Source organism: Notamacropus eugenii, chromosome 1 (genome assembly GCF_028372415.1).
Source record: "Notamacropus eugenii isolate mMacEug1 chromosome 1, mMacEug1.pri_v2, whole genome shotgun sequence".
NCBI classification, from domain to species: Eukaryota; Metazoa; Chordata; class Mammalia; order Diprotodontia; family Macropodidae; genus Notamacropus; species Notamacropus eugenii.
In genome coordinates this window covers 173,112,206-173,688,921 of record NC_092872.1, presented here as the reverse complement: position 1 = coordinate 173,688,921, position 576,716 = coordinate 173,112,206, and the positions used below count along the sequence as shown (strand labels likewise).

The 576,716-nt window shown below is 38.9% G+C and overlaps 4 protein-coding genes and 1 long non-coding RNA gene across 5 annotated transcripts; 2 read left to right on the top strand and 3 right to left on the bottom strand.

The window, feature by feature from the left end:
* Positions 1–22,621: 22,621 nt before the first annotated feature.
* Positions 22,622–42,134, bottom strand: CFAP161 (cilia and flagella associated protein 161). The gene is made up of 7 exons (XM_072619261.1): positions 41,793–42,134; positions 40,034–40,123; positions 36,111–36,343; positions 33,539–33,623; positions 29,447–29,605; positions 24,361–24,434; positions 22,622–23,152 (listed from the first exon to the last, which is right to left on the bottom strand). The coding sequence occupies exons 1-7, from the start codon at positions 41,859–41,861 to the stop codon at positions 22,957–22,959; spliced, it is 906 nt and encodes a 301-aa protein (XP_072475362.1). The 5' UTR covers positions 41,862–42,134; the 3' UTR covers positions 22,622–22,956.
* Positions 42,135–237,983: 195,849 nt separating this feature from the next.
* Positions 237,984–241,041, bottom strand: TLNRD1 (talin rod domain containing 1). The gene has a single exon (XM_072619245.1). The coding sequence runs from the start codon at positions 239,806–239,808 to the stop codon at positions 238,699–238,701; it is 1,110 nt and encodes a 369-aa protein (XP_072475346.1). The 5' UTR covers positions 239,809–241,041; the 3' UTR covers positions 237,984–238,698.
* Positions 241,042–267,187: 26,146 nt separating this feature from the next.
* LOC140510518 (uncharacterized) lies at positions 267,188–278,127 on the top strand. The gene is made up of 2 exons (XR_011969264.1): positions 267,188–274,567; positions 277,273–278,127. It is a non-coding gene; the product is annotated as an uncharacterized lncRNA (long non-coding RNA).
* Positions 278,128–278,752: 625 nt separating this feature from the next.
* Positions 278,753–301,168, top strand: MESD (mesoderm development LRP chaperone). Its single transcript, XM_072619237.1, has 3 exons — positions 278,753–279,274; positions 284,497–284,729; positions 299,728–301,168. The coding sequence occupies exons 1-3, from the start codon at positions 279,092–279,094 to the stop codon at positions 299,975–299,977; spliced, it is 666 nt and encodes a 221-aa protein (XP_072475338.1). The 5' UTR covers positions 278,753–279,091; the 3' UTR covers positions 299,978–301,168.
* Positions 301,169–311,799: 10,631 nt separating this feature from the next.
* On the bottom strand, positions 311,800–558,185 carry CEMIP (cell migration inducing hyaluronidase 1). Its single transcript, XM_072619226.1, has 29 exons — positions 557,789–558,185; positions 430,489–430,607; positions 422,705–422,854; positions 421,503–421,641; positions 418,708–418,944; positions 412,609–412,788; positions 398,140–398,210; positions 396,493–396,588; positions 395,730–395,851; positions 393,746–393,878; positions 392,713–392,904; positions 379,083–379,258; positions 377,482–377,691; positions 366,517–366,722; positions 360,942–361,011; positions 360,013–360,141; positions 356,669–356,754; positions 354,691–354,822; positions 349,508–349,543; positions 348,486–348,641; positions 345,135–345,315; positions 339,662–339,877; positions 334,179–334,390; positions 332,846–333,031; positions 327,697–327,901; positions 327,344–327,430; positions 324,965–325,122; positions 316,636–316,736; positions 311,800–315,011 (listed from the first exon to the last, which is right to left on the bottom strand). The coding sequence occupies exons 2-29, from the start codon at positions 430,592–430,594 to the stop codon at positions 314,884–314,886; spliced, it is 4,101 nt and encodes a 1,366-aa protein (XP_072475327.1). The 5' UTR covers positions 430,595–430,607; positions 557,789–558,185; the 3' UTR covers positions 311,800–314,883.
* Positions 558,186–576,716: the final 18,531 nt, after the last annotated feature.

Sequence of the window (576,716 nt, the reverse complement as noted above, 5' to 3'; positions counted from 1 at the left end):
CAGTTTTCCAAATGGTTGACTTTTTTTTTCATAATTCTCTTGCACCACTCTTCTTTCTTCTCCCAATTTTTCTTCCACCCCTCTGGTGCAATTTTTAAACTCCCTTTTGAACTTTCATGAATTCTTTCTGGGCTTGAGATCACTTCCCATTTTTCTTTGGGGTTTTGCACATAGGGTTTTGAACTGTTGTCCTCTTCTTAGTTTGTGTCTTGGTCTTCCCCATCACCATAACTTTCTATGGCCAAATTTTTTTGTTATTGTTGATTTTTGCTCATCTTTTTTTTTGCCTTTTTTCTTTCTTTTAAATTTGAACTCCACTCGTGGGATGGAAGGACACTATCTGAGATTTCCTGCGCCAATCACTGCAGGCCCTAGATGTTTATCTGGTGCTATTGTTGTCCTGACACCCACAGGGGACCCTAGTGTCTGGTGCTGTGCTGAGGGGATGGGGAAAGGATGGCTGGCACAGCTGGAGGCTGCAGGGGTCTGGCAGCCTACCTTTGACTGAGCTGGGGTCCTAGTGGTGATGTCAGGTGTGTGCTGAGGTCCAATGGGGTGTTTCTGACTGATTGCTTTCAAGTCTCTCCCTGCTTCAATGCATCATCCACACAGATGCCAAAGTGGTTTTCCTAAAGCACAGGCCTATGGCCCCTCCCTTACTCAATAAACTCCAGGGGCTTACTTTACTTCCAGCATCAAACATAAAATCACCTGTTTGACATTTAAAGCCCTTCACAACCTGGTCCCTTCCTACTTCCCCAGTCTTCTTAGATTTTGCGTCCCTCCATGTGCTCTGTAACCCAGCAATGTTGGCCATTTTGCTCTTCTTTATACAATGTCCTCCAACTCCTGCCTATGTTTTTTCAGTGACTGTTCCCCATACTTAGAAAGCTCTCTCCTCGTCTCTGCCTCCTGGCTTCCCTATTTTCTTTAGGACTCAGAGCTATACAACATTGTCTAGGAAGCTTTTCTCAGTCTACCTCCTCATCCCACTCCCACCAGTCCTTCCCTCTAAGATTGCCTTCCTCCTATCTATTCCATCCTTATCTTGAATGTATGTAGTTGTATTCCTGTTATCTCCTCCCATTAGAATGTGAGCTCTTTGAGGGAAGAAACTATGCTTTTGACTTTCTTTGTACCCCCAGTGTATAGAACCTACGTCTTTGGGTAGTGTTCAAGTGAATGTTTGATGACTTGGCAATTTTTAAAAGAAAAACAAGACTCCTTTCCCCTTTGATCATCCCTCTTGTTATTCAGGGTTTCAGTCATGTCTGACTCTGTGTGAGCCCATTTGAGGTTTTCTTTGCAAAGATACTGTAGTAATTTGCTATTTCCTTCTCCAGCTCATTTTATAGATGAGGAAACTGAGGTAAACAGGGTTAAGTGACTTGCCCAGGGTGTCACACAGGTAATCAGTGTCTGAGGTGAGATTTGAACTCAGAAAGAGATGTCTTTGTGACTCCAGGTCCAGCACTCTATCTCCACTGTGCCACCTGTCTACCCCCTGCATCTTCTTTGGGGAAGAATAATTTTCTCACCAGGTCAACCAGTATAAGTGAGGTAAAAATTAACAGGCAGCCCAAGATCACTGTATCAAAAAAAGTTAATCACACCATGAAAGACAGGTGTTAGGAGGTAGAAAAACTGATACAGGATTCAGGTGAAAGGATGAAATATTCAATAGAATCTCAAAGGTAAAGAACAATCCAGGTAAATGCTTTACCAAATGTCAGTTTTTTCCTTGTTCACTAGGCTTTTAAATAAGCTCTTTACCTGACAGTCATGTTCCCTTCTGATTCTTAAAGGAGTAATGCTGTCATCTACTGGGACATACACAGTAGTCCATACTGTTTACATTTGTACTCAAATAAGTGTCCTTCAATTCTGTATTCTTATGGGCTCATACCAAGCATTTACCATTATGGATCATGTTGGAGGAAATTCTAGCTTTGTTTGCTTTTCCTCACTCTTTATTAATCCGACCCCTTCACTCCCAACACTGCAGCACCACCTACTTGTTCTGGGAAGGAAAGGTTTGACATTTGAAGGAAAGGTTTGACATTTTTAAACCGTTTCCTCCCTGCTCTCATGTCTTTGAGGAAGCCTTTTTGAACATGAGGAGGCCCCTTCTGACCATACATCTAGACCACAAATTTCAAACACCCACATTATATGCATTATAAAAAAAACTCAGCCCATCTAGCTATCTTTCTTTTCTTATTGCCTGTAGTGGTGGGGAGGAAGAGGAAGAGTGCATCAAATTCCAGTCTTCCCTAGCTTCAAGTGGTGTGTCACTCTGTTCCCCATCAGAAAGACACCTCTTTCTGACTTCAAATCTCTCCTAAGACACTTATTAGCTGTGTGACCCCCTGGGCAAGTTGCTGTATGCTTACTATCTAGTGTTCTTACTAGATAGAGCTTAAGTTCTGTCTAGCATTGGTCTTATGTAAAAACAAGATAAAGGATAGAATTTATATAAGCACTTTAAAGTTGGCAAAGAAATTTACATAATCTCACTTTTCCTAATAATAACTCTATTAGGTCAGTGCTAGTATTAGCCCCATTTTGTTGTTTTCTCTGCCTTCTGGAAGAGAACCATGACAATTGGAAGATTATGTCATGACTTACAAGTGAATTGGATTTAAGTGGGGCAGGGCTGTGCAAAGTCACCAGCCTCACTCTCTCCTCTGGGGCCATCTGGGTCCAGTGGCAATATATAGGTCAGGATTATCAATGATGGCCCTGGATGCAGTGGTCTTTTTAAGTGAAGGTCTTTCCCAGGTCTCAGTTTATCTGAGGCAATGTCCATTCAGTGATTAAGGCTAGATAAGAATGAAGCAGAGAATGGCCTCTTTTACCTCATCAAAAAAAAAAAAAAATCAGTCTGGGAGAAGAAGATGCTTAGGGTTTCTGGCTATAACAGAAACAACTGCTGTTTATGCTCCCTCAGAGCCATCAAAGCCCAAATGATGACCAAGTGAGGGTTGGGCTGGGACGTGTTGATAGCTAATCAATGAGAGCCAGAGTGAATTGAGTTTAAGGATTGGTCCTTAAAAAAGAAATTCAGCATAAACCCCAAGATAAATTGCAAGGTTTATTATCCCCATTTTATAGACAATAAAACTGAGGCTAAGAGGGTGAGTGGCTGGAAGTCATACAGATAGTATCTGAGGAAGGATTCAAACTCAGTTTATTCTCTTTGGTTTTTCACTCTATTCATTTTTTGGGCTATTACTTTTCCATTTTCTCTGTTGGGTTGTTTTTTGTTGTGTTTCGCTTTTTAAATCTACTTCATCTCCTTTCACAAACAAGACCTCCCTTATTTCTCCTTTCTTGCTACATCCCTTGTTCATCCCCAACTACCTTCTCTCATTGTCTTTGCCTTTTTAATCCTACACCTGCCTATCAGAAGTTCCCTTTCTTTCTCTTCCATTTCCTCCCAGAATCCTTGTTTACTTCCCCTTTCTCTTCCCTTACTGCCTCAGGTGGCTTCCCTGTAGGCATTCCTACAGATGTGACCAACCTTATTGTTTGGGCCCCCCTTTCATTCTGAGTCATTGCAGCTGACCTAGCTGGGCTTGCTTCTCTTTTAATAAAACACAACTGGAACAGTTTGCATAGGTGGAGTTAACCTTCCTTATGGATTTCACCCAAAAGAGTTCATCATTAACAACTTGATGTTAATTTGGAGGGAGATTTCTTGTGGAGTTCCATGAGGGGATGGTTTTTCTCTTCACAGAGGTTATGTACAATCTTACTTTTAGAAAAATTAATAAGGCATCTAGGTCCTCTCCTCCATACCTGAAACACATTTCCATAATATTCAGGGCCCTTCAAGAATCTACAAGAGATGTATTTGTGACAATAGGCTGAACTAACAGCATTAGCTCCTTCCATGTCCCCATAAATACACACTTTGCTTTTACCCTGCTATCTGTTTATATTACAGGTACATAACTATTTTCTATGTCATGTACCTCTTTGGCATAGGAGAAGGGTGAAGCCTATGGACTCCTTTTCAGATTAATGTTTATAAATGAAACAAAATACACAGGATGTGTGTGTGTATATATACATATTCTATATACATATATATAGTGTATGTGTATATATATATGTATACACATACATATGCTATATATATGTATGTATGTGTGTTCTTTCTAAAATTTAACAAACTCAAGGTTAAAAACCCTGAAGTACATACCCTGTTTTGTCTCATTTATAGGTTCATAACATTTAAGAGCTAAAAAGGACTTTAAAGAGATCAATCTGGTTCAAGCCCGTCACTTTACAAGCATCAAGAGAGGTCATATGGTCATAGATTCAGAATTCAGAAGCAGCTTAGTGTTCACCTGGTCAAGGGCTGAGCTGGAGCTAGCCCTTACTGGCTCTGGAGAGCAAATCGTTCCGTTTTCAGAGTGTGCCTACCAATCAGGGTTTGGTTTATTTTGTTGTGGTTGTTGATTATCTAAGACTTAAGTGATGAGGAAAAGTTAATCACACAGATTACACTGAAAAGTGTGTCCAGCACACATTTTCCCCTGGGAACCAGTTGTATCCACAGACCTCTGATCTGGTCCAACCCTCTCCGTTTTTTTCCTTTTTTTTTTTAAGATAAGGAAATTGAAGAGAAAATATAACTGACTTGACCAAGGCCAAAAAGATAAAAAGTGGCAGAGTCAGAATTCAAATACTGGTTCTCTGATATCAAATATTACTTTCTAAACATCTCCCACATAGTTGTCACAGACCCAGGATTTGAGACCAGGTCTTCTCTCAAGGCATTGTATTTCCCATTACACCACACTGTCTCTCTATTTCTGCCCATGGTCTGGATTTCAGTTCCATAATTCTACTCACTCTCACTTGGCCTCCGGACCAGCTTGCCCAGGGTGACACTTCCTTCAATCTTGAAGAATGCCCACACTATACCATTTCACCCACCCAGTCAAGCTATTTTCCATTCCTCTTTTTCACCCTGCTCCTCACCTGAACTTCCTGGTAACACTGATATATTTGTAAACCTTGGATTCTTTCACTTTTGCCACTTTTCCTCAAATCAAAGCTTCAAGAAGGAGGTTAAACAGCAACCAGAGTCCATGTGCTGCTTCTTCCTGATGGCCACAGGAAAGCTGAACAGCTCCTATTCCACCCTGGCCAATACTGTCCATCTCAGAGCTCCATCCTGAATCATGACAGAATATACTTTATCTTTGGTTGATGTATAGAGATGGGTCTCTAGCATGACTGAGAGAAATGATTTTCAATAATTAATGATTTGGGGAGATTCAGAGTTGCCCCTTTTTCTGTTTTCAAGACCTCAGTCTCTGAAGGTTGAGCTAACATTCTCCTCTATCCGACCCCACCCAGCCTTATAAGGAATCTGTAGTCTAAGGTGAATTCCATTCAGTCAAGCTTGGATGGAGACAGATCCTTTTGTTTAAAATCCCCAAGACTAGGGGTGATCTGGGTATAGAGGTAGTCTCTCAGTCCAAGGGTGACATGAAGTTCCTCTCAGCCCATCAGAGTAAGCTCACTTCTCTTTGCAAAGTCCACCCCTCATTAAACTGTTAACCATTTAGAGTTGATTGCTGTTTGATGGATTGCCTCTTGTCCAAAGTCTTACAAACCTAAAAAAGTAGCCATGTCTCTTTTTGACAGAATGAAAGGATAAGAAACCTTTTTTGTCAATTATCCGCTGGCTGTGATTGATAAAAATTAATTATAATTTACCCAAAAACTTTGTCTCTTGAAATTATTTTAATCATTGCATGACTTTCTCCTCTGGTGACTTGAAAGAACCCTTTGTGTCCCCTGGACAGAAAGCACCTCTTAAGTATGTCTTTTGCTACAGTTCTAGTTCAGACTTACATAATCCAATCCAAACTCCATCAACCAGTTTGCTACAAAGGTTACTTACACACAAAAATCTCCCTCATATCAAATCACACTTTCTCCTGAATGTGCTCTTTCATTCCTGGAGAGAATGAACATCCAAAGTCAGTAAGGGGGATAAACACAAGATTCTTCCTTCTATAGTCCGGTGGACCATTTTCTCTTCACATATTCTCTAAAATAAATCCAATTTCTCAGCTGTAATTCCTAGCACATGCTTTGTTTGCAGGGATTTGAATTCCTATAAATATGTCCAATCCCTTCCCTGGCCATCCATCACATGAATGGACAGACAGACAGACAGACAGACAGACAGACAGACAGACAGACAGACAGACAGATAGATAGATAGATAGATAGATAGATAGATAGATAGATAGATAGATAGATAGATAGATAGATAGATGGATGGATGGATAGATAGACAGATAGATAGACAGATGAATGGATGGATAGTGTTCCATTTCTGTCTGTAGTATAGCACCTGGTACGCATTATGTGTTTAGTTTCATAAATCATAGGTTCCTCAGATGCCATTCAACCCAACTTTCTCTTTTTACCAATGAGCAAACTGAGGTTCAGGAGAGTTGTGTGATTTTCTCAAGGACACATAACTATTTGGCATTGGAGACAGAATTCAAACCTAGATCCTCCAGCTCCAGAACCATTGTTCTTTCCTGATTAATATTTTTTCCCATTCATTCATCAGGCTAAACCCTGTAGAAAGTATCCTGGATTCATACTTAAAGGGCTTAATTTAGAATCTCAGCTCTGCCGATTTTGTACCTGCGTGACTTTAGCCAAATTGCCTCACCTCTTTGGACTTTTGGCCATCCCTCTGAAAAATGAGGAAGTTGGACTGTATGACTGCAAAGATTCCTTTCAGTTGTAAATGCTATGATCTCCTGATCCTTTAGTGAACAGCTTCCTCCATCCCCTTATGAAATGGATCTTGACAATAAGTCTTTACATGAAGGATAAACATCATTGTCCCCTCCACTCCCAGAGGCTGCATGGGTTAAACTCTACTTCCTTCTGTCTTGTCCCAGTGTAACTGAGAAGACACAAACTGACAGCTGCATTCTTTCTTTTTCTTTCTTTGTTTCTTCCTTCCTTTCTTTCTTTCCTTCTCCTTTCCCCTCTCCCCCTTTTGGATATATGTGTGCCTCCCTTTCATAATCCTCTCCCAGATCTCCAGCTCCTTCTTGTCATCCTTCTTCCATGTTCTCATTTGTAGCCAAGAGCAGACACTTAGCACACTCCTGGACTCTGCCAGGGGTAAAAAGTTCAGGTCTCTTCACTCCAGACTCCCACAGGTACAAAGTGATGCTCTAGAAAGCCTGTGTGCTGCATAGCTTGTTCCTACATCAAGCTGTCACTATCCATTACCCCCTCCACCTCCTGGCCTGTCTGAGTTGCTGCAGTGTCTCCTGCCATGATTCATGAACGGGGCCATAATGCTTTATTACTAATAATCATCATATATAGAGATGAAGCTATAGGATCGTAAAGCTTGAGCTAGAAGAAATTTCCTCCCCTCCTATGTTTCAAATGAAGAGTTGGAGGCCCATAGACATTACATGATTTGCCTGAGATTACATAGACAGGTATCATCAAAGACAAGATTTGAACCCAGGGCCCCTGACTCCAGGGCCAATTTTATTACACTGACCATTAGCTCAGTTGGTCCTTAGAACAACCCTATGAGATAGGAATGGCAGATACAATATTATACCCATTTAACGGATAGGGAAGGGAAGCTAAGCTGTGATGAGGTTAAGTGACTTCCCCAAAGCCATATGTTGATTAATCAGAGCCCCAAGCATAGATCCCAGATTTTTTGATTCTTCATCTAGTGTGCTTTTCATTATACTACTCTGATAATGGACATTTTCCAAAACAATGAAAGTCTTCGACTCCAAATAATATACTATCCTCATATTATCATTCCACTGTGCTCCCCTGTTGATCTCCTGTTCCAGCATATTAGAATTGCACTCAGTAACTAGAAATTTCATATTCAATTCCCATATTATTGTGTATCCTCTGGATTTTGACCTGCAATTTTGCCTCCAAGACTCTTTTGGCAAACTGGTTTGATCTCTCCACTTTCTCTTAAGAAAACTTTGCTTTGAGTGTTTCCTTGGACCAACCAATTGCCTTCCCAGAGGAAGGACAAATAGACATGGTTGAATCAAAGGTCTATCAAATGTTTCTAGCTCTTTTTTTCAAAGCATTAATAAAACCCAAACCAGATTTTGTCCAGCACACTTTCCCATCATTTTAAATCCCAGTGTATCTGAAAGGAAATGTAATCCACATGTTTCTTATTCATTTACACTTAACTCATCAAAACACTGTTCCACAATAGCTGTTTGATGTCCAAATGTCCTTCTGAAATATTCTTCTTAACAGCTGGAAGGCCTGAGTTGCCAAAAGGATGTAGAGTCAAATCTTGGCAGTCTCCATTCCTCATCAGATTTAGTCAATAGGTCCTGCACAGGTGAAGTGTAGAAACTGGGGGCAAATATGGCTCCAATTCTTGGTCAGCTTGGTGGCGGTCTATAATATGGGCTGCATAACTATGATGCCATGGAATACTGTGGAATGAAATAAAATTAGAAGAGAAAAAAAAGAGGACTGGATTTGGAATCAGATCTCAGTTTAAATCTCAGTTTTGAAACTTATTATCTATGTGACTACAGAGTAATCCTTTCATTTCTCTAAGCTCCAGTTCCCTCATCTGAAAGATGGAGATCATATTTGCACTACATACCTTCAAGGGTTGTTGTGAGAATCCAATGAGCAAAAGTTTGTTTTTAATGGCTGTAAAGGATGGTTATTTTTAGTGGTGGTAGTAGCCGACAAAACATTGGAGAGGTCAACGGACAGTCGATTCCATTGTGCATGAGGAGTCTTGTGAATTCCAAAGGGATAATATAAATAAAGCACTTCTGTGATAGACTATTTGGTTTCCAGGAAGAAAGACTCAAGTTATGCTTAATTCAATTCAGCAGATAGTCATTAAGTCCCAACCTATGTTCAAGGCTCTGTGCTAGAGGCTGGGTATACAAAGATAAAAATGAGACAAACTTATATTCTGCCTTCCTCAGAGAGTTTGCATTCTACTAGGGGGAAGGGGACTATAAGTAAATATAAAATATGTCCTAAGAGAATATAAATTAATTTGGCATGGGTAGAATACAAAAAACTGAGTAAATATGGAAAGGCCTCCTCTTAAAGGTGGGTTTTGAGCTTTCTTGAAGGGGAAATTACGGAGGCAAAGAGGAAGAGGAAGGCATTATAGACCTAGGAGTATCCTGTGCAAAAGCCTGGAGAGGAGAGATGGACTATAGTGTATGAGAAATAGCAAGTCAGCTAATTTGGCCTCTGGCAGGGAAACACACCCACTTATTCATATTAAAAGAAACCTTACAGCAAGATTTTGGCATAGGCACCTGGGTCTCCTTTGCTCAGTTCTAAGACATGTCAGAACACATGCGGGGTCCTTCCGGGAGCCTCTCACCTCTGCCAGAGCTGGCAGCAGACTTTAGTAGCTCCTAAACATTAGACCTTAAACAACTGTATAATCAGGAGATAGAGGATGGTGGTGGATAGAGGATAGAGGTGGATTAACAAAACCACCATCTAAGATGTGCAAACCTGAGGCATCTTTGAACACATTAGTCGCAAGAAAGCTAAATTAGGATGTGTACAGGGTATCAAAATTCTTTCAGCCCTTGTAATTGCTTTTGCTTACCTGTCTACTCTCCCTCTCTAGGGAAATGAACCTGCCTAGTTTAGCAGACAGCCACAAGTAGGTGGTGCTGTGAATATGACAGTCAGGAAGACCTGTGTTCAAATTCAGTCTCAAACAATTACTAGCTGTGTGACCTTAGACAAGTTGTATAACCTTTATTTGCCTCAGTCTCCTCACCTGTAAAATGGGAATAATATCTACTTCCCAGGGTTGTTATGAGGATCAAATGAGATATTTGTAAGAAGTGCCTGGCATATAATAGATATTCTATAAATGCTAGATATTATTAACATTAAAATACCATATAAATGCCATTCCTTGCTATTATTTTTGTTTTTAATTCACCATTTGATTTCCACTACTAGCCAAATTATTCCAGTTAATTTATTCACATTTCTTTTTCCTCTTTTTTTGCTCTTCTAGATCAAAATCTCTGATTGGCTGTTAGGTGCTTTAGGTTCCTGTTCAACCTTATCTGTATCACTTTCTCAAACTTAACTTAGATGTTAATAATAACATCTCACTAGGGAAATGCAACTCCCTTCCTTCTTTGTAGAAGAGAGGAACTCTGGGTGTATACTATTGTATATGCTGTCCAACACAAATGTTATGTTATGATATTTTGATTGGTTTGACTGAACAGCCATTTCATCTTTCTTTTATTACAAGGTATGGTCGCTGGGGAGGAGAGGAGACAAATATATCTGTAAATGAAAAATTACATAAAACTAAAAGTTAATAATATAAATAAAAGGGAAAAATTATTCATAACTCACATTGATACAGTACTTTACAAAGCACTTACTTTACAGCAACCCTGTGTGTTAGGTAGGAGAAGTATAATTGAGGATTTACTCACACAAAAGCAAGTAACCAATCAGGAATTCAAAGCTGGCCCTCCTGATCCCACATCTAGAGATTATCCAATAAATTAGACTGCCTTTAATAAAACCTGGGTAGACCGGAAAATATAAAAAGTGGAGAAAATGAACTTACATCAAAAGTCTGATGGATGTCTGTCTCTTTCTGAGCCTGTAGTCCTATAAACCCTGGCAAGATGGTGCATAGAAGATGTGGTGCTCATGGTCACATTCAGTCATTTCTATTTGCACCACACCTTTAGAAAATGGCTTTTTTCTTGAAATTGACCTGCCTTGGATTAGTTAAAGAATGGAAACCAGAAGACTTGTTGGAAAATCAAGCCAGTCATGCCTGTGGTGCCAGAACAGACTGATGAGACAAAATTTCATGTTTCTGAAAAGCAAAAGTCATAAAACTTATTGAAGCAAAGATATGTAATAGATAAGACCAGTTCCATGTGCCAAATTAAATGAGAAATTGATCCAGTTCATGAGATAATTCTGTCCTCAGCATATCTTCTTCTAAAATATACAAATAATAAAAGCAAAAATGCTATGTATCCTGAATTACATGAAAAATTGCTTTCAATATCCTCACTTGGTACATACAGAAATCACGAACAGCTGTGAGTCTCCACAGTCAATGGCTGTAGTTCCGCAGTGGAGAAACCTCAGGGCTCAAGGAAGACAGGGCAGATTGTAAACAACCTACTACTTGGCATTCCTGGAGGTCCTCCCGCAAAACTAGGTCCTGTCTGGGGCAGATTAAGAACAGCTGGAATCTTGAAGCAACACAATTGGACAAGAAAGAAGACAGAGGAATATACAAGTAATTACAAAGTAGATATGTGGAGTAAAGGCCATTTGATTTGGGGGTGATCACAAAAGGCATCATGTAAAGGTTGGCACTAGAGATGAGCCCTGATACAATTATTCTAAGAGGTGAAAATAAGGAGAGAAAACATTCCAGGCATGGGAGACAGTCAGTACAAAAGCCCAGAGAGGGGCTGTGAGTGTCCTGTATGAGGAACGCTGTCCTCATTTGTCATCATCCTCAGAGTGCTTGCAGAGCCTGGAGTCAGGAAGATCTGAGTTCAGATTTGCCTTCAAGTCCAAGCACTTACTACCTGTGTTATCCTGAGCAAGTCACTTAACCTCTTGCTGCCTCAGTTTCCTCAACTGTAAAATAAGAGATAAGAATAGCCCCTACCTTCCACTGTTGTTGTAAAGTAGTTCACAGTGCCTGGAACACTTTAGGTAATATACAAACGCTTACTGTTATAAGTGTCATTCTGTGACTGTGCATGAAGGGGAATGCTGCATAATAAAGCTGGGAAGAGAGGCAACTGCGACAGATTGTGAAAAGCTTGAAATATCAGGCACAGGAGGGTTTTTTTGAGGGGGGATTGTTTTTTGTTTGTTTTTTTTTAATCCCAGAGTTATTAGGCAGCCAACTGGGAGTTTATTGAATAAAGGAGGGAGTGACATTGTCAGATACATGCTTTGGGAAGATGACTTTGATGACTATGTGTTGAATGGATTGAAATGGGGACAGAATGGAGGCAGAGATACTAGTTAGAAGACTGTTGCAATAGTCCAGATGAGAAGTTATAAGGACCCAAATTAGAGTGGTGTCTGTGTGAGTAGAGAGAAGGGAAGAAATGTGAGATATTGTAGATGTAGAAACTTCAAGTTAAATGACGAGTTGGATGTGTAGGGCGAATGAGAGTGAGGAATTGAGAATGACACGTGGCTATACACCTGGCTATAAATCGGAAGGATGACAATGATGCAGAAATAAGTTTGAAAGGGTGTGAATCAGAGGAGGAAAGCTAATGAGTTATTTTGGGATATGTTTTGGAAAAAAGATAATTAGTTCTGCTTTGGATATATGCGTGTTTATAGTCATAGGACCTGGATCTAAATTCTAGCCTGTGTGACCTTGAGCAAAGCTGGGCCTTAGTTATCTCATCTGTAAGATTTATCAGTTGGACTATATGCAGAGATATGCTAGTAAATGTTTAACAACTGGCTCTCAATAACATGCATATAACACTTTTTAAGTTTAATCTTCTCCATTAACATTTTTCTCTATCGTTTTTGACAAAACAGTGAATGGAGCCTTGATTTCTCAGGTGAAAATGCTCATGTTTGCTTGTTCAGTCACTTTCAGTCATGATCCCATTTGGGGTTTTCTTGGCAAAGGTACAGGAGTAGTTTGGCATTTCCTTCTCCAGCTCATTTTACAGATGAGGAAACTTGAGCAAACAGGGTTAAGTAACTTGTCCAGGGTCATACTTCTAGTATGTGTCTGAGGCCAGATTTGAACTCAGGAAGATGATTCTTTCTGACTTCAAACCTGGAGCTCTATGCCATCAATTGCCCAAAAATGCACATATTGAAAATCTAACAATCTGTTGTAGTAAGCTGGTTAGAGCTGGTTCCAGCATAAACTTGACTAGATGACCCCTTTCATCCCTAAATCCTGTTCTTAGCCCATGTAATTCTTATCCTTACCTTTCCATGGAGAATTCATCTAAATCTATTTCTTTAATATTTGAGAGTCACTATTGCAGTAACCTATGTCTCTCTCTTTATCCCTCATGAACATTATACAACCAGCCCACTGCTTTTTCTGATGCTAAAATGTCTTTGGTGATGCTTTTTAGGCTATTTCTCACATACAGGTCATCTTCAGCAATATACCATGGTCCACCTGTACCTACCATATACCTTTCTATTACCCTTTGTGTCACATACAATTTTCTTCTGAGATGGCGGCAGTCTATGCTTTACTACCACATGGAATCAGTGGGGGACTGCCAAAAGATTTCCGATATTTTGAAATCTCTCTGTATAATCTCAACCAGGGTTTTCTTCATCCCTTAGTTGGGGGGAGGAAGAAATGGATAAATGTGGTAGAAGAAGGCAGAAAGTACCTATCTGAAGAACTTTTGAAATTCCATCAGATCAATATAAGCTCAACCAAAGCTGCTGCTTGAGAACCTTGGCAGGACAGTACCCAGGGTGGAGCTATTTCCTGTCCATTTGGGAACACGTTTCAGGAGACATTAGCAGATGTTTGGCAGATGCTTGGTCTTCTTTCCAGTCAGCCAACAACAACATAGCTCAGAGATGGAGAGGGAAGGAAACTTTTGCAAGTAGGCTGGGGAGGTGGCTGAGACCTTCCCAAAGGGGGAGTAAGGGAGCTAGCTCTGGTTTAACTGGTTACTTTTGCAAAAGGAGAAAAGGAGACTATATTTGGTTAGTTATGACACAGAGATCATGATGTCAAAGCTTCAGGCTCCTTTCTTGTGTGGGTCATTTAATTCTGCTCTGTTCACTGGATGAATCCTGCATTCTTAACTTTGGTCATCTCACAAGACTAAAAATGATCACTGTCATATGAAATCAGCTGTCTTAGAAAGTGATGAGTGGTCATCACTGAGGGTCTTCAAGTAGAGGTAGGATAACCACTTATCCATTGGGAATATTAGTGAGGGGTTTCCTAGATTGGGTGGAAGGTTGGGTCTAAGATTCTAAGGATATTCTGAAATTCTACAGTATTAGTCTCAAGGAAATGCCTGACATAATAGGTAGATAAGTGTAAATCAGGACTATGAAGAAAAAAATTTAAAAATAAGTGTCTTCAAATACTTACCCTGTTGATAATAATAATTAACAGCATTGTTTCCATCTTAGTGGAATGCAAATGTTCCAGAGGAAAAGACAAAGAAAAAAAGGATGAATAGGTCTTGTAGATTGTCCTCTGGAAAAATACATTTCATCACCTTCCTCTTCCCCTTCAATGTTGGTGCCATTCCATACATCTTTCCAGGCTCCATCCCTGGATCTCTGAATTTTTTTCTACCACATCACAATAGCTTCTTCACCCAGGAAGTTCTCACAAGGGAAGGCCACTCTGCCTCTGTAACCCCTTCCTCTTATAAGGTAGTTCTTCCAAGAACCTTCATTAAAAAAAAAAGTGCCAGGCCAGACATGTTCATTCCTCTCTGGAGTCCACTCCTCAATCTCTGGACTTTCTCTACCATTCCCCCACCCCTTTCTCTATGCATATTTTTATTTGGTCTCTCTTGTTTTTATGTGTTGTAAGATCCTGGAGGATAGGGGATGTTTCTTTCTATTTGTATTGTGTTATACTACTAGCATTATGTCTTAGTTCCTGGAATAGTAAAAACTTAATAAATGCTTATTGATTTGATGTTGTATCTTATACATAGGTTATGTATCCCTTAAGATTCCCAGTACATATCTCAAGAGTCAGGACCCCAGTCCAATCTCAGAGACTGTGTCTTATTCATTTCTGTGCTATCATAGAACCTTCTATGCAGCATATGCTTAATAAATATAGATTGAATGGACTTGAAACAAATGAAAATCAATACCGTGTGGGTCAGATTAAACTTTGGGTAATGGTTATTTTCTCCTGTCAGCATGCAATGCCATCGATTTGACTAATCCCAAGAGGAATATCTGCCCCTGGCATTTTGTAGGTCTCATTCTCATACTGATTTTGTTTTCTTGCTTTGTCTATTGATCCACTGCCAAATCATTCTCTCTGCAATGTTGTCATGTGCCAACCTTTGTTCCTTTCCTTCCAAGAAAAGAGGACTGTGTCCAAAAGTAAAGTCTGGAAAGAAAAAGAATTGTTTTCTGGAAGCAGGGAGACTCCAGGCTCCAGAAAGTTCTCTGCCTCTTCAGACAGCTCCTTTCAACATGGTACATAAACCTTAAACATACACAGATCAAAAAGACTTGAAAAAGCCAAAAATGTTCAGAATGAGGTATTCCAGCTACTAAGGCCTCTTTATATTTCATTCCAATTCCATAGCTTCCTCACAGAAGCACAGAACATTAGAAGTCATCTGGACTAAACCCTGATTCAATAGATTTGGAAATATGTCAAGAAAAGGGAGGTGACTTGTGCAAAGTCTCCCAGCTGGTGAATGGAAAAACCAGAAGAAGTTGTCTCCAGGGAGACTTAACAAAGCAAACCTGGAAGAGGGGAGAATAAGATGTGGAGGACTGAGCAGAGGAAAGGAAGAGACACCTTCTGTACTCTTTCCCAGCATATGTCTTTGTCTCTACCACTTGACTTGCCAGTGCTCTGGGAAACAGGTACTTTCTAGCCTCATAAGCACTCTCTGAAATTTTCCTCCCCACCTTCCCCTACTACTGTACTAGCCTCAATGACCTGTCTCCTGAGACAGGTCTGAATACTTCAGTCACTTTTCTTACTGCTACTCTTGGATACAGGCTTCTACAATAGAAGTTGGGTCAGGGAAGGAGAGGTTTTTAATTGTCCACTTGAGAGAAGAAAAGTTAAGGAGATAGGAAACTAAAGAAAGAGGGGGAGGGAAAGAAATAAAAAATATGAAGTAAACCTCCCCAACTAGTGAAAGAGTTGATAAATGGGGACAGTGAGAGAGGAAAGAAGAAAACCTGTGGCAATATCAAAGATGCTTAGGCAAAATTAAGCATAAGGACAAAATACCTACTTAAAAGGGAAGGGAAAACAAATAAAGTCATACTAAAAATTCAAAAAAGAGAAAAACAAAACTAACTCATAAAGTTAAATGTGAATGCATTAAATAATGTAATAAAATGAAAGAGAAAGGCAGAATGGATAAGAATGCAAAACATGCACAACCTGCTACTTACAAAAAAGAGATCTAAAGTGCTAAGACATAAAGAGAATCAAAATTGCAGACTGAAACAAAATTTATTACTCAGGTATTCCCAAAAATTCAGGAACTGCAATTCACAATATTAGCAGAGATAATCAAGGAAATTATATTATGCTTAAAGGAGTAATATACAACAAATCCATATCACTATTAAACATAATGCACCAAATGGCATAGTAACTAAATTCATAAAGAAAACAATCTAATAAATTACAAAAAAGACATAGAAACCTAAAAATAGGAGACTTTACATTCTTCTTTAAGAGCTATACAAATCTAACAATAAAAGAAGCAAAAGGTAAAATATAGAATTGAACAAACACTCATATGGAGTCTTCTGAATGGGACCACTTAAGAATATGTATATAACTTCATACAGTATTTTTAAAAATAGATCATGTACTAGGGCAAAGTGTGATGACAATCAGATTAGGATCTTTTGCTGTTTTTGTTTTACTAAAAATGCCTCTGATTGAATAATGTGATTAAAGAAGATGTTCCCCACCCATTGGTGGGCCTGCCCATTGAGGGAAGCTTGATTAGGGAAGTTGTTTTGTAGGAGGGTTCCAAGTACCTTTTGTTTTTTCTATTGAGGCACTGGGTCAGAGGGTTATGCCCTCTGGCTCTGAAAAGTGTATAGTCTGAGGGTGAGGTTTTACTTTGGGGCTTACTGACTAGAAGTGTTTGTTTGGCCAAATGAGGACTCTGGGAAGCCTCTAAGGAGCCCCCCAGCTTGGAAAACCCAGACATCAGTGCTTCCCTCTTTGGTAACTATGGTCAGACAGTTAGATCTGTCTGTTGATGATTGGGTAAAGGAAGTCATGTCTGTTAACTTTTGATTTCTCTGTATTTTCTTTGAAGTTCGGGGAGCTAACGCCCTTGAACAAGGTGAATGAAATATGTGTTTGGTTAAAGGAATGATACATATACTTGATTAAAGTGATTGTTAATTCCTCAAAAGTTGCCTTTCCTTTTATGAATGCAGATCTAGGAACCTCTGATGGCAGGCCCCCCTGTGTATATTGGGGTGCTTAGTGTTATACAAAGAGAAACTGAAAATACATATTTTAAAACAAAAAAACAAAGTGTATCACTTAGAACACAATGAAATAAGAATGATAATTAAAGAAGCACAAGCAAAAGACACAGTTCTGAATAGAGATAATAAAGAAATCCCAAATAATGAATGGGTCAAAGAATAAATCATAGAAACAAATACTAAACTATATGAAAGATGATAATAATAATGAGACAGCAAAACAAAATTTCTTAGATGTACCTAAAGTGGTACTCAAAGGAAAAGTTATATTTCTAAAATCATACATTAACAAAAGAGAGGATTAATGAAATAAATAAGCATCTTTTTCATTAGGAAAACAAGAAAAACCAAATAAGCACAAAGAGAAAATCTTGAAAATTAGAGAAACAGGTAAATTCTGAATCAGAAAACTAAAAACTTATTCTTTGAAAAGACTAATTAGAGAGGGTTTTTGTCAAACTGATTGAAAAGAAGAGGGTGGAAAATAAGATTAACAAAATAAGAAATGAACAAGGCAAAATGAAAAACCCAGAAGAAATAAAAAGAATTATCAGATGACAACAAAACTGAGACCTCAAAAGAAATAAATGCTTACCTACAAAAATATGAAATGTTCAAGTTAAAAGAATACCAAATAAGCTAAGGTGAATATAATTCACTTCAAAACTTCAAAGATTCAAAATTTTATTCTTTTGGGGGCTATAACCAAAAAAATTTATCACTTCCTAGAAATGAACCTCTCTATGTTTATCTAGACCACTTCTCAGATAATTTTGCCAGACCTGTATTTTACTCAAAGCTCTTCCTATTTGCTAGATACTACCAGGTCTTCAGTTTTGAAAGAATAGTTTTAAAAACCTAGTGTCATTAAGAACCTAGCACAGCAGGATATCAGAGAAAAATTCTAATGGGATGTTAAAATGAACTTTTTTTTCTTTTTTATGGGGTCTGCTAGAAATGTTTTAGATCAAGGGCCTACTTTATAATGTTTTTTTGAGTAATGGACCCCGTCTGGTAGTCCTGTGAACTCCTTCCTAGAATTGTCTTTAAGTGAATAAATCACATTGGAACACAATTATCAATATATTAAAAAAAGAAGTTCATGGACCTAGATTAAGAACCTCAATTTTAGAGCCTTCCTAAAATCACAGTTTTAGGGTCTTTGCCATGGGTTAAGACCATGTTATAAAAGAGGCCCTCTGTAACTGACTTCATTAAAAAAATCCTTCTAAAAATCTGGACTTCTCTCCAGGAAGTCAGGTCCCAAACTCCTGGACTCTGAACTTGGTAAAAAAAAAAATCCAGGTGAGTGGGTAATTAAAGGTGATTTGGATTCTCGTGCTAGTTCTGACACCAGTTCATCTGTGTGATCTGGTCCAAATCCTATGACCTCCTTTGGTCTCAGTTTGCTCATTTATAAATGAAACAATTGGATTAGGTCTTCTTTAAAATTCTAAATTCTAAAATTCTAAATTTCTTGTTCAAAAGGTCTGATTCTATGTGAAAGGAAGATGTCAGATAAAATTTAAATAAATTAAGGGATAAGAGAGGAATATGCTGTTAGAGAAGGGGAGAGGTAGAATGGGGTAAATTATCTCACATAGAAGAGGCAAGAAAAAAAGTTTGCAGTGGAGGGTAAGAAGAGAGAGGGAAAGGGGAGTGAGTCAACTTTACTCTCATCAGAATTGGCTCAAAGAGGAAATAACATACACACTCAATTGGGTATAGAAATCTATCTTAATTACACTAAAGGAAAGCAGAAGAAAAAGGAAATAAGAGTGTGGGGTGATTGGGGGAGGGGTTGACAGAAGCAAAACACTTGAGGAGGGACAGGATGAAAGAAGAGAAAATAGAATAAACAGATGAGAATAGATTGAAAGGAAATTCATTTAGCAATAGCAAGTGTGTAAAAACATTGAAGCAGGTTTCTGTGATAAAGCCGTCATTTCTCAAGTATGTAGAGAATTGAGTCCAATTTATAAAACTAAGAGTCCTTCCCCAATTGATAAATGATCAAAAGATATGATCAGTTTTCAGATGAAGTAATCAAAGCTATCTCTAGCTATATGAAAACATAAGCTAACTCACTCTTGATGGAAAAATGCAAATTAAAACAATTCTGAGCAACTATCTCATCCCTATTAGATTGGCTAATAGTACAGAAAAGGTAAATGACAAACGTTGGAGGGAACATGGGAAAAATGAAACATTAATGCACTTTTGGTTGAGTTTCTGACAAAACTGATTCACCATTCTGTAGAACAATTTGGAACTATGCCCAAAGGGCTATAAAACCATACACTTTGACCACTACTAGCATTACCTAGTACTACTAGGTCTGCATGACAAAAGAGATGAAAGAAGAAAGGAAGGAAGGAAGGAAGGAAGGAAGGAAGGAAGGAAGGAAGGAAGGAAGGAAGGAAGGAAGGAAGGAAGGAAGGAAGGAAGGAAGGAAGGAAGGAAGGAAAAGGACATAAAGATACAAAAATATTTATAGCAGCTCATTCCTGGGAGTTAAGCATTATAAGTTGAGGCAATGTCCATCAATTGGGGAATGGCTGAACAAGTTGTGGTATGTGATTATGATAGAATACTATTATACTTTATAAGAAATAATGAGCAGGAAGGAAGCTCTCAGAAAAACCTGGAAACACTTTCATGGACTGATGCAAAGTGAAATGTACTGTGTGCAAAGTAACAGCAACATTGTAAGATGTGCAGATGTGAATGACTTAAGCTCTACTCAGCAATACAAGTATCCAAGACAGCTCCAAAGGACTTATGATGGAAAATGCTATCTAACCCCAGAGAAAGAACTTACAGTGTCTGAATGAAGATTGAAGCATCCTTTATTTTTTACTTTATTTTTCTTGAGTTTTTTCTTGTCTATGTTTTCTTTCACAATATGACTATTATGAGTATGTTTTGCATGACTATATATATATATATATCAAATATATATATATACCTATAAATATAAATAAATGTAAACCTATATCAAATTGCTTGCTCTCTCATGGGGGCAGGAGGAAGGGAGTAAGGGAGTTTGGAATTCAATTTAAAAACGAATATTTTTTTTAAAAAATTTTACATGTAAGTGTGGAAAAATAAAATACTAAGTAAAAGTTTAAAAAGAAAGAAAGAAAGGTCTGATTCTAATCGAATTCATTTTTAGGATTAAGATATTTACAATTTTACACATTGACATCTTGTGGTTGTTTTAGAGAACTACAAGATCAAATTAGTTAACGGGGAAATTCTAACCTTAAAAAAGTGACTTTAAAAGTAAGCAGGATTTTTGGAATTCAGGTGGGAGGAGAATTAAATTAGTTTTGCCCCCCTCCTCCATGCCCTGGCACGCCTCCTCTCCTCTAGTGCAGTGAGAAGCTACACAGTATCTTGTGTGAGATCAATCAAAGGAGGCTGGGAGCCAAAGTACAAGGAGTCACATGGTGGGGAAAGACAATGCTGGGAGGAAAATCAGGAGGGCCTGAGGCTGCTCCTCAACCTCAGAATACACCCTCTCTCACACACACAGCACCATTCACCACAGAAGCATCAGAACCATCACCATCCATCAGCCAGCAGAACTGAATAAAGACTTGGAATGAGTTCTTATGGACACTGCATTCGAGCTAGTCAGAATGAGTATGAAAGATATTCCTTATCCTATGGCAGAGATGAAGGAATTCTGGGAACATTTCCCCCAACCTCAATTCTACCCTTTTTAGAGTGAACATTGCCAGTAGGGGTGACTATACTGGAACAACATCTGGAGATCATCAAGAAAATACAACAGGGATTCTGAGACAGAGGCTAAGATGGATCTCCAACATCAGGCTGAGCATCAGCAGCTTATATTGAGAAGCCACATTGGACAATTGCAATGGGAGATCTACCAAGTAAGTACTAAGGTTATTCTGGTCTCCGGGGAAGAGTTTGTTCAATGACAGGTATTATTTTTGTGAAACTAGGATAGTTCATTCTGTTTGCCACTGACTTTCAAATAAATTTTTCTGATCTCTGAGCTTTGTGAGCTTGGTACTCATAAGAGGTATTGGTGACAGCAGGCTAAATGATGTTAGATAGAAAAATCCAAAATTATCTGGATAAAGGCAGGAAATCAGAGAAAACAGTACCTAAGCCTTTCAAAACTGACACTGGTTCTGGAGGTAAGAGATGGTATACAGGAACAAGAAAGAGGCCAGTTTGACTACAAGTGAGATTATAAGGGGAACAGTAAAATATACTGAAAAAGGTAGCCAGGTTGGAATCAGGCTGTGAATGATTTAAATTGCAAACTGAGGGGCTTATATTTTTCTTCTAGAAATAATAGAGAACCAATTAAAGTTTTTAGGCAGGAAGGCAACAGTCAGATGTCTAGAAATCAGTTTAGAAGTGCTCTTAAATTCATTGACATTAGAAATCTTAAAGTCAATTTAGAAATGTTCCATGTGAAAGAATTGGAGAAGAGAGAGCCACAGTCTAGAAGCCAGGAGTCTAATTAGGAGCTTATTATAATAGTCTAGTGGCAACAAGGAGTCCCTGAACCATGGTGTCTGTGTGTGAGATGTAGTAGAGGAAGAACCTACAAAACTGTGGAAGTGGAGGGTGAGGAAGAATCAACTTGGGTATTAAGAGACTGGTCAACACTCACCTGCAAACCTATTTGCATTTTCTTAATGCAGCTTCCATACTGGAATAAAATGAAGCACTTGCAAGTCATTGTTAACCACAGTTAACCACAGGAGGTTTACTTTTCCTCAACACAACAAAGATAAGCAACAAGGATATAATGGCAAGAATCTGCCCCACTCATCTTATGAAAACAAATATGGTCAGCAGCTCAGGGTAATGAGGTAGCTCATGATCTTTGAAAATCCACTAATTCCACATGGGTGGGACATGGATGAATGGATGGATGGATTTCTCTCACATGACAATTATGTACAATGGCAAAAAACCAGGTGGGGGAAGATGATGGCAAGATTTTTGTACCTTGCAGATCCTCAAAAAGTTACTGTCTAAGGAATGGTACTTAAGGCTCTTAGGGAATGTGCAAATGAATCTTCTGGGTAAGTCAAGGATAAGTCAAAAAGGGTAATAGAAATTCCTAGGCACCTCACCAATGCTTCAGTTGTAGAGTAGAGACCTGAAAAGAAAAATAAAGTTGATATCCTCTCCCCTCCCAAAGAGTTTAGTGGAAGAAGTTTCTATTATGTTGATACATTCCTAAAGGGTATTAGCAGAGATATTTTGAAAGGAGTTGTTATATACGGTCTTACCAGGCAAAATTAAATCTTGAGATTTTTGTGACATTTCTGATTTCCATTAATAGTCAAGAATAACCAATTGGTCATCTTCTAATTATATTTATTAAATATCTAGATGTATACAACACAGGTCACAGTTAACTGAAAAGGTCATTAATGGTTCCTAACCACTAGGAGCTAACCGTCAAAAGAGAATCCATTTAAAGAAGAATGAAAATATGGTGATCAATCCTTACCAATAAGTCTGACATTATAGAAGTAGTAAAAGCCCATATTATTCCACATTTTCAAAGAGTTTTTAATAGCTCATTCTTAAAAAAAAATCTATTTCTATAAGACAAGAAGAATGATTAATTTCATCAAGAATACAATTCTATTTTTTAAAAGCATAAGCCAGAGAAACTTTTTATCCAATAGATTATGGTGCATCTGTGTTCACTACTTGCTCATATGGAATGTTCTTCTCTGATGAAGTGTTGAGTCTGTCCAACATAATAGATGAATCGTCATTTGGATCTGCAGTACATAAAACCCAGTAGTTCAATGGTTTTTCACATTTGCGACAATCTAGTTGTGTGTTACAAACAACTTCACATTCTTTTCCAAAATATGTTCTGAGGAAAGAAAAGCAAGAAAACGACATAGTTAAACAAGAAATTGAACATTTAACAGTGAGTCAGAAGGAATGTTTGGATATAACAGTAAGGTGCCATGGATGGAGTTGGAATGGTGAGTGCCCACTCTGCCACTTACTGCCTTGGACAAGTCATTTCACTTATTTGAGCCTCCACCTTCTCATCTTTAAAATGAGTATATCATTACTTACACTACCTCCCTTATAAGCATAGGACAGTTAGGAAAATCAAGTCAGAAAATATATGTAAAATGTTTTGGAAGCAGTAAAGCATCACATGAATGTGGGTTACTGTTATAAATTTGAAAGCTAATACAGCCTAATACTTAGAAGTTGGAAGTTCTGTCTCTGAGACATACTAGCTATGGGACCGTGGGCAAGTGACAACTTTGTAGTGCCCCCAGCTAATTCTCAAAGATTATAAACTCAAAACCTTGATGAAATCGCAGGTCCAGACCAAAAAACAAAAAAAAAGGACTAGAAATTTGAGCTATTAACTCAAAAATCAATTCAACTCTGAATTGATTTGCATTATAGAAATAATATAGATGTATATATCTATGTACATAAATATATTTCTATAACATACTATAGAAGCCCTTTAATAAAAAGTTTTATGAGGTCCTAGATTCTCAGGTAGGTTTAAAATAACCGTTCAGATACCAAGAAAAAAATTGGATGGGACTGTGTCAGATGTCAGGGAATATCTTATGAGTGGCAAAAAAAATTTAATTTTATTAAAGTCTTGTGCAATGATATCCCATCATTAATGGGATCAATTTTTATCATACCCCATTAATACATTACTATGAGCATATTCCTAAATGACCCTGACCAGCATAGTGTTGCAATCGTGTCATTAGGACTCAAACCCTACCATAAAACTGTCAAAATCTGCTTGATTATCATTTGGTCCAGTCAATTTTTACAAATCTTTCTGGGGTACTAACTGTTCTTTTGTTAAGTCATTTCCCCTAACATTAGGTTTTCATTGAATACATTGACAGAGTTATGTGGGGTACACATGTATTTAACTCAACCAATTCAACAAGCATTTTTTAATCACTTGCCATGTGCCAGGCATATGCTACGTATACTGGAACCACAAAAACAGAAGTAAAGAGTTGCTGGTCTCAGGGAGCTTATATTCCACTTTTGTGTGGACTCATTTTTCAGTATCAGGGTTACCTTACGGAGTATTTCCTGTTAGCTGCTAGGGCTTGGTTCGTATGGCAGTGTTTGATAATGGTCCTGGTATTTGCCTAGAAAAATAAAATAAAGTGTTATTTAAGGGCTAACCAAAGAGCCCTTCTTGGTAAATCAGGTCCCTATATATTAATTAACTATGTAAATGAGGCCATCATAATTCAAACAATATTCATTGTGATATGTTTCAAGTATCGCATCAACATGTCTATGTGCAAAAGGACATTAAAGTTTTATTATGATACTTGAGGAATCAGTATTTTTTTTTTACTTTCAAGTAATTCTACGCAACAGGAAAGAAAACAGCACAGTATCTATGTTCATAAGAGGTCCCACTCCATCCCATCTTCTCCAGCATATTGCCCTCCCTTCTTATCCCCACTCTTTCACTAGTCTTCAATCTATCCCTTTTTTTCTGGCTGTTTCCCTACTGCCAACAAATATACCTATGTCTTCCCCATCCTCCAAAAACAGTCTCTTGATCCATTTGTCCCCATTATTGTCCTATATCTCAGTCCTCATTCTTCTTGACCTCTCTTCAGCCTTTAATACTCTTGTTCACCTTCTTCTCCTGGATGCTCTCTTCTCTCTAGGTGTTTGGGTCACTTTTCTCTCCTGGTTCTCCTGGTTTCCACCTGACTCCTCTTTCTCATTCTTTTATGGATTTAAGTCAAGCCCACTAACTGTGGGCTTGTGGACATCTACAGTGGCTATGCTTCTATGTTATTCACTTGGTGGTCTCATCAGCTCCCCTGTATGATTTGCAGATCTATTTCTCCATCCCTAATCTCTCTCCTGATCCCCCTATCTAGCATCTCCAATGACATATTGGTCATCTCAAACTAAATGTCCTTCAGACATTTAAACTTAAAATCAGCATGTCCAAAACTGAACTCATTATCTTTCCCACAATACCCTCCTCTCTTCCTAACTTCCCCATTACTGTTGAAGACATCACCACACCTCCAATCATCCATAATAACAATCTCAGTGTTAACTTTTACTCTTCACTCTCCCTCTCATTGCCCCACCACACTTCTTTTATTAGTCCTGTAGATTCTCTTTGTGATATCTCACATACATCCCCTTCTCTCCTCTGACACTGGTGTAGACCCTTAACATCTCATGCCTAGACTATTACAATGGCCAACTGGTGAGTTTCCAAGTCCCTCCTCACTCCAGTCCATCCTCCCATCTGTCAAAGTGATCTTATTAAAGTACAGGTCTGACTCTGTCACATCCCCATTTAATAAAGTGCAATGCCTCCCTACCACCTCTAGGATCAAATATAAAATCCTTTATCTTTTAAAGTCCTTCATAACTTGGCCCTCTCCTAGTTTTCCAGGCTTCTTAGACCTTTCCAACTTCCATGTATTCTGTAATCCAATGACCCTGGCCTCCTTGCTTCTCTGTACATAAAACACTCCATCCTCTATGCATTTTCACTGTCTGATTCCATGCCTGGAGTTCTCTCCCTCCTGCTCCTGGTTACCCCAACTTCTTTCATGTCCCAGTTAAAATTTCACCTTCTACCAGAAGCCTTTTCTACTCTCCTTTAATGAATGCTGATACCTACCCTCTAAAATTATCTCCAGTTTCTTCCTTCTATAACTTAACTGGAAGGTGGTTGTTTGCATCTTGTCTCCCACTAGAATGAGCTCTTTGAAAGTACAGACTGTTTTTTATCTTTCTTTGTATCCCTAGAAGCATAGCACGGTACCTGGCATACAGCTGGCTCTTAATAAAAGGTTGTTGATTTGACTTGAATTGATAGAGTGATGGATCTGAAGTAAGGAAGACCTGAGTTTAAATCTGATGCTACTCTGACACTTACTTGCTGTCTGACAGCAGATGCCAAAAGACACATAATGTCTCTGAACTTCAGGTCATTCCCTAAGGCTTACATATTGTGGAAGCATATTAAAAATTTCCTTTTTAGCTCAACTGAAAATATTAAGAAATAATATTTTCTCCAACCTAAAATCCTTTCTAGAGTCTTCCTTTTAGGAAAGTGGTTGGAAAAAACTTAAGTCCCAAGAAATGTATTATGGGTGGCAACCAAACTCTTAAACACAGAGTATCTCTTATCTTATCGATCCCTATCTTCACCTTTCCCTGAAGCCATTGGCCAGTTACTCAGCCAAGGGAAGTGCCCTTCTGTTATTCAGAAAGGATTATGATACTGAATGCAGGGGAGAGGCCTTTCCTTTCAGTCCTTGTGGAGAAAGGTCTTGGAAAGAACCGAGTAGTGACTATTGTTCTGGAATGTTAAACCCAAAACTTTATTCCAACATGTAGCTGTTTCCCATGTTCAAGATTCTTACAAATGTTACTTCAAAGTGTCTTGGGTCTGAGAGATGTGCAAGGACGTGAGGGAGGATTAGGGAAAGGAGAGGAGGACTATGCTAGTTTGGATATTTTTTTCTCTAACATGGAAAAACAGTCTCTGCCCTCTCAGAGATAAAGAGCTTTTTTCAAATGGAATTTCTTGTTATTATTATTATGTAGATATGCTATTTATTTTGTGAGTTTATTTTGACAAAAACTTCTGGAAAACTAGAAAGCTATCTGACAGAAATTAGACAAAAACCTTACACCATCTTCCATAATACATTCTAACTGGATATGCAACCTCAATATTAAAGATCATACTATTTAAAAATTAGAGAAGAAGCACATCATATACCTCTTATAGATACAGCTAGGAGATATATTCTTAACCCAACAAGAAATAAAGGCAATTACAAAAGATAAAAGAGGTAACTTGGATTATGTGAAACTGAAAAAGTTCTGCACAAACGAAATTAATGTACACATTATAAGAAGGGAAGTAGTTGAATGGGGAAAAACCTTTTTGATCAAGATTCTCTAATAAGGGTTTGTTATCTAAGATATATAAACAACTAATAAATAGATATAAGACTAATAACATTCCCAAAAGATAAGTTGTCAAAAGACATGAACAAACAGTTCTAAAAAGAAGTATTGCAGAGTATACACAACCACATAAAAAAATGCTCCAAATCACTAAGAAAAAAATACAAATCAAAACAACCCTGAGGTTTTATCTCACACTCTACAAACTGACCAAATTCACCCCAAAATGGCAATAGCCATTTTGTTGGAGGGATAGTAGAAGGATAGACACACTAATACATTGTTGGTAGAACTATGAAATGGCACAACCATTTTGAAAAGCAATTTAGAATTGCACAAATAAATGAACAAAAATGCTCATACCCTTTGAACTAAAGACTTTATTACTAAGCTTATCCCCCAAAGGAACTACTTATAAGAAAGAAGTTCCCATCTACACCAAAATATTTATAGTAGCACTTTTTTTGTGACAGCAAAGAATTGAAAATAAATCAAAACCTATCAATTGGGGAATAGCTAAACAAATTGTGGTATAAGAATGTAATGGAATATTATTTTATTATAAGAAAGTATGCATGTAGTTAATAAAGAGAAAGATCTGTGGGAATTGGGGAAATCTAAATGAACTGACACAAAGTGAAATAAATAGAGCCAAGGAAATAATATATACAATAAATACAAAAACATAAATGAAAAAAAACTACACACCAAAGAAAATAAAAAGTGACTGTAATAAAATTTAAAGGGTCAACCAGGACTCAATGGAAGAGATAAGAAAGGACCTCATGGGGTGAGAGGTCAACAGATGTCACTTATTGCATGTTTTTAACCCTTTTCCAATGTACCCATCAGTAGTGTTGATTTTTTTTCTTCTTTAAAAATATTATTTGTCATGTGGGATGCCTCTTTGAGAAAGGGAAAGGGAGGTATACTTGAAATAAATATGATGATAAGAAACAGAAGGTTTATTTTTTTTAAATCATTGGTAACTATAGAAAGATAATTGTGGATGAATGATGAGGTTGGGAGCCAGATTATAGAGAGTTAAGAAGAAAATAAGAGAGGAAGAGGCGGAGGCAACTTTGTAGCCAAAAAGAACAAAGGTGATGTGAGACGATATTGGGGACAGAAGGATCAAGTGAGGTTTGGGGGAATGGGTGAGACATGGACATGTTTGTAGAAGGTACAGGAAGAGATTAAATATATATGAATGAGTTAAGATGATGGGAGGAGTAGTCTATAGTTTGTGCAGTTAGAGGGTTTTGACTTGGCCAAGAGTAAAGCCATTCCTTCATGTGAGACAGATGTAAAGAAGGCAATAATAGAAGAGGATATATGGGTGATAAATGCTACGAAAAGCATTGGGGTGAATCTACTCAGACGAATTCCAATAGGGGTAAAACAGAGGTTGAACATGGGTGCAAAAAAAAAAATCCCTTCTCAGGTACAATTTGAGGAAAGCATGGTTATACAGCAATTGTTCTGTAAAAGATCTGACAACTTTTAGTGGAAAGCAAATTCAATAGGGGTCAACAGTGGGAGGTGATAGCCAAAAAGGCTACTATACATCTGAGCTCTATCAAGAAGGGCAAAACTTCCAGAAATTAAGAGGTGATGATCCCATTGTCTTCTGCCCCCATCACACCTCATGTGGAGAATTGTGTTCAGTTTGGGGAACCACAGTTTAAGAAGGATATAGGCTGGAGATTGTACAGAAAAGGGGAGTCAGGATGGTAAAAGACCTTGAGTCCATGACATAAAAGGTTCAGTTGTATAGTCCATAGAAGAAAAATGTTTTCAAGGGCAAAATAACTCTCTCCAAGTATTTGAAAGACTGACATGTGAAGGATGGATTAGACAGTCTCTGACTCTAGAGACAGAACCAGGAGCCATAGGTAGGAACTGAAAGACACAAAGTTAACTTTAGCTTGTCACCAGGAAAAAAAAAACCTTCCTAACAGAGATGCCCCTAAGAAGAATGTGATATCTCAGGAGATGGTAGTTTTGATTAGAGATCTTCATGTGAAGGTGGGACAACCACTTGTCCAGTATATTATGATGGGGATTCTATTTATGTATGAGCTAGACTAGATGACTGCCAAGGTTCTAATTCTCAAATTTTTGATCCTGGAAAATCATAGTTTCATACCACTACCACCACCCTCCTGGGGGAAAAAAAAATCATCCTTACAGGAACTGGAAAGCCTTCATGTTCAATGCGCAGCTCAGGATCAAAATAAACAGCATGCCAGCAAGTCAAATAGGTGAACTCATCTGTTAGATAAACCTCCTGAAGCAAAGACTTCTTTGATGATTTCATCAGTGTCTTATGATCACTTCCTAAATATAACTGAAAAAGAACAGGGAGAAAGTGGAGTGAGAGCCAAGGTATGATGATTACAGACAGTAAGCTCTTTGAGGGTAAAGACCATATTACTTTGCTTCAATCATTCCTTGTAGGGTTATGAACATATTAGGCTTGCAATAAATGTTGTTGAACAAATGAATAATACATCTCTAGCCAATGTATCTGCCTCCAGCTTTTCTGAACAGGTGGTCATGCTGTGTTGTTTGAAGTTATCCTTCATGGTATCATTGGTGCTGGCACTGGCAGAGACCTCAGAGGCCAGCTAGCCCAAATCCTTCATATTACAGATGAAATAATGAAGATTGGAAAGGTGTAAGTGACTCAACCAAGATCACACAGGTAGGAAATATCAGAGGTGGTACTTGAACCCAGACTCTCTTCCAATATTCCACACTGCCTTCAAAGTATCTTTAAAAATTTCTGTCTTCTGTACTTACAGCTTTCTCAGTTCATCTCACTAGTAAGTAGTCAATATCTGGCTGTTATTGCTGCCCACTACCTCTTCCCAATACATCCAAATACATCATGCTGAGCACTGACTAGAAACAAGTGGGATGAATTACTTCCATCAAAGACTTCATCCCTGGTGATGTTGATGTAATGCTTCAGCGTGGCAGAGAGCACAACTACCAGTCTGTCCACAGGGTGGACACTACTAATTGCTCAAGAAGATAAGATTATATTGGAGTCACACCATGACAGCTTTCAGTGTCAAGAAATGTGGATCTTAATCAAATCTACTCAATCCAATTCATTCAACTGAATAGATTTTTATGCTTACTACATATGAGTAAGGCATTCTGCTGAATTCTGGGAATGCAAAGATTTTTTAAAGACACAATGCCTGACCTCAAGGGACTTATAGGCTTCTAGGGTAGTACAGCACACACACAAACACACAAACACACACACACACACACACACAAGCAGAAAGGTCAAAAGCTCTGAACTTGGATGGTCAGGAAGTCCTCCATTTATTCCATTCTCTCCCTTGACCTGTCCTTCCACAATACTGTTTGCTTCTGATAATCCCTTTCCCCAATTTGCTGTCCCTTCTGTTATCTTCCCTCTCCTATCCCCTTCCCCCCTTCCTTCTTGCAGGGTAAAATAGATTTCCATATCCAATTGAGTGTGCAAATCCCATGAGAGTAAGGCTCACTTATTCCCTTCCATCTCTCCCCTCTTCCCCTCCAATGTAAAATCTCTTTTTTGCCTCGTTTATGTGAGATGATTTGCTACATTCTACCTCTCCCTTTCTCTTACTCCTAGTAGATTCCACTCAACAGTAAATTTTATTTTTTAGGTATTCTCCCTTCACATTCAGCTCACCCTGTGCCCTCTGTCTATGTATGTGTGTATGTATATATGTATGTATGTATGTATACACATGTGTGTATGAATATATACACATACAAATATGGATATATGTATATGTATGTATGTAAATATATGTATATACACATATATATCCATATATCCATACATAATATACACATATATACCCACACACACTTACACACACATATATATCTATATCTATATAGAGATATATATATATATATATATATATATATATATATATATATATACATTTTCCCTCTAACTATCTTACTATTGAAAAAAGTCTCATGAATTACAAATATCATCTTTCCATGTAGGAACATAAACAGTTTAACTTTAATAAGTCCCTTATGGCTTCTCTTTCCTGTTTACTTTTTCATGTTTCTCTTGATTCTTGTATTTGAAAGTCAAATTTTCTACTTACCTCTGGTCTTTTCAATAAAAATGCTTGGAAGTCCTCTATTTCATTGAAATTCCATTTTTCCCTGAAGTATTATACTCAGCTTTGCTGGGTAGGTGATTCTTGGTTTTAATCCTATCTCCTTTGACTTATAGAATATCATATTCCAAGCCCTTCTATCCCTTAGTGTAGAAGCTGCTACATCCTGTGTTATCCTAATTGTAATTCCACAATACTTGAATTGTTTCTTTCTGGCTGCTTGTAATATTTTCTCCTTGACCTGGGAACTCTGGGATTTGGCTACAATATCCCTAGGAGTTTTCTTTTGGGATATCTTTCAGGTAATCGGTGAATTCCTTCCATTTCTATTTTACCCTCTGGTTCTAGAATATCCAGGCACTTTTCTTTGATAATTTCTTGGAAGATGATGTCTAGGTTCTTTTTTTGATCATGGTTTTCAGGTAGACCAATAATTTTTAAATTATCTCTCCTGGATCTATTTTCCAGGTCAGTTGTTTTTCCAGTGAGATATTTCACATTGTCTTCTATTTTTTTCATTCTTTTGGTTTCTGTTTTATAATTCTTGGTTTCTCATAAAGTCATTAGCTTCCATCTTCTCCATTCTAATTTTTAAAGAATTATTTTCTTCAGTGAGCATTTGGACCTCCTTTTCTATTTGGCCAGTTCTGCTTTTTAAGGCATTCTTCTCTTTATTGGCTTTTTGGACCTCTTTTGCCATTTGGGTTAGTCTGTTTTTAAAGGTGTTATTTTCTTCAGCATTTTTTGAGATCTCTTTTAGCAAGCTGACTCACTTTTCATGATTTTCTTGCATCACTCTCATTTCTCTTCCCAATTTTTCTCCACCTCTCTTACTTGAAATCCTTTTTGAGTCCTTCCATGGCCTGAGACCAAAGCATATTTTTTTTGCAGGCTTTAGATGTAGGAGCTTTAACCTTGCTGTCTTCCTCCAGTTATATGCTTTGGTCTTCTTCTGATTGTATGCTTTGCTCTTCCTCATTCCTCATTCTTTTTCACCAAGAAAGTAAACTTCTATAGTCTAATTTTCCCCCCCTTGGGGGCATTTTCCCAACCAATTACTTGACTTTTGAGTCCTTTGTCAAGCCCCAGGCTTCAGAGGTTTTGTGCAGCTATTCTCCAAAATACCTTTAGAGATCTGTAAATTTTCAGTTCCTCCAAAATGGCATAGTCAAGGGAGAAGTGTTTACTCCTCTCCTGGTCTGCACTCTGATCTGTGAGAAACCAAAAGCACTCTTTTCTGTCTTGGAACTACAAGTGGGATTCTCTCTCCACAGCCACCACCAGCTCCACTATGCCAGCACTCCTTCTCACCCCAAGACCACCACTCAGGACTGAGTCCCAGATCAGTGGCTTGATTCCCCCAGGAAGCTCCCAAAATGGCCACTACTGCCACAGTGGCTGGTGGTACCCTGGAGCTGGGACTGGACCCAGGTGGAAGAGCTTTCTCACTGACCTTTGAAGCTGTCTTTGGCATTTGTGGGGTTGAGAAATCTGGAAACACAGCAGCTGCTCATGATTCCATGCCTTGAAGCCTGCTGTAGTCCCATCTATTCTAGCACTGTATGCTCTGAGCTTTACTCTGCCCTGAGCCAGGTGCAATAGAACTTTCCTGTAGGCCTTCCAGGTTCTCTTGGGCTGGAAACCTGTTTCACTTTGTCATTTTGTGGCTTTTGCTGCTCTAGAATTTGTTTAGAGTCATTTTTTACAGGTATTTTAAGGTCTTTGGGGGGAGAGCTTGAGCAGGTCTGTGTTTCTACTTCACCATCTTGACTCCACCTTGGATTATTGTATCTTACCAAGATAGAAGAGAAAGATGAACCAAATTCATCTAAGCTAGTGTGAAAATATATTGAAGCCACTAATAGAACTCTTGATTCTCTATTCAGTTTTCTGTTCATGAGGTTATCCTAAAATTACTGATTCTGTATCAGTATTTACATCCCTTCACTACATCCATGATCTGATTCCAAATGAACAGCTAGAACAAAAATCCACATTGTCTATCCCAGGACACTTGCCAATATTCACTTATAAATCCTCTCAACATATTTCAGGTCTTTTTCTAGGTCTCTTGAAGTTGTATAAGACCTTGGGGACTAACAGCCCAAACCTAAGGATATATTCTGATTACATACCATCTTATCATCAAAGCCAGCTGTTGTTGCAAGACCAAAATTCTGCCCATATCTGATAGGTTTACCCAGTGCTTTTCCATCTGAACTATCAAAAAAGAGGAAACAAAATATTAGCTTTTATACTAGATTTTATATCTCCATAAATCAATATGTCTGTATCCATCCTTACTTATCCTTAATATACCACATGAATTGTAACCTAGGATACCCCCTGAATATAGGCTGCCTCCAAAATGTTGGATCAGTTCACAGTTCCACTAACAGTGAATTAGCATCTCAATTTTTCCACATCCCCTCCAACATTTGTCACTTTCCCCTTTTATCATTTTAGCCAATCAGGAAGTTGTAAGATGATATCTCAAAGTTATTTTAATTTGCATTTCTCTTATCAATAATGATTTAAAACATTTTTTCATATGACTATATATAGTTCTGGTTTCATCAAAAAAAAAAAACTTCCTGTTCATTTCCTTTGACCATTTATCAGTTGGGGAATGACTCATATTCTTATAAATTAGACAAAGTTCTCTATATATTTGAGAAATGAGACCTTTATCTGAAAGATTGTCTATAAAAATGTTTTCCCAATTTTCTGCCTTTCTTCTAATCTTGATTACATTGATTTTTATTTGTACAAAACCTTTTTAATTTATCAAAATTGTCCATTTTATACCTCACAATGCTCTCTTTATCTTGTTTATTCAAAAATTTTTCTCCTCTCCTTAAGTCTGATAGGTAATACGTTCCATGTTCTTCTAATTTCTTTGCTATCTCTTTTTTTATCTAGGGCATGTATCCATTTTGACCTGTTTTGGTAAATGGTATAAAATACTGGTCTATATCCAATTTCTGCCAGACTGTTTTCCAGCATTCCAAACAATTTTTTTTACCAAATAATGAATTTTCATCCCCCAAATTTGAATCTTTATTTGTCCAACACTGTTACTATAGTCATTTGCTACTGTGTATTATATATCTATTCTGTTCCACTAATCTGCTTTCCTATTTCTTAGTCAGTACCAGATAGTTTTGATAATTACTGCCTTATAATATAGTTTAAGTTCTGATACTATTTAATCACCTTTCTTCCTTTATCATTTTTTTCATTCATTCATTTGAAATTCTTGACCTTTTGTTCTTCCAAATAAATTATGTTATTTTTTCTATCTAAACGAAATAATTTTTGGCAATTTAATCGAGATGGCATTGAAAAAATAGATTAATTTAAGTAGAATTTTCATTTTTATTAAATTGACTCTGCCTACCCAAAAACAACTAATATTTTTCAGTTGTTTAAATCTGACTTTATTTGTATAAAAAATGTTTTATAATTATGTTCATGTTGTTCTTGGATTTGTTTTGGCAAGTATATATCCAGATATTTTATACTGTCTACAATTATTTTAAATGGGGTATCTCTTACTATCTCTTCTTGCAGGGTTTTGTTGGTGATATATACAAATGGTGGTGATTTATTTGAGTTTATTTTATATCCCACTACTTTGTTATAATTATTTGTTGTTTCAACTAGCTTTTTAGTCAAATCTTTAGCATTTTCCAAGTATACCATTATATTATCTGCAAAAAGAGATAGCTTTATTACAAATGAGGTCACTTTGGAAGAACTCTTATGTATCCACTGAAGAGGAGTTGCTCCATGTCCCCTGCTTCCTTCCACATATTGGCAAAGTTATTCTAAAAATTAGAAGAGCCCAGGGACAAATAAGTAATATTTTGATATCCTCTAGACAGCCCACCTCTCCTACACATAGAACAAAAATTGGGGTTTGCAGGTCTAAAGCAGGGGTTCTTAACCTTTCCGTGTCATGGACACCTTTGGTAATCTATTGAAACTTAAGGAACCCATTCACAGAACAATGCAGGTTTTTTAATGCATAAATAAAATACATAAAAATTTTGAAGGAAATCAATTATGTTGAAATAGAATTATCAAAGTATTAAAAAAGAGTCATGGACTTCAGGTTAAAAACTTCTGGTAAAGTATAAGAATAAAGTCTTGTTTGGTCAGTATATACAAACTAAATCTAAATGGGGTAAAAAAAAGACATTTGTAAATGATTATAGGGGCTGCTTTGATTTACCAGCTTCCACTGGCATTGCCTCAATTGCCATATGCACCATGCTATTATTTTTAAAAGCACTTGTCTTCTATTGCCTCATGTTCTCCAGACCTTCTTCACCCAACAGTAGCTCTCAGCTCTACTCCTACTGTCATTTACCCAAACAGTCATTTGTTGTAGTAATAGACAATTCCAAATGGACCACTGGAGCTATACTTTCCAAAAATAAGGGCCCCAGGATCTATCCCATGTACTGTCTACTTTCACCGTCTGACCAATGAACCATGACAGAGTGCTGAGAAATCAGATCCACCTTTGAAGAATGAAGATACCTGCTAGAAGGCACACAGAATCCAAATGATATTCATTAACAAAAATATTTTCCATGCTCATATTTCTCATTATCTTTAATCAAATCCACCTCCACCCTTTAGAACACCCTTAGATACAACTTAAGATTGATGCTTATTTCCAAGATAAAGCATTTCTACCTTATAACGGTAAATGTGTTTCTGCCAATTGGGCTTGTAGTATTCATAGCAGTCACTTCACAGGGCACTTCTATTTCATTAGTTGTGTGTGCTTTCATTTCTTCTGGAGTCACTGACAATGCTAGTCTGCCAAATATAGCTTGGCCACCATGAGGATCTTCATAAGCAGGATTAATAACTAATACGGTATCTCCATAATGAATATATCCATCTTCAGTAACAGAAAGCTTTGTCTGTAATATTAAAAAAAAGCAAAACCAAAAGCAAGAGAAATAAAATCCCAAACCACCACTAGCAAAAATATTCAATTTTAAAAATATATTCTATACTCCTAGCATGGCTGTCTTCCATAGTCCCCGTCCTCTTTCCCTTCCAACAATACAGCCAAGCCTGGGACACAATACCTCCAAGAAGCTGCCTGGCAATTAAAACAAGACCTTGAAACTTCTAATCATCTGTCTTCATCAGCAGAGGTCCCCCAGACACTGATACTCTGCCTGGGATAATTCTTCAGTCAATGATTGGCATGCTCTTGCCTCTTCCTACCCTCTCCCTCTCAATGATACTGAAACCCTAACTATCAAAGAACTGATTTCCTTCTTTGTCCCCAACTACCTTACTCTCATTCACTTTTCCTGGTCCTTCTTACTCCTAGTGCCTTCTCTCTGAGATTATCTCCTGTATATATCTTGTACACAGTTGTTTGCATGATTTCTCCCCCATTAGACTATGAACTCTTACAGAATAAGGACAATGTTTTGTTTTGTTCTGGGTTTTTTTTTAACTTTCTTTGTATCTCCAAAACTTCGCACAGAGCCTGGCACTTAATAGGTACTTAATAAATGTTTGCTAACAAGATTTGACTTGACCTTAATCCTCCCTCTCCTCCTCACTAATGATGTACCATTCTAGATCTGCCCAACCTTTTCACTGTACCCTCTGGAGATGTTACTTTATAATTAACAAACTTTCTTTCAATTTAGACCTCTTCCCTTCATGCTTCTTTCATTGTCTACCATTCACAGAGAACGGGTTACTCTTGTTTAATGCTACATCCTTGGTCATCCTTTCTAGTACTGATTGTAACTTCTATCATACCCTACCCCCAACTCACTGGTTCCAGTTGGGAAGCTGGAATACTCCTTGTTCCCCATCACCACTTACAGAGTTTCTTTCCTTTGGCTTCTCCCTGTAACTCTCCTCCTTTGAGTAATCACTCTTGCCAAATTTATGATTCAATTCAGAATTTGGTGACTATAATCTATTGACTCCCCCCCAGGACATTTTCCTTCCTTTTTCAATGAACTCAATGTTTCCTTACCTCAGTTTCCCTACCTAGCCTAACCCCTACCTTCATAATAGGAGAATTCAAAATATGTGTTGAAATTCCCTCAATTTCCCCAAACTTCCTACTTCCTCAATCTATTCATATTCTTGATCTTGTCTTCACCCATGTAATAGGAGTTACAAATCTTCTCCACCCATTGATAGGCCTCAGGTGGGGCTATTGAGGGAGGCTGGATTAGGGGAGGCTTGTTTTCTGTGAAGGTTCAGACCTTTTGATGATTGCTCGTGGGGTGCTGGGTCACAAGGGGTCATGCCCTTGACTCTGAAGAGTATATGTACTCTGAAGTGAAGTTTTGCTTTTGGGCTCAGTTTTTGGAAGAAGGCTCGTGTGCCAGATGAGACTCTGGGCAGCTGTTTTAAGAAGCCCTCCAGCTTTGAAAATCCAGATGTTGGGGCTTCTCTCTCTGGTAATGATATATGTATTGCCTATGGACAGACATATGGAAACCTTGTCTGTTGGTCCTACTTGTATTTTCTCTGTTGGTTTATGTGTTTGATTAAAATGATTGTTGAGCCCTCAAAAGTTGCTTTTCCTTTGGAACACCAGATCTAAGAACCTGTGCAGCAGGCCCTCCTGCGTATGCTGGGGTGCTACTACTGCTACAACTCACAAGTGTTCCACATCCATGTTAAAGAATTTCAAAATTCTTCCATTTGTCTATAACCATCTATTATTCCCTCTCTCTTTTTGCCTCACACCACTCCCAGAACTATTCTTCATTGTTACAATGACCTCTAGACCCTTTACTCCTCAGTTTTTTCTCAGGCTATCACTTTGCTCTAGCTACACTCCTTCCCCCCCCCCACCCCCAGTCTTAATGAACCAGTTTAACTTTATAGTATTCTCAATTCTTGCATCCTTTACTCCCTTGTCCTATCATCAATCAGACCTGGTCAAGCCCCTCCCCTAAATTATTCCCAATATCTGCCTCTTTTCCTCCGGCTCATGTGCTATTGAACAGAGCTGGAGTCAGGAGCTCCAATGACTGGATGCATTACCAATTTATGTTATCTAATCTCAACCCAAGGCCATTCTATTCTTTCTTAACTGGTTCTCTAATACGGCAGCTATTTCAAACTTTCTTCTCTCCTCGTGAGTCCCCAATACAAACACCCTCATCTTCTTAGCTGAGAACCTCACCTAGTATTTTATAGAGAAAATCAAGACTGTTCACCAAGATCTTCCCAATCTCATGTTCACCTTATCTCAGGTGATGCTATTCCTTACTGTCTTCTTTGCTCTGTCATAAAGAGGCGACTCTTCTCCTTAATAAAGCCAGCCCCTCTACATATGTTCTTAATAACATCTATGATCCTTTCATTTTTCTCTCCCATCTACTGGTTGCTTCCTTGCTGCCTACACACATGCCCAAGTCTTTATCTCCATGAAAAACAGTTTCACTAGATCCTACCATCTCCTCTAATACGACCTTGTATCTTTGCTCCCTTTTATGACTAATATTTGAGAAAAAAATCAGAGATTGGCACACATATACATATATATATGGAACTAAGTCAAATATATAAGAATAAGAACCATTCCTCAATTGATAATTGATCAAACTATATGAAGAATAGACAGTTTTCAAAGGAAGACATCCAAGTCATCAATAGCCATACGAGACAACATTCTAAATCACTAATAATTAGGTAAATGCAAAATAAAACAACTCTGAGGTACCACCTCACATCCATCAGATTGGAACGATCTAGACTAAATGATAAGAAGGGGTCCCAGTAAAGAATTCTCCCAGGAGAAGGCTATATTCTATGTTGGGAGATGAAGACCTTAGAGTGGGTCTCATTTACAGAGTTCATACATAAGACCAATTCCTCTGAGAGATTTTTGTGCCTCCATGGATAGCAATCTGCCTAAGGAGAATGGAAATCAGAACACCTGAAGGTACCCAGCATCTAGAAGGTTGTGGGAGACCATAGAATCAGAGAGGCGATTGCATGGCAAATGAGAAAGAAAATCACATGGGGGAGGAAGGGACAAAGAGTAAAACTGTACCAAAGGATTTGGAATACAGGGCAACTTCTACCACGGAGCAATTGTTTCTTTCCCCAGGAAGTGATACTTCTCAGAGGAAGAAACAAGAGAAAAAAATGGGATTGAGGGTTCAAAATCTACAAGGTATTAAAATAAACTGGTTAGAAGAATGAATTCAAACTCAGTACTTTAAAAGCTTTAATCCCATGAGGAACATAAAGATTAAATAAGTAATAAATAAGAATAACAATCTTGAATTAAAAATTAAGCTCCTCAAGAGCAAGGATTGTTTCATTTTTGTGTTTGCATCCTCCAATGCATTGGAGCCACTTAAATATGTGGTGACAGATTGGTTGATTGACAGAAAACATGGTACAATCTGTTTGGTCACCTCTTTTCATATTAATTCATTCTTATTCATTCAGACATATCATTGTTCAGCCTGTTGAGAGCTTACATCTTCCAACTCTGGCTGAAATATTACTGCAAAACAAATTAAAATGTGTGAAGTTGTGTAGTGTCAATAAAGTAAAATAATAACCTTTGTCTTCTTCCAAACATAAAAAGTAGAATAAAAAATTACCTGTTTTAAGAGATTTGCAATAAGTTTTCTATTTCTCTGTATAAGGAGCTGACCTTTATCTCTTTTTTCCAAAAAATCTTTCATCATTTCCTGGTTAAAGAAAAGAGAAAAGATGGGGAGAGGCAAAAGAAAATTCATTTTAAAGAACTTAACAGTATTCACAAATGTGACTTTTTAAAAAAAATTTATTTGGATGGTGACTGTATGTAACAAGTAGAAAGTGATTGATTTTTACTAATTAACACCTATATATAGTAGGCTCTTAATAAACACTTGTCAATTGAATGGTAAGATTGGGCAATATCAGGTATCACTTTAGGCTCTAAATTTATTTTTAAAATTTGTTTAAATTAGTTTTAAATTAAATGTATTGAGCCACCTTCCAGTTGCTCATCACACTTTTCTAAGGTGAATATTTCTTTTGTGATATAAATTATATCACATTATATTTATGACTACAATTTTCAAGTTTCAAATATTTCTTAAGTTCTGCATACCAAATCTATTTCAAAAAAATAGAGGCTGCTTGTTGGCATAATGGATGGAGCACTGGCCCTAGAGTCAGAAAGACCTGAGTTCAAATTTAGCCTCAGACACTTACCAGCTGTGCCATCCTGGACAAGTCACTTAACCTCTGGTTGTATCCATTAACTCAACTATAAAATGTAAGTTCGCTTAGTGTTTAGGGCAGTTCTTGACACATAGTAGGTGCTGTATAAATAAATGTCACCTAGCCTCAAAACCAAGAAAAGCCGACTTCAAGTTCCAATTCTTTTACCCTGAGCAAATGACAATGCACTGAGTAGGGAGAAGCTGAGTAAGTTGGTGGGTGATCAGCATGAAGGGGCTAGATGACAGGATGATCTGTTCTGGGGAGGAGGAGTCATTAAGAAATCCATAGGAAGAAAGATGGGGGGCAGTCAGAGGAAGACCACTTTGGAGAAATTGAGGAGATTCTGAGGGAAATTAGGTAGAGGGTCTGAGGAAAGAATGCACATCAGTGAAAAACTGGGGTGGGAATGAGTGGGGGGCTGAGGGAATGAGTGGGTGCAGGGGGCTACAGACCAGTATCGGAAATGGAGATCATTGTCAAGAGGCTGGGGGCGGGGACTGGAAGATAGGTTGGAGTGCGGGGCTAATCTGTATATATTTCCACGATGTTTACCCCTTTTCAAGGAACTTTACTGTATTATTTGTGAGCTTTGCATCCATGCCTGCTTATCTAGAATTTATTTCACTGTCCCGGCCGCTGGTCAAAAAATCCCAAAACAAACTAAAACCAAAATAAAACAATAATCAGATGTTTGATTGGCCATGGGTAGAGGAAGCGATCTTTAAGTTCGTGGGAAATCAATTACTATGGTCTTTGTATCTCTCCAGTGCCTAGCACATAACATTGCACAAACATCAGTAGGTCGAAAATCTGTGACTGAATGGGGATTCTCCAACACCAATGCAGATCCCAAACTGTCTCTAGCTTACAGTCATAAAAAACTTTCTGAGGGGATGAGTGGGAAGGGGAGCTAGAGGCCAATATGGGAAATGGAGATCATTGTCAAGAGGCTGGGGGTGGGGGCCGGAAGATAGATTGGGGGGGGGGGATAGATAGGGTTTGTAGAAGATCAGTTGATAAGAACTGAGGGGGTGAAGGAGGAGGCGGGGGGGCGAAGGCGAAAGAGGGACTTCTCAGTGGCAGATCAGTGCGAACACCCCACGGCGGGGGAAGCCAGAAACCACCCCCGATCCCCTGAGCCCATACCTCCTCCAGGAAGAGGTCGTCGTTCCAGTAGCCCATACGCACGCAGGTTCGGTAGTTTTTTCTCGCCATCTTCGCCCTCCCACTGTTTCTACCATTGGTACCCTAGCAGCTCTGTTAGCGTTGCCCGTCGCCATAGAGAACTAGAATCCACGGGATTGGTCAGCATCAGCGGCAATGCTGACCAATGAATAAAAGACGCGGCCAATTCTCAAGCGGTGCTTGTTCTCCCATGGAGCCAAATAGGAAAAGGGGTGGCCAGTCCCAGGGCGGAGTGGTGGGTGCGGGGAGAGCTGAAGCTGGGTTTATGCGGTGGGAAGAAATTAATTTGCCCGCTTTCCTGGACTGCATTTTGCAAAAAACAAAACAAAACAAAACAGATCAGCAAAGACCTGAGGTCAGCACCTCTTTCCCTGCAGGATTGCAAATTTTTACCTACGCTGCAACAGCACAAGCAAATTTAGGGAATTAGAAAAAATAGAATATTTAGAAATATTTGAAATCCCGTAGGAGGTAACAGCTTTAAGCTGAATAAAACTGAGTTGTCTTAAAGCCCACAGTAACAAGGTTTTCCTTGAGTTTGGGGCATATATTGATTTGGGGTATAGGGTTTTGTTGGGTTTGGGTTTGGGGGTGCAGTTTTTTTTGTCGTTTTCTCTGCTTTGTTGTCGCTTTGGTTTACTTCTAAAGTGTACTCTGATCATCAGAGCAAAAAGATTAAAAAAAAAACGTGAACATATAGCTCCACTTTGTGGAGGAGTGAGGAAAATAATTTTTTTAAATGTTGAGTTGTTTTCATTACAGAACTGTATCAATCTTTATAAGATTCACTTCCCCCAAAATTTCTCCAACGTGAAAACAAAGGACCAATACGTGTTTTGCATGGTATATCGAATATGACAATATCTAATATTTATTATGCTTATTATACTTACCATTTAAAAAAAGACATTTAAATTTTACAGTTTTCTGGATGCCTTGTGATTCATGTATACATCATATATTGTGTAGATGTGAATAAATGTATAAAATGTTCTCCTGATTTGGCTCACTTTATCCTTCATGAGTTTGTACAAGTAAACTTTCCAGGATTTCTCTGAAACTACAGCTTTCATTATTCCTTATAGCACAAGGGTATTCCATTGCAGTGGTGTAATTATGGTCATTTTTTTATTATTTAATTTTTAATTAATTATGGTAATAATTTATTCAGACATTCTCCAGTAGGTGTGCACACCTTTTGTTTGAAGTTTTTGCCACCACATAAAAATGATCCATTATAAATATTGTATAGGGATCCTTTGTCTTTGGTCTCTTTGAGATGACTTTCTGCTCCACCTCCAAACCTTTGCAGTGGTGGACCCCAATTCCTGGGCTGTCTTTCTTTATCACTTTTGCCTTTTAAAATCCCCAGTTTCCTTCGAAGTCCAGCTCAAGAACTACCTCCTCGTGAAACCTTTCTTCATTCCTCTAGTAGCCAGTATTTTGTATCAATCAATCAACAAGCAGTCACTATGGGTCAGGAACTATGCTAGTTGCTGAGCATAGAGACAAAAGTGAAATGAGACAAGAATGGTGCCTCAAATGCAGTTTTAGAAAGGGGAACCCAAAGTCATATGGAGCCTTAGTATAGCTGGATATATAATCCAGTATTTGCTGGGTCAAATACAATGTTTGTAACCATTTTCATTCTAATATCTAATTTTAGTTCCAGACCTGAAACTTGGTTGTTACTGCCCCATTTTTTTCTTGGCCTTCAGTGGTTGTGACCTTTTTTATAATAATCGTTCCTTCATAAGTTTTGCCACTTTTCCAACTTTTAATAGCTTTCCTTACTAAAGAAGTAGGAGAAATAGAGATAGAAACTTTATTAATTCTTTCCTTTTTGTATAGAGTTTTGAAGTTTATAAAATACTTTCATAAACCTATTCACTTATTTGGTCCTCATGGCAGCTTTGGGAGGCAGGCAGGCAGGTTCTACTGTTCTCAATTTATGGATAAGGAAACTGAAGTTTAAGGGCTAACTGACTTGCCCAAAGACACACAACTGGTTTCAGAATTGAAATCTTCTGGTTCCTAATCTGTATATATTTCCATGATGTTTACCCCTTTTCAAGGAACTTTACTCTACCATATGTCAGCTTTGCATCCATATCTGCTCATCTAGAATTTATTCCACTGTCCTGGCCACTGACCAAAAAACCCCAAAATAAAACAATAATTAGGTGTTTTGGCCATGGGTGGAGGAAGTATCTTTAAGTTCTTGGGAAGTCAATTACTATGGACTTTGTTTCTCTCCAGTGCCTTGCACAGAACATTGCATAAAAGTAAATAGGTCAAAAATCTACGATTGAATGAGAATTCCCCATCACCAATGCAAATCCCAAACTGTCTCTCGCTTACAGTCATAACGAGCTTCCTGAGGCTCAGCCAGGTCATATGTGACTTGCCCATGGCCATACCCCTGGTGAGTATTAGAGGTGGGATTTGAATCAACCAATCAATAAGTACTTATCATGGGTCAGAAACTATGCTAGGTTCTGAGTATAGAGACAAAAATAGACAATAATGATAGCTTAAATGCAGGTTTGGCAATGGTGGCCCAGAGTAATATAGAGGCCTAACAAGATAAGGCAAAAGCTTATCCTAGCAAAACTTGGAATCCCAGGGAACAAACTGGCAGCTAGAGGAATCAAGAAAGGTTTCACTAAGAGGTAGTTCTTGAGCTAGACTTTGAAAGAAGCTAGAGATTCTAAAGGGAAAAGTGATGAAGAAAGACATCCCAGGCTTTGGGGTCCACCACTGCAAAGACAAGGAGCCACGTGTGAGGAAAAGCAAAGTCAGTATGATTAAGGGTAGTTTAGAGTCAGATTGTGTCAGGCCTCAAATGCCCAAGAGAAGATTTTATATTTGATTCTAGAAGTAATAGGGAGCTACAGAGTTTATCAAGAAAGGGTGTGACCTTATCAGATCAGTACTTTAGGAATGTTATTTTGACAATAGGGTGGAAGATAAGTTACAGAAGAGAGACATTTGAGTCAAAGAAAGTCTTAAGTAAGATATGATAAGGATCTTAACCTGGGTGCCAGGGATATAAAGGCAAAATCTAGAAAACTTGGCAACTTTTAAAACTGATTTCAAAGCCAGGACTCTATCTACATCACACTGCTTCTCATTGTACGCAGTAGCTATTTAATAAATGTTATCTGTTGCTGCTTAGTCGCTTCAGTGAGCTCAACCACATTCTTAGTAGCCAGCAAAATAAATCATAAAGTGGCTATTTGATTTAAATATTGTACCAAGATAAGCACTCAAGTTTTTAGATTCAGATTTTGACTTCATCATCCTCTTGTGTTATCTGGAACAAGACAGTTCACTTCCTAGTGCTTCAGTATCTCCATCTGGAAAATGCAGATAACATCAATTTCCCTCCTGAAAATTCTAAGGAGAATAGTAGCAGCACATGTCTCTTTAAATACAGTTTTTTAACCATAGTAACTGCCCATGTGTTTTATAAGCATTCATTTAGGAGAAAAACATCATGACAATTCAACTTTTCTTTACTGCCAAATTTCTAAAGTTATTTATATTTAACTGTCACATAATCGACATCCTCACCTCCAGCCACCCTAAACAATCTTACTTCTGTCTCCACTAAAATGACCTCTCCAGAGTCCCCACTGACCTCATAATTGTCACGGTTAATGGACTTCTTTCAGTCCTTATCCTTCTTGACTTCTCTGTAGCATTGGACATTATAGAACAGTTTCTCCTTTTTTTATTATGGTTCTTTCCTTGGCTTCCACCCCTCTTCCCTTTCCTAGTTCTTTTTCTCTGATCTCTCCAAAACCCACTTCTGACCATATTCCTATTTTTTTTTATGACTTCTTCTTGCCTTCCTGCTTGCTAAATGTAGGCATTTCTGTCTACATCTCTCTTACCTTCTTTCCACTCTCTTTTCCTTAGTGATATCAGTCTTTTATTCTCATAGCATAAACTCTCACCTCTACAAGGAAGAATTGCCAAATTATATATTTTACCCTGAGTTCTGTAGGTTCTTAATTAATGTGGATTCACTTACTGACTGAACTTAGAAGCTCTGAGCTGCAGTGGGTTAAATTGATCAGGTGTTTGCACTGTCTGACACCAATATAGTGAGCCCCCAGAATTAGGGAACAGAAGGTTGCCTAAGGAGGGGCGATCTGGCCCAGATTGGAAACAGAGCAGATCAAAGTTCCCTTTTGGATCAGGAGTGGGATTGAGCCCATTAATGGCTTGTTCCACTTCCAGGTTATACAAGATAGACCTGGTTTCAAAAACAAAACAAAACAAAAATTATTCATTCAAAGAGTAGACATAAATGTCTGTTAAATTTGGGTCAAGAATTACATCGGAGTGAGTAAATTTTTTGAAAAACTATCAAGCGGAAGAGGATTTAAATTAACCATTTGGGTGGTTCTAGAACAGAACAGGAGGATAGATTTCAGATCCATTTAAAGATGACTAAATATTTTTAAATAGAAGCCAGCTATAAAATCAATGTTTTTATTAGACATCTGCATTGAAAATAAAATAACCAAAGGAACCAGGGTAAATCAAACTACAGATAGAGGTGAAAATCACCTTGGGTTAAGTAAAAGGGATTTAGGCAGCTGGAACCAATAGAAAATATTCACTTTTCTTAAATAGGAGTATGTTTAGCTTTTTTGTGTGTGAATACTGTTAATAACACACAGAAGCTGGCAAACTCAAGAAACTGCCGCTTCCTCACACATGATCTAGTAGGCAGTATTCACCCAAAACAGATTCTTTGTGGGAGCCCATCCCTATTCCTTCAGGGCCTTAAATATTGAATGGCTTCTTAGTCCAAGACATGTATGTATGTGTATGTGTGTGTGTATACAGGTACATATGTACATACATATACATATATATGTTAAGCATTACAAATAGCTGTTATCTGCACATGCTAGATCTTACGTACCGGATATATCATTCCTCCAATGAAAAGGTCATCTAGTTAGGCAATCATGAAGTAACGGAGGAAATTCTAATTATATTAACTCCCAAAAGTTGAAAATTTGGGGGGAATTAAAAACCCAAGAGGCACTCCCCTAATTGGAAATTCCCTTCTCTGGTCTGAAATGCAGTTTTCCATTTGTCTGATTCATGTTCCTAGCCTATTGCATAGGTATAGGGAAATTGAAAGGAACAGCTAGTTGGGCCTACGTTGTGGAGGTCTTGATCACTCAGTCAAAAAAAAAGAAAGAAATGAGGCAATTATATAGAAATAACAGGGCAATAAAGAATCCTCCGGAATCATGGAAGTAGATGGCTGTAAGTGAATTAAAAAAAGCAGTCTGGCCTTAGGGATCAATTTATGCCTAGGCTTGATCATAAGGAGAGAGGCTTAAATAAAGACAACAAAAATAAATCTATAAAACCTTAGGCAGAGCACTCTTATTAAATCCCTAATTGAATAGACTTAAAGAGAATAAAACTTTAATGGAAAAGTTGGGGAGGAGGAAGGGAGAAAGAAAGGCTCATAGACTTCTTGAGTTGGGAAAGACCTACAAGAATATAGAGGCCACAACTCTAAAACCACTATAAATTTTTATAGCCTACAGACCCTTTACTACCATCTACTCTCATATATCTAAATACACCTCTTGTGATATTTTTCTGTCCATGTTCTAAGGCCAGCTCCTACCCACCTGGTACAACACCCTCCGCCCAATCAGAGATTAGTTAACCCACTAGGCTTTATAACTCTGCCTTCCCAGCCCCCATCCCACCCTAACCCTCATTAAGGTTCATTGGTAGTGAACCAGTGCATATTAACCTAACCTGTGATATCTAGTTGGCTTCAGACTATGCTTCACATCCATTCTCCTTACAAATCTTAGATCATCTTGCCATCAACCCTGTTTCTGTACATGTATGCCACCTCCAAATACCCTTTCCACCACTTCTTCTGGAAGATAGTCATCAAGTTAATATTATTGTTGCTTCAATTAATGGCATAACAATCAACTGCCCTCTGGCACTACTTCATTATTCCACTGATTGCCAAGATAATATGTCCCTGTCCACCACTCCACTATGTATGTTGTCTCCATCTATTAGAATATAAGTTCCTTGAGGGCAGGGACACACAGCCCCTGGCACCATTTGCCATTATTATAATAGGTGCTTGATCAATACTTTTTTGATCATTCATTCAAACCAAAGGTACTTACTTCCTAAAATCCTTTAACTTTAAAAACTAACTCTTCCTACGAAGAAGCATGAAATGATTTACATGATCAGATGCACAATGAGGTAAGCAAAGCAAGAAAATTTCAATAACTACCACACAAAAGTAAAAAAAAAATACAAGATTATAAAGAACAAGGTTGGCCCCAAGGAAGAGATATCAGAAGATATTTCCAAATTTTTTGAAGAAGTAGAGGTGTGGGGGGCAGGAGGAGTCTATGGGTACAGAACATTGTTTATTCTGTTTACTCTTATTATGTATTAAGTAGTTTCACTTAAGTTTTTTTTCTTTTTTTTCATTTTTCTTTCTTTTTTAGATCTTTGTTACAAAGGATGATTTTCTGCGTATAGAAAGAATACAAGGGGAGATTCAGGTGATGGCAAAAACAAATGATAATACTAAAAATCTATTCTATAAAAAATTGCCCCTTCCTTCTTTATCTTCCTTATACACTGATCTTCTCTCTCGACTCCTTCCTTCTCTTTCGTTTCCAAACCCCATATCCAAGAAATGGCTATTGAGGGCAGAGCAGTCAAAAGCACAGATTCCAGATTTTCTCTCTAGCGACAGTATGGTTTGGATTGGGCAATGCTGGTATGAATTCACTCCTTCCTTTTACGTATAAAGAACCAGAGACCCAGAGAGCTGAAGGAACTTACTCAAGGTCACACAGCTAGTTAGTGGTAAATCGAGGGCTAGAACACCAAATACCTGGCTGATGATTAAAGAGATTGTGGGAAAATTTCATAATGACTTCTGGGATCATTGACTAAGAATGTGTTAGCAAGCAGGAGACCATCTTTAACTGGCAGCACTAAAAATGGAGGTTGTCATTTATGGAAAACAAAACAGCCCAGGCCAGCATGGCTTCTGAAACTTGTTTTCTTGACTTAGAACAAGGGGCCAGAGCTCCAAGTGAAGAAATGTTATCTAACTTACAATCAAATAAAGTGCTCTGAGGCCAGAGCCAAAAAAATGTTCTTAGCTTAAATCATTGTTTTAAGTCCCCTAAATGTAACCAACTGGAATTCTTTTTAAAAGCAGCACATAATAACGATTAATATTAATAGTAACTGACATTTATTTGGTGGGTTTGCAAAATACTTTATATTTACATTCATTGTCCTGTTTTATCCTCAGAACAATCCTCTGAGCTAAGTGCTACAAATATTCTTCCCCACACACACACCTTTAACAGAGGAGAAAACTGAGGCTGAGAGTGAGTAAATAACTTACCCAGGAGCACGTAGTTAATAACTGTGAGAAGCCAGATTTTTCTTCCTAAAATCAGTTCAATTCAAACAGAATCTATTGGGTAGCTACTAGGTGTTAGGAAACAAAAATAATCCAAACAATTCCTACTCTCCAAGAACTTACATTCTACATTATTACAAAGAGCTTACATTACATTGGAGAAGATAATATGCAAATAATCAGTAAATACCAAATAAATGCAACGACTTTTTTGGCAGGGGGTGGGGGGTGAAGAGGGAGGACAGTTAACAACTGAAGAGGAAAAGCTTTGAAGTTCAAGGTTCTTCCCAAAGGGCCACCACACTAGTTAAGGCCCCCAGCATTTCTTCTTTTTCCTTCAATAGTTCGCATTCTTATAGCATTTTAAAAGTTGTAAAATGTTTTCATTTCAAAAAATTTTATCATTTATTTTATCTCCCCTTTCCCCCAACCAAGAAGAAGGAGGGAAAGAAGGGACAGAAGGAGGAGAAAAGGAGGGAGGGAGGAAGGGAAAGAAAGAAAGAGGGAAGACAAATTTCCAATTGACCACATCCAAAACTTGTTGCTTATTTTGCACATTATTCCATCGTCTTTCTTTTGTGAGATAATGTTCTTCATCAGTCCTCTAGAATCACTCTGATCATTTGGTTGTTCAGAGTTCTTAAAATTTTTAGACTTGTTCATTTTACAGTACTGAGGTTATGATATAAATTATTCTGGTTCTGGTCACTTTGCCATATAACAGTCCATACAAGTCTGTACTTCTTACAGCACATTAGTATTCTATCACATTCATATATTATTTTTTGCTAAGCCATTCCCCAGTTGATGGGATCAAACAAAAGTTACTGTTTGGAACTAGAAAAAATTATAACAATAACAAAATTCATCTGGAAGCAAAAAGAAGACCAACAATCTGGAAGGAAATAATGAAAAAAATGGGAAAGCAGGGGGCCTGGCAGTACCACATCTCAAACCATAGTATAAAGCAGTAATTCTCAAAACAATTTGGTACTCGTTAAAAAAATAGATTGATCATGGAAAAGATTAGGCTTCATGTTCCATAAACCCAAAGACCCTCACTACTGAGCTAAAGGTACACTATGTGATCAAAAAAAACTGGATACAAGTGTGGTAGAAATTAGGTTTAAACTATCCCTTCATACTTCATGACAAGATTAACTCCAAATAGATATGTAACCTAGATATAAAAGGTCACATCACAAACAAATTAGAGGAATAATGAAAATTTTTCTTTCAAATCTAAGGCTATGGGAAGAATTAATGACAAAACAAGGGACAGAGAATTACAGACAATATAAACAGCTTTGATTACATAAACTTTAAAAGTTTTTGCACAAACAAAATCCATGAAGTTAAAATTAGAAGAGAAATAGTTTCAGGGGAAGGGGGGTGGTGAGAATCCTTGCAGAATATTTCTCTGGTAAAGAGCTGATTTCCTAGATATATGAGAAATTGATTCAAATATATGAGAATAAAAAAATTCTCCAAATAATAAATAATGAAATAATTTGAAGAGATAGTTTTCAGAGGAAGAAATCCAAGCTACCAGCATCTATATGGGGGGGGGGGGGGGTGGAAATGGTACAAATCACTACTAATAAAAGAAATGCTAATGAAAGCAACTCTGATGTTTTTCTCATGGAACTTATGGGCAAAGATAACCAAAATGGGAGATGACAAATGTTGGATGCATAGAGGAAAAATTAATACATTCGTGCACTGATATTAATAGGGCTATGAACTGATCCAAACGTGCCAAAAAGCAATTTGGGACTAGGTCCCCAAATTTACAGAAAAAATAACAAAAGAGACAATATCTGAGGACTCAAGAAGATTTAGTGGTAATGAATGAACTTTTACTCACTGTATGATCCATCAGGAGGCACTCATAGCCAGAAAAATATTACCAGAGTTAGATGTTGTGCTTTGTGCTACTATCAAAATCATGAACTTTATTAAAAGTCATGTCCTTAACGGTCATTTGTTTTCAAATCTTTGTGAAGAAATGGACTCTGACTGCAAAGACTTATTTCTACATCTAGCGGTAAGATGGCTCTCAAGAAGGCAAAGTTTATATAGATTATTGAGATTGAAAGATGAAATTGTTTTTGAGCAGAGATCTGATTTTGTTCATTTTTTATGATGACTTATGGCTTTACAAACTGTGTTATTTGTTGGATATTTCTTTAAAAATCAATGATTCAAACATGATACTTCAAGGAAAAACATTGTAACATATTTGCTTCAAAAGATAAAATTGAAAATTTTACTAAAAAAGTTAACATAATGAAGAATAGGGTGGAAATGGTTTTTTAGAAATGTTTACAATTGTAGATGATTTTATAACTGAAAGTAGCCTTACCAAAGATTTAATTGTAAGAATTATAATTGATGATCTGAAGTGCCTGAAGACACAGTTTCAGAAATACTTCCCTTCAAATTTTGATTCTAAAAAACTAAGCTGGGTTCATAAAGCATACTTAATTGAAATAAAAAGCATCAGTCATCTGCCATGAAAAATTCAAGAAGAATTTGCCAAGTTATCAAGCAACACAGGTTTAAAATTCAAGTTTCCTAAAAAGTTGGTAAATGAATTTTGGTTTGGGATTAGGACAGAATTTTCAACAATTTTTGAAATGGCCCCAAACATACTTCTGCCATTTTGTACTACATATTTATACAAAGTGGCATTCTCAGCATTGATGATTTTAAAATAAAAATATTTATCAACTCTGAAAAACACCAAAGATGCTCTACATTCTACAGTATCAAATATTCCACCAAGATTTAATTCTTTATGTAAAAATAAACAAACACATCCATCTCACTAGTATGAAAATTTGCTTTCTTCTTTAAAAAATATTGAAATTATATGTAACCAAAGAATTTTTTAAAATAAATTTCTCTATGATTTATTATCAGTTAATGTTTGATCTGTATACCTACTTTATATACGCACATACTTAGGGTCACATAAAAATGTCTCAGGCTAAAAGGGATTGAGAGTGGAAAAGGTTTGAGAAGTCTTATGCTAGAACTGATTATTAAATTTTCAGTATTAGCATTTGCACAATATAAATAGGCAAACTACCAATCAAGGCTTGGTTTATTGATTTGTTTATTATCTAGACTCAATAAAGGGGTAGAGAAAATGTAAATAGTATTGAGTTTAAAAGCATGTCCTGTGCAGAAGTCTTTTTCAGAGTCAGTTGTTAAACATTAACCATCATACCCCTGGTTTAGCCCTCCTCATTTTAAGTATATCTAAACTTATAGTAGCATCGAACTATCAGACCACACAAGGAAGGCATATTGTTAAACATTTAATTGGTTTTAAAAAACAAAATAATAAGAAATGCACACAGAATTCAGGGTGAAGCGTTTCATTCCAAAATGAATAATAAGGAAAGATTTAATCTCTTCTGATTCCTAATGTTTGGAGGGAGCAGCCTTTGGTGCAGTCACTCACACATGATGTCCTCTCAGAAGATCTGCCGTTCACTACCAGCTCAGGAAGAGCAAGAAAGCCTCCCTTTCTGTTTTAGCTCTTCTCCCCATACTCTCAGCAATGCTTTGCTGCTGTTGTTCCCTGTCCTAGACCCAACACCACCATAACTGTCTTCTCTTTTCAAGTCTCTTCATCTCTCTCTTCAAAGTCTCTGTCACCTACCCCATGCAATCCCTCTACAATGTAAGCATGAACGTTCACAGGACCTGAAGTCCTTATACCTTCAATCAGACCTGTCTTTGGGAACCAAAACCTCATGAGAAATTCAGCCCTTTCCCTCTAGACAAGTTTCTGTTGAAATTTTTTCCTTCCCAATTCAAAGATTATTACCCTTACCAAAAAAAAAAAAAGCAAAATAAAAATTGATCAGTCATACCATCTCACTGTCATCCACTATAATTATCCCATCTACTGAGGTAGCAATCTGATTTTCCTTTGATCTTTTCTTGCCCCCTGTACAACTTAGAATACTTATTTTTAAATTGTTCACAGCAAGCTTATTCTGATCTTGAATACTGCTAGCACTGTTCTTACAGAAACATGCTACTCTGTTACAGTCAGCCTCTGTTACTGGCTCTTATTCTCCCCCCAGGCTTTAAGTGGTTTTCTTGTCATAGCCCCTGACATTGCCCTATGGACTTCTTGGGCATTGCTTCGAATCTGCAGGATAAAACATGCTTCTTCAATGATGCCCTGCTATCTGGATTTACTGCAACTGACCCACCCTGTTCAACTATGCTCTTTTCTCAAGCCTTAACCTCTCTTGAGCAAGACATTGAGGTTGCATAACTCACCACCACTGACATCAATGGCTTGCTGATCCAGGAGAGTTCATCTAAGTGGAATACAAGGGTATTTCAAGGACAATTTACGTCTTTTCAGCTTTAAGAAGGTGATAAAGGAGAACAACAAATGACATGACTAGAATTTCAAGGTCTCACTGCTTATAGGTCCATGAAAAACATAACAAAGCAAATCAGAATGACTGATTCATTCTGTTTAAAAATAATTGCCCCTTAAAACATATAAATAAAGTTTCTGCTCTAAGGAAATCATGGTGTAATTGTGTTTTAAAACATACCTGTTAGGTTTAAAATGTGTTTTAAAATGTTAACTGCCTCTAAGATACAAGTTGGCCCTTATAAGATGTAAGATACCAGGGGTTAGCAAAGAAAAAATAATGATTTCCAAAAGACTGAGTTGACTGGAAGAGGTGACTGTAGGAATACGGTCAGGAAGAGGACATTTTCTTCACTGGAAGGAGATAGTCACAAGGCTTTAGATAACCTTTTATAAATGTTCAGAAGCACTGTGGGCTTTCCTTCACACTTTGTTTCTGAAATAAAAAAGTCAGTCAGCTAGCATTATTATTACTATGTGCATAAACACTGTGGTAAGTATTGAGAATACAAAGAAAGGAAAAATGAAATGGTCCCTACTCTCAAAAAGCTCAGTTGAATGTTGGGGGGAGCAAGGGGTGCAGAGGCAGGGAGAGGGAAGACACAATATTCAAACAACTTGGTACAAAAGCAGGTGAGAGAGAGGATAAATTGTGGGTCATCTCAGGAGAATGGCTTCTTGCAGAAGGTAGGGCTTAGCTAAAACTTGGAAGGAAGCCAGGGAAGCCAGCAGGTGGAGATGAAGGGAGAGTTTCAAGGGGATTCCCACAGTATTATGCCACTGTATGACAATCTTCCAATTCTGTACCTGAATTTTTTAAAATTCCTATGAGGTCATCTTTATTTATCTGTTTTATCTCAGCTCTCCTAATGAGTTCTGAAGCAAGCTTCCAGTATCAGAAATTTGATCTTTTCAAGGTCTAAGCAGAAAACTTGGATTGGCAACTTGTAACTCTTTTCCTCTCTTCCCCTCCCCCCACCTTTGTTTCTCCTTTTCTTTCTCAAGGTTCATAATAAGTTGGACTTCATATGTGCAAAATGAATTTCCATGTTAGCAGTTTTCCAGAGATAAGAAAGAAAAAGAAAAGATGCATTCCAGTCTTAGTTTGAGTCTGTCAATTCCCTTTTTGGAAGAGAGAATGCTATAAGACCTTAGCCTGAAAGAGCCAGGGTCTCCCATTGCATCCTGGGACATTGCACCCTGGGACATTTCCAGTCCTCCTGGTGAATATCAGGCCACTGGACCCAGATGGCTCAGGAGAAGAAAGTGAGGTGGGTGACCTCACACAGCCCTCCCTCACTCAAATCAAAGTCAACTGCAAGTCATGTTATCATCTTGATGTCATGGTCCTCTTTGAGAATGCAGGACAAACAGAACAACAATAAGTTGGAGGAGGGGGTCCAAGTATGTCTCATAGCTAGAATAACTCCAGGCTAAACTTTCTTATTTAGTAGACAAAAGTCCCTTTTACACTCCTATCTCAGCACTAGTACTGGTCCTACATTTTGGGCCAGAGCTGAGTTTAAAGGTAGTGGCTAAGTGATCTTAACTGCAGGGTTAGATAGATATAATTCATTTCAATTCAATAAACATTTGTTAAGTGCCAGGCTCTGTGCTAAACACTGGGGATACAAAAGGAGTCAAAAGAGAGTCCCTGCCTTCAAGGAGCTTATAATCTAATGGGGAGATAACATGTAAACAAATATATACAAAGCGAACTATATATAGGATTAAGAGGAAAACAAGAAGGAAAAGGAAGCCATTAGAAAATCCTCATTAGTGGCTCTAGACTTTAAATTGTTCTTTGTGGTTGGACATTTAACACCTAAACAACTAAAAGGGAGATCATTTATATGATAGGTCTTATGCTGTCAGAAACAGTGCAGTAAAAAAGAACTCGTCCAAATCAGGAGACCTACGTGGCTGTTGATGTTCAGTCATGTCTCATTCTTTGTGATCCTAATTGAGATTTTCTTGGCAAAGATACTAGAGCAATTTGCCATTTCCTCTGTCAGCTCTTTTAACAGATAAGGAAACTGAAATAAACAGGGTTAAGTGACTTGCTAAGGGTCACACAGCTAGTAAGTGTCTAAGGTCACATTTGAACTCAGATCCTACTGACTCTAGCTAGGCTCAGCGCTCTATCCATTGAGTAGAATAGCTGCCCTATTCTATACCTGCACCTATCATTAAATAGCTAAAGGGATTGGGACAAACCATTATACTTCTCTGGAGTTTGGTTTTCCCATCCATAATCAATATCTCACTGCATATAGGTGCATGAAAAGCGAAACAAAGCAAATCAGAATGACTGATTCATTCAGTTTAAAAATAATTGACCCTTAAAACATATAAATATAATTTCTGCTCTGAGGAAGTCATGGTGCAATTGTGTTTTAAAACATAACCTGTTAGGTTTAAAATGTGTTTTAAAACGTTAATTGCCTCTAAGAAACAAGTTGGCCCTTATAAGATGTAAGATACCAGGGTTTAGCAAAGAAAAAATGATTTTCAAAAGACTGGAAGAAGCATTTCATCTGTCTAGAGGAAGATAGTTAGTTCCAGATTGGTTTGAAAATAGTCACTATGTAAAAGCAATGTGTTTGAATTTAGTTCAACTTAACCTGTTTTTTAAAATTAAATCATTAAACTGTTGATTTATATGTACTAATAAAGTGTTTTATTAGTGTTTTAAGATTACAAAGCACTTAACTCTTGCAACAATTCCTTGAGGTTGGTAGCACTCATTTTACTCTTTCCATTTAACAGATGAAGAAACTGAGATTAAGAGGCCAAGATGACACATCTACAAGAGGTAGAAATGAAATTAAAATCAAGACTATGATTCTTCCAGGTCTCTTTTCACAACAAAATATTATAGACCTGGAAGAGTGGCAAGAACCACAGAAATCTTAGAGTCCAACCCTGTTCCTGAAAAAGAAATCTGTTCTACCACCTTTCAGATAAGTGTCAGTGTTTTTCACAAAGCTTTAATAAAAACTGGTACAAGTGGTTCGACCCAGGGTGCTAAAGTTTAGAGTACTCTGATGACATTCACAATCCTGCAGCAGCATAGAAACCATCAGGCTTGGACCAAATTAGCAAGAATAATTAGTTAAAATAGGAATCTAGCAGATGGGCCCACTTCTTCCTCTCAGGAACCATCCCCCTGGTGAACTGGGTCCAGCTTTGCTCCTTCCACATGCCACTGTAGTCAAAGCATGTTTTGCACTTACCCTGAGAGTACAAATGGCTCCTTTGGTGTATATGTGAATCTATGGAAGTACAAAGTGATTCTGCCTATGGTAGAAGAATGATCTGATTGGCAGGACTCATTCTACTCCATTAATTATTCCTCCCCTTCAGTAAACATGGCATCACCTCTTACTGAATCCCCATAGCTGCAACAGTCCTCTACCCTTTTCTGGGTGAACTAGCATGGAAATATTCCCATCGCGTGAGGAAGAAATGAATGATGAAAGCAACTAAGCCTACTTTCCCCTAGTGAGAAGACAGCCGTACCCTAGGGACTCTCCCAAGTACAGCTGTGACGATGACGAGCAAGCCCAGGGCTGCTATTTTAGGTTGAACTAAACTGCTCAGTCTGGGCTTTGGAGGAGCTCAAATCCAGTTCAAGGTCATTTGTGCTTATCCAAAGGCCCAGAGTGGTTTGGTGTTTGTGCTTTTGTTGTCACTGTTTGTTGGTTTGTTTTTGCGAAGAGCAGGGGTCCTGGTGGCAGTGAATAGACTGGGTTCATTCCAAAGAAGAAGACCCAAGCCCCCGCCTCCCTTTCATTGAGAGAACCGACCTGAATGAACCTTCATTCCTCCTACGCAGCTGTTGCCACATTTCCCCCAGCAGGGGGCTGCGTTTCAATAGGGAAGGAAAGGGATGCCGTCAGCCAAAGTCCAAGGAATATTTGAGTATTTTGAGATTTTACAGGAGGAAAGTTGCTCTATAAATAAAAGGTACTGTTGTTGGTTTTTATCATAGGCCTCTGCATGGGTTTTTATCCTCCTGGTGGTAAAGAGTGAATTCTATTTTGTGCCAAAGACACTTTTTTTGTTGTCTGGCCTAAAAGATAAGTGTTTGACGAATTTCTGCAGACCTCCCCTTCTGGCTATGAATTTCCTATTTGGGAGGAAATCCCCCCTGTGGGAATTTCTGAGTCTCCCACCCTGTTGCTGTGGTGGGAAATGACACACCCACCCTTCCCCAAACCTCAAGGATTCAAGTATTTAGAAAGTTCAAAGTTGGAAAGATAAATATCGCTGCCACACAATGGAACTATCCTCTACTTCCATATCCCCAAGGAGCCTCCTCTTCTCCCCTCAGAGAAGCGATAAGGAACTAGACTTGGTGGAAATTCATCAACTTGCAGCTGGAATTGCATTTACTTCCCCCCTCCTCCTCAAATTCATTCATTCAGTAAACACTAATTAAAAACCTGCTTTTTACAAGGTTGGTTGTGCTAATATAAAACAACAAAAAAGAAGTTTTTGCACTCTGCGTTCAACCACTTGCATGTTCCATAGTATATGGAGCTTGATGATCAAACTTGATGAGAAAATATACTTCTTTTCCTTTGCTTCGGAGGTGGAGGATTACAGGTGTGGAACATAGCATGTACTGTCAAGATTCAGTAGATGTGTTGGTTAGTTCTGCTGAACTGCTTTTATTTCTGTGTGTGTCTGTGTGTTAAAAGGGATGTCTTGGGATGGGATGAGGAGAGAGAGAGACTCGGACATGAAGGTAATATAAAAACAAAGGTATCAACGAAAAATTTTCAAATTTAGACTGTATTCTAAAAGCCACAAGGGAGTGAGAGCATGTGAGAGCCCAGAGGGAGCTTGGGGATCTATCCAAGCCATCACATAGCCTCACTCATACATAAGATACGTATCTGCTGTGGCCCTGTACTTCAGCAAGTGTGTCCTGGAGTTCAGGAGCACCAGCTCTGGATAGACAATGTCTTACTATCTAAGAATGATAGGAAGGATAAAGCTGGCACACAGGAGGACTATGTCTGGATGCATACCTGAGAAACTGGGAAGACGCTAGACATTTGAAGGGGAGGGATGTGGAAAGGGTAAAGGGAAAGGGTATAGAAAGGAAAAAGTAGAAGGGAAACAAAGACATTTTGTCCAAGTCAGACTGTCTAGCTTTCCTACAGGTTGGCAATGTAAGCTCTATCTCAGTCCAATCTAGTCTTAACCCCCTACTCTTGAAAAGTTCACACTTGCACAGCTTCAAAAAATGTTGAGATTTCAATTTATCTGTCTGAAGCATTACTTCTCTCTGACTTTATCCCATTTTCTACTTAAATAAAAATAAACTCTTCTTCTACAGAAAAAGATTTCTAGCACCCATCAGTTAGGCATGAGAAACCATGGTTTGACAGCAGAAGAACTAGATGAGGCACTAAGAGACTTGGTTCCAATTCTAACTCTGACACCAACTATACAATTTGTGATAAATCGCATAATCTCTCTAGCACTCACTTTCCTACTCCATAGAATGGGGGGGCTGAACTAGCTGGTCTAAGCAGAGCTACCTCTGGAGACATTAGAGACTTATCAGAATATCACCAGCCACCATTTCATGTCTCTTTTCATTGGGGCCAAAAGCATGTTTTCTACCAGCTGGTAGCATTATTGTATGTTCTATTTTGTTCTATTCTGCATAAGACGCTTTTTCTCCAAAAGATCTGGAATTATCTTCTCTAGGAAGAGTGTTATATTTCTTATTTAGCTCCAAGACTTCAGTTTCTTTTTATCTTTCTTTAGATCACATTTTCTACCCATCTACTGCTAGTCCTTGGCAGTGAATCCCCTCCCTACATCCCACCCCTAGCCATTAGTATCTTTCATGCTTGACTTCCTTTATGAATTATTTCTTCAATTAACTCTTCAATATCCCTCAAAAGCTAATCTATGTATAGTTCCTAATTCCTTCTGGTTTACCCTTGAGTAAAATCAACTTATACCACAAGAACCCCATCAATCAGTTCCTGTCTTGAGCAGGAAGACACATCAGACAAACTCTGTAAACTGCTGAAATGCTGTCCTTGGTTTCCATAATTCCAGAATGTAAAATGAAACTATCAGTCTTTGTGACCCTCACTGGAAATTTACTCACTAATTAACTTCCTTTTTACCCCATCTATCTGTTACTGCTTAGTGATCTAGCATGGGTTCAGCAAAAACAGGACATCCAAAATTAACCTAATTTCCTTCTTTGTGATGGTCCCTGGTAGATCAAAGAAATGGGGAATCTCTGTAAACATGAATAATATACTTGAATTTCAGTAAGGCATTTAAGAAAGTCTTTTGTGATATTCTTTGGGATAAGATGGAAAGATCCAGTAGGTGGATTTGGAAATGATTAAATAAGAGGAAGCAAAGTAAAATGAATTTATCTATGATTAGAGGGAGATCTTTAATAAGATATTGCAAGACATGCCCTTTGCATTGCTTTGTTCAACACTTTTTACTTGGATGGTAGCATGCTTATCAAATATACAAATGATTTGAAACTTGGAATGATCCTAGATCTGCTGTTCAACCACAACAGATCTAATTCAAAACTATCTCAATAATGGCCCCAGTCAATGAGATAAAACTTAGTAGGGGTAAATGTAAAGTCTTACACTTGGATGTTAAAAAAAAAATCAGCTTTACAAAATCATAATGAGGGCAGTATGACTAGACTGTGTACTTTTAAAAATTTCTATGGAATTTCATGGAGTACAAACTCAATGAGAATAAACAGTGTGAACACAGCAACCGAAAGAGCTAACAGTATCTCAATATGCCTCAAGGGAAATAGGGTCTATAATACAATAGACAAAGTTGCCCACCTGAATTCTGCCATTGTCAGACTACCAAGTAGGTACTTTGATGAGATGTGGACATTTTAAAAAGAACATTGATGAAACCAACATGACAGAAAAAGAGGTCTAAGATGGCACAGAAACTGAAAACCATGCCACAGGAAAATCAGCTTTCAGAAATGAAAATATTTAACCTGGAGAAGAGAAATTTAAGGCTATGTTTCAAGGAGTTGAAGGGTCATCATGTGGAAAGAATTTGGTCTTCTTCAGCTTACGACCCAGAGGGTAGGGCTAGGAGCAGTAGATTATCCTGTGTGATATTTTTATTGAATTGTACTAAATGCTATAAACCACCTAGAGGCAACTAGGTGATTCAGTGGATAGAACACTGGACCTGGAGTCAGGGAGACCTGAGTTCAAAGCTAGCCTCAGACTGTCACTGGCTGTGGGACTCTGGGCAAGTCACTTAATTTATGTTTGTCTCAATCCACTGGAGAAGGAAATGGCAAACCATTTCAGTATCTTTTCCAAGAAAATCCCATGGACAGTATTAGTATGATACAGTCCAGGCATCCCAAAGAGTCAGATATGATTGGATGATTGAACAACATAAACCTCACAGTCTGAAGTGCTGAGAATTTGGAAGGATGGATTTCTTCCTGTAGTAGTAAGGCTAAGTAAACAGTAAGTCTTTGTGTAGCACTGTATCCATTACCACATATTATATACTGAAAGTAAATGTCCCGTCTCAAAAGACATGTCCTAAGTGGAAGAAAAATTTGTGTAAAATTTAGTTCATTTTTACTCCTTTATTGTTTGAAAGTTCATTTTTCCTTTTAAGTGAAGCCATTTGTAAATTCACAACTCACATGTGAGAAGTTCAACATTTTCCCCTGTCATAATGGTGTGCAACAAGTCTTACTAAACCCTCTCCTCCCCTCCGCCCCAACCCCCTTCCCCAATCATGCTAAAATAATGGTAGCTTTGTTCAAAGTCTTTATCAGGATAATAATTAGTCTTTGCACATCTCAGACATCCTGAGATAATAGCAATCTTCAAAAGTTACTGAATGTGCATCAATTAAGCTAATTATGAAATATATTTATGAAATTATGAAACATTATTATGTTAATTATGAAATATAACAATTAAGCTAATTATGAAAAAAACCAAGCTATTACATAACCTTCCTTCAGATAACAGTCACCTATGTTTCTAAGACCACTATGGGCATTCAATATGCACTAAGATCAAGTTGTGCAAAAAAATTATGAATCGAAAAAAAAAACTCATTATCTCAGTCATGTGAATCTTAGTCAATCAGAGCTCTAAAACTTTTAGAACCAGATCATGAAGCTAAACTTTATTTACAAATGTGATCAAAAATGAAGTTCTTTTTCTATATAGAGTAAGAAGAATCTATTTCTATATATAGCAAGAATTCTAGAAGTGGAAGCACCTGCTGGTGAATCCTGGAAGCATTCTCATTCTCTTTCTTCTTTATCCATTAAAGATCCAGATGGTTGTACCATATTTGTCAATAAACCCAAACAGAGTAAACATAAGTTTTAAAGTGAATTTTGCTGTCACCTTTTTAGTGGTTCAGCTATAACATTAACAGGATTATCCATTTAGAGAGCATTTGCTGCTAAACATTAAGGAACGGATAGGAGGAATTTATCATTTTTTGAATCCTTAGAATTTGATTCTCATACCTAAGATACAGGTACAAATTAAAGCAAGGCAGAGTCCAGCTCAATATGGAGGAAATAATTTCTGAACAATTAGAGCCGACCAAAAATGATGATCTACCTCTGAAGGCAGTGATTTCCTCATCACAAAAGGTCTTTAAACAGAAGGCAGATAAACACTGACTGTTTCTATTATAGAAAGGAGAGGATATTATTTTTAGGTAGAGACTGGATTAGATATTTTCCAAGATCTTTTCTAACTCTGACTGTGATTTTGGACTCCTTTCAGATTTCTTTTTGGTTGGCCAGAAGTAGTGGTTGCTAATCTGTTTCTGTATTAATAATTGCTAGTTTTCTTAATTTATTCTGACTGAAAAGACATATTCTTGACCAAAATGAATATTGGTCAAGTTTCCATATATCTAAAAGTTTCCATATATCTTTTCCCCTTTCTTGGATACTCACTAGGCTTCTAGAATCCCTGCCTTTAATCTATTAGGTTCCTTTCTGAAATATGATTCTACAAAGGTTAATCTTGCATGCAGTGTGCATATTCCACAGGCATTTAAGTAGCTGCTAAATAATTGCCTATATAGTTATGTTATGTGTTCAGTCATCTTCAGTCATGTCCAACTCTTCATGACCCCACTTGGGGTTTTCTTAGCAAAGATATTGGAGTGGTTTGCCATTTCCTTCTCTGCCTCATTGTATAGATGGGGAAACAGAGGCAAACAGTTAAGTGACTTTCCCAGAGTCACACAGTGAATGTGTCCCAGGCCAGATCTGAACTCACAGAGAGGAGTCTTTCTGACTCCAGACGCACCCAGCTCTCTATCCACTCTGTCACCTAACTGCCCCGGTTTATGACATATTTTTATGCAAATATTTTTGCTCATTTTAGTCATTTGACAGACTAAATTGGGCTCTGCATTTTCATTTAAGTATTGCTATCAACTTGCTATATGAATGGAAGCAAATTAGAATAATGAAATCTCAGAGCTGGAAAAGTCCTCAAAACTCATCTAGTCCTTAAAACTCACTTTACTGTGAAAGAACCTGGAAAGGTTAAAGAGCAAGGAAGCCAGTTCTTCCCAAGAAGAAACACAATCCCTGCTCCCCAGGGTCCAGAGCAGGCAGATCCCTAAAAGCCTTTGGAGATGGCATAGCTTTCCAGCCCCCTCGGCCCAGCAGAGGACTGCTTATTTTTAGTCCTGATTGTCCAGAAATACTGTCAGGAGTTTGGAGAGCATGAAAAGAATTGTTACCTTGCCCAGCACAAGGAAGAGTTTCTTCCACTGGCCCCCCAATATGGGAAGCAACTAACATGAGAAGTATTCAATTGTACTGACATTACCCTAAGGTATTTAAGAAGTCCAGGAAAGTAGCAAGATTGCAAAGTAGCTTCCAAGAGCATTTATTCTTTGGATGTATTAAGAGGAGGCAGGCTAGTAGACCACCTTTGTGAGTGAAGTTTGGTGAGAATTGGCAGAATGCACATAGTACAGAGAGCACTAAAAGCTGAAGGACATAGATGGGTTATGGAAATGGTGATGGTATCCCATGGGTCATCATTGTGGAGTGTGAAAATGTAAAAAGATCCCAGGATCTCAGAGAACAAAAGAACCTCGAGGCTCCATCTAGTCCAAGAATAAGAATCCTTTCTAAAATGGATCCAACAAGTTGTGGTTAAGCTTTTGTTTGTGAACAGTCCATGAGGAGTTGTGGGACTGGACGAACAGACCACCTCCTAAGACAATCCTTTTCACTACTGGATACCTCTGATTGTTAGGAGTCTTTTTCTAACATCTAACCTACGCTTGCTTCTTTGCAATTTCCACCTGCTGCATCTAGCTCTGCCCTCAGGAAACAAGAAGAGCAAGGAAAGATATCCATCTTCTGTGCTGGGTCAGCATGAAGCCACAGATCTCCCTACTCCAGTTCCCACACACAATGTGGGCCAGTGGGTAAACAAGGGATGACAGGAACTGTGGTTAGGTCTGGTCTCACTTACGGTGTCTGCTTGACATATACTAGCTAAACTTCCTTCCAATGTCCTATCTTTAGGGACGTAATGTGGCATAGCCAATCAAGAACAGGCCTTAAAACCAGGAAGACTTGGATCCAAGTACTGTCTAGTACATATTGTCCTTGTGACCCCAGGCAAATCATTTAACCTCTCTTTTTTTCCTTTTTAAATTTTAGTCTTAAATACTAAAACTTAAATATACAATAAGAAAAGAAAACGAAACATTATAAACTTAAATATTGAAACAAGTACAAAACAAGAAAAGTATTGTCATGTGAACAACAGAACATAAGAGAAGATTGAAAATATACCCTCACATTCAACCTTTCAATGCTTTAGGCAGCTCTCTAAGACTACAAATTTCAGAGAAAGTGCTGAACTACAATGGTAGAAGGGTTTTTCTCACCTGGGAGCTCCCTATAAGAATTAAATCACAGATCATACTCATACCCCAGAGAAGAGTTCTCAGGGGCATTTGGCTTCTGTAGTAGATACCATCTATTTTTCATTTATGGCAGGGACCCATTGGACAAGCAAGTCACCAGATGCTGGCAGCTGGGCTAGACTAGTTTGGGTTTCAATGCAGGGGGTAGGGGATGTTTTTGTTTCTGACTGCTTCATGCGAATGTTGTGGTGAAGAGGTGCTAAAGAAAAGTCAAAGCTGTCCACTTGAGTGGTGGAAGCAGAAAATTACCAGCAATGAAAACAACCCTGACAGCCCTCGATGTGGGGGTTGCCCTCAGCCTTTTTCATCACAATACACTTTGATAGAATCTCACAGAGGCACACTTCTATAATCTAGAAATAGCTTTGCCCTGCTGAGACACAAGAGACCTAATTAAAAGTTAAAACTTTGCAGGTCTAGAAGATAAGACTTTCAAACTATTGTATAATGAATTTTGTTTTCTTAATTTTCTTTTCAGGACATAGGCTTAGAGAACTTAACTGTTTATGCACTGGAAGTTACCTAATCTAGACCACTGCATTCAGATATGCTCAGATTCCACAACTGTGTACTGAGTATCTCTAACATGCAAGTCAATATGTCAGGATCTGAGGATACTAAGATAAAATAAGATTGAGAGCACACCCTCAGAATGCTTGCAGTTTAATAGGGTATAAGATAAGTGTATATGTGTGTATGTATTCTACAAGGTAGAATATAGTACAAAAGAAAGATCAAGCCAAGGGCTATGATGGATATGCCCAACAATAGACATCCATCCTATGAAGGGTAGGAGATCATAGCACTCACTCAACACAGTAAATTTCTTGGGTCTTGTCCATGTGACTCCAGGCAAATCATTTGACATTTCTTTTTTTTTTCCTCTCCTTTTTTTATTTTAGACTCAAATACTCAATAAGAAAAGAAAAAGAAACATATTATAAACTTAAATTTTGAAACTTAAGTACAAAATAAGGGAGAAAAGGTATTATCATGTGAACAGCAGAACATAAGAACAAATTCTTTTTCTGTTGCCATTAAAAACTCCTTTCCTCTTATTCTGTTCTCAGGGGAGTTGGGAATCCACTAGTCATTAGTTTTTACAAAAGCAAGCCAGCAACAAGTTATGTACTTCAGGTTTAACAAGAGGCTACAGAAATAAAAGACAAAGTTCTTACCTTCCCAATCATTGGAGAGAAAAAAAGTAAAACATAAAATAATAATGAATAACACCTGAATGGGCTTGGGAAAGGACTGGATTGTGTGATACTGACATAGGAGTTCAAAAGATGGGAATCAGAGTGATAAGGCATAGGATCAGTAGAGAGGGTTTCATAGAGGAAGTTGGCATGAACTAGATTTGACAATTAATGTGCAGGATTGGGAGAGAAGAAACAACATAGCATACACTTGAAGATGGGGAGTCAATAAACATGCTACAGTCATGGACAGATGAAGAAATAAACCTTGCTAGCATGAAGCAAACTTGCTGGGAAGGAGTGAGATTGACATAGCCTTGGACAGGTAGGAGAAAGCCAAATGTATTGTTGCCCTGAAAGCTCAGCAGAGAAACTTAAACTTGATGGAGTAGGATATAGGAAGTCATTCAAAGGCTTCTGAACAGGGAAGTTATACAATGAAATTCGTGTTTTAGGAGGATTTGTCTTAGCAGCAGTACACAGGGTGGGTTGGAGGGTAAAGAACCTCAAACTCAGGAAGCCCAGTAATAGATTATTACAATAGTCTAGGCATGAAGTATTGATGTGGCTATGTGAAAGAAGAGGAAAGATTGAGACATACTTGTAATGCAATTATGAATTTGCCCCTCGCGGTGGCCTTCAATCTACTCTTCAAGTCAAACAATTCCAATGCATTTAACATTTCATCATGTATAATGTCTCTCAAATCATTCTGCATTTTTTGTTTTTCTCTAGAAAATACTTGTTTTAAGGGGAAAAACTATAAATTTTACTGTTAAACATATAGATGGAATTTTATGTTTGAGAATAGTTTTTACAAATACTTGTGTATAAAGCAATGATTAAAGGGGTAGAGGATAGGAGTGTGGCAAAACGATTGAGTTAAAGGGATTCGGTCCTGATACTGCTTTGGCAGTTGTACTTTCTCGCCCTACTTCTGGGCTAAGTTACATCCTGGGAGTGCAGAGAGTGAGGTCAGACTCAAACAGAACTGCAAGTCACTAATCTGTACAGAAGTATCCCTGCCAGGCCACATATTGACTTACTTTTTAAATTTCCTATTAATTGGGTTTTACTGTAATTGTGCACTATTCATGCCTGACCCATGGTGGAGGCATCCTAGCTCTAAAGGTCTCACCAGCTACAGTCAGACACACACTGTACCTTGATAACAACATTGTGATCCTTTGGCTTTGTTGTGTTTAATCTCTCCAAGAGCAAAGGACAATGACAAATGTATTGTTATTAGTTTTGTTAAATATTTCTCAATTCCATTTTAATCTGATTCCTATCACACTCAGGAATGTTGCAGGCAGTATGTTTGACACCTTTGCTCTAGAACTTGCTTTACTCTTCCCTTCCTTTTCTCCTTCCCCCCCCCATTTTTCCTCTTCTATTCTCCCCCTTCTTCTTTCTCTCTATCTTCAGCCTCTATTTCAGTTTTCTTATACCTTATCAACATGTAAAGCCCTAAATAGAGGATACCCGGGGACCATTTTCATGGCTCAATGGGAGTGTCTATGGAGTAGAAAGTAGGGAGAGAAAACTTTCCTTCCTTTTTTTAACCTCGAATTCTGAAATTAAGTCAATATATTACTAGAGAGCCTTCCTCAGGCTACTCTAGCACTAAGCAGCAAACCTGACAGTAAAGTTCTAGTCTCTAAAGACCTCCATTGTTTCCTTGACTCACAGAGCTATCATATTCAACTTTCTGTGAGAGAATAATAAATGTCAGACATCAGTGTCTAGGATGTCACTCAAATACAGCCAAATGGATTTGACTGAGAAAATTACCAAACCAAATGTTCCTTTGAAATTGGAATGAAGCATATGTGATTCTGCCTGTGAGAAATAAGAAAGAAATATGTATCGGAGGCTAAGCACAGATACTCTCCATCAATTGACAACCTGAAGGTTGAGTAGCCAAAAGTAGGGGGTTGATTGAGAAAGGGAGAGGAAATATGACTTGCTCTATGAAAATCATCTGACTCCAGGGGAATGATGGTGGGAGGATCACAGGATTTAACCAGAGTCTAGTAATCTGGGTTCTAGCTGTAGTTCTAACACTAGCTCTATAAACTGCATACCCTTGGGTAGCTGTGAGTTCAAAAGACCAGCTTCACGAGTATAAAACTGGTGTCAACATTTGACTGGACAATTTAACCCAGGAAAATGCTCTGGGATCTTATGAGCCCAGGCTGTTGGAGGAGCTTCATAAGCTTTAGGATGTAAAGATAGTCTCACAAAAGAGAGAGACCAGTCAGGATTGTCATAATCAGTAGGCCTTTATTTGATATATTTCAATTCACATAATGGAAAATCTATGACCCTGTGGGATCTCCTGTTGGAAAAGGGCAACAAGGGGAGAACACAACCAAGGTACCTGTAAGACCTTAAATGCAATTGATCCTTGGGGCCTGAGGCAGTTAAGTGGTTCAGTGAATGAAGACCCAGGCCTTAGATACTTACTAGCTGTATGATCTACATGCCACCTCACTTCTACCTCAGTTTCCTCAGATATAAAATGGGGATAATAATAGCACCTACCTCACAAGTTTGTCAAGAAGATCAAATGAAATAATTGTGAAGTACTTAGTGAGGACCTGGCATATAATAAGAAACATATAGGCTATAATTATAAAGGGAAGAGGAAAAAAAATTGAAAAGGTCATTTATAGAAGCTGATCTTCAGGCCAGGTAGACTCAGTTTCCACAGCCTGGTCATTCCTCCTGATATACAGAGGAGACAGTCAAGGTTTTCTCTCTTCTACAGCAGGGCATTTTGTAACCTCCTGTACTATGAAATGAGCTTATCTCCAAATAAGTGCTGTGGGTCTACACTGGAGGTGTCAAACACACTGCATGCAGCACTGCTGTGAACCAGAGTAAAATACAACTATTTAACAAAACAAATAAAGATATGATAAAACATAAACACTATTAAAATTTAAAACTAAGTCAATATGCAGCCTTATATATGGATTAGTGGGTCTCATTTCTCTTTGAGCTTGGCACCACTGGTCTATACCACACCAAGGCAACTACACATCCTAGGCAGCCCACGCACTGGGCCAGCACCAAAGCATGTGAGGGGTTTTACAGAATAGGGTAAGGTTCTACCCACTGGAATCCTATGGCTCATATCCTAGGAAGAAAGATCTGGGGGATTGCCTAGCAAGCTCTGACAGTACAGGCATGGGGCATGAATGCTTCCAGCAATTCAGCCCCATCTCAGTCCCCCACCTCTACCTCTCCCTCCTTGCTCTCCATATGCAAGTGTTTGCTTCCACTTTTATCTGTTTTTACCTAGGAGTTGCCCAAATGCATTTTTAGCAAAGTGATTGTTCTCCTGAACCCTCAGGCTCCAGGGGTCTTTTGCACCAGATGTCAAACTCCAACTGGACACTTACTCAGGTGCCCAAAGCTCTACTTGTCACCAGAGTCCCAGCCCAGAAGTTCCTTTTAGAAATGGAAGGCCAGATTCCTAATGGTGACTGTCCATTGGTCTTCCTGCCAGCCTATGAGAATCCCTTATATTCCTTCTCATGAGAAGGTAAGCCATGTGGACTGCAACAATGAACTTATCCGGTTCCTGCCCCAAACAATCACACTGAAGTAGCCTGCAGGAGTCCATGTGGGATTTAACATCTGTGGGGGAAGACTTCCCAGCTGGGTATCTTCATCTCTAAGGTATTTCCTAATTCAGATGCACATGTGGCAGAACTCCAGGAAGGAGACCTTGTCCCAGCTGTAAATGAAATGTGTTTTCAAAAAATTCAACACTAGTCTGTGAAGATCCTGAAGACAGCCTGAGACTGGCACAAAATCCTATTCTTCTCCTGTAACTATAAAATCTAGAAGTAGAGAATTAGGGGCCTTCATACCCTCCTATTCCCTCACATACAGAATCCACTAGAAAGAACTGACAAGGGAATCACTTGGGAAACCCAGCATGAAAACAGACCACTACTTGCTCTACCAAGTCTACGTTGGCAGTTTCTAAACTGTATTGTATGTTTCTTTAATTCCTCCAGTCTTCTGGGTAAGCATCTGTTTTAGTAAAGGTGAAGAAACAAATGACGATTAGGAGGAAGACATTTGGGCTGTGTCCTTGCAGAGATCTGAGACGTAGATCAACAATCTATATTCAGTAAGCATTGATTAAGCACACACTATGTGCCAGGCACTATGCCAAATCCTAGGGATACATATTTTTTAAAAAAAGAATCTCTGCCTTCAAAGAATTTGCAGTCTAATAGGGGAAGACAACACTCAAAAAAGGGAGCATGATAGAGAGGCTGAAGAGTGCAGCTAGTGAGAAGTGAGACACCCCAATAAAAGGCTAATTTCTCCTCCACTTTTGCTCCCCTTTCCATAGTGAAAAAAAAGTCAATTCTTTGCTAAAATAAAAAGTTTCCAGGAAAAGGGAAAGGAAGAGGTACCAAGCCGGAGAAGGGGGAAAGGTCTTGAGGAGAAGCCCAGTATTGCAAATGTAATGATGTGTGTGTGCTTCCTTCATTGCCGAAGAAGACCACGCCATCAGAGAAACGATGACATGACTTGCACTTGACTCTGTTTTGAGTGAGGGAGGGTTGTGCAGGTCACCAGCCTCACTCCTTCTCCAGAGTCGTCTGAATCCAGGGACCAGATATTCATCAGGATGACTGGAGATGACCCAGGATGATGCAATTGGGGTTAAGTGACTTGCCCAAGACTACACAGCTAGTGAGTGTCAAGTGTCTGAGGTGAGATTTGAGCTCAGGTCCTCCTGACTCCTGCACTGGTGCTGTATCCACTGCACCACCTAGCTGCCCCCAAGTGTAATGAAGGACCTGGCTAATGAGGGCCCAGTCCTATAAGTAGGAGCACACTGATAAATGGTTAACAATTGATTCTCCAGGACAAAAGAAATGTATGCACAAGACACTTCTAATCTTAGTTTGCATTATTATCATTTTCTTCATCACTTTCTTAATTTTAAACAATCAGCAAAACAAGCCCTAGTTTGTAGCATTTGTCCCTTTCTGAGGTGTAAATGTTCCTACTGTAATTTTAGCATTGGCTCTTGTCAGCTAGCTTGAGCTGGCTCCAGCACACTCTATACCCTATGGATCTCAGAGAAAAAAAGAAATAAGGAAGGAAGGAAGGAAGGAAGGAAGGAAGGAAGGAAGGAAGGAAGAAAAAGAAAAGGGAAGGGAAGGGAGGGAAAAGAGAGAAAAAGAAAAAACAGAGAGTTTCTCAACTCTTTAAGTGCTCCATGTGGTTTTAGACTAGATTAGCAGAGATCTCAAGTTCAGGACTAAGAGCGTGCCAATGGCATGGTCAGACCCAATCTGGAGTGCTACGTTCAATCCTGGGCACCACATTTTAGGAAGCACAAAAACAAAATAAAGGGTAGAGGAGGGTAATAATAACAGGAAGAAACCTCAACCCCATGCATGACATACTCAGACTAATGAAAGAGATACTGGACCTGTTGAGCCAGAGAAGACATAAAGTTGAGAGCCATGATGGCCATATTTCCTCTATAAAATGGGAGAGTTGGACTAAGTAAACTCTAAGATTCCTTCAGCTCTAAATCTATTTTAAACATCAATGTGATATTGGCAGCCATTGTTCTGATATCCTACATCAGGATGTTTGAGTGGACCTATGCTTACCTTTTCACATGCCCTGATGGGTGGAAATGTTGAAAACCTGCCAAGCTCTCTACGGTTCTCAAAGGGTCAGCAACCTGCTGTCTCTCAGCTCAAACTTTATTTTTTTTCTCTGAGGCCATGTTGATTTATTACCAAGGAGAATGTAGATTTGTGTATTAATCCAGTCAGAAGATAGCTCTAAGCCCCCACCTACTGGCAAACTCTGCCTCTACCCTTCTTGTATCTGCTATATTTCAGTAAGCCCTCATCACACAACCTCAACAAAATACAGCTGGCTCTCCCCAGAAGCAGACAATCATGCTTAGAATCTGTATGTTGTGTTTACTCTTGACATACAAGAGGTAAATAAATAAACAGTACATAATAACAAGTACACAAAGCATTATAAAACAATCAAACATATTCCAAGCAACACTGGGAGACAGCTGCTCTGGAAGTCTCCCAGATGGTATAGAAATTGTTTCAACACAGAAGTTATAGGCGGTGTGAGTTTGCTTATTCCCCATGTTCTGTGAGCAGGAGAAGTGCCCCCATATAATTCAATTAACACACCCAGCAGGGTCAGTCAAGAAGCAGCTGGGTGGATCAGTGGCTAGAGCACTGGACCTGGCATCACAAAGACAATTCAAATCCAGTCTTAGACCCTTCTTGACCACATGACACAGGGCACTTACCTCACTTTCCTCAAGTACAAAACAAGGGTAATAATAGCAAGGGGTGCTGTGAGGATCAAATGAGATAATACCTATAAAGCACTTGTGGACTTGTCTTTTTTTACATTTTGATAACTATTTCAATATAATTGGTTTCCTTTGTAATCCTATATATTTTATTTTATGCATTTCAAAACATTCTGAGAAGGGGTCAATAGGCTTTTATCAGGCTGCTAAAGGGGATATTGAAAGTAAAAGAGGTTAAGAACCCCTGTTAAAATAAAGACACCAAAATTCGGAAAGAACTCTAGATCTGAGACTCGCACCATGAAAGATGGATCTGATGGGGCGCTTGGGTGCATGTGCTTGGACCCCAATTCTAAAATCACAGTTCTCTTAGCCTCAAAACACTATCCCAGACAGTTTCTCCCCAACTCAAGGACACAGCCTGCCCCAGCAACAACCATTATCTCCCTTCCTGATACAGCAACCAACCGCACCTATAGAACTTATTAGTCTGAACCAGCTGTGTACTGGCTGAATGGGCTGTGCATTGGGTCATAACGACATTTACTACTCACTGACCAATCATATGTATCCTAGACTTAGACATACATATATTCCCTTATATTTATCTTGTTCAACAAGATGTTGATGAGAGCAGTCTGTTATTCCTGAATCAGCCCCGACTGTTAGTTGACTCAGTGACATTTCAGGCCTAAAACCACACTTCCATGTAGCACCATTCGCTTGGACTATTTCCCAGTGAACTCTGGGTAAAATACCTGCGCAGTAGATACCAAAAGTACACATTCCTTTAAGAACTAACCACACCTTAACCACTCCCTAATCCCACCCTGAGTCACTTAATTAGCATATTTGGCACATGTTTAACTATGGAATAATCTATATAAACTTTATCTGTACCTCTCGAAGGTTGCAGGTCTCCTAAGAACTCTTGCTCGCTCAAACGAGTAATAAATTTTTACCTTGACCTCAACAAAATGCTTGAGTCTGTGAATTCTTCCCCAGATGGCCCATGTAGGGAATTCCAGTCTTGGAGTTCCTGTACCCTGCCTCACCCCCCACCCCCATCCACCTCCCCAACCCCAACCCTTCTAGCCCTCAACAGATCCAGATGAAATTGAAAATAGACAAGCAATCTTTTCGATCCTGCCTCTCTCAGTCTGGCAAGAACCTCTCATATTGTCTGGCCATTGCTAGCCCATCCCATAACCAGGTAGACTTAATGGCATGTCCTGGCAAGAAGAAGTTTGCCCCCATGATATCTGGTCCTTGTGCCCTCTCCTTCTGAGTTCTGAACTTGAGTTCAGGATTCAACCCCCCTTTCCTTCTAATTCAGTTACTCCTATTCTCCCTAGACTCAAAGACCTCCTTGCTCTGTTTAATAGTGGGGTTATAAAATGAGAGCTGGAATAGGGAAGAAAATTTAGACTTGTACCATTTAAAACCAGAGCATAGACAACAGCCAGGAGTAGTAGGAAGATAGACTTAGGCTTAATGTAAGGAGAAACTCTTGTACAATCATACTCCACTCTTCCTGACCTCATTTTGGGGTTTTCTTGGCAAAGACACTAAAGCAGTTTGCTGTTTCCTTCTCCAGCTCATTCTACAGATGAGGAAACTGAGGCAAACAAGAGTAAGTGACCTGCCCCAGAGTCATACAGCTAGGAAGTGTCTGAGGTCAGATTTGAACTCAGGAAGAGGAGTCTTCCTGACTTCAAACACAACACTCTATAAAGTGGGTCACCTAGCTGCTTCTTCTAATGCTTAGAGCTATCCAAAAGTTTATTGGGCATCTTGCAAAGGCAAAATCTTGCAAACTTCCCCCTCATTGAAAGTCTAAGCAGAGGTTGGACAATCCCTTGTTGGGATTCTTGTAAAAGAAATGTCTGTTGAGGTAGAAATTGGACTGGATGATCCCTGAATTTCCTTCTAATTCTGCTGTTTTGTGTTTTTGCGAGAAAGGCTTTAGTTCTTCCTCTCTTTAGTATGAAGAGAGTTGAACTCATCCTGTACTTCACAGCAAGATAAGAGCCTACAGGCTAACCTTGGATCCAAAATTTAAAAAGACAGTGTGCTCCAAACTATTTACATGGCATTCGACTTGAAGAAACTTAATGACCAAAATGATAATAAGCTCAGAGGACATGAAAATGAGAGCTCATCCAGACATTTAAAAACCTACAGATTTCCCCAAAAAACAACTGAAATAAAATCACAATTTTAAACCTGGAAGGGTCCTTTGGGATCATCTAATCCAGCTTTGTTTTACAGGACAGAACACATACACCCAGAGAGTAAATGACTTTCAGAAGGTCAATACTGCTAACAAGAAGAGACTGGAATCTTAAAATCCATGGATCTGCCAATTGAAACTTAGTGTCATTTTTTAGATTGGTGCTTTTAACTGTAATCACCATTCCTGTCTTTAGTAAAGGTACTCTTTGATTCCACGATGGGCTATTGAGCCCCAGTGTTCCTGGACTACTCGATAATTTTATGGGGTAGAAGAAAGCTGCTTCATCCAGTTTCCATGACTTCATTCAAAGCCAATGAGTAGTACTGACCCAAAAAGAGTCAGCTTGTAAGATACCTTTCTGTAATTTTAAAATTTGATCCTTCTTGGTTCAGAAATAGTTCTCTTCAATTTACCTTCTTTGTTTAAAAACTTACTCATTTCCCAAGGGCTCACACACCCACCCAGTTCAAAGTCAACACTGCAGAATGGCCCTTTTTCTGGCAATTTACAGCCTTTTGCTCCCAAACAAACTTGCTAGAAGTCCAACTGGTCTGGTTTTCCCTACAAAACTTTTCAGAGTAGGGATAGGGAATCATCTGGGTCCTTGTTCTCCTCCTGACTGCCTGCACTGAACACTGTATCAGAAGAAGCCCCAACCAAGCCTCTTTTTGAATTCCCCAGACTTTTCTTCTGCCTCCTGGATAGTCACCTTTCTGGTGTATGCTTCCCCCTCTGCTCTTTATATGATGGCTTTTAATGGTAATTTAAATGGAAAGATCTTTCCCATTCATTAATTGGACCATATGACCTGCCTGGGTCGCATGGAAGTCTGAGTCACATGGAGCCTGTGGTGGGAGGAGCTTGCTGAATGGATGGAGCAGGAAGAGGGGGAACTAGATCAGGGTTGAGAGGAGGTGAGTCATGAGAGTGGTCAGAGCATGAGTGAAAGAGTTTGCTTGTGATTTTGTTTAAGGGACCTGGTTTGTGGGAAACCTACCAGGGGGAACGCCTGGGGCTGGTGTTGAATGCTGCATTGTTATTGTGTATAGATTTTTGTTACTACAAAGGATTTGGCTTTCTGGTGTCTGAAGCACTGTTTTGGTTCTGTCTTCCATGTGGAGATTCTGTTGTATTTTGTGATTCAGAATTGTGCCAGGATATTCATGGCCACTGTAGGTGCTGTGAAGATCGTGTTGGTGCTACATGGCTTTTCTCCACTGAAATGTAAACTCCTTAAACATAGGGATTGCCTTCCTTAATTATATTTGTACTGCCAGTGTTTGGTATACTGCCTGATATGTAGTAAGTGCTAATAAATATTCTCTGTCCATCTTTCTCTGTGTCTCTTTCTCTTTGTCTCTGTTATTCTGTTTCTGTCTCTGTTTCTCTCTGTCTCTATCACACATATACACACACACACACACATACACACACACATACACACACACACACACACAAAACATCATGGTGTGGTGAAAAAAAGAATAGGACTCAGAAATCTTTGTTTCTAATTCAGGATGACCTCTTTGATCCCCACTCGGTTTCTTTCTCTGTCAAATGAAGGACTGCGAAATGGAAGGTACCTGAGGTTCCTGCTCATGACTTCAGAGGGCCTCAGAAACCAGAAATATTGGGCCCTTGGTCACTTCAGTTGAAACACAAGATGTAAGGTCAGCATGGAACAATTCTGCCCATTGTTCTCATCTGGCTTTGGTGTGGGGGAATGAAAGGTCACCTACAGTGTACTGAAAAGAAACAAAGAAGGCTGATACCTCACAGGAGAAAAAGGCAAAGCTGAAATTCAGTATTTATTTTTCCATGTAGATTGGGTTATTTCATTTTGTGTGCCCCCCACCCCTCCCATTCGGCATTTCTGCTGCCTTTTCAATGTGCCTGCTCCCTCAACTGAACATGGGTTTTGACCTTTGTTGCACAGATCTCAATGTGGTAAGATCAAAGAACTCACTGCTGAGCAGGCCTGTTAGAAGACAGCTGGCATCTCAGCAATTGACTGCCTCCTAATGAGCACCAGACCCTGCTGGAAGTCCCTGGGACAGTGTTGCTGAAAGTGTTCTTCGCAAAAAGACGTTCCCTTCCCCTGCCCCTATGAAATTAAAATGCAGAGTGGTGAAAACATTGTCATGTTACAATTTGGGTTTTCACTACCTCCAAACAGGAAGCAAAGATATAAACCAGGCACATCTTCAGTTCTGACTTCAGCAAGCAGAATATTGAGAAATCAGGGAAAGGGGAAAAAAATCATGACCTTTAAATCTCACCACTGAACAGTCAAATAAGTGAGGAGTATGGGTGGCATGAGATCTAATCGGCAAAAGAATAGGTTTTATCTGCAATGGAAAATCTCTCTGCAAGTATTTTTAACTAGTCTGTGAGGATCGGGAATTCCATATGTACTTGTGAGGCACTGAACCACTTTACCCAGGGGAGTTATGGGATCTCATTTTCCTGACATCTTGGGGGGGGAAGGGAGTAACGAGACTTCTGGGGGATAGGTTAAGTTCTATCCTGTCCAGCAGAAGAGGGATGAACTCTAACTTATGCATTCCCCCTCTAGAGGGGGAAATTACTGGTAGAATGGAAAGAGTGAAAAGCCCACTACTTTCCATCTGTATAATCGACCACTTACTAATTATGCTGCTTTATCTCTCTGATCCTCAGCTTTTCCATTTGTAAAATGGGAATGATAATGCTCACTACCTAGCTCTCAACCGTCAAATAAGATAAAATATGCAAAGTGCTTTGAAACCACAAAATTGCACAGAATATGACTTATCTGCTAGTTTCTTTCTTTGTCTTCAATTTTTTCCTTTTTTAATCTTCCTTTTTTTAAGTTCTTTTTTTTGTTTGTTTCTTTAAAGCTTTGGTCTCAGAGTGAAATATCAGTTACATTTCTGTTTTATTTCTCAGAATGTCAGGGTCATTTGGCACTCGTGTGACAGATACTATAACCAAACCTCTTGCCAGGACTCACATTTGCATTGTCCGGGGATGGCTGCAGAGTTAAGAGCATTTGGGGGCTGGGAAAGGAATGTCCCTGATGTACGGCTGCAGCCTGGTTCTAATTTTAGCACCAACAGAGCATTTCACTTCCTGGAGGTATCCGATTGCTGGTGTTCTCCTGCTTGTTACACTGGACTGATATCACACATGTGGGAAAAATTAAAGGCACAAGAATTGCCAAACTGAGTCACACCCATGGTCTATCTAGCCCAGGATTCTGTCTCTGACAGTGGCGGCAAGAGAAGTCATTGCTGGTCTCCATGATGTCAACCTCAAAAGATTAGGGTTGTGCCCCAAATATACATACTTTTCTTTATTCAGGGTATATCATTCATGGATATTTTTTCTAAATCTTTAATAAATCTATTTGTATTTTTGTCCTATATCACCTTTTTAGGCAGTAGAAACTCTCATGATTTTTAGCTGATAGGGGAGTTTAAGAGAGAAATCTTTTTTGTAGAAAGGTCTGAGTAGAATTATGGGGTGAGCATAGGATAAAGATTTCAAACTGCCATATAGTTAGGAAATTGAAAGAGGTTGTTTCCTCTTTCTGATGACCATTCAGATGGGGACTGCTGTGTAGCATCCTAGTGGGTCAGCAGAAAAAGGGAGAAAGTGATTAATCTCTAGCATTGCACAGCTGTGATTGGATACTACTATTTCCAAAGGTGGAGCTTGTCTAATTTTTGGGTTACGGGTTTCATTAAACCAGTTAGAGTGAAATATGGAAAGAGAGGTAGCTTTGAAATCAGCATACCTGAACTTGATCCCTAATTCTCCTACTTTCCACTTATGCCAGTCAGTCAATAACTATTTATTAAATGTTTATCAAGTGCCAGCCACTACACTAATGGCTAGTGATACAAAAAGAGGCAAAAGACAGTCCCCTCAAAGAACTCATGAATTAATGGGAGGGACAGCAAGTAAATAAATATGTACAAATAAGATATGTATTCAAAATAAATAGGAAATAAATAAGAGAAGAAAGGCACTAGATTTGAAGAGTTAGAAATGGCTTCCCGTAGAAGATAGAATTTTAGCTGGAAATTAAAGGAAACTAGCAGGTGGAGAGGAGGAGAGAGAGCATTCCATACTTGGGGGGGGTGTCATCAAATCTGGCTTCAGAGACTTACTAGCTGTGTGACCCTGGGCAAGTAACTTAACCCTGTTTGCCTCAGTTTCCTTATTTGTAAAATGAGCTGGAGAAAGAAATGGCAAATCACACCAGTGTCTTTGCCAAGAAAATTCCAAATGGTGTCACAGAGTTAGGCATGACTGAACAACAACATGGGGGGAACAGCCAGAGAAAATGCCCAGAGGTAAGAGATTAACAACTACTTCATGAAGAGTAAGGTGTAAGAAGACTGGAAAATTAGGAGATGGCTAGGTTATGAAGGGCTTTGAATTCCAAACAGAAGATTTTGTACTTGGTTCTAAAGTCTGTTGAATTATTGATTTGTGTGTTATGAGTTACACACAGAAGGCATTCAACAATAATTTGATAATTTGTTAGAAACTTTCTAAAAAATATAAATAAATGTCCAATAGCTACTCCTATATATTCCTATTAGCTCCTTTTAATGGAAAAATTGGGAATAAATCACCCATACACTTTGGCTAGTGGTTAATTCTAAAGGAAAGCATTGGATTATAGAAGCTATTTGCTTACCATATTTCTTGAATATTCAATACAATTAATTGGTTCACATACTTGCCAAAATAATCTTGCACAGTTCTGGCCATGGCATACTCTTGCTCAAAAACCATCAGTGGCTCCCTTTTGCCTAAAGATCAAATGCTGACTCTCCTTTAACTGTCATTAAGGGTCCTCCAAAATTTGGCTTCATTCTCTTTCTAGATGTTCCATACTACATTCATTCAAACATTCTATATGGCAGCAACTAAACTGGACTACACTCTCATCAGTACTCTCTTTCTTCAATTCATTCCTGTAAACCTAAAAACATTTCTCCAGACTGACAAAGTCCTCTCTTTCCACCTCTACCAGACACAATCCTTCCCTTCCTTAAAAATTCCTTTCATGTGTCATTAGTCATGAAGCAATGCTTGTTTTCCAGCTAAAAGTGGTCCCTCCCTCCCCAACTTTTCTGAAGTTCTCTTTTCTCCTTATTATATTCTATCTTGTGCTATACCTACCTATATACACATCCTATCTACTCCTCATAGACTATAATTTCCTTGAAGGCAAGGACTATGTGATTTTTTCATCTCTGTGCAATTTTCATCTCACTGAACTTAAGTAAGGCATTTATAAAGGCTTGTGGAGGGGGCAGAGCTGAAATGGTGGAGGAGAAGCAGAGACTTGATAGAGCTCTCCCCCCAAGCCCAGTCAAATACCTGTAAAAATGACTGAGCAAATTCTGGAGCTACAGAACCCACAGAATGTCAGAGTGCAGCAAATCTTCAACCCAAGACAGCCTGGAGGGTCATCAGGAAGCATCTATTGTGCCACACTGGGAGGAGAGTGCAGTCCAACATGGGCCATGCCAGCACAAACAAGACCTGAGAAGGCCTCAGGGGACTGAATCTCTGGCATGTGTGGCAGGTTCCAGACTTTATAACCTTAAACACCAAGGACAAATTGGACGATCAGTGGAAAAAACCTGTTGGACCTGGGTGAGAGAGTAGAATGATTCAGACCCAGCCCCAGGGTAATGGAGGGGGTGGAGAACCTTATGGCAGCTGAAGCAGGGGCGGAGGTAGTGGCTGTTTCTGGAGCTTTAGGCCCACAGATTGTGGGGGGATCCAGCGGCTGACCCTCCCACCCCCACTGGAAGCAGAGAACGACCCTGATAAAAAGCTCAAAAGTCAAGTATATGCCTGGGAAAATGAGCAGAACCCTGAAAAAGAATTAAACTATAGAATCTTACTTTGGTGACAAGGAAGACTAAAACATACAAACAGAAGACAATAAAGTCAAAACTCCTACATCCAAAGCCTCCAAGAAAAATAGGAATTGATCTTGGGCTATGGAAGAGCTCAGTGAGGATTTTGAAAATCAAGTAAGAGAAGTAGAGCAGAAATGGGTTAGAGAAATGAAAGTGATGCAAGAAAATCACGAAAAACAAGTCAACTACTTGCTAAAGGGGACCCCAAAAATGTTGAATAAAATAACAACTTAAAAATAGACTAACCCAAATGGCAAAAGAGATCCAAAAAGCCAGTGAGGAGAAGAATGCTTTAAAAGGCAGAATTGGTCAAATGAAAAAGGAGGTCCAAAAACTCACTAAAGAAAATAGTTCTTTAAAAATTAGAGTGGAGCAGATGGAAACGAATAACTTTGCGAGACATGAAAAAATTATAAAACAAAACCAAAAGAATGAAAAAATAGCAGATAGTGTGAAATATCTCAGTGGAAAAACAACTGACCTGGAAAATAGTTCCAGAAGAGACAATTTAAAAATTATTGGACTACCTGAAAGCCATGATGAAAAAAAAAAAGCTTAGACATCATCTTTCAAGAAATTATCAAGGAAAACTGCCCTGATATTCTAGAACCAGAGGGTAAAATAGATACTGAAAGAATCCACCAATTGCCTCCTGAAAAAGATCCCAAAAGGAAAACTCCTAGGAATCTTGTAGCCAAATTCCAGAGCTACCAATTCAAGGAGAAACTATTACAAGCAGCCAGAAAGAAACAATTCAAGTATTGTGGAAACACAACCAGGATAACACAAAATCTAGCTGCTTCTACATTAAGGGATCAGAGGACCTGGAATATGATATTCCAGAGATCAAAGGAGCTAGGATTAAAACAAAAAATCATCTATCCAGCAAAACTGAGTATAATACCTCAGAGGAGAAATGATCGTTCAGTGAAATAGAGAACTTTCTGTTGGGATTGGAAGCTCAATTCCGTGTGGACAGTCTTGGGCGGGTAAAGGCGGGAGCTTCTAAATCTTAGAGCTCTCACGAGACCCCCCCAGGAAACGGCAGGGAATCGAGGTGAACCGAGCTATCTCGAGTAATTCCGCCTCTTCCCGTGAGAAACGTGATGGGAGAGAGATCTCCCCGCCCTCGAGATTGTCCCGGATCTGGGAACACCTAGTTACCTAACAGCACGGTATTCAGATGCAAACTATGCGGCTGAAGGTTAAGTAGGATTGAGGAAGCCTGAAAGCTCTCTTAGCATGTGAGGAGCCAAGAGGACAGTAGGCTCCGCTTTTCTTCTTTCCTCTCTCCCCTCCCCCTCTCTCCCCGCTTGTACTTCTACTTCCAATCCTTTAAGATCTTAGCCTCTTTAGGAAATCTCCCCCTCTTCCTCCTAAGGAAGACCCCCCTGCACTTGTAACCGAGACCCTGAAATAAAGCTCAACCCTTGTTCGACTCTGGAACGTCCTTTCTCTCATATGAGCATCCGGTTTTGGCCAACCGAAGACCTCAGAGGTGAGGTAAGAAGACTCGGGTAACCCACACAGGCCTCTAGGCCTGGCAACTTTCAAGCATTCTTAATGAAAAGACCAAAGCTAAATAGAAAATTTGACTTTCAAATATAAGAATCAAGAGAAGCATGAAAAGGTGAACAGAAAAGAGAAATCATAAGGGACTTACTAAAGTTGAATGGTTTACATTCCTACATGGAAAGATAATATTTGTAACTCATGAGACTTTTCTCAGTGTTAAAGTAGTTGGAGGCATTATATACATATAAACAGAGGGCACAAGGTGAATTGAATATGAAAGGATGATATCTAAAAAAAGAAGAGAGGAAGGAATATATTGGAAGGAGAAAGAAAGAAACAGAATGGGCTAAATTATCTCTCACATAAAAGAGGCAAGAAAAAGCTTTTTCAATGGAGGAGAAGAGAGAGGGGGTGGCAGGGAAAGAGTGAACCTTACTCTCATCGCACTTGGCTTAATGAGGCAAAAACATGCAAACTCAATTTAGTATGAAAATCTATCTTACATTACAGAGAAGTAGGGGAGAAAGGAATAAACAGAGGGTAGGGGGGATGATAGAAGGGAGGGCAAATGGGAGGAGGGGTAATTAAAAGTAAATACTTTTAAGGAGGGACAGGGTCAAAAGAGATTATAGAATAAATGGGGGACAGGAAAGGATGGAGGGAAATATAGTTAGTCTTTCACATCATGACTGTTATGGAAGTGTTTTGTATGACTACACATGTATAACCTATATCAAATTATATGCCTTCTCAGTGGAGATGGGTGGGGAGGAAGGGAGAGAAATTGGGACTCAAAGATTTTAAAATGAATATTTAAAATTGTTTTTACATGCAACTAGGAAATAAGACATACAGGCAATGGGGTATTGAAATTTATCTTGCCCTATAAGAAAATAGAGGGGAAGGGGATGAGAGAAGGGAGAGAAGTGATAGAAGAGAGGGAAGATTGGGGGAAGAGGTAATCAGAATGCATGATATCTTGGAGTGGGGGGAGGGGAGAGATAGGGAGAAAATTTGGAACTCAAAATCCTATGGAAGTAAATGTTGAAAACTAAAAATAAATAAATTAATTGATTGATTGATTAACAAAAAAGACTTGCTGAATTGTTCAAAGGATCAAGTGCTTAACAGTTACTTATTCATTTACATTTCACTTCTCAGGGTCTCAGTTTCTGAAGCTGTAAAATAGGGGATTAGCCTAGATGAGTTCTAAGCTGCCTTTCAGTTCAACCTCTGACAGGATGAAATCAGGGCTTCTTGCAAAATTTTACTGGTCAGCAATATTTTTTCCTACCAAAAGTCCTTAGTCTTCAAGGGCTTTAAACTTTAATATCCAGTTCCTTCTTTTCCCACATCCTTCTCCCTCCGTCTTGTTCCTCCTACCCCTGGCTCTCTCTTTTCCATTTTATCAGTCTTGCTGACAATCATCATGTGAAAGCTTCGAAGGACAAACTAGTCTTCTTTATGAAGAGTTGAAATATATTGCCAGTCTGTCTTATTGTTTGGTTTAGAAAGAACTGGGTTCAAAGACTTTTAAAGTCTCTTCTGGATCTAAAATCATGTGATCTTATCTTCCTAATGAGATATTTCTACAAGCATAGATTATTGGATCTGGAAATGACCTTGAAGATTAATTAGTCCAGATTCAAATCCAGAATTCTTACATCTCAGCCCTGAGTTCTTTTCATCCTACCATGAATAATTAAACCAAAACTGTAAAAAAAAAAAAAAAAAAAACCAGACAATAAATAATGGCAATCCTGCATTTGATTTTTAGATAGAAATCTTATATGTATAGTTCTTGTTTTTATATTTAGCTCTCTGATTATATATTGTTTTTTAATAGAAAGAGATGGACATAGGGAGCTCACAATTTGCCATAGTTTGTTCCTTTGTTAGTTCAATCATGAAGTCCTTCCTTCTTGTAGTGTCTTTGCATTTACTTTAATGAAGGTGGGGAGAAAGAAAAGGCTTTGTTTAAATAAAGAATAAGATCAGATACGAGTGGCTCAGTGGATAATGGTCCTGACTGGCTTTTAAAGGGAAAAGACATATGCCTATCTTTTCAAGGCTGACATGTTCAGATTAAAGAGGGGAGTTACCTTGCAAAGTTAAATCACAGACACTTTCACATCTGCTCAGTGTTCTCCATATGAACAGGCTACATACACCACAAGCCTGTATTGAATTCATAGGCATAAGAAGACAGTAAAGCTAAGAGCTACTTTGAGCATGCCAGTGGGGAAAAATGGTGCTGCCTCATCCTAGGGACCGATACGGTAACATCCTCTATGTACTCTACTTTGCTGAAGCAGTACCTGGACTATATTTAGATCTAAAAAATTCAAGAGATGATCAAAACCCAATCCGGAGATGGCACATGAGCAAGACTCATCACCACTGGGCTTCCACCTGGACCAGATCCCTCTCCACTAGATCTCTAGAAAAATAACTAACATTTATATAGGCTTTATAGTCTGCCATTATATCATCTGATCTTCACAACAGCCCAGCGAGGAAGGTACTATTATGTTGATTTTACAGATGAGGAAACTGGGATTGAGAGAAGTCAAGTAGTTTGGCCAGTGTCCCACATCTGATAAGTGTCAGAAGCAGGTTTTGAAGTAAAATCTTCTTGATTCCAAATACAGCATTTTATCCACTACATCATCTATCTACTACTGATTGGTAACTGAGGGAGGGCTAACTTACCTAGCTTTCTAAATCTAGCTGTCCCCAGACCCAACCATGTTTCACTTCCAGCCAGTCATATTTAATCTGCCCTGCAACCATGTGTTTAACACCCAGCACTGGTTACAGTAATAAAAAGTAATAGTATCATTGCTATGGAAAGAACATACCACTTAACTGAATCAATTCACCATCCCTGTGAGCCCCTAAAACAAAGCTCCCTTCCCTGGTCACATTCCCCTATATGTTTTCCCTCCCTCTAATAGAATACAATTCTTGCTTTCTTGTTTGTATTCCCAGAGCTGACACTAAGTGCTTAATAAATGCCTTTTCTTTTATTCATTGATTGGCCATATTAGCAATTATTTGTAGAATATTTCAGTTAGAAAGAAATTTCAAAATTATCTAACACAACCTCTTCATTTTGCAGATGAGGAAACTGAGATCCATAGAGGTAAAGGAAGTTGGCCAAAATCTCACAACGTGGCAATGGAATAGCCAGGTCTAGAAATTGCGGGGGGAGAACGAGCAGCTAGGTGGTACAACAGACAGAATGTTGGGTCTGTAGTCAGTTCAAATCTGGCCTCAAACACTTGATTACTACGTGACCCTGGACAAGTCACTTTATTCTGTTTACCTCCATTTCCTCAGTTATAAAATGAGCTGGAACAGGAAATGACAAACCACTCTAGTATCTTTGCCAAGAAAATTCCAAGACTGGAGTCTTGAAGAGTTCAACATGACTGAAACAACTCAATGACAAAAAGCAACAAACCTGAATTCCAGGGTTGCTTTGTGTTTTTTCAATTATATAAGACATTGTTTGAGTAACATTCAAATTTCTTCGGAACACTTCACATTCTCTATGTTTTGCAGTACTTTTCCTCATGGCAGTTGGGTGGCATCATGAACTGAAGCATGAAGAGGAATAATTCACCAAAGAAATTACACAACTGAGCAAGATTCAGGACTCCCATTCCCATTCCAGTGCTTTTGACCCACATTAACTGCTAGGATGGGAATAAGAGTCACCCTAGGAGAATGGACTTGTTTTCTCCTCTGAAAAATGGGGTCATTAAGAACCCCTTAAGCCAGGGGTTCTGAACCTTTTTTTGCCAAGGATCCCAGACTAATAAGTCTGATGAAACCTATGGTCCCCTTTTCAGAATTGCATTCTCCAAGTCACAGGAGGTGAGAAGGTGGGGAAGAGACAGCTTCACGTTTTTGCCTTCATGATAGTGAACTAGTTGTCTCTATATAAACATCAGCTCTTTTTTACTTTAGAGTCACCTCTTCATCCCTGTGAGGTACCTCCTGGACTCCAACTTTCAGCGATTTATTTCCTATATCAATCAGTCCTTCCAGGTTGTGGGTCCTTGATTGGGTTATCCTATCCAGAACTGCAAGCTCAGGGTTGATCAAAATCAAGTTGGAAAATACCAGGTGAAGAAGTTTCCAAGACCATGATGGAGATGAAAGAATCTCTCTTGTCCATTATTCATGAAATAATAATTAGCCACATGATGACCAAGGATCAGGATTGCCTGGTGCTGAGATTATCAATCAATCAATAGTCATTAAGTACCTGCAACATGCCAGATCCTGAGAATACAAAGAAAAAATGTAAGAATCCCTTCTTTTAAATATCTTACAGTCCAGTCAATGGACACATGGGCACACATCATATACGTATATATGTATATGTATGTATGCATGCATGTATGTCTGTGTATATACATGTATACCAGACATAAAATAGATGCAAGATAATTGGGAAGCACTGGGAGACAGGGGGGCAGAAATGCAGAGAGAGAGTGCATTCTAGGAATGGGGGCCAGCCAGTACATAGGCACCAAGATGGACCATGAAGTGCTATAAATGAGGAACAGTAGGAAGGCCAGTTGGCTGGACTGCAGTATGCCAAAGAGGCAGTTAAAGTTGACATTAGAAATATTGAGGAGGCACTGGAGTTTATTGAGTAGGAAAGTAGCATAGTCAGGCATGTATTTTAGGGAAATCACTTTGGTAGTTGCATGGAGGATGGTTTGGAATCAGGAAAGAAAAAGACAGGAAGACTGAGTAGAAGGCTATTGAAATAGTTTGAGCCAAAGGGAAGGCAGACCCACACCAGGGTGATGGCTATGTGAATGGAAAGAAAAGAATATGTTCAAGAGATACCATGGAACTAGAAATGATGAACTGCAACAACTTATTGAAGATGTAGGCCAAATAAGAGTAACAAGCTGAGTATGGCACCAACATTGCAAATCTGATTGACCAGAAAGATGGTGGTAGCCTCTACAGAAATAGAGAAGTTCAAAAGAGAGGTGGGTTTGGGGAAAATTTTTGAGTTTGAGGTGCTTATGGGACATTTGAGCTCAAAATGTCCAACATAAAGTTCAAGATGCAGGAGTGAAGTTCAGAAAAGAAACTAGGCGTGGATTTATAGAACTGGGAGTCATTAGCATAGAAGAATAATTAGAACCATATGAGCTGATGAGGTCACCAAGAGAGAGCATACTTCTTTAGAAAGCCATTATGTTACTTACATATTCAACCCATATTCTTCCATTATTTGTAAATTATGTTCAGAATTGACTCCAACAGACTGAAAGTTTGCAACCAACCTCAAAATGACCCTTAAAACAGGCTTCTAGTTCAACCCTCACATTTTATAACTAAGGAAACCAAGACCCAGAGAAGGGATGCTAGTTAATGACTGAGCTAGGACAAGACCTTCAGCCTCCTGAGGCACACTCCAGGGCTGTCTGTCTCATTGCAACTCAACTTTTTAACATTGACGATCCTACATGGAACCCAGCTCTAGTCAGGCTCATAAACAGTAAACATGGTACAACAGAGCTGCTAAAAGTGTTAGTTTTAGAATCTGAAATCCTGAACTCAAATCCTAGTTCCATTACTTATTATTTACATAACCTTGGACAAGACACTTTATGTCCCGGGGCTTTAGTTTCCTCCTTGATAAAATTAGGATTGACTAAACCCAGGGATTCTTAATCTTTTTTGTGTTATGAATCCCTTTGTCAGTCTGGTGAAGCTTGTGGATGTTTTTTAAATGCATTAAATGAAATATATAGAATTATAAAGGATACCAACTATATTAAAATACAGTTACCAAAATATTGGAGGGGAAATACCAGGTTCAGAGACTGCATTAAGAACGACTGTCCTAGATATCTGTGAGGTCCCCTTCAGCTCTGAATCTGTGATCCTTTCAAGTAACACATCTCCAAGGGAAGGTCATTCCTCAAAGTCAGCTCCATCCCAACTCTCAGGAGGATGCAAAGCAGCCAGAGCGTTACTCTATCTGTTTGTAATTCCTTGGGATGGGAGCAGGCTCGGTGGAAGCAGGATCCTGGAGCTGACTGCGGCTCAGTTCAGTGTCTGTTAAGGAAGTGAGCCCCACCTCTGCTAACGCGGGCCAAACACCCTTGGTAAACAGGCTGCTGGGCAGAGCTTTTCACAGTTAGCTGCTCCTCTGTGCAGTGCTGGCTGGCCAGTGCCCAGAACTGAAACTGAATCCTCCTCCTCCTCCTCCCACACTGTTTTGTTTAGACACTATTTTTATTTTGATACAATAATACCCTCTAACAACACCCATCCTGACAGAGAAGAGATGACTGGCTCTCAGACCAATTTGCATTTTCAAATAAAGAAACTAACGGATAACTGGAAGTCTCAGCTTCCTAAAATGATGTCAGCCTCGAGCCCTACATTTGAATTACTCCCTAACGTCTGCTGTTTCCTCTTGAGGAGGACGAGTCACTGCTTTCTTTTAGGTGGTACTCCACTGTTTGCAAAGCTTTCCTCCCTGTGAGGGAGAGAGGGCAAGAAAGATTTCCCCTGTTTTATGGATCGAAAAGCAAACTCAGCCTCAGGGAGGGAGGATAATTCAGCTAGTAGGTAAGTGCTTGGTAGAGTCAGGAATTACTTACTTACTAGAGTTCAGATTCTTCCTAGTCAGGTCACCCTGGGCAGGTGGCTTTGCACAAGATATCCCTCAAGCCTTTAATGGGCACGTTACTAGGACATGGAATCCCTAATCCCCTTCAAGTCTCCCAGGTCAAGTGCTACCTTCTATGGGAACCTTTTCCTGATTCCTCACTCCCCACCCCCTACACAACACACACACACACACACACACACACACACACACACACCACACACACACACACACACACACACACACACACACACACAAAATCAGATGTTAGTGTTCTCTCCCTCTCTAAAATTACTTTGGACTGACTTTGTAGATACTTTATATGGGCTTTCCTATGTAAATATTCACTCTTCCCCATTCCAATAAAGTGTAAGTTTCATGAAGGTAATGGCTATTCTTCTCTTAGTCTTTGTATTATAACCCCAGCTCCTGGCACAGAGTAAGTACTTAAATCCTTGTGGAATTCAATTGAATTAAATTACTCTCTGTATGACCTTGGGCAAGTTAGGGCCTTAATTTCTTCCTTTGCAAAATGAGAGGGTAGCACTAGATTATCTCCGAGGTCCTTTCCAAAACTTATGCTCCTATGAAACTGAATTATCATTCAAGAGAAACAATTTTTATTCTATTTTTACCTATGCAAAGGAAATTTAGTAGGTAGTTTAAGCATTAGTACAGGGGAATACCTTCCCACATACAAAGGAAGTCTTTTTTTTTGAAATTTAATTCCATTTCTTCTTGAGCATCTTCTCAACAATAGTTCACATTCATATGGCTATTTAGAGATATTATTTTATTTAAGTCTTACAAAAATCCTGTGATCTGGCTGTTATTATTCCCATTTGAGCCAGCTGAGGAATTTCGAATCTAAGAAATTAATTCATCTGACCAGGATCAGATAACCTGGGAACGTCTGGGGCAGGATTATGAACAAAGGTCTTCCACTTTCCAGATCTAGCACTCTATCCCCTATGACATGATGGCTTACAATGAAAGCAGCAAACATCTTATCACAGGCATTGTGACTGCCAAAGCAACTAACACGTTTCATTGTGTAACCTCACAGGGCAGGGATAGTGCCTAACTCCACAGCTTATTACTTAGTTGAGAAGTAGCAATAACACTGACTGGCCAATTTTTGTTGCAGTTGTTTTATAGTCTATTTCTGAGATCAAAGTGTCTCAAATATGTAAGTAGATACCCATACGCTGATAAGTATATATAGACATATATCATGTATTACATATAGACACATATATATATATGCAAATGTGCATGTGTGTATACCTATATGTGTGCACAAGAGTGCATACGCAAGCTATGTGACCCTGAATAAGTCAACCCCAGTGATTTCAGAAAACTCACTTCAAATAATTATAATGAGTTAAATATTACTTTGTAAAAAATAGAAATATAATTAATATATAATTTAAAATAAATAGAACATATGAAAATATTGGCAAATCTTCCAAATATCTCTTAATGTAGGTAGAGCATCGCTTAGCAGGTGAGACAGTGCTAAGAATATGGTAGAATTGGACATGATCTCAGACGTCATCTCTTATCCTATCATAAAAATGGGAAAGCTGAGACCAAGAGAGGGAAAGAGTAGGACCCCTATTTCTATTTTCTGTTCAGTCCAATTTCTCTCTCTACTTGACCATCTATATTTATTGCTTGTAGTTTCAATATTCTCTTTATTCTATTACCTTCTCAAGAAAATAATTACAGTACTTGGCCACTTGAAATCCCCAGCGATTCTACACTTTAGTGAGCAGTTTGAACTGGATTCAGCAGTCTTGTCGCAATGAGAGTCTGCTACATACCACATCCTAAGACCTTGTTTGAATACCATCACATTCATAGTTTTCCATTCTTATCTTCTTCCCTTTCTCTTGTGATATTGTGAACTATTTTTAAAGACGCCCAATGAAGTTTGTTCATTCCTCATTCACTCAGGTCTCTGTCTCATAGAGTGTGAGTGCCTGATCTTGGAAGCAAAAGCTTAGTAGGCAAGCACAACCAGGCAAATGAAGACTTACCAATATCAGGCACTCAGCAAATGTTTTTTGAGTTGAATTGAACATAATGGAAACTCAGAGATATTCTGAATAATACTGTTAAGCGTGCTTGCTTTAAAAATTTAGCAATTTATTTTTAAACCACTAAACAGAAATTAACCGCAAACCAATCACCAGCACTCTGAATGACTGAATGTTGTTTACTTCAATAGGTCAAGAATCTGTGATTTCATTGTGTGGATGTGCCTCTTCAAGTCAACCCATGAAACAAGAAAAAACAGAAAATGACCTTCATTCCCATGTAGCCTCCCATTGCTTCTGTGGCGATAGTGACAGAATAGAGGAAGGGCAGATGATCCTAAGGATCACACCATTTTAAAAGTATCTATAAGCAGTGACTTAGCTCTAAGTGTTCTATCTGGGAGATCCTTATCCAGTGACCAACAAGCAGATATTTTACTGAAGAAACAGAAATAGATTATCTTGACGTTCGCATTATAAATAAAACCAGAAGGCAAAGTAATCTGCAAAGTGAAATAGTTCCCAGGTTCTCTTTGAAGAGACAAATAAATGAGGTTGGAGGCACTGATTTCATTATGCATTCATAGAGAACAACCAAAAATAAAACCTCATTTCGTCAACATTTGGTCATCTCATAGTGTAGTGTGGGCATTTGGAAAAATATCATGAAAATAAATGCAGCTTGTACACTAACATTTGTTGCTGAGAATAAGGAAGTGAAGGAGTAGTATATAGGCAACTGCTTGGCTGAGGCTTTGGGGCTGTCCCTGAACTATAAACATTGAAATTTGCCTCAGTCCAGTTCTAGAAAATCCTGTCTTCTTTATAGAGGAAGTGCTCCCAGTTCTTATATTTATGGTCTTATCAACCCCACTAGGTAAAATTCCCATTACAGTAAGGATTAGGGATCTTAATCTAAGAGTTTTATCTTTCCAGAAAGAGAGAAAATGCACAAAGATACCCACACATGAATCAGGAATGGAATAGGTCATTTATTCCCACACAGAAAAGGGTCTGCTAAAAATAAAAGAGTTGTAGTGTGCACAACAGAATGGTTAGATCAGAATTTAGCAGCTTACTAATATCTACTATTCTCATCTGCTGGGAGGCTGTTAGTTAAGCCTCATCAAGGGATAACATAATTTGCAATTCTGTCAATTAACCACTTTATATTTTACCTCTGCACTGCTATTATCCAAGCAAGCAAAACTATGTAATGAAGGGGCCTCTCCTTCCTATCAATCACTGCCACTTTGAGGAGAGCAAGGTCAGGATGACAAACTTGGGCTTGTGGATGGATAAACCTATGGGCTACACTTTCGTTTGGCTTCAACTTCCTTTTGCCTTCTAGTTTTATTTATAATGAGAATGTCGAGATAAATACAATTCAGTTCCTGCCAGTTCCTTAGCTTACCCACTATTTTCCTCTCTTTCAAATGGTAGATATTGCTAACTAGTAAAACAGAGAAAGCCAATCCACTCCTCCCAAGGAAAAGATTCTCTTTTCCTTCAATTAATCCCCATCATTCTTCCAGCTTTCCTCTAAGCAGAAAAACCTGTCTTTCCACCCCCACCCCCACCCCCCCCCCAGCCTTCCAACTCAGCATGGGGACTATGCATAATCAAAGTCCTCAGTCAGCTTTTCTTCCAAGGTCTCTTCTCTGGCAGCCTCAACTCCAAAGTCATTCCTCCCTGTGTGAAGTCATTCAATTCAACTCTACATTATGATGAGAAACCCCAAACCCACATTTGTATCAAATAGAACACACATAGCTGTTACGCAATAGTCCCATGATCCCAAAATATTTCTTTGATGAAAAGTGTCGTAGCAATAAATTCCAAAGTCCTGAAAGCAGTCATATTCAAATTTCTGGGAAACAGTGCACTGAAGTCATCTTTCCATGAGTAAGTAGTCTTGCCTCTGAACTGCTTTCAAACAATTCCCTTGAGGGAACTTTATCTGAGCGGCTGTATTGCTCTCAGGTCCTCCAGACTGTTTCATGCTACTCAGAAGGGTGTCTTTCTGTCCTTTCAGCAAACGAGTCATCCACGCAAGAAAGAGGCAGTACATTACATATTCATACAACATGAAAAAATTTAGAAGATGCTTACACCAGCAAATTATATTGTGACCTTCTGTGACAGATAGGGTAACATAGGGCAAGCATCACATAGGATGGTAGGCATGGATAGGTTTCTATCTCTGTCCTTGGGGAAAAAACTCATATTAAGAAGATCATAGATCCATCAAATCAAAGTAAGATTATTCTTTCATTCCAACAATGCAAGTTGCAACATTTGTGACTCTGTGGATCATCTTTTAGAAATCACTATGGTCAATAAATGTGTTACCCTGTGACCAACCTGGTTATAACATTCCACAAATTTCACTTAGGAAGATCCCCAGACAATAGACATATATTAATCCATCACTGAGTTGCCACTTGGAAGATTTTACAGTTTGGTATGACTGGCCAGAGTTTGTGCTCTGCTATCTTAGATTTTTAAAATTTGGGACCGCCTCCATACCACAAGAGGTCATGGGACAAGGACTTCAGAGATTGCCTGCATTTCATCTGCTAAATTTATTGATGCTAGTTCTTGCTCCTATTGGAGGTCACAGATTTTTCTTCAGCTTTGTCCTGTCGATATTCAGCTTTTCACTGTTGTTTAGCTGCACTCTGCCTCATATCAGCTGCCCTTTGAAGTTAGAATTATATAGAACTTAGTTATTTTTATAACTTTGGGTATCTCAGATAAAGGTTCACCTAAGTCTACAATGATAGAAAGATATATTCTCTCTGATTAACCTGCTATCCAGAACTACTATAGAATAAAATAACATTTTCATCATAAAATCAGAGAATTTGATGCTGGAAGGGACCTTGCCCCCTGGTTCTACATATTAAAATTATTGATCCAAGCTCACATGGGTAGTAAATAGTCAACCCTGGATTCAATCTTTTTATGCTAAAGCCAGAACACTTTCCAGGACACAGAAAGAAGGCAAAATTGCTCCAATTTCATTTTGCTTCTGTTTTCTCTGCCAAGGAAAATGACATTTGGACATGAATGCATAGAACAAAGAGGGCGAACAGCGAGTCAAAACCTAAGAGAAATAAAGAGGCAGTAAGAGAGCAATAGGGAGACAGTATGTAGTAGACAGTGGTCTGTCCTATGGACTCGGGAAGAGCTGGATGCAGGTCCTGTCTCTGACATTTACTACCTATGTGACTGTGAGAAAGTCAATTAACCTCAGCTCATTAATACTATGCTGCAGAAAAGTTTCTTATCTACATTGGAGAAGGAAGTTCCCACACTGGAAGTTAGTTCTCTACACTAATGAAATCACAAGTAAAGAAAAAAAGAGCCAGAGAACACACCTGGATGCTCTTGAGTTCAAGTCACTAGACCAAGATTGACTAAATCCACAGACACTGACAGATTTTATTAGGGTCAGTTATCTATAATCTTTGAAAGTTAATAAAGATGGAAGAAGTACTATAGAATTAGAGAAGGATAAATGTCCTAAGTTTCACCCCAGAAAAGGAGAAAATGTAATCTATAGACTACAGTCAAATGATCTAGATTTCATTTTCTACTAAAATTCTAGGACATATTATTAAAGAGATGGTACATAAGATTTAGAAAGGGAAAGAGTAATCACAGAGAATGAGCATAGTATCATCAAGAACAGGTTAAAACAGACTAAACTTATTTCCTTTCTTGCAGTCAGTAAACTGGAAGGATGAGAAAATACAATGAATGCATTTTACCTATATTTTAGGAAAACATCTTATAAAATCTCATGCTATTCTTGCATAAAAGATGAAGAGATGTTATATGGATTTAGAACTAGTTGAATGGCCATTCCCCAAAAATAGCCATTAATGGTTCAATGCCAATATGAATAGGTCTCCAGTGGAGGATCTCAGGAATCTGTGCTTAATCCAGTGCTGTGTAACATTTTTAGCAATGATTTGAATTAAAGCACAAGTGTCAACACTATCCAATTTTCAGGTATGACAAGGGTGAGGGAAATAGCTAGTACCATGGACAATGGTCAGGATTCAAAAGAGCTTGACACTGAGCCAGATCAAATGAGATTAAATTAATGGGATGAATGTGAAGTTTTATGCTTGGCTTTGGTCAATTACAGGAGAACAAGATGGAGGAAGTGTTGCTAGACATCAAGTGATCTGAAAAATGAAAGATCTAAGGGTTTTATGGAACTTCAAAGTCAACATGAGTTAATGATGAGAAATGGAAGACCAGAAATCTAATGCGATTTTGGGGTTGCATTAAGAGAGACAGAGCTTCTGGAAATAAAAAGAAAATAATCTTATTGTACTCTACTCTAGCCAGATCACATCCAGAATGTTTTTTTCCCCATTCTATTAAGACTACTAATAAATTGAAGAGCAGCCATAAGAGGACAACCAGGATGATGAAGGTCCCATGTTCATGCCACTTAAGACCTGGCTGAAGAAAATGGGGAGCATTAGCCTGGAAAAAACAGAACATTTGGGGGGACCTGATAATTGTGCTCAAGTATTTAAAAAAAGAGGGGCATCTAGTTGGCTCAGTGGATAGTGTGCAAAGTCTAGAGTCAAGAAAATCTGAGTTCAAATCCAATCTCAAGCACTTACTAGCTGCACCACTCTATGCAAGTCACTTCACCCTGTTTGCCTCAGTTTCCTCATCTGTAAAATGATCTGGAAGAAAATGGCAAACTACTTCAGTGTCTTTTTCCAAGAAAATCCCAAATGGGGTCACAAGATCTGAAATGGTTGAATAACAATATGACATCAAAAAGAGAGTAGACTTGTTCTCCGTGAGCCCTGAAGGCAAAATTAAGAGGAGCAGGTAAAAATTCTAGGGAGGCAAATTTGTGTGTGTGTGTGTGTGTGTGTGTGTGTGTTCATCCTTTGTTGCCAAAGATCATGCCATCAGAGAAATGATGACATGAGTTGCACTTGACTTTGTTTTTGAGTGAGGGAGGGCTGTGCAGGTCACCAGCCTCACTTCTCCTCCAGAGCCATCTGAATCCAGTGACCAGATATTCATCAGCATGACTGGAGATGACCGAGGATGAGGCAATTGGGGTTAAGTGACTTGCCCAAGGTCACACGGCTAGTGAGTGCCAAGTGTCTGAGGTGAGATTTGAACTCAAGTCCTCCTGACTCCTGCACTGGTGCTCTATCCACTGCACCACCTAGCTGCCCTGGAGGCAAATTTAGACTTGATATCTAGAAAAACTTTCTAATTATTAGAGCTATCCAAAAAAGGAACAAGCTGTCTCATAGGGTAATATGAAGCAGCAAAGTGGCATGATAGATAGAGCACTGGACCTGGAGTCAGGAAGACTTGAGTTCAAATCCAGCTTCAGATATTTACTAGGTGTGTGACCTTGGACAATTCGCTTAACCTCATACACTTCAGTTTCTTCATTTGTGAAATGAGTATTAAAACAGTACTTCCATGTAAGGATTGTCATAAGGATGAAATGAGAGAATTTGTAAAGCACTTTGCAGGCCTTAAAGGGCTATATGAATACTACATATTAATAGTAAGGTCTTCAAGGGAAGATTCAATATTTACTTTTTTAGTATGATCAGGGTTAGATGAGAGTCAGTTCCTACCTCAGAAATTAACAAGCAGTACAAATCAAAGTATGATTTGTGTTTATTTCCTAGACTTGAGAAAGTGATGGAGAAAAGATTAAATTTTGAAGTGTGGCTTCCTTTAAGTCCCAACCAAAGTCTCACTTTCTACAAGAAGCTTTATCCTGGTGCCTCTTAATTCTAGTGCCTTCAAAGTCCTTCATAGTTTATTTAACCCCCTTCTACCTTTCCAGTCTTCCTACACCTTACTTCCTAACATGCATGCTTTAATCCAGTGATCCCAGCTGCCAGATCGTCCAAGGAATAAAACACTTTTATCTCTCAGTTCCAGGCATCGTCTCAGGCTGTCCACCATGTCTGGAATGCTCTCTCTCTCCTATGCTACAACTACTGACCTGCCAGACTATCTTAAATCCCAACTAAAATCCCACCTTCTCCAGGAAGTCTCCCCTAATGCCTCTTAATCCCAGTACTTTCTCTCTGTTTACTTCCTATTTATCTTATATTATAGCTTGTTCTGTATAAACTTGTTTATATGTTGTCTTCCCCATTAGATTGTAAATGCCTTGAGGGCAGGATCTGTCTTTTCCCTCTTTCTGTATCCTGGTGCTTAGCATACTACCCGGCACATAGTAGGCACTTTATACATGTTCATCGATTGATCTATTGCCTTGCCTCCATTAATTATTTCCTATTTATCTTGTACGTAGCTTGATCTGCATATACTTGTTTGCATGTCATCTCCATTATATTGTGAGCTCCTTGAGGACAGGGACTGTCTCTTGCCCCTTTTTGTATCCCCAGACTATCACACAGTGCCAGGCATGCAGTAAGCATGCAATAAATATTGATTGATTTTTATGCATACATATGTTTTATAGATCTAGTTATCAGAAATTTATCAGCACACCAATGATGTTACAGTGAGGATTCTTTCTTAGCTATTGGTTCAATTAAATGGCCTCTGAGCTCCTTTCCAACTCCAAAATTATGTGGCTAACCCATGCTCTCTCCTAAAAAATAATTTCTAATGGAATTAGCTTCATATTTGATTTTTATAAGATAACTTCAAAATCTTGTCCAATAGGACATATTGATATTCCAACCTCTGGGAGTTCTACTTCACTGGTCTTTTACTGCCTTCCTCAGGCTATCCTCTGGCATCCTTGAACTTGGGTTCATTAATTAATGTACCAATAGCACTTCTGGGTTTCCTGAAAAGAAAGTCTCCTCTCCTGGTCTCTTTGTCCTCATCTGAACTCTCTCCAGCAACTTGCTGTCAAGGCTGGTGGTGGATTACAACATCCCCATATGTGGTACAAGAGTGTGATTCTTTTCCACCAGAAGAGACTCAACCTTGTGGATTTGCTTTGGAACTCAAAAACCATAATGAAAAACACTCATTTCTTTGACAAGATGACTCCAACTGACCCAAAGCTCAAATTCCTTATGAAAGAATGACTTACTCTTGTACTTTCCACCCATCTGAGAGCAAGGGCAAAGATGACATTTTAATATTTCTTGGGACTTCACTAATTACATGATGTACCTCCCTTAGGATTCTCTACAACCAATAGTCAGAAAGCAGCACTGAGCTGTTTTCCTCTAAGACCTGGGGGAAACACTGCAAAGGCAAAATATAGTTGGTATTCAGGGAACACTGAATTTAAGACATGGAAGGGAGCAACCTCCCCCACCGTTTTATGGATAAAGAAACAGAGACCAGAAGGATGATCAAGGTCACTCAAGGTTATTGCCTGGTCTTCAACAGAACAGTCTTTCGTTTTTATTGAAAAGCAGCAAGAGCCACGGAAAGAGAGCCATACTGGGAATAAAGAGAGCTAAATTCTAGAACTGCATCTACCATAAATTTATCATCTTACTTTGGACAAGTTCCTCAAATAATAATAAAATCCTAACATTCATATAGCATATACTGGTATCAGGAGCTATGCTAAGCATTTTACAATTAATATCTCATTTGATCCTCACAAAAACCCTGGGAGGAAGGTATTAATGTTACCCTTATTTTACAGGTGAGGAAACTGAGGTAAACAGAGGCTAAATGACTTATTCAGGGTCACACAGCTAATAAGTGCCTGAGACCAGATTTGAACTCATATCTCCGGGTCCAGTACTCTATACACTGCTCCACATAGCTGCCCCATTTAAAGTCTCTGCTTCCCAGTTTCCTTGTTTGAAAATGAGAGGGTTAGTCTAAATGACATCTGAGATTCTTTTAGGCCCTAATAGTTTAGGATTATCTGAATTCTCTGGGCATCAGTGACTGCTTCTGTAAAATGGTGGACATCAGGAAATCTCTAAAGTCTCTTCCAATTCTTATTTTCCTAGTCACAGAACTATATTTTAAAAGAAACTGGGATGATAAGGACAGTACAGTTATACAGCAATTTGCAATTTGTGATGCATTTTCTTCACCATGGCCCTAGGCCATCTAACAATTACCCCCAATTTAGAAGAGAGGAAATTGAAGTTTAGACAGGTTCAATTCCTTACTCAAGGTCACATATTGTATCAGAGCTAGGACACAAAGCTGATCTTCAGACTCAAAGTCTGGGGTTCTTATTGCAACACCAAGCACTTTACTTATTTACTTGTTTATTTACTTATTTTTGTGTCTGTTCATTTGGTTGTTTGTTTATTGCTGTGGGTCTAGACGTGATTTCATCAATACAGGGAACTCCTTGAATGGAAATTCCTTCCACAGTTGCAGATTAGCAATGGCCTATCTGAAAGCATGGCCTGGACCATGTTAAATGAGCTGCCCAGGGTTATATAACTAGTGTGTATAGAAGAGAAGACTTGAACCCAAATATCCCTGATTCCAAAGTCAACTCTCTCTCTCTCTCTCTCTCTCTCTCTCTCTCTCTCTCTCTCTCTCTCTCTCTCTCTCTCTCTCTCTCTCTCTCTCTCTCTCTTTCTCTCTCTCTCTCTCTCTCTCTCTCTCTCTCTCTCTCTCTCTCTCTCTCTCTCTCTCTCTCTCTCTCTCCCTCTCCACTGACCATTCTGCATTACAAATGCTATAATAATCCCAAATATTTGCAGTACCTCTCATTTAGTTCTACTTTCATCTGGAAATATAACAAAGAATGAGTTATAGAGGGTGGTGAACATTAAAAATTAAAAAGTCTCCCCTGCTGCAACTGGTTTATTTGGTACTATAAATATTGCTAAACCTGACAACTTCCATAGGGCTCCTCTCCTTACCCTGTGTATTTTTTATGTTTTAGAAAAAGTAAGTCATAAGAAAATTTTTCCTCCTCATCAGCAATGGGAATGACATCAGAGAGTGAGAATGTATACAGTGCCATGATTGTCCTGCTGGTGTGTGTTAGCTTCCAAGATCAGATGTACTCTGGGTAACACTAGCTAAGATCTGCCAGGATAAAAAAACACATATCATTTGCTCCACCAGGAAAGGGAGAACCTTTGACTCCAAAGCCGAAACTACTCAGAAAAGAGCATGTAAGAGTAGCTGCTTTCAGATTGGTGGATTTACAGAAGCCTAAAAGATAGTGGTTAATGGAAAAATACTGATGTTGCAGAAGAAGGCACTGAACTAGGAGGTAAAGAGTGGGACTGAGTCCACTTATTAGCTGAGTCAACCTGGAAAAGTCACCACTCATCTCCAAGAGTAAGTTTCTTCATCTGTGAAAAGAGAGAGATAAGAGGCAACATAGCACAATGGCAACAGAACTGGATTTGGACTCAGAGAACCCAGGTTTGATCTATGGCACTGCCATCCACTATCACTTAAGTTCTCTTGGCTTCAGTTCCCCCAAGTGCAAAAAAATGATGGGGGAGAGAGTCAGACAAGATCTCTTAAGATTCCTGCCAATTCTCGCTCTATGACCCTAGAGTTAGATGATATCTGAGGTTCTCTTGAAGATTGCCATTCTATGATTCAGTAAAGTGCCAGTTCCTAGTGACTGAATTTATGTGGGTGCTTATGTATGCATAGTACATGACCTGGAGGTGCAAATACACGCTTGACTTTTGCCCTAAATTTGGAGAAAGGGCCCTTAATTTTTATTTGTGGTATGGATTTCTTTGGCTGTCTGGTGAAGCCTATGGATCCCTTCTCAAAATCATGTTTTTAAGTGTATAAAATAATAATGATGCATTTTTTTTAAAGTTTTCAGATTCCAAGTTAAGAACTATTGCCTTCAAAGAAGGGAAAGAGTGAAGGAGAATGTTCCTCCATGGCATATTGGTATACCCACCCCATATTCTTTGCATTTCTAAATGTATGTTGAAAGGTAAAGGAGCACAGGTACTCATGGGTCCTGTTCAGTTTAAGGTGAAAGGCTAAACTCTTGCTGAGTGTTGGAAATAGAGGAGTGTCCATGACGGTGGCCATGTAGTGACATCACTAGAAGGATTCAAGGACTCATGAGAAAGAAAAGTTGAAGGAAATTTCAGATCAAGTAGGAGAAAGAAAATATGAAATTGATATGGCAGGAATCTAAAATATTTGAATTGAATAAGTTAAGCAGATTTCCTGTTTGTCTACAATAATCATCATTTTTGATGATTTATATTTTCAAGAGTTTGAAAGAATCCTGAAAGCCATTTAACCCAACTCTTTGTTTTCCATCTTAAAAGCTGAGCTCTCAGAAGGTTCAGTGAGCTGTCCAAAATTACACAGGCAGTAAGCATCTGAACCCAGGTCTTTTGACTTCAGAATCAGTGCTCTTTCCAGTGTAAGGCGCCTGTCACCAAATTTTTCCCCTATCTCATGCACCCTCCCCTACAAGGGGGAGTGGTAGTAGGAATGAAAATGAAAATGAAATGGTAAATGTCATAAAAACTGAGAAGGAAAGATAGGCCAGATGCAACTGACTATACATGAAGGAGAAGGGAAAGTCAAAGAGGACTCTAAGTTTTAATGTCTAATTTGGCTTTTTTTGAAGGGTTGGGGGAGGAAGAATTGTATTACCACAGAATTGTGCTGCATAGGTGTTACCATGAACAAAAAAGAGAAGTCACAAGGATCTAGTTTTGTACTAAAGTGACAGATGACCATGAACAGAGAAACATTCAGGCATTTCAAGATATGAGTCAGAAGACCAAGAGAGAGGTCAGAGCTGGACATACAGTTGGGGGAATTATTTGCAAAAGAGATGATAGTCGAAGCAATAAGGACTAAGGTCACCAGGAGAGAAGGGTAGAGCAAAGCCCCAAGTATGGTGCCTTCCCAAAATCAAGCAAGATGGGTGGCCAAGTAATGAAGACTGGCATGTATAAAGTAAAACCTACATACCAACATGCCAGTATATTCAGGGGAATTTGGTCATGATGACATCAGTACCAATATTTTCCCCACAAAAAAAAAACCCTCATTTGGGATTTTGACTGATCCTCATATATGATATTTCACATTTATAGCCTTTTCCTGCTTATGAGGCAGGAAACATTTCTTGGTCCCTTGGGAAATATCATGAAGGAGAATGTGTAATATATATGTGTATATATAACCACGAAATAGTTTTCCTTTGTGTTCCTAACATAATGGATATGAAAATATTCCATAAACTGTAGAATATTCTACAAATGGAACAGGTTATCTTTTTCCCATTGTCAAATTATTTTAAACAAAACTTATTCTCCCTGAGCATTTCTTATTGGGTTTTGGGGTTTTTGTTTGGTTTTGTTTTTTACTAAAAGAAAAAAGGTGGAAGAAGTAAAGAGTGGAGTAAGTGACATTTTCACTTTTAACACTTTTGGTTGCCTGGGTTCAATATTGCAAGAAATGACTAAGCATCTATTATTTGCAGAGGATGATTAGGAAGAACAGTAGTTTTGGTATGACCACTGGTTTTTGTTGAATTCTTGCCAGTCTTCTAAGAGGCTACGTTAGGTGGAGAAAAATCCTGCACAAAGGGCAGTGAGGTGGCACAGGGGGTAAAGGGTTGGTCCTGGAGTCAAGAAGACTCCTCTTCCTGAGTTCAAACCTGACCTCAGACACTTAACTAGCTGTATGACCCGGGGCAATGCATTTAACTATATTTGCCTCAGGTTCCTCATCTGTAAAAATGAGGTAGAGAAGGAAATGACAAACCACTGAAGCATCTTTGCCAGGAAAACCCCAAATGTAGTCATGAAGAGTCTGAAACAACACAACGAAACTCAAGTGACTTGGGTTTTAATCCTAGTTCTGGTATTTCCTAACTAGGAAAGTTACTTCATCTTTTTAAGTCTTAGCATTCTTATCTGTGAACTAGAGATAACTGTTTAGAACATCTTCCATGCAGGATTAACTTGAGGTACAAATGAAATAATCCATGTGAAAGGGTTTTATAAGAACAAAGTCCTATATAAGACTAGGCTATTATTATTATATTGGCTACTAGATCAGAGAGCAGCACCAGGCTCACTGCATGATTTGCTCTGAAAATGTCAGACAAATGCTCAGACAAATGTTGAATTTGGGTGGGGCATAAAGTTTGAGAAGGAAAATATTATGAAATCTGACTGAAATTTTGGAGGGCTTAAATACCAGGCTAAGAAATGTGTGTTTTATTCTAGAGTCAAAAGGGAGCCATAAAGACTTTTGAGCAGTGAGGTGACCTAGTCAAACCTGGGCTTTAGGAAGGTTCTTTGGGCAGCTTTGTGAAAGATGAATTGGACACGGGAGGGATTTGAGGTTGAGACTAAGTTGGAGGCTATTCTAATAATCTAGAGATGAGGGCTAGAATCAGGGTATATGTACAGAGAGAAGGGGCTAGATAGAAAAGATAATATGGAAATCAAATTGACTGAGAGAATTTGATGACTGATTAGATTTTGAGGACCTAAGGGATGAAGGAAAAGTCAAGAATGATTTTGAAATTTCACACTTGGGTATTTGGGATGATGGCGGTATCTTCAACAGGAAAAGAAAAGTCTAGAGGACACTGGGTTTATGAGAAAAGACAATGAGTTCTTTGGTAACATTTTGAGCTTCAGATGCCAAGAGGAGTTGTCTAACAAGAAGTTAGAAATTTAGAAAGTTAGAAATAAAAATAGAAAGTTAGAGATAAAAGATTAGATAGGGCTGGATATATAGATTTGGGAGTCATATTATAAAGATAATAAATGAAATCACATAGACAGGTGTTCAAGGGAGAAAGTGTAGAGGGTTCAGGACCCATACCAATGAAAGTTTGAGTATTTTGGAATATAGAACTATTTGAAGAAATTCTCACTATTTAGTTAAAGTTGAACTGACTATGAAATTTACAACCATGACTTGGTTTGTTTCATAAATGTCACTACCAATTTATTTCTCTTGTATGAGGTAACTAGACCATAGTGGCTTCTCAAGTGGCTAACTTATAAGGAGGTACTTTGCTTTATTATAGTCAAATGACTCACACTTAGAGTATAGCTTGGTTCAAAAAAGCCGAAGTTCAAAGCCTATTACCACAGCATGCCACTTAAAATAGTATTTGTTGCTATTTCAAGGAGATAAGAAGTTCATTATTTATTTATCTAAACCCAAATGAGGTTTGGGGTTTTTTTTGTTCTATTTTGGTTTTGTTTCATATGATGAAAGTGAGCTAAGTTGGAAAAAGAAATAATTAAAGAGTCATAAAAAAACGGGATTCACTAAAATAGTCAAATTAGAAAGTGAATGGTTATTCATGTGGCCAAAATTAATAAGACAAATCGAGTTAACAAATTAGTCCAGTTCTGAATTCAAATCCGAATACGATGATATAGTAGAGCATTGGTCTTAGAGCTAAGAAAACCTGAGTTCAAATCCTGTCTCAGATACTGCCTACCAGTGTGACACTGAGTAACTCAATTAGCTCTTCTGAACTAATTTCCTCAACTGTAAAATGGAAAGTAACAGAGTGATTGCTTGGATCAAGGAAGATAATATGTAGAAATGTACGACAAACCTCAAAATACAATGTAAGCATGAATAAAGAGTATTAAAATGGATTAAAAGTTAGTAGAACTGGTTTTGAATTCCATATTCATCAGGACATGTGTATTCTTGGGCTACTTACCTCTCTGAATTTCAGTTTCTTTCTCCACAAGATGAGTGGGTTGAACTAGATCAGAAGTTCTTAATCTAGGATCTGTGAACTTATTTTTAAAAATATTTTGATAATATTATTTCAACATAATTGGCTTCCTTTGTCATTATATATATATATATATATATGTGTGTGTGAATGTGTACATATATATTTCATGCATTTAAATACATGACTTTGAGAAGAGGATTATATAGGCTTCATCAGGTTTTGGACAGAGTCCATGACACCAAAAGGTGAAGAATTCCTGGACTACATGGCCTCTGCAATCTCTTTCAGCTCCAAATCTCTGATTCTCAGATTCTAGATATTAAGGGATAGATATATAGTCACATAAAGCTATTTAAATATAACTCTATTTGTTGTTCAGTCTCTTCAGTCACTCCTCATGACCTATTTGTGATTTTCTTGGCAAAGATACTGAAGGGGTTTGTCATTTCTTTCTCCAACTCATCATACAGATGAGGAACCTGAAGCAAACAGGGTTAAGTGACTTGCCCAGGGTCTCACAGCTAGTAAATATCTGAGACCAGATTTAAACTCAGGTTTTCCTGACAGGCCTGACACTCTCTCCACTGCACCACCTAGCTGCCTTAAATCTGTATGGTTTGTTAGAACAAAAAAGATGCAAGAATCTATGGGTTTCCATTTCAAGTCCTAACTAAAATCCCCTCTTGTACACAAACCTTTTCCTGATCCACCTTGACTCTTCATTTTCCTTTTGTTGATTATCTCCAACCTCTCCCTTTTACATACCTACCTGTTTGCATGTTGTCCCCCTCAGTCTTTGAACTCTTGAGAGCACAGACTATTTTATGTTTGTTTGCTTGTGTGGTTGGGTTGTGGATTTTTTGTTTTGTTCTGTTTTGCCTTTATTTGTATCTCTAGCACTTAGCACAGTACCTGGCACATAGTAGGTGTTTAATAAATGCTTGTTGACTGACTGTTTATTGATTCACTGCCTCTTCTCTCAAGTTTGGTTTGAATTCATATCATCAGGCATAGACAGAAGACAGTAATACTGACAGGAGGCAAGATGGAGGAGAAAAGAGAGAAAACAAATAAGAGACAAGAAATGACTAGAAGTTTAATTTCTTCAAATGACTTTGAAAGTCAAAGATGAACACTGATCCTGTTTGCATTAGGATAGATTTCTTAACATGATGTTCACAGACCCCATCCCCTCTCCTAAGAGGTCCACACATGAATCTCAGGGAATCCATGAACTTTGAGGAGAAGAAAAAATATTTGTTTATTTTTACTAACAGCTGTATGAAATTTAGGGCAGCCGGTGGATAGAATGTGGAGCCTGGAATCAGGAAGTCTCATCTCCATTAGTTCAAATCCAGTCTCAGATACTAGCTGGGCAAGTAGCCGACCCTGGGCAAGTCATTTAATCCTATTTGCCTCAGCTTCCTCATCTGTAAAATGAGCTAGAGAAGGAAATGGCAAATCACTCCAGTATCTTTGCCAAGACAACCTCAAATAGGATCAGAGTTGGACACGACTGAAATGACTCAACAATAATAGAATATTTAGCTTATCCTTCAATTACTTAAAACATTATTCTGAGAAGGGATCTATAGGCTTCACCAAACTGCCAAAGGGATCCATGACATTAAAAAAATATGAAGGCTCTCTGCATGAATCTACTAATTACAAGTGATATACATCTGGATAAACTTAAGAAAGGCAGGACCACTGTTCTAAAAAATCCTAATTTAAGAAGTCCTTGGATCCAATGCCTTGTTAGAGAAAACAGTGCTTCCAGCACTTAGTTAAGAGTTAAAAGAATCTCCAAAGAGAATCAAGGAGCTCAGTTTCAATAGACACAGTGAGGAAGGGAAAGAGTCCAATGTCCTGGGGATACTGTGTGGTACCAAAGATTCTTTCAAATCCAATTAGTATATACAAAATGCTTGTTTGTTTCACTGCCAGAGGACAAGATGAAAGGGCTGCAGATATGCCCTTCCCCTGGTTTATCAGAGAAAACAAAGCCGTCCTTGAAAGAATTAAAGAATTGCTTCAGCAGGAAAAGAAAGAAGAGAAAGAATCTAAGGAACCAGAGAGCAATCCAAATGTCCTAGAGATAAGGAAGGAAAGCACCTCTGAATCACTGAAGCCAGACAATGAGTTCAAGGATCTTCCTATAAAGAAAGAACTGGATTTTCTGTGAAAGAGGAGGAGTGGAAGAAGGAGCAGGAGAAGGAAGAAGGGGAGGGGGAGGAAAAGGAGGTAGCTTCCCATACTCTGTATGTAGAAAGATCACAAACATGTATAAGTAGGGCCAGAAGAGAAGACAACCAAAAATGGTGAATGGGAGACAAGATGAGGAGGAGGAGAGAGGTCATCCTGCCCTGAACCATCAGAAGATAGGCTGTCTTCCTGTGAGGTATATTTAGGATGATTCTTAACCTTTTTTTTTTTAGTCATGGGCTATTTTGGAAGTCTGGTGAAGTCTATGGACTCTTCTCAGAATAACGTTTTTAAATGCATAAAATAAAACAAAAGATTGCAAAAGTAACCAATTCTATGGTTATAAAAATATTCTTTAAAAAAAAAAAAACAGCTCATGACAATCAGATTGAGAATCCCTGATCAAGAGTATGGTAACTAGCCTACTGAAACCTGGCAATTCTATGACTATTTCTGCTGATTCATGTTGGAGCAAAGGATACCACCAGAAGAAACCTAAAACACATCTCTAGAGATCTTAATATTCTGGGAAGGAAAGTAAAAACTTGAAGGGTGCTTTCATGCTTGAAAGTAAGTGACAAAAAGGAAAATATGGAAATCATCATTCAATCCACGAATTATCTGCTAATACTGGGCACTGTGCTTGCTTGACCTTGAGAATACAAAAACAAAAAAGAAACAGTTCCTACCCTCAAGAAGCTGACAGTCTATCAAAATGAACAACTGGTCAAGCAGGCAGTACTGGAAAAGAGAATTTTAATTCCTTCTAAAGATCTTAAAATCCAGGAATTTCACGGTCCTGGTCAAAGACAGAGGTGGCTGAAAATGATATATTTTCCCAGAGACATGTAGATTAAGCAAAAGGTATTTAAACTGGCAGTGGGAGAGAAAGGATAATTACATGTTGCTCACAAAGTCAGAAATTCCATGACGAGAAATGAGTGTAACACAAGAAGTAGAACAACAGCAGAAATGGCCAGTAATTTACAGAAGAAAATATCCAGAAGAAGGATATGGCCTCAGATGAAGAAAGAAATGACCTAGAGTTCTTAATGTAAGGAGATACTTATGATTTCACAGGTATCCTTGAGGCTTCGTAGAATATGACCAATAACTAAAATACAGCAATGAAAGAGTATATGTGATAGTAATTTACATAACCCTTATACCACCCCTAAAAATGTAGCATCATAAGGGTATATTTTACAATAACTTACACATTCTTATACCACCCCTAGGAGAATGGAATTTTCCTGAGGACAGGGACTATACATTTTTTATCTTCATATACCTAGTGCTTCGAATATAACAGCACTTAATAAATGTTTATTGAATGGATGGCACAGAGGATAGAGAACTAGACAAGGAGTCAGAAAGACTTGAGTTCCACTTTGACCCCAGACATTTACTAGCTGTGTGACTCTGAACAAGTCACTTAGCCTCTGTTAATTTCAGTTTTCCTTCAGTTTCAGTATATGTGTATATTGCTTATTCAGTTTCCTTCAGTTCTGAAGATCATTAACAGCTTCGACCTCTTGGGGTTGTTTTGAGGATTACACGAGATAATATTTGTAAAGTGCTTCACAAACCTTAAGGTACTATCGATGCTGACTATTTTTATTATTGTTGTTATTAACTGAACAGCAAAGTTAATAAAATACACAAATTTCCCAGCTGGCTGGAACAATGACTTAATCTGACAAGATGGCATTGAATAAAGATGAGAACAAAACTCTACTCCTGTATAAAAATAAATAAATCACCTATATAAGTGTAGAGTAGCTTGAAACATAGAGAGCAGTCTGTGCAGAAAAAAAAAGATTTCAGGGTTTTACTGTACTGCAAACTCAATATTAGTATAGTATAACATAGCAGCCAAAAATGCTGTGAAGTTTTATGAGGAGAGGCGTCATGTCAAGAAGGATGGCTATCATCATCTTACTAACTTTTTGTGCTGGTTGGATTAGATCTGTAATCTTACATTCAGTCCCAGATGCCAAGTGTTAGGAAGATCATTGGCAAATTGGATCATAGCCAGATGGGAGTGACCAGGATGGTGAGGGGGATTCTAGACAGTGACTAAATAAAGGATCTGGGGAGATAATTAGCCTGGAGAAGAGAATCTTGGAGGATAGAGGCAGGATTGGGGAGGTGATGCTAGATGTCTTGAAATAGCCAGAGTTGTCATGTGAAAGACACATTAGGCTTATTTTCCTTGGCCTGAGAAGATAGAACTAGGAACAACAAAGAGGAATTAGCTCTATCTTGGCTTGAAATAATGAAAATTTTCCTAATGATTTGATTTGTCCAAAAGTGGGAAGAGCTGCCTTGGAATGCAGTGAGTTTGCCATTATTGTCAATCTTAAAGCAGAGTCTGGATAATCACTTGTACATTTTGTCGAATGTACAATGCATAATGTTATATTCTCATTCATTATCAAGTTTGACTGAGTTTCCTTCCAACTTGATACTCTGTAATTCTTTGAATCTACTTTGTATCCTAGGACCATTTCTTTCTATGCCCTCTTACCTACCCTCTCTATCACCTTAATTAATTAATTTGTAATAAACAGTTAGCCTTAATATAGTCCTTTGTAGTTTACAAGTCACTTTATAAATGTTATCTCATTTGATCCTCACAACAACCCTGGGAGAGAGGTGCTAGCTAGTATTATCCCCACTCTATAGATGAGTAAACAGAGACAGAAAAATGTTAAGTGACTTATCCAGGGTCTCATAGATGGGAAGTGTGTGAGCCCAGATTTCAAGGAGGTTATATTCTATTGGGGATCTGGAGAACAAATATACATACATACATAGATACATACATACATACATACATATGTATAAAATATAAGGTAATTTGAGGAAAAGGCATTGACAGCTGGAGGAAACCAGGAAACACTTCATCAAGATGGGAGAGATGTGACTAGAATACAGCTTGAAAAACATCTCACTGGGATTCTTTTGTTGTTACTGTTTAGTCATGTCCAACTTTTTGTGACCCCAGGAACTATACTGTCCATGGAATTTTCTTAGCAAAGACACTGAAGGGATTTCACATTTCCTTCTCCAGTGGAGTACAGCAAACAGAGATTAAGTGACTTACCCAAGTTCACTCAGCTAGTAAATGTCTGAAGTCACATTTGAACTCAGGTCTTTCTGACTCTAAGCCCAACACTCTATCTTGCTGAACCATCTAGCTGCCCCTATGTTGGGGTTCTAATAGACTGAGAACTCAGTATAAGACAGCAGGGTGACATGGCAGCTTTAGCTAATTTCCAAAATTCCAATGGGAATTTTTTGAACCTCTATTTGCTAACTACTATAGCTCAGATGTGAGCTCAGATCTTCATGCTGTTATATTAGAAACTTTGGTTAACAGGAATCTTCTATATTTCATGGCAATTATTCTCCTAGAATCACAGAGTTGGACCTAAGGTATAGGCAACCTTAGAGGGCATCTAGTCCCAGAATCACATAATCTCTTAGAATCAATCAGTAAACATCTATTAAGTGCCTACTATGTTCCAGGCACTGTACCAACTGCTGGACTTAGAAGTGACCTCTAAGTCCATATATCCAACTCAGATGAGGACGTAAATCCTCTCTGCAATGTAAACAAAAAGTAATCTGCTGTTTTGATACTTGAATAGTTCCATATCAATTACTTGGATACTCCCTCCACTGGTGTAGATTACAACCTGTCTGCACTTATTCAGTGCAACTCTTGCTCACATCTTTTTCATAAATCCACGATAGAATTATCAAAAGCATTCTTATAATCTTCTCTAAAGTTAACAAAGCACTCAGACTATCTATGGATGATCCCCTACTCTTGATATTTTAACTGACCATCTTCTATTTCTAGTCATATATGTCTTTGATGTCTTTTAAGCTGCTTCTTCAATGCCAGTCATTATTGACAGGGAGCCATCTCCAGTTGTCTTGATCTGTATCTGGCCACTGGACCCAGATGGCTCCAGAGGAGAAGGTGAGGCTGATGACCTTGCACAACCCTCCCTCACTTAAATCCAATTCACTGGTCAGTTGTGCCATCATCTTCCTGATGTCATGGTCGTCTTCAAGAACAAAGAATAAGCAAGAATAACAGGACCACAACAGCATTGGCAATTCCATAAACAATGAACATCTACTATGCTAGAGTCTGCTTATAAATACCATTGGTTTCTGGTCACTTGCAAAAATTTGGGTGTTATGTTTGAAAAAGAATTTAAATTTATTACATTACTCTATGGTCTCCCACTACACCTGAAGTCTAAAAACCCATATCTAAGATTTAGGTTAACAGACCTACATCTGTTAAATTCAGACTAATATGAAAATGTTGTAATCAAGAGGTCCCAAACTATAATCCTGTGATCAATTAGCATGATCCCATTTGAAAGGACTATAAAATAATAATAATGATGATGATGGCATTTATATTGTACCTTAAAGATTACAAAACACTTTACAAATATTATCTCATCCAGTTCTCATAAGGTAGGTGCTATTATTATTCCCATTTTACAAATGAGGATACTGAGGAAGGTGGCAATTAAGGGATTTTCCCAGGATCACACAGCTAGTATTTGAGGTTAAATTTGAATGAGTTCTTTGAATTCGTCAGTCTTCTTTACTCCAGGACCAGTGCTATACATACTATGGGAATTCAGCAAACAATAAACATTGAACATCTCATATGTTTATAGGTACCAATAATCTCTGAGTCATTTATATAATTTGTGGTATTATGCTAAAAAGATTTTAATGAATTATCATAAGGGTCTCATATCATACACAAAGCCTAAAAATCCATTTCTAAGATTTAGATTGGGGGAGCTAAATGGCTCAGTGAATAGATTTTCAGGCCTGGAGTCAGGAAGACTCATCTTCTTGAATGCCAATTTGGCCTCAGAAACTTAATAGCTGTGTGACCCTTAGTCTCTTAGTGCTCTAGGCAACTCTCTAAGACTATTTGCATTAGTAGAGAAAGTTTCCAAGGAGTTTTCTCTACCAATGAGGAAGAAGATACCACCTAGAAGGGCACTGTGGTGAAGGGTAGATGACCTGGATCCCAAATTTCCATGCTTATCATCTTGGGAAGGTGAGCAGTTGCAGCTGGCCAGTTAAGCTCTTTGAAGCAATCTTTGGTCCCCATCATCTTACTATCTTTTTTTAGCCAAGTGAGATAAAGTTAAGGAGCCCTACTGCAAGAAAATCTCTTGGAAGCCTCAGATTCCTAGGCTCTGTATATTTCAAGAAACAGGGAAACACAGCAGGATACATTCTGTAAGAACAGAAATTTGCCCTCCAAAACCAGCCAAGACTCTGATCTTTGGCTACAAAACTGAGACAGACTAGCTAATTGTCAGGGAATTTGCTCTGCCAATAAAGGAAGATTCTTCCTCCCAATGCCAAATGATTTCACTCTCCCTTTCCTGAGTGTGCAGTGTAGTACCGTGTGGTTATGGAAAGACAGAGGTCAATGAGAAGGTAGCCATCATTGATGAGAAGACTGAAAACTTCTGGGTAACTCAAAATCCATAAATTTCCAATAGATATAGAAATGTGATAGAAAACTAGAAACGAAAACTGTCATAATTACTTCACATATTGGAGAGGGGTAGGACAAGCATTTTTAAAGAAGCTACTATGTGCGCAGCCCAGTGCTAAGTACTCTACAATTATATCTCATTTGATCCCCTCACAACCCTAGGAGGAAGGTGCTATCATTATCCCCTTTCTACAGATGGAAGAACAAAGGCAAATAGAGATTAAGTGATAGGTCACACAGCTAGTAAGGGTTTACGAATGGATTTGAACTCAGGTCTTCCTGACTTTAGGCCCAGTGCTCTAACCACTGCACTACCTAGAGGTCCCATAAGAATTTATGATAAGCTTATTATGTGCCAGGCATATAAGCGCTGCTGTTGTTGCAGATGTTCATCCTACATTCTCAAAGAGGAACAACGACATCACAAGCATGATGTGAATTGGACATGAGTGAGGCAGAGCTGTGCAAAGTTGTCAGAGTCGTCAGAGTCCAGAGACACGACAAAGATCAAGATGACTGGTAGCAGCCCAGGATGCAGAGCTGTGAAGTACTGGGGATAAAAAGAAAGGCAAAAACATTGTCTCTGCTCTCACATTCTAACAGGAAGAGACAACATGCCAAAACAAATTGCAGATACAAGATATATGCACCATAAGTGGAAAGTGATCTCAGAGAGAAGGGTGCTAGGGAGGAGGAAAGGGGATGGATGAGAGACTGGGAAAGGCCTCTTGCAGAAGAAGGATTTGAGATGAATCTTGAAGGAAGTCAAGAGGCTGGGATGGAGAGACAGACAGATATAGACAGAGACAGACACAGAGACAGACAGATAGGGACAGACAGACAGACATAGAGACAGACAGAGGCAGACAGACGAGCTAACTAATAGACTGACAGAGAGACAGAGCAATAGACAGAGAGACAGACAGAGACAAAAAGACAAGCAGATACACAGAGAGAGAGAGCATTACAGGAATGGGAGGCAGCTGGTAAATAGGCACAGGAGGGAGAGGCAGTATTTTGTTTGAAGAACAAGGCCAGGGTTCCTGTAGAGAATATGGAAAGAAGGAAAGTTAGAAAAGTAGAAAGGTAAGAAGGGGCCAGATTACAAAGAACTTCAAAAATCAGAGGATTTTCTGTTTGATTCTGGAAGCAATAGGAAGCCAGTCGAGTTTTTTGAGGAGGGGGCTAGGTTTAGATCCGATCTTGAGGAAAATCAGCTGCGTTGACAGCTACGTTGAGGAGGGATTAAAGCTGATACTGAGTACACGGTAGCGGCTTGGTAGCTATTTGTTATAACTCACATTTACTTCACATTACAATCAGGAATCCTCACCTTTTATAAATTTTTATAAACTCACCTTTTAAAGCAGAGAATTTTATTATGCCCATCTTATAGATGAGGGAGGGTCTTTGACATGTCCAGGGTCACTGAACCAAAAAAATAGTGGCACTGGGGCTCAAGTAAACCCAAAGCTGGCTGTTGATTAAGGGTTAAGGCCCTAAGACCCTACATCAAGATCTAGAGTAAGATCTAGAGTTTGAAAAGAACTCTTGAGCCATGTAATCCAAACTTCTCATTCGACAAATGAAAAACTGATACTCAGAGTTATACTTTCTTGCCCAAAATCACAGAGATAGTAGCCATCAGAGTTGTTTATTTTATGTTACAAGTGTTTTCATTATGTTGTTTTTATTGATTTACTTTGTCACTAAGGCAAAGAAAAATACAGCAAAGACAGTCCAAAATGGGAAAGAAAAACTAGAGATTGCTTTTTCACTCTTTATTTGTCCTGTGATTATGGTTGTGCCATATCAGAAAAAAAAAAACACATACTTGTATAGGCATCAAAAGACCCAAATTCTAGTTTTAGTTTTTATGTTTGCCAGCATAGTGACCTTAGACAAGTCATGTATTTGCCTGACTAAACCCTAGTTTTTTTCATCTATAAAATTAGGGACTAGGCTAAATGATTCCTTAGCTCCCCTTGACCATACTGTACGATACAGGGCTATATGATTTCAAATGAGATGATAGATATTGAAACCATAGTACTTTGAAAATGGTAATATATTCTACACAGCCAGGATGGTATTATAAACATAGTTCAGAGAATGCATAGTAGAGTAGACAGAGTGCTAGATTTGGAGTCACAGGGTCTGGGTTCAAATCCTGACTCTATTTGCTGTCTGTATTACCTTGGACAAGTCATGATACCTCTCTAGGCCTCATTTCCTCCTCTTTAAAATGAAATGGTTGACTACAGTCTCTAAGGTTCCTTCTAGCTCCATGATTCTATTAACTCCCAAACCCACTTCTGTGTCTTTATATGGGCCATCTCTCAGGCCTAGAATATTCTCCTTCTTCACATTGCCTCTTGGAACCTCCTAACTCCCTTCTAGACTCACAAGGCTTCACAAGACCTGTTCAGATACCTTGAGACGTCATCCCCCAAATTGCTTTTCAATTTCATTTGCTTTGTATGTATTTTATATTTAATTATTTGCATACATGTTGTTTCCAACATATGTCCTACCCCCAATATAAACTTCTTGAGGACAGAAACTGTTAATTTCTGTCTTTGTATTCCAAGAGGGGAGCATAATATTTGGCATACAGCAGGTGTTTAATAATGGTCTTCAATGAGTTGAAGGCCCAGCATTGTAAACTGCTTCAATATTCACTATATTCTTTGCCTCTTCTACCAACCAAATTCACGTTCCCAACTACAAGTCGGACGATTTTTTTTTCTTTGTTAGTTTGTCAGTGCCAAAACTAAATGAAGATTCTGGTAGAGACTCCTCTAAAGAATCCTTCTCTAGTAGACAGAAGAAAGCAGTAAGATATTATGAATTCTTTGTTTTCCCTATGCCCCACATTGGATCATTCACCAAGTTAGGACCTTGGCAATGCACCCACTTCATTACTGCTTCCTTTTTTCTGAACTTTTCCAGAAAAACGGTTTTGTCTAGGAATCTACACAGACTAGAACGCAAACTTTCTCACCAGGTGCCTCTTTGACAGCTTGGAGAAACCTCTGCCTGGACTCATCACTCTCCTGATTAGTGACAGGCTACCTGCCCAGACTTGTGTTTCAGGAGGGGCACCAGTGATGCCTCACTTCACTCCCATCTCTACTTCCTTCCTCCTTGCCAATCCTATTTATCCCCTGTGCTTAGCCCAGTTCTTGATATACAGTAAGTGTTTATTAAATAAGTTATCGATTGATTCTTGGGGGACTGGGAGAAGACTCAGTCACTCTTCACTCATGAGTAAGATAAGCATGCACACAGGGATTTATAGAGTTCCTTTGCGAGGAGAACCATACTCAGTGATAGATATGGCAACATTAGTTTTTTGGCTCCTCTCACATTTTTTCTTTTTTTAACTTTTATTCATTTTGAACATAAACACAAAAAGACAAAAAAATTTTCCATGTACACAAGGAAGCATAAAAAGCAGACAATATAAAACCATGAATTTCCATTTCGCACCACTTACTTTTTTTTGAAAAACCATGTCATAAATACTAGACATCATTTTCCAAGCTCCCCTGCTTTTCTGTGCTTCCTTCTAAGTTTTCTTTTGTTCTATGCTATGCACTTTTATTTCTCCCTCCCTTCCCAACCAACCCTAGAGAAGGCTATCACTTGACACAAATATGTATATTATATATGAAAAATCATACGATATATACTTCTATTTATCAGTTCTTTCTCTGGATGTGGATAGCATCTTTCTTCATAGATCCTTTGTAGTTGATTTCAGTATTCATCATACTCAGAATAACATGGTTGTTCACAATTATTCTTTAAATAATATTGCTTTTACTGTGTAGTATTCTCTTGGTTATGATCAGTTCCCTTTTCATTATTTCATGCATGCCTTTCCATATTTTTCTAAAATCAACAAGCTCCTCATTTCTTACAGCAGAGTATTATTCCATCACTCTCATAGACCACAACTTGTTTAACCATTTCCCAATGGATGGGCATCCTCCTCCTCTTACTTTCAATTACAATTGTTGCCACTTTTCTAATTCTATATCATCTCACATCTAGATTAGAATCATAGAATTTTAGGATTCTTTAAAAGGCTCTTAGAAATAATTTGTTCCAATTTCCTCATTGTACAGATGAGAAAACTCAGACCCAGAAAGATCCTGATTATCTTAACATCACATATCTGTTTTTAATTTACCCAAACTAGCATTAAATCTGAAATAGATTCCCACCCAACTGATGTCTTGGTTTTCATTCTTTCCCCCTTCCAAACCACCTTGCATAATACTGCCACATTAATCTTCCATCAATGCTATTTTTATCATGTCACCTCCCTGATCAAAAATTTTCAATGACTCCCTATCATCTACTGAGTCTCAACTCGTGAGTCTTGTTGTAACTCTGGGTGGTGAGTGATAAAAATAAAAAGGGCAGATAGGTAGGACTAAGAGCTTTGGATGGGTAATGGAGATGTGGAGGAAAGGGCAAAAAAAGGCCCATAGACAACTTAAATGAAATAGGATAAATCCCATTGCAAGAAGGCATGCTAAAAATAGAAAAAGGGTATTATCATAGGTCAAATAAAAAAGAGGTGAAATCTAGGGAGACGAGCTAAGTTAAGTCATAGATGAGGAACCCAGACTAGATGTCTCCCCTCAGCACCTAATGAATGGGTTCTCATGCTGTAGAAATTCAGTAAATGTAATGGAATTAAGCCTAAATGGATTGAATTAGAGCAAAAGACCAAGAACCCAAGCAAAAGTCTGAGCAAGAAGACATCAGGATCTAGGAAAGTGTCTGAGGAAGAGACCTACAGTAGGAATGCAACTTGATCCAAACCAGCCCCTTCTTAGGCAGAGATTATTTATATGTTTCCTGCACAGTGCCAGAAATGGTCTTAGAATATAGGCAGGACTTAGTCCACAGGTAGAGAAAAGTAGAAAAAATGACAAAAACAGAAGGGGAAGAAAAGGGAATAAGCATTTCTATAGTGCCTGCTATGTGCCAGGCACTGTGCTAAGAGTCTTACAAATATTATCTCATTGGATCCACACAGCAAACTTTTGAGATAGATGGTGCCATCATCTCCATTTTACAGCTGAGGAAAATGAGGCAAATATAGTTTAAGTGACTTACCCAGGGTCACACAGATTGTAAGTATCTGAGGTGAGATTTGAGCAGGTCTTTCTGAATCCAAATCCAATGCTCTAGGAAGGATGGAGCCAGGACCTCCTGACATTAGCAGTCAAGGCCTTCTACACTCTGATTCCAATCTACCTTCCCAATCTTATCTCCAATTACTCCCCCCCACCCACCTATAATACAGTCGCTCTATTCCACATCTATTAATTGTCTCCTAACTTCCTTACATACTTTCATCTCTGAGCCTTTCTCCATTCTAGGTCCCCAAATGAAATCTCCCCCTTTCTTCTATAACTACTCAGATTTCACCCATCTGTTTCAAGTGGCTTTTTCACTTAGTCAATGAATTTAGCCTTATTTTGATTGTAGTGGCCTACTTCAAGAGTCAAGGTAGTTGTTACTTATAAATTTCTACTTTCAGGAACAAATCTAAATGATTGACCAAGTTCCTGAATATATTGCTTAGTTTCCAAGTATAATCACCCTTTCCTAAGAGACTCTTTTACTAAGTAAAAGAGACATTTTTATAATCCTTTTTTCTGACATCCTTAAGGATTGTTTTCTCTGAAGCATAGTAACTTACAATAGTTTGCATGCTAAAAGTTATTTTTTGCAACTTTTACAAGAAGCTGAATGGACTTCCCCAACTCCCAACTCTTAGATAGCAGTGGTTTTCTACATTAATCTGGACAAACTGCCCTCTCTGAAATCACCACCCATCCCAAGGTCATTGAATACATACTAATTATGAGAAACTGCCCCAGTTACAGACCTCTTCCCACAAAATAGCCATTTGTTTATGAGACCGCCAAAGATTTTGAAAGTACCCCAGTTGAGTTTCTTGAGTTCAGAAAGCACTGTTGGGGCAGAGCCAAGATGGTGGACTAGAAAGACACACTTACGCAGGGTCCTCCCCACAGCCCATAAAATACTTGTAGAGAGGGACTCTCAACAAATTCTGGAGCAGCAGAAGTGGAGAATAACAGAGTGGAGAAGATTTCCAGCCCACAGTGACCTGAAAGGCCCACAGAAATGTTGGTTGCACCAGACATGGAGCACAGAGCCCAGCCCAGCCGTGGTCGAGCGGCATGACGCTATGAGACTCTGGGAGGAGGACACCTCAGGGGCGGAACCTCTAGTCACAGTAGCCAGGCCTCAGATCCCTCAGCCCATAGGTGCCAAAGGTCAGTGACGGGGTTTAATCAGCAGGCCAGGAAGGGAGAAGGGCTTTCCCATAGCTCTGGAAGCAGACAGCAGCCACAGAGCCTGCACAGCAGCCCATACTGAAGCTCCATTGTTGGACCATAAAAACCCCTGGGGGCATTGGAGAGCTGAGTCTTGCCTTTGCCCTGGGTGGAGGTCCTGGCCGAGCTGGTCTTTGTATCACACTGAATGGTGGCCCTGCCCATCCAGCTTATCTGAAAATCAGCCCCCAGTGCTGACTTGGGAAATGGAGGCCAAGTGGCTGTGGAGAGGTATCTTCTAAGATTCTGGGTATAAAAATCCCTCTCTGCATCCAGACCAGTACAAGCTTGATTGTGCCACTTTGGAGGAACTGAGATCTCACAGATTCCCAGAGTATACCCTGCTCTTGACAAAGGACCCAAAAGTCAAGTAACTGGTTGGGAAAATGCCCAAAAAAGGGGAAAAAAAAAATAAGACTGTAGAAGGTTACTTTCTTGGTGAACAGATATCTCCTCCCATCCTTTCAGATGAGGAAGAACAATGCTTACCACCAGGGAAAGACATAAAAGTCAAGGTCTGTATCCCAAACATCCAAAATAAATAGTCAATGGGCTCAGGCCATGGAAGAGCTCAAAAAGGATTTTGAAAATCAAGTTAAAAAGGTGGAGGAAAAACTGGGAAGAGAAATGAGAGAGATGAAAGAAAAGCATGAAAAGCAGGTCAACACCTTGCTAAAGGAGACCCAAAAGAATGCTGGAGAAAATAACACCTTGAAAAATAGGCTAACTCAATTGGCAAAAGAGGTTCAAAAAGCCAATGAGGAGAAGAATGCTTTCAAAAGCAGAATTAGCCAAATGGAAAAGGAGATTCAAAAGCTCACTGAAGAAAATAGTTCTTTCAAAATTAGAATGAAACAGATGGAGGCTAATGACTTTATGAGAAACCAAGAAATCACAAAACAAAACCAAAAGAATGAAAAAATGAAAGATAATGTGAAATATCTCATTGGAAAAATAACTGACCTGGAAAATAGATCCAGGAGAGACAATTTAAAAATTATGGGATTACTTGAAAGCCATGATCAAAAAAAGAGCCTAGACATCATCTTTCATGAAATTATCAAGGAAAACTGCCCTGATATTCTAGAACCAGAGGGCAAAATAAATATTGAAAGAATCCACAGAAAGCACCGTCTTTGAAGTCAGTCATTAGCACCTTGGCCAATTAGTGACTCCCAATCTTCAAAGTCAATTATGAGACAAGACTTTTCCTTATTAGCTACACCAAAAGCAGAATGATTTATTTATAAACAATAGCAATCCAGCCTCAAGGTGCCTTATTGTCCAACCTCACTTGGACGCTAGTTATATGGGGGTGTCAATGATTGTCAGAGGCATAGATGTTCTTTCTAGACCTAAGAATTAGCCCCCACCAAACTTAAGCACTATCTTTTGGGGTCCAATCACTTCATTACATCCTTCCTAGGAGCCATCTAGCTATCTGCATTGTATTCTGTCACCTCTGTCTCTCTGTCTTTCTGTCTTTGTCTCTGTCTCTTCTAGTCACGGAAACATGAAAACAAAAGTAGACTAGAAAGCTCATGAATATACTTGGTAAAAGTTTATCTTAAATCAACAAGTACGTATTCAACATCTAAAGTGTACAACGTACAATGCTAAGCACTGGGAGAGTTCCAAAATTCAAATAAGATAGAAAACTCATCCTTCTGGAGCTGAGATGAGAGATATGACACATATACAAATGACTATAATGCAAAATAATATGTAATTAGGTAAGTGAAGGAGAAGCGCAAATACAGGATTATGTGAAACCTGAGCCAGAGGAAAAGTTTACTAAGAGGGAGTTCAGCAAAGACTTTTTGGTAGAGGTGACTTCTGAGCTAGGTTTCAAAGCATGGTTAAAATTCAACAGGCAAAGCATCACCCCTATCAGATTGGCTAACATGACAAAACAGGAAAATGATAAATTTGGAGAAGATGTGGGAAAGTTGGAACACTGATTCATTGTTGGACTCTGCCCAAAGAGCTATAAAAATGTGCATAACCTTTAACTCAGCAATACCTCTTCTAGGACTGTGTCCCAAAGAGATCATAAAAATTTGGGAAAGGACCCACGTGTACATTTATAGCAGCTCTTTTTGTGGTGCCTAAGAACTGGAAATTGAGGAGATGCCCATCAACTGGACAATGGCTGAACAAGTTGTGGTAAATGAATGTAATGGAATATTTATTGTGCTCTAAGAAATGGTAGAACAGGTGGATTTCATAAAATCCTGGAAAGAGTTATGTGAACTTATACTGAGTGAAGTGAGCAGAACCAGGAGAACATTGTACACAGTAGTAGCCACAGTGTGTTACGACTCGATTTTGAGAGACTTAGATCTTCTAAGCAGTGCAAAGACCTAAAATAATTCCAAGGGACTCATGATGGAAAATTCCATCCACATCCAGAGAGAGAACTATGGAGTTAGTATGTAGAGTGAAGCAGATTATTTTCTTTTCTGTTTTGTTTTGTTTTTCTTTCTCATGGTTTCTCCCATTCATTACAATTCTTCAATGTAACATGACTAATGTGAAAATGTGTTTAATAGGAATGTATGTGTAGAGCCCATATCAGATGGCATGCTATCTTGGGGAGGGAGGGAGGAGAGAGGAGGAGAAAATTTAAAACTTATGCAAGTGAATGTTGAAAACTAAAAATAAATAAATTGAAAAAAATTCAACAGGCAAAGAGAGGGATGGAAGACATTCAAGGAACAGCAAACAACACAAGCAAAGGCAGAGATAGACATGCAAGATGTTTGGGGAACTATGAGTAGTGTACTTTGGCCAGAATGTAGAGTATCTAGAAAGAAGTATGTCCAATAAGTTTGGAAAGTTAAGGTGCTGTCAAATTGGAGAAAGCTTTGAATGTCAGGCAAAGGAGTTCATCATACTTTACTTCATAGGCAATAGAGAGCCATTGAAGATTTTTTTTATCAAAGAAGTGACATGATCATATCTATAAGTTTGAAAAAATTATCCAGCTAGAGAAATTAAGGAAGCATTGGAAGAGGAAGAGTGGAGGTAGGATTATCTATTAGGTTATTCTAATAACCAGGTAGGCAGTTATGACTGCCCAAAGCTTCGGCAGTGGGAAGAAGATAAATGTAAGAGTTAATATGAAGATTTAACATGGAGACTTGGTTGAATCTTCAAACGTAAAGTGATGACATAAAATATCGCATATACAGTTGCCTCATATTATTATTTGACTTCTCTGTTATCTGTCTTATCTGTTCACTAACCTAGGACACACAAATCCGCAAGGCCTCCATGGATAGCTTTCAGGGCATCTGTGAACTTGGAAAGGAAAACAATTACATCTCTATTTTCTCTAATCTCTAACTGGAATTTACCATTTTCTTCAATCATTGAAAAACGTGATACTGAGAAGGAGTTCACCATTCTACCACAGTGAAACATTAAGAACCCCTGATCTTCATTGCCTTACCATTCTTTGGCTCCATTTCAAAGGTTTTTGTCAGGGTCTGACACATAGTAGGTGCCTAATGAATATCTATTGAGTAACTAACTTTGGCGTATCCAAACTCCTATGCCTATAGTAGACATTCAAAAAAATGTACTAAATTCCTGAACAAATTAAAAACAGCTTACTTCCCAGTCATAGGTGGCTGTGGATTGATGATGCTTAAAAGTGAGCAGGCTTCAACCACTACAAAGAAGCAGGCCACTCTTTGAGTTCATTGCTAGTTTCTGGAAATAGAATGGGAAAAAGCCTTTGAAATCATCCTTAACATGATTTACTTGAAGTCACAGTAGCTGTGAATTAAAACTTCAGGCAGCTGGCTAATGTCTAAGAAACATTAAGTGTCCCAATACCAAATTTCAGTGGAGGTTGCTGCAATAAAATGAAGCCTGACAGGCTCTTGTTTAAAATGTATTTCCCTCACCAACCAGCTGCATAATAAGTGAGGCAGTGGTTTAAATGAATACCAGGATTCTATTCCCCTTCTGACACTCCCACTGTCCTACTTAATAGTTAGTTTGGGTCCTAAGTCCTAGCCTAGAATGTGGGTAGGTCAAAGGGAGAAAGTAAGCAGATTCCACCCAGTAAAAAAAAAAAATCTCTCCCTGAAATAGGCAAAGGACAAACAGACCTGAAATCTACTGCAATTAAGAATTTTAGACAGTAAACCATGTGGGTTTACCTGGAATCACTTTAGTAAAAGTTAGAAACATACAGCATTGTCCAGAAGAGACATCTTGCAGCCCCATCTAACCCAGGTCTCACTTTCCCCAGGGTGAGATCACCTGGCATGATAACTGATTTTTTTTTTCTTCTTCTTCTTTTAAAGAGTTGGAATTTGCTCATTTGGTGTAGCCAGGGGATGAAAATGTTTCCACCTTGGAAATTAAGAGAAGTGTTTGTATATTACCTCAGAGGTTTTTGACAGCTGTTCTGACAGAAACACCCAAAGCTGTTCTGTCCATATCATCAAATAGTTTTGTAAGCCGTACAAATTCTGCAGAAAAGCTATAGAATAAGGAGGCAGTCCTGACTCTACCCCAAATTAGCCACATGACCTTGACCCAGGACAACCTTTCAATTTCCTCATCTAGAAAATGAGAGAAACAACACCAACCCTGTCTTGCCTCATAGGCTTATTTTAAGGATGGATAATGAATGCAAAAGGACTTTGAAGACTGAAGCTCTGTATAGATATGAGGCACCTAGATAGCTCAGTGGGTAGAGCACTGGGCCTGGAGTAGGGAAGACTGGCATTTAAATCCAGCCTCGGACTTCACTAGTTCTGTAACTCTGCGCAAGTCACTTAAGTTCTGTTTGCCTCCGTCTACTGGAGAAATTGCAAAGTACTCCAGTAACTTTGCTACGAAAACCCCATGAACAGTATTGGTATGTCTATGGGGTCACAAAGGCGGCAGGTGAAAAGTTTTAGCCACAGTAACTTTCAGTGATCTCCTACTAAAGACTGAATTCTGTGCCCTTCAAACTAGAAGCAACTTGAACATGTAACCTTTCATATATAGTTTGGTTTGGGGTCTTTTGGTGTTGTTTCATTTTGAGGAGATCTAGATGGGTGATTTTATTAGAAAGAGGAAAGGAAGTGAGGAAGGGATGGAAGGAAGGAAGGAAGGAAGGAAGGAAGGAAGGAAGGAAGGAAGGAAGGAAGGAAGGAAGGAAGGAAGGAAGAAAGGAAGGAAAGAAGGAAGGAGGAAGAGGAAGGTAGAGGAGGGAAAGGAAGAAGTCTATATCATACATCTCCATCTTGATGTCCTGCTATCATCTCAAATTCAACATGTACAAAATGGGACTTTTCATCTTCTCCTCTAAATCCATCCCTCCTCTAAACTACGTAGGATCATAGATTTATAACTAGAAGGAACTTTAGAAGCCAATAAGTCCAACCCTTTCATTTTATAGATGTCTAAGTGACTTGCCCAAAGTCATGTAGCTAGTGAGTGTTTGAGGACAGATTTGAACTGATTTAACACCTAGCGATCTATCCATTGTTCCACTTCCCTACTGTTTTCCTTTGTATCACTATAATTACATAATAAAAGTCTCCTGGTTTCAAACCCCTGCCATCCTTGAGTCCCTCCCCTCTTTCTCCTGTATATACAATCAGTTGGCAAGACCTACAGATTCCACTTTCACAATATCTCTCATCCCCTTCTGTCCATTTACATTACTACCATTCTTTTGCAGATATTTATCACCTCTGGGCAATTGCAATGTCTTTCTAATTTGTTTGCCTCTTTGCTTTCAGTCTCTTACCCTTTCCAATTCATCCTTCACATAGGTACTCAATTTTCTTAAAGCATAGATCTGGCCATGTCCCCTACTCAAAAACCTTTAGTGGCTCACTACTGTCACCATAATAAAACAGAAACTCCCCACCCTGGTCATTTCCATGTCATGATTCCTTCACTGGTCATGTGGTCCTCAACCCTTCCCATCAGAACTTCCTGGAATCTACTTCAGTGTCCCTAAACTCTAATAGTGAGTTTTCATCTTTTCTCACATAGAACTTGGTCTCCATGTCACTACCTGGCCATTTCCAAACAATGCTACCACACATTCCCATTTGTAGCTCTCCTTTTATGAGTTGTCTTCCCCCATTAGACTCCTGCTTCTTAAGAGTTTGTGTGTATTTCGTATTGTGTGTATTTGTAGCCCCAGAAATTTGCACAGTGCCTGGCACTATGCAAATGCTTAATAAATACTTTATAATTCCTTTACTCATTCATTTATTTATCCATTCAAAGTCCAGTGTAGTCTAGATTTACTCTAGCTTTACTTTCCATTAGTCCCTTCAGACAAACTCTGCTCTTAGCTGCTCCCCAGTCTTGACATATACACTCCTCATTCCCACACCTGAAATCCCCTCCTTCTTCATCTCTGCCTTTCATAATCTTATTTCCTTCAAGACTCATTTCTACTCTGTAAAGTATGCCATTTCCCCAATTAAACATGTTCTTTCCCCCATCAAATATTTTATCTTAACTTCTCCCTTGCTACCATACCTTGCTATCTTATATGATACTTACCTGTACATATGTTATAGCTCTACCTCACCCCAACCCAAACATAAGCACCCTGAGGGCAGAGATCATCTTTTTTTATCTGTTTCCCTAGCACCCTCCACAGTGCCTGGCACATAATGAATAAATGTTTGTTTGGTTAATTCTAAATATACCACCATAATCCCATGCATCCAGTCCATCAAGTATTTCCCCCTCTAAATATTTTGAAGAAAGAATTCACTTTAATTCATCATTTTGACTTCAACTACAATATTTGGTACTAGCTATTGGTGACAGATGGTACCTGGACTTGTTTCAGAAATTATTCTAACATACCAATCATCAAGAACTTATTAAGTACCTACCATGCACCAGGCTCTGGAGATGCAAATACCTTCCCCAAATATTTCAACAATTCCTACTCTCAAGGACCTTATATTCTACTAGGGGAGACAACATATACCTAGGAAAGTGTATATAGAATACAGAATAGAGAGAGCTCTAGCAGTTGTGGGAGGGAGGAATGAGAAAAGGTTTTGTATAAATGGTAGTTCTTTAACTTCAACTTGAAGAAAAGAAAAGAGAGGTTGAGGCAGAGGTGAGGAGGGAACGTATTTCAGGCATGGGGCATGAGGAGTGCAAGGAACAGAGTTTGGGGTGGAAGGTAGAGCATTGTATGGAAGGAGCAGAGAGAAGGTCAACTTGGCTCACCAGTTTGGTAGAATGAACCAACTTCTCCATGATGTGTTTCCTGTTACCCCTAGCTACTAATGCCCTACCCCTAAAATATTACTTTGTATTAACTTGCTACTTATGTTATATTTGTGTTTGTGTGTACGTGTTCTCTCCTCCAATAAAATGTGACCTCTTGGAAGGCAAAGTCTCTAATTTTTTTTTTTAAATATATGTATCCCTCCCACCTAGCATAGATCCTGGCACATAGGAGGGATATATTCAGAAAATGAAGGCACTCTAAAAATAAGCTCTGAATCAATTTACATTCAGGTTTCTTTTTCCACTACAAAATTATGCTTAGTAATATGTTTGCTCTATTTAATCAATGCTTATTGATCGATTGATTACTTCTCTGTCTACTATAACTTAACATGTAGGTGTAGAATTTTTAAATGCTTTGGTGTTGTCTGATGTCCCTGGTCTTTAACCACTAATGATATACTCTTAGAAAAGATAATATCGCCATAGCTCATACTCACATTCGGAACGGAAGTATAACTAATGCAGCTTTCTTCATTCCTGAAGGCCATCTGGAACTAGAGATGAGGCATGGGGAAAAAATATCTCCTCTTTTTCTGATATTGGTGGCAATTTGGAGAACTCTGTCTTCTTTTTTAAAAGTGGTGCTCAGCAGCAGCCGCCAACTTCCAACGTCAGTAATAACTACTGAATTATACATTTGGGGTGCTGGTTTCCCTTTTTCCTCTTCCATAGATAAGACCATGATGACGTCTGAGCCCGTTTGGGAAGCTGACTTAAACTGAAGGATTTACCTGGCATTATGAATAGCAGTACTTGCATTTTCTGCCAAAATAAATGTTTAAAATTAATTCTGTCCCAGGTCATAGCAGAAACAGATTTCTGTTCTAACTTAGGAAGGAGTAGGTGTAAATGCTGAGTCAGAGAGGATGCCTTGAAAGTTGCCAAGAAGGAGATGGTACTAAAGCAAAGAGATGCACGTTAAGAAATACTTTTAGTAATAATACTTAATATTTATTTGTGCCTTTGAATATTATAAAATACTTTTACATACCATTTCATTTAATAATTGCAACAATTTGTATTTTTAATTTTGTTGGTGTTCAGTCATTTCAGCTGACTCATCATGACCCCATTTGGGGTTTTCTTGGCAAAGATACTGGAGTGGTTTTCCATTTCCTTCTCCAGCTCATTTTACACTTGAGGAAACTGAGGCAAATAGAGCAAAGTGACTTGCTCAGGGTCACACAACTAGTAAGTGTCTGAGACCATATTTGAACTCAATAAGATGAGTCTTCCTGACTCCAGGCCCAGAGCTCTATTCACTGCACCACCCAGCTTCCCATCCTTGATTTACTGATGGAGAAATTCAAGCTCGAAGGCATGTAAGGGATTTACGCAAGATCCCATAGCAGGTAGTGACGAAGCTGGGACTTACACTTCTCTGTGACTTCCATCTCTGTGGCTTTCCCCATTTTCCTTTTTCTTCTCTATAAGGTGGCCCTCCTCCTTTCCAAAGTCCGCCCTCCCTCCTGTGCCCTCAACCCTCTACCCTGCTATCTCTTTTAGGACTTTGCTCCATTAGTCATCTACCCTCTTCTCACTTCCAGTCTCTCCCTTTCTACTAGCTCTTTCCACCACCATTTATAAACACACTTAGGTCTTCCCTATCCCAAACAAAACTAAACAAGAAGCCAGCCTTTCACTTGGCATGACTATATCTTAAGTTACTGCCCAATCTTTTCCTCTCTTTTTCATTACCAAACTTCTAGAAAGATATCTTGTTGACATGGGATTATTCTAATTGGCTACAGAGAGAAGAATAACCAGCATATTTTGGTTCAATATAAGGAAAATGGTCCTAACCATTTGTCTAAAAGTGACATGGACTGCCTGAAGACAATAGTCTCCCCATCAGTGGAGGTCTCCAAGCAAAGCATAGATGACCACTAGTGGTCATGGGACCAGTGAGATGTTGAAAGGGGAATTCCTGTTTAGATTAGGCTGAATGATGTCTGTTCAAATCTCTATGACTACTATCTTCCCTCATCTAATACCTTTACCTGTTGAAATCCTTCAAGGCCTAAGTCCAACGCCACCTACTCCAGGAAGCCTTCTCTGACATTCACACACCAGAAGAGAGTTTTTCATTTCACATGTAATTTAGGGCCACAGCAAAAATTTAGGACTCTCTACTATTTCATAATACTCTACTTGACCTCTTTTATGTACTTAATTATGTCCTAACTTGGATTTACATATATTTTTCGATCCCTACACACACAAATACACATGCATTATATTGTAAACTCCTTGAGGGTAGAATGTCTAATGTTTCATTCTTGAATCCCAAGTATTTTGCTCAGTATGGTACTTTGCATATAGTATCCACTTGATATATGTTTAAGAACTTAAACTGAGTCTGTCTTCTTCATTTATAGTGATTTTTCTGCTACACCAAAAATGTGAAAGCATTCTGGGTCTGATACATATTGAAAATCCCATTACAATGAAATCCAGTGGAATTTTCAAGTTCAATTTAATAGAATTTACTAAGCACTGAGTGATATACAAGAATAACACATGCTTACCCTCACAGACCTTGTGATCTAATCATCTTTGTAGTACTGAAATGTTGCTAAAATAAAATTCCTATTTGTTACAGTTGAGGTATCTTGTTATATTTTTTGTTGTAGTTATAGTTCTTATAATGATATTTGACTTTAAGATAGACATGAGACTCATCTAGTCATAGACTTTATAGTTTTTTCTTTTTCTGTGTTATTTCTGCCATAATGAAGACATCATCCTCTCTGGAGAGAGAGCAGACCATGGAGTTATGGTGGAAAAATCACCCCTTACACTGACTTTCTGGCTGACCTTGGGCAAGCCTCTCTCAGTGAGCTAGGCACTTCTGAGACTAAGTTTCAGAGGACCTTTATTCATGGAGGCAGTTTCCTCATCTGAGAATTCCGTTTACCACTGAAATCACAGGTCTAGATCCTATCCTCTAATTTACTTTAAAACAAGAAAATTATACTTTGTTGATGTTCAGTCATTTCAGTCTTGTCCAACTCTTCATAAACCCATTTGGGGTTTTCTTGGCAAAGATACTGGAATGGTTTTGCTATTTCCTTCTCTGGCCAACTTTACAGATGAGAAAACTAAGGAAAACAGGGTTAAGTGACTTACCCAAGCTAGTAAGTATCTGAGGGCCAGATAAACTCAGATCTTTCGACTCCAGGCCTGCCATTCTACCTGTGCCACCTAGTTGCCCATACATGATGCTTAAGTAAGGTCTATACTGGTAGAATCACAGTGGTGACACTCACCACTCCAGATTGCTACTGTCTTATTTAATCTGCTTACATTCTAAAGAAAAAAATTTCCCATAGCCAAGAGATAGTCATATACTGTGAAAACTCCAGGGACTTCAACTCCCACACTCTTGCCTAGAGGAAACTTTTTCCTTGGGATTATCCACTTTGGCAATATATCAGTTAGTCAATGGCCAGAAGCAAAGGGTGGATTATTAGGAGCAAAAAGTCACCAGGTCACAAATCATCAAGCAAATAAGAGCTAGAGGCAAGAGATGTAACCACTATCTAAAAGAATAAGTTTGTATGGTAGTGTCAATCAGACATGGAAACAATGAACATGAACTTGGACAGACTTTGGGAGATATTGGAGATTAGAAGGGCCTGGTGTGCTGTGGCTGATGGGGTTACAAAGAGTCAGATATGACTGAACAATTGAACGTCATCAACAATAACAACACCAGTTAGAACCAAGGCACAAATATGGTCAAAGGTCAGGCAAGAGAGGCAGAAACAAGGTGTTCAAACCTTCAAATGGGGTTCATGACATTATCCTCATTTGTTTTGAAGTGTGGTATCAACTCAAACTCACCATTACATTAGCTTCACCTGTGCATAATGTCATTCTGCTTTTAGGGTTTCCCAGAAAGGAAACAACTGAATCTTTGTAGATATAGCATAGGCATAGGCATAGGCATAGGCATAGGCATAGGCATAGGCATAGGCATAGACATAGACATAGACATAGACATAGACATAGACAGACATAGACATAGCATGTTAGTCTACTGATGGATCTAGAACAAATGTTCACCCTTCATCCTCTTTTGCATTTCACGTGTATTCTGATGGCCACAAAAATTTAAGTCTTCAGTGCATTGTCATCACTAGACCTCACAGCTGGCATCTGTCTTGATTAGCCACAGCAAAACTGTGTGTGGCCAAAGCAAAAGAGTAATCCGGACTCCTCTGTCTCATATAGAGCTTCAGAAGTCAAGTGAGGCACTCCCCAGTCACCACTCAAAAAAGAGATTTCTCTACCTCATGTGTCACCTGACATTTATCTCCACAGCGACCTAGCTGTCTATGGCTTCATCCAGGTTATCCATGTTTTCAACCTCTAGCTTCTTCAGTCCTATTTTGTGTTTGTCCCTGACCCAGTCAACTTGTCCTGCTGGTATTCCCCACCAATGTGATATCCTGTTTGTGTTTGGTTTCTCCTTATTCCTTTGAATTTGAAGTTCCCTATGCCTGCCTGCCCTCCCCAGTTCCCTGTTTACTCACCTAATTTCTCATTGACATATTCTGGAGTCACAAGCTTCTTATAAGGACTCTTCCAGCTGAGAATCTGTGTCATAGAATACAGCTATGTCCTCAGGGACAGATGGTGAACATAACAAAGACTATAATAGAGGCCAATCCTCCAAACCCCCAGGGTCTTCTAGGATTCTAGATCTTAGAGGTGGGAAGCACCTCAGAGGTCACCTAGTCAAGGCTCCTCATTTTTAGAGATAAAAGTCAAGAAAGGTTGGATAGCTGAGTAATACAATGGTTACAGTGCTGTACTTGGAATCAGGAAGACCTCAGTATAAAATCTACATCTGATATTTACTGTATGATCTTAGACAAGTCACTCAACTTCACTCAATCCCAGTTTCTTCAACTGTAAAGTGAGAACAATTATATTCCTGTGGAGTTGTTTATGAGGTTCAAATGTGATAGCATATATAAAGTGCTCTACAAACCTTAAGATGAAAATAATAACAAAATTCATTTGGGAGAACCAAAAGTCAAGAATATCAAAGGAATTAATTGAAAAAATGTAAAGGAAGAAGGGTTAGCAGTACTAGATCTTAAATTGTGTTATAAGGGGGGTAATGATCAAAACTATCTGGTACGGACTAAGAAATAGGAAGGAGAATCACAAGATCAGAGTAGATATACTATACATAGCAGTAAATGATTATAGTAACCTTGTGTTTGACAAATGAAAAGATTTAAACTTTTGGGATAAGAATTCACTATTTTATGAAAATTCTTGGGGAAAACTGGAAAACAGTCTGGCAGAAACTGGACATAGACCAATATTTGACACCATTTCCCAAAATAAGGTCAAAATGGATATATAACCTAGATATAAAAAAAAGATATCAGATAAAAATTAGATCATGGAACATATTATCTACTAGACATATGGATAGGAGAAAGATTTATGAATAAATAAGAGAAAGAGAGCATTGTGAGACGTTAAATGGTTAATTTTGATTACATTAAATTTAAAAAGTTTTGTACAAATAAAACAAATGTAGCCAAGATTAGAAGGAAAGCAGAAAAGTGGGGAAAGATTTTATAAACGATTTCTCAGATAAAGGGCTTCTAACTTAAATATATAAAGAACTTTGTCAAATTTATGAAAATATAACTCATTCCCCTATTGATAAATAATCAAAGGATATGACCAGGCAGTTTTTTGATGAAGAAATCAAAGCTCTGTATAGTCATATAAAAATGTTCTAAGTCATTGTTTATTAAAGAAATGCAAATTAAAATAACTTTGAGATATCTCACAATTTTCAGATTGGCTAAAACAAAAGAAGGAGAAAATGACAAATATTGGAGGGGATGTGAAAATATTGGGACACTAATATACTATTGGTGGAACTTTGAACTGATCTAACCATTTTGGAAAGCAATCTGGAATTATGCCCAAAAAGTTATTAAACTGCCTATGCCCTTTGGACCCAACAATACTGTTATTAAGTCTGTTTCCCAAGGTATTTGGGGGTTGAAAGGAAAAAGAAAATATTAATAGCAACTCTTTTTGTGGTAGCAAAGAACTGGAAATTGGGGGGATGTCCATCAAGTGGGAAAGGGCTAAACAAGTTGTGTCATGTGATTGTGTTGGAATATTAGTTCACTGTAAGAAATGATGAGCTGACTGATTTTAAAAAACATGGAAAGACTTGCATGAAATAATGAAGAGTAAAACAGGTAAAACCAAGAGAATGTTGTATACAATAATAACAATATTGTTTGAAAAATAAACAACTAAACTATTCTGAGTATTATAAACATTCAAATCAACTACAAAGAACCTATGAAGGAAGATACTAGTCACCTCCAGAGAAAGAACTGATAAACAGAGATATGCAAAATATGGGTATGGTTTTATTTATATGTACATATACATATATACACAATATACATATAATATGTACACACACAGATTTTATATGTTATATGTGTATGAGTCAAATGTATGTCTAGTATAGAGTGGGGAGAGGAGATAGTTTAGAAAAATTAAAATTTAATTTAAAAAAATTTTAAACCTTAAAGTGCAATAAATGTTGGCTATTGTTAAGTGACTTGACCAAGGATATATATGTAGCCAATAAGCACCAGAGTCAGGATCTGAACTCAGTTCCTCTGTCATTCCACTATATCATGCTACCATTTTCTTTATTGTTATCACCCTCTAAGTGCCTCAACCCCAACTCTCATGTGTGTACATGTGCACGCATGCACACACATGCACAGATGCACATACTCATACACACACCCCAGATCCATGACTCCATCCTATAAACTGGGCATTAATCAAAGCCCTAACAGTTCAAGATGTCAGCCAATGAGAATGCCAGGGAAATCTTTTGCTGTTTTTCCTGTAGAATGTGAAAGATGAAAATACCCCGAGAAGATCTTGTTCAGCTCTCAAGTGCCAGTTTTAAAAACACTCAAGTGTGGAATTTTTTTCTTTTACAAAGTTAATGACTGCAGGAGAAGTTTGAGAAATGCTTCACCATAGTCAAAGTTCTCATGTATGGGAGTGATTCAGAATGGAGCTCTCCAAGGAAGTAACAGTAGAAATGCCCAGAAAAGACATCAAATTCTGGGCAGGCTCTTTTCCTTGCTCTGAGTCCAGTTTGTAAATTGCATGAATAATGCACGGTTAAAGTCACCAGTGGGATTTTACTACCCACCTATTTCAGCTAACAGTGATAACTTCTTTCCTCTCCCCTCCCTCAGTGCAGGGATTTGAACCCATCAGGTCCAGCAATGATTCTTGACAAGGTCTTATATTTATTAAGTTTCATACCGGATTCCAGGGCAAGCTGTGCTCATTAATAGTTCTTTAGAGTGTGCAGTCATTTCCTCAACCACAGCTGGCTGCTGGAGTTGGAAGCCAGAATGTGCAAGTAACTTCCCATTCATTCATGGTGTCATTCGGAATGAAATTCACTGCATTTGCTCATTACCGCTTTAATCCTTTGCCATAGGGCTCTCTGTGGGTCTCCAGCGTCTACTTAGGAGACAATTTGAATGTATAAATTCATTCATTCTTTCATTCATTCATTTCACAAACATGCTCTGAATCACCACTTTGTGCAAAGCACTGTAATGGGTGCTTTGGAAGAGAAAGAAAAAGACTTGGTCCCTAACCTGAAGGTTTTTACAGTCTGTAAGAGAGAATTGGTCTAAAAAGGGAATTGACCTAAAAGCATACAAAGAATTTAAGGAAGGTGATGGTCAAAAGTCAGAAGAGACAAAGTACAGCGGGTCGCTAAGGAAGATTCACACCTGAGGAAGATCAGGAGTAGTTGGCATTTATACATTGGTTTAAGGTGTGCAAAGTTCTCTCTCTCTCTCTCTCCCTCTCTCCCTCTCTCCCTCCCTCCCTCTCTCCCTCTCTCCTTCTCTCCCTCTCTCCCTCTCACTTTCTCTTTCTCTTGCTCTCTCTCTCTCCATATATATGTATATGTATTATATTTGTTATATCATGTCATATATTATGTCATGTTATGTTATGTTTTATGTCATATGTTGTCATATCGTATTATATGTGTATATTATATATCATATTATAATTATATAACATACATATATATGTGTATGTATACATATATATATACACATATATATATAAATCTCATTTGAGACTCACAGCAAGCTTTGAGGTAGGTGCTTTTATTATCCCCATTTTACAGATGAGAAAACCAGTCATCCAGCTAGTGCTTGAGGCAGGATGAGGGTCCAGTATTTTATAGCTCCAAGTACTAACGAATAGACCATGCTGCCTCTCTAAGGAAAGGCTTCATGATACAAGCAAGCATTTGAGTTGGGCACCAAAGACCATAATAGGAGTCTGATATGTAAAGAGAGAAAAAGAAAGGCATTCAAGTTGGGTGTAGGTCTTAGTTTAGCTGAAGCACAGGGAATTTATGGGGTTAGAAAAGATTAAAAATAAGGTTGGACACAGAGTATAAAGTTCCTAGAGGCAACAAGGTGGCATAATGGATAAATCACTGCACTTGGAGTCAGGAAGACTAAGTTCGAATCTTCCCTCAGTTGCTTTAGCTGTGTGAGTCACCTGCTTAGGTTCCATTTCCCCATCTAGAAGGGATAATGAGAATAGCAATTTCAAAAGGAGATTGTGACGAATGATTGAGATTACATACACAAAGTGCTTTGTAAACTCTGAAGAGCCATGTAAGCACTAGCCAGCATTATTACTATCATATTATTATGACACAAGCCAAAGTATCTGAACTTTATTTGATAAACAATGGTGCGCCATTCACAGTTTTTGAGCACAGAACTGGTATAATCAGAAACAGGAAGATTAACCTGGGATCAAAATGGTGAATGATATGGAGAGAGACCAGTCCACAGGCAGGAAGATCAGTTAGAAGTTTATTATAAAAGTATGGGGGGGAGGGTAGAATAAGCATTTATATAGCACCTACCACGTGCTAGGCACTGTGCTAAGCACTCTACAATTATCATCTCATTTGCTCCTGTGAGGTAGGAGCTGTTATCCCAACTTTATAGTTAAGGAAACTTAGACAAACAGAGGCTAAGTGACTTTCCCAGGGCCACATAGCTAATAAGTGTCTAAGGTCAAATTTTAACAAACTAAAAAAAAAAACAATAGAATATAGATAATGTTAATATGTGATTTTCTAAGTCAATATGCAGCCAACAGGAATCCCTGTATAAGGTTTAGTGGTCCCCTTCCTATTTGAGTTTGACACCACTAATCTAGTCTAACCACCTCATTGAATGGATGTGTAAAGTGAGTCTCAAAATGGTTAAGCATCTTGCTCAGGGCCACACAGTTGTTAAGTGTCTAATGCAGAATGTGAACACAAAGCTTTCTGATTCCAAGTCCAACTCTCTAGTGGCTACTCATCCCTCTACCTCTTGGTCAGGAAAAGATAGGATAGATTTTAGAAATACTAAAGAACCCCCCCTAACTAGAGAGACCTTATTTTAGATCTAATTAAAGCCTCATTCAAAACTTTCAACTATAATTGTAACTGACAAACGCAGGACCAGAGAGGCTATCTGACCTCTATGCCTAAGAGATGGATTGTTAGCCAAGGATGGTAAAAGCTACTGGTTAAAGTATGGATTTTTCTCTCACTGAAAGGAGTTGACAGTTAAAACTACAGCCTGTTCTCTGTTATTCATGTTAATAGGAACAGTGGTACAATGAATCAAAAAATTATTTTAATTTCTGGGTTTGGGGATTATTGCAATATGGCTACCTTCCCTTTTTTGGAGTATGGCCTAATGGAAAGAATGTTAGATTTGGAGTCAAGAAAGTCTAGGTTCAAATCCTCAAAACCTCTGATGTTTACTGCCTGTGTGACCCTAGACAATTATAATCAGTTTTGAGTTTCAAGCAGTTCCCTTAGAGTTATACACTAAATCATAAACTGGGTTCAGGGGTGGGGAACCTGCGGCCTTGAGGCCACATGGTTCTGTGAAGTTTGGATTCAGTCAAAGGGCCACACTTGAGGACCTAGAGGGTCACATGTGGTCTCGAGGCCACAAGTTCCCCAGCCTTGGATCGTCAATGCTGGTGAAGGAAATCCCCTTCTGGGAGTTCCCTGACCTCCCCAGATCATAGATTCTTGATACATTGACTTACTTAGCTTCCTCTCTATGCATATATCCATCCACGTAAGACAACTGCTTATATTCATACAAGTACAGTTTTTCAACTTGTTGAGGGGAGAAAAGTAAATCAAACTAGCTAGTCAGCATGTAAATTTATAAAATAAAAAGTCATTTGACCAGTTTTTCACCTTTCAAGATTTGATGTATTGTGTTACATTAAGGAAAGTGTAAAGTATTGATGGAAGTAGTGATAAAAACAATAAGAAGCAGCTATTTAATAAGAGACACCTTATAGAGTAACTCATACAGTAACCTGCGCACAACAGGGCTAACTAACTTACCCAAGTGCATAGAGCAAGACCGTGAAAAGGTTGAGATGGAACTGATTATTGAAAAAGGAGAATGATCACCTGCCTTTGGAATTCATGTACAGGAAGACTTGAGGTTGGGGGGGGGGTGCTTTTTAAGAAATCATTTTGATTGAGTTTTTTTTTTTTAAGTGAGACTTCTTTATTTTTGAACTCAGTGCTTTGCAATTCAGGAAAGTTAATCTTTCTGTTTTTTAGTGTTCAAGCCAAACTTTTCCCTGTACTTGGTTAAATTCCTATAATCTGGTCATTGAGCAGCAGGTATGACTTCCAGAGCACTAACTCAGTTAATTCTGTTGAAGGGTCTTTGGCCTCCCATTCTATTGTCTGAAATTCCTTTTCATCTAAGGCTCCCAGGAATCCTTCAGCCAATCATTGTCTCTTGGCTAATACCATGGACCTCTCTAGATGACACAATATCAATTAACTCCTGACAATTAGTTCAAGTCAGAAATAAAATTAGTATAAAATACTTCTGACAGTGTCTCCCAAGGACAGAAGTGAAAATCAACTACCTGGAATATCCTGTTTTCAAACTTTTTTAGTTGTGCATGAATCTGTAGTATTCAATACTTGTCATCATCATCATCACTATCACCATCATCATCATCATCACCACCATCATCACCATCATCATCACCATCACCATCACCATCATCATCACCATTATCATCATCACCATCACCATCACCACCACCACCACCATCATCATCACTATCACCACCATCATCATCATCACTATCACCACCATCATCATCATCACCACCATCATCACCATCATCATCATCATCATCACCATCACCACCACCATCATCATCACTATCACCACCATCATCATCACCACCACCATCATCATCATCATCATAACCAACACCATCATCATCACTATCATCATCATCACCACCATCACCACCATCATCACCATCATCATCACCATCAATAATAGTTGGAGATAGCTAGGTAAAACAGTGGACAGAACACTGGAATTGGAATCAAGAATACCTAAGTTTGAATCTTGCCCCAAACTCTTACTATCCTCTCTCTCAGCCTCAATTTCCTCACCTGTTAAATGAGGATAATAATATAATATAATAATAAATAAGCATCTACCCCACAAGTTTGTGAAGACCAAATGACATTATATATTTTTTTATTTAATATATATTTATATGTATATGTATGTATATATATTTATATATGTATACGTATATTTTTATATATACACATATAAAGCACTGATATGCTAACTATTGTTATTATACCTTCTGTTATAGCATTTAGCAAGCTATAAGGTACTGTATAAATTATTATAATTATTATTATTATTATTGCTCTCATCTATATAGTATCTTACAGTTTGCTAAGTTCTTGACATCAGTTATCTCTTGTGTTCCCCACAACAACTACAAGAGATAGGTACTCTCATTAGCCCCAATTTACAGATGAGGAAATTGAGACTGAGAAAGGTTAATTGTCTTGCCCTGGGTCCCATAGTTAGCTAGAGACCAAGGCTGGATTTGAACTCAGGTATCTCCCGTCTCCAAGTTTGTGTTCTACATGCTATACCACCTAGATTGCACAGCCCACTCCACCCCAATGATTTATAGGCGCTGGCTCTGGTTAGAGCTACAGAGTCCACAGACGTAATAAGTCTAATGATTAGGTACTTGAAGTTAACCGAATAAGAAGAAACAAACCCTTACAAATTATTCTTTGAGGAACAACTTACAAAACACTTTAGTGTTAATAATAGTGGGTCAAGAAGGATAATAAATTTCCATATTACCTCCTGAGGTGAGGAGAATGACTTTTTCCTCCTTCAAAGTTATTTCTGTATTCAATTTCTCTTAAAAACATAACAGCAATTTAAAATGTAAAACCTAGTTGAAAGATGACTTTGAGGCTAGAGTATTCTCCTGGGAGTGCTTTGGCATTAGACTTTATTAAATAGCTTTGATTTCTTTTCCTTTCTCTTTAAGTGGATAATGATATTGCCAATAAATACAGTGTACTATGTTTTCTGCCAAAAACTGTCTTTATGGTCTTGTCTACCTCTTAATTTTCATTTTAAAATATGGTAAAAAAAAATAGATGTAGGAGCTTTAGTTCATTTAGATAGCAAAGATTTCTGCTTATAATAAAATTAAAATATATTGAGAGACATGAAATTCAATTCAACAGGCCCTTAAGAGTTTCCTGTATGCTTGGCACTATGCTAGACACCGGGGAAAACGCCAAGTATATAGACATATAGACATATGTCTATATGTGTGTATGTGTTATGTATATGTATGTGTGTATATTCATATATATGTACATATACATATAATGACTGGTGTACTGAGAAGGCTGTAGGGCAGATCTGTGTCTGGGTAAATGATGCTCCCTCTCAGGACTTTGTCACCCATAAGGGTTTAAGGGCAAAGATGGACCCCTGAAAGAGTCCTGAAAGTGAATTCTCAGAAATATATACATATATGTGTACATATGTATATATACACACATATGTACACATATATGTATAAGTGTATACATATACTTGTAGATAAATATAGCTAGATATAGATGATATATACATGTCATTAAGGACAAGGAATTTGAAAGTGAAAAAAAAAGATAAGAAAGGCAATTATAATTGTTGCAAAAGTCACAACTGTCCCCATCAGTTTACCTTCATCTAGATTAATGCATAAATTGATAGGATTTCCCCTCCCCTTTCCTGTGAGCTGGTAGGTGATCTACAGCCATGGTAATGTGGGATGCAGAGAGCCTGCAGAAGTTTAGAAATGCAGAAATAGGTACAGATATATGACAGCATCAAGGAAAGACTCTCCCAGAGCCTGTATCTGGGGCACTGGGCCAAGGGGCTTCCTGTTGTACTAGCCTACAGAGGTACACAGATCCTAACACAAAAAGGGGAGACAAGAGGTCTGAACAGACGAGGGCACATGACTTGTGGGGACCAGAACCTACAACAGTGTCCTGAAACAGCAAGAGGGGACTTTGAGATGCAATACCTACCAGTTCATGAGTTAACTGGCTTAAATAATTAAAATAATAATCCCCTGCTTGGGCAATATGTGGAGATAGGCGATTTTTATTAAGGAAATGAAATGTCCCTGCCCTTTCTATCTCTCTCTCTCTGTCTCTCTATCTATCTCTGTCTCTGCATCTCTCTTTCTGTTTCTGTCTCTCTCTCTCTCTGTCTCCTCTCTTCTTCCCTCCTTTCCTCTCTCTGTTTTCTTTTCTCTCTCCCTTCCTCCATCTCTCTCTCTCTCTCTCTAAATTAGAACTTATTATTTTCCCTCCAAACCTGTCTTGCAACTCAATTTCTGTCAATGTATGTTTGAAGCCTTGGTGTCATTGTTGACTCTTTCTTCTTTCTCACCCCTTATAGTTGATGATTAGTTACCAAACCTTGGATTCTACCTCTCCAGCATCACTGGAATCCATCCGCCTCCCTTCTTTTCTCATTCTAGTACAGGCCTTCCATAGAATAGCCTCTTAGTTCTACATCATCTTTCCCTCTTCAATCCCTTTTTCATATTTCCTCAGCCTAAAGTTTCTTCTACATCTATTTGATCAGGTCACTTCTCTGTTCAAAAATTTTCTGTGGCTCACTATTACCAATGAAATAAAGTCAAAATTTCTTTGCCATCCAATCCTGTTCTTGCACAATCAGCTATTACATGTTACTCCCTTAAATACACACTATACTCCTGCCAAACTGAACATTTTCTGCTCTCCAGATGTTCTCTGTGCTTTTCTGTATGTGCCATTGCTTAAGCTATTTCCCTTTACCTAGAATGTCTTCTCCGCCTCCTCTTTACCTGTTGAATTCTTGCCCATCTTTTAAATCCTAACTCAAATGTCAAGAAGGCTTCATGAAGCCTTCCTTGATAATCCCCCAAGTAGTAACGATCTATGCCCACCTTACATTTTGATTGAAAAGAAAATGTAAGATAGGCATGAATCATCAAGGAAGGTTGAAGTGAAACCTTGGAGGAAATGGACAATGACAATCATGATAGAGGAAACAGGACGAGTCTAGTCCTGGATCCACCACTAACCAACTATCTGATCTCTGGCCTCAGACAAGTCACTTCGCTCCTTTAATCTTAAGTTCTAATTACTTTAAAGTAAGAAGTTTGGACCAGATAAAATATCTAAGGTCTTTTTCAACTCTCTGATTCTAAATTTATGATATAAATGGATGATATGAATTTTAAATTAAAAGCCTTAGATCCTTTATTTTTGCTTTGGCACCAAGAAAAGAGTATTCAATAAGGGTCAAGGAGGACAGAAATACTGCTGATACTGGAAAATAATTGTGCCATAAAAATAAAAGACAATGGTCTGGAAGTAGCACTGAGGGAGCAAAGAGCATCCAAACCACTCCCCCACTTCTCTTGCTCAAGGAGTAGGAAAATCAACTTTTACACACATTCCCTCATTTGATCCCCAACTGAAATAAGCAGCATAGGTATTATTTCCCTCCCGTTACAGAATGAGAAACACAAAATGGACACAACAGAAGTGACTTGGCTTCGACAAAGTCCCACAAATAATAAGGGACAGAGACAGGACTGGAAAAGCCAAGCACTCATTCTGCCATACCACAGAAGCTGAAACATTCCTTCTGCTAAGGAATTTTGTACATGAGGTGTACATTTCCATGTGAGACTTTGCATATGGGACTTCCTCTAAAAAAGTCTAGCAGTCAATGACATCCTTTGAAAATACCACCAACATTTTTAAAAGTATCCTATGGGCTACAATTGTCCAATCTACATATTTAGCTAGATGTGGTGAAGAACCTGCAACCTTGAGGGCACATGTGGCCCTCTAGATCCTCAAGTACTGGTCTTATGAATTCAAACAGAAGATTCGGTCAAAAGGCCATACTTGAGGACCTAAAGGGCCACATATGGCCTTGAAGCTACAGTTTATCCACCCTTGAGCTAGAAGATGAAACCCCAGTGCATTATGTGGCATCTTGTCACATGTAGACCAAGTTTATAAGAGAACTTTATTTCTTTCTGAAGGTAGTAGCAAAATCATAGACAAAGTTTAGGCAATCTGCCAAAGCCTTTTCAGAACGATATTTTGAAGTGCATAATATAAAATATATGATTATGAAGGAAACCAGTTATATCGAAATAGTTATTTTAAAAGTAGTTTTTAAGTTCATAGACTCCAGATTAAGAACAGCAGTTACACAGAGGCAGATTTTGCCTTAATATAAGATAAAAACTTTCTGATAATTCATCATGCTCAACGATAGAATAGATAGCCTTTTGAATCGTTTAAGCTCTCCATCACAAATTATGCTCATGTAGAGGCTGGACGATCACCTGTCAGGGATAACTATCGAATAGATTCAGGAACATGGTATTAGCTTGAACCAGACAGCTTCTAAAGACCCTTTTAACTCTAAGGTTCTATGTTTCTACCTAAGTTTTTTCTCTTGCATCTGACTCATTCTCTCTATCCACATAGCTACCACACCAGGTTAGACTCTCAATGCTTCATTCTTTTTCAATTGGACTCATCATCATTATCACTAACATACAACTCCTTCTATGTGCCAGGCACTGTGCTAAATATTAGCTCATTTGATTCTCATAACAATCCTGGGAGGTAAGTGTTACTATCATCTTCATTTTCACATTGAGGAAACTGAGGTCACTTAACCTCTGTTTACCATTTTGGTAAAATTCCCAAAACTCCAAAATACCAGCAAGTATCTGAGGACACATTTGAACTCATGTCTTCCTGACTCCATGTCGAGCACTCCACTGTTCCACATGGCTACTATTACTATAGTCTCCTAATTTATCTCCCTACCTTATCTCTCCTCTCTCTCATCCATCCTTCTTTCAGCTGCCAAAGTGATTTTCCTAAAGTACAGATCTGACCCTATCACTGTCATACTCAACAAACTGTTATTATCTCCCTATTATCTCTATAATCCAACTTCTCTGTTTGATATTTAAAGTTCTTTACAGCTTTTTTCCCATTCTTTCTTTCCAGTCTTGTTATACATTATTCCCCTTCATACACTAAGTAATCTGGACAAACAGACCTTCTTACTGGTTCTCACAAACACCATTCCATCACCGGTCTTCATGTCTTTGAATAGGCAGTCCTCCAGACTTGGAATGTACTTCCTTATCACCTCTGCTTCTTGGAACCCCCAGTTTCCTTCAAAGCTCACCTCAAGTACTGTCTTCTATCTGACTAAAAGCCTTTCTCACTTCTGGTACTTTGCCTCTCTCCCCTTACCTGGTTTATGTTTGTATACGTATAAACATAACTGTTGTCGTTCAGCAGTTTCAGTCATGTCCAACTCTTTGCAATGCCATTTGGGTTTTCTTGACAAAGATAATGGAATGGTTTTCCATTCCTTCTCCAAGTCATTTTACAGATGAGAAAACTGAGGGAAACGGAGTAAAGTGATTTGCTCAGGGTCACAGAACTAGTAAGTGTCTGAGGACAGATTTGAACTCAGGAAGACTCATTTTTCTGACTCCATGCCTGGCATTCTATCCACTGTGATACCTAGTTGCCCTATGCAGCTATGTGTCCTGGCACACAGTAAGTGACAAATAAATGCTTTTTGACTGATTGACTTTAGATGTGACACAACATACATTCTATCAGACTAGGTTGGTATATTGTTTAGTTTCACTAAGCTGAAGTTTTTTGCGCTTTTTAAATATTTTTGTTACAGAGGGTTGTTCTCTGGTTAGGGGAAGGAGGTATGAATTATGTGGAAATTAGAAATATGGATGATGTGGAAACAAAATATGTTAATAAAACTCAAATTTTTAAGAAAAATCTTTATTTGTCTCAGAATCATCAGGGTGGGACTCAGTTGTGCCCATAAAACAGGTGTGTAGACTTACTAAAGAAAAAGACAATTGACCGTACTAGTTAAGTACTTGAATTTCTTCAGAACACCAGGCTCCTGGTAGGCACAGTACATATAGTATAGGATTGCATGAAAGATCTACAGAGATAACGCTTTGAATCTGTAACCTACCATAAGTCTCATCCCACCTAGCATGCCTGTCAGGCCTACATCTGGTTCCAACTTGTCATCATTCACTGAGCTCCTTGAAAAATGCTGTCTAGATATTGGATTATCCCCAGAGACCATACGAACATCAATTCTTGGCTGCATAATATATGCCTGGCAGGCCTAATCACATAAAGAGAATTGTCATTTATAGCCAATGTTTCTGATAAATGCTCATCTCTAAAATACATAGAGAACTGAATCAAATTTACAAGAAATCAAGTCACTCTCCAATTGATAAATGGTCAAAGGATATGAACAGGCAGTTACAGAGGAAGAAATTAAAGTTATTTATAGTCATATGTAGATGTTTTAATCACTATTGATTAGAGAAATGCAAATTAAAACAACTCTGAGGTACCACCTGACACCCATCAGGTTGATTAGTATATCAGAAAAGGCAAATGATAAATGTTGGAGAAGATGTGGAAAAATTGGAACACTAATGCTTTGCTGGTGGAGCTGCGAACTGATGTAACCATTTTGGAGAGCTATTTGGAACTATGCCCAAAGGACTATAAAACTGTGCATACCCTTTGATCCAGCAATATCACTTCTAGGTCTATATCCCAAAGAGATCATAAAAATGAGAAAAGGACCCACAGGTAAAAAATATTTACTTTTGTGGTGGCAAAGAATTGGAAATTGAGGGGATGCCCATCAATTGGGGAATGGCTGAACAAACTGTGTTATACGAATGTAATAGGATACTATTTTTCCATAATAAATGATGGCCAGGTGGGCTTTAGAGAAACCTGGATAGACCTACATGAACTAAGGTTGAGTGAAGTGAGCAGAACCGAGAGGACACTGCACACAGTAAAAGCAACATTGTGCGGTGATCAAGTATGATCGACTTAACTCTTCTCAGCAATACAGAGATCCAAGACAACTCCAAAACACTCATGATGGAAAATGTTATCCACATCCAGAGAAAGAACTGTGGAGTCTGAATGCAGAGGGAAGCATATAATTGTCACTTTTTTTGTTTTTCCTTTCTCATGGTTTTCCCCCTTTGTTCTGATTCTTTTTTTCACAATATGACTAATGCGGAAAGGCTGTTTGCCCTTCATTCTAGAAAATGATCACTACATCAGGGAGGTGATGCCATAACATGCAAGAGAACTGGATTTCAGCGAGGGAGGGTGGTGCAGTCAACCAACCTCACCTTTGCCTCTGGAAATCGATCGTACATGTATAATCTATATCAGATTGCTTGCTGTCTTGGAGAGAGGGGAGGGAGGGAGAAAAAAGTGAAACTCAAAATCTTAAAAAAAATGAATGTTGAAAACTATTTTACATGTTAATGAAAAAAATAAAACACTATTAAGAAAAAAAGAGAGAGAATTACCACCAAAGTGTGTCTGAGAGAAGACATTGTCTCAGTATACATCTGACACTGGCTTGTTCCTGTTCCCACAATCTTTGCCATACTGTATCCCACACTGCACTGCCTTCTGCATTGGGCATGGGTTCTATTTTTGATGGTTTTCTTGGCTCACCCTCATAAACTTTTGCCCAGCTCTCTTCCTGAACTCCAACCTTCCTGGCATTGGGTGGGTAGAATTTTGCCTTGCCCCTTCTGACTGCATTTTTTAAGCTCATCATCAGGTACCTTTCTCAGCAACTTCTCCACAGTATGGTCTAGCTCTAGGCACTTTGAAGCCCACACTGATTCCTCTGGACCTTCCTTAACTGTGTATGTGGTATTCAGGGAGGACTAGTACCTCTGGCATGAGACCTATTGAGTCCTTTGCAGGGTTGCTCATCCACCTTTGAGGTTTACCTTCACCCAGCTCTCACTTGTGACTCCAAGAAGCTACAGAATGCCCAGAGGCCACACCCTAGTAAACGCCCTTGGCAGGCGAGCTGAACAAGTTTGAGGATAACCAACAGGCCTCGAACCTCTTGGTGAGTTAGGGGAATGTTTGCCCCAAACATGTGAAGATTTTCCCTGGAGAAACTGGCAGATAAGAACAATTTGTTCCAACATGAAGCAGTTGGAACAGATGCTGTGGAGCATATAGAGCTTGGTCAGGCATAGAAGATTCCAAGGTCTTACACTTCTGTCTTGGCAGTGGACTTTGATGATTGGAAGAGAGAGTGAAGTTGATGACTTGGTATGACTCTGTCTCACTAAAACCCAACTCATGTGCAAGTCAAGATATCATCCATGTTGTCACTGATTTTCTTCAAAACAAAGGAGAAACAATAATTGACTCACTGGAAGATGTCCAGGTCCACTGTAGGACTCCCCAGCAATGACTCTGCCTGCCTCAGATTTAACAACTGATCACCTACATGTTGTGCATCTCTCCCAGAGTAGTGAGTGAATGGGTGGACCCTGCCATCTTTGGCAGTGTAAGCCTACGTTACTCAGTGGAAGCTATCCAACTCTTGTTGCCAATGCCATGTTTCTCCATTTCCCTGGATTCCAGCTGCTTTTTGCTGACTGCCTCTACTTTTACTTGCCAAGGATATATTTTTATAACTTGGGCATTGTGGGGGGATTTCTTTAAGGTTTTCACCTGCATCAATGACTCTACATGCCCTATATTCTTCATACCTATATTCTTTCTGAATCAATCATGGGCACATGAAAGTACAGCTTACATCTGCCCCAAAAGTTACAGTAGTGAGCTGCCTGTGAGGGTTTTATGTACTTAGGTCCTAGCTAGTAGAAAAACTATAATCATGGTTTTTTTTTTTTTTAATACCATACCATCAGAAAACAATAAGCATTGCAATTCCAGTTTGAATGATGGGGGAAATTACGTGCAAAATGATTAAAAAGCTTGCTCCTGATCAGACTAGAAATCATCTGGGAAGCTGGGTAGAGCAGTGGTTGGAGCACTGGATCTAAAATCAGAAAGACAAGAGTTCAAATCCAGTCTTACCAACTTCTTGGCTATGTAATCCTTGGCAAGTAATTTCAGCATTATTTGCACATCTAGAAGATAGGGATAGTAAATAACACCTACCTTCCAGGGTTATTGTGAGGACAAAATGAGATTATGTATGTAAAACATCTTGCAAACCTTAAAGCACCTTCTTAGGGAGCCTCATGGCCACCATGTTGGTGCTGGATTTAGTAAGGATACCCTAATACCCTCAGCCTAGCTCATGGCAATTTAGAGTTCACAGGCTCCAGTAATCCATTAGCCTTGTATAACCATACCAGACCATGTATCAACGGTCCAGTTCAGAAACACAGTAGGTGAAAGCTCCCATGCTGATCACTATGGGAACAGACCTGTGAGTGGTCACTGAACTTACATCATGGAAGAGATAGGAAGACTCAGTTTCAAAAACAAAACAGAAAAAAAAACCTTAAAGTGCTATATGAATGCTGGCTAGTAGTAGCACCCAATATCTGTGCTTAGATAAATGCTTCTTCCATGAGACAATGTCTGAGATTGTGCAGGGGAAGAACACTCCTGTTCTACACGTTAGCACTGAGATAATTCATACAGTCTGACTCTTTTATGCAGAGAGCTGCAGAGAATGTTGCAATCCAAGGAAAACTATTTAAAGTCCAAACAAACAGGCAGGATCTGAGCTTTCACCCAACTATTTTAACTTGGCAAGAGCGGGAGGGAGGGATTAATTCAGAGGAAAAAGATAAATTAACCGGGTGTTTCAAGTAATACCTGAATGGACATGTACCATCATATTAAAATCAGAAACAAATACTTAGGGGAAATACACAAATTTTGACTTTTTAATCATTTTCACTTTTAGGCATCTATCTCTAAAGAATAGAAGCTCCTCCATTTGACTGGGAGTTCCCTGAGAGCAGGGACTGTATCTGCCTTTCCATTAATTTGGTGACATCATAGGAGACACCACCAAACACAGATCCTTATCCTTTGCTGAGTCCCCGAGAAATTCCTCTGAGTGGTCCACAAAGACTGAGGCTGCTTCCTGATGACTGGTTGACTAAGACCTAGGAACTGGAGGAACCATCCTCCCTAGGGTCTATTTGAGGAGAGCTGTAAATTACCTTTACCCTCTTTCTATCTTTTTTAAAGTACACTCACATGTTCATTTCCATATCACAGGGTACATTTAAACAAATGTGGATTTCCCAACAAGATTATGAAGAAAATAAATAATGTGCAGAAAGGGAATGCCGTTGAAACCACTTTTAGGGGGAAAAAATGTAGCCTTTCCTATGTGCCCTTTTGTTTCATAGCTTCACTATACTTAGGAGGAGGAAAATGATTTTTATAGAATATTTAAACATTTGTGCATACGTTGATTAAGATTTAGCAAACTGGAAGACCTTTAACTGGTCATGTAACTTAAAATGAAGTTTTGCCTCCCTCACAAAGCAATAACTCATAAGCATTTAAATATGTTTTCTCTAAATGTTTTCTTTTCAGTAAACTTATTTTCAACTTTCTAATCAATATAGTGATTTCCACTTGCCTGTAGAATTGATTTTTACTGCCTGTAAAATTTACTTTCTCCTCATATTTGCAAAACTGAACAGTAAAAACTAAACTCTATCTACTATAAGAAATTCTTTCTTTCTTTCTTTCTTTTTTTTTTTTTCTTTTTTTTTTGCTGTTATGAAAAAGTTAACAAAAATGCTAGGACTTTGTACTTTGGGCTATCAAAGCTTCTTCACTTCCTCTGACAATCCTTTCTTCCCAGCCAGGGAGGAGATGTTCTGTTTGTCTTATATTTCTACTTATTTCTTGCATAACTATAGGTTGAATTCAAAAATTCTTAGAAATTAGAACAAAATTATTATTTAATCAACAAAATTGAAAAGCAAAACCATTTGACCAAAATAATTGTGATATTCAAACCTATTTGAAGTAAGGATTGAGATGTTTTTTGGTTTTTGTTTTGAAATAAACCATATGTCATTTACTGGTTTTTAATTACGTATTCAGGGTGGAAGACAGTCCAGTTTTGCTAAGGTGGAATAGAAGTTGGAAAGATACAACATTAAGTGAAGAGTTCATTGAATTCTTGGTTAGAGTTCAACCTGGGGCTTCAACAGGCTCAGTTGGACACTTTTTTGGAGGGGCAGAGGAAAGGGAGAAAACATTTTCTCTTTCTTTCTCTAATTGTCTTTCCTTTTGGTTTCTCCACATGCATTTTCAATCTTCAGTCTGAGAAATTGTTCCATATAAGACATCTCATTTGTCTTTTCTTATTTCTTAGTGGGTTTTTTTTCCTTAGATTCTAAGGTAATGACTGCTGGTGTGTAATTGTACTGGATGAAATATCCAACAGCGTCTTTTCTTGAGGCACTTGGTCTTGGTTTTTCTTGACGTGTCTAAAGAAGTCTCAGAGCATCGTCTCTTTCCTAAATAACTTTATCTAATACATCCATACACCTTGACCCATTTTCTAGTCGTTCTGGACTTGGCATTGGCAATTTTCATTGTTTGACCCCCGTTCTAATGTGAGAACTTTATTTTTCTTTCAATTGGACAAACCAAAGTTTGTGTCAATCTTCACTACTCTTGTGCTTTAACTGTTTACAGTTTCATGCATTACCTGATTTGACTATTTCTTTTCCCCCCCAGGCTATGAATCATAAAAAAATTCTTCTAGTCCTTTCTTTGAAAAAGAAGCTTGAATTAATTTATCTCAGTAAAGGGAGGTAATGTGTCATAAATTTTTATTAAGGAGAAGTCAGAGCCTTCAGGGCAGTAGTAACCCCACAGCCATGCACTTCATGGCTCTTTTTTCTTTCCAAAGTTTTTTCTCTCTTGGATTTGCAGATCTAAACATAGTAACATGGGAGACAGATTTCTCTTCCTCCATCTACCCCACCCATGAACAGAAAATGACAATGGTAATATACGCTTGTCCACATAAGCCTGAAAGAGGAGTTCTTGAACTTTGAGTTCCTGGTTGTTTCTTCTGCCTTTCTGTTTCCTTGGGAGCCAAAGTCTGACCCCAGTGATCCTGAGAATGTCTATTCACAGTTTGGGATTATCCCCTTGCAAGTCTTGTACTACATCCAGGGCCATCTCCAGTTGTCCTGGTCTATATCTCCGCATTCAACCCAGACAGCTCCAGAGGAGAAAGTGAGGCTGGTGACTTTGCACAATCCTCCCTCACTTAAATGGAATTCACTTGCATATCACAGCATCACCTCCCTGATACCAAGAGAAAGCAACAGCATTAACAACAGTCTCCTTGCAGGTAAATCCCATCCAAGAATCCTTGAGTTTGAGAACCACATACCAATCTCCTAGAGTGAGATTTCCTCAATAGAATACTTTTTCAAGGAAAAATAAGAAAACTCTCAATAGTGTCTCCCTATGAATGCCTTGTCATGAGGGACAAGGAGACTTAAATTTTGCCAATCTTCCATGATATTTCTGTTTATTACTCAGACAGTGTAGGTCCAAGGTAAAGGGGAAATAGTTGTTCATTGTTAAGTGTCTTTACTTTCCTGGGGAGCTTAATGAGCATAATGGGCTATTTTTAACATTTTATGTTTCCTGTGTTTATTCACACACCTGTAAGTCCTTTGACTCATGCCTTTTCTGTAGTGAAAGAAATCAAAAAGTATTCTAAATTCAATACCCATATTGTACATTAAGTACCTCTCAAAAGAAGACCCTGTCACCTACATACAAAAAACCTTAGACACAAGCTACACTTAAGCTTTGCTTTAGAAATTTCCCTAGAGTTTTATTCTGGAGTGGAGGCAGACTCAACAAGAAGGAGAAATTGACCTTTGTAGAGTCAGGCTCACTAGGATCAAGACCTATCCATATAAGCCCACAGCATTTAGGAGTCAGGAGAGGGGAAAAGAGAGTCTTAGCTTTCATAAATTATTTTCACCAACAGACCACATCTTTACAGTCACATAATTAACTGCAAGATGTGGAGAGTGCAAGGTCCCACTATGCTTATAGTTTGTTAAAATATTATCTTAGCAGTGCTGCTCCAACAAAGTAGTTCTTATATGTGCGCTAAAAATCATACAAGAGTCAAAACAAAGAACAGTAGAGATGACTTTTTTCAACGACCTGGTGCTTATTATTATCAAACAGGTCATAAAACAGGGTGCACACTAGTGTCATGGTGGGTGTCCTCGGTGGAATCCAAATAGAAGAAGGCTTTCAATAGATGGTAATTTCTTCTAGATCTTCCATTTTTAGGATGACATGGCACTGATTACATCAAGTCTCAGAACATCATAGGACCTCCTAAATGAGTTCTCTAATTACTTAAAATAATTCAGCCTAATTCTCCTCAATGGGGGAAAAAGTATTTTATGAATGTCTGTGGTCTAGAAAGAGTAACTTGCATTTGTATAGAGAACCCATAGAATTAGTACATCAGTACTTGTATATCAGATAGACATTGTACATGCATGGAAAATTTAATAAGAGGAAGGGAGTAGGTTAGATTGCCTTTAGGATATTACATGAGCTTTTCTCTAAAAAAGAGCAACCTTTTTTAACATTGATATTCTTTCAGTGATATTATACAGCTGTAATTCATGGAATATCATAGACTCTACAGAATTAAAGCTGCTGTGAATGGAAACATGGTCAACATGAATATGCTGCAACCTAACATCAATAAAAACATGCACAGGAAAAAGAGTGTAAAGACACATAAAAGACTGATATAGACTGAATCCCAGAGTGTTCCTTAAAGATATAAAGAACAATTTAGAAGAATTTCATGTCATGGGAGAACATAAAAATGACAATGCTACCAAAGTTAATTTATACTTCCAATGCCATGCCAATCTAATTACCAAAGGGATACTTTACTAAACTTGATCAAATAAGAATAAATTTAATTTGGAAAAACAAAAGATCCACAAAATCCAGGGAAATGATGAAAAGAAGTACAGATGGAAGGGAACTAGCATTTCCAGACCTCAAACTATAGTATAAAGTTGCAGTCATCAAAAATCACCTAGTATTAGTTTAAAAATAGAGATAGATCAATGGAATTGACTAGACTAGGAGAAAACAGAAACAGTGGAACTCAATGGCCTTGAGTTTGATAAAGTAGAAAACATAAATTACCTAAAAAAGGAACTACTTTTTTTATAAAAACCTGCTGAAAAGCAGGTTGGCAGAAACTAGGCTTAAATCAATATCTTATACCATATTCCATAACAATTCTGAATGAAGACACAATCATAATTTTAATGAGCAATCAGATCTTCACTATCATCTCTTCTCGAGGAAAAATTGATTTTTTTTTTCAACTAAACCACAGAATCTCAGAAGTAGAAAAGTCCTTGGACTAAAGCTAACACAACCAGCTCCTGACTAAGCATCCTCCAAAAGCATACCTAACAAATAATCATTCATCCTCCTCTGAAAGATTTCTGGCATAGCAGATGGATCATTGTACTTGGAGTCAGAAGGACTTGAGTCCAAATCCTTGTTCAGACACTTATTAGCTATGTAAGTCTGGGCAAGTGACTTAACTTTTCTCTACCTCATCTGTAAAATAGGGATGTTAATAGCATAGTGCGTCCATAAGGGCCAAGTGAGGTAATATGTGCAGAGTGCTTTGCAAACCTTAAAGCGATATGTAAATGTATTATTATCATTATTAACATGATCATTTCTATTGCTATTTAGAGAAGCTCCTGGCACACTGAATAAATGCTTGTTTCCTTTCCCCCTCTATTCCGCTTGCAGATGGTCTTAATTGTTGGGATAATTTTCTTTCAATAAAGTCTAAATTTGACTCTTTGCCACCCATTGGTCCTAGTTCTGCAGAATAAGCTTAATCCCTATTCCATGTGGTACTCCTGCATTTCAAATATGTGAATACAGTTATCACATGTTTCCTAAATCTCTCCTCCAGGCTACATGGCATTCTCCGAAGACCCCTCACCATCTCTATTTCTCTCCCCTCAACCTACTCCAAATTGTTGCCAAGTTGTTGTCAAATGTAGGTTCAGAGCTAGATGTAATCTAACCAAGTAGTAAGAGAGGACTATTTTCTTGTTCTCCAATTTCAGACATCCAATTCTAGCCTTGATCTCTTTATGAAATCTTAGCAAAACTTCTTTTAAGGGTTGTTGTTTGGGTTTTTTTTTTTGGGGGGGGGGAGGCAGACCTGTTCACTCATGGTAAACTTGTGACCCATTGGTATTTTCAAAACTGTTATCTACCTGCACTGCCCATACACTGTGCTTGCGAAGTTGATTCTTTGAAAACAATTGTAAGATTTTATATTTACATGTACACATCAGCCCTGTGGCTTCAAGCTGTCATCACCATCCTGGTCCCTTTTCTTGTGAATGACCTAGCCAAAGTTTTTTCTAAAATATACCCAAAACTGAACATCATGCTCCAGGTGTGATATGAACAACAAAAAGTCTGATAGTAGCAAGTCAACAAGTATTTATTAAGCATCTACGATGTGCTAGGCCCTGTGCTAAGAGGTAGGGAATTTTGTTTTTAAATAAAAAAAAAAAAAACCCATTCCCTGAACTCAAGGAGTTCAGGAGGAGACAGCATGGAAACAATGGTATACATAGCATAGACTGGAGGTAACTTCAATAATAAGGCACTAGTTCTAAGGGGATTCAGAAAAACCTTCTTGCAGAAGGTGGAATTTTAGCTGAAATTTGAAGGAAAGCAGGGATGAGGAAAGAGACAATTCAGCCATGGAGGACAGCCAGTGAAAATGCATGGAATCAGGAGCTCTGGGTGTTGTTTCTATTAATGCAGCCTAAGATGCATTAGGGCTTGTAACTCTCCTGTCATACTTTACTGTACATAACCTGTCCTCACCTCTCTTCTAAATTCCAGCTCTCCCTCCACCCTTCCGTGAATGACTGCTTGCTAGGTAACTCTATCTGGATGTCCCATAGGCAACTCAAATGCCACATTTCCAAAATGGAAATTATTATCTTCTCCCCCAAATATGCCTCTTTTTAAAACTTTCCTGTTTCCATCTCATTAGCATGGTTTACAAAATAGGAGTCATGTTCAAAAGCACTCCAGATCTCCTGTTCATGACCTTTCTACTCACAGGGCCAAGACTTTAGATTCAGTTCTCATCACTTCTGCTTAGACTATTTATGTAATTGTTGTTAGTCATTTCAGTCATGTCCAACTCTTCATGACCCCGTTTGGGGTTTTCTTGGCAAAGATACTACAGTGGTTTGCCATTTCCTTCTCCAGCTCATTTTGCAAAAGAGGAAACTGAGGCAAACGGTATTAAGTGACTTGCCCAGGGTTACACAACTAGTAAGTGTCTGAGGCTGGATTTGAACTCAGGAAGAGGAGGCTTCCTGATTACTGACCAGCGTTTGGTCCACTGAGCCACCTAGCTAGCTGTGATCTCCTAATTTTGGTGTACCTGCCTCCCAACCAACCTTTACACATGTAGCAAATTGATATTCCTAAAGTATAGGTCTGAGCATGGCATTCCCCTGCTCAATGGCTCCCTATTGGTCTAGGTAAAATATGAATTCCTCTGTCTGGGATTGAAAGCTCCTTACAATCTGTCTTCAACATATCTTTACAAACTCATTTCACATTACACCCTCTGATGCACTCCACATTCCAGTCAAAATATCTTATTTGTTATTCCCCCGTACGTCCATTCCATCTCTCATCTTTGTGCCTTCACATAAATTGTCCCCAAGGTCTAGAATACTCTCCTGCCTCTTTTCTGCCTCTTAGCATCCCTAGCTACTTTGAAGACTCACCTTAAGAGCCATTTCCTATTCAAGGCCTTTCAGGATCTCCAGATTCCTGGTGCTATCCCTATATCCTTCTATTTTTTTCCTGGACCAGGGATTTCATTGGTACAGAAAACTGTGAGGAAACATCATCTGCTAGGGTGGATCAACAACTACTCTGCAGTCTCTACTATTAGTGAGAGAATAGGGGACTGCCCCAGGGTCACATAGCCAGTATGTGTCAGATGTGGCCTTTGATCCTAGGTCCTCCTGCCTCCAAGACAGTGTTCTTTCTAATGTCCCATGCTGCCTCTCAACATTTGTTTCTTGTATTTATTCTGCAGATGATAGACAGATAGATGGATAGACAGACAAATAGATGATAGATAGACAGACAGACAGCTAAAGAGACAGCTAGACAGACAGACAGATAGATGGATAGAGAGATAGACAGACAGACAGACAGACAGACAGATACTAAATAATATAGTTTCCCTTTAGTAGAATGTAAGCTCCTTCAGGGCAGGGACTTTTTTAATCTTTGTGTTCCCAAAGTTTTACACATAGTAAATGCTTAATAGTGATAATGATAATAATTCATAATAGCCTTTATATAGTGCTTTAAGATTTGCAAAGTGCTTTACAAATATTAACTCATTGATCCACATACCAACCTTGGAAGGTAGGTGCTATTACTATCCCCATTTTACAGCTGAGCAAATTAAGACAGAGGCTAACACAAAAGTCTGAGGCCACATTGGAGCTCAGGTCTTCCCGACAAGTCTGAGGTTCTATCCACGGTGACACCTAGTTACCTCAATAAATAATGAATGTTTATTGAATTAACATGATTCAAACTGAGCTTGTATGTAGTAAAACCTCAGATCTTTGCCACATAAATAATTACATACTCTCGCATGTTTGGATCTGAATGTAGAACTTTACAGTTATTCCCATTAAATCTTATTAGATTTTATCTATTTTTTTGTATGAAAATCTCTGAAGATTTTCATTCTTTCCTCAACTCCCTCATCAACCTAACGTAATATGCAAATTTTATTAGCATTCTGTGTATATCTTTATTCAAGTTGCAATTAATAACGTTGAATGTGATATTTCTCTTTTGAAAGTACCTACAAATCATACAAGAGGCTTTGTCTAGATTCAATCTGGAGGAGGAAGTAACTGTTAATTAAAGTCTCTCTCCTAGAATCTTACAGGCTAGGAAGATAAATCTTATCATGCAGATTCATTTTCCCTTCTTGCGTAAGTTTAGAGACAAACAAATAAGCAACAGGAACAACCAAATAAGGGGAGAGGGACAAAACCCTGTCCCAGGAAACAAACTTCCCTTTCTTTCAAGGTTATTGCTCATTTCCAATTAAAACCCATTATTTACAATGAGTGAGGAAGAGGAGGTTAAGTTAGTTTCATGTCAATTGACCTGGTAATTGATGTATTAACCCTGACCACCACCTCAGAGCTGGTTATTCAAGCCCATCTTGTTCTGGGACAAACTGATAAATCTAACCTGTGCAAACACCAGCATTCCACCTAGTGTTTACCTAAAACAAATATGAACAAAAGATACATATTGAACTGGAGGCTAAAGCATGACATTCTAAATAATGAGCACAACAAAAGCCAGGTCATAGAAACAATTTCAAAATATATTAAACATATTGATGATAATGGCATGATGTCAAAATAGATGGGATTCAAGTAAAGCAGTCCTTAGGCAAATTTATACCACTGAATATTAAGAAAAAATAACTCTAATGAATTTAGGCACCTTAGAGATAATCCAAATCCAAAAATTACTCTAATAGTTATCCAACATAATTATAAAATGCTAGCTATGTATTTGAGCAGTTAGGTGGCACAGTGGATAGAGTGCCAGACCTGGAGTCAGGAAGACTTATCTCTCTGAGTTCAAATCTGGACTCAGACACGTACTAGCTGTGTGACCCTGGACAATTCACTTAACCCAGTTTGCCTCAGTTTCTTCATCTGTAAAATGAGCTGGAGAAGGAAATGGCAAACCACTCCAGTATCTTTGCCAAGAAAATCCAAAATGGGGTCACAAATTGTTGAATACGGCTAAAAAGTGACTGAACAATAACTAAATAGCAATAAGAAAAATAAATGAAAAGAATGATGATTGACAAAGAGGAGCCAAGAAAATCGACAACAGCAAAATTAATAAAGATAATAAATATCATTATCACAATAGCCCTATTCACAATATTTTTGTGAATATTTATAAGATTTATAAGCATAAGTTTTAGCCCTAATAGATCAGTGGTCAAGAAACCACTAGCAACGGCCATATGAAAAGTGTTCAAAATCAGTGATGATCTGTGAATTAAACAATTGAAAGCATGGCAAAAAGTGAAAAAAACATCAGTTCTGGTATAACCAGGAAGGAACAAAGGTGCTGTTGGAGCCATGAACTGATCTGACCATTGTAGAAAGCAATATAGAACTATACAATAAAAAATATATATATTTTTCCTAAACTTTGACCCAGTGAAGTCACTGTTAGGTTTATATTCCAGTGAAGTTAATAACATGAAGAAAACCGCCTACATGTTTGAATACATAATACAATACAAAAGTATTCATACCATCACTATTTGTAATAAGCAGTAAGTCAAAAATAAACTTTGCCAAGACATTGTAGGATGACTGAGTAAACTGTAGTGTGTAAACATTATAGGATATTACTGTATCATAAGGAATGTCAAATATGAAGATTTCAATAAATTATAAGAGGTTTCTTTGAAATGAAGCAGAGTGAAGAAAGTAGATTTGAAAGAATCATACACACACATACAACTTTGGAAATCAACACACCATCAAGTGGCCACAAAATCCAGGTCAGATACAACGGGTGATGGCAGAACTACCTTGTTAAAGTACATAGACCAGGACTTTGAATTATCTGTTCTAGAAAATGTTCAGCTCATCATCGATTGACCAATATTTCAAAGGACTGATAAATAATGTAGTAATATCTTTGGCATTACCTTATAAGTTTGTGGCCAGTTTTTAAAATGAAAAAAACTATTTGCTATAATGACCACCAATTCCTCTGTTCATTCAACAAATATTTATCTTACGTGCAGTGGGGAAGGCATTCCTCTAGACTCTGGGGACACAACGATAAATAGATTCTACTTGAGTCGTTTACATTGTAATGGAGAGAGGGACAAGCTTACCAATAATGATGATGCAAGGGAGAGTTACAGAGATGGTGCATAAAAAATGAAAAGAAAATACTATTAGAAATTTTAGATTAGATTAGATTAGATTAGATTAGATTAGATTTAGATTAGATATTGAAGAAAGAAATGTTTTCGAAGTGGCATCTTTATTGGACCTTGAAGGAAGGAAACAAATTGTAGGAAAAGGAATAGTAACTGGCATTATAATAAGTGCGACATATTATGTTATATGTATAACATAACTATATTATAATATAGTACATAATAATTATAATAACAGTACATAAAGATTTGCAAAGCACTTTATAAACACTCTCTCCTTTTATCTTCACACCAATCCAGGGCAGTAAGTACTATTATCATTTCCATTTTACAGATGAGGAAATTAAGGCAATTCAAAGTCTAAGTGACTTGTCCATGGTCATACAGCTGGTATGGGTGGGTTTGACACTAGATTTGAACACAGCTCCTTCTAACTACAAGTCTCAGTGTACTCCCCCTTGTGCCCCCTAGATGCCTGATGGAATAGACAGAGTGTGGGGGAAAGAGGATATTTGACCCAGCGCACGTATGTAGTACTTCAGGGTTTGCAAAGCATTTGGCATATATCAGCTCAGGTGCTCCTCACAATAGCTTTGTTAAAGGGAGTACTGCAAGTGTTATTATTCTTATTTTATAGATAAGAAAACAAATAACAGGACATAAATGATCTTCCAAGGTAATATAGCTCATGAGCGTCAAAATAAGGATCCAAAATACAGATCTCTCTTCACTCCATGTCAGGAATCTTTCAATGACCCTACACATGGTAGGCAGAATGAGCAGTCACAATCAAGCACTATATGTGTAAGGGTTTCCTCAAAGCCACTGTAAGACTTCAAAGAGGCTTAATGTTTCAGTATATGAAGACCTAGGAATTCAGTCTACAAGATGGAGAAAATGACCTTTCCCACTGGGGTTGGCATTATAGTGGGCATTTTTCCCACTCACATACCTACAAGTAAGAACAGAAAAAGCTTAGGACAGGGTGGGGAAATCTGCAGCCTCAAGGCCACAAGGTCCTCACAAGGCCACACTTGAGGACCTAGGAAGCCAAATGTGACCTCGAGGCCTCAGGTTCCCCATCGCTGGCTTAGGGCTAGACTATTGAAGAACTCCAAATACCAAAACTAATAGATATCTACTGAGAGAGTTTGCTTCTTCTTTGTATTCACGGTCCCTAGCAATGTACCTCATTTTCAGTAGGAGCCTCAGTCATTCAATGGACATTGAACAACTATTACTAGCTATCTACTATATTTTATGCTTGTAGGGTTGCATACCTTATAGCCCAAACTTCAATTATTTTATTCAAGCTCCCTTCAAGGCTATACCTGTACAGCTAAATGGTGCTGTGGATAGAGTGTTGACCCTGGAGTCAAGAGGAGCTGAGTTCAAATTCAGTCTCACATACTCACTAGCTGTGTGACCCTGGGCAAGGCACTAAACCTTATTTGCCTCAGTTTCCTCATCTGTAAAATGAGCTGGAGAAGAAAATAAAAAACCACTCTAGTAACTTTGCCAAGAAAACACCAAACAGGGTCACGGAGAGTCAGAAAGAACTGAAACAACTTAACAAATACAAGACAAGGTTGTACTACAGTGATATTTCCAGTAATTCCTCACATATAGCACAACTGAGGCTGTTGCTATACCGTAGAACCATATGAAGGGCAAATCCTTCAAGGGGGAGGTTAAAATTTGTCTTCATTTATTGTCATTTTGCGGTTCTGACTCCTAAGGTCAATAATGAGTAGCACACGAGTTCTGGTTACATCAGAAAATGCAGAAACCCTTTTAAATAAATATACAGATTTTTTCCCCATCTCAGTTTGGAATAAAGCAAAAAACAAAACAATAAGCAAAACCTAGGATGATTTTCCATTTCTCTGAGGGAACATAAAAATAATTCTTACTGTGAGTAAAGGGATGAAATAAACAGATCTCTTGAAATCTTTTCTCTAGTATCTGAGTAACAAAAAATAACTTTACAAGGTTAACAACTGCATTTAGAATGTTTACAAGGTTAACAACTGCATTTAGAATGTTTACAAGGTTAACCACTGCATTTAGAATGGTTTTTGTTAGAACACTCATTTGTCTTGGTCATAGTTTGCTGTGATATTGACTAAAAGTAGTTAATCATTTTTCAGTTGTTCGTTTGGTAAGGGATACCATCACTGATCCTTGTCATATCTGAATTAAAATTTCTATAGATTTCATGAATGGATGGTTCTTGAAACTTTTTATAGTTGGTACTACTAGGAGATGACTACTGGATGACCATACACTATTGAACTCTTCTTTAAAAGTTAAAGATTATTCTTATATTTAGAATATCAGCAAGCAAATCAACTAAAAGATGGCATATGACCTGTGAGGACATTTACATCATTTAAAAGGACGCATGAATATATCATACACTCTAACTAGACGCAATCTCTGTCTTATGAAATATCATTTAACTCATACTCTACTTGTTATTTTGATTTATGTAATTAATTCATTCAACAAACATTGAAGGAAGCACATCAGACATTTCATATCCCACTTTCTCCAAATTCTTCCATTCTCTTTTCCCTAAGTGAATCAATGAGCGAGGATTTAAGTGCTTATTATGTGCCAGCTGTTATGCTAGGCACTGAGATTATAAGAGCAAAAATGGAAAAATTCTTAATCTTAAAAAGTTTATAATTTTCCAAGGAAAATGCTATATAAATACAAGGAAATTCAGGATAAACACAAAATAAATACATAGTAGTTTAGAGAAAGACATTGTCAATTGGGGGGAAATCACATATAGAAGGCTGTATTTGACCTAAATGATTCTAATAAGATAGAGGTGAAAAGAGCAGGCATTTCAGGCACGGGAAATGGTCAGTACTGAGGCAAAAGTATGGAGAGAGGAGCTGGAGTTGGATCAAGAAAAAGGCCAGTTTAGTTTGACTATAGATTTCAGGAAAGGAGGAATATAATAAAATACAAATGAACAAGCTCTTGGTACTCAAATTTTTCAGTGTGTTTCCTGGACCTCTCTCCCATATTTCTTTCACTTTTCCTTATATCCTATCTATTTATAGTGTTTCCTCCATGGTTCCTTGGAGGTAGAAGGTGCCTTGTTGAATTATCTTGAAGCGAAAAATGGGACCATCCCTGTCCTCAAGAAGTTCATAGTCTTGTAAATAGATAAAATACATATGCAAATAGCTAATAACTGGCATTTATATCTTATTTGGGACTCCAAGAAGCAGTAGCATGGACAGCAACACATCTTGGTAAAAACCATCTGGGCAGAAGGGCTAAGCCAGGTTGAGGGAAACTAACAGATCTCAAGCTTTTCAATGAGTTAGGAGGATGTCTACCCCAAATATGTGAAGACTTCCCCCAGTGGAATGGACAGATGAGAACAATTTGTTCCAATGGCCTTGAAGGTGGCTGAATCTGACACTGTAGCATGCTTAAAGCTTGGTCACACATTGAAGACACCAAGATCATCCATTGCGTCCTAGGCCATCAAAAGTCATCCTGATTTTTGTCCTGTTACTGGACTTTGATAACTCTAGAAAAGAGAGTGAGGCTGATGACATGCAATTCTGCCTCACTGAAATCCAGTTCACCCGAAAGCCAAGAATCACCTCACTGGTCCTCTTCAAATACTAAGGATAAAAACAACAATAACCTGAGTTGTAGTGTACTAATTCAGTAATTAAAACTGAGAGGCATTTGAATTATCCATCAGAAACTAGAATGATGCCTCTGATAGTAGAAACAAGCCCCCAAACCAAGAAATGAACTAATTAACTAAGCAAGAGGGCACTAGCTAGCTGAAAGACCAGTTTTCATTTGCTGGATTACTCATTCATTTGTTTGTTGCTCTAAAAAGCTTGGTACCTGGAGCTGAGAATTTCTTGCTTAGGAGATAAAAGGCTTCTGAGGGAATAAGACACAAAAACCCAAAGGGAGGCTTATTGCTATTACTTTGCAAAAATTTTTGCTTTTTTCTAAATAAGCTACAGCAAGACAGTTCCTCCCCTCAAGAAGTTCACAATATAAAGGGGGAGACAATAACCAAACATCTATACAAACCAGTCATATATAAGGTAAATAGAAAATAATTGAGAGAAGGCACTAGAATTAAGGTGGGTTGGGAAAGACTTCCTGTAGAATATGATATTTTAGCTGGGACTTGAAGGAAGTCAGGACACAGAAATGAGAAGAGAGAACACTCCAGGCAGGGTGGACAGCCAGAGAAAATACCCAGAGCCAAGAGATGTGTCTTATTTATGGAATAGTCAGGAGAATCAGAGTATGTGGTAGGGAATGAAGTATAAGAAGACTGGAAAGGTAAGTGTTGGGTTGGGTAGGGGGGCTATGAAGTGTTTTGAAAGTCGAACAAGATTTTTTTATTTGACCCTAGAAATGATAGGGAGCCACTGAAGTTTACTGAGTAGGGAGGTGACACAGTTGTACTTGTCCTTTAGGAAAATCATTTTAATGACTGAATGGAGAATGAACTGGAGTGGGGAGAGACTTGAGGCAGGCAGACCCACCAGCAGGCTATTGCAGTACTTCAAATGTGAGGTGATGATGGTCTGCACCAGGTTGTGGCAATATCAAAGGAAAGGAGGTATATTTGAAAGCTATTACTAACATATAGTCGATAGATCTTGGTAAAAGATTGGATATGGAAGGGAAGGGGTAAGAGATAGTAAGGAGTTGGGGATGACACTTGAACTGGGATCCCATGAGACTGGGAAGATGATGGTGCCCTCAATTATAATAAGGAAGTTTGGAACAAGGAGAGAGTTTGGGGAAAAGATAATGAGTAGAGTTTTAGACATGCTGAGTTTAAGATGTCTATGGACATCCAGTTAGAGATCTCTGCAAGGCACTTGAAGGTATGAGACTGGAAGTCAGAAGAAAGTTTAGGGCAAGATAGGTAGATTTGAGAATCGTTAGTACAGAGATGGTTCTTAAATCCATCTAATGAGATCACCAAGTGAAATAGTATAGAATGAGAGAGGGGACAGAACAGAGCCCTGTGGAACACCTATGGTTAGGGGGCATGAGTTGGAGGAGAATCCAGGAAAGAATCCAGAAAGCAGAAGCAGTTTGATAGGAAAAGAACCAGGAGACAATAAGATCCCCAAAACCTAGAGAAAACAGAGTATCAAGGAGAAGAGGGCTATTGGACCCCAGCAATACCTGAGAAGTTGTTACTTGCTATATAACATAGACACCTACATAACTTTTAGACCTTTTCAGTTTCAACAGGCTCTTCCAAAAACTAGAGCTAAAATGATTCTGAAACTCTTCAGTCAAAATGACTCAATTATGGATTTGTTGGCCTGTGGCTCTTTTTATGAAACTGATTTTGAAGTATTGCTTAATTTTGCTGATGGGAGCTCTAACTTTGTTCTGTTTTGAACATTTTAATGCATTTAAAGTGTCACATCGTACCTAATCTTTGCTCTGTGATTCTTATTAATAATAATTCTCGTTAATAACTTTGGGCCAAAAGTAATAAATGTGACCCTGACCTGGAACTTAGTTAGTCATCTGCATAGCTAAACCTGCCTTAGCTGTTGTCAGTGAACCATTAATCAAAAGGGAGATTCCAAGACATTGAGCACGTTCATTTTTCCATACTGATTTTTTCCAAAGAGAAGAATGGACAGGGGGCGGAGCCAAGATGGCGGAGTAGAAAGACGCACATACACATAGCTCTGAACCCACAACCCATAGAATGGCTACAGGGAAGTAACTCACGGCGAATTCCGCACCCAGAGGCCACGGAACATAGGAGCGAGGGAGATTTCTGTTCCAGAGAGACCTGCAAACCTCTCGCGGGGGGTCCTTCGCGCCGCGGACTGGGCGCCGGGACTGGGAGCTGAGTGCAGCCCTGCCGCGGCCACGGCACCGAGAGGAAAAGATCCGAGCAGGCTTCACAGACAGGATCTCCAGCGGCCACGCGGGTCCCTCCACCCACAGAGGGATCTGCAAACCTCTCTCAAAAGGTCCGTCGCGCTGCAGACACAAAGCCCAGCCCAGACCTGCTGCGGCCACGGCTGCGGCACCGAGAGAAACAGATCCGAGCAGGCTTCAGGGACGGGATCTCCAGCGGCCGCACAAGTCCCTCCACCCACAGGTGACAGGGGTGGGTGAGAGAGTCTCTTTGGCGGGTCGAGAGGGGAGTGGGGTGCCCCCATAATTCAGGCCCCCCCCGGGAGGTAGAAGCTGAGAGGCGGCTGCAGACAGGGGCTCCCCAAGCGGACGGGAGCTTGAATCCATTGCGGAAGGTCTGCGCATAAACCCCCTGAGGGAACTGAGCCTGAGAGGTGGCCCTGCCCCGATCTCAGCACCAGATCATAATCTCATACTGAATAGCAGCCCTGCCCCCGCCAAAAACCCTGAGGCTGGAAGCAGCATTTGAATCTCAGACCACAAACACGGGCTGGGAGGATCAGGAGGTGAGGTGGGTGTGAGGAAAATATTCAGAGGTCAAGTCACTGGCTGGGAAAATGCCCAGAAAAGGGAAAAGAAATAAGACTATAGAAGGTTACTTTCTTGGCGAACAGGCATTTCCTCCCTTCCTTTCTGATGAGGAAGAACAATGCTTACCATCAGGCAAAGACACAGAAATCAAGGCTTCTGTGTCCCAGCCCACCCAATGGGCTCAGGCCATGGAAGAGCTCAAAAAGAATTTTGAAAATCAAGTTAGAGAGGTGGAGGAAAAGCTGGGAAGAGAAATGAGAGACATGAAGTCAAAGCATGAACAGCAGATCAGCTCCCTGCTAAGGGAGACCCAAAAAAATGTTGAAGAAATTAACACCTTGAAAACTAGCCTAACTCAATTGGCAAAAGAGGTTCAAAAAGCCAATGAGGAGAAGAATGCTTTCAAAAGCAGAATTAGCCAAATGGAAAAGGAGATTCAAAAGCTCACTGAAGAAAATAGTTCTTTCAAAATTAGAATGGCACAGATGGAGGCTAATGACTTTATGCAAAACCAAGAAATCACAGAACAAAGAGAGAAGAATGGAAAAATGGAAGATAATGTGAAATATCTCATTGGAAAAACAACAGACCTGGAAAATAGATCCAGGAGAGACAATTTAAAAATTATGGGACTACCTGAAAGCCATGATCAAAAGAAGAGCCTAGACATCATCTTTCATGAAATTATCAAGGAAAACTGCCCTGAGATTCTAGAACCAGAGGGCAAAATAAATATTCAAGGAATCCACAGAACACCGCCTGAAAGAGATCCAAAAAGAGAAACTCCTAGGAACATTGTGGCCAAATTCCAGAGTTCCCAGGTCAAGGAGAAAATACTGCAGGCAGCTAGAAAGAAACAATTCAAGTATTGTGGAAATACAATCAGGATAACACAAGATCTAGCAGCCTCTACATTAAGGGATCGAAGGGCATGGAACAGTATATTCCAGAAGTCAAAGGAACTAGGACTAAAACCAAGAATCACCTACCCAGCAAAACTGACTATAATACTTCAGGGGAAAAAATGGTCTTTCAATGAAATAGAGGATTTTCAAGTATTCTTGATGAAAAGAGCAGAGCTGAAAAGAAAATTTGACTTTCAAACACAAGAATGAAGAGAACCATGAAAAGGTGAACAGCAAAGTGAGGTCATAAGGGACTTACTAAAGCTGAACTGTTTACATTCCTACATGGAAAGACAATATTTGTAACTCTTGAAACATTTCAGTATCTGGGTACTGGGTGGGATTACACATGCACACACGCTCACATACACAGAGACAGAGTGCACAGAGTGAATTGAATAGGATGGGATCATATCTTTAAAACAAAATGAAATCAAGCAGTGAGAGAGAAATATATTGGGAAGAGAAAGGGAGAAATTGAATGGGGCAAATTATCTCTCATAAAAGAGGCAATCAAAAGACTCATTAGTGGAGGGATAAAGAGGGGAGGTGAGAGAAAAACATGAAGTCTACTCTCATCACATTCCACTAAAGAAAAGAATAAAGTGCACACTCATTTTGGTAGGAAAACCTATCTCACAATACAGGAAAGTGGGGGATAAGGGGACAAGCAGGGTGGGGGGGATGATAGAAGGGAGGGCATGAGAAGGAGAGTGCAATTCGAGGTCGACACTCATGGGGAGGGATAGGATCAAAAGAGAATAGAAGTAATGGGGGACAGGATAGGTTGGAGGGAAATATAGTTAGTCCTATACAGCACAACTATTATGGAAGTCATTTGCAAAACTACACAGATTTGGCCTATATTGAATTGCTTGCCTTCCAAAGGGAAGGGGTGGAGAGGGAGGGAGGTAAAGAAGGTGGAACTCAAAGTGTTAGGATCAACTGTCGAGTAATGTTCTTGCCACTAGGAAATAAGAAAAACAGGTAAAGGGGTATAGAAAGCTATCTGCCCCTACAGGACAAAAGAGAAGATGGAGACAAGGGCAGAGAGGGATGATAGAAGAGAGAGCAGATTGGTCATAGGGGCAATTAGAATGCTTGGTGTTTGGGGGGGGAGGGGATAAAAGGGGAGAAAATTTGTAACCCAAAATTTTGTGAAAATGAATGTTAAAAGTTAAATAAATAAATTTAATAAAAAAAAAAAAAAAAAAAAGAACGGACACCATATACCTCTACTTTTTTCAGGGAAGCTGATTTACATCAAGTATGTTTTAGGAGTTGGGGAAAAAGGATGCTTAGATTGCAAACCCCAAAATTTCGTTAGATATCATAGGATTTAGAGCAGAAAGGGAAGGTAAAGTCTTTTTAGTCCAGCCCCATCATTTTACAGATGGTGAAACTAAGCACAGAAAAGTGTGAGTGACTTAACCAAGGTCACACAAGTACTAAGCAGCAGAGCTGGAATTCGAACTCAAGCATATTCTCACTTCAAATCCAATGCTCTTTCCAGTGTAGGGCTCTTGACTGAAAAATACAAAGCAAACACCCAATTAAATATCTAACAGGGTGCGCCTTCTCCCTCCCTTAATCTCTTCATCTGCAATCTGTAAAATAGTCTGTAAAGTAAATCATTCAGTTGCCATTGACTTATACTACAAACCAGAAAGTTATTCCCACAGAAAAGAATAGGAATGGGAAGTTTGGAAGATGTGTCCATAATACAATACAAATCATACTTAATAATTCAGTTGGCCTTTTAAAAAACAATCTTTACCTAAAGAAAAATTCACTAAGTCATGAAATGTAAACAGTATTGAACATGGAAAATATGGGGCCAGAACATGGCTATGAGGCGGAGGGGGGAGATAAAAGCGAGTGAGAAGGAGCTCACCCCTACACATTTCTTAGCCCTTGAAGATGAATCTTTATATTTCATTCTGCTTCTTGAAATCTAGCTCTATCTTAAGACAAATAATTCTTTCCAAAGTCAAGGTTTTAGTTGGCTGTATATTCTACAGGGTTTATCTTGTTCCTTTCTGGTATCCTTAAGTGTGTGTTTATTTAAAAGACCAGGTTGGGCTGCTAAGGGGTATTTCCTCTCTTTATCTGTATGGTATCCTTTGTAATGCTCCCTGATAAATAGCACAGGGAGAAGAAAGGTGGGTCATAGGATTTAGAGCAGGAAGGGACTGTAGAGGTCATGTACTCTGACTCCATTTTACAAATGAGGAAACTGAGGTCTGGGAACATGTAATGATTAGGAAAATGAAACAAGCAGTAAAACCAGGAGTTGAGCACTGAATCCACATCTCCTGAGGTCAAATTTAGTGCTGTTTCCACCTTACCATGTGACTTCAAGAGTTCTTTATACAACTTATTACAATAGTGATGTTACCTTACTAGTTTTTAAAAATAAATAAATAAAAACCTTGTTCCTTTTAAAATTTAGGTTCTTTTTTAATATATACTGGATAGAGTGTGGGAAGACCTGCATTCAAATCCTACCTCACACACAATAATTTTATGACCCTGGGAAAGTCACTTGACTTTCTATCTCTGTTTCCTTATCTGTAAAATGAAAACAATAATGACATTTACTTCACAGGGTTGTTGTGAGAATCAAAGGAGTTAATATGGGTAAAACACTTCACAAACCTTAAAGCACAATATGAATCCTAGCCTTTATTAATACATTATGTTAGCATGGCAATACCAACATCGCTATGTGTGGATGGATGCGTGAATATGTATGTGTGTCACTCTGAACTCCTTCTCTGGACTCCTATGTATATTTTTAAGACTTTTCATTGCTCTTTTCTTTTCATCTTTTTTTAAATCTGTTGTCCCATTTTCCTTTCCCTTCAACTCTCCCTCTTCCCAATAAAAACTCTCCCTTGTAATCCAAAGTGCAGTTAAGTGAAACAAATTTATGTTATAATTATCATATCTGGAAATGCATGCCTCGTTCTGCCCCTTGGGTCCCTCACCTCTACACTAAGACTCAAGAAGCATGCTTCATCATGTCTTTTTATTGATCATTACGCTTCTTTACAATTCTAAAGTCTTTCTTAACTCTTTTTTTCTTTCCAATGCTGTGGCCATATAAATAAACAGTTGCCCTAGTTCTGTGCACTTCACTCTCCATCTGCATTTGGTGCTATTCATACCAGTCTTCTCTAGTTTCTCTGAATCTGTCACTTTCATCATTTTTTATAGCACAATAAAATTATATTATTCCCATTTTGCTTGGCCATTCCTCAGTCATTGGGCATCCACTTCCTTTCTGATTCTTTGCTATAACAAAATACTGCTGTCCCTGATTAGTTTTGTAACAGGTATGTAACTATAAAAGTACATAGGCAGGAGCAGCAGGTTACCCTGAACATGAATCCTGAAGCCCAAAAGTTGGGACAGATGATCCACCTCCCGAGTGAAATAGACTTATTGTTTCATTTTCCTGTATAGACATGGGAAATAACACCAGTAAGAGTTTTATCTTTAAACACAGAGGTCAGTGATACAGAGAGCAAAAAGGCAAATCACAGAGAATTAAGCCTCTTCAGGGAATTTGCAATTACAAAATAGCAAGCTAGGTGTCCCCTACCAGATTAATTGTTTTGGCAGCTTTGTTGATTCCTCATGAATGAATTCTGGTAAGCCAGCAAAGTAGGTGGCTATTATAACCAAGGCTATCTACTTTCATAAAATACTACCATAGGCTAGGACCTAGAAACCTGAGTGCTGCTGCTTCTTCTTCTTTTTTTTTTTTTTTTGGCAGGTGATAGGGGGAATGTGTAGGGGTGTTTGTGCGTGTGCGTGTGTGTGTGTGTGTGTGTGTGTGTGTGAATTAGACTGGAAGAGATGTTATTGCATTGGTATGTGGAACTCCTGGTGAGGAAACTTCTGCAACTTCTAATTTTAGAGAGTTTCCTGGGGCATTGAGATGTTATAATAAGTGATGGATCTACTGTGAGACCTCTACCATACGTCATGCTGCTTCATATGATTTATATAAAGGATAAAAATAAGGAAAGGATATGGCATGCAACTGAAATAACTTAATCCTGAACTGTTTGCCATATAGTGTATTTTTTAAAAATGTATTACGATCATATTGAATTTATACTAGTCATAAAAGGATGGCTCAACGTTAGGAAAATAATTAGCATATTAAATGATGCTAATAATCAGATAACTAAATCCATGAGATTATATCAATAGGTTCTAGAAAAAGTCTTGGATAAAATATAGCATTCATTTAGGTTTTTAAGAAATACTGAAAAAAAGTAGTAATGGAGGTTTTCTCCCTAACACGGTTAAAAAAAATTATCTATCTAAAATCAAGAGCTAGTATTATTTGTGATGGGAAAATACTAAAAATGGGATATATATTACAGAAATTACTTTGACAATGATTACAATAATTTTATACAGAAGTTTTTCCAATATAAATCAACCACCAAAACAAGAAGACAAGTCACCCAGAAAGAATTTTAGTTAGCAAACATTTAACTTATTTGTCAAGAAGAGAGAGATAACATCCAAAGGCAGCACTGGTATAAAATACAAATTTGTTTATAAAATCTTAGGAAGAAGACTGAGAGAGTATGATATGAACACTATTATTTTATAAAGCGGAGAGAAACAGTGGAGGGCAAAACCAGTTTAAAGAAAGTTTTGCAAGAAATGTAACCATGCAAAGCCATCCCCAGGTCATTTGAGGGCAGAAGTGGAATGAGGCTAATAAATAGGAGAAAAATGGAAAAGATTTGTAAATATTATTATAACAAACTGTATTCATCATACCTCATACATCAAACAGAGGAACCATCACATTTGGACTCTGACATAAAATTCCTAGATGCGCCTATAGTAAAAATAGAAATAGTACTAAACAGCCAGATTGGATCAAATGCATTTAGGCAGCTAGTGGATATAATGCTGGGTCTGGAGTTAGGAAGACTCATCTTTCTAAGTTCAAATCCATCCTCAGAAACTTACTGGCTATGTGACCCTGGACAAGACATTTGACCCTATTTGCCTCAGTTTTCTCATCTGTAAAATGAGTTGAAGAAGAAAATGGCAAATTACTCCTGTGCCTTTGCCAAGAAAATCCCAAATGGGATCACAAAGAATCAGACATTCCTGAAAAATGACTGAACACAACAAAAAGGGTAATTAAAGTTCCTACAGTCTGGAGGCTTTAAAAATACAAGTTCACTGGACTAGAAGAGTTTGTTATATCTGCCTTTGATCATGGCAGTGAGCATATTTTGGAAACTGCCATGATGATTTTTATGAGTTTAAGAAAGTAACAGTAGCCAAGTAACCTATTCCACTTTTCATTATCTTAAACTATCTGGAAAAATGTGTGCGTGTGTGTGTGTGTGTGTGTGTGTGTGTGTGTGTGTGTGTGTTTACAGATAGGGAGGTAAATAGGGAGAGAGAGAGGAAAGTATATAGGGCCTAGTGGAGACCACTAACTGATCGGATGAGTTCCCTAGAGAATGGATATGTACCCTCAGTTCAAAGCTCTCTGTTAGTCCATGTCCAAATCAATAGTTCATGAACTCTCATCCAAATAGGTAAATGTAAAAAAAGAAATTATACAGCAAAAACAGAGGTCAAAAGAAGGAGGTATCTTTCACAACTATGGCCGATGAGGAAATTCTTAGCTCAAAAAGGGATAGGTCATAAAAGATAATGCAAAATGGATAATTTCAGTGGCATAAAATTGAAAAGCTATGATGGTAGCAGCTAATATAAAAAAGATCTACACCTTCACTGTTCCCAACAGAAAATGCGCTCTCCATCTTCAAGTCTTCCTAGAGCATCTGGACAGGAAGATTGTCTTGTTCTATTTACATTCCCAACAGCTTGCATAGCACCTTGCACATAGTAGATACTTAATAGTTATGTGCTGAATTAAATCAAATGAACAAATGACTTTTTCTGACCTAGTTTTCTTCTCTAAAGTTGCTTCATGTCATTAGCTTGCCACTTCTCGTTTCCCAGTTTGGGGAAGGAATATTTTGGATTGTGTTTCAAGGCATTTTGAGCACATCCTATTTAGGACACATACACAAAAAAAGAATTTTCAAATGAAAACAGACCTCAGAGATTACCTAGTCTAATATAGGCTCATTTTTCAGTGGAGCAAACTAAGGCTCAGAAAGCTTGATAAACTCAACCAGGGACACATAGGACTAGAACCTGAGCCTTTGGATTCCCAAGCCAGTGGTTTTCCTCACATTCAGAGTTAATTAATCAGTTAGTTAATGAATTAATTCACTCAATCAATTAGCCAGAATATCATATACAAAGAGCCCTGACTAAGCAAATCCACTCAGTCACCTTTATGAACAGCTCAACCCAGTTGAACCTCAATAATAGTGAAATAAGTTCCTCATAATCTGCATCCCCAGAGATCTTCAAGAAGAGAACAGGCAACCAGTCATCCTAGAGGTCATCATTAATCTGTTAGAAAGCATAGGGCTAAACCAATAGGTCTCTGGAGATCCCTTTTGGCCCATCATTTTATGGGGACTCCACAGGGAAACTGTGGTATCTTTTCCCTACATTTCATGAAATAATAAGTTTGTCAGACATGGAAAGGCTTTAGGTGATGGAAGAAGAGAGGGAACCTAGATAATGACAACAGGACAGAATCAATGATCCATCAGGATTTGTTCCTACCTTATCGTTTCATGATAATGGCTCCACTCATGGCAAGGAACCAGTTAGAAAGAGGTAACAAGAGGTCTTTCAGTTTCAGAAAGAGAAGTGTGAAACCTGGGTACTAGTGTGGTCATTACTTCCCAAGGCAAGCTTAGATTCTCTAGATATCACCAAGAGATGATTCCATAGTAGATATTGATGTTTGGGGTGTACTATGAAAGATTGGGCATTAACCCCAACAAGCCCCTTTATTATGTGTAAGGGCCTCACCCTTTGTAGGAAGAGCCACACCAACTCCTAAACACAGGATGCTGGATTCAGTTCTGTTAAGGGAAAAGATCCATCTCCCCAGTGCAGAAGGCATTACATCACATCAGGGATGGAAACAAAGAGCTCTGAGGGACAGGGATAGGCAAATTTACCTCCCTTCACAGGAAATGGGTGAAGCCTTGCTTGAAATTATTACTCAGACGTTTTGTGCTGTGAAGGAAATGTCTCCTGATAGCACAAGCTATTGGTTTCCTGTTGTGAACTAACAGTTTCTGGCATGCCCAAGAATGGACAGGAAGGGCAACTGATTGGGGTGGGGGGGAGGTCATGTAGGGAAAGGAAGGGTGTCCCCTGGAACTCCTTGTTAATGAAAAATCTGTATCAAATGGGTCTGGAACATTTTAGGGCACAGAATGACCAGGATGAAGGAAGTTGTAGTAAGATGGACATAACCATGAAAAGCAAGGATAAGGACACTGTCATTAGTCTAGTCCAAAAGAATGTGAGTGCCTATGGCCATTTTTTGTACCTGAGACAAAAGGTTCAAAATATGTTAGGGAAAGTGATAAGAAAAGTGCCTTTAAATTATCTTTGTAAGGCATTTTCAGTTTTGTAATTTTTTAAGGAGAATATGTGGGGAGGGAGGGAAGTGCCCTACTTACTATGGGGTTGAGGGAAGCAAGATGTGGCCAGACTGGGGAAGGAACTCACCTGGGGTGTGGCTGCCAGGGGGAAGAAGGAAGCTTGCCATCCGGTAACTTCTAATTTTAGCTAATTATGCTTGTTGACTGGGTGCTAAGTTCTTTTTTTATTTTTTTACTGCAGCTGAAGGACCAGTTGTAAGTACTGTCAGTACCCACTAAACTTTGCTACCCAGGGACAAATTCCTGGTCTCCCCACCCTAGTTTCTGTTCTGATAAGTAGGTAGGTACGAACATTATTGAAAAGTCAGTGCTCATAAGAAGAAAATCTCATAAGAACCTCTGCAACTGAAGGCTTAGACAACACAATATGTATTCTAGCTTCTGAACCATAAAGAACAATTTCTGGGAGGAAGGCCAAGTCCCTGTATGCAGATGGAATGAGATACTGAGAGCAAACTTTGCAAAAGCCAGACATTTTGCTGTTGTTTGAAACACTCTTGAATATTCCATGTCTTGTGCTTCTGTTTGTGGATAGAATTCACCCCAGAGAAAAGGAGTATAGGCTTACCATATCTCTCTCCTATCTATTCTCTCCCAATTCTTATCAGCTACTGACAACTAGCTCAATGTGTTTCCTATATGAAAACAAATTAGCCAAATCAAGAAGAGTCTTCTCTATGACAGGTGGGGAAAGAAAAATTTAGACTATGTTCTTTGGAAATTCTTGCACTCTGTCAGGAGCTGAAGGGAAATGGCATCGTCAAAGCATCTTACTGTGACTGTTTTTTGGAAATGGTGATGGGGAAATGAGTGGTTTAGAAATTTAAAACTGGAGAACTAGCCAAGTCAACAGAAGCGAGATGATCTGCATGCTAATTGGTAAAACAAAAAACTGAGAACTTTATTGTCCTCCTCCTCAGCAATAGAATTAAGAGCATGGTTTTAAAACATAAATAAGATTCCATATCATTTTGCAAAATCATGTTCAGTCATAAAACTTGGCACTATCAATTAGAAAAATGCAAATTGAAACAATTCTGAGATTCCATCTCATATCTATCAGAATGGCAAAGAAGACCAAAAAATACAATGATCAATGTTAGAAAGGTTGTGGGAAAATGGGCGCATTAGAGCTCTGGGGTGTGTGTGTGTGTGTGTGTGTGTGTGTGTGTGTGTGTGTGTGTGTGTGTGTGTGTGTGTAGAAGCTTTATTGTGGTGGCAAAAAATTGGAAACTAAAGTGATACCTATCAACTGACAAGCAGTTGAATAAGATACGATACATGAATGTGATGGTGTACTCTTGTGCTCTAAGAAATGAGGAAACATTGAGGAAACGTGAACATTTCAAAACTATATGGAAAGACTTCAATGAACTGATATAGAGTCAAGTAAAGCAGAACCAGAAGAACATTTATACTGTAACAATAATATTAATTTTTTTAAAAAAGAACGATTTTAGGGACTTTTATGACCAACAAAGAATGAAATAAGTTGAACTTGGAGAATAATTTAATACAATACCAGCACTGTAAAAACAAAAAACTTTGAAAATTCTAAGAATTATGATCAATACAATTATTATTCGTTATTCCACAGGTGAGATGATGAAAATGCTATCTACTAGGGGCAGCTAGGGCAGCTAAGTGGCACAGTGGGTAGAAAGAATGCCAGGCCGGAGTCAGGATGATGAATCTTCCTGTGTTTACATCTGGCCTCAGACACTTACGAGCTGTGTGACCCTGGGTAAGTCACTTGACTCAGTTTCCTCATCTGTAAAATGAGCTGGAGGAAATGGCAAACCACTTCAGTATCTTTGCCAAACAAACAAAACAAAACAAAACCCATATGGGGTCAAGTAGAATTGGACACAAAAGAAAAATGACTGAACACAGGGGAAACTGGGTTAACCATAGGGCATAGAGCTCTGAGCCTGGAGTTAAGAAAACCTGAGTTTAAATCCCTAGCTTTAAGACCCAGGACAAGTAATTAAACTCTGCTTGTCTCAATTTCCTCAACTGTAAAATGGGGATAATAACGTCACTCAGGGCTGCTGTGAGGCTCAAATGAAATGATACATGTAAAGCATTAGCAAGGTGCCTAGCATGTACTAACTGCCTTATAACTGTTAATTATGGTTGTTATGTGGCTTTGTGGTGGCCGCTCTTGTTACAGAGAGGTGATGGATTTAGAGTGCAGAGCAACATATACATATGTTTTTTTTTTTTAATAGCCATTGGAGAAATTTGTTTTGCTTGACTAGGAATATTTGCTTTGATTTTCTTGTTTTTTATTGAATGGTGTAAAAGATAGCAGGGAGAAAAATAGACTTTTGTTAATTTTTAATCAGAGGGTGATACAGATATAAAATGTTGCATTCATTCTCAGATGAAATAACTTCTTAGTTTTATCTGTTTACTAATTTGTGTTATGAGTTTTACTTAATTTTTATTACAAGACCTCTCATAAAATAGGAATACTCTATAAATGTTTGAAATACAAAAAGAAGATATGTCAGCAAAATTTAATATGAAAATACATTATTAATAATTTGTAGGAGAGCAAGTACTATGTATTATTTAATCTTTCTATCATGTTATCCTAACACCAAGTACAGTGTTCTGTTGATAGTAGGCACTTGACATGTATATGTGTGTTTGTGTATAAACACCAAAAGCCCAGTATTATGCCAGTTCATAAGATCACAGGTTTTGAGCTATAAGGGACCTTGGCAAACCATTCAGTCCACTATTCTTATTTAAAAATGAAGAAACTAGACCTAAATAGGTTAAATGATTTACCCGAGATCACAAATCATAAGTGATCCATGATTTGGACCTAGAATCTCTGACTAAATTTAGCGCTCCTATCCCTGAATTAAGTAGTTTCCTCTTGATAAACTAGACTAATCAGAATTAACCTATAACTTTAATCAGTGTAGTAGCCAGAATAAGGCATTACTTAGAATCACAGAATCATAACATATTCAATCAGGAATATAAATTCAAGAATTAGTCCAATTTTACAAATGAAAAATTGGAGGCTCTGAAAAGGGCCTTGCCAGATTTCCCAAATCTACTTAGTGTCAAAATCTGGAATAATTTCCTTCTTTTATAGATGAGGAATTCAAGTTCAGAGCCCTAAAGTGACTTGTCCAATGTTGGTACTTCCAAACTTTGAAGGATCTATGATCTCATTCACTTTAGTATTGCCTCCACCTTAATACCTCCTCCTTCTGTGCAATTCTTGTCTTTGTCTTTCTACAAATCCTACACAGAGGATACACCTAAGGCACTAGAAGAACTTTCTTCATGTGCATGCTTTATTAAATATTAAATATTCTAGAAATCAATCAATAGGCATTCATTAAGACCCTACCACGTAACGGATACTATGGTAGTTGTTGTAAATACAAAGTCAAAAAAGGGAATTTCTGCTGCCAAAGAGCATCCATTCTACTCAGATGCACACTTAGATTAGCTTCATGCTTGTTACATGATTGGACTGCCATTTTTTTCCAGTCACTCATTTCCTGCGTAATTTTCCAAAAGCAAGATCTAGAATACCAAGGGAAATGGTGAAAATAAGTAGAGACAAAGAGAAAATAGCACTTCCAGACCTCATACTATATTATAAAGCAGCAGTCACCAAACCATCTGGTATTGGTTAAAAAAACAGAGAGATAGCTATATAGAACAGACTAGACAAGGGAGAATCAGAAACAATGGAACCCAACGTCTTAGTATTTGGTGAAATGGAAAACCCAAATTACCTAGGGAAAAACTCTGTATTTTTTTTTTCATTTAAAACTGCTGGAAAAACAGCAGACTAGTCTGAAAGAAGTTGGGCTTAGACCAACACCTTACACCATTTTCCACAGTACATTCTAAATAAATGCATGCCTTTAATATTAAAGATTATATATTTTTAAAAATTAGAAGAGAAATAGATGATATAATTTTCACAGCTATGGGTAGGGGATTATTCTTAACCAAACAAGAGATAAAAGACAATTACAAAAGATAAAATAGGTAACTTTGACTCATTGGTGCTGAAAAATTTCTGCACAGATAAAATTAATGTACCTGTGATAAGAAGGGAAATGGCTGAATAGGAAAAAAATTTGTACCAAATTTCTCTGGCAAGCATTTGGTATCTAAGATATATAAGTAACTTATAAATATATATGACTGGACAGCTATGTGGTGCAGTGGACAGAGTGCCAGGTTTAGGGTCAGGAAGATTCATCTTCCTGAATTTAATCTGACCTCAGACATTTACTAGCTGTGTGACCCTGGACAAATCATTTAACCTGTTTGTCTCCATTTCCTCATCTGTAAAATGATCTGGAGAAGGAAATGGCAAACCACTCCAGTATCTTTTCAAAGAAAATCCCCCCAAAAAAAGACTAAAAAAATAAAGACTAAACAACAACATATAAGACTAATAGCCATTTCCCAATAGATAAGTGATCAAAGTATATAAATCAAAAGTGCTCCAAAAAATTGCAAAGAATTCTCACCTACATGAAAGAATGTTCCAGATCACTAATAACAAGAGAAATATAAAACAAAACAATCCTGAAGTTTCACCTCATACCCTGAAAAATCAACAAGAATGGTCTAAAAATGGCAATAGTTAATATTAGGTTGTAAAATGATAGACATACTGATACACTGTTGGCAAAGCTGTGATTTGGTGCAACCATTTTGGAAAGCAATTTAGAATTATACACATAAAGTGATTAAAATGTCTGTAAACTTTGAAATGAAGACTCCATCACTGGACTTAGACACCAAAGAAGACATTGATAAAAAGGAAGTCCCTATATACACCAAAATATTTGTAGCAGTATTTTTTGTGATAGTAAAGAATTGGAAAGAAAATAGATGCCCATCCATTGGAGAATAGCTAAACAAATTGTGGTACATGACTGTAATGCAATATTATTCTGCTATAAGAAATGATGTGTGTGAATACAGAAAAGCATAAGAAGATATATATGAACTGAAGTGAAGCGAATAAAGACAAGAAAATAATACACATAATAACTACTACCATGTAAATGGAAAGAACAACTACATGCCAAAAAAAAATCAAAAGTAAATATAACAAAATTATAAAGATCAAGTAGAACTCAAATGAAGAGACAGAAACAACATCCCCAACTCACCCTTTTTTGAATATGGGACCAGTGTTACACATCATACATGTTTTCAGGTTTTTTTCAATATATTGATCAGTTGTGCTGATTTTTTTTCTCTCAGAAAAATATTACTTTTTATATAAGACATTTCTCTGAGAGGGGGAAGGGAAGTGATACATGGGAAAACTATGATGATGTAAGAAACACAAAATATCAATAAAGACTTGTTATAAAAAATAATGCCCCTAAAATAAAAGAGGAATTAAATAGACCAGGTGGAAAACAATAGTTTTATCACTAATATTTATAGTAAATATTTAACAACAAAAACCTGTAAGGAACTGTCATAAATTTATGAGAGTGGATCCATTTCCAAATAGACAAGTGGTCAAAAGTTATGACTAAGCCTTGAAGGAAAAAACATAAATCATTAATACTCATTTGAAAAATATTCAAACTTTCTAACAGAGGAATGTAACAGAAAACAACCGTAGGATATTTCATATTCATCAAATTGACAAAGATAGTTTAAATTATATAATTCAAGGCTAGTGGGGCTGTGGAGAAATTCATACATTGTTACACTGCTGGTGGGGGTTTCTTTAAAAAAATTTTTGGTAATACAGGATAAGTACTTTAAAATTGTTCATACCTTTGAATACCTATGATCCCTATTACTATACACAGAGTGTGTTATGGACAATGAATAAAAGGCCTAATTATACCAAAAATACTCCTACCAGAAATATTCATAATAGAAAAAATCCTGAACAGATTATGAAATATGTTGGAATATTATTGTACCACAAGTATGAAGAACTATGGGAAGACTCAGATAAAGGTATGCAAACTAAAGTGAAATCTAAATAATATAAATACTGACTATAATTATATAAATAATGAGTCATATGAATTAATAAATTACATACATATATAATAGTTTATAAATACATAACAAAACAGCAAAACCCACAGAAATGATACAAATAAAAAAGACAAAAAGAGATTTAGAAAAATAAAAAATTTTGCTATTATCTTGTTAAAGTTGATGTATTTTTTAAATTGTCCATAAAAGATACATATAGTTTCATGTGCAATCTATTTATTATTCTTGTTTGTATATCTATTATATTTGTACATCTATTATATTATCTATTATCATTATATATTATATATTGCATCTTATTATTGGTTATTAAGGTTTTTTAAGAAAGTAAAAATGTGTGAAAAACTGTCTGCTCCTTTCTTACAATTTTCTCTTAACAGATACATAGGCCATTCTCATAAATCTTTTATAGAACTGAAAAAAAGAGCATATGACTCAGTTTTTGATAATATCTTAACAAATCACCTTCTTTAAATAATACTACCATCCCCTCCTCAATCACTGCCTTGTTGTGGTGTAGGGCTCAATGAAATTATGAGCTATGCCATGCAGGATTACCCAAGACATAGTAGAGAAGGAGAATAATCCATTGGAAAAGGAGATAGCAAACCACTCTAGTATCTTTGCCAAGAAAATTCCACCAACAGTGTTCAAATGATAAAAGATATAACACCAGAATATGAGTCCCTCAGGTTGGAAGGTGTACAACATTGGGAAGAAGGGAGGACAACTACAAGTAGCTCCAGAAAGAATGAAGCATATGGATCAAAGCAGAAAGGAAAGGAAGATCAGTTGGAGATATGTCTGGTGATAAGGAAAGTCTAATGCAGTAAAGATCAACATTGCATAAAAACCTGGAACATAAGATCTATGAACCAAGGTAAGCTAAATGTAGTCAAACAGGAGATGGAAGAATTAACCATTGATATGTGGGTGTCAGTGAACTTAAATGAACGGGAATGGGTAAATTTAACTCAAAGTGATCGTTACATATACAACTGTAAGCAAGAATCCTTAGAAGAAATAGAGTATACTTCTTAGTCAATAAAAGGGTGAGAAAAGTAGTACTGGTGTATAATCTCAAAAATAACAGAATGATATCTCTTTGAATCCTAGGCAAACCATTCAACATCACAGTAATGCAAGTCTGTGCTCCAATCACTGATGGCAAAGAGATCAGAGTTGATCAGTTCCATGAAGACCTACAACATCTTTTAGAAATAACATCTAAAAAAAAAAAGAATTTCACATTCTTCATAGGGGACTGGTATGCTAAAGCAGGAAATCAAAAGATAATTAGAATAAAAGGCAAGTTGGACCTTGGAGTACAAAATTAAGTAGGGCTGAGACAAGTAGAGTTTTGACAAGACAACTTGTTGGTCATACCAAACATTCTTTTTCAACAATCCAAAAGGTGATTCTGCACATGGACACCACCAGATGGTCAATATCAAAATCAGACTGATTATATATTTTGCAGCTAGTGGTGAAGAAGCTCTCTCTATATAGTCAGTTAGAACAAGACCCGGAGCTGACTGTGGCTCAGATTATGAGCTTCTTATTGTAGATTTAAGACTTATTTGAAGAAAGTAGGGAAAGCCATAAGACCGTATAGGTATGACCTAAATAATGAAATGGAAATGTTAAAGAGATTCAAGGGATTAAGTCGGGTAGATAGAGTGCTGCAGAGAGAAACTCACAATATTATACAGGAGGAAGCAACGAAAACCATTCCTCCCCAAAAGGAGAGGAGCAAGGAAGCAAAATGGCTATCCAATGAGGCTTTACAAACTGCTGTAGAAAGAAGGAAAACAAAAGCCAAAGGAGAAAGGGAAAGCAGAATTCCAGAGTATAACAAGGACAGGTGAGGTTTTTTTTAGCGAGCAATGCAATTGCAATGGAAGAAAACAATACAAAAGGAAAGACAAGAAAATTAGAGGTATCAACCGGACATTTCATGCAAAAATGGGCATGGCAAAGGATGAAAATAGTAAGGATTTAAGAGAAGGTAACAAAAATATATGAGAAAAATCCTAACCACAACGATAACCACAATGGTATAGATCCAGTCATACATCCTGAAGAATGAAGTCAAGGAAGCCTTAGGATGCATTGCTAGCAAAAAGGCTAGTGGAGGTGATAAAATTCCCAGCTTAGCAATTTATTTATTTATTTTTTAAATATATTTATTTTATTTATTTTTAATGATCTACAATCACTACCCTAAAACTTGGATTTTTTTCCCCCTACTTACCCCCCACCAACCCCCTCCCTCCCCAAGACGGCATACAATTCTATATAGGATCTACACATACGTTCCTATTGAATACATTTTCATTATAGTCATGCTGTGAAGGACTAAAATAAATGGGAGAAATCATATAACAAACCAAAACATAATACACACACACACACACACACAAAATGATCTGCTACATTTTGTGATTGATTTCTATAGTTCTTTCTCTCAATGTGGAAGGCATTTTTCCTTAGAAGACCATTGGGAATTTTTTTTTTTTAATGTCCTTGCATTGCTATGAAGATCCAAGTCTACCAGAAAAAGCTCTCCCATACTGTGGTTGTTGCTGTGCACAGAGTTCTCCTGGTTCTGCTCCTTTCACCCAGTATCAGATCATATGTCTTTCCAGGCCTCTCTGAAGTCTTCTTGTTCATCATTTCTTATACCACGATAGTATTCCATTACATTCATATACTATAATTTATTCAGCCATTCGCCAATTGATGGGCATCCCCTTGATTTCCAGTTTTGGGCAACTACAAAGAGTGCTGCTATAAATATTTTTGTACATGTGGGACCCTTTCCCATTTTTATGATCTCTTGGGGGTACAGTCCTAGAAGCAATTTTGCTGGGTCAAAGGATATGCACATTTTTGTAGCCCTTTGGGCATAGTTCCAAATTCCTTTCCAAAATGGTTGGATGAGCTCACAGCTCCACCAACAATGAATTAGTGTTCCAACTCTCCCACATCCTCTCCAATATTTATCATTTTCCTGTTCTGTCATGTTTGCCAATCTAATCAGTGTGATGTGGTACCTCAGAGTTGTTTTGATTTGCATCTCTCTAATCAAAAGTGATTTAGAGCATTTTTTCCTATGATTATAGATATCATTAATTTCTTCCCCTGAAAATTGTCTGTTCATATCCTTTGACCATTTATCAATTGGGACATCCAGCTTAGCAATTTAAAATGCTAAAAGATGATGCTGTTAAAGTGACACACTCAACATGCTAGCAAATTTGGAAAACTCAACAGTGGCCACTGGATTGGAAAATATCAATTTATGTCCCAATACTAATGAAGGGCAATACAAAAAAAATTTTCAAATTACTTAACAATTGCACTCATTTTGCATGCCAGCAAGGTTATGCTTAAGATTCTGCAAGCTAGGCTTCAGCAATATGTGAACCAAGAATTACAAGAAACGCAGGCTGGATTTCAAAGAGACAGAGGAACTAGAGACCAAATTGCCAAGATTCACTAGATTATGGAGAAAGCAAAAGAGTTCCAGAAAAAAAAAATCTACTTCTGCTTCATTGACTACACTAAAACTTTTGACTCTATGGATCACAACTAGATGGCAAGTACTCAAAGAGATGAGAGTACCAGATCAACTTATTTATTTCCTGAGGATTCTATATGCAGGTCAAGAAGCAACAGTTGAAACCAAACACTAAGCAACTGATTGGTTTTAGATTGGATGACAAGGTTGCATATTGTCATTTTATTTGTTTAACTTATATACAGAGTACATCATGAGAAATGCCAGGCTGGATGAATTCAAAGCCAAAATTAAAGTTGCCCTTCTATCCTCCACTATCTCCCAAAGTCTGTTCAAGGTCTTGTTCACTGTTTCCATGACACTACCCATCCATCTTATCCGCTGCCATCACCTTCTCTTTTTGTCTGTAATCTTTCCAAACACCAGGGTCTTTTCCAATGAGTCCCATCTTTTCATTATGCAGCCAAACTATTTAAGCTTCAGCTTCAGTATTTGACCTTCCAGTGAATAGCCTAAATTAACTTCTTCAAGTATTGACTGATTTGATGTCTTTGCTGTACATGGGACTCTCACAAGTTTACACCATCACTACAATTCAAAAGCATCAATTCTGTAGTGCTCAACTTTCCTTATAGCCCAACTCTCACCACCATATATTGCTACTGGAAAAATCATAGCTATGATTATGCATACCTTTGCCAACAAAGTCATGTCTCTGATTTTTGCTATCCAAATTTGTCATAGCTTTCCTTCCAAGGAGCAAGCATCTTTTAATTTCATGCCTGCAATCATCATCTACAGTGACCTTTGAGCCCAAGAATATTAAATCTAGGGCAGAGCCAAGATGACAGAGTAGGAAGATGCACATACTCTAGCTCTTCCCCCACAGCCCATAAAATACCAGTAAAAAATGACTCTAAACAAATCCTAGAGCAGTAGAAGTCACAAAACAACAGAGTAAAAGAGATTTCCAGCCCAAGAAAGCCGGGAAGGCCAACAGGAAAGGTCTATCACATGGGGCATGGAACAGAGCACAGCCCACAGAGCCCAGCCCAGCCTTGGCCTTGTGGCACCAGCAGGAACAGGACGAGAACAGACCTCAGGGGTGGAATCCCCAGAAGCAACTGCTGTTCTCAGATCCCTCAACCCACAAACACCAAAGACAGCTTCAAAGGTCAATGAGAAAGATTTTTCACCTGGGTGAGAAGGGAGCAGGGTCCTCCCCTAGCCCCAGCCCCAGGCGTCAGTGCCAGCACAAGCAGCATCCATTTTGGGAGCCCTCAGCCTAAAGCCCCTGGAGGAATTGAGTCTCTGATCTGAGTCTCAGCCCTAAGTGATGGCCCCGGGATGAGGAAAAGTGTTGACTGGCATGGTGGAGGTGGTAGAGGCTCTGGAAAGAGAATTCTACTTGCAAATCCTGGGCAGAAAAGCTTTGGTAGCACTCAGATCAGAGCACAGGCCAGGAGAGGGAAAACTCCTCCCCCTTGATTGTGCTACCTTGAAGGAACTGAGAACTTACAGGTCCCCAGAGTATATGCCCCTCTTGACAAAGGACTCACAAGTCAAGTAACTGACTAGGAAAATGCCCAAAAAGGGAAAAAAATAATACTACAGAAGGTTACTTTCTTGGTGAACAGGTATTTTCTTCCATTCTTTCAGATGAGGAAGATCAATGCTTACAATCAGAGGAAGACATAAAAGTCAAGGCTTCTGCATCCAAAACCTCCAAAATAAATATGCAATGGTCTCAAGCCATGGAAGAGCTCAAAAAGGATTTTGAAAATCAAGTAAGAGAGGTGGAGGAAAACTTAGGAAGAGAAATGAGAGCAATGCAAGAAAATCATGAAAAGCGAGTCAACAGCTTACTAAAGAAAGACCCCCAAAAAATGCTGAAGAAAATAACACCTTTAAAAATAGGCCAACTCAATTGACAAATGAAGTCCAAAGAACCAATGAAAAGAATGCTTTACAAAGCAGAATTAGCCAAATGGAAGAAGAGGTTCAAAAGTTCACTGAAGAAAACAGTTCCTTAAAAATTAGAATGGAGCAGATGGAAGCTAATGATTTTATGAGAAACCAAGAAATTACAAAACAAAACCCAAAGAATGAAAAAAATGGAAGATAATGGGAACTATCTCACTGGAAAAACAACTGACCTGGAAAATAGATCCAGGAGAGACAATTTTAAAATTATGGGACTACCTGAAATCCATGATCAAAAAAAGAGCCCAGACATCATCTTTCATGAAATTATCAAGGAAAACTGCCCTGATATTCTAGAACCAGAGGGCAAAATAAATATTGAAAGACTTCATTGATCACCTCCTGAAAGAGATCCAAAAAGAAAACTCCTAGGAACATTGTAGCCAAATTCCAGAGTTCCCAAGTCAAGGAGAAAATATTGCAAGCAGATAGAAACAATTTGAGTATTGTGGAAATACAATCAAGATAACACAAGATCTAGCAGCTTCTACATTAAGGGATCAAAGAGCATGGAATATTGTATTCCAGAAGTCAAAGGAACTAGGATTACAATCAAGAATCACCTACCCAGCAACACTGAGTATAATATTTCAGGGGGAAAAAATGGTCATTCAATGAAATCAAGGACTTTCAAGCATTCTTGATAAACAGACCAGAGCTGAATTGAAAATTTGACTTTCAAACACAAGAATCAAGAGAAACATGAAAAGATAAACAGGAATGAGAAATCATAATGGACTTACTAAAGCTGAACTGCCTACATTCCTACATGGAAAAATAATATTTGTAACTCTTGAAATTTTCCTCAGTATTTCAGTAGTTGGAGGGATTATACACACACACACACACACACACACACACACACACATATATAAACACATACACATATATGTATGTACATATATATACATATATATGTATATATATATATACATATATATGTATATATATATATATATAGACAGAGAGCACAGGGTGAATTGAATAGGGGAAGGGATGATATCTAAAAAAACAAAATTAAGGGGTGAGAGAGGAATATATTGGGAGGAGAAAGGGAGAAATGGAATGGAGCAGATTATCTCTCATAAAAGAGGCAAGAAAAACCTTTTTCAATGGAGGGGAAAAGTGGGGAGGTAAGAGGGAAAAAGTGAAACTTACTTTAATTTGGCTTAAGGAAGGAATAACATACACACTCAATTTGGTATGAAAATCTATCTTATACTACAGGAAAGTAGGGAAGAAAGGGATAAGTGGGGTGGGGGGGATGATGGAAAGGAGGGCAAGCATATGAGAGGAGGGAGCAATTAGAAGTAAACACTTTTGGGGAGGGACAAGGTCAAAAAAGAGAATAGAATAAATAAGGGGAAGGATAGGATGGCGGGAAATATAGCTAGTATTACACAACATGACTATCATAGAAGTCATTTGCAAAGCTACATATATGTAGCTTATATTGAATTGCTTGCCTTCTCAGTGGAGATGGGTGGGGAGGGAGGGAGGAAGTAGAAGTTGGAACTCAAAGTTTTAGGAACAAATGTTGAGAATTGTGTTTCCATACAACTGGGAAATAAGAAATACAGGTAATGGGGTATGGAAATTTATCTTGCCCTACAAGACAACAGAGAAGATGGGGATAAGGAAAGGGAGGAGTATGATATAAGGGAGGGTAGATTGGGGGAAGGGGTAGTCAGAACGCACAGCATTTGGGGTTAAGGGGAGGGGAGAGATGAGGAGAACTCAAAATTTTGTGGAAATGAATGGTGAAAAATAAAAATAAATAAACATTAAAAAATGTATTCCTATTACAATGCACATGGTTCTGAATGATATGATGATTTTGAATCACAAAACATGTCTCTTATAAGTATACAGAATCAAACACTTTTTTTTGGTCCAAAAATATTCTATATACATTTTCATTAAAATAATTTCATTAGCAGTCTTGACCAGATAAGGAACTCCTTGGAATTGCTTTTGTTATAATATGCTAGTTTTTTCCTTTTTGGGGTGATTTTTAACTGGCCAAAAAATAATCAGTACTTTCACCATGTCCTTTTGTATGTATGTTTGAGGTTGTGGGTCTTTTGTTTTTAAAGAATTACCACTGGGTTACTATATATTACATTCAAATAAATTATTAATCTCACAAGAAAGAAAAGAGTATTAAATCTGATGCTGCTTCCATTTCTTCTCTCTGTTTGCCAGGAAGATATGGGACCAGCTACCATGATCTTATTTTTTGTGTTTTGTTTAGTTTTTAATGTTAAGCTTCAAGCCAGCTTTTACACTCTCCTCTTTCACCCTCATCAAAAGGCTCTTGATTCTTCTTTACTTTTTTCCATCAGTGTTATTGCCAGCATATATCTGAGATTGTTGATGTTTCTCCCAGCAACCTTACTTCTGACTTGTCATTCATCCAACTTGGCATTTGACGTGTTGTACTCAGCATATAAATTCAATAAAGATGACAATATATGGCCTTGCTACCTCTCTTTAAAGAGAAAACCTTAGGAGAAATACCTTAGGGGTAACGGTATGATGGGTCCTGGACTCTTAAAAGGAAAAGTCTTTGTCTTTGAAAGCAACCCAGTCCCAAAATTTTCCCATACATTTCAGCAGCTCAGATCAACTGGTGCCTCTGCCCTAGGCAACTGGCCCACCCTAACCCACCTAAGTCACCCAATTAGCTTACTTGATATTCCTTTCACTGTTGCTCTTGGCCCACTCCAAACTATTTCCATATATCCAAATACTCCTTAATCCCATACAAATCCTTTCCTGGTCCTTTTTTTTTTCATATATAAGCATCAGTCTCACCTCCATTATGTTGCAGATTCACTAGAAATTCTGGCCTCTTCTATTGGCATTACAATAAACTTTGCCATTGACTGGAAAAAAAATTTTTAATAAAGAAAATACCTGTCATAACCTGTAGCTCAAAACTCATTTGCATTAAGACTTACCTCATTGGTGGAGATCGATTATTCACTGCTCCATGACTATGTGTGGGATAGATTTGTTAAGAACTGGAGATCAAAGAGAGGTACTTACTTGTCTTCTGGCTTCCAACTTCAAAGAGAAGACTCATAACCAATCTCTACCAAAGAGAAGAGTCTTGTGCAAATAGAGCAGGAATGGGAGAGGGTATTATACTTTAAACGTTACAAAACAGTAGCGTTACTCCATGAAAGGTAATGTTTGCCTTGGAAAAATAAAACAAATTCTTCCTCTCTCTGCCTGTTTTATCTCTTCTCACTACCTCTTTTTGTATCTCTCCCTTTTTCTTCCCTTTCCCTCTTTTCCTTTCCTTCCTCTCTACCTGCCATCTGGTCATCATATAGAAAGTATATACATATCTTGAGTATCTGTTTTATTTATTGAATAGATCTTTTTTCCTCTATTCTCAATTTACAAATGAATGAGTTAAATGTCTAATTTCCCTTTTCCAAAACCAATGGGAAAATTATTTTTTAACTTATGTGGTCCTCAACTTCCTTTCATTCTTACTTGAGGAAACTAAAACCTAGAGGAGTTAAGTGATCTGCTTAGAGTCACCTGATTTAACAATCAGAATAAGGATCTTTTATCTCCTGATACCTGAGGCTAGGTATTTCCCTTCCTATGAGATTCATGTCATTTTGACAAAAGTATAAAAATCAAACAAAATATTATACCAGAAAAAAAAGAAAAAGTAAAAAATCTAAACCATGAAACTAACTTCAAAGGCAAAGAAGTGCCCCAAGATGAATCACTGGTGCCCTGGCTAACATGGTCTCTAATCAAGGAATAATAACAGCAGGATATGGTTACACACACAATCATTTACAATAACTTCTTAGGATGCATTGCCTAACTGTTTAGGGAGCTGAGAGATTTGATTGCATATTGTGCTTTATTCTACTACTGGTTTTGTCGTATATGTGTGCAAGTATATAATGCTTAGAATAAAAGCAAGGAATAAATTTTTAATATTTGTACATGTGTCTGTACTGACTATGGGCTAAACTTTGAACAGGAAACTTTTTTGCTATCTGGTACACAGAAATAAGAAGCACTAAAATTAATTTTAAAATTTAACTAAATACAAATTAATTCATGCTATTCCAGATAGCCCCTCTCTCATCATTTCCCTTCTCTCCCTCATAAGACCCAGGATGTTTTTGAATCCAAAAGCCAAGAGCTACACAACTCCCTTTGAAGAACATCACAGAAAGAAAGAGGCCTTTTTTTTACATTAGGAAAGAGTGCAAAGGAGAGGATAGGAAGGAGGCTACCTGAGCAAAAATCAATTCTTCTAACTGAATTTTCAAGACTTAAAAATAGGCTTAAATATACAAAAACTGGATGGAAATTTAAAATTCCTCTTAAACAATAGCTTTTTTAAAAAATGGAAAAGAAGTCATTTGTTGCTTCTATTGTTGTGTTCATCCTGCCAAAGAAGACCATGCCATCAGAGAAATGATGACATGACTTGCACTTGACTTTGCTTTGAGTGAAGGAGGGCTATGCAGGTCACCAGTCTCACTTCTCCTCCAGTCATCTGAATACAGTGACCAGATATTCATCAGAATGACTGGAGATGGCCCAGGATACAACAGATACTCACTTAGGATGAGGCAACACCCATTCAGTGAATAGACCTGTTTAGGAAGTAGTCAGAGGATAGCCCCTTTAATGAGGCAAAGAAAGATAACTAAATCAGACTGGAAAGGAAACAGCAACAGTTATTATTGACGATCACTCTTAAGCCAGAAGGGTCCAGAAAACAGGTAAGGTGATGAATGAAGCATTGGCTTTAAACCTCTGCATAGCCTCTAATAGTGCTTACCAAAATATGACAGTGGTACTATGGCTTGAATGAATGTGACATGTTTAGTATTTAAATCTCCAGAACAGGGTTAACTAAAGCACTAGGAATTGTTTTTTGTTGGACAGTGCATATAAAGACAGGCAGGATGGAACAGTAGATGGAAAACTCATGTTGCCACTAGAAAGACTTGCACTCAGGTCTAGCTTCTGATGAATCCTGGTTATGTGACCTTGGGTAAGTTACTTCATCTCTCCATTTTTAGGCAGTTCTCCGAGACTAGAAGTATCAAGGAAGGTCGTAATCTGCAATACTTATGCAGTCACAACCTGGACTATTGCTTGTCATTAGAGAATAGATCCATCTGAGTACAAAGCATTCCTAGAGAGAATATCTGTATCAGTTCAGGAGACTTTCCTGATCAGGGATTTCCCTAAACCAGTGAAATCACATTTTCAGTCCCTATCCCTTTCACCTATTGGGTATTTAAAGGGTTTTCATATGGAATTGGAATTAGATGTTTTCTTTTTTGCCCCAGAAGGGAAAACCGGATGTAAAGGGTAGAAGATACAAAAAAGCACATTTAGTCTTAAGACAAAATTCCTAACAATCAGCTTTCCCCAAAATAGAATGAGAATATGAGGCAGAGGGTTCCTCCTCACTGCAGCTCTTCAAGTGGGATTGGATGACCATTTGTTGGGGATGTTATAGAGTAGATGCTAAGTCAGGTGAGGGTTTCACTAAATGCCTCTTGAGGTCCCTTCCAACTCAGAGTCTGTGATTCTCTAATGCCTTTAGCATCAATTCCTGGCGTTTTAAGTCCTCCACTGTCTAGCCTAATCTCACGTTCTCAATTCTAGTCAAATCGGATTTCTTCTACCTGTTTTGGGGACCAGTCATTCCATCTCCCGCCTTTGTATTTTTTGCTTAGGCTAGTCTTGAGGCCACATGTGACCCTCTAGATATGCAAGTGCAACCTTTTGACTGAATCCAAACTTTACAGAACAAATCCTCTTAATAAAAGGATTTGTTCCATAATACTTGGACTTAGTCAAAAGGCCTCACCCAAGGACCTAGAAGGCCACATATGGCCTCAAGGCTGCAGGTTCCTCACCCCAGTCAGGCCCCCTAGGCCTCACTTCTACCACTTAAAATCATTCACAACAAACTTTAGGTGTCACCTACTAAATGGGGTCTTTACTGAGCCTCCTGATTGAAATTATTCTATCTTCCACTTGAAATTATTCTGTTTAATTTTTATGTATAGCAGTTTATATTTACTTTTATGAGCTCATGTTGTTTTCTCTAGTGGTAAGTAAGGTCCTTTAAAAGCAGGAACTGCTCTTTGTCTGCCTCCCCAATACTTTAACGTAATGCCTAGTATACAGTAGACGTTTAAAGGTGTTGAATTCAATTCTGGTTAGCTTTAAGCAATCAGATCTAGTTGTGTTACACTGAATAAATCATTAAATATTGCTCAGCCTCAGGATCTGCAAAGTAAGTCCTCATAGGGTTGTTATGAAAATCAAGAGATATTTAAATCATTTCACAAACTTAAGGTACTATATAGTATGCATTAATGTTATTATTATTTGGGGACTACACTGTTCTAGTTCCAGAATTTTCAAATTGATAAAGTATCAAAAGAAGAAGTAGAAACCAGTGGAGATAGAGAATTGGCCTTGTGGTTAAGAAGAATGGGATTCATTCCCTGTCTCTAATTCATACTAACTGTGAGACCCAGGACAAGTCACTTCACTTCTCAATTTCTCCACACAACTCTTTCAAACTATAAATTGCACACAAACTGATAGACTGTATTATTTATACAGTCAAAATCTTGGCTACTGCTTATATGAATTCGAACACAAGACTTCCCTTATAGCAGTGTTTACCCTTTAAGCACCATAACAAAGAGTTGTATATACCTGGTTGTGTTCCCCACCCTCCTACAGAATTCTTCCATTTTTTTCACCATTGGTTTCCTAATCAGATTACAACATTTCTTTTGAAATTACTAATAATTCAGATTATGAGGCCCTGAGCAAAGAAACTGCACTGATTCGCTCTGCTTCCTCATCCCTTACTCAGGCCAGACAGCATCTCTCAGACTGATGCAAAGCATCCACCTAAAACAGGTTGCCTGATCAACATTGTTTCTTGTGATTTTCATCAGAAACCCTAGTTTCTAATCCCAATTCTGTCACTAAAGATTTGTGTACATGCCTTATATCCCCAAGAGGAATGAATTTTTCTCAAGGGGAAATAATGAATCTTATTTTTATCCTTGTCTCCCTATTGCTTTAACCTCCTCCTGGGCTGCAAATTATTTGAAGGTGCAGAGATGAAACAAAAGATGGTGGTAGTCTCAAAAAATGACCTCCTGCCCTAATAATGTCACTAAGAGATGTTAACATGATGTAGCAGAAAGTTTACTGGGCTAGGAGTTAGCTGACTTAAGTTGAGTTCCTGTCTCTGGCCACTAACTATGCAACCTTAGGTAAACCACTTGTCCTCTCCATCATCAATTTCCTCATCTATAAAACGAGGATAATAATATCCTCACTTCCTGCTTAACAAAACTGTAAGCCAAATGGGTTAACTGTGACAAATATTTAATGCCAGGCAGGCTTCACTCTGCTTGTTTCTGGTCTGCCTCTTCCAAATATTGGTTGATGTATGTTTGTGGAATGTTAATTAACTTCAATAGTAGCCTAAGAAAAACATAATAAGGAAGGTGAATTTCCTGTCAAAGAACATTTTATTATTCATTCCAAAACTAAACCCAAATTATTTTTGGATTGCTTGTGTGATCTCTCTCTTACATTAGCGTAGTTGAGACTTCATCTAAGCTCTTTGAAGGCAGATAAAAAGTTATACTTAAGGCCTGTGTAACACTTAGCATTATTATTAATGATCATTTAAGAATTATCAAATCATAATTTGCTTTAAAACATTCCTTACATATTAGTCTGTTTTTTTATTACTCTCTAAGTAACTGAATGTCATATGTGTAAAATAGTGTTGAGAAAGAAAGGGAGAGGGAAAGAGAGAAAGAGAGAGAGACAAAAGGAGGAGGAGGAAGATGAGTAGGAGAAGAACAAGGAGAAAATGGGGAGAGGGAAAAAGGAAGCGAATGCAGCAAGATTATCATTGAAATTCAAGTGACATTTTGTTTCACTTCCTCCTTAGTTGCTATTTTGTGTTTGATATACCAGTTCTACTAATACTCCAAAGGTACTGACAAAAATTTCATTTGCCTGGCTCGCATCCAGACATAGGTGAGGAGAAATGTGAGATGTCTGAGCACAAGACCTTTTAAAGGTGAATATAGAGAAAGAGGGCATGGTAATCAGAATAGAGACAACTTTCCACGCTCTCCAGTCATATACTTCTACAAAGACTTTGTTATGTAGCCATGGCAAACCCTTTGGGACAATAGGCAGATCCAAACACAAATGGGGAATGCAGTGAGACAGTCCACCAAGGAGACAGCCTTTAGGAACCACGTCACTAGCAAAATGGTATTGGGGTCACTTAGAGACAAGATGGGCTGGGATCACTTTAAGAAGAATTCTTGAATCAAGGTGAATTGATCGCCAGGTCACGTATATGTTGTGCCTTTTAGTGGGAGAAGCAAATGTTTCTCCGAAGTGCTGCCTAAATCAGTTAGCATGGATTGGTAGATAAAAATGTATGGTTTGTATGAACACATGAAAGAGAATTAGTGCTAACTCTCATCAATCCTTCTGTTTTACTATCTTTCAATTATTTTAAACATTTATTCCAACTACCCAGAGAGAATTAGAAAACAGTAGAGGTGGCAGAATAAAATAGAGAGTTATTTGGTTTAGTTTTGGTTTTTTTTATGAGTAGGATAGGGGTGAGATGAGCCAAGATCTGATTGGATAATACATACCCAAATACTAAACTAATGAAAGAAAAAATAATATCATCTACAAAGGAAGAGAAAAGGAGAGAGTAAAATCCAGCATTGTGAGAGCCAAAGGGAACGCTATGGCTGACACTCCAAAGAACCTTCTGGCATTGGGTGGTTTACATAACAGGAATCATGAACACTTGAGTGATAGCATCGTTTTAATCCAAGCACTGGTAACAACGCCCCTATCTATCACATATGCATTATTCTGTTCCTCTGATAGTTTGAACTTTTCTTGTCCTAATTTACCAAAAGAAAGCCAAGACAGTATAATGAAGAGAGCTCACCTGACAACTAGAAATCCTAATTTCTAATCCCAGGTCTGCCACTAAAGATTTGTGTACATGCCTTATATCCCCAAGAGAAATGATTTTTTTCAAGGGGAAATATTGAATTTTATTTTTATTTTTGTTTCCCTGTTGCATTACATATAATAGGTACTTAATGTTTATTTTTAGAGGAAGAAGAATTAGATTTACTGTGCTTGGCCTCACAAAGTAGAACTAGGAACTACTCATTGACATTGGGTAAATGACACAAAGAGACACATTTAGGATCAAAATGAAGAAAATCTTCCTGACATCTATCCAAAAATGGAAGAAGATGCCTCCAACAGGATCTTGCTCACTAGACCTCCATTTCCCTATCTTTAAAATGAAGGAATTATATTAGACAATGTATAAGATCCTCTCCAGCACTAAGCCTGGGAACCTCCTGGTCTCTTGCTCACTACAGTGTTCACACTCCATCTTCAACAAATGGACCCAGCTGTTCACCCTAAAGGTACTAAATTTGTCCAGGCAACAGGAAGTAAAATTCAAGAAATTCTCAGTTCATCACATAACCCAGGCAAACACATATTATTTTGCAATTTTCAGCTCCACCATTTCCAAAGAAACACAATAGAGAAATATTCTATAATATCTATATTCTATAAATATTCTATAAATATAAATATTCTATAAATATTCTATAGATCTTGGATAAAATGTTCTGAGATGTTCCAAAGAAACTATCAGTAACAATGTGACTAAAATACTTTCCTTCCAAACTTGCTCATTTTGAGTTCCTAATTCTCTCTCTTGCTTTTTAATCTGTTTTTTTTTTTAATCCTGGAATGTATCTTTTAGTGACATTGCTAATTTGAGAGGGACAGCTAGGTGGCACAGTGGATAGAGTGCCAGGCCTGAAGTCAGAAAGATCTGAGTTCAAATCTAGCCACAGACCCTTACTTACTAGCTATGTAACCCTGGGTAAGTCACTTCACTCTGTCTTCCTTAGCCTTCTCATCTATAAAATGAAATGGAGAAGGAAATGGAAAACCACTCCAACGCCTTTGTCAAGAAAACCCCAATTGGGGTCATGAAGAGTTGGATAGGACTGAAACAACTGAACAGCTACATAGGAAAGCTGAGTTAAGGTTGTGTATGTGATAGGCAAAAAGAGTAGATAAGAGAAATGATTTGTGGGAAAATGAAGCAGTGTTTGGTTTTACAGTGATACCACTTATTAAAGAAGATATTAAACAATACCCACAATTCATTCATTTTATTAAGTGGTTACTAGTAAGGTGTTGTCAGAAACATTATCAGAGGTAGAAATAACGTGAGGCACAAAGATATATTCTATCAGAAGAGGCTGAGAGGGGAAGTCATGGCATTATGTAGTAGTAGTAATAGAAATAGCATCATTATTGTTGCTAAATAGTAATTAAGATAAAGATGTGACTGATGCTAGGTAAATAGCATTGAGACCAACATCTCCTTCACCTTTCATTCAGGAGTCACTATTTTAACTGAATAGCAGTACTGGATCACACAGTTAGATCTCCTGGTCAGCCAGATCTTTGGCCTCTTATTTCAGAATAAAGCAGCAGTGGTCAACTTTTCAAACCTTACAGTTTATTTTTCCTGTGAACTTCTGGTCATCAGAAGTTAACAAAGGAAAATTTACTTGATGGACATGAAGGACAGCAAACCTTCCTACCTCCTGTTCTCCAGGAAAGAAAGACTATCATTTCTCACACCTATCACTGGCTCCCATCTCTCTTGGACATTGGGCCCAGAGAAGCAAGAACTGTCAGCAGGTACCTATTGGGTAGCACCATGTCTATCATAACTTCATCCTCCCCATCCTTACCCCCTGTATTCTTCTTCCTCTATGTCAAGAGCCCAGACCCTATAAATTGGGAAGCTTCTGTTTATTTTTTTTAAAGTCACAACCGATTGCACCATGATGGGAACTTCACGTTAAGAGGATTCCTTAACTGAGGTATCATTGTACAGACAGTTGTCAACTCTATTCTAAAGTTTATCAGTAAGTGAATTTCTTAAATCTAAAGATACGTTTTTTCCTCGAGGAAAAAAGGTTGTAGTGATGTTTATTTACTCAAGACAGCCTTGCACTCCTACTTCATGCATAGTATAGCTATACATACTATAGGTTCATGCATATTATAGCTAGACAATGGTACTAATAGTATTATAAAGCCTAATCACCATTAAAACTATTTTTATGAGGAAATGTGCTCTGAGTTCCAACTCAGGGTTCCAGGAACACATGCTCTCTAAGCCTGGCAGAGGTAGAAAGGATTCCTAGACTTTTATAACACAAAGCTCCAGAGAGACAGTTGTACCTTTGGATACCTGGGCCCTAGATGAGCATTCTCCCCAGAGGAACTCATATTGCCACAGTACCCATACACCCCCATCTCACTAAGAGAACTTCTGCTTCTCAAACACTAGCTGCTGAAGCCCTCAACATGGCCAACACCACACAACACAAATCTTTGCTGAAATCTGATTTTTGTGGTTTTGGTACCAACACTGTACACCATATAACAGTGAATGAGAGAAAGGAGGGGGCACTGGCATAAGTCATTGTCTGGTGCTCTCCCTCATTCTGTCCTCCTCATTGATAAGCAATTAGTCACCGCTTTAATTTAACCCTTTGTCTAGGCTGGCATTAGTGGCTTCATATATTGGGGTTTCAGAGGAATCAGGGAATCTAAAGTGACCATTTCAATAGTGCAGCCTTCAAAATAGCAGCTTCAGTATTGTCTTTGACTCTTTAGTGTTTATAGTTCATTGATAAAACAGTTATTCGTAAGTCTGGGACTGCATATTTTTTTCACAATTCAAGTTTAGAGATTGTGTTTGATCCTCTTTGGGGAAAGAATAAGGCAGCTACTTTCAAACACATCTAATTGCCAGCTTCTCCCCAAAGGGGAAGAAGTGCAGTAGAGACCAACACTGTAATACCCCATATAGCAGTGAGTGGGAGAAAGGATGGGGCACTCGGCATAATTCATTCATTCTGTCTGACTCTCCTCATGTGATCATCACAGGTAAGCAGCTAGTCACCAATTAACACTTCATCCATACTGGCAAAGACAAAGCTATATACTGGGTAGAGAAATCTCTGCTAAAAGAATCATTGGAATCAGAGAACTGTATAACTGAAATGGACCTTAAGAGATTCGACAAAGCTGAAGTGGGAGGGGGGGAGTTTTGTCCAGTCTCATTATTTTATGAATTTAATAAGGTAAGGAGTAGAGTACTAAGCCTGAAAATTCAGAGAGATAGTTGATAGATAGATATACAGACAGATAAATAGATAGATAGATGGATAGACACATAGATAGATAGATAGATAGATACATAGATACATAGATACAGATACATAGATGATAGATAGATAGATAGATAGATAGATAGATAGATAGATAGATAGATAGATAGATAGATAGATAGATAGAAGATAGATCCATTATTGTATGTACACACATATAACCCCCTCAAACCTTTACAGGATACACATACACCACACACACACACCTGTGTGTGTGGTGTGTGTGTGTGTGTGTGTGTGTGTGTGTATAATAAAGTCAAGAACTGGAAACAAAGAATTAAAACTAAGTGCAATGCTCCCATAGAAATCCCTTTAAGGGCTTTTGTCCCTCTCTCATACGCATCTGCATGAGAGACCAAAAGAATCTTGCAATTGAGAAAACTGAGGAACCTCAGACTAAAAAAGGTACTTTTTTGGATAGCAGACCTTACGATGCTGCTGTATGGGTTGAGTTTATCCATCAGACATTATGCAGGAAATTACTAATACTTTCTAACTCTAAGTCATATAGAAGCTAGAATCAGAGATTATCTTTGGTGAGATTGTAGTTAAAAAAATATATACTTAAACCCTACAAACACCGCTTAGCTAGCTTAACCTTTATGGTGAGGACTTTCTTTTCAGGGAGAAAACAGATATCAGAGCCAAAACTTTGAGGAAAAAAAAGACTTAAAATTGGGGCAAGTGGGGAGGCAGTTAAGGATTTTTCCCCCAAGTCAAAATTGAGGATGGGATGATCTTACCTTTTTTCAAAAACCTTTAACTTAAGCCTCTAAGCTTTAAGTTAAAACGGTCTGCTAGGGACTGCTCTTCCTCTTTTAACTCTAACTGGAGTCAAAAGCTAAAAGTAGATCCACAACTTCACATCCAGTGGAGCCATAATAGGCAGCAAGCACAGAACCAGGGGACACTATCCAGCAATGGCCACCTGAGACCAGCAGGGAGCAATGCCCAGCAGAGACTCCATAGTACACACCCTCCTACTTGGCAAAGGCTACATTCCTGGCAGATATTTCATACCATATGAAACCAGTAGGGTGTAGGCAAGAACAAGACAGTGACATCATCAGCAAACATTGGCAGTATCAGAGATGTCAGTTATTCTTCAATGCATGTTCCTTCCCAACCACACTTGTTCCCTAAATGTGTACCATAGTCATATGTTCTCTAGATATGTTCTTTCTGTGTGCCCATAGTTACACATTCTCTGTACATGTGCACCCCATATGTATACATACATATATGTATATTATATATGTATATAATACATATATATCTTCCTGTTGATAGTGCACATATTTGTAGGAACGTGTACCCCAAGTTCATGAAAGAAATGTTCTATTGCTACTTTTCTTACCATGATATTTCATTAAATGACTTTCATTTGAACTAGCTATTTCTATCTGGCTAATAAAATTAAATACATCAGTAAATAACCATGAGCTATGGTTTTAAGTGGATACGGGTCTACAGAGTACCTTAAACCAGAAGTAGTTTGTCCGGGGGAACTCACAGGTAAGTTGGAGGGCACATAGGAAGTATGCTCAAGTGGGTAAGCCTGATTGGTCATTTTAGGTTGAGACCTTGGGGAGTGTTATATCTAGATAGGGTCACCATAGGCCAAGAATCTGTTTCTCAGCTTTACAGATTCAAAAACTTGATTCTATCAATTCACCAAAGATTAATTCAGTGTAACAGCATATTCTGACACATCCAGGATGGCCTGCTAGCACAGGTTCTTAGATCTGCTTTTGTTAAAGGAAAGCAACTTTTGAGGGGTCAACAATCTGCTTTAATCACATATACCAAGAGAGAAACTGCAAGCAGAGAAATAAAGACCAACAGACAGGGCTTCTAACTGTCTGACCATTACCTACATACATACTTACCAGAGAAAGAAGCACCAACATCAGAGTTTTCAAAGGGGGTGCAGGTTCCTTAATGGCTACCCAGAGTCTCATCTGGCACACAAACCTTCTTCCAAAGAGTAAGCCCCGAAGCAAAACCTCACCTCAGAATATATCTACACTTTTTCAGAGCCAGAGGGCATAGCAACCATTGTGACCCAGTGCCTCATTAACAATTAACAAAAGGTGTGAACCCTCCTACAAAACAAGCCTCCCCTAATCAAGCTTCCCTTAATGGGCTCCACCATTAATGGATGGGGAAGATCTTTTAACTCCCATTAACATTACATTAATGTTACATCCAGCTAAATCAGTTTATAAGATCTGATTTAATAAGCAAAATATCAACTAAATATTCTGTTACTTTTCCTCATTTATAGAGAAGCAGCATGGTACAGTAGAAAGAGAATTAACTTTCCAGACATCTGAAAACCAAGGTTCAAATAACACTTGATTTTTACTACATGTGACACTTTGAGCAAGTCTCTTAACCTCCCTGGGTCTTATTTTCTCATCTATAAAATAAGGAGCAAGGGAATTATTAGATGACCACTGAGATTACTTCTACCTAAAATAATCTGTGATCTAAATTGTCTATGATCAAAAATAATACTATGATGTTGGAAGAGAAAGCAAGATGTAGTGAACAGATGGTCTTTCTGAAATCAGAAAGATTTGGTTTCAAGTACTAATGCTAATACATATTAGCTATGTGATCATGGGCAATTCACTAATCCTCTCAGTTTTCCAGACAACTCTCTAAGACAATAATTTAAAGTGGGAGTTGCCCATTTAAATTGATGGAGAGATTTACCACAGAGGGAATTTCTTATACCAGTGAAATCCTAGGTCTATACTGGCTTCCCCTTGGGAAAAAAAAAATCTCCCTAAGAAGTTTTACTCTACTAGATTGATCGTATTCGCCTTCCTGGAAAAGACAAGCAATACAGAAGTCAAACAATTTTGCTTTCTCTGTCTCTCATATATTAATAGTATAACATCTGCCCCAAGCATTGAGTCTGCCTCCCTTCCTTATTCTTCCTGCATTAAAACTAAATTTTAACTTTAATTTGTTTTTAGCTTTTTGTTTTGCAAAGATAAGCTTATTCTGGACTTCAGACATAATATTTTTAAAGGTTTGAAATACATTTCCATATGCATGTCACTCTTCAGTCTTCCTTGGTTATGTTTTTTCCATTTCCATCTTTTAAGTCTGAAATCATTAGGTTCCTTATCCTGCCACACTGATGTCACTAGATGCCTTTTCCTTTCATCAAGATCGTTCACAACTATATAGTTAAAATCTCATTTTCAGATTCGCTCATCCTGAACTAGCCATCTTCCCTTTAAAATTCTTTAGCCATGAGATCACATCTATCTCTTGCAACTTTTTGAAATCTGCTTCTCTGAAATCTAGAGTTCATATTTGACTACACTCAGCATTCCCTGCCTTTGTTATCAAATCTAAGATAACACAGTTTCTTCCTTTCAAGGTTCCAGCCACTTCCATATCACCAACCAGCTCTTCTGTGTTTGCTCAGCTTTCCAAATCTCCTTTTTCTAAATATCTTGAAAAATTCTGCTCGCACGTTTGCTCTTCCTTTTACAGCTTCCTCCTTCTTCATTGAACATGCTATCATTCTCAAGCTTATAGATGACTTTTCACTGGTTACATATCTGGAGTGACAGCTTAACAACACTGGAGTAACAACACTCAGGCAAGCATCAGTATTATCAAACAATTTCCAAAACATTTTTGCATACCTACAGGAAAGTTTCTTTCGTGTAATTACTTTCAAAATGTATGAATTCTTGTTCATTTATACCACTAAGTAAAGCATTTCCTAATGTTGCTTTTAGACATTGCAATCATTTTACTTTTTGCTCCTCTACTCTTGTCAATAGTCCAATGAAATAACAAATTCACTAAAAGGGACACTACTTTCAACAGTAAAAATGTAACCCATTTGTGCCTTTTTTACTCTGGGATAGGCTTGTCCATATCTCCCAGATGGGGTACACTCAATGTGCAATTGAATTTAAGCCTTCTCTGGATCCCTTGATCATGTAAAGTTATCAATATATGATAAAAGCACCTGCTCTTCTGATCAGAAATTTCTTTGGTAATGTCTTTTATGCCACTTTTCACTTGCAAGTCATTATTGGTAATACATTGCAAGCTGTTTATACCTGCCATACACCTCTCCATTGCCCTTCAGGTGACCTGCAACTCAGATCTTCAAAGACTGTGATATCCCCTGATTTGCAGCCATATAACATCACCAGAAAATATTGGTGTTAAAAGAAGGTAATTTTTTTTTGTTCACGCAGAAGCCTATGACTGTCAAAAGCTCTAAACAAATATCTTAAGTACAGATCAGCCCACTCTTTTTCCTACTTAATTCATGAATGTTCAGTGTTGCTCAGAGCTAGTCAATCTGTCTAAATGAGATTCTATAGATCTTTTTTTATCCCCTTTGTAGAATGGATCACTCTATTTTGGCCAAACTAGAAACACAGAGGTTATTCCCATTAACAAAAACTCTGGGGAAATACACAGATTGTAATCATAACTGTGAATGTGAATGGGATGAACTCTCCCATAAAACGGAGACGGATAGCAGAATGGATTAAAAGCCATAATCCAACAATATGCTGCTTACAAGAAACACATTTGAAACGGGGGGATACACATAGGATAAAGGTCAAAGGATGGAGCAGAATATATTGTGCTTCAGCTCATGTAAGAAAGGCAGGAGTAGCAATCCTAATCTCAGACAAAGCAAAAGCAGAAATAGATCTAATCAAAAGGGATAAGGATGGAAACTATATCCTACTAAAAGGCACCATAGACAATGAAGCAATATCATTACTAAACATGTATGCTCCAAGTGGTATAGCATCCAGATTCTTAGAGGAGAGGTTGGGGGAGTTGAAGGAAGAAATTGATAGCAAAACTATACTAGTGGGGGACCTCAACCTCCCCCTCTCTGAACTAGATAAATCCAACCTTAAAATAAACAAGAAAGAGGTTAAGGAGGTAAATAAAACTCTGGATAAGGTAGATATGATAGATCTTTGGAGAAAATTAAATGGGAATAGAAAGGAATATACCTTTTTCTCAGCGGTACATGGAACATTTACAAAAATTGACCATGTACTAGGACATAAAAATCTCACAATCCAGTGCAGAAAGGTAGAGATAATCAATGCATCCTTTTCAGATCATAATGCATTAAAAATTACATGTAATAAAAGGCCATGGAAAGAGAAACCAAAAATCAATTGGAAACTAAATAATCTAATTCTAAAGAAGGATTGGGTTAAAGAAGAAATCATAGAAACAATCAACAACTTCATTCAAGAGAATGACAATAGTGAGACAACGTACCAAAACTTATGGGACACTGCAAAAGCAGTTATTAGGGGAAGTTTTATATCTCTGAATGCTTACATAAATAAAATAGAGAAAGAGGAGATCAATGACTTAGGCTTGCAGTTGAAAAAGCTAGAAAAAGAACAAATTGAAAATCCCCAAGTAAATACCAAATTAGAAATATTGAAAACCAAAGGAGAGATTAATAAAATTGAAATAAAGAAAACTATTGAATTAATAAATAAAACCAATAGTTGGTTTTATGAAAAAACTAATAAAATTGATAAACCTTTGGTTAATCTGATCAAAAAAAAGAAAGAAGAAAACCAAATTACTAACATTAAAAATGAAAGGGGTGAACTCACCTCCAATGAGGAGGAAATTAAAACAATAATTAGAAACTACTTTGCCCAACTTTATGCCCACAAATTCGATAATCTAAACGAGATGGATGAATATTTTAAAAAATACAAATTGCCCAGATTAACAGAAGAGGAAGTTGAATACTTAAACAACCCCATCTCAGAAAAAGAAATTGAACAAGCCATCAATGAACTCCCTAGGAAAAAATCTCCAGGGCCAGATGGATTCACAAGTGAATTCTATCAAACATTTAAAGAACAGTTAATTCCAATACTACATACACTATTCTTGAAAATTGGGGAAGAAGGAGTCCTCCCAAATTCTTTCTATGATACAAATATGGTTTTGATACCCAAACCAGGAAGAGACAAAACAGAGAAAGAAAATTATAGACCAATTTCCCTAATGAATATAGATGCAAAAATTTTAAATAAGATTTTAGCAAAACGAATACAGCATCTAATCACGAGATTAATACATTATGATCAGGTAGGATTCATACCAGGACTACAGGGCTGGTTCAATATTAGGAAAACTATTAGCATTATCGACCACATCAACAACAAAGCTAACAAAAACCACATGATTATCTCAATAGATGCAGAAAAAGCTTTTGACAAAATACAACATCCATTCCTACTAAAAACATTGGAGAATGTAGGAATAAAGGGAACTTTCCATAAAATAATAAGCAGTATCTATCTAAAACCTTCAGCAAGCATTATATGCAATGGGGATAAGCTAGATGCATTCCCAATAAGATCAGGGGTGAAACAAGGTTGTCCATTATCACCACTATTATTCAATATGGTACTAGAAATGTTAGCTGTAGCAATTAGACAAGATAAAGATATTCAAGGAATTAGAATAGCCAAAGAAGAAACTAAGTTATCACTCTTTGCAGATGATATGATGATTTACCTAGAGAATCCCAGAGATTCAAGTAAAAAATTACTTGAATTAATAAACAACTTTGGCAAAGTTGCAGGGTACAAAATAAACCCACACAAATCCTCTGCATTCCTATATATTAGCAACAAAGTTCAACAGCAAGAGATAGAAAGAGAAATCCCATTTAAAGTTAGGGTAGACAGTATAAAATACTTAGGAGTCTACCTGCCAAAACAAACCCAGGGACTATATGAACACAATTACAAGACACTTTTTGCACAAATAAACTCAGATTTAAGTAAGTGGAAAAACATTAGTTGCTCATGGGTAGGCCGTGCTAATATAATAAAAATGACAATTCTACCCAAATTAATATACTTATTTAGTGCCATACCAATTAAACTATCAGACAATTACTTTCTAGAGCTGGATAAAATAATATCAAAATTCATTTGGAAAAACAAAAGGTCCAGAATATCAAAGGGACTAATGAAAAGAAATGCTTGGGAAGGTGGCCTAGCGCTACCAGACCTTAAACTGTACTATAAAGCAGCAATTATCAAAACCACTTGGTATTGGCTAAGAAACAGAGAGGTAGACAAGTGGAATAGACTTGGCACTCAAGATGCAGTAGGCAAGGAATATAGCAACCTTCTGTTTGATAAACCCAAGGACCCCAGCTTCTGGGATAAGAACTCATTGTTTGACAAAAATTGCTGGGAAAACTGGATAACAGTGTGGCGGAAATTAGGCATAGACCCATACCTGACACCGTACACAAGAATAAAGTCCAAATGGGTACATGATTTAGGTATAAAGATTGATACCATGAATAAACTGGAGAAGCAAGGAATAGTGTATTTATCAGATCTATGGAGAAGGGAAGAATTCTTTACTAAAGAAGAGATAGAATGCATTATGAAATGCAAAATGGATAACTTTGAGTACATTAAACTGAGAAGTTTTTGCACAACCAAACCCAATGCAACCAAAATCCGGAGGGATGTAGTAAATTGGGAAAAAATTTTTACAGCTAAGCTCGGGGATAAAGGCCTCATTTCTAGAATATATAGAGAACTGACCCAAATGTATAATCATACAAGTCATTCCCCAATTGATAAATGGTCAAAGGATATGAACAGGCAATTTTCAGAGGAAGAAATTAAAGCTATCTATAATCATATGAAAAAATGCTCTAAATCACTATTGGTTAGAGAGATGCAAATCAAAACAACTCTGAGGTACCACATCACACCTATAAGATTGGCAAACATGACAGAACAAGAAAATGATAAATGCTGGAGAGGATGTGGGAGAGTTGGAACACTAATTCATTGTTGGTGGAGCTGTGAGCGCATCCAACCATTCTGGAGAGCAATTTGGAACTATGCCCAAAGGGCTACAAAAATGTGCATACCCTTTGACCCAGCAATATCGCTACTAGGACTATATCCCCAAGAGATCATAAAAATGGGAAAGGGTCCCACATGTACAAAAATATTTATAGCAGCACTCTATGTAGTTGCCAAAAACTGGAAGTCAAGGGGATGTCCATCAATTGGGGAATGGCTGAATAAATTATGGTATATGAATGTAATGGAGTACTATTGTGCCATAAGAAATGATGAACAAGAAGACTTCAGAGAGGCCTGGAAGGACTTATATGACCTGATGCTGAGTGAAAGGAGCAGAACCAGGAGAACTTTATGCACAGCAACAACCACAGTGTGTGAGAGTTTTTTCTGGTAGACTTAGATTTTTGTAATAACACAAGAACTTCTGAAAAAAAAAAAAAAATCCCAATGGTGGACCTCAAGGCAAAAAGCCTTCCACACTCAGAGAGAGAAATATGGAAGTCACTCACATAATGTAGCAGATCATGTTTGTGTATGTGTATCTGTTTGTGTATCATGTTCTGATTTGTTATACGGATTCTTTCATTTATCTTAGTCTGACTACATAGCATGACGATAGTGAAAATATACTCAATAGGAAAGTATATGTAGAATCTATACAGAATTGTATGCAGTCGTGGGGAGGGAGGGAGGTAGTGGGGGGTGGGTGGGGAGGGATAAAATCGCAATTGTATGGCAGTGATTGTTAAACATTAAAAAAAATAAAAAAATTAATTAAAAAAAAATAAAAAAAAAAAAAAAAAAAGAAAATCAGTATATTAAAATATAGTACTCAAAATATTAAAAAAAAAAAAAAAAAAAAAAAAAAAAAAAAAAACAAAAACTCTGACTTGGTCCATTTCCAACATGACCGATTCACTCCTTCTCAGGGAACCTAGTGGTCCCTACTGCCAGAGGCTCAATATTTTGCTGCTGGATTTGGAGCAGACACCAAATGGGTTTAGTTCAACTGCAACTCATAACTCCCAAGATCAAGAGACCTACTAGCCTGACCCCCCCCAGTAACTGGGCTTACAGGTGTGTTTCCCCATGTCCAGCTCCCACTGGAGATCTTCTAAAGATTCCTGATGAGTGAAGTCTCTGGTCTGACATTGACAAGATCCTTTTGGAAATGTAAACTGAAGGAGGCTGTTCCAGGATGGTGGGAACATGGATAGAGAAGAGAGCATAGTGAGTTTCTCATAGAGTTCCAGCATATTTTATCTTTACCTGACAAAAAACATTATCACTTGTCCTTTCCAGTTACGTGGAAATACACAAAATCAGTTGTTCTCCAAGATATTGTTATTTTGGACAGCTTGGTATAATAGACAGAGTGTTCAACTTGTCATCAGAAGACTTAGGTTTGTGTCTCGGTGGCAACTTTTGATTAGTCAGCTGAACTTTTTGAGCCTCCACTTCCTAGTTGGTGAAATGGAGATTGTAATAGATGGTCTCTAAGATCCCTTTGATCTGATGATCTTTATCACCCATGTAACTAATGCCCATCAAGAAGCACACCCCAAAACTGCTGCTATGAATAGTTTCAAGGGTCCAATAGCATAGCATAATGAACTCTCTATTTATTCAGCAATAAACTAAACATTGTTCAATAAAGCATAACATTCATAGCAACATCCTTAAGCAAAACATATCATCTAATATATATATGTATATATATATATACATATATATGTGTGTGTGTATGTGTATGTGTGTGTGTATGTGTGTATCTCATGACACTCAGTGTATCATATGGCTCATAGAATGTATCATTACATCCCCAAAGTCAAGGGGTCCCGCAGGCTAGGGTCTTCCCTAGCATGATGCAACCTTAAGGGGTAGAAGAAAATGCCACACTATCCACCCCTAGGTCACTGTAAGAACAACCTCCTTAATCGACACACAGTGTCCAAGTAAAGTCCTCTCTCATCTTGACTTGAAGCTGACTTCTAAACCCCACGATTCCTCCTCCGTGGGCTGACCACTCTCAGCTCTTGCCTGGGTTCACACACAGGCAGCTCTCTGCTCTTGCTCCTTGTCTCAGCTCACGAGGACTGTTCCACTCAAACTCTTCCTGCTTCTGTCTGACAGCAGGCTCCAGGGGCTCCTGTCCACAGCTTCTATTTCTAGAAAAACAAAGCTTAACAGGGCTATGAAAATATCTATACACATTATCAGTGCCATCATCTCAATTCATTCATAAAGACCAACAGACAGGGTTTCTGTCTGAGAAATCAACACAGATCAATAGACAGGTAGCATCTCTTGGTTGAAAAGATTCTAAGCAACTTTCAAAAGCATTCGTCATGGGTATGTTGGTAAGTGGAAGACGAATGACTTTAGCATTTCCCTTTCTAGGACAGGAAGAAAAAGAACTCAAAATGGCACATTCACCCCCTGAGTGTCAGGATTCTATACTACCCTGTTGATCAGCCAAAAAGGCTGGCTTTAAAAAATTATGGAGGGTCGAGAGAGAAGGTCTTGTAAGGTTTTCAATTTAATTCATCCAACATGTATCAAGGAACCACTATGTGTAAGGCATTATTCTAGGAACTGGAGATACAAAAACCAAAAATGAAACAAAACCAAACAAAAAGCCCAGGGTCTGTGCCCTAGGAGAGTTGTAATTCTGCTTCTGGACACAAGTTGCAAACAAATAAGTGAAAGCATAACTGGAAGAGGGCAGAAAGCACTCACTGCTAGAGGGATCTGTAATTACCTAGTATAGTGACTAGAGTGTCAGGCCTGGAGTCAGGAAGACATATCTTCCTGAGTTCAAATCTGGGCTCAGATGGTTACTGTGTGACCCTGAACATTACAAGAGGTAATGTTTTTTATCAGGTAAAGATAAAATGTCCTGGAATTCTGTGGGAAACTCACTGTGCTGTCCTCTCTATTTATGTGACCACCATCCTGGAAACTGTTTGCCTCAGTTTTCTTATTTGTAAAATGAGCTGAAAAAGGAAATGGCAAACAACTGCAGTATCTTTGCCAAGAAAACCCCAAATGGGGTTATGAAGAGTCAGACAATAAATATTCAATACATTCAACAGGAGGGAATGATCAACCTCCTTGACAATAGTAAGGATACAGGATAATTAGTACCACAAAGTATCATAGGAGCACGGACTTAGAATTGGAAAGAACCTTAGAGGCCATCTGGTTCAAACCTCTCATTTTAAAGATGAGGAGATTGAGGCCCAGAGAAGTTAAATGATTTGCCCACAGTGATACATGTGTAAGTGGAAAAGTCAGCATCTGAAATGAAACTATGCTCTCTAACTCAAGAGCCAACATTCTACTTCATTGCCTTCAAGGGACTCTGCTCTACAATGATCCAATATCTAACAAATAGATGCCATCATCATGGAGCCTACATCTCTCTGTTTCACCACTGTTGAAAACTGTGACTTGCTCCATTTCCAACTTGGATTGAATCAATCTTCTTCAGTCAGGGGAAATGAAGGATTCATTATTAGACCAACATCTCAAGGACATTCCTTAATGAGTCAATAATCTGCATCTTTGACAATGACAATGTGGGAGGTCTTCTAAAAGGGGATGCTTAATATGGGAAGCAGAAGGGGAAGTATTCATTACTAAATTCATTTTTTTAATATTTCCTATATTCTGTACATCCAAATTCTTCTGCTGAATGAAATCTTACTAAAATAGATAATGTATTTGATTTGAATAATAACAAAAAGTAGACAAAAAAGCAATTTTGGTTTCCCCTGTTCTGATGCCTCACTAAGACATGAAGGTAATTCAAGGTTTTCAAAGGGTATGTCGGGCTATCAAAGGCTTTGACAACCTAAAAACAGCTCCAGATAAATTTCTGGCAACATTCTACATTGCTGTCAAAGGACCCACCTAGCTAGCTCAGAGAGGCCCAGCATTAGCAGATTGACACTAGATAATAATTCTACAGACATGGCAGCTTTGGAAACAAATGAAAATACACTTTAAATCTTTTCTTATGTATACGTGAATACGCATTATCTCACACCACAAAGGTTTGATGAGTGTATTAAAGAAAGTATCCCTGTAGGATCTGAAAAGTGGTGTATTTGTATAATTTTCAAAGGATCCAGGCATGGTGGTACAAGCCAGTAGTTACTGTTACTGGAGAGGCTGAGACTGGTGGATCGCTTGAGCTCAGGAGTTCCGAGTTGCAGTAGAAATAAAGTTAATCTTATGGTGAGGCACATTTCTCCCTTCCCCCAAAGCATTGGGAAAGTGGGAGAGGGGGCAGCCACCAATGATTCCTAAGGAGGATCAAAACAGCTCAGGTCAGAAACAAGCAGGTCAAAGCTTCCAGATTGAATGAAATAGGGAAACCCTCAAAACGAGGAAAAGTACATTAAACAAAACTGTCCTTGATTGTAACGCTAATACAATCATAAAATGAGAAGTATATTAGGCCACAAAAATGTTTTACTTTTTCTTGCTATTATATACAAAACCTACTTGAAAATTATTTTTATTCAGTAAAAGGAACTACACACATACAATACATGGAACACTTTTTTAAGCTGCATTTAATATTCTGAAGACTAATTCTTTTGTTTATATGTGTAATACTTGCCCTAGAGAATGCTTTCTTTAGTCAGAAATGTTTCTTTTTTTAGCCAAGACCCTCACTGTTCTAGGTCCCTTGCTTGCGTATCAGGTATCTATTGAGTACAGAATCCTGCCTGACCCTATTACACCATCAATTGTCCCTCATTCTGAAATATCCCACAATCCCCTACCCACCTCTTCATTCTAAAACACTAAAATTATAATAATTATATGGATTACTGTAATAAATGCAACTGTGAGAAACTGCTTTGCCTGAAGCAACTTCCATAAACTCAAGAGACTTCTAATTTTTGGTGAAGCTTGGGTGGAGCCCCTACTCTGCTTATATTCTGGGAAAGGGGAAGAAAAAAACAAGCTTGGCCTGAGAAACATCAATATATACGCATAAATGAAAGCCTGGATCCACTTTCAAAGACTGTTGGCAGTTTTCTAGTGGAAAGAAGAGTGGTCTGCTTTCTAAAAGTTTCATCACACATCTCTAGGAAAACTTTTTCAAGCAACGTGACAGTCAAGCTTCATTTTACAAAAACAAGATGTCGTTTCAGTTTGTGCATGAGTTGGTCTCAATTTATTCCTATGATCTACTTTTATCTCCAGTCTCTCCTCAGTTCAGGTCCTATTTTTTTAATTGCCTACAGAATATCTTCAACTGGATCCTGTCACTATGTCAAACTCATCATATTCTCCCTGAACCTGTGCCTACCTCCTGGCTTCACTATTTCTGTTAGTAGTATCACCTTAGATCTTAGGACCATTTCCACCCATATCTAATGTTTTCAAGCAGTGTTGCTTTTTCTATCCAAAATTTGTTACATCTATCTCTTTCTTTTCCTTTCCTACTACCATGTTTAGCCATTGTTTTCAGTTGTGTCTGACTCTTGGTGACCCCATCTGGGATTTTCTTGGCAAAGATACTGGAGTGGTTTGCCATTTCCTTCTCCAGCTCATTTTACAGATGAGGAAACTGAGGTACAAAGAATTAAGTGACTTATCCAGAATCACAAAACTAGTAAGTGTCTGCTCTCACATTTGAACACAGATTCTAGTGCAGCAAACATCACAAGGTTATTATTTTCAGTGCCACAAGATTCTTGCGGTTTTTACACCTTTTGCTAGCTGCTATGAGTAAATCAAAGATTGGCTCTTCAGATTCAGAGTCAGAAAAGTTGGCTTCCCATTGAAATCTATCAGAAAATGATAGAGATGGGAAACTAATGTTCATAGAAGTCTGAGTCACCTGTTGGCTGAATTAAGGCTATTGTAGCCAATAATCTTCTGTCTAACCCATGCCCTTTTATAGCAAGTAACACATTTCTTCCCCCAAGAAAATATCTTCTTATCTAGAAGGAATCCAAGATCTGTTTTCTTTGGTGTTTTATAAAAAGTTCATCCAGAAGATGAGTCTTTCTGACTCCAGATCCAGCCTTCTATGCACTTCGCCACCTACCTGCCCTCCTACTACCATAACCCTCATTTAGACCTTTGTCACCTCAAGCCTAAACAACTACACTTGTCTTTGAACTGGTCTCCCTACTTCAAATTTCCTCCTCTTCCAATACCTGCCCTGCACACCCCTACTGGATTGATCCTTCCAAAACAACACTTTCACTGAAGGCAGTATGGGGAAGACATTGGTTCTGGAATCAGAGGACATCTGCATTCAGTCCCACTGCTAAACATTTACCATCTATGTGATCCTGAGCAAATCACTTACCTCCCTGGGTGTTGGGTGTCTCATTTATAAAATGAGGCGTTTAGACTAGATAGCCTCTGAGATCCCTTCTAGGACTAAGATCCTATGATCTATAATCCTATTACTTTCCTGATCAAACCCAATGCCTTCCCCCTCCCCCATTCCACATTGCCTATACTATAAAGTCCAAATTCCTTAGCTTCTTCAAGGTTCTTTACAATCTGACTCCAATCTTATTTTCCATCCTTTCCATTCATTCTTCCATTACGCAAACCTTCTTGTTCAGTCAAATCTTGATTTTTAACCCTTACACCTTTGCCTGTGGTATACCCCTTACCTGAAAAGCCTATCCCTTTCCTCTTTAATGAAATATTACCCATCTTTCAGTACTCATTTCCTCCATGAAGCCTTTACCAGCCATCCCAGCCTGAATTACCAGCCCTCCTACTGAATCTTACCAGTAATGAGGTACAGCATTGTGACCTCAAACAAGTCCCAACCTCCCTGTGCCTCAATTTCCTTCTCTGTAAAATGGGGGAAATAAATTCTCACATTTATTTAGTGTTTTGAGGTTCACAAGGTGTTTTTATCATAATAATGCTACTTGCTGTGAAACTCATGAGAGAAAGTCTATAAAGTGTTCTGCAACCATGAAGTGTTATTAACTCAAAAACTATCCAAAAAATTATTAAGAAGAGCATGTAATAGCAGTACTACTTGCTGGGCACTTCTTTACTGGCCTTTCCCTTAGTTACCTTTGTGTATCTATCCTATTTCTCTTACTAGACCAAGAGTTCTTAACTTGGGATCCATAAATTTGTGGACTTATTTTTATATTTTTACTTTTTTTAATGTTTTGATAACTCTATTTCAAAATAATTGGCTTCCCTTGTAATGTCATTTAGCTTACTTTGGGCAATGAAAAGCATTGTTCTGAGAAGACCACAGGCTTCCAATACCGCTAAAGCAGTCCATGAAATAACCTCTGTAAGTTCCTTGAGGGCAGGGACCATGTTTCTTTGTATGCACCACAGGGCCTAGCAGAATGTTTTTCATTGTAGTAAGTGCCCAATACATATTTGATCCATGACACCAGACAGAGACAGCCCTCCCACTCTAACAGACCAAACGCAGAGCTCCCCAGTCCTTTCTAGGGAGGAATGGGAGGAGTATGTGTATAAGGAGGGGGTTGGCGGGAGGGAAGGGAAGGGGAGACAGTTGTAAATAAATGTTCAAGCCCATTTTATCCATATTCAAATTCAGAAAAATTCTTTTTTTATTACCAAACTCCAAATCTTCTATGTCCATAAAAGATAAAACAGCCGCTTGAAGCCCAAATTGACAGAGAGACTTTTGTTTTTCAGAGATTAAACCCCTCAGCTGCTCACTTACTCCTAAATATGACAAAGCATGACTATTCATTACCTCAGGCTGCCCCAAGGAGAAGCTGAGTAAGAAATGACCCTCACTTTATTCTGTGGATTGAGATCACAGGGGTTTTAAGGTCAGGCTGAAACTCCATTTCCATTTTTTCCCCTTTCCTCTTGGGTAAAAATGACTCTGAGAAAATCCTGTGCTCTCCCCTAATCAGGATTTCAGAGAGTCACTGCCACTCACCACAGTTGCCGTTCCTGGCCTGACCGGCTGTGTTGGGAATTTAACTGATGTCTCCACCCTAGCAGCATGTGGAACCAATGTAACAGAGAACAGCTCAGAGATGAAAATGGAGCAACTCTGGCAGTCCCAGCTGCCTGAGGTAGCCAATAAAAATGATTCCTGCTTGCAGCATTAAGCATTAAAGGGAAACAAATTAGCAGAAGCAAGTTCTGGTTTGCATCCAAACAATGCAAGTAAAAGTCATCTTCCTGATACTTTGTACAGAAGATTGCTGCTATCCAGAGGGTTTGCAGGATGTGTAGAGAAGCTGCAGGGGCCCACAGAGCCATGTTTTGCAACTGCTTTGTTGTACAGATGAGCAGGCTGAGGCCCAGGGAGACAAAATTACTTTCCCAAGGTCATACATATAATAAGTATTAAAAGGCAGGATTCCAAACCCAGAATTCTGACTCCAGAATTGATGGGCTTCCCTCTATCCTAAACCGCCTCCAAGCTAGGGAAACGGAAGTAAAACTTTGACCTTTACTTAAACTCTATGAGCTCTATGGATGTGTAGGAAAGCAAGCTTTTGAGAGGGACCAGAGCACAGAGGACAGAATGGTGACCTGGGAATAATAAAGACCTATGTTTAAATCATGCCTCTAATAATTAACTGGGGAGGGAAGAAGGAGTGGAACTTACTTATCTTCAGTACCTGAAGAGTTGTATTTTGGGAAAGGGATTAGGCTTGGTCACATGGAACAGAACTAGGAACCACAGAGAGTGACAAAAAGACAGATATAGAATGTACTTCAAGAACAATTTCCCAAAAATGGGAATAAGTTCCTCCAGAAGGTGGCGGAGTCCCTTTTACTAGAGGTCTGCAAGGTAGAGTGACCACCCACTGAGGCTGTTATAGGGGGAATTCCTGGTCAGGAAGGGGTTGAGCCTTCTCTCATAACTAGTAATTCTGCCTTCAGTACACCAGGTCAATCCTTGATGGAGGATTTATGAGAAAACAGAAAAAACTGCGAGAGATGCAAAGGCATGGACTGGTTGTTATTCTTATTGTTAAGGGGGAACACCCAGACCTATGAAATCATCTGTTTAACCAAGAGTTCTAAAGCATTCTAATATATCAATTGAAATGCCAACAATTAAAGTTTAGTTTGGGTTTTTAAAATGTCTCTAAGAGGACCACAGGATCATAGTTTTAGAGTTGTAAGGAACTCTAGAAGCCTAGATATCGAATCCAATGCCTTCATTTAACAAGTGAAGAAAAGAACCTGAGAGAAGTATAGTGATTTAACCAAGGTCACATACATACACACACACACACACACACACACACACACACACACGGTAGGGAGCAGAGTCTATATTCAAACCATGAGGGCTTTGATAGAAGAGGAAAGAGGATTAGAGAATATTTTAGCACAAAGATCATTTTGGATTCTAGAATAGGTCTAGGCATGGGTTCAGTGGATCCCACAAGGCCAAAGGGTATCTGGGGGCACAAGGAGATTGGTGCTAGGAAGTAAGAGAACACCAAAGAAAACCTCACTTATTTCAAAACTTTGGCTAAGGCTAGCTCTAACTTCCCTTTTCTTATACCTGCAATGTCACACAGTCCCTTCTTCCAAATTCCAGAAATTAACACTGTGAGTTCTGAACAACTAGTCATGACCTCTCAATTTTCTGATCACATATCACATAATCCTATTTATGTATTTATAGTTCTATATCATATTTTGTGTCATATCTATCTGTGTAGAAGGCCCAGATTTTCAGTACTAACGTTCTACTGGCGTTGCTATCCAACTCTGACATGGAACACCACTGCCTCCAAAGAACTAAAAGTGTTCATCACCCAGAGGACACTGATGAGACATTTCATGGACCTGAGCAACATTGCAAGGAACCCCAAAGGTAAACAAAAGCAAAGAATAACATCAGGAAAGTATATGACAGGAGGGAAAAAGATGGCCTAGTCATGTGGCCAGAGCAATGGATGACCAGAGGAGAGCAATAATGTTCCTCTGATCCTGTCACCATATTGGGAGAAATTGAGGAAGCCCTCCTGAGTATTGGGTGGACTCCTTGTGGTGAATTTCTTGGGAGAAGATGGACAGAGGCACATGGGATGAGCAGGTGTTGATGGGTTGACATCTGTATTGTTGAAGGGAATTCTCAAATGAATAAGATCACAGATTCACTTGAATGTCCCATCTACACTACTAGATTGAAAACCTTTAATGTCTCATTTATTTTTGTTTCTTCCCAAGGCCATGCTTAGATACACCATATAGAGTAATGCCTAAGAAAGACTTAGTGAATTGATGAACCAAGTAATTAATATATAGCATTCATAAATTAAGGACTGTTACCTTTTACCCATTACCTTCTCATTCTTAGATATCCATACTTGTTAGGTACATTTAAACAACACACTTTGAGTGATGAGGAAATGTATTTGTTTCACTCAGGGAGGTTCTCTTCAATCTAATCTACTTAATAGTCTATTAAATTCCTTGAATCTTTAAGAGTAAGAACCATATCTTGGGTACCAAGTGGGGCCATCCTCTTGATTAAGGTGATAACACAGACTTCAGTCCCTGGTACTATGAGTAAAAACCATACTCCCTAATTCAGTAGCACTTCATTCTGGGAGCTCCTCCTCATGCCACAGTTCATTATTAAAATGAACTAGCCTGGAACATTTAAAAAGGTAGATGGTGATGTTATACTTTATGTCAATATATGGGAGATAATTTTGGAGTTGATTTGAATCATGCTGGGGCGCACCAGTGGGGGACTTAGAACAATGTGAGAGCTCTGGGATCCTGGAGGCTTGCAGAGAGACACAAAGGGGTGGGAGGATACCATATTTCCATTTTGAATTCATTAGCAAATAAAGGTCTATTATAATACCTCCCCTGCCTGGGATGGAAAATTCTTACTTTAAGAATTCCGCATGCCACAAGATGGGAAATTTTCTAGGGGGCAGGAGAACCCACAAAATCCACATCAAGTTGGCTGATCTTCAGTGGTAATTGTCTAAGGGTCTTTGGCATCAGAAAACTAGGTGACATGATGCATAAAGCACTAGACTTGGAGTCAGGAAGATGAGTGAATCCTGCCTCTCAGACTCTCAGGTGAGACTCTGGGCAAGTTATTTAACTTATCAGCCTCAGTTTCCTCATCTGCAAAATGGGAAAAATAATAGTACCTACCTGTCAGAGTTATTGTCAGGATCAAAATGAGATAACATATAACGTCCTTCATAAACCTTAAAGCGCTATATGAACGGTAGCTATTAATATTAGCTGGCTGAATGTCTTCTAAGGAATTATTTGGTTCATGTAATCAGACTATTCCATGAAACTTTGCTAATGGAAGCAGTCCCAAAAGTAAGGAGGCCACTTCCTGAGAGTCCTCAGAATAAGTGTAGATAAAATTTCCGTAAAATATGATTACTTTAAATTTATTTCTTAAAAGCTACCAAAAAAGCCTTTTGAAAGTGCCCATTGCATTAAGAAGGTAGGAGATGCCATAGTACTACAAGTGAGTCATCTTTTCCTCTGGCAGATTAAGGGGAAGCAAAATTTATTAAAGTAATTAAACTAGAAGTAATTCTGTTCTAAGAAGCTTATCTAGAAATGGCAACACAGCACACTGAAGTAGAGGGTAACCATAACATTCATGCACAGCTGTATATTCTAGAAGGTGGGAATGGACTGCTCCTATTCCTCTTCAATTGTTGCACAAAAGCAGGTCCATATAATGTGGATTTCCTCGATGTTTCATTTTAAATGATCATGCCCCACATAGAAAGGCAGAGCAAGAAATAGAAATGATGAATCTCAATTCTAAGACTGTGTTCGAGCTGAAAATTGACATCACCCAATGGCCTTTCAGACAAGATCAAAAGGTTTTCAGATTTCAGCCACAATTATAACTTTATGCAATTTGCATACTCTTCAGTACCAAATTCCTAAAACTCACAATCTTGTGTCTTTACTATCCCTTTTTTAGGTTTTATGAGGAAATTAGTTTATTTCCACAGGAAATGTACCCATTTTTCCCTTCAATTCTCACTTAATCTTAACAATAACACTACTGAAGCCCTCAAACTAATAAAGTCTACCAAGGGCAGCTATATACAAAGATAGAAATAATTCCAAGCATGACTCATCCTCTCCCCTCCCTCTAACATATCCCCTTCCCATTGAAAACAGGTCATACTTAGTCATTACACTCTATGGGTTGAGCCACCAAGTATAATCTCAATAATTTCTTGTCAAATTCAGTTACGAGCTAGATGGACTGTCCAAGTATTACATACCCCTTTTCTGAATGAATACAGACTGATATCCATACCAGGCCTTATTTTATGAGTAGGTAGAGCTGCTTATATAGTAAGATTGATCAATCAACCAACAAGCATTTATCAGGTACCTACTATATGACAGGCACAGTACTAGGCACTAGGGATACAAATAAAAAGTAAATAACCCCTGGGCTCAAGGAACTTACATTCTAATATCCTAATGTGCTAAGATTTAAGGGGGGTGCTAGACCAAATCCTATCCTTCATCTCTCCCACCTTGCCTCAGAAACTAAAACTCTAAAATTTGAGATGAATTCCTTTGGATCTTCAAATCCAAAAAGAATAAATCTCAAGGAGGAATAACATTATAAAGAGGGGGGTTAAATATAATTGACCATTCCATCTACAAGGTGGAGTAGACTGATCACAGGCTGGTCCTTAATGACATGGTCCCATCCCTATGGCTCACAGGAGTTTTCTTTTGTGTTGTTTTGTCTTTAAGGCTAGGGTTGGATTATTGCTGCATCAAATCATATCTCTTCTCCAGTGGTCTTTTCACTTAAGAAAAATGAAAAGTAGAACTCTTAAAATGTTTGGAGACCTGTTCTAAATCTTGATTTTATTTTAGATGAAAAAGGTAAGGCCTGGTGGTGATAGGCATAAGATAGGGAAAGGGTAGACTGAAAAATGGGTCAAGAAGGCGCTCACGATGAACTTCACCAACTTTTCAATTATGCCTAGGCCTAATCCCCTTTCTATTCTCTCTTTGAGTTGACAGGATCGTTGGGATGGGGTCAGGAGTCTGGCACATTTTCTTTAGTTGATGATGTTTTAAGCATTCATTCTATTTATCATCATATAGTGTTTATGGTTTTACTTCATGAATACTAGTCTGTTACTTATTCCTCACACATCTTATTAACATTTTAAATCTACTTTTAAAAATAAAAACAATAGATCCAGAGTTGTCCTTTATTAGATATCTTATAATAAACCAGCACTGCAATTTAGAGAACAGTAAAAGTATGGACTCCAAATCCTTCAGGAATGACTAAGAGAATGTCATTCTTTGCTATCTTTTTTAGATAGGTCTTATTCAGCAGCACAGTCTTATAAATAACTCACTTCTCAGGGTAAGTATCATAAAAAGTCAGAGGTGAAAAGTCAGAAATGCTTGTCTTCATGCCATCTGTATTTTCGATTTCTTGAAAATGAAAGTTGAGAAAGCTGTTGGTAACATGAGAGAGCAAAGTATTAAATATATTATAAAGTCCCAGTGAAGCAACATTTCATTGAAATTGATAAGATATATATATATGCACATATATAATACAATACTTCTATATGCCCTACAAACAGAAACAAAAACAACAAAAATGCACACACACATACGAACACACATCCAACGAGTCAGGACTAAATCAGGACTGAAGCCCAGAACTCCTGACTGGCAGTTTGTTGCCAGACAATGCTGCCTCTGAGAATTTCTTAGTTCCACCCTTTGGCCCAATTATGCCTTTTCCTCATTGTCTAATTCTTTGGCTTCCTTCCTTCATTCATAGGAACCTGCAGCTAGAAAAGTTAGAATTAGGTTAAGGTAGTTGCTTACCACTGTCATCTTATTTTCTCCCCACTGGTACTTTATTGAATATTCCACCATAATCAAAATTTATTTATGAAACAACAGGAGTGATCTTTGTGTTAAAAACAATGGGATAGATGCCTAGGACTTATTCTCTTAGGCAATTCCCAAGCCAAGTGGTTAAATGGTCACTTTGGCTCTAAATGAACCCAGTGGAGTAGTTGTAATTCACTATGTAAAGAAAAAAATATTCCCTCATCAGGTAGTACATCATTCTGAATCTCCCCACAAGGATGTAAAAATGCCCTGCCTATTTGTGTTGCAGAAGATGCTGAAATAAATGCTCACTAGTCTTACATGCTCACATCTAATCACAGGGACCTTGTGACAACCAGGAGTCCACCTGATTTTATTGTCCTGAGGAGTCTTAGAGAGGGAGAAGGTAGATCAGCCCAGTGCTCTCAAACTTCCTCCTCCCTCCTAAACCAAATCCTCCAAGTACTTCATTAATTTAGGTCCTCAGAGGCTAGAATTAAAGTCAGCTGGACCTCTTGGAGGCACATTTGGACTATAACCAGTCCTCTTATGAGACTGTCCTAATATAAACACATGTTCTTAAGGTAGCTTGAACCAGACCAAACTCCAAGGATTTGTCAAGTTGTGAGAGCAGACTGCCATGTATATCAGTTGAAACAATATCCCCAGGCAATCAATAGTGTATGATGGAGACATCAACACATTTTCATTGTCCCCAGAGGGAACTAGAATGTTTGGCAATCTCTTCATTGTTCTAAAGACAGTATAGGGATTCTATTTAACCATGACCCATACATAAATGACCATTTTTACCTGAAAATTTCTTTGTTATGGTTGCCATTGCTCCCCAAGGCTGTTTTAAATACACTTGGGGAACGGGAGAGGATTAATTTTCTCTTTCCCACCCTTCACCCTTGCCACTATTAGATGTCAATTTTAACACAAATTGGGGTCTCTCAGGCTTTAAACCAAGCCCAGAGAGTGACAAAGTGGTGAGTGTCTAGGTAGGGACAGTGGATCTGCTGTTCAGTGGGACCTATAAGGAAGTTAGAATATTCGGGTTAGGGACAGCTTTATTAGGGTTCCATCAGATGTACTGTTATACTTGGGAGTCAAAAAGACTAGATTTACTTCAAACTTCTGGCCCTTAGCAACTGTAAGACCCAGGACAAGTCACTTAATCTCAACAAACCTCTGTTTCTTCATCCACAAAAGGAAGGTGCTCTTACTAAACGGCTTCTAACATGCCTTCTGGTTCTAAATCTATTCTATGCTCTCTACTATGCATCAGTGAACATTTCTGAAAAAACAACTTTGCTAATGTTAAACTTAGCTGATATACTTTAACATCTTGGGGTGGGAGTGTGCTATGAATTTCTAGTGGGGAGGCAGTGGGATGAAATGGCTGGCAATGCATTTGACTTGGAGTTGGAAGAGTAGGATTCTCATCGGAGTTTAGACACTTAAACCCCAAGCCTGAGGTTTCTCATCTGTAATTATAATAATACTTGTTCTACCTGCTTCATGGGATTGTTGATAAGATCAAATGAAATAAAGAACATGAAGTGCTACATGAGCCTGAAAGCATGACAGAAGTTCAACTGTTATTACCATTAATTAGCTACCATCCCACCATGAAGACCGTAATCGACATGGAATGTTGGAAACCCATTGCTAGAACACTTCTCCCATCACTAAAAAGCAAATAGAAGAAAATCGCTCATGTACCATACTTGTGGTATATAAACATCCTTAAGTCAATCAATACCTCCTACCTCTACTCAAAACCACCATTTATTTACAGTTTAATAATAACAAAATAATAGCTTACATTTATATAGCGCTTTTCACAAAGTATATATCTCATTTTCTTTTCACAAAACCTTGGGAGGTAGGCGCAGCTATTATCCTCTTTTTACAGATGAAGAAACTGAGACAGACAGAGGCTAAATGACTCATCCAGGGTTACACAGCTAGTATAAGTGTCAGAGACAGGATCTGAATTGACTGAGTCTGACTCCAGGTCCAGTAGTATTATCTACTGAGTCTCACCTAGCTGCCTTAGTTTAGAGCTGGTCTCCAGCTTTAAACTAAGAGAAGGAACCTTAGACTACACTGAGTTCAACTCTCTCATTTTTACAAATGAGGAAGCAGACCTAGATAAGTTAAGTGACTTGCCCAGGGTTACATAGCTAGTAAGTATCTGAGTATTTTTAGTCACTTTCTATATGCCTACCCCTTTCTTAGGTGTTTCCACTCTAAGAGATGAGACCTGCCCTATAGAACAGATGAGTAACAACACAATGGGGGATGCAGAAAGGTGCTAAAATAAATGATAAGCACTTTAACTGCTTTAAGAGATCTCAAAAGAGAAGAGTGGAGAGAACTGGAAAAGACTTAAGGAAGGATTTAGATAAAAAAAGAAAGGATGAGGAAAAGCCTTCGGGGTGAAGGGGCATACCTGGAGCAGTCCACCTGTAGGCTCCAGAATGAGCAGGACTTGTTTGTTGGGCAATGGGAAGATTAGCATGAAGTGGGCAGAGGGCTGATGTTGGAGGATAATGAGAGACAATGTTGGCTAGGTCATATGGGACCAGAACTCTGAACGCTGGGGTGAGGAATTTTCACTTTGGAGGACCTTTAGTGATATTTAAGAAGGGAGTGTACCATGATGTAAGGAAGATTAATCGACAGTGAGGTGTAATATGGATTAAAGTCAGGAAAAATTAGGAGGGAAAACAATTAGGAAACCACATCCGCAATCCAGAACCAAGATGATGAGGCCCTAAACCAAGGGCTTTTTGTGACATAGCTTCCTTTGGCAGCCTAGTGAAGCCTATGAATCTCTTCTCAGAATGTTTTTCAATGCATAAAATACACAGGATTGCAAAAGAAACCAATTTTATTAAAATGTAATTATTAAAATATTTTTAAATCCACCGACCAAGGTTAAAAACTTCTTTCCCAGAATCATGTAATGGCAGAGAAAGACAAATGGATGTGAAACACATTTCCAAGAAAATATTAATAGAACTTGGTGATGTTGAATAAGAGGATAAAGGAAAAAAAGGATCAAAGAATTTGTGGGTTTTGAATCTGGATAATTGGGATTCCCCCCTTTCCAATGAGGATTAGCTATTAGCTAATTAGCTAATATTAGCTATTAGCTCAACCAGATTGCTGGAAACTACTAGAAAAAATAGGGCCTAGGTTCTTCCAAGTGGTAACTCATCTATATGAAAATGCAAGACCTTTGCAAGTGAAGGACAGAACCTATGAAGAAATCTACCCATACATTCAATATCAGTCAAGACTTTAAAAGAATGCAGTCTTTACTTGAGGTTCTGAAACTTGAGGGAGGCATGGCCAACTTGAAAAGGAACCCCAGCTATTAATCTGAACAAATGGGTATGCATGGAGCTAGAAAGGTCATAGTCAATGAGATGCCCTCTGGGAAATAATAATAATACAACCACAGTACCTACTATGTACCAAGCACTGTGCTGAGTGCTTTACAAATATTAACTCATTGTTCTTCACAACCACACTGGGATGTAGGTGCTATTTTATAGTTGAGGGAACTCAGGTTGTCTAAGGTCACAGAGCTAGTATCTGAGGCTAGATTTAATCTCAGGTCTTTCTGATTCTAGATTCAGAGCTCTATATCCCATGCTACCCAGATGCTATTATTAATAATTATGGCTATTAAAGCTAGAAAACCAAAGGTTTGGAAGTAATTTGCAGTATAATTGTGTTGGCTAATTTTTAATAATCCTAATAAAATGAAAAGGTTGTGAAGCCCATAGTGGCAGGCTTCCTACCATAGATTTAGAGGTAGAAGAGTCCCTGGAGATCATTTTTGTCCAACCCTCTTGTTTGACAGATGAGGAAACTGTAGACCGCACCTCAAGCCGCATAGCAAGTAAGCATCAGAAGTAGAATTTGAACTCAAATCCTCTGATTCCAAGTCCATAGTTCTGAAGATATAAAGGTAAGCAAGTCAGCTTTCTAGTTTATTCAAGAGGACTACAGAATAGAAGAGACTGAATAAAAGACTTACCAGAGAACTTGAATAGAGTCCAGCTGCTAAACACAAGAGGTCATCCTCTTAGGTGAAGCTGTACCCACCCCAGAGTCTGTTCCAATGTCAGGCTACCCTTGCTCAGGACAAGCATCAGAAAACTGAATTGGTTTCAGGAATTATATTTAATTACAAACTTCTGCTCCTCAGTCCTTTCCTATATATGTTTCAGGTCCAGCGGTGTCATCTTGAAGAGAGACATCTCAAGGAAAGGGGGTATTTTCAAACTTTTGGGATACCTCTTGAAACAATTGAACCTCTGGGCAAATATGAGACTAGAGAGGCCTCTCAGAAAAGCTCCAAACCAGTTTTATGATGTCCTACAATAAGGTTAGTATAGATACCACCTCACCCTTCTCCCTCCATCCAGAATTATTTGTCTTTGTACCCCTGATGACTTGCACAGTGACTGCTATATGCTAGAAACTTATAAATGGTTGTTGCTTGATTGAGGGAATGGGAACAGGGGATGTGATCATCAGGAGTCATTGCTCTAGACCTGGATGAACCACAGAGGCCATCTAAGCCAAGCCCCTCATTTTACAGATAGATACTGAGACTCAGGGAAGTGAAGTATCTTGTCCAAAGTCACACGGATAGCATCAGAGCTGCACTCTAAAGAAGCTATTGCTTCTTCCAGTATACCATAAATGACCTGCATTTTCTGATTCAAATCAACCAATATACCTTAACCTAAACGCCCTTTTCCTCAGTCGATGATATAAAAATTACAATTCAATCTGGAGGAATATTGTCCAGTGACAAAGTATTCAAAGGTCCAGCAGGTGCCAGGCTGGCATTTCAGCTGGATTGTATAGTACTCTCAAAATTCAAGAACTCCCAGAACCAGATTGCCAATTGCAAAAGACAAGGGTCACCCCAACATTACACGACAATTATGAACTGAGTTGGTCAATAAGGTTTAAAGAACAAGAAGAATATGCAATAATAGGAAGTACCTCACAACTCTGAGGATTATGAATTACTGAATGAAACTTTGAAAACTATAAAAATCTCCATGTGAAGCTATTTGAAAGAATACAGTAACTATTCATCTAGAAGAATTTAAGAGCAATTCAAATATTCTCTAAAGGATTCGGCCCAAGAAGCTATGACAATCTGTAACCCTTCTCTATAACATCATGAGTCCCTTTAATTATTGACACACAGGAAGAGACTGGATGTCTCTGATTAATTTCTGCAGTTACATGCCTTTTCTCTGTGACATTCAGACTTCCAGTGACCACGCCATTAATCCCATAACTTTCTAATGTAGTTAACTAACCTTAAAAGAAATCATTGCATAGTGTTTAATATGCCTAAAGAACTGCCCGCTTTATATTGTCCAGGCAACTACACGCTACGAATTGTTATTTCTTAAACAAAGAACCATCAAAAATGAAGGGTTTTTACAAGGTGCAGTTTGTTTTGGTGAAAACATGTCTGTTAACAGGAAACAAGTGATATTTAAATGTCTCCTTTACAAGATGAATATTTTTTTCAAAACCGATTACATTTATAGTGTAAGGCTTTCCTATACTTCATCTTCAGTTTTATTGAGCCCAATAGTACTGTCAACAAATTGAATTATATTTAACTGCTGCTGTTAACAAGCTCAAAGTATGATAGAGATAAGTAGGCCCAGCTCGTTGCTCAGCATTGGCCTGGAAATACCACCAAACTTCTCTGGTTATAGAGTGAAAAGTGAACAGCCTTAGTGGGGGTAAGATCATCGACTCTTTGCCCCACAAAAGTTTACTTAGCAAAATGTACCAACATTTAAGAAAATGGCATGGGGGGGAGGGGAAGAAGCTGAGAAATGGGGGGAGAGAATTTATTCCAATATTTGGTTTACTTACATAGGACTCATCTGGGAATGATATAATCTACAGTAGTACTATCAGTCAATAAGCATTCTTTAAAAGCTTGCCATGTGAGATGTACTATGCTCTGCCCATAAAGAACTTACATTTAGGCAACCTGTAAACAACCATTTACATACAAGAAATATGTAGATACATACATTTCTCTCTTGATAGATATATATATACATGTATGTATGTACATACATGCACATGCATATATATACACAAATACATACGTGTGTATGTATGTGTGTGTAGACATGATTAGAGGCCATCTCAGAAGGAAGGCATAAGTGTTAAGGGGGAATAGTAAAGGATTATAGCAGAAGGTGGAATTTTTGTTGTTTGTCCTTATGAGAAGACAGTCATTGACATCAAGATGTTAGGGTCAAGGTTCAAATATGGCTGATCAGACCAATACGAGTTCAAGAGGCTCTACCACAAGTCAGGCACAAATACACGGTTTGAACATTTGAGACTGAAAGGTCTAGATTTACACAGCTCACGTTTCCTTTGTGCAATTTTTAACCAAGGCTTGAAGGAAATCAGGGGTAGCCAGGAGGCAGAGGTGAGGAAAGAGAGCATTCTAAGTGATAGGGGACAGTCAGAGAAAATACACAAAACTAAGAGATGGGAGTTCAAGTAACGCCAAAGAGGGAAGTAGAGTGTAAGAAGACTTAGGAACTTAAGATTCAGACAAAAAATAGAATTTTCTTTTCAGTAATGTGGGCAATTCATGGAACCCTCTCCCCATGAATTACTATGTAAAAATGGATTTAAATTATATTGACCCAAGACACACCTATTGGATGTTAATAAGGATTTGAAACATTGCTGCCCCCATATTTGCTCTCTTTCTCTTTCTTCACTCCTTGCCTGTGATTCTTCTCAGTGGCCTATCTTTAACATCAACTATGAGATACCAAACTGTCTAGCAAATTTTATGGATTTTGCATTCTAGGATGCGATACCACCAAAATGGTAACCTAATCTGGAAATCAAACTTATATTTTAGAAATCAGTAATAATTCACATTTATATCACCCTTTAAGGTTTGCAAAAGACATTATTATCTCATTTGATCCTCTCAATAATTCTATGAGGTTGCTATACATGTAGTATTCTTCTACTTAGCCTAAAGACAGAAAGAAATCCATTCTCACTTCCAAATGGTTCACCATGAACAAGAAACTCCATCTCTTGACTCTGGTCATTTTCTCCTTCATGCCTAGAATATGGTCCCTCCTCAGCTCCATCTACTGATTTTCCTTGCTTCCATTAAGTCACAACTAAAATCACATCTTTTCTTGGAATCTCTCTTCAGCCTCTACTAATTGTAGTGCCTTCCCTCTATTAATTATTTCCTATGTATCCCATATGTAGCCTGTTTTGTACTTTTGCTTATTGTCTCCCCCAGTAGGTTGTAAATTCCTTAAAGGTAGGGAATGTCTTTTGTCTCTTTTTGTAACCCCAGGCCCTATCACAACGCCTGGCACATGGTAGGTTCTTAATGAATATTTCCTGATTGATTGATTGATTGATCTATGTATGTGCATTTCCAAAGATCTTCAGCTCCAAGGGGGAAGAAAAGGTAGTAGATTTGTTCTGCTTGGTTCCCCAAAGGTAGAATGAGAAGTAATGGGTAGTTGTTAGAAAGAAACATTAGACTTATGGAAGTGATTGCTGAAAACTTAAAACTAATTAATTATTTTAAAAAGAAAGAAACATTAGAGTTTATGTAAAGAAAAACTTAACAATCAAACCTAAAGGGCAGTGAGCTACCTCAAGAAGTCACAGGATCACAAAATCTTAGGCTCAGTGTTGGAAGAGACTTTAAGGATCATCTGTTCCAATTCTTTAGTTTTACAGCTGAGGGAACTGAGACCCAGAAAGGTTAATTGATTTCCTGAAGCTCCCATGGTTAGTTAAATGTCTAAGTCCAAATTTGAACCTGATATCTCTGACTCCAAATCCAGTTCCCCCTTGTTGGGGGTATTCAAAACAAAGCCTAGGGGACCACTTGTCTGCTATGCTGCAGGCAGGATTCTTTTACAGGAATAAATTGAATAAATGGCCCAATAAAATCCTTCCAACACTGAAATGCTGTGATTCCGCACCTTATCTAAGATTTTCCCAGAACAGACCTTCACAAAAATGTGTTGAATTGAATGGAAATGCTTAGGATCACTTAAGATAAAAACAGGATGCTGATAATTATGGATGGAAAGTTAGAATGGAAAGGATCCTTTCATTAAGCACTGAAGTGACCTAGAATTCTTATTACAGCACTTATTTTTAATTGTAGCCCTGGGATTTCAGAGTCAAGTCTAGGTCTTCAAGAAAGTCTACAGAAAATGTAACCAAGGTAACTCATTATTGCCCTTTCAGCGGACCAGTATGTTGAGTAACATTTTAAATTCAAATTAATTAGAACAATGACCAAAAAAATGCCAGTGTTTTGAGAACAATCTATGTTGTCAAGAAAAGAAAATCATGTTTCACGGTATCGTAACTAGTGTATTTCCTACTACCTGAAACAAACACCTTTTTTGTTTGATATTGTTCGATATGCTACCTTTAGTTTTGGTCCAGACCTGTAATTTCATCTCCAAAGGCTACTCACAGTGTGGAAAGTCCCTCCACCGATGCAGCTCAGCAACTACTCTAGAATTTACATCTTAAAGAGAATTGCCAGGACACTAAGACTGTAGGTGGTTTGCCCATGATCACATAACTAGTATGTAGTAAAGGCAAGATTTGAACCGTGTTTTTCCTGACTTGAAGCCCAGCACTTTACCCGGCAATTCTTCACAGTACCATCGCCATAACTTCTAACTATTATATAAGGACTTCTGAAGACACATTTTCAGCATGATTCTTCATTAATCTTGTCAGCCTTCACATTAGACTATCTCCTAGCATGCAGAATAATATTTTGTACCACACAGTGGGTGGTGATTTAATATTCCTACCACTTCACCCCTCATATTCAAGCAGTTGAGGAAAATAGAAGCTTTAAAATGCACATATTTTGCCCAAAGTAAATTAGAGGCAAAGCCATCACTGGATCAGGGACATTGCAATTATCTGTAGGGTCATTTCATTCATATTTCTTTAAGTCTACCTTAAACAGTGCATTTTCTTAGAACATGTATTATAAGTTTTAACTGATTTTTCTCCCAAAGAACTCTGAAATAGTTCTATACAATATAACTGCAATCAACCACATCTTAAAAGGAAAGTACAGGAAACAAAAAAGGAATAGTACATTGTTGGGTTGTTGTTTGTTTGGGTTTTTATTGGGCGGGGGGAGGGGAGGAGAGGTTTGGAAGTGACAGAGCAGAGATGAGAGGACAGCCAAACAAGTCAAAAGATTAATTGTTGATTCAATAGTCTCACTGTTACAGCACCTGAATAAAAGCTAATCACATTAAAAATGACCAGGAATCTCTCTACTCATTTCAAATTCTGACCTTAGTTCAATTCCTAGTTGAAAACCAGGGGTTTGTGTATATACACACCACCACCAATAACAACAGCCCTACAAGTTACAGTAAAAGTATAACTTCAGTCATGCACACACCTATACAAACCATACACCCCCACCCAAGGAGGAGGAAAAAGGAAAGAGAATGATTGGGATCCACAACACTCTACAAATTTTTTTTTCTAAAAATGGAAATTTGTGATTCATTCTATTAAACATTGTAAAACTTGGGAGACAAAATTAAACATCCCTCGGTTACTACCATGGGGACATAGAAGGAAATAGCCTATAAAAGCTCTGTAGAGGCATGGCATATAGCTAGCTATAAACCAGCCATGACAAATGGTAGCACTGTTACATGAATTACCAAGCTAGTCATGATGAAAAAAACTTTGCTTAAAGCTTTATGCTTTTCAAAACACTTTTATTTTCCTACGTTAAGTCAGGCTTTGAACATGCTCTGATTGTCTGTCTATGGAGGGGGGAGGGGGGAACCTGCAGCTTTGAGTTTATGTCCTCAGGTGCGGCCCTTTGCTGTACTTGGACCTGAATCCAAGGATTCAGTCAAAGGGCTGTACGTAAGGACCTAGAGGACCACATGTGGCACAGAATCTTCAGGTTCCCCATCCCTATGCCATGTGGTTTGATGATTATTAACCCTTTCTGGTAGTACAGAACTAGCCTGGGAAAAACTAACTCTTTGGGTGCCTCTTGTGTAGCAAAGAATGTGGAAACAGCTTTATTATATTTAGGCACAGCAGGTAGGGCACTGGGCTTGGAATTAGGAAGATAATCTTTCTGAGTTCAAATCTGACCTCAGACACTTACTAGCTGGGTGACCCTGAGCAAGTCATTTCACCCTGTTTGCCTCTGTTTCCTTATCCGGAGGAAGAAATGACAAACCATTCCATTATATTTGCCAAGAAAACCCCAAATGGGGTCACCAAGAGTTAGATACAACTAAAATGACTCAACAACACATTTAAAATATTTACTAGAATAGAATGTTGCTTCATATTAAGTGGCTGATATCATTAAGTAGGATGCTGGACTCATTCACAATAGCTCATAAATTTCTTTAGAGGACATCCCAAAAGTCTTTGTGCAGTTTTAAATTTTGCTTTTTCAAAATAACTTCGGAAGTATACAGGTTACAAATATTAAAAAATCACTAGCAAATTTAAGTATTTGAATTCCATTTACAGTTATATAGTTGTATGAATTTTGAATAATAAATTTAAATCTTTTATTTTAATAATACAGGGTACCCTGTCATGGAAGATACTTCCCCAACCCACCAGGTCACCATAAAAGGTCCTCTTGACCATTTATTTCCGTTAGACTTTTTCTTGTGGGGTTACATCAAAACTGTCATATATATATACATCAAAACCTCATTCCTTGAATGAAGCAAGGATTGCAAATGCAATATTTTCAGTTACCAAGTAGCAGTGGATTAAAGTTTTAGCAACTTAGAACACAAGATGGTCATATTGAATTTTAGTAAGCAATATATTTAATAAGAAATATTTTTAAATCGTAAATAACTTTTAAATTTTGTTCTTTGTAAGTTTGTAGCATTTATACTTCTGTAGTTAAGCTTAAGATTTCACTAAGACTTTTTGAAAGCTATATTTTGACAGTTATAGAGGCACCAAGGGTTATCACTGTTTCCTGGGCTCAGGTAAAACTGAAATTTAAAATCATCATTAACATTTTCCACCTTCAGAACTTACTTTTTGTAATGTTATCAAATATCCTTTTGGAAATGTCCAAATCTTGTGGAAAGAGGGAAAGGGAATTTATTAAACATTTACTATGTCTCAGGCACTTTACAAATATTATCTCATTTGTTCTTTACAACAACCCTGGGAGGGAGGTACTATCATGATCCCCATTTAACAGCTGATTAAACTGAAGCAGACTTGCCTAGGGTCACACGTCTAGTAAGTGTCTGAAGCCAGAACTAAATTTAGGTCTTCCTGACTCCAGGTCCAGCACTCTATCCACAACACCACCTAGCTGTCCATTTTTGTAGGACATATGGGTCTCTAATGGCAGCTAGGTAACACATCTTCCTGAATTCAAATCTGGCCTCAGATACTTACTAGATGTGTGATCCTGGGCAAGTCACTTCACCCTGTTTACCTCAGTTTCCTCATCTATAAAATGAGTTGGTGAAAGAAATGGCAAACCTCTCCAGTGTCTTTGCTAAGAAAACCCCAAATGGGGTCATGAAAAGTCCGATACAACTGAAAAATGACTAATTAACATCTCAATGGGGTTCTAAGTGGAAAAAGTTGTCTTATTTTGTAAATAGATGTGTTGGAAAGGAGAAGAAAATGTATGCCTATTTCCTTTTCAACTAACACAGAAAATTTTTTAAAATATAACAATAACACACATTTCTTTAAGGCCAGGTGCATACAACCAAAAAGTGGGGATGTGAATTGCACAATCATTCAGTATATCAAGATAATGCAGGTCAAAAAATCTGTTTCGTTCTCAGTTACCTAAATTAGCTTGATCACATCGATAGTTATGTAGATCTTGCCATAATGAATTATCTGTCCTAAAAAGTGATCGTGAAATACATTCAGTTCTCCCATAGTCCAGGTTATAATTATGTAGATTTAAGGACATTGGTCCTTGCAGCTGAAGGAGTTCAAGGATTAAGCCATCGTGGTATCTGAAATTTACTCTCAAAAAGCTATTTTTTTAAGAACTTGGATTTTTTTCTTAATACTTCATTTTTTCAATTACATTATAAACCATTTTAACATTGTTTTTCAAATTTTGAGTTCCAATTTCTGTCCATTCCTCCCAATTTCTGTCCCAACCCCCTCCCCCAATTGAAAAGGCAAGCAATTCGGTATACATTAGATGTGTAGTCATGAAAAACACATTTCCATGTAAGTCGTTCTGTGAAAGAAAATACACACACACACAAAAAAAACCCAAGAAAAATAAAGTAAAGAAAAAATATCTTTGATCTGCATTCAGGCTTTACCAGTTCTTTCTCTGGAGATTGGCAGCACCTTTCACTGTAAGTCCTACAGAATTGTCTTGGTTCATTGTATTTCTGAGAATAGCTAAGTTATTCATAGTAGATCACCATATGATATTGCTGTTCTGATGGCTTCACTTTGTGTCACTTCATGTACGTCTTTCCCTGTTTTTCTGTGAGCATACTGCTCATCATTTCTTAAAGCACAATAGTATTCCATTACAATCATATACGCGACAACTTGTTCAGCCGTTCCCCAATTGATGGATATCCTCTCAATGTCCAATTCTTTGCCTTCACTAAAAGAGTTGCTATAAATATTTTTGTACACATAGATCCTTTTCCTTTTTGTTTTGTATGTCTTTGGGATACGGACCTAGTAGGAGCATTGCTTGGTCAAAAGACAAAGCATAAAAAGGTAAACATAACATAAAATTTATAGTTTTTATAGCCCTTTGGGCATAGTTCCAAATTGCTCTCAGGAATGGTTGAATCAGTATACAACTTCACCCGTAGTACATTAGTGTTTTCATTTTCCTGCTTCTTCTCCAATATCTGTCATTTTCCTTTTCTCTCATATAACCAGTCTGACAAGTGAGGTAGTAGCTCAGAGTTGTTTTAATTTGCATTTCCCTATCAATAGTGAATTAGAGCATTTTTCATATGACTATAGATAGCTTTGACTACTTTGTCTGAAAACTGCCTGTTCATATCCTTTGGCCAATTGAGAATGGCTCTTATTTCTATAAGTTTGACTCAGTTTTCTATGTTTGAGGAATGAAATCTTTGTCAGAGAAACTCACTAAATTTTTTTCACAGTAATGATTACCAATTATGTATTTCCATCCATTCTATTTTCCCTATTTATCATACTCTCTCCTTTTACCCTGTCCATTCCCAAAAGTGTTTTGCTTGACTTTTGGCTCCCCCAAACCTTTCCTCCCCTACCCTTTTCCTTTCCCCTTTCTTTCCTACTTTTCTGTATGGTAAGACAGATTTCTACACCCAGCTGAGTGTGTATATTATTTCCTCTTTGAGCCATTCTTAAGAGATTAAGGTTCATGTGCTCCCCATCCACCTTCCCCACTCTCCCCTCCACTGTAAAATCTCTTTTATGTTAGATAATTTATCCCATTCTCTCTCACTTTCCTTTTCTCCCAGTGCATTCTTCTTTATCATCCCTTAATTTCTTTTTAATCCTACCATCAGTCAACTCACACTTCTGCTTTCTATGTATATTCCTTCTAATTGCCCTAATAGTGAGAAAGTTTTTAGGAGTTATAAATATCCTTTTCCCATGTAAGAATATAAATAGTTTAACCATATCAAATCTCTTGTAAATTTTTTGTCATTTTTTTTATCTTTTTTATGCTTCTTTTGCGTCCTGTACTTGAAAGTCACATTTTCTATTCTGCCCTGGTCTTTCCATCAGGAATTCTTGAAAGTCCTCTATTTCATTGAATATCCATTTTTCTAGGTAGGTGATTCTTGTTATAATCCTAGCTCTTTTGTCCTGGGGAATATCATATTCTAAGTCCTTCAATATTTTAATACAGAAGCTGCTAGATCTTGGGTCATACTGTGGCTCCACAATATTTGATTGTTTCTTTTTGGCTGCTTAAAGTATTTTCTTCTTGATCTGGAGGTCTGGAATTTGGCTATAATACTCCTAGCAGTTTTCATTTGGGGATCTCTTTCAAGAGGTAAGCAGAGGATTCTTTCAGTTTCTATTTTACCCTCTGGTTCTAGAATATTAGAGCAATTTTCCTTGATAATTTCTGGAAAGCTAACACCTAGGCTTTTTTTTTTGATCACGACTTTCAGGTAGTCCAATAATTCTTCACTTATCTCTCTAGGATCTATTTTCCAGATCAGTTGTTTTTTTAAATAAGATAGTTCACATTTTCTATTTTTAATTCTTTTGATTTGTTTGTTTCTTTATGTCTCATAAACTCAATAGCTTTCATTTGCCCAATTCTAACTTTTTGAGGAATTATTTTCTTCAGTTAGCTTTTGTACCTCCTCATCCATTTGGACAGTTTTTAAGGAGTTCTCTTCAGTAAATTTGAGTACCTCTTACAACTTCACTAGTTTTGCTTTTCAGGACATTCATCTCTCCATTGGATTTGTGTGCCTCTTACTTTTTGACCTATTCTGTTTTTTAAATTATTATTTTCCTCAGTATTTTTGGTGACTCCTTTACCAAGCTGTTGACTTTTTATTTCATGATTTTCTTATATCACTCTCATATCTCTTCTCAATTTTTCCTCTACCTCTCTTACTTGATTTTTAAAACATCTCTTTTGAGCTCTTCCATGACCTGAGACTAATTCATACTTTTCTTTGAGACTTTGGATGCAGGAATTTTGACTTTGGTGTCTTCTGATTGTGTGTTTTGATTTTCCTTTTCACCATATTATCTTTCTATGGTCAGAATTGTCTTTCTGTTGTTTGTTCATTTTCTGACCTATTTCTTGACATTTAACTCTGCTAAAGTGGGTCTCTGCTTCCCAAGTGCAGGAGACACTGTCCCAAGCTTCTGGGTTTTTTATGCAGCTGTAATTGTAGCGATCTATAAGTTTTTGTCTCTTCCAAGGTGGTATGATCTACAAAGAGGTGTGTTTACTACTCTCCTGTACTTGGCAATGGTTTGTGAGCAACCACAAGCACTCTCTTCAGCACTTGTGATTAGGGTCCCTGCTTCCGCTAAGGTTGCAAGTTCTACTGTGTTAGTGCTGCTTCTCACACCGGCACTAAGACCCAGAACAATGTCCCAGATCCAAGTATAGGCAATGCAACAAAGTCCTGCCCCTGGTGCCAGCAAAGGGACCCCTGTAAATCTCCTTCTGATTTACTGTTCAATCCCCTTACCACCTGTGAGCTGAGAGGTCTGGAAACTGCCACTGATGCCATTGAATCCATTGTTCAAAGCCTGCTCACAGTTTGTTTTGTGGGCATGGCCTGCACTGCCCCTCCATTACCCTGGTGCAACAGACCTTTCTTGCTGAACTTCTAAGTTGGTTTGGGCTGGAAAATTGATTCACTCCATCTTTTTGTAGGTTCTGCCACTCTAGAATTTGTTTAAAGGCATTATTTGGAGGGGTTTAGGGGAGAACTCAGGTGAGTTCCTGCCTTTACTCTGCCATCTTGGCTCTGCCTGCTGAGACCTTGGATTTAAATCCCTATCCTACCATACCAGTCTGTGTGTTCCCTGGCCTTGGGTCACCTTATCTGTAAAATGAAGGAATTGGATTACAAGGGCCACTAAATCCAGCTCAACACCTATAATTCTATTAACTTGTTTGCACTGGTCTTCTACTTCTCATTCAAATCATTTTGGTGGTGACAGTCTTTTTAAATTCAGGAGTAACTGCAAGGACAATGAAAGACAGAACTAATGAATGTAGGAGGCGCTGAGCCAGGCACATGACTATGTTACTGATGGGGCTAGGGCTAACAACTGGTCTAAGTATTCTGTAAAAGTTTGAAATTCTGCGAAAAAAGTCACTAAATTATTCTTGCCCTTTGACTCATAAACTAGTTACTAAGAGGTTTATATCCCAAGGCAGGCAGAGACAAAAAGGCTCCATAGATAGAAAAATATTCTCAGCATCAATTTTGGTGACAACAAAAACTGAAAACACAGTAGATGACCAGTGTCTAGTCAATGGCTGAACCAACTGTGGTCATTACAGAAATAGAATCTTAGTGTGTGGTTTAAAAAAATGAATCACAAATTCAGAGAAACGTGTCTAAGAATGGGGACTCTGGGTGTGGAATGTTATATGTAGTGGACTGTAGGTTTGCTTGCCTGTTTTCCTTACTAGAGTGCAAAGTGGGTGTGGGGTGGAGGGTGCTAGGGTGTGTATCAGAAAAACAAAGGACAGCAATAAAACTTTAAAACAAAATTTCAGGAACAGCTTGAAAAACAAAGTATGTATTCTTTAACTACAGGAGTGAATCTGACAACAAGTCAAATAACAAAAGACTACACACAGGGAGCTTTCTCCTAGCTAAGAGAAAAAGGACACTTAGAAAAATAACTCACATTTACGTAAGGATCTTCAAGGTTTACAAAACACTTTCCTATTCTAAGATGTGGGTAGTAAAAGTATTACCTCCACTTTACAACTCAGGCTAAGAGGGACAAGTGATTTGCTTAGGATCTTACAGATCTTACGTATATGAGACAATCTGGTCCATCAGAAGGACAGCTGGCCTAGAAACCAGAGATCTGGCCTCAGGATGTACCCCAGTACCTGATAGGGATTTGTGGCCCTGGGCAAATCATTTAGCTCTAAACAACTCTCCAAGACTAAGGTGAAAAGAAGGTGCTAACCAGCACCGGCAGAAAGAATTTCCTCACCTAGGAGTTCCCTATGCTAATAGGTCTAGTTTCTATCTCTATCCTATATGGCTAATAATTATTAAATCTGTAATTTGAACCATGTCCCTTGACTTGGGAAATCCAGGATTTATTCCATCATACCACAGTTGCTTCTGGCCAGTGAAAGACACAGGTGAATTTCATTCTAAAATACCTGCACTAAATCCCAGTGAAATAGAGTGATACATATATCCCAAAGACAAAATTTCAATAAAAGAATCTACTCCAATTCTTCAATAGGAAAATTTAATTCAATAGAAGAATCTAAAAATAAGTTTTTCTGAATCTCACAAGTATCATCACAATTGGTCATTTTTCCAACTGAAAAGGATGCATGACATGCTTTGTGTTCTGTTCAGATACAAATTTAGGGTTCAAATATATACAAAACTATATTCAGCCTCTCTGTCTCACTTTCTTCATAAATGGGTAAAAATGGCAGGATTAAGTGAAAAGTCTGAGTGTTGTAAATCTTAAAGCACTATATAAAGGCTGTGTTTAAAATTTATTTTTATTACAGACCTTATGAATACTTGTGAGATAAACCCTTTACCAGAAACATCTCTAATGATAAGCAATATAATTTGGACAAAATAAAGCTTGGTTTTTTGTGTGTGTTTGAAAGCTTCAAGTAAACATTTAAAATAATACAAAATGAAACGGAAGTTGGATAATCATCTCGTTAATATCAAAGTCCTCAGTAAAGGTAATTATTGGATGCAAATTATAGTGGTAACTGCCTCAAGACTCCTCAGCATGGCCTGTTTGCACTAAGAAAAAGATGCAAAGAGCTGGCAACTGGCTTATTTGATCAATCTGAAGTCATTCCATATTGGCTAATGCAAAGGCTATAGCAACAGAGGTTTGGGACTTGAAAGTCTTTGCTAGAAGAACCTAAATTAACCATATAATTATTAAACTGATTTATTTTATGAAGACCTCCTCCTAAGTAGAAAGGGTATATAAATCCTTAGACGTAGGCAAAACACCAACTTTTGGGACTATTTTTATACCATGTGGAACTGTAATATTTTAAAAAGAAAATAAAAGCACTTTTCCAAGTCTACTTACATGTTTTAAAAAGGTAAATGATTTCTTTGACCAAATGGAAAATAAAATAGAAAACCAGTCAGTGCTAATGTGAAAAAATGTCACAAACAACTCCCCATACACTCTTTCACCATCACAACCAGCATATACTATCACTATTAATAACAAATTCTTTTAAACTCAGCGCATAAAATCAGCACTATTATTATATAACCACACCGTTTTGATGATGCTTTCTGTATAAAGTACCTGATTTTCTTGTAATGACAGTATTTAGTAAGACCTCATTAGAGAGGATGGAATACACACACACACACACACACACGCACACACACACAAGACCTTTTATGGATAGATGGAATGCCTTCATACATACACTCACACATGTATGACCTTTAACAAAGGAATACATATAAATGTACATAACTTTTTATGAATGGAAGACATTTTGTATATGTCTTCCATCCATAAAAGATTTTTTATATATATGCACATGTATATATATGTATGTGTACACATGTATATTTTTTCATTCTTTCTAATGGGCTCTTAGTAAGCACTATCATATATACGTATGACTTTTCTGTCCTCAGTGGCATAACACAGTGGGATCTTATGAAAGTTTACTTTTACACCTATAAACATAATTGGAGTTTTTAATATCACAGAAAATTAAAGGAAAAATAAAAGTAAATATCTGAACAAGCCTAAAATATTGTATTCATGCAGTTTTAACTAAAATGTGGGCTATAAGTACTAAAGAATCAAACTAAACTGAAAATTTTATACATCCAACAGGAAAGTGTTTCAAATATAATCCAGGTTCACTGAAACTACATAACCTTTTAAATTTCATAAAACACAGTAACCTCTAAGTTAACAAGGAAGAAAAACATATACTGTCTACAGCCTTTAATGATTTTGTTAAAGGCATCCCAGATTTTAACTAGACATTACATCTGGTAAAGGCCTTATATAAGTCATTTCGTCCAACCTCCTCATTCTGAGACCTAAAGCTAAAGTGTCTCATCCAAGATCACACAGGTCATGAATGGCAAAGTGGAAATTTTTTAATCTGGTAGTCCGACTCCAAATCTAGTACACATACTACTTACTACCTAGATAGAATGCTGGGTCTGAAGTCAGGAAGACTTGAATTCAACTCTGGTCTCAGATATTTACAAGCTTTGTAATTCTAGGCAAGTCACTTAACCTGTTTGCCTCAGTTTCCTCCTCTATGAAATGGGAGTGATAATACTACCTATCTCCTAGGGGCATTGAGAATAACTGTTTATGAAATAATAATTGTAAAGTGCTTAGCAGTGTCTAGCACGTAGTAAGTGCTACATAAACATTAGCTATTGTTATTACCCCCAGAAGGTATTCTATTAAGTCTGGTAAGTCTATCTGAACATTTTTTTAGCTCACAATCAAATACCTGACTGCCCTTATGCAGTAGTAAGCAGTAAATTCAGGACATTCTGGAATTCCTCCTACCCATAATTAAACAGCCTGGGATATCTAGATGGTTCCCATTTCCAAGCAATTATGCTTGTACGTAAGCACCAAGAACGTTTCCAAGTTTTGTCAGTTTGGACTCTGGTTCAGTCTAAGGATGTCTGCAAAACATACCCATTTCTGAATCAAAGGAAACACAGGTGCCAGACAAGATACACACAACTTGCCTTAATTTGAAAAGATAGAGAATACAGTCAACAGACTTTAATCATCTAAGACCACCCTGGACCTAAAGCAGATAAGTGTCAGTTATCAATCCTGCCATTATTTCAAATGAGGTGGAGGAAAATGGGGGGCTGGAAGAGATAAAATTACTTTGCCACAGAAATTAGACTTCAAGACTACACAGAAGACAAAAGCCATTCAGGAGCCGCAGAACTGAATACTAGAATCCAGAAACGTTGATCAGTCTTCATTGTTTTGACAAGATGAAGGCCTGTTCCCCACAGGCCTTCTGTACACAATTTAGCATTCTAAACAAAGCATGTGACATTTTCACAGACTCAAAGGGAAAAGTAAAAAATGGGTGGGGTAGGTTGGAGGCAGAAGATAAACCAATTCAAACTGTTGTGCTACTGCAGCTGGTGAATGGGTAAATTTTAAAGACCTAAACACCTCCACTTAAAAAAAAAAAAAAAAAGAAAATTATTAAATAGGTAACAAGAATGGCCAAAAGACATATGAGAAACATAGCATTTTAATAGATGAAATAAATACTCCAGTACATGCAAGATAAAAACTGACATTGGGGAAAAAAAATCACTTTCGTTATAGTGTAAATTTTTGAAAACACACTCACAGTAGCTTTCCCCCAATTTGCAAAACACATGGCAAAAAACTCATAACCTTCACTCTTTCCACACCAAGTGTACTTCTAACCCAACATTCAATTAAAAAAAACACATACAAAAAGGTAGCTAAATCCATGTCTAATGTGTGAAACTGAGGTAACCTTTAAAACAACAAAAAAAAGGACAAAAAAAACTATAATCTCCTTCCTGCACATTGGACAGTAAGATGTGGATGGGAATTTCCAAAAGAACGGCTGTAGAGATAGGAATAGGGGTTGGGGGTGGCAGGAAAGAAGACACCGTACCCAGCACGGTTCAAGCTCTCCCATTCTGCACTCCCAGGAACTATGTCAAACTTTCCAAGGTTAGACTCTCCCTCACTTTGTTTCTACTTGTGGCGATGCTTCGCAGGGTATTTCTCTTGTGAATTTGAAGTGGGGGTCTCCAGGGGGAAAGGGGGAACAAAGGGGGTGTCGGAGGGTGAGCCTCATCTAAGCGATTTCTTTGGTATAAATGGGGTGGGGAGGGAAGTATCTTCCTGTAGTCACAACCGGGGGCAATTAGGGAATAAAGGGGAGAAGGGGGCGGAGGGGGTGGAGGGGGTTAATTCACAGAATTGGAATTCACTGGCGGTAAAGTCCTGGGCGAAGACCTCTCCCTTAGTGCCTGAGATAGCAGGTTGCAGCCGTCCGAGACGGCGCAGGCCGAGTTCCTCAGCCTTTCCCTGTGGTCTGTCATCTTGGCGCCCCCGTCGGGGTGCTGGGCTATATCCCTGAGGCATTGGGTCAGGAGCACGCAGGCCGACACGACGCTCATGGCCCCACCGAGGATGGCGGTCTGCACCGCCTTGCCCTCGGCACTGACGGAGGCGGCTCGGCCCAGGAACTGCGGCTCGGTGGCGAAGCCCACCAGGGCGCCCACGGCCTGGACCAGGGGCCCGCTGAAGAGCGCGCAGCGGCTGCGGGCCAGCTCGCTGGGCGCCGCCTTCACCTCCCGCACGCAGGCCAGCAGCGCCGACGCGCTGGTGCTCATGCACTTGACGCCCAGCTTGAACTGCTCCCGGGCGAAGCGGTCCCGGGACTTCTCGCTGGCCAGGGCGCAGGCGTCCGTCAGGAACTTGAGATTGCGCGACAGGCTCTGGGACACCTCCAGCAGCAGCTGGGGCGTCATGTCCGCCAGAGGGGTGGCCCGCAGCACCCCGCACCCCTGCTCCACTTCGTGCCGGCAGCGGGTCACTCGGTACCGGTCCACCAAGCCCGGCTGCGCCGGCTGGGTCCCCGGGGTGGCCACCGCGGCTAGGTAGGCGGCGTGCGCCGAGCACTCGGTCAGCGAGACCACCAGCTCGCCCAGCTCCGCCAGACTGTCCCCGGCCTCGCCGAAGCGGCCCATGTTGAGCTGGCTCTGCACGTCGTGAGTCAGGATGGAGAGCCCCTTGGTGCGGGCGATGATGGTGTCCCGACACTTCTCGAAGGACTCGGCTCCCGGGCCCGAGGAGGCGGCGGCGCCCTCCGACAGCACCGGCCGCGCCTCGCTGGACAGCAGCAGCAGATCGGCCACCAGCTGCATCTTCACCTTGCAGTGGTCGCACACCGAGACCAGCCTCTTCCGGGGCTGCGAGCCGCCCCCGACGGCGCTCGAGGGACCAGCGCCGCTAGCAGGAGCAGGAGGAGAAGCCGCCTCGCTAGTGGACTTCCCCGAACTCCCGCTAGCCATAGCGCCGGGGGAGCACTGGCATGCCGCTGGGGAGCCCGCTACCACCGCCGCTGCCGCCCCCGGAGCCGTCCCGACTGAGCTGGGCAGGGCCGCGTTGCCTTCTCCGCACCATCATGCCATCCACCGCCGCGAGCAGAGGGCACCGGGCTGCGGCGGCCGAGAGAGGGACGGGGCGGGAAGCGAGCAAAGGAGAGAAGACGGACGAGCGGCTCGGGGCTGGAGGGAAGCACTTCAGCGTTCTTCTGCCTCTTCGCCTAGGGGCTGCAAGCACCATGAACAGCCGGGGGGAAGAAACGACCAGGACAACCAAAATTAGCACTCCCCCCGGTCGGGTTCCGGGAAAGTCCGCACTGGTCCTGTGTCCGCCGTGGGGCCACCGCCGCCTCCTTCCTGGGCATGGCCCTGCCAAGCCGACCGGGGTGGGGGAGGCTGGGAGTTGTCCTTCCTTCCTTTCTTTGAAATCAAAATCCTTTTTCTTAGGGAGGAGCTCCGGGGACTGCGGATGCACTAACCCGCGTCTGTTCTCAGCGCTCAGAGGGCCAAGCCCGGGCACCTGGGCGCACGTGTGTCTCTAGAAACGCAACCGAAAGAGAAGTCGCTTCGGAGCGGCGGAGGCGGAGGCACGCACGGGAAGCGGCGGGAGCAGCCGTCCCGCATCTCTCTCCCTCTCTTTCTCCAGTCTGCTATCAGGAAGCAGCAGCAGCAGCCACCCAGCGGAGGGTGTGGCTCGCCTCGGTCAGCCAGGCGGCGAGAGTCGAGTCCGGAGGGAGCTGTGCACAGATTGAGCGCCGGCCGGGGCCGGGCGCCCGCGGGCCGCTAGCGAGCACACCACGCCCGGGCGCGCCTCGCCCGGCGCCTCGGGGCTCGGGCCGCGGCGGCGGGGAGTTGCCTTTCTTCTTCCTCCGCTCTCCGCCGCCCCCCACCCACCAGCCCTTTTCCAGCGGGCTCGGATTCACTTTCTGCGGCTGGGCTGGGAAGCGGCGCCCCTTCCCGGACCACGCATCAAACCTCCCCAAGCTTGCTCCCGCTCCGAATCCATCCTCTCCAACGGCTGCGGATGCGGCGGCTTTCTCCCGAGGCCCCGGCTCAAGCGCATCCCCCCCACCCTGGATGCGGGCTCCCTCCGGCCGCGGCGGCCTCTTAGAACTTAGAAGGTCCCCGCACACAAGGGAGGGGTCTCCGGGCGGCTGCGGGAACCAGCTCGGGCCCCAGCTCCTGCCATTTTGGTAAAGCACCAACTTCCGAGCGAGGGGAGCAAAGAAAGAAATTGAAGGGGCGAGGAAGGCTCGGGAGGGGGAGGGGGCCAGAGGTGGAAACAAACAAACAAAAATGTTTCCTTTCCCGGCGCGTCTTCACCTCCCTGGCAGCGAAGTCGTGGGGGAGCCCCCGCTGCCACTGCCACCCAAACGCTGCATGGGTTGAAGGGAGGTTTTTCCTCTTCCCTTCCCCCCTCCCTACCCCGCTCGCCTCGTTGCCTTTGCCGTAACCTCACTTGAGCCTATAGAAATCTTTTGTGTGGCGTCACCGCCCTTCGTTTAAATCCTGCTTCCTCCTCTACCCTTTCCTCCCGCCCCTCTCGGCATCTCCCGGACGCTTGCGCGATTAGCTGCTCCTCCCCTGGAAACGGGGCGGGCGGCTCTAAGTAGTCGTGGGAGCGCCAGCGCCTTGCTGCGGTCAGTCCCGTCCCATTCATCTGCTCTGCCCATCCTCGTCCTGAGCTCCAAGGGGGATAAGCCTGGAGGCAGTCCGCTCAGCCTTTTTTTTCCTTTCCTCCCCTCCATCCTCCCTGCCCAACCACCCTGAGCCTCTCCCATCCAGAAGAAGGGAGAGAAGAAAGGGATGGGGACAGTCGTCAGTTTCTCTTAAGACAGCTTTCCGCAGGAAGGGTTACAATGTGTCCAGGACCGGAGCACTGCTTCAGCGTCCTGCCTTAGGCAAGCTGTTTGCAAGAGTCCAAAGGAGAGGGTCCCGCGCTTGCTTCAGGCAAAGAGAATAGGAGAGGGTGTCTAAAATGCGACACTTTGTAGGGGTGGAGCTGGGGGAGGGACAGGAAGACCGAATCAGGTATTCTGCTCTCCGCTACACTGTGGCCCAAGTCTGCAACATCCCAGGCGTTCCCTGGGTTTGAAATGATCTAATCAGACCCGAGGTACTGGTGGATGCTCAGTCACTGCACTATGAGGAAACCTGCGTTTCTTCAGAGCTTCCTTCCTTGCACATAGTAGGTGTTTAATAAACTATGATGATTATAATTCCTAATACTCAGCTCCCTTTGAAATAGCCTATGTACTGAGGTTTAATCAGAGGAAGGAATCTGGGTTCTTTACGAACAAGCAGTTGTATTGCAGAATTAGCCAAAGTCTTGAATGAAACGAAACTACTATTGGGTGAATTAATATCTCATTAGTCATTCTTAGATTAAAAGATAGACCCTAGGGGAGATTTCCCCCTCCAGATACTACCCCTAAAATTTCTTCAGCGGCCATCCCTTCTTGGGAGAATTTTTCCAAAACTAGAGCCTGTTACTCATGCATGACCTTTCTTTTCCTCTTTCACTTCTGAGATGCAACTGTTCTTCCATTGTCCCCTGCAGTAAGCATAGTCTGCAGCATGTAAGAGAACATATGCTTTATCTCATACCTCTTTCTATACGCACACATGTATCACATATATACACAAGGATTTTTATACCTACATGTGCTGTGATATTGATATATTTTACAATACACAGAATGAAAATTATTTTATACATAGAAGTGGTATGTATAAAGTTTAAATTTAATATATTTATTGTATATATTGCATTCACATATTGAACCAATTAGACATATCACAGATATATATGTATGTATGTGTATATATGTATATATAATCATGTTGGTGAGCCATATTTTTCAGTTTCATATATATAAATATACATGTACATATGTATAGGGTGAAGTACATATATGTATATATATGTATAGGGTGAAGTTGATATTACAGGTAGCCAGCTTCCCCTCATTATCATGCTTTGGTAAAGGTATGGAACTCCCTCCCAGATCCCCACCACCATTTGATTCACTCTTTAAGTAGAATGTCCCTCCTTGTGCTTAGTCTCTTGAATCATGATTCCTACCTACCCTCCTTTGCTGACTCACCCTTGCTTTTTCGTCTCAGCCCAGGTGAGCTTTTCTCCCCCAGCTTCCCCAGGTACTGGGATATTAAGGGGTCTTTTCTGCTTGAGTAAATACAAAAACTTCAGGTCAAAATTCCTCTTCTTGAAGCACTGGAAATCTGGAACTGTGCATACAGAAACTCTCTGAACTAGTTTTTCTCTTCTATTCTAGTCTATATTTAGGCTATTAACAACCAAAGCTTTAAGGGAATTCTTATTCCTGCGGCAAATTCAGTTTGTAGAAAAAGGGGATAATTCATACCCCCTAAGAATCTAGGAGGATCCCTTTAGGCACCGCCCCTCCCCGACTATATAGGTATTAGCTCCACTTTGGTTCCAAGTCTTTCATAGTTGTATCCCTCCACCCTTCTTTTCATCTCTTTCCTAAATACACATTACTATTGAGTTGATTACCACTAGCCTCCCTCGTTACTCTTCACCTGGGTAGGGTAGCCCTCCCAGGGGGCTCTCTATTCTGCTCTAGAAATTCCAAGGTCTTTTACAACTCTGCCCCCAGGGTCACCACGCTGGGCTCTCAACTTCCTATCCTGGATCACCACACCCGACCCTCAGGGAGTCACCTCTCAAGGCCCACACCTCCCGGCCATTGTCTCTTTACTGACCTTGAACAACAACACATCTCCCATTCAATTACACTCAATTCCTCTGACCCCACCCAAAACGAGAATGAGTCAAATCAACAAAATTTTCTGTGTGAGTTGTGGAATAGTTCTTACCTTCTCGAGCACCTTCTTCCCCCCTCTCTTAAAGCTTTAATTTATTATTTGTCATTAAGACACATACACAGATGTACATTATGGTTTTATACTGTTCAAGTAGCCACAGTGTATCATGTAATGCTGTGTAGTTAGGAAACCAAGATTCTAACCTTAGCTCTGCCACTAAAAAACTGCCATGCTGGGCAAATTAGCCACCCTCTTTGCATTTCAGTTTCCTCATGTGTAACATGAGGGGACTGGATTAGATAATTTCTATAAATTCCTTTCTGGTCCTAACCTTCTGTAAAACTCTGTGACTATTACATGGTTTAATGAAATATCTATACTTCAAATACCATTAACTTAAAATAATTCACATTAGCTAGAGGGATCAGAACCCTCCAAAAGGCAATCCCAAAATCCTTGATAGTAACTGGCTCTGCATTGTGCCACAATATGGCAATATCCAGTGATGTAGATATTTATTTTTAAGCTTCTTGAATAAAGCAAATGGAAGCAAAAGCATATTAATGAAAATATGTTTCAGAAAGAATAGAGAAGCTGTCAGATTTCCCTATGGAGATCCCATCCTTTCTGTAACCTCTTTATATTGGGCATGTGCAAAGAAATCAACTTAAATAAAGCTGCATTCTCTCAGAACTTCTCTTGAGCGAGGGAGGTGGTGAAATGTTTAGATTTACAAAGGTTGCTCTCATGACTCTATTCAGTTGGATGAAGACCCCTTTGCTGTTGAAGAACCAGGAGGAACTACCACTACCACCACCATATGAAGTAGTACCCTGCCATGCACTTTTCATTGGGATTGTGGTAGAAGGTGATAGTGTAATGAAGTGGCAATGTGCCTCCTCGAACCAAAGGTCCCTACCACAAGACCTTTCCCAATGCTGTTAGGATCAAAGCTATAACAAAGAGTGAGACAAACTAGAGTTTTGCCCAACATCGTTGAATTTACAGGACCCCAACAGCAATTTCAGTCCTTTGGAAGTATAGAAACAACAGTCTGACATCTAGGTAGCAGGCATAATTTGTTTAAATGCCAAGCTACTAGATGCCAGCATGATAAGCTCCTCTGCTCCCCACAAGTGTCTTCACCATTTACCTCATAGCCAGGGTCCCAGGATCTGTTTTCCTACCAAACAGTAATGGCCCTTTCTCTACTCCTACCTTCTTTGCCTAACTCAATTCAAGGCACTTGCCGTAGGGATGATTTTTGGTGTCTGAAGCACAAAAGTTCCTTCTTTTGGTTCTCATCGTTTTTGTGGTTTGTCCTTTTTGAAGAGGCCTGATGACATCACAGGTGTTGACTTAACTTGCACATGAATTGGATTTATGTGAAGCCCAGTTGCACTAAGTCATCAGCCTCATTCTTCCAGAGTCACTGAAGTCCAGTGGCAAGACAAAAATTAAGATGACTGGAGATGGTCCAGGATGCAGTGGATGTCTTGATGTCTTCCATTTTTGACCAAAATCGTAGTGCTCCACAAGCACCTGCTTCAGCCACCTTCGTGGTCAATAGAAAATTATTGTCATTTGCCTATTCACATGCTTGGGGTAGACATCCCCCTGCCTCGCTAACAAGTTTGAGGCCTATCATTTACCCTCAATGTGGTTTAGCCCATCTGCCTATAGATAGCTTTACTGGAGTGTGGCCACTGTGTATGCTACAGCTTCTTGGAGCCACAGGTGAGAGTTGGATGAAGGTCGATAAGCAACCCTGAAAAAGGCTCAGCAAGCCATACCAGAGGTGCTAGTCCTCCCTGAATACCCCATGCACCCCTAGTTCTGATTACCATCCATCCCAACAGCCCTAGGTACCAGCCTTTCACAAAGATTGTCCAATCCTCTTAGTAAGTAAACAGAAACCCAAAGAGACTGATTTGTCAAAGATCACACAGATAGCAAGTAGCAGAGTAGGGGTGTTGAATATTTATACACATACATACATACGTACGTACCTAGACATGTACATATATATCCCTTAAAGCAGCTCCAGTAAGACCTGTACTACTTTGTGGCCACTGTGTCCTTACTACATGTACTTAAATATTCTACAATTTGGTTTACTTCATTAACCTAGTCTTTCTGCCAATCTTCCTCTCCATTAGCCTGAGTTAAAATCCCAACAGACTGTGCTGGAACCATGGTAACACTTTAACATTATATTTTTTAGAGAAGTAGGAATTAGTTAATGAAGCAGAAAATTGTAGGCACAAAGAGCTTAGCAGCATGTTTTGAGGATAGTTTGGATTGAATAATCAATGGGGCTGATAAGAAGGGAGCTAAGATCAGAAGTGAAAACGCTGAATACAATATTTAGCAAAGAGGATGCAGTAACATATGTATAATGTTATATACTATAACTAGATTAGTTTTATACCAGGGTTGGTTTTTAAATAATCAGTTATTTTTTTTTAAAAAGCTATAAATATAATTAACTATCTTAATAACAAAAACAAAACCCACATGATTATATGTCAATAGATGTAGAAAATCTTTAAACAAAACATAATTTTGTTAAACACCTTTTTATACTAAGAAATTAAAAATCATAGGATAGATGAATCCTTCTTTAATATATAGTAGTTTCTAAACCAAATGCTAATTAATATTACCTGTAAAACATGGGAGACCTTTCCCAAACATTGGGGGTAAAGAAAGAGCATTCAGTGTATCACTATAGTATCACTATTAGGTGAGATAGGTGTGAGTATACTGGCCACAGTAATAACACATGAAGAAGAAATTAAGGGAATAAATGCTGACAAAAAGAGAACGATATTTTGCCACTATTTATTTCCTTATTTATATTTTATTTAAACGCCAATGTTATAAGAATATTGGGGCTTTTTTTAACTTTTTCATTGCCAACATACAGTATTTCTACTTTGTTCCCAGAAAAGGAAGTAAGCCAAATATGTAGCGAGAGAGAGCAAAATCGACCAAATGGATGGATGATGTCAGCGGTGCAGTGAATTCACCAAAGAGTAAAAACCTTTCTAGGAAGGCCTTCAGTGTTAGATGGATCCTCTCAAGGATTTCTGGAAGGCATGGGCAAACTTCAAATAGGATGAGAAAACAGATTGCTTGAAAAGCCTAGATTTACCCTGGTGAAAGGAGTACCCACATCTGATAAGGTCAGTAATCCATTAAAATATCAAAGAAGGATGGGTAAACTAGGCCTTTTTTTGTACTGATCTATGCACTCAGCTTCTTTTTCTGAACTATTTCAAAAGAATTGACATAAATTTATAAAGTGTTTATAAATTGGGTAATTTCTGTATATGGAATTAAACTCTTACTAATTACTTTAATAAAATAGCATTTCTAATAATGTTATTCTATACTAATAACAGATCATACTTATGTAGTACTTTAAGGTTTACACAGAAAAGCTTTCTCCAGAGTCCTATGTGACATAGATAGTATAACTATTATGAATCCTTTTTTTTAAAAAAAAAAAATGATATTCACTATCCAGGCTGGAAGTACAAGAGCTACTCATAAGCCTGACCCCCATTCTGTCACTGGCTCTTTGACCTGCTCTATTTCCCACATGGATGGGTTCAGTGTTTTTTAGGTTTAGATTTCTTATAAATAACTGAATAAGTCTTAATTCATTACAACTCAGAACTCCCAAGTCTAAGAGATCCTCGGCCTCAGTGGTAGACAGGATGACATGCATGCACCACCATGCCTGACATCTTTATCCCCATTTTACACTTAAGAAAACTGAAGATCAGAGAGATAAAGTGAATTAAATGTCATAAAGCTAGTAAGTATTCAAACCTTGTTTTGGACCTAAAATCATCTATTCCTATACTTTCAACCATGTCAAACTGCCTTCTCATTATAACTGTGGCAGTATTTTACTGTACCAAAGATTGCATGACACTAGAAACAATACTCATCTTCGTTCAACATCCACAACCCAAAGTGTTAAGTGTCTTTATTTTCCACTGATCCTGCCTGCAGAGATACTTTGAAAAGGGTGGGGTTTTGTTCATTTTTTTGATCGCTAAGGGGTCCATAGTTACAGGAGACAGATGAGCCAAACACATGGATACAGGAAGGGTGGAACCCAGCTCACATTTTATGCAATATACCAAGCTTTCTTCTGATGTGATCCAGACATGTGGTTGGAGGGAAGATCTAGGAGACCATTTGTTTATGCTGAGCCATTCTCATCAATCTGGTTCACCGTAGCTCCTCTCCAGTCTGTTGTAGTTGCAAACCAAACGAAGTTAGACAGAGACATTGTCTTCAGCAAACTCAGCAGCTGAGTTCTAATGTGCCTTGATTATTTTCTCTTTCTAGCCAAAGCTTGCTCTGGTAAAGCAAAAGTAATTTTCCAGGTACCTCAGGCAATGGATGCATTTTTCTTCTTAGAGAAATTAAAATCTCTTTTCTAAACTATGAAGGTAATTCAGTATATAAGATAATTAACCTATTCTCTTTACTGTAACTAGGCTCATACCTTTTACTAGGGTCAGCTTTTTTTTTCCTGTAGGAGAAAATAAAAGGAATGAAAATATCTTTTGGTTATCGGTGTGCTTTAGGCCGTGTCTAATTCCTTCATCAGTTTTTAGGTCTGTTTCTCATTTGACCAAAAATCAAAATGAAAGAGTTAAAAAGAGAATTAATCCTCTTTTAGGCAAAGCCTGGGTCTAATAAATCCTAGAAAATGGAATGCTTCATAAATAAAATCATCCACACAAGAAACTCACCAACCAACTTGAATTTTAAAAGACATTTAAAGAAAGCAGAAGTGAGGGCCAATAGTAAGATGAATATGAAAGCATGATATGGTCATTGAAGAACAGTGTCAGGAGATCTAAAGGCTAAAATGAACCTCAAGATTGGCAGGGAAAACCAAGGATAGAAAAGTGATTTTCATTATATATGTGTGTGCATGTATATATACAGATTATGTACATATATGTGTAAATTTTGTTATATATGTATATATTTCTATAAATATACAAAACAGATCAAAGAAGGGCTAGGATGGAAGGCTGGGCGAGATAATACGATGAATCAAAAATGAGTGTAGAGATAGTAAGAGAACATCTAGGTAGCCTTGTAAGTTTTATTCACCAGGCCCAATCGAACTATATCCCTAGGGAACTGAAAAAGTTGGTGGATTTAACTGATGATTCAATGTTAGTGATTTTTGAAGGATCAGGAATAATGGGAATATTGCTGCGGGGCTGAAGAAGAGGAAGTGACTTGGATTTGGATTTAGAGGATCTGGCCACCACCTACTACTTCTAAATTTATCAAGTCACTTAACTTGTCAGTATCACTTTCCTCATCTGTAAAATGAAGGTGTTGGGCTAGGTGGTCTCTAAGGTCTCTTCTAACTCAATAACTACTGTATAAGATGATGTTGGTAAGGTATTTAGCTCAGTACTTGGCACATAATAGGCACATATGCTTCTATGAATCTGTGACCCCTGGGGTCCTGAATGATCAGTGTGGATTTATCTGTTGGTTAAGATTAGCCATCCTAACAAATACAAACTGACAAAAGCCCACGCTATCTTTGTCACTGTAAGCCATGGATAAACAGTCTCGTCTCTCTAAAGGTAAAACCGAGCACAAAACAAATTATAGGATCAAGAGGTAGGAAGAGCCTTAGTAATTATCTAACCACCTCCCCTTTTTTTATGTTTGAGGAAATGCGAAATATCCTAACTTATCGATCCATATTAGAGTTTCTTGCTCAAATTATGTGGCTCATTGCCCAAATTTTCCATGGCAGACCCCCAAATTAAACCTTTTTTTACCTTTTTGAATCTTTACTATTCTTGTTAATTAAAATAGAAAAATAATCATCTAAATATACAAAGTCTTTGTATGAATTAATTAATTTAAAAATTTGTTTGGTTGTTTTTGGTTTGGGTTTGGGTTTTTTTTTTGTTGTTGTTATTTTTAAATGGGCCCTTGCTTTCATGGGAAGTTTAGGGTCATTAAGTGAATTTTGAAATTTCCTAAAGGCAATTCAGCCTGCTCTCTTTCTCCTATTCAACTCTGGATCCAACTTGTTGTCCATAAGTACTGTTTATACTAGGTGGACAGAGTGAGGGGAAAGCTCTGTAGGTTGTTCATCCAAAGGGATGTTGACATATAAGCAATAGACATTTTCATCCACTTTCATCCATCTTTCCTGTGTAGAGGGTGAAGTAGTACCCCTTTGAGTGATTACAGATATTTTCTATGAGGCTCTACAGTCTTTTGAGGTTTCGTGCAGATTTCACCATCCATAGGAAATTGTTTTTTGACCCAGATTCTGCCATGGACCTCCTCCATCACAATAGCAAACATTCATTTCTGTCTTATGCCTCAACTTCTTATCAGAAAGTCATTAATCAGAATTATTTTCTGTTTTTCTGTCTTCCAAAGATAGTGTTTTCTTAGGGTCCTGACAGTTTCTACTATCCAATTTGCTTTTCTGGGCCTTTGGACACTTTTAGTCTCACGTAGTAGCTACTCAGCTTAAAAAAAAAAAGTTTCCATTAGTCTCAAACTACTCTTTGGTTTTGGTCCTTTGCCATAAAAGGACCTAAATTTATTCCTGGCCCTCAGTGTTCTTGGTTGGGGTAGGAGAAATAATATGTTCACAAAGTGAAGTGCATGATTTCAGCATTAAATGTTTTTGTTCCTTGGAGAGATATTTTGCTTTGGTTTGGTTTGCTTGGGTTTCTAATTGTCTCTACTGTTTTCTCTGCAGAGTAAGCATACACAGTCATCTTTATGTGGCCACTAAACGAAATAGCAACATGACTGATTGAGTTCTTTTGTTGGACTGCATGGTCAATAACCTCTTTCAGGGATGTCACAGAATTGAAGAATTCAAGAATTGAAAGAGACCTCAGTAGCCATCTAATCCAACCCCTACATCAAAGGTATCACTACCATGATCTACTTGATAAATGATCTCCAGGAAGGGGGAACTCATCACCTTTTGAAGTAAGTCATTCATTCCACTTTTGGATAGCCTAAATTGTTGGCAAGTTTTTTTTTTCTGTCTTTAAGCCTAAATCATCCTCTTTGGAGCTTCCACCTATTGTTCCAGGGTTTGCCCACTGGAGCTGAACAGAACAAGCATGATACCTTCTGAATGAGCTAGCCTTTCAAACAAATGAAGACAGCTATCATATGTCTATTTCCCCACACACATATATACACACAAATTCTTCTTTCCTCCAGGTTAAATTTACCCAAATCCTACAACCAAACCTTATGTCATGGCATCAAGGATCTCTGCCATCCTGATTACCTTCCTTGAGATACTCTCCAATTCATTGATGTCCTTCTTAAACCTTGGTACACAGTACTCCAGATGAGAGTGTCAAAAGCATATCTAATGACATCATTTACGCCATTTTCATAATACCAAATAGAAAATGCTTCTCACTTTGGCTGCTTAATTACCCCACAAATCAGCCAAGAGATTCTATAGTTATTATAGTTAGACTCACCAGAGCTATGGCAAAGTACAAAGTAATTACCCAGCTAGTTCTTTCAAAGCACTTGATGTAATATATCAGTTTGCTTACCATCTCAGAAAGGGGGTTGAGGAGGGAGGGAAGAAAGAATTTGGAACTCAAAACTTAAAAAAGAATGTTTTGTTTTTACATGTAATTCGGGGGGAAAATAAAATGTTATTTTAAAAAGTGATTGGTCTAAACCATTTACCACTCACCCTATATATAGATATCTCTGCTTAAAGCACTGAAAAGCAAACTATTTCAATTTCCACAGCTGTTCTGTGTGCATTCCAATGGTCCCTGGACTCAGTATTAATAAATGATAATAATAGATTGCATTTATATAGTTTTTTTATGGTTTCCTAAAGACTTCTATTTCACACATCTATTTCACACAACTATGGCTGTGAAGTCCAGATGATAAATTTGATGGCTAATACATGTTCATTGAATTGAATGGAATTAATTTTCCTCAAAAGATGGGCTTAACAAGAAATGGAGGAGAAAATCTTGGCAGCAAGTTTCTTTCATTTCTCAAATATGTAGGGAACTGAGTCAAATTGCAAGAGTCAGAGCCATTACCCATTTGGTAAATGATCAAAGAATAACAAGCATTTTCAGGGGAAGAAATCAAAGCTACCAGTAGTCATACAGAAAAAAATCTTTGAATCACTAATGATTAGAGAAATTTAATTAAAAATACAACTCTGAGGTACCACCTCATACTCATCAGATTGGCTAATGTGAGAAAAGAAGAAAATGACAAATGCTATAAGGGATGTGAGAAAATAATGCCTCGTTGATGGAGCTATGAACTGGTAGTCAACCATTCTGGAAAACAATTTGGAAATGTCCCAAAAGCTACTGAATAGCAACTTAGCATACTGCTACAAGTTCTATACCTCAAAGAGATTTTTAAAAAGAGGAAAGAATTCATTTATACAAAAATATAGCAGCTCCTTTGATGGTAGCAAAAGATCAGAAACAGAGGGAATGTCCATTAATTGAGGAATGGCTAAATAAGTTATAGTATATGAATGTAATGAAATATTGTGTTGTAAGAAATGATGAAGGAGATGGTTTCAGAAAAACCTGGGAAGACCCGTATGCATATACAAAGTAAAATGAGCAGAACTTAGAGAACAATCTACACAGTTACAGCAATATTGTGAAGGTAATCAACTTTGAAAGACTTTGATCAACACAACGATCCTCAACAATTCCAAAGAATTTATACAATCCATTAGAGTAGAGGTTGAAGTATATTTCTTTTTCTTTCCTTTTTTTATGGCTAATATGGACATTTGTTTTGCATGACTATACATGTTTATATATACATGTGTGTTTGTATATGTACTATTCTGTTTTTCTTGCCTTTTTAATGGATGGGGGAGGGAGATAATTTGGAACTAAAAAAAAGAATTAAAAAGTCTCTGTTAAAACAAAACAAAACATCAAAGGTAGACTTAAGATAGCTTCAAAATATAGGTCAATACACTGAATTCCTTTGTACAAGTCTTTGATGTGAAGCCAAAAAAAAGGTTTCCTACATTTGCAGGCATTTGTGTACAGATGGGTTGGCATGTGTTTTGTCTTTCTCAGAAAACTTATACATTACTTCAGCTAAACCTAAAACCTATGCTATAGAGGCATATAAATTGACATAGAAAGGCATCTCTCCTTCAAGTGATCTTACTCTTTGCTGTGTATTTTTTCAGATTTAATTATTCTAATGATCTTAAAATGTTCCACACTGTAGAAGTGGCTTTATGAAAGGAGCAATATAATAATGGAGAACCAGGTCTAGTTTGTAGAATATTTCAGGTGTTTTATTATGCTAATGATTCATTAGGACTAGGAAAGTCAGTTAACCTATTTGTATCCTTTCGCCAATCCCTTAATTAGGTACAACTCATTAGAAACAATATCTCTTTTCTCTCTCCTAGCACCAGGAGAGAAAAGAGAGGGTGATAAAATGAAAAGTGAATATAATGCTACCTAGACATCAAAGTGATGACAGGTCAGAGGCAGCTCTCCCTCCTCTCCTCACAATGACAAACTTCCCATTTATTCTTACTTTTCCTCTTGTCCCTATTTCTCCTATGCTCTATCTTTGTTATATGAAAAGCTATCCATCTTCCCAGAAAGGAATTATGGCTGACCACAATGTGGACAAGTAAATCTACATTCATAATTAAAATGAATACCTCTGTAGGGTAGAGACTGTTTTTTGTTTTGTCTTTTTAACTTCAATCCCTAGTATAGTGTCTTAGATGATAATAAATTCTAGATGGATTGGTTTGGACTGTAGAAAACCAAAAATGAAAGGCTTTTGATTTATCTGCCACAGAGCTCTTAAATTAACATAGATACATACCAAAAAGCATTTTATTAAATGCCTACTATAGGTATTTGGCTATTCTTGTCACTAGTCTGGGATAGGCTTCTAGAATCATAAGACTCTATAGTCACAGTAAGGGAACTGAGAAGAGAGGCAAGGTCTTTCTCTAGCCCTTTCCTGCTGTGGTCCAATCATACCTGATTCTTCTCACTTTACCTGGTTCTTTTCTGTAAGTCCAGATCTGCAAGTCAGTTCAAACCCACTAAGCCTTGGCCGAAGTAGTCATACAGACTGAGGAAGATGCTGAGGAACGTGGATGGCTAGTTTGATTGTGCATGAACAGCCTGTAAAGTTACAGAAAAAGTGAATATTAGAACTCAGAATTTCAAGTCCCAGCAGACAAAGATAATATGAATGATTAGCCTTCATTTTGCTATGTCTACACAATGCCAAATGTCCAGATAAAAGTGAAAAATATAGTCAATCCAGATGTTCCCAGATATTCCTAAACTTGAATGATAGACTAAATCCATCTTTTTTAAAAGTTCAGTTGAAAGACAGTTTTGGGCGTTTCACACAATTCTGAAATTCTCTGTAACATCAGTAGATGACTTCTGCTTTATACAAGCAGGTGCAGTAGGCTAACAGTTCCAGTAAATCTGCACCTTAACTTGGAGGCCAGCAAAATGGATTACAAATATGACCTCTTCCAGCAGTACAGATGATCAGCCACAGCTGTACATGTTTTCTAGTATGACTGCAACTGGATAGGGCTTGGAGCCATTGGGTGGAGCATTGAACTCAAGGGAGAGAATGTGATATTTTTCCCTATGGTTTCAGCAAAAGTCTCTCATTTCCTTATTAGATGATTTTTCCCTGCACTAGAAATAGTACAATTAGAAAATGTGACTGCTGATGAATTATTTTTTCTAAAAAACAAGAAAAAATGTTCAATCATTCTGAACAAACCAAACTGTCTTGGATTAAAAAGAAGTTTCTGAATCAAACTTTAAAACATACAGTTGGGGGGGGAGGGATTTAAAGCACTAGTTTCTAATAATACAGGGTGTTCTGAAAGTTTTAAAGAAATGTTGAAGCTACTAAAACTTAGAAACTGCACTAAGACTTTTGAGATATCCCACATAATATTCTTGACATTATAAACTCAGGGTGTTAGAAATCTATACACCAATCAGCATTTAAGTTTATTGGTGTTTTTAAATTGCTATCTTTCACATTACACATTTCACATGGAAAGTACTAAGAGAGGAAGTATATTGAAAACATAGTTTAAAAAATTAGATAAGCAACAGCTGATTTATAGGGAGGAAAATGAGAAGCAAAGGAAAACCAAGGATGCAGAAGAAAAATACACTGAATAATCCAGAAGTTGAGGAGTTGCATTGCTGTGGCCAGCTAAATCAGAAGGAAAAGTTCAGCCAGATTAGTAACCCCACTTAGATATGAATTATATGTTCAAACATATTATGATATGTGAAATCAACATAGTTGTTCTCTTACACACCCTTGAAGGGAGAGCACATTATTTCTAAAAGCATAACAGAGTGAAAGATAAGAATTATTCTTGAAGATTGCTGTCTCCATTATTTTTTTAAAAATAAAAGTGTAGATAGCTGCATCTGTACTCTTGACCAGATTAATTGATTCAAGGTTAACAAAACGGGTTAATGAACAGTGCATTCATAGAATAATTACCCATCAGCCCACAACTGTAGCTTTGAGTTTACACATTTGGAGCTTCATCTTGAGTGAGACCACTATTTGTCTTATTTCAACACTGATTGTTTGCCCTGGAAACATCTGATTTTTGTTCATTTTGCCCCCACCAATGGTTCCTTTGGGAACATCAGAATTTTGACCAGTGTCTGTTTTTATAGAGAAGGGAAAAGTGTGTAGGTTTCTATAAAGATAAGTTATTTGGAGCTAAAGGGCCTAAAGGTATCTGAAGTAAGTACAATTTCATATAGGAATCACAAATTAGTCTGAGGTAGGGTTGGTAAGATGTCTCATGCAAGCACTCTGGCTAACAATTCTTCAAATAAAGGGCAACTTTAATCCAATCAAAAAAAGTGGAAAATACAAGGGATTCAATTTCTCCCTCCCTCTCTTGTGGGACTCAGTTTCTTTCAGAGCCTACCTTAAGGAGAGCACCATCTTTCTCTGCTAGTAAGGAAAAAATATTCAGAGTTGACAGAGAATAAACCAAAAGGAGGTTGTGATTTGCCCTAAATATACAAATAGTGAGTAGGGATTCAAACCTAAGTCCTCTCTCTCCATATTCAGTGATCACTCCATTGCTTGTCTAAGAATTTCCAACTGTCAATTGCCCGCAATTCTCATGGATATTTCTGGATTTGCTCTTTTCTTGTTTCTTTTGTGGTTCAGTTTTTTCAGAATGACTCTTGGCAAAGATACGAAAGTAGTTTGACATTTCCTTCTCCAGCTCGTTTGACAGATAAGGAAACTGAGGCAAACAAGATTAAGTGACTTGCCCAGGGTCACATAGCTAGGAAGAGTCTGAGGCCAGATTTGAAGACGAAGTCTAAAGAAGGTACAACTTCATATAGGAATCACAAGGAAGAGGAGTCTTCCTGACTCCAGCACTCTATCCACTGCACTATCTAGCTTTCTCTGTTGAAGTCCTACCACTGGAGAAAATCTAGAGTAGGGGTGAGGGAGTAATAGAAGATTTGTTGTCTTTTTGTGCTTCTCATCCCCAATCTGCATTGTCTGTATATTTCATAATACTAGTGGTAGTCAAGGTTGGGATTAGCTTAGCTCTCTTTTCTTGTTATTCCATGGCTTTGGTTTCTGTTTCCTGGTCTTGTTACTCCTCTGCTTGGTTCCAAACTTTGGTATTGTGTAGGAACTCCTCTTGTAATCTTTAGGAGGTCTATTCTAGGAATGTCTCTTCTGTGTCATCAAGGCTTGGTCCTGGGATTCTTCTGCTTGTCCTGGAATTCCTCTATACTCCACCATTATATCTCTTCACTATTGTGTATGGGGCTATGTGGTCCCTCTTCTCCAGCAGACTACATGTCTATGTGTAACCTGTCTTCTTTCTACTTATTTTAGCCCATATTTTCTTCTGATCCCTAGCTTTCCTTTTTTAAGGGTCTAGTCCAAGTATATAGTTCAAGTTCTCTTCAGTTGACCTTGAATTAATCTTTTATCTTTAATGGATCAGTGGGTCAATGAGTAACGCAAATGAAGAGAGGTCATATGCTATCAAGGAAAAATCATCAATGCCAGGAGTATGTCAGTAGGAATGAATAAGGTGAAACCTTCAGTTTAAGAACCAAGGTCTCATCTTGTAATTCTGGGTAACTTTGACCAGGATCCTGTGGCAATTTGATCTCTAGAAATAGCTTGTGCTGTTTCACCACCACTCTTGACCCATTAAGAGTTACAATTGATTGGAATCTGTGCTCTAACAGAACTTTCCCTGATTGGAGAGTGAGAAGAACATTTCAGACAAGAAGGTCCTATACAGGGAGGGGTCAAAATCAGGTGGAAAGCCAAGATTAAGAACTGGACAGAGAAGTCTCAGAGATGAAAGGTCTAAAGTTGTTGGATGTGGGAGTAAGTTCAAATAGGAATTGTATACAGTAAGGAACGAGAGGGGTTAGAGAGAGGTGGACATAGTGCATAGGCAGTGAGATAACTAGGAAGTAGGCAGTTAGTGTATTGAGTTAGATGAAGAGTTATCTTAATTTGTCCCAACACGATTCAATTCAACAATCATGTATTATGTTCTTACAATGAATAAGAATCTCTGTTGGATATAGGTGATAAAAAGACAAAATTTAAATAGTCCTTGCCCTCAGCGAGCTTATAGTCTACTAATGAAAACAACACATACACAGACAATGCAAAATATAAACACAGTAAAATAAATGTGGAGAGGGGGTGGGGAGTGGAGATGAGAGCACTAACCTCAGGTCTTGGAAAAGACATTTTGTAGCAAGTGGAGGAATGGGAGGGAGAGTTCCAGTTACAGAGGACAGCTTGTGCAAAAATTACCTGTAGTCTATGGTCAGGTATGTGATTTATTCCCAGTCATGTGCTACTTGAACCTTTTAGTTTCTCCTCATGTCTCTTAAATTGGAGAGCATTTGTTGCTGCCCTCATTCTCCATAGAATAATGAGGAATATGTAGGGTCTGAGATGTACCTAGCTTTTTATGAAGACATAAAGTCCAGTCATAGCATTTTAGAGCTGCTGTCACAGAATGTCAGGGATCATCTGCACTTGAATTTTCTACACATAGCCACCTAATCTCTACTTTCAGACCTTTGGTGATAAGGAACCCACCACTCAGAGGCAACACATTCTGCTTTTGGATAGTTCTAAGCTTTTCCTTACATCAAATCTTAATTTTCTTCTCTACAAATTTCATCCCTTGATCTGAATTCTGCCTTCTGGAACCATTCAGGAAAAGTCTCCCATGTCTTCTGCAGGAGAGTTCCTCAAATACTTGAAGATATCCTTCAAGTCTATGCTAAGTTTTCTGTACTCCAGGCCAAATCTAGGACAAGTCACTCCAGCTCTCTGGGCCCCAGTCTCCTTATCTTTTTTTGCCAAAGATAATGAAGCAGTTTGCCATTTTCTTCTCCAGCTCATTTTACAGATGAGGAAACTGAGGCAAACAGGACAAAGTAACTTGCCCAGGGTCATATATCTAGTAAGTATCTGAGGGCAGATTTAAACTCACAAAAAAGAGTTTTCTTAGCTTCAAGTCAGACACTTTACTGTGACACCTAGCTGCCTCAGAGTTCTTATGTATTCTCACAACACTTAATATGACTGGAGCTCTCCATAGTATCCCATGATACATATCACCACTCTTCTCTTCTGTTCCCATTCCTTCTGGACTCAGGTCTTGATATATTCACAAAGTTTATACCTCATTTAGTTCCTCTCAACCCCTTCACCTGGGAAAGGTGGATTAGAATTGTTCTATTTTAGGAGTGGAGCCAAGATGGTGTAGTAGAACATGCATATACTTTTGTGCTTCCCCCACAACCCACAAAATACCTGTAAAAAATGACTCTCAACAAATTCTAGAACAGCAGAAGCCACAGAACAACAGAGTGAAAGAGGTTTCCAGCCACAGGTAACCTGGAAACTCAACAGGAAAGGTTTATCTCACTGGATGCTGAGCAGAATAGAGCCCAGCCCTGGCCATGGGGCACTGGGAGGAACAGGACCTGAATAGACCTCAGGGGGAGAATTCCCAGCAGGGAGGGTCCCAGATCCCTCAACCCACAAGTGACAAAGAAAGCTCCAAAGGTCAGTGTGGGAGGGCTTTCACAGCTGTGCAAGAGGGGAATGGGGTTCCCACAGCACTGGCCCCAGGCAGCAACAGAGGCGGGGGCAGTGGGAGGCTGGCAGCTATGGTGGCCAAGGAAGCAGCCTGGGTCCCTTGTCCCTGCAGCTCAGCTTAAAGTCTCTGGCAGAATTGATCTGAACCTCAGCCCTCAGTGGCAGCTCCGCCCCCACCCAAAGCCCTGGGAAATTGAGCAGCTGACTTGAATCTCAGCCTTGTACTAGGGAGAGGAGAAGCACTACGATCCTCCTCTTGGCAAAGGATTCAGAAGTCAAGTAACTGGTTGGGAAAATGCCCAAAAAAGGGGAAAAAAAATAAGACCATAGAAGATTACTTTCCTGGTGAACAGGTATCTCCTTCTATCCTTTTGGATGAGGAAGAACAAGGCATACTGTCAGAGGAAGTCAAGACCTCAGCCTCCAGTACCCTCAAAATGAATATGAAATGGGCTCAGGCCATAGAAGAGCTTGAAAAGTGTGTCAGCAGCCTGCTAAAGGAGAACCAAAAAAATGCTGAGGAAAATAACACCTTTAAAAAGAGGCTAACTCAATTGGAAAAAGAGGTCCAAAAAGCTGATGAGGAGAAGAAGGCTTTAGAAAGCAGAATTAGTCAAATGGAAAAGGAGGTTCAAAAGCTCACTGAACAAAATAGTTCTTTAAAAAAGAGAATCAAGTTCAGGGAAGCTAATGACTATGAGATAAACCAAGGAGAAAACAAAACCAAAAGTTTGAAAAAATAGAAGATAATGTGAAACATTTCATAGAAAAAACAACTGACCTGGAAAATAGATCCAAGAGAGACAATTTAAAAATTATGGGACTACCTGAAAGCCATGATCAAAAAAAGAACCTAGACATCATCTTTCATGAAATTATCAAGGAAAACTGCCCTGATATTCTAGAACCAGAGGGCAAAATAAATATTGAAAGAACTCACAGATCTCCTCCTGAAAAAGAACCAAAAAGAGAAACTCCTAGGAATATTGTGGCCAAATTTCAGAGTTCCCAGGTCAAGGAGAAAATACTGCAAGCAACTAGAAAGACACAATTCAAGTATTGTGGAAATACAATCAGGATAACACAGGATCTGGAAGCTTCTACATTAAGGGATTGAAGGCCTTGGAATAGGATATTCCAGGAATCAAAGGAACTGGCATTAAAACCAAGACTCACCTACCCAGCAAAACTGAATATAATACTTCAAGGGAATAAATGGTCATTCAGTGATATAGAGGACTTTCAAGCATTCATAATGAAAAGACGAGAACTGAATAGAAAATTTGACTTTCAAACACAAGAATCGAGAAGCAAGAAAAAGTAAACAGGAAAGAGAAATCATAAAAGACTTTCTAAAGCTGAACTGTTTATATTCCTACATAGAAAGATAATATTTGTAACTCTTGAGACTTTTCTCAGTATTTGGGTAGGTGGAGGGATTACACACACACACACACACACACACACACACACACACACACACAGTACAAGTTGAATTGAATCAGAAGAGATGATATCTATAAAAAATAATAAAATAAAAATTAAGGGGTGAAGGAGGAAAATACTTGGAGGAAAAAGGGAGAAATGGAATGGGGCAGTCTATAACTCATAAAAGAGATAAGAAAAATCCTGTTCAATGGAGGAGAAAAGGGAGAAGATGAGAGGGGAAAAGTGAAGCTTACTCTCTTCACATATGGATTAAGGAGGGAATAACATGCTCACTAAATTTGATATGAAAATCTGTCTTACACTACAGGAAAGTAGGGGAGGAGGGGACAAGTGGGGTGAGGGGGATATAGAAGGAAGGGCAAATGAGAGAAGGGAGTAACTAGAAATAAACACTTTTGGGAAGGGACAAGGTCAAATGAGAGAATAAAAACAAAGGGGGGGACAGGGTAGGATAGAAGGCAATATAGTTAGTATTACACAACATGATTATTATGGAAGTCTTTTGCAAAATGACACATATACAGCCAGTATTGAATCACTTGCCTTCTCAGTGGGGACGGGTAGAGAGGGAGGGAGGGAGAGAAGTTGGAATTCAAAGTATTAGAAATGAATGTTGAGAATTATTATTGCATATGACAGGGAAAAAAGAAACACAAGTAATGGGGTATAGAAATTTATCTTGCCCCACAAGAAAAGAGAGAAGATAGGGATAAGGGAAGGGTGGGGTGTGACAGAAGGGAGGGTACATTGAGGGAAGGGGTAATCAGAATGCAAGGTATTATGGGGAGGGGGGAGGGGAGAGATGGGGAGAAAAATTGGAACTCAAAATTATGTGGAAATGAATGTTGAAATCTAAAAATAAATTTAAAAAAATATTAAGGATTAAAAAAAAATTGTTCTGTTTTACCCCAGAGGTCAGAACCAAGAGTACCAGTTAAAAACTGAAGAGGAGGTTTTTCCATTGATGTAGGGGAAAACTCCACTACCATTTGGAGCTATCCAAAGCTCCAAACAAAGGAATGTGTTGCCTAAGGAAGTAATGAGTTCCATCTCACTGGAGGTTCAAGTAAAAGTTGAGTGATCACTTGTACAGTTTTGTTGGGGAACAGAATGACCAAGTGAAAAGGGCAATAGATATGAAGTCAGAGGACCTGGGCTCATGTTGTAGTTTGTGACCAAGAGCAAGTCACATAACCTCCTAGGGTCTCCAATATCCTTATTTGTAAAATTAACAGAATGGACCACATGACTTCTAAGGGTCCTTCTAGGTCTAAATCCATGATCCTATGTGTTGTACAGAGGATTCTCTCAGGTCTTCTCACTCCTCTCCTGGCTCTATCCCAGAAGCCTTCTCACTTGGAAGATGCCTCCACTACTATAGCCCTTCCTCTGACTGGCAAATTCCTCCTTCAGGCCTCCATTTGAGGAAATGCCCAAGCCAGCCTCCCTTCTAATGGCTTGATGCCTGATTGTAGGGACTTCACCTTATCACTCCCACTCCTGTTTATTTGTTGCCTTCTCTCATTAGGATGTAAGCTTCTCACAGGCATTTCTTTTTGCTTGCATTTGTAGCACAAGCACTTAACATAGTACCTGGCACAGAGGATACAGTCAATAAATGCTTTCTCTATCAGATGTGGTCTGGATTAGACGGTGTCTGAAGTTCAGACCTACCAAGATTTTGTGATTCTGGGCAGAGGATACCCTCTATGTCTATGGAAAGGGAGCTGAATTGCTCTCATACTCTTATCTTGGTTTGGGACCCTGCAGAGGTTCTGTTGCATAGGCATAAGAGAATAAGCACTGAGGAAAGAAAAGATGTTCAAAGAAACATAGAGATGAAAGAGATCTCTGAGTCTATAGTGCAAGTTCTTCATTCTACAGATGAGGAAACATCCTGAGAGAAGTGACTTGTTCAAGTGGAAGAATTAAAGAGAAGAATTAAAATTGGAATCTTGATTCTCTTAAATTAAAATTGGATCTCTTGATTCTCAGATCAGTGTTCTTTCAAGTTCCTCGCTCTGTGAACCCCCCAAGGTATGAGAAACATGAGTGACCCACAAAACTCAGAAGTATATTAGTAAATTCTCAGCTCTGTAAGCTGAACAGAGGAATAAAGTGTGATAGATTTTTTCACCTTAAATTCATTGAAATAATTAATCTGAACCTGATCATATGTTACAGCTGATAGCATAAACCTACTTAAAATATCATTGTTTAAGAAAATGAGAATGTACTATATAAATATGCTTGTTAAAGCTGTCCTGGTGAACTTAGATTTTTATCTCCAACATTACTCAAACAAGAAAACTCCACATCAGAGAATAATGATGTCATCCATCTAAATATAAAACACTGTCTTCAGAAAGAACTAATATCAAATTCACTTTTAAAGTTCTTATATATATGTGCTATTAAAACTAAATTACTTTCCAAATGAAGTATAGTCTCTGTTTCAATTAAACTGTTCGGAATTTCCTGATCATCTGTACACCTGTTGTGTGACAACCTCAGAATGAGTTAACTCATTTTGACTTAATTTAGTCAAACTGAATGGCAAAGCATTTATGAAATGCTTACATAGTGCAAAGCAAATACCCACTACCAAATAGTGGGTATTCAAATGGAAAAGCAAGACAATCTCTGCTGTCAAGGAGCTCATACTCTAATGAGAAAAACACATAGAATTTCCTTTGAAAGTGAGATGTAAAGGTCCCATAGTTCTTAAGCTGTAGCGACAAAAAATAATGGCAATGAATATTCTTTAATGCCATTTTTGCTGATGATCTTACTAATTTCTGATGTTGAACCATTTGACAATGCGAAGAACTTTGATGGTGAGAACTCTGTTTTCCATCTCTTTATTAGCTGGGGCTGCTGAGGAGGCAGGGTCTCTATTACCACCAACATTCCCAAGCACTTTCCCGGACATCTCCACAGCGGTTATTTCCTAAAGTGATGGCTCAGGTTGAAGTTGAAGTTGAAACAAGACTAGAAGTCTAGGGATGGGGGAAGGAAGAATGTTGCCATTTCTGGGGCTCTTGGGCTTACCTGCCCAGTGGTAGCAGTTGGTCAGCAGTTGGCGATTGGTGTTAGCAAGGAAAGTGGGCTCCTTCTCCACAGTGACTGCTGTCAGTGACAGAATCCTATGGTCCTAGATGGAAGCAGAGCAGATGGATTTAGGAACACTGCTATTCCCAGTGGGGCTTGGGTTGAGGGTCCTAAGATGTCTCTATTGGGGTCTGCAGCAAGGTGATGGTAGAGATAGGGGCAGTGGTTTGAGTTGCCTGGCACATTTCACCCCCTTTCTCTTTTTTTCCATTTTTCATTTCAGTTAGGCTGACTTCTCTGCCTCCTAGGTAGCAATTACCTAGTAGTTGGTGGGGATGACTAGGCCCTTCTCCACAGGGGTTACTTTCCAAGATGATGACTACAGGGCTGGGCCAAAAGTTAGAGAAATTGTTTGGGTGGTGGAAATGCTGGTTCTATTCCCAGAGTCCTTTGGCTGACCTGTATAATGAAATATGCCTGAAGAACAAAGGGTCAATTGCCCCTACCCACCCCAGAAGCCAAATTGAGCAGAAAACCCTCCAACCACTCTCCTTCCTTTTTCTCAATACTAACACTCTGCTTATACTTGGTTTGAGCAGAGGACTTGCTTTCCTGTAGCCAATGACCTATGTGGCTGATAGCCCCCTTTGCTTTTCAAGAAAATTGCAAGGACTAAAAAAGAGGGTCATGGAGAAGCCAAAAACAGAACCCTTCCTAGACAATCCCAGACAATCATATTACCTAAGATTTTATAGGATTAAGAGCTGGAAGGAACCTGAGAGATCACTGACACTAATTCCCTCACTTCCCCTTCCACCACACACACACACACACACACACACACACACACACACACACACACACACACACACACACATTTTTTTTCAGGTTAAGAAAAGTTATATGGCTAGTAATCCTAGAAGATCGTAGAACAGCCAGGATTCAAGCCCAGTCAACTAACTTGAAATCTGTTGTTCCTTCAGAGCAATCCAGTGTTGGAGAATTTGGCTCTAAACTGCTTACATGTTATTATAAATTTAGAGCATTGCTACATTAGTTCTAGAGTTGGGTCCATTTAACTGATGGCTAAACTGTCCCTATGGATAGCCTACATACAACTGTTATTATACTTATGATGTATAATAGGGCCCTGAAGGGTGGAAAATATAACCAGTGCTGTCTTATTGAAAAGAGCTATTATTGTTCCTTGGAAGGGAGAAAAAATTTTTTTTCATAGGATATAGGAAATGTTAAACACATTCATGCATTGGGTAGGGGTAGAACTGCACATTAATGGGATATTTTGCCATTAATGAATATAAGTATTTACAGAACAGAAAAACAAACCAACTTTAGAAATTTATAAAGTTTTCTAAGCTGTTCCACAACTTTCTTTGTCAGATCTTCTGGACTGAATTCAAAGTAAGTATTATTGAAATGCCAAAGCTATGTAACTATAACTGATAGAAATGTCACCAACTTAGTATTATCAGACATGCAGTTATATTACATTTCTACAAGGGAGAGATGAGGTTCAACTAAAAAAAGTGTGGGAATGTCGCCTAAACAAGCAATTTGCACATAGTCTCCTGGAAAAAATGAGCAAATGCCAAAAAAAAAACAAAGTTTAAGCAAGGAAAAGCTGACCCTAGTAAACTTAAAATGATGCAATCTCTAATCTGTCCTGGATAATGCCAGAGAGATGGTTGTTTGTTTGGTGGAGTATTTTTTTTTTTATGTTTATCACACCTATTAAAATAGGGTATCCACAGAAGCATGCATGAGTAGGTATGGAAGGCCTAAAACAATTGAAAGAACACTAATACTAAATTGCACAAATAACAGCATAGTATCTTTCTTCTCGGAAGATTCCCCCTCTCTATACCATATGAAAAACTCCTTGGTAAAGGGTGGGCAAGGAAGGAAGGGAACAAGAATTTATTGAACAAGTTCTATGTGCCAGGCATTATGCTAAGTGCTTTACAAATGTTATTTCATTTGATAAAGACATATAATATTCAAGACCAAGTGGAAGGGAACCCTTAGATTCTTCAGTCCAGTCCAATCTTCTTGTCTTATAAATAAAGATTCCTAGACCCAGAGAAGTCACACAGCTGGTTAATGACAAAGTCAGAACTAGAACTCAGCCCTCCTTCCCCCCATTCAATACTTCCCCTTCATCTTGCTGCCTTTTCTCTAGTTTCAACAAAGACCCAGCTGGAGTTTTTGTTGGTGGGTTTTTTTTTTCTTCAAAAGGAATTTTTACTGAAAAGAAAAAGATGCTGTAAGAGGCAACTTTACAGAATAGAGTTTATGGTCCCTAACCTCATTACATCTTGTTAGTGATTAACTCAGGGAACCATCCAGGTCCCACAGTTCCTTTCCCTCATAGATGCCAGTCTTCTGGGATCTATCTTCCCAGGTACAGATATGGCTTCCCCTCTTCGTAGTTTCTCTGCAGTCTTGGACAGCCACTGTTTTTTGCCAGACTACTTCCTCTTTGGTTGAAATACAGTCATACAATACACACGTAAAGTGCCTACTAGGTGCACTCACTGTACTGGGTATTGTTGTGGAAACTAGAGAAACTACAGAAATACATCCCCTGCCCTCCATTCTTTGCTTTAGGGTGGAGATATTCCTGTGAGAAGGACTTGGGGACATACTGAATCATCCTTCTGGTCAGCTACTGCCCCCTTGGGACTTCTTCCTGGCCAAGTCTATGGGTGATTTGGCTCAGTAACCTACTGGGTCCCAGCCAACCAGGCTTCTGACCAGTTCAAAGAGCCCATCCCTTCCTCCCTCATGTGAAATTGCAGGAATTCTGGGGAGTAAGCTATCCCACCATCACATTTCCCTTCCAGGATGTTAGGTGGATTCTAATCCCACAGCCTCGCTGATAGGACACAAGTAAACAGAAATGCCACCTAGCCCTTTGAGGTTCCCCCCCAAAAGCATCTAGTTCATGCCCATTTGGCCCAGTGGCTAACTTCCCACAAGCCTATCCCTTCTGGGTTTTCTTCGATTCCTCCAGTTTTTGCTCCTCACTAAAGGACAGACTACCTCATTTGTCTTCCTAGCCTAGTTTGACGCTCCATTCAAAGGTGCCTCCCTCCCATTGTTTATTTGGCTGGACGACTCAGCCTTTTTTCATCTCCTTTAACACCCTGACATCCAAGTTTGTTCTCACAACCAAACTTACTGTTTATATCACAGAATCTCAGTGTTGGAAGGCACCTCAGAAACCTTGGAGACCAATCTGTAACTCGATAAATATCCCTTCCACCTCACATCTAAAAATCCTTTGTTTAAATGCTTATATTAAATGCAAAGCAACCTATTATTTTCCCAGGAAGTCCATTCCTATTTTGGGTAACTCTCGGAATTGGGAAGTTTGTCCTTGCCTCAGGCCTAAATCTGCTCCTCTGCAAGTGCTATCTGTTCGATGTTTCTTGTGAGGTGAAATTCCTGACTTCCAACACAAACACATTTTTTGTATCTCTCCAAGTATTTAACACTGTACCCTATACACATAGTAGACACTTAATAAGGCACCTGAAATAACCATAAGATATATTCTTTAAAATATATTCATTTTTAATTTAAAAACTGTATTTAATGGAACAAATATTTCAACATCATTTTTCATTTTTATTTTGATTACCAAAATACTTGTTGCCATCCATCAGGGACTGAGTGTCAGGGAGGGGATCCTGGATCGCAGATTTCTTACTGCTCTGGATTTCAATGCAAATCAACAAACCATTATCAAGAGCGCTCACCCCAGAAAAGAGAGGTAGGTGTTCATCTATCAAGAGATATTCAATTTGCACCAAGATTGTTTTAATAGCTACTCATGCAGGAGTGTGCTGGTAAGTGTTTAACAACCAGATCTCTGAGAGGAAAAAAAAATCGTCTGAATTATTTACATTTTTTCAACCACTTTCTTAAGTCTCTACAATCAGCAAAACAGTAACTCAAGCCCTGATTTGTAGCATTTGCTGATTTCTGATATGTAAATGCTCTCACTAAAAATTTAGTAATCAGTCTTCCTGAGCCGATAGGAGCTGGTTTCAGCACACTTCCACGATACATGATAATTAGCTTGCTTCCCACTAGTTCAGAGATTCCCAGCCATTTTGAGGATCAGGATCCCTTTTTAATTAAAAAAAAAGTTCTGATTTCCATGCAATAATAGTAACTAATTGTATGTTCCCATTGATTGGAAAAAAAAAACATAATGACTAATGAATTCAGCAATACTTTTAAATAAACCGATATTATTTTAATTATAAAAGTGTTTACATATGTTTGAAAAATCAATCAACAAACATTTATTAAGCACTTTTGTGTATCAAACACCATTCTGAGTTCTGGGGAATACAAAGATAAAAACAAAACAGTCAATGTTTTGTCAAAGAAGTCTTACATTCTACCACAAGAAATAACATGTATACAGATGAGTATGAAATACATGTATATGTACTACATGTATGCGTGTATACACATACACACACATATAACAACAGCAAAGGGAAGGGAGCGCACAAGGTGTCAGGAGAATTGAGAAGCAGAAAAGGCATTATGTAGAAAGTAGCAAAGGTATTTGAAATATGGGAAGAAAATCTGATAAGTCCTCTTAATTCTAGTGCCTTCCCTTCATTAATTATTTACTATTTTTCCTATATATGGCTTGCTTTGTGCATACATGTTTGTATGTGTGTACATATGTATATACACATATACTTACATACACACATATGTATATATCATGTTATCTCCGCCATTACACTGTAAGCTCCCTGAGGGCAGAGACTGCATTTGGCCTCTTTTTGTATGCCCAGTGCTTAGTACAGTGCTTGGCACACAGAAGTTGCTGAAAAAATGTTGATTGATTGATAAGTCAATTGAAGCTAAAATGAAACAAGCGCAGGAATGGGAATGTTATAGGTTGTTTATTCCTAAATGCTACATTTTAAAGGGAAATGCTCCCCTGAAAGGGGATGACTATATTTTTTACCATAATAAAAAACAAAACAAATTATGTCGCACTTTTATTTAGTTCAATAGCTACAATTGTAGCTAGATTTTTTTTGAGATGTCTGTTTTGTCCTTATAATAAAGAATCAGTTTTGCTGGAAAACATATACTTTAAAGAAACCTACTTCACATTTTCCAACAATTACACTTAGCAAACACAGCTAGGTTCTGATTAATGCAAATAATGAGTTCCTTGAAGTGGTTCCATGTTTTTAAATGCACACTATTTGAAGTTATAATTATGTAAGATACGGTAATTGGTTCTAGCCTGACAGAAATCTGCAGTGGAAATTCAAATAATGCAACCACTTCATGGGATTCATTATTGGGAACTGGATGCATCTAATATTTTCACCTAACTTTCCTTTGGGACAAGACAAAAGTGGAACCATCAGAGGACACAGCTGGTATCACACACACTACCATTTCCTCCCTTCTCCATTTCCACTAGCACTACTCTGTTCTGAGTAATCATGTTCTGTTATTATAGATGGGATAAAAGCTCTAGAGCTGTACCACTTGGAAGATCTTTACTTACTTTGAAACTGCTGTTGCGTGTTACTCCTCCCCATCACACAGAGAAGAAACATGTTTAGTACATATTTTTGTCCACAATATACTTAGTAGACGATGGCCAGGCCTTAATAATCTAAGTCAAGTAGAGGATGGAAGGCATTATCTGGAACTTGTCAGTGTCAATTCAGACATTAAGGTCAAATACTTAGGGTTTAACTACACAATTTCCCAGGCCAAGTAGATTTTCAGTGGATGTCAGGTGCATGGTCACAATGTAGCCCCTTCCTATCTTCTCATTCTTACAAGTTACTCCTCTGTATTCTGCTTCATGCTTCCTAGACTACTTGTATGCCTCACATGTCTTGGTTCAGTGACTTTACTCCATACCTAGAGTGCTTCCCTCTTCACCTCCAACATGTGGAAGCCTGGGTTTCCTTCAAAGATTAGCTCATGTCATTTTCCACATAAAGTCTTTTCTGGTCTTCCCTAGTTGTTAGTGCCTTCTTTCCCCAAACTACTTTGCATTCATCTTGTATATACTCTGACATCTTTTTGTATGCTTATGCTATCTTTCCCTCTATAATGCAGGACTCATCTGTCTTTTCTTGCGGTGTCCTCACTGCTCCCCCATGGCAAGTTATCTGCTGGACAAGTCTCTTGCTGGTTCTCTTGAAGATCAGCTTGACTGCCCTTGACTCTCTGCCTGCCTTCTGCTGGTTACTGTGTGCTTTCCACTGGGCAAATTGCTCTGCTGAAAAAAGCCCATAATGATAGGAGAGATGGGACAGACATTCTCTCCCCTTCCCCATCCCACCCAACCACCATCCCACTGTACTCTGGCACAAGGAAAGGGCAAAGAATGACAAAATGATTCCTTCCAAAGAAGTGGGTATTTCTTCCATAGTTGGCTCTCAACTGCCAACGATGAATCCCTTCTCAGAGCCTTTTTGTTTTGTTTAAGGACATTGAGTATGGGGTAGAAAGATTAGAATTTCATGCTTTCTTAAGAAGTATTAACTTCATTTACAAGACTTAACTAAATCTGAAACAGCTGAACCATTTACAAGGCATGAATGGGCAATTTCTAGTTTCACATCAGGCTAACTAGGTAGCAAAGTAAATAGATAGCCTAACCTGGAGTCAAAAAGACTTGAGTTCCATATCTGTACTGAGATACTAGCTGTGTCACTTGACTCTGTTTGCATCAGTTTCCTCATCTGTAAAAATGAGCTAGAGAAGGAAATGGCAAGGCACTCTAGTACCTCAAGTGGAGTCACAAAGAGTGATGAAAGTGAACAACAAAAAAGTTTTACATCATTTATAATCTGCAATTGTTCTGTCAGGGTGTGAGCAATTCAAGATTTCACCCTTTTATAATCTCTCAATGTAATTATTCAAAGTCTACATCTCATTTTCTTTGTTATCTGCCTCTTGCATCATATAATTAAATGAAGGGATTTGGGGACACTCAATTGATGAGCAGACCCCAGGTCAACTCAATTATTTTAAATTCAAAGGTTCCCAGTCCTGTACTATAGAATATTAGGTGTTATTGGTCACTGGACTATAAATGGAATTTGAGACGTATATTGATATATTTATACTTCTAGCCTTTTCCACAGTGTTGAGCATGGGACAATTCTATTATCTGCTGGGTAAAGCAGAACTTCCTTTTAATCGTTCTAAACTTACCTCTCACATTCAATGAGTACCCACTGATTCTAGAAATTCTGGAATTTGAGGAATAAGACCAACTTATCCCATTTAGATAAAGTGAATTCATAAGCATTTATTGTTCACACATTCATGAATTATAAACATTAACAACGTTCCTTTATATTACAGCCTTTGTCTTTTCTTATTAAGGAATCTTAATCTCTCTTCAGATGGAAATCCCTTTCCCTCTAATCCTCTTGATCAATATAGTTAGAACTCAGTGCCTTCCCCAATTCTATTATTTCTTTCTTACAGCCTAGTCAACTATGTTTTTCAAAGCGTGCCTTCATGTCCTTAAATTTCTCCACTGCACATTTTCCAGGTAAATATATAAGCTGTGTTTTTTAGTATGCCCAATTCCACCTTCTATATTTTAGGGTTGGAAACCTTTGAACCTTGAAAATGGCTTGCTTGGAATTATATCTCTCCAACAATAGAATGGGCTTTCTTTAGAAGGAGTTAGTTACCTGCCATTTAAGGGCAAAAACTGGGCAACCATCTCTCAAGCACATTGTAGAGGGGATTTTACCTCAAAGGTCCCCCAAAATGCTAAAAACATTTTCAATTACATAACTGCACTAAAGGAAGTTAGCCTAGATTGGCCATTCATAAATTGGCAAATTCCTATTCTGCTATCTCGTTGGTGTCTTTTCTGCTATAAATATGCAAAGACAATAGAGGCTTGAGGGGATGCCAGGAATGGAACATTTTAGGCCAAAGACTTTTAACCAGTCTTTACTTTATGTTTATCCAGGCTGAGAGTGATCTCTGCATTTTTCCTACAATAATTAATATGTATTATATCTATATGTATACATATTTTCTGCATGTCCATCAGGACACCAGACTATGCCCCCATCCCCAAATTATTAAAATCCACATAGCATTTTGGAGATTAGTAATGAAATAATTCTCTCAATTAAAAAGTATTTTTAAAATTAGGAACTTAATAAACATCAAAAAGCATGAACTTTTCTATGTAAAAAACAAAGAATAGGATTGTACATCAAGTCCTAAACTGTTCAGGACTATGTGTTGTTATGTATATGTCAAATTAAGCATAGTAAAAACAAAGATGTCTTGCCTTTGTTCCTTTCTGATTTTTTTTTTTGCTTTTTTCTGTGTATTTTTCAGATTTTATTCAAATTCTTTTCTTTCTCTCTTTAAAAATCTAGATTATTACCCACTTACTCCTCCTCCAGATCTTCCTGATAACCTATTAATACAACATACATTTGTCAAATTGATCAGATCAAGCTATCACCTTGAAAATCAGAGAGTAAAGCCATATATTATTGGAATGCAGAATAAAAAAGTTTTTTGAGGCAGAAAATGGAATTAGGAAAGGGTTGGGAGCAAATGAATCATTGGCCTAGGTAGAGTATCTTGGGAAGCACTTGGCCAACACAGAAGGGGTAAGGGATCCATAAAAGAAGGTAGTAGGCAAATACAAAGAAAAAAATTTACCTTATATGTGATGAGTATAGATATCACCTACTGTAAGAAACTCCAGTATGATGATTTTAATTATAAAACACAAATGAGCAGATATTCTTAATACAAAAAGATATATCACAAGGTTCCTTTAAATATTGAGAATATCCAAAATGTTTTAACAAATATTTTGTAACATTATTAAAATGAGAAATGAACATGAAAACAAATGATCGTTCATTAAAGAAGTTTAACTTCTGTAAATCAGTTACCACAAAAAAAGAGACCAAAAGAGTCTAGAAACTCTTTGTCAACAAACACAACAAATATTTCTGATATAAACTTGTTTACAAGATCCTGAGATGGATGCTAGGAGGCTATAAACAGTATCATTTCATGCAATGGTGAGAAGCAGTAGAGGTAAAACAAATTTACAGAAAACATGGTAAAAGACCCAATTAAGCCAAATCATCAGAAGAATAATTAAAGATGAAACTGGAATGGAGATATCAAACAAATGAAAGAGGCTAAATACTGTAAATGGTTAAGATTAATAATACTAAATTATTCATCAATGACAGTAGAGGGACTATATTTGGACTCTCATATCAGAGGCCCTAACTGGCTCTAATATTATAGTACCATGAAGAAGTAGAAATGGCCCTGAAGAAAATAAAGACAGGAAAAGCACTTGGACTAGACTAAGTATAAGAGATAATGCTGGAGATGGCAAAATTTGAAGGCCACTGAATGGTGAATTTCCAAGATAACAGAGAGAAGTTACTAAGAACTTAGAAAAATGCATAAATGTAATTGTTATTTTTAAACTGACCAAGAAAACATCAATAATGAGCTCTCTATGTGACTACTTTCCCATAGGTGGGTTTACACAAACCTATTAAAAGAAAGTCTACATCAGCCTATTAAAAGAAAATTTGCTTTTATTCACATTGGTGATTTCACTTATATAACTGCAGGTCTGCATTAATAGAAATGCAGATCTGAAGGCATTATGAAATTTAGGGTCTAAGATAGTTGCCTGGGGTAATAAGAAGTTATTTAACTTGCCCAGGGTCAAAAAACCAGCATATATCAGTCAGTCAATCAATAAGTAATAATAAAGTGCTTACCATGTATGTGTCAGGCACTGTGCTAAGCTCTGCAGATACAAGAAAAGTAAAAGGCAGTCCCTGCCCTTGAGGAGCTTATAATCCAATGGGGGAGGAACATACAAGCAAATATGTACAAACAAGCAATATGCAGAATAAATAAGAAATAATCAACTGACAGAAACACTAGAATCAAGAGGGATTGGGAACCCAAGTCTCATTGACTCAAAGTCTATACCCTACACCCCACTGTCTCACTACAATTACATAATTGTTGATAAAAAAACAGAATATAAGACCCCACTTGCTTATTTGTTGACTATATTTAAAAAGAAAAACATGCACATTTGATTCAACAAAGTAAAATGACTCCTTAGAGACCCTCCTCATACCAAGTCTCTTTGTATACATATGTCAGGATCATTAAAGATTCCTTGAAGGAAGCAGCAACAGCAATGTATTGTTCAGTGACACTGATTACTATTATCAAGGGAGGCATGAAACAGAAAGATGCGTACTTATCAAAGGTATTTGATACTGTCATGAAAGATGACCAGTCTAAAGTTCAAATGATATGTTGAGTTTTTCCATATGCTCCTATGTGACTGACACCATGCTGACTGCATTAAGCCCCAGAAGTACAATGCTTCCTAAATGAGATACACATTCAAGAAAACTTGGCTTATCTCTCCACATAGCAAAAAAACAAATGGATGAAGAATGTTTATTATCCAGAATAGTGTAAAGGGGCAGTTTATCTTTGACTAGTTGATTTCTACATCCTACCTTCTGCATATTACAAAAAACAAAAGGTCTGGTAACAGAAATAAGGAAGCATTAATATGTTAATAAGGTGCTAAGCTGTTTTTAAAAATGTTGTTCAGTCATTTTAGTAGTGTCCAACTCTTCGTGACCTAATTTGGGGTTTTCTTGGCAAAGATACTAGAGTGGCTTGCTTTTTCCTAATCCAACTCATTGTACAGATGAGGAAACTGAGGCAAGCAAGGTTAAGTGACTTGCCCAGGACTGCCCAAACTGTAAAAATAAGATCCCTTTATGAAGTATAAACCAAGTGATGATTGAAATGGAGAGAGTATCTCCACTGCTGCCTCCTCATTCTCATCCTTCTCTTCCTCACCATCAACACCATCATCATCTTCCTCCTTCCTCCTGCTTCTGTGGCTTGTCCCCATGTTCCCTTGAAGCAGACCATCCTGGTGCCTCTTTTGCAAAGCAGAGGCTGAGGAGACCCCCAGACTCAGCATGGCCAATGAAAAACCAAAGAAAGGAGTCAAGACTGAAAACAATGACCACATTAATTTGGAGGTGGCAGAGCAAGATGGTTCGGTGGTACAAGTTAAGATTAAGAGGTACACATCATTTAGTAAACTAATGAAAGCCTATTGTGAACAAAAGGGTTTGTCAATGAGGCAGATCAGATTCTGATTTGATGGGCAACCAATCAGTGAAACAGACACACGTGCACAGTTGGAAATGGAGGATAAAGTTGCAATCGATGTATTCCAGCATCAGACAGAGGGTACTTATTAAAAAAAAAATAATCTACAACTCTACTACAGAACTGTGCTGCCAAGGAAAACAATACATTCACAATTAAAAAACCAAGATTTGGTTCATACATATCCTGACTAGTGCAGCATAGTTTTCTCTCTTCTTCATTTCCCTTCCCCCATTCCTTTATTGTACATAATGTAACCGGTGTATGTGCACAATCATCGTGAATATTTTTTTTAACTACCTGACGAATGATATGTTTTGATCAACATAAAATGGAGATGGGGTGGGGGAAAAAGAAACTGATTCTGTAAAAATATCCCTTTTCTCCATTTGTGGCATGCTCATTCAACTTTTATCTTTGTATACCGGTAAGTTATTTCATTCTCACTGCTTAACAAGAACAAAAAAACCCACAAAATCCTTGCATACCTTGTTTGATTGGATAATTTCAATGTTTTTCTTTTATCATTGTAAAAGCAAAGATGATTTTATAATTTTGTACATAGCTATTAATATAGAGCAACCTCTGTCTCTCAGTAGGGATAAATTACTATAAAGAAATTGATTCTACATTGTTTTCCCTTCAAGTCAAACATCTTGTTGTTTAAATAAACTTCTTGTTTAAAATAATAACAACAAATAAATAGAGTTTAGAAAATTAGTCACATCTGGGGATGCCTTTAAATAACCAAGGCTGCCACCCCTGGGGTCAATCCATTCATCTTGTAAATCTGGGTCAGTCCTGGTAGGAGAAACTTTATAGAATATAATCCCTGAATCTATACTAAAGAGTAGCAGGGGAAGGGATTTTCTCTTTTCTCTCCATTGGTCTTGGAATCTCATGGTAGAAATAAATTTGTTCGGGGTGAGATACCCCATCCAGCAGCTTGAGAGTAAATCTATTGAGAGTCAGAAGGACAGTTGAGGGAGTGGAGTCACATAATCTCTGATCAGATGCGAACATAGTGAAGTAGTACATTGAAGAAAGAAGCAGCTTTTAGGGATGTGGTCCCTAGAAGAAGAGAAAAGAGCCAGAATTCAAAGGACAATTATTCCTAGCAGCTGGAGAACTGCCTGTGAAGAGGGAATATGAGAGTTCTAAACCTCCTGCCTTCACCCTTTTATGCATAAATGCATTACTGTTTACTCACAAGGTTGATGAGAAAGTGGAGGTCCCTAGGCTTGTGTTGGTGTTTGGTAAAAGTCTTTTGGGATTCTAAATTCTGTGGTACTTGAAACAAAGACCTGGTTATTGCTCTGCTTGGAGATCATCTCCTAGTGCAACTGCCTTATTTTGTATATGAGAAAACCAAGGGCATAAAATTGAATTCAAGGTCACACAGGTAATTCATAAGATCATAAATTTAGAGCTGAAAGGGACTTCAGAGGCCTTTGAATCCAATGCCTTCACTTTTTAGGTGAGGACAAAGGCCTAGAGAAGTTCATGTATTCTTCCCCTGACCCCACTTCTGCAACCACTTACCATACTAGACTATATGGGCAAATAAATATCTGCACATATCTGGACTAAGCTACCTTTCTTGCAAAGTACAGAGGAAAAAAAAAAGATAATTGATTCAGGACTAACTAAAGCAAGTTTTAAAATGTTGGAAAAAAACAACTTTTAGCATTCAAATAAAAACAATAACTTTGAAAATGTCTATTTAAAATGCTTTTGCTTCCCTAGTAAATAATGAAATTAATCATAGTTGCCCATGGTTTTGAAAATAAACTTTAATAAAAAAGCAACCACAAATTGACTTTTGAAGGGAGTTAGGGATGGACTTTTTTTTTTTTTTAGGGAGAGTTTTTTGTTTGTCTTCTTAAAAAGATAATTCAGTCCAACATTTATTAAGGGCGTCCTATGTGAAAGACACTCTTCTAGATGTCAGTAATGTGATCAAATCAATCAGGGGGTTGGATTACATAAATTGTAAGGGTCTTATTCTATTATGTGCCAGGCACTGTGCTAGGTCAGGGGGATGCAAAGAAAAAAAATGAAGCCAGTCTTTGCAAAAAACAAAGAAGGAGAAAGTTCTTGTGCCTCAGGAGTTTATATTCTATGGTGCAACACTTACTAAGGTAAATACTAAGTAATTTGAGGAAGTAGAAAATGCAAAGAACAGTCAGTGGGAGTGGGGAAGGGGAGATCTGGGAAAGTTTGGGGGTCAGGAAGGAAAAGACAACTAATCTGAACTTTTAAGGAAGATAAGGATTCTAAGAGGCATGATAGAGTCAGATAAGATAAACTTTTAAGGTCCACTCGAATCAGGAAAATTTAAAGCAGCCATTGATTTTGATTGAACTTTCTCATTTTAGAGATGAGGAAGCAGCTCAAAGAAATGTTCGTATTTTTATATAGGGAATTTTAATACTCATTTATGACACTCATCCATGTCATTATGCAGGAATTTGCACTATGGGGGGGGGACATAATTTAAATAAGTTAGAGGGAGGAGTTTTAAAGTTTGCAAAGCCTGGACATTCATTATTTCTTTTGTATGTCATAACAACTCTGTGAGTTAGGTACTATGACATTATCATCCATATTTTACAGATGCCTTAAGAGAGCACTGCCAAGAAACAGAGATTACGATCCTGTGGATGGGTAGCTCTGGATGGATGGAAGGTCTTTTCTCAATAACGGCCTCAGAACTCTGTGGAAGTATTGAAGAGATGATTTCCAGTTGGAACCTCCTCCTGAAAAGCCCCAGAAATACTAGTCTGGGGCACCATTTTGTTTGTTTTTTAGCTGGTAGACCACCTCTTTATATTCATTCAGGGTGAAACAATAGGTGTGTAGTGTTCACTTTGGAGAGCTAGATAGCTACCTTTCCCCCAATCAATTAACAAGTATTATTAAGTTCCTACTTTTGCCAGGTACTCTGTTAGTAGTTACGGATGCAAAGACAAATATGAAACAATCCCTCCTGTCACATGTATACCTATAAGTATATACAAAATACCTAATTGGGGGAGAGGAGGTATTAGCAACTCTGGAGGCCATCCAGAAAGGCCTCATTTCAGATATGGTATTTGAGCTGAGTTTTGAAGGAAGCTAGGAATTTTAAAAAGTAGAGGTGAGGACAGAATATATTCCAGGTATGGGGTGCAGTCTATGCAAAGACATGGAGGGAAAGATAAAATGTCTTGTTTAAGGAATAGTAAAAAGGCCAGTGTGACCGGACCAAGAGTGAGTGAAGGGAGGTAGGTATACAGTGCAGTTGGAGGAGGTTGCTGCCAGGTTGACTCTCGATGTCCAAAAGAGAAGTCTGGATTTGATCCCAGAGCCACGAACGCTTTTTGAGCAGGGGAAGGACACCATCAGATCTCTGCTTTAGGAATATTAGTTTCTCCAGCTATAGAAAGGATGATTTGAATAAGGTGCTCAATAAATGTTACTGGCTTAATATTTCCACTGTTGTTACGGACTGCTAGCTTTCCCTGAATGCTCTTTTTTTGGTCTCTATCACCTCTTCTCCGTGTCTGCCTCCTTCTTCCTCACCGTCTCTCGGTGTCTGTGTAACTGTGTCCCTCCCTCTATACCGGAAGAGATACTTTTCTCGTTAATTAAAAAATATATTTTTAGGGGTAAATATTCATTTCTATCCCTGCGTAACCTCTCTATGTTAAGCGCAGGGGATAAAAAAAGGCAAAAGATACAGTCTCAATTCTCTGAGAGGTCAGTCTAACAATGGTGCTGAAAGAACTTTGGATGTGTGATCTCACTTGATCCACAGCGTGGGATGCCCATGAGAGGTCATTCTGGCGTTCAGACCTTAGGGCTGGCGAGCCCAGGGACGGAGGGGCTGCAGGGGTGGGGCTGGCGGTAACTTTGTTTATGGGGGCAGCAAATTGGAAAATGAATGAAAAGCCCCTGACAGCGAGGCAGCTGGAGAGGAAGAATGGATGAGCGGGTGGACTTACATTACCGCAGGCTGAAAGAAAGGAGGGAAGGGCGGGGCGAGGGTGGGAGTGGAGGGAAATAGAGGTGGGGCAGGCGAGGGGACTACCCAGCTGGGGATTGGGGAAGGGGCGTGACTCTGATGGAATGTGGGCGGGGAGAAGAGTTGTAAGGGCTGCGAGATAAGGACCTAAGCAAGGGAGGCGGGGATTGAGAGCAATAAGGATTAGGGGAGGAGGCGTGGCGAGGAGGAGGGGCGGGGCTGTGGAGGAATGGGGGCGGAGCGAAGAGAGTCAGACGAGCGAGGGGAGGTTCTAGAGAAAGAAGGGAGGCGGGTCCTATCAGTTGAGGCCCTCGGGAAGGGGGCGGGGCGAAATCTGAGAAGGAGTAGGGGGAAAGGCAGGAAGAGGGCGGGGCCTCACGGAGAGGGGCTGGGGCTTTGTTCGCGCCGGCGCTCCGTCTAGCCCAGAAAATGGCGGCCTCCAGGTGGCTGCTGTTGGCGCTGGCTTTTCTCTGCGCCTCAGATCTGCTTCTGTGCCTGGTCGAGGCGGGCGAGGACACGAAGGGCACAGCCAAGCCGCCTCCCCCTCGGAAGAAGAAAGACATTCGCGATTACAACGATGCGGACATGGCGCGACTGTTGGAGCAGTGGGAGGTCCGTTCGGCCTCGGCCCGTACTTCCCGCGAGACCCCCTTCCCACTCCCCCTGTAACTTCTCTAAACCTCCTAGCCCCCCCCATTCCTTTGTGTCTCTCCCCATCCATCCTCTAGTCCTCTTCTCCCCGCCTGCCAATGTTTTCAGATTGCTTCCTGCCTAAAGGGGGAAGAGGTGGTAATTGTTTTTATTTTTTTTTCTCCCATTCCTTAGAAATGTGTATAAAAGTTTTCCAGTTCCTTTTTTCTTTTAACTTCATGGCAGGTCGTGCTTTAGCGACAGCAGGTGGTCTGCGTACTGGGAAAGAGCTGGGCACAAGGAAACAAGTTGTTGCTACATTGTTACTCTGCAGGAGTACTTGAGTACGAATCAAATAGCATTCTAGAAATAAGTGTAATTGACCATTCGTTTGTTTCCCGTAATAGGTTTGGATCCTTCTCCCTTCCTCTCTTTCCCTTTTACAAGTTGTTGCTACATTGTTACTCTGCAGGAGTACTTGAGAATGAATCAAATAGCATTCTAGAAATAAGTGTAATTGACCATTCGTTTGTTTCCCGTAATAGGTTGGATCCTTCTCCCTTCCTCTCCTTCCCTTTTATTTTTTACTCCCTACAAATGAAGGATACTAAGACTGGCAAGTTATTTCACTTTTCTGCGCTTAATTTCCTCATCTGTAAAATGAAGAGATCAGGCTAAGAGTTTAAGGTCCCTTCCAGTCGTAGCATATTTTGATTCTTGGTTGAAATGTGTATTGATTTGATTATGTGAGGGTAAGTGTACTTGGCTCTTTGACTCCTGTGATTGGCTAGTTTTAGCATATGTTTTAGCATACCGGGGATGGTGGCACCTTAAAGCCTAAAGTTGCAGACTTCTCTGAAGCTGCTGAATTCATTCCTTTTATAGGCCCGAGTCTCCTAACTCCTAGTGTGTGAAAAAGCATCTGTTTCCAGCAGTTTATTTGGAATTTTTTTCTTTATAAGCCTTTTATTCAGTACAAGATTTAATAACATTTTCTTTTTCATGATTACTGTTTGTTTAGCGTAGAGTATTGTACACTGGACAGGAAAACCTGACTTCTATTCTCTAACTAGAAGAAGTGGGTATTAGGCATGCCGTTGGCTCTAGTTTCTTCATCTGGAAGAACATTTTTCTAATGCCAAGGATCTGTGATCCGATTATTTTTCACTAGTGTCATAAGTAATAATACCTGTGAACTTCTGATAACTTTCAGGTACTTAAGTATTATTTAGTGTAGTTTTTTCAAAGAGATTAGTCCTCTCTTGTCTGTTTTTTGGGAGTTTTTTTGGACAGGTAGCTGTCAGTCAGTTGGTATGGATAAAGTTATTTGCAGTATGCTTTAGGTCTTATAACCAAAATATCAGTGTACTTTTTTTTTAATTCAGAAATGTGGCTTTTTGTGTGAATGGATGAAAAATTCCACATATATGGATATGTATGTGTTTATATGTGTGTATGTGTATGTATATATACAGGGTATTCCAAAAGTCTTAGTGCAATTTTAAGCTACTAAAGCCTAATGAGTGAGCGGACATACACACACACACACACTATATTAGTAAATGCTTCTAATACCATATGTGTGTGTGTATGTATCTCTACACACACATATAAAACGGAAATCTTTTGTTGCTATAGATAATATATGTGTGTGTGTATTTGTATGCATACACATATTTGCTTTTGTTGCATGTTGGGTGTCTGATAGACTCAATACCTTGTCCAACAAAAACTACCAAATAATTCTCCGTTAGAAATGCATTCATTGATAAGCAAAACAGAACTAAAATTTGGTGCTTTTTTGGTGTCCCCATCCCTGACAGAAAATACATTGCCAATCCTTGTTTGCTGTTAAAATATAAAATCATAGGATGTAGAGTTGAATGGGACCAAAAAGCCTTTTACTCCAGAATCCCAAGTTATTTCTCCTATACCATATAGTCTTCTAGATTGTTAGAACTAGAAGGGATCTTTGAGATTATATGGTCCAACTCACTCATTTTTATACATGACAAAAAAGCAAGGTCCAGAGATTTCAGAACTTAATTATTTTTTACCCAAGATTACAAAGTTAATGACTTTAACCTGAGTCTCCCAACTCCTAGTATGTGAAAAAGCATCTGTTTCCAGCAGTTTATTTGGAATTCTTTTTCTTTATAAGCCTTTTATTCTGTACAAGATTTAATAAGAACATTTTCTTTTTCATGATTACTATCGAAATATCAGTGTAAGACTTGGGAATTTGCATTCAAAGGTTTTTTTTAAGGGCTGCATCTCAAGTATAATATTCATTGTTTCATAAAAACATTTTTGCTCTAATTAAGCAGGAAGTTGCTATCCTAAAAAATACCTGGGCGGTTTTCAAGGTAAACATTGTTCTTGTATAGATAATCATTTTTTGGTTGTAGGTTATTTTACTCCACTTCATTTACTCTTGCTTTCATAGGTTGACCACAATCACTTATATCAAAAGATTCAAGGTAGGGAGGAGAAACTGAGTGTGGATGGCCAAAGGCCCTAGTGTCTTTGCTAGCCCACGAGTAGTCAGATTACAATCTGACATCATTGGCTTGGTATAAGTATCGTTCCAGATATTTTTATTTCCATACTCTTAAAATTCATATAATCACTAGATTCTATCATGCATCACTATATGGTATAGTGGGAAGAGTATAGGATTTGGAGTCAGAAGACTTGGGTTCAAATGCCAGTTTTGCTCCTTTTGCTTACCTGCATAATCATCAGCAGTGTGGGCTTCTACCATCAAATCTGGGCTTTTCATTTTCTCGAACTGTTGAACATCTTGAAATTTGAAGCTTCCACCCTTTCTCCTCATTGTCTCTTAATCCTTTCATGTTGTCAACATTAGCGATTTCATCCACTGATATGGCTTCAACTGACACCTTTGGTCAAATGGACTTTTCTAGCCCTAAGATTTCTTTTGAGCTCCAGCCATCCATTTGGATGACTTTAAATACCTAGGTAATAGTTGATATACTTCCACCTCAAATTTTACATTTAAAAAACTGAACTCATTATTTTTTCCCTCTACTACCCTGCTCAGTTCAATCAATTTCCAAAATCCTATTGATTTTTCCCATCAAAGTATCATAGACTTTTTAGCTTCAAGAGCCTTTAAAGGCTGGTGGTCTAAACCAATACTGTATTGATGAGGAAATTGAGACCCAGAGAGGTTAAGTATCTGACTTAACATCACATAAATCAGAAGTGACAAAGGGGAAATTTGAATCCAGAATTTGTGATTCTAATCCTAGATCATTTGATTCCACACCCACTGCTTTTCCCCATTAAAATCCTACCTCCTACAGGAAGCTTTTCTCAGTCCTTCTAAATTCTATTGCCTTCTTTCTATTGATCATTTCCAGCTTATCCTTTTTGTAGCTTGTTTGTATATAGTTGTTTGCATATTGTCTCCCACATAAGAACTTCTTTTACCTTTCTTTGTATCCCCAGTACTTAACACAGCTCCTGTCACATAGAAGGGGTTTAATAAATATTTATCAACTGACTTATAACTGTCCCTTGCTTTTTTACTCTTCTAGCTGTCACCCTAATTTGGATCCTTATTACTTCATGCTTTGAATACTGAAATATGTTAACTATTCTTTCTCATCTTTTTTGCATTCTGCCACCAGAATAATCTGCTAAAATATCAAATTTTCATTATGTCACTACTTCTCATAATTTTTCAGTGCTTCTGTGCCCTTAGAGAATCAAGCCCAAATTTCTTAACCTGATCTTCAAGGTCCTTTGCAGTCTGACCTGAAGTCACCTGTCTCACTTTATCTTCTGTTATTTCTTCACAAGAATTCATCTCTGTAGTCATGTTCTTTTCCACTTTTATAACAGGCTTGTTCCTTTCATATTCTCCTGTCTTTTTAGCCTGAAATGCCTTCTTATACCTCCCAGAATCATGGATGTTCTTCAGGGCCCAGCTTTGGTTTCACATCCTCTCTGAAGCTTTCCTTCCTGACTCCAGCCCATAATGATGAAATGACCCATCTTCTGAACGCATGTAGCTCTTTGTAACACTTATTTGACTGTTGTCCTAGTTGTGTCTTTTGCGCATGTGATTTGTCTCTCCAGCCATAGTATAAGGCCAGGGATTGCCTTCTCCATGCTTTTGTGTTCTGTACAACATTAACAAAGTCCATGTATGTATTCAATTAGCAAACATTTACTACATGTGGTTGTCTACTATGTGAAAAGCACTTGTTAGTGCAAAGAGTCCCTACACTCAACGAGTTCATATTCTACTGAAAGGGATGCACACACATAAGTAAATAACACAGTCATTTCAAGAGGGAGAGTGTGCAAGTGATGAGGGAATTAGGTGCTCAGTAAATATCTGTTAATTAAACCACGTAAAAACATAATTGACTTTATGTTATGTTTAAGTGAGAAACTGAACAGTGCTGTGCTTTCAGCCTTCATAGCAAATCTGTCTAAAATGTATTGCCTTTATTCGAAATAATTTCAACTTTGATTTACAGAAAGCTCCACGTATACTGTGCATCATTGCCACATCTCTTCCTTCCATTTGTTACCAATGTATGCTGCTCCCTTTTTGCTTAAGTAATTTTGTTCCCTTTGCAGATTGAAACTCAAGTGTCGTGCTGAAGAGGGAAATATCATTTAAAGGGTAAAATGTATGACATCATATAACAGTTTCCCTTGACTAGTGGTTTGATAGTTTGAACTTGCCTCTGTAGCCAAGTTATTCACTATTCCTTTAACAAGCTCAATCCTTCCTCCATATTTTCTAAGTCTCTTAACCAGGAATACCCTTTCCTCACTGCCTGACTGAATCATGGTCTTCTCAGAAACTAAAAAATTTCTCAGACTTTGTAGAGGTGATAGTTTTAGAATTTAGCATTACACAGGTGGGATTGTAAAGTGTTCTTTGGATCCAGTCTTTAAGAGACTACATGCAGATCATTCTCCTGAAGTTTACCATGTGTTATGAAGTTAGACTTCTTGAAACTTGGCCCTACACAGCCAAACTTGTTCAAAGATGAGTTTCCCTCCTTCCCTTTATAGTGTGTCAAAAGCCTCTCTTTGACCTAATATGCAGAAGTGTCTGAGCAATGTTGAATTTTAAAAAGAAAATAGAATCACTAAATTTGACACAGTAGTTCTTAATAGCATATTTAAAGTTTTCATATTTTTTCCCTCTCCAACAGAAAGATGATGATATAGAGGAAGGGGACCTTCCTGAACATAAAAGACCTTCAGCACCAATAGATTTCTCTCAATTTGATCCAGGCAAGCCAGAGAGCATATTGAAAATGACAAAAAAGGGAAAAACCCTTATGATGTTTGCAACAGTATCAGGAAATCCTACAGAAAAGGAGACTGAAGAAATAACCAGCTTATGGCAAGGGAGTCTTTTCAATGCCAACTATGACGTACAAAGGTAAAGTCTGCAGATTTATACGGACTGTATGTGGTGTACCTTTTGTTTCTGCCTTAATATTTTTTTTCCAGAGACCCACTCTTATGTAAATAGTGCCCACCTAACTCTCCATTTCCACCTTAATTAAAGAAATAATTTACCAAGTGCTTCCTGTTTATAGAGCACTGCTAGGAGTTGGGATAGAGAAACAAAGATGATACTGTTCCTGCCCTCAAAAAGTTTATATTCTTGCAGGGTATGGAAGGAATGTATTTTTAAGATCTACTGTTTTCTTTCTTTTTTTGTCAGTAACTTTTTTAATAAGAGAAAACTACCTTTTATTGTCCTTTATCTCCCCCTTCTCAACTTAACTCCTTGAGAAAGCCATCCCCACTAGTTGCCTTCACTCCCACTTCTGTCACTCTCTTCTGAACTTTCTGCAGCTGGCTTCTTACCCCATCATTCAGTGAACTTGTACTCCCCAAAGTTTCCAGTGATCTCTTCATTACCAAATCTAATGGTCTTTTCTCAATTTCCAGCCTTCTTGACCGTTCTATAGATTTTGACGCTGTCAGTCACCACCTCCTGCATACTCCTAAGTTGACACTGTGCTTTCCATATTCCTCTTCTACCTGTCAGACTTCTCTCTCTCAGAATCCTTTGCTGTATCTTCATCCAGGCCACCCATAAAAATATCCCTCCAGGCTCCCTTCTGGGGCCTCTTCTCTTCTCCGCTTTACTGCCTTGTTTGATGATCTCATTAGTCAGCAAGCATTTGCCAAACACTTGCTATGTGCCAGGCACTGTGCTAAATGCTGGGGATACAAAGAAGGTTAAAAGCAGTTCTTGCTTGTGGGGAGATCACGTTCTAATGGAGATGGTATGTAGAAAATTGTACCTAGAGGATATAGAGGGGGTGAATAGAAGGGGAACTCAGAGGGAAGACGTTAAAAGTGGGGGAATAGGAAGAGGCTTCCATGGGTTCGGTTATCTCTATGAAGGTGCTTCTCAGATCTATATATCCAGGTCTGACCTCTTGCCTGAGCTCTAGCCTCTTGTTACCATAGAGACCTTTTAGTCATCCCTATTTGGATTTTCTCTAGGCATCTCAGACTCAACATGTCCAAAACAGAACTTGTCTTTTCACATACAATCTTCCTCTTTTGCAGACTGCTGTATTACTGTCCAGGGCACCACCATCCTCCCAGTCATGCAGGCAGACCTGTAACTTTGGTGAACTTCTTGACTCATGCCTGAGATTGAACCCATATATCCAGTCTCTTGCCAAGAGTCTGTTGCCAGGTCTTTAACTTTAATTTCACACTTAATTTAATTTTGGATGCATCTCCTTTTCCCCATTTGAACAATTGCACCCTGATTCCAAGCTCTCATCCCCTCCTGCCCAGAACACTTACTGAAATAGTCTTGTAGTTATTCTCCCTGCCTTGTCTTTCCCTACACTAACCCATCCTCCTGGGTTGGTGCCACTCAGCTGCCAAAGTGATTTTCCTGAAGTGCAGATCTGACTCTCCCATCCTGGTTCCATCTGCCCCCCACCTCCCATTGAAGTACTTCAGTGGCTCCCAATCTTCTGCTTGGTGTTTAAAGCCTTTCACAAGCTGGCCATTTCTTTCACACTTTACTACCCCTCTCCGTTCCCCCTCCCTCCAATTCCATGACACTGACATTCTTGCTTTTCTTTACAAATGACATTCCATCTCCATGCCTGGAATTATTCTCCCTTTTCACTCCCACCTCTTAGCTTCTCTGGTTTCTTCAAGACTCAGTTCAGATCTCACCTTCTTCAGGAGACGGTAACTCTTCCCCCACTGCCAGTGCTTTCCTTGTGATTGCCCTGTATATGTACATAGTTATTTGCACGCTTCTCCTTCATTAGATTGTGACGTCCTTGAGAGCAAGGACCATGTTTTCACCTTATTTGTATCACTGGTACTTAGCAAGGTGCCCGTGCTGGGCGTTACTAAATAAATGCCTATTGTCTGACTGACTTTGTTTACTAAACCTATTCTTTTTCTAAAAAAAGTCTATGTAGTCAGCATTTGTTAAGCACTCTTATTTCCAGTCCTTGGAGAGGTATAAAAATAAATAAGATCTTGTTCTTACCCTCAAGGCATTTATACAGATTTACCTTGTGTCTTTGTAAAAACAAGACAGTAAAACCTCACACTCTTTTCTAATTCCATTTGTTCTTATTTTATTTCTCTCTTATGTTGTTCAGTGCGTTTGCTTTAAAGAGGCAAATTTCTTAGGAGTTAACAGTCTTCTTTTTTCTTTTTTTAGTGTCTACCTAACAAAATTTGTGACTGCATTTTTCATTTAAGGTTTTAGACAGTTACCATTCTTTCAGTCACCCAGGCTCCCAACCTAGGAACATCCATCACCCTCACTCCCCTCCTCAAACCAGGTAGTTGCTAAGTCTTGCGAATTCCTTCTCTTCCTCATCTCTTATCTGGCTCTTTCACACACCACGTCCAGCTAGGAACAGATTATCTTCATCTCTTGCCTTACTATTGCTATGGTGCCTGTTAATCAAGCTCCCTGCATCTAGCCTTGCCACTTTGTCTTTCACACAGCTGCCAAACTTGTATTACTAGTGTAAAAGACTGAGCATGTCACTGGTCTGGTCGAGAAGTTCCAGTGGCTCCCCATCACCTTTGAGGTAAAATACACATTCTTCTTTTTGGCTTTTAAAATCCTTTATAACCTGGTTTTTGTCTGTCTTCTCAGGATAATTACATATTATATCCTCACCACAAGCTCTAAATTCTAGCCAGACTGCCTTGTTTGCAGTCCTTCCCTTTCCCCCTCCCATACTTCCCTGTTTATACAATATAGTTTGACTTAAACCTTCAGACTTTTACACAATCCTCTTTATATGGAATACTTTTCCTCCTCCCCTTCACTTCTGGGGACCCCTAACCTCAAGTGCTGCCTTCTATAAAAAGTCTTTTCTGATTTTCCCATTCTTCCTACCTCCCAGCCCCTGCACACGTTTTTATTTGTATCCCCCATTGCTTTGCATATAGTAGGCTTATTGATTTCAGTTTTGTTATAACTTTAGAATTTAAAGGATAATTTTTTTAATAGTTCTAGTAAATAAAGTACTAGCAGATAGAACACCATGAAAGTACTAGTCTCTTTGATGTGTCAATACCTGAAATTGAAAACCCACTGAAAGTAATAAATGGAACATTTATAGATAGTATATGGTGGCAAAGCACCTAAATTAGCTTAAAAATAAGAGTCTACTGGGAAAAGATGAGGTCAGACCTGTTTTGAGAACTGAAGAAACATCTTTAAAGTAATGTTCGTTTGTGAGGAATTGTTTTAAACATACCATTAAGACTTAGGGCTCAGGCCTTGTATAGCTATAGGAATGGCCAGGCAAGGACATCATCCAGGTCAATTTTCTCTCCTCTTCTGTTACTATGGGACATTTTATATAAGGGCCACTGAAGAATTTATTCCAAAAATATTTCCTGGTTCCCTTTTTAGAATATCACAGATTTTTCTTGCTTTCCTGATTCTTTTTGACCTCCTTTGGTGTGTTTGTATAATAAGAATTGGTTTCTGTTGTCTTTAACTTCGTGGTTGTGATTCTTTTGTATATTCTTTTGGTTCTATTTTATACTTCTTATGACATGCTCTGTTACATTATGTTTATGTATCATAATTTGTTTAGCTCCATCAGTTTCCCTGTCAGTAGCTTCCTTGGGATGTAGATGCAAGGAAGTAGCAGAAAAATAGGGTGTAAGAAGGATCACACATTTTTGTTTCTTACTGGGTAATTTAACTGGGTGAATTCACAGGTCATAACTTAGTCACCCCAGCATTGAATTATCGTCTTTTATTATCTTTGCCACTTGAATAATCAGATAAATGCAAATTAAAATAATCACAGCCTCTGTCATAGTGAGGTTTTTGAACCTTTTTTCATGTGGTTGTTGATTTGCATATTTTCTTTCCACACTTGCTTGTTCATATCCTTTGACCACTTATCAGTTAGAGAATTGCTCCTTCCACAAACATGTCAGTTCTTTGTAAATTTCAGATACTACATATTTGGTGGAAGTGCTGGTACAAATATTTTTCTTCAGTTTGTTTCTGTTCTTTATATTCTAGATGCATTATTTTTTGTTAGTGCAAAAGTTTTATTTTTATATACTTGAATTCATCTGTTCTTGTTATTAAGACTATCCCTTCTATGTAGTTATGAAAGATAAAAATATGATGGCAAGTCTATAGATTAATTTGGGAAGTTTTATTATATCACTATATCAATCTAATCAATTCTTCCTTTATTTCTACAAAAATTTTGGCTTTATATAAGTATATGTCTTGGTAGGTTGATTCCTAGAAATGTTATATATTTTGTCACTATTTTTAGGGTACTTCTTTTGCTTTTTATGATTTTTTTTGGTGATATAAAGAATCACTGATGAATTTGCTATGGGTTTAGGTAATATACTGCTATTTTGCTAAGATGTCTGTTTCATGTTAGTGTTTTTGTTGACTTTTTGTTTAGTTTTTCTAAATAAACTATTTGATTTGTAAATAGAACTATTTAAACTTTGACAGTGCTTAGTCAGTTTAATGTGTTTTCTTGTCTTATTGCCATAGCTAGCATTTCTAGGACTACATTTACCAATGGTTAGAGGAGGGCAGAGCCAAGATGGCAGAACCAAGATGGCAGAGTAAAGGCAAGGACTCACCTGAACTCTCTCCCAAAACCCTCCTAATACCTTTAAAGAAAATGACTCCAAACAAATTCCATAGCAGTAGAACCCATAAAAAGATGGAGTGAAACAAATTTCCAGCGCAAGATCTCTTGGAAGATTGGCAGGAAAGGTCTGTTATTTCAGGGTAAGAGAGGAGCACAGGCCAGTATAGCAGATTGGGTCCCAGCAAACCTGGAACAGACCTCTGGATTACTGAATCAGTTGTGGCAGGGGTGGTTTCCAGACCCCTCAGCCCACACATGCAAAAGGCAGCTTAGGAGGTTAGCAGGAAGAGGCTGTTGCACCGAAATGACAGTAAAGCACAGTCCTGAGCAGGCCACACCAGCACAACCCCAGCTACAGCAAACCAGGTGCAGACCTTGGGAGTGACTGAATCAGCAGTAGCAGGGGTAGTGGCTACTTCTAGAGCTTTTAGCCCACAGACGGAAAAGGGGTTGATCATCTAGTCAGAAGAGATTACAGGGTTCTATTTGCTAGCACTGAGAAAGGACTGTGTTGCTTTGCCCATACTCAGATCCAGGTCCCAGTCCTGGGTGGAAGTCCCAGAGTGAGGAAGACCATTAGTAAAGCAGAACTTGCAGCCACAGTGGCAGGGGGAATCCTTCTCACAGTGCCAGGGCAGAAAAGAGTGCTGGTGGTCGCTCACCAGAGCACAGTCTCAGAGAGTAGCAAATACCTCTCTTTAGATCATACCACCTTAGAAGAACTGAAAACTTAAAGTCCCTAGAAGTATCTCTGAAAACAGCTGCGCAAAACCTCTAAAGCTTGGGACAATATACCCTCCTCCCTGAAAGCAGAGCCCTCTTTAACAAACAGTTAAAAGTCAAGGAAGAGGCTAGGAAAATGAACAAACAATGGAAAAAAGCTCTGACTACAGAAAGTTATGGTGACAATGAAGATCAAAACACATTCTCAGAAGAAGATTGCAAAGTCAAAGAAAAATTGGGAAGAGAAATGAGAGTGATGCAAGAAAATTGTGAGAAAAGAGTCAACAGCTTGGTAAAGGAGATACAAAAAATCCTGAAGAAAATAACACCTTAAAACAGATTAGATTGGGCCAAATGGCAAAAGAGGTCCAAAAACTCACTGAGGCAAATAATTCCTTAAAAATTAGAACAAAGCAAATGGAATCAAATGACTTTATGAGAAATTAAGAAGCAATAAAACAAAACCAGAAGAATGAAAAAATAGAAGACAATGGGAAATATTTCATTGGAAAAACAGCTGATCTGAAAAACAGATCCAGGAGAGAGAATTTAAAAATTATTGGACTGCTTGAAAGACACAATCAGAAAAAGAGTCTAGAATTCATTTTTCAAGAAATTATCAAGGAAAACTTCCCCAATATTCTAGAAGCAGAGAGTAAAATAGATTGAAAGAATCTACCAATCACCTGAAAGAAATCCCAAAATAAAAACTCCCAGGAATATTATAGCCAAATTCTAGAGTTCCGAGGTCAAGGAGAAAATATTGCAAGAAGCCAGATAGAAACTATTCAAGTATTGTGGAACCACCGACAGAATAACATAAGATTTAACAGTGTCTACATTAAAGGATTGGAGAGCTTGGAATGTGATATTCTGGAGAGCAGAGGAGCTAGGATTACAACTAAGAATCACCTACCCAGCAAAACTGAGTATAATCCTTCAAGTAAAAAATGGACATTCAGTGAGCTAGAGGACTTTCAAGCATTCTTGATGAAAAGACCAGAGTTGAATAGAAAATTTGACATTCAAGTATAAGACTCAAGAGAAGCATAAAAAGGTAAATAGGAAAGGCAAATCTTAAGGGACTTAATAAAGTTAAACTATTTACATTCCTGCATGGGAAGATAATATTTGTAACTCATAAGACCTTATTATTAGGGTAGTTAGAAGGAGTATATATAGACAGAGGGCACAGGTGTGCACAGGTGTGAATGTGAAGGGATGATATGTAAAAAATAAAATGAAGAGGTGAGAGAGGAATGTACTGGGAGAAAGAAAGGGAGAGGTAGAATGGGGTAGATTATCTCCCGTAAAAGAAACAAGCAAAAGCTTTTACAATGGAGGTACGGATGTTTGGGGGAGTGAGTGAGCCCTACTCTCATCAGAATTGTTCAAAGAGGGAATAACATGCACATGCAAATGGACAGAAAAATCTGTCTTAGCCTACAGGAGAGTAAGAGGGGAAGGGGACAAGAGGGGGGTGATAGGAGGAAGGACAGATTGGGGAAGGGGATGGTCAGAAGCAAAACCCTTGAGGAAGGAGAAAGAATAGAAGAAAAGAATAGGATGAAAGGAAATAGAGTTAGCGATAGTAACTGTGAAAAAAAATTTTGAAGCAGGTTTCCCTGATAAAGGCCTCATTTCTCAAACCTAGAGAACTCAATTAGATTTATAAAAATAAGATCCATTCCCAATTGATATGATCGAAAGATATAATCAGTTTTCAGAAGAAGTAATCAAAGTTATCTATAGCCATATGAAAAAATACTCTTACTATTTATTGGAGAAATGTAAGTTAAAACAATTCTGAGATACTATCTCATATCTATTAGTTTGTCTAAGACAGAAAAGGTAAATGACAAATGTTGTGGGAAAAATGAGTCATTAATGCACTGTTGGCAGAGTTATGAACCGATTCACCCATTCTGTAGAGCAATTTGGAAATATACCCAAAGGGCTATAAAGCCATGCATAAACCCTTTGACTTAGCAATACCGCTACTAGGTCTGTATCCCAAAAGAGATAAAAAGCAAAAAGAAAAAGGACTTATATGTATGAAAATATTTATAGCAGCTCTTTTCTGGGGTAAAGAATTAGAAATTAAGAGGATGCCTATCCATTGGAGAATGGCTGAAGAAGTTGTGGTATGTGAACGTAAAATGGTAGAATACTATTGTACCCCAGAAATGATGATCAGGATGTTCTCAGAAAAACCTGAAAAGACTTGCATGGGCTGTTGCAAAGTGAAATGGTGAAATACACCACGTACAAAGTAACAGAACATTACAAGACGATCAGCTACAGTGACTTCGCTGTTCTCAACATGCAGCGGTTCAAAACAGCTCTGAAGGACTCATGATGACAATGCTATCCATCCCCAGAGAAAGAGCTGGCAGTGTCTGAATACAGATTGAAGCATACTTTTTTTTACCTTCAAAAAAATGGAGTTTTGTTTAATCTCTGTTCTGAGTAGAAAAGATTCTAAAGTTTTACTTATTACATTGCAAAATTTATGGGTTCAGTTAAGTGTTTTTGTGTTAAGAAAAAATCTTTCCATTCCTATACTTTTTTAGTATTCTTCATATTAATGGTATTATATTTTACCAAAGGCCTTTTCTTCATCTACTGATATAATCATATGGGTTTTATTATTAATATGATTTATTGTTCTATTTGTTTGTTTTCCGAATAGTGAACTAGGAGAAGCAATTTGATGTAATGGATGTAAAACCGATTTGAGAGTTAGGAAGTCCCACTTGTGACACATACCAGCAGGATGACCTGGGCAAATAAGTCACTTAACCTCTAAGTGTCCCAGACAGCTGTCTTAAGATCAGAAAGCATAGAATGGTTGCCGATCTGCATTGGTGAAGGGCTTTTACTCATTAGATACTCCTTACTAGTAGCTGGCATTTGTTTAGTGCTTTAAGTTTGCAAAGCGCTTCACAAATGTTGTCTCATCTTCATTAACAATCCTAACAGGTAGGTATACTTATTATATTTTTAAAAGATGCCCATTTTACAAATGAGGAAACTGAGACAGACAGAGGTTAAGTGACTTGCCTCGGATCACACAGCAACTGTCTATGACACCAGATTTGAATTGAGATTTTCCTGACATCAGGTTTAACCTTGCTTCCTGTATCAGTAATATCACTGGGATAAATCAAAAGTATATTGTGCCCTGTTTGTATACCTGGTAAGTAAACCATTTGAATAATAATGGATAATTTTTTGGATATAGGTTTCCTGTCTACTAGGATTTTACTTAATGCTTTTGCATGGATGTGCGTTGATTATGTTTTTTATGGTTCCCTTAATTATATACCACTTTGGAGATCAAAGCCATATTTATCTCAGAGAATGATTTGGTATATTATCATGTTTCTCTAATTTTTAAAAACAGCTTATGCTTATCATAATTACTTGTTCTTTTAATATTTTACATAATTCCCTTATAAATACGTTTGAGTTGGTATATTTTTAGGTGGTAGTCATTACTACCTAATGGTCTGCTCAGTTTCTTTTTTCTGATATTATTCAGATTTCCCCTTTCTTATTTTGCAGTGATATGTCTTATGCTTTTGTAAATACTTATTTACTTAATATACTCAGTTTTTTTGGAGGGGGGAAAGCAAAGCAGTTGGGGTTAAGTGACCTGCCCAGGGTCACACAGCTAGCAAATGTCAAGTGACTAAGGTCAGATTTGAACTCAGGTCCTGAGCACCAGGGCTGGTCCATTATTCATTGTGCCACCCAGCTGCCCCTAATATGCTCATTTTTTTAATCTGTATATTACTATGAGTGACATTCCCTAATAATTCCTTATACTTCTTTATAGCTTTTTGTAATCCACTTCCCTCATTTTTCATTTTTATGGAAAGGGTTTTCTTTCCTGTTTACCAATTTGGCCAATATTTTATCTATTTTATTGGTCTTTTTAAAAACCAGCTCTTTGTTTTGCTTGTTCATTTTCAACCCTGTTAATTTCTTCTTTTTAAAAAATACTAGAAACTCAACTTTCCTCTTTCTTAATAAATCTGTAGCATTTAACACTGTTGACCAGTCTCTCCTGTGTATGTTCTCTTCTGTTTTTCCAAAGCCCTCTCTTACTTGTGTCTCCTCTGAAATGACTGATCATTCTTATTCTTCTGCTGGAACATCAGCTATATTGTTCCTCAATAACTTGGTTGTCCCCCAGTGTTTTGTCCTAGACTTTCTTTTTCTCTCTCCTTTATTTCTTTCCTATGATTGTCTTTATGTACCTGACTCCCAGATCCAGTCCTCCCAAGATTCTCCTCAGCATCACATTGTGAACTGGATGTTCTATATATGTTCTATATATATGTTCCACCTCAGCCATGTCAAAACAGAACTCATTAACCATGTTACAAACGTACCTGTTTTTTATGTTTACCACTTGGGTAACACATTCATTTTTAAGTGAAATGTCTTTAATTCGTTGCCAGTTTTTGTTTGTTCCATCTCTCCAACATTGCTGCATCTTCTGCCAAAGGGATGTTTTTAAAGCACAGGTCTGACCATATATGCTGCTTTCTTGATCAATAAATTCTATTGATCTATGGGTAAAATACAGATTCCTCTGTTTGACATTTAGAACCCTTCACAGCCTGGCTCCAGACTACCTTTCCAGGGTTGTTATTCATTACTCCACTACTGAAGTCTGATCCTGCCAAATATTCCTTATGTACAACATTCCATCTCCTGGTTCAGTGCTTTTGCTCAGACCTTTGAATGCTTGTCTTCTGCTTCTTAGAATCCCTTGTTTCTTTCAGTGTTTACTTGAAATACCACTTTGTAGGTGAGACCTTTTCTGATCCTTCCATTTTCTAGGATTTTCCCTGCCCCATACTCCCAGTTGCTGTGTATTATTTCTTAAATACTTCTCAAGGGCGAGGACTGTTGTGTGTGTGTGTCTGTGAATCTCCAGCATCTAACAGAGTGCCTGGCACAGAGTAAATTCATATTAAATGCTTGTTGATTGATTAATCTTTTTATCTTTCATTAATAGAAGCATTCAGGGAAATCCATTTGCCTCTGAGAACTACTTTAGCCACATCCCAAAGATTTCAATTTTTTATTATTGTGGTTACCTCTAATATGATTCTAATTTTATTTTCTATAATTTGGCCTTGGGCCCAGGCATTCCTAAGCAGCTAATTTTTAGTTTCGTTAGGTCATTTTTTTATCTTTCTTTTTTCTTGATTCTGTTGTTGATTTCTATTTGCTTATTGTCTTGTGCCATTTTTAAAAGTTCAGCTTTTCTGCATTAATTTATAAGTTCTTTATAACCTAGAACATTGTTATTACTTTTGTAAATGAATATATGAATAAAAAGTAAGTTACATAATAAATGCATTCATTTTCTTTCATATAGCTCGCACATCTGTTTTCATAGTATTTTGTCCAGTCTTGTAACTTTTCTTATTTGTGTTAGATTTATCATGTGCCCAAAGTTGGGTGATGAAATCGCTACCATTTACGTTTTCCTGTCTAGGTCCTTTTAAAAATGCAGTTAACTTTCTTCTAAAAAAAATGGTTGCTTTGTCATTGTTAGGTGCATGTATATTGGATATTGATATTGCTGTCCGTAGTCAGTTCAGCACATATTTATTAGTACCTACCTTGAACCAGGTAATTTGGCTACAAAGACAAAAAAAAGTAAGACTATCCCTTCCCTTAAGGACTTTCACTTTACCAGATCATTTTCTTTAATCAAGTTACAGTTTCTTTGCTTATCTCTGTGAGTGGTTTCTAATATGAAATTCAGCTTTGTCTGAAATTATGATAGGAAGCCTTGATATCTGAAACCACTGAGTGCATGACTTTCTCCCACCTCCAATTTTAAACCTGCACATCTTTCACCCCATTCAGCTATACTTTAGATTAAGGGTTCTTAAGCTAGGGTCTGTAAACTTTTATTTCAATATCATTGATTTCCTTTGTGATTATCTGTATTTTACTTTGTTCATTCACATGATTCTTCACTAGACTGCCAGAGAGGTTCGTGACCCAAAGAGGGTGAAGAGCTCCAGCAGCAGAGCCTACCATGTTCCGGCATTGTGCCATCTGTCCTGTTGTTACCAACCATCTTGGTGACTCTTCCCCAGGCTCACCCTTTTGACTTAATACTGTCCACTTAGCTTTGGGATTTCACTCTAGGGCTGAGCTGTCCTGATTGGTGTGTGAAGGGTAAAAATTCCCCTCAGTCCACTATTTAAAGTCAGTGCCAGATTAGACATTGAACCCTGTCCAGCCATCTACCTTGAAACCAGCAAGGCCTTTTCAGTATAAGAAATTTTTTTCAGGTTTTTCAAAATTTTTCTTTTTAAAAAATAAGTTAAAGTTCTGAACTTAAAAATTAAAAATGAGCATTTCCATATACAGTAGAACCTCAGTTTACAAGTAACCTGGTTTACATATGCTTTGCTGGATGAGGAAAAATTTTTCACAAAATTTGTCTTGCAAGAAGAACAAAAATTCACAGTACGAGCATCACATTTGGACTTGAACAGCTTGCAAAGGGATGATGCTCAATCGGGCAGTAGTGTTTTTTTGATTTTGGTTTTTTTTTTTTTTTTGCTTTAACCACTTTTTAAAAGTACAATTCCAAATCAAAACAGCTAGCTTTTAAAAGTGTCACCCCACTAAAAAATGTCAAGAGCAAGTCTTGTTAGATAGATTCTTAATCAGAAGCAGACGTAAAGAAAAAGAAATCAGTGAGTCAGAATATGAAAGTGACTCTAAAAAAACGAAAAATAAGTGAAGGCAACAGTGTTAGTCTTACTTGTAGTGAAAGTAGCGTGAGAGAGAACACTCTTGACGTAGAAATCGCCCATGTTCTCATAAAGGGAGATTCTCCTTCCGAGCAGTAGCACGCACTTCTCCTCCTCGCTCCTGTCTCCCTCATGCCAGCCATGACTCTAAAGTGCAGGTTAATGTATTTTATTTTTGGCTTATATTGTCTATTGATCATTGCTATTGTATTTTAGGAGCATTAGGGACAAAAAACTTAAAATTATAAATAATTATTTTTATATGAATATTTTTGGAGATGTGGTACCAATCACCTGACTTTACACTATTTCCTGCGGGAAAATTCTCTTTGCAGTACAAACAAACTGCAGGACGAACCAAACCTTGGAATGAATTAGATCCATAAACCAGGGCTCTGCTGTGCTTAGAACACAGAAAGAGTTTATGAAATTATGGTTTGCCATTTCATGCTGCTTGCTTTGAAAAAATAAATATATGCTGGTGCGCACACACATACACGCGCGCGCGTGTATAGATACGAAAAATCCAGCATGTGCTTTCAGAACTCCTCCGTCTGTCTATCCCTGCGTCCCCTTCTCTCTTCACACAGCCGTCCCCTACGTCAGACCCTATTTACCTCTTGCCTTTCACTTTTTTAGTTGTCCCCTTTTTGTTCCTTCATATTTCAGGCTTTTTGTGACCATATCTCTTCCGACTTTTCCAATCTTTTTAGACGTGTTCCTCCTTACAGTTTGTAATCCATCTCTGTAGGCCTTCTTGTTCTTCACACATAATACTCCATGCCTGGAATGTGCTCCTCTCCTCCCCTCGCCCCCCTGCTGCTTCTAGGAATCTCAGCCAGCACCACCAGCTCCTACTAGATCTGTACTCCCTTCCCCCTCCCCCAGATTAACTTGAATTCGTGTTATATTTGTTATGGACACATGTATACATTTATGTCTAGGCTCCTCTGTTAGAATTATAAACTTCTTAGGGTAGGTTTAGCGACACATTTGTCTCTGTGTCCCCGGTGCTTAGCAAAGTCACTGGCGCATGGTTGGCATTTAATAAATGTTGTTGATTGATTGACTCAGTTGTCCAGACATTTATCAGATGATCACTCAATTTGCATATCACTTTCTCAAGTCATATGTTTTCCCCAGAATTACATGGTAGTTTGTGGGTAGATTTGGATATCAAAGATTCCTGCATTTTTCTTTTTTCTTGTAAATATATCTGAAAATGTTGTGGGAGATTGAAGATATGTATTTCTTTTCCCTTTGCATATTTTTCTTTAGGTCAGCAGACTAGAAAATCCTGGGGTGGTCTGATTTGTCCGTAAGCCACATTCCACCTTTTTTCTTTTCTCATGACAGGTGATAAGCCTGGTGCTGTGTTGTCTGACTTGGAGGACCTTGAGCATGCGTTTCTTCTTAGCTGCTTATGTAAAATCCAGTTTGATAGGTCTAGGTGTTTTCCATCGGGGCATTGTTAGAAGTGTCTTCTTTTCCTTCTGTTGGCTTTCTCTTTAGGGTCTTTTTACTAGTGTTTGCCCGTTGTGTTTGCGTCTTCTTCTCTTCTTGCTCATTTCTTTTTCTTTCTTTTTCCCTAACGGAGAAGCTCTTCTCTTTTGAACCTCTTTGGTTACTCTTCCTTTTCTTCCTCCTGCTGATATATTTGGGAGTATTTTTATCTGTTCCTGGTGGAGGTGGAGAAGGGAATTGATGAGCTGAGTTCTTCTCTTCACTCCATCCATCACTCTGAAAGTCCCCCTCATTTTCCATTTTTTAAGGCATATATCAAAACTCATTGTAAAACTACCATGTTATGTAATATACCAAATTCTATATATATCTTGACAGTTAGGGAATACGACATTTTTATATCTGTCCTAATTTCTTTTACAAGTTAAAATTGACTCAACAAATTAATGCTTTTTTAAATTTAATAATTGTTTCTGAATTTAATGAATGTCCCAAACAGAACGTTTCCACATAGAAAGTAGAACAGAAAAAGAGGATATACATGAAAAAAAAAAATCTTTTATGTGCAGTTTGCTTTTTAAAAAAAAAAAGTATTTCAAAGCTGCACTGCTTATGTTTCTTCCTGAACTTCTTTCAGTTCTTTTAGGTGCATTTTTAAAAATGCTTCAATAGCCCTCTTCTCTTTCTTTTTGCTGACCCTAGTACTAGTTTCATTTTCTTCTCTCCCTAAACTTTCTGCCCAATATTAAAAGAAAAATATGATACTTGTAAGAAATATTAATAGTCAACCAAAACGGATGTACACATTTATTTCCTCTGTCCAAAAATATATTCCTCATTCTGTACTTTGAGTCCATCACCCTCCCTCAGCAGGTGGGTAGCATGTGTCTTTTTCAGTCTTCTGGAATCATGTGGTTGGTGATAGCATTGATCAGGATTGTTAAATCTTTCCAGGAATAAACTAATACTTTCAGATATGTTGCATTCCCCATTAAAATGTAAGTTCCTGGAGCTCAAGGACTTTTCTAGATTTATCTTTATACTCCAAGACCTTTGAACTCTAGCATGGTGCCTTGCACATTGTTAGATTCGTAATAAATGTCTCTTAAATCAAATTGATTCCTACACTGTTGGAGGAAAAGATACAGTTAGGTTGTAAGATTATACATTGTAATATTTTCTTTTTAAGGCATATGCAATATTGAATTTAGAACATCTTTTTCCTTTGCATTAAAAAATCACTTTAACATGTTAAAGTCATAATATTAATCGATGTTTTCTTTTCCTCTAGGTTTATTGTTGGGTCAGATCGTGCTATCTTCATGCTCCGAGATGGGAGCTATGCTTGGGAGATCAAAGACTTTTTGATAAGCCAAGAGAGATGTGCTGATGTAACGTTGGAGGGGCAGGTGTACCCTGGCAAAGGAGGAAGTAAAGACAAAAATAAAACAAAGCCAGAAAAAAAGAAAAAGGAAGGAGAGAAGAAAACGAGTTCCTTCAAAGAAGATAATCGAACCTCAAGGCAGAGAGGTGACCTATGACAAACACATTAATGGAACTTGGAGAGGAACAATTAGGAAAACTTAAGTATTTCTTCAGTAGCTTTTGAGGATGGGGATTCATAAAAAAATACAGCTTACGGTTATTTCTGTGAAATTCTTGGTGGGTTAGCAAGGATTTTGATGTTTAAAGATTTAAGTGTAAAGGTGAAAGTTTACTTAATAAATTTGAGTAGCTTTTAGTCACAGGAAAGTTAATACTTAATATAAAATCACTTTAAATTGTGACATATTTACATTCCTTTTACCTGTTTAAAACTGATAAGTCACTGGTCCACTGTGGACTTTCTCCCTGTGTAAAGCCAGGTCATCACTCTGTTAAGCATTACTTTGCTTGCTCTAAAAATTGCTACTGGAAATCCATCAAGCCAATTACTCTTCTTTGCGGTTAGGAAAAAGGATTTGTTACAAGGTTATGTTTGCATGAACCATTAAAACTTTATTGACTTAATTGAGTGAAATTCTTAACGTTAGATACCCCGTTCTTTAATTATATTGCTTTAGAGAATATTTGAGAGTAAGAAGTGTCATATAAGGAATCTATTATCAAAGTATTGCGGCTTGGTCTTGACTTACGTTCTTAGGTCCCCAGAAGGTTTGATACAAGAGAGTAAAGGTTTATGCTTGTTAAAAGAATCCAGGAGGATCACATGTAGACTACTACTGGTTTATTAGAAGAGGAAGAAAAAATGAGAAAGCCTTGAAGTTTCTGGGCAAAGTGTAGGAAAGGTTTCTCTTAACTTTAATTTTTGCTTTTTTTCCCTAAGAGATGATGTCTAGAGTCAGTATTGTCTGGACTGCCAAGATTCATTCATGTGCTTCTCTTGTTTCCTCAGCATTTAGAAAGTAACTTTAAAGATTTGTCGTAATAATTAATAAGCATTTGTATTTCTACAGAGTTGGGCAGCTTTTTAAAAGCCTGTAAATATTCTTGAACAGCAGAAGTCCATTCCTGGATTCAGCACAGTGTTGGATTATTTCATTGGTTACTAAAATATTTGATTTTTAAAAGTGCCTAATTCTTTTTCGGTGGTCTTTGTTTTGTACGGTACTTACATGGTACTTTATTTGTTATTGACTGGCTTTGCTATTGATGCCTGCTCATGAATGAGTTGTCAAATTTATATATAGTTGTAATTTTTAAAAATTAAAATTATTTGAAAAATCTGAAAATTGTCATTTTATTCATGTCTTAATTTCTATTTCAGCTTAAATTTTGAAGAGTTTACACCTAGCTATGGCCGCCTTTCTTCAAAGTACATTCTAATTCTTTTTTTTTTCATATTGTTGAAACAGTTAAAAAATTATAAAAACCTAGAACCTCAGAGCTGGAAGGGGCTTCTTAGAGATTATTTGGCTCAGGGTTTTTTAACTGAGGGTCTGCGGACTCCCCATGGATCCTGTGGGTAGATTTTCAGGCATCCGTGAACTTGCCCTAGGTCACATAGCCTTGAGTGTCAGAGGAAGGTCTTCCTGGCTCCTAGAAACTATGCCAAGGCTGTGACTCCAAGATAGGGAAGGAAATTCTTGACATAATCTATAGTAACCCACACATACATCATGTGGGTTCTCTCAGCACGGCTGGCTACATCTCCCCATCATGTTCCTAGAGTACACCTGAGGGCTGGCGGGATGCTTTTAATGCTTGCAACTTGAGATCTTACTCCTGTCCGTTCCGTTCACCATAGCATCACCAGTAATTAGCACTTCAAAACAATTTAACCCATGGATATAGGTTGAATGTCATTGATAACCAACAAACGCCAAGTAACTTGCAAAAGGATATTTACTGAGAAGATAAAAAGAACAGAAGCACAAAACATATGTCTTTGACCTGGAGCCCACTCCTCCTCCCTTTTACTGCCTCAGTTCCTAGGGAAAGTGCCCTCAAACTGAAAGCAGTTTCTGCAAATGTCTCCACCAAAGAGTCTGCAGCAGTGGGCAGCATAGCCAAAGGACAAGTTGCTCCCTTTGTGCAAGGCACCAAAGGGTGGACTCAAAGTAAACTCTTCTGTGGACTCCATTGCCCAGGCTTGTGTTGACTCTTCTGGTCTCACAAGGTCGTAGCCTGGTCTGGTTTGTCTCCTGTACTCATTCGTTTAAGGGTGGAGAGAACAAACACAAAGAGATAAAAGAACATAGAGGCTACACTGTAGCACAGGGGGAGATGGAGGTGGAGGTTTCTAGCCCGTCTTCCCTTGATCGCTACCAGGAAAGGAGATTGAAGTTTCTCTGCAATAGTCTCCCACAGGTACTCTTAGTTCTTTCTCAACAGCTAATTTCACCTTGCAGGAAGAGTCACAGAATACTTGTGTGTACTCTCAATTGGGTCATTATGCAGAAACAGGCTCAGCAAAACCTCCACGAAGGTTGGCACCAGGCAGAGCCCTATCCCCACTTATTGACCAGTCTCCTGATACATTAAAAACAGCTCGTATTTCTGTAACACTTTAAGATTCACAAAGTACTTTCCTTACAATAACCCTGTGAGATTGGCAGTGCAAGTGTTAATATCCTTGTTCTGTAGTTAACGAAGCTAAGATTCTGGAAGACTGATTAACTATGGTCATACAACTAGTAACTATCTGAGACAGAATTTGAATCCAAAACTGTTGACCACTGTTTCAACACTTGTCCTCTGTACTGATGGTCTAATTCAATGGGTTCCAAACCATTCAATTGCATGTCATACTCTAGGCAATATGCATTCTCCATCCTATATAAATTACTATGTTTATTGCTTTCAAGTGACTGGAGGTTTCACTGATATATCCCTGTAGTGTTTTGGGGTTTGATATATTCAATACAATGTCATCCACCATCAAGAACTTTTGTAAATCCTTTCCACCAGTAGTGTAAAAAGTATGCTACTTAATCAGGGCAAAACTTACTGGGGGCAAACGCTCAGTACCAGAGAATACACATAGAAGAAAGGTTCAAGTTCATGGCGCAGCTACTTATTGCCACTCTTGGGCAATTGGTCAGCAAGCAATTATAAAACACCCATTATGTGCCAGGCGTTGTTAGGCATTCTAGTTCAGCACCAACACACTAATTTTTGACAAAATCCAGGCTGTGTCACTTAGTACCTGTGTGACCCTGAGCAAGCCACTGAACCTCTCTGGTCCTCAGTTTCCTCATCTTCCAAATGAAGGAGTTAAACATGATGACATCTGAGGGACCTTCTTGCTCTAAATACTTGCTCTTAACACTTGACCTTCCAATATGGCAACTAGATTTAGTTCGACCACTTGGATACTACCCCATCTCTACTACCTGTGTAACTTTGGGCCAGCCATTCAGTGTCTCTGAGCCTCAGTTTCCCCATATGTAAAATCAGGAGTTGGTCTACATGACCTCTAAGGTCCCATCCAGCTCAGAAATCCTATGAGTTGGCAGTGAAAACAACCTACTGAACTTGAGTTGAAAAGAGAGGATCTCGATAAAAGCACTCACCACCAGATGGCAGCAGAGAATAGGAAACAGTTCCTAAAGTAAGAGCCCTAAAATGAAACATCCTGAAAGTGGAATTCCAATCCACTTACTTTGAAACAATGCAATATCTCCTTCCATGATCTATATTGATTGATCAGTATGGGTCAAACTAGTTTCTTAAAATGTGATGTGGGCACTCTCTGCGTTCTTACCTGGCTTTCTCATGAACTCAGCACGTGTGATGGGTGCCTTGAGTTGTGTTGAGTGACGGGAGTTTTGAGCAGCTAGCCACAATCCACTCATTCTTTACTATAAAGCCATGATTTAAAAAGTAATTTTTGTGTCAGAGGGCAGAACCAGGACTGTTGGTGAAGGATGCAAAGAGGCGAATTTAGCCTTGATGTCAGGAATGAGTCCTGACAAATAGAGTTGTCAAAAGTAGAATGGGCTGCCTGGGAAGGTGGTGGCTGCCCTCTCATTGGAGATCTTGTAAGCAGAGAGTAGATTGCCCCTTGTTGAGGATGTCAGAGTGAGGATTCCTTTAGAATGTAGGTTCTTAATCTTTTTCTGTGTGTCATGGAACCTTAAGTCTAGTTAAGTCCCTAGCAACTCTCTTCCACTAGCAAGGCTTTCACTCTTGCAGCTTCTTTCTAGAATTTGTGAGTCTTTCCCTGGATCCTCCATCTACAGAGTAGGACTGATCGCTATATAACCCTTGTGTCAGAGGCTTCCTTCTCACAGATTATTTGTGGGACGTCATCTCTTTGTGGCTCACTTGGCCCCACTGATGAACCTGATAAGTTCAGCATGTAACTTTCCCATAAATGGTGGCCATCAGCTCCTCTTAGATGTAGTAAGGCTCATGACAGACAATAACAACACAGAGACAACTCAGACCCAAAGGCATGGAGAGGTAATAGAATCCCTTTCCCCCTTCAGTGATTCTCTGTGTTTCTCCATCCTGGGCAAACCTATATTTTTTCTGTGATTCACAGTATTCTTCCAGGTAAGCTTTCATCAAGACACCAGGCCAGGGTTTGCTGCTCCACCAAGGGCTACAGCCTGAGCAGCATCGTGGGGTTTTTCTCTAGTGTAGCTTATCTCTTGTGAGTTCTCTGCTGTCTTTCCAACTCCTGATTGCTTCTTCTACAGATGCTCTCCAGCAATTGCTCCTGCTCCCCAGGAGATGGTGCCAGTTCTCAAGATGTGGGACTAAAGGAATTACGTTAGACAGGTTATAACTTTTTCCTAGATTCTAAGACCAGAACGATTCTTTGGTATTGCCTTCGGTTCTTTGCACTGAGCTCTGCAGTCTCACCTTACAAGCAACGGGCCTCTTCAGACCTGGTAGGAACCTCCTTCGACTCACTTTTCTCAAGCCACTTTCTATTATCACTCTCCCCCAGCTGAGATAGGGTGACTCAAGCCCATGGAGTCCCTCTTTCCCTTGCTTCCTGGTGGGGGTGTCTCCTGTTCATTCAGCATCTCCCACTGAGCCTTGGGTCTAATGGATTTCTGTACTTCTCCCCACTTGTCTATTGTCAGTTTTCCCTTGGAAATAGGGAGTGAGAACAGCTTCTTAGGGCATCAAAGAATCTTTGTGACTTGAATTTTAGCCTTCTAAGCTATGATTATACTACTCCGCCTTCCCCATATTTTCTTCTAGTGCTTTAAAATCAGTACTCTTGAAATAGAAAAGTGGTTTTGCACAGTGTAGAGGAAAAATAGACTTGTAGTTAGAACACAGTCAGTCAACAAATGTTTATTTAGCACTTACTATTTCCAGGCACTGGGAATGTAAGGAAAGGAAAACAAATAAGCGTGGTCCCTACCCTCAAGATCCTTACATTCTAATGGGGGAGATAGCACACCCACAAAGATATACATTCATAATACGTAAAGTACAAGTGGCAGGACAGATACCAGCTTTGATATTCACTAGGTATATGACCATGGGGAAGTCACATGGGGAAACTCTTTGTGTCTCATTTTCCTCATCTCTAGAATGGACATAATCATACTGGCACCACCTTCCTCATAGGGTTCTTGTGAGGAAAGTCCTTTGTTCTGTAAAATGTTCTTAAAGCATTCTATTTATGGTTTAGTTGTTTTCATTCCCGTCTGACTTTTTGTGACCCCATATGGAATTTTTTGGAAAAGACATTGGAGTGATTTTCCATTTCTTTCTCCAGATCATTTTACAGATGAGAAAACTGAGGCAAACAAGGTTAAGTGACTTGCCTAGGATCACACAACTAATAAATGTCTGAGGTCAGATTTAAACTCAGAAAGATGACTCTTCCTGACTCCAGGTCTGGTACTCTACCCACTACTGTGCCACCTAGCTATCCAAAGTACTCTATAAATGAGGGTTATTGTTATTTCTTGTCAACTAAGGAAAATGGAAGAAGAAAGAAGGGGCAGGGAGAAAGCCCATGGCTTTTTCCTTTGAGGAAGTCCAGGGTATGAGGCAAGCCACGAACTTTTGAGAAAGTGTTGGAAGGAAGAGAAAATCAGTAGATGATATTAGGTACCAAAGTGTACGGCAGTAAGGGGTGGGAAGGGGTAGATGACATGGTGGTGGCTTCCTCCTCCTGGGATGAAGCATTGAGTTTCTATGATGATAAAAAGCAAGATGAAAGAGAAGGATGTAGTAGGTCTGTAGGACTTCTCTCTCTAGGAGAGGATTTCTCATCTCAAACTTTGTTGAGCTATGCAATGAGTTACAGAGGAAACCATGAAACTCCTTTCTTGGGGCATGCTTGCCAGGTGGATAGATGAGGCATAGACTCTTGGGTATTGCTGTCAATAATTCAAAGTGATCTAACTTGGAGCACTTTGTAAGCTCGAGACATAGAGCGATTCCAAGTCTGTAACCAGAATCTCAGAAATAATGAGAGAGGTTTTCAAGGGAGTTTTCAGCAGCTCTCCTCTGAAGTCAGATTTATCACTTTCCAAGCAAAGGCTCTGGAACTGCAGAATCCACAGCCCCTAATAGTCCAATGGCTCTGGGTACAGAGTTTTAAGTCCAGAGGAATTTCTGGAATTCATGTGGATTCCCGGTTGGCTTTTCGTTTGCATTTATAGGACAGGCCTGATTTTTATTGATGAATGTTTTTGTGAATACATTTAGTCTCCCAGACTGGAAACAGAAGGAGGCTTTCTTACTCTTAACTCAGCCAGACTCTTTGACCCTCATGGAATGACTCCACTCCACGAGACTAAGACATATAAGCCCTGGTTTTTAAATTAGAGTCAGAAGAAGGCCTGAGTTTGAATCTCATTTCAGCCACTTATTTCCTGACTTGCACAAGTCACAACTTCTCAGGGCCTTATTTTCCTCATCTCTGTAAAGCTAGGGTTGGACTGGATCTCTAAAGTGCCTTTGAGCACTAAATCTATGATTCTCTCTAATTAGAAGAGGAAGAGACATGCCCAAAAGTATGACCAGAGACCCCTTATTCCCACAGAACAAGTGACGAATAGATGGTTTCTCCTTAAAGCTGGATCAGACCTCTTTATCCTGTGGACCAATAAGACCTTGATAAAAGATTTTAAATCTCTCCCAGAAAGGGGCTAGGTTTTCTTCATTTTATTATTAATTATATTATTAATTACATTATTATTTATTATTATTATTAATTATATTATTACTACATTATTAATTATATAATATACTATTCTATTACACGAATTATTAATTAATAATAGCCTACATTTGTATACTACTTTATAAAGTATTTTCACACTCATCATCTCCTTTGGTCCGCACAACAACTGCATGAAGGCAGAGCAGCTTTTATTGTTTCCATTTTACAGATGAAAACACTGAGACCAAGGAGCTAGGCCAAGTTCATGCAGACACAAAGAAAAGTCTCGGATCTTGTTCTGTTTGCACCCTAGTCCAGTGCTCTTCCTCTCAGGTCATCCCCTTTCCAGTGATTGATTCACCAACTATGAAGTCAGAAGGGGAGCTAGACAGATAATTGAGATGGTATAAACAGTCTACTTAGAAAATTCAGTTACTTTCACCCCCCTTCAAATAGCCTCCTTTATCCTCATTCTTTCTACTCTGTCTTCCCTTTTCCCCTTGTTTCTCTCACCTTTTTTCACTCCCATTTCATCTTAACTCATCCATACTTCCATGGTTTTCTTGTAGACCTTTCCTTCAATTTTTTGGATATTTCAAGAAAACATTTTCTCCTCTCTTCCCTCTTTAAATGATCCAAACGAATGTGGCTATGTACACCCAGAAAGGCCTACCTGAGAGAGCAATAATAGTACATTCAAAAGATAGTGTCACCTTAGTGGATAATTTGAATGCACTTTAGAAGACTTTTTTTCCCTTTTCCCTTTTGCTGAAGTATATAAGTTCTCTCTGAACTTGAGGCCTCTTGTCTATGTGCTAGCACTTTTCCAGAACTCACAAACTTATGATTGGAAAGTCTTCTTTGGCTCTATTTGGTGTTTTGAACATACGACTAAAAGACAGAACAGGGTTTTCTCTCCAAAGCCCACAATGCAAGTTCCAGGCCAGCCTGTGAGCAAAGGTTTGACCGTTTTTCCACTTGTGATCTCCAACATTGGCTTATCCAAGCTGGGACCAAAACTTGGTAGAGACTTTTGTGGCTAAAATGGGTCACCCAGCACCTGTCAGGTGAAGAGTGATGCTTATTAGTAAAGAGTTGGGCCTACTGAGCCAAGGGTTTCTGAAACAAAAGGGCATTCTCCCTGAGGAATGAGGAGGACTTTGTTATGCCCTGTAGCCTTTCCCATTACTCAGAAAGTCCTGGCTTTAGCTAGCTTTGGAAGGACAGACTCTAAGGGTTTGGGTGAGGATTTACCCAACTACATCTTCCTTCTGGACCCTATCTGCTCCCACCTAGAGGAAGTAACACCTGCTGCAGGGTCAGGTTCAAATTCTCCCTCTGTGCCACAAAGCCCTGGATGCCAGTCACTCTGTGAGGCCTTACACAGGTTCCAAGCCCTTTGTTACTCTCAGTTCCCCTCTTTCTTGCAAAAATAGAAGCTTTCCTTTCCTCCAAGTTTCCGTAGTATAAATGAACTGGGTGTATGTGTGTATTGGGGGTGGGCCCTAATCCTTATAGGAATATTAAACCCCCACCCCCAGTTTTCTCCTCCAAAAATAGCAGTTCACCCTCATGCCTGACCACTTCTACACTTTCACTACCAGCCACATCCACTGTGTTTTATGGAATCAATCCATTTAGAAGCAAATTCCCCTTTATTCTCAATCATTGCCTTCTTCTATCTCCTCAGCTGTTGATGATGCCATGTGTTTTGATGCCATTTCCCATGGAGACTTTGACTTTCCCAACTCATGTCAACTCACTGGAAAGAGGGGGTTAGAGCTTTCTAAGTTCCCACTGTTGTCCTCTTGGTATCTCAACATTCTCCTTGCTCTGTAGCATCCTCACCTTTTCCTTTCATTACATCCATTTTCAAACATGCAGAGGTCTCTCTTACTCTGAAAAATTCCTTGCTTAACCCCCAAACAAGTATGACAGGAGGCAAAAGGTTAAGACCTAGCAGCTATGGTTCAGGCCTGCCTGGCATGGGAACCCTTGGGAGAAGTTAGTTACAATTGAAGATATCAACAGGAGGCCAAGAACTGTACTTAACATTCTCTACTATCCAAAACTAAGGCTCAGCTTTCTTTGAGAGTATTTTCATCATTTTTTCACCCACCCAGACTAGAGACCCAAAGCATCCTTGACTCTTCTCTGTTCTACCATTTTCTTTCCCTATTCTTGTTGACTTTTCCTTTATAATGCCTCCCATATCTATCTCTTCATCCTTTTTTTAGCCACTGTCCTACCACACACACACACACACACACACACACACACATCTTCCACCTTCCCTTTTGATTATATCCCTAAACTACTGCACTGGTTGCCTAACTGATTTCTCTACCTCCAGTCTCTTATTATCAATTCATCCCGCATATGAATGAACCTTCCTAAAATTATGCTCTCATCAGGAAACCCATTTTTAATTTTTTAATTAAAGCTCATTATTTTTTTTACCATCCACAGTAGGTATCTTCTCTGCCTCTCACCTCCTCCCTACCTCTACTCACCTTCCTTACCTGAGCCCCTTGAGAAAGAGAGGCAAAAATCTATGTTACAAACATTATATATTCTGTATACTCCTTGATGGGGGCTTTAGTCTTCCTGCATTGAGCATGTTAAAGAAAAATATGTTGCAATCTACAATGAGTCCATCACCTCTGCCAGGTGATAGGTGGCATGCTTTATTATGATTTTCTAGAATCAACATCAATCATTGTATTGAAGAGAATTCCTACGTTTTTCAGAACTGAAACTCCTCTTTTAGAAATTTTCTTTAACTCATGATGGAAAATGCTGTCCACATCCAGAGAAAGAACTGATGGAGTCTGAAGAAAGATCAAAGCAGACTGTTTTCACTTCCTTTGTGTTTTCCCCTTTTGTTCTGTCTCTTCTGTCACAACGTGACTAATGTGGAAATATATTTAACATGATTGCACATGTATAACCTATATCAGATTGCTTGGTGTTCTGGGGGGAGGGGAAGGAAGGACAAAAATTTGGAATTTAAAAATATAAGATTTCAAATCTTATAAAAAATGAATGTTGAAAACTATATTTACATGTCATTGGAAAAAATAAAATACCATTTACATAAAAAAGAAATTCTTCAAAAGAGTTTGAAAATTTGTTTTGCCTACAAATTCAGGTCAAATTCTTTACTCTGACATTCAAGGCCTTCTACAATCTGGCCCTAATGTGCCTTTTCTACCACTGCCCAAGTCAGATTTAGCTCAGAGTGGACCAGAAGGAGAAATCCATTTGGGAGTCTTGAAGTGCTTTTAAGGACTCCAAACTCTCCTCTGGTGTAAAATATCCATCTTTCCAATGTCAACGTTTTCTTAGGGATTATTTATGGCTGTGGATCATTTCCAAAATGCAGGTGACCCAAATGACTTTAGAGAGATCTGTGTTGAGTGTAAGTAGACTACAGGACATTAATAACAATGACTTATGTGAATGAAGTGCTGGAAAATGTATCAAAGAAAGGGAAATGGGCCAGTCATGAAGCAAGAGTGAGAAACAGGCAGATAACCTAAATTGCTTTTCTCGTATCCATGAAATGTTAAAAGACCTAGAGTAAGGGTTCTTTACCTGGGGTCTATGAACTTTTTTTTAAAAAACATTTTGTTAACTATTTTAATGCAATTGGTTTCCTTTGTAATCCTATTTATTTTGTGTTATGCATTTTAAAATATCATTCTGAGAAGGGGTCCATAGGCTTCACCAGATTGTCAAAGAGATTCACAAATCTCTTATGTAGATAGAATTAAGTTTCCAGCATGTTAGATAGATCCTCTTTTGAGGATTCATGGGAAGACATGAAAATCACACAGGATGATAAGGCATAGATAAGGGCTTTGATTTTTTTTTTTTTTACCTATACCTTACCTTTTGAAGTACATTGGTAGAAAGAGTCCCCATATTCCTTCTCTTGCGAATCTATGAATATTTCAAAATATAGCTTCCTGGAACTAACCAGGAAAAGTAATTTCATTTTCATTTAGGATCAGTAGTGTATAGTAGGCTCAACTTGAAGTCAAGAAGACCTGAGTTTGAAACTCATGTTAGATCCTAGTCCTGAGTGAATCACATAAATTTTCTGGGCCTCAGTTTCTTGTTCTGTAAACTGAGAGGACTAGACTCCTTGACATCTAAGATCTCTTAGGGATGAATAATTTGGGGGATGCCAACAAAAAGCAGACATATTCTGTGATCTCTGTGAATCACCTTTCCACTGAAAATCTGGCTTCACTGTCCACCAGAGACATCAGAAATGGGGCCCCTGGCAGCAACACACTTCCAAAGTATAGAAACCAGATTACAATGCAATTGGGAAATATTTAACAAAATAAATAAAAATTCTGCAGGACATAGATAATATTACATTTTAAAGGCAAGCCAATATGTGGCCCTCAGGGACCCTCATATGAGGATAAATTGTTCCATTTCTATTTGAGTTTGACACCACTGCTGTGCGCTGTAGAATTATAATGACCAATTTTGGTCTTAGAGAAAAGATGAAAAAATGTATCATACTCTTTCCTTGAAAAGACGAGGCAGGGGTGGGGTGTGAGTGCAGAATGTTGCACTCACTATCCTGGGATCTTTCTTTCAGTTAGTTTTGCTGAACTCTTTATCTTTGGTACAATGGAATGCCCAATAAGTAGGTGGGAGTGAATATTATATTAAAATAGAAGTCATGAAAAACATTAATTTATAAAATCCTTAGATTCCAAGGAGTTCTACTGTAATGAAAAATGAAAGGAGACACAATCATGATACAAATTTGAATATTTATTATGCAATAATAATTCCAAACTATAACAGGATAATTCTCTTGTAACCTGCCATTTTTAAAACAACAAAGTCTTCAAATGCATTCATGTACTATGGTTCAGGGGAAACTTTCAAATGTGTATTCATTTTTCTGGATGTGTGACACAAAATTTTATACAACTCTTCATTTCTGAAAATGTCTTCTAGTAGTGCCTTTATAATAAATAAATAGAAAATATATCTTTCTCCTTGTGACGTCTATAAGAAATGTTTACATACAAAAATTATACATCTACTTCCGAAAAAGGACCAGCTATTTCGGGCAACATGAAAGAGACAAGGGCTTTAGAAGAATTGGTTTTTTAAGGAAACAAAACAAAACCCTAATATGTTGTAAGTCTAATACCTTACCAATGGAGACAGAAGGGGGAGGCCCTTTCTGGGAAATTAGGAATAAAATATGAGTACTACAAAGAAGATGCCCAGATATCTGGTCTTTATGAGTCATTTGTGCTAGTATAGACAAACAAATGAACAGATCCTCCACTAGTTAGTTACCTAGGTGCTACATACGTGCCACTTGCTGTATTCCCAAATATCTATTCTTGAAAAAGCTGACATATGCTTTACGAAGCTATTTATAATTTCTGGCTACCTTATAGGGATCACATCCCAAGGGATTCACAGTGGGAGACCCTTTTAAAAATATCTGGAGAACAAAGAAAGTGAAACTGTCCAAGAACAATAAAAGTCCAATGCTGTTAAATGCCCACTTTTCTCTTCCCCCTCCAAAAAAAAGTTTCAAAGACGCATATAACTTACCCTGAGAACTTGGTAAATTGTTAAGAAAGAAGCAGTCATCCCTATGACTACTTCTTCCTGGGTTAGAATGGACTAGTGGGTTGAAGCAATGGTTGAGAGTTGATTGTGTAATCCCAAACAGTTGACATATTCTTGGGGAGGTGACCCACTATTGTAGTCTAAAAGGTATAATTTATACAAAAGTGTGATTAGCTCTTTTTTGAAAGGAGTAAAGTGTGGTTTGGAGGGGGAGGTAAAAAGCCCAAACCACATCAAGATTTAGGGAAAAAGGAGAATATTGAGAGTTCTTGTGCCTTTACATACAGAACTTAGTGATAAGGATAGTTTCAGCCTTTCTTTCAAGTGGCTTATTTCAAGGTTTTGTTTTGTTTTTTTTATAAAGAAAGCAGTTAGGGTGAGAGGTGGGAGGAAGCCCAGCAGGACATGGTCCACCAGTCCTTTGAAATTCCCAGATATGATCAAATGGTTAATAGGTATGTTTGGTCCCAGAGGAATGCCCTAAAACAAAGATGTCAAAATCATGGCCCCAGCCTAGAGCATGGTCCAAATCAGATTAAAATATAATTGGAAAATATTTAACAAAATAAATAAAAATACAAGATAGATAACATTAATTTGTGGTTTTATAAGTCAAAATGAGGTCTGCTGGCAGAGATCTTTCTATTTGTATTTGACACCACTGCCCTAAAGAATCTTTCCTTGTTGGGCCTGCATATCCAGAGCGCCTGGAAGCACCAGGTGAATTCCAGAAAAGAATATGGCATCTGAAGCAGAGTAGATAAAAAAGGAAGAGAAAAAGTCATCTAGGAATCCAAGAATAGTTGTCTGGTATTGGACTTGGGAGTGGAAATAACTGGTGCTTGATCACTGACCTGCTTTGGGTAATGACATTTTAAATCATTTCACCACTGTTAGAAGCCCTTCTAGAGTTCCATGAGAGCACTCAGGACTAAAGTTTGAGGCAATGTGGTATGGTGGAGAGGACAGATCTGGGTTCTAGTCCCAACTCTGCTATTAACTAGCTGAGTAACCTTGAATAACTGACTTCCCTTCTCTGCCACTTCCTCTCCCTTTCTTTTAAACAATTGTAAAATGGGGAGATTGGATTAGACAATCTTCATAGTCTCTTTTAACTATAAAATTTGAAGCTGATATAAAGCATTCAGTAGTTTTCACAGGGTGCTTCCCTATTGAATATCCCAGGTCGAAAGAAAGCTAAGGCACCAATCTAGGAAGCCTAAAGTATCATTGCTTGGGATCAGTAGTGGTGGTGAACTTCAGATTCCTGACCTTCAGTGATCTGGTCAGTTATTTACTATGGGCAGACCCAGGATTATTCTTTACTTCTGATGCTCAGCATACACCAAGCGACCTTTCCCGTGGTACAGAGAGCCAGACCAAAGTTCTCCACTAAGAGTGAGTAAATAATCGGGATAAAAGTTTACCCTCCAAAAAATTATCTTCTGCAGACCATGGGATGAAAACCCCATTGTTAGAGTACCAAAATGGGCTGATCTGGATGATGGGTACGTTTGTAGTGGCCTTCCACACAACCACTGTTGATATCAGAAAACAGATATCACATCATTATACCCACTTCATGCTACTGCAGTTCTACCTACTGGACCTCTGAAAGTTTTGGCTGAGAAAGAAAGAAAAGTGCCCTTAGTGTCAGGGCTGTTTTTCACATATCCAACACCCTTGGGCTACTTATTAGAGAACATGAATGATCAGTGGGGTTGATTGTCTTAGGCATATGAGCTTTGAGAATTATGACAAAGTCCTCTTGCAATTTCCCATTTGGATTAGGGTCCCCTGCATTGGGAAAAGACTAAAAATTGATCTTTGAGGTCAGGGTGATCCAGAACCTCCCTCCTATGCCACCAAAAAAAAAAAAAAACCCTCATGAGGCACAGATAAGAAGAGAGGGAGAGCACTCTGTGTAAAAATGTACAAGAAGGCCACAGTAAAACTGCAGTTGTCCCTCAGGGAAGAAAGTATATCCAGCATTAATCAGTAACTTCCAAGGAGCAGCAGCCAACTGCCTCACCAGATAGGCAGCACCGAGAGTTTCTGTTCCCAGTGGCCCCCTTGGTCCGTTGGTGAGAAGACACGGCTATCATGTGCAGCTTTTGAATGGTCCACATCTCTAGGGGGCTGGGAGAGCCAACTTGTCTCATCCTCAGGAGGATCAGTAGTAAAACAGTCCACTCAGGTAGTGATAACAGCAGGAACACAAACACGGACCGAAGGCTGGTCTCACAGCCTCTTCTTTTTCACCACAGGGATGGGCACCACTTCAAAGACTTTGGCTTTGTCTTCGCCGGTGTTCATAGTTACCCACGTTGGCCGGAAGCTGCCTTTGAAACCCACAAAAGCCATTTTTTCTGAAAGGCAATGAATTAGGACCATGAGTAGAGGTAATATTGTCTTACAACCACAGACCCTTCTTCTCCACTATGCACACACAGACTCTGGGGTTGAATTCCATCTACCTCCGATATAAAGGTGCAGTCCTCTACCTGGCCTTAATCTTGAGCTATGGCTTTGGGGTACTGGGCTGACTTCTATCTCTCTACTCTTTTTATGTCTCTTCAGGCTCTGCCTTGGAGTAGTTGCCCTGTTAGTCATACTTAGATTTTCTATATGACAAAAAAATAATATACATTACTCTGTGTCTGCAAGACTCTTGTTCTTACTAGGGTTAGTGTCTTTGCTTGGGGAGTAGAAAACAAAATTTATACCCCAAGATTAACCTAATAGTAACCTAATAACATCTACGAGTGTTTCACAGATGAATAAATTCAGTTGTAAAGAAGTGACATATCTGTATTGTCATTTAAACAAATCCAGCATACAGAGGAAGATGTGGCTCCTGACCCTTTATGACTGGAAGAGTGGTGTAGTGGAAAGATAAATTGGCTTGGATTTGAACCCTAGTTCATACACTTTCACCAGTTTGGCAACCTGGGGCTCTTGACCACTTCAATTCTATGAGCCTCAGTTTCCTTATCTGTAAAATAGATGATAGCACTTGATTTGTTTATCTTGCATATTTTTGTAAGAATCAAATGAAAGTCTTTTGAAAATTATGAAATATTATATTATATAAATATTATTTATTAAATATTATATTACATTATTATAAATATTATATAACTAAGAACTAAGAACACTAAGTTCTCTTACAGCTCTACAAATCATTTATTTGTGTTCTTTGAAATTTTTCACAGGAGTCTTTAGAAGGTGAGTTTCCTTGCATGAGGCCTGGGGCCAATAAAGACCTCAGGGGCAATTATCAGAGGTCCCTAGTGAACCATTTTCTTCTTTGGGCATTTATCACTTTTCCTTAATTTGGGGGGGCTTTAAAACTTCCTTGTTAACAAGGGTTATATTTTTCCCAAGGCACTGTTGCCTGAGGCTTAAAGCCCCTCAAGGGAATGGATAGCATCTTTGTGTATTCTTCCCAATTTTCTCAGTGACTAGATAATAATAATAGTTTAAATTGTCATAGTGCCATATATTTTTGTAAAGACTTTCCTAACCACAATCCAATTAGGGAGATAGTATAGAGATCATCACTTCTCTTTTTCAGATGAGAGAACTGAGACCAAGAGAGAGCGAGTTATGTGTCCGGTAGGATTCAAACCTAGGACTCCTTCCGCTGTATCACTCTGATCCTGACTCCTATTTACTTTACTTTGTACTCCACAGTAGCTTGATTAACATTTAATGATTATAAAGATGCTGCTGCCATCTCTTGCATGGAGTCGCATTTTACTATTAGATGAACTGCATAGCATGGGGAAAAATGTTGGTTTACTCACCAGCTCCGACAACAAGAAACGGGCAGAGTAGGTGGAATTCACTGTGTAAGTAACTCTTTTCTTTATCATAGGTCTATTTGGTAAGTGAGTAAATAAGTCGAGGGGCTTTTTTTATGGATCTGGTCTTAATTTAAAATAAAGCGTGTGTGTGTTTTGTTAAAAAAACCTCAATCAAATTGATTACCTTTTAATCTAAGATTGTTGTCGGCTCCCATCTTTTCTAGCACTCTAGTCCATTGTCCTCTGGAAACATATCTTCCCTTTGATGCTATCAGCACTATGGAACTAAGAGGGAAAAAAATGATTTAGATGAAAATATTGCTATATTTTTAGTCGTTATTAGAATAGCAATGAGAAAAAATGACATGAGTACTTATGGAATTGGGAAATGGCATGAAAACGTGACAAAGATAGGAGCTTAACATTTTTCCGTGGGACCTGCTTAGCATCTCAGGAGAGACAACCTCTTAATGAACCCCATAAAGCTCCCCCACTCACCTGGCCATGAGACTACATAATGGACTCCACCAAGACGAGAACTCATCCAGCCCTTACCATTTTCCAGGCTCTTTCTCAAATTGAACTCTAAACACATGTAGCACACAGATTGTAAAACTGATGATATTGTAAGCTGTACCTTATGGTCCCGGCCCCTTTTTGTACAGGCCTCCATTAACACAAGGTCACATAACAAGTCAAAATTCAAACCTAAATTAGAACAGAGGGAGAAAAGGAAAGAAAAGGGAGAGCAGAAGGAACTGGAGGATTCTTATATAATCTCTTAGATTGAAAAGTGTAACAAGAATTTGGTAGCTTGGGATCTTTTAACTGTACTGCTCAGTAAACTTATCTAAGAACTTCTAAGAGCATCCAATAAACTCAATAAGTACCAACACTTCTGAGACCAGCAATGACTGGTCATTTATTTCTCCCACTTAAGGCCATCTTTTGAGGCCTCATAGTCTTTGAAGGAATTTAGCCCAATTGCTTATTTCTCATATAATCTACCTTAAGAAAGAGGTGAGTGAAATTTCCATTGACATTTCTTAGGGCTACAATGAGAAAGGAATAAATGGGAAAGGAGAAGAGCAGCCATTTGGGGCATAGCCCAGAAGGTTGAGATGGATGGTTTAGCAGCACACAGCCTCATCCCTTGACTTCCTTTCTTTCCCCGTAGCAGGAAGGAGTGCTTCTCTTCCATTCTAAGGCTTTAATAATTCTAACAAGGAGTCCTCCTGTACTTTTGTCAAACTTCCAGGAAGTGTAGTCTGCCTTTCATAATTCAATTATTTCCTTACAATCTGACTTCCACCACCACCACTCCAGTGAAATAATTCTCACCATGGTCGCCAATGACTTCCTTCTTACTAAACCTGTAGAATTTTTGCATTCCTCATTCTTTTTTATCTTTTTTTTTTTTTAGCATCTGACACTGTTAACCATTTCTCATACCCTTTCTCTTTTCTCTTTTGGTTTCTTTGACTCTACTCTCTCTTTATACTTTTGCTTTCTACCACTTTTCCTTGGCCCCTTTCACTGGTTTTTCTGCCTCCTTCTATTCTCTTAGTGTATGTGAATCGCAAGTTTCTGTCCTTGACCCTCCTCTCTTCTCTAATCACTCCCATGTAGAAGACTCCTAAGTCTATCTCTTCACAAGTACCTGCTGGACAGCTCCAATTGGATGTCCCATCAGCACTTCAAACTGAATGCTTCTATAAAACTTAAGTCATTTCCCGCCTACTCCAACATCTCCCTCTACATAACTTCTCTTTGTCAGCTGATGCCACCATTCATCCCAGTATAAAACCTGGGCATTATCCTTGACTCTTTCCTCTCCCTAACTTTCTGCATTTAATCAGCTATGGAGCCCTGTTGAATTTAATTATATAACATTTCTTACATCTTCCTATTAAAATACCTTCTGTTACTGCCCTGCTTCAGAGCTTCACTACTTCTCACTTGAACTCTTATCATAGCCTCCTAATTGTTTCTTTCATTTCCATAATCTCCCTTCAGTACTGCAAAGGCACAAGTCTGATCACAGCAATTCCCCACCAACAAACTTTGGTGATGTCCCATTACCCATATAACAAACGCTTTATATTGGCATTCAAAGCCCTCCATGGTCTAGCCTATGCCTTTCTTTCAAGCCTGGCCTCCCTCTGCTCTCCATTCCTTCTACTGTCCAGCCAAATTGACTAATAATTCCTCCCTAATTTCATTCTATGCTCTTCCACCTCTGCATATTCACATGTACTCTATCTTTGGAAGACACTTCCTCCAATCTCCAACTACCAATATCTTCTTTGCTATAAAGCCCAGCTCATGTGCCACTTCTGCCATTAGTAGAAACTTTCCCTGATCCCCTGGCTAGAGGAGAATCTTCTCTCCTTATTCTTCTATGTCACTCTGACCGCTTCCATGCACTTTTCTCATTTTAATGCATATTATTTTTATTTATGTACGTATCTCAATCCTTTCTTCCCCTCCCCCCCATTAGACTGTAAGCTTTCTTGAGGGACTACAACCTTTTCCATCTTCATCTCCTTGGCAACCAGCATGGTATCTTGCCTAGAGTAAGTGCTTGATAATGCTTGTTGGATTGTTAGCATTGAAATGGTAATGAAATTATGTGTACCTTCCATGACATGATGTTACATGCTGATTGCTATGTCCTGGTTTTGAGTCCTCAGGGAAGATAAGACTTTCCAAATGCTTGGCATCCCTTTATATGAGTGAGGCTGCCCGGGTGCAACAGATACCTCCCTCCCTCCATTGTATTTCTGCTTCAATCTGAACTTCACACAATCAGAAAACAAAACTTCTTAAAATGTTACTTTCTTCACATCATTCCTATGCCCAAAATTTCAGATGAGTCTTGGTGCCTATGGGATCAAGTTCAAATTCCATAGTATGTCATTCAAGGCTCTGTCCAATTGGGTCTAATCTGCCTTTCCAAATTTACCTCCCATTATTTCCTCGATAGAATTTTCCTGCTCCATCAGATTAATCTTATATTGTACATTTGTCTCTAAGCCTTTGCTTATGCCATTCCACTGCCTTGAATCATTGCTTTTCCCTCTAGAACCATTTCCTTACCTCTCTCTGTTCATCTTAATCCCACTTATCTTTCAAGGCTCACCTCCTTTGTGAAAACTTCCCAGATCATCTCAGCCTTCAAGAGACCTCTTCTTTCTTTGAACTCCTGTGCCACTCAAATATTTTCTCCTAATATTTTCTCCTTTTTGTATTTGTTATCAAATAGATTATAAGTTTTTGGGGGGTCGAGAGGTGTCTTAGATATCTTTATATTCCTTAGAGTTGTTGGCACAGTGCTGTGAATGTAGTAGGTGCTTAGTTATTATTTGATGATCAAGATATAATTGAGGTGGTTAAAGTTTCCATTCAACATCTTCAGGGACTGAGCAATCCAGATTGGTGGGTAAATGAATGAAAATTCAATGCTCACTCCATTTAGCTGGCCCCAGACCATGTTTCTCATTCTGGCCAGCCCGAACCTACCAGTGAATGCATCTTGCTATCTGCCCCACATTACCTTGCCCTTCCCCTCACTGCCTCCCAGTTCCAAAGCAATACTTCCATTGCTATAGAAAGGATGGGACAATTAGGTGCACTCTGGCTCCACTCAAATTCCCTGAATTTCCCCAAATCAAAATTCCCCAAATCAAAATTCGTTTCCCTGGCCATCACTCCCCTAATGTGTTATTTCTTCCTAGTAGGTAGTGAACATACAAAAATCGATAGAAAGCTCATCTCAAAGCCAGGAAGATCTGGGTTCAAGTTCTGCCTTGGATGCACACTGGCTGTGTGACCTTGCACAAGTCATTCAGTGCCCTAGGTAACTCCCTAAGATCATGAGTTGCAAAGAAGGCATCAATCTGCTTTGGTAGGAGTTTCTTCACCTAGGAAGTCATAGATTCAGTCACTATCCTATTACAATCTCCTTACTAAAATGTAAGATTCATGAAGGGTAGGAAATACTTCATTTTTTACATTTATATCCCTACTACTTTGCCTGGAACATAGTAGGTACTTAATAAAGACTGATTCATTCATTCATACCACTTCTCACTCCCCATTTTTACAATAATAGACTTAAATACAGATAAAATACAGATCCCTTCCGAGAGGGTCAGAATACCTCATTGAATTAAATGCAGCTCTCTCATAAGGCTTCACTGACATGGAAAGATTATCTCCTCTTCTGGAAAGAGGAGAAAACTATCTCATCACTCCTGCTCTGTAAAATTCTTAGTTGCTTTCATGGTTCCTTCTGGGACCACAGAGTTGGAAAGGAACTTAGACATCATTACTAAAGTCCAATCAATGCTTTCACCTAACAGTTGGGGAAACTGGGGCCCAGAGAGGATAATTGTTTGATCTACCCCCAAGTTCAAATAAGTACTGAAAACTAGAACTAGCTTTTGAACCCAGACCTTCCAGTGTTCTTTCCTACTCATGGTGCTGAATGTTAGTAGAGTGAAGCAAGGACTCTGGATCAAGACACAGAGATAAAGCATAATAGTCCCAAATGGTTCAAGTTTTTATTTGTACACATCCTATGGTCAGTGGGTTATAGTTCATTCTGGCTGTGCTAGTTAGCTTTATTAGTTTTGTGACTTCCTTTGGGCGAATGTTAAACTCTCAGAACCTCAGTTTACCCATTTATTAACTGAGGATAATAATACTTGTATTATTTGCCACATAGGACAGAAGATAAACTGCCAAATAAGTGCCAGAGATTGCAACTAACAACTACTGTTTCTACAACTACCGTTACAATCGCTACTATTGTCTTCCAAGTTGATGCTGATGAAACTTCTGGCCAAATTTCTCCCTTGGGGGAAGAGACCAAAAGAAGTCATTGGAAGGGAAAATTTCCAAGGCTTAAAAAGAGGGACTTTGAAGCAGACTTCCTCAGAAAGGCTGAAATAACCAATAAGAACATTCCAGTTTGTTCCACCTCTGGCTAGTTAGTTACCTTAAAGGTAACAACTCTGTTCTTTGTAAAGAACACCCATTTCTATGCTTGTGTGATTTATTTTGTTTTTGTTAATTTTCATAAAAAAATTCTTTGGAAAAATTCCAATCTTCTGGTTCAGCTAAGGGTGAACCAGTCTCCCCATACCTAAGCCAAGTGAGCTAGGGAGAAGCATCCCAGGACCCCTTAAGGCTGGTTATGGTGGTGTCGTGGCCATCTTGCTTGCTGGCAAGGAAGATAGGTAGCTGGGTCTATTAACACAGAGATAACTGTGGAGAGGGATAATTATAACGTCAACTGTGATTACGGATCTCTGTGCCAATGGTGTTCTGCCCAAGTATACAATCAACTCAGTTTTAAAAACAATCGTCAAAAAAATTGTTTTTACATGCAAATGGAAAATAAGATATACAGGCAATGGGGTATAGAAATCTATCTTGCCCTGCAAGAAAGTAAAGGGGAAAGTGATAAGAGGGGAGTTAAAAAAAAAAGAAGAAACCAAAAAATCAAGTGCACTATTGACTTCCCTTATCTCTCCCTGTATCATACATGTTATATTAACACATGTTGAACATATGCTGAGGGGAGAAGCTTAGGTTCTATATCTCCTAACCTCTCTCTGAGGTACAGGGGATTAGAACATAACATGGGTTGGACTAGATGATCTGTAAAGTCTCTTCCAACTCAAGAGAATCTGGAATTACTGCTGCCATTTTGAATATAGGGAAACTGAGGCACAAAGAGGCTAAAAAGCGAGGAACAAGTATGTTGGTACACTATAAATGAAAAGTTGCCTGTGGTTACTCAACAGTAACTGGATTTGGGTTATTATTCCTGAGAGGAATTTCCTCATATATTTCACTTTTTTTTTTAATAAAAGTTTTTAAAAAATGCTACTGCTTCTTTGTTTTTTTGGCTAAGCCTTTCCCGTCAGGGAAACTTCTAAAAGAAACAATGACTGCTATAAACTCCGGATGGAGATTTTGAGAAGTTTGCATAGTCAGCTTGGTTAGATTATAGGACCAGGGGCTTGGGCTTGGTCCAGGGAAACAGAAATGCTCTTTTCTCTCCCTCTCTTCCTGCCCCCCACCCCACGACAGCTAACTACTAGAGTGGACACTCCCTCTTCCTGACAGGCCCTAATTGCCTGACATTTGTCTGCCCCATAAAAATGGCATCTCTCCATCTCTCTGCTCCACTTCAATATGTACATAGCCAGCGGCAAGGAAGAAGGCTGAGGACCCTGGAAGGCGCCAGAGCAGGGCTACAGAGACAGGAGGAGTGATGCCCTGGGGGTGGGGGCAGATGGGGTGAGGGTGGGCTGTGGGGGTAGGGTGGGGAGGTATCTCATGATTTTCCTGATCTGAATGATTTGGAAAGGGAACGGAGAGATGGGAATGAAAGGATATAAAATGGGGTGACTATGTGATCTAAACACCCAGTTTGCCAGCACTGAGTCCCCAATGGAATGGCAGGATAGGGTGGTTTTTCATTCTGAGATGTTTGACCTCAAGAGTACTTCTTTCTAAAATAGTGGGCCTCCCCTCTCCCTTTTGTACAAGCAATGAGCTGTACCAATCTTCACCTGAAGCCTCATGACAGATAATAATAACAACACCTTTTTATAGTGCCTACTATAAAAGGGCATTGTGCTAAGTGTTTTACAACTCTTATCTCAGTTGATCCTCATTACAACCCTGGGAGATAGGTGCTACTATTATTCCCATTTTACAGATGGAGAAACTGAGGCAGAGATTTAGTGATTTGTACCAAGTCACATAGTTTGTAAGTATCAGGCCAGGCTTGAACTCAGGTCTTCCAAATTCCAGGTCCAGCATTATCTCCTGAGCTTCCCAGTGGCTGTTGATGTTATGAACTAAGGGTTTGAATAAATTTCGACTCCACAGTCACATCCCAATAATGTTCAGAATCAGTGTTTTATTCTTAATTCAGGATTCACAGTTTCAGGATAGTTTACAAAAAACTGAGTGGATTTCATGATGTAGAAATATCCTGGTTTAATATTTGAAGGAGGGCTTTATAAGGTAAAGATCTAACCAAGTTACTCTGGTGCTCAAGAAGCTAGAGTAGCTCCCCATTGCCCTCAGAATAGAACACAAACTCCTTTGTTTGACATTTTAAATCCCTCACTGTCTGGTTCCAGTTTTTTACCAGAATGATTATATATTACCCTCTTCCCCATCATACTTTAGTCATGTTGACCAACTTAATCTTTGTACATAGCATTCTACAGTCTGCCTTTCTGTTCTTCCTTGAGGCTTTTTCACCCTGGAATACTCCTCTACCACCACAGCTCTCTTTTCCCACTGGCAAGTTTTTTCCAGGGCCTCCACTTTGGACAGAGACCCTGGTAGGTCAACCATCACAGTTGCTGACTTTCTGGACTCTGCCATCATGATGTCTCAGCTATTGGAAGTAGCTGGAGCTTCCCTCAGAACCCGGGGCCCCCTCACTCTAGAACTTCTATCTAACCCTGTAGCCTTCACACCCAGGAATATCCCTGTGCCATACAGCTGCCCTTTTCTGGTTGTTGAGTTCTTCCTGGGGCCTCCATTTTGGGGGGGCCCCAGACAAGTCGAACTTTATTTCCCTCCTGGATCTGCTTCTATCTTTCTGACTTTGATACTATGCTGTTGCATAGCACTTTTCCCACTACAGGTTTGTGTGTGTGTGTGTATGTGCGCTCACGCGCGTGCACATGCATGCACTTGTGTTGTTTTCCCTTATTGAATGTAAGATCTTTGAACACAGGCACTATTTTTCTTTTTGCTTATATTTGCTAATATTTGTATTGCCAGAATATAGTGCCTGGCACAGTAAGTGCTTAACAAACACTTGTTAACTTGCCAGTCTCCACACTTTTGTCCAGGCTGTCCCACATGTCTGGAATGCTGTCCCTCCCCACTTCTAATTCTTGTAACCCTTCTCCTTTCAAGGAAAAGTACCATCAAATACCTTCAAGATCAAATACCACCCTCTTCAGGAGTCCTTCTTTGCTATTAGTATCTCTCCCCTTTCCAATTAACATGCGTTTATTCTGTTATACTGGGTATGTATTAATCTCCCAACATATATCCCCTCAGCAAGAAGAAAGATCTGTTTCACTTTAGCATTTGTATACCAATTGCCCACCTCAGCCCCTGGCACATAGCAGGAGCCTAAGTGCTTATTAATTGGCTGATTCTCATTTATAGCAAGTGGTGCACTTTGCCATAGGCTAACTTGTGTTTAGAGTTTCTGAAGCCAATCTATGATTTAAAATTAAAGGCAATTGTTCAGGGCACAAACAAGTATCCAAGTCTGGCTACAGAGGACTCCTAAATAAATATAATAAGCTTGGGCTGTGGTGAGTGGTTTGGTGATAAAAGAGGAGAGGAGGTAAGCTCTTTGGTACTGTAAGTCATAATCTAGTACAGTGAGTGGGACTTCACAATATTAAATACAATCCATATGGTAAATAAAGTTCATGATACAAGCCACCTTGACTTACTTGTCAGGTAGAGCATCCACATAATTGTGGATCTGTGCTGGAATTCCTTGTAGAATGGTGTTCCTGAAGCTAACACGGGCCAAAATTTTCCCTTGGTTCCCATCAATCACCACCATTTGGATGCCGTCTTCAGAGAGAGTAAACTTTTTACCATCAACCTGCAGACCAAAGACAATAAAGCATGTTGGGTAGAAAAGTTGTGATAATTTAAGCCCATATATTCACCTTTGCTCCCATATGAATTCTTGTCACCTTGAGATTGGTCCAGAGTGTATGCAATCTTACAGTGTCACTTCAAAGGCATTTTGCTCTTTTACTTTTTTATTTTTATATTCATACCACCCTGAATGTGTCTAATCTTGTCTGATCTAGCAAGCTAAGCAGGAATTAATCTGATGGGAGACTGCCTTGGAACACTGGGTACCATAATTATGGGTTGGACTGGATGGTCTAGGAGGTTACTTTCATCTCCAAAATTCTGTGACTCTATTTTAACCTACCTCTGATAGCAGCTTTGTGACCACATATAAGCATCTTCCTTCTGTCAGGCACAGTTTCCCCCGAAGTAAGATGGGACTAATAAAAGCCAGTATTATCTATTTGGCAAGGATGGTATGGGATATTCAAGAAGGACTAGCATGTCTAGTGGGGGAAAGGTCTTGTCTAGCCCTTTTCAGGGCTGCTCATCCATGTTTGGTGTCCATTTGATTCACCCAACTCTTATCTGTGACTCCAAGAAGCTGTAGCATTCAAAGAAACCACACTCCAGTAAAGCCATCTTGGCGGATGAGCTAAACCAGGTTAAGGATAACCAACAGACCTCAAACCCATTGGTGAGTTAGGGGGATGCCTACACCAAGCACATGAACACTTTCCCTGGAGGAATGGGTAGATGGGAACAATCTGCTCCAATGGCCATGAAGGTGTCTGAAGCAGATTTTCTGGCATGCTTAGAACGTGGTCAGACACCAATGTCATCCACTGCATTCTAGGCCACAGTCAGTTATCCTAACATGGCTAAGTTATCCTAACGTTGTCTTACTGCTGGACTTTGATGACTGAGGAAGAGGAAGAGGCTGATGACTTTGCATAACTGTTTCACTTAAGTCCAATTCACAACCAAGTCAAGACATTCCCTGTGATGTCACTGGTCTTCTTTGAAAACAGAGGACAAATGACATTTGGCAGGGATTTTGTGAGGCTAAAAAGGGATTACATATATATGTAATATGTATATATGCATATATATATATACATATTACATATATATGTATATAAAGAGAGAGAGCTTTGCCCTCTCTTTGCGTCAGTTATTTACTATTATTATTCTTATAACCTCATTTTAATTAACTTTTTCAAAGGCATCCAGATAGAAATAGTCTTATGACAAATTACTATCCTACTATAATAATAATAACTAGTATTTATGTCATGCTTTCAGGTTTGTAAAAAGCACTTTACAAATACTATTTTAACCTCATGACAACCCTGGGAATAAGGTGCTATTATTATCCTAATTTTACAGAAGAAGAAACTGAGGCAGACAGAGGTTAAGTGACTTGCTCAGGGTCATATAGATAAAAAGTATCTGAGGCTGCATTTGAACTTGTTTTCTTGACTCTAGTTCCAGGGCTAAATCTACAACACACCTAGTTTTATTTAATGTTCTGCAGAGTAATGAACTGGTAGACAAACTGACTGCTTTTTACAATTTCATAAAAGCAAAAGGACATAGAATAATCTTTTTTTAGGTTCATTAGAAGTATTTTGGGTCACCTACAAGAACAGGACAATAAGTATGACCTGTACTTCATCTTTTATCTTTTACTAGGTCTCTATATTTTAAAAGCTTTTCATTCTGCAGAGTTTGAAGATGATTAGTATTGATTATGACAATATCAACTAAGAAATATCTTAAATTTTTTTATCATCATTATCATCATTCTGGAGACTGAGGACAATAATTTTGGCTATGAAAATGCCCCAGTTTCAGTATAATTTATTTGGTAAATTCTCAATGATAATTCAGGGTCCGTATTTGTCATACAGTCTTTTGTCACCTGTCAGTATATGAACAAGAATAAGTTGTTATGGTGAGGATTATGATGATTTGTGACTTCACTGTTGTAGAAAATTCAAGAATGTTGAATTCAGAAACAGAAAAATAGGTTCATCTTGGCCTTGCCACTTACTGTCTGTGTGGCATTGGACAAATCACTTAACCTTTCTGGGTTTCAGATCTCTCATCTGTAATATGAAGAGATTGAACTGGATGACCTTTAATATCCCTTTCAACTCCAAATTCATGATCTTCCAATCCTTATTATTATTTATTAACTAAGTGGAGTTAATCAGGACATAGTTAGAAGAGTCACTTACTTCAATGTAGGCAAAGTCATTCAGAAGATGAAAAAATCTGCTTCTAGAGGTTTCTATCTTTACCTCCAGAAAGTGGTCCTTTGTTTTCTAGGAAAAAAAAACAAAAAAAATAGTGATACAAACTGCTTGCAGCTGTTAGGTTGTAGCTGACACGATTTGACATGTGGTAGGTTCAGTTTCTAGAGCTGTGAGCCATGATATGAGTTCTGTTAGACTTCTCAATGGCCATGATATATGTCTTTTGAGTTAAGCAGGTTGAGAGGGCTGTTACTAGCAACCACATAGGTACTAAAGTGATTTGCAGACCAGCTGAAGAAGGGAGAGCACACTGAATTATCTTATTTGTTCCTTACCAGCTGAGCACCAAGAAGTTTCTTTGGCATTGGTACATCCACAACAACTTTCTCAGCATACTTTGGGTAAGCTCTGGCTTCACAATCACTGATGCCAGAATTCTTTGGGATCCATGCTTTAATCTTGATTCTCTCACAGCCTCTCATAGAGCAAAAGGCAAACTTCTCTCTTTCATTTTGAGCTTTCAGTTTCAGAAAAAGCAGCCTGAAGAAAGCAAGTAGGATTGGGACATTTTACATTGACATTTAGATACAGACTTTAGCTACAGATGGATAGACCCAGTTTGGACCCAATTCATTTAAACAATTCAACAGAGTTTGATGATCCCCCAAAGCTTCATCACTTCCTGTGTTCCCTGAAATCCTCAGAGATAGTACAATCTAACACAACCCTGAAAGTAAAGGGAACTTATTTACCCACTATTTGTCTATAATAGTGCCCGTGTTCCAGTGCAGTTAATTGATGAATTCTAAAGGGTCTCTCAGGGTGTGTTATTCCTGTCATTTATCAGTGCACAAATGATATCTAGCTTAATGTCATGATTATGATAATGTCTGGGCTTGCGATTTCATTTCTCTGAACCGAGCCAACTGAAGTTGGTGGGTTATACATAGCAGAATTTCATTACATAATGTCTCCTATGAAAAGCAGTATGGCAGAATTAATTGAGAGGTGTGAACTGCCTTACAGGCAGGAAGGCCTTGGGTCAAGCTTCATCTTTCACCTATCTTGACAGCCTGGCCAAATCACTTCACCTCATAGTTCCCCAGGTAACTCTCTAAGACTATAAGTTACCCTATTAAGGTCCCAATCCATATTGGTAGAAGATGTCCCTCTCTCAAGTAAAAAAATAAAATTCTTGCTGCATTGTACTCAAGTAGTGAAGATGGTAATGAGGCATGACATAGAAGAATTGGAGAGAAGAGTAGGGAGAGTCTGATAAAAGGGGGTTGGTGGTTATGATTGTCTTTAGGTGAGTGAAGGATTGTCTTGTAGAAGAACATTTAGACTTGTTCTGCTTGATCCCACAGTACAGAATTATGAGCAAAAGGAGGTTAGGGAAGGACAGATCTTAGTTCAATGTAAAGAAAAACTTTCTAACATTTAGAGATGTTCCTAAGTAGAATGAATTACTTTAGAAGGTAACTGTGTCCTCACCATTGAGGTCTTTTGTTCCTCCTTAGACTTGTAATTTCTTTGATGTAGGAAAACTGCCTCTACCAATGCAGACCAGGGCAATTCATCTGTAACTTAGAGAGTGGCCTGGAGTCCTAAAAACTAAATATCTGCACACAAATATTTGCAGGATAGTGTGGAGGAAATTTTTGTTTGGGTGACAATTGTATTGGCGAATTTTGAGGTCCCAAGGTCTTAGATTTCAAGCTGGAAGGGACAGTCTAGTTCAAACCTTTCATTCACAGAAGAAGAAGGTAAGACCTGGAGAAGAGTATGAAGTGGTTGGCCCAAAATCACATGCACAGTAAGCAGGGGTGCCCTTGTAAATGTTTAACAGCCACCTCTCCAAAAATTGTGTGACACATGTTAGATTAATATGTATTATTCATGTTTTCTCCATCATGCTTTTGAGCCTAGACAGTCAACAAAACAATAAATAGAGTCCTGATTTGTAGCATTTGAGATGTGCAAGGTATAAATAGTTCATATTGAAAATTTAACCATTGGCTCTCCTAAGCCAGCAAGAGCTGGCTCCAGCACATCCCTAAGTAACATTCCTTCAGTAACTTGAACAAACGCTCTAAGAAATGTGCTTTCTGGAGGTCTTCAAGCATGCCTATACTTCTGGTGTTCTGTCCTTTTCCCTAATTATCTGTTAATGTTGAGACTGAATATTTTACTGGATGAGCTGATATCAGGGCAGACAATGAAGGATTTTATTAAGGAAAGTGTGTCAGGGCTTGGTCAAAGGGCTGCACTTGAGGACCTAGAGGGTCACATGTGTCCTTGAGGCCAAAGGTTCTCCACTCCTGGAGATCTGTGGGGCAGTCAACTCTAACATTTTCTTGTTCTGTTTATTATTCACTCCCAATTTGGAGGCCAAAGTGGTTTTTAATGATGTTGGACAGGGTACTGCAGGATTCAGCAGTCCTAAAAGTGTATTGTGTGGATGGGACAGTCTGTAGAAGAGGTGGCAGCATCTCATGCCTAATGGATGTTACTACAACTGAAAACAGGTGGGGCCGATTTTCCCCTGCTTTTACTCCACGAAACCTTCTAATAGCTCCTTTGGCACAACTCAGCTGGCACAATTAGGAGATATTTGAAAAAAAATAGCAATGCTTTGATTTCTCTAGTGCAACTACTTGCTCTGACATAAAAGAGGGATCATCCTGACCTAAAGTCATGGAAACTAGTGATTTTCTTAAAAAAAAAAAAAATACTAAAGAACAGAAGGTACCAGACTTGAGGAATCAAAAAATTCAATTACTTGGCAACCCATCCATGACTCCAAGGAATCACAAACATGGTTAGAATTACCAGCAAGGTTTCCTCTCCCCCATACAGGAAAGGGTAGTTATAAAAGGATGTTTGGTTGTGTTTTCTAGAAGGATCAAGGGGTCCCAATTCAAACTCCACTCTTTTACCAGAGACCCTGAGTGTTCCCAAATGTTTCAAGGAGATAATTGATACATGCCACTTGAGGAAGTGCCAATACATGCCAGTGATTAGGGGTACTTTTTATTCTTGGGGATGCAGAGGTAAGGTTCAAGTTGGGAGGAGAAAATGCATAAACTAAAACTCTAAGTTGAGTTCATACTAGCTTACATGAAGCATTTGGATGCAATTCAGTTTAAATCAGTTCAATAAGCATTTTAAAAGTGTTTACGATTTGCCCAACATTTCCATAGGTGCTGAGGATATAAAGAATGACCCAGTTCCTGTCCTTAAGGAGGCTATTTTCTACTAGTTGAGCAGAAATCCCAGGTTGTCCGGCAAAGAGTCAGAGCTGGGGGAATTGATTGAAAACTTGGAAGTCAAAATATGAGGAGACGACAATTTGTATGACTCAACATGATTCCCCAAAGTTTCTATATTTTTGTTGTGGCTGCTTGTTTTCCCTATTCAGGTATCAGGGAGGTTATGAGTGGGTGTGTGCCAAACTTCCTTCTGATTCAGCCTTCCCCATACCTAGCCGTATGCACACATATGACAACTTACACACATTAGCTTCTACGACAACCAAGTATTTGGCCCTGAAGTCTGCCAGCAGAACTAAACAATATTCAGATGTGCTATGGTCAGGGCTCAGTCTTAGGTAAGAAGATGGGGGGTGGGAAAAGGTCATGGGATCATCGTTCTAGAGCCAGAAGAGACTTCAGAGACCCCTTCAGTTTACAGTTGAGAAAACTGAGACCTACAGAAGTTAAGTGACTTGCAAAGGTTACATAGGTAGGAATTACCAGAGATAGGATTTGACACTAAGTCCTCTGACTTCAAAATTTTTGTTGTTGTTGAGTCATTTCAATCATGTGCAACTCTTTGTGACCCCATTTGGGGTTTTCTTGCCAAAGAGACTGGAGTGATTTGCCATTTCCTTCCCCAGCTCATTTTACTGATGAGGAAACGGAGGCAAACAAGGGTAAGTAACATGGCCAGCGTCACACAGCAAGTAAATATCTGAGGCTGCGTTTGAACTTGACTCCAGGCCTGGCATTCTATCCACTGCACCACCTGGCTTCCCTGCCTGCAAAATGAGTGGTGAAGTAAAAGAATATAAGAATATGAGATAGGGGGGAGGAGGAAAGAACAGATGAAAGAAACAGGGCATGAGGGAAGGAGGAAAGAAGGGTAGGAGAGGGAGAGAGGATGAACAATGCACTTGTGATAAAACAAAGTTTTCCAGTCTTTTAAAATGGGTGGTACCCCTGGGTGTGTTGATTACATGGCTATAACCACTACATCTGGGGAGGCTGAGACTTATGGATCACTTGAGATCAGGAGTTCTGAGCTACAGTAGGACTAAAAAAGGGGAGCAGAGCATGTGTGTGGATGTCAGAAAGAGAGAGATGGGGAGAGTAAGATAGAGAGGGAGAGAAGAGAGGTAGTTATCATCATATTTCTGGTTCTCCTTTCCATCTCTTTGTGACCTAATCAGATGATGTGTAAGAGAGTCCTAAAGAAAAATGACCTGCTCGATGGTCAACATCTCTACAGAACATCTATCAGCTTCCCATGAGGGTTAAAGGCAAAAATTAGACTTTCTGCATCTTAAGTTCCATGATAACCTGATGAGTCTGGTGAGAACCATCTTCATTGGTGGAATGAAGGACAGAAGGAGGAGTACTCTGTTCCCTCTTCTTTTGAGGCTTTCTCTCCCTATCTCACCCAGATTGGAAGAACAGTGGTCACTGCCAATCCACAGAGAAGCTTTCGTCTAGACCTGTTTTTGACTGGGTCCAACGTGTCCCTCCTTAGACAAGTGGTTTCCCCCTTCCTCCTAGAGGCTCACTGTGTTGGTGTTAGACTTAGCGTAGTCACCTGTTTCACTTTAGTCCTCCTCTATCCTAACAATTGAAATTTAATTCTCACTTTTAATCTTAATTTTCCTTCTATCAGAGAGTTATTTCTATACTTTGAAGATCTATTAAACCTACCTATATAGTTAATAAGTTTTAGAAAGTCACCTGAGGCTCAAAGAATAACTTGCCCATGGTCGCCTAGCAATGGAGGCAGGATTTAAACCCAAGCCCTCCTGTCTCTAAGGCTCGCATTGTATCCACCACTGCTCTAAATTTTTTTTTGATATTTATCATACAAAGGTCACATTATGCTTTCATTCACATCTATGAATTCCCACTGATGTCAAGAAGAAAATAGAAATTAAGACCAAAGAAAAATATTTTTGTATTTCAAAGGATTTAAAACAGATGGTAGAAATACCATTTTGTACTCATTGCTTCCATGAAAATTGCAACCCCCAAATTTCATTCCAGCTTAACCCATTTCTCCTGAATCAAACTTTCTATTTCATTTTTCTCCATTTTGGAGGGACTAATCTCTGACAGCCAGGAAAAAAAAGGTTAGTTCAGATATCCATTCATAATTCAATTTCAGTTTTGTGGCTCTAAGAAACCCAATGAACTGCAGCTGACATCGTCATACGTTCAGAGAGGGTCTGTATTGGTTTACCCTGTGTCTTCATCCCAGTAATAGTGATTCCTGCCAGGATAGCTCTGTTCCACTTTTTCCATTTGCATGGTCCTCACAAAGGTGCCTGTCTTAGAAGTTCGCTTCAAGAGGCGATTATGGACGTCTGAGAGAAGGGAAAACGTTGTACCTCTGGGGTAGCAAAATCCAACCCGGATCCAGTCACCCCTAAAGTAGGAAGAAGAGTTCTCATAAGAGTCATGTGACTGAGCTTCCTGGGAATCTTAAAAAATTCTAACTGTAGAGTTTATGGATAATATATTAAGTGACTCAAAAGTCTTAGTAGAGGTTTAAGCTACTAAAGCTCAAGCTGTTGTTCAGTTATTTCAGTCATAACTTACTCTTCATGATCCCACTTGGGGTTTCCCTGGCAGAGATAATGCAGTGGTTTGCAATTGTCTTCTCCAGCTCATTTTACAGATGAGGAAACTGAGGCAAGGAGGGTGGATTGACTTGCCTGGGTCATACAACTAGTAAGGTGTCTGAGGCCAGATTTAAATCAGGCTTTCCTGACTCCACAGCTCAAGTTATGAAAGCTTAAAACCTCACTAGACTTCTGGGATGCTCTGTATAAACTACCAGTAGTGCGAAAGGATAGAAAAGATTCATGTTCCAATCAGCTGTCAGGTACTCAGTATCTCAGCTGTCTGTTCTGGTCCCTGAGAGGCAAAGCAATCTATGTAGTGATGCCTGGGCATATTTACAAGCCAAGTCAAATAATTCACTATGAAATGAAATTTTAGTCTTGGCTGATTTAAAAACATAATTTGTATTTAGTAATGACTCCATCTGAGACAAGGCACCAGCGGGTACATTGGACACAATCAGCAAAACTGCAAGAAGAGGCATGAGAAATGAACAGGACAAAAGACTGGAAAATGGAATGGGCTAATCCCAGAGCAAGGGTGAGAGGTAACAGATGAACTTTCCAAGGGTTGTTCCAGAATTTATGGAATGTCCAAAGACCTAGAGGAAAGCCTTCAGTACACTGGGCAAAGCCTTCATGGGAGATTTATGGAAGGACGTGGACAAGTATGGCAGAGGGTGAGGAGGTTGATTGTAATTTACATTGGTGGGAGAAGTGCTGAAACCCATGAAATCCCAGATTCATCCAAGTGATGACTCAGTTCAAGAGCATTTAAGGTGAGTTGTGGGAGAATCTTTAACTATTTTCATAGACTAGCTCATGGGGGACATAAGCCCAAATAAAGATACATAAGGAGATTCTGCCCTCAGTGAAATTTGGGGAGATTGTCACAGTCATTAACTTAAGGCCCGTTACTTATTTAAATCCAAAGGAGAAGTATTAACTTACTTATTGAAGTTGATTAGCCAAATGGTTAATTCTGCAGGTGCTGTCTGATTCCAGTGGATGGTATAGCCCTTCTTCAGAGTGATGACTGGTTGATACTGCTGGTAATGAGTGCTTTTTGTTAAAGCCCCCTCAAGCTGGAGAGGATGTTCATGGTAGTCATTTTTGATGATTTTCATTCCAAGGTTATGGGTTTTATAGGCCTGAATGTAGATCTTTTTTAAACACACACAAAAAATCAAACACAAGACAAATTATTAGGATAACTCTAAAAGCTTCTGGTTATCATCTATGTATATTCTTTGCTCTCAATCAAGCTTTCTCTTAGAAACTGAACTCCTTAAGGTGTTAAGTAAAAGGTCAAATCAGAGGCATCTATTCCTACTTTTGAAAGTAACCCAGGCTTTCTCTGGTTTACAGGATGGCTGCAATGTGCCATCCATCTTCAGCTTTGTGTGTATCCTGGAGAACAGAGTACTCAGTTTAGGAGCCATCAGTGAGATGCCAGAAGGCATCTGTTTAACATTTGACATATATGTTTTGAAAAAAGGAGTCAGGCTCCTTTTTAAATTCCATTTGCCTTTGCTCAAGAGTAGATTCACCTGAATTCCTCAACCTAATCCCTTTTTAGGTCATTAGCATCCAAATCCTAGGAGGTTGTCTTCAAGAGAAATAACTGAGAGCAAAGCTTAGTTATTAGATCACAAGAAAGGATGTTCAAGAGACAATCCAAAAACCAGGAAGGCCAAGGAGCAACATCTCTTTGCATTTGGACAGAGGGGCTGTGCCTGCCTAATAGATAAGACCATATGTACCATAACAGGTAGATGACATTGCTTACCAAAATTATTATTCCATAGAGAGCTGGAATCTGTTAGTGACATCCTGGGGACAAAAGGATTGCAAACACAGCTGGTACCTTATAGAAGATACTGGGCCTTTGAGCTACAGGCTCTATGTGATACCAGAGATAGGGAGGCATTATAGGAGCTAGGCACATATGCAGTAAAGATATATGACAGGTACTGGACTTGTGACTTTATTGGTCTATCTAGGAAATTCCCCAAATGAAAAAAACTCTATGCATGCAGGCCACAGCAACTTATAGTGTTAGGATTACACAGAGCAAGAGGTTAAGTGACTTGCCTAGGGTTATATGGTCAATATGTGTCAGAGGCAGAACTTAAACTCAGGTCTTCCTGGTTTAAAGTCTCTCTTTCTATCCACTACACCATGCTATAGCAACTAGGTGGCACAGGCCTGGAGTCAGGAAGACTCATCCTTACTAGTTGTGTGAGCAAATCACTTAACCCTGTCTGACCTGTTTTGAAACCTCAGTTTCCTCATATAAGCTGGAGAAGGAGATGGCAAACTACTCCAGTATCTTTGCCAAGAAAACCCCAAATGGGGTCGCAAAGAGTTGGAAAAGACTGCACAACAACACACCATGTTGCCTCTCATTAAGGATATAATTTCTACTGCCTATTCTAGGCAGTAATAGAAGTGCCTCATGTGATTTAATGATCTCATCCTCACAAAACCCTTGTGAGACAGGTAGTATAAATATTGTTATCCATGTTTTACATATGAGGAAACCGGGTGCAGAGAAATGAAGAGACTAGCCTAAAATGGTCTAGCAAGTGCCAGAGGGAGGACACCAAGCCTTTTGACTCCAAATTCACAACACGACTTAGTCCTTCAATCTAAGAACACTCAGCGGACGTTTATTTCTGGAATAGGAGAGACTTAAGAAATCAGTGGGGGAATGTTTGCATCTACTATCTAAGCAATCAGAATTCTAAAATCAGAACTTAAGAGAAAAATGAGAAATTTTTCTTGGAAAGTCAGTTTCCTCATATGTAAGAATTTGGTAGTTGAATTAGTGGGCTTTTTAGGTTCCTTCCAGTTCTAGAATTTTATAATAGTCTATCAACATCTTATGTGGCAATTCCAGTAAAGACATGCCTGTTACAGTTGATGGAAACAGATCCAGAAGTCTCAGGGATCTTACAAGACCTTTCATCTTTTTTTCTTACAGCACAAGAGTATTAATTTATTGTACTTGACTATGCCTATTTATTATGTTTTTTTTTCTTTTCAGTTGGGGGTGGGAGAGTAGAAAAATAAATGCTTGTTAATTGTAAAATAAAATAGATAAATGCGTTTTTCATTTTTCAAAAAGCAATATTACAGGATTCAGATCTTCGATTCAGGATCACAGATCTTAAGGTGATCTGTGTAGGTTAGTCATTTTATAACTGCCCCCATAAGCCATTGGGCAGTAGGTGGTACAGTGAATAGTGCACTTGGCCTGGAATCAGAAAGACTCATCTTTTTGGGTTCAAATCTGGCCTTAGACACTCACTGGCTGTGTTACCCTGAGCAGATCACTTTGCCCTGTGGCCTCAGTTTCCTCATCTGTAAAATGAGCTGGAGAAGGAAATGGCAAACTGCTCCAGTATCTTTGCCAAGAAAACCCCAAATGGGATCACAGAGAGTCAGACACAGTTGAAACGACTCAGTAACACAAAAGCAACAGCGTAACCCACTATGTCAGAACTGAAGTTGGGAGTCATCGTTAACTGATACCACATTTCATCTCCATGTGATGATTTCTATGGCTCCTGAAGCAGAATGGTTAAGTGGCTTCAATAGCAACGTACCAAGAAGAAAAGAGCGGAAGCTGAAGCCTCGCCCGCCATTCACTGGGTATAAACAAAGGAGGATTTCTTAGCAGTCAAAGAATCTCCTTCAGTTCCAGGGGTGGGGAACCACATGTGGCACTCGAGGTCTTCAAGTGCAGCCTTTTGACTGAATCCAAATTTCACAGAACAAATCCTTCTATTAGGACCTAGACCATTGGCAGTACATGCCTGGTACACTGGAAGGGTTTCAGGAATAAGGGGAGAACTTTCAATTGGTTGTTGGCAGCGAGAGTAATTTTAGAGGGTCCTTAGGAAGGCTGAGAAGTAAAGTGACTTGGCCAGGATCACAACGCTACTATATGTCAGGACTTGAATACCTTGGTTTTCCTGTTACATGCACACACACACACACACACACATATACACACACACACACACATTTTAGGTACAACAATATACCTAAAGCAAGCACTATAGAAACGTGGGTTAGTGTGCATGTTTTGGAGTAGAGGAGAATTGCCTCACAGAGCATATTTCTAAAGAAATACAATTAAGGGGATATTCATTGAGGACAACTTTTTATTGTGAATGAGTAAAACTAATCCTGAGGGAGACATTTTGACTAAGGTTGCTGAGAGAGGGAGAAGCTTGAAATGGATTCCTGAAGAAAAGACAATTTTAGACAGAGTAAGGGCAATCCTAGCTTTAAATAGTGTTTCAAAGTCTGCAAAGTACTATCTATCTATCATCTATCTATCTATCTATCTATCTATCTATCTATCTATCTATCTATCTATCTATCTATTATCCATCCATCCATCCATCTCTCTTTCCCCATCCATCCATCCATCCATCCCTTTCTCTCTCTCTATCCATCTATCTATCCATCTATACACATACCTGCACATATATACATACACACACTATATATATATATATATATATATATGATCTCATTTGCAGCTCATAACCCCCTTGTGAAGCACATGCTTCAGGTACTGTTATTCCTATTTTACAGGTGAGGAAACAGTGGAAAGAGCACTAGCTCTGGAGGTAGATGTTTTGAATTCTGCTTCTGACACTACTTGTGTAAAGTAAAGAAAGTTACTTAAACTCCACGGGCTTCAGTTTCCTCACCCATGAAATTAGGGGTTTGAACTAGATGGCTCTAAGTGATAGTAAATCTATGATCCTTTGCCTTACCCCACATTACATCAATAGGAGGTCCCTGATGTAGAATTTAAACCCAAGTCTTCCTGACTCCAATACTAGCATCCTATTTATTACACCAAGCTAATGTAGTTTAGTTAAGCTAGTGACATTTAACAAGGTCATCCATTAGATGAAGGGACTGAAATGGCTGAACTCCAAGGCTTTTTCATCTTAGAATCCTATGATCTGCAAGATCCTCAAGGTTAAAAAGAAGCCCACAGATTAAGTCTGTTTTTGATTGAATCTGTTGAAGGAGAATATATTTGAATGAGGTCTGTGAGAAGGTGTTCAGCAGCATCAGATCATGGACAATTCTGGGCTAAAGGCTATTGGTAACTGAAAAAAAATATCTTTATCCTAGCTATCTTAATAAACCCCTAAGATGAAGGAAAAATAGAGAGGCATAGATGACTCTCTGGCTCTTGCCCAGTGCTTCCCAGGAAAGTGAGGAGAACAAGATGGGAAAGGTTGACAGGACATTAGTGGTGCTGGCTTCCAACTACACTCCCCTCCCCACTGGAAATAGCCATGAACTTTAGGAAGGGAGCCATAGCAATGTCTAACAATAACCACATCCTTCTTGAAAAGGTCTGTAAACTACAGGAAGAAAGGTAAGGCAGCAGTTGCCCTCTTTAATTGTCCAAGGTAAACTCAAAAACTGGCTGATTGAGGACCACAACTCTAATACTGAACACTTCCCCCTATGATCCAAATAATGAGTCTCAGATTGTCTTTTATAAGCCCAGATAAAACTGAATGGACCTGAAATAGTTGCCCTCTTCTTGAGTCATTATTAGTGATTTGCATACTTGGATACTGGTCCTGTTACAAATAGAATGTTAAGCTATCCCTGGGAGAATTGGATAGACTAAACGTTTAGCTCTGCACAGATTCAGTTGCAGTTATATGGACCTGTCTTCAGTGACCTAAGTGGTATCTTCAGAGAAAACTTTATATCTAGACCAGTCTACCTGTTTTATTGTGCCTAAGCAGTCACCTTATTTTATCATCTGCCTCTTTATTTTCATTCATTCATGACCAGTTGGCCATAGATCTTTAGAGCTACAAGGAACCTTTGAGGTTACTTTGTTCCAGTGAGACCTAGAAAAGTGGAATGACTTGTATCAGTCATAAGTAATTACTCAAGTCACACAAGTACTAAGTGGCAAAGCTGAGATTTGAACTCAGGTCCTCCAAGGCCCCATGTTTCAATATTGCATAATGTTGCTTCATTACTCATTCAAGAAATCAGATTTTTTTAGATGAGAAAATTGCATTGAATGTCTTCTTTATTATTATTTAAATAATATTTTATTTTCCCCCGATTACATGTTAAAACAATTTTTAACATTTTTTAAAAGTTTTGAGTTCCAAATTCTATCCCTCCCTCATTCTCCTTCCTCCTTGCTCCCTGAGGTGGTAAGCAATCTGATATAGATTATAAGTGCGCAATCATGTAAAACATAAGAAATTAGTTATTAAGCAAGGCTCTGTGTCAAACAATGATGACCGATCATGCAGGCTGAACCCCTCCTGCAAAAGAGGGTAGAAGTGGCCTAGCATTATTAAAAGAAAATAAGCCAATAAGCCACCCCTAAGAAATGACCATGTGAAAACGATGCTTCTCACCTGTGCATAACGTCCACTACAGATAGCACCCCTCCAGTCAGGAACATTGATACAGTCAGGATGTTTGATCAGCCAGTTGTCTTCTTTAATAATATAGGACCCAGGATATTCTGACACAGAGCCATCGACATCATGAAACACCGACGTCTTGTCTCCATCCATATTCAGCAAGTTGAACCAGGGTCCAGGTTCCCCAAAGAACACTCTGGAAGTAATCTAAACAGAAAGCCAATAAAATTAGGCTTCTAACTTTAGGTGAGAGATGATTGTAAAGGCTGTCAGGTCTGGAAGACCCAGGAGGTAAGCTTCAAATGACATTTAAAACAACTCAGATCCAAGAAGCTATTTGGCAATTCAGAAACCCCCGACTGACCCACAGCCAGGCAGCCATATAAGTCCTTGTTCTTTTGAAATCTCTAATCCAGAAAATTCATACTCATGCTCAAATGAGAGGATTTATTTATGTGTCTCCTCACTAGAGGTAATCATTTAATTTCATTGTGTTCTGTCTTTGCTTGACACCAAAAAGAGCACAGAGCTTCTGAATACCAAAATGACATCTTACAATAACAACAGCTCCCTTTTAAGCAATCAGAAAATACTCTACTGCCTCTCCAGATGGGCTGTGGGTTAGCCTGCAGAGTGAATGCTCAGAATCCCCAGCTCTGCCATAAAGCCAGTGGAGCAGCTCAGGGGTGCAGTGGATAGAGCACAGGGCCTGGAGTCAGACTGAGTTTAAATCTGGTCTTAGACACTCACTAGCTGTGTGACCCTGGACTTCACTGTTTGCCTCAATTTCCTCATCTGTAAAATGAGCTGGAGAAGGAAATGGCAAACTATCCCAGTATCTTTGTCAAGAAAACCCCAAATGGAGTCATGAAGAGTCAGACATGACTGCAGTGACCAAACGATAACAACATGATGGCCACTGAGTCTGACAAATTTTCCCAGGACATCAATTACTCTAGGTCCTTTGGAAATTTGTAGCCATATCCTGGGCTGTCAGGGGACCAAGGGACTTGTTTCATTTTCTTTCTCTCTCCCTCCCCAATTTCCAGGGAACAGACAACAGACTGAGGAAGGGGAATGAGGAGAAAGGAGCCTAAGGGATAAGCAACCCCTGAATGTATCTTAGAGAGGAAGTGTGACATTGTGGAGACAGTACTGGTCTTGGAATCAGGAAGACCTGAGTTCAAATCCTGTCTCTGTCACTTAGATGGATGAGCATGGACACGCCACTTACTCACCCCGAACCTGTATCTTCTCGTATAAAATGGCGATTATGGTATCGACTTCATAATGCTGTTATGATGTTCCAAAGAAATCCTAGGATCATAGATTTGGAGCCTGAAGAGAACTCAGAGGTCATCTAGTTCAACTGTGTTATTTTGCAGATAAGGAAACTGAAGTCTACAGAGCAGTATCTTGCCCAAAGTCAAAAAGGTAGTAAGCAGCAGAGCAGAGATTTGATCCTAGGTCCTCTGACTCCAAATATAGCATTGATGCTATGATATATACTACATCTGCACTATATATGTACTACAGTGTAGTGAAGGATGCTGTGTCTAGTGTGTACAAAGGGCTTTTTTAGGTAGTGGAGTTAAATGACTTGGCCAGGGTCATATAGCTGGCAAGTATCTGAGGCCGGATTCAAAGTCATGTCCTCCTAACTCCAAGGCAGGGCTTACCAAACTTAAAAGAGCTACATAAAGGTTAATTATAATTATCATTTTGGAAATTTTGTTCATATTTCCACATTCCAGAGAAATGCCATATGAACTTTGACTCATGTTTCTTAGTTTCAGGTTGTTAGGAGATGGCCATTTATTAAATACTGGAATCCCCTGGGATATCCCTGGAGAAAATCTCCTCTGGAAAATCCCATTCTCTGACTTTTATTATATTAATTTTATTAAATGAAGCACCCTTGGTCACCTGACTTGATATGACGATGTCAAAGTATTTTAGAGGAATGGCATTTTGTTTATTTGAATTTTGAATTTATGTCATGGAAGTTTTGAAAGAGCTTTCTTACAGGTTGAAATAGAAGACAAAACTCTGCCTTTTATACTGGTAGGATTCATAAAGGCTTTTTGCAGAGTATCTTGCCTGGAAAAAGGTTGAGGGCAATTGAATAAATGTTTTTTCAGTGATTCAGAATTATGGAATCCTATTTTGGGACTGTTTTCTCTTCCATGAAAAATAATCTTTACACTTTTATAAGACAAAAATGATTATCAGGGAATGAAAAACCAAGACAGATGAGGAGATGACAGAACTGAATCTATGTCTTGTAAATAAGTTCATGTCATCAGGCTTGGATGAATCAGCTTCTAGAGTACCAAAAAAACAAAACCAAAAACCAGCTAGCATAAATGATTGCTAAATCATTCTGCCAGTTATCTGTGCAATCCTCGGAGAACAGGTAAACTGCCACCAGTTGTCCCAGTGTTGTCCCAGTTTTCCAGAAAAGGAAGAGGATAGAATCTGACTGAGAAGTCCGACTTTGGGTCCTGGCAAATTTATAGAATATATCATTAAGGGGATGGTTTGTAAGCATTTAAGAAGGGAAGCAGTGATCACTAAAAGTCATTATGCCTCCATCAAGACCCAGTCAGATAAGACTTACTTTATTTCTTATTTTTTGGACAGAATATTTAGCCTGGCAGATCAGGGGAATGCTGGAAACAAAGTATTCTTAAATTTCAAAAAACTTTCATATTAGTCGAGATGCAGACATGAGCTATGTGATAGTATAATAGAGTTGGATGGATTCATAGAGAAATGTTTGTTCCAAGAGATGGTCATTATTAGGCTACTAACAATTTTGAGGAAGGTTTCTAATGAAATGCTCCTTGATATTATACTACTTATTTTTTTTTAAATCAGTGACTATAGAAGACATCACCCTTGGAATTGACGTGGAGATGGGAAAGATAGGGATAACACTGAATAACAGTCATGATGCAAAACAAACTAGAAAAGAAGGAGAGGGGAGATCCAATAACAGGGCTACAATTGAAGTTTTCTTCTTAGGCTCAAAAAAATCAGCACCATGGGTTAAGGGAAGGCATGGAGAGGCAACAGTTTCTTTGAAAAATATTGGAGAATTTTAGCAAGCTCATGATGAGTCATAAGATGATATGACAGTCAGTAAAGCTCATGCTATCCTGGATTGCTTACTCCTTCCCTTAAAATATGGAAAGGTTAATTATCTAAATTTTTTTTAATTGACATGTTTCTTATTAAAATTCAACACAACCACTGTTTGGTGCTACATAACACTCTAGTTGATTTTCAAATGATGTAAAAATTTTCATCAGCTGCTTCTCAGGGATTTGGGAAGAGGCATAATGCAAAACAAAAAAGATGTTGGTTTTGCTACATTTTCTTGTAGTTGGAGTACGTCTGAAATACTGAGTTCTGCATGCTATGTTTTGGGGAGTGGATATAGGCAAAGTGGAATTAGTCTGGTTTAAAATGAGCAGGATGTCATTCCCCAATTGATAAATGGTCAAAGGATATGAACAGGCAATTTTCAGAGGAAGAAATTAAAGCTATCTATAATCATATGAAAAAATGCTCTAAATCACTATTGGTTAGAGAGATGCAAATCAAAACAACTCTGAGGTACCACATCACACCTATAAGATTGGCAAACATGACAGAACAAGAAAATGATAAATGCTGGAGAGGATGTGGGAGAGTTGGAACACTAATTTATTGTTGGTGGAGCTGTGAGCGCATCCAACCATTCTGGAGAGCAATTTGGAACTATGCCCAAAGGGCTACAAAAATGTGCATACCCTTTGACCCAGCAATATCGCTACTAGGACTATATCCCCAAGAGATCATAAAAATGGGAAAGGGTCCCACATGTACAAAAATATTTATAGCAGCACTCTATGTAGTTGCCAAAAACTGGAAGTCAAGGGGATGTCCATCAATTGGGGAATGGCTGAATAAATTATGGTATATGAATGTAATGGAGTACTATTGTGCCATAAGAAATGATGAACAAGAAGACTTCAGAGAGGCCTGGAAGGACTTATATGACCTGATGCTGAGTGAAAGGAGCAGAACCAGGAGAACTTTATGCACAGCAACAACCACAGTGTGTGAGAGTTTTTTCTGGTAGACTTAGATTTTTGTAATAACACAAGAACCTCTGAAAAAAAAAAAAAAATCCCAATGGTGGACCTCAAGGCAAAAAGCCTTCCACACTCAGAGAGAGAAATATGGAAGTCACTCACATAATGTAGCAGATCATGTTTGTGTATGTATATCTGTTTGTGTATCATGTTCTGATTTGTTATACGGATTCTTTCATTTATCTTAGTCTGACTACATAGCATGACGATAGTGAAAATATACTCAATAGGAAAGTATATGTAGAATCTATACAGAATTGTATGCAGTCGTGGGGAGGGAGGGAGGTAGTGGGGGGTGGGTGGGGAGGGATAAAATCGCAATTGTATGGCAGTGATTGTTAAACATTAAAAAAAATAAAAAAATTAATAAAAAAAAAAATAAAATAAAATGAGCAGGATGGTGAGACTACTGGGGACCCTGCCACAGGAGTGCTGACTAAAGGCTGCTTAGGTTGGAGAAGATAAACCTTAGGGTGGGCATAATTGCAGAAGTGTCGAAAGGGGTGTCATGTGGAAAAGAGATCAGACTTGATCTGCTGTGCTCCACAGGACAGAAGAAGAAGTGATGGTTGGAAGTTACAAAGACGGCTTGATAGAACGAAGCATTTTCCAACACTCAGAGAGTTACCAAAAAGTGGAATGGGTCACCTCACAAGCTAAAAGATTCCCCATTATCTGAGTTCTTCAAGTATGGGCTGAATGACCACTTGTCAAAAATATTGACAATTGTAGAAGTGAGTATTGGTCAGTTACATGTTGGATTAAATGGCCACTCATATCTCTTCCCAAGCCTGGTTCTGAGGATCTCAAAGCTAAAGGGAATCTTTAAAATCATTCAACTTTCAAGAGGTTATGTGGATTTCCTAGGGTCACACAAGTAGTCAAGTAACAGTATATTCAAGCCCAGGTGTTCTGACCCCAAGTTCAATGCTTCTCACTTTGTAGAGGAGAAAATGATCTAATTTCAATCAGGCAACTAGCATGTTAACTAGATACTAAATGACTATTGAAAAAAGGAGCTTATAAACCAAGCTAGGGACAAAATGGACCTCAGATTCTGTTTTCCAATAAGGTCAACTTTCCACTGCTCCATTGTGGGATAGCATGTAACATTTCTTTTTCCCTAGTCAAATAAAAGCAATGGCAGTGGCCTGCAACCCCTTCAAATGGAGCCAACTGGCCTGGTGTCACAGGAAGCTACTTAGTCTGTCTGGACGCCCCTGCTTGGAACAAGAACCTGTATTATAGGATTTGGGGAACGTCTAAAGCATTAACTAGACCTTGGGTTTGGCTCAGAGTCATATCCAATCCTCCCAACTTACCGGGACGTCTTCAAAAACAATATTTGACACATTGTTATTGGGGCAACTCTGCCAGGCATTATTGAGGCGAAATGCCAGGGCACTTGTATGCCGACCGTCCAGAGCTGCAAATTTCCGGAATGTGCAGTTTTGGATGTTGATGGGGCCATCATAGAATTGAATTCCTCGGATTGGGAAATTCCTACAGATTTCAGAGAAGAAAATGTTATGCTAAGGTCAGTCCTGAGACAGCTTGTTGTTCATACATAAGAGAGATAGAGTGACTGAGACTTTAACATGTCACCAGTATAGTTAAAGCTAACAGAATATTTTATGGTCATAAAGAGTTTTCACGTGCATCAAATCATTGTATTATTTCAATATTCCTGTGAGGGAGACAGAGCCGCTATTATCGCATTCATTGTCTCGAGAAGGAAACAGAAGTTCAGAGATATTAAGAAAAGTATGCAAAGTTTCACAACTACTGAGTGGTAGTGTTGAATTTTGACACCAGACTTTCTGAATCCACATCTCACGATGCTAGCAACAGCTGGCACTTATATATTGCTTTATAATTACATAAAGTCTTACATGCTTTGTCATATTTGATACTCATAACAACTCCGTGATGGTATTACTATATATATATATGTGTGTGTGTGTGTGTGTGTGTGTGTATGTATGTATGTATATATATGTCATCATCATCATCGTCATGAGGAAGAGGAGGAGGAGGATGATAACAAACATTTACATAGTGTCACTGTATGCTGAGCACTATAGTAAGGGTTTGAACAATTGTCATCTCATATCAGGACACAGGAGGTCAGAGAAATTAGGTGATTTTGTCCGAGGCCACACACTTAGTAAACATTATAGCAAGGACACAAGTCTAGTTCTTCCAACTCTGGCCAGATCTATGCTGCTCCCCACTGTCCTGCACTTCATCTCAGAGCTCATACATGAATTTGAGCTTAGATCATGCCATTACCAATGGACTGATGCTGGGGTGGAGGCAGGGGGAAGTAGCACTGGAATAAATGTGGTCAGCACAGTTTCAGGAGACCTTCAGGAATACTTTCAGTCTATAATCTCTCTTCAACAAGGACTTTTGGATTTATTAGGCCCCATTGGGCACACAGTCCCTTGCAAAAAGCTAACAGAGGCAATTATTTGGGCTTTACTGACTTACATGACTTATATACAATAAGTAAAAGACTTATTGTCTTTTATACTCCAGTGGCCTAGTTTGGGGAGGAGAGTGGGGGTAATGAGCACCAGAAGGCAGCTAACTTAGACCTGTTGTCCCTTCCTCATCCCATACTCCATTCTGTTTTAAAATAAAATTTTATTAATATTTTTAAATCATTTATATTTTTCACTGCATTCTGCTCCCCAATGTCCTCTCAGAAAGTCATACCTCATCATAAAGTATGAAGAAAGAAAAAATATTCTGCAAAACTAAATGATGTATCAAAAAAAGTCTGACATTAAACAGAGGATGGCAACTCCATGAACTCCCAGTTCTGTGAAGGGGCAGGGGAAAGAGAAGATGTGTCTTCCCATGTGTTTTTGTTGAGGTCAATCCTGGTCTACAATTTTGCAACATTCTGGTTTAATAGCCTTGTTGCTCATTCCCTTTAATGATTATCCTTGTTGTATATATTGTTTTCTTGGTTCTGTCTAGCTCACTTTGCATCGGTTCTTATGTCTTTCCGTAGTTCTCTGTACTCATCATATCCATTGCTTCTTATAGCTCAGCAATACTTTACTACTTTCATGTACCACAATTATTTTAGCCATTAGTCAATCCTTGGACATTTGTTTTATTTTAATAGCTTTGTTAACACAAAAAGGGCTGTCATTAATACTTTAGTGACTAAGGAGCCTTTCTTTTTCTCTTTGACCTCTTTGGGGTACATGTCTAGCAATGGTATCTCTGAGTCAAAGGCTGTGGACATTTTAGTCACTTTCTTTGCATAATTCCAAATTGCTTTCTAGACTCATACCCCTAATTTTGGTATTTCTACCAAATAGAGAATCATTGATTAATGAATGTCTCTTTTTTTTCAACCAAGCAGGCCTACTTGCAGTTCTTTATACACAGCATCCATTTCCATGCTTTTGCCCCATATCTGAAATGTTCTACCTCCTTACCCCCTTCTCCTGGAACCTCAAGCTCCCTCCAAGGCTAAGTTCAAATGCCACTTGCTTCAAGAGATCTTTATTCCCCCAGTTACTATCACTCTCTCCCCTTCCTTCACCACTAGGTTCAGTCAGTGAATTCTAAAATGATATGAATCAAAGGGAAGTCTGGTATGTTGAGCTTTAGAAGAGTCAATACATACTTAATGCTTCATAGATCTATAGACATGCGTAATCAACACAGATGCACAATAGTTGATATAAAAATACGAACTGACTGTATTATTCAGGTTAGAAATTAAACAAAACAAAACAAAACTTCCTGATGGAGAGGACTGTCTGGCTCCAGAAAGGATTACCAGGGGAGGCTGTGACATTGCCCTTCTAAAGACTTAAAAAAATACATCAAATAATTTAGGCTTAGATTTGTCTGGAACGGGCAAGGTGCTTTCAAATAATTTTATTACATGGTAAACTAAGACCATCAGAGGTAGTACTTTCCTCAGCAAACCATGGGGTCTTCCATATGAGAAGAGAGTAGTGGGAAGGCAGAATTTGGATTTAATAAAATCTTGGCTCAGGTCCTGTCCCTTTTGCTATGTGATCTTCAACCAGTTATTTAGCCCCCCTGAGCCTTGATTTTTTCATTTATAATATGGCACAGTAATACTTAAACTACTCAATTTACAGAGCTATTGTGGGGAGTAAAAGAAATAATAGACATCAGAGTGTTTTATAATGCTAAAGTGAACTATTTTCAGATGCAAAAATATGCCACCTACAGAGAGGAGGTCTCAAAGAATGAGCTCTGAGTCTATTTCTTTAGCTCAAAGTCTTACTGCCACTTATTTGTACTTAGTATCAGAAGGCTTGAATAAATTTCTTTCATCATAGGGCATACAAGTTCTTCATCACTGGGCAGGGCACCTTGGTTTTAATGGGGAATGGCATACAACAAAGCAAATATCTCCATAGGAAGGCTCATCTCTTGGTTAATTTGCTAATTTCTCCAGCTTGCATTGGGTATGAGGCACTGCCACTGGATGGGGGCCGTCGTTACTGAGATGGTAGTAGATGAACCTAAGTCTTATCCTGGAATCACTGTTTTACCTGAAAAACTGGTGTCATTTTGACCCCTTAAATTGTTCCCAATTCTACTAAAGTAGAGGCAACCAAGAACCCAAATCAAAAGGATAGAAATGATGTTACAATAGCCGCAGAACCTACTGTCCTATCGGGAGTGTTCTTCCGCTGTGATCCAGCCCTCCAGGGCCCCAAATTCTATTATCCATCATCTCTGTTCCCACGTTGCCGCTCTCTCCAACAAACAAACTATTCTTTATTTCTTGCTTTGACCCATCATCATAAGGGAATGTTCCACCACTGGAAGAAAGAGGATTTAAGGTGAAATTTAAAGGTTGAATCTCAAATTTAAAAATATATATGCATATATTTTAATTGATACTTTTTGTCTTCAAATAAACTTCATTTCTGAATATATGCCCCCCAGCTCCTTTCTATCTAGTAAGTTATCCCTTGTAACAAAGATTTTAAAAGGAAGAGAAAAACACAGCTAACCATCACCTGGACCTAACAGTATATACCATATTTCACACCTGTAACTGGGAATCTTTCCCTCCCCCTTCTTCTCCCTAGCACACCAATGGGGGATAAGAAAATAAAATGTAATACTTGAGGGGAGTCAAGGATTTTTACCTTCCACATCCAGCCTTCATGGTACTACTGCCCAATTACCACCAGAAGCAGCATGACTCCCATGGCCAACTAGAGGCAGACACCCCAAATTGCTGTCTCGAGATGCCCCAGAGCCTCAAGATAGCTCTTGAACCCAATCTCCTCTTGATAAGAAACCATTTGCCCTGCCATGACGTCCCAAGGTCCTTTGGGCCTCGTTATGTGTCCTGCTTCTTTCGCTATGTAAACCCTACCTGGCTCATCCATTGGCCACGAATGGAATGTAATCAAAAATCCTCTTTTATGTGTTGCTTTCTTCTATTAGAATGTGAACTCCTTGGGGGGGGAGGGTGTCTCAATTTTCTAGTTGTATCTAATGCTTAGCATAATACTTGTCTCATTGAACAGGCTTAATAATAAATGCTTTGCTATTTCATAGTCTTCTCCACCCCCAACTTTTGTAACAAGGAAAAGAGGAGCATTTCTGAACTATTTCACAACTTGGTCATAATGAACCTCAAATTAAGGAGCCCAAATGCAAGAATTAATCTTACCTAGCTAGGGTCAGGCCAATTCCATTGTCAGCAAACCTGAGAAGAAAAACAGGTTGTAAGGTATTGCTTTTCTCAACAATAATTCATGTCTATAATAAAATAATATTTGTAAAGTGCTTTGCAAACCAGAAGTGGTGTATTATCATTATTATTACATGTGGATTCAGGGATTACAAAGTGCTTTGCTCATAGGCTTCACAAAAAGGAGTAGTGTGAGATAAGCCTGAGGAAGGTAAGATGTCTGAATGGGAAGGCTCTGGAATGTCAGGATACAGGGTTTTAATTTTACTTGATGGAAAACAAAAAACCATTGGAGGGTTCTAAGGGATGTGACCAGATCTCTTCATAATGAAGTAGAAGTTTGACAGTTGGGGAAAAAATAGATTAAAGCCAGAGATCTAGACTTAATTTGTTATCACATATTTAATGACACAAGACTAAATTTAAAGTAACATTTTACTTGTCTGTTCTAGGTACCAAAGGAGACATGAGGTTTGTGTAAAATATTGTTCTAGTCCTGACGCTGCTACAAGAGACACTTTGGGTTCCTTCTCTAGCCTATCTCCTTCCCAAGCATTCTCCCTCCGTAACTTCGCCCCAGTTTCTTCTTGGGCCAGCTGTATATCTGTACTGGGTTTAGAAAGCATTTTGGAGGCCTCCTGTATCTTCTGGCTCCATATTGAATTATTGCAACATCCACCCAAGAAGTAAGGCCAGGTTCCTGTGTCTGCCTCTAGGTAGAGGGACCTGCCATCCAGCTGGTTCCACAGGTTTCAGAATGGAAGCCACATTGATGCCAAGTTTCATGACAATCTCACTGAGGTAACATTTTGGGGGATTAATTGCATGGCAAGAGATCTATAAAGCTACCTCCATCTGATAACCTTAGCTTGTGCTGCAAATCTCCTTCCAAGGAAGCTGAAGCAATATCTTCTTAAGAAAAAATTCACCTCTTTTTAAAAAAACCCCAAATGGGCCCACTATTAAAACAAATTCTAAGAAGACTTATTTTGGCCCAGATGTGTGCTTTATTTCATGAATATAGGGAACTTCCAGTGAAGAAATTCCCTCTGCTAATGCAGATCAATAACTATTCTTCAACTTATAGTCCTATTGCTGTCTGAATATCTGAGAAATTAGAGGAAAAGTTTGAATACAGGTCTAACCGATTCCAAATCTGGATCTCTAACCAGTAAACCATGCTGCCTCTCACACCAAGGATATGTCAAATCCTAGAAGATTTTGTGATTAAATTCACATGACAGACAATCAAGGCTTGGGTTTTAGGCATAAGACAGTGATTCTAAGCTTCCTTTCAACCCTAAATCCTGCCTTAATATCATGATCTTATATGCCATTTCTCCTTTTATCCCCACTTGGAAAAAATCCTATCTATCTTTCAAAGCATAGCACAAAAATCACTTCCTCCATGAAGCCTTCCCAGATTCATCTCAGGGGGAAGCACTTTCTCCTTAACACTGCCATAGGACTTAATGAGTACCTCTCCTATGGCCCTTATTATCCTAGACTGCCTTTGATCTTATTTATTTGCATATACTGAGGCAATATGGCATAGTCAATGAAGAGCTGGTGTCAGAGTCCAGGTGACCTTGGCTCAAGACCCACTTCTGACATACTGGCTATGTGACCCCTGGACAGGTTGCTTAATTTCTCAGTTCCCCAGGAAGACTTTAAATTGTAGAATAGTTACTGATTTGAATCAATAGAGAGTATTTCCTTACTTAGGAACTCCCAATACTGATGAACTCACAGGTTTATTTTTTTAAAAATCTGTATCTTTCTTATCTCAACCCTACTTGATTACAAAATCCAGACACCATGCCTTATTCATCTTTGTGGTCTTTGTTTTACCTATGAGCTTTGTACATAAGACGCTCAATAAATGTTTGTTGAATTAAAATGCTCATAGATATTGATCACCTGCTAAGGATACTGAATAAGGGATTCTTGCATTGAGTATAAAGTAGGAGTAGATGGAGGAGGAGCCAGGATGGCAGAAAGAAGCCAGGAAGTTGCCTGAGCTCTCCCCAGTTTCCCTCAGAAACATTAAATCAAGCCTCTAAATGGATTCTGTAGTGACAGAACCCACAAAAAGATGAAGCAAAACAATTTTCTACCTTAAGATAACTTAGAAGGAACTTTAGTACAGGTTTATCTCACTTGCTTAAGAGGGGAGTGCAGCCCAGTTCAAGTGGTATTTGGGCAAGTCAGTGAAGGCTCTTAGCCACATCACAGATGAGCAACCGAGGCCCCTCAGTCTTGGACAGCACAAAAGACAAATTGCCAGCTCCGAAACCCTGGCACAATAGGCGCGACTAGGCTGGGCCACCCCAGTGCAGTGGGCAAGTCACCAGCATCTGAGGCTCCAGCGCAGGAAGCCAATGACCAGGCCCACAAACACAAGAAGTTTTGGGACAGTGCCCCCTACACCACAGAAGCTGAGCTCAACTTTACAAAATGGGCAATAAACCAAAAATAGCCCTGGTCATGGAAAACTGCTATGGCTACAGGAAAGATCAAAAAATAAACTCACAAGAGGACAGCAGTGTCAAAGTGCCTGCATGTAAGCCTCAAAGGGGATTATGAACTGGTCTCAAGCTCAGAAAGTTCTCTTGGAAGAGCTCAAAAAGGATTTTAAAAACCAAGTAAGAGAGTTAGAAGAAAAATTTGGAAAAGAAGTGCAAGTTATGCAGGAGAATTATAAAAAAAGAGTCAACAGTTTGGAAAACCAAGTACAAAAATTGACTGAAGAAAAACAACTCCTTAAAAAAATAGAATTGGCCAATTGGAAAAAAATCCACTGAAGAAAACAATTCCTTTTAAAGTAGAATTGGCTGAATTTAAAAAGAGGTACAAAACTAAATGAAGAATAAAAAATTCTTAAAAATTAGAATTGGGCAAGTGTGAGCAAATGACTCTATGAGACATCAAGAATCAGTTAAACAAAATCAAAAGAATGAAAAAATAGGAAAAAAAGTGAAATACTTCATTGGATAAACAACAGACCCAGAAAACAGAACCAGGAGAGATAATTTAAGAATTACTAGACTACCTGAAAGCCATGAACAAAAAAGGAACCTAGACAGCATCATTCAAGAAATTATCAAGGAAAATGTTGGATTAGATGATCTCTGGGGTCCTTCCCAGCTCTAGAATTCTATATTGAGAATACAGAATAAGTTGTAAAGTGCTAAGGGCATTGGATGAGCAGCTAGGTGACTCAGTGGACAGAATCAGGAGTACTCATCTTCATGAGTTCTAAATCTGATCTCAGACACTTACTAGCTGTGTGATCCTAGGCAAGTCACTTGACCCTGTTTGCCTCAGTTTCCTCATCTGTAAAATGAGCTGAAGAAGGCAAGGGCAAACCACTGTAGTATCTCTGCCAAGAAAATCCCAAATGGGGTCACAAAGAGTCAGAAATGACTGTTAAAGTTGCTCAACAACAGTAGAGTGCTAGATCTGACCTGGATTCAGATCCTGCCTCTGAAACTTACTCCTCCTCCTCCTATTAGCTGGAATTTGTATAATGCCTTCTATGTTCTAGACACTATATTAAGCACTTTACAAATATTATCTCATTTTATCCTCACAACAACTTTGAAAGGTGAGTGCTATTATTATCCTCATTTTATAGTTGAGGAAATGGAGGCAAACAGAAATCAAATGACTTGCCCACAGTCACACAGCTAGTAAATTGAAAAGACCAGATTTGAACTCAGGTCTTCCTGACTCCAGACTCAGGACTCTAGCCCTCTATGCTACCTAGGTGCTATAACTTTGGGAAAATCCTTTAACCTCTCTGCCTCAGTTTATCCATCTGTAACCATGAGATAATAACACCTGTAATCTGTCTCACATGACTGTTGTAATACTAAAAGGAGCTGCCCTATGTCTGTAAACTTTAAAGTGTTTCACATATAAGCTATGTTGGAAACATGAATTCAAGTTCATGTTTCCTTTTGCCAGCCTCAAAACTTTGGTCCACGATAATCTGGTCACATACCAAGTCATTCAAGACATTCTATTACTGTTGCTGTTGCTTGTTCTAGAGGTCCAAATGACAACATGAACGTGATTTCTTGACTTGTTGGTGAATTGGATTTAAGTGAGGCAGAACGCTGCAAAATCGGTCATCCTCACTTTCTCTTCTGGGTCATCGAAATCCAGCAGCAGGACAAAAGTCAAGATGACCAAGAAAGGCTGAGGTTGGACGATGAAGGCAAAGACTATGTCCTATCCTTCACAAGGTCTTGACCAGGGGAGCTCAATAAATGTTTGCTTATCATTACTTTCTCATTTCGGTTCTTGGTTGTAAAAATGCATCAGTATTTTAAAAGTCCACAAGATGGTGTTATTGCTTCATGAAGATGTCTCCATTGCCTCTGTATATCTCTTGCTAGAGTCTTTTGAGTGTGTGTTCTCTGGGGTGCCTTTCTTTTCTTCTCTATCTTTGTCTTTCTGTGTTTCTGTTTTTTTGAATTTCTCTTTATATCTCTGTCTCTGTTTTTCCTTCTCTGACTTGGTGGAAGTGTCTCACCAACCATCCATCTCTTGCTCAGTTCTATCTCCTTTTTATTTCCCCCATCCCTCTCCCACTCATAATCCCTTTTTTCTTATCCTAAAGCTGACATTTTATATTTTATTTTTCTTTTAATAAACAGACCGAGTTGCTTTTTGATCAGTTTCCACAGTGGTTGACCCCCTTTAAAGTGTCCCCTTTTTTGAATGAAGCTCATGTTGTATGAGCATACTAGTAACCTAAGTATTGATGGTATCAGCGAGGCATTTGCATTTATGTAACCAGAGGATGACACTGAGCCACTCTGAAAAGTACTAGGCTCCAGACTTAGTCAAGGTATTTTTAAGTCTTTTAGAGGATATTACAGAAAAAGCTTCTTGTTTATTTTGGTTCCCTTTCAGCCCCAGTAATTTCCTGCTTCTCTTCTTAAACTTTATCAGAAATTCTTCACAAAAAAATTAAACAGGTGGTAATCTTCTATTTACTCTCTCTATACTGCTCCTTTTCACCTTGAGTAGATAAGAGGTATAAATCCTCATTATTAGTCTTGCACTAGGAAAAAGTGTGCTAGATGAAGTCTCTTCTCACCCTAAGACTCTAAGCATAGCTTAACTAAGGGGAGAAAAAAAACAGAACTCACTGGCAGTGGTCCATCCACACATCTCCTCCTCGGAGCCATGCTCCATGATCCTGGTTTTTGTAAGCAATAAAGTGCTTAATGATGGCAGGTTCCCTGGGCTTCAGAGGGTCAGCATCCTTGTGTGGGCTGTATCTGTAACACAAGAACAGAGAGAACTATTTTTGGCAGGAAGGAGTTTGTCCATTGGGATTCCAGAAAAGGCTTACTTGTTCAAATACCTTAGTGTGTTCCTTCTGTTCAAAGCACTCCAAAAGACAAGCTATAAGCAACATAGACCTAGAGACAGAGATAGAAGGCACCCCAGAAATGATGTAGCCCATCCCTTCATTTTACATATGAGGAAACTGAGGCTTAGTGACTTGTCTAAAGTCACACAGGTATTAAGTATAAGAGGTAGGGTCTGAACCTTAGTTTTCTAACTCTAGAGACTATACCATGCTGTCTATGTGTATAGTGTATTATATAACATATAATGTACATGGGTCTAATATGTGTATTTATGTACATATCTATGCATATAAGCATATATGCAGAGCATATTCTTGCATTGCATACATGTTGTATATACGATGCATTCATCTGGACACATTTCAATCATCCTTGTACAATCTGTATATCTATACACACATGTGTAATTGCACACTGCATACATAATAAGCTTGTGCATACAATAGATTTCTGTACACACAGCATACAAGCAAATAAATAGGCACACACATATGTACATATTATGCACACACATATATACACAATGGCAAAAAATGCTTATGCTTTGATTTTTCCTGGCCCCCTGACATAAGATTGGATCACAAATTCTTATGATGAGTCATGAAAAAGGAGACATAAAAAAAACCACAACAAAATGCCCTGGTGAATGGAAGCCCTAAAAAACATTCCTCCAGCTGATGCTTATCAGCAACAGCTTGGGAACAAGCAACAGACATCTGGCTCTAATTCATTCCTATTCCCAGAGAGGACTCAGGTCGGGAAGCAATATGGAGAGATCAAAAAGTTCATTCCAGGTCATACCTGGAGAGGGCCATGGAGACTTCAAGTCATAGTTCTGGAAAATGGAGGAGAAGAAAAAGGGCAGAGGGGAAATTTTCCTGGACTTGAAGTTCAAAGATTTGGATTCAGGTGCTAGCTATGCCTCTAATTAGCTGCATAACCTTCATTAATGACTATTTAAGCTTTTCACAAAGTGATTTATAAATATCCTCTCATCTGATCCTTACAACTCAGGGAGATTGGAGAGATTATTATCTCCATTTTACAGATGAAAAAAACTGAGGTAAATAGAGGTTAAGTGGCTTGCCCAGGGTCACACAGTTCGTAGATGTCTGAGAGAGCATATGAGCTCAAGTTCCTAGCTCTATCCACTGCACTACCTAGTTTGTCAAGTCCTTCTGGGTCTCAAATCCATCATTTAAAAGTGAAAGGGCTGGAGTATGATCCTATGATTAGAGGAGAGCTAGCTCTAACAATCCAAAAGTCTATCTTGGAACTCCTTAACTTTTTCTCGTATTTCAGGAAAATTATCCAAGGTATTAAATTAAATAGCTTTGCATTTTTCAATGCTTTTGGCATCGATATTGTTGGCCTTGCTCAGTTTTTAAGAGATACTTCAAACAAAGCTAAGAGCCCTTGACAAGAGATCTGGTCATTCATAGTCCATTACTTCCCAGAAGGTTTGTCTGATCCAATGATTTACCTTAACTTCAAACCTGCAATCTTCGTTAACATAGATGGACATGGAGGATTTGCCTGACTGATTTATACAAGTATGTGATGATTCTCTTTTTCTTGACCTCTAGCAGACTTAAAATCATGCAGTTGAGGTGTAGCCTCCTCCTCCAAAAAGCTAGCCTTGGATTTGACATGGAAATGTCTAGATGAGAAAATGTCCAGTCGAGCAAAACCTGTCATGCTCAATCTGTCCTTCCAGAGATCCAGAGACACAAACTGGGCAGTTAATTACCTGGCAGAAATAATAGAAAGGAAAGGTCTCTTGTCCTTGGCAGACGCTTCTGTGGTTTTGACTCCATTATCAATGATCATGCCAGCCTAGGGAGGAAAGAAATTTGGGGGATATTTTACAAACTTTGGTATAAAACCTCTCAACAAATGTTCCTTGAAATTCCTCTTTGAGGAAGTCTTACCATCCTAATCAAGTACTTAATCAAAGATTCCCAAGAAAGATGTAGGACATAACAACGATCTAAAACAATTCCCAAAGACTCATGATGGAAAATGCTATCTACATCCAGAGAAAGAGCCATGGAATCTGAATGCGGATCAAAGCATACTATTTTCTCTTTTTTTGTCGTTCTTTTTAGTTTTTTCTTTCTCATGGTTTTTCCCTTTTGCTATGATTCTTCTTTCACAATATGACTAATGTGGAAATATATTTAATATGATCATACATGTATAGCCCATATCAGATTGCATGCTGTTTAGGGGAGGGGAAAGAGGAGGGAGGGTGAAAAATTTGGAACTCAAAATCTTATAAAAGCGAATGTGGAAAATTAAAAATAAGTAAATTTAAAATAAAAGCATGAGAAAGTCTGAGATGTGAGTAGCAATATGGAAAGGGAGAAAGAGCACAGGATTAACTTCTCATCTAGACCCTGCTGTTAACAAGTCAAAGGTCTCTAAGAATTGGTTTCCTCAAATGTAAAATCAAGTGACTAATCTAGGTAATCTCTAAGGTCACTTCTGGTTTTGATTACCCTATGATTCTAGGAACATAGTCTAAAGAGATCTAATTAGAGTGTCCATGTTTCTAAATTTCATTTTATTTTCAGATGTATGTTCTCTATCACCTCTACCTTATTAATTGAGAAAGCAAGAAAAACAAAACTCCTGTCATCTCAAGTTCCAGTTTCTCTCTTCTTTCTGTGGATCAATTTTAAAAAATCACATGGTCTCCACCTATTGCATCTATTGATTCATCACCCAATCTCTCTTTGATTCCCTTGCAATCTGTCTTCTGCCCACACAACTCTACTGGAATTGTTCTCTCAAAGGTCACCAATGATCTTTTAATTACCAAATCTGATAGCTTTATCCTCAGTCTTTGTCCTCTAAAATTTCTCAGGAGCAATGGGAACTTAGTGCAACCTCATCCTTTCTTGAGAATATTTTTTCTTGACTTCTATGACTTTTCCCTCTCTCTCAAGAGACTCACCACCTCCAGGGGCACCCTGCCCCCTTGCTTTCCTCTTGCTCCTTTCCCATAATCCATTGTCTCAAATACAATTGGTTGATCTGGGTGATGTCCCCTTTCCTTTATTTCATCCCCTTTCTCAGCATGTTGGCAAGAACTGCCACTACTAGGGGTACTCTCCCTTTTTTGTCCAGACCCCATCCAGTTCACTTGATTGATCTTACAATTCGGTTGAAATGGAAATCACATACTCTGTTCCTTCTGGTGAGATGATGCACCACCAAGTATTACCATCTGCCTTGCCACTGCATCCTAAACTCCTTTAGGCTTTACCATCTGCCCTGCATCTCTGCCATCTAGACACTTAGGCACTCCCATCTGACCTAATGATGAAACCTAAAGACCTTTGGTTTTGCCACTAGCTTTTACATTAGTCTCTTCATTGCTATTTCCACTGCCACAACCCTAATTCATACTCTTATTACCTCACAAGAGATCAACAATAGTTTCCCAATTGAGGTTTCTACCTCAAATCTTTCCCCTCTCCATTGTGTCCTATACCCTGACACCAGATGAATTTTTTTTTTTTACTAAATTTTAATTGGCATCCCTGCCCAATGATACTAGCTGGCTTAGAAACTTGTAGTGGGTTCCCTTTGCCAACAGAATTTAGTACAAATGAATCAATCTGGCATTCAAAGTCCTCCATAAACTGACTTCAATTTATCTTTCTAGACTTATCTCTTACAAATCTCCTATATCAGATCCATTCTTGAGCCAAACTGTTCTACTTAATGTCCTCTCCTACCATTAAAAATCAACACATATCCATTAAATACCCAACATGTGCTAGAAGTTGTGCTAAATGCTAAAAATACAATTGAAAAAAATCAAGACAGTTCACACCATCAAGCAACTTACATTTCATTACTATTCCCATCCTTACCTATTGAATTTTATCCTTCTTCTAGGGTTTTATTCAAATGCTTCATTCTATGAAGCTTCCATTGATTTCTCTAGCCAGAAGTAATTCCTCCCTTTCCTGAATCCCTACAGTACCTTGCTTTTACCACTAATATGGACCTTAAATGCTTTATTTGTATCTTGTATCATATTATCTCCTCTATGATTATGATCTCCTGGAAGGCATAGACCATGTCTTAAACATCTTTGTGTTCCACACTGTGCCTTATGCATAGTAGGCACTCAATACATTCTTGTGAAATGAATGAATGATTATTTTTAGAATTTAAAAATTACATTAAACTTATAGCAACTTTAAATATTATTTTCAAAATTATTAGATCACAAAATATGTACTTTGCCCTTCCCATATTTCTAGCATCTCATTCTTCATTCCCTGGAAAGAGAGAAAGAATGGGATGCTGGGACAACAGAACACAAATTTTTTAGATCTCTGTGCAGAAAACACACACACACATACACACACACAGAGGAAGACAGAATTTCTCTAACAAATCTTGCCTCTGAAAAATAATACCAAACATTCATATGAAAGAATCACCCAGATGTTTTTTAATATTATCATTTCTAGTTATATTAACTAACATCTGGCTGGCTGACTATTTTAGTTTCCATCCAGCTGTTTAGACTTCACAGGTACATTTATAGATTCTTATGAAACCAAGACAAGAAGAGAGAAGAGAAATGTCTCCAACTTTGTTTCAGCTCACTCCCTTTAGGGCTAAGGCATGTGGACCAGTGCTTATTTCCAAGGATGGCTTACAATATTCAGCCCCATCAAATGAATCATGGAAAAGATCTCAAGACATTACTATTCTAGAGAAGGAGACATGAGTCTAGTGCCAGCAAAAAGAAAAGACAAAAAGAAAAGAAAGACTTTTTCCTCATTTGGTTTCTACCCAAATGTTGAGCCGGGGATCAGCAGTTTTAAGTCCACATTTTTAAATCTGTTTTATTCAAGAATCGCTAAAGAATTCTAGTAGGGGAATGGTGGCAAACTGGGACATCTCCAAAAAGGCCACCTTATTTCCATATACAAATTCAGGGAGTACAACTGTCACTATCTGTGGCAGAAAGAAATGACTAGAATATTTCCTAAGTGGGCGAAGAAAAGCAAGTGTCAATGTGGTTCATTTAACTGGGACAGCTCTTTCTACTTCATGAAAACTTACCCGATAGTTGGAATGAGCCCGGTTGTTATAAAATTTTCCCAGTGGAATGTGTTCTGAGTAGCCTGGGGAATACATTCCTTCTGAGGGACCTGTAGGTACGTGGTGAAATATAAACCAAAATCCAGTCTCCTGTTGAAGGAGGGAGGAGGAGTGAAAGGAAAAAAATCCATGTAAATGTTCATTTCTAGGTCAACTAAATCATATCAGGCAAAATATAGTAAAGAATGTTGAACAAAGTGCAATGTATCTACATTGTTCACACATACCCATACCCTCCCATCATGAACACACTTTCAGTTTTCTTTCTGAAGAGAAATACTAGTTTCACGAAGAAGGTATAATTTTCAGAGCCATCAAATCAACTGAACAGATCCATGGCTAGCAATTTTTTGTACCCAGAGCAAATAGTTTAGTATGAGTCTTCAAACACAGCTGGGGAGGGAGCCTTACACTATAGGAGTATGGATGTGGTCCCTAAGCCAATGAGGAATTCAGTGGGAGAAGGGCATCCGTAGTTTCTGATTTTAATGAATTAATCTTGCTAATTCGATGCAAAACTCAGTTGTTTCTAGCTTCTGAAGGACTGCAAAGGCTTTTATTATTTTCTAAATTCAGCACTATAAGGCAAAGTCCTGGTCATCCTACTATAGTTATGGTTCTGAATTTCAAACACCCTAGGCTTACCATTTCTAAGGACATTGTTCTAATTTCCACAAACTCTGGGGAATGCCTATTGCTTGAACTGAGTCAATGCAATCCTGGCCTGGAAACCTTCCTGAGAATGAATGGTGAGTGGATTTACAGCAGTGAGTGGGAAAAGAGCAAGCTAAATTTCAGTCTTCTGAAACATCTACATCTCCAAAGAAGTGATCCGCTCTAGTTATCCCTAATCTTTTTTTTTTTGCCAGAGAAGAAGCTTTTATACTCACCTCAGAACCTGCCGCGGCACAGTTCACAAGGTTGTTGTTGGGATTTGCCATCCAGAAGGTGGACACAGCACTGTAAAAGTGAAAGAAGAGATTCACTTTGCCTGTTGGAATGACTGATGTTCAAGAACATCAGTGAGCATTTCTACAGGATTTTGCAATTAATTTGAAGAATCTCTTATAGAAATAAGCACATATGAAAAAGCACCATGTCTCTGTTTGAAAACTGGTCATATCTACTCGAATACATTTTCATTTAAGAATGTAAAATACTTAAAAGGAAAAAGGACCTAGACTTTTAGAGAAAGAATTCATTTGTGGTAGAGGTCCCTCCATATTTAGGCAACTGTCTAGTGACCAGTAAAGTCTATAAAACAAAATGAAATGAAATTATTCTTCTAAATAATAGGAATCCGTAGGAAGAGAGGAAAATGTTAGCTCCCAGTAAGCTAGGAAACTGTTCTGATTGCAAAGAGACCTTTAGAGGATTTTCTAGAAAGTTGGGGACATCAAGTAGCATTCTGTCTCTTCCAACTTGCAAATGTGTGGGAGGTGATGATCTTTTCCCTGCTGAAAGAAAGCTTCATGGAATAGGGAAAAATCCTAATAAAACAGAAAAAAATTATTCTTGGGCAGAGAAGATGCATGATTAGGCAGAATGAGTAAGAACTGATGGGACAAATTAACACTTTCTCTTTGAAAAGTCATAATCAAGTAGTTTGGAGTATATTATGCCCTTTGAGGCAATGAAGTCCTAAGAGGCTGAAACCAGAAAGCTAGGGTTTAGCATAAGCCTTAGAAGGTTTATGATGTAAATAAAAGATTGAGGATAACTTTATAGTTAGTCTTGTTGGAGAAATATTATGCTACAGTTTTGACAATTTTAGTATTTCCTTAGTTTCAAAAACTCTACTTAAATATTTTTAAGAAAATAAAAGCAAGAGAGAGTTAAACTTTTTTTTTGGCTTAAGTAATAGGCCAAATAGATAATGAAAGCAATTAAATCCAAAGACTTTTTCACACTAGCAAGGAGCTTTAGAGAGGGAGGACTCTGGAGCTAGCTATGGTTGCTATGGAAACACAAGTAAGCTTTATCTTGGTTGCTGAAAAGCAATGCTGAGGGTAATGCTGAATGGAAGCCAGCCTTATTTTATTTTTATTGAGAGCAATTTAAAGTGGAAAGTAACCTTTAAGATTACCTTAGTCTAATCCTTTATATTTTACAGTTGAGGAAATTGAGGCCCAGTGAAGATAAATGAAAAACAAAAATACTCTGGTAAATCTGAAATATGGCCATTAATTCCCCAAAGACAAGCCAGAAGAATTTTGCTACACATTGATTGTGGAATTATTTGCTTTCTTTCTGTAAATGACAATGGTACACTCTCCCCCACTTTCCTCCTTATTCCATCCCTCTACACCTATGAAGCACTACTGTATTGTTATATTATAATGTGAAGATGATTCTAGGTTCTGAAAAGTTTTGCCAGGAGAGCTATTAAAAAAAGGTATCTGTCACCCAACCAATCCATAAATGTTGAGCCATTCATTACCAGAAGACTGGCCACTGGGCAATGAACTTTGGGACAGAGGACGGGGTCAGCTGCTCAGATGGTTTATGATTTTTGTCGGTGGGAGAGGAGTGTCCACCATTGACAAAATCCCAGATCTTCTGAAATCTCAAGGATATCACTTGACGTTGCTCTAGTTCTCCCAAAAGTAGTTTTTAAATCAATTTTAGTAGAGCAGTGTTGCATGATGGACAGATTAGGCCACCCGAGTCTTGCCTCCTTAACACACTCTAGTTGTGTGACCAAGAGGAAGTCTCAAAGCCTCTCCATGCCCCTGACAATTCTCTAAGGCTGTAAATTACACATAAATTGCTAATCAGCATTTGTAGACATTTTCACACCCAGAATTCGCTTTATGGATGAACTCACAGGACTGGACAAAAAAAAAAGATTATTAGCTTTCACAATCTCCCTTGAAGATTATTTCTTTTTTCTGTATTTTATAGATTTTATAGGTAGGGCAGACAAGGCACATATATAGTTGAAGTCATACCACCAGTCAGAGACTAAAAGTTGGAAATGGAACTAAATGAGTCTCCATGGCCTTTAGTATAGAACCCGCTACTGTCTACTAAATCTTGGTGCCTTCCTTTAGCTTGCCTGTCACTTCTCTCTTCTTAAGAAAAGAAGGCCTCTGGGCTGATGACTAGGGTCACGGGTCTAAGTCAGGAGCTGTCAAGGATGGAATAAACCCATTTCCCTTATTTATTCTATAATGGCCTATACCTCATCATTGGTAAAAGGTTTCATTCTTAATTTTTTTGGGGGGGGGGGCAACATTACTTATGAATCAGACCGCTCTAACTACACCCATTTTCCTCCCAGAGGAAATACATTTTGAAATAGAGAAGTAAAATCCTGGAAAGAGTTGATGACTGAGCCAAGTCTGCCATTACAAGTCCTTTTACCCATGGCATTACAATGCCTCTTACTAACACAATATAAAGAGAATTGTGGAAAGAGAAGTAGACTTGGAGTCAGAAGGAGACAAAGATTTGGGCACCTATTTCCATGAGCTGGAGCAAACTGCTTCACTTTCCTCAACCTTAGTGACTTTATATTTATAATAGAGAGCTCTGGACTAGGAAACCTCTAACGCAGAGGTGGGAAACCTGTGATCTCAAGGCCACATGTGACCCTCTAAGTCCTCACATGTGTCCAGGTTCCCCACTCCTGCTCTAAGATTTCTTCTGTCTCTAAAAATCATAATCTATAATATCAGTGAGAAGCAACTAAATTTTTTCATTTTCCTATCAGACAATTCTGGGAAGGAAGTAACTAAGAATCAAGGCCACTTAAGAGAATAGTTTTATGTTTTCTTGAAGAAACTTGGGAGACATTTTAGCATCATCCCATCCTTTTGTACTTTTTTGTGGTGGTCAGAACGGAAATGATCTTCCTTTTCTTTAAACTTTACCCTGGATAAGTCTTGAACATTTGTTTTTAGCCAACTCCAGGGAGAATGTCCAGCCCTACAATTGTGTCAAAAGAACTCACGTAATTTACTTCCTTCCAAACTGACCAATGAGACATATGGACAGATTTTGATACAATCTGTAAGCATCAATTCTACCATCTGGTGCTGGTCTCTGCATGTTAATGGTGAGCAGCATTTTCATCTAGAATCATCGCTTTGCTTTTGAACTTTCCTGACAGATGGCAGGAGGTGACAAAATAAAATCATTGGCAGAAATTTCTCAAAACGTGTCTAAATCACTCACCATCTTAGTAATCCACTACACCCATGACGATAGTCAATAATTTCTTGGTGTCTGTGTTTGATGTTTGGCTGTTATAAGGTTATCCAAATCTTGTTATACCATACACCCACCAATTCCTGATGACCTATGTGTTCTTAGTCTTTGAATTAGAGAAAAAAGTCAGATTCTTCCAGGATATGTTTTTCCATGAAAGGAAGTTAAGAGAGGTTGAGAAATTGCCTAACTCTTCTATGCCAGGAGGGGCCTTACTGTTTCAATGGTTTCTCTGATAAACTTGGAAGGTGACTTGGAAATTATAGTTATATAAGTGCTTTCCTCCATATCATTTATTTGCTCAATTTCTGAAGCCAGATTCTCTCAAAGCAATCATAAAAAGATAGTAGGGATAATGTATAATCAAAAGGCCATGGAATCCAAACCCCTAATTTAACAAATGAGGAAAATTATGCCCAGAGATGTTGTATCTTGCCCAAGGTCACCACTAGTAAGTAGCAACTTGGGATTCAAACCTGGTTGCTCTGACCACTGCACTGAGTTGCTTTCTTATACCACGTTTCTTCCAAAAGCATAGCTTCTTTGGAAGTAAACTGGATTCAGTGGGTTCCCTTGCCCTCCTCCTCATGTTACTAGTTTAATTCTAGAGAAAAGATCATGTCTTATGAAACACTGGCTCTGACATTAGAGAGATGATCACATAAATAGTTCATAGAAAGCCACTGCAATTAACTTTTATTTGGAAACTCATACTGAGGCTTAGGCCAAAAACAGATTAAATACAGTTATGAAAAGGAGTGTCATGCTCAGCCCTGCTGCTCGTTTCACAAAAGTTAATACTGGCACGAGTGATCCAATGGACCCTCAACATTTGGAATTACAGCTGTAAAAATGCTTAATAGCATCTTAGATCTGGAGAGGAATTTGGGTACGTTATGGAATTCAGGAAAGTCAGTTCAGATCTGGGAAGAGTCATTTGATGTAGAACAAAATATTAAACATACACAAGAAGTGCTTGATAAATACTTGTTGAATGGTTCACCTTTTATCTTTATGCCCTTCCTCTCAAGATGTCTCAAGGCAAATTGAAAGATAATACCATAGTTGGTGCTGGGTTTTATAAGTGAATCACAAAATTTGGCATGTGAAATACTTCAAGTGACAGTCTTGGGTCAAGTCTGATATTAAACTAAACATGTGGACTTGATACACTGATTGGATCAGGACTTCCATAACTGGAAGACACCTTCAAGGTTATTTTAGTTCATCTCCCTCATTGCATAGATAGGGAAACTGAGGCTCATAGGGATGAATAATTAAGTCAGACAGTGGATGATGTTTAATAAATCTTTGTGGGTTGACTGAGTGGGGATTCGAACCTGATTTTCCTTACTTAAAAGCCATTACCCTATCTGTTCCACCATTAATTCTAATGAGTTGTACCATAATTCTGAAGAGAAGCGACACGGTGCTGTGGTTTACAATTAAATCACATAGTAGAAACTCTCTGTTCTATTTCTGCTCTTCCCACCAACTTCCCATGTGACCTTTGGCTTCAGTTTCTAAGGGTTCTATTTATTGTACATTTTACAAGTGGCAAAGAAAAGCAAACAAAACCCCAAAATTTTAATGTCAGCTTCAGTCTGTGAGTCATAACATCTAATTATATAAACTTGAAATTACATGTTGTCTAATATGACATGAATGAATAAAGGAATTCGTGAAGCATCTGTTAAGCACTTGCTGTGTGCAAAGAACTGTAGTAAGTGCTGGGGACACACAGTCTGTGCTCCCAAGCATCTCACATTCTAACGGGAGAAAACACATTGGAAGGTTCCAGCTGCAAGTCAGATAGAAAAAGCCTATGGTCCTTAGGATGCAATGACAAAGCAGATGGACGTCATTAAATGATAAAATCCTATCATATTGGATATGATGGAAGAATCATAGAAAATGAACACAGGTTCTTTGCTACATAATCTCAGAAATTTCCTTCCCATCCATAGCTCTAATACTCCAAGTTCTGTTACCTTTATGAAAGTTAAAATGGACAATGGCTTTGGACCTAATCATGTTGTTATTTTGGCTAAACATGCATTTAGGACTCTGATGGAGTCAGCCGCTATAGCCATAAAGATTTACTTTATACTATGCAGACTTGCTTATACTTCTTAAGAGGGCAATCATGGTGCCCAGTGTGACCTCCCAGAAGCCGTGTCTCTTACATTGTTTCAAGCCTGAGGTTTAAGCCAACATGGTAGATGCCAAAAGCTCTGAGGTATAGGGTCTTACTTGCAATCCTGCCTGGGTTTGGGGATGTATCCTGGGTAGGAATCCTCAGTAATCATCCTGCACATTCTGCTGTCCCTGTCAGAGGGGAGGAGGGTTCCAGACTTGACCAGCAGTCCAAGGCAGTGATCGAAGGTGTTCCGTTCCTCTGGCCCATCTTCAGTAAAGAAGCAGTGACCCAGGGAGTCATATCCCACAACATCCTTGACCTTTAGAAATCAAGACAAAGGCAATATTTCATCCAATATTCTTAGCTACCTACTCTTTAAGATTTTAATATTGTCACTAAGTGATGGAAAAAGAAGGTAAATCAATGTCATGAAAGGTACCCTTTGACTCCCTAAAGAAGACTGGAATTCTTGGACCTGTCCTGGTCTGAAACTACTCTTCTAGAGTAGAGAAGTATTTATCCTGGTTGTCACCTTTTGGATATTCACTGGGCTATCATTCCCCTATTCCATCCTTCCTCTTTCCCCAAAGGTTAACACATGGTTACCCTCAAAGTGGGTAAGGTCAGCACACATTTGCATACATTTAGTAAAATGCCAAAGACATGTGGGAGTCTGGAGATTTTAGAACTTAATGTTCTCATTTCCTGGAGGAAGGAACTGAGGCCCCAAGAAGGAAAAGAATTGCCCTTGGTTCCCTCAATCTAGGATTCTACATTGAAACTGTCAAGTTACAGAGTCCCAGTCCAGTCCTATGTTTTCCACAACATATTACCTTCCTCTAATCCTCTGTTACCTTGAGTCAAGATTTACCATTTGATGAATCAATAAGTTCCAATTTTTTTTTCAATAAATATCAAACCAACATAGTAACCTACTTTTTCTCCTTGTGAACTCAAGGAGCTATGAATGCTTTGGAAGACAAACAGGAAAATGAAAGGTATCCTTTATATAAATTCCACTTTCAATTGCTGTTCTCTGGGTAGAACTCTATAACCATATCCATTCTTGTCTAAAAGGTTTCCCATTATCCCCTTAAGACATGTGAGATGCTACATATTAAATAGATGGGAGATTCTGGTTATTCTTTCTTAAAGCTAGTGTGTTTTTTTCTTGTGTTGCTTTCCCTTCTTCTCATTCCAAATGAGGGATGAATGAGGAGAGGACTGTGATGAGGTCAAAAAAAGGGACTTAGGTCTTGTAGGAGAATGAATGAGGAACTAGAAATAACATGGAATAGGGGAGTCATTGTGCATCCATGATTAACATTCTTTTGGATATCCTCCAAGTCATCTCTTGGGTATGGATAAAATGTAGACATGAAGCATCAGTAACCACCAAGTCAGAGATGCAAACATTCAGATCTCAGTGCTGTTAACTCCCTCTTCCCACTCTCAAATCTGACTGTAGGAATGACCAGTCAATGTCTGCATTTGGTGGCAGAGAGCCTTGGAACAAAACCTAAAGATTGGACTCATTAAGTTTGAATTCCCATTGACTAGTATTGTCTCCTCAACCTGTGGTTCCATTTCAAGCCTCAGTGTCTGTTTTGCTTTATACAAACCTGCTCCTTAAATCATTTTTTCAATTTCTTCACTTTTAATCCAAACACTTCCTTCTTTACTGTATTCCCATGCACAATCTGAATATTGTCATCATCCTATTTAATTTTAATAAGCCTCAATCACCCTATCAAGCATAAAGTTCTACTGCAAGGGCCTATGTAACTTAGAACTTAAATCTCTTTGAAAAAATCCTCATTTCTAGTATACTTTTTCGAAGTGCCCATTACATTACATATAACTGAACTGAATGTAATGTAGTCATTGACTAATAAAACTCAACAGAGATAAAAATAGAATCTCATACACTAGAATCTTAAGTTAAATTAAGTGTAAAAAATTAGCTTTACAAGTACAAGATGAAGAATGCAGGGTTGGACAATAGTTTGAAAAAAAAATGTGTTCTTACTGAATTGTAAGCTCACTACGAGACAACAGTGTGATATGGCAGACAAAGAAAAGCTAAAATGATCTGACTGTAACAAGAGAGTTATAACCTCCAGAAATTAAGATATGATATTACCACTGCATTTTGCTCTGGAAAGACTACATTTAGAGTATGATGCCTGGATACCATAGTTTTAGGAAGCTGGAGAGCATCCAAAGGAGAGCAAACAGGATGGTGAAGAGTCTTCAGTCCATGATATATGAGGATTGGTTAATAGTACTAGGAATATTTGGCCTGGAGAAGATTTGGGGGATGGGGGGACATGCTCATTATCTTCAAGTATTTAAATGGTCATCAGGTGGAACAGGAATAATATTGTTTTCCTTTTGGTCCCAGAGCACAGAATCTGGAGAAGTTGTAAAGAAGTAAACTTTGACTTCATAATCATTATAGTGGAAAATGGAAGGATCTTCTTCAAGAAGTAAGGAGGACCCCTCCATGAAAATCTTCCAATAGAGGCTAGATAAGTGCTACAATTATAGTGCTACCTCTTCTGTAGGTATGAGTGAGAACAGGTGTCTGCTGAGGTCCCTTCCAAGTTGCCTAAAACTGTGATATATTTATACTAATCCATACATTTCCATTCCCATAGAGCTAACTTCACTTGAGCCTAAGTAGTTCCAATGGTAAATACATCTGTTGCCTGGTATGACCAAGCGGCTACAACTGGTCCATTGCTGATCTGCCATGTCAAATGAATTGCAGATGGGAGCCTGTGAACATGGCACCTGGCAGATGGTCTTCCCTCTCTCCCCTCCACCCCCTGCTCCCATTGGAGCTCTATTGTTTATCCTTTTGATTGGATTTCATGCTACTTGACTAAAAGGTGATTCACAGTGAAGTAAGCTACCAAATGAGGCCAAAGAATGTTGCCTAGTTTCTGTCTGCAAGGGAAAGAATCTAACCGTGTGGTTTTCTAGCTATGGTTGACAGGGAGTGCAAACTCATGTCCACTGTGTACCTTTTCTGATGTTAGTCTTTCTTTCTGGAATTCTTTTCCTTCTCAAAATCCTGGTCAAGCTCCCGTCTTAAATGAGATGACATTTGTAAAGTACTTAGCAAAGGCCTGGCACATAGTAGGTGCTATATAAATGTTTATCTCTTCCCTCGCTCCCATCTCCTCTCCTTTAAAAAGGTTGTCTTGACTTCCCTAGTCTGAAGTAGTTTTTCATTTTTCTACAGACTCATCACATTTTAAACTCTTTTTCAGCTCTTATCTCATTGTATATTGTATGATTTTTTCTGCATGTCTCTTACTTTGCCAGGGACACTATCAGCTCAGAGTAAGGAAGGTGGCTTATCTACCTTTATATCCTCCATAGGGCAGAGAACTTGTGAAAGTAAAACAAAGGTGGATAAGGAAGGGCCTGGCACACAGTACACACTAAATAAATGACTTTCCACTCATTCCTTCTCATTCTCTAGGAGGTTTAAATTTAATTCTATTTTGAAACTGCTGAAAAATCATTTTTAAAAAAGGGCATTTCTTTGTTTTTTCTCTACTCCCCCTTTGTAACAGATAAAGGAAAGGAGACAGAAATAATCTTTTTTTTCTTACCTAAAAACTGTTCAAAATTGGGTATTTTTATATGCAGAGGTGTTCTGGTATCACTTTTAAGTTACTTCTATTATAAATGTGTTCTTAATTCTAGACAGTCAACAAAATAATAAATCAAGGCCCAATTTGTACTGATGATCTAAATGCTCATATTGAAAATTTAACAGTTGGCTTTCATGACCTGATTCTCCAAAATTACAGGTAACCAGATTAAAATGTAATTGGGAAATGCTTAACGAAATAAATTAAAATACAATGCAACATAGATGATGTCAGTTTGTGGTTTTCCAAGTCATTATGCAGCACATGAAGGATAATTCAATCTCTTTAATTTCCCCAGAAAGGTGAAGAGACTAATCCATGATTACAAAGCTAGTTATTAGAATGGTCAAGAAATTAATATGAGTGCTATTGAGAGGAAAGTCAGGAAACAGAAAGATTGAAGAAAAATACTGAAGCAGCTCAAATGGTGTCTATATTCTGGAGGCAGACAGTGAAAGTCGTTGCAGACAGCAGAGTGGGCAGGATTTATAAAGGTATCTCAGCAGCTAGACTCATATGGTTATTGAGCCACAAAAAAGGATTCTATGATCTAAGATCCAGAGCCTCTTAGAAACCCTAGGAGAAAGAAAACTCTTCTTAAGTAATTAGACAGAAGTGCGCAAAATTAAACTGAAGAGACACTGTTAGTGGAAAAGTCATGTGTACCTAGTAGGGCTGGGGAGATGGGGAACCTAATAGAGGCAGAATTTGAGATCATCATTTGAGATGATGTCAATAATTCTTGACTGCAATTCAGAAGAAATATCTACAGGCTTTGGCCACTCTGAGTCCTGGAGGAAAGCTAGGAATGACAGCATGATTTGTGATCAGACCAAATCTTCAGTACTGCATCCAGGTCTTTAGCTCACTGCCTGGCACACCGGTGCTTTAAAAATGCTTTTTGACTGACAGACTGAAGGGAATTCTTGTCCACAAAAATCAGATCATAGATTTAGAGCTTAATGGGATTAGAGGGGTCATTTAGGCTCAGAGGGAGGTGATTTGCCAAAAATCGTAGGTAGTGACTGAAAGAACCAGCATTTAAACCCAGATCCTCTGACTTCTCAAACCAGCACTCTTTCCATACTGCTTTGGAGTTTCCTTCTTACTCTCCAATCTGTAATTCTGCAATAGATAGAACTCAGACCTAGAAATCCACAGATATAAGTTCCAATTTCTGCCCTAGCATTCCTCAAAAGAAACAAGTCTTTTCATTTGTCTGAATCTGAGTTCTCACTTCTACAAAAATGGGACAGGCTATATCCCTAAGATTCCTTCTTCTAGTTTCCATCACCTAGCCTGATAGCTCCTAATTACATTTCTGTTACAAGGCATAAATTTTTTTTAACATGCATTCTCTTGATTAATTTTATCAACTGGGAGGAAATGAAAATATATTCCATTTCTCAGAGGAAACATGGAAAGAGTTCTGGATTTGGAGTCAAAGGACTTGAGTTCAAATCTTTGGCCTGTTACATAATCCTTATAACTTCTCTGGAGGCCTATGTTTCTTCATTTGTAAAATGAGGGAGTTAGATTAACTTAACTCTGTAGTTCCTTTCAGTTCTAGATCTACAAATTTAAATCTACTCTTGTATTTTACTATAGGGACATACCAGCCAGGGGTTTTCTAGGGTTGATCCCTTTATCAGGCCATAAACTCTTAAGTTAACAAATGTCTACTCTCCTCAATGGGAAGCATAAACAGAATTCTGATTCATGAATTTACTAATTGTTTCCCCATTGAGAGGGATATTGGCCTTACAGAATAACTAGAAGAATGAGTCCATTTGGAAACAAATTTCTAATTCAAACCAAGAAAGATGTCTGGGAAAGCTAGCTTTTTCCAATATTTGTGCTCATAGGCTTGGTTGCAGAGAAATTCTCACATGAGGAGGACAACACTGTTTCTTATTAGTATGCTATTGTCCATTTGAGAATTACTTCAATTCCAGTTCCTGGCATGTAGGTAGGAAAAAAGACTTACACAATCCTGATGGAATGTGCTATATACTTTAATATCAGAGTAGAGTGTATTGTACAGGAGACTTGAATTGATTTCTTGACTACTCTTGACACAGAATGAAGTTTTCAAAATGGTGAGGCCCTTAAATAACTGGTACAAACCCAAAGGAAAAGTACCAAATGTAAAAATGGGGCAGATGATTCCAACTCCCTAAGGCAGCTTTCCAAAATGTAGAATGAGTGGAGCCCTTACTCGTCCCAAAGGGTAAGGCACCAAACAGAGGAAACTTAAGAAAAACTCTTCTCAGGGTGTGGTTGTTGGGTATTTGCTACTGGGTAACAACATCAAAAAAGCATCCTTTTTTCATCAGCCCCATCATTCTGTCAGTATTTCATTGCTGCTGTTTTGGCTGAAGGTGCTGGTTTCTTGTGGCATTTCAAAGTTATGGCACAATAACTTAGGTTTCACTAGAAAGTGCCATAAGGGTCTCCAGTTTCCAAATACAAGCCCATCTTTTTTTTGGTACTCAGGAAATGCCAAAAGTTGAGTATTTGAATTGGCATGAATCCTGTGTGGAAATCAGGAAGATTTCCTGAGGATAGGTTAAAATCAGCATTTCTTCTGGGCTATACTCACACATAAGTAAATCTACATTTGTACTATCCACAATACCCCTGAAAATGTCATCCTTTTATTCAGGTATTCCTGTTTCTTGGTCAGCTTTTTATCCACTATGCCATGATGCCTGTCTATTTTAAAGAAAAATATTCATTTAAAACACATTTTAAGGTAATAGAATAGAATTTTCAAACAGGGATATGATCATTTCACTCTAAAAAGAGCTGTAAATTGGAAAAAAAATGAAGTAAAAGAGAATATATTTTGTTACTAGTATACTTGGGGGTCAAAGTGATCCTTGAGTGTTTCTCTAGTTGATCATCTCTTTCTGGTTTTACTTGATTCTTTAGCCAGTCTGAACCCAATGATGGATTATTACTATTACTTTTGTTTAACTATGCTCCCACTAGCAACTAGAATTGTGCTTTGTCATAGCTGTCAATTTGAAACCCTAAGTAATTTCCATTATCCTTCTTTTCTGCTCTACTTTTGGGTCTCTAAGAGTTGGCAAAGATACAAAATTCTACTGATGAAGTCCATCATTTCATATAATTTTGATCAGACCTTTACTGCTACTTAGCAATTCTTTTTTAATAATCTCTTATTCAATCCCTACAGCATTCGCTAAGACAACTGTTCCAAATCTTTTCTACTATCCTTAAGACTTCAAACCTTCTTTACTCCCAAGAGATGTCCTTGCATAACACTATTGAAGACATCAAGGCCATTCTACATAAGCTCTATAAACTCTGCCCCACAAAATTTATTTTTTTCACCTATACTATATCTTCTCTCTTCTAACTCAGATGCAAAAGTATCTTATTTTCATAGGCTAATCTGTGCCATTGATCTCATTCCTATCTATATCCTCAAGGACCTTGCTCCATCAATCATACTCTCTCTTTCTTGTAACATCGATCTCCATACTTGCAATGCTCCTCCCTCCACCAATTTTCATGGAAAAAAACTTCCCTTCATTGTTATGTCTAAACTTTAAAAACACATCCTTAGAGTAATGCCAGAACACATGCCATATCAAAAATGCAGGCAAAGCAGACTGTGAAAGTCCTTCTCATTTTAGCTTTTAGTGAAATGCTGATCCAAGACTGAAAATATCAGTTTTGGTACCTGGGGAAAGAAGTATGAAATACGGTCTCAAAACAGCTTTTAAAGACAAATCTAGTTGAGGGGTGAGAGATACTCTCACCTTGTGGAGAAATAGAGAGCCCCAAGGAGTCATTCCAACAGCAGAGACCCCAGGACATAAGGCTGCTTCTGGTGAAATAAATGGAAAAGGGAGAAGGTGGGGGCAGATAGGGAGAAGCTCATATGGGATGAAGCCATTGGGAAAGGTTCCTTTGTAAAACTAACAGTTTCTTATTTTTTTTGCACTTAATAGTATTTTATTTTTTCCCAATTACATGTAAAGATAGTTTTCAACATTCATTTTTGTAAGATTTTGCATTCCAAATTTTTTCCCTCCCTCTTCTCCTTCCTCCCCAAGACAGCAAACAATATGATACAGGTTGTGTAGGTACAACCATGTTAATCATATTTCCACATTAGTCACATTGTGAAAGAAAAATCAGAAATAAAGGGAAAAACCACAAGAAAGAAAAAACAAAAAAGGTGAAAATAATATGCTTCAATTTGCATTCAGACTCCATAGTTCTTTCTCTAGATGTGCATAGCATTTTCTTTCTTTGGAATTGTTTTGGATCCTTGTACTGTTGAGAAGAGCAGGTCTATCATAGCTGATCATTGTGCAACATTGCTGTTTAACTTTATATTTACTAAGTGCTAAGCTCAAAATTTTTTTCTATGATGGTTGAGTTGTCCTGGGTCACAAAGGTAAGGTTCTAAGGCAGAATTCGAACTCAGATCTTCCTGATTCCAAGTCTATAGTGATTTCTACCTCATTATCTATGTGAACAACCCATGCCACCAAAAGGCATGAAAGTGGATTAGCATAATCAAATATATGGTCTAGTAACAATCCTTTCTCTTTAAACAGTTCCGATGCCACTTAATTGCTTAGTTCAATTATCTGCCACCTTTGAATTGAACTACCCAGGTACACTCAGTTTTGGCGTAACCATTATAACTTGGAGCTGAGTGATACTCTGCCTGCCCCTACTCCCAGCTACTATCCCATCACTGTCCTCCACTTGAGTGACCTTGAGTATCTGATTTGCCGTTGCCTGAATGTTCTTCTCTTTCTCATAAGCTATTTGATTAAGTGCTGTGAAATGTCTTTTTTCCTGTACTGGCTCACTAAGTAACTGCCTTCAAGAATCCGGAAGTGCTGGCATGGTGGCATTCATGGCTAAAGCACAGTAAATAGTCATGCCAGACTTCTAAAAGACTAGCCTATACCCAATGACTGTCCTCACAGCTCACTCACCTCTCAACTCCTGCAATCCGGATACTGCTCTTAGAACTTACTAAAACGGGAAGGCTTCCCACCAGTCACTTCCTAATCATCAAATCCAGTGGATTTTCATCAGTTGGGATTTTTCTTGATTCCATTGCAGCATTTGATATTTTTGACCACCCTGTATGTGGAATGTCTTATAGACTCCCAACTTTCTCTGTCTGTTCTTTGTTGAAATCATCCTATTCTTTAAGGCCCAGCTCAAATGCCACTTGCCACTTTCTGTGACTCATGCCATCCCTACCCAACAGAAAACTCTTTCCCTTTTCTGATTCCTCCAAGCACTCAGCTCATATTTCTCTTATGCTCTTATTTTTTTTTTAAAGAAAGTAATAAATTATGAATTCAACAATAAGATCAAGAAGTAACTTTAACATGTACTAACTTTTACGAGTAGCCTTAAACCTACATCTTGTGCACTTTGGGTATTCTATTTATTGTGTAGCTCTATTAGAGTGTATGCCCTTGGGGACAGGCACTATATTTCATTTTGCTATCCTTAGCACCTAGTATAGGATCCTGTACTTAGTAGGGACTTAAATTATTATTGCTGAGAAGTGAATTGTGGTATTGCTACAAAGGAAAACTTATCCTCATAATGACAGTTGTTATCTCTCAGTTTCCCAATAAGACAAGCAGATGCTAATGCATAGTTCTGCCGAATTTCCTTTGCAATGTGACCAGCAGTTGGTTCTGACATGCTAGCACTCCCTGAGTGATCCCAGCAGAGAGAAAAATGGCATTTCACAGCACTCAACTCAAACAAGCCTCCAGCTTATGCTGGGAAACAGAATATCCAGACAATAGCAAATCAGATACTGAGGGCCACCAGGGACACGTCAGCACTTACCAATTTAAGTGGCTGAATGGTCTTTGGTATAAGATGGCAATCAGCAATGCCTGATTTCTACTTGCAGTTTGCCAATGACTTTTTTTTCTCAAGTCTGTAATCAATCATCACCTCTCTAGGGGCCTAGATTTCCATTGTCTGGACTAAGGGTAGGCAAGTCTCTCCCCACCCCCATCCCCCCAAAACCATGAAGATTACGTAAGTGCCTGGAAGATAATTAATGCCACACCCATGGTAAAGATTTTTTAATAACAGTTGACTTTTATACAGTGCTTTGAGGCATTGTATGTTTGAATATTTAATCTAGGATCATAGATTTTGAGCATGAAGAAACGTTATAAGACCATCTAGTCAACTGCCTTATTTTACAAATGAGGAAACTGAGTCTAAGAGAAGTTTAGTGACCTTACTGAGGTCACTTGGGGGAGCAAGGAATTTGATCCTAGGTCCTTTGATTCTATTTTTGCCACTATTCCATTATTTTCCTCATTTTATATCTAATTCTTAGTATTTAACTTTTAATTGACTGAGGACCAAACATAATGGAGAAGGAACAAGGAAATTATTTCAGTCTGGGCTCCTCTCCTTGAGGAGTAAAGTAGAGCTATGATGACAGATGATACCTGTGAGCACTGAGCACCCAAGGAATAACGCCAACTCAGGCATATTTTCTTATCTGGCTTACTTCTAATTGTTATATACCTTAATGCTTGGGGTTTTCTTCCTATGGATTGGTGCATTTGTAAAATGTGTCTGAATGGCTTGTTTACTCTGGAGCATAAAAAAATGTTCTCCAGAGGGGAAGCTTAGTCACTCTGTCAATTAGTCTGTAGTCCTGGCACAGCTGGCTAGTTCCTGGTTAGGCTTTGTGTGCACTGCGGGATGTCATAGAATTGGGACAAAAATGATCCAAGGTGGCTATGTCACAGTCTGGCACAAGTCCTTACTGTATTCTTTGCTTTCATATCAAGAGATTTAAAGTAGGTTAAGTTCCCTGCAGTCATGAGCTGGGTCTCTCCCTTGAATCCAATATGCTAATTGTTACAGGATAGATGACTCATAGAATCTTTGAATCACAGAATTTGAGAATTGTGGGAACCTTAGAAAGATGGCAGTTGCTTGAGTCCACAAGTGATGTCAACAACAGGGTTGTGGTGGGGTGGAGCTGGAGGCCTAAAAAATCATCATCTTGGTTGGAGAAGTTGTATGGGACAAACCTTCATTTCTCGGGCACCCAGAGTTCTCTTCCTAATGCTACCCTGACTTATTCTGTCCTGACTTTGGACAACTGCTCTGGATTCCTTTGTATCTCATGTCTGACTCTTTGGGTTTGAACTCTGGCTTGAGCCAGCATGACATTCAGTTTGCTCTCTCAGGTCATGATTTGGACCTCCATCCTGAGAGGGGAGGGCTGCTCTCTTAGGCCCTCTGCATTGCTCCTAATTGCCAGCATGCATCAGCCCTACCTCCACAGAGCGCAGGATCAGAGAGCAGCATTCTAAATCCCTCTGGTGAGTCAATTCTTCAGTTATCATTTCTTACCAACAAGCCATTGGAGCCATGGACGGTGACACAGCGAGAGAATGTATGGTGGATGGAGAGGTCTTTCACGTAAGTTGGTGGATCATAGCCTCCCTTTTCATCCACATCACCAACCAGGTGGAAGTGGATTGGATACTGCCCCATGATCTGTTGACCCATATGTTTCAGTTCAATACCTTCAAGATGAACTGCCTTAAATCCAGGTCCAAACTGAAAGGAGAAAAGACAGAAGTCAGAAAATATCCTTGAAACACTTGTGATATATTAAGATACTCAAAAAGAAAAAAAGACCTGGCAGTGGATGAAATTCTAATTGATGCTCATGGGTATAAGTATTACCTTTCCCCCGCTCAAAGCCTTCCATCAATTCCCATTCTGGCTTCCCTAGGCTGTAAGAACAGGGACTGGCTTTTGTCTTTCTCTGTATCCCCAGTGCTTAGCAAAGTGCCTGGCCCATAGTAGGTGCTCAATAAGTGTTCATTAACTAGACTTGACTTGGAACTTGATAACTTTTTCCTTTCGTCTCTTTATCTAGAGATCACAGATACACATGGAACATAGGCTCTTATACCTGGTTGCAGTAATCAGTGGCATTCTGTGAGGAGATGATGATTGTACATAACCTCATTCCATTTTGTAGCATTGTTGGTACATATGTCTTATTTCCTCTACTAGACAATGAACTCCTGAAGAGCAAAAGGTATTTTCCTTTGCATCTCTGTCTACCTAACATGGTGAATTGTACTCCAAGCAGTGAGGTGATGCAAAGGATAGAGCACTGGGCCTGGAATCAGGAAGACCTGAATTTGAATCCAGTCTCAGATACTTACTAGCTGTGTGACCCTGGACAACTCACTTAACCTTTTTCTGCCTCAGTTTTCTCATTTGTAAATTGAGAATAACAACAGCACAGCAGCAGAGTTGTTGTGAGAATTAAAAGAGATAATAATTGTGAAGCACTTAGCATGGTGCTTGGTACCTAGTAAGTGCTATACAAATGTTAGTCATTGTTACTGTTGTTTTATGATTTTTAAAAAAACCAGACCTGTGATTTCATTGGTGAAGGCAGCTGTCTGTGAAGAAGCTTCCTTTACAATGGCAGTACCAACAACAAATTATCAATGTATGGTCTTAGAGGGTTGCCTAGTGCATCAAGAGATTAAAGGGCTCAATCAAAGATCCCATCATCAATACTGGAAGAGGCTAGACAAGAACCCAGGTCTTCCTGACTTCCAGCTTGGCTCTCTATCCATGATATCACAAAGTCGCTCCAAATTAAATGGGGCATTTTAAAAAATCTGAGTGCAGTTTGAAGTTATTACAAGATAAGTACCAAGCAGTATGGTAGAAGAATGAATAATTAGGGCATGAGAAAAGGTGCTGAATATAATCAGTGTTCCCAAGAAGGGGAGGTGAAGAAAGAGCATTACAAGCATAAGGAACAACCTAGTCAAAGGCATGAGAGACTGCGTACAGGAAGAAACAAGTAGTCCAGAATAGCATATATGCAGGAGAGTTCGGTGCATAAAGACCATTGCAAAACCATGGTACACCCCAACATTCCACCATACTTAAGTCAGTCAGGATTGGTACACACATACCTTGATATGTCCGCCAAAGGTATCAAAATCAAAGAAGTTGCAGATCTGGTTTTTATAGGGGTAGCATTTTCTCTCTGTCTCTCCCATGATCAGAATGTTTCGGCTCAGAAGTCCCACTTCAGCTCTCATGTCCACACCATCTATTTCTTCCCCGATATGGAGGTACATCGGTTTGCCTGTGGAAAGAATGGCCGTGCCCAGTTTCATTCTCTGCCTCGAAGGCAGCAGGAGTTACTGGATGGCAAGCTGGCTTCCAGGCTTATCATTCAATTAAAATCGATCTCCCCAAAGTTACTAACGATGTCTTCATTGACAAATTTGATGACCATTTCTCCATCCTCATCCTTCTCAGTCTCTCCAGCAGCATTGTATCTGAGATGTTGAACATTCTTTCCTCCTAGACACTCTCTTCTTTCTAGGTTTTCATGACATTATTCTCATATAATTCTCCTCCTACCTGTCTGAATGATCCATCCTAATTTCTTTTGCTGAATCATTATCCACATCATGTTCCCTAATTGTGAGTATCAACAAAGTTCTGTACCAGGCCCATGTCAATTCTCTCTACATACACTTTCACTTGTGACCTCATTGACTCTCATAGTTTAAGCATCATTTCTATAAAGATGACTCTCAGCTTATATCTAGCCATAGAAACTCTTCTGAGTGTCATTCATCTTCAAATATCAGACATTTCAAAATGGAGGTCCCATTGGCATCTCAAATTCAACATATCCCAAACAGAATTTGTAATTTTTCCTTCCAAACCTACCTCTCTTGCAAATTTCTCTGTTTCTGAGCTGGGCACCACTATGCTTCCAAGCACCTATGTCTGCAACCTTGACATGATCCTCGATTCCTCCCTATTTTTTACCTTGCATATCCAATCAGTTGTCAAATCTTGCCACACATCTCTTTTCACCTTTTCTTCTCTCTTCTCACAGTCACCACCATAGTTCAGGCCTCCATTGCTTCCTGCCTGGACTATCACAATAACCTTTTAATTGACTTCTCTGCCTCGAGTCTCTCCCTATTTCAGTTTATCTTCCACATAGCTGTCAAAGCTTTCTCCTGAAGTGTGGATCTGACCATGTCACTCCCCTATCCAATAAAATCTAATAGATCCCTATTGCCTCTAGAATAAAAAATAATCCTCCTTTGTTTGGTCTTCCACAACCTGCCTCCATCTTTCATTAAAATCTTATTATACAGTTCTCCTCATGCTACAGTCTAGCCACACCATCCTGCTCCCTACTCAGCACAGAGGATGGTCCATCTTTCATCTCCTTACCTTTGCCCTGATTGCCCTCCAATGCCTGAGATGAGTTTCTCCCTCATCCCCACCTCTGGGAATCTCATACTTCTTTTAAAACCCTGTTCAAATGCTTCCTTCTATACAAAAACTGATCTGATCCCTCCCCACTCCAGCTGCTAGTGCCCTCTCACACCCAAATTTGTCTTAGGTTTATTTTGTATTTATTTGTATTCATATTTATCTGTCTCCCCTGATAGAGAGTACACAGTAGGTTCCCTAGGGGTGGGGATCGTCTCTTTCATTGTCTGATGCCTAGCACAGTGCCTGGGAAGAAACGTATTACTCCCAGAGTCGTAGAATAATGAAGCTGGAAGGAACTTTGGAAATCATGAATCCAATCCTCCTCTTTGATGGTTCTGAAGACTGGGACACCTCTAGAGGGCTAACCGACTTCTCCAAATAACACAGCCAGTGAGTGGAAGAGCCAGGCCTAGACCTGAGCTTCTTGGCTCATGCTTTTTCTACTACATCTAACAGACACCTACAGTGTCTCCTCCCTGGTTTGCTATCCTATGAGATGAGTGGAAAGTCAATTCTACCAACCACATTATTCCACAAAAGCAGATTATAGAACCACCGAGTAAACACTGTATCTGTATAGTGAGTTTATAGCTGACACAGGCAAGAATGTTATTAGACCCATGACTGTCAATGACAAAAGCCTAGACATCTTATTGGGAAATGACTCTTCTGAATATCCAGTGGGTTATTTGGGGGGGGAGGGTGAAGGAGGAGTGGAAGTCAAGGTCTCGATGGGTGATTTCATCAGTGTAGCAAACTCCCTGTGTGGATATACCTGTCCTTCACTGATGTAGATGGGCAACCAGTTTATAACAAAGTCTCTAGAAGTTGTCTGAGGCACTAATAGGTCAAATGATTTACTCATAGTTATGGAAGAAGTCTATGTCAATGGCAGGATTGAAACCTTGGTCTTCCAGACCACAAAGGAGGTTCCCAGGGGCATAGAGGGTCTTCTTTGCGATAGAGTCACAAAACACTGGTTGTGAAACAGTCATATTCTCTCTTTAGGAAATTTTGTTTGAATCTAGAGGAACATTAGGGAATAATAGATGGCTTCTGGCCTCCACAACTGCTGTAGGAATGGTAAAATATAGATTTAACAAAATAACCAGGTTACCATTATTTAGAGCTGTAGGGAATCTTAGAAGTTAGAAATCATCAAATCTTTTTTGAACAACTAAAAGGAGCTTCAAGCACCTAAAGTAATTAGGGGTAAGCTTTAACCTTAAGCAGTTAGAGACGAAAGGTGTCTTGGGAATGCTAGGACCAGGCTCCCTTGCTCTGGACAGTAGGCAGGACTAGCCAATAGGAAGGGCTTGTGAGAGCAAGCAGACTTAAATTCTTTCCCTTTTGCATAACATTAGCTGAAGTTTAGAGGCGACAGCAACATAATCCAAAGAGAACTAGACTTGGAGTTGAGTCTTCTAATCCTGCCTCAGATACTTAATAACTTCATGAATTTGGACATTTCATTTAACCACTCTGATCCCCCAGGCTTTTCATCTAGAAAATGGAGATAATGACCCCTGTAGTATATACTTTAGTTGGTCTCTGTGAGACTTAAATATGATCAAGTCCATAAAACATTTTATAAACCTTAAAACTTACAAATGTGAAGTGTTATTATAAGATGATGACTTTAAGGTTTATAAAATGTTAGTGTTTTGGGGGAGGCAAAAAATGAGCAATTAATGGGATGCCCATCAATTGGCGAATGACTGAACAGATTGTGGTATATGATTATGATGGAATAGTATTGTGCTATATGAAGTGACATTCAGGATGCTCTCAGAAAAGCCTGGAAAGACATACATGAACTGATGCAGAAGGAAGTGGACAGAACCAGGAGAACATTTTATGTAGTACAGCAATAGTGTACAACGATCAACTGTGAATGACTTAGCTATTTCCAGCCATACAAAGATCCAAAACAATTCTGAAGGACCTATGATGAAAATGCTATTTACCACCGGAGAAAGAATTGATGGGATTTCAATGTAGATTGAAGCATACTGTTATTTTACTTCATTTTTCTTGATTTTTTTGGTCCATACTTTCTTTGATAACATGACTAATAGAGAAACGTGTTTTGTATGACTGCATTTGTATAATCTACACTAAATTACTTGCCTTCTCAATGATGGAGGAGGAACAGAAGGGTATGAGAAAATTTGGAACTCAAAATTCTAAAAAACAAAGGTTAATATTTATTTTACATGTAATTGGGAAAAAACAAAATATTCAAATTCAAATAAAAAAGATTTATAAATGCTATATATACATGATATCATTTAGCCCTCCCAACAACCCTAAGAAATAGGGATTATTTTTATCCCAATTTGCAAATGAGGGAACAGGCTCAGAGAGTGACTTTTCCAGGGTCACACCACTAGTAAACCTGTGAAGTGGGATTCAAACTGAGGTCTTCCCATCTCAATGGTCAACCAGACTACCTATGTTCCTTGACTTTCACATGTAGAACAACCCTCTACTCAGAGAATATGCTAGAGCCCACAAAATAATACCATAACTATAATTATGTTTCAAGAAGTTTTCTCATTCCCTTGCCACCACTGACCTTACCCTGAGTTACCACCCACAGACATAGCTGGACCATCAGGGTGTAGCAATTAAAACTGGAGTACATTTTGTGAGCTTGTAGTATCACGAATGAATCCACTGCTGTTTGTACTTCCCTGGTGATGGAAGGCCATAACAAATTCCAAACTAGCGTGTGTTCAAATTAATACCAGCCCAGATCAGGAAAGGCATAGCATCAGTAAGAATGCTAGCGATGTGCCTAAAGAGATTCTAAATATAGGCCAAGTGATGTTTTTCATTTTGCAGACCCAGTACGATAGAAGATATGAAGGATTCCTTAAAGCTCATGGTTCGGGGAAATCTACTTGGCTCATTATTAAGCCTAAAAAATATCCTGTTGGAATAACTCTTAAAATAATAAGTCTCAGGCTTAAACAAAATGAACTTTCCAAAGCGTTTGTTACCTGAGGGAAATTCTGACCTCTCTGGTCAACTGAGCTTTTTGGTCTCAGAAGTGAATGTTTACATATAAAAGAAAAAAAAAAACTAATCACCTCATATGGCGATAGAATCAATGGCAAACAACAGAGGTGTTTCTTCTTGGTACCACTGAGCCTTCTGATATCCACCAGAGGAATAGCCCTGAAGCTGGGTTATGAAGAAGAATTTTTGTCCTCTATCCTTTTCATTCAGTTTTTTTCCCCTCCTTTCCCTTCCTCCTACCTCACCTCTACCTCAGTTATGGTTCAGATCTCCTGAAGCAGGTTTCTTTACAATCAAAAGTGTTGGAAGCACAGTCTGCTCAAGATACCCACTAGGGGAAAGTGTTGTTGAGGGAAAGTTTCCATGAGCAGTATTCTCTTGACACTCAGGCCTTCCTTTTCCTACGGGGCATCAAAGGTCATAAGGATTATACCACTGGCACCTATGAGGAATATATAGGAGGAGACCAAAAGAGCGCAAAGTTGTCCAAGTATTCAGAAAGGCCACAATGGGAGGAGAATTTTTAAAAATGTTTTCTGCAGTCAAAAACTTCTCTACTTGCCAGGAGGCAGAAAGGATGTCAGATGGGGACAGATCTGGGATGACAAATAAGTTCTTTCCTTAGAGGAATTAGAAGCAGGTCTGTTCTGCAAGTGGGAAGATAAAATTCCTGCTAGTATGAAGGATATCAAAGATACATCAAGTTCCACAAACCATAGGATATTATGTAAATGTTGATTCTAGGGAGGAGACCCTGCTTTTTCTTTTTAAGGCCAAAGTTTGGGCCAAACTGGAATCAGTAGTCTGGAGTCGTCACCCTGACTATGTCACTAACTCACTTCCCTTCTCAAACTCTTAGCTATTTTCCAGCTGCTAATAGGTTTTTATGGACCATTTGAAAACGAACTTCAAAAATTACTGCTTTATTATCAATGTTGTTGATTTTATGATGTACAGAATGATTCTAAAATGAGAGGCAGCATGTTACAGTAGAGAGAGAGAGAGAAGCCCAGCACTAGTCAGGAAAACCTGGTTTCAAGTGTGATATATGACAAATATTGGCTGTGCATCAATCTTTCAATCCTCCCTAAAAGGCTCAAAGACAATCAGTTGCAGAACAGATGCTAATCAGTATTGGCAAGGGAAGTTTTCTCCCTGAAAGTTCCTTGCACTGATGAAATCACAGATAACAGACTACCCCCTCATCAAAATCCTAATGGATTTTAAAGGTCAGAATACCAATAGTTATTATTCCACTTTAAAGTGTCTTATATTCCTAGGTAACTTAGCTTTATTGCATCGTGACTCCCTGGTTCCTCTTCTATCCCATCTTTCAATAGCTTTCTGATATCCTTAATTCATTAACACCCCCATTTCACCAATAATTTCAAGTCAGAAGAAATTCCAAAAGATCACTGAATTTTTTCATATGCTCTCTTATGCTTATAAAACCATATTCCAACTCCTTCCACTATGATAGTCTTTGTTTTAATCTAAATTATCCTTTTCCATTTCATTCTGTGGTTGTATACATTTTTAATGCATAGTCCTTGTTTTCTGTATACAGTATAAACTCATTAAGGGAAAACTTTCCTTCACTTTTGTCTTTATATCACCAGAACCCAGCATAGTGACTTGCACAGAGTAGATTCTTTAAAAATATTTGTTGAATTGAATTTCTCCAAGAAAATATGAATTGTATATTCCATATAAATATTTTTACTATGATTAAGTTAATATATCTAAATTCATAAAGAGATACCCGATAGTCTGGAGAAATCACATTGCATTTCTTTTTAAACGTTGTATAGTTATAGGAAAAGGTCATTATTATTCCTTTAAAAGGTAGAAGCAAATTTGGAGTGAGGTGAAAATCCGTGACAGTGTTTGTTAAGGAAACAAATTTTGCATTAGCATCAAATAACCTGATTTGGCAAGCAGGATGGAGAGAGGTATTGTTAGAGATGCTTACAAATAAAGGGAGTTGCCAGAGAAATTCTGGAAATGGATAGGAATGGAATGTATATAGCATGATTTTAATCTTCCTTTTCTTTTCTCTTCTCTGCTGACCAGGAGAGAAGATGTAGGGACTGGAAGAACTTAGAGAGAGAGGGCAAATAAGGGCTTCCCATGGAGAGTTGTATGCCAAGCTGGCCTGCTGTTGGGAGGATGAAAGGCTGAAGCAAAGCCACCTGCAAGAGCTTTTTGCCAGGAACCAAGAAAATGCCCTGAATGGTTTTTGATTCTAATAAAAGGTTCAGGGTAAGTTTTAAAGTTCTTTTCAACTTAAGCCTGGGAGTTAGAATTAAGATGTTTTTAGATTAAGTTATGATTTATAACAGCTGACATTTAGTGAATTGGTATCCAAGTGTACCTAAGTGGTTTTTATTTCTCTAAATTGCTTGTCGTTTTTCACATATGGTCATTAGAAAATCAGTATAATGAATTACTAAAGTGACTAGAAATTAATAATTTCTTGATTTTATAAGGTATGCCTTTATAGAAGAAAGTATTACTGATGAGAATGAGTGCTATGTTTTTCCTCCCTCTGTTATACAATGACTATGGATAATCTGCTAGCTCAGGTCATGTGACAACTGCCTATGTACTGAGGACTACCTGATGGCACCTCATGTGAATTGCGGGCATGATACTAGAGGAAATGAAGTCTCAAACATGTTCATCTTCTAAATACTAGGCTATAACAATACTTATAGGGGTAGCTCAATCTTCTTCCACAGTCACAAGATTTGAAACTCCTAAAAAATACTCTATTAAATGATACTAAGTATTTCTATAGTGTATCCTAATAGGCTATTATTTCCTTAGCCAATTCTACGATTGAAAAGAGCTTTGCTGTGTCGTTAAGTGACTTCTTGAAGTTTTTTTTTTCTTGACAACTAGACCCTGTTTCTTTGTGAGCACTGGGAGTCTGTGCATCTTCCCATATAAGTATTCCAGTGAGACATGCTTCATGTAATTCTTCCATTTTGTAATTTAATGACTGTCCTATATAAAAGTTTGAGATCTGTCTTCTTAGAATCTCTCACTCCATTCAGTTTCCTACTCCTAGTTATTAAAAGATTCTTTGCTTCAAAATTGAGAGGACCTAATGTATCATCTCTTTTATAACTTGAACTGCTCTCCCTTCTGTCCTTTTTAGTACATGGAGCACTAAATGTGTAGAACAAAGTATTTTTATTCCCCTCTCTTACTGTTCTTGTCTCCCTGACCATCCACTCTCTTCCTGACCATCATGAACTTTACCAAAATGCCTTTGGCTGAGAAGCAGGTCATTAAGAAACTTGCAGCCAAATGGGGAAACATTTATCATTTTAATTTTCCAGAATTGGAGGATGTTCCTTAAGCAATCTCCCAATTTCCAGGCCTACAGTTAACCGAGTTTTGCCCTGAACACAGACATGATGAACTCAAAGCTGTTTTTCTTAGGTAACAAATACTCCAGTGGAATGTTTATTTTCTTGGCACTTTATCCAGCAAAAACCTCTCCCAGAGCTTTCTCAGCAAAATAGCGTTGTCTCTCTGGCTGCTTTCTTGTTATTGAGACAGCCAGTCTGAACTACAGTGAACTTCAGATGCCGTAAGTCATTACTAAGAACATACTATTGAACCAATGTGCCAACAGGCTTTCCAGTGGTTAAAGCAAACCACAGAATGATGTGAGGGCTTGGGGCTGAGTATCCTACTAGTCCTCGATGGGGATGGTTTGTAGTTAGCTACTGACAATATTTTTACACCATTTTCCAGGCTTAGGAAGTATAATGAGGCAGGGTGATTGATGGTACTGAGAACACGTGACCTCACCCAATGATTTGGCATCATGGAGGTTTTATTGATGCAGAAAGTAGTGGGAACCTAGTTTCAAAAACTGAAAGACCTTAGAGAATATCAAGTCTGACCCTGTCATTTCACAGAGGATGCTGAGGTCCAAAATATCTGCAGTTGCAGACAGAGTAATCTGCTGTGAAAGGAATGCTAAGGCTAGTAGTTTGCCTGGGAGCTGTCCATAGCTGAAGCCCTTTCAGAAAAAGGAGGGTGGGATTACATCATATACCAGGGGAAGTATGACCACTATGTTGAATATGTCAAGTTGCTTATGAATTCTTCAGTCATGGTCAAGTATCCAGTTCCATGAACTCACGCCTCACCTCAAAACACGTTTTGTTTTTTTTTCTTTTTGTCTTTTGGATTCCATAGGTTTCATATCACTGACCAGTTCTGGACCCTAGACATACTCCTTCTCTCTGGCCCTTGTCTGCTATCTAACCGATTTCTTTTTTTTCTCCAAATGATCCATCTCTTGCTTCTGGACCTTTATGAACTATGATGTTACAAGTTTAAACTGTTTTGTCTGCCATTGTAAAACAGACAGACTCTCACTTGTAGTTCATGGATGGCAGCAGCAGTAATAGCATGTAAATCTGTGAAATAACTTAGTCAAATACAGGAGTGTGTTATAAATGTTTAGCAAAAAAGGACCCATGACACACTTTTAAGTTAATCTGCATTATGACATTTTTCTGCACCATTTTCTAGGTCTAGATAATCAACTAAATAATAAATCAAATCCAGATTCATGGTGCTTGTTGATTTCCAAAGTATAAATGCTCACCATGAAAATTTAACAAAGTTCTTATGAACCAGTTCAAGCTGGCCCCAGCATGCTCCTTTCAAGATTCCACAGAGGGTTGTGGCAGAGCCAAGACTAGATGACAGGTCTTCTGACTTGGTCAAGACTCACTATTACCCCATGCTATCTCTCAGGGTAATGATAGCAGAGGGGGAAAGAGCAAGAGGAATCATGTCTACAGAGTCTGTCAGGGATGTTGCTCAGGCCTCCTGAAAGTGGAAACCCCTGGGGGATGTTTTTCTGACCCCCTCTTTTCTCTTTCTTTTCTCTCTTAGATTGAGGGATTGACATGTTTTATTCCCTTTCAGCTGTCCTTGCCAGTTCCACAGAAAAATAGGATTGTGCCTGGAAGCTTCTGACCCTGCAGCAAGAACACAGCCCTTTGGGAGTTTAAGGGCATTACTCTTATTAACAATAAGGTCATGCTGCTGACCTGTTCAAAATAATAATAAACATAGGAAAAGTCAATAAAAATGTCAAAACCTTCTATTCCAGGGAATTTGGGTTAAGCAAACCAGAGACTTCATCAGTGTTCACACAAAACAGAATACTAGAGTGAGGATGGATGCTAGAGAGCATCTAGTTTGCCCTTACAGATGAGGAAGCTGAGGCCCACAGAGGTGAGGTTAATTGCGCATGGTCAAGCAGGTACTACATTGGAAGGAAGGAAATAAACATTTATTAAACATCTACTGTGGGTCAGGTACTGTACTAAGAACTTTCCAAATATAATTTCATTTGATCTTCATACCAGTCCTGGAAGGTAGGTGCTATTATTATCATCCCCATTTTTCAGATGGGGAAACTAAGGTAGACAGAGGTTAAGTTACTTGTCCAAGGGTCACATAGTAAATGTCTGAGGTCACATTTGAATTCAGGTCTTCAAGACTCCAGGCCCACTGCTCTATCCACTGTACCTCCTAGCTACAAAGCAGGGGTTCAAATCTGGGTTACTTGTTTCTCAAATCCCATCTTTCCATAATCCTCATTTCCTTTAATACCTTATAATATCTCCCCACTCCATCCCCTGCCAAGTATTTATTGAGCTGTGAATGGACCTAGACCTAATCTCTCTTAGTTCCTCCCTTGGCTCTTTCATTAAATCATCTCTTTTTTCTAAAAGCAGCTCTCAGTCCACCAGGATTCATTAAGCACCTACTATGTGCCAGGAACTTTACTAAGTACTAGGGATACAAAGAAAAGCAAAAAATATCTCTGCCCTCAAGGAGCATATATTCTAACAGGGAAGACAATGCATAAATAAACAGGTACATGGAAGATATACCCAGAGCAGGTGTAGGCAATCTGAAAGATGAAGTCACATTTATATAGTTTTTTTAAAGTTTAGAAAGCACTTTTCTTACCATGTGGAGGTAAGTTAGAAAACTAGTAAATCCAAGGAAGAGGGAAAATTAATGCCACTCCAGGCTGAAGTGAACAATAAGTATCCTCCCACAGAGTATGGTGTTGAATGTCCTTTTCAACAGAGTCATCACAAGAGACTCTTCAGTTGGAGGTGACACAGGAGGAAAACTGGAGGTCCAGGGGGAGCCAGCATGAAAGAACCACAGCCAAACCAGCTACATCAACACATGCTGCTCTGAAGTGATAACCAACAGGACGAGCATGGGAATAGTTTACAACACTTAGTCTCAGAGAAAGTGGCAGCTCAAGAGGGAATTACAGCACTCAGAATAATGGGATTTTAAAACCAATCGCCAATGTTATCAGAGAATGAAATGGTCTCTTGGGGAAGGTAGGTGATAGAAATGTGACTCTCTTGGATGCCTGATAGAATTACCATCATGGGGAGAAAGGGCATGACATAAATAATGGATTGCATTTTAAGAAACTATAAGTTCTCCAAATTTCTCATCATTTTCCCCCCAGATGTTCTCATTTCCAGTGAGATCCTGCGTGGGGAGCTAAAAATCAGTAAGCCTCCCTTATCATCTAGGTATTTTCCTCAGACATTTTGGTAATTGTTCTAAATTCTTGTACCTAAAATCCAAGTCATTTATCAAATATTCTTCTAAATACGGTCAGTAGAGAAGCAGAGGCTCATCATGGCTATTATTCTACTCATCCTCATGAGCCTAGGAAGTCAAAAAGATAAGTATTATCTTTGTCTAAGTCACAAAAGAAGTGTGTGTGTGAGAGAGAGAGAGAGAGAGAGAGACAGAGACAGAGAGAGACAGAGAGAGGAAGACAGAGAGAGAGAGAGAGAGAGAGAGAGAGAGAGGAAGAGAGAGACAGAGAGACAGAGGGGGGAAGAGAGAGAGAAAGCACACAGAATTTGGAGTGAAAAGACATGAATTTAGATGACCTTAAGCATATATCTGAGCCTTGGATTTCCCAGCTGTAAAATGGGGATCATTATTCTTGTACTACCAACCTAGCTCATTAAGTTGTCATGAGGATGAAATGAGATGATGTCTGTGAAGCATTTTGTAACCATAAAAGTAAATGATTATTATTCTTCCAAGAAAAAAATCAAGACATAGAAGCTTTGGGTGGTTTTCTAAAGATCCCACACAGTCATTAAATTTCCTGTTTCTGAGAAGATTTAGAGAAACCATTTACCTGACATCTATGAGTCACTAAAATCTATAAGGAGATGTGATAGCCCAGGGAAATTACTCCAGCTCATCCATTCTTCTCTCCTTAATATTGCATAAAGTTATCTACATAGAATTTCACCATCATTATCTCTCGTGGGAGCGTGTCAGTTCTGCTGGTACCTTCACACGAAGCCTTCATGAAGCTAATTGTTTCTTACTTTAATGAAACAGACTTCTCTGTCTCCCATCCTGTTTAACTCTAGCACCACAGACCCTCTTTCCTTCCTCTTCTCCTCCCTGTTTTATGCTGTACTGATAAATGGAGTCCAGCTACAAAACCAAACAAAACATCAAATACGCCTAATCCATTTCATACCCGTATAATCTGGAAAGAAAACATTAACACCCAGGGAAGGGCAAGAACTGAGGATGATGTGACCTGTTACTGTTTTCCTGAACCCATGTTTCACATCTCTTTTAAAATGCTTGAGTTTTATTCTCAAAACCACCCTCCCTTTATCCTGTTTTTTTTTTCCAGTTGAAGTGGGTGGCTTCCATATTTTTTTTGGTAGGAAATAAAATGCTGTTCCCAAAGAGGCCCTGCATTTTAGTAGAGTCATGAAAAAAAGAGGCCCCACTTTATTTGAGAGATATTTAGTTGACCATTAACTAAAGACAGGGCTATTCTTTTCCAAATAGTTTGTGGGGACTCAGGGTTTTCAACTTTACATTATTAATTGGATTTAATAGGCAAAGTTATGCCTTTTTAATGTGTGCCTTTTAAGAAAGGAGAAACTAGTCATATGATGGAAATCAGCCATGCTGACTTGAATGATAACAGTTAGTGGGAAGCAGTGTATTTTTAGGGCTCCCTTGTCACTGTATTTCTGATCTCTTTTCTCAGCCACTGGAAATGCTAACACAGTGGGAGTCTGGCTTACTGTCTGACTGTGTGCTCACATTCCATATTGTCAATGAACCAGGTAATCCCAGTGCCAGAAATACTCTCTGGCTATGAATCAGGCATGTATGGAAAAACAAGTTCTTTCTCAGAATTCTGCTTCTGTCGCTGTAATCCTGAGACATGGTATAGTGCAGAGAACAATGGACTTAGAATCAAGAAGATCCATGTTCAAATCCTGCCTTGGACACTTACTAGTTATGTAACCCTGTGTAAGTCACATAACCTCTCTCAGCTTCAGTATCCTTATCTGTTAAACAGGGATCATAACAGCACCTTCCTCACAGGATCATTGTCAGGATCCAATAAGATAATATAAGCAAAGATTTTTGCAGAACTTAAAGAACTATGGAAATGCTAGCTATTACTATTAATTATTTATCCATTTGCTGCTCAAGATCCCTTCTCAGACCTCAAAGACAATGATCAATGACCATACCTGTCTATTATTCAAAAGAGTATTGTGAAATACTCTTATGAGGTCGAGGAGAATTACAAAGGACTGTTAGTCTTCCCACAAGGGAGGGATCCAGATTTTTCACAGTCAATGAGATATGGCCCTCTATAGTGTACTGCCAACCAACTGTCAAATTTGATTTATGTCCTACTCCATCTCCAATTGATTGGTCAAACAGCCAACCAACAAGCTTTTACTAAGCTCTTACTATGTGTGCCAGTCAGCATGCTAAGTGCTAGGAATCCAAAGGAAAAGCAAAAGCAGTCTCTGGATTCTAGACAGGGCATGAGCCTTGAAGAGCAAAGATGAACAATTCTGCAATGATTAGTGGAAAGTAGGCTTCAATCTCCTACTCAAAACATAGAAGAAATTACCCTTGAAGAAGGTTTGTTCTCATTCTAAATTCTACAAGGCTACAATTTGAAGTGAAGTCAATCCTATTAGAAATTAACATCGCACAACATAAATTCCAGCTCATTCAAGCTGAGGCACAGGAAGTAAAAGCTAGAGAAGGAAGACGGAAAACTCTAAAGTGATGGAAAACCCTAACTACATCATTTTTATGGGTAATGTTTAAGCAACTTGAGACCTTACGCATTTCATTTCAGCCAGGTTCAGAGAGGGCCAAAATGAAGCTTACCTGCTACTTTGACCTCATAGGCAGTACAGGTTCTGCAGGGCAGTATCTGGAATTCCTCAGCTTGGTACATGGAGTAATCTGTGCTAGCAATGACCAGGGTGTCTCCAGCTTTCCATGACTGAACGTTATCAGTTAGCCTCAGAATCGTGCTGTTCACGTTGGTGTCGATGCTGACGGTCAGTTTGGGCCTCACTGTAATCCCAAAAAGAATCATCAAGCCTTTCATTCTTGGTTAACTCTTTGTCACCTCTCAAAATGCTCTCCCCCTACCTTCCGTCCTGCTCCATCAATACAATTACAGGTTTGCCAATCCAAAACAAAATTATCTAGCTCACCTCATTGTGGTCTTGGTGTAGGCTTTGTGAAGTCAACAAAAACCCAACCAAAAAAGATCCATTCATTAGTTACTGGCAAGGGAATTTTCCACTAACTTCTTAAGTTCAAGTTTCAGTGGGGTTATTTCACCACACCCACTTAGCTCTATGACTTAAAAAAAAATATAGTTGCTCTGAACTGTTATTTACAGTAGCAATAAATGTCTTCCCCAAAAGGAGATGTTTTGCTTAATGACCGCTTTTTGGAGGCTGCTGAGGGCCTCTTTTAACAAACCAACCATTTAAAATTCACTTATAATGATCACCTTTGGGAGCCGTGTTGTTTGAAAGGAAAGCTACAAAAGATAGGATCACTTCTGAAATCTTAGTGCTGCGAGGGTCATTTTTGCACATCAGACGCCTGATTTTCTTGAGGCCTGGCCCTTCCCCTTCCTGAAAGGCTTGTGTGGATAGGGTGGAGTTCCCCAAACCCCTGCCAGCTCTCTCCACTGTCCTGTGATGTCTCAAACAACGACTGTTGTCACAAAGGCTGTGCCACAGAAAAGGAGCCCAAGAGGGGCCATCTGACACTGGTAGGGGGTTGAGGTGGCTGACCCCAGATCCCCAAAAGCTGCCAACACAGAGTTGCCAGCATAGGAAACAGAGTTATAATTGACGTTTTCCTTCCAAAGCCCAGTTTGACAAAACAGACCACTTACCGGATTTACCGCATAGGAACCTCACTCGGTAATTCTGGCAGGCTCTGTTCTTACTGTAGCACACAAACCTGTAATCTTGGCCACTTTTGTAGACGACCTCAGTCGTTAACTTCATTCCATCCATTGTAGTGGCCTACAATAAGGACAAAAATTACAGTGCATAAACCTTTTCTTCTTCTTTGAAAAAGGAAGATTATGAGCATTAAATAGACGTAGGTGTCAAATTGTCCTTCATACAAAAGTCATTTGCTACTGTTTATTCCTGCTAGTATCTCTAGGAAGGGAGTAACAGTATCATATCACTACTGTACAGAACTGAAAGACGAAGGTGCTTGATGATTGAAAGACGTGAGTAAGGTCACTCACAGTCATCCATATCCAAAGGAGAGGCGTGTTTGAATTTGGTCCCATGATAATCTTAGGCATGTGATTTTGAAGTAAGGGCTGCCAGCTGTTGCAGTCTTTTATATGTAAATGAAAAAGGCTGGAGGAGGAGGGGAGCCTATGGTTAAAGAGGAGAAGTATAACAAACCTAGATCTAAAATAAGATTGCACTTTTGAGGAAAGGTTATTTTGAACTCAGTAAATGTCTGGCTTTTTTCCCCCCTTTCTTTACTTAAAAAGAAAGCACATTCATCTGAGGTCAAATGAGATTCAAACTCTGAAAGCCTGTCAAAAAACATAAAGAGAGAGCTTAAGGCCATGCTAGTCATAAATACCACCCCACACTTGTAGGGAAGCCATGAAAAGCTGTGGGGCAAGGTGACCCTTCTTTATATTGGAGACTGATTTATTTTGCAGTTAATGAAGGGTAAGAGAATTCTTTCTGCATTTTTTCCTTTAGGGCCAGAATTTAAATGTAGATCACTGTACAGTGAGAGTTATAGAGCTATTACCATCATATACCCATGGCCAACATGCCTCTCCAACCTACCTCCCATCATCCTTGTTCCCTGATTTCAAGAATCCTTCTCCTCTTGAATGTTCAGCCCTACTCATATCTACCTGATTCTTCCCTAATAGGGGAATTATGCCAATAGGCATAATTATCTAATTTTACAGATAAGAATATTGAGACTCTGAGAGGTCAAATGAGTGGCTCATGGTTATAGTTAGTAAATGTTTGAAGTAGGATTCAAACTCAGGTCTTTTTATTCAAAGTCCAGGCTCCTTCTCTTATTTGCAAACTCACCCTGAACCCATTTGATAATCCACTCTGCTCATTAAAGTTATGATTCTATTACACATATGTATATTTATGTATATGTGTATATATACAGGTACATATAGGTAGAGGTAAGGAAACCCCCTCTACCAATGCAGTGTGTGTGTGTGTGTGTGTGTGTGTGTATGAATGTGTATATGTATACATGGATGGATGGATGGATGGATGGATGGATGGATGGATGGATGGATGGATATGGCCGTTTGGCACATTGGATAGAGAGCTGACCTTGAAGTCAGGAAGACCTGGGTTCATGACTGACACATACTGGTAATGTGACTCTAAGTAAGTCACTTAAACCCTCAGTCCCCTAGGTGATTTTCTAAGACTTTTAAGTTACAAAGCAGGGACTAAGCTGCATTGGTAGAGAGTGTTTCCTCATCTCTACTTAATATACATGCATTATACAAACACATATATACCCACAACATGTACATATAAAATGTACATATTACATCTCACATGCTACACACAGATATGATATATATATATATTGTATGAACACATCATATATTTATGTATTATATATAACATACACACATATTCCATACATATATCAATAAAATCACAGGCCCACTCCCTATCTCTCTATGTGTATGTATACACACATATGTATGCATGAGATTTCACAGCTTCTTTCCCTCCACTACATTGATTCTCAGCATTACTGGAAGGACTCAGAGCACATGGCCCACTGACTGTGGTTCAATAATATTTTCTTCTTATAGGAAAGATAAAATATTGTTCCAATGATCATACCTGGATGTCAATGGGACGAATACAAATTTTTCCTGGATGAGCTGCCCTGAGGTCCGAAATTTTCTCCCCACCTTTTGATGGAGTCATCTCATGCTTGTCAAACCACTCTGTCCACTCCACATCTAGAAAGAAGAAAAAGAATGAGATTGGACAGAAAAGGTCCCCTTAGTGAAAGTCACACCAGATCATTGCACTGACAAATGCCTTCAGCACAACTTTATGCCAAAACATCCAACAGTTGCTTTGCTAAGGGCTGTCTATCTGTTAGAGGTATTTTTGTTTGAGCTTGTCACCTCCCTTGGTGAATGTTATACACATGAGTGTAGTGCTACCCAAGTCCACAGGTTGGGTATTTGGTATGGGAGTTTTAAGAGCTGGTTGGCTAGTTTCCCAAATTTCTATAAAAAACCCACATAAATTAAAATAATTTTCAACGGAATTATCAGTTGGAGTTTTGGTTGCTACTTGAAAGAGAAGAGAAGAAAAGGACCCGAGAGAAAAGGTCCGTGTGTATCATAACAAGGAGAGATTTAATTCTTTGCAAGGGAAGGAATCATTGACTTGTGCTGTGGAGTAAGTATGATCTTGGTAGAAATGATTCTGTTGGGGAAAGAAAGTTTCTCTTCAAACTTGTAGTGACTGGAAAGCTCAGTCTGTGGTCCTTCATCTAATGGAAAAACACAACTACAGCAAAAACAGCTCGTTCTGTGGTTGGATTATACCGCTGGGGCTTCCTGAGTGCTGAAATACATAAGTTTCTTACCTTGCACCCACTCACTGGATGAAGAAACATTGAAATGCTCCCCATTTTGAGTTCGAAATAATTTAAAAACTCTGGCTGCAGCTGAGCCTCGGTGACCTGTTAAGAGAATATGATAGTTTGGTAACTTTGAGATTTTTCAAATTGAATACAATATGACATTAACAGCGATAAAAAATCTGATACAGAAGGTCCTTAGTCATTTGAGCCATGGCATCGATTAGGTCATTCATTTATTTGATAAACTTTTATTAAGCAACACTGTGAGCTATACTCTCACCATCCCCACATTCTGCCCTTTATACCACTGCTAGACTTATCCCTATGCATGTACAGGATCATGTCACCTCCACTCAAAATCCCTCAATGGCTCCTTATTTGTGGTCTACAGAGTAACGTTCATACTTTAGTCCTTTTTTTTTGTTACTTTTTTCATACTTTTTATTAACCTTGTATTCTGTCTTCCAAAGCTGGGCACTACCCTGTCTTTCTAGTCTTGTCTCACTTTACTCCCTTTCATTCGCTGTATGTTCTGGACAAACTGAGCAGTGCATATCCTCTTCTCTTTTCCTTTCTTTATTCTGTTTCCCATACTACAAATGTTCTTTATCGGCGAAAATCCTTTTATCCTTTAAAGCCCAACTCAAAGGTTTCTTCTGTGAAATCTTCCTTTACCCCCTATCAGTAATGACTTTTTCCCATAGGACCTCCTGCTGCATTCTGTTTTTTGCTTCTCTAATGCATACATGTATTAGACTTATCTGTATTTGTACTTTATTTCTGTTACTAGATTGAAATATACAAGTGTCTTATCTAAACTTAGCATTTGCCTAAGCATCTAGAGCAAGCAGGTATCCTTCCTTAAAAGACACTTCTAATAAATGTTGCTTGAATGAATGAATGCTACAACTTATTGTAATACTGGAGGAATACAAACACAAAATACTACTTTTAAGGAGCTTCTAAGTATCAGGCAAATATATTTTATCCTGAGAAAAGTTTTTAACTCCCTGACTTACAGGGAGGAAGAATGATGAAACTGTTCCTCTAAATCTATTGACTTTGGGAAACCAGTATTTTCGGATTGTACTGCAATGGATCAAGGCATTGATTCTTTTTAGTCTAATAATGGTTAGCCATTATTGGGCTAAGAAAACTTCTGACTACATGGTGTGATTTGAGGGGTGCCCAAAGGCTCTCTTGTACAAACAGATTGCATCAGCTCATGGTGCCTAGAATTCCTACATTATTTAGGAATTACATAGCCTTTGGATCAGGAATATCATGGCCTCTATTTAAAAACGTCTATGGCAGATTTCAAACTTAGGTCATTCTGACTCCAAGTACAGCATTCTATCTGCTATATCACTCAGTTTCCCACAAAGATAATGAAATCATTCCTGCCCTCAAGAGACTTATGTTTTATACTCTGAACCAAAGTAACAGTGATGCAACATACATTCGAAAACAGCCCCAGTTTGATTCTCTTATGCACCATCCCTCTTCCCACAGAATCCTATAGCTAATAGTCAGGAGACAGTGAGGATTGAAGGCTTTCTAATGGAATTTCCATATTTGTAGCTACAAGAAATGGGTATAAAAACTCAATAGGAAGACAATCTAACCTATCTAGCTAGTCTCATGACTTACCATGATATTCTACATGATCTTCAACAGAAGATGAAGGATCTCCTTTCACAGTCAGGAAGCTCCAAGGGTGCCTGGAAAATAATGAGAAATCAATCATATTCTTATGTTTGGAGGATTTGAATCAATGCTTCAAAATAAGATGGAGTGGTAAAGTGGAAAGAGTGATGAATTTGGAAAAAAAAAAAAAAGACCTGAATTCAAATCCTAACCCATGCCTACTGTGTGACCTTGGGCAAATGACTTTGGTTCTCTGGGTCTTTGTTTCCTCATCTGTCAGATGGAGAGATGGAACAGATGAACCCAAGTGTCCCTCTCAGCTCTAAATCTATGACCTTGTGATTCAGTCCTCAAGAATCTCCTTGAATAGTTGACTTTTATGTTCCCCTCTTCTTTGGAAAGAAAGTCCAGTGATTATATTTCTTCAGAACTAAGTCTTGACTGCTATTTTAGCCTCACTCTTCTTTACTGTATTATCTTTCCCATGAATCCCAAGATTCCACTCCTGAGTAAAAAGGGTGAATTAATTCTCTTGATTAGACACTGGGATATCAGGATACCAGAGTGCATGCCACTCATGAATATCATCCTAATGAAAGGACAGAACTTTTGCCTTATATCCTAATATACTTCCTAAGAAATTTCATCATGTTTTGAGCTTCTGCCAGCATCCTGCACATAGACTGTAGACAGTTTGGGTTGAATTTGGTAATTCCAAAATAGGCCTAGGATCCAAAAACAAAGCAAACAAAAAAACATAGTTTCTACTGTTGGCTCTTGTTTTGTGACCTTGGACAAGTCACCTAAGTCTTGTGAGCTTAAGTTCCCTCCTTTATAAAAAGGTACTAATTATATCTGTTCCCACCTACTTTCTAGAATGATCAAGATCAAAAATTAAGGTGACAGCCTTTTGAAAAGCCAGGATATGCTAGTCCAAGGGAAGCACCGAGAAGGGAGGCTTCGTGGGCCCTGTGTAGTGTTCAAAGATTCACTGCCAGTGAGAAAGAGGCTCCATATTTTTTCAACCATTTGAGCACAGCTTGGAAATCAATGATGATTAGTGAATGCCCAAGTAATTGTGGAAATAAAAGAAAGGTCATTGCTAACTGTGGATAGAGAGAGGCCCACGCCTCCACTTCCCCAGGAGAATAATATTTCAAACATTCCCTTTAGCCTAACCAGTGAACCTAGATTAAAGTTGGATTTATGAACTAACTTCTTCACACCAAAAGCAGGTCTCTTCTAAAAGATGCATCCCATGACCCAGAGGGAAACCACTGGCAAGAGGAAGGAAGATGCCAGAGCAAAGCCTTCCCTGATGGCTGCCTCTTTGAGTACTCTGTTTACTTGATAATAACAAATCAGAAACTTCTCCATGGAATTTACATTGCCCTAGAATCCTTAAGTAGATATTTTTAAAATAAGGTATTTATGTTTTCCTTTGGTCTTTTTTTTTTTTGCATCACTGAGATTTCTTTTAAATGCTCCCACCTTTGAACCCCTTCTTATATAACACAGAAAAACATATAAGCAAAATCATCCAACATAGTACACACTATGTTGATGGCATGTGTCACATCTATACCCCCACCTCTCTCTTGGAAGAAGGGAAATATATTTGATTATCAGTTCTCTAGAACTGATATTGTAAGACAGAGTATTTTTAAGAAGGGAAGAAGAAATAGGCAGTCAGCCCTTTGTATGGAAGAATTCAGCCTGGCTCTTAAGAGAAATACTGTACTCTTATACAGCCCACCATTCTCCCTTGTTGAATAAGAGAGAGGGTTAGTCCCTCCCTATCTGGTCTATGTATCTCATTGACAATCTCCAATTATTCCCTTTCACAAAAGTTCAAGATTTATGTTATAAACAAAGAAACCCTGTTAGTGGAGGGAAAAAAACGTTTTTCCCTGGCCCAAGGCTGGCCCACCAGTTTACCAGCAGATTAACTCTAGGACAACCCAAGGGGAAATTACTGACCACCAACATAACTCCCCAAGGAGCCTGCCAGTATGCCAGATGTGTCAACTGGAAAATTTTCTGGCACATCCAGTGCCAAAGGAACTGGGAAGCTGTGATCCATCTCCAACAAGAAGTGGGACAGCAGGGTGGGAGGAATGATTCTATCGTTCTCAGTGAGCTGGTTGGAGAGAGAGGGAGAGAAGGAGGGAGGGAGGAAGAGAGAGAGAGAGAGAGATCCAAAACAGAGAAAACCCATGACCAAAATACATTTGAAAAACAAGGTTGAAGGGCATTCTTGAGAGACAGAAAAATCTAATGAAGGCATATTTTGTTTGAAGGCATGCTTAATGTTTTTGCTCATTTCATTCACTTGAGTCTCTGGAGGGTTATTACTAAAGAATGATAATCATTTTTGTCCCAGAAACAGTGGGATGCAGCTATTTAAATAAAATCATCCCAGTCCAGAGTTGGAAGGAACCTCACAGATCATCAAGGTTCAACCTATACCTGAGCTCTATTTCTATCTACAACTTTCTCAAGAAGCCATCCAATCTTCCTTTGAAGATCTCAAGTGACAAAAAGAATTCATTACCACCCAAGGGAATACATTTCATTTTCTGGACAGCTCTAGTTTTGAGGACAGACTCATGCAATGCTAGTTCTAAAAGGAACCTCAGCACAGTGCCTGGCACATAGTAGGCTCTTAATAATTGTTTATTGAGTTGAATTGAGATCATCTAAGGAATCCTTCCCATTTTATGCATAAGTCCTAAAGAGGTACAAGCAGCCTGTTCTAAGTTCCATGGCTAGTTAGTGGTAGAGGCAGAAAGAAACCTCAACTCTGGCTCCCAGCCTGGTCATGTGGCTTCTCTAAATTAAACACTCCTAGAAGAATTTGAATCTGAGCTTCAGAGACAATGAATCTTAGTCAACTCTACTGACTGAGCCGAATATCTTTCACAAATGGGAAACTAAAAGCACGCGCAAGTCACTCAGTCAGTAAGTAGAAGGAAGTCTCAAGGATACAAATCATTATTGTCCTATTTGAAGACCATGGTACTAATAGTTTTGGTTCAGTCTATAATCTAATATATCTATGACAAACCCATATTGAATAGTATAAGCAGAGGCATGGCCCCAATGTGATTTGAAGGATGCCATTTTAAGGCCCTGCCTAATCCCAAGTAGCAATTGCCCATAGAATCACCTTCCACTAATCTGGTTTGGAATTCCAACTACTAGGGCCATTAACAGCTTGCCCAACATAATTGGGAATACCTTCTCCAGAAGGCCATTCAACCTTTCTCATTGCCATGGATTAGTTTAACAAATTAAATAGCTAACACCAGGAAAGACTTATAGAACAAAAAAAATTCTATATAAAACAGAAAGGTATGGAGAAAGAACACTAGACCAGAAGCCATGAAACTTCTAGTGTTGGTTCTACCACTAATTAGGTGCCATGCTATCAAGAAAGAACACTGAACAGAGAGAGCTAGGAGACCTGAGTTCTAGTCCTATGTAAATTGACTAATCACTAAGAATTTCATTTTCCTCATCTGTAAAATGAAGGTATTGGATCAAGACCCCTTCCTGCCCTAACATTCTATGATTCCATATGAAACACACTCTAGATCTCACTTTTCTTGATTATAAAATGAATGGTTGGAATCAGATGATTTCCAAGTTTTACTAGTTCTCTGATTTTATACTTCTGGGTGCCCTTTCCACCATTTTGATGATGTTGGTTATTTAGATGAGTGGGTTTAACAGTAACAGTAAATGGAATTCATTTTTCAGTGTGGTCTAATAGAAAGAATTATTTTCTAATCTATTACATTTATCTATTGTTCTCTTTTTAAAATTCTAGTTTGAGTTTCAGCAATTACTATACAGTGGAATAATCTGAGATCTAGCAGTGGAGACCTCTTCCTCAGTTTTCTTTTCCACAATTTCCCTTGATTTAAAAAAAATTGTTGGGGCGGAGCCAAGATGGCGGAGTAGAAAGACGCACATACACATAGCTCCGAACTCATAACCCACAGAACGGCTACAGGGGAGCAACTCACGGTGAATTCTGCACCCAGAGGCCACAGAATATTGGAGCGAGGGAGATTTCTGTTCTGGAGGGACCTGCAAACCTCTCGCGGGGGGTCCTTCGTGCTGCGGACTGAGCGCCAAGACTGGGAGCTGAGGGCAGCCCTGCAGCGGCCGCGGCACCGAGAGGAAAAGATCCGAGCGGGCTTCGGGGACGGGACCTCCAGCGGCCACGCGGGTTCCTCCACCCACAGAGGGACCTGCAAACTCTCACAAAAGGTCTGTCGCGCTGCAGACGCGGAGCCCAGCCCAGCCCAGACCTGCTGCGGTCATGGCACCAAGAGAAACAGACTTGAGCAGGCTTCAGGGACGGGATCTCCAGTGGCCGCACAAGTTCCTCCGCCCACAGGTGACGGGGGTCGGTGAGAGAGTCTCTTTGGCGGGTCGAGAGGGGAGTGGGGTGCCCCCATGATTCGGGCCCCCCCCGGGAGGTAGAAGCTGAGAGGCAGCTGCAGAACAGGGCTCCCCAAGCAGGCAGGAGCCTGGATCCATTGTGGAAGGTCTGTGCATAAACCCCCTGAGGGAACTGAGCCTGAGAGGTGGCCCTGCCCCGACCTGACCACCTGAACTTAATTCTCACACTGAATAGCAGCCCTGCCCCCGCCAAAAGCCCTAAGGCTGGAAGCAGCATTTGAATCTCAGTCCCCAAACGCTGGCTGGGAGGACCAGGAGGCAAGGTGGGTGTGAGGAGAATATGCAGAGGTCAAGTCACTGGCTGGGAAAATGCCCAGAAAAGGGAAAAGAAATAAGACTATTGAAGGCTACTTTCTTGGAGAACAGACATTTCCTCCCTTCCTTTCTGATGAGGAAGAACAATGCTTACCATCAGCCAAAGACACAGAAATCAAGGCTTCTGTGTCCCAGCCCACCCAATGGGCTCAGGCCATGGAAGAGCTCAAAAAGAATTTTGAAAATCAAGTTAGAGAGGTGGAGGAAAAACTGGGAAGAGAAATGAGAGATATAAAAGAAAAGCCTGAAAAGCAGATCAGCTCCCTGCTAAAGGAGAACCAAAAAAATATTGAAGAAATTAACACCTTGAAAACTAGCCTAACTCAATTGGCAAAAGAGGTTCAAAAAGCCAATGAGGAGAAGAATGCTTTCAAAAGCAGAATTAGCCAAATGGAAAAGGAGGTTCAAAAGCTCACTGAATAAAATAGTTCTTTCAAAATTAGAATGGAACAGACAGAGGCCAATGACTTTATGAGAAACCAAGAAACCACAAAACAAAACCCAAAGAAGGAAAAAATGGAAGATAATGTGAAATATCTCATTGGAAAAACAACTGACCTGGAAAATAGATTCAGGAGAGACAATTTAAAAATTTTGGGACTACCTGAAAGCCATGATCAAAAGAAGAGCCTAGACATCATCTTCCATGAAATTATCAAGGAAAACTGCCCTGAGATTCTAGAACCAGAGGGCAAAATAAATATTCAAGGAATCCACAGAACACCGCATGAAAGAGATCCAAAAAGAGAAACTCCTAGGAACATTGTGGCCAAATTCCAGAGTTCCCAGGTCAAGGAGAAAATATTGCAAGCAGCTAGAAAGAAACAATTCAAGTATTGTGGAAATACAATCAGGATAACACAAGATCTAGCAGCCTCTACATTAAGGGATCGAAGGGCATGGAATAGGATATTCCAGAAGTCAAAGGAACTATGACTAAAACCAAAAATCACCTACCCAGCAAAACTGAGTATAATACTTCAGGGGAAAAAATGGTCTTTCAATGAAATAGAGGATTTTCAAATTTTCTTGATGAAAAGACCAGAGCTGAAAAGAAAATTTGACTTTCAAACACAAGAATGAAGAGAACCATGAAAAGGTGAACAGCAAAGAGAAATCATAAGGGACTTGCTAAAGTTGAACTGTTTACATTCCTACATGGAAAGACAATATTTGTAACTCTTGAAACATTTCAGTATCTGGGTACTGGGTGGGATTACACACACACACATGCACACACACACACATACATAGAGACAGAGTGCACAGAGTGAATTGAAGAGGATGGGATCATATCTTAAAAAAAAAATGAAATCAAGCAGTGAGAGAGAAATATATGGGGAGGAGAAAGGGAGAAATTGAATGGGGCAAATTATCTCTCATAAAAGAGGCAAGCAAAAGACTCATTAGTGGAGGGATAAAGAAGGGAGGTGAGAGAAAAACATGAAGTCTACTCTCATCTCATTCCACTAAAGGAAAGAATAAAATGCACACTCATTTTGGTAGGAAAACCTATCTCACAATACAGGAAAGTGGGGGACAAGGGGACAAGCAGGGTGGGGGGGATGATAGAAGGGAGGGCATGGGGAGGAGAATGCAATTCAAGGTCGACACTCATGGGGAGGGATAGGATCAAAAGAGAATAGAAGTAATGGGTGACAGGATAGGATGGAGGGAAATATAGTTAGTCCTATACAACACAACTATTATGGAAGTCATTTGCAAAACTACACAGATTTGGCCTATATTGAATGCTTGCCTTCCAAAGGGAAGGGGTGGAGAGGGAGGGAGGTAAAGAAGTAGGAACTCAAAGTGTTAGGATCAACTGTAATGTTCTTACCACTAGGAAATAAGAAATACAGGTAAAGGGGTAAAGAAAGCTATCTGGCCCTACAGGACAAAAGAGAAGATGGAGACAAGGGCAGAGAGGGAGGATAGAAGAGAGAGCAGATTGGTCATAGGGGCAATTAGAATGCTTGGTGTTTGGGGGGGTGAGGGGATAAAAGGGGAGAAAATTTGTAACCCAAAATTTTGTGAAAATGAATGTTAAAAGAAAAAACCAAATGTTAAAAATTGTTTTTAACATCTAATTAGGGAAAAATAAAATAAATGCAATACAAAAAAAAATTTGTTCCTTTCTATCCTTCCATGATTTTGTTCAGTGTTTTATCTAGTTCCATAAAGTATCCCCATTGGGATTTAGATTGGCAAACCACGAAATCCCTAGATTAATTCTGAGTTATTCCTTTTTTGAGGAGATGAAAACTATCTCTTTACTAATGTCCCACAATGTTTTTCTCTCCCAATACCAGTTTCTTCTTTTGCTCAGCTGACAGCAAATTTAGTGTATTCTCTGAAAGGGAATCAACACTGCATAGTTAAAAGAATGGTGGTACTGCAGTCAGAGAACCTGGATTCAAATTCTACCTCAGACTTTTACCTGTGTGGCCTTGGGAAAGTTGCTTAACCTCTATGAGCCTCAGATTTCTCATGTATAAAATAAGAAGGTTGGACTAGTTAACCTGTGAGGTCCTTTCTAACTCTATATGATTATATGATTTAGAATAGTTTCTGGAACTATCTATGCTAATTTATTTTTCTTCTTGTATTTCTTCTTCAGCTTCTTTTAACTTATAGTATTTGTGGATAATCCCCTGCCACCACTTCTTGATATCTTTGACCATTCCATTTCCTTTCCTGATAAATGCTTTTCTTAAAGTTTTGTCTTTCTCTATTTTTCTCAATCAGGGGACATTTCTTTCTAGTTTTGTCTAAAGTACTTCAGGTTGGACCTTTCTGGTAACTTTTTTACTCTGCAGCTTTATTTTTCCTACTTTTCTACTGTTGGAAGGCTAGAGGCAGCCTACGAGTGTATAAGATTAAATTTTTCCCCATCATGTTTTCCTCCTCACCCAGGGGCAGGTTGCTCTTTTGACTCCCTGGGAAAGTACCTTTTTGACAGGCCTTTTAACATTTGAGTCCAGGAAAGCAAGCTGAGTGACATGAACATCCACAAATACATGTGCTCAGAAGCTGTGCCTAGGAACTGTCCTTCTGAGAACTAGAGATTTACTGGGTTTCAGTGCAGAAAATGGTGACAGAAGGGGAAAGGAACTGAAATGTCCTCTAGTCCACTTTTCCAACATACACAAATCTTCATGAGTCAGGGAAACACCCTGGACTTGATCAACAGTGGTTAGGTCAGTGGATCACTGAATCCTTTGATCTAGAGAAAGAAGGGATGTTGGAGATTATGGAATTTAATCCCCTCATCTTAAAGTTGAGGAAACTAATGCCAAGACAGAGGATGTCACGGTATATCAGAGAATCTTGGGACTGGAGACTTAAATGGCCATCTGGTTTTGAGCAAAAATTGATTCTATATTGTGTCTAACATAGGATGTGAGTACGCATGTGTGTGTGTGTGTGAAGGGTATATATCATGGGAAAATACCTACTGAGGCAGTCAATTTCACTTTTGTACAGCTATGTTGGGAAGTTTTTTCCTGACAGTAAACCCAAATTTGCCTCTCTGTCCTCCACCCACTGTTTCCAGGACTAATCCCACTTCCAAAGGATAGCCCTGAAAATATGTGAAGTTAGTTAACACATCCTCCTCCTCCTTAAGTATTCTCTTCTCCACCACCAACACACACAGTCTTTTCTACTGATCTCCAAAGAGCATGAACTGAAGGCTCTTTACCAGTCTGATTGCCCTGCCGTTGGCACTCTCCAGTTTATCAAGTGTTCTTCCTAAAGGACTTAAAATGTGGTTTGATCTGGCCAGGTCAGAGTTCAGAGAGACTATGGTCCTTCTTAGTTCTGCACATTGTTCTTCACATAATGCAATTTCATATTGCATTAGCTTTTGAGCCTTCCATGTTACACTGTTGACTCACATTGAACTTGTGGTACCATAAAATCCCCAGATATTTTTCAGATGAAATGCTGTCTAGCCACACCTCCCTCATCTTGTATGTATGAAAACTTTTTTTTAACCCAAGCATAAGACTTTTACCTTATCCTTTTAAAATTTCATCTTATTAGATTTGGCCTAATGTTCTAGCCTGTCAGGATCTTTTTGGATTCTTACTGAATCGTTCAGTGGGTCAGGCATACTTGCTAGCATTGTATCACCTATACATGTAATAAGCCTTCTTTCTGTGTCTTTATCATAACCATCAACAAAAACGTTAAATAGCACAGACCTAGAGTGGTACCCATATGATGCTCTTTTCCATCCAAACAGAGGGGGAGTAGACTACCATCAACACCAGGCACAATCTTCTTACTACCATCTCAGCCTACTTTGGGGAGTGTCGGGTTGTACTGGCCAAGTTCCCAGAGCACAGTGCTATTTTTTCATGATGCGGTGGGCTAGGAGTCAGGGCCTAGGCTCCAGTACTGACTGCCATTGGCTATCTTAGCCCAGATGAAGAACTGCCTCCATTTGTAAGGTGGGGAGAGTAATACCTCCTCCATGGTAAAGAATGAGACAATGTATCTGGAAATTCCTTTAAACTCCTCAGAAAGAAGGAAACAAGGATCTTTTAAGCACCTACTATGTGCCTGGTATTGTACTAAATGTTTTACATATAATATCTCATTTGATTCTTATAATAACCTTCAGAAGTAGGTATTATTGTTATTCCCATTTTATAGTCGAGAAAACTGAGGCAGACAGAGATTAAGTGACTTGCCTAGGATCACACAGCTGTTAAATGTTTGGGGCTGGATTTGAACTCAGATCTTCCTGATTCCAGACTCAATGTTCAATTCTTGCTTCCATGTCAAGGAGAGTTTGCAATATGTCCTCTCTCCCAAATTCTCCAGGGCAGACAAACATAAAATCAGCCTCCTTAAAGATCTGTTTTGTCACTACCCTGCCTTGTTTTGACATGGCAGCAGCTAAGAGTCATTGTTTCTTGCATTAATTTTAGTAGAAACTCAGCTTTCACTTTGAGAGGATTCTGTAGCGATGCAACCTGTCAACATCCCATGTTCACATTGCTTCCTAGCAGCCAGTCAGACTTCAAGAATTAACTCATGAGCCCAGGAACTGTGATAAAAAGAATTTTTCATCTACGCTGGCTTTGGGGAGAATTATGCTTTTCCCTTTTTGCTTAAGATGCAATGGAAAAGCTGGCCTTCTGTGTCTTCAGTTCTCATCTGTCTCACAAAGTTCTGATCTTCTGGTCTTGATAGGCAAGAAATACATCTTTCTAGTATATATATGCTTCAATATTTACCATCTTAAAATATATATATATATATATATATATCAGGAAAAACTATTATCATCACAGCATTCCCCCAAACACCTTCCCTTCTCCCGACTTCCCTATTTCTATCAATTGTACAATCATTATGACAGTAACTCAGTCTTAAAACATGAAAATTTTAGAAGGAAATCTTAGAGATATTTGACTCCTCCCTTTCCTACTCCTTTTACATCCAGCTGGTCATAAGTCCTAAAGTTTCTCCCTTAAGAATGCCTCCTATATCCCTATATTCCCTTTTCATTTCTATTGCTATCACTGTGGGTCAGGAAATCATTACCTAATACCTAGAACCAGAATTTCAGCTGGCCTCTTTTTCTCTGTTTTCCACTCCTTTAATCCATACTACACACTGGTCACGGCCAGATTAATTTTTCTAAAGCATCATTTTAATATTTTGTCTAGATTCTGTCTTTCAGTTTGTTGTATGTCTGTTGGTATAAAGCATTATTCTGGACACTTCAGGGAATACAAAGATATATAAAATCTTTAGGGGCTTCTCATTCCCTCGAGGATAAATGAAAAGTCTTAAACTTGGTATTGAAAGTCCTTCTCAAACTATTTCAAACCACCTTTCTAGCTTTATTTCATATTATTCCCCTTTCTACATCAAACTACACTACTTAGTATTCCCCAGACTCAACACACCATCTCCCAGCAACATGAGAGTGCATGGTCATCTCCCATAATGGGAAAGCACTCAGTCCCCATCTCCATCTTTCAGAATCCTTATCTTCCCCCAATACTTAGCTCAGGTGCCACTTAGTCTGGGAAGTCTTTCCCAATCCTGCTAGCTGAAAGTGTTTTGTTCATTTCTTACATTTTTCCTAAAGTACTGTGGCTACACCAGGGGTGGGGAGTCTGTGGTCTTGAGGTCACATGTGGCCTTCTGGGTCCTTGGGTGTGGTCTTTTGATTAAGCCCAGGTTTTACATAACAAATCCTTTTCTTAATGGAATGTGTTCTGTGAAGTTTGGATTCAGTATGGAGCTGTACTTGAGGAACTGGAGGACCACATGTGGTCTTGAGCCCCACCCCTGGTCTACACCATTCTTTTCTTTCCACCACTCTTTACCTTTTATTATACTTAGTCGGTTACATTAATTTATCATAATCAACAACATTTATTAAGCCCCTATTATATGCTAGGCACTGTGCTAGGCACTAGGGTACAAAGATGAATTGTTCCTTCCCTCAAGAAGCTTACATTTACATCAGAGGAAATAACATATTCACATATGAACAAATAAAATTGAGGGAAGGCACTAACATCTGCGGGAACATAGGAGGTGGCATGTGAGCTGAGTTTTAAAGAAAACCAGGGATTCTAAAAGCAAGCCTTTCAGAAGGAAGGAATGCAGTCCAGGAATGAGAAAAAGTCTGGACAAAGACCTGGTGATGGGAAATGGAATGCTATGTGTACGGAACAGAAAGTAGGCCAGTTTGGGCTTTCAGTGACAACCATAGGAATTTGTATTTTACGCTAAAAGCAACAGGGCAGAGCATCCAAGCAGAATGTTAGCTCCCTGAGGATAAAGACTATGTCGCCTCTAGTTCTTTTACCTCCAGTGTCTAGCAAAGTGCTTTCACATAGCAAATGCTTTGTAAATGCTTGCTGAATGATGGATTTAAAACATAATCCTTGCCCACTAGTAACTTATAAACATGTCATCCCCTTGCTCAGATACCTTCAGTGGCTCCCTAGTGTTTATAAGCTCAATCCAAACTCTTCTTTAACCACATGTTCAAGATGCTTCATGGCCTAGGCCTAGCAGAGGTTTGCAATTTTCTCACCAGTACAAGCCCATTCCCCCTAGTCAGGTTGTCCCCACTGTCCTCCAGACATACTACATGTATTTTCTCACTCTGGACATTCCCAACCCCTTCTTCTGCCCCTCTCCCCACCAATCTCCACCTCCTCTCCATCTCTCTGAAGAAAGTTTATCTCTCTTATTATTCTCATTTTACAGTTGAGGAAACTGAGGCAGAAAGAGTTTAAGAGCCCTTCAGAGCCCATCTTCTCTAACCTGACTACCCACTCGATAGTGATCTCTAGCTCCAGATATCTTACAACACTTATGGTCTCCAGGACTTAGTCAGCATATATCATATACTCTTTCTAATTGTTTGTCATTTTTTTCTGTGTATAGATATTCATAATAACTATAACTTGCATTTATATAATCCTTTTAAAGTTTGCAAAACAGTTTATTTACATTACCTCATTTGACCTTCACCACAACCCTGTGAGGAAGGTGTTAGTATTATCTCCATTTATGAAATAAGGAGAATGATTTTGATGGGCATTAATAGATTTGCCCAGAATCACCAAGGTATCTGAGGAAGCATTTGAGCCCAGATCTTTCTGATTCCAAGTCCAGCATTCCAGACACTAGGACATCCAACTATCTCCATACAGGCATTTGGTAAAACATTATCTTGTCCTTCTTTGCATCCTCCAGAGAACAATGCACTATCTTTCACAGTGTTGGTTCTGGATAACTACTTGATTCTATTTTCAGTTCAGTTCCCTTCAGTTCAGTCCTACCCTTTGTATTGGATTAGAAGCTGTTACACCACGATGCCAAGCTGGGAGCCACAGAATTGCTGAATCACGGAATCTCAAAGCTAGAAGGGACTTCAGGGGTCATATAGTCAAACTCACATCTGAATGAGAATCCTCTCTATAACATCCCCTCAATGGAAAGGAAGTCGACCACTGGCCAAATTAGCTCATTCTATTTTGAAGTCAGAAAACCAAGGCACAAGTCTTATTATTTCCTAATAACTAGAGTGGCCATCAGCAAGTTACTGTATACAAATTTTTCCATCTGCAAAATAGGGGTAATAAATAATGCTTGTCCTCTTTCTACTTTGCCAATGAAACAACAATTTAACTGTTTGTTACAGGTGCTACATAATGCCATGTTACAGAGAAACAAGCAAGCATTCTGTAGGGTGATACGGATTCTAGTCCTGGTTCGGTGACTAATGAATTATACAAGTTACTTGTCAGTATTCTCATTTATGTAATAAGGATTTGTGGGGTCCCTTCTAGTTCTAAAAGTTTATAATTCTAAAGAACTAATGTTACTATATCTAGTTTTCAAACTTTCATCAGTTCTAGAATATAACACCTGTCTGAGTATATGGCCCTTTAACTTTCACAGGAAATACTTCATTACCTGGGATTACTCTCTCTTTGGCTATCACTTCATGGTCTTTCCCTTTGATGACTGGTAACAGCCCTTTGATCTTAACTCAGAAGAGTCACCATGTCTATACCTTATCAGGGGAAGGGTAGGAAGGATGCTGATGGTGGCCTCCAGGTGTCTACAGGATAAGATTTCCCCTCTAACTTTAAAGAGCCGAAATTCAAACCAATTATAAAATGTTGTGGCAATAGCTGGGTAAACACTGAACATTTTCAATGTCAGGGCATGTGCCAATATACACAGACAGGATGTTTTACAACCTGAAGGGTAAATATAATGCACACCAAGTTACATAGAAGACCAGCTTTTTACTGTATTTTACTGAGTACATATACTTTGCATAATCTCCAAATAAGCTTTTTGCCAGTCCCTGTGGCATGGTACGATCCTGAATATGCACTTAACAAAAAGAAGGATGAACTTTAACTATGCATATATGAGGATAGAGATATAGATTTCTCTGCATCTGGGAGTACTATAGTACAGTGGGAAAAAATGTGAATTTAGAGCTAGAAGACCTTGTATTGTATCTCCCTTGGTGCCTAGCGCAGTGTAGACACTTTTAATAAATGCTTATTAAGGAAACATTACATAGGTGAGTGATTATTGTTGAATGAGTGAATAAGATTTTGTGAAAGGTGATACGATGTAGGAAATGGATCTAGATTTGGAGTCAGAGTTCTTCAAAGCCCAGCTCTGCCAAATGTCTTCTTTGTGTCCTTGAGTAAATCACTTAACCCCTCTCAGTCTCAGTCTCCTCATCTTTCCAAATGACAGAGTTGGACTAGATGGCCTCTAAGAGTTTTTTCTGGCTCTAGAATCTATGTTCTTGCTTTGATCCGGAGCTGCATAGCTAAGAGATTTCTTAGGTGAGATTCAAAGCAAGGTCTTCCCAACTATTAGGCCAGTAAAGTGTCCACTATATAGCATCTCCATACTGCTTCTCATGTCCAGTATGGATCTGCAATGTGCTTGGATCATGTTAATTGACTATTAAATAGGGGTATTTGTGTATACATGTGAGTGTGTGTGTGTGTGTGTGTGTGTGTGGTGGGAGACTTGCCAGGGAGGAGGGGCTATTTATAAAGAGGTAAGTTTTCCACGTGAAAAGACTGTGCTATTCGGAGTCTTGGAGATCACATACATAATAAGAGCTCTGTCCCCTTCTTTCCTGGCAGAATGGACACATACCTAAATCCCAGGCGCAGGAAATGTTTGCTGCCCAGTTTGGTCATGGCTTTCCTGGCCATGTCATCGAGGTTTTGAGATCCTTCATCATTCACAGCCACGGAAAGGATCATACCATCAGCCACTGTGTTCAAATACTGTGCCAGGCGCTCACTCTCTTTCTTGGATTTATAAGTATCAAACCTAAAATAGAGAACAAAAGTTAGGACTCTCTGCATGGGGAACATTTATGCAAGCTAATTCCAAATGTGACAGCTAACAGAAGAGGACAGCACACTACTCACTTATTTTTTTAAGGAGTGCACAGCGAAAGATATTTTTTTAAACTTAGAAATAAATCAAGGCCTCTTGCATATTTGACTTTTCAGAAAAAAATCAATCCATATTTCCAAACCCAAACGGAAAAAATCTCCACAGTATTCTAATGATCTGTTTGAGCCTGGACTAGTGGAAAAAGATATTGTATTAGATTCAGGGACAGCTGGATGGTGCAGTGGATAAACAACCAGAGCTGAAGTCAGGAAGTCCCATGTGCCTGAGTTCAAATCCAGCCTCTGACATTTACTAGCTATATGACCCTGGGCAAGTCACTTCACCCTGTTTGCCTCAGTTTCCTCATCTGTAAAATGATCTGGTGAAGGAAATGGCAAACCACTCCAGTGCCTCTGCCTAGAAAATCCAGAATAAGGTCATGAAGAGTCAAACACGACTAAAACAATTCAACTACAAATTAGATCCAAGAAACCTGAATTCTGTTTCTAGTTCTGCAACTATGCTGAGGGACCATGAGAAAGTCATTTCATCTCCTGAGTCTCAGTTTCCCCTTCTCTGAAATGAGGACACTGGACTAGATGATTTCTAGAAGAAGCAGCCCATTCTGACATTCTATTATCCCCATCATTATTATTTTTAGGAACACTGGAACCTTATTGTAAGAGAGTAAAAGGAACAGTTTTTTTCACATTGAGGTCTCACTTAAAAATTGTTATGAAAAAAATCTGTAAGGTTCTTGAAGTGGTTTGTAGAAATCAGGAAGCCAAAAGCAGAATGAAGTATCTCTGGCTATAAAAGGGGATAATGCCATTGATATAAGGAGAGAACTCCTAGATCAGAAAACTTCCTCTTCCAGGGCAGGCTGGCAACTTCTCTGTAACATATTATCTTAGAGAGCCGCCCAAAACACTAAGAAGCCAGATAAGTGACTTGCTCAAGATCACGCAAGCAATGTGTATCAGAAGCCAGGGTTTCCTAACTCTGGGGTCAGTTTTCTATCCACTACCCCAACGTAAAGGAAAAGTGACAAAAAGGGAATATTTCAATATAAATTTTATCTTCAAATTTGTAGCCTAATCTCATCCTTTCCTAACTCCTGAGGATTTTTTTCTCCAGTTTTTATTCCCTTACTTTCCAGCACTGTCAAAATCTTCTTCTCCATTGATTTGCACTTCTCTGCCTTCATACATGTTTGAGTCTGACCACTGGGATGGGGGGCAGGGAAGGCCTTCTTCATCTATTCCTCCTTTAGGGCAGCTAGGTGGTGCAGTGGATAAGAGCACCAGTGCAGGATTCAGGAGGATCTGAGTTCAAATCTCACCTCAGACACTTGACACTCACTAGCTGTGTGACCTTGGGCAAGTCACTTAACCCCAACTGCCTCATCCTGGGTCATCTCCAGTCACCCTGATGAATATCTGGTCACTGGATTCAGATGGCTCTAGAGGAGAAGTGAGGCTGGTGACCTGCACAGCCCTCCCTCACTCAAAACAAAGTCAAGTACAAGTCATGTCACTGTTTCTCTGATGGTATGGTCTTCTTCAGCAACGAAGGACAAACACACACACACATATTCCTCCTTTATTTGACAACCAATTTCATTTCCCCCTAAAGACTCCTAGAATTATAGATCCAGAGCTATTTCCTTTGTTTTCTCCTTATTCATTATTAACTCTGCAAAAATTATTATTTTATAAAGTGAAAAATTTAGTTCTCAACAACGTTTTCATCTATTTTTGTACTTTCTTTGAAATTAGGATACAATGCCACCAGGTGGCAGCAGGTGCCTTGCTTGTATGACAAACCACAGATACGGTTTACTAGAGATGGAAATAAGCATATTTCTCTTCAAAAAAAAAAAAAAAAGACAAACAAATAACAATAAAAAACCAACTCTTTTCAAACCCAAATAAACAATATTATAAAATATTATGATAAAGAAGATACATGCAGACCAAGCTTTTAAAGAAAAAAAAGCCAACTATGCATCATTTGGTACCTTTCTCCCTTGTCCTTACTGTTAACCATCAGTGCTCCATTTACCCAAGGCCCTACCCTATTAGTGATTAAGATGCTTCCTTTCTGACTCACCCTAGCTTTTTCCATGACACAAGAACTTTTGACTACTCTCTCCTATAGACTAGCATTGAGATATTTTCCCTCCATTTTCAGCTTCCTCAGAATTCCTCTTTTTATTCAGTAGAACAAAGCCAAATTTCTGCATCTCCCTGAAAGTAAAATAGCTCTCCCCAGTCAGAAAGGAGTAACTTTCTATTTCCCATTTTAAAAAGAGAGAAAACTTTAACTCTCTCTCTCTCTCTCTCTCTCTCTCTCTCTCTCTCTCTCTCTCTCTCTCTCTCTCTCTCTAATAGATAGTCTCCCCTATTAGACTGCAAAAGCAGGGACTTTCTTTTGTCTTTTGTGTCCCAGTATTTAGCACATAGTAGGTGCTTAATAAATGTTTACTGACTGACACACTGAGATATAAGGATAACAATAGATGCCTTACATTTATAAAGTGCTTTGCAGTTTACAAAGTACTTTTCCGTGTTACCTCATATGACACTCCCAAAACTCTCATGAGGTAAGACTTTAATTTTATTTTTCACATGAGAAAACAAAGGCTCAGATTGGTAAAGAGACTTGCCCAAGATCGAAAGGCAGAATAAGACAGCAGTTATAACCTACCCTCTCTGCCTTCTTCTGGCCTGACTCTCATTGCATTACTATGCCATGCATCAGACCATATCTTGCATCATAAATTGCTTCTGAAGCAAACTGCTTTCTGAAAACAAGTATCTTTTGCTAAAGAATGTGATATTGTGGATTACATTTTCATCACAGAACTTGACAGAGTTTCATAGCAAACATTTAAAGCAGTTTCATCAAGGCTTCTGTGACAATAATTTGCATTTTTGTCCCACCACACTGTAAAAACTGTATTCCCAAAGGTCACCAGTGGCCTTCTTGCCAAATCACAGAATACTGTGGAGAGGAAAAGAATCTTAGAGATCACTTCCAGTTCAATTTTCTCATTTTGCAAATGAGACACCTGATGCCAAAGGTCACTCAGACAATTAGGGGCAGAGCCAGGGATTCCAGGTTGGTGGGCTCACTACTACACCACACTGCCACTGACTTTTCTTCCTATGTCAATCAATCATCAACATTTAGTAAACACCTGCTATGTGCCTAGCACTGTACTAAGTGCTTGGGATACAAAGAAAGACCAAAGACAGCACCTGACCTCAAGGACCTCATATCTATTAGGGGAAAGATGATGCATAAAAAAAATCTGAAGAAAGCGGAGGGGTGCCCAGCATGGGGGTCTAATGAAGTACAGAGAGGTGCAGCCATCTAGGAGCACAGCCAGATGGGAAATGATTAAATGGTGGCCTGGGCGCCCTCCTAAAAGGGAGGAGCTCTCCACTGTCCACCCCTCTATTCTCCAACTAGAGAGAAGTAGGAGGCACAGAAGCCAGGAATACAGACCAAGTAGGTGTGAGTTTTAGAGCTGATGTGACCACCAGGATAATGAGATTTCAGAAGACAAGATGGAGTCCCGGAGAGCATCCAGATGGGAAACCGATGAGCTCCTTTTCTTTGACTTCTTAATCAATGGCATTCAGCTTTAGAGATTAGCTTTCTTTTCTTGAAATGTTCACCTCAATGGTTTCTCTTATAATATATCTTGTTTCATACAATGCCTGTCCTGGTTATTTACCTACCTGTCTCATTATTACTCTTCTTATTTTCTCATCTGCTGTATCTGCTCTTATCCTCTAACTGTATATTACAAGAAGTTTTATCCAGTGGTGGGGAACCTACAAGGCTACATGTGGTTCTCTAGGTCCTCAAGTGGGGCCCTTTGACTGAATAGGGTCCCACTTGAGGACCTAGAGGGATCTGTTCTTTGAATTTTGGATTCAGTCAAAGGACCCCACTTGAGGACCTAGAGGGCCAAGGCCGTAGGTTCCCCACCCCTGTTTATACTCTACTTTCTGTTCTTCTCTTTTTATGAAATTAGGTATCAAGCCCATTTCTCTCTCCTTTGGACAATTCCTCCATTCCTGCCTGCTACCCCATCTAATTTAGGCAGCCAAGTGGTATAGTAGATAGAGTGCTAGCCCAAGTTCAAATTCTGTCTCAGACTCTTACTAGGTTTATGACCCTGGGCAAATAACTTATCCTGGCTCAGCTTCTTTAACTATATGGTGGGGATTATGATAACACCTACCTACCAGGGTTGGTGTAAGGATCAAATGAGATAAAGCACTTTGCAAAACTTAAAGCACTATACACCAGTTATTAGTTATTATTGTTGTTTCATAAATGGACTAATGCAAAAGCCTTTGAATTCATGTTCTTGATTGGCGTCTTTTCCTTCTCTGACGTATCCTTCCCTGCCCCTCCCTAGCTTGTTCTCACAATGGGCCATTTGAGCCATTGCATACTTTGTCTATCTGACTCTCTCTCTGCAGGTCAGAAAGTCTTCTTAGACCTTTTTCATACCTGGGGCCTCCTTCAGTACCTTCTGTTGGCTTAGGGGTCCTGGTTCCTTCTCCAATTTTGGAAAAGGTCTCTTGAGCCTGTTAAATATGCATCTCTGGCTCTCCATCTCCTGCTACTTCTATGATAAATAACAGTAAACTAAAGAGAAAACTGGTTGCTTCAGTAGCAATTCAGGTGCTTCTTGGGATCAGAGTAGGATAACTGTCATGCTCTCTCTGGCCTCACTGGGAACTACATCTCTCTTGGCCTCACTCTCTCCTTTTAAAAGATCGCATATTTTTCACTTACTCTACTTTCACTTGTTTCCCTTCTGGAAGTAATTTCCATTTGACTGTGGGATTACTTAATTGTATTATTGAAATCAAATGTTTCACATCACTTTAACAATTTCCAATATAAAAAAAACCCAAACATAGCAACTTGAGGTGCTTGACCATTCGGAGAGGACTTATCCATGCCATTTATAACTTTTACTCATCGGCAATGATATATAGAAATAATGCATCTTTACTGGATGCAACACAGGCTGTGAGTTCCTTAACAGTTGAGACTTCTATTGTCTTCCTTGGCATCCCCAAAGCTTAACACAGTCACAGCGCTTGGTACATAGTTGCTTAATAAATGCTTGTTGCCCTAACTTGACTTAATTTGATATAGGCAGAAGGCAAGGCTCTCCTTTTTGACAATTACTCATAGGCTGAAATCAGGGACTTGCTTAATTGTTGCTGGGAGATGCCTGGGGCTCTCCTTTATAAAATGTTTGCTGAGTGAGGCTGTCATATTAGATGGAGGGAGATACCCCTTGTCTTTGCTTAGCCAGGAGAACTGGAGCGTTAGATGAAAAACCAAAACAAACAAACAGATGAAGTTTGAAGAGCACTGGATTTGGGAACCACAGAAGGCTTGGCCTATGACTTACTGCTTATGTATCCTTGGGCAAACAACCTCTCTGGGTTTCAATTTCCTCATCTATAAATGGGCACAATAATCGTTGCAATCCTACCTCCTAGGTGTGTAGTGAGGAACAAAAGAGATGCTATATATGAAGCACTTTTTGTAATCCGTAAGACAGGTATTTGTAAGGTATTGCTATTCTTATATTACTTTAAGTGTATAACACTGTTCTGAATGAATACAGATTGATTCCCAGCAACAAAGTGAAGAAGGTAAAGAAATTGAGGCAAAGAGAAAAGTTACAAAACCCCATAACCTTTGTGATGGGTGTTGATTGGAATCAACTAAGAACATTCTCAGCACTAAAATTTAAGGTAAGGGTGGGGTATTGGGTTAAGAAAGAATCATTCAAGTAAACCTTACCTGTCCGAATGAATGACAGCACCAAGTTTGGGATTAATGACATGAACAATGACTCCACGATGACCCCAGCTCCTTTCAAAGTAGTAACCGCCTTCACTCATCCCTCCTGGGTGGAGGGTCTTATTCAAAAAAGTCCAGGAGAGCTTCTTCTGCCCGTGCATCTCCAGAGTTCCACCTTGGCCAACTCCAATGTACTTTAGTCCATAGTAATGGTCAGGCTCACTGCCATCGTCAGCTCTAAAAGAAAAGACAACAGTCAAAACAAACCCAGGTCTGACTATGAAATCATTAAGCAAATAAGCATTTATATAGTACCTACTATGTGCCGGGCACTGTGCTAGGCACAAATACTACCTCATCTGATTCTCACAACAGTCTTGTGAGATGGGTACTTTTATTATTATCCCCATTTTACAGTTGAGGAAATTGAGGCAAACAGGAATTTAGTGACTTGCCCAGGATCATTAAGAAGTTATTTCTGGGAGTTGCTGAGGAGTAAAGTACTGCCTTGAAGGCTGGGACTCACACATGATATATTACCCACAGATTAGTAAATACCACACAGAGCAAGTAATGAATCAGTCAACAGCCTTCACTAAATCTCTACTAAGTGCAAGGCACTCATAGACAAAAATGAAGCTGTCCTTGCTCTGAAGAAACTCGGTAAACATTTGTTGAATAAATCAACCTGTCAACAAAAATGGCAATCAGACCTTCCACCAATAAATCTACCTTCAGGGTCCAGGACATATATGAGATACTTTGATCAGTCCGTTAATTAACATTTATTAAGGATCTCATGTGCCAGTGTTAAGTACATTTATCATTAAGCTCACAGATATTGGAAACTCTTCTTTTGGCTTGTAAATGATACAAGTTTGGGAATTTATCAGAAATGGAATCTCTGAGTACTCTTATCCTAGTTGTACCTTGGCTATCATGTATTCTGAATAGAAAACAAGTCTAGCAATACTCAATTCATAAGGCAGGGAATGTGCCCTAATTAAAGGGCTGATCTTATACATGGAATGAAATTTCATTCTTTTAACTTTTGCTTTTTTCTTTCACCATTTTTATGAAATCCTTCTCTTAAATCCTATTTTGATGATTCACTGTTATATTGAAGTAATCTTGGGTTCTCAAAGGCTATAATTATATAAGTTGGATGAAATCTCTGGCAGGTCTCACTGTGGCACAAAGGAAAGAACACTGGGCTCTGAGGTCAGAGGACCTGGGTTAAAATCCTTCCTCTGAAAACTACTACCAATGAGACTTCAGGAAAGTTGTATAATGACACTAAGCCTCAGTTTTGTCAACTGTAAAATGAGAAGGTTAGACAAAGTGACCTCTAGTAACCTTTCCAGCTTTGTCTCTAGGATCTTATAAAGACCTCAAGCATGGGCCTGATGATCATTGATCAGGCAAGAACCCATTCAGCTAAATGTGGATAGTCTCATTTCCAGAAGACTGACCACCAACTGATGATTTTGGATGAAGGTGGTCTACAAAGGGCGGGTGAGGTGATCACTGGAAGGAATAAATACACCAATGAAACAATGGATATTTTGAATTACTGTAGTCTCCATAAGTTAGACTCTAATTGGAAGATAGTTGGAGGAACTAAAGAAGTATCGCACCTAGGCCATAGAAATTAAAATTACCTGTGAATTGCACATTTTTTCAGCATCTTCCATGTCATGGTGGCTTCCTTTAGAATGGAAGTTGCTTGTGAATTGAAATTGTTTTATTTATTGTGTCTGTATCCTGGCACCTAGCACAGTGCCTACCATGTAATAGGTATTTAGTGTTTGTGGGGTGGTTGTTGATTATCTATGTTTGTCATCAGACTAGAAGTATGATTACTTTCTTTTTTATGCAAAATATTTCTATATCAGTCATTTGTACAAGAAGACTCAAATAAAGGAAAAAGAATGAAAGAAAGAAAGTGAAAATACCAGGCCTCAGTCTGTATTCAAACAGTATCATTTCTTTCTCTGGAGGCGGATAATATGCTTCATCATGAGTCCTTCGGAATTGTCCTGGATCATGGTTTTGCTGAGAATAGCTAAGTCATTCACAGTTCTTCATAGAACAATATTACTGTGTATAACGTTCTCCTGGTTCTATGAACTACAATTGCTTTCATGATTCGAGGACATAAAACCTAGGTTTTCAAAAGTTATGCCCCTATGGTATGGGTCCCAAAGACCCAATTAGCTAATGAGAGAGTCTTCTCATCTTCTTATTATCTTTGAGGAAGTTAGGCAGTTCAGTGGATAGAGGACCAGGGGTCAAAATGTCTGCGATCAGGAAGGCCTGAGTTCAAATTCAACCTCAGACACTGACTAGTTGTGACCCTAGGCAAGTCACTTAACTTCTGTTTGCTTGAGAATTTCCTCATCTATAAAAATGGGAATGATAATATCATCTACCTCCCAGGATTAAATGAGATAATCTTGGCACATCATTAGCGTTATATAAGTAGTACTTATTACTATTAATCACCTCTGGTTCATCATCCGGTGATAGCCAAACTGTTGGCCTCCAGATCATGACGTTTTTGGCTAGAGAAATTAATGAAGAACCATTTACAAAATGGAGGAATTACTATCTGGATTAATAGAGAACATTTTTACAATAATGAAATTGTGAATTTTTCAAAGTATCAAAGTATGGAAGACTATTTTATACTGATATATCCCCAGTGGAACAGGAACCTTTCCTATCTCTTTTGGAAATCCTCCCTTATGTCCAATTCAATATTGTAGTACAGTCCAGGAAAGCTATTTACCTACCTTCCAAACAAGATGATGCTGAAATTACTCTGGAAAAGGCAAGTCTCACTCCCGACGTGCATTTCTCCACCATTCTCAATAAGTATATGTCGGGTCCGTAAGACAATTGGCTCAGTGTTATCCTTAATAACTAATTTTCCTGAACAGGAAGAAAGAGGATGAAGCTTGAATAGCAGTGTGGGGAGATTAGCATAGTAGAAATCGAGAGCTGGAAGATACTTGAAAAATTAATTGATCTAATCCAGAGGTGAGGAATCTGTGGCCTTGAGTCCACATGGCCACAGTTTCCCCATCCCTGGTCCAATCCCTTCATTTTATAGGTGAGGAAAATAAGACCTAAGGAGATAAACTAAATTGCCCAAAGCCGTAGGTAAGCTAGGAGCAAATATGGCCTACTAAAAGACAATGCAGAAATACAAAATATATGCTTCTGTCTAATGCTATGGCATGACCCTGGGCAAATGACTCACCTCCGTGGACCTCAGGTTCCTTATTTGTAACATGAGGGAGAGAGTGGACTAGATGACTTCTCAAGTACCTTCTAGATTTAAATGTAGGATCTCAGGAATATTCTCCCAAGGAGAAGTTTTTCTTTCTCCCTTTCCTCCCATCTTTCTACTCTTTTCTTTGGTCTGGACCTGTGATTTCATTAGTATTAGGGATCTCCTCTCTCTACCAGCAAAGGTTAGCAACTTCTCTGAGACTTAAAGATTTAAGGAGAATTGCCCAGGGCACTGAGACATTCTGTGACTTTGCTATGGTCACATCATACATATTGGAGACAGAAGTCAAAACAGGACTTTTTCACAACTGGGCCCTCGTTGTGCCTGGCTGCCATAACACCCTACAAGTAGCATCATATTTGCTTGGTACAGCTGTCACCATACACTGTGCTTGGAAGAGAAATTGTTTAGGAAGGAAATGACCAGTCCCAATAATCATCTCACTAATGATTGTGTTTTATAAAACTTCCAACAAGGACAAGCTATCAACCAGCTCTGGATGGCACAGAGCTGATGGTTAGTTCTGAGAACCAGCTGCTCTGACTGATATTAAATTGTAGCTGACTCCATGTGTCATTGATTCTGTCTATCTGAACACATGGCAGAAATCTGTCCTAGCTCTCTATCTTCTTAGAGGGAATATTAGGCAGGGAAGGAAAAGATAAGAAGGGGCTTGCTGAAGAATACTTTGCTGCTTACCTCCATCTGTAATGTGGATAGAATGGACCGTGGCTGAGGACGTCAGCAAAAGTTTTCTGCCCTCGCCAATGTGAACACGATGATATTCGTCATGGCCAGGGGCCCAGGGATGCAAATCAGGGCTATGATCAGGACATTCTGCTAATGCTCCTAGAAATAAAAGGAAGTCCAGAATCCATTAAATACCAGTTCCCTCGATATGGACCTTTTCCCCAAGATGCTCAAAGTGCCTGGAGGGAGACTCTATTTCATCCTCATTCACACACCCGCAAAATGGGAGCAGCATTAGAATAATCCCCACCTTCCAGATGGCAAAGATGAGTTACAAAAGAAGACACTGCCAATTTTCTAGGCAAGTTAAATGCTAGAACTAGAACCTATCTCTCTTGATTGCTAAGGGCACTTTTGTCCTTTGAAAAGTAATACTGATTCTCCTTTCACTCTGACCATAATGAATATGCTATCTCCCAAGCAGGTTCCATTTTGTTATCCTAATTTCCCAAACAATAAGTTATTGCAGCATGGTCAGGAAGCCCTGGGTTCAAATTTTATCTCAGAAACTTGCTAGCTGTGTGATTTAAACTCTCTGTGCCTCAGTTTCTCATTTGTAAAATAAGGGGGTTGGGCTTCATGTCCTCTGAGACCCCTTGGAGGTCTAAATTCATGAGTTTATAACTCTGTGACTTCCTAGTTCAGAGAGTATAGAAAGGGAGAGTTGGAAACAACATGAAAAAACCAACAATAATACATACTGGTAATTTCTGCAGTGTCTAAAACTCCTGTACATACACATCCTGTTATCTGAACAACAACCCTACAAGCTACGTAAAATGGGGCAGGGAGAAGCTCTCGTGTGGAAGGGACTACCTGGAACATCTCACTTCTTAGCTTACTGGGAGGAATGAACCTTTTAAATTCTCGTACAAATGTCAACTATGATTAGTATTGTTAAATTGTCCATTTCCATTTTGCAGCTGAGGAAAGTGAGCTCTAGAGAGAGTTTCCACAGCTTGTTAGTCTAGTCCCACAGTCTAGAACCCAGACTAGAACCCAGGTCTGCTCAGTGTGGTTCTCTTGCCATGAACAGACAGAATTCCTCTGGAGACTTGGCCTCATTCGTGACTTCCCCATGAATGCAGTCCCTTTCAGTAAATGTGAGCTTTGTCATTAAAAGATGCCTATAAAAAAATACTGTTCTTTGGACTCAGCCTTTCGGTTCCCTCCCATAAAAGTCAGCATAAGGCAACTCTGTCTGATAGTCACCCAGGTTGGATGACGTATTCTCCTTTGACTTTTATTTTTTTCTTTTAAAATAAATTTTATTGGTGCCTCAATTTACATTCCAGGCATTTCTAAATATAAAGCCCCATTCCTCAAACTATGTTGCTAACATCACATAACACTTTTTCCTTCTAAGCCTACACATATGTAACTTGAATTGAAAGGTCACTTTCAATCCAAATCCACAATTTAATTTTTTTTTGGCATGGAAAACCCTTGGGGAAGAAATTCCCTCTAACAATTCATGTTGGCAACTTACTTACAGTCATAAGCTTTGCAGTTTATAATTATAAACAGCTACCTGGGTCATGAAAGGTTAAGTGAGTTCTGCAGGGTCACACAGCCCGCATGGGTTAGACAAGGCACTTGCACCCACATGTTTTTGGTTGACTCTGAGATCATTCTCTATCTACTACTCCATGCTGACTCTCAAATTAATTGAACTCAATTCAAAAAGCATTTATTAAGCACCTGCCTTAAACCCAATTCACTCTAGAGCTCATAGACCAGACAACTGGTCCCTGCTCGCCTAGCACAGAGTGAATGTAAATACTAAATAGAAACTGTTTCTCTTTTACCCAGGAACTCTGAGGGTCTTCTCCTCCCAGTTTGATTTTTTTTTAAAGGGGCCATCCCTTGAGTAACTACTTAAAGAAGCCTATTCATTGAATGGGTGTATCTCACTCAAAGTGAGAATGTGATAAGACCTTAGCCTAAAATGGCCAAGGTCTCCCATCGCATCCTGGACCTTCTCCACTCATCCTGATGAATATCTGGCCATTGGACCCAGATGGCTCTGGAGGAGAAGTGAGTCTGGTGACCTTGCACAGACCTCCCTCACTCAAATCAAAGTCAAGTGCAAGTCATGTCACCATCTCCCTGATGTCATGGTCCTCTTCAAGAATGACAACAACACGACAACAACAATTAAGCACATGTCAGTTGCAAAACTCTTTGGTGGGTCCTGGGAATACAAAGACAAAATTGAAACAGTACTTGACCTCAAGAAGCATCCATTCTATTAAGAGGATACGAGGTATGCACTGAACAGTAACTTCAAGATAATTTGGTCAGGCATGGTCATGTATCTGGGTAATTACTACTGAAGGAGGCTGATACTAGAGGATCTCTTGAGCTCAAGAGCCAATTGGTTGCCTCCACTAAATGTGACATTAATATGGTGATACTACAAGAGAGGGGCACCACCAGATTGCCTAAGGAGAGTTGAGTCGGCACAGATCAGAAAATGGAGCAGATCAAACACCCATGCTGATTAATAGTGGGATTGAGTCTCCAAGGAGCAGCGTACATGCAGCCTGAGTGTGTGTGTGAGAGAGAGACAGAGAAGGAGAGGGAAAGAGAGAGGTGGGGAGAGAGACAGAGACAGAGAGGGAGAGGGAGGGGGAGAGAGAGGAAGGGAAGGAGGGGGGAGTGAGAGAGAGGAAGAGAGAGAAGGAGGGAGGGAAGGAAAGAGAAGGGGAGAGAGACAGAAAAAGACAGAGACAGAGGGGGAAGGAGGGGAGAGAGAGGAAGCGGGGAGAGAGAGAAATCGCAATCCCTGGTTGGTTGGTGTTCTAAAGAAAATAATTTTTTGAAGAGGAAGAAAGCACTAACAACTTGAGGGGGGAGAGAATCAAAATCCATCCACCTATACTTAAACCTAATCATGGGACCTGATGGAATCATTAGGCTGGAAACCTTGGCTGCCATCTGAGACTCAAATTATTGCATTAAGAGGAGGGAGTTGAATTCAGAGGGATTTTAATGAAACATTTTCTGCTTTTGAAGATTCAGAGGGAATCATGTTAGTGGCCATCAGACGGAAAACGCAGACTAGCTCAGCAGTGGGATCTTTATCTTAATGCAATAATATTGCATTTCCAAATATGTGGCAAAGCTGCCAAGATGTGTTTTAGAAAACTATTTCTGTTGGAGTATCCAGAAGATCAGAAAAGGAAAGCAAAAATGGGCAAGAAATCCAGGGGGCTATTTCTCCTCTAGGGAATCTGTGTAAGGAAAACTGACAATTCACAGTTTGACCCAAATCTGGTCTGTACACTTAGCTTGTGTTCAGCCTCAGAAATAGAGCTAGAGACCAGAGGAATGGCCCAGAGAGGAATCTTTAAGTATCCTTTCTGTCAAGACACAACCAACACAATTATCCAAGATCAATGAGTCACTGTTCATGTGTGCAGTATATTTTCTGCCCCAGGGACAGTGTTTTTCATTCCAGATACATTTAATCCTAGCTCAAATAGGCAAAGAAGTAGTGTTCCCCAACCATGATTTAGGGAGGAGTGGCTCAGACTTGGCCCAGAAACCTATAGGTCCAAATGGGAAACTGTTCTTGGATTAGATCGTGAGGCTAATCTGCTTCTATTTGTAAGGTTTCAGGAGCAAGGAAACAGCATCTGTCTCTCACCTTATTCATATTCAGTCTTAACACCACAGATATTCCTGTCCCTGTAGCATCTTGACATTTTAGCTTTGAGTGGAATTTTTTTTTTTTTTACTTTAGGCCTTGATGCCTCCATCAGGGAAATTTGGGATTTCCTTTGCATGATTCAGATTCAGTGTTATTAAATGACTTCCAGGCTTGGATCTGCAGTGCATTTGGTGAAATATTTGTGAGGATTTTTGCCATTTTCAGGCCAGTAGTATAGTGGAAAGGGTAATGGACTAGGAGTTGGGAAAGACTGACAATCAGTGCCTCTGACAGTTCATAGCCATGTGATCTGACTCGTTATTTTCTCATCTGTAAGTTGGGGACAATCATTCCTAAAGTGCCCTCCTCACAGAGTTGTTGGGAAGTTCAAATTAAACAATATATGTAAAGCCCTTTGTGTATCTTAAATCACCGTATAAATGCCAGTTATTAATAACAAGCTGTCTCAAAAGTCTTAGTGGACTGTTTAGCTACAAAAGCTTCAAGTCCCTGAAACTTACAAGACATCACTTTAGCTGAAGAGTAGAGGTCAAGTTAACATAGCATATTTTCTGCTTCTCCTCTGGAGTCTGAAATAGAATACCTCTGAGAGGGAGGGAGAGAGGGAGGGAGGTGGAAAGACAGAGACAGAGAGAGAGAGATGTTGTGGGCATGAAGAGTTTGTTTTTCTTTTCACAGAGTCTCAGAGTTAAAAGGAACCTCAGAAACCATTAAGGTCAACCTGTACTTGACCAACCCCTAGTTTTAAATGAACAAAGGGCCATTTTCAAGTGACTTGAAATTGAAAAGCAAGAGGGCAGCTCTCAATCCACCAGGAAACATCCAGGGAAGAATCTTATTTCTTCACGCCATATACCTAAAATATATCAAGTCTTTGAAGAAAAAACAATTTTTTCCAACTATATCAACACAGATTATAAAGGCAACTACAGTGATAGGCTCAGTTAATTAAATTTTCAAGTTAAAATATAAGCTGGTTTCATTTAAGTCACTAAAAATAAGATAAAAATTTTATGTAAATTGCTTTCCCATTCTATGCATTTGCACCAGCTATCAGCCATCCCTGAAATGCATCCCCATCTCAGCTTCACTTCTCAGGATCCTAATCTTTCTTCACATCTCAGCTCAGGTGCCAACTCTCCCATGATCTCTCCTAATACATTTATCCCTTCCATATTACAAGGGTTAGGGGCATGATGCCCCTCCCAATATCTGAAAAATCCACAGAAATTTTTTGGCCCTACCTTTGTACCAGAGAAGAAGTCGGAAATGATATGGTATTAAAAGATAAAATATGTTGATATTATACAATATTGTACATATATTTTATGCATTTCTGAGTTTCTAAAATTTTTCTGTGTCATCTTCTGGTCTTTGCATGTCATTTGTGGCTTTTGTGGAAATGTTATGAAAATTAGATGAGTATAGAAAAATCATCATCATACACAGTGATGTGACATTTCATTGTCAATCCCACCAGGCGCCACCATCTCATCATGCAAGTTCATGTCACAAATAGGTTTCTGATATATTATGCAGACAAGTGTGCTGCTTTCTGAATGCTTGAAGAAATGGTATTACAAATAAACTTATTAGCTTTGCCTTTTTTTCTTTTTTTCCTTTCTTTTTTACATTCTTAGCATGACATAACAATTAAAAAGTATGCTTAAGCACAGGCAATGGTTGGCACCGTAGTAATAGGAATTAAAATGTATGAATGGGCTGTTTTTTTAATTTAACTGCTTTTGTTATTGAAGAAAGCAGCTAGTACAAGTACTGACTGACTGATTAAGCCTAAATTAATCTCCGCTGTGAGAAAACAAATAGCTTAAATAATAAACATGAATTCAATAGAGGAATGCGGAAGGGATGATTGCAGATAGCTTTCTGCCATTTTTCCATTTTCTTTCTACTATTCTTATTTGTGTACATATTATTTCATTAAATGAGATAACATTTGCAAAGCACTTAGCCTAATGTCTGGTACAAAGAAGACTATTATTAAAGGCTTCTTCCCTCCCCTTTCCCCACATGTCATACCTTGACCGCAGTGGAATATAGGGTTCCTTGTTGACAGAAAATGGAATTTTGTCTTTGTATACCCAAACCCTAGCATAGTGCCTTGCAAGTAATGAATGCTTAATGGATATTCACAGAATCATAGAATTTTAGAGACGGACAGTACCTCAGCAGCCATCCTATCCAAATCAAGCAACGCCTAACCAAAATATCTCCAACAAGAGTTGCAACCTCTCCTTGAAGGACTTCCAATGAGGAGGTACTCATTACTTCTGGAGGCATCCCACCCCACTTTTGGTCAGCATTAAATGCCTTGAAATCAGGTCCAAATTTGTCTCTTAACAGCTCCCTTCTAATGCTCCTGGGTCTCTCATCTGGGCCTAAACAGGATGTCTAATCTCTTTTCCACAGGATATTTTAATTCAATTGCTTGAATGGCATTCACATAAAGGACTCCACAACATATTATCATGTTTTACCTGCCCCTCTCTGAGGCGAGGATTATTAAGTGACAAGATGAGGAAAACACCTTGAACTCAATGGAGAAAACCATCACATAATAACAACGATAGTCAATGAGACAGCAAATTGTTTTTTTAAAAATAAACAACTTTTTAAAAATGTGTTTTCCTTTTCAAACTTGTACTCTAACCTTCATTTGTATTGATTGTAGTTTTTTCAACTCACAGAATATTCTGTTCTTGCTCTCAGACATTAAAAGAAATTGAAGGAGATAAGTTGGGTATATTTGAGCTGCCTAATCATTCTCTCTAATAGCTTCAGTAATCGGCTTCTCCCACTGGAATAACTGGCCTGGATGCCTGACCCCACTTGATCTCCAGTCCTCCTAGCTAGGGCCACTCAACCTGATCATCTCAGATTCTGGAACAAATCTGGTCCCAGGGAAATAGGAATAAAAGGAGGTATGATTCCAGAGATCAGGCAGTTATATCCTAGTCCTGGAAGCTAGGTTCTTTTTTTGTCCTCTGTAAACCTTGAATCTCCATTTCCAGGGATGGGGTTCCAATCTTGCTCCACTGTTCCTAAGTCCTTTCCTTGAAATATTATCTAATAACCCAGGTCATCAGCCTTTAAGAAACTAGAATCCTAGCTCTGATCCCCACACCCTCTGGACTACTTGTGTGTCACCTGCTGCCAGATCTCATCTGCCTATTTTATCTCCACCTACTACCTACCACAAAAATTCCCCAGGATTGGGCCTCTGCCAGCCTTCCTGAATCCACCGCTTTTTCACTCTCAGCCTTTGTTGGACACCAGATGTCTCTGCTTGCACCTGGAACATCTGGCTGTTTATGGCTAGACCTTAATAATGTTGAGAAACTGCCTGTCTGAATCCTCACCAGTTACCTGCTACTAAATTCCTCTGATGTTCATAGGAAGGCTCACATGATTTATATAAATTTATGTAAATGAATTTATATTTAATTATATACGTATTTATTAATTTAATTTATATATAAAATTAAATTTACACAAGTTTATTAGCCTTACAGTAGGGCATTTTCTTTGTCTTCATTTGAATAGGCTTAATTTTAAAATTTTGCTGTCTCAGTCAAGATTCTTGACAAACTAAAAAGAAACAAACTACAGAAGTCATACGTGGAATAACGGACTAAGTAACTCACTTTGTTAGAATAAATTTGTTTGGGCAAGGTCTTAGAGATCATAGAGACCACACCTCCCCCCTAATTTTAAAGAGGAGGAAACAGACATCCAAAGAAGCCAGACAATTTGTCCAAGTCACACAGGTAGAAAACAGTATAGATCTTTGCTAAAACTCAGGTATTCTGATGGCAAGGTCAGTGCTCATTTCGCTCTCACGCTTTTCACTTCTGAAAGCTGTCCCACCTTTCCGTACTTCTTACTATCACTCTCTAGTTACAGGCTACCTCACTCCGGCAGTTCTCTCTAATCTCTAGGTCTCCACCCCTAGTGGTCTGGACCATCCTGTCACCACTAAAACCCCATGATCCTTTATAGAATCTGCAAGTATCACTTAGCATTAGAAACTACTCACCTGGGAACAGAGCAGGAGCGAAGAAGGCAAACCCCAGCCAGCTGACTGCCAGCACCATCTTGAGGAGAGAGGGATGCTTTCCAGCCTTTCCAGGTTTCCCTTTCATTCTGGGGAAGTATCTGAAACCAAAGCCCGCCAATGGCAGAAACTCAGTTGTGCCGTGAATTTTACAGATCAGATAGCCCCTTAACTTTCCCATCTGATTGAACTATGGCATCACATAAGATGTAGATTCCTCTTAACAGACTGAACCAAATCAACATACAGAAGATGGTAAACACAAAGAGGAATTGGAAGACAGGCCAAGTGGCAAGGGAATGTAGGGTAGAAACACAGCAAAAAGAACCAGAAGCACTAAGCAAGCAGACACATAGAACACACGCTTGCTCATTCACACATACACAGTTGATATACACAGCTGAAATTGAACACTCAAGGTTGTGAAATGAAGAGTCTGTACGAGCAGACATTCCTTCCTCACCATAGCTTGGGTAATGGGTCCAACCCAAAGGCTGGACTTTGCCACTGCATTTGTCCTAGTGTACAAAGATTGAGTCACAGATGAAATTCACCCTGCCCCCCACAGAGGGAAAAGTAAACCAACCCTCATTGAAAGTAAGCTGGGAATGACTCAAGTGAATAGTTACTTTACTTTACTACATTACTTTAATACATTACTTCACTTAGGCTAGACTATTAGAGGCAAATATTCATTTTAAACTTCCCTCTTCATCTCCCAGTATATACTCTCCAAAGTAACAGCTGAAGGTGAGTCCCTAGACAGGTGAACCAGGAGCTGGAGAACTCAAATAAACCTTCATTTCTTTATAGTCAATTGTGGTTTAGATTTGTCTTTTTTTTAAGTTGCATCTGACTCTACATGATCCCATTTGGTTGCTTTGGGGTTTTTTTTGCCAAGATACTGGAGTGGTTTGCCATTTCCTTTTCCAGCTCACTTTACAGATGAGGAAACTGAGGAAAACAGGGTGAAGTGACTTGCCCAGGGTCACACAGCTAGTAAGTCTATGAGGCCAGATTTGAACTCAGGAAGATGAGTCTTCCTGATTCCAGTCCTCAAACCCTATCCACTTCACTGTCTCACTGCCCGTCCCTTAAAATTACATTTGGATAAAAGCTCTTTTATTTAATAAAACAACCAAGCACATATGAAGGACCTTCTGTGCTCAAAGGACCATCCAAGGCCATTTTAGTCATGGTTCAGATAAGCCTTCTCCTTTCAGTATTTGCTCAGATAAACTAAGAATTGTTCCTAACTCTTCAACTTAAAGTAAAGCCCATCTCTCAAATGGTGGGTCCTGAAGGTCTCTTGTAGCTATGTGAATCAAGGCCTAAAGTTTGGATGAAGAAGCAGGTAAAAATTGAGTCAGGTAAATAAACAAGAAGTATTTGGCCTGATCTCTTCTTCTTAGGTGTACGGAGTGGGTTGTGTTGCAAAGGAAGAAAAATGCTATTTCTGGGAGGAGGGGGCTGATTAAAAAATGTAAGCTACATATCAACACTAGTAATGGCATCTCGGTAGTCGTTCTGTTCGAGGCAGGATCAGGTTTGTCAGACGTAATGGAAGGAATTCTGTTTCCATCAGATTTTCAGTCACATGTCACCTGATACAATACCTTTCCTGAAGCATCCAGAACAATGGTGCATGTTTCTATTGTCAAAGGGGAGGGGATGAGACAGATGAAAACTTTGCTGTCCCCAGCAGGGAAGATAGAGTGTCTGCTACTCAGCCCTGGGAAGGGCCATAGGATCACACAGTCTCTGGGAAGAAATCATTCCTCTTTCCTTTATGAGCCAGCAGCCCTAGCTTGGTGATATAGAGGTAAGGAACTCATAGGATCATAGATTTAGAAGTGGAAGAAACCTTAGAGGTCATAGTTCAGCCCCTCATTTTACCGATAAAGAAACTGAGAGCCAGTAAATGACTTAAATGGCTTGTCCAAGGGGAAGTGTCAGAGCTGGTGTTGGGACTCAAATCTTCTGACTCTAAATGTCATCCATCTTCTTCATGGCATATAGGAGACAGTACTGGAAAGGGTAGAGGATTAGTCAGGAAAACTGGGTTCTAGTCTGGAACTTGGGCAAGCAACTCAACCACTCCAGGAAGCCTCTATTTTCTCCTTTGGAAAATTAGGAGAATTTATCACTAATGTCTCTTCTAGCTCTAAAACTCTATGAATTAAACTAGTATTAGGGGGCGGTTACGTGGTGCAATAGATAGTGCTGGGCCTGGAGTCAAAAAGAACCCAGTTCAAATCTGGCCTCAGACACTTACTGTCTGTATGACCCTGGGCAAACCACTTAACCTCTGTTTGCTTCAGTTTTCTCACCTATAAAATGGGGATAATGATAGTACCTACCTCTCAGGGTTGTTGAAAGGATCAAATGAGATGATGAATGTAAAGTGGTTGGCATAGATCCTGGCACATGATAAACACTATATAAAGTTAGCTATTATTATTAATTACCAGTGATTAATTATGATAATAACAACAACAGCGTTTGCTTGCACATCACCTAAAGGCTTACAATGCATTTTTCATATTTTATTTTATTAGATCTTCACACAATACCCTTGTGAATATATCTTAGTCAGAGCTTAGGTCTCCCAGTTCCTGGTTCAATGTGCCTTTCACTACTGTTATGCTTTCATACTGCAAAGATCTGTGATTTCATCAGTTTGGGATCTATTTCCTCCACTGGCACAGATTATGACCCTCTTCAGTGCCATAATAGTTATTGTTGCCAGAAAAAGTCTTCATCTGGAAGCCAGTCATGTGGTACTGAGCATCTCAGAATGCCATTTGTAGTCTGCTAGCGCAACCCAAGGTCACCTCCAAGTCATAAAAGGGACCCAGAGTAGGACCTTATCAGTGGCTACATTACATCCAAACCCCAAATCAAAATATACCCTTTTGTGTAGCATGAACCTCATTAGCAGTCTAGTAAAACCTATGGACCTCAGTTATGTTTCTAACACAAAAAGGACCAGGTGTGCCAATTAATACACTAATTTTTAAAATAATTTAAAATACTTTTACTATAATTTCTCCTACTTATACAAATGCATTTTAAATAAAAACAGATATCATTTTACTTTGAAATAAAATTGTCATCCTACTCTTTTTTTTTTTTTTGCTTTTTGGATTAAAAGATGTGCTTTATCAGTTGACTCAGCTTGGTCTTTTGAGATATTCTTAAATTCTGGTTCTTTTAAATGCACAAAATAAAATACATAGGATTATGAAGGAATCTAATTATATTGAAATATAATTAGCATAATATTTTAAAAATTAAGTTCACAGACCACAGTGAATTTTTCAGAAAAATCCTACTTTGCAAAAAGAACACAACTTTTTTCTATCACTAGGAAGAATTTCTGCTTTATAATATATATATTTGCTTTATATATGCTTCATATACATATATATACATAAGTTTAAAACTGCTAGTCCCCAGGGACCAAAGTAATCATGCTCATCTACTGAAGCAAAATTCATATCACTGAATAAAAAACACAGGGATTTTTTATAGTAATGAAGTTATTTTTCTGCACAAGTGACCATCTTTACATAAAAAGATCCCAATGCTCTGAAAGTTTTCATGCTATGGGGTATTCTTTAAAGTAGAGGTAGAGGACAGGAACTGTTTAGCTTTGTCTTTGGACAAAGAGAGTGCATAGAGTAGGTGTCTAATGAATGCTTGTTGAATTGAAGAGAGCTTCTCTGATCTAAACTTTGCATTCTCTCCTAAGTAAGAAGAGTTTCTGCAGTTAGTCATTAAAAGCCATCTGGCAAAGGGAAGTAAGATTCTGATCCCCTTTGTCTGGCAAGACACACTCTTTGAAATTGTTCCCAGCTGCTGGATGCTTCCAAAAAGTGAATATTAGCAAACAATGTTAAAAAGTCGATGCAGGAAGCCATTAGTTGGTGGCTGGCAGCTACTGCAAGTGTCAATACCCATGATGTATCAGAAAACACACTCTGGAACATGATTGGGAACCTTGGATCTGTCAGGCTTCTCACATAACTCAATGAAGATGATTCCAAAAGGATGACGAGGGCATGTCTCTCTTTTTGGGAGGAATGAAAACACACACTTTAAAAGTCTGGTATTCCAGGATTGTCCATAAGTCATCAGACTAATGTACTACCATTCTCAGTATCTTTCATATACTCTCATTTTTTCCAAGTCCACGTTCAGTTTGACCTCTCTGTTAACTAGGTCTGAAAGTGCTCTGAAAAAAGGCTTTGGCTGCGTAGGGTTAAAAGGAGAGTCCCCAGTTTATTGTTGAAAGAGTCCAAAGCTGGGTAGGTACAAAAGAGTTCACTGCAGCACCCCAACATCCACTCCTTTCTTTGTCTTCTCCTCTGATCCATTACACACAGGAGTCATTTGTGTCTTTCTTTCATCCTCCAAACAACTGGAATGAAAGTTGCCTTCATATCCCACCAACTATCACCTAGAGAGGAAAAGGAAAAAAAGGGAGAAAAGCAGAATTTTAGTCACCACCTCTGGGAAGGTGCATAAAGTCACTGGATAAGAACCTAAATTTCCAGTGTTTTGTTACCAAAATTTACACAAAAATGATCCCAGGGCTATCTTATGTCTCAGTATCCTCCTCTGTAAAATGAGGTTAATAATATCTATATTCTCAATTCCTTACAGGTGTATGGAGGCTAAGTATGCATAATGTGCTTTGAGAACTTTTCAAAGGCACTAGGAAAAGGCATTGTTTTATGCAGAGAGAAGCAGGTGGTGATTTGGAAAACGCATTCAATTAGGAATAAAAAAATGTAGGATCTGAGCTCCAGGTCTTCCATGTATTATTAGCTCCATGACCTTTGGGCAAATCACATAACCATTTGGGGAGTCCAGTTTCCTTATCCATAAAATGAAGATAATAATACATTCCTCAAGAGAAGCATGGATTATGGATAGAGAATTGGTCTCAGAATCAGAAAGACCTTGGCTCAAGCCTCAGCCTCTGAAACATACAGGCTGTGTGCCTCTAGGAACAATACTTCAGGCAACCTTCTAAGATTGGAGAGCAGATCCCAAGATACAAGGGTAAAGGAAATTTCTTCACTGAAGGGGAAACATGCTAGGAAATGCGAAATAAATGTAATGTTACTATTTAGGTGCATCTTTAGAGATCATGAGGAGGACAGTAAGGAACATGTTCAGCTCTCCAGCCAAAACATTAGAAGCCCAGAAGGACAGTTGGGGAGATCCTTTCCCAGGGAAAAGAGAAAGAATGAATGCATGTATCCACCTCTTTTCATTGTCACGACAGGGGAAGAAGTGTTCTCATTCTAGAATAAAAGGATATTTGTCTTGATCAAAAGAGAGCAATAGCCACCAGAAATGAGGCTAACCCCACACCACAAACTCTCTCTCCTTGAGACAGAGAAGGAAAAGATGCTCGCCCCTCAAAATACATTTCCCCCTCTAGGCCTAGCCTCTATGCTGCTTAAACACTGCAGATAGAAGGCAGGACTCAAAGGGAAATAGCATTCTACATTTTTGTTCTTTTTTAAAACAGAAAGTCAAACAACAGCCAATGAGAAGATGCCAAACTTTGTGCCAGTGCCCATATGAAAGGATGGTTACAGAAATCTGGACAGGAATGCCTTTATTTTGCTCTTTCCAGTATTCTCATTCTCTCTCTCCTCTCTCTCTCTCCTCTCTCTCTCTGTCTCTCTCTCTCCGTCTGTCTGTCTCTCTCTCTCTCTCTCTCTCTCTCTCTCTCTCTCTCTCTCTCTCTCTCTCTCTCTCTCTCTCTCTCCTTCCCAACTGAACCAACCCTGTGTTGAATGAACCTTCTGCTGGGAGCAGTAGACTACTTTTGCTTCTACAACCGAGACCAATAATGTGAAAATTACAGGTTACTCTAAAAGGCCACTTCAAACACCCAGATGCATTCTGGGTCACATCAATCCTGACTGTACTTGGCACTGGCACCAGAAGTTTCTGAGAAAAGGAGAAGGAGAAAAACAAAATGGGATTTGGAGAGTGGCATGGTAAATTTATTTTTCATCTGCTTTGAGGATCCTTCCTCTACCATTGATCCAACTTTCTCCAGTTCTAATTGAGGCTTTCTGCCTCAATCGAGAGATGAGGTTGCTTGTCTAAAGTCACATAGCTTAGTAAGCAGTAGAGACAAATTCACATTTCAGCACTATCTCCCCCACATCATACTGCTCTGCTCTTTCTCATCCTTTACATGGAGCAGTCCGTAGGAAATCCTGCTCCTTTCTCTTTGAGTAAGGAATGTTGTTTTGATCCTTTTTCTCACCCCTATCATGAACTTCCTGTCATTCTTCCCAGGTTTGTCTTTATTTACAGAAACACAGAAAATAAGAGGGACACCAAAACTATCCAGCCAAATCAATATGAATAAAATAACCTTTTGCCCATAAATTATCTAGAAATTTAGGTAAAGTAGTTTGGGACCTTACCTTTCTGCAGTTTTTCAGAGGCAAATGGGGCAATAGATAGAATGCTAGGCCTCGTGGAGTCAGGAAGACCTGAATCCAAATCCAGCCTCAGACACTTCTTAGCTGTGTGACCCTGGGAAAGTCACTTAACCTCAGTCTGCTTCAGTTTCCTCAACTATAAGATGGGGATAATAATAGCACCTACTCCCACAGTTGATGTGAGGATCAAATGTGATAATATTTATAAAGAACTTCACAGAGTGCCTGGCACACTATTTATGGCTAGTTTTCTCTCTCTTTTTTTACTTTGTTTTACTTACTTTTACTTTGCTTAAGAGTTGAATGTATTTTCTCTTGATGAGACCAGTGTTGTTGGGGCACTAGATTCTGTTCATAGGAATCACTTATTTCCACAACGAGTTCACTAAAGAAGAGATGAGGTGGTATTTCTACACTAGACCACAGACCACCCAACGTTCATAGACCTTATGGGCAGCTGGGGGACCGGAGTTCACAAAGGTGGCTTTTGAGACATGCAACACTAATGTATTTTCCACTAGTGGCACAGAAGCCTCCCCACGTAGGCCTCACCCCCATGTCTGTCACTGCTATGGGGACTTTTGATAGCTTCTATTTCTGCTCTCATAGAAAGATTGAAGTTTTCCATCTAATTTCAGCTGATGTGCAACTCTTCTCCCAAGCATCCTGTCTCCATGCTGACATACTTTCTGTCTGCCTGGCTCCTGGAGAGGTTAATGATTTCCTCCTTTAATCACTTCAGGTGCCACCACTGCCAATCCCTAAGTCTCAAGTTCTACGTGGGCCTGACTGAAGCTGAAAACACAACAATCGAAGTTAAATAAAATCTCTATACAACTAAGGCTTTGATTTTACATTGTTCTTTTTGCCCCAAACCTAGGTTTTTGAGACCTAAGAAGAAACGTCCAAAGAAACTCAAAGCGCTGTTTGGATAGCTGGCCTTTTTCCTACAGTCCATTGGCTATTCTAATAAGCCTCAATTATACATAGGAAAGGTTGAAATAAGAGAACAGTGGGAACTTTCCTTCTGAGACCTAATCCAATCAAGGTAGCTTTGGGGCACCTTGATACAAGACTACTTTCAAAGTAGAAGCAACCTGGTCCTGAGTCTAGGGCAACCCTTAAATCAGTGACATGATCTCTGGTGGCTACCTCCCAGGGGGAAGGGGCAAGGGTAGGACTCACCTGGTTTGGTAAGGGGACACACCTGGCTGGATCTATCAGCTCTGAAGGTTAACATTAACTACAGTCATCCCTTCCACATTGCAGGGTTTATGGGTGTGCCACCATCACCCCCCAATCTGGAAAATCTGTGTAAAATGCAGTAGCCTTTGTGTGTCATCCATTGGCTTTCACATTCTTTTCACAAACCTTAACTTTTCACTCATTTTAACTTTAAAAAATGAATAGTGTATATTTATGGTATAAAGAGATAAAATATGTGGATATTATATAACACCATACGCATGTTTTAAACATTTCTGAGTTTCTAAACTTTTTCTGTGTTGTCTACTGGCCTTTGCATGTCATCTAGCTTCTGCCAAACTCCCCCAAAATTCCCATTTATGCTATATGTGATTTATGCTAAATCACAATATATAAAAACTGCAATGGGGAAACTTACAAAGCGGAAGGGAGAGCTGTAATGTTGACAGTCAAACCCCTGAATTTCCATATGAAGAACCACGTGGCTTAATGACACCTCCTCCCCAACCAAAGGATTTAAGTCATCATTAATCTGTAGCATACAATAAGGCAGGTAGGTTGGTGCAGTGGATCAAGCACTGTGCCTGAAATCTGGAAGATTTAAATTCTAATTCAGCCTCAGATACTTACTCGCTGTGTCACCTTGGGCAAGTCATATAACCTCTGTCTTCTTTAGTTTCCTCCACTGAGAATAATGACAACTTTTTCCCAGGGTTGTTGCAAAGATCCAATGAGATAACATTTGAAAATTGCTTAGTATAGTTCCTGGCCCATAGTAGTTGCTTCATAAAGACTTGTTTGAGAAAGGAAACTGCTCAAACTATGGGAAAAGTATCAGTTTACTCTATGGAGAAATACTGTTCTCACCTGGTATAAAATGCATGCCTTCATACAGGAGTAATACTTCCTACCACCCAGTCCAACAAGAGAGAAGAGCCTGGAAGACCCTTCAGTCTTTTCACTAAGAACATGGCCATAAAAGATCAATGTTACTTGTTTCTTGAGCCTGAACTCTTTCTTCGTCTTGAGAACACCAGTATCCCATGTCTCTCTTACTATAGCAAAGGCAAGAAACATGAAGGAAATTCAAAAAAGCCTTTTGGTTTCTCTAGAAACAGCCCTTCTAGTTCTAGGCATTCCATAGCTAATGACTGCCCTGTGCACCAGTCATTTACATTGATCAGGTGACTAAAAAAAGATGATCTGTAAGGGCAGCTAACTAACAGTAGAAGAGCTGTCTGGTACATTTCACAAGGTGTTATGGGTAATCTTTTTTTTTTTTCCTTTTCCTTCTGCTCTGTGGAGCAAAGAATTTCCTGGCTCATTAATTACTGCTTCCACGTTGGTTATGTCATTAGTTAGAAGTCACAGTTTGCATTACAAACACTTTCTTTATGCACACACTATACACTCCCCATTATTTTTTTATTATTTCCCTCAAATTAACTGTCATGTTTTTAAATGGGAAATCCCCATCCTGATGGCCACCTGCAGACCTAAAGAGGCTCAGATCTTTTCTTATAATAAACAGAAATGGTGCACATTATTAATACCTCCCTGGGCACATCATAGCAAATCCTGTTCTATCCTGCTCTACCAGCAAATCCAAATCCCTTTCTAACTCGCCCAGCACCTGGTTAGGGATTCAGGGAGTTACAAAGACTTTCCTAACTGTTGCCAGAATTGAGACTATCCATGAAAATGGAAGGTCTAAAAACATCTCTCCTGTTTTCTTCTAGCACATCGCTCCTCAAATAGAAAAGGTCAAGCATCACCGACCTGTGGCAAAAGATCTTTCCCAATAAATGTTCACTTTAGAAGCATCTGAAGGGGGTCAAAATTAAACCCACTAAAGAAATACTCTAAGCATGATTTGTCAGAGAAGCTAGATTTTCTTTCTCTGTAGCAGATTCAGACTGGATTCAAGGCCAAAAGAAGGAGGCTAGAATTAATTTTTAAATTTCATCTAAAGTAGGTGTTTAGAACCCCATCATTAAATTTCAGAGACATGAATATCAATTTATCAGGCATAATCAGCGGCTGGTTCTGCTCCCAAATTGCTACATGCTGATGTACATGTTGAAACTAACTGGCAAGATAGGCTCATTAATGGGTATGCCTTCCCTGACTAAGGCAACTTTACACCAACAGATGAGGCAACAGATGGAGCCATCTAAAAGGAAGGGAAGGATTTTCAGAACCTTGTCAGTGAGGATAGAAAACCTGAAAATCACCCACACTGTATAATGCATTTATTGACTGGATTGGTGGGAGGTGGTGGGAGCAAAGGAGGGAGGAGGGATGGAGGCAAGTAAGAAAAAATCCATTCCCTTCAACACAACTTCCATGCTGTGACTCTGGAGAAAGGTTTGACCTGGCTGATGTCACATGTGGTAGGATGGCCCAGCCAGGGATGCCTGGTCTTTGAGGCGCTGTGCTATAAGTGGTCCTGAAACAGGAAACCTTCTAGGGTAGGCCAAAGAGGCAGCTGTATTCCCTCAACATCAAAGTGACACGATACTGTGGAAGAGTCAATTTTCTGACCTGAAGCTTAGTTAATCACTTTTAATCCAAGAGAGGCTTGCTTGCTCCTTACAATCCAAGCATAGTAAATCTCCTTGAAATAAAAAAAGACAAAGACCTTAAGCCTGCCTTGATAGGATATGGTCATGTGTGCATGTATGTGTGTATGCACACACGAATGCATGCGTGTGCATGCATATATATCTATATTAATATTTAAACCGACTGTTCCCCAGGCACTTTTCCAAACATGGACTGCTAGGAAAGACAATAGAGTTATAGGACTTAGAGTGGGATGGTGTTTTAGACCTCACCTAATCTATTGCAGCAGAGCTAAGATTCAAACCCAGATCATTTGTCTCCAAATTTAGTGGTTTTTCTCACTCAGTCTCTATTAAAAAGGTAAAAGGCATCAATTATTTCTTTCATGCTTCTTCAGGACCCAGCTCAAATCTTGCTCTTCTATGAAATCTTTCCTAAGAAATCCCAGCACCTAGCATATTGCCTGGCTTGATGGATGATATTTTAGCCCACAGTGACCTATCTCTCAATTCTCTGATGGAAGCTAGGTGGTATGGTAGATAGAGTGCTGGGCTTAAGTCAGGAAGACTCATCTTCCTGAGTTCAAATCTGGTCTCAGACACTTACTAGTTGTGCATCCCTGGGCAAGTCACTGAACCTTGTGTGCCTTAGTTCCTCATCTATAAAATGATATGGAAAGAGATGGCAAACCACTCTGGTATCTTTGCCAAGAAAATCCCAAATGGGGTCATGAAGATTCGAACTGAAGAGCACTTCTCTGAACTTTTCTACATATATAGTCAGTTCTGTGTAGTTCCATACTTACTGTTGAATGATTTCCTGAATTCAGAGGCCAACCTGCATGTCTGAAATGTACTACGTCCTTCCTTTCACCTCTCTTTAAGACACCCCTTACTCTGTTATAAGAAATGGCTCTGTGGAAGGAGGTGGTAGAAGGAGACAGGTAGGAATCGGCTGGTAAATGTTTAACACCAGCTCTCCAGGGGGAAAAAAATGTGACATACTATTAAATTTACTGAACCCTGCTACATGTGACCTACCATTAAGTTTAATTTGCACTAATGACATTTTCCCATTACTTTCTTAAATTTATACAATAAGAAAAAAAGATCTGATTTATTGCATTTGTTCATTTCTGAGGTGTAAACGCTCACGTGGAAAATTTAACAATCGATTCTGTCAGGTTGACTGGAGCACCCCAGAGTTTAGGGGGAAAGTTAGATGGCATAAAAACAAAATATATCAATAAAAATCTAATTTTAAAAAAGACACAGCTTACATATCATCTTTTGCATTGAGCTTCTTCTGATCCCGCAGTTGTTGGCAGTCTCCCAGAATCATTTGCATTTACCTACTTTGTAGTTATTTACTTTACATTGATGTTGCATATTTGTACATATAGATACGTAGTGCGTACATATGTATGTGCATATACATGTAGGTATATTCATCACCTCAAAGGAACGTTAGCCCCTTTTAAGAAGAGATTGTTTCATTCTTTGAATTTATAATCCCAGTACCGGCATATAGCAGGTGGTAAATAAATATTTGTGCATTGAGTATATTCTACATTCAGATTTAGATACATTTAAGAATGATACAGACATCAACGACTCATAAGAGAAACTGGGGCGATGGCTAGATATGGCAGAAAGATCAGTGAACTTGGAACACAGAAAGACCAGGGTGGAATGTTACGTCATTCACTACAGCTGTGACTTTGGTATTGCATGCACTCAAGGACTTCAGAAGTCCCTTTTTGCTCCAAAATAATTAGGGTGGTATAGTGGAAAGAGCTCTAGATACGGACTCAGGCACCTGGGATTCAATCTTAGTTCTGACAGTTACTCAGTTTCCTCATCTGAATGTAAATGATACTTCTACTTGACTGGATCAAATGAGATAATGGATTTGAAAATCAATCAACAAGTATTTATTAAGCACCTATTATATGCCAGGCATAGTTTTAGTTGGTGGGGATATGTGAGGAGCAGAAGATACAAAGACAAAAATGAAGCATTCCCTGCCCTCAAGAAGCTTATATTCTATCGGGGACAACAAGTACCTACATACATACATACATATATACAAAATAATTACAAGGCAAATTTGTGGGAGGAAAGAGGAGTCAGGAAAGTTTTTGTGTGGTGCTTACACAGGGTTCTGAGGGGAACAAAGGATCCCAAGAGGCAGAGTTAACGTGGGAGTGCATTTCTGGCACATGGGATGTTCAATGCAAAGACAATGAGATGGGAGACAGATTTCTATATGTAAGGCACAGCGAGAAAACCAGTCTGGCTGAATTGTAGAGTGTGAAGAGGTAAATAATTTCTAAAAAAATGAAAAGTAGAAGAGCTTATATTTTATCCTGGAGGCAATAGGGAACCATTGAAGTTTCTTGAGCAAGGTTAAATGCTACATAAGTTGGTGGTTTTTATGACTATTATATAATTACACTAATTCTATCATTATTTTTGTTATTATCTAACTTTCAAGGTTGATATTTAGGGGAAGAATGTGCCCTCCCATGGCATATTCCTTGGGACCTCTGTGGGTAAAAAGTCACTAGACTGGCTGTTTAATTAACATTTGTTAATTGTAGTACTCACCCATCTGAAGTGCCTACAAAGATGAGGAGAGAAATAATTGAATGTATAGTGTTATCTGCAATGATTCAAGCATCAGAATGCTGATCTACATAAAACAAAACAAAAAGAAATAGATTGCCTTGACCCGATGTGCAGTGAGAAGAATGACAGTGCAAAACTTCTCTGCAGGAGAAATAAACTGCACAAGAAATCAGCGGTCAAAGCTGTATTAGAAGCTAATTGGTCTATGACAGGAGAAGACTCATGGTAAGTCCCCTAGCAAGGATCACAGCCAGCAGATAGTCTGACTGGCGAATAGGTTAGACTTCACTTGATCATAAATGGTTGACTGAGATGCTATAAACTTAGTTAGCCAAGACAGTGGGCAAGCTGTGTAGGAAAAGGAGGAAATGGTGAGCAAAGGGTTTTTTTTTTTCCTGGTGTTCAGTATGTCTTCCATCCTGACAAGTGAAAGGTTAAATTATGACATTATGATTACAATATCTATGAGGGCCCAAGACAAAATTGAACATCCTTTGCCTTGGTTCCTTGAAAACTCCCATGAATAGGCTCAGTTGCCAGAGAAGAAAGAAAGACAGAAAGAGAGAGAGAGAGAGAGAGAGAGAGAGAGAGAGAGAGAGAGAGAGAGAGAGAGAGAGAGAGAGAAAGAAAGAAAGAAAGAAAGAAAGAAAGAAAGAAAGAAAGAAAGAAAGAAAGAAAGAAAGAAAGAAAGAAAGAAAGAAAGAAAGAAAGAAAGAAAGAAAGAAAGAAAGAACTAGGGGACAGAGGACAAAGAAGCAGTATCATCTTTGATTCAGTCACTGGTAGAAATTTGAATACACTAGGAAAACTTGGGCAGACTCAAGAAAACTTAGTCGGTTTTATAAAGCTGATCTAAATGACAACACTCACATCGGCCATCTCATTTGGATCCTCCTTACAAATGGTGAGATCGAAAGGACAGATATGATGATCTCCATTTTACAGATGAGGAAACTAAAGCCACCAGAAGTCAAGTGACTTGTCCAAGGCTATAGGTATCTTGGATAGCTAGTATGTGTTACTGTTGCTACTGTTCAGACGGTTCAATTTTATCTGATTCTTTGTGAACCCATTTGGGTTTTCTTGGCAAAGATTCTAAAGAGATTTGCCACTTATTTCTCCAGCTCAATTTTCAGGTGAGGAACTTAGGCAAACAGGGTTAAGTGACTTGCACAACTAGTAAATGTCCGAGACCAGATTTGAACTCAAGAAGATAAGTCTTCCTGACTCTGGGCCTGGCACTCTATCCACTGTACCCCCGAGATGCCCTAGACCTGGTATATAGCAGCTAGGAATTGAACCCAGGTGTTTTGCCTTCTTAATTTAAGACTCAATCCACCATCTCCCACTACCATGTTTAAACAAAGGATCAAAGACATTTAAATATAATGGCAATTCTTTTTAAACAGTGGCCCAAATTGCTACATTCTATAAAAGGAAAATCTGGTCAGCTCTCTCTATGAACTCCTCTTAAGAGAAGCCAGCATCAAGCACAGATGGTTGGCTGGCTGGCTGGCCGGCTGGCTGGCTGGCTGGCCAGCCCTTATCAACAATAGCATTACTCTACGAAAGTGGAACTTGGCAGGGCCTCCTGATTCCCACAGGGCTCAATCTGGGCCATCAGATGAAAGGCTATGCTGTGCCACGGCAGGGCTGTGTCAGTGAGCACAACCCTACAATCTGGGAACCTTAACAAGAAGGTTTCAGCTGAAACTCAATAATTCAGAATCTTCAACTCGATATGGGGCAGTTTCTTCATGGTCTGACTCAGTGTTTCCTGCCTATGATCATATGTTTTATTGACCGTTTAAATGATTGCATAAATTATAATGCAATTGTTTTTATTTTCCTTGTAATCTGAGGTGGGGGGACACATGAAACATTCCCACCATTGGCTTGCTTGGCTTCTCTCCAGGTTCCTTAAGTTGCCCTGATTAGACTCACTTGTCTTTGAGAATCTTGGAAAATCTCTCCCAACTATTTTCATTTAAGTTTGTAGTCAAATGATCGGCAACATGAAGACTCAGTCAGCCAACACATTTCCTGAGTGTGTGTGACCCAGATGGGAGTGGGGCTAGTGTTGTAGGGAAAGGAGCTGGAATCAAGTCCCAACTCCACTACTTACTACCTACATGATCTTAGCCAAGACTGTGCAGAATACTTGGTGGGGAGGGGGAAAGGAAAGGAGAGGCAAGGCAAGTGTAATGAAATCTGATTAATGATCTCTCTAAGTTTAACTCTGTTTTTTATTCTAGATTAAATGTCATTTTCTTATTCTTAGCATCATATAATATGCATAATAAGATGTGCAGTTTATAATTATAATTTATAAATTATCATGAATTATATTATATTGAAATATTTATATAATATATAAATATGTATTTATATAGTACGTAAAAGGTTATTTAAATAAAATATAAATATGTACATATTTATATATTCTACAAATAAATATTATTTAAATAAAACCATATTACTCAATATACATATTTATAAACCTATATATACAAATATAGAAAACAGAATTTATAACTAATTATAACTAAAGCAGATCAATAATGTTGGGAAATCTAGACCTTTCCCCACTATTATATGGAGGTTTAAGTAGCTAGAATCTTTAAGGTTTAGGTACTTCTACAAGGTATAGAACTTTCAAGGGTCTTAAACATCCTTTGAAATGGCCTGAGTTCAGTTCCTGCCTCTGATGCTTATTACCTATATGACGAGTCACATCCTCTCTGGCTCTCAGTTACTTTATCTATAAAAACAGAGTGAGGCTCTTTGGCCTCTGACATCTAGAGGTTTGATTCTTTGATTCTATGATCATCTAATCTAATTTCATTTTTCAGATCAGGAAACTGAGTCCCAAAGAAGAGAAATGTTTTATTCAGGGTTATAGAGATAGTAGATGGAAGACCTAGGTTTCAAATCCAGGTCTCTTGGCTCCTAGTCCAGTGATCCTCATTCACTATGCTGCACGTGCTTTCCATTTTATTTTACATTTATCTACCCCAAAGATGGCAGGTACTTTTTTATTTCTCTTTTTTTCATCTTCATCCCATCCCTGACCCCCTACTCTAGTCCATCATAGTTTGCCTTTTACAAGGGACTTGACAAGTGGATAGATCTCTTCTCAGCTACTACAGGTATCTTCTGTCAAGCTTCATTTGTTATTATGTTGAGAAATCCCCTAAGCTTTGGTTTTTATCACTGTACTTGAATCTCAGAAGGATTCTGACCTTTGACTCCCACCTGAAGGAATGACAATCGTACCCGTTGTACTGTACTCCGAGAGTCTGGAAGCAAACAGAGATTCATATACAGGCAAGTCTTTCACTCTGTCTGAAAATGGACGTTTACAATAGCCAAGGGGCCGGTAACTGGAGCAACCTCCGCAGTGGAGCTCAGTGGGCCTACTGACCTTCCTTTCCCTGCTTCCCTTTCCCCAGAAATGTGAGGAGAACATTAAGTGACCCCATGGGGCCATTGTGAGGGATGGGGTGGAGCAGGGAGAGTGAATGAAAGGAATTATCACACAGGGCTACTGAACTCTGGTAGACTTCTTTACAACAAGATGGGCTTGGTTCAGACAAGATGAGAATCTCATTTATTGGCACCTGCTTTGTCTGGAAATCAGACTAGAGTCTCATGAGGCAAATTCTGGCTGAAATTCAGAGCAAACAGCCTTCCTCATGGTGCTGCTTCTGTTTCCAGGTTCAGACAAAACCAGGAAATGTAGAGGCATGTGGTTATTTGTACTGCATACACTCTACCTTCTCCAGCTTTGCTCCTTGCCTCCACCCCTGCCTTTTTTTTCCCTCTCAGTCCCTCTGCTTCACCCCCCCCCCCCCCCCAAGCCAGACTGGAACAGGGAGAAGAATGGGATTGGTTTGGGTTCAAGTCTAGACAAGGTTAGGGTAGTGTTTGCTTGATCTGATATGGCTGGCCTTTCCCTAGATTATTCATTTGTAGAAATCACGCTGTTTCCTGCCACTTCAAATAGGCCTACAGGAAATAAAGATTGTCAGGGGGTTACAAGGCATGTTTTTACAGCCCATTATGAGAGCAATAGAGAATTTGGTCACGACCTACTCTCTGCATTGTGGGACACAGGTGCCTCAGTCATTTTTCCTAAGCCAAAGCAAATGAAATAAAATCACCTTTTTCTTTCAAAGGCCCTTGAAGAGCCTGAACTCATGAAATCACACATCAGCAGAAGACTTCTATTTCATCAAAAACTCTCAAGTGCACATCAGGATAATCAATCTGAAGAAGAAAAATCGAAAAAGAGAAAAAGAACAGGCATTATTATGTACCCAAAAAAACCCAGTTTGGCACATCTCTTCCAAATCCTGTAGTTATGAAACTGGAGTCATATGCATGTCAATGGACCACAGCAAATCCCTCTTAATTCAGAAGCACATGACATGGCAATGTGATTTGCAGTTTTGAAATGCCACAAATGTATAGGTTGGGCCCTGAGAGTTTTCAGTCTGCGTACAAGCATGGACTCCTTTAATTAGCATCAAGTCTGTGCCTGTTGTGTGGCTAGCTGACCTGCTCCTATACTGGCAACTCATTCCTCTCCTGAACTCCATCCTGAATTTTTGCTTGTTGAGAAATTAAGCGTGAAGGAATGTGGAATGACAACAAGGGACTGGTTACCCGACATCAGGGGTGGGGAACCTGTGGCCTCGAGGTCACATGTGACCCTCTAGGTCCTCAAGTGTGGTCCTTTCATTGAATCCAAACTTCACAGAACAAATCCCCTTGATAAAAATTTGTTCTGTAAAACTTGAACTCAGTAAAAAGGCCTGTACTTGAGGACCTAGAAGGCCACACGTGGCCTCCAGGCTGGAGGTTCCCTACCCCTGGCCTAGACTGTCCAGAAAACTCCAGGAATACAGGCTTCTATATCATTAATTGACTGCTTAGAAAAAAAAAACCACTGTTATAATCACATTTAACATACTAATTATATTGAGCAGAAAATAAAGGGAGAAAAAGGAAAGGGGAGAGAGAGAAAGGAAAAAGAGAGGAGAAAGAGAGATATGAAATGAGAGAAGAGAAAGGAATAAGGAAAAAGAGAAAAAGAAAAGGAGATGGGAAGAGCAAGAATGAGAAACAAGAGAGTGGAGAGAAAGGAAAGAAGAAAAGAAAGACAAAGAAAGGAAAAGGGGGAGAAAGGGAAAGGAATGGAGAGAAGAAATAAAAAAGAAATGAGGGGAAAAGACAGAAGAAGGGAGAGAACAAAATGAGGATAAAACCAGAGGGGAAAGAAAGAAGCGGAAGTAAGAGAAAAGAAAAATACAAGAAATAAGAGAGAGGGCAGGAGGTAGAAGGAGAAGGAAGAAGCGAGGAAGGAAGGGATGGGTTTTTTAGTTGTTGTTTTTGTTTTTGCAGAGCTGAAAAATTAGTCACCATCTGCCAGAGAGTGACTGGCATTTCTGAGTTAATTACTCCTTAAAGACACCGACAATAAAATGGGCATTGTTAAAATCAAATAACTTTATGGTGGCAGGATGGAGTCAACTTTTTCAAGAGGACTCCTTCCTCCTTTACCCTCCCTGAATGAGCATCTTCAAGTCTGTGGGAAAGGATTATTTTTAAAAAATTAGAGTTTGAGTCACTGTTCCTTCACTGAAGTCTTTTTTCTGATGACTCATTGTGCCTTGAAGATAAATTAAATAACCTTAGTCTAAGCCAGATTCCCCCAACTCTGTAGAACGCAACTAAACCTTTCCTCTGGGATTACCTTACGTTGACCTTATGTATACATACATACACACATACATACATACACATATGTATATATGCTCACCCATATATATACATATATATATGCTGTATGTACATAGTTATATCAGTTCCTTAATAACAAACAGCAATTAATAATAATATTAAAGCTATCACTTATGTAACACTTTAAGGTTTGTAAAACACATTATGTTAGCTCATTTGTTTCTTAAGGGCAAGGACCATGTACCTCCCTTGCCTTGTGCCTCTAATGCTTAACAGCTCCTGGCACACATTAGGTATACTTTACAAAGACTAGGCCTATCAATTGATGCAAACATTTTATTATAATTTTGCTTTGAAATAATAGTTTTTCATCCTATTTCTACTTTCTTTGTCTTATAAATTAAAAAAGATGCCCTCCCCAATTGATACATCTTGGTCCTTTGAGGTATTCTTAAATTCTAGTTCTTTTTAATAAATGCTTAAGGACTGACTCCCAAATCCACTGGAAATATATAGGCTCAACCAAGGACTAGGGGATAACATGGTACTGGAGTTGAAGTCAGAGGATCTGGGATCAGATTCCCATTCTCTTACTATCTGTAGGACCTTGAAGAAGTCATCTCTCCATCCTAGCCTCTGTTTCTTCATCTGTAGAATGGGGGAAAGATGGATGAGATGATCACTAAGATCCCTCTCATCTCTAAAGCTACAGTTCTACAGCCACATATGCTGTCTAAGAACAAGTAAGTCCAGAGAACCTGAGTAGCCACCAGATAATTCGATTTTTTTTGGCCACAGAAAGCCATGAAGCTGGCCCATTAAAGCCCTGGAGGGGTTGTGATCTAGAGTGACGGGAGGGCACACTTAGATAAAACCACAAATCATTTGAAGTATTGCAATAAGAGCCACCATGTGATTGCTGCTGCTATTTCAAAGGAACTCTGCCAGATGGCTTCCAGAAAAGTAGGTTATCTGGTTCTTTTGGCTGTTGTTAACAGGTTGATACATGAAATTGATTTTGGCTCCCTCTTCTCAGCTTTCCTGCCAAACTCAGATGAATGAAGAAATTGGTTACCGCTTTGTCAGTGGGAATGGCACTTGGCGTGTCAAAATACTATCTTCTCACAAGGATTTCTTGACACCAAATCAGTAATAATAAATAGTACTCTAATTTGTACAGCATTAACTAGAGCAGTTTCCTCTAACCCAGGGAGGTAACCTTAGGCTCATGTAAGAATTATTATTCATAATAATTGGGTTGGGTTGTTGTAAGGATTAAATGAGATATTTGTAAAGCATCTAACACAGCACCTGGCACAGAGATTTGTTTTCTTGCTTTCCTTCTAAGATTATAAGTAACTAAGGAGTTTCTATCTGAATTGGCTAATGGAGTTTTTTCACCAGGAGTTCCCAATCCTGATGAAATCACCCTTCTAGGTTTCCTTCCCTTCTCTCCTCCACCCCCCCAAAATTCCCTAGGTAATCAAGTTAATGAGAGAGGGACTGCCATGGTTTCATCCTCATGTCCCCGACTCTATGACCCCCCTCATCAAACCTGGGGGATCAGAAGAATGAGGCATTGATATAGAAAAAGGAGGTAGTACTAGTCATGTGGTTCAGACATATATGTTTCTAATCTGAAGCCAAGTCTTAGGGAAGTGAAGAGACATGCCCAGGGGCACCACAGATATTGAGTGTTAGAACAGGGTCTCAAAAATCAGCTCTCAAGACTAACACCTATCCTTCATCCTGAATAGCACCATCCTGGCTCTCCCCTTCACTCCCTGTGTGATCATGGGCACCTCACTTTACTACCCTGAGCCTCAGTTCCCTCATCTGTAAAAAGAGGGAATTGCAGCAGGCAGTGTGCTACAGTAGACGATTATTTCCTCTAGTCAATTTGCTCTAGAGTCAGAACAGCTGGGTCCAAATACGGTCACCAACATTTACTACTGGTCTGACAGTAGACAAGTCCATGGTCCTCACTTCTATGAGACTCAGTTTCCTCATCTGAAAAATGAAGGAGCTGGACCAGATGGCCTCTGAGGGACCTTCTATCTCTAGGTCTGTGACCCTAAGGACTCATCAGCTTCTGAAATCCACAATCTTGTGATGATTTAATGATATTGAGTTAGGAAAAGTTGCTGAAGCAAGTGGGGAAAGTAGGCTACTTTGAGAGAGTGGCACTGAACAAAATATTTGTTAAAATGAATTGAGCCTAAAGACTTGGCTTTTGATTAGAATCAGCAATTGGATTTTGGCCCTCTGCAACTCAAATTCTGCTATTTTCCTATTTTTCATGGAGATGTAAAAAAAGGACTCCTGCCTAAGGACTGACAGCTCCCATCTACATAGTATGTTAGAGTAAACAAAGCCTTTGAAGAGATTAAATTAAACATTAGAATATATTTTGTAGGTGAGAACACTAAGGCATTGAGAGGTTAAGTAATTCACCACCAGGCATTTAAGAAGTCGAGGAGTCTGGACTTGAATCCAAGTCTTTAGATTAATCCAGCATGTTTTTCCCCATCATACCATGCTACCCCAATTTAAAGTCCCAGGTGTTCAGTTTCCAGGCATACAGCCTGGAGGTACCAACGTTCCAGGCTTCAGGGAAACCATAGTGTTCCAAACCACAACATATACTAGTCCCAAAAGTCTAAGATTGGAAAAGGAAAAATATAGGGAACTCCCTTCCAATGGTTTTGAACTTTGAAATTCCCTTCACTAACCACAATCTCCACCTTCTATTTCTCCTATTCCCTTACTCCTCTCAAACTATTTCTCTGCCCTTGTAGTGACCTTATGTCCCATGATTCTTTGATATTTTCCCAATCTGTTGAAACCTATTCTGGGCTCATTTCCCTCTCTACCCAATCTTGTCCTGATGGTGAACCATTTCAATAATATTTTCTCCTCCAGTCTTGAATATCTTCACCATTCCTGCTTCAATTCCAGGCAGCTTCTACGAGTTGTCCACATTTCCTGACTCCACCCTGCAGCTTCTTCATCTGATTGGCTAATTCTTCTCAGAACCTTACTTCCATCATAAAGAAAACACTCAGGGCAGTCATGTCATTGTTTCTCTCCAGCCTGCACCCCAGGCTCTTCAGACTTTCTCTACCATTTTGTGGAGAAGTACCCTATCATCCCCTCAGACCAGGACAGGGGAGACTTTCTTTAATGGGTAGCCTTTCCCCACTAGAATAAGAGCTCTTTGAGGGCAGGGAATGTATTTCTTTCTTCTTGTATCTGTCTGGCACATAGTAAATACTTAATGCTGGTTGACTTGCCTTGAAGGAACATTGTTGAAAAAAATAATCTCTGTGTGTGTGTGTGTGTGTGTGTGTGTGTGTGTGTGTGTGTGTGCTCACACTTTTCTTTAGCTCTTATCACCACTGGTAAAAACACTCATCCCTCCCTCCACAGATTCACAGGTTAGACAAGCACACACACAATACACACACACACACACACACACACACACACACACACAGAGGCTCTGTAGCTTATACCACTATTGATAACACACATGTCCCTGCTTGTCTTAATCATCCTTAACAAATCTTTGGATCTATTGTTTCCGGGCTCAGAATACTTTTTCCCCTGCCTGGTTTGTTACATTATTGGTTTTCTGGCTAACACTCTTGTATTGAAGCAGCAGAGGATTGTGCTTACACCCAACACCTTTCCCCCTGGCTTGTTCACTCTTCCTAGGCCTGTTCATCTCACTCAGGGGTAAGGAGTAGATAATAGTGATGTGGAGGGAGCACATATCAGATAATAAAAGCAGCTCACATTTTTATACAGCTTTACATTTTACAAAATACGTTTCCTCATTGCAAACCTATGAAGTTGTTGTCATTGAGTTGTTTCAGTCATGTCCAATTCGTGACCCCATTTGGGTTTTCTTGGCAAAGATACTGGAGTAGTTCACCATTCCCTTTTCCATCTCTTTTTACAGATCAGGAAACTGAGGCAAACAGGGTAAAGTGATATGCCCAAGGTCAAATTTGAACTCAGAGCTCCCTGAATCTAGGGTTGGCACTCTATCCACTGCACCACCTAGTAGTCCATAAAGCTGAACTTGACTTCAGCTTAACTCATCTGTAAAAGGTCAATCCTGTCCAGATATCAATCCTATGACTCCATGAAACTGGATTTTTGGTCCTGATTCTGACATTAGCTAACCATAATTAGAGGCAGTTGGATAGAGCACTGGACTTGGAGTCAGGAAAAACTGAGTTGATATCTAGCTTCAAAGATTTTCTAGCTCTATGGCCCTAGACAAGTCACTTCACCTCTGTTTGTCTCAGTTTCCTCAAATGTAAAATGGGGATAATAACAACACCTACATTGCAGGCTTATTGTGAGAATAAAATGAGACAATGTTTGTTCCAAAAAACAAAAAGAATTGCACTTAACACAATGCCTGGCACATAGTAGGCACTATGTAAATGTTTATTCCCTTGCCTTTTTCTTCCATGAGCAACTTTGACAACCTACTTCACTTCTTTGCACCCTAGTTGCCATATATATACATACATACATACATACATACATACATACATATATATATATATATATATATTTGGATTAGATGATCTCAAAGGTCTTTCCCAATTCTAATGTTTTGGGGGTGGGTGGAAGTGACAGGGAAAATCCAACAGAATTGTTGGCCAGGCAAACATCTGGAGAATACTACTCCAAGTCAATATAGCTTTTCTGACTTCATCATTTTCCAAAATAAATATGATAAAGGAGAAGTCAAATGATTTATAGGATGAAATAAATAGTAAAACTATACTATAGTGGGGGACCTCAATCTTCCCCTCTCAGAACTAGATAAATTTAACCACAAAATAAACAAGAAAGAAGTTAAAGAGGTGAGTAGAATTTTAGAAAAGTTAGATTAAGATAGACTTCTGGAGAAAAATGAATGGGAATAGAAAGGAATATAACTTTTTCTCAGCAGTACATGACACCTACACAAAAACTGACTGTATGAAGGCATACAAACCTCACAATCAAATGTAGAAAGGCAGAAATTTTAAATGCATCCTTTTCAGATCATGGTGCAACAAAAATTACATTTAATAAAGGGCCATGGAAAGACATTAAAAATTAATTGGAAAGAAAATAAATATGAGGAAAAAGACTGAAAAAAACATAAAACCTCTATTTAATCTGGAGCTTGACAATTACCCAGAGGAACTTTTTAACTGGTAGCTGGTTATGCATTTTAAGGCCAATTAGCAATCAGTAAAATCACCATCATAAAGTTGGAAGGGACTTCAGAAGTTATCCACTTCAACCTTCCACTCAGTCTTGTAATCCCTTCTAAGACATCCTTCGTACACCCAGCCCCCATTTTAGCCTTTCTGGCACCAGAAAGATAATTACCTAAAATGGTTACAGATTTAGAGCTGGAAATAAGCATAGGTATCTGAGACCTTAGAGAGGTCAAGGGACTTGTCCAATATCCACAAGTAATAAGTGACAGTCAGATATAAAACTGGAGTTCTCTAACTTAGAACCCAGATCTCTTTCCACAACAACATGCTGCCTCCTTTCAATAAAACTTTCAGTTTGGGGGCAGTTCTAGTAACTAGGAAGCTTCTGTGACCTGAAATCTGCCTACCTGTCTGTAGCTTAAATTTATGAGTCCTAGCTCTCCCCTCCACAGCCAGGCAAAATAAATCCAATACCTTTTTCTTCATGATACTGTTTCAAATATTGACCCACTATTGCACAATGGATTGAACATACCAAGAACACAAGAACACAGTCCTCCCTCAGATGCAGACTATTGTGGGAATTACTTCAGGTCACAATTGATAGGGTTGTTAGGAGGAACAAATGAAATAATAAATACAAAGTGCTTCATGGCAATCTGCAATGGTCTCGTTACAAAAGGGCAGGTAGGTGGTACAGTAGATAGAGCTCCAGTACTGGTCAGGAAAATTCATCTTCCTGAGTTCATATCTCGCCTCAGACATTTAATAGCTGTGTGACCCTGGGCAAATAATTTTACCCTGTTTTCCCCAGTTTCCTCATCTGTAAAATGAACTGGAGAAGGAAATGGCAAACCACTCCAGTATCTCTGCCAAGAAAACCCCAAATGAGTTCATGAAGTCAGTCACAACTGAACAACAAAATGGTATCTAATTTTTCTTTCAAGATACCAGTCCTATTCCCTCCTTCCCACGTCTTCTCTTTTTACAAGTGAAACATCTCCAATTCATTCCTTATAATATAGTTTCTAGAGTCATTATCACCCTGATCTCCCTTTTCCAGATGTGCTCTGATTCATCACTATCCCCTATTAAAATGTGGCACCTAAAATTAGACAGAGTAAGTTAGATGTGTTATGCCCAGTGTGGAGAACAGTGAGACTATTACCTTCCAAGCTCTGAACACTCTATTCCTAATAATAGAGCTTAGGTCTGCCTTCACTCTTTTTGGAAACCTTTTAATTTATTACACAAGATGAGGTGAGCGTGTATATGGAATAGCTATAATACCTAGGTTCTGTAAGAGAAACCATCAAATAGCCACTTGGCATTTTCTCCCTGCTAAGGATCTGAGTCAGTGTTTCACTTCTATTTTAAACATTAAAACCCTTTCCAAGTCAAAAATACAAGTAACCTGATGATAGTAATGGGATTTGGTAATAATATTCTGTACCTGTTAAGCTGGCCATCCCAACAATTCACAGGCTCTACTGAAGAGAAAAATCAAGGATTTTCCAGCCAATTTGGAACATGAGGAGTGGAGCAGAAAGTCCTCATCATTTCACCTTCAGTTTCACCACATATTTGCTTATAAGGTCCACCTAAAGCAAGCTCATTTGTTCCAGTGGACCCTAGCCATTTCTCTTCATGTTCTCACTTCACCATAGATGCTCAGATATTGGTGATTTCTTCCATTTCATTTGCTAGAGAGCAGTGAAAGCAGGATTGCTTTCCCAAATGTCAGCACTACCCTAAGACTTGTGAGGTAACTGCAGCAATAGTGGAAAGACCACTGAATTTGGAATCAGGAGACTTCACCTCCTTATTAGATCTAAATTTAATTATCATCAAGAATTTATTCAACCAAAAAGAAGCCAAATTCTGAGTAAACGTAATGACCAGTATTGGTTTCAGAGACAAATAACAAAAACAGATAACAAAAGGTGCCTCCCTTTATATCTATGATCCTCTTGGCAGAAAGGTGGTAGACTGGGGGGGCAGGGGTGGGGGAATTGAAATTGAATACATTGTCAGAGATAATTACTTATCAGTTACTTTTGCGCAGCTACTAGGGTAGGGCACTACATCTGGAAATGATGGTGATGTAAAAGCAAAAGGAAAGGATAAATAAAAAAAGAAAATAACTCATTAGTGTCAGGCTTTATCCAACTCACTCCAAGATGGTGATTGTTGTTATACAACATACTGCCAATTTGGGGGGGGTGGTATGTGGAGAGAACAGTACAGAATACACACAGTCACAAACCTGAGCTGTCGCCTCCATGGTCAATAAAAGTGGAACTTTTGCTTTTAATGTGTCATTAAATGAGCTACTGATTAAACTCTAGGATTTGCTTTTAATCTATTAAGAAGTTTTTGTTATTAACTGCTCAGAAATCATAACCCAGCTATTTATAATCCCTCCAGTCTACCTCGCTACTGCTCAAAGATTTCATTTGTACAAAACTAGAGAGAGTTTTATAGCAACTTTTATGGAAAAGTTGCTTGGCATAATAAGGGAGGTGTGTAGTCTACTGAGATGAATGCAGATTTGAAGAGGCAGATTAGCTTAATGGAAAGAACACTGACCATAGACTGTGATTCGGGTTCAGGTCTCTGTTCTGAGATTTATTAGCTCTGACTGGGGCCAAGTAGACTCCTGTCTCTAAAACTTGGTCTCCTGTTCTACATAATACTGGGGGAAGCAGATCTTGTATATTTACTAACACAAAGCTTATCATAAATTCATAGAGTCATAAATGAAGAGCTGGAAGGAACCTCAGACACCTTCTAGTCTAATTGAAGCCCATAGAGGTTATGTCAAATCAACAAGCATTGATTAAGTGCGATGCTAAGCTCTGGGGATACAAAGAAAAGCAAAAACCAAAACAAAACCAGTCCCTGTCCTGGAGGAGTTCACAGTCTAGTAGGGGAAGAGGGCTAAATGACCTCTACCCAGCCCAACCTTCTTATTTTACAGATGAGGAAACTGAGACCCAGAGAATGGATTTTGCCCAACGTCACATAGTGAGGAAAATGCTTTATGGAGAGATTCATCAATGTGATTTGTTATATTGTCATGGAGTGAAGGTATTCTCATTGTGCCCTTAAAGCACAAACTCTGGAAAGTCCTACCCATTCAGAAAATCTTTAAGAATCACACAATGACAGACCATAGCGTCTGGAACAAAGTAGGCACTGAATATTGACTTGACTGTATTTGTCACCTGTGGACCAGCATAGCTAAATTGGGTAAGGTTCAATTCTAGGAAATCAGGCCAAAAGTTGATTTTTTTCAGCCACAAAAATTAATGACAAACACTTCATAAAACTTTTTGGGGCAGGGAGTGGGCAGATGGTAGAGAAATCTATAGGGGTGGAAGGAAAAACCAAACTGATGAAATTGGAGTAATGACGTGAGTAATCATTAAATCAGCTGTGTTGAGGGGCTGCATCCGAAGCCTGGTGTTCTGGCCACAGGGTTATTTGGTAATAATGGCCCATGGTGATATACAGATTTAAGGAAGCTCTATATATACATACATATATATATGTAAAACAATAGCTAATATTAATATGGAAGTTTAAGGTTTACGAAGCACTTTACAAATATCATCTCATTTTATCTTACAACAACCTTGAAAGGTTTTATTTTCCTCAATTTATTGTTGAGGATGCTTCAGCAGAGAACAATTAAATGAGTTGCTCATGGTCACATCACTCTAAGTGTCTAAGGCTAGATTTGAACTTAAGCCTTCCCCTGTTCAGGTCCAGAGCTTTATACAGTGTCACTTAGCTGCCACTGGATAGCTTACCCTATCCAATTCTTCCAAAAGCCCTGTGAAGGTACATGCTGCTATTCTCTCATTCTCATTTTACAGATGAGGAAATATGAGCTTGGAAGAGTTGTATCGCACCCAAGATCACACAGCTAATAAGTTAGTGAGACAGGATTCAAAATCAGAAATCTTTGATTCCAAGTCCAAAACTCATTTCACTAATACCTGGCTGCTCCTTTGTACAAAAAAATGAAGAGGCAGATACTAAAGAAAGAATGAGGTTTCGTGAATGAGGTTTAATGTCAGGAAAGCCAGAGCCTAGAATGAGCTGAAACTTGTGAAAAACCATCAAGTTCCAAAAAGGGCATTCTTCTTAAAGCTTTCCTTAGAGGAAAAAGAACTAGACCAGGATCAGATGGGAAAGAGCAAGAAGCAAGACAGATTAACTTACAGATGTTAGTTGATGACTAACTTGATGTGAGGGGAAGCTAGATGTTGCAATGGATAGAGGACTGGGCTTGGAGTCAGAAAGACTCATCTGCATGAGTTCAAATCTGACCTCAGACAGTTACTAGATGTGTGACTCTGGAAAAGTCATTTCACCCTATTTGCCTCAGTTCCTTATCTGTGCAATGAACTAGAGAAGGAAATGACAAAACACTCCAGCATCTTTGCCAAGAAAACCCCAAATGAGGTCATGGAGAGTCAGACGGAATGAAAAAATCACTGACTAATATATGCCAAGCACTGTGATACATGTTCTGAAAAAAGAGACAGTCCCTACTCTAAAGCAGTTCTCATTCTAATTATATAAAAGACCCTTTAGGCAAGGCAGACTATGAGGACCAAAGTGACCTTTAGGGGAGTCTGTAGGTTGGAAGGCAGTGAGTGTTCAGTGCTCTGGTGGGCACATGGTAAGCCCCAGTCAGAGCACATGATCAGCCCCAGGAAAGCTTAGGATACATTGGTAGGGCAGATGATGAGGCCTGCTGGTCCCCTACCTGACCAGATCAGTTACAATTCATGATTCCCATCTCATCTAAGTAGGGTGAGCAACCATTTTCATTCTTCTTCCCCATGAGGTCTAGATGGTTCAGGATTAGGGGAGTGGAGCAAGGGAAGACAAGGGAGTAGGCACCCTTTGTGGCAAAAAAATGGACACCATGGGGTCCATAAAAAGAGAACAAAGGGAAGGCATGGGAAGTTAGCACTCCCCTTCTCTCCATTGATTCATCATTACTGGAAGTGCTTAATAAAAATCTGAATGACAACCTGTCAGAGATATCACAGAAAATAATTTTGAGAGTAGAAGGTTGAACTTGATACCCAAGGTCATCTCCAGCATTAAGGTTCTATAATTCAACCATATTTTTTCAGCAAATAGGTAGCAATGCTATGACAGCTCCCCTTCATACTTACAACTAGAGAAGGAAGAGGGGTTAAGTTTTAATGCACCACAGAAGAAAGACCACTGTAAGAAGGAAGAGGAGAAGTTCACCACCTGAGTATCTATTCTATATTAACATCCAGAATTTCAATGAATTAAAAAAATTCAAAATGTACCAGATGTATATTTCAGTAAGTTCTCCTAGGCATGTTCTCTCCTTCTGATACTCCCTATCATAGACTCATAGAACATTAAAGCTGAATTGGATCTTAGGGTTCACCTAGTTCAAACCTGTCATTTTCCACATAAGGAAACTTTGGTCCATGGACAGGAAGTAGCTAAAAACACACTGTCATTTGCCTTCACCAAATATATCTGAGTTCCCTGGAACACAGATCCCTAGAACAGACTACAAAAGGAAAAGGGAGGGGAATTGGTTTACCATAGTTTAGGTCCAATGCCTGATTTTCTTTGGGCCCACCCTTGATTCTTTAAGGCCAATGCTAATTTCATGGCTGGAAGAACCAAAGAGTTAGAAGAGCTCATTAAAGATGCCCTGGCAGTGTTTGCTGTGCTGAAATTAGTCCCAGTGTGTTGGATGAAGTTCAATGAGCGTCAGTTGCATTTGTCTAAGATCTTCCAATAGCTTCAGCTGGAAAAAGTTATTCTCTGCTTTTCCTCTTTAAAATTGGAATGAGTTGTCATGGTTGTGGATCAGCTGCTTGCATTTCTGAAGCAGGGAAGAGGAGCTCCTAATTCTACAATTTCTTCCACTGCAAAAAAGAGAGAAAAGCACAAGGGAACCAGCCCAGAGTAACTGAAACTGGACCTACTAGGGGAAACCTCCACCTGGAAAAGGAGCTGTTGTTACTTTAGCAAAGATTACTTGAAATAATTATCTTTTCTAAAGATGAAAGAATTATGGAATAATCTACTGAGAAGCTTTGGTCACCTTAGCAGCCTGACAGAGATAGGTGTCTCATCATTTAGGCAATAAGAATCCACAGTTCTCGGTAAAGAAAGATACTTATTATTATCATGAGCAGGGATATTAATCAGACTGCCAATGTGACTAGAGCTTCTTTGGAGATTTGATGTATTTTTTATTTTTTTAGACTCAGTAGGAAAAAAAATGTAGCTCTGAAGGCTCCTCAAACATAGCATCTCCCTATATATTGAATTAATGGAGAAAATTGTTATATTAATACTTTGCATGTGTTAAAATTATAAGACCCTGTGACAGATATGTAACTTTGTTCAGTGTTGTATCAAATAGTAACATTAGGTAAGGTGAAAACTAGAGAGATATATGCTCAAATAAAATGTTGTCCAGTGTCATAGTGGATGTTGCACACCGAGTACAAAGAAAGGATTTCCTATTGAAGGTGAAATTGAATATGACACTGTATTAATTGCATTGAGCTATAGAATACTGCCAAGCCTCCTCACTAAAAGTCATAATAATGTGAAGGAGATTGATCTAACCCATCCACATTGGAAAAACAAAGTGGATGAAAAATATATACTTCTCAGACTAGGACATGCAACTATTCTCACATAGGTGTTGAAGAAGGAGAATGAACTGGTCCAGAATTGAGTAAGAAAAAGAAATTTCACTGGAGAAATTACATACTGCTTGCAATGACTCCTAACTACTTCCAGCTGCAAAAGCAGCAATATTCTTTTGCGAATCATGAAATACAATGACTTTGGAAGACCCAAAGTTACAGGGAAATCAAAGAACAGTAGTAGAGAGATGTGTGGTGAGCATAGGTAGGCTGCACATATTACTAATGGCTACTAATGAGTGAAAAATGGTACAAAAACCTCACTAGAGACTTGGACAACCAGAAAGGGAGGTGAATTGATCACGCAGTGAGCATAAGAGATAACAGATTAACAGCCAATGCTCCATTGGTTCCCTCAAGATACTAAAGAACTAGAGAAATTTCTCTAGGCCTGTGAGTTCCCTTCAGGAGTTTTGGAAAAGATACGGAAAGTTCACAGCTCCATATACAGCTCTCTTTTTTGTTCTTTGTATGTCGAAGTGTTCATTTCTGTCTATGTTTGTTAAGTTCATAACAAAAAAGAAAATTTAATTTAAAAAAAAGATGTGGTCAAGAATGGAACAGGATGAGATGACACAGGAGGGTTTCTGTCTGTGTTTGGCAGAAATGAGAAAAATGAGGCCTAAAAATATTTGTTCCTTGCTTTCCTTTGCCTCTCATCTTCATTGACTTGCTCCCTTCCTTCCTTCCTTCCTTCCTGCTAAAATTTTACCTTCTACTGCAAAACAAAACAAAAACCAACCAAATCTTTCCCAGTACCCCTAGGTGCTAGTGTTTTCCCATCTCAGATCATCTTCTATCTCTTCTGTATTTGTGTGATGTCTCTCCCATTAGGATGTGAACCCCCTGAGGGTAGGGACTGTTTTTGTCTTTCTTTGTATCCCCAGCACTTGCCTATATAACTGCTTGATTAGTGACTGACAGCAGCACTTAATGGCAGCTCCTAGTTTGCCCATTCCACTGCATCACACTCCCTCTTCCCTGGTTAGCCATAATCACATTTGCATTACCCCTCATCAAGAAAGGAAGAATTGGCTCTCTCAATAGATTAGAACAGTGATAGTCTGATGCTAGAGGTTCCATTGAGCTCTGTCATTCAGGCCTTTAACAAAAAATGCAAAATTTCTTTCTCTGCCTTGACCTCCATTCAGTTTTCTCTCGAGTTGCCACTGGTTTTCTCCCTTTAGAGGCAATGGAGGAAGCTGTCATCATCATCATCACTGGTACCACAGAAGCCACCTAGTCCAGCCCCTTCGTTTTACAGATAAGGGAACCAAGGCCCAAAGAGATTAAGCGACTTACCCAAATGACCCAGGGAGTAAGTAGCAGAGTCATCTTCAAACCCAAATCCACCTTTCATATCCATTGTAACATAATTCTCTCTCATCTGTGCTAAAAGGACAAGTAGCCTTTGTATCTGACCACCAGGCAGTACTGAAGCACATATCAAGACTAGGTACTATTTGTGGGGACCATGGAGAGAGGTTTCTTTTTTTCCTTATGTGTTGAGGCATATTTTGATAGCTCTCCTAGAATGCTTCCAATTTGGTCCTCATTGGAACAAAGATATGATGTAAAGCACATAAACAGCTCCCAGAGCCTCTAAAACACACACATTTTATAGATGAAGCCTGTGCTTCATCCTTCTCTGCAAGGAATGGAAATGAAATAAAAGCAACCTTGCTTGGCTCTTCTCCAGGGCCCTAGCACAGAGAGAAGGGGAAGAAGGGGAAAAAAATCCCACAAAGTATGTCATGTCATGAAAGCTTAAAAATAAAATCCTCCTTCAGACTGGAAAAAGGGCAGGTTTTAGCTACAAGGGAAACAAACTCAGAAAAAAACATAGGAACCAGGTCAGAACCAGACTCTCTTCTTATATAACAGAAACAATTGCCCTCCATAAATGCCTTTGTGATTCACTAGATGAACACATTTCTTAATGAAACACTTCTTACAACATTAATTCATTGATCCATCTGTCCATAATGCATTTGCTGGGGACCTACTGTGCTGCGAGCTAAGATAGAGTATATAGCCTCTACCCTCAAGGATCTTGTAGTCCAAGTGAGAATGGCAAATAATAAACAGCAAATAATAAACAAGTGAGAGGCAGAGGCATCAAATAGTGCAGGAGTTTCATGATGCAAAGATACATGTAGGTTTATATGGTCATACAAGGATTCAAAGAAGAGATAGGACAGGAGTTAGACCTTGAAAGATAGATAGGATTTGGAGGTGTATAAATAAGGAGAGATAACTCCAGGAAGGGGTAACAGCATGTACAAAGATACAGAGACAGGAACATATACATACATACACATATATACATATGTGTGTGTGTAAATATGTGTGTATGTGTGTATATATATATATCTGTATATATATATATATATATATATATATATATATATATAATATTAAGGGAAAAGTGACTATACCAGGCTGCCTGGACTGAATGGTTTGTGTACAGGAGAACAAGCAGATATCTTTGGAAAGATAGGCTATGCCTATGATGTGGGGTGACATAACAAGAACTCGCAATGATATAGTGTCTCTCTCTCTCTCTCTCCATCCATCTATTCCCTTCTCTCTGTCTCTCCATCTATTCCTCCTTCCCTCTCTCCCTTTCCCCCATTTAGCCTTACATACATATATATCCACATTTGAGCCTCAACAACCCTGTGAAGAGTTCCATTATAGGAATTATTAGTATTATTATTATAATTCACATTCAACAAATGAGGACATCTCTAATGGTTTAGCACATGACAATAATTATGATTTAAGGAAATTAATCTAGTAATGGTATATAGGGTATCTAGGAAGAGAAAGAAACTTGAGGCAAGAAGAAAAGTTCACAGCCTATAGCAATCATCTAGGAGGAAAGAGTTGAGGCCTTATGTCATAGCACTGAAGATGGAAGGAACGAGATGTAACAGACATTAAAAAGAATCAACACATAGTTAAAGATGAATCAAAGGTTTTTGAGGCAACTTGGTGCATGATGAATAGAGCACTGGACCTAGAGCAAGGGAAGATCTGAGTTCACTTAATTTCTGTCTGTCTCAGTTTCCTCATCTGCAAAGGGATAATAATGGCACCTACCATTCAGGGTTGCTGGGAGTATAAAATGAGCTAGTATTTGTAAAATGATTAGCACAGTGCCTGGCACATAATAGGTACTATATAAATGCTAGTGTTATTATTATTTTGAGACTCTAGGTGGCTGGGGAAATATCAGCTTTGACTGAAATAGGAAATTGGAAGAGGGAGTTATTTTGGCAGAGAAATTAATTTGATTTTAGGATTTGAATTTTGAATTTGAGGGGATGACATGTCATACAGAACAGTGGGAAAGATGTATAGACTTAGAGATATAGCTATCTGTAGAGAAGGGATAATTAGAATCTCAAGAGTGTACAAATTCTTTAAAAGAGAGTAAAAAAAGAAAGGAAGGTGAAGGACCTTGCTTTGGGACTGTTCACTGTTGAGGATAGTACTTGGAAAAGGAGCCATTGAGGAAAACTAAGAATAATCGGAGACACAGAAAGAATACAGTGCTATAAAAGCCAAGAGAAGAAAGACTTTCAAGAAGAAGAGTCTGGTCAGGGATTTCAAGGAAGAAAGAAGGAACCTGAAAACAAGGCATTGGATTCAACAGTTAGGAAGTTGACAACACAGAAGAATGTAGTTTCCATAAATTACTAAAGAAGATAGATTATAAGATATTAGAATGAATGGGGGGTGATAAAATGGTAGTAACTGGTACAAAATGAGTGTTCAAAAAGTTTGAGGGGAAGCTAGGTGGTATAATGAATAGAGAAAAAGCTCTAGAGTCAGGAGGACTGGAGTTCAAATGTGACCACAGGCACTTGACACTTACTAGCTGTGTGACCTTAGGCAAGTCACTTAACCCTGATTGTCTCGACTCCCCTCTCCAAGAAAAAATAAAAGAAGTTTGACCCTTCATGAAATAGGAAGATAATTTGAAGGGGAGAGGTAGGCAGTGGTAGACTTAGCCAAAGTGTTTGTTGTTGTTTTTTTAAATTAAGAAGACCTCTGTAGGTATTAAAAGAGCCTGTATGTTGGGCATATGCAGCAAGAAGATCAATACCAAGAAGAAAGGTTTCATATACACTAAAGAATTTATAGCATTAGCTTTTGTAGAAAGAAATGGAAACAATATTGACCCACTGACCAGGGAATGGTTGAATACATTGTGGTACCTGAATGAACCAATGAATGAAGAAGACTTTATTAAGGACTTACAATGTGCAAAGTAATGCACTAAGTGTTGGGGACACAGATAAAAAAGCATGAATGTAATGAACTGTCACTATCACATGACACAATGAAAGTAAAGGACAAAGAGAAGACTTATAAAAAACTAAGTAAGCTGAAACAGGGAAACAATCACTACAATGAGGTAAATGACAAGAATGATAATAGCAAAACAGTAGAAACCATGTGCTATGAAAATTGTTAATAATAATTATGTTATTATTAAATAAATAAATTTTTATTATTTAATTATATATATTTATATATATAATTTATATATAAAATTAATTTATAAATAATAAAAAACTGTTAAAACCAAGTATGGCCTCAGGGAAGAGAAAAGTTGCCTCTCCCAACTTCTTTGTAGAGATGTGCAACTCTAAATAGCATTAAATTTTTTGGATGTGTTAGATGGTTTTGCTAAACTGTTCTAATCATTTGGGTTTTCTGTTTCAAAGGATTGCTCCCTTGTAATGGTAATTTAAATGGGAAGATCTTTCCCATTCATTAATAGGTCTGAGTCACATGGAGCCTGTGCTGGGAGGAGTTTGCTGAAGGAGTGGAGCAGGAAGAGGCAGAGCTAGAGCAGAGCTGAGAGGAAGTGAGTCCTGAAAGCAGTCAGAGGTAGAAAGGATGCAGGCAAGAAGGCAGCTGGCTAATGTGAGTGAGAGAGCCTGTTTGTGATTTGTTTAATGGAGCTGGTTTGTGGGAAGCCTAGCAAGGAGAAGGCTTGGGAATGGTGTTATTCTCTGCATTGTTATTGTGTATCAATTTTTGTTACTGTGATGGATCTGGCTTTTTGGTGTCTGAATAAATGTCTTGGTTCTGCCTTCCATGTGGAGAGTCTGTGGTATTTCGTGATTCAGAATTGTGCAGGGATATTCAAGGCTGCCATAGGTGATGGGGATATCATGTTGGTGCTACATCACTGGGAGAGGGAGGGAAAAGTGAAACAGTGGGAAATGTAGGAAATGAGAAAACAGAAGATTATAAGGTATTAATAAAATTTCTTTTCAGTAAAGGAGCTTCTGTATAGCTGTGTCTCTGTGTGCGCATACATGTGTGCAGGGATGCATGTATAGAAGACTCAGGAAGGTAAAAGATGAAGGTTACGGGTAAATGACATTAGACACAGAAAAGAGGGAAAGATGGGAGATGAGTATATGCTTACCTATAAACATGCAACAAAAATCCTCAGAAACTAACAGTTTTATAACACCAAAGATACAAACAATAGCTGTGGAGAATTTTGGCAAATAAACCAAATAAACATAATTTATATTCCAGAGCAGCAAGGAATAGAAAAACGTCTTTTTATGGTACATGAGTCATGGCCCCCCCTCACCTCTAAGTCTCAGTCCCTTCCCTCATCATACCTAGAAGCAGACCTGGGTAATTTGAAGCCTGCCCAGCTGGCCCCAGAAGGAATTGCATGGCTACATAAATGATTGGGGAAGGAGAAATTGGGGCCCTGCAAAGCCTTTAAATGCTAGGGAGGTATTGATGTGGAGAGAGGACCTTAGGCTATGCAATTCATTTTCACCTAACCGGATATTAGGGATGGAAACTGACTTGCCAGATGAGGGGTAGGATGTTCCTGATCACTGGGCGAGCTTCTGTGCAACCAAAGGTTGGCAGAAATTATAGAGCAAAAAAGGAAATCCAAAGTAGGATCCCTTATTTGGTTAGTGCTTAGCATGGTATAAGTATGTAGTAATAGTAGTAGTGACAGCAGTAGTAGTAGTTACAGTAGTAGTAATAGTAACTAATAATATTAACGAAAGCTAATATAGAGCAAGAAGGAAATTTAAAGTATGGTCCCTTGTTTGATTAATGGTTGACATTACGGTATTAGTTTCACAGTGGTAACAGTGCAGTAGCAACAGCAGCAGCTGCTACAGTAACTAATAATAATAGCTGATACATAACTTCAAGGTTTGCAAAGTGTTTTACACTTTGTCTTATTTTATCATCACCAAAACCCTGGGAGGTAGACACTGTTATTATTCCCATCTTACAGATGAGGAAACTGAAGCACAGAAATGTTAAAGAACTTGCCAGGGTCACTCAAGTAGTAAGTATGTGAGGTTGGACCCAAACTGAAGGCTTCCTGACTCCAGGGCCAACACTCTTATGCAGAGGCCAAACAGAGAGATGCACAGAGGCCAAGTGTCTGGGGACAAATTCAGATACTTATTAGCTGTGTGACCCTGGTCAAGTCACTTATCTACACATATATAAATACATATATACTTGTATTTATATATGTATATATACACACATATGTGTGCATGTATATATATATATATATATATATATACACATATATACACACACATAAGAGAACAGTGTGTGTGTATGAGAATAGCTTTCTTCCCATGTCACAGAAGCCCAGAATTGAGACTGTAGAAGTCCAACTCTTAGCCAAAGCATGTCCACCTCTTCCTGATATTGTATTTCCATCTATAAGTATCCATCTATAACACTCCTAAAAAATGGTGAAACCATAGAACAATGTAATTTGGGCTCTTCTTTGGAGATATCCAGTGATAAGCAACTTGCTACTTCTGGCAGAGGTCCATTTCATTTCACAGAAGCTCTAATCATTAGGAAGCTTCCTCTTATACTGAGTCAAAATCTTTTTTCATGTAACTTCCTCCCATTGGCCCTAGTTCTTCCCTTCAGAACCAAGCAGAACAAGTCTAAACTAATTTCCAAGGACTGCCTTTCCAAGATAGCTATCATGCTCCCCCTAAATCTTCTCTTTCCTAGAACAAAAATCCTCAGGTCCTATAATCTATATTATATTACATAGCATTATATAGCAAGGCTTCAAGTTCCCTTTCTATCATGACCCTCCTTCTGCATATACTGCAATTCATCAATATCCCTCCTAAAATGTGCTACCATGAACTGGATTTAATATTCCAGATGTGGGCTGACTAGGGCAGGGCACATCGGGAGTATCACCTCCCTCACTGTGGACGCCATACATACATACATAAATTTAGCCCGTTTCTTATGAGCTGTTTTGGCTGCTGCATCACCCTGCTGACTCAGATTGAGCTTATGATGCATTACAACCCCCAGATTCTTTTCCCATGAAGTACTTTCTCTTTAGTCATTTCTCCTCTATCCTGTACTTACATATGCAATTGACTTTTGACATAAGACAGCAGCTTCACGACCTCTACAGTAAGTGTGAACAGTTAAGTCATGTTTTGTTAATTTCGTGGATATATTTGATTTGGGTCATCTCAACATCGGTGACCCTTCTGGCTCGGAGGTTGTTGGGTTTGGTAGACATGGCCTCTCAAATAAATAGTATAAACGTAAGCAATGACTTTTAGAATGGTGGGAGCCAGGCAACCTTTGATTTTCAAAGTGTTTGCTTTAAAGCTACTGCTTTAGGCCGATAAGAAAAATTGGCTGTGGGGGGTTGAGGAAAATCTAACTAGCATCCAAGTCTTTAATATCCCATAACCATCCTGGAAAGCTCTTTTCCTTAACTTTTAACCTTCCTCCCTTTACAGTAACAGCTTAATCATTCCATCATGTTCCTAATACAACCTTCTAGTTCACAGAAAGGAGGAATAACTTTTAGACTTACAGGTCCTTATGCTTTAGAGATCATCTGGTCCTTACAGATGAGAAAATTGAGGACTGGTGACTTCACCAGGAACATAAATTTAGTGTAAAGCTTAGCCTGGCTTTTCTTTTATTCTCTATCCTCTCCTTCCCCATCACCATCCATTATTTTCCATTATACTGTGCTGTCATTCTAAAGAGCTAAGAAGCTAGGTAGGGTGGCACCTGCCTGTAATCCCTCAAAACAAGGAGGTTGGACTGGTGGATTGCTTGAGTTCAAGAGTTCTGAGTTTTATTAGGGCTAAAAGTGATAAAGTGTCCACACTAGTCCAGTGCTGATACATCAAATCCCTGGGAGCAGGGGTTTGCTCAAGTCAGAAATGGAGGAGTTGAAAGCCTGCCAATTAGCAGTGTGATCAAGCCTGTGAGAGGCTGCTGTACTTTTAGCCTGGACAGGACAGGGAGAAGTAGCCTCAAAAAATAAATCAATAAACCAACTAATTAATTAATAAAAATAAACCCAAACCTAAGATGTTTTGAGAGAACAAGAAAGTCTTTCCAGATTAAGTACCTCCTCCCACCTAACATGTTTTTGGACCTCAATAAAAGGTTGCTGACGGACTGAATCACTCTGACTTCATGAAGGAAAGATGGGGACCTGTGGCACTGAAATGGTTAAGAAATGCAGAATCTTTTTGACTCTTCTATGCTGAGATTCCTAGAAAACACAAATTCCCCAAACACTAGGCTATAAATTATTATACTCTCCACTAAAATACCAGGTCATTTAAGATGGGGATTGTCACAAACCTAGGCTTTGCAAATTCCATAGCAGTTATTTTGACTATATTCAGTCTAAAGAAGCTAAATCAACATTGCTGTCAAGAAAGAGGTGGGGACCTCATCCCCGAGAATAGAGCTACTACCCAGCATTCATCCTTAGGCTAGTCCCAGAATAGTCAGTTGTCAAAGGTGACAGGAGCAAAACCTTGGCAAATGTGTATTAATCATAAACACTCATTGTTGTTCTTCATTCTTTGCTTTCAAAGAGAACTAATTACATCATGGGGTGATGTCTTGACTTGCATATGGGTTGGATTTAAGTGAGGCAGAGTTGCACAAAGTCACCATCCTCACTCTCTTCCAGAGCCATTAAAGTCCAGTTCCAGGACAAAAGTCAATATGACTAGTGATGGCCTGGAATGCAGTGGATGACCTTAGCATTCTGACTGTGTCTGACCAAGCTCTAAGTACTCCACAGCCCCACTCCAGCTGCCTTTATTTCCATTGGGACACCTTATTCCCATCCACCCATTCTTCTAGGAGAAGTCTTCACGTGCTTGGGGTAGATAACCCCCTCCCTCACCCACATGAGTTTGAGAACTGTCAATTACCCTCAACCTAGTTTAGCCCGTCTGCCCACATGGTTTATCGGGTGTGGCTGCTAACCTAACTATGGCTTATTGGAGCCACGGGCATTCTATGCAACAGGAAGAGATTTAGAAAGTAGGGGATGGAAGGAAGCACTGGAGAGGGGGAGGAAATCTATCTCTGTTTATAACTTGCTAAAGACTAGTCTTCCTACTTGTATATCTCTCTGTACCTCTTTTTAGGTCAAGTATAGCTAGGGAGATTAGGTGAGCATAACTTAGAGGTCAAGTATAGCTAGATAAGCTATATTTTCAGTCATGCAAGACTATTCATCTTGGAGAATAAGAGAGAGGATAAGGAAATTGTATGTTTTGAGTGGAAGGATAAATGCAGATGAGCCAGTCCCCATCAATTCTGTAAATTTAGAAGCAGATCAACAAAGTCAAAGGATTTAGAGCATAAAGGGACCTCAGACATCACTTGAATCTAACCACTTTTTAATGATGAGGAAATTGAGGGAAAAGGAGATGAAACACAAGATTCTAACTCAGGTCCTCTGAATCCAAACTCAATGTCCTCTCTACTATATCCCAATGCTCTATACTCCAAGCTTCCTTGGGTTGCATATACTTGTACTCATAAGAACAAGTCCCTTGTGAATTAAAATTCTCTAGTTATTCTGTTTCAGCTTTCTTGCCTAGTCAATATAAATTTTTTTATTAGATCTTTTGATTAGAAAACAGGAGTAAGTCCATTTTTGCCAAGATTGTTTATTCCCCCAATTTTTTTGTCCAAACATGGAACTTGACCATGGATCTTTTAACTAAGATGTTTGGTCTTGAAGAGGCAACTATGTAATATTGTTGGGCATTCATCCTTTCTGCCCAGAGTAAATGTCCACCATGATAGTAAACAGTGTCCTTAAGTTAACACTATGACCTGGAGCCAGTGGACTATATGGGGCAAAGAGAGAGAATGAAAGGAAATAGATCTGTAGTTCTGAAAAGGTTCAAAACACTTGGAAAGTTGAGAGGCACATTTTTCTGCCAATTAGCTCTGAATGCATCACTTTGTGGGGACTCATCCCAGACCTCTCTCCTCATGTGCATGCCCCTGCCCTAAGTAGCAGGATATTATGGCTATTATTATGAGGATTTCTGGGAAAGAGATCACTTTACCTCCTGTAGAAGCATTGACCCAGTTGAGAAGTGGAGCTGATTTCAGGGAAGAGGAGGATTTGAACTGGCCAATCTTTCAGCACAACTTGGTTAACTATGAATCCGGAGATAGGATCCTGACTTAAAGCTCTGAGACATGTCCTACTGAACTCCAACACATTTGTCAAGATCAGTTCTACTACTCCCATTAAGCTTTCCCTGTTCCCTGAAGGTGGAAATAATTGTTTCCTCTTGGGACATCTCATGGTACTTTCATGGTTCATTAATTCATTAATCAGTTAAACACTTCTTAAGCACCTAATGAAGGGCATTTAGGTGGTACAGGGAATAGAGTGCTGGGATTGAAGTCAGGAGTACCCGAGTTCAGATCTAGCCTAAGATACTTACTAGCTGTGTGACCCTGGATAAGTCACTTCACCACTGCCTGCCTCAGTTTTCTCAACTGTAAAATGAGGATAACAATAACACCTACCTCGTGGGGTTGCTGTAAGGATCAAATGAAATAATATTTGTAAAATGCGTAGCACAGGGCCTGGCACATTAATAGACACTATAAAATGCTAGCTACTATCATCATTGACAACAATAATAATTAATGATAATTATCATTATTATCTAATGTATACAGAACATTGTGCTAAGTACCAGGGGATCCCTGCTCTCATGGACTTTAGAGTCCAGGGGAATGGACAAAACCACGAAGAGAGCTAGCAATGAGACACAAGCCCTTTAGAGAGGTGTAAAACAAAGTGCTATGTGAGATTCAAGGAGTGAAGTTAATGAGTGGGAGGTTCAGGAAGGGCTTCAGGGGAGGCAGGGAATGTAAGGGCGGTAGGCTTTAAAGGGTGCATAGGAATTGATCTGGCAAAGAAGGGAAGGAAGACTTTGCTAGACCTAGCTCTTCTCAGCAATGCAACTCCAAAAGACTCATGATGGAAAAGGCTATCCCCATCTAGAGAAAGAACTACAGGGTCTGAATGAAGATAGAAGCATACTATTTTCTCTTTGCTTTTTCTTTTTCCTGGTTTTTCTCTTTTGTTCTGATTCTTCTTTCATGACAAGACTAATGTAGAAATATGTTCGATATGATTGTACATGAATAGCCTATATCAGATTGCATGCTGTTTTGGAGAGAGGGGAAGTAGAGGGAAATTTAGAATTCGAAATCTTATAAAAGTGAATGTGAAAACTAAAAATTAATTAATTAATTAAAATGGGGGCAGGGGAAGGGAAGGAAGGCCATGCAGAAACATCAAAGAGGTGGGAGAGTCAGTATGGTGAGTAAAGAGCAGTGTCCTATAAGATAAGATCAGAAAGGTAGAGTATCTCCAAGATTTCAAAGAGCCTTAAATGTCAGACAAAAGAGTTTGAATTTTACTTGGGAGGCAAGAAGGAGTCACCGACAATTTCTCCTGTGCATTCATGTTCTATTTTGTATCCTGGTTAATTTTTAAAAAATTATTCTTACATATCTCTTGTCTTTCCTATTAAACTGTTTATTCCCAGGCAGCAGGTGTTGTCTTATTCATCAAGCCCTGCTACATTAATGTAAACTTAATATATCTGTTGAAATAAATTGATTTTGCAGAGGGCAGTAGGAACAGGGTAGAGCAACTTATAATTATTCTCTGGACCTCAGTTTCCTCATCTATAAAATGAGAGCATTTTGCTAAATGATCTCTAAGGCCCCTTCCAGCCCTAAATTCTATGATCCCCTTCTAATCCATCCTACAGACGATCACCGTGTTGAAACATGGCTGCTGGCATGTCAGTGCTCAACTTAAAACCCTTCAGGGATTTCCCCTATTACCTACTGAATCAAGTCCCAATTCATTAACGTAGCCCTTAAGTCCCTGAGCAATTAAAGTCACCTTCTACCTTCACCCTGACCCTCAAGAGGCTGAATCAGGATTCTGAATTCTAGAAGGTTTACTAGCTCACTACATCTGGAAACTTATTTGCACTAGTTTGAAGATATCTCCCCTTTGGGCAAGAAAACTGGCCAGATTATTGAAATCCCAGCAGGATCCTCATTCTCCAGTAAGTCGGCCCAAAGCCAGGAGGCAAACTAAGCCTTTCCTTATGTCTCGGAGAGGTGTTCAACTTTTCATGCTTTTTGTAATTGCTAGGGTGGCCTCACCTTTAAATAAAGAGTTTCCTGGTCCCAGAGCCTGAGAAAACCTCCAAGAGATGCCAGAATTTCAAGGATGTCAGCAGATCTACTCCTTTCCCTGTCCTCCTGACTGATGCCTTGTTGGAGATGGAGCTTGCTGAGAAAACATAGCTCCACTTCTCCAAAATGAACTTACTATAAACAGGGTAATGATGAAAGGGATTTTATTGCCCTTCCTGGGAATTTCAGCCACTGCACTGGTCAAGATCAGGGAGGAAAAAAGTCCCACTGGGCTTCAACCCTAGCCCTAATACTCTAATGGGGTAAGCAGTTCCATAAACATGTTACAAGGTGCTGGATGGCCTGCTTAAGGCCAACCAAGGTGTCAGCACGCTTCAGAAAAAGCAAAGAGAAAGCTGTCCAGGAATCCATTCTCCATGTGGGTCCATTTCCCAGAACTTGCTAGGTCTCTGCGGCTTCTCCTCAGACAAAGGAAACAAGCGAGGAGTTGCCAAGGGGTAAGAGCCAAAACAACAAGGGAAGGTTTGGCTCGGCCTTTTGCTCAAGCTTCTGAAGTTCATTCTGGGTACCAAATGTGGACGTGCAGTTTTCTATGATGATTTCACTTTTCCCACCCAAGGAAGAGAATGGCATCTGCCTGGCTCATTGGTTAATCCTTTCTTCTGTGCTAGGCATGGTTCTGTCTCATTTTAAGCAAAATCAATATAGAACAAGTTTGATTATGTACTTTGCCAAATTATTTTTGGCATTGGAGAAGATGCTAGAGATACAGATCCATGGCTCTGGCTTTAGAGTCAGAAGACTTTGTTTCTTCACTAGCTGTGTGTATACTAAATAGTAACTGTTTCCCTTTTGGCCAGAAACCCTGAGGGTCTTCCCCTTCTAGTCTGATCTCTTTCTTTCTTTCCTTCTTTCCTTCCTTCCTTCCTTCCTTCCTTCCTTCCTTCTTTCCTTCCTTCTTTCCTTCCTTCCTTCCTTCCTTCCTTCCTTCCTTCCTTCCTTCCTTCCTTCCTTCCTTCCTTCCTTCCTTCCTTTCTTTCTTCCTTCCTTCCTTCCTTCCAAGGGTCCATCTCTTGAATAACTACTTAAAGAGGCCTATTCATTGAATGGGCATTATGTCACTTTAAGTGAGTACCTGACTTAGCCTAAAAGGGTCAGGGTATCCCATTGCATCCTGGGCCATCTTCAGTCATCCTGATGAATATCTGGTCACTAGACCCAGATGGCTCAGGAGGAAAAAGTGAGACTGGTGACCTTGCACAGCCCTCCCTCACTCACACCAAAGTCAACTGCAAGTCACTTCATCATTTCCCTGATGTCATGGTCCTCTTCGAAAACGAAGGACAAACACAACCAAGCTGTGTGCAAGTTACTTCACATCTCTGTTTCATCTATAAAATGAGATGATGGGACTAGATGATCTCTAAGAACCCTTTCAGATTTAAATCTCTGATTTTATGATCCTTCCCTACTCAATAACCAACCTCCTTTCACCTCCTCCTTCCTCCCCACCCCTTCAGTATCTTCAATTTTGGACTTGAATAAAACTGTCATAAGCTAAATCATTTTATCTTATGTAAAACCTTGAAGTTAGGATTTTCTGAAAGCAAATTAATATACATAAGCACATAAATATATGCCAGGTACCGGTACACATGTATCATTGGACTTACTCAGGAAAAATTCCCCAGCTCCACATAAGAATCTCTCTGTCTGATGTACAAAAAGTCATCTCTAGCAAAACTGGAAACATTTTACTCTGACTTGCAACTCACTCATTCAATATTCCTTAGCTGTGCCTTCATCCTACACAGCAGGAAGAAAGCCAATTTGTGTTGAGTCCATGGAATGACTAGGGTGGGTGAGTGGGAACAGTCTAGGAGAGGGTGCCAAGTAGAAGCTAGTCCTCAATGCTAGAAGCCTGTGGGAAGGTCTGGGTGAGAAAGTAAGTAGAAAAATGTGATCTGGCAGGAAAGTTATGGACTGAGCTGGAGAGGGGTGTGGTACTGGTGGGATGCAGGACCTTCTTGGCCATATGTATAGAGAGGGTGAATAAAGATGAGAGTTAACACTGAGTGGAAAAACAGGAAAAAGGAAAAGACAGATAGAAAAGATAGAGGGAAAAGACTCCATCCTTGGATTTTTTTCTAAGCATAAAGTAATCAGCAATACCTTTTCTTGAGATTCCAGAACCAAAGCTCTATTGGCAATGCAATTCCATAAGTATTTACTGAGATCCTACTACATACATGGCACTGTGCTAGAGATCGAGGATATAAAGACATATTCAAAAAACAATCCCAGATCTTGAACTGGGAATGGAACACTACCAGGTCCAGGAGAACAGACAGTAGATGATTGGTTTGACTGGGATGGAGAGCATATGAGGGGAATTAACATGAAATAAGAACCTAAAATCTAGTTTTGTTTAGCATTCCAGAAGAATAATAGGATTTTGTAAGAGAAAAGGGAGCAAAGAGCATGGAAACACTGGTGTAGAATCCCAAACTGCATCCCCATCAGGCCGTACTAAATGTCTTCATCTAGATTTTAAAAGCTTTCAGTTTGAACTCAAGCAGAGATAATGAATTCAGAGAGATCTAGAACTCTTAAGTGAATATAAAATATAATTTCATTAAGTCTATATTGACATTAAAATTTCCATCATTTAAAGAAACTGCTCTTTCCCTACCTAAAAACATTATTAATTTGGACTTGAACTCACAAGTTGGTTTTTTCTCAGCTCTTACAAATTCAGATTTATGAGTTTTTATTGTATCTCTTGCAATGACTCCCCTCATACCCCAAACACTCAGTATTTGAAGCCCCAACCTATTCCCCCATCTTAACCTTAGTGCACAGTTCAGTCTCCAGAGATGAAACCCTAGAAATTTGTCAGCGCCTGTTCTGGGAGCTGCTTTGTAATGCAATCTCGCTATATTTCGTCGGTCCCTCTCTCTAGAGAATGACAACACTAAATTGCAAGAGAGAAGGTGGGGAAAGGGAAGAAGGACAGCTGACACTCAGTTTAATGTCTCAATTCCCAGTGCAGAGAACAGCTGGACAGTCCATCTCAATTTGTTTGGACCTGGCTCCACTGAAATATGTATAAATTGCAATTTTGACTCAAAAGCCTCAAAATGAGCCACCTGTGATCATGTTTGTCCAGAAAGTCATCGCCATCTAGAATATGCCCACCAGAAAAGGGCTGAGAGCAAAGGAAAGGGGTCAGGTCAATTACTCGGCTAAATTTGGAAAGGCACTGGTCAGCTGTTTCCACGATCCCCCATCCTGCCCCCACACCCCGGCATTTTGCTTATTTTAATAGCCTCATTCTTGGGTACTTATTCTTGCTTAAGCTCCATCAGCTATTTTCCACAGGAGATGCTCAATACTCTTCAGAAAAGGGATAAAAATTGGCATGTTGTAGTACAAATAGTTGCCCCAGCAGCTGTGGACAATCTCTCAGGACGGGGGCGGGTGTCCAGAGACATCAAAGCAGGAAGTCCCATCCCACTCATCAGTTGCTTTGCTAAGGGAGGCAGCTTGTGCTGGTAGTCATACACTGGGAAGTTTAGGCCTGAGTTCCAAGTCTCATTCGATAGACTCCCATAAGCATATCATTTCTTTATGCTCAAAGCCCCTGTTTCTCCAGCTGTTCAATGAGGAAAGAAATGCACAAGTGGTTGTTTGGGAGAAAACCTTTGTAATCAACCAGCATCCATTCACCACAAGTAGGCTCAGGGAAGTATTAAGAAGAATGAATATAACTCTTCATTTATGGAGGACACAAGAAACGTTTGTCAAATGGAGCTACTCTAAGATCTCTTTTTCAGAGGTACTCCATAGGAAAAATCTTCAGACTACATAACACTGTAGCCTGTGGTGGCTCCCTATACCTCTGGGATAAAACAAATGCCTCAGATTGTCACACACCATCTGGCTCAAGCTTGCCTTTCTAGACTAATGAAAAATTACTTCCTTTCCTAAGTTCTACCTGCCATTCAAATTGACCCGTGTATTGTTCCTTCAACTCTTTTTTTCCGTGTGTTTGCACAGGACATTAGCTCCTGGAAGTCACAAACTGTCTTTTGCTTCTCTTTGTAGCCCCGTGCTCAGCACAATGCCTGGTGCATAGTAGGTACTTAATCTCCACATCTGAAAATCCCCAGTTTCCTACAAGGGCCGACTCAAGTGCCATCTCCTATATGAACCCTTTCCTGAGCTCCCATTCTCTTCCTCCTTCTCCTTTTATTCTCCCCCATGTCTTTGTATTTCTAGCACTTTGAATAACATAATCTCTTGTTATTGAGGCACTTAGGGACTAGATTGGTTGAATGATGAAATTAGTTGGAAGATCTTTAACACTAAAGAAGACCTAAGATCTAGGTGAGCAGAGTGAGCTCCCTTTCATGTAAATCCCCATCACCCACTTCATGAGGTCAAAGGACTGATTCATACTTTGTCTTTATCCCCACCCCACCCTTACCCCTATCTGACATTGGACCTTACACACCCTAAGTGTTCAACAAATATTCATACAAATGACCTGATCTTGACCCTAACTAGCAGTGTCACCTTGGGCAAGTCAGTTAACTTCTTTGGGACTCATTGCATCTATAAGATGTTTTTTCTAACGTGATGATTCTATAATTCTTGATCAGAGAGTTGGGAGTTAGGAGACTCAGAGTCTCTCTCCTCTGTTAATGAGAAGGTTCTATGAGGAACTGGGTCTCTGTGCCTCATATATGGAGCAGAGACGTTTACAACTATCAGTTCTTAGTAGATGACCGATGATAACCTGGGATACAGCCAAGCCATCCTGGGCAACATTAAGTTAGGGTAAGTTGAACTATGGGGTAGCTAGGTGGCCTAGTGGATAGAGCATTGGGCTTGGAATCAGGAAGACTCATCTTCATGAGTTCAAGTCCAGCCCTCTGACACTTTACTAGCTGTGTGACCCTGAGCAAGTCACTTAGCCCCTATTTGCCTCAGTTCCTCATCTGTGAAAAGAGCTGGAGAAGGAAATCACTCAAGTATCTCCAAGAAAACCCCAAATGAGGTCATGGAGAGTCAGACTCTACTGAAAAACAACAAAGTGGAACTATAGAAGGACCTTCCCTCTAGCTATGCCTTAGTATTTTTATACATATGAAATCTGATTAAGATTAATAGCAAGACCAGCCTTGAGTAAAGATATGTAGAACATATCACAAGAATGAATTATGGCAGCCCGAAGGATATGCGTGGAAATGGATTGTTATTGCCGAGGAAGTCAGCCTCAGTACCCTGGTAAATACCCAGCTCCTCAGAATAGAAATGAATAAGTCTGAACCACACGAGTACCTCCCTTTCCCATATCATTGCCTCTTTGGGGAAGATCCAACCAACCTTCTGGTCTCCCAGGTTCAAAAAGAGGGGTCACAGAGTGGGGGCATGAGGATGAAACCAGGGCAGTCCCTCTCTCATTAACTTGATTACCTAGGGATTTTGTTTGGGGGAAAGGGACATAGACTTGTGATTTCATCAGGATTAGGAAAGAACTCCATCAGCCAATTCAGATAGCAACTCCTTAGTCACTTCTAGTTTTAGAAGGAAGATAAGAAAACAAATCTATTATGCGTCAAATCTATTATGCTGTGTTAGATGCTTTACAAATATCACATTTAATCCTCACACAACCCTGGCAGGTAAGTGCTATTTTTATCCCCCTTGTACAGATTAGGAAATTGAGGCAGAGAATGACTTGTCCAGGGTCACACATCTAGTGAGTGTCTGAGATCAAATCTGAACTCAGGTCTTTCTGACTCCAGACTCAGTGCTCTATCCACCATGCCACCTAGCTCCCTTGTAGAGGAAAGTTTCTTATCCTTTGTTCCATCATGGACCCCTTTGACTGCTTAATGAAACCTATGGACCCCTTCTCAGAATACTATGTTTAAATGAATAAAAAAAGTAGGATTACAAAGAAAATGAGTCATCCTGAAAGATATTTATCAAGATATATAATACATACATACATATGTGTGTATGTATACATATATAGATATGTGTATGTGTATATACATATGTGTATATATACATGTGTGTGTATGCACACAGTTATATATGTGTGTATGTGTATGTATATTTAAACCAAGTTCCAAGCCCCAGGTTAAGCCTAATCCCTCTTAACCCTCACACCCATTATGATTTCTTTTAGAGCATTGCCTGAAACCTTGGAAGACTTACCCATTGTCTTACAGCCAGCATGTGTCAGAAGTAGACAGTCTCAGGTCTTCTTGATTCTGAGGCCAGCCTCTAACATATCCCATTCCTGTCTTTCACCTTAGGGTTGGCTCTGGGAAGATCACAAACTTTAAAATCCCCAGAGACTGCCAAACTCCATTAATCCTGAGTCAACCTTCTATTGGCTGAAGTAATGGGAAGGTATATAGCACAGATAATACAAAACATTGTCTCCTTGGCTTTGATATATTTTAAAGTCTTTCCTTCCCTCTCATATACAGACATGTTATTCAAACTGTGGCATTTTGGGGTTAATAATCAAGTTAGTTTGCCTTTTCTGAGTACCCACAAGCTGACAAAAAGAGTGGGCTAGGGTAGTGAAAGCATCCTAGATGACAAGAGAAAGTCAAGCCTAGGTTAAATATTTGCCCTGGGGCAGCTAAGTGGCACAGTGGATAAAGCACTGGGCCTGGAGTCAAGAGGACTCATCTTTCTGAGTTCAAATCTGGCCTCAGACACTTACTAGCTGCACAATCCTGGGCAAGTCACTTAAACTTGTTTACCTCAGTAAAATGAGCTGGAAAAGAAAATGGCAAACCACTCCAATATTTTTGCCAAGAATAACCTAAAACAGGCCTTGAAGAGTAGGATACAACTGAAAAACAATGAAGCAATAAGAACCAGAGCATCCTTTGCCCTGGTGTCCAGAATGACCCACATACTCCACTACCTCAGATGCTGAAGGAAATCCACCCATCCCCCAAATATCCTCAAGCCTAGTTTATTCCACTTGAGGAATGAAACACATTTCTGGAGCCAAGGCTATCCAATCCAAAGCCATCCAGCAACACAGTTTTTCAACACAAAGATATGAGGGGGGGGTGGTGGTGGAGCAAAAGAGTGCAGTAGCCAACTCCTCTCGGGTTGTGGGTAGCTATTGGCTATTAACCCAGGCACACTAACCATTGCTAATTATTTTGCTATCAATCATCTTACAGTCCTGAATTCATAAGGAGGAAATTCCCATTTTTGTGTCTAATGAAATGGACCAGCAGAGAACACACTGTGACTGTGGGGCAGAGACAGGGAGACAGGTGAGACCTCCCATCTCCTCATCTAATCCCTCTTTCCACCAGACTCTGCTATGCTGGCAACTGGATGTTGATACTTTTAAAGTGAAATAAAATGTCTTCCTTTTTTGGCAATGGTCTCAGCAAAGCTAAATATCAGCCATCGTCACAGTGCAGTTCAGTCTGTCCTTAGCAAACTTCTTCAAATACCAAAGAGTTGAAAGCCATCTGTTGGCAGTGATGTGCCATCTCATCCCCCAAGCTGCTGCTCCGGCTCCACTGCCATTATAATGTCAACAATCCACACAGTGTGACTGGTACATTTTATGAATTTATTTAACTCTGTTTACTTCCTCAGGGAAATGGTGGAGAGAAATAGCCCCTTCTGACTATTTTGTAGGCATTTCTTGACTGCTGTGTTGATATTTCCATTCCAACTTCAAGAAGCGCCCAGAGAACCAAGCAAATATTTGAAAACTGTTGCCTTTCCACTGTCCTGAAGGATGAGCCAAGGGAAAAGGCAAGGCTGCCCCTGAGACAATCACAACCAAGAGACAGAGGGAACTAGACAAACAGGGGAGACCCTGAGAGTCTGCTAACAGACCTTGAGCCATCATATCCACACGCTCTCATTAGTAAAAAGAATCTTATCAAATAACCACCTCCTTTTGACTTTTTGCTGAAGTTTATCCTCTTGAAGACCAAGCTATGATGGCACTGGGGCACTGGCTCCTCACTTGGGGATTTCCAGGTCCCAACCTGAAATCTACTCCCATCTTTTAACAGTATTAGTTATAATTACTCAACTCTCAATTATTCAGCGTCCTAAGACTTTGAAAAGCACTCCTCTCACAATAAATCCTCAAGGTAAGTAGTATACACCATTCCCATTTTGTAGATGAGGAAACTGAGCCTCAGTTTCAATAGGGAACAGGTCTCCTGATTCAAAATGTAGTAATATACCTCATAACAATTCTTAAAATAATTTTATTATGATTTTTTTTACATAACCTACATTTCCCAATCTATCCCTCTCCCCTCCATCTCTTTTAACATGTAATTGGGAAAAATAAGATTTTAAATTTAAAAATTTTATATCTATATCTATAGACATATATGTATGTATAAATCTTTTTTATTCCTTACAGTAATTCGGTGAAGTAGTTATTACCCCTATTTTACAGATGCAGTCACTGAGGCAGAAAAAAAAAGTTGAGTGACTGAAAAAGTTCAGCAAAACTAAGCAACACATTGAAAAAGTCTGGCATTTGTGCTTTGTTCCATATCCAAAGTCCCTCACCTCTGCAAAAACTGTTCCATAACTATTTCCAGGGTCTCATTGGCAGAAAATTCCTATATCTAGCCCTGCTCAAACTTCTGTTGGCTCAGGGAACAACCATAAGCCTGAAGGATGTTGTCTTTATCATGTACTCCCCCCAGCAGGCATGAAAACATCCAGATCAGCTCAAAGTACAATTTAGAAAGCTGGGACCCAAACATATCATGCTAACTAACCTTCCTATTCCAGGGCTAGTGTGCAGTTTGTGTTATAGGAGAAAAATCTAAAACCACAGGAGGCCACCTTGTTTTCTTCCATTCATTCAGAACACGTCAGAGCCAAGGATGCCACCTGGTCTGTTTGCTCTGACCAGTTCTTCTAGCAGGCTCCTCTGATGCTGAACAGGGGACAGACCAGCAAGGAGGTTAATTTCCTGGCTCCTGCTTAGGAGACAAGACTGTAAAAAAAGATGAGTTTGTGGCTTTTTGGAGAGGTCTGAAGCCAGGAGGTCTGGCCTCCTGTGTAGCACCAAAGTTGCCACTGATGTTCCCCACCTCCCCCCCTCCAGCTCTTGCTGTCTTTTAAGAGTCCTCCTATGGAGAAAGAATGCAGAGACTAGGATTTGTAGGGTAGGGAGGGCAGTCAAGAGCTCGGGAAGGAGGGAGCTGGGGTTTGGCCTTCTGTTCCTTAAAGAGCCACCTCACCCCTGCCCCTGCCTCATGAAAAAAAGATACCAGTTTCCCTACCCTGAACCCTAAGGTCTGGGGTTCTGTTCCTCATAACAAGCCTCCTCTGTTTGTCTAATTTGTTCTTAAGCCTGGGTTCAGACTGAACCCCGACAAAAATCAAACACACATACACACACTTGACGTTGCCTGACTCTCCTTTTTAACAGTAACTTCCTGTTCTCTGAACAGTATATAAGACTAGCTTAGTGGAGCCCTGGGCTGGAAGGAGCCCCTGCCCTGGGGATATTGGGGTCTATTAGCTTGTTGTAAGAGCACTCACTGTGGGACCTTTGGCAATGTACTTCCCTTTTCTGGGCCACAGTTTCCTTATCTGTAAAATGAGGGGCTGGACTCAACAATTTCTAAGAGTCCCCTGTCCAGCTCTAAATTGCAGGCCCCTACCTACAGCTCACTCTCCAGTCTGTTCCACCTGCACATTGGCTGCCCCTGTGGGTACCCTGCCTTCTTTCCCTCTCTTCCTCCTCTCTCCCTTTTCAGTTCTCCCTTCTATCTTGTCTTTTCCTATTAGAATAGAAGCTGCTGGAGCATAGGGACTGTCTTTTTTCCTCACTTTTGTAACCCCAGGGCAGTACAGTACCTGGCACATGGTAAGTGCTCAGGCTGTCTGTGATCTCTATCAACTACTGCCTTCCTTTCACTCTTACCACCAGGTCCAGGGAACCCCAGCCCGAACTTAAAGATCTGGGATTTGTAAAGAACCTCCTTTATGGGCAATCTAGAACCCCAGTGTTAGGACCACTCCAAGTCTGCCTCCAGGAGTCTATCACATTGCTTACACTCCCCTAGGACTCCACTGAAAAAGTGACTTCCCCCTCCATGGAAGTCTTCAATCAAAAGCTTAGATGATCCCTTTTGGGGTATGTTGTAATGGGGATTTTTATAAGATATGAGTTAGATTAGACAACCTCTAAAGTGCCTTTCAATTCAAAGATTCCATGATTCTGCAAGCTCCTAAACCATTCCTTCCTCACCCCACCTTCATTCCAATTAAAATTCCAAAGGTTTTCAATGCTCAGCTATTCACAGTAAGGTTCCTTAGTGTGTTAACTCTTCCAGGAGGGCACTGGCATTTTCAAAAGGAATCCTTGTTAATGTAAATGAACATTCAATGGTGGGATTCCAGGCAATGAGACAAGTCTGGTTGGGTGTGCAATTAGTGGGTCCCTCTCATCACACCTCTCACAGAATCATCTGTTCTACTCATGTGTAAGACTAGCCTTGACTCAGTCTGGCACTTGGATCTAAATGGTGACAGACTTTAATAGTCCTCTCCTAATGTCAAAAAAGGATAAAGACTGTATTAGCTTTCTGAAGTGAATCACAGTTATGTTTGAGCTGAAAAGTATCTCATATCATTTAGTTCAACCTCTACAATTTAACATTAGCTGACTTTTTATAGTCCATTTAAATTTACAAAGCACTTTATAAAACATCTCACCACAATCTGACAACAGCCCTTTCAGGGGGGTTTTGAAGGCATTATTATCCCATTTTAGAGATAAGGAAACTGAAGTTCAAAGAGATTAAATGATTTGCTTATGGTCATCTGCCTACTAGTTATCAGAAATGGGCTCAAATCCAGTGCTTTTTCCAGGTTTTTCTCATTTTGTGTTTAAGATATCTGAAGTCTAGTGATTTGTACTTGGTCAAAGTCATAAAGAGAGCTCATGACAGAGTAGAAAGAATGAAGGGCTTGGAACCAAGGAGACCTGCTTTTAAATGCTCTCTCTAGCTTCAGACCATGGGCAAATTATTTAATCTCTCAGTCACTTTTTCCCCATCTGTAAAATGGGGGTAATGATACCTGTACCATCTTCCTTACAGGGTTGTTGTAAGATTCAAAGGAGATAATGTGTGCAACCTAAAAGTATTCTATACATTAGCTATTGGAATTATTTTTGTTTTTCACCTCTACTGATGGGGTTGCTAGAAACGACTTTGGAATAAGTTGTTATCCTAATAATATTCTTTTATATATAATAGGGTTTTTTTGATGGGCTGTTGCAAAAGGGGGACAAAAATAATTGCTTTTTGAAGTTAAATAAAAACTATTAGTCTATAAACTCATGTTCTATAGGCTTACTGCAAGCATCCTTGGTAAAACTCCAGTAGGAGACAGGATGATGAGAGTGCTCTATGCCTCCTCTTTTTCCCATATGGATTTGATTTGTTCTCCTAGGTCTCTAGGTTTTGAAAGCTTTTCATTCCATTCAGATTGGAGATTACTCATATTTAGCATGGTGACAATATTGCTATTGTGCTATCCTTTGTTCTCTTACATTTCATTGAGTTCAGACAGAAATGGTCCTAGCACAAGATGGTGAGGAGGAGGAGGAGGAGGAGGATGATGATGGAGCTTGGAGTAGAAATGTCGGCTCCCAAGTGACAGACCAGAACTCCTTCCACAACACCACCCTCTTGCCAGAGTTATCTTGTAGCTGCTTCTGGTTACTTTCAAAGGAGTCAGTAACACACATAGTGTATCTTGAACATTTGTCTTGGCTTCTTGGAAGGCATTATTCTAATATATCTCTATTTATGAGAGTGACTCTTATACCAATGAATAAGATATGAACAGAACAAAAAAAATCATGGATAAGGATAGAAAGAACCTGCTGCAAATATGTGCAATCTATTACCATTCAAATGACCCAGCATTATTCCACAAGGCCCACCATCTGCTCCTGCCATCAATATCTTTCTTGACAAAAGGCAACAGGGGATGAAAAGAATGTTCCAATCTGAATCTAATACTGTCCATGTATTTTCAAGAAACTATTTCCAAGTCACCTTTCCTCCAGTTTCACCCGACCTCCCCTCCATATTCTAGAAAATTGAAGATGGTGAGCCTGACGATGCACGCAGTAAAAGGCATCTTTCTCTAGGGGAATCAGCATGGTTTCATGGAAGAAGCACTAGATTACTAGCCCAAAGACCTGGGTTTGAGCCCTGGCTTGCTATGTACTAGCTGAGTGGACCTAAAAAACAGGGATAGTAATTCTGTCCTAAATACTCCAGCAGGAAAGTGCTTTATCTATAGCTACATAAATACAATTTATTACTATCCTCTAAGTAAAACGATTGCATCTCAGAATCAGGGCAATTACACAAACAACACAGCAAAGCAAACTGAAAGAAATAAGGATAGGGACTAGAATTCTGATTTAATTAGTGAAGGGAATTCTTCTATCAGGAAACTCCATCTACCAGTTCAGAGAGGCACCTTCTTTGAAATTTATAATCTTAGAGAGTTACGTAATAGACCGAGAGGCTAAGTCATTTGCCCAGGCTCAGAGCCGGTATGTACCAGAGATAGGATTTGAACCCAGTTCATCCTGGCTCCAATGCCAACTCTCTAGCTACTATACTATGCTGCCTTTAACTTTCTCCTGTCCCTTAGAAAGGAAAATTGACTGTCAGTACCTTCCCTCTGAGGTTATCTCCAATTTACTTTGTATGTCTTGTGTGTATACAGGTGTTTGCATGTTGTCTCTCCCATTAGAATGGGAGTTTCTTAAAGGCAGGCACTCGTTTTACCTTTCTTTGTATCCCTGGTGCTTAGTACAATGCTTGTCACATAGTAGGTGCTTAATAAATGTTTTTGTTTGTTTGTTTTTATCTTTTGCTGTTGTGGCAGTTGCTACTATTCTTTGCATGGTGGAATATTACAGAGGAATGAGTTCAAGTGTGAGGATCAGGACACATTAAATTTAACCCCAGTTCAGCCATTAACTGACTCTTGATCTTAGGGAAATCCCTCCCTCTCTGAGTCTTCGTTTTCTTGTCTATCAAATGAGGGAGCAGGCAGAGATAATCTCCAAGTTTCTTTCTGGCTCAACCCGTCTAATTGACATCGCTTACAGGTTTAACTATAAGTATGCTATCAGTTGAAGGATTAACTGAATCCACAGAAGGAAACCTCCCTGGCAGAAAAGTACACCTTACATTGTATGCCAACCAACTGACACACACACACAGGGCTGGCAGGCAGACTAGCTGAAACAGCCAGGGTCTCTGAAGAAGAGACAGGAGGCAGCATGTGTCAAGTGAGGAAGACTATCACCTTGAGCATCATGTCCCCTCACACCCCAGTGGAGAGAGCTCAAGAGCTTTAGGGATAGCAGAGCCCTGTAGACCATCATACCTACATCCAGTCCAGTGACCTCCAGCCATCATCCTTGGAAGCAACCTCTGTAGAGATCAGCCTGGCAACTGCCTTTACACATGCTGTGGCTATTGTTACTAAAGACCCAGAAAAAAAAGTCTCACTACCCAAGGTCTTGTTTGTGTTCAGCATTAGGAACTGATATGATTTTGTGATTAGAAATGACATTAGAGAAGAAATATTAACAACTGCTTTTTGTTGTTACTGCCGTTCAGTCTTTTCAGTCATATCTAACTCTTCATGACTCCATTTGGGGTTTTCTTGGCAAAGGTACTGAAGTGGTTTGTCATTTCCTTCTCCAGCTCATTTTACAGATGAGGAAACTGAGGGAAACAGCATCAAGTGACTTATCCAGGGTGATGGAGCTAGTAAGTGTCTAAAACCAGATTTAAACTCAGGAAGATGAGTCTTCCTGACTCTAAACCTAATGCTTTACCTGCTGTGCCACCTGGCTGCCCCTTTTTTAGATTGCCCAATGGTTAGATTCCTTCCTAAGCAACAGAAAATTAATTTTAAGAGTTGAAAGCATATAATTTAGGAAACTACCTTTTCTATAAAATGTAATGTTGGTGTAAATGTTACTTTAACACTGCCTATTTTGCTTATTAACATTAAAATGAAGTATCATTGTAGCAAAATATAAAGAAATTTAATGGGTAGGCACAGATTAGTGCCCAAGTTACAAATGTCCATTGCTCATGCCCCCAGTAGCATCCTACGCTAAGTATAGTGACAGAAGCAAAGTCAGGTGATATAATTCTAATATAACTATCATCATTTGCTCCCTACATTAAGACATATTTTGGGTGTAGCTTCTATAATAATCAACATATGACCTGAACCAAAACCAAAATTTGAAAAAAATGCTCTCTTGCCCTCCCTTTTCAATTAAAGATAGCATAAGACAAAAAGATCATAGATCAAGGCCAACACCACGGGTACCACTGCCCTCATGCCTCCCAGCCTCTACCAGTCTCACCCCATCTGCTCTCTAACATACATAAAAAATACGATGCCAATTAACACAGTGTCAGCCTGATCTCTACCAAATGATTCATATACCAGCAGCTTTCCTTCTCCCTAACACTATTAAAATCTCTGTGGAAATGCTAATGCAATCAGCTGCTTTCAGCTGCTCCCAAAATGGTGAGAGCTACAGAGGAAGCTTCTCTTCCAGGCTACCCAATGTCCTCATCACCTATACCCACCCTTGTGTCCACATAGATACCAGTCCTGGATCTCATCTCTCTCATCTCAACTGTAAATAATTCCTACTTAACTTCTTCTACCCCAGGGTCACATAGCCCAGATGTGTGTCAAGCAAAAGAGTAGTTACCTTGAATTTACCCTGAATATTTTCTTGTATATTAGAATATTATAAACTATGGCATTAGAATATTACACATATAAGGAAATGTTAGAATGATTTGATATTCTAATATGTATGAAAATATTAGGATATTCTAACATTAGAATATTTTCTACTCAAAAATCTTCTTGAATTTGTAGGCTGTTCGTAGAACCATACACACACTGCTTCTAGTTTGCAAAACTCACTCCAGCTTCCTCCAATGCAGCCATTTTCCTGCCCTAGGGAGTCAAAAGATTTTTAATGGGTCTGCTTTACCAGAGATCAGACATTTGTCAGTCATTGATCATTCTAACTGTCTACGCAGGTGATTGGACCACTGCATGTGGACCTGGTCATGGAAAAAGATCTCACCTGGTTTTCCTCTCTGATCAAATCTACTTCAATCCCATAGTTGTTTCTCCTAATGTCCTAATCAGCATATTGTAATTACTGCTGACCACTTGGTCAACTAACCCACTCCCAGCTTGGGTGAAAGCTTTTCTGCACCTAAGTAAAAACATAGTTATTTGGAGTTAGATGAGCATTAGAGATAACACTTACCAGCTTTATGAGCTTAGTTAAGTCCTTTGGCCTCTCTCCACTTGTTTCCTTATGAGTGAAATGATGATGGCAGTGGTTTAATAATAGTAATGTTAATAAAAATAACAAAAATAAGTAGCCCTACCAGCTCAAAGGGCTGTAGTGAAGATGGTGTTCTATAAATTTTAAAGCACAATATAGATATTATTTGTATAATAAAATTATTAAACTCAAAGTTACTAATTTACTCATCCCTGCAGCTCCTGAAGGTTTTTTTAAGATTTTAACCAGTAGACTTTGCTGACCAAAACTGCTTTTTATACAGGCTCTTCTTAAAAGGTCTGAACTTCTTTTCCTTCTGAACGTTTTAAACATTTTGGACAAAGCTTTTAAATACAACAACTTAGTCACAGTTCTGTTGATTCTGACCTCTTCCAAAAAAGAAAAAAAAGAGTGAATTGAGCCAAGACCAAGCCATTCAAATGAATCCCTTTCCATGATCTGCACAATCTCAAAAATGGCACTTTCCCTATGGTCTTCAGCTTAGTGCCCATCCATAGTGCTCTCCACATACTCATTTCAGCCAGATTCTCCCTCTCAAATTTTGTAGTAGTCCTTTGAGCTTTCTAAGTGGATAATAAAACCTACTCTTGGTGTTTTAATTCTTATTTGTCCCTTTATGAAGTCTAAAAACAACAAAGGGCTGAGAACAACGAGACACTGGAAAGATTGCCCACTCATAAACTATTTGCTAACCTCAGAACCACTCTCTTCCTCAGCAAGAAGGCAGTTGGTTATGTCTGTGGTTCCACATTTTATCCCCTGTACAGGGCTGAATGACTTCCACAGAGCAGGCTGGACTAGCTTCTGGAGCGACGAGCCACTAAGCTGAGATTCCAAAGTTTCCTCCTATTTTTAGCACCACTTTAGATACACAAGGGCAGACCACTGCTGCTCTCTTTCCCCTCCCTGAAAGGTTCCCAAAGTGCCCCATCCCCCACATACCCTTATACGAAGAAATCTAATTGTCCTCTGGAGTCCACTGAAGTAACTAACCTTGCATTTGTACTTGGTTTTCTCTCTTTCAACTGGAGGCTCTTAAGGTCAGGCAGTCAGTTTTCTGCCTTCTGCCTCCTTAGTCTCTTCCTCAGCGTACCCAAAACAGTACTCTACCCATTGGCAATGTTTATTGAACTGGATCTTGGTTTAGTTGATAAAACACGCCAAACCATCCTGACTGTGGGCAAAAGCATCATATCCAAACTAATCATGTAGAAATCCCAGTGGCTGTTAATATGTCTTCAAAGGTTAGTGTTTCATGTATACAGACTGGATGACTTCCTGATTATATTGGATCCATTTCTGACCTTTAATTTGGTGACCCATATAATTTGCTTGCCTAGAGTCGTCTAGACAGTAACACACCAGACTGGAACTCCAAAATTGGGAAGTATTGTCCTACTTCTACCACATGATCTTGGATGGTTCCTTGTTTATTTCTGTGACTCAGTTTGCCTGTCTATAATATGAGAATCCCATCGCCATTAAAAAATATAAAACAATGACAAAACAGTAGACAACATACTCAAACCATGGGTCTACGTTCTTTCTCCCACACACACATTTTGAATTTTTTATTTGAATTGATTTAAATTTAAAATTAATATAATCTGAATATTTAACACATTCTGAATTACTACATATGTTCCCTCCTTAATCCCTATTAATTCTTTAATGGCCAGGATTCTGAGTTGTGGAAGCATCAGAGCATGGCACGCACTCTGCCAAAAATAGGCTAGAGATTATTATGAGCTGTTAAGGAGGTTAGAGAAAGAAGACTGGGATCTTGAGAACCAATAGATAGGAGAATTACAGAGAGGACAAAAATAAAAAGATTATTTGACAATAAATCTAAATTTAACTCTAAAAACTGATAGGGCAGCTAGGTGGAACAGTGGATAGAGTGCTGGGCCTGGAGTCAGGAAGACTCCTCTTGGTGAATTCAAATCTAACCTCAGACACTTATGAGCTGTGTCACCCTAGACAAGTCATTTAACTGTGTTTGCCTCGGTTTTCTCATCTGTAAAATGAGCTGAGGAAGAAAATGGCAAATTACTCTATATCTTTGTCAAGAAAATTCCTAATGGCATCACAGATAGTTGGATATGATTGAAAAATGACCAGACAGCAACAACAGCTAAAAACTACATATACATATATGTGTGTGTATATATGTATATCTATGTATATATAAAAAACTATATATGTTCTATATGTTACATTTATATAATATATTTATACTTTATTTGCAATATGTTTATATTATATATGTATTCTATATTTTTATTCTATATATTTAGATCATATATATGTAAAAAACTATATTTATACAAGCAACGAACATTCTGAGAGCCTGGGTCAGAGAATCAAAGATGTAGAATCAGAGGGGACGTTAAAATCACTTCTTCACAGGATCACAGAGCCAGGGTTAGAAGTGATGTCAGAGGCCATTATGTCCAATCCCATAATTTTATAGATGAGGATACTAAGGGTCAAAGGGATTAAGGGACTTGTCCAAGATTATGCAAGTAGCAAGAATCAGTGACAAGATTTGAACACAGGTCCCCTGACTCCAGAAGCATTGCTCATTCCACTGCCTTTTATCCATAGGCATGCATGGAGCATGTGAACTGGCTATGCATGGATGTACCAACACTCCCTCAGGTGACCATCACCACTAGACCTTCACCTTCATAGACAGGACCAGACTGGGTCCAAACAGAAAAGTCTAATCACTCTTTGAATACTTGAAAATACCCCTTCCCCCTACCTACAACTTCCCAGACAAATGATTAAGAGAAATCAATGGGGATTTTCTAGGGTCAGTTACTCATTGTTCTTTGACATAGACCAAGAATCAAAATTCCTTGGTTTTTGTCCTGGTTCTGCCACTTTTTTCAGTTATCATAGGAAAATCAGATGCTACTCTCTGACACTTCTCTTATTTATAGAATGAGGAGGTTGGACTAGATGATTTTTAAGATCACTGTCAATCCTAATAGTCTAGAACTCTATGAAGATGAATACTAGGAATGGTAATATTGAAAGATGACTCCCAGCTCTTCTATTTCCTACAGGTATGTCTTTGCCAACTCATTTCTCCATTATGGGCTTCAGTTTCTTCATCTATAAAATAAAGAGACTGACTTAGATAGTCAAACTCAAAGACAAACTGGACCACATACTGTCAGCCTAGCAGACGAGGCACTCCTAAATCAGCATTCTCCATGTTGTATTGTATTTTTATTTATTTTGTTAAACATTTCTCAATTACATTTTAAAATGGTTTGGGTCTCACTTAGGAGCTTTGTGGGTCTGCACCTGCTGCAGTGAGTTTGACACCTCTGGGCCAGATGACTTCCAAGGTCTCATCTATAATCCCATGACTTACTAAGGGGAAGTTGAGCCATATCAGTTGATGCTACAAGGGAAAAAGGAAAGTGGCCCATGAAAAGCTAAGGAGGTTTGTTCAAAATCTATTTCAGGGGGGAAGGGAGAGAGAGGGGGGAGAAGCAGAGGAAGAGAGAGAGAACAAAAGATGGGGTGACAGGAGAGATGTAGAATGCATTGATCCAAGGTGCAGTGATCAAGTCCATAAAATGTTAGAAAAACTTAAGATCAAAAGTTAAGGATAGCAAAGGCCTCATTTCTAGAATATATAGAGAACTGACTCAAATGACTATACAAGTCATTCCCCAATTGATAAATATTCAAAGGATATGAACAGGCAATTTTCAGAGGAAGAAATTAAAGATATCTATAATCATATGAAAAAATGCTCTAAATCACTTTTGATTAGAGAGATGCAAATCAAATTAGATTGGCAAACATGATAAATCAGGAAAATGATAAATGTCAAAGAGGATGTGGGAGATTTGGAACACTAATTCATTGTTGGTGGAGCTGTGAGCTCATCCAACCATTCTGGAGAGCGGTTTGGAACTATGCCCAAAGGGCTACAAAAATGTACATACCCTTTGACCCTGCAATATCGCTTCTAGGACTGTATCCCCAAGAGATCATAAAAATAGGAAAGGGTCCCACATGTACAAAAATATTTATAGCAGCACTCTTTGTGGTTGCCAAAAACTGGAAACCAAGGGGATGCCCATCAACTGGGGAATGGCTGAATAAATTATGGTATATGAATGTAATGAAGTATATTGTGCCATAAGAAATGATGAACAAGAAGACTTCAGGGAGGCCTGGAAAGATTTATATGATCTGATGCTGAGAGAAAGGAGCAGAACCAGGAGAACTTTGTGCACAGCAACGACCACAGTGTGTGAGAGTTTTTTCTGGTAGACTTGGAACTTCGTAATAACGCAAGAACTAAAAAAAAAAATTCCCAGTGGTGTTCTAAGGCAAAATGCCTTCCACACTCAGAGAAAGAACCATGGAATTCGTTTGCAGAATGTAGCAGATCATGTCTGTGTGTGTGTGTGTGTGTGTGTGTGTGTGTGTATTATGTTTTGATTTGTTATATGATTTCTTTCATTTATTTTAGTTCATCTACATAGCATGACTATAGTGAAAATGTATTCAATAGGAAAGTATATGTAGATCCTATACAGAATTGTATGCCATCTTGGAGAGGGAGGGGGGTGGTGGCGGGTAGGTGTGGGGGGGTAAAAATCTAAGTTTTATGGTAGTGATTATAGAACATTAAAAAAATAAATTAAATAATCATAAATAAATGCAAATAAAAAAAAGTTAAGGATAGGACGAAATCTAGGATACACAGATCCAAAGTTAGTAAGGAAAGTACCCTCATGGCCCTCAGCTTCACAGAGAAGCCCAAAGTGGGAAGTGGGATCCTGAGTCAGAGAAATCTGAGAAGTCTGAACCCTAAGTCAGAGAAATGCCTTGCTCCTCGAGAAGCCAAAAGACAGTTAAAAGAAGCAGCTTGGCCTGGATCCACAGGGTAAGATCAAGGTAGGTGTTCAGTTGTGTTCCACTCTTTGTGGCCCCATCTGGGACTTTCTTGGCAAAGATGCTAGAGTAGTTTGCCATTTTCTTCTCCAGCTCATTTTACAGATTAAGAATGGATGCACACAGGGTTTAGTGACTTATTCAGGGTCATAAGATAGTAAAGGTCTGAGGCCAGGTTTGATTCCTCACGAAGAGGAATCTTCCGGACTCCAGGCCCAGTGCTCCATCCCCTGCACTACCTAGCTATCCTAGGATCAAAGTAGATGAGAACACAAACAGGATTCAAAGCCCTGAGAATCAGGGTCAAACTTGGGTTTAAGGGTCTGTGAACTAAAGCCACAGGGACCACACTGAGTCCCTGGAAGGGACTTCTAATGCTTTCAAACATAAGTCTGTATGTGTGGTTCACCTCAGAAGAACAGTCTGTTTGCTGCAATTCCCTTCACACTGTGCAAAAATTCAGTTGGGCCTTTGACTGAGTGTACTAGGCAACTAGGAACCAGGTAGGGGACAGGAAAGTATGTGAGGGAAAGGAGAGTTAGGGGACAAAAGAATATAGGGGAAGTCTAGGACACGAGGCAGAGTCTACTGAGAAAACTTCAAGTTTTTCATTGTTGGATCATGGCAACCAAAGGCTAACTGGAGATATCTTCATTATGGGAAGGTGTATTACACAACTGTTATGTCAAAGACAGAAGCCATATGATGAGAAGGGCCAGGGGAGGAGGGGAGGGAAATCAACAGATACTCAGCTATTCCTATTCATTCAACCCAAGGGCAAATATTTGCATATTTGGACACACAGCAAAATTGCCTGAATGTTTCAGTTTTCACCTGAATGTTTTGCTTTGTGTAAATACAACCTTTGCCACAGAAGGGTTAGGAAGCTTGCCCAGGGTCACATCAAAAATGAGTAGCCGTCTTGGAAGGGGAGTCCCTCTGGTGTTCCATTTCTGGAAGGGTTTGGAGCCCACTGAGCCAAGCTCCCCTTCTTGAGGGTCTGTGTGCATGGAACATCTGAGTGGGTTGAAGGTTTTGAACTGCCTGAAGACTATAAATGAAGAGGCTGTCTCAATTTCACATGAGATAATCGAGTCTGGACTTTACATGGATCCTAAAAGCAGAAGTACCCACATTCCCCCTATTCTTCAGAAATGACTTTCTCCCAATTGATCAAAGGATATTGTCAACATTTTTTTGATTTGTCATCAATTCCCAGCACCCTCCACCAATTCCCCCAATCATGTTCGCCCAACCTCCTTTCCATAAGACTCTTAAGGGTCAAGTAGGGAACAGGTGTCCTCATTCTCAATTTATCACTGCTTTGAGAGGTTCTTTCTTGGGAATGTCAACCTAACAGATCAGGCACTCACTCCTACAACTTCTGCTGTTCCTCCACTTGCCTTACGTCATCAACACTTTTCAAGGTATTACACAGACACATGTTTACACAAATGTGCTGCCCTAAGGCAGGAGTGTGTTAAATTGGGCTTTTACATGAAGACAGCATCCCTCTTACTTTTCCATCAAGATCTTAACTCATAGATTTGGAGCCAGAATGCCCTCATTTTTCAGATAAAGAAGTTGAGGCCCCAAAGGGTCAAATGACTTTTCCAATGGCACACTGATTGTAAGTGGCAGAGCTGAGTTTCAAATCCAGTTTTGACTCCCAACTTGGCCCTTAAGAGCATGCACAATTCTGCCATGTTTGGGGTCATGAACTCCAAACTTCCATTTAAGTAGAGAGCTCTTCTCAGAGATATCCTCATTTCTCACCCGACTGCACTACTTTGGGACTTCTCTGCCTGACCTCGACCACGCTCCTACATCAGGTAGTGTCTCATCCTCTTCCACTCCCCCCAACCTTTCAATCCATCTACCCACCCCACCCCTCTTCTCGGCTTCCTTTTGTATTCTAGTTTCCCTGATTAGATTGCAAGCTTCTTGAGGGCAAACGCTATTTTCTTTTTTCATATTTAACCCTTAGCACAGTGTGTATTTATCGACAATCAACCTCCCAGGACACTATGGGGCTTGCATACAAACAGCAACTTTTTCCTCAAAAATGTTTTCAAGCAAATAATTTTTACCTTTTCAAGATCCTGTGCCAACCTCCTAGAATCATAGAATGTCTTTCTTCTAAAAAAAGAGGTTGGAATGGAAAGGGGGGAAGTAACTACAGATTTCAAGTAAGGCACGTACACTCAGACTTCACCAAGTGCTGGTTTTCCTTGCCCACATATCTCTGTTATCAAGTAGAGTTCTAAGCAGAGGGTGGACACTGGGAGATGCATATGGTAGAATTAGAAAATCGAAAGGTACTGATAAGACAAGAAAAAAAAATAGAATCATGGGATGTGAGAGTTGAACCAGATTTAGAGGATCATTGAATCTAACCTTTTTCATTTTACAGGGAAAGAAACATTAATGCCTGAGGACTAAATATCTCCCCAAGGTTACACAGAGCTGGCTCCCCCAGTCCTTTGATTTCCAGGTCATTGCTCTTCATTTTAATGAGCCTTTTTTTCCTGGAGACTATCTCACTTTGCAAATTTAATAATTACTTCCTTTTTTTTTTTTTTTTTTTGGTTCTTTTCCAACTGCAAACCTTTACACTATGGCAAAGGCCTTTAGACCAAGTTCCCCCAGGATTCAAGGCTTTTCATCTGGGTCATAACTAACATCCGTTCTTCTTCAGTTCCAAAGTTCTCAGATTTAGAACATAGCATGGATCTACCACAATTCTTCTGGTGTGCGTACTTGATCAGAACCACAAACATGCTTTGCTTAAGACTATTCATGATGCCACCAGGGGGCTAGTTCAGCTAACCAAAGGGAGTGAGGCTATTTGTGTAAAGCAAGTCAAGAAAAACTCTCTCATGTGGCTTTGAGCAAATCATACATAAACATTATAAGAAAAAAACATTTTGTGATGTTTCCTCTCTCTCTAACCCTCCTTACAGCAATGTCTTTTCTGCTTTGAAAACTCAATCACTGTTTCTGTCCCAAGTAGCTCAAAGTTGACACAGTGCTCTGTAGATAAGTAGGCATTTTGTCATTGTCAGGGCAGACAGATTGGTACATGAAAAGAGAAGCTGTGTTATTGTTCCTGGGTAGGGTGAGAGAAGAACTGGGAAGCATTATTCCTCTGTCTCCAAACAGATGCCCTTCACCTCCTCTTTTTATCTGTCTCTCTCCTGCCTTCCTCAAGTTGTGGGCAAAAGGTTGACGATGGGCCCCTGCTGCAGCCTCAGACCTGAGGTGAGGCTGGCACTTATTCAACTGGCCAAGGTACTTAAACTCCAGAAGTAAGATATTAAAGAAAAGAAAATTCTGAATTTAAATAGCACCTTGCAAAACTTACCTACCAATGAGAAGGGAAGGGAATGTGCATTTACATAATACCTACTATATGCTAAGAATTCTGCTAAGTGCTTTTTACAATATGATCTCATTTGGACCTCACAACAACCCTTTTAGGTAGATACTATTATGATATTTTTATTTTATAGCTGAAAATATTGAGGCAAGCAAAAGTTCAATGACTTGCCCACAACCAGTAAGTATCTGAGATCAGATCTGATTTCATCTTCCTGACCCCAGACCCAACTCCCTATCCACTGCACCACCAGCTGCCTCACACTATTTGCCCTACCTTCCCTCCAGACACACACATGCGCTCTCGCTCTCTCTCTCTCTCTTTCTCTCTCTCTCTCTCTATCTCTCTCTCTCTCTCTCTCTCTCTCTCTCTCTCTCTCTCTCTCTCTCTCTCTCTCTCTCTCTCTCTCTCTCTCTCTCTCTCTCTTTCTCTCTCTCACACACACAAACACAAAGCAATATATGTGAGTTTTTTGAAGGGCAGGAGGAGGAGGAGTTGTTTGTTCTCAATAACAAAGATCTGCTAAAGGGAGAAAGCATGATGTTATCATATTATATTATATATTATTATTATTAGAATCCAATTAACCATCACTAATTCCACGGAACTAAAGGTAGGTCACTTTTGCTTAAGAAATGGGGGAAAATCTCAAAAATTAGTGAAAGTTGTCAAGGGTACCAATAAATTATGCTTCAAAGGTTTATATAAAAATCTTTATGAAAAAAATTCAGGCTGAGTTTTAAAAAGTAAAATCAAAGAAAATGAGAATGAATAAACAAAGAGCCCTGATGAAAAACTTACAGCAGTTTTTTTTGGTCCCCATATCCTTCGTCTTTCTATGTCTATAGAATATGAAAGAAAACAAATTCTAGAGTTTACTTTGCATATGTCCACAAGAAATTTTTAAAAGATTAATTTAAAGGTACATATGCAAAAAACATAAAAATTTGTGGATTGGAAATCAAGTCAGAGTTTGTAGAATATTTCAGTAGAATGATAGAGCTATTTATGCAACATTCCTCAGATCCCCTTGATAAACTTATTGTACCTCTTGGGGGTATGCATACCCTAGATCAGAAACACATACTACGGGGGAAGTGAAATATATATGATCATTAACTATGCTGATCATTTACCCACTCAACAAATAATTGTCGAGCACCAGCTATGCTGGGTAATTTAGAGGATGCAAATAAAATGGTGATGATATTAATAACATTAATAGCTCACATTCATATAGCGCTTTAAGGTTTATAAAATGTCACATATATTATTTCATTCGATCCTCATAAGAACTCTGAAGTAGGAGCTGTTGTTATCCCCATTTTGCAGATGAGGAAATAGGATAAGAGAGGTTAGCTAACTTGTCCAGGGTCACACAGCTAGTAAATGTCCGGGGTGAATTCAGGTCTTCCTGACTACAAAGCTGGTACTGTACTACGTCCCCTGACTTTATATAGCGCCTACTATGGGCCAAGAATTGTGCTAAGTGCTTTTTACAGCATCAGTCCATTTGATTCTCACAACAACCTGTGAGGTAAGTGCTATTATGATCTTCAATTTATAGTTGAAAAAATGTGTAAGAAAGAAACTTAATCTCGGAGGTTGAGTGTTTGAGTATAATAATGCCAATTTTAGCTGCTGGTAATGTGCTAAAGAGTGAACATCAGGTCTCAAAAACCACAGAGGAACAAAAATTTGAGGAAGAGCCACAGGCTTAAAAATCTTAACAACTCTGCAAACAAAACAAGTTATTATAAACAATTTTGAATATCAGCAAAATTGGTTAAACTTGCTTTGCAACTAAATTAAATAAATGAAATTCATAGAAACATCGATCTTGGGACCTAAACACCACCTAGTCTGAATTATGTTACAGATTAGAAAACTGAGGGCTAGAGAGAAGAAATAACTTTTCCCATAGAATGTAAGTAGAAGGGTCATGATTCAAACCCAGGTCATATGACCCTAAATCCAACGTGCATTCCAATATTCTATACTGCCTCCCTCTAGACCATGGGCCTAATTTCCTTCTCTCTTATTTTATGGTAAAAGTATTTAGGGGAGGAGGGAAATTTTGCTAACAAATATGACAAAATGCCAAGTATTGTTTTCTCAAAAGCTAATGTCTTAAGCAGAATTTCAGGCATGGCATCTGAGGCCAAAAGTATGAAGCATGTAATTTGAGTATTCTACATTGTCTATATAAAATGGGGCCAAATGGAATTATAATGAAAAATTAGGTCAGTTCAGTATGCAACAGCTCATCAAATAGAGTTAAGTTGCATGACCAGGCCAGAGAAGTACCAGCCAGGAGTCAGGAAGATCTGAGTACAAGCCTGGTGTCAGATAGTCACTAGCTATGTGACCCTGGGCAAGTCACTTAACATCTGTTGACCTTAAACCACTGGAGGAGTAAATGGCAAACCACTCCAGTATCTTTGCCAAGACCCCTTAAAGGGTCATGAAAATTTGGATATGACTGTCCAACTGAATAATAGACACTTAATAGCTGTGTGACCCTGGCCAAGTCATTTAATTTCTGTTTGCCTCAGTTTCCTTAACCATAAAACAGGGATAATGATAGTATCTGCCTCACAAAGGTTTTTGTGAGGATCAAGTGGGATAATATTTGTAAAGTATCTAGTACAGTACCTAGCACATAATAGATGCCTGCTGTGACCTGCCCAAGATCACATGACTAGCCTGTAGCAGAGCCAAGAATAAAATTCAGGTCTTGATTTCTCAGTTCCGTGTTCTCTCCACTCCACTGCACTGCCTCAGTTAGTATCACTTTCTCCCAAGTTTAACTGTGTTAACTTCTAAACAACCATTTCAAGAATCAGAAAGCAAAGGTATTCAAAAGGGCAGCATATGGCAAACACCTTCTAGAAGTCAATCAAGGTATTATTACCCAAATGCACACCTTGGTAGGAAAATATGTCAAAACAGGAATCATAATAGGGACCATTGACTAAAATGCTGCAGAGAATGAAAAGCTGCAAGGTTTCTAAAATCCAGTCTTCTTGATTTCAATCATTTTTCGTAAAAGACAAAGAAAGTAAGCCCAATGTTGTGGTTCCTGCTTAGGATCCTTTGGGATTCTTCCACGGTTTATGGGGAACTGTTGAGATCAGAGAGGGAATGAATGAAAACAAATAGGGAAGGCGAGTCAGTCAGTGGGAACTTAACTGGAGGTTCAGAATGAGCCCAAGAAGGGGAATTTGGCCTGTTTTGAAGGGATCTGACGCCTGGCACTACTGAAGTTTGGTTTGGAAAGAAAAAGGAAGGGAAGGAAAAGAATGATGGTCCAGCACATCAAAGGGCAGCCAGAACCCTGTGAGGTCATTATAGATATCAATCACCCACATCTCATGGTTAGGGCAGTCTGAGAATACATCTGCTCATGAGCAAAACAGCAGCTAGAAAAGTACTGTAACCATATCCAAAGCACATTAGGCCACATTTCAAAGTGTGCTTTCTTGAGGTACCTGGGAAAGCTGACTGAATGGAGGACGGTGTCTTTGGGCATCAGCCTACATCGCTCAAGGGTAGAATCATGGAAACTTCTATTTAGAACTGGAAGGTGACTTAATAAGCATTTAGTTCGGCCTTCTTTTTTTTACAGTCATGGAAACTGAGGTCCAGAGTGCCTAAGTACCTTGCCCACTGTCACACAGGCAGCAAGTGGGAGAGCCAGAACTCGAACCAGATCCTCTGACTCCAAATCCAGCATTCTTTCCATTATCTGCCTCCCCATCACCCAACCCCTGACAGTACCCTTTGCTGAAAAGTATCCTTTGCCTGCCCTAATCTCAGGACCAGTTGCCCACCTCAGGTTATTCCCTACATCCCTAGCTGTACCAAGAATACTACATTGTACATATGGTAGAAATTTAAAAAATGTTTGTTGCATAGAGTCAAATTCTTAAGATGATGGATCTGATTTTAAACATTCAAGGGGAAGAAAATGAAAATAGAGTTTTTTAGGGTCTACTGAAGAATGGCAGCCTTCCAGAGGTTTATTATTGAAAGGGCCAGAGGATTCAGAAAGTCCCTTGAGCCTTTCCAAATTATTATCATGAGCATTCAGAAAGCCCCTGAAATGGTTCCAGCTCTCCTAAGGAATGAGTAATAAGGTGCACAAAATGACCATCCTGAAAATCCATATATATATATATATATATGTATATATATATATGTATGTGTATATATGTATGTGTGTGTGTGTGTGTATTTTTTTTTCCAGACAATCCCCAGACCCTACACAGAAAGACGGCTTCTCGTGTTTCCATTCTACCCTGCCTCTGGTCCCTTTCTTCTACTATGACCATGAGCAAGCCCAAGCAGCCCCTAAGAGGCCCTTTTTTAGAGAGATAAAGGGATCAAAACTGACCTAAATGCCCCTTTTCACCTTTGATATTACTGTTCTTTATCTATCAGATTTTCTTCTACAGCCAATCACTCTGTCAAGCTTTTCTTACTACTCAGTCTTCAAAATTTCTTAGACTTTATCAATAACGAACCAGAGAAAAGGGCAGCTCTGTCTCCCTTCTCTGACAAATGCAGCTGATAAAAGTTATAGATGTCATGCTCTATGCTGTATCTCTAAAACAGCTGCCTAACAAAGAGTGGTCTTAGAAGCCAGAAGTCTTTTTGACCCATTAGTACACTCAAGATGGAAAGACTTGAAAAACCAAGTATCTATCGATGGTCAATTTCAGGCATACCTTCCTGCACTGAGATTATGTTTCCTACTTAAGAGTTCTGGTTTATTTAGTTCAAGAATTCTTAATATCAGGTCTATAAACTTGGTTTTTTTTTTTTTACATATTCTAATAACTACATTTCAAAATAACTTGTTTCCTTTCATTAGAGACCTGAATAGTCCTTGGTGCTGTCAAAAACATAAGACACTTTAGGGGATAGCTTTAGGTTTTTATTGAATCAGGAATGACCAATCTCTAGCAATGCTTTTCTCTTTCTGAGAACTGAGCTTCTTGCTTGGTAGTCTGATAGCTTTCCCTAACATTTCCAATGAGTATTATTTTCTTTTTCCAAGTGGTGCTTATATAATCTAGAAGAATCAAAAGGCAGCAAAGCCTTTCATTTACATCCAATGAGGGGGAATGATGGGAATAGAGAGATCCTTTTTCCTTAATGAGGCAGAATGCTCGCTGTGACTTGTGGGATCTAGAACTCTAATCCATTTTTTATTCCATCCTGCTCTAGTTCCTTTGGGTTAAGGCATTACTTCCAGAAATATTTTATTCAAATTTTGTTTGATGCCCTTGTTGAAGTAGAATATTGGATCCATTTGTACATCACTACATCATCTTGTAGAATAGCTAGGTGGTACAATGAATAGATTACTGGTTCTGTAATTGGGAAGATTCAAGTTTGAAGCTGACCTCTGACACTAGTTGTGTGACTTTGGGCAAGTCATTTAACCTCTGTTTGCCTCAGTTTACTCATCTGTAAAATGGGGATGATAATAATATGACCCACCTCCCAGAATTGATGTAAGGATCATTTGAGATAATATTTGTAATGAACTTAGTATAGTGCCTGGCATATAGTAAATACTATATACATGTTAGTGGTTGTTATTATTATATTTTCTTTTTTCTTAGATTCAAAGAGGAAAGTGGGACAAATAAATTTAATCCAGGGGGAAGTGAGATAAAGTCCAAATGACAAGGTCCTGCTGAGGTTTATAGGTTTGTGGGAATCACTACCAGGTAGAGGTTTTTAATCCTGGGGCCTGTGAACTTGTTTTTTTAAAAATATTGAAACAACTTCATTTCAATATACTTGGTTTTCTCTTTAATCCTATGCAATTTATTTTATGCATTTAAAAAATTTTTTCTGAGAAGGGGTCTCTTGGCTTCACCAGACTGCCAAAGGGATCTATGATACACAAAAGCTTAAGAATTCCTTCTCTGCCTCATCTAACCTATCTGTATAGGCATGCTCCCTTAGTGAGCAGCTAGGTGGTGCAGTGGACAGAGCACCAGCACAGAAGTCATGAGGACCTGAGTTCAAATCTCACCTCAGACACTTGACACTCACTAGCTGTGTGACCTTGGGCAAGTCACTTAACCCCAATGGTCTCATCCTGGGTCATCCCTAGTCATCCTGATGAATACCTGGTCACTGAATTCAGATGGCTCTGGAGGAGAAGTAGGGCTGGTGACCTGCACTGCACAGCCTTCCCTCCCTCAAAACAAAGTCAAGTGCAACTCATGTCATTATTTTTCTGATGGCACGGTCTTCTTTGGCAACAAAGAATGAACACATTTGTACAGGCATGCCCCTAACTCGCAGTCCTCTCAGGGCACACTCAGAATGCTGTTACTTGAGACTTAAGCTTGGAGAATGTGTTTAATAGACTCCTGGATTACTTTTCTCTATCTGGAAATGGGAAGTTATATCAATCAATCAACAAGCACTTTACATAAAGAGACTTCTACGTGTCAATCACTGAGATAAATGTTGGAGATACAAAGACTGACTTCAAAATGTATCATGGATGACTCCAGTGATACAGAAAAATAAAGCCTTGTTCTTGATTCTTTCAAAGTACCACAAAGTGGAGGCAAAAGACGGGTTTCAAATGCAGCCCTAAATTTGCCCTGCTCACCTACAGGGTCATGTCTTGAGAAAAGGCACAGCATTAGCACACACCTGCTAAGTAATAGGCCAGGGAACGTTTCCTAAAAAAATAAGACTACAATTTTGCCATTGATGACTACAACACTTAATCACCGCTTGCTGGGCATTTCCTTTTGGATGGGTGCCTTCTGGAAGGTTTGGATCCATTCATATTAATAGTTTATTACAACTTTGCAAACACTGACAAAGATACTGTGGTTTTCAGGTGGACTAAGCTTCCTTAAATATGGAAGCCCTGGGGAAAACTTACAGATAAAGTTTTGCAAACCAAATGTCTATAAACCAAAATGTCTCCTTATAAACATTAGTCCCCATAGTGAATTATATAGGTCAAATTCATGCAGGATTTGGGCTCTGCAAGAATACTTTTGGCAGTTTGGAAGAAGACACATGACTCACAGTATTTATAAGGAAGAGGCTGCCCATTTTCCTCTGACTAGCCCTGGATTACCCAAGAGAATTTCAGAATCAGCTTGCAGATGGAGGAGAATCAAAGAGTAAAACCCAGCAAATGTACTGGAACACCCCCACAGTATTTGGGGAAAAAGTAAAAGCAGGAGTTATTTCTGAATGTCATGGCTCAACTGACATTCACAATGGTGGAAACTGCAGGTCAGTCTTGTTCCCTCTGTAACCTTTTCTTCTTCTCCCATTCAGAAGTCAACTTCCAAGAAAAAAATGCTCCATGTAAAAGAATTTTTTTTCCCCTATAAAACAATTAAGACATCTAGATGAATCTATTTCCTGTTTCTTAACCTTAAGGTAGTGAGGTCCTCCTTCTCTTTTACAAAAGCTGTGAGGATGTCGGATAAACTATGTATCATCGACTTATTTTTCCTAAGGTTTTGTGAGCATAAAATAAATAATGAATAGTATCAGTCATCCAATGTACGTTTAGATTCAGAAGACCTGGGTTCAAATCCTGGTTCTCTTCTCTACTACTTGTGTGACTTTGGAAGGGTATTAGATCAGATGACCTGAGCTTCCTTCCAATTCTAAATCTTTGATTCTCTGAAGTTAGAAGTATTTTACTCTTATTATGAGTATAGAACATATCTAATTATAACTAAAAAACAATTCCTCAGTGTAATCAAAATATTTCTAAACTTCGCCTGCTAGCCTATCAATTTCAAGCACGGTCCTCAGCAAAATCCTAGTCAAATAAAAAGAATTTAGGAGATCTGTTGGAATTAATTCTAATAGGTCTAGCTGTCTCGTGAGCTCAAGAAGACACTCCACATGCAAGGGCATCTCAGACCTAAATCCTTTTCATCTCCACTAATTTTTCCCAGAATTCCAACCTCCTGGTGATAGTTGCCATGTCTAGGCAGGAAGAGAAATGGGTGAGGTCTACTTAGGAGTTATATAACCTTCTGTTTTTAAGAAGGAAATAAAAATAGGAATGTGTATTTTAGGAAAGAACTGGCTAGGAGAATCACATAAAAAAAAACTTTCTGGAAAGTCCAGGATAACCATGAAAGTGGACTCCTCACTGTGCCTCACTAGAAAGATGGTCTGCCAAGATTTAGTCAAAGAACAAAGATGTCTGTACTTGGTTGGATGAACAGGAAAGCAGCATCTTAGACCACAGGAAAACAGATAGAGGAGAGAGTTTTATCCTGTACTACAGGGCAGTGGTCATTCATTGATTCGTCTGCGTGGTGAAGATAGGTGACTGAATTTGGTGTTGGAAATTCTCCTGATGAATGAATTTGTATAGGCGCATACATTTGGCAATGTTCCAACAACCACCAGACAGCACACCAGGCTGGGAGCTGGGAAACCTCTGTTTCAATCCCAATTAAAACACTGACTTTCTTAGGCCCGTGGTCACTTTTGGACTGAACTGACATGATGACCTGGCATCATCCACACACAGCCTGAAGCTAAAATCTTCAAACTGTGTCTATATGGTATAAATACAACCAGTTGAAAAGTGAAAACATTCTGTCAATTAACTGGTTGTTTTACTTATATGGTGCCAAATAACCATTTTGATTTTTTTTTAAAAAACTGGATAGATTTTTATTTTGATTAACTCAACTGAATCAATCTGTTGCTTTCCTGTTATATAAATACTACCTCAATTTCCTCAAATGTAAGATGTGGAAATATTGGAGGATTAATAAAATAATCTCTGTGAAGTACTTGGAAACCCTGGGGGAAACTAAGCTTGGTGAAGTGCAGGTATGCTATCCAAAGAGCTGTTCTACCAAGTCCAAGTTCAGTCAAGTTCTGCCAATAGCTGAATTTATTTTCACCAATTTGATAAGCAAAGAAAAAGGTAGAAGCTATGACCTTTAAGGAGGGAAAAGCATTCACAGAGAATGTGAACTCTAAGTTTTGATAGACTGTCTTAGATCATAAGCTTCTAGAGAACTGCCAATCTGTGGTACACATTTCAAAATGGTGTGCAGTCTGGTCACTGTATTCCATTTGTGACAGTGGTCACCCAGTGCTACTCTCCCCTTCCCAGTCTCACTGTACCTCCATATCACATCTAATCTGAAGATGTTATCTTAGAAGAAAGATGTAATCTTAGAAGAGAAGAGGTCATCAAAATGCCCGATCTCTTCTGAAGACAGCCTCTAGAAGACAAAAGAATCTTGCCCATTTTACTAATTTCGCATTGTATGCTATATATGGATATTTTAGAGGGTGAAAACCAAAAAAATTTTTGCTGATAAAAGGAAGTTGGGTGTATAGATCCTCTAATACTCTGAGATTTACTCAAAAGAGCAAGTCACATTTTTTATAAAAAAAAATACTTTCAACTGCATACTCAAAGTTCTCGTCCATCTCCCTTAGTAAGTTATCTTGAAGAGGATGATAGAGGGATGGTAAGACCTTTTATCCTAAAAATCTGAACTTTCTCTAAAGATTCTGGGCTCCATTTCTGTGACTCCAAAGAAGCTACTAAGCCCTAAAGAATTCAGGGATCATCCTGGAATTAACTATCTTCTCATCTGAAACATGAAGGCTCATAGTTTACAACACTGTATTGCCAGGATTAAGTCTACTTGGTCATTCTCAAAAGAAGGAGGAAAGAAGAAAATCTTACTCTCTTTGTGATCATATATATGAGACAGATGAACTACGGGAAGAAGCAATGAATTCATTTGCCTCAAGTGTTATCATATTAATATCAAAAGATGCATGACTTTTGAAATAAAATTAATTCAAACAACACTTTACTAAGCATCCACTATACACTGTTCTAAGCTCTAGGGGATCACACAAAGATAAAATAAGGCATAGTTTTTGCTCTTAAGGAACTTTCAATTCCTAGTAAGAGAGGAAGTAAGACATACTTATATAACTCCACTAAATCAGGATTTAGTACAAGGATTAAGAGTCAGCATAGCCTTGTAGACAGAGGGCCAGCCTTGGAGTCGGGAACACTTGGTTGCCCTTGATACATACTAGCTGTATTCATGGGCAAGTGGCTTAACTTCTCAGGATCCCGTGCAACTCTCTAAGACTATAAGTTATAGACAAATGACCAATGTGCAAATTTCCTTGCACGGATCCAAGCGAAAAAGGAAAAGACTATGATGATGAGGTTAAAGGGCCCAGAACAGTGCTATGGGAAACCTGGGGAAGGAGAGATTCCAGCTGCAGGGAAGACTATGGGAAGGCAGTGATGCTTGAGCTAGCTTAAAAGAAAGGAAAGTACTTCAACTAGTGGCAGGGTTAAGTTGAGGAGAGATGAATTCATGCCAAGCATGGGGAACAGGGAGATGGGTGCACATAGTAGGTGCTTGGCAAATACTTACCAAGTTAAATTGAAATACACAAGGGAAAAATAATCTGATGTGGTACTGTCTTGTTATATGATATATGATTATAATTAATCATTTTATAGCCAAAAAAAACAACAACACAGTATTATATTGGAAGAACCGCTAGATTAGGAATCAGAAGATCTGAGTTCAAGTCTCTGCTCAGCCACTAACCTGTCATATAATTTTGGGAAAGTAATTTAACCTCTCAGATTCATAAATCATTAGACCTAGAAGGCAGCTTTGAAGTTTAACAGTCTCAGAATTACATTCAGTCAATCAATAACCATTTATTAAGCACTTACTATGTGCTAGGCACTATGTTAAACATTAGAATCACAGGTTTAGAACTGGAAAAGACCTTAAGAATCATCTAACCAAAATTTTGCATCCTACAGATCAAGATTTTACAAAGCCAGACCAGGAAAAAGATGAAGTGATTCATCCAAGATCACCAACTAGTACATGGCAGAACCAGAATTTGAACTTGGGTCTTCTCCTTGGTGGGACAGCTGACAACTTTAATCCTCACACTCCAAAAAGCAGCTTTGACCTGTGGCTCTCCCTGCCCCTTAAACTGTTCCTTCAGCTACCCGATTTGTTCATGACCCTTTAATAATTTGGATGGCCTGACGCTGTGGTTGCCTACGCCCATCTGTCTGGATCCTGATGACTCAGATGATTAGTGAATGGGGGCAGATTCTTAGCTCCTAGCTTGCCAGTCTAGACTGGACAGTTGTGGGAAGAGAGAAAGAACCTGAAGTTTAAGTATTTGGTCATGATGTCATTCAGGGCATAGTGGTGCTGGCATACAGCCAATGTAAAGTGGAAACGAAGGCCAAATGTCCCACAATGCTTCATAGGTTATCAATATGGAGGTTGGAATCACCAGGAATGATGATAGCGAGCATAGAGACAAGGAAGGATGTGCTCTGGGTGCAGAACTAGTCGATAAGAGCAGATATGAGTCCTCGAGGGCTATAGATCACAGTGGCAATGACTTCACATTATCAAAGAAACATAGGAAGGGAACTTAAAAGAATCTACTCCATTTTCCAAGTGAGGAATCCCTTCTACGATGTTCCCAACAGATGTTCACCCAGATAAAACCCAGTTCTTCAACTTAGTAGCTAGGATCCAAGATGGGGAACCTGTGGCCTCGAGGTTACATGTGGTCCTCTAGGTCCTCAAGTTCAGCCCTTTGACTGGATCCAAACTTAGTTGAGATTTGTTCTGCAAAGTTTGGATCCAGTCAAAGGGCTGACTTGAGGACCAAGAGGGCTACATGTCACCTCGAGGTTGCAGGTTTCCCCACCCCTGAAACTCTTCAGCCTCAATTTCCTTCCTTATAAAGGGTCTGGTACTTAATTGGAAAGATTGTAAGGATCAGTTATGAAAATATAAATCAAATTATTTGTAAACCTTAAAGTACCATATTAAACTAAGATATTATTAACATTATAAATACTTCCACTGATGGGCAACTCAGTACCTCACAAAGTGGCTCATTCCATGTGGGATAGTTCTATGACATATTATGACATATTCATAATAAGTGACATGTTGTTCAGTCATATTTCAGTTGTGTCCAACACTTTCTGACCACATTTGGAGTTTTCTTGGCAGAAATCCTAGAGCAGTTTGCCATTTCCTTCCCCAGATCTTTTTACAGATGAAGAAACTGAGGCAAACAAGGTGAAGTGATTTGCTCAGAGTCACACATTTAGAAGTGTCTGAAGTTGGGTTTGAACTCAGGTAGATGAGTCTTCCTGACTCCAGGCCCAGCACTCTATGCACTATGGCGCCACCTAGCTTACCAATAAGTGGCTATGTTATATTTAAAGGCCATTTTAAAATGAATCCTATTCAACCCAATAGCCAGAAATAAATACCAAGTAACTCTCATTATTCTAACTGTACATGTATTCAGTACCTAAATCATCCTAGAGAAATCGTACTTTTCCAGGAAAAGAAAAAAAAAATTCTGTTTAGTGACATGTGTCAATATCTTAGAATCTTTCTCCCTGTTGGTAAACCTCTCCTGTTCAAGCTAATCTATTTTGCCTGATCTACAGAACACTATTTAGTGGTGCCAAGAAGAAGAAAAGGAATTACTCTGTCTGGAGTGTAAGAGATAAGAAAATGTGGAAGACTTCTCTCCCCATCCCCCACCTTCTGGCCTGTATCAGAGAAAATGCCTTGGTATTCAATCAAGCACGCGTAGCCTTTGGAACTGAAATCCATAGTAATCCCATATCCATACTTCAGCACTCACTTTTCAATGCAAAATGCCAATGCAATGGCTTTATGTTAGGAGACTGTTTCCTCTCCTCATTCATTATCTTTCACTCTGAATTTTTAAGCATGTATTCCAATCTTGATTATTGGAAAGAGGGCATTGGTAATGGACATATCCCAGGAAAGTGTTTATTCGTCCTTCCACTAAGCCAAGGAAAGTTTCTATGGTGGAAAAAAGTGCTTCAGTATCCTACCAAGTCATAATGGGAACATTATAAATAGAAATAAAGAAACCATTTCTACATGTTTACACATCTACATTTAACTCCTCAGACTCCACAATTCCCAAAGGATACAGATCCATTTTCTTTGTCTTACAAAATTTACTCAAAAAAGAAAAAGCTGTTTTCTGATGTAACTCAAATAATCTTCCTTAAAATAAAAAAAAAAACAAACAAGTGACTTTATAAGGGAATATGGCATCTCAGATCCTTTAGGCTAAAAGGAGTCTTAAGAGTCTTAATCTTCTCTTTTCATAAATGATGAAGTTGATAACCAGAAAAGGAAAATAACTTTATCAAGGTCACACAGCTAGGGCCACAACTAGAACCTAAGAGCTGTAGATCTCAGCCACCAGTTTGGATATATGTGGCTTCGTAAGGATCACTGGTTTTTTCTTGGGGGCCTAGGATTTCTTCATGGATAGTGGCCAATCTGAGCACCTTACAAGTACCAAGGCAGGCATAAGCCCAGTAAAGTACACTGTATAATTGTGTATTGGAAGTGGGTTGTCATCATAGATACCCAGTACACCCATGAAAGGCTAGGACACAACAAAAGTTGTGGAACCTTACCAGTAATTGCTGATTTGGAGAATACCTATGGACTATGAGAAAGGCAACACAGAAAGGATTTTCAGTGTGCCTGAAAATACCTGCTTTTCTACAGTGAATGAGGGAGAGCAAAGACTCAGAAGTAGCAGCAAGGTGCCATGAGGCCAATGAGCAGGTTGAAAGATAATACTGTGGGAATTAAAAGTAAGGATATCATTTATCCAGTGTTTGCTAGTACAGGGTAGCATACTACAGTCAAAGGAAAGTGGTACCTTGATATAATTTGCAGGAATGATATCTTATTTAGCTGGAGATGGAATAGAGCATAGAAATGCTCCAGAAGGAATCTGGTAAACCCTTCTGTCTTTCCTCTTATGTCTCCTTAAAGTGGTGTGGGTTATCTCGATCAGGTATAAATTTCTCTTTTCCCCCAACTTTATAGTCTTATGAAACCTAGAGGTTAATGCCTCCTATGATTTAGTTCATCTTCCTGAATTCTGCCTTGAGCTTATCTTTTAAAAGAGAGGAAACACTTATACAGAGACATAAGAAAAAGAAGCATAGAGATTGGATGTATGTCACAGAATGAGCTCAGTTGCCTGACCAACACATCTATGTGGAATCTCCTAGGAGCTTTATATATTAAAGAATCACCATAAGATAGAACCATTGACCAATGGGGAGTCAGAGACACAAACTTAAGGGAAGATTGAGAGACATACGTACACAGTAGAACCAGAAATGCATATTCATAGGGACCTCTCAGGAGATAAGGAGACCTCATCAAAGCAAGAGACAAAAACAAAAAAATAAAACAAAACAAAACAAAAAAAGAAGCCAGACCCTTAGCTAAGAGAAGGGGAGACAAAATGCAAAACCTTGTCTCACTCAGGTAGGAAAGAGGCCTACAGGCTATATTATTTGTACAGCCCCAAAGGTAAAAAGAGTAGAAAGGCATGGAACCACAATGTAGAGAAACAGCCTGAACCCATGTTTTCATTGATAACTCTAAGAACTTCGGATTTTTTTCTTCCTAAGAGAAGGAGAAACTCACTTGAGTGAGTGGAGAGTTGTTGAAACTTTAGTGAATACTACATGAGGGGAGGGAGAACTTCACCTCTAAAGTTACATTTAAATTGTAGTGAATACATAGGTCACTGAGGTAGGTGGGGCCCACCCAAGGAGAGAATGGCTTTGACTTTTAGAAATTCTTTTAAGTTTTATGTCAGACAAAATAAGACCTGTTCTATATTTAATGTCTTGTTATCTTACATGTTACCTGAAAGCCAAGAACCCCTTTAGGGGAAAATGTGAGCTAAATTCTGATGTTCCCAATGGAAACCCTTTATGGGAACATAAGCCAATGAGATTATTATTAGAAAGAAGCCCCAAGAATGAACCCGGTCCATCTGTTAACAAAAAAAAAAAAAGAAGAAGAAGAAGAAGAAGAAGAAGAGGGTCTAATGGCTGCACTGACAGGTGGGCTGCCATAGACACACAATCCCAATTCTTAATACTGGGATTTTCCCAAGTCCTTTGGAGCTACCTTGAGCAAAGACCAGTTTTAAATGGCTTAAGTAGGATTTAGCTCTGCATTACTCCCTGAGTTTTTACTACTGCCTAACAGAGGCATGAGGGTACAAGGCAGAATACATCAAGCACGTTAGACTCTTCAAGGTCTTGAAGGAAATTTGTTGAATATGGACTTTACAATAGGTTGGATATCTTGGAGTGTGGGAATTGGAATTAAAGGACCTACCTTTGAATTCTTGCTCTTCTCACTAACTGTAGTTTTTACCAAGTTATGTAGTCTCAGTTTCCTCATCTGTAAAATGAGGATATTGGGCTAGAACCAAAGGTATTCAACCCATGGCCCTGTGGCCTGCAAAAGTCCTGAGTATGAAGGAACCAAATTAAAATGAGAAAATTTATTTAGTAAATTAAATAAAAATATGACACAAAATAGATAACGTGTGATTTTCTAAGGCAATATGTAAGCAGCAGGGAACTATTTCTATCTGAGTTTGGCACCACTGAACTAGTTAAATCTGTAAGGTCCCTGTTATAAATCCTATGCTAATCACCTGAAGGCAAAACTATGGGCTTAGCTGGTATTGAACCAAGGATAAAGAACTCAGTCCCACAACAGGTTCAATTATTCTTAGCCTAGTATTATCCCCAGTTACAATGCACATATTAAAGCTGATTTTTTTTTTCTCAGAACAAATCCTATCCTCTATCCTCCTCTCTATTAGATTTTCAAACTTACATACCAAATATTTTTTCTACCTGAGAAATATTTGTTATTGTTATGACTACCTTTTTTTTTTAACATAGGAACATCTTCAATGACTTTAATAGAATGTGAGTTTCTTGAGGGCAAAGTTTGTTTTTTATTCTGTTTTTGCATCCCAAGCCCCTAACCCAGTGCCTTGGAGCTAATGAGAGGTTAATAAATCCTTGTTGAATCAGATTGATCATAGTATTGACTCCTAGAAAAGGAAAAAATAATTCTCCTCCTATATACATTAGATCACCTGCTCAGCCAATTGAAGAAAGAGTTTAGAGACAGAAGAAGGTGACTGGTTGGTTGCGGCAGAAAACTTAGGGCTGTGAAGGAGCATTCAGGCAAGGGATAGATCCCTATGGATAGTTCCCCTCATTCTCCCTTAGGAAAGAAGAGGAGAAAACAATAGTCATTGCCCATTGCAAGACAATAGACCATACCTACATTTCAGAGAATTTTAAAACTAGAAGGGAAGATTATCTACTCCAACCCGCTCAGGTGACAGGTGAGGAAACTGAGACTCACAGATACAACAGGACTTTCCCATGACTATACAGGCAGTAAGGATCAGAGCAAACTCAGATTCCCCAATTCCAAATCTGGTTCTCTTTCTACTGCATCATACGTCCTTGCTTAGAAGGTTATGTGACAGAAGGGGAAAGATGGAGGTAGCCTGCCCCAGAAAGCTATGTCTCTCACCTCAAGGTAAGAGGTGTAGAATGTAGGGACAAAAATGATATTTCTGTTATTTCATCAAAGGAAATATACACATCTTATGAAAAAATCAAATAATGGATTTTGAGATTTTTATGCATTGTCATTACACTTGATTTATTTGAATGTTTTTATCAACAATTACTATGTTAGAAATTTTAAAATTGATGCAAAGTATGATGTAAGTTACATATTGATATTGGGGCCATTTGCTACAGAAGCAAACCACCTTCAATGACTCCTCATTGACTAATGAATAAAGTTCAAATTCCTTAGTTTAGAATTCCCAGTCCTCCACAATCTGGCACCACCTGACCTTTCCAGCCTTATCTGTCACCAACTATCTCTCCCACATACTTTCTGCTCTAGTAAAATTACATAACTCACTCACAATTATTCACTCCCAAATGCTTTACCCTACCCTTTTCTACTTTAATGGCATTGGCCCCAACCATCTTCAATGTTTGGAATGCCCCTCCTCCCCTTCCTTATCCCAACTGCCATTCCCAACCAACCAACAATACTTGGTAAAAGAAATATCATTCAACTTCTTAAACTGGCCTGGATTTCAATTCCTCTATGAAGTCCTCAGCCAAAGGTGAATCTTCTCACCTCTAAAATCCTCACAGCCTTTGTTCCAACCTCTCATACATTCACAATATTCTATTTCAAATTTTTGTGATTTACATTATTGTCATATTTCTAATTACTTATGATAATCGATACCTAATATAGTTATTGATACTTAGTAGTATTATTTTACTAATTCTTTACCAATATTTTACTCGCATTAATACTAATTAGTAATACTAATATCACACATATGGCACTTTAAGGTTTACAAAATATATTCTGGCCACCAACCCTTTGTAGGGGACCCTGTAAGTTCCTTAAAGATAGAGAATTTTATTTTGATTTCTTTCCCAGAGTAAGCCCTTTATAATGTTTGTTGGATGAATTGTGCTGATTATATGAGGAAGGACTTGACCAGAGCATGTTAACCAAGAAATGAGAAGAGGTTCTTTAAGGATATGTCCAGGAGCTCCTACTCTTTTCTCTTTTTCTGTATGTCCGAGAATATGGCGTCTGGTCACTATGGCTCTTATTGGTACAGGGAAAACCCAAAGTCATTCTCTGAGGCTGTATAATCTTACTAAGAACTAGACTGGTAAAAAATAGGGATGTGAGTGAGAAAGGAGGCCAAAGGTCTTAAGCAGAGGTAGAGTACAACATTGGTGACAGGTATCAAATCTGTTTGTCCCTCCTCATGCTCTTGTTTGGACTTAAGGACCCTACCAAGGCCATGGTCCAAAATCAAGCTTACTCTGAGAAGGGACCACACCTATTCTGGTTCTGCACAACATAGGCATTCAAAAGTGATAATGGGTGCTAAAGGGCTTGAACAAGAACTACAGGCAATAATAAGATATGAAGCAATAATGACAATAATTACTGAAAATAAATACTTGGACTTTCTGGGGTGGAGTCAAGAGGAAGGTGTAGAGAGGCACTCAGCTCTCCCAACATTCCTCTACAAACATGTAAAAATAATGCCTCCAGTTGAATTCTGGAATGGCAGAGCCAACAAAAGCTCAGAATGAGATGCTCTTCCAACTCAAGACAACTTAGAAGGTCAGAAAGAGAGATCTGTGACACAGGGGTGGAGGCTAGGCTGGAGCCCATGTGGATGCAACACCCACTAGTGATGTGATTAGGTGGTGATGGTGACCGAAACAACAGCAACTTCAGGAGCTCTCAAGCCACAGATGGTAAGGGGACCTGACAACTGGTTAGAAAATGATTACAGGGTATCCCTGTGCAAGCCCTGGAGGCAGCAATTCCATGGCCCATAGACACTTCTAGGTCATAGTTCAAGGATGGAAAGGAACATTTTGGTCAAGGAGTAGAAACCCTGAGGGATAGTATTACTTCAGGCCCCAAGAAATCAGAGACCTTGGGGAACAGTATCATTTTTAGTTCCAAGGGAGAAGGGACACTGAGGAACAATATTCAGTGCAATTCCAAGGGATCATGGCCCTTCCTGAGTAAGGACCAGAGTACAAACCAAGGGAGGAGTAACCACACATCTCTCCAGATTATGCCACCTTGGAAATACTGGAAACTTCCAAACCCCCAGAATTAGCTCTGAAAACTGCTGTGCAAAAAAAGTCTGAAGCCTCTCTGCTGATCCATGCTGGGAACCAAGTCTAACATTAACATAAAGTTCCAAAATCAAGATATGGAATGGAAATATAAACATACGACAACAAAGAACTTGACTATACAAAACTGCTATGGGGATAGGGACAATCATGACATAAACTCAGAAGACAATGAAGTCAAAACACCTACAAGGAAAGCCTCAAAGAGAAATATGAATTGGGTACAGGTCCAAAAAAGGATTCCTAGAAGAACTAAGAATGATTCTCAAAATCAAATAAGAGTGGTAGAGGAAAAATTAGGCAAAGAAATTAAAGGAAAGAATGAAAATTAAGAAAATACAACAGCTTGGAAAAAGAGGCACACAGACAATATTTTTAATACTGGAGAAAATAACGCCATAAAGACAGAATTAGCCAAATGAAAAGGGAGGTACAAAAATATGCTGATGAAAATAATTCCTTAAAAAGCAGAAAAAAATGTTACAAAAGTTCACTGAAGAAAAGAGTTACTTAAACATTAGAATTGGGTAAATGGAAGATGACTCTGTGAGATATTAAGAAACAATAAAACAAAGTCAAAAGAATTTTTTTGAAATAGAAGAAACTATGAAATCTCATTGGAAAAACAATTAATTTGGATTGGATTATCTGAAAATCATCCTGAAAAAAGATCATAAACATCATATTTTAAGAAAGTATCAAGGAAAACTGTCCAAATATCCCCAAACAAGATGGTAAAATAGAAATGGAAAGAGTCCATCAATCACTACCTGAAGATATCCCAAAATGAAAACTTCCAGGAATGTCATAGCCAAATTCTAGAGCTCTCAGGCCAAAGAGAAAATATTTCAAGCACCAAGAAAGAAAGCATTAGCAGGTATCACATTAAAGGGGCAGATGACTTAGAATGTGATATTCTGGAAATCAAAAGAGTTGAGATTGCAACCAAAAATAAATTAACCAGCAAAACTGAGCATAATGCTTCAAGGGAAAAAAAATAGATATTTAATGAAATAGAGGACTTTCAAGCATTCCTGATGAAAAAACCAGAGTTAAATAGAAAATTTGACTTGCAAATATGTACAAGACTCAAGAGAAGCATCAAAAAGTAAACTCGAAAGAGAAAGCACAAGGGACTCAAGGTTAAACTGCTTTCCTTTCCATATGGGAAAATGATACATGTATCTTCAAAGAACTTAATCATTATTAGGGTAGCTAGAAGCATTCCACATAGAAAGTAAGTGTGGGAGTGAGTCACTTATATTGGGAAGATGGGAGAAAAAGGAATGTCTTGGGAGGAGGGGGAAGGTAGAAGAAGAATGAGGAAAATTATTTTGTATAAAGGAGGTAGAAGAGGAAGAACTTTGACAGTAGAGGGGGAAAATTGTATAGGGGACAGGCAACATTGAGCCTCACTCACATCCAAATTGGTTCAAAAAGGGAAGGTACACACACACACACACACACACACACACACACACACACACACACACACTGAATTGGTGATAGAAATTTATCTTACCAAATAGGGAAGTAAGAAGGGAAAAGAATAAGACAAAGGGGAGGGGGGCATGTGTGGTTACAAAAGGGAGAGAAGACAAAAGCAGGCAGGGATCAGATGCAAAACAAACTTTAGTGGAGGGACAGAATAAAGAGAGAGAGAAAGAGAGAGAGAGAGCAAGAGGGAGAGGGAGTGAGAGAGAGAGGGAAAGAGAGAGAGAGAGCAAGAGGGAGAGAGGGAGAGAGGGGGAGAGGGGGAGAGGGGGAGAGGGGGAGAGAGAGAGAGAGAGAGAGAGAGAGAGAGAGAGAGAGAGAGAGAGAGAGAGAGAGAGAGAGAGAGAGAAGGACAAACAGAAGAAAAGAGGATGGAGAGAAATACACAGTATTAGTAATCATAACTGTGAATGTAAATGGGATGAACTCATCCATAAATATGGAAGTGGAGAGCAAATTAGAAACCAGAATGCAACAATATGTTATTTACAAGAAACATTGAAACAGAGAAACACAGAGACAGTTAAAATAAGGAGCTAGAGTAGACTCTATTATGCTTCACTTCATATAAAAAAGCAGGGGTAGTAATCATGACCTCAGACAAAGCAAAACCCAAAATAGACCTAATTAAAACAGAAACGGCTTCTGGCTAAAAGGAACCATAGATAATGAAGTAATATCAATACTAAACATGTATATGCACCAAATGGCATAGCATCCAAATTCTTAAAGGAAAAGTTAAATGAATTACAGGAGAAAATAGAAAGTAAAACTATACTAGTGAGAGACCTCAATTTTTCACTCTCAAAACTAGATAAATCTCACCACAAAATAAATGAGAAAGAAATTAAGGAGATAAACAGAATTTTAGAAAAGCTAAATGTGATAGACCTCTGGAGACAACTGAATGGGAATAGAAAGGAATATACCTTTCTCTCAGCTGTACATACCATCTTCACATATTAGGGCATACAACCTCACAACCAAATGCAAAAAAGCAAAAATATTGAATGCACCCTTTTCAGACCACAAAGCAATAAAAATTACATTTTATAAAGGGTCAAGGAAGCATAAATTAAAAGCTAATTGTGAACTAAATAATCATAAAGAATGAGTGAGTCAAAGAATAAATCATAGAAGTAATTCATAATTTCATTACAGAGAATGACAACAATGAAACAACATTCCAAAATTTGTGGGACATGGCCAAAGCAGTACTTAGGGGAATTTTGTTTTAATCTCCACATATATACACATCAGTAAAAGAGAGAAAGATGAGGTTAATGAATTAGGCATGCAATTAAAAAGGGTGGGGAGATCTCTAATTAAGCACCAAAACAGAAAGCCTGAAAATCAAAGGAAAGATTAAAAAAAGAAAGTAAAAAAAGAATGAACTAATAAATAAAACTAGAAACTCACTTTATGGGGAAAAAACACAATAGAAAAAATATTGGCTAATTTGAATTTTTTTTTTCAAAAAAGGAGAAAACCAAATTATTAGTATCAAAAATGAAAGGGGTGAAATTCTCTTCTCATAAATCCAGAATACAGCACAAAACCAATTCATACCCTTAAGGTAGTATAAAGACCCATCTCTTTGATGTTGTCTTTAATTATTATTCTTCGTTGTAGATTCCCAGGTACTCTACATGCACTGTGCAAAAGAAATGCACAAGAATTTAAGTGTTTTTATCTGACACTGTTTAATTTCCATTGAGTTATGACAACAGTATCAGAAGACAGACTACCTGGACAAAGCAGTTGGATCCGACGAGAGCTAACTATGAAAACTTGGATTTTATAAGTAAACTATCACTTTCAGTTCAATAAACAACAAGCATATGACTAGAGACCACTGGAATCTGGAAGGAAATTTAGAGAAGGTTCAATCATTTTCTTTGGTTTAAGAATTGGTGCTTCTCCCCTTAGAGAGTTTTGATGAAACAAAGGGCTGAGCCAGCATTTTTTCTTTTCATACTTTCCTATCTCCTCTCCTTTTTCTGAGCTACAGCTTTGATATAAGGCCAGAATTAGATGGAAACAGAGTTGCCTAGAAACAAATTTTAGTAAATGTCATCTGTGATTTTCTGGCCTTTCATGCCCCAGGAAAGGCCACATTTCCTTGCTGTGAGAGGACTTCATGGTAAAAGCCTGGATATCATCAACTATAAGTTCAATAGCACAGACTTTTCAAAAGGAACATCAAGAAGTAATTCTTAAAAATCAAGAATTATGACCAAAATGTTTCTAAACTTTGCCTGCTCTGACCCAGCAATATCACTGCTAGGCCTATGCCCAAAAAAGATTTTTTTTGAAGGAAAAGTCCCCATATTTAGAATATTTGCAGCAACTTTTTTTGTATCAGGAAAGAACTTGAAACGAATGTGGTTTCTTTGGAATAGTTGAATAAATTACAGAATGAGAATGAAATGGAATACTCCTGTACAATAAGAAGTGATGATGGAAATAATTTCAAAGAAGCCTGTGGACACTTATATGAGCTGATTCAGAGTCAGAACAAGGAGAGAATGCATATAATAACAATATAATTATATTTTTTAAAAACTTTGAAAGATTGAAGAATTCTCATCAATACAATGACCGTCCATAATTCCAGAGGACCAAGGATGAGGCATACTACCCACCTTCTGCTAGAAAGGTGATTAATTAAAATGAGACATACATATTTTGATATGTCCAATGAGGGTTGTCTTTTTTTTTTTTTTTTGGCTTAACTATATAGGATTTATAATGAGGAATTTTTCCACCTCTGGAGAGAAGGGGGAGAAAATTTTAATTTTTATTAACAGAAAAAAATTAATTTAAAAAAAAAGGAAATTTCAAGATCTCACTCACAAAATCCCTTAAACCATAAAAGGAATACTGACTTCCCAACCTTACCTCATTCAGTGTTCAAACTCTGGCTGGAACTCAAGAAAAAGAATAGAGGAAGGGACACTCTTTAATCAGCAAGGATTAGTGGCATAGGAAAAAGCCTTGACTGCCTCTCTCACATCCAACCCTCCCCCAGATCCCCAACCCAACACTTCCAAAGATGTTTAGGTCAAAACCAAGAAATTGTGAAGGGAAAAGATACTAGCTTGATCATATCTTTGTCCTGTGCAATTCAGACAACTGAACTTGAAATCAAGGGACTTTATATGCCTTCAACATAAGAAAGAATAAAAATAAGACCATCATGATAGAAACTGAAAAGATTTCCTGGCTAGGATAAGTTCTTTCAAAACACAATAGAGGCAAATAAACAAAGATAAATATAAAATTTTGCATTTGGGTGCTTATCTTTTTTATTATACAAGTGTGAAATCTGAAAAATATTCTTAAGAAAAAAGATGAAGAAGTCCACTTTTCTTCACAGCTGTGTGATTCTCCAGGTGTGGAACATTGTCAGACATTATTGGTTTCACCAAACTATACTTTTTTCCTCTTTATTTTCTGTCTTTATTACAAGGGATGACATCAGTGGCAAAGGTGAGGTGGGCAATGTAAGATATAATTAGAAACGAAGGTAATGTATAAACAAAAAAGCATCAATAATTTCTAAAAAGGTGGTAAGATTTTAATCAACCCTATGACCAATATAAGCCAACAGCATGATATGGTTGCTTTAAAAGTTAATGTGATCTCCACTTGCATTGATAGAAATAGTGTCAAGACAGAGGAATTTGCATTCCCATTATATTCTGTGCTGGTAAAAGACTGCTTGGAGAAGTAGGTTCATTTCTGAGTATTCTCTTTGAAAAGGGAAACTGACACTGACAAATTGTAGAGTGTCCAGAATAAGGTAACCCGGATGGTGATTCGAACTGTGTTACTCAGAGAACAAATGAAGAAATGGGGACTTACTTTAGGGAGGGGAGAGGCTCTGAGGGGAGACAGTAAAGTATTTGATGACAGATTGTCAGAAAGAAGAAATGGACTTCCATCTAGCTTCAGAGGGAAGAACTAGGGCCAATAGATGGAAGTAACAAAGGAGCAGATTTGGCTCAACATGTAGAAATGTTTTCCAAGAAAAAAGGAAGAGGAAAAGAAAAAGTGATAGAGTGGTCAAGACAAGCTTACCAGAGTACACGGGCACATTCTTACCTTTGGGTGCTGCCTATAGCATATTTTTCCATTCCATTGTAGTCTTCTGAGGCATGGAGGTTACCAAAGTGGCCTACAAGATATCTGGATGCTCAGTCAATGACTCATTCAGGACATTGGAAGTAGAATCCTCATCTTTGCCATAGTCACTGCTGTTAAATTACTGGGCCAGTCTGTAAAAAAAAAAAAAATCCTGAGTCCAAACAAAAAAAAAATGAAGCGTGGCCCACTTATTGATGATTAGAATTAGTTTTAATGAATGCGTTGTAAGGTCCATTTCTGCAGCTCTAAAATTTAATGAGTCTATGAAATGGCAGGAATTTATGAGTAGAATTTGTGAAGGAATAAAAGATGGCTGAGAGAACACAACCTTTTCTGGGCCTCAATTTCCTCATCTATAAAATGTAAGGGTTGAATCATATGATTTCTAAGATCCCTTCTAGCTTTTAATCCTAAAAACATATGATAGAATTTGCCTATGATGTGCCAACATAGTTTAGATTAGATCACATCTTAGTTTTACTCCTTTATTTTTTGTTCTGTAATTCAGTGGAATATCTGAGCTCTTTTCCAACTCTAAATTCTGCAGCTAGTTTGTTTCAATTCAGAGTGACGCTCATTTGGAAAAGGACAAGTGGATGCTCTAAAGAGAACAATTCTTATTGTACCAGAGGACTTCAGCTCTAACTGAATGAAAGGTACTCACTTGTGAGTATCATGAGCTCAGATTTATATGTATACACTAACAAAGAGAGAATCAAAGAGTTATTCCTTTGGAGCAACCACTGGGAATCATACCAACTTGCCTCTTGGTTCATGCCCATGTAATACTAAGATTACAATGCCTTTCCATTTCAAAAGAAATATGAAATCGCAGTAGAGAAAAATAAACTGTGGCTCACATGTAATGGGAAAAACAACAGACAATGTAAAATACTTGGGGTTTATAATGGTAACTTTCTCCTCCCTTCTTCTCCCTTTTCCTAAAGTCATTAAAGCTCTGAGAGGGGTTTCTTTGTACCTCATAAGCTGTTTCTACCAGAATATTTCCAAGCACTATGTCCATCTTTTCTCATGGATTTCATGAACATATAATATCATAGATGTACAGCTGGAGGGAACTCCCAAAATCCTCTAGCTTAACACCTTTATTTTATGATGAGGATACCAATGCTGAGAAATGTTAAATGACTTGCTGAAAGTCATATAAGATGTTAGGAGGAGAGGGGAAATTCGAATCTAGTTCTTCGGATCACAAACCATTGTTTTGTACTCATCACAGCTGATATAATGAAAGAGCCATACCCCAATAACAGTCACTGAGCCAAATTTCCTTCTAATAGACAACACTAAGAATTCTTTCAAATGGGAAGGGAACTTATTTTGGGGGGAGAAGGAGATTATAAGCAGCAGTTCAATCTTGTGTAAAGACAAACTGGGTGAGGGAACACTTCCAGGGTGACCAAGTGAGCAGGACAACGCAACATTGGCCAGTGGGGAACTAGTAGTGGAAGGAACCAGGCCTGGAAACGCTGACACCCTGAGAACATGATCTTTCTGTCCCATCAATCAATCAATTGGTAAACATTTCTTTAAGTGCTTGCTATGTACCAGAAAACTGTGCTAAGTGCTGGGAATGCAAAAAGAGGCAAATACAGTCCTTGCCCTCAAGGAGATAGCAATGGAATGGGGAAGATCACATGCAAACATATTCAAGTTGAGCTATATGGAAACAATTAAAAGGAAGATATTGGAATTAAAATGGGTTAGGGAAGGTTTCATGTAGAAGGTGAGATTTTAGGTGGGACTTAACAGCAGCCAGGGAGGTCAGTAGTAGGAGCTGAGGTGGAAGAGAGTTCCTAATTTTGCCCTGCTCTGGCATAGCCTAATGTGGGGACCCTTAGAAGAAATTTCAACATGGAAAATTTAGTGGAAATTGAAAGGTAATTATGTCCTTGGCCTTCCCTTCCCAAGGTCTAAAGTCTTCATTTCCACAGATCTGATAAGGAAAGGATATATCTCAGAAGGGAACCTTCATGATAAGTTACACATAGTTTCCCACATTATAAGTTCTCTTTGTCAGCAGAACCCACCAGTATTTTCTTAGACTGTAATGTTAGACTTAGCAATTTACTTTCATGCTCTAATTAAAGACTTGACTAGATTTTTTTAAAATGCTTATCCAACCAGAAAGCTGGTTAGTCTAAACAATGAGCTAATTCTTATTCACCAAGAACAACAACCAGCTCAATTGTATTTGTATCTCCAATAAGCTGACATGGTAAACTTAATGATTTTTCATTCATTCATTTGTTCATTCATCATTCACTCACCAACAACAAAAGAACTCTTAACTTTCAACCAAGAATATTTAATGACCCTGTCATTCACTTAAGGGGAAGGAAGGCTACCTTAAGAAAAATCTCCTTGAAGTCATTATTCAGAATTAAATATAGATGGTTGTAGATTGAAATGCACTCAAGTGACTCATAAGCCTACATTCCAGAGCTAACCAGGACATCAGCAAATAAGGAGACTCTACCAAGTAGACCTCCAAAAGTAACACCAGCTGATTTGAATTCAATCCAGATAAAGCTGACACAAAATGAAAAGTATCTTGAGTTCATTGCCTTGTACACTGTATGAGTTTCATAAATGCCTGATGAATTAAACTGTTAGTGCCTATAGTCATAGCACCTATTTGCCACCCAAGAACTAGTAACTGGAGGAAAGCCACGGTATTTTCTGAGAATGTTTAAATAGGAAGTAATTTTCTGGTATAGCAGACCATTCTAGCACACTACCTTTCATTTCAATGCCATGCCATTCAACAATCTGTCTAGAAGACTATACTTGACCACTATACTACCTAAAACTGTGAGTCAGTCAGATACCAGTTAGTGAACTTTCATATAAAGGCAGGATAAAGAAATGGCCTTTGTGTCAAGAAGGTCTGTGTTCAAATGCAGACCTAGACCCATAATTAGTTATGTGACCATGATGAGCAAGTCATTTAATCTCTCAGCACCCCCAGGAAAATCTCTAAACCTGGGGTTTTGAGACTCAGGCAAACTGCACATCTACATCAATGGGGGGGTGGGGGAGGAGGAAGGGGGAGGGCATTGCTTTGTTGTGAATTCCTCTATACAAATTATTGGTTTCGATTTTTAAAAAATAGTGTGTGAAAGGGAGAGGGGTGGAATCAAGGTAAGAAATATATGAGTTAATCTCAAATTATATAATTCCAATCCATATGAAATTTCTAATCTAAATTAATTTATAGCCTATGTGAAACACAGAGATGATCATAAATAATCCTGTGAAAGGCATTTAACTTTTTTGAACTCATCTTAAAAATGGGATAATAATACTCATACTATCTACTTTTCAAGGGTAGGTGAGGATCAAACGCAATCATAATGTACGTATGACTTCACATGTATAATGGGTATTATTCTGTTGCTTTCTCAATGGGTTGGGAGGAATTTGAGGAAGGCAAAGAATTTGGAACTCAAAATAAAAAAAGAATGTTAAGGAAAAAAACAGTTATCTCCATATCATAATTTCCAAACTCATTGAATAGTGCTAATATTTTAACTTCTAAACTGATCATGAAAATTATGCAACTGAAAAAATAACAAAAAAGAAACTGGTAAAAATAATATTAATAAACATACATGTAAAGAACTTTGTGATTACATAATGAGCCTTTCAAATGTAAGCATTTGGGTAATGGAAAGAACACTGAATTTAGAATCGGAAGACTGGACTAAAATCTCATGACCAATATTTATTAGCTGTGTGGCTTTGGACAAATCAGTTTCTTCATCTGTAAAACTGGTAGTAATTATGTTTATGCTATGTACTTCACAGGGCTGAAGTCAGGAAAATGCTTTGTGAACTCTAAGTAGTTTGATTATAATAATTTTATGATTATTAGTAGATGTGATCTACAAAGTAGGTGAGGTTAGCAGAGTTTCGATGAATATCAAACTACCTATTGCTTCTTCTTTTCCCTAGATTAAGTACAAAGAAAGGAGGTTACTCATAGACTAATGGGCAAGCAGTTTTCTAGGACAGTCCAGTTCAGGTTTTGTCCAAACCAAAGATGAAGAGATACCTATTATGTGATTTTTGGTTTTTGAAATAATCCACTGGCTTGATTCCAATAGATAAACTTCTGTGTATCTTTATTTTTTTAAAAGAGTATTCTAAATTCATTAGCACCAAATCAACCTTTGTTACAGAAAGAATCCAGCTCAGGACATTTTCTGAACTAAAATCTGCGCTTTCCTACTGTACTGGATGTTTGTAGTGATTCTAAAGTCCATTTTTTTTTTTTTTGAGACCGGGTCTCCTTATTTTGCCCAGTCTCGAAGTACAGAAGTCACTCATAGTCTCAATTTCACTGCTAATTGGCACAGTCTGACCTCCCCCATTTCCAATCTGTACCAATTAACCCATCCTTAGACAGCCAGATGCCCCTCCCTCTACACTCTGATGCCTGCCATGTCTGCTGGACCTAATAAATTAGTAAGCCCTTCTATATGTAAGCCAAAATCTGTTTCCCTATAATTATTTTAAAATGTCTTTGCAAAATTCTTAAAGCAAAAATGATGACTACTAGACCTCCAGAGACAGAAGATGAAGTCCTGTTCAGAAAGAAAATGCCCAGTCCCCCCTGCAGTAGTGTAGTTCTGGTAGCGTGCTAGGTCTTTGGATTCCTTCCCCCTATGTCCTCTCCACACCATGCTGCCCTCCCTCTCTATAATCAGACATTCTCGATGAAATGTACACTTTGGAGTATATCTTCCCAATAAGATTTGGAAACAACAATTTCATCTAAAGAGGCACCAACAACACATAGAGGACTTTAGAAATAAATCATTTGGAAATTAATATTATTATACCCAAAACAAATCTAATTTAATTCTCTCTGTGAAATGTTCAGAGCCAAGGCAGAGCCATGATCATGTTCTCTCAATTTTAGTGGTCAACATCCTGCTACTATGCTTATATTAGTTGAAGAAACATCTTCTTGTCCATTCTGCCTGAACCCAGCCAAACAAGACAATGCAATTGTTCAGGAAGTGATGGTTTCATCCTTGTACCATCCAAACGCTTTGTTCCTCCTTTTCCTTCCTGGTTCTTGCTTCTTTAGAGCAGTAGGATGGAGGAAATCAGAGGCATCTAACCCCAAGTACGGAAATATTGCTATATGTCAGACCAGTTCGGGTTAAAAAACAAAAAGACCTTTTTTAAAAAGTTTAGTATGGAGAAAGGACACAGGTCATAGCTATAGTGACTGAATTTCTAAACACTGAAACATATTTCATCTTTCTGCCAGACCAGTAATTAGGTTAGATCATTAGCTCATTCAAAAAAGAACCTTGAGGTTTAGACTTCTTGTTTTTATTTATTTTTATTTTAAAAGTATCTCAAAAGTCTGAATATATGGATAGTGAGACATCGTCTTCATTGGTGCAGAGAACCATGGGGACACAAAATTGTTTCGTCCTTTGCACATCATTCTCCCATAAAAGAACTGCTGGTTAACAAGACCTGTCTTTATGGGATCATAGGTTTCAGACCTGAATCACTGATTCCAGCTGATTTATTTTACAGATGAGAAAACTGGGGCCTGGAGAGAGGAATCAACTAACACTAACCCAAGGTCATATAGATAGGAAGTGGGAGAGCCAGGTTTTCACCTCCAAGTTCAATGTTGGTTCCATGACGCCATATTTCAATCTATCCCTGGGATGGTTCTAGAATGATAGTAGATGGGAAAGTTGTTGTTCCAGGTTCAGAAACACAGAACTTAACTGACTTAAAGGATCTCTACATTATCTTCCTTAGAGGGGCAATATAGCATAACAGAAATGAGTCATGGACCTAAAGTCAAAAAGATGTGAGTTCAAATCCTGCCTCTAAAACTTATTTAGATATATAATGAGCAAATTAATCACTTTGCCTCTGTGAACCTTAGTTGTAATATGAGGTTATACATAACAAGGCTAAGCACAATTTTATAGTCCTAAAATCTATAAAGAAAGAGCTGAGATGTTTCCATTATTAAAAAAAAAAAAACACAGCCAAGGTCACATAGTCAACCAATACATTTACATGAACAATGCAAAATACTGAGAAAAGCTTCTGGAAGATACCCAAGGCCATCAAAAAAAAAAAAAAAAGTCACCACCCCATAGCCATTATTTTTAGAGGCAACAAGATCATCAATTAAGATTAGATCTAAGGGCTTGGTTGGGTCAGCATCCTCCTAGCATGGGAGGAAGCCAGAAAAAAGTTCTAGCTAATGAAACGCAAGTGTGATGAGAAAGCTGAATGAGATGACAACAACCATTTATATAACGCTTTAGACACTGGTTGATTCCAGCCACACAACAACCTTGCAGGGAGGTACTCCAGACATTATTATCTCCATTCAATAAATGAAGAAAAAGAGGTTTATATGTGAAGTGACTTTTAATTGTGAAAGTTCTAACCTATCTCTGGGATGGTTCTAGAATGCCAGGATAAATATGAAAAAAAACCCACAATATTGTTAGCAAATGTTGAATGGAAGGATTTCAAACAAATAGTTTAGCATTATTCTGGGCTGAACACAAGTGCTTTCTTGGGGTACCTGATGAGACAACATTTACTCTTCCTAACATAGGTTGTCGTTGTTGTGTTCCTCCTTCGTTTTCGAAGAGGATCATGACATCAGGGAGATGGTGACATGACTTGCACTTGACTTTGTTTTGAGTGACGAAGGGCTGTACAAGGTCACCAGTCTCACTTTCTCCTCTTGAGCTATCTGGATCCAGTGACCAAATAGTCACCAGGATGACTGGAGATGGCCCAAGATGCAAAGGGAGACCTTGACCTTTTAGGCTAAAGTCTTTTTAGGTACTCACTTAAAGTGAGGTGATGCCCATTCAGTGAATAGGCCTCTTTAAAAGGTAGTCAGGGGGATGGCCCCTTAAATAGGAAAGAGAAAATAAATAGATAAATCACACTGGGAGGGGTAGGAGCCTCCGGTGGTGGTTGTTGTTGTTTGGAAGAGAAACTATTACTATTGACCTTCATTCTAAGCCAGGAAGGTCCAAAAACCAGCCACTGAGTGGAGGTTGGGGAGGGACGCTTCCTTGTTCCATCCATGACCTTCAGAGTACACAGGAACTAAGATTGCAGGGGAGATATAACATAATATCTCTGTTAAATGAAGGCATTTGGATAGAATCTCTTTAACCCCTTCCTTAGAAGGATAGTGAAGTATCAAGGATAGAGGTGTCGAGCTAAAGTCAAAAAGACATGAATTCAAATCCTAATTCTAACAGTCTCTCTCACCCTTAGTTATAAAGTGGAGCTACACATGTAGTCCCTAGCTCACGGGGACTTGGTGATGCTCCAGTGACCTAATGAATATAAACAAATTTCACAGACCTTAGAAGTGCTACATGGATGCAAGCTGTTATCACACTACTTCTAAGAATAAGACCAGATTATTGTTCTATGACGGCAACAATCATGCCTCTCATTCTTACCCACTCTCACAGCACTTCATCCAGGGTGAGTGCCAAGAAATGTTTACTGTGTGAATAAATACACCACCTAAACTGGGATTTGGCAGCATCGCATAGATACCAGTAATTCTGAGTAATGCTTCCAGGGCCAGCAGTGAGCGAAATTGTGAAGATGAAGTTTATTTCTAGTGCCTTCCTACTCCTTTTTCTTAGTGTCTCCTCCCCCCACAATCCATCCGACTTCCACTCCCTTCCAGTGTATAAACTATTCCATTGCTGCCCTCAGATGATTGGCAACTAATCTCTGCTAAGGTGTAAGTGATAACCGAGACATTGTCTGATAAGTTAGAAAACTCATCCCTCTTAATATGTATAAAAAATAATAATAATAAATAAAATAATAAACAATGGAGAAAGTTTTGGAGCATCAAAGGAAGCTTTAACAATAAAATGATAGGCAAAACAATGGGATGGGGGGAGTATTGGAGGTGGGATGGAGTTAATGGGTCTTCTACTCCATAAGGTCAAGCCTTACACAGAGAGAAGATTGTAAGTGAGCAGGATAAACTTTACCCTCTTGTCTCCCTCTCCTTCTGATTAGTCTACATCCTTGCCAGGAGCCAGAGGACAAGCTGAATTTTTCTCTCAGTGTGTCCTGACCACACAAATCTACCAAAGAGTTAGGTAGCTTCTTGTTGTGTGGATGGAGGGTGTGTGATGTGGGGGTGATAGATTTATCTGAGAGTGACAAACAACTTTTCCTCTGCCCACCCCAGACATAAAATCCTCTATTTAGTCTTTAGAACATTTAAAAACTTGGCCTCTTCCTACCTTTCCAGTATTTTTTACTTCCAAGAACTCTATGACACTGCTCTACTGGTCAATTTGCAGGTCCACAAATTTACCACTCTTATCCCCTGTCTCCATGCCTTTTCATTTGCTGTCCACCATGCCTGGAATACTCTCATTCTTCACCTCCTGGCTTCCCTGGCCTCCTTTCAGGTCTCAGCTCAATTCCTACCTTCCACAGGAGGCTTTTCCCAGTCTCCTCCATCCCTACTCCCTCCCATTCCCTTCCCTCTAACATGACCTTCCATTTTCATCATATATATCTTTGCAATCAAAATGAGTTCTGAGAGAGCACAGACTGAGTTCTCTCCTCTCTTTATATATTCCATCCTCTTGACATAGTGCCTGACCAGCACACGTTAAGCACTTAATAAATGCATGTTGACTCGATTTGGTTTAGATTCCTGATCTAAGCAAAGAGTTAAGAAATTACCATTCTGTCTGTTCAAATACATATAGTCAGGAGTTATGTTTTCCAGAGAAGCATACCTTAAAAGATGCTTTCAGACTGGTAAGTATTTCAAGTAGTCCTTCCATTTCTTACCACCATCTGTTTTGGTTTGAGAACTGCAGCTGTTGTGCCTCTGTGTAAAATATTGATCTAAATTCCCTCCCATTACTAAAGAATGATGTGGCAAGCAATTTGTAAATCCACATTAACTCTTTCAGATCCCTAAATAGGACTACCAGTTAATATGCCTAATGATTCTAGCGCAGACAATATTCCTCCAGATGTATATTATCTAACATTACCTTCTTATATACATATGTCTTCTCTTTCTATATATTAAGTTCCTTAAAGGCATCAACTGCGTCATAGCTCTTTATATTCTCCATAGCACCTATCAGATACTATCCACACAGTAGGTCTTCACAAATATGGTTAGTTGATTGATATTGGCACTGAATACAAATAATCTCAGATTAAACAATTACAAATAGTAGTCTCTTCATAAAAATAGAGATCTATGCTTGCCAAGAGCAGGACAAACTCTGGCTCATCTAGCACCGTGCTTTCTTGGATTTTCTGTCTTGGCTTAGCTCAATTTTGTTCCTTTTCCATTAAGCAGATTAGCCCAAGAAATACACTGCCCGAGTCACACAAAGAAGAGGAATCTATAGTGCATATATTCCAAGAAATCAAAGGTTTGAGGGGACATTTAGGTAAAAATGTCATCAACCCACTTTCTCATTTACTCCCTATTCTCCACAGACTTCACGAGAGTGAAGCCTATATATCAAGTTTTCAATTAGATCAAGGATAAGCTATCCAGAGGCTTTATGGTGAATGGTACTGAATTTTGCTACAGTACCAACCATCTGCACAGCACTGAACAATAAGTAATTACTAATCATCACAGCATTTCCCAGGAAGAAGATGGATGATAGCTTACGGTGAAATCACTAACTCTCTATTCAAAGACGTTGTTCAGTTCTGTATAGATGCAGAGATCTAACTGGGCTTATAGCCCAGTAGAAACTATACAGGTCAACAACACCTTGAGGAGTGGGGGAAACCCCCTTTCTCTGCAGTCTTCCAGTCCCTGGTGGTAGGAGACACGATGGGCCTCCCCACTGGTGAGTCCCCTTCTCTGCCCAGCTTTTCAGTATGGCATGACTTCTTTCCTCTAGAAGCCAGACTTTTCAATACAGTAGAAACTTCGAGGGTCCCAGGGTGTACTTTCTTGCCCCTACAGCAATGTCCATGACTGCCTGTGACTTGTCCCTCCTTTTTCCCTTTCCCCGTCTTTCCCTTCCCCCTCTACATTTTCCCTCTTCTTCTAGCCCTCTCCCCATAAAAATATTAATTGTTAGTAATAGTCCTGCATAACTTTTTTTTATTTTTTCCTAGAATAAATTATCCTTTTATTTTAAAAAAAATTCTGTGGTTACCTTTGTAACTCAAAGATGAATTGGAAACAAGTTTTTACTTGAATCTGTGATAGAGAGAGTTGCTAAAGGGAGCATTATATTTTGACTAATCACTAAGTTTCAGCAGCTGGTAATCAGCATCCTACAGGGAAAAGGGAAAGCTCCTCTCTGTCTTTGAGACAATCAAAGAGAGAAAGTTTCCTTTGAATAGGTAAAAAAAAATTTTTTTAATTAAAAAAAAAAAAGTCATGGGCTTTGTTGCTGACCTAGACATGACAACCACAGAAAATTGGGTTTATAAAGAGCTCTGCAGCCCCAAAAGCACTGTGCTCAGGACAATCCTGTGAGGTAGAGAGCACATGTAATTTTCTAGAATTAAGATGGTCAAATTAAAGCTCAGGGAGATGAAGTGATTTGATCAGTCACATGTTAGTCAAGTCCTGGCTCTTTCCATAACACCACACTGCTTTGTTATACATAACTACCATCCTTCCTTTTTCAGCAGCCAAGTATGAGAAAGCAATAGCTAGTCAGCATTGTTGGAAAGGCAAAAGACAGTCTTTTCTTAACAATATAATTTGCAGCAGAAAGAGCTCTAGTCTGAGTCAAGGGACCCAGCTTCTGACCTTGGCCCTGCAACTATTTGTGCCACCTCAGGCAAGTAATTTAACCTTGTCTATCTTCCCATTTATCTGGCTCCGGGATGGGGGAGATGGACTATATGGATTTGAAAACCTCTTCCAGCTATTTAATTCTAATCTAAATGGATTACCTGTGGTTAGAAAGGATAACACCAAAAGCATCCAGAAAATTGTGGATGAGCTGTTGTGGGTGGGGATGGGGTTTAATTCCAAGATATAATCTCAAATTAAGGGTAAACTGAAAAAAGTCTAATGGAGAAAATCAGGGTTGGAGTAAGTAGTGATGAATAATTGGTAAGGATTAGTGAAGATCTTACTCTTCTGGGGAACTGGAGGGTGATTGGATGTTTTGTAATTAATAGATAATAATCCAGGATCAGGTGCCAGGTAAAGGTGTCATTTGCCAATTTTCATATTATGACATGTTAAATTGCTAGATTTAGGTTACTTTTATATTTCAAGCTTCTCATCTTTCAATCAAAGATGCCCATTAATATTTGCATAGACCATTTTCCTAAACATTTTATAGTGATGACAAAATTGCCATATGGGTCAATACTTGAAGATGCCTTCTCACTTCCCTTTTTCTTGACAACATTAACATCTGTGACTCTTTTCCTTCTCTTGGAATTTTCCTCTCTTTGAGCTCTTTAAAATTGTTTGCTGAGATTGTGTCATGTCCAGCATAGACTTCAAATGTCTCAGGTCCGTAAACTCTTCGTCATCTTACCTTCTCAAAAGTCATTCCTACTTCTTCATATAACATGTTGAGGACTGGGGTGACGGAATCACAATGTGATTACACCGTCATCAATAATAAGAATAAATCTCCGTTAAAAGATAATAAAAATCTGTTCCATTTCATGTTTACTTGTTATCTTTCTTCCAGTTGCATCTACCAATGTTTTTGTGATGTTCTGGCTTAGTTCATGACTCATGCCATGTTTTTGAAAGTTTATTTTCTCTTCTGCTTTTTGCTATTTGGGAAGAAATACTATTCATAATTTTCCATCATCCTTCTTCATAACATTTTACAAGTGAACTTGTACTCTAACCAGTATTGCCTTTGGCTGCTACATTCCTCTATTTGGCAAAGAGATCAAGTATTTATTTCCTCAGGCTGATTTCTGGGCTCCTTTGGCCTCATCATTGTGGTGACTGTTTTGTATCAGTAAGACTTCTTTTAAAATAGCAATAATCAGAGTCAAATGATTTTGTCCATTTCTCATTTTTTTTCCAGAGTCAACAGCTTATTTAAATTGGCCAAGTTGGAGCTGTTGTCATTGCATGCAATGTTTTTACATCTTTTACCTTTCTTCTAGTTTGGTGGAGAATTTTGACATTCCAACTAGAAAAGAATCTGACTGCACAGTAACAACAGGACCAGAAATGACTTTCACACCAACAACCAATTGTTTCCCTTCTTCTAAGATCATTGATCTCATTTTTTGGTGTTCAGTAATCACTCTATCTTCATTATATACCCCGCCCTCATACGCAACCATTTTCCAAGTGTACCTCCAGTACATCTTGTGAACTTGTTTCTTCCACAACTCATTTGCCCACCACCCTGATTCAGTCCTTCATCACGTCTTACCTAGACTACTACAATAGCCTCCTAATTGGTCTCCCTACCTCTGATCTCTCCTATCTTCAATCCATCCTCCAAACACTGCCAAAGTGATATTCTTAAAGCATCCATCTGATCATGTTAGTTTCTTGCTTGAAAAACTCCATTGGTTCTAAGATAAAATATAAACCCCTCCATTTGACATCTAAAGCCCTTCAAAAGCAGGTCTAGCCAACCTCTCCAGATTTATTGCACACCATTCCCCTACTATAAATATTACATGTTCTAGCTTTCTGCACACACAAAAATCCATCTCCCACTACCATGTCTTTACCCTAGCCATCCCCCATGTCTAGAATGCATTCCTAGAGGCACCTCTGCCTCTTAGAATTCTTAGCTTTCTTCAAAACTTGATTCAATTGTGAGCTCCTACATGATGCCCTAAGCACCTATAACTTGTTTCCTGATGCCCTAAGTTTTAGTGCACTTCACCCAAAATTATTTCCTATATATTTTGAATTTCCTTATATGTGAGCATATTGTCTCCCCAATACAATGGAAGCTCCTTAAAGGCAACTGCTATTTTATTGCTGCTTTTGTGCCCCTGCCTAGCATTTCATAGGTAGTTAAGAAATGCTTGCTGAGTGATTGATGGGGTCACCTCCTCAACTCTACTTGGGCAGAATTTCAGAGGATGAAACTTTATGGGAAATGTTAGTTCCTACAACATGAGAAGTATAAAAGTCATTCTACAAGATTTTTGTATTATTTGCTATTTTGGATTCATCCCACCATTTCTCCTGTTCATTAAGGTAGATAACTAAGAATTGACTATATATTATCACAAAAATGTTTAGAAGTAAGGAGACAATTACCTTCTAAACTTGAACAAATAAAAGTGCTCCCTCTGATAATAGCAGACCAAAATAACAGCAATCAAAGGTAACTCTGAATACTGGGTACATGTTATCAGGAAAGCAGCTAATATCACCATTATTTTCTCCTCTGTTTGCCGTGATTTTGGTGAGGGAGAATTGCAAAACTACTCCAACAAACCACTAGAGTTAAAAAGAATATTAAGCCAGATTAAATAGAAGCTTCATCTTTTGCCCAGCTAAATATAGCCTCTCAGTCAAAGTAATTGCCTGCAGACCTTTAAAAAAAATCAAATTTAACATAACTAAATTGTTGTTCATAAAAGTAAACCTCAGGAAATCTTCAGACATGTTTATGTGTTAACACTCTGTAGGAACTTTCATGTAAATCAATGGTTTTACAGCCTAAGATGACTTTATTTCCATTCCAACTGCTTGGAAAATATACATACGTAGTCCTTAATTTGATTATAAAACGAATCTTTAAGATTCCTTAAAACTATGAAAAAAATACAGACAGTAAGATATTTCCATTTCCTTGAATCTGTATCCTGATTTGACTATTGACCACAATCAAGTAACATTTTTCTTTAAATATTCGATCAACTCTTCCTCTAGAGGTCAAAGGATAATGGAAAGAGAAGCGTCCTGGGCTTTAAGAAAACTGGGTTTTGAACCAAACTGTGCCACTAATTAACTATGAATACCTTGAGTAAATTGTTTGACCACTCTGAGCCATACTTTACTCATCTGTAGAATGGACATAACATGTGCACCACTTTCCTCACATAGTTGTTGTAAGGATCACATAAGATATATATAATATATATATATATATTCCTATTATCATTAAACAGATCTCATGGAGTCTTCCCTTAGCCTATTTTCATGAGGATTAAAAAAAAAAAAAGAAGCCCTGCCTCATTGAATCTCGACTTGAAATTGCACGCTAGTTTTCTCTCTTGCTACCTGGAAAGGACTTAAGATCTATCCAATCAAGATCCAACAGCACATGACTGAGAAGCCTAGGAAGTCTCAAGAATAAGTAGCAGCATACTAGGACTATATCCCCAAGAGATCATAAAAATGGGAAAGGGTCCCACATGTACAAAAATATTTATAGCAGCACTCTATGTAGTTGCCAAAAACTGGAAGTCAAGGGGATGTCCATCAATTGGGGAATGGCTGAATAAATTATGGTATATGAATGTAATGGAGTACTATTGTGCCATAAGAAATGATGAACAAGAAGACTTCAGAGAGGCCTGGAAGGACTTATATGACCTGATGCTGAGTGAAAGGAGCAGAACCAGGAGAACTTTATGCACAGCAACGACCACAGTGTGTGAGAGTTTTTTCTGGTAGACTTAGATTTTTGTAATAACACAAGAACTTCTTACAAAAAAAAAAAATCCCAATGGTGGTTCTCAAGGCAAAATGCCTTCCACACTCAGAGAGAGAAATATGGAAGTCACTCACATAATGTAACAGATCATGTTTGTGTATGTGTATGTGTTTGTGTATCATGTTCTGATTTGTTATACGATTTCTTTCATTTATCTTAGTCTGACTACATAGCATGACTATAGTGAAAATATACTCAATAGGAAAGTATATGTAGAATCTATACAGAATTGTATGCAGTCGTGGGGAGGGAGGGGGGGAGTGGGGGGTAGGTGGGGAGGGATAAAATCGCAATTGTATGGCAGTGATTGTTAAACATTACAAAATTAAAAAATTAAAAAAAAAAAGAATAAGTAGCAGCAGAGTCACTGCCTAGTTGTATTTTTTGTGTACACCAGTAGGACCACTGCTGACAGAAAAAAAGACAACTAAATAATAGAATAAATAATAAAACAAAGAGAACAGGATAAAAAAATAAGCATCTTATACAGCAAACTTGCGGTGGCGGAGTCTAGGATTGAGCTTAAATTGTCCACCCGAACTTCTCTGAACCAAAGAGGCAAAGAGGCAAGTTTAAACTAGGAACTCAAAGCATGCTTTCGGCTCCCCACTAAAGTCAATAAAAGCCACATGCCATATCTCTGAGGTTAGTTTTGGCTCAAGAAGGGTGAGCACATCAGAACTGACTCAAGTCTTAGATGGGGGTTTTTTCCCTTTCCAATAAGACTTAACCCTGAAAGGCTCACATTTATTTACCTCTAACAAAAGGAAATTATCACATTGTGGAGTGTCTGTGTGGATGTGGGGGGGTGGGTAAGGGTGTATATGGCTCATAATATCACAGAATGGAGAAAAGACTCAAAATTAAAAATAAACAAAAAGGAGGGGGGAAAGGAATCCTAAAAGGATATGTTATTGCAAAATAACATTTTGATGAGTTACATGGAAATACACCCAAAACATATGGATTAAATTCCTCCAAAAATAAACACAAATTTAAAAGGAAAGGAAAAGTGCTTAGCCACTGTGTTTGAGGTTTTCCTCATCCCAAAGTTCTGGAAAAGTAGGATCAGACATTCAATGACCCTGACAAACAGCTAGCTTTAAAATGTGTTCCTGTCATATATCCCCAACATCAACGTCAGATTTGAAAAGTCTGATTTTTTTCAACTAGCTAGCCTAATATAATTCTCCTCTTTCCCTCCTTTCTCCTTCCCACCTACCTATAACAGGGGAGAATTCAACTCACTACCTGTCTTTATGAAGAGAGAGAAGTGATCTCCTCAACCCAAAAAGAAATAAGAAGACAGCACTAGATTGACAGTTAGAGGATGTGAGTCCAAAATCCCCTTCAGCTTCCTACCGCTTCTGCGGCTTTAGGCAAATCTATTAAGCCTTTGGGACTTGTTTCCCCAATTGTAAAATGGCAAAGTGTGCTTAGGTTATCTCTAAAGTTCCTTCCAACTTATAATCCTATTATTCTAAGAGTGGGGAACTTTCTACTCCTGCATTATATTGGCAGACTCTAGGATCAAAGATGGCAGCTGGGGGCATGCCAAGAATAGACTACAGCTGAATCCTTTGTATGATAACTCTGGTCAGGTTGTGAGCCCATTGAAATTCTACAAATCATCTTTCTTGGGTTACTCATGGAGTACAGTAGAGGCATCAGACACAGGCTTCCCAGCACTCCTGAAGGCAACTCAAACTAGATTGAAATGGAATTGAGAAATATTTAATAAAATATAATTATAGCAAAACAATCATAATATTACATTTTAAAACTAAGCCAATACGTGGCCTGTAGGGGTCCTTATGGATGGATTAGTAGTCCCTGTTTCTACTTGAGTTTGATATGCTGGGGCAGAGTAAGAAAGTGGAAGGATAGAGAGGGTACCTGTGATGAAGAACCAATTCTCCCTTTGAGTTGGGCCTACTCCTTATTTTAGAGGAAAATCTGGGGAAAAAATAGATTTTATCTAACTTATTGAAGACAAATCTGGTGGGAAGAACATTGGACTTACAGCTAGAAAAATCTGTGTTTAAGTTCTAGTTCTGGTATTTGCTAGGTGTGTTATCTTGGATGAATCATTTCCCATCTCCATAAGAAGGTTAGTCTAGATCAGGAGTTTCTTGACCTTTTTTTGTATCCTATATCCCACTGACATTCCATTCCAACTGCTTGGAAAATATATATACATGGCCCTTAATTTTATTATAAAAGGAATCTTTAAGATTCCCCAAAACTATGAAGAAAATACAGACAGTAAACTATTTCCATTTCCTTGAATCTGTATCCTGATTTGACTATTGGCCATATACAAGTAACACTTTTCTTTAAATATTCGATCAACTCTTCCTCTAGAGGTCAAAGGATAACGGAAAGAGAAGTGTCCTGGGCTTTAAGAAAACTGGGTTCTGAACCAAACTGTGCCACTAATTAACTATGAATACCTTGAGTAAATTGTTTGACCACTTTGAGCCATACTTTACTCATCTGCGGAATGTACTTAATAACGTGCACCACTTTCCTCACATGGTTGTTGTAAGGATCACTTGAGTAACTTATTATGATCACATAAGATATGTGTGTGTGTGTGTATGTATTCCTATTATCATTAAACAGATCTCATGGAGTCTTCCCATAGCTTATTTTCATGAAGATTAAAAGAAAAAAAAAGAAACCCTGCCTCATTGAATCTCAACTTGAAATTGCATGCCAGTTTTCTCTCAAGCTACCTGGAAAGGACTTAGGATCTATCCAATCAAGATCCAACAGCACATGACTGAGAAGCCTACGAAGTCTCAAAAATAAGTAGAAGTCTGGGGAAACCTAAAGATCCCCTCTCTGAATAATGTCTTTAATGCATAAAATAAAATATATAAGATAACGAAGAAAGCTAAGTAGACTGAAATTAATGATGTAATTTTTTTCCTCATCCAAGTTCATAGATCTGAAATCTCAACACAGACCTAAGATTCTGAGATTTTCTTTGGTCTAGATGATATCCAAGGTGCCTTCCAGTCCTGAATCCTATAAATCCTCCCATGACTCCTAGTAAAATAGTCATTGCAAAGATGATATAGTGAGTGGATAGATGGATAGTGAGTTAGATGACCTGGTTATGCCTTGGTTAACCATCTTTACAAAGCCACCTGTTCCAACTCCCCCACAATGTAGAAGATGCATGAGCTCATAGCCATAAAAGTACCTCAGCTCACATAGCAAAAGAACACTGAAATAGAAGGTATTATCAGGGCTTCATCCTCGTCCCCCACACATTCCATGCTGGTGAGAATTCACTGTCTCCACAGTCTTTCCCTGAAGGCTAACATGTAGTCTCTATTTGGACACAGGAAAATAACTGCCACACACATGAGTAGTCTCTATGAGGTTCTTAGCCTCATTCATCAAGGTCAGTTGACAAAAGTGATCTCAGATATAGATCAGTCACCCCAAGGCATGGTGCAGCATCCCTTTGTGAAAAGGTTGGAACAGAGGCGGATTTGCTACCTGTCAAAAATGTTGGAAGGGGAATTCATCCTCAAAAATAACATACCACTAGGACACATTATTTGAACCAAACATACAAATGAGAGGGAATAAGATATAACCTATCTGAAGTCAAAGTATATGTTTTTCTCTTATTCTTTGTCACCCCAGCACTGAGCACAATGCCTCATACATATATAGTTGGTATTTAATAAATACCTGTTTAATGGAACTGAATTAGTAGTGTTGTAATGAATAAATAAATGAAAAAGTGCTCCCTAAATTTTCCCTATGTGCCAATCGCTATGCTAAGCACAAAGGTTACAAATAGAAAAGAAAGACAGTTCCTACTTTTGAGAAACTCAACATAGATGGGAGAATTTCACTGAAAGTCAAATAGAAAACTCCCGGAGTCTTCAGGGTGATACATCTTCTTTAATGTTATTTCCATGAACAAAACCATATAGTGCCTGACGTTGAGCCAGAGTAATATCATCAACTAATATTCATAGCTCATATATTCATAAATTTCATTTAAGGATTTGTTGTTACTGAGTTTTTTCCAGTCATGTCTGACACTTCATGACCCCTTTTTGAGGGGTTTTCTTGGCAAAGACATGGAGTGGTTTGCCATTTCCTTCTCCAGTTCATTTTATTAGATGAGAAAACTGAGGCAAATAGGATTAAGTGACTTTTCCCCAGGTCACACAGCTAGTGAGTATCTGGAGATGGAGTTGAACTCCTGAAGGTAAGTCTTTCTGGTTCCAACCCCAGCGTTCTAACCACTGCACCACCTAACTGATTTCACTTTAAGTTTTATAAAGTATTTTACCCATACCAACCCTGAAGTAGGTAGTTTGAGTATTGTTATACCTATTTTACAGATAAGAAAGAAAAGGGAAGCTGACTGCTTTCAGTCATAGGGCTTGACTTAAAATAGAGTAGGCCATCGAATGAAATAATATTTGTAAAGTGCATAGCATTGTCCCTAGCACATAGTAAGTACAACATAAAGGTTTATTCTCTTTCCCCTTTCCCCACAATCCAAGTCTTTTGATTACAAGTTCAAGTTTCGTTCTCTTTCCACTCTACCATGATGCCATTTTATGAACAAATTCATGACAAAAGAGAAGAATGCCACTTTCTTTGTATGAATAAGACTTTTGGTTTTAGACCATGTTAAAGAATATGACTTAAAACGACGAAGCTGTTTTATCCACTTTCCTCATGTTGTAAGAAGGCTGGATGATATTACAAGGTCTTCTCCTGAGTGTTTGCCATCTATGCCCAAGGCTACAGCCAGTTTACTCATTAATAGTCACCTGTTTGTTGCCCTTTATAAATACTGGAAAGATAATGCTCATTGTCTACCCAACAAAAAAAAAAAAAGTCCTTGTTCTAGCAATTTGTGCCACTGGTTTGGTCATGTTTGTAACTCTCTAATAAAAAAAAAAATGTTTGAAATATCATTGGGGCTTACAGAGCTTCCCATGGTTCCTTGCCTGAGGAAAAACACACAATAGGACCTTTGTCCTAACTGGAGTCCAGTTCAGTGTTAATTTAGGTCTATTAAAACAATTTTGACTACAAATCCAAAAGGGATCCCCAAAGATTTTATTGTAATTTTTTTCCCAATCATTTGCAACAATTAAGGGTCTAACTTTCTTTAGACTGGGTAATACTAGGACTAGGACACAGAACTGGGATTTGTTTCTTTATGGCACAATTAAGCATGGAAACTTAAAGCTGAAGATGACCTTTTGAGGTCATTTAATCCAACCTTCCACCCAGAGCAGGAATTCCCCTCTACAATATTCCAGACAGGCAATCATTCAGCCTCTGCCTGAGCACCTCCGGGAATGGAGAGTTCCCAAGGCAGTCCATTCTATTTTTGAAAGCCATCAATTATTTAAAAGGTGTTGTTTTGTTTTGTTTTTTTTATACAATGGACTCATATCTTCTATGAAGCAGATTCTAAGGCAGTACTAGTAGGGTCAAAATTAACCTCAAAAATCCTTTAAATCGTTCAGAGTATAGAATGATATCTTTGAATAGTGGTATATAGAATGGGAATAAAGCCTCTCCAGAAAGAAGAGTTTCTATATCAGACAGCAGACTAGCCTAAGACGGCTGCATTGGGAACAACTGTATGTATGTATTATTATTTCTTACTATACCCAGGAAAGCTGTTCCTCAGGAAACAGGTAAAACCAGGGCTTCTCAAATAGAAGAAAATAAAAACAGGCAATGTCCTAGCTGTCTGGAAAATGGACAATTAGGTAGAAAAATACTCTTTCAAGGCCTTTGCACATAAGCATGATTATATCTGAGGGTAATAACACCATCACGGAACTCCTTCTTCCTGATTTGCCATGAGAATAGACAAGAGGTATGGTTCCCTAAAGTTTCCACCTATCAGTCCTTATTTTCTCTCTCATGTACTGAAAACATCTAATCTTTCTTCCAAGAGGCAAAAATCTTCAAGGATCTGAAGAAATTCTATCTCTACCTTCTTTCCTTTTCTATTTTTTTTTTTTACATTGCTGCTTTCCAGGTGTCTTTTCCTCTTTCAAGGCCATCTTATAAGAAAAATAAAAGACAGCTTCTCTATCAGAAGCCATACCAGATGTAGAAGGGAAACCCCTCCTCCTAGTGATTGCATGTATGTATATGTGTATATATGAGGGTGTGTATATATACATATTTTAAGGCTTACAAAGTATTTTACATTTTATATGTATGTGTCTATATATGTATATAGTGTGTGTGTGTGTCTGTGTATTTCAGTATAATTGACTTTCCAGGATTCTTTACATCCTTCACTAAACCCTTTTAAAAAGTCCTACAGTTCAGCCCCAATGGGCTACGAGGGCTAATAGTGGTCTCAGATACTGGATGATAGAGTCACAAGTATTTTAAGTGGCTGTTATCATCAGCCACGCTATTTTCACAGAGTGGACTGAAAACATGACTACCTAAACTTTTGGCCAGAGAGGAATGTGATAGAATAGATCATGATTAGGATGCCTAGTAGATAGATTTCCAGACTTAGTCAAAGGACTTGGGTTCAGATTCCTTCCATGACCTTGAACTTAGACTCTCTGAACTTCAGTTTCCTCATCTGTAAATGAAAGGAGCTGGACTAGAATCCATACCAGAAGATCTTAACCATTTCTGTATCAAAGACTCCTTTGACTTGTCAGATGAAGACTTTGAACTCCTCACAAAAATGTTTTTAAATTCAAAAAATACATAGGATTACAAGAAAACCAATTATATTAAAATAAAGATGGAATTTTTTTCCAAACCAAGTTCATTTACCCTCTGAAGTCTATCCATAGACCCTGGGACTATGGTCTCTGGTTAAAAACCTCTGAACTAGATGGTATTAAAGGTCCCTTTCAGCTCTAATTCTGTGGTCATAGCAACAAGAAAACTTTTTAGTGGTAAGAAACAGGTATACCGGGGATTCACCTCATTTTGAACCTGGGGGACAAGAATAAGGTATTTTCTTGAATGAATAGGTATGAATAGAAGAAAACTCTCCCTCTGCTCCTTTCTTGAATTCTTCTTTTAAAAGGATTACAATTATACTGACAATAGACTTTACAGTTTTCAAAGCACTTTCCATATATATTACTTTGAGTTACCAGTACAATATTATTTTCTCCATTTTGTACATAATGATAATAGTTCCTATTTATAGGGTATTCTCAGGTTTGCAAGTACTTTACTATAAGATCCTAGATTTAGGGTTGGAAGGGACTTTAGAGACAGCCTAGGCAAACCTTGTCATTTTGCAGATGAGGAACATGAGTCAAAGGTGAAGTGACTTCTCCAGGATCACTCAGTCAGTAAGGACTTCCAGGCAAGTTTTAAACCATGTCTTCGTAACTCCAATTCCAATTCCCCATCCATTATGCCATGCTGCTTTTCACATGTTGTCTCACTTATTCCTTGAGATGACCCAATGAGACAGGTGCTATTATGATCTCCATTTTACAGATGAGGAAATTGAGGCCAAGAGGTAAAGTGATTTGTCAAGCTTCACAGAGCACCTAAGGGAAGGTCCCAGTCAGCTCTTCCTGACTCCAAGTCTTATTTCCCTGTCTACCACATCATGCTAACTCTCCTACATTTATCACATCTACTAATAAAGACCACCCTATAAGATGGGTGCTATTCCAAATGCAGCATTCCGGCCATTATTCCATATTCTGCCACATCGATAATAAGGACACTGAGGGTCAGAGAAGTTAAGGGTCTTGCCCCAGAGACCAACATTGGTCCTAGGGAGTAGACTGAAGAGTGGTTGTACTCTCATCCTACACCAGATGAGTTACATGCACTTAGGGTCTTCTAGGAGGGAAGCGATTCTACATGCTATACTGTTCTTCCTAAAAGGATTAGGGAGGTGGGAGAGAAAAGGAAAAGGGAGCCATATAACCCTCTCCATCCCCAACATACATAGGGACTAAAATGGCCTGCATTCATTTGTGTTAACCTGATCCCCTGAGACACAGGAGTTCAAAGAATAACTGGACTTTGTTTTCCAGGTTAAAAAAAAAAGTTATGCATCTTCACAACGAAGTAAAATTTCTAAAAAGGTAAATCTATAGTCTCTCTGCCTGGAATTAAAGTTAAAAATAATTTGGGGGGATTTCATTTAATACTGACTAAGCTGCATTCAACTACCTCTGTCAAGCTAAGATAAACTACTATCTTTGCACTTATATGAAACTTGGTCTGGGCACTCAGGATATTTATTTTAACAGGGAATATTGGAAATTTAAAGGCATTGGGGCCATTTAGCCTACTTAAAAGAAAACTGAGGAGGGGCCATAATTATCTTCCAACACTTGCAGGGTCACCACAAGGTTACTAGGGGGTGCAGACCAGGTGTTCTGTATCTCCACCCAAGACAGAAATAGGCTTAAATTGCAGTAACACAGCTTCAGGTTATTAAACAAAAAGGAGAACTCCTTGATTTAAAGGATGATTCAACAAGACTACGCTACTGAGGAAGGTCATGAACTCTCCATCTCTGGAAATGTTTAATAATAGAAGAGATAATTGTCTATTACAGAGAGTTTAAGCAGCAGGTGGAAGACTATGCCGAAATATTTCGCAGTCCCTTCCAGCAGGTGGATGACATCAATGAGACCAAGGCTGGAATCTACAAAAATGGCAGGCAAACAGCAGGACTTACTTTTGGTTCAAGTCAATGGCTGATGATCACAATCACTGAATTAGCGCCTGCCAGTCTAGATGTAGGCGGAGAGTAATAAATTAGGTTTTCATTCCCCAATAGATAATTGGTTAAAGGACATTAAAAAGATCTCTAAAGAAGAATTGCAAACGATTATCAACCATGTGAAAAAATCATTCTAACTCACTAATAAGAAGAGAAACGCAAATTATAACTGTTAAGTTTCCCCTCACACCAAGAAAAATAGCTAATATTAAAAAAATGTGAATACCTAACGTTTAAAGGGGTTGTGGAAAGATGGGCATGCTGATGAATAAGAAAATGGAGCTGTGGTTCTGTGGTAATGCAATTTGGAATTATGCAAAGAAAGTGATTAAAATATCCACAACCCTTGACCCCCAAATTCTACTTGTTAACCCAAGATTAATGGCAAATAGAAGGGCCCTGGATACACCATTCTATTTATAGCAACCTTTTGCATAGCGCAAAGAATTCTAAACCAAGTAGATGCCTTTGGTTTGGAGAATGGCTAAAGAAATGGTGGTTTTACTGCCCTGAAAGCATGGAGAACACCGAAAAGCATGGAAAGACATATGAACTAATGGAAAGTGAAGCAAATAAAGCCAGAAAAATACATGCTGTCATTGTCACAATATATATGGAAAAAATAATAACAAGATCAAAATAGAATGTTGTGAAATTATAATTTTAACCCTAAAGAAGAAATATAAGAATGCACCTCTCCTGTTTCTTTGTCAAGGTGGAGAATTATAGGTGGGAAACACTGCATCTTAAAATGTGTCACTTAGGTTTGCTGAAGAGTTTTTTCCTCTCTTTGTAAATTCTTTGTTAGAAGGGATTTCTTTTTCAGATGGGAGGCATAAGGGGATATTTTAAGAAATACAGATGATGTAAGTACAAAAGATATCAAGGAAATTTATTTACTTAAAATAAAAAAACAAATCAGGCTTGCAAAGGTTCCATGTACACCAAAAGAGTTACAGCATCACTTTTTTTGTGGAAAAAAATCTGGAAACAAGCATAATGTTCATTGATTGGGGAACGGTTAGACATTGATAGATAAATGTAGTGGTCTATCATTAAAAAGAGTGACGAATATGAAGAACTTAGAGAAGTAGAGAAAGTCATGTGAAGTGATACAGAGTGAGTCAATATAACCAGGAAAATAAAATTCACAACAACTGCATTATAAACAGAAAGAATTAATATCTAAGACTGTTATATAATTAAAGTGACCAAACTGGTCCTTGAAGAAAAATTGAGCAAATGCATCTCCCTCCCCACTTTAAAGAAATGGAGGACAATGAGTGTATGATATTACATATTCTATCCCACCTGACTGATGGGCTGCATGACTCTGCTGACTTTTTTTTTCTTTTTCTCTTAAAAAATCTTTACTAAAAGAAGTGACTCTTCTATGGGAGGCTGGAGTAATATATTTGAAAATGAGAGTAATATAAAAATAAAATAGAGCAATAAAATTAAGATTTGTTTAAATAAAATAAATGGTCATGACAGTAATATGTATAAAGCACCATAAATTATCTTCAAATAAATTTGATTTATATCTTTTATTTTCTGCCACCTATAGTTCCCAATGTCCTCCAAATATTTAAGTTTTTCTTTATTTCTTTAAGAACCATTTCATAATCATATTTCTACAGTGCTTTAGTGGACTGACTCCCACACATTTTATACATTTTTAAGTTATTTTAAATGGGACTTTAACTTTCTATTATTCCCTTCTGGCTTTTGAAATTGCTGTACAGAAATGCTGTTGATTTTTGTGAGTCTATTTTATAACCTGCTACTTTGCTGAGGCCATTAATTAGTTTCTTTGGGAATTCTGTAGGATTTTCTGAGTAAGCCATCATCAGGAAGCGGGGATTGTTTCGCCTGCTCATTGCCATCTTTATGCTTTTGCATTCTTTCTCTTGCCTTATTACTAATGCTAGCATTTCTAGTATTATACCAAATAATATTTGAGAAAGAAGAGTATCCTTGATATTTATATATATATGTATGTATGTATGCACACACACACATACACACACACACACACACACACCCCGTGTGTGGGTGTATAGAAAATCTCTAGTGTCTCCTCAATGGATATAATCCTAGTTTTGATGAGACAGAGACAGACAGAGACAGACAGAGACAGACAGAGACAGACAGAGACAGAGAGACAGAGGGACAGACTCTTTTTATAGCTCAGTGAATTCTTAAATTTTATCTAAATATAAATACATTTATTTTCACAAGAATTTCATTTATCCATCCTACTCCTCTACAAGACTTTTTTCTGGTCAATTTGAATTTATTTTAGTGCTGGTTTTTGTCATTCCCTAAATTCCATCTCAACAGCTGTCCTAGTGACAGTCTCCTGTCATCTTGACACCCCAAAGTTCAGTAGTAAGAAGCTAACAACATCAACAAGGCCAAGAGGTTGCAACAACAGAAGAGAGAGGGAAAGAGAAAGGAAGAAAAAACCTTTGAGGGACTACTTTTTGTTTTTAAATAGTAAAATTCCCTTGGGACAAAAGGGGAGAAATCAAGGTTTACTTTCCTTCCTCTTATTTCCTTCAAACACAAAACATGGCACGTTACTACAAACTGGGGGAGAACTGACATCTTTGTAAAGGAGTAAGGAGCATTCTAGTCCTCAACCTGCAAAGGATGGAGTAAAACATGACCAGCATAAGAAGATGGCTTATCTAAAGTTTGCTTCTTGCCCAGTGTGTCTAGCAGTATATCTTGTACACAGTGGGTATTTAGTTGTTAAAAAGTACTTTAGTCTCTGGTCAATATTCTTGCCTCTCTTCTCTTCCTCTCTAAGTCCATCCTTGACATTGCTGTCAGATTAATTTTCCTTATGCATAAGTCTGGTCATGTCCCCTCTCCATTCAAAACTCCCCATTGCCTAATGGACAATGTTCAGATTCCACAGCCTGGCATTCAAGGTTCTCTATCATCGATCACCTTTCTTTTCAGTCTTAATTTGAACTATTTTCTCCCTTCTATACACGTGGATTTATTTAGTGGGAAGGGAAACTAGAAACCATGTAATACAATCACCTATTTTGACAAATGAGGAAATAACTCCTGCTTTCCTACCCCCCATGACTGCTCATGCTGTCCTCTATATTTGGAATTCTATCCATTCTCTTCTCCACTTACTGAATTCCTACCCATCAAGGCTTTTTGTGAGGATCAAATGTGATAATTCTGTATTTTTCAAACCTTAAGAGTACTACATCAACATAATTTAGTACCATTTATTCCCATGTCCAACACTAATTATCACAGAGCTTTGATCATACTATTCTGCTCTGTGATCATCACTACTCTGCTTAACATTTTTTGGTTGCTTTTTTGTTGTCGAATTGCAAAAGGAGATAACTTGTATAAGACAAAAAAAGAAAACTAGTTTCACAGTTGTCAGAAAAGATACCAGAAATTTCCTAGTGGAAAGACCCAGATGCTCCAATTAATAAACTAGAGTTTGGAGACAAGTAAACCCACAGAAAGTAACATCTGTAAAACTGAAGCTGCATTTTCCATGACTTCCCACCACTTCTTACTCAAAGATTCACCCAAGAAAATGCTACAGTAATCTCCATAAAACCAACTATTTCCTTGCTTCAAACAAAATTCTAGGACAGAAAATGCAAAGAGAGCCAAGGTGGGTCCTCTCCTCCCTGGAGCAAGGGACAGGGAAGAGGAGAGAGAATTAAGCAAGACACGTATATGAATTTGAAAACTTATTGCCCTCATGTGGCCCAGTGAACTGCCCTAAGAAGACAAGTGCTACCACTCTCTTTTAAATGACATGACAGGTTTTACAGGCTGTTGGCTACCTAATCTCTGATAAGTCAGCTGTTGATTCTCTGTGCTTGTGGAGAACAATGCTTACAGATGGTTTAATATAATGCAATGCCTAACTCACTTTAGTCTGCTTAGAGAAATAAATTTCAGGAAATGTTAGGTAGTGGGAAAAGTGACCAAGGAGAGGAGAGCAGCTGAGATACCACCAGGGAGCATCTAAGACTTGACCAGCACTTAGGACAGTGCCTGGTTCCTAATAAGTAATAGGGAGCCTCTGAAGTTTATTAAACAGAGGAAAGGCATAGTCAGATTTGCATTTCAGGAAAATCACTGTGGCAAAGGTGTGGAGAAACATTGGAGAGATGAGAATCTAAAGTAGGGAAAATCAAATAGAAGGCTGTTAGAACATTTTAGGCAAGAGGTGTTAAAGCCCAAATTGGAGTGGTGGCTATGTGAGTGGAAATAAGGTATCAAACCTGAGATATCATGAAGGTAGAATTGTTAAGATTTTGCAATTGATTGAAAATGTGAGAAGAGGGAAAGGAAGGAGACAAAGATGCTGCTAAGGTTGCGATGAACTAGATTGGATGACTAGAAGGATGATAGTGGCCTCAAAGGAAATAAGAACCCCTAAAAAAGGGTGGATTTGGGGAAAAATTTAGTGATATCTGTTTTAGATATGTTGAGTTTGAGATGGATATAGGACATTCAGTTTGACTCCAATAGGCAGTTGAGATGTGAAAACTGTTTGAGGGTGGGTGTGAAATGATGCAGTGCATTAGGAAATTTAATCTAACAGCAATGTATAGGAGGAATTGGAAAGAAGAATGGAGACTGGAGGGAGAGAGATTAGTATGAATGTTGTTTCAATAGTCTACACCAGTGATAGGCCAAATCTCACCAGCAGTCTGTTTTTGTACTGCTAGAAGCTAAGGATGTTTTTATATTTTTGAATAAAGTTTTGTTGTATTTTTAAAATGTAAAAACTATTCGTAGCCCTAGAACACACAAAAACAGGCAGTGGGCAGGATTTAGCCCACTGGTCATAGTTTGCCTACTCAGGGTCTAAGCAAGTGTAGAGTCAGGCCCAAATAGGCAATAAGAATGCAAAGTGGGGGGAAAGGTGGAAATGGATGTAAGAAGAAATTGAAAAGGTAGAATTCACAGCCCTGGAAATTGACAAGATAAAGAAGATGAAAGAGAAGAAAGACTCTAAGGTTGAAGAATAGGTTAGAGTAGAGGAAACATGATGAGTTCTGTGATCCTGATTTTAGTTTTGGGCTCTCGGAGCTTGAGGTGCCAAGGGACTGTCTAGATTAGGGTCAGAAGCTCCCAGCTACAAATCAAGATTTTAAAGTCATATACATAGAGGTGATAGTTAATATTGTGAAATTGGATGACCTCCCTAGGGTAGAGAGAAAAGTTAGTCAAGTATGGAACTTTGAAGAAAAACCTAAATTTTTAAAAGGTGCCCGTAAAAGAGATAGAGGAGTAGCCAGAGAGGTAAGAGAAGAACCAGGATTATATAATAAAATACAGATAAAGGAAGAGAAAATTTTAGTATTTAGGTGGTACTGAACACTGTCAGATGCTACAGAAAGAAGAAGAGTGCTGAGAAAAGGCTATTCGACTGAATAATTAGGAAGAATCCTAAAGCTCCATAATATCCCAGGTTCAAATCCCATAGGATCAACTCAGCACATCCTCTTGCAGAGGGAGTTAGCCTCATTACTATGCAAATTATTACGTGGATTAATGTTCATTCAAACTCTAAAATTTATTTGACATTGGCAGTGAAGATTACTATCCTGGTTTGCCCGCATAGCTTCAATTTTGAGAGTCAGCTAAAAATCTAGAATACAGTTAATCTCTATAGTGTATAACAAAATTAACTTCCTTTGGAAATAATGTATTGCAATTTATTCTTTTCTGTTTGTGTCATTCCTAAAGCATAAGAGTAGGAGAAGGACATCCACTCAGGCTAGGGTATGTTGGAGCTAGGCAGTATAGGCTCAGAGAGCTATTTGTTAAATTTTCACTATGAAAATTTATATCAGGAGTTGATTTATTGGTTTGTTGATTATCATGATGTTGTTCAGTCATTTCAGTCATGTCTGATTCTTCATGACCCCATTTGAGGGGTTTTTTTGGCAATGATACTGAGTGGTTTGCCGTTTGCTTCTTCAGCTTGTTTTACAGATGAGAAAACTGAGGCAAATAAGCTAAAGTGACTTGCCCTGGGTCATACAGCTAGTAAATATCTGAGGCTAGATTTGAACTCAGGTCTTCCTGATTCCAGGTCCAGCACCTTCTCTACTATGCCACCTACTGTCCCAAGAAAATATTCATAATGCAGATTAAACTTAAAAGTCTGTCCTATTGGAGAGTTAGTTGCTAAACATTTACTATCACATTGCTACATCAGGGCTCCAGACTCCAGGTGGAAAATTCAAAAGTTCATTGTCATGAGGAGGGGGAAAGAGGGGAAGGAAGTAAAAGGAGAGCACAGAGCTAAAGACCAACAATCCTTCTTAAAATGATCTACCTTGAACAGTCTCTAAACAGATCTACTCTCAGTAACTTTGGATACTTGGCAGTAGAGACATTCATTCTTTCTAGAGAATGGCATAGTTATTATCAAGAAAACAGATATAAGAAACAGAAGGGATTGCCCTTCCACTTCAATGTACAAATGACATTAAAGTCTGTGTCTAAGACAGCACCAAAAAGGCAGATGATAATCTAATATAACCCATTATCCTGATGTTTTAAAGCAACTACAAATCTGGGATTATGTTTAAAAATGATTCCAATGATAAACTGAGCTTTTCGCCATTGTTCAACAACAAGGTCAGCATTTTAACACAGCTTTTTGCCTTGAAAATAGCAAAAGGTCAGTCTATTTGTTTTTGTTTGTTATTTTAGGACCCTCATACAATGGCATGTGATTTTTTCAGCTATTAAGAATATAATTAAACTCCTCTCTTTGCTCCTATTATACAAAAACAAATACTTTGTCAATCAAACAGATTGTACTGCCTACTGGTTAAATAAAGGTTGGTTATTTAATATACATATATATAGTAAAACAGTAACAATATTAGTAAAATGGTAAAAAAAAAATAGTAAAACAGTAAAAAAAATACATATAGTTGGTCATTTAGTATCAAAAGAGGAAGAAGAAATTATGTGACCACTAATTCCATCCACAGATTTGTTATCATTCTCGATTCCTCGGTTCAATGCCTCTCTTGCCATTAGATCTCTTACTCTGGGACTGTGGCAGGGAAGAAACAGTGAATATAACTCAACACCCTCTACTACTAGCCATACTAGCCCTCTTCTACTCATATGAATAGTCCAGAATTAACTACATTAAAATATTTCTCCTGCCAGAAGGCCATGAATCACAACACATGAAGAAATGAAGTAGCCAAGGAGAAGGTTGTCAAAACAACTTAGGGGTTCATATCCTTCCTCTACCACATTTCTAGACAAACTGAAATTCACTGGGTAACATCCCAGAATCTCCTGAACCATGTTCTTTTTTTTAAACTTCCTGCCTGCTGGATGAACTATGTTAAAATTACTTAGAATCTATTCAAATAAGCAGAGGAAAATAAGAAAAGGCTAAAAATAACAAAATGAGAAACACTGGTCTCAAAAAAAAGTGTTCTATGAGAAAGATGTCAATTTGTATGTTGGTTCCTCAAACTTCTTACTATACCCTATATTCACAGTACTTATGTTCATAAATGAAATGCAGCAATTTTTATATTAAAAGCTTGGAAATAAGGTCTTCATCTTAGGTAAAATAAACAAAAGAAAGTATGAGTGTCGGACATTTTGAGAGCCGCCATAGTGCAACATTCCAGGAATTAACTAGAGTTAACTTCTAGAGTCAATTTCTTCCCTGTCTCAGATACTAGACTGAACTAATGACTGAAAGCCAGGAATATAGAAGAGGGAAACTCCTGTCTCTACCATTATCTGGGGATTCAACTGTCCATCAACTTTTAGAAAGTTCCTGCTCTATACAAAGCACTGTCCTGTGTGCTGGGGCTGCACTGCAAAGATAAATAAGATGTCCCTTCCCACATGAGCTTACACCTTAGTGAGATAAGACATATACCCAAATAATTATGATATGAAATTAAAATAAGTACATAAGAGAGGCAGAAACTGCTACAGTAGTTGAAGAGGAAAAGAAAATTCTACCCACCAATGGAAGAACTATGTCCAGTAAAAGTCACAAAACTCTCCTGAGAAAGAAAATGAAAGTTCTTTTTGCTGAGTATACTGAGCTATGTGAATAATAAAATACTTACTTTAATCTGTTGTCCAAATGTTTCATGTGGGGAAAACCTGGCACTGGTTTTGTCCATGACAAAATTCTTCCATTTATCCCTGAATATGTATATTTCTGGTACGAAGTACATCTGCTTTCATGCTAATTCCATCAGCAATTTTTCCAATATGAAGATAAAGTGGCCTGCCAGTCAAAGACAATCATGTTAGTAGAGATGCAATTCTCCATGATTCAGAATGAATGCTCAGCTTATTTAAGATTCGAACGAAGAGGTTAAAAAAAAAAAATCTTATTTGAGTTGTGAATGGGTATACATGTGCAAGTTATTCCATCCACTAGAAGGCAGTGTAGTGCCCTGGAAATAGATGGGAGAGAATCAAAGAGGTGTGTATTCTAGTCTCAGCACTACCAATAACTTGTCCCAGCTCCGTCCAAGTGACCTGGAAAAACTCATTTAGCCTTTCCAGGCCTCAGTTCTAAAGTTCTGTGGTTCTATATGTAGATAGCTAATAAGCACGAGTCAGCGATCATGAATTTGAGATTTGTTTGGGGGATCCACATCTACGTATTGACCTCAGTTAAAAAAAAATTCTTTCCCTGATGCAGGTCAACTACTGATCTGAAGCTTAACTTTTTAAGAGAGCTGCTTGGACAACTGAGAGTTTAAGTGACTTGCCTTTGCCCACATGGCTAATATGTGTCAGAGATAGGTCTTGAACCCATTTCTTTCTAACTCCAAGGCTAGTTCCACTATACCACACTGCATTTAAATATGAATTTGGGGTTTTAGGGGTTTTGTTTGTTTGCTTTGTTGATTTAACCCAGCTATGTGATTTCTTCTGCACAAGTACAGATATCTAAAATGATTTGTATACCATAAAATTTCACTTACTAATAGTTCAAGTGTGGGGGGGGGGAGAAAGAAGAGTTATTTGCAATTTTGAAAAGGACTTGATTGCTTTCATATTCAGGGAAAAGAAGAAAATTAAAATCTCCAGCTCACTGCATAGTGCATAGAATAATTAGGCCTATTTGTGAGTATCCTGTTTTGAGGATATCCACTAAAGTAAGAGATGACTTTAGAACTTTTATTTTCAAACCATTAGGTTGGTTGCCTGAAAAATATCCATGATAGTGTATTTGAATATGTAAATTAATTCATTTTTCATTAAACAAACATTTATCAAGCACCTACAAGGTGCTTTGCTTGTAGTGCATTATGCTAAGTGCTAGAAGAGATACAAAGGTTAAATAGGATAGGGTCCTTATCCTCCCACACTTTAAACAATATTTTATTTGATCTAAACCATTATAAGTATCGTATCTTTTTTCTGTAGACATACACATTTCTAGAATGTCTTTTTTAAGTCTAAGTTGGTAGTCATGTACATTGATGCTTTAAAAAATTCTTAATACTTTTATATTAAGTAAGGGAACAAGTAAAATGTATAAATCTCTAAAAATAAAAGATAGAAAAAACTTTTTTGAAAGCAGCATTTCTATATTGGATACCTTCTCAAATTTTAAATTCTCTCCACTCTTGATCAACCTATTATTTCATCCTTCTGACACTTCTTCCTCCCTCTTCAGGGAGGTAATCAATATTACCTCTTCAGGGAGGTAATATTGATTGCTGCCTAGAATTCGTACTAGAACCTCAGGGGAAAAAAAGAGCAGTCTACAATACTGACAGATCAGGAAAGCACATTGTTCTTCTATTTTAAGAAATTTTCTCCAGAGCCTGACATACAGACAAATTGATGCAAGCAGACCTTGAATTTGATCACATATTATTGAAGTTTCCTCCACAAAATAAATATTCCAAACTTCTTTAAGAGTTTATGCTCTTTCCCGAGGCACCCAAGAGTCTCTTGCCTTTAGCAGCCTCAGTCCCATTTACACTTGCCACCCCAAGCACCTCAACCTCATAACTTGCGCGTCACACACACACACACACACACACACGCGCGCGCGCGCGCGCGCGCGCGCGCGCGCACACACTACAAAACAGAGATGAAAGGAATAGGGCTCTCCTTGAGACCCAGGGTTATTTTGGCTACAGGCTCGGGAAGCAGCTGGGAGCTGTCCATGGTGGAAAGGCAATGGACCCCGCCCTCCTGTAAAGCCTCAGTTCCCCGGGGGTCCGTCTAGGATTCCTTTAGGGACTTATTGGAACCCAAGGCTGTAGGACCACAGTCCTTCAGAGAACGAAATGAAGGGGAGAGGGATGAAATCTATGTAAAACTAGAGACTTTGAAAAAGAGAGAGAAACATCTGCCCAGTCCAGGGGGTGCACACTGGGGATAAGGTGAGAAGGAAGGCAAAAATACTAGAATATGCTCTGATGTTTGAAGGAAGAAGCCTAGAAAGGGTCAAAAGAACGGAGAAGAGGGAGGTCTCACCTGTAGCCCGAGTGCATGGGGTGCGGGCTGAGCAGTAGTTTCTGCAGCTGGATCCGAGTCCCTGAGGTGCAGACTTTGGTCTGCGGAGTCTCAAACAGCAGCAGCTCACTCCCTGTCTCAGATCTGATGTGCCAAGAAAGGTCTCAATCTTGGTCTTCCAGGGCCAACAGATGCATATTTTCCGAGCTGAAGTGCTCAAGTTCGGCAGCTTGAGGCCCCTTGGATGCCCCATTGAGCTAGGAGAGGAGCAAAAAGGGGCAGCACCTTTCCGGCGAGTGGGAGGATGTGCAGCTTGGGCTGCGGTCCACGCCCACAAACTTTCTCCAGAAGCCCAGCTCGTTGCAAACCTCAGCGGATTCAGAACACAGAAAGAATGTGGCCTTGGAGCCAGAGCAACAACTCAGGGGCCCCAGCAGTGAAGGAACAGCAGTAATCTCTTGAGTAAGGAAGGTCTGCAAATAGCAGGAGCCCTATCAGACTGAGGAGATGCACCCAGGCTTTGGATTTTCTTTCTCAACCTACAATCCCAACACAACAGGTCACCACTCTTTCTTTCTCTGCTTACAAGACACACTATTCAAGGACTCTGAGAAACCTCTATTTTATCCCAACACCACCTAGGACTTGATCAGAGCTATGGTCAAACAAGGGCAGGATGATTTCCACAAAGCAAGCAGGATAAATTCCCAAAATACAAGGAGTTTCTTCTGTCTCTATCCACCCTTGTGCCAAACCCAAAGGAAAAAGTTTGTTACCCACCACAGATACAAGCTAACTCCCATATGATGTCAAAACTTACCCAGTCTAGCCCTTGGGGCAAATCTTACAGTTCTACCTGGGAAGGGGTGCAAGGACGTACAACCAAATAGTAACCTATAAACAGATGAGGCTCCTCGTCTCTAAGTTGTATGATCAGGGAGCCAGCAGAAGGCCAAGTTTCAGGGCACAAGTGCCACCCCACTGGCTAATCATCATAGAGGAAGAACTGTCCTAACTCCAGTGCCAGGGAGTCAGGTGCTGCCCAGGCATCAATCTACAATATGGTCTAGTAGCCTGAACGCTGGACAAGAATTGAGAGGAGAAAGGGAGTAGAGGAGAAGGGAAAATGAACAAGGGATGGGATTGGGAACCAAACAGAGAAAGTGCAGGAAAGCAGAAATACCCACCTGTCGGTTTCCAAATGGCTAAATGTGTCATGTTCTGTCTGCGCCCACCTGCCTGCAAAACTCGGAGAAGTCAAAGAGAGGTAGAAGCTGTCAAAGTAAGGATATCCCCTTCCCTCAAGGCAAAGGATAATCTGGACAAATTTTACAGGGCACACATTGACCCTGCCTTCGAAGGCAGAAAAAAAAGTTATCTTTTTGGAATCCAAATAGATTCCGCAAGATGCTCCTCATCAGTTGGGTGACCATTTCTGCATTTGTAGGAGTAAACATTTCAGAGAAGAGCCCCCCCTCCAGGTGCCTGCTTAAACATATGCACACGCGCACATATACACAATATATATATACACTCCCGAATCTGGGTATACAAACCCGGTTAAGAAGGTGTCCCCACCACCAAAGTCTCCCTCTCATTCTTTCCTGCCCCGTGCGGCATCGGAGTAGCACCTGCTTCCAGTACAGAAGTTTCACACAGTGCACTAGACCCAGGCAGAGGCAAAAGACAGTATCTGAGTACAGCATACCGTCCTGACAGAAAAGCAGACGAAAGAAAAGACAGACAGGACACAGCATAGGCTAGACAAGGACACAGAGAAAGAAACCAGAGCCAGCAATTTCTTTCCATCTATACACACTCTCTCCCTATCTATATGTGTATGTATACACACATATACCCATCTTTCTACGACCTGAAACGGGCAGGGCGTGCAGATTCCTCAGTGACCCTGGGAGGGAAACACCTGTAACCCATATCCCCCCTCCCCTCTCACTCTCTAACTTTCTGCCTAAAACCCTGAGCCTCCCTTACTCAACCAAAGTTTTGTAGTCGAAGCAAATACCCCCTCTTACACCTTTCACCTCTACCCCCAGGCCCGTGTCCCAAGCATCTCAGCTTTCCGGGACATTTCCCAGGACTCAGGGTCTCACCTCGCTGGCAGCGGCCAAGCCACCCACTTGATTCGGAGGCAAAGGGCTCTCTGGGAGCTCTCCCTAGCCCAGAATGGGCAGCGAGGGAGCTGGGCAGTGGGATCCGGCTTGGTGGCAGCGTAGCTAAGCCCTGCGCTTCAGCTCCACAGCTCCACACCGGACCGGACCGGCGAGCGCACACACTACCTCTCTGCCGCTCCGTCCTATCTTTTCGCCTCCTTCTTCTCTGCTGTGCCCTGCGCCCGGTCTGCTCGGAGCGCAAAAGTGCCCTTCTCCACTCCTGCGCGACCGGCCTGTCCCTCCGCATCTGGGGCTCACCTATTTATACTTTCTCTCGCTCCCGTATTCCCAGTTCTTGGAGATACCGTGCAGTTTGCCCCATCGGGACTAGCTCCTCCCTTTCTCCCGTGACGCCATCCCTCCCGCGGGCTGCCCTTAGCCTGGTATCCAGAGGCTCCTCCTATCTCCACCTCCATCCTCCCATCCCTTCTCCGCCTCTGTCCCCGCCCCCTCGGCATCTTTCATGCCCTGAGGAGGGGGGAGCGACGGGGTTGGGACCCGGGCGAGCTCTGGCGGCAGCTCCGGGAGGCGCAGGGCTTAAGCTCATTCAAGGCTAGTCCCCTCACCAGCTACCCAGAGTAGCGTTACCACCGCTCTAGGACCCTGGACTTGGGGCAGGGAGTCGTGTCCGCAGCAAAACTGCTGTTGAGGAGAAAGGCACCGAGTGAGAACCGAAGCGAACAGGGATACAACTCTCTGATGGTAGGATTCAGAGCCGGAAGGAACTTTTACAACTGACTCTTTCTGCAGATTAGGAAACTGAGGTCCAAAGATTCGAAGTTGCTTGCCCAAGCTCACACGGGAAATACCAGAGCTGGGACTTGAATCTAGAACCCTTAACCAATGCAAGTAGCTAGGCTAATTTCACTCAACCTCAGAGCATGGAGTACTCTGACATTTTATCACATATTATATGCTTTTCTTATGTACTACATGGTCTTCTGCTCCCCCTCAGTTTTTGTGGTCTTGAGATGGAACCGACCTACTATGTTATTTTCCAGGATTCAAGAGTGTTCTGCCACCAGACTGGGAAGTCTGTCAATTTGATTAAGGAAACTGAGACCCAAAGAAATCAATTGCTTGCCTAATGTTACAAAGACGGTAATCGGTAAAGCCTGACTCGATTGGTTCCCTGGTACCTAAGCACCAAAAGCAAATTCAATCGCAGGATGCTACCCCACTCATTGGCAGAGGGTGGTGTCTGTGCTAAGAAAGCAGTGCCTGCTAGGTAGGTGTGGGACCCGGCAGAAAGTAGAAGCTGCAGGTGTTCTTGCAGTTTCTGGCTTTTTTTCCAAGATGAGCTGATCCCCAATCAATTTACAAGACCTTCTTCCCCAGAAAGGGTCAGCAAGACTCTCAGGGCCCAGGCCGGTAGAGACCTTTCTGCCGAGGTTACGCTTCTCTGCCTCTAGCGCCCAGGGAGGGGCTTCCTCCTCAGTGCTTTGGCAGCATTGTCTGCTTATTTTTCTGAACTTCTGGGAGATGAAAGAGAAAGACTCAGCTGGAAGGAATCCAGCACCAGGGCAGCACCCTCCTCCTTCTCCCTTTATCCTTTGAGGCAAAATAAATGGGAGAACCTAACCACTCTGGACCTTCTCTTTGATCCTTGCTTCCCCTCCCTCTCAGCTTCCCCCCACACACCCCAACTCAATAGAATCTTGAGAATAGGAGAAAAAATGTATTTGGGGAGAGAGTTGCCTTGTAATTTTGAAGTTTCAGATTCAGACCTTTACAATCAAAATTAGTTTTCCTTCAAATACAGTATCTAAGTCCTGAAAGGGATCCTAAAAATGACCTCTTTCTTTCCATTTTACAGAAAAGGAAAATGAGGCCCAAAGTGGTTAAGTCATTTTACCCAGGGTCATGTAACCAGTAGGTAACTGAGCTAGGCTCCTGCAGATTCCTGACTGCCCACTCTGTTCACTTTTCCCTGAAACACTTTGCTTCTCTATCGAAAAAGAGGTTTTGTTTTATTTTTTTCTCTCATGAGAAGTGGGTGATTATTAGCACTATAAGTGGAAGTTTCATCAAAGAACTTTGGAGACAGCTGTACCTTCAAAATGAAACAGAAGAGGGGGCCGGCAAGGGAATCTGGGTTTGATGATGGACTTGACATGATGCCCACAGGAAAATGTTTTCAAAACACACAGAAATATTCAGAAAATAAGAATGTTACTGCAAATTCTAACAACGTAAGGGAAAATGGGTGAGTCCTACTCATTACAAACAAATGGCTTAACTATCTCATATCTAACTCATCCTCTTATTTCCCAAAGTCCTTCCCCCAACTACCAACTTCCTTATCTGGGAGTCATCTTTGACTTCTGTTTCTCCTACTATTCACATCCAATCAACCACCAAATCTTGTTCATTCCGGCCTCTCCCCTTCTAATGAGGGAAGGAAAGGAATAAGCATTTAGCTATTACCCACTATGTGCCAGGCACTCTGATAAATGCTTTACAAATATTATCTCATCATTCTACATAATAATAGCCCAGTTTTCCTAGAACACCACTAGCCCAAGACTTTAAAGGATCCCCTTTAAAGATGATGATAATATTTTCAGTACTTACAACATGGGGTTGGCAAAAAAAATTTTAAAGAAAATAATATATAAATGTAGGATAGCACTATTGTTAATGAGTAGAAGTATTTAAGGCAGCTATGTGGAGGAAGGCCATGGCTAGAGTGGCAGCTCTGGAGTCAGAAAGACTCATCTTCCTGAATTCAAATATGGTCTCAGACTTTTACCAGCTGTGTGACCCTGGTCAAATCACTTAATCCGGTTTGTCTCAGTTTTCTCATCTGTAAAATGAGCTGGGGTAGGAAATTGCAAACCACTCCAGTATCTTTGCCAAGAAAACCCCAGATGGGATCATGAAAAGAGTTGGACATGCCTAAATAACAAAAGTAGTGTTTAACTATCTTCATTATATTTATTTCTTTATCTTTATTCTGTAATTCATAAAGTGTATTTATGTGTGTGTTGTATGTGAGTATACACACACACACACACACACACATATGTATATTCCCTCCCCCTTTTCAAATCTCCCTGGATAGTAGGAATTATTTGCTTCTTTGTAGCTCCAGTGCTTAGCACAGAACCTGACACATAGTAGAAGCTTAATAAATGTTTATTAATTGATTACTGAAAGGCAGCATGGATATAGGACCAGCCTCCAGAGGCAGAAAGTCTGAGTTCAAATCCTGTCTCTCACAAAGACTGACTGTGTGACTCTTGGGGAGTCTCAACTTCTAAGTACGACAATTAGAGAGGAATTATTGGCTTGCAGAGATCAAAGGAGTTTCCAAACCAGTTCTCTACACTGGTGAAATCATCATTCTGGACCCCCCACAAAAATCACTAGCGTTATAGAGTTCAAAATCCTTAGCTTGACCTCTATAATCTGACTTAAATTACCTTTACAACTCTGTTCCATGACTCAGTTACTCAGAGTAAGAGAGTGGAACTTCAGCATCAAGAGGCCTGGATTAGAAACCTACCCTAACACTTGCTAGCTATGTGGCTAAAGGCAAGTCACTGAACCTCTCTCAGACTAAGCTTTATCATCTGTAAAAGAGGAATAATTCTGTACCACGTACCTCAGAGGACTGTTGTGAGAAAAACATTTGTAAACCTGAAGTGACAGTACATAAATGCGTGTTTTTACTTACTGCTTTGAATTCTCCTCTAAAACTACTTTTATGATCCCCCAAACATGCTTTGCATCCTCTTCACGCAATAAATGTTTATTGATTGACTAAATATATAGGTTGAAAAACAAGTATATAAAACTAGGAAACTGTATATTCCCTTAACACTTAAAATCATGACAGTTCACACTGCGGACTGACACCAGGATTGACTGGCCTTTTATAATGAGTCCACCTTGGGTCCATTAATTTACTTCCAGAATCCCCTGACATCCCCAAGGCTCACTTGCTCCAAGTAACCTGCCATTCTCCACATTGGATCTTTGCCCCAGCCTTTTTGCTTAATGTACTTTGTTAGGTATAATTACAGAGATTCTGGTTGCCTTTCTGTTTCTCTCTTTCCTCTCCTTTATTAAATTTTAATCTCCTTAAGGGAACTTCTCTGTTCTTTAGGATGTAGTACAAAACTAGACCTGGAGTAAAGCATTTCCTAAGTTCCTGGTGTCATTTGTTTATTAGCACATAAAAAAAAATTATGCCGACAGAGGACAAAGTAAATTAAAGATTTGGCAGCTTTCAAGTTAACTTATCAATTAATGGTCAATGTAAAGACAAAGTGTCATGTGTACAGGCATCAAACTCAGGCTGGCAGGTTGCATGCAGCCTGTAACACTCCCCTAGCAATCCTTAGTACAGGCCAGTGGCCCCTGTTTCCATTTGAATTTGACAGCACTGGAGTACTGGGTGTTGTTATGGTTTTGGAGTCAGGAAGACCTGGGTTTAAATCACATCTACTACTTTCTAGCTGCATAGCCCTGGATATAATCTCTGTGGACCTGAGGTAACTCCTTAGGAACTGGCTGAAATGTGTTTTGGTGGAGAAAGTACCACCAGGTCCTATAACTTCCTCTATCCCTGCCTTCCTTTCAATAGTGAGTCATAACAGTCAGACTACAAACTAGGTCTATTCTGATCTTCAGTAAAGTATTTGATCATGATCAAGGAGAGAGAAAGTCTGATTACGTATGGAGAAACAATAGAGGGAGATCCCAAATACTATATAATGAGATACTGAGAACAAGAAAGGTCTGTTGTTAATTGAGTGAACCTATGGAAGATCAATGGAAAGGTATAGAAAAGAATCAAAAAAGATAAGAAAGTATAAAGGGCTTCCAACTGCGTTGGTAAAGGGAAGACCCCAGAAATGAACTAACAGAAACACTTTATGAAGTAAAGAGATCAAATGAATCTGATCATTATTCAGAGGTACTGATCAAACTTACTTCTCTCTCTCTCTCTCTCTCTCTCTCTCTCTCTCTCTCTCTCTCTCTCTCTCTCTCTCCATATATACATATATATATATACACACACATACATACACACATATATTTTTATATGTACTATTATTACTTACCCTCACTCAGCCATAGCACAATTCTGTGTGTGTGTGTGTGTGTGTGTGTGTGTGTGTGTGTGCATGCGCATGCACACACAGCACGTAGGCATTGATGGAAGTATTATTTTCTTAGTCAACTCAACTTGCGATTCCATCAGAATATGAATAATTCCATCTACTCATGCAAATTAGTACCCTCTCAGCAACTTCTAGTATGAGAAAATTGTCCAGAAAAAAGAGATTAAATGTCTTCCCTAGGATCAAATAGTGTCAGATGTCAGAGGTGGGAAGTTGAACCTAGGCTTTCCTGGCTCTGCGTCCAACTCTTCTCCCAAGTCATGGTACCTTTATATTTCTCAAATGTAGCTCCTACATGGATCAGTTTTCTCATTGAGCCTCTAGTCCATCCACACACACACACACACACACACACACACACACACACACACACACGCATTTACTTTACAGATTACGAAGCTATAAACTACCAGAGTGGTTAAGTGACAACCAAATAAGTAGTAATTGAAGAGCTAGTATTTAAATCCAGATTCTCTGGTTCCAAATTAGCATTCTTTTCATTGTACCACAGGAATTAGTTCTTCATTTATCCTGTTCCTTCAGAAACAGTAACAACTCCCATTTATTTGCATAGAATTTTACTCACCACACCTTTGTAAGGTGGAACAAGAATTACTGAGGTAGCTAGATGACTCAGTGGATAGAATTCTGGCCTCACTAGCCATATGACCCCTGGACAAGTCACTTAACCTCTGTTTGCCTTAATTCACTGAAGAAGGAAATGACAAGACACTTCAGTATCTTAGCCAAGAAAATCCTAAAAATAGTATGGTTTATGAGGTTATAAAGAATTGGGCATGACTGAACAACAAGAATTATTAGTCCCATTTAACAGACGAGAAAACTGAGGCTTATCAGGACTAAATAACCTGCCCAAAGTTATAAAACTTATAAGGAACTCTTATAGAGTAAAAATCTACTAGACTAGAAAGTGTGAAGGTATGAGTTCTTTGGAAAGCAGGGAGTATGTTTTAATTATATATCATACCCCATATTCACACAGAACAAACTTTTAATAAATATGACTTGATTGAATGATTTTTTTAAAAAGCCAAATATGCTGTTTATCCAGGTCCTGGGGTCTTAAAAAAAACAAAACAAAAAAAAAACCTAGCAACAATAACCTACATCTAGCTCTTTGCCCCAAGGCTCTCAGTGCTCTCTGACAGCAACTCCCCAGAGATTGTCTCCACTCATACATCCTTACACCTTAATATTCCATGCTCCCCCACCCCCAGTTCCACTGAGAGATCAGTTATGTTATTTTTAGCCTGTTGGCATGTTTCCAAAGTCTGCACGATCCCACTCTTTCCTAATGTACTGCTGGACATGACCAAATCCTGGCATGTCCCAACAAGCATGAGTCTGCTTGCATTCAAATCCAGCTTCCCCTGTGCTTCTCCCCTGCTGGGGGGCTGATTCACTGACTGATGGCCAAATCGCTAAGAGACCTCCTGCCTCTCCTTGCCCTGAAGGTTCAGCATGTTTTCTCCCTACTGAGCAATGATGGGAAGCAGACTGTGTGTTGCCAGCGCTTGCTCAGTTGGAATAGATGCTTCAGGCAGATGCCAATTAGAAAAAAATCCACCGGGTATCATCTCTGTGTGCACCACCCCAAGGGATCTAAAATAATGCAATCTCAGTATGAAGACCATCTGAGTCCATCCTCATCCCCTTACTTTCCCCTCAAATTTCCCAGCAAATCTATATTCCCGTCCTTTTGGTGCAGATTAAGCAGTCCTGAAAGCTAACACATCAGGACTGGAATAGACTGCTAACTCATAATTTCATCAACAGGGGTCGCCCTTGGACATGGAGCACATACTTACCAACCCAAAGGGGGAAATTCTCCCACAGGACATGTTTTTAACCTATTTAGCTTTTTTAGCACTGGAGCTATCATGTTTCTCTTTTGTTCAAATGCATTACATATAATAGGCACTTAATAAATGTTTGTTGCCTTTCCCCTTCTCTAGAACTATGGAGGTTCACCAAGGAGAAAAGCTTTGGATGCCATAGAATCTATAGTTGGAAGGGAACTCACCGACAACCTAGTCTAGCCCTTTTGTTTTACAGATAAGGAAACTGAGTCCCAAAAAGGTTAAGCAACTTGTCACAGAGATAATAAGAATAAGAGGCAGGACTGGAACCTAGCTCCTTAGAATACACAGCCAGCACATACTATATTTTACCACATGTGTGGAGAAGAAGAAAAAACAAGGAGAAAATTATCTGTATTGTAATATGCTGCATGGGGGCAAGCACTAGAATCCTAGGGTTCTAGATTGTCCAGGAATACCAAAAGGGTATCCTGGCTTGAGGGCAGCTCAGTAGTACAGTGGGCTTGGAGTCAGGAATATTCATCTTCATGAGTTCAAACCTGGCTGCAGATTTTTGTTAGCTGTGTGACCCGGGGCAAGTCACTTAACCCTCTTTACCTCAGTTTCCTCATCTGTAAAATGAGCTGGAGATGGAAATGGCAAGTCCCTACATACAGTATCTTTGCCATGAAAACCACATATGGAGTCATGGAGAGTGGGACACAACTGAACAACAAACTTGGCTGGAGGGATATCAAGCAGCCACTGCTGTCATAAGCCACAGTACATGATGTTTCCCAGAAGAAATGATCAAAAACAGTGTTACAGCTAGACTAGCATCCAACTCCCATATTTTTTTCAGATGAAGAAATTGAAGTTCAGAGATAGAATCAACATGTCTAGGGTCACACAGCTAATCTGCAGCAGAGATGGGACTAGAACCCAGAATTCCTGAATCCCAGAACAGCATTTTTTCCCATTGCATCCTCCTCCATTTTAGCATTGGCTCCTAAGCCTAAGGACTCATACCTAGCTGTCACCTGATTGCCGGGAAGGACTCGCTCATAATAGGTGAGTCATCCCAGGATGGAGATAAATGATCAGCTCTTTACCCCTGCGATAACCATGACAATCAAATGATCATCTCAGATAGAAAACTGTTTTTCTAAACATTAAAGGGCGAGTGATTTACGAACATTTTAGACATGCAAAAAAGATCCCCTTGCCTAATATCATCTCTCCCACAACCTGTCATGGCATCTGAAATTCTTTCATTAGTGATACATTCTTTGCTTTGCATCACCGGGTCCTTTCCTACCTTTTCAGTCTTCCTACACTGGACTCTCCTCCATGCCCTCGATAAAATTGCTGTACTGGCTATATATATGCAGTTATGAGCACAAGACTCCATCTTCACCTACAGGTGCTTTCTTGGTAAGTATCTTATATATCCCTAGTTGTGTCTTTCTTATTGGAATGCATCTGCCTTGGAGACATAAATTGTTTCTGCTTTTCTTTGTATCCCCAGAGTTTAACACAGTGCCTGGAATAGAGCCGATGCTTAATAAACGCTTATTGACTGACCAGCAAAACTGACAAATTCATTACATTCCTTTGTGTTTTCACGAATGTCTAGATAAGAATACGTGAAAACATATGTGACCTAGTGCTGGTATGGAAACCAAAGGAAGAGTAGTCATAAGATTTACAACAGGAAGAAATCTTACAAAGTTACATAGGAAAAAAGATGACAGAAAAAAGGCAGACTCACCTGGGCTCTCCCAGGTTCCCTTCCAAATAACTTTAAATAATGTCTCAAAACAAATTCGAGCAGCAGAACCCACATAAGGACAGGATGAAACAATTTTCCAATCCAAGAGAACTTAGAAGGTTGGCAGGAAAGGTCTGTGACACCAGGGTGAGAGTAGAGCACAGTCCAGCTCAGATCATGCCAGCTCAGATGCAGTCCCAAGAAACTAGCAGTGAGTCTCGGGGGTGACTGAATCAGTGGCAGCAGTGGTTGCTTCTGGAGCTCTCAGGTCACAGATGGTCAGACAACTAGTCAGAACGAGATTATGGGCTCCCTTTGCTGGCACTGGGGGCTGGACTCTGTTGCATTGCCCATCCTCAAATCTGGGTCACAGTCCTGGGTCTTGGTCCAAGGGGTGAGGAGGACACCAGAGCTTACAACTGCAGGGGAGAGGGAACCCTGGTCACACTTCGAAGGCTGAAAAGAGTGCTTGGGGTCACAGGCAGGCCAAGACAGAAGTAAACACACCTCTCCTTAGATCACACCACCTTGGAAGAATCAAAAACTTACAGATTCCCAGAATTAGCTCTGAAAACAGCTGCACAAAAAACCTGAAACTTGGAATAGTACCCCTGCTACCCCAGAAGCAAAGTCCCACTTCAGCACATAGTTAAAAGTCAAGAAATAGGCTAGAAAAATGAGCAAACAGCCAAAAAAAAAAAAAAAAGATCCTGACCATAGAAAGTTACTATGGGGAAAGGGAAGGTCAAAAACAAACTCAGAAGAAAAAAAAAAAAATCAAAACTGTTACATCCAAAGCCTCAAAGAAAAATGTGAATTGGTCACAGGCCCTGGAAGAGTTCAAAAAGGATTTAAAAAAAATAAAATCAGTGAGACAGAGGAAAAAATGGGAAAAGAAATGAGAGTAATGCAAGAAAATCATGAAAAGAGTCAACAACTTAGAGTCAGGAAGATGATGAGTCTTCCTGAGTCTGGCCCCAACACCCCATCCACTGTACCAACTAGCTGTCCATGCTTTCTCTCTATGGGACCTTGTAAAGTAGGAGGTTGGCCTAGATGAAATCATAATTTATATTTGTGTAATATTTTAAGATTTTAAAAATTCTCTCCTCACAATAACCCTGAGTTATTCTCTCTATTTTACAAATGAGGCTCACAGTTAGGTGATTAACTGAACAGTTATGCAACTAGTAAGTAAAAGAGCAGATTTGAACTGAAACTTTTTCAGTCCAAGTCCAGTATTGACTATGCCACTGACTCCCTTTCAGCTCTAAATCTAGAATTCCATTATCCTATTTGAAAAAAAGGAAAAAAGGGAAAAAAGAAATTTATGTAATAATTTTATTTTATCTTTCAAAGGAACAGCATGTTGTACATAACAGATTTGCAGTTTCATGTGCAATCATTTCTTTTATCATACTATGTTATGGAAATGCTTATTTAATAGCATAAATTAAAAATGAATAAATGTGAAAAAATATCAGTAAAGATTTTTAAAAAAAACACAGAAAATACATTGGTTTTACTCCACAACTGTTCTGGGGCTTGGAGGGACATTTCTCCTTTGAAGGATACCTAATTCTGAGCTAGAAATATACAGCCCCAAACCTTCTAATGCAGTTACTTACAGAAATGGTGCCAAACTCAAATAGAAACAGATCCTTGTCAGCCACATATTGGCTTAGAAAACCACAAATTAACAATACCTATGTTGTATTACAGGTAGCTAGACGGCACAGTGGATAGAGTGCCAGGCCTGTAATTCAAATCTGGCCACGGACACTTACTAGCCCTGTGATCTCAGGAAAGTCCCTTAGCCCTGTTTTCCTCAGTTTCCTCACCTGTAAAATGAACTAGAGGAAAAAAATGGCAAACCATTCTAATAACTCTGCCAAGAAAATAACAAATGGAGTGATGAAGAATTGGCCACAAGTGAAAAACAACTCCACAACAAATGTATTTTTATTTATTTTGTCAAGCATTTCCCAATTACACCTCAATCTAGTTCCAGCTCAGGCTGTTGATGAGTTTGACACCTTTGACTTGTAGCACAGCAGAAGCTATGGATTTGGGCAAGCTGTGGATTTCCTGGCATCCTTTTGCTTCAGCCCTTCTGAAATAACAATAACTGCATATTTTGCATCCTCAGTTGGTAGCCTGGCATCTTCTTATTGTTGAATCAGTGGAAGGGATAAGGTTGGGGTGAAGGGAGTCATGTATTTATGAGGAACTTCTAGGATTTCTACACTTTTCACTAATAAGTACAGTTGTCCATCAATGTCAGGTCAGAGAACTTCGGTTTCACAACCAATTTAAATTATTACTGCCTAGTGTGATGTTGACAATCGGCTCAGTCAGCCAACGGCAATAAAGAAAGAGCATACTTTTTTTTTCATGTTCCTCATAACTATTGCTAGGATCCCTAACTATTCCATTACCTTGTTTGCTCCCTCTTCTTTTCTATGTGTATATAGTTTCATCCAGGAGTAGCTTGAGGATAAGTGGCATATCTTGGTATCTATGTTTCAAAATATTTGGGTTACTATAAGGTTGGAGGGCTCCTTCTCTACCTCTCATGGAGCAGAATACTCAATAAGGGAGCTCTATTTAATGTAAGGAGACAGTTCCCAATGGCCAGTCACTTAGTCAATTAACATTTATTAAACAGTCAACCCCGTGAATACAAAGAAAGGCAAAAGACAGTCCCTCTTCTCAAGGAGCTCACAGTCTAAAGCCGGGGGGGGGGGGGGGGGGGGGGGGGGGGGGGGGGGTTGAACAATGTGCAAACAGCATTGTACAAAGAAACTATATACTGGATAAGGTGGAAATAATCAACAGAGGAAAGGCACAAGAGTGAAAGGATCAGGACAGGAGACCATGGATGACCAGAGAATAGAAGGGTTCCCAGGACAAACCTAACCTACTTCCTAACCTACTTAATTTCATCTTTCTCTGCTCCCAATTCAAATATATTAAAGTCATCCTGACTGCCCTTTACTTCCTAAAGAAGAGTCAGATCATTAGTAAATAAGATGGTTCTCATTTACAAGGTCAATTATCATCATCATCATCAGATCCAGCCCCAACGACCAGAATATAGCCAGGGCAAAAAAAGTGACTGATTTATTTGTAATGCCACCTACTCCTCTGCTTCGCACCAAACTTTGGCAACATTCCCTTTCTATTACTATTTTGGTATGAATACAAGCCACATTGCCCACCCCCAATACTCAGTCCTGGTTTTTATTAAACTTGCACATGGCCCATGATCAGAGTTACTTTTCAGGGTGTACGTGTATGCATATGTGTGCATGTGTGTGTATGCATATTTTCCCCTTTGAAAGAGATTTTAGGACAGTGGCTTCTATCCAGGGTGGTCTATATCTGAACCAATATAGTAAGTATTTATTTTTTTAGTAAGTCAAATACTTTAGATTGTTGGGTTTCTGCCAAGATCTCCAAGTCCCCCAGGAGCTTAAGCATCTGGTACCATAAAAAGGGATTCACAGCAATTTGCATGAACTGGAGTGGAGCCATGCAAATACTAGGGTAGGTTGACTCCCTGGTCACAGTTATAAAATGGAAATACATTCCAGGGCAGGCTACATCCAAAGTAATATAACAGATCTGAATAATGTAAAGAGAACATCACAGAATAAAGCCCTCTCCCTTGGATCTCAAAGCCCAAGCACAGTGTGCTAGAGTAAGGTCAAATTGGTTGCTGAACTTAATGTCAGATTTACACCTCAGCAAAGCTACAAATTAGGGCTTAATTTAATTTTTTTGCTGATTATTTAAGAAAGTGACGGAGAAAATGTCAATAATGCTGACTAAACTTAAAAAGTATGTCAGATGTATGTTTTTTCCCCCAAAGAGCTAACACAGTACATTTTCCAGTATATTTCAATTACACCCCTTCTAATCACCTGCATGTATAATAGTCTTTATTTACAGATTTGGCAGTTAGCCAAAGCCAGGGGAGGCCTCAATTCTATTTAATCTAATTCAACAAACACTTAAGACACCCATTCTGTACTTTATAAAGCATTAGAGGCTGGTGGAAGAGAGGGGAAAAACACCAGGAAGAGAATGCTCACCCTCACAGAGCTTATAATCCATTGGAATAGGGATGGGGTATGACCCGTACACAAATAACCATAACATGAAATTGGAGTAGTGAAGAAAATAGGTAAACAATGCCAAACAATAAAGGAAGGTTTCTTTTTTACTGGAGGATCAGAAGAGATTTCATAGAGGATTTAGCATTTGAGCTTTGTCTTGATAATAGATAGAAGAACAGTTCTGAGGTGGATGGATGAAGGATATTCCAGGCATAGTCAATAGTGATCATGAACTAAATCATGGACTGTATTCAGCGGTCAATAGGGAGCCACTGAATGGTTTTGAAGGGAAGGAAGAAAACTGCCCAGAACAAACTGCCAAGCTTAGCACCACAGAGAATAGTGGCTACAATATAGGAAACACAGTGGTAGAAGAGAGGACCAGTGATTCATGGGAGACAATGCCCCAGAATACAGACAGCAATAAAACACATCATCTTGTATCACTGCATGAATGTAGATATTAGGGGTAATAACCAAAGTGAACCAAAGACTATGATACAACGGGACAAATTTGAGCTACCAATGAGACTTAATGTGATAGGAATCATGATTTTGGATGAATAGAGCTTATTTGAAAAAAATAAAATAGATAAAAAGCAGAATGGGCACAGTAGAATTGTATATTATGACTAGTGATAATAATAAACCAAGCTTTATACAGTGCTTTAAGATTTGCAAAGCACTTTATATGTTATCTCATTTTATCTATGCAGCAACTTTGTGAATTAGATGGTATATTCTTGTTTTATAGATGAGGGAACTAAATCTCCAGGAGGTTAAATGACTTGTCAAGGGACCCCTGACTATTGTCTGCAACAGGATTCAAATTCAGGTCTGCCTGACTCCAAGTGTAAGACTCTATCCACTATGGTAGCCTCGATATGTATTGAGACAAAGAAACTTAGAAATCCGTGGTGATAAATATGGTAGAAAGAATTTGGATGAAAATCATTTGAGAAAAACAGCAATGATGCTGTTGTCAAATGATCTAATATTCTAAAAGGGAACCCCCCCCCCCCCCCACCATCATCCCTACTCTACATATATCCCAAGGAGGACAGGAACATCTCATGAGCAAAATTCTGAACTCATGTAGAAACAACTCCAGTGAAGAGGAAGATAAGAGTTGCCTAAGACATCAATGTTCATGACCAACTTGGACTTTTAGGAGAGACAGATATAAGGAAAGATATAGGTAGAAAAGATTAGCAATATAAATAGTATCAGTAACGCTAAAGTTTTTAACGTTTACTGTTAAGTTACAAAAGAACACCTATACAAAACGCTAGAGTTCTGAATGAGCAAAGGCTCAGACAAAATGAATGACAACTTATTGCAAATATCTCTTCAATTATCATTATCTGTGAGGTTCTTTGGGACTTTCTATTTGTATAGGATCATAAGATCTTATTAGCCATGCTGTCAGCATGTGTTAAATTCTAAGTTACAGAAGTTTGAGAAACTAGGACCATGACCATCCAAAGAGGGAAATTTACAAGTTTACTTACAATTAAGAGTGAGTTTCATCTGAGACTATCTGGCTATCAATTATGAAAATTATTAAATTGTACCTGTTAATATAATTATTCTTAATTTATAAATGAAAGATAAATAAGATGTTCTTATATGTGTTCATTATTAACTGTTATTGAAACATGAGAAAAAATAAGAATAACTTATCCCTAAGCTCTAAAGAGCAAAATTTTCTGAGGTAAAATCTATTTAAGGTAAAATTTCATGGGACTATAATTTGATATTGTTTTAAGTTTTGATTTCAGGCATGATTGTCTGAATCGTCATGAAGCTAACAGTCAGCCATTCAAGGGAAAGGTCATGTGCTGCCCAAATGGAGTACAGTCCGAGAACCACAATAGGTGGATGTTTGTCTCTGGGAAAAGCTGAGGGGATGACCTTATGTAGACAAAGGGAGGATCCTCTTGACTCAGTTTGTCATTGTGCTATTTCCTTTCTGAATAGGAAATTTTCCCACCTGGTTAATTATGAGCTTGGCTTTTGATACTCTGTGAAGAAAGTGAAACTTCACTGCATAACTGGTTACTAACTATGCCTCTTCCCTGGAATCAGAATTAAGGGAGTTTTTCCCGTTACGGTTTATGTCAGGTCAGTGGGTACCCTTGAAGGGGGCAGTCTTGATACTGTCATAACCATGCCCTTCTTTTTCCTTTCATAGCAAATTTCTATAATTAGAGCAGGTGAACAGTGAAGTTTTGTTGTTTCAATATTAAATCTATTCATTAATAGAGTAATGCTAAAACATCTCTGAGTTACTATGATAGGATGTAAGTATGAAAAAAATCTTACTATTTCGATCTGTATTTGTGGTCAACTCAATATTCTATATAAGTAGGTTAAGTGGGTTCTTGGGTTTGCCATCCACTTGCTAATAATTACATATTTATGTATAAGATTTGGTCCTTGAAGTATTTAATTCTTTCAGGGGGATACGGGGATATCCTCAAAAGGGCAAAGATATGATGTAAAAGATTTTTAGCTAAATCAGTAGTAAATTTTGAGAAAGCAACAAGATCAGACTATTTCCCCTAAGAACTAGGAGCTACACACACACACACACACGCGTGCGCACGCACGCACGCATACATGTACACACATGCACACACATGCACAATTGGTTTCCAAATGTTTCTAATGGGATACACAGACCTTGCGTATGTTTTAATAACAAGTTCTAAAAATAAGATAAAGGATTTTACACACAAAATTGCATTGACAATTTTAAAGTAAAATCATTTTGGTATTTTAAAGTCTATGATAATATTAACAGACAGAAGGGCTCATTTTACAAGTCAAGCCCTTGTGAATCTTTTTATTATTTTTTAAGATTCTTCCTTCAGCCTGTTGATGACATTGTCCATATTGGATACAGGGTTCAGGTCAAGATAGAAACAGCAAGAGGTAAAAACTCAAATTCCCTGAAGTTTCAGGTGAATTATGGATTACTAATTTATTATTATTTTTAGAACTCTGTTGTACATAGGACCAGAACCATAAAGCTTGAGCTGGTTTTCACCAGATGAACTAATTATTGGAAAACTAAATAAATGTAGGTTATACTAAATTGTATTGAGTCACGTTACTAGCAGATTTAAGCAGAATTACCCAGGAATCACTGCAAATGACTTGGAAACAGAGAGGCAAATCTACTATGAGAAACCTCCTTCAGAGGAACCCTAAGAACGAGACCTGATCCAGAATGTAGAAGGGAAGATGTTTCTAGGGATATCCTGGGGTTACTTGGGACATCTGGGACTCAAGATAAAATATACTGATTAAATAAACATTGGAAGTGGGCTATCAGGTTCCTAGGAGAATGGAAGTTATTTAATATTCATGATCATTAATGCATTGCTTTGGTTTGGTTTCTTGTTTCATGGTGTTTACCTTTGCTGGGTTTTCTTGGTTACCTTGGTGATATGTAAATCTCCCCTCTCAAAATTAGTTCATGGTGAGCCCTCTAAGTAATTTGACCTGTAGCCTGACTTAGTTTACCTACAAAGTTTATTTAACAAAGATTGTCTCTTATAGCACAGTAGTATTCCATCACAACCATACACCACAACGTGTTCAGTCATTCCCCAAATGATAGGGATTCCTGCAATTTCCAGCTTTTTGCCACCACAAAGAGAGCCACCATAAACACCCCATCTGCATTCAAAATTAAAATGACTATTTGTGAATTTCCTTCCATCTTATTTTTACTCACTATTATCTTTCTCAGTCTCTTTTTACTACATTCTCCCCCCACCCTCCCTAAATTCCAATCTACACACCCTCTAAAAGTCCCTCCCCCCATCCTCCAGTTTTCTTACCTCTCTACACATTGAGAAAACTTTCACACCCTTCCTGATGTACATATTGTTTCCTCTTCAATCCAGAAGAGAGTAAGCTTCCAACATTACCAGCCCATCACTTCCATCTGCTTCCTCTGTATTAGTTCTTTCATTCATGCCCCATTTTCTTAATATAATTACTCCCTTTTACCTTTTCCTATTCAATTTTGTGTTTTAGAATCACCCCATCATACACAACTCAGACCCAACCCTTCTTTGAAACTACCTTAGAAATGATGACAGTTTTAAACGATGAGCTCAATGATCTTAGAAAGGCATAGAAAGGCGTGCACAAAATGAAGAGTGATCAAAATCAAGAGAACATTGTATACAGTAACAGCAATATTGTTTTAAGAACAATTCTGAGCAACCAAGTCATTTTGAATATTATAAATACACAATTTAAAAATAAAGGACGTAAAGAAAAAGACTCCATTAAGACTCCTTTAAAGGGCATTTAGAAAGTGTTAGCTCTTAGTGAACAGCAATTTTCTTTAAGCCAGACAACTGACAATCTCATCAAAATGGCTGTTCTCTGAGCTATTTAGATCAACTCAACTAGCTATCCCCTTACCTGAATTCTGGGCTGTCCAATGAAAATCGAGTTCACAGAACATAGTTCAAATTCCCTCTTTAAGCCAGCTTGCCAGGATACTAGCAGTCACAAACCCTTCTCTGCTTTTCCCTAACAAGCCAGAGGTGGCTGCAGAAAACAGTAAGCCTTTATCAAGGAACATCTATTATTGAAGCTCCTGACCAATGAAATCAGTGCTATCCTGCTAATCAGGAATCATTGGTTCACCTGGAGCCTCCTTTTAGCTGATTGCTTCTAATTGCCCCAGTTTCAAAGGAGTAACTTTTTATACCTCTATGACGTTGTTAACTCTTTTCACATTCTTTTTTTTCTTCATCTGTTATCTTACATGATGTCTCTTCTTCTTCAGGATGCATATTTAATGGATTAAATGAGAACCTCCTGACACTCAGTGACTCAAATTTTACTTGAAAAGAAAAAACTCCCCAATTTTCTCCTATGAATATATAGCTTTTTAAACCCATGACTCCATATTCAAATATCTGTTTTCTTAGTTTTATCCTTTTTAGTTAGAATATATATATATGTATATATATATATATGCAAATTAGTTGATTGAATTACCTTCCTGCTTGCCATCTCTCTGAAGTTCTCAACATGACAGTCTGTCTCTTTGGTGCCCTTGAAACTATGTTTCTTCACAATCACATTTCTTTAGTTTTTAATAAATAAAAGATTTTTCTCTCCTCTAAAATGTTAAGCTGTTCTCACACAAGTAAGGCATCACTCCATATTGTTAGCAAAGAGATCTCAAACCTCAAAAATATATCACGGATCATTTTTTTCCCCAAACCATCTAAATCCCACATGAAAGTTATGCTTCTTCATACATATATTTTAACAGTGTACGTTAAAGTAAAGTTCTTTTTCTACTTATATTAGGTATCAAAATGCTCACGCATAACAGTTGCACTATCTATATCACTTGATGAGCAACATAAATCTTTACCTGCTCTTTATGAAAAAGACCTTAAAGAGCTAGCGTACATTGTTACATTTCAGAAAAGCAATTGAGAAAAGTCCTTTGTGTTATATGTAGGTCTGATCATGTCACCTTCCCCTCAATAAACTCCAGTGACTCCTTATTGCCTCTAGAATAAAATCCAAAATACTGTTTGGCATTCAAAGCCCTTCATAAACTAGTCCCTTCATAGCTTTCTAGCCTTTTTATACCTTCCTCCCCATCACACACTCTTCAATCCAGTGGCACTAACATTCTAGCTGCTGCGAAAACAAAACACTTCACCTCTTGGTTCTGCACATTTTCTCTGATATTCCCCCATGCCTAGAATGTTCTCCCTCCTCCACTCAAATGAATGACCTCCCTGGCTTCCTTTAAGTCCCAACTGAAATCCCACATTCTATAGGAAGTCTTCCCCAACCTCTCCATTCCAATGTTTTCCCTCTTTAATTTCCTATTTATCCTTTATATAACTTGCTTTGTATATATTTGTTTGCATGTTTTCTTCCCCATTAGATTGTTAGCTCCTTAAAGGGAAGGACCAACTTTCACCCTTTTTTTATCCCCAATGCTTAATAGAATGTTTGGCACATAGT

Coding starts and splice junctions, on each gene's coding strand:
- CFAP161 (XM_072619261.1), bottom strand. CDS start 41,861: ATGGCGAGAAAAAACTACCGAACCTGCGTGCGTATGGGCTACTGGAAC. Junction 36,344..40,033: donor TTGCAAATCTCTTAAAACAG/GTAATTTTTTAT, acceptor TTAATATTACAG/ACAAAGCTTTCTGTTACTGA. Junction 24,435..29,446: donor ATGAAGGCTTTCCAGTTCCT/GTAAGGATGATT, acceptor TTATTTTTCTAG/GCAAATACCAGGACCATTAT.
- TLNRD1 (XM_072619245.1), bottom strand. CDS start 239,808: ATGGCTAGCGGGAGTTCGGGGAAGTCCACTAGCGAGGCGGCTTCTCCT.
- MESD (XM_072619237.1), top strand. CDS start 279,092: ATGGCGGCCTCCAGGTGGCTGCTGTTGGCGCTGGCTTTTCTCTGCGCC. Junction 279,275..284,496: donor GACTGTTGGAGCAGTGGGAG/GTCCGTTCGGCC, acceptor CCTCTCCAACAG/AAAGATGATGATATAGAGGA. Junction 284,730..299,727: donor GCCAACTATGACGTACAAAG/GTAAAGTCTGCA, acceptor CTTTTCCTCTAG/GTTTATTGTTGGGTCAGATC.
- CEMIP (XM_072619226.1), bottom strand. CDS start 430,594: ATGAAAGGGAAACCTGGAAAGGCTGGAAAGCATCCCTCTCTCCTCAAG. Junction 366,723..377,481: donor ATGGCTCCAATGGCTTGTTG/GTAAGAAATGAT, acceptor TGATTTCTAAAG/GTCAAGGATGTTGTGGGATA. Junction 361,012..366,516: donor AAACCCAGGCAGGATTGCAA/GTAAGACCCTAT, acceptor TCACTTTTACAG/TGCTGTGTCCACCTTCTGGA.